General features: G+C 37.5%; 4 protein-coding genes and 6 long non-coding RNA genes across 46 annotated transcripts; 4 read left to right on the forward strand and 6 right to left on the reverse strand.

Annotated features, from left to right (window-relative positions):
- Positions 1 to 3,383: 3,383 nt before the first annotated feature.
- Positions 3,384 to 12,340, reverse strand: SLITRK3 (SLIT and NTRK like family member 3). Its single transcript, XM_080604045.1, has 2 exons — positions 9,981 to 12,340; positions 3,384 to 7,039 (listed from the first exon to the last, which is right to left on the reverse strand). The coding sequence occupies exons 1-2, from the start codon at positions 10,044 to 10,046 to the stop codon at positions 4,223 to 4,225; spliced, it is 2,883 nt and encodes a 960-aa protein (XP_080460171.1). The 5' UTR covers positions 10,047 to 12,340; the 3' UTR covers positions 3,384 to 4,222.
- LOC308199621 lies at positions 9,694 to 64,091 on the forward strand. 3 transcript variants are annotated; one of them, XR_013954744.1, is made up of 3 exons: positions 9,694 to 9,827; positions 23,174 to 44,285; positions 44,790 to 64,091. It is a non-coding gene; the product is annotated as an uncharacterized lncRNA (long non-coding RNA). The 3 variants fall into 3 exon arrangements; XR_013954745.1 differs by lacking the exon at positions 9,694 to 9,827 and having other exon boundaries at positions 12,502 to 23,282; positions 27,908 to 44,285; XR_013954746.1 differs by lacking the exon at positions 9,694 to 9,827 and having other exon boundaries at positions 12,502 to 23,282; positions 32,074 to 44,285.
- Positions 64,092 to 131,905: 67,814 nt separating this feature from the next.
- BCHE (butyrylcholinesterase) lies at positions 131,906 to 186,643 on the reverse strand. Of its 6 annotated transcripts, none has more exons than XM_080604308.1 (5): positions 186,516 to 186,643; positions 160,303 to 161,824; positions 140,813 to 140,979; positions 138,499 to 138,626; positions 131,906 to 134,391 (listed from the first exon to the last, which is right to left on the reverse strand). In XM_080604308.1, the coding sequence occupies exons 2-4, from the start codon at positions 161,817 to 161,819 to the stop codon at positions 138,502 to 138,504; spliced, it is 1,809 nt and encodes a 602-aa protein (XP_080460434.1). In that variant the 5' UTR covers positions 161,820 to 161,824; positions 186,516 to 186,643; the 3' UTR covers positions 131,906 to 134,391; positions 138,499 to 138,501. The 6 variants fall into 6 exon arrangements, 5 of the variants coding, with proteins under 5 accessions (XP_080460434.1, XP_080460433.1, XP_080460432.1 ...); XM_080604307.1 differs by lacking the exon at positions 186,516 to 186,643 and adding an exon at positions 165,037 to 165,321; XM_080604306.1 differs by lacking the exon at positions 138,499 to 138,626 and having other exon boundaries at positions 186,516 to 186,545.
- LOC308199734 lies at positions 185,019 to 186,686 on the forward strand. Its single transcript, XR_013954900.1, has 3 exons — positions 185,019 to 185,534; positions 186,065 to 186,100; positions 186,556 to 186,686. It is a non-coding gene; the product is annotated as an uncharacterized lncRNA (long non-coding RNA).
- A 21,308-nt stretch (positions 186,687 to 207,994) lies between these two features.
- Positions 207,995 to 243,195, reverse strand: LOC308199688. Of its 8 annotated transcripts, XR_013954862.1 has the most exons (10): positions 243,026 to 243,195; positions 242,215 to 242,319; positions 242,025 to 242,117; positions 235,597 to 235,750; positions 232,234 to 232,359; positions 216,033 to 220,159; positions 213,344 to 213,502; positions 212,105 to 212,145; positions 211,741 to 211,776; positions 207,996 to 209,430 (listed from the first exon to the last, which is right to left on the reverse strand). It is a non-coding gene; the product is annotated as an uncharacterized lncRNA (long non-coding RNA). The 8 variants fall into 8 exon arrangements; XR_013954861.1 differs by lacking the exons at positions 212,105 to 212,145; positions 213,344 to 213,502 and adding an exon at positions 241,804 to 241,921 and having other exon boundaries at positions 207,995 to 209,430; XR_013954865.1 differs by lacking the exon at positions 213,344 to 213,502 and having other exon boundaries at positions 207,997 to 209,430.
- A 1,017-nt stretch (positions 243,196 to 244,212) lies between these two features.
- On the reverse strand, positions 244,213 to 311,658 carry LOC308199690. 2 transcript variants are annotated; one of them, XR_013954868.1, is made up of 11 exons: positions 311,034 to 311,658; positions 297,441 to 297,595; positions 290,792 to 291,050; positions 282,245 to 282,320; positions 281,706 to 281,823; positions 274,856 to 274,951; positions 272,868 to 272,990; positions 268,396 to 268,602; positions 258,888 to 259,033; positions 257,034 to 257,166; positions 244,213 to 244,289 (listed from the first exon to the last, which is right to left on the reverse strand). It is a non-coding gene; the product is annotated as an uncharacterized lncRNA (long non-coding RNA). The 2 variants fall into 2 exon arrangements; XR_013954869.1 differs by having other exon boundaries at positions 274,852 to 274,951.
- Positions 309,274 to 310,797, forward strand: LOC308199691. The gene is made up of 3 exons (XR_013954870.1): positions 309,274 to 309,501; positions 309,644 to 309,744; positions 309,930 to 310,797. It is a non-coding gene; the product is annotated as an uncharacterized lncRNA (long non-coding RNA).
- Positions 311,659 to 319,660: 8,002 nt separating the features above from the next.
- LOC308199733 (uncharacterized protein) lies at positions 319,661 to 448,693 on the reverse strand. Its single transcript, XM_080604310.1, has 25 exons — positions 448,669 to 448,693; positions 447,368 to 447,451; positions 435,570 to 435,681; positions 415,626 to 415,885; positions 415,281 to 415,512; positions 409,895 to 410,009; positions 409,739 to 409,795; positions 401,495 to 401,623; positions 400,722 to 400,890; positions 399,089 to 399,256; positions 397,641 to 397,778; positions 389,637 to 389,726; positions 388,144 to 388,553; positions 387,114 to 387,289; positions 384,392 to 385,827; positions 380,424 to 380,668; positions 338,811 to 339,128; positions 337,484 to 337,532; positions 334,183 to 334,251; positions 333,049 to 333,224; positions 332,098 to 332,466; positions 331,899 to 332,004; positions 331,112 to 331,175; positions 325,700 to 325,816; positions 319,661 to 323,750 (listed from the first exon to the last, which is right to left on the reverse strand). The coding sequence occupies exons 2-4, from the start codon at positions 447,429 to 447,431 to the stop codon at positions 415,657 to 415,659; spliced, it is 405 nt and encodes a 134-aa protein (XP_080460436.1). The 5' UTR covers positions 447,432 to 447,451; positions 448,669 to 448,693; the 3' UTR covers positions 319,661 to 323,750; positions 325,700 to 325,816; positions 331,112 to 331,175; positions 331,899 to 332,004; positions 332,098 to 332,466; positions 333,049 to 333,224; positions 334,183 to 334,251; positions 337,484 to 337,532; positions 338,811 to 339,128; positions 380,424 to 380,668; positions 384,392 to 385,827; positions 387,114 to 387,289; positions 388,144 to 388,553; positions 389,637 to 389,726; positions 397,641 to 397,778; positions 399,089 to 399,256; positions 400,722 to 400,890; positions 401,495 to 401,623; positions 409,739 to 409,795; positions 409,895 to 410,009; positions 415,281 to 415,512; positions 415,626 to 415,656.
- A 55,609-nt stretch (positions 448,694 to 504,302) lies between these two features.
- On the reverse strand, positions 504,303 to 529,462 carry ZBBX (zinc finger B-box domain containing). Of its 22 annotated transcripts, none has more exons than XM_080604287.1 (21): positions 528,281 to 529,459; positions 527,335 to 527,463; positions 526,811 to 526,899; positions 525,622 to 525,704; positions 524,637 to 524,750; positions 522,815 to 522,908; positions 520,497 to 520,545; positions 520,242 to 520,351; positions 515,617 to 515,784; positions 514,992 to 515,166; positions 513,681 to 513,801; positions 513,078 to 513,208; positions 512,755 to 512,858; positions 512,336 to 512,442; positions 511,188 to 511,357; positions 510,376 to 510,623; positions 509,452 to 509,611; positions 508,763 to 508,918; positions 506,812 to 507,048; positions 505,095 to 505,233; positions 504,303 to 504,515 (listed from the first exon to the last, which is right to left on the reverse strand). In XM_080604287.1, exons 4-21 carry the CDS (start codon positions 525,687 to 525,689, stop codon positions 504,440 to 504,442), a joined length of 2,427 nt encoding a protein of 808 aa, XP_080460413.1. In that variant the 5' UTR covers positions 525,690 to 525,704; positions 526,811 to 526,899; positions 527,335 to 527,463; positions 528,281 to 529,459; the 3' UTR covers positions 504,303 to 504,439. The 22 variants fall into 22 exon arrangements, with proteins under 22 accessions (XP_080460413.1, XP_080460411.1, XP_080460425.1 ...); XM_080604285.1 differs by having other exon boundaries at positions 526,811 to 526,902; XM_080604299.1 differs by having other exon boundaries at positions 525,622 to 525,709; positions 528,281 to 529,458.
- Positions 529,463 to 552,613: 23,151 nt separating this feature from the next.
- Positions 552,614 to 557,930, forward strand: LOC308200151. Its single transcript, XR_013955288.1, has 3 exons — positions 552,614 to 553,789; positions 554,963 to 555,160; positions 556,659 to 557,930. It is a non-coding gene; the product is annotated as an uncharacterized lncRNA (long non-coding RNA).
- The last annotated feature ends 18,786 nt before the right edge of the window (positions 557,931 to 576,716 follow it).

Genomic DNA, 576,716 nt, shown 5'->3' on the forward strand with positions numbered 1-576,716 from the left:
ATTCACGTGAACATTTCTGTAATACATAAAGCCAGCTCATCACATATTGTTCATGGGAACAGTTCAACTTCATTTGAAATACGACTAAAGTAGAAGTAGCATAGCACTCATGAGTTGCTGCTTGCATACTTTAGTGTTTCAGAAATGTAGAACATTGCATATTGATATTTTGTAGAGACCTGTCTGTCGTGTTGCTCTAAATGTTTATAGCAGAGAAAATGAGTTGGCCATAAATGCACATTTCTTGCTTAAAACCAAATCAGCAGTGATGATATGCACAAAAGTGTCATTTTTTGTTGTTTTGTTTTGTTTTTTCTGGAAGGGTCTCTGACAACATCTTGAGTTACCACAGCTTAACTCACATCCACTGAATCTAATAATAAACCTCTTTGTAGTATTCACCTGACTAAAGCAGTCCAGTTCCTGGTGTGCTGTGACAGACTTTCAGAGATGGCAAGTGTTCTGGAAGTCAGATCATTATTTATACCATAAAAATTAACATCACTATTGATGCAACCCAGGGATCCACAAAGCATTGTCCAAGCCTCAAGCAAATCTTTTAACCCAGGTAAAATATTACTTTTGCATCTATGACAATATCAAGGAAGTACAAAAGAGCACCGAACACCACCACTATCTATTCCCATGTATGCAGCCATTATCAGCTAGGACTGGGACTTACCTGGACTTGTTTCTTTTCCACCTGTAGGAAGAATTTCAGTATAAACAATGAGTGAATAAGCCAAGCACATGGTGAAAGATTTACACAAAGGTTCTGAGCACTGCCACATGCTGAACTGCTGAAGCTGATACCAGCTACTTATACAATAATGAAATAAGCTAAAAAATGTATTTATTTATTTGAAATAGTATCCCATCAAACAGCTCCAATGTGAATGTGGATCATTGACTTTATTTGGTTCCTTCCCAATATTATTAATGCTACCAATAACACTGCTGATAATGAGAATAATCCCTATTAATTAGGAGTAACCCAGGTCGCAGCATGTAAATAGTCACCCGTCACAGACCAGAGATGATGGATCCACTTTCGTTTCCTGCAGTGGAAAGTAATGCTACCACCCACTCAGCCTCAGCTCAACACAATGAAATAGCAAAATAGAAGTCATCATAATATACATTAGATATCACAGTTAAGTATTGTCAATATTTCCAGAGGCAACTATCCCCAAATGATTCCAGTGAATTCCCAGTACACAAGGAAAAGAAAGTTTCCTACACAAGGAAAGAAAAATAACTCAATGTAAGCCAAAATTATCTCTTTTAATACAAAATTCCATTCTCATAGAACAAATTTATTTCCACTGAATAAATAGATTTCTCACCATTCACGGGTGAGATTGCTACCTATAGTTATGTTGAAATTCTCTTGCCTTTCTGCAGTTTAATTAAAATATAAACATTATTTGCAACTGGCTTTACTATATTTGGATACAAGTATGAACACTTGGGGTTTGATGACATTGCCAAATGTACACAGCACCACTCTCACTAGGGGTTGTACTTTAACCTGGTTTGTATAGCTCCACGTGTTGCTTGCATGTACGCTTATCAATGCAATTCTGATTATCATATTATAATGATTATCATAAGAAAGATCTGGCCTTTGCACTTTGATGTTTATTTTTTAACAGGTCCGTGCTCTTCCACTGTCCTTTAAATAAAAAAAAAAATAAAAAAAAAAATCAATGGTAACAACAATGAAAAAGAAAGAAAGGAGAAAAAAAAAAAAAAAAGAAAAGAAAGAAAAGAGAACCCCATGCCCAGCAGACTAGAGCTGAATTGCAGCAGTAATAAAACACTATCAGCTCAGTAGAGGAATTTGGGAACTTCAAATGTATAACATTTCTTTAGCAAAGCTATGGAGCCAATGATAGATTTACAGACATTTGGAGCTGCCTCTCCACCCCAAAGCACATACAGCTACTCCCAGTGCTTGGGACACTAATGTCACACCCAGCTGCCTCTCCAAGACAGATAGACCAAAAAGCCTGCAATAAGCATACTTGATGAAGCTATAAAGGGGACACTTGGGGTGAAAACAAGCGTTCATGGTTTTATCTCCGGTATATGCATTGTGCTGGGTGGGACAAAACTGCTCCCACCAGGCCGGAGGGACAGCTGGATGAGAGGTGACACCACGCTCCACTGCCCCGCGCCAAGCAGGTGGCAGAGCCTTGTCCCCTGAACAGCACCCAGAAAAAAAATGCCCTAAGGGGGAAACCTTTTTAACGCAGATGGGGGTGAGAAAAAAAAAAAAATCACAAATATACATTTATTATTATTATGGATAAATTATCATACCTGCTGCTCCGTTAAGACAAACGATACCTATAGATATATATTCGATCTTTCGCTATAAAACTCTATATCTGAAGACCTTCAGGACAGTGCTCGGTGACAGGGGATGCCGGCAGTGGGCTGTCCCCCCCGCAGCCCCCCCGGCCCCGGTGCAATGCCCCCGGGGGCTCCGGTTTAGGGCCCCGGGGGCTGCGCTCGGCTGGGCCGGGGCCGGGCGGGCAGCGCTGGGGCTGCGGCGCCACCTGGCGGAGGATGAGGAGCGGAGCCGCCGCTGCCGCCCGGCCGACCCCGGGGACCGAGGCCAAGATACCACCGGGACCTTCCCTCCCCTCCTTTTGGTCTCACTCCGGTTCCAGCGCGGAGCAAACCAACGGCCGCGCCAGGGTAGGCAGACCCCCGGCCGCGGGGAGGTGGCTGGAGCTTTACGCATCCCTTCCCAGAGACCTTCAACTATTTTTTCCAAAATTGAAAAGCGCTTTAATGCCCGCTCCCATCCCCCTTTGACTGCTCGCTTCGCATTTAGAAGGAGCCCCAGCAGTGCCCCTGCGAGAGGGCACTGGTTTGAGATGCGAGGGAACTGCCGTAAGTACAGTGCGGCGTGGGAATACGGATTGCAAATCGGATTTGTAAAAGTCTCGGGTGGTATCTTGGCAAGAGAAGCTGTACAGGTGTTGGTTTTTTTTTTCTCTGTTAACATCACAGTGCATCGAACTGTTATCAATAAAATAGCTTTCAAGGTTAAGGTGGGAGAAGGAAATCTCAGTAGGGGGAAGCTGACGTTTAAGGTTCAAGCTTTGTATTCCTATATATATATATATGTGGATATATATATATATATGCATGTTTTTTCAAAACTTTTTATTAGGAAAGCTATACCAGACGCATCACTGTACAATGATTAAACATTACCTTTACAATTTATATTCACTTGAAATTACAGAATAAATATATGCACATTTTTGTACCTCTCGTGTGTGTGCGTGTGTGTGCATGTATGTGTGTATGAGAGAAAACATTAAAAGTGCTTCCTACAAAGCTGTTAGTGACAGGTGCCCAGTAGCTTTTTTTTTTTTTTTCTCCTTTTTTTTTATTTTCCTGCATATTTGCATGTTGCTTTTATTTAGGAAAGTGCGGATGTCCTCCAAAAAACCATGGCGTCATGATGAAGTGTCACTGAGCATCCCCTAGGTGTGTGCGCCACGTGGTTACATCCTTTGGGCTGCTCGGCTCCGGGTGGCTTCCCCCGGCGCCCGGGATTCCCTGCGCGGCGGCGGGCGCTGCGCGGAGAGGCCGGGCTGCCGCGGGGTGGCGGGGATGCAGGTGGGTGCGTGTGCGTGCGAGGGAGGGAGAGAGACAAGAGTGAGACATTCGAGCAAGACCCTCCCCTCCCTTCCCTCTTGCAGTTTCCAGGCATGCAGCAAACCTCTCTCGTTTGCTTCTTTGCATTTTTTTTTTTTAAATAAATGTACAGAATCTGTGCCATGATGGGCAAGAAGAAAGCAAGCCACAAAATGCCATCTTCCCTCCCCCTCCCCTCCAAGGGAAAATATAGAGGAAGTTTACTGCAACGGAAAAAAAGAAAAAAGAAAAAAAAAAAAAAGAAAGAAAGAAAGAAAAAAAAGAGACACACATGGAATTTACTTAACCAGGATCAATACAAAGATCCCCGATAATAATAATAATAATAATAATATACCTTAGACATGGCACAGTCAAAGTCTCAGTTTCAGTATAAAAAATAATGATTGATTAACATCTGCTGGCAAAAGTCTGCGAAGGCACTTCGTCGATTACTGCTCTGAGGCCGGCCCTGCCCGCAGCGCGCACAGCTGGCGGGCAGAGCGCGCAGCTGGAGCCTCCCCTCGCATGCGGCGGTGCCGGGCGGGCGGCGGGGCGGCGGTCAGAACCGGTACGTGGTCTTCTCCAGGACTTCGAGGTAATCCGGCTTGGTTTGGAGTTTGGCCCTTAACTCGAGGTATTCGCTTGTGGGGGTTTGGTGCTCTGAGAAGCCCTTGCCGGCCGCGAAGAGAAGGGTTTCTTTGAGCCTGGCGTCCTGCTGGAGGTCCGGGTATTGCATGCCAGGGGGGTGCACGTGCAGTTCCTTCAGCTTGGGCACGGTGCCGTACAGGCAGTCCACGAAGCCCACGGCGCAGGGGGGCGGGCGGTCGCGGTCCCGGGGGGCTCCGCCCGCCGCCGCCGCCGCCGCCCCCGGCCCCCCGGCGCCCGCCGCCAGCCCTCCGCCCGCGGGATGCTGCGGGTGGGCGGCCACGATGGTGTTGAGCTGCGAGCTGGACACGGCCAGGCTCCACTCCTGCTCCTTCTCCAGCAAGGTGCGGTAGTTGGTGCCCGGCTCCGGGCCGGGGGGCGCGGCGGCGAAACGCTCTCCGGCGCCCCGCAGCAGCTCGGCCGCCTCCCCCCCGCCGCCCCCCGCCGCCGCCTCGTCCTCCTCGTCGTCCTCCCGCGGCTTGTAGATGGGGTTGTTGCACATCTGGGTCACCGGGTGCGGGATGTAGTCGTAGACGTGGCCCGCCGGGGGCGCCTTCTCCGGGGAGCGCTCCCCGCCGCCGCCCTCCTGGAAGCCCCCCGGGCCGCCCAGCTCCGCCGCCTCCGCCCGGGGCCCGCGGAACGGCCGCTTCCTCCGGCGGCGCCTCAGCACGAAGGCGAAGAGCCCGGCGGCCAGCAGCACGGCCGAGAAGAAGAGGACCAGCAGGCTGAGGATGAGCACGGAGAGCGGCACGGCGGCGGCGGGCGGCGGCAGCTCGTAGGCGGCCGCGCCGGTGGCGGAGGGCGGCGGGGGGGCGGCGGCGGCCGGGGGCGAGGCGGCGGCAGCGGCGGCGGCGGCGGGGGGGCGCAGGGCGGCGGGGCAGAGCGCCCCCAGCTCAAGGGAGCGCAGGTCGCGGCGAGCCAAGCGCTCGGGGCTGGCGCACAACACGTCGCCCACCACGCTGACCGAGCTGAGCGCCTCGAGCCACTGCTTGAGGGGCACCAGGTCGCAGGTGCAGTCCCAGGGGTTGAGCTTCAGGTCGATCTGCACGATGGCGTGCAGGTGCTCCAGCACCCCGGCCACCGGCAGCGCCAAGAAGTGGTTGTTGCGCAGGTTGAGGCGGGCCAGCGAGGTGCCGGCGAAGGCGTCGGTGGGCAGGGTGCGGAGCAGGTTGTCGTTGAGGAAGAGCAGCTTCAGGTTGGGCATGAGGCTGAAGGCCGCCGGCTGGATTTCCCTGATCAGGTTGTACTCGAAGTACAGGTAATGCAAACTCTGCAGGCCCCGGAACATGCCCGGGGTGAGCCGCTCGATGTCGTTGCCGTTCAGGTAGAGGCTCTTGAGATTGGGCAGGTTGATAAAGGCCCCGTCCTGCACGTAGGAGATGCGGTTGTTCCCCAGGTGCAAGAGATCCAAAGAGGAAAAATTCCAGAAATCGGAGCGGTAGATTTTCTGGATCAAATTCCCGCTCAGGTAGAGCTTCTTGGCATTCAGGGGCCTGGGCAGGAGCTCGGAGATGTTGTGAAACCCTCGCTCCTTGCAGTTGACCGTCAGGCCCAGGTCGTTGATGTGCAAACTGCAGGAGCAGCCGGTAGGGCAGATGATGGGGATCGGGGGCCTGGTTTGGTAGGCGGCCACGGGCGGCTGGTTTGGCCCGGGGTACAGGCCGCGGGGGGTTGGGGGAGGCCGGGGTGCCCTGGGCTGCTTGGTGGGCTTGGGCTGCTTGTTGGACGTTTTGTACTCAACGGAGGAAGCAGTGAAATGGAAGGAGGACAGCATGGAGGACGGCTTCGTAGGCCATGCGTTCTCCTTGCTGGACGACAGCTGAGGGATGCCCAGGCTGGCTTCCACCTCGGAGTCGGACAGCATGGGGCAGAGCTTACTTCTTTTGATTTCCCGCAGGTCCTTCCCATGGAAGTGGAAGGGGGTCTCACAGGTGATGTCCCCCACCAGGGCGGTGTAGGGGATGCGCTCCAGCCAGCTCTTCAGCTGCACGATCTCACACGTACAGTTCCACGGGTTCTCCTCCAGCTGAATCTCCATCAGGCTCCTGCCAATATGGTCCAACATCCCACGGTACGAAAGGACTTTTAACCTGTTCCCACGCAAGTCCAAGTGGGTTAAGGACACGGACTTAAATAGGTTGGTGGGAAGCATGGGGATCAGATTGTCATTTAGGATAAGGACCCTCAATTTACTTAGGTTTCGAAATGCCCCGCTTTCAATCCGCTTAATGACATTGTAATCTGCCTGCAGATATTCCAGACTTTCCAAACCCAGGAAAGTGTCGTTTCTGAAAATGTCCAATTTGTTTTCGTGCAAATACAACCTCTTCAGAACTCGGAGCCCATTAAAAGCCCCCGTCTGAATGTCCTGCAGTGCATTGTTCCCAAGGTTAATAGACACAGCATTGTTCAAATGAAGAAAACTGTTGGTGTACAATTTCCTCATGGAATTCCTCTGCAGATAAAGTTTAAAAGGTCTCGACCATGACTCTGTTATCTGACTAATATTTATAAATCCTTTGTTGTCGCAATGTATATGGAAAATGCTCTCCTTCACTTCACAGTAACATGGATCAAAGCAGGGTTCATCAAGTTCCTCCGAGTCCTCTATCAAGGGAATTGGTGTAGTCCATGCTAGAGCAATTGTGCTTAGAAGAATTATCCACAACATCCTTCCTTTATGAAGCGTCTCTGCCGAGGAAGGTTTCATCATTTGTTGACGTTTACAAAACTGCAACGGGAAAAAAAATGCAGATTTTCAGTATTTCTCTCCTGCCCCGCTCCTTTTACCAAGCCCCTACCTGCTAGACTTGTGTTAGACTCCTGGAAAGTTCAGCAACTGTTGGGTAGACGTTCACAATAAACTCTAGGGCTGTCGGTTGTGCGAGCCTTGCCCTGATTTATACTTAAGAGATGTTAAAGGGTTTAATCACGCGATATCAGCTTCCCTCATCTCCCTCCGCCCCCCGTTTTGGTAAATGCCACCTATAAAGAGGACAGCACATGCAGACCATACAACGATAGGAGCACACAGGCAGAACGTGTTGCGTCTTTGCGTGTTTTCCGCCATAGGACCAGCGTTCAGAACTGCGTGTATTTCATACTTGTTTGCAGTTTTGGCTTTATAGCCATCGTAGCCCGTGTCGACTACAGGGGGGAAATCTCGTAGCAGTGGGCAGATTTCTCCAGTGTCACACTACATCTTTTATACATGCAAACTCCCAAAGTTATTGAATTTCAGTCCTTGAATCTCTCTCCCTGCCAGCTCGATATTATTCCATATGTAAGTTCAAAGGAATGTGCAAGGTTTCCTAATGTCCCTGAGAAAACAGTTCCCTTCAGAAGCCACCACAACGTCTTTAAAAGAGTAAACGGTTAACAATCCTGATTTAAAAGAAAACATTCCCCTTTCAAACACACAGATGAATTAATGGAATGGTATATTATCAGATAAATACATACCACATATTAGTCATTTTAGCTGATTAAAGCATTTAGAGATGATTAATCTTTCTAAAGCACATGCCCATGCGATCAGCAGATCTAAAGGGAAGTGACAGCTAAAGAGGCACCTAGGATTGAAACGCTCAGCCTGCCTTGGATTAGGGTATTCTGCACCCCCAGGTCCAAGCAGGAGACCCGGTTAAAAAGATGAAAGTGGAAGAAAAAATACCTTGACACTTACCAGCCGATAAATTATCTATCCTACTATATACGTTTCCGAATGAAGACACGGTTCTTCTCCAATCAGATGAAAATAATACTGTACTAATGAGATGCAGCTCCTTCAACATACGGTTTCACCCTTCCTTTCACCAGATATTTCAAATGTATGGGCATGGAGAAATGCTAAGGATGGTAATAATAACGGCGGTGATGCAGCCTTCCTTGAATCACTGAAATGCCCATTAGAATTATTCGGAGCGATCATTGCTTTCGGTCTTAATCTCTCAATAGAAATGGTCCTTTTTCCCTTCCACGCGTAAGAACTGGAAAATTTTGACCCCCATCCACAAACTTAAGAGCAGAAAGATGCATTTAGGGGAGAGAAATGCGAAAGGAAAAGAAATCCTTAGGATCAACTTGCGAATGAAACCCTCCCCTGTGGGAAAGAGGTGGTCGAAAGCATGAAAAGAGAAATACCCCCTGCAATTAAAGCCAGCATCTAATTGGGAAGAAGGGAGAGAGATGAGAGCTATATTGCAGTATCAGTCTCTCTGTCTCCTTTGCAAAATATTAGCCACTTAAGTTCTTTCTCTTCTGCAAGGGCTGTAATAAAAAAAATAAATAAAGAGGGTTATTATATCTTCTTTTGGGGAGAGGGGGTGTCTTTGACCCTATGTGGAAACAAAAGGATCCAGAAAGCTTGTACTTACCGGTTTGCAGGAGAGATTTTAGCACATCGTTCCAAAAAAAAAAAAAAAAAGGGAAAAAAAAAAAGAAAAAAGGGGGGAAGGGGGGAAAAAGCTCGAGTTTAAAGATTGCTGGTTTCTCTCTGTCTCTCCCTCTCTGTCTCTCTCCCTCTCTCTCTACTCCTGCTGAAGCTGAGGCAAAAAGGAAAAAAAAAAAAAAAAAAAAAAAGAAGCAAGGCTGAGACGTGCTGGGAATGCAATGAGCCCCTCAATGATCTTCTTTAGGATGCAGAGCTGCTGTTTGGCACACTCAATGGAGGAGGGAGGAGAGGGGCTGCTGCAGGCTCCAGCGCCGCCGCCGCCGCCTTCTCCGGGCACCGGCAGCGCGGAGCGGGAGGGCTGGGGCGCGGCGGAGGATCTCGGGCTTCTCTCCTGCTCCCTGTGTGTGTGTGTGTGTGTGGTGCTGTTGTTGCCCTGGATCAGGCTTTTCCACGTCATGAAAATGAGCTTCAAGAAGGGGAACAAATGAAGGGGGCGCGCTTGGCACCAGGTCGGGGGCGCGCATTTGGGAAGCCCTGACTATACATTTTTTTTTTTCCCCTGCCTTTTTTTTTTAATTTTTTTTTTAGAGAGGGAAGGAGGGGGCTGGTTGGCGGAGAGGAAGGGAAGTGGGAAACGAGCAGATGGGGGAGGAAAAAAAAAAAAAGGCAAGAAGAAGCAGAGAGGAAAAAGCCGCCGGGATGGGTCACAATTCGCATCCCTCCCCCACCACCTCTTCTAACAAAAAAAAAAAAATCCAACTCCGGAGGGAATCAGAGATGCCCTGACTGCAAGCGCCAGCCTCGCAGCCTTGCAGCGGCGGGTCCGGGTGTCCCGGGGTCTCTGGGTCCCTGGGTCCCGGGGTCCCGGCTCCCCGCACCGCGCCCCCTCCGGGCTGTGCCGGTGCCGAACCTCGCCCGAGCCTCGCAGCCTCTCCGGGATCCAGCAGCCTCTTTCCTCCCGGCCGGGAGGCAAAGCCCCAAACCCTCGGGGAGGACACCCGGCGCCTTTCGCATCCTCCCTCCGCCGCCGCGGAGTTTGCGCGGAGGCGGAGGGCGGCCGCGCCCGCGGAGGGCAGCGCTGCCGGCCGGCATCTCTCCACCCCCCACCCCGGGGAGCCGCAGGAAGGTAACGGGGCTGCGGGGAGGGGAGGGGGGGAGCGATCCGCGGAGGATGCGCGGAGGGGCGCGCAGCTTGCGCGGGTTCCCCCTCGGCTGAAAGTTGGATGGCGAAGACCCCCCCCCCCCCTCGCCTAGGGGTGTCGCACCCCCGGCATCCCACCTGCGGCCAGGGCAGCATCGCGGCCCCGCGTTGCCTCCGCGGCCCTCCGCAGCCGCGCATCCCCATCCTCGGGCAGGCTCCGGTTCCCCCTCAACCCCAAGTCCCCTTTCCCCGGGGCGGCTCGGCCGGGGGGAGACTTAACTGCGACCGCGGCTCGGCAGCACAAAGTTGACGGGCGAAGCTGCGGGGGTCGGGGGGAGCGCCCGGGGGGGCCGCCGCCTCCTCCCGGCTCTCTCGGCGGGCAGGGGCGCTGCCTCCGCGGCCGGGCCCCATGCTCCGCAGCCTCCCGAGCTCTCCTTCAGCGGTGCGGCACGGGCGCTCCGCACCCTCCTAATTAAAGCGCAGCATCATCCCCCCGCCGAGGCGGGCGGCACGCACCCGGCACCCCCTTTGGAATTAAATGGGGGGGGGGGGAGACCGGGAAGGGCGAAAGGGCAAATCGTAGCGGCTTGGGCTTGTGCCGAGCTCGCAGGGGGGCTCCAGCAGCAACTCAGAGCCGTGAGAGACGAACTGTGTCCCCCCCCCCCCCCCCCCCCACCTCCAGCACCCCCCTTTGCTCCCCGCCGTGTTTGGGGACCTTGCGCTGCCGCTACCCCGCAACTTTCCCCAAATGCCACCGGAAGGGGCTCGTCCTCCCCCCACGTCGGGGCTGCCGCCTTCAAGTTTCGCCGCTGGGCTGGCGACGGGAGGACGGGGGGGGGGGGGCGCCGGGGGGGCTGGCCCCGTGCATGCAAACCGGCGGGTGCTGAGGGGGTGGCACTGGCCGGGGGGTGCCCCCGCCTTGTGCCCGGCTGTCCCCGCATGTGAGCATCCCCCCCTAACCCCCCCGGGACGCCCTCGGGGCCGCAGGAGGGGCATCCCCCCCCCCCATCCACACACACACGGCACCGCGATGCTCCCTGCGGGCGTGCGGAGGGAGGAGCAGGAGCTGGGAGCTCGCCCAGAGGTGCTGGCCCTTCCCGGCGCTGCTCGGCTTGAAAACCCCGTGTCCCCCGGTGTGTGTCCCCCCCCCCCCAGCCCAAAGTCAGCAGTCGCCCTGGCCGCCCCCCTCCCCAAAGCAGCTCCCAGCCTCGGCCCTTTTTGCTGCCACCAGCTGCTGGGAGCAGGCTCGGCAGATTGGCAGCAGCTCCGGCTCAGGGTACGGCGGGCTGATGCAACCGAGACTGGGACGTCACTCGGTTATTAATAATAATAATTAGTATTGGCAAGCGAGCTGTTTCCTTGCCAAACCCGTCCTGGAGCCGTGGAGTCAGGGGAGATGCGTGTCAGCCGGGTGAGGGGCTGGCAGGTGCCCTCCCGCCTGCCTCTTCCCAGCCTTGGTTGTAATTACTGAATGCACCTTTTCCCCGACGGCTTGCAAAAAAAAAAAAAATAAAAAATAAAAAAATAAAAAATAAGGGAGAGAAAAACCCCGGACAACTTTTGTGACAAATTAGACAAGGATACTTGAACAATTATTGTGCCTTTACGAACGTATCATTACAGCATTACATTTCCACTGGAGGCGACCATTCCCCCCACTGCAGTCATTGTAACGCAGTCATTTAATGCTTCATTCAATCTGCAGTGTAAACCAACTCGTTCCTTTTCTAATAGAAGTGGCAATGTTTGAGAGAAGGAAGGAGTTTTCTACCAAAGTTCTGCCTGTCCAGAAAGAAATATTCTGATCTTTAATAGCCGCTTCTGTCTCGAGCAATCCATGGTAAGGGCGAAAGCAATAAATAGTGCAAGGACGAGGGAAACTCTGTTGTAATTATTATAGATGGGAGCTGCTTTCTGGCTCTCTGTATTTTGCTAAAGCCAGGGAGCAGTTTAGAGGTTCTGGATCTGAGTGCTGTGAGGATTTAGGGGCATGCAGCACTTGGGCTCTGGCTGCGGTTCTGCCTAGGGGTCTGGAGAAGCCTGCACAGCCAGGACTGGGCTTCAAATCCCCTGGGCAGGGGGATGCGTGGGAGCCTGGGCTTGGGACCAGAGCTGTGAGACACCAGCAGGCTGCCGTGCTGCTTAATCCAAGCCTCGTGCACTTGTTTCAGAGAGTAGGGTGCTCTGGGAGGGCAGGCCCTGGGGTGCAGGGGGCTTCCCATGGGGCAGAGCCAGCCCCCGCCTCTGGGGACCTTCATAGCATCCTCAAGTCTGAGGGAAGGCCGGAAAGTCAGTGGGGCTGGGGAAAATGCAGAGCAGAGAGTGGTCCTGCATGGAAATGTTCATGGCTGCAGAGGCTGAAGGGGCAGACTTCGGATAACGCCACTTGTCTGCCTGGTGTTCAAGCCTGGCGAAGGCTTAAAATTCCTTCCCTGGTCTGGAGATCCCCCTTGTGTCCTCATGAGACTCCATTTGTCTGGTGTGTCAAGATAAATGTATTTAAAATTGAGATCTCCTCTCTTTTCTTTCTTTCTTCCTCTTCTTTTTTTTTTTTCTTTTTTTTCTTTCTTTTTTTTTTTTAAGAACCTTTCAAAAGTTCTTGTTTTTCTATATTATACATTGCTTAAACTGAACGACTTTAGTGTCTTTGAAAATGTTGACAGAGGAAAATCTGAACAGAGAATCTTCTCTGCATACCAGTCAATGAAACAGTTCATGAGGCTTAGCTTCTTCTTTTCCCTCTTTACTACTCAGTTCATTTACCAAACCAAAAGGGAAACAAAATTACTGGTGGAATTTACCTACAGTCCTGGCTTGGAAGAGAACTTTTCTGTTGAAACCTGCATGATAGCATCCCAGTTTTTTGGAGAGAATTACAACCTCTCAGCCTACCATACCAACAGTTGAGGCCCATGCCCAGAGGACCTGAGTTCAACACAAGGCTCGGTCCTGTGCCCTCCAGTCAGCACAAAGGGGCTGCTGCCTGTTTGGGAGCAAGGTTGGCCAAAGCTCAGTCCCCTCAGCTCCAAGGGGAGCCGCTGAGGACCCTGAGTCACCTCCAGCCTGGGACTGGCTGCTCAGCTGAAGGCTGGCTTCCTTTTCAGCATGCAGTCCTGGTATTTGACATGCCAGACATAAATTACCAGGACAGATTATTTGAGCTGCATAAGCGTTTGTGAATGCACATGAAATGGAGGAGATGTAAGAATTTTAAACTGGGCTTTTCCAGCTGGAATCCTTCAGGCTGGAGAGCTTCTTATGTTGAACTGATGCTCCTGGCCACATTTTTTACAATTAGTCACCTCATTATCATCTATATAATATCATATGGAATTTTTCCCAGGCCACATCCACTCTAAGTGATGCATACATCATAGTATTTTTATATATGAAGTTAAGAAATAACAATGCACCAGATTAAATCATCACATTGTACTTCCGATGTGAAACTCCTCAGCTACTTTAAACTCAAGAGAAGGACACTGAAGTTGTACAGAAACCCCAGCCATGCCCTCAGTAACAAGTTATATGTAATTGGTTTTTACTCTTGGGATTTTTTTCAGCGGAGAAATTTTGCCCAGTGTTTGATGATATGAGTAAATATTAAAAAGAAAGGATGAAAGAACTAATGGATAGCATTAAAATAGAACAGCAAATACCAGCAAATCATGAGTGCAGTATTTTTAATGGATTGTTATTAAAAATAAAAGAGAAAAGTAGGCAAAGTAAAAGAGAGATTTTCATGGACAAAATTGACAGTTCTGTTATCCTCACCAAATCCTGACATTTCAAGATCAGTTTTTATCTAATGATTCAATGGCCTTAAATATTTCTTTCCACTAAATCAGGCACAGCTATAGCTATTTTCCCACCTCAGACACGTAAGCCCACATTTTTTTCTAAATGTGCTGATATTTATTATAGCCAGTGTCAAAAAACTTCGCACTCCATTTATATATGAGCTTCTCTTTGGCCTTTATTAGAATGATCTACGGCCGTGGTTAGGCATGCACAACTTCTTTTGACAGCAGCCAGGATTTCGTGTGTGGATCAAAGGTAGAATAATTCCCCAAGGGCGATCTCTTCCCGTCCAAACTACAGAGTTATGAGCTCTGCTTCAGTGCGGGGTGGGAGCTTCTTCAGCTCTTCCCATGCTTCAGACAGGTCATTCTGCAGCCCACATCCACTTTTGTGCCAATGTGCTGCATATTTTTTAAGCTTTTTATATTATTTTTTTCTTCGGTGGAGAAAGTAATTCTTACCTGGTAGCATGAATACAGGCTCTGGTGTCCTAAATGTGACAGATCATGGACCAATGGACCAATGCAAAGGAAGAACATGGACTTAGAAAGGTGCTTTCTAAATTTCTCCTTCCATTTCCCTAAGAGCCCAAAGGTAGGACACAGAGCCTCAGAAGATAGCTGATACCTTGCATGCATACAAAAAAAATCTTAGATAATGCAGAAAATAATGTCTGAGTACTATTAGCAGGAACATACAATTCTATGATTCTGTGACTCTGTGATTTATTCCAAAATAATCATGTGGGATTATTTCTACACATATGCGCTCTGCACATAAACATTTCCTTTTGCAGTTGCTAACTCTGCTTGGTTTTCTTTCCATCTTGTGGGCCACTCTTGTGTATATCCCGGTTGCTTTATTTGGTCTGGACCCATGAAAACAGAGATAACCTGACAGCACACACTGTAAGCAACAGCACGGATTTTCAGGGCATCTGGATTTAGAGTTGCCAGAATTAGAAACATGAGCCCGAAGAGATCATGCCAGGGCAATTTCCCATTCCTGGGCCATAATGCCAATCAATTTAAAGTGTAATAGAAGCCACGATTACTGCACTGGATTCCGTGTGAAGGAAGGCACTTACTGCTCATTTGGAAAGAAAAGCTCATATTCAAAATTGCTTTTAGATCAGTCTTGATCCTACTTTTAGTGATGTCAATGGTGACACTTTGGTCCAGCCCCATGGTGCCAGAATTTTCCATTTACTGTTAACTACTTCTCTCTCCTCATTCCTACACACCCGTCAGCACCATTGCTTGTTGGTCCTCTTTGAGGACAGTTCGGGCATAGAGACAGCCCTTATCTTTGAGCACAGGGGCAGCAAGATGGATAGTCATTTTAATCTCTTAGAAAAATTAGTTCAATGGCCATAGAAGAGATGGTGAGAATGATGTCTTCCTTGCTCCTGCAAGGCTTGCACTCCTTTCTTTTTGCTGCTGATGACACAAGTCTTATAGTAGCCCCTGGTTAGGAATAAGAGGTGATCTTTCATCCTCAATGGGCTCAGCTATGAAGTTCGAGATGAGCTGACTCACTCTGATTTCAGTTATGTGTAATGGAAGCTGTGGACTAATGTAAGTCTGCAGAAATGGCAGAAGAGAGGCTGGTCTTAAACTCTTGGATCTTTTCTAATATGTAAAACCATGAGCCATAATACTTGGGTTTCCAGTGCATGACACATTAACACATTAGCATGCTTTTAAGATATTATTATGCTGAAATTATTAAATGGAGAGAGACAGAAGCAGCCAAAGTACCCCTGAGTGCACCTCGCCCAGCCTTCAGGCGGAGCTGACCCATGGCTAGGGAAGGAGGCTGCTGCCCTTCCGACTTAGGCAATGGAAATTATTGCAAACTGAATCGTGTGGCCATCCCTTATATGCAGTAGTTCCCTGTTTCCTTGTCTTAATTAAAGTAGCATTATGTTGTACAGGAGAGAAAAGCTGCGGCAAATAGCTGCTTTTCATGTTTTCAATACCGTGATAGGTTTTCTCCATTTAGTCTTTGGCTGTTTTATGTAACACCGAGTTTCTTTTACAAGGAGCAGCGGGAACCACCATTTTTGATCACTACTTCCAGATAGTCATTAAATGTACATGTATGAGAAGGATCAGAGGTCTAGATAGCACGACCTCTGAGGAAAGAGTAAATTAGGAATGTTCTAAACAGAAGAGTAGGAGGAACATGATGATACTTTTGAATTATATATGAAAAATAAAGGGAATACTTTGTTCTCTGTGAATAGTATCATAGAGAATACAAGAAATTGGTCTTAATTTGTAGCCAGAAAGCTTCATATCAGATATTAGGAAAAAAGTTTCTGATGGTTAGGATGGCAAAAACTGACTTTGGGGTGGCTGAGCCTCTGGCATAAGAGGCTCAAAAACATGCAGGTGAGGTCCTGAGCCAGGAGCATCAGAGAGCAGTTCCTGTAGCACACAGATGGATTAGGGATGGATCCCCTGAGCATCCCTCAAACCCCACAATTCTGTGATTATTCATGTTGAGGGACAAATTGTTTGTGATCCTATACTATACTCCTATACTCCTGAAAAAAAAAATTATATATATATATATATTTATATCCTCGTTAAATACAGTAGGAAAATGTAATAAAAGTAGTTTGGGAATTAGATCCCAGTAGAAACAATGACATAAAAAAAATAACATGAAGGAACTGAGAGTTTCATATCATCAGGATATGTACAGATAAGCTATAAATGAAGCATCATATATCTAAATTCTGAACTCATGCATCTGGCTAAAATTGTAATCTGGGAAGGATATATATGTATATATTTATATGCATATGTATGTATATGCAAACACACACATGCGCATGCATATCTACATCCTTGTATGGTTTTATTTATCTTTATCTTTTCAAGGTTTCTGTGTTTAGGGTTTTTATTTTCCATTCATTTTCTATCTTTATGCACCATCCATCTATCTCCAGTTGGCTAGCTAGATAAAAAAACAGCTTCTCAGGTAGTCAACTCCCAGAAGCTGGAATTTTAGGAAAAAAACTCAGTACAAGAAAATGCACAATGAGTTCCCGAGAATTGTTATTCCTGAATATAGATAGAAATCTTAGCTCATAGTGTAAGAAGGACTGTACCATGGTGCAAGGTAAAATCCAGACAAATACTCAGCTTTTCCTAACCACTTTTCTAGTATTAAATCTTAGTTTCAAAGAGCACAAGGAACTTTCCTTTTAGCTGTTGATTTAACTAGGCTTAAAATCCAATGAATAAATTGTACATAGTTCATCAGCTTGTGGGGTGCACAGTGCCTGCACACCAAATAATAAGCTACACATCCCACTGTGAAAGGTTTATGGCCAGAAGACTGCAGGAACACCACTGTGGGACTGTCAAAATAAAACATGTAAGGGAATCATAGATGAAATGAACGCATATTGGTTTAAAATCAAGCCCATAAATATGTGTCACACCTGTCCTCTGGGTGGTCAGCAGTAATCAAGCTGTTATATTCCAAACGTATTTTCACGCTGATGCTGTCTGATTTGTCCTCCCTCGCTGAGCAGTATCAAGGAATAAAGTGAAAGACCTGAGTGATGTGGTGCCATTGCAAAGGCTGCAACCAAGGTGACATTAATATATCAAGATAAATATACAACAGACCCATGAAAATTCAAGGCTAATTATGTTTTACTGTGCTAACCTTCTTAGAAAAAAAAATCATTGAAAACAGGTTCACAGCAACTGTTTTCTCCACCCAGCAAGCTTCTGCACTTTCCCACAGAGGTTGCTGTGGATGTGGAAGTAGTCTAACATAAGGATTAATAATAATAATTTACACCGTGGGAGTGCCAAGGTTTCCCTCCATGCATGCAAGGTACTGTACGAACAGAAAATTATACACAGAAAAGTTTCAGGCCAGTGACCAACGTGCGTGAATGTGCTCATGATTGTTCTTTGTACCTAAAACTCTCTCGGTGTGTAATAAATTCAGCCACATCCTTGCTGTACTTCTCCCAAAGGTTACTCATTTTAGCAGGTGGTTTTCATGGTTTTTCTAAATAAGCTATCACAGAAGATCCAACATTTGGTATCTTGCTACAGAAGGCCCCAAATAATCACCTAATTAGCTGCAAGGGTGCATCCCATCCTGCTAAACCAGGCACTGCTTTCTGTAGCCGCCTAGGGGAGCCCAGCAGCTCAGGGATTTTGTTTGCTTCCAGTGCAAAACCTTCCATTTGGTTTCTTGCTGGTTGAACCTTTGAAGACGGTGTTATTAAGTTTTTAAATTACACTGCTTAAAATGTGATTTTGTTTTTGGCCAGTTAAGCAGCTGTCATTTGGGGAGAATCCGTTCATCCTGAAGCCACGTGGGACCAGCCTTATAGAGGTGTTAGGAGAGAGGCTCTCAGACTTTGAGGCTTTCCCAGGTTAGACACAGAAGATGGAGAAAGCCCTTGGTGACTCCCTGCCAGAGCAGTTTTACTGCCGAGCTTCACCGCAGACACGTCAGGGCTACCCCCACCTGTAGGACACGTGGCCCAAGTCGGACACAAGGAAGTCAGTGATGGGCCAACACAGCAAAACACTATGGGTATAGGAAACTCAAGAAAGCAGTGAGTGCAGGGACAAGGAGAGATGCCGTGGATGCATCTCATCCACCCGCAGCAGCAGGAGCCATGGTAGGCAGCAGATCCACGTCCTCTCCAACACTTCCAACCGGTGGTACCTCTCACTGCTTCTCCCCGCAGCCACGGGTCTCCCCCTCGCACTGACAGGTGATGCTGAAAGCTTCCCTGGGGATGCCAAAGTTTTCAGCTTGTCAAATGGACATCATCAGCGTTGTCCAGGTAGAGACTGACTTTTTTTTTTTTTTTTTTAAATACATGACTAAAAGATATTGTGCTGTTAAACTGGATTAAAACATGAAAGCAGCAGAATGGCAAAACTGCCGAAAACCTATGAAAACACATGCATTGTCTGATTTTCTGGTGTGCAATGCAGATGAAAATGGCAACATTTTTTTCCCAACTATTTGCATATCTGTAAATGACTGCAAGGCAGTGTAGAAGGAGGCCAGCTGGATTCAATTAAAGAGAAAGGTAAAAGGCTTTTGCTTTGAATTTCATTTTACAATTTAGAGCAGGCTGACATTTTGAATCTCTTTATGGAGTTTTTAAAAATGAGCGAAGTTCTGCACAATGCAGCCCGAGCGCAGACGTGTGTGTCAAACAGAATTATAAAAAATACACGTTTATTCTTATAGCAATAATTAACGTTTTGTCTCATGCAGTCTCACGAATGATCCACATAAAGCACATTTTAGGGCAAGCTGCTTAGCGAGATTTCAGGGGACACTAATCCGCTGGGCTTCGCCGACAACCCGAACACGGCGTCACGTGAAAGCCTTATCACGGCAAACCCAACCCAAGCCCATCTGCAGCGGCGGCGGGGCGCTCTCAGATGTTTGATGCCCCGACGCGTGATATCGCGTCCATTTATTTGATTCCACGATTCTGTGAGTCTATGATTTATTGGGGTCGGGCGCCGGGCTTCGTGCACGCCAAGCTTATTTTGTTCATATTTCCGTTATTCCCAGGAGCATAATCCCGTGCTCCTTGGAACCCAGACCCCTGACCATGGCGTCTCCCACCCGGGGGGAGTAGCCGGGCCCCCCGTGACCCCCCCGGGGGTGCGGAGCCGCCCGGTGGGTGCCGCAGCTCCCCCAGGGGGCGCGCTCCGACCGCGCAGCCGGGGCGGGGGCCGGGAGGTGGGCGCCCTTGCCGCAGGGTGCCTCCTCCCCGGGAGCTTTCCCAGCGGAGCGAGGAGTGACCGTAATAGCAACAGCAGCGCAATAACGGCAGCAGCGGCTTCCAGTAGTTCTTCATAAGCCCCGATCGTTATCGCACGCGTCTTTCCAAACATTTATTCATTTATTTATTTGCTTGTTATCCTTTGCTTTGAGCACCTCCTGTCTGGACAATGCCAAGGCAGTGCCACGGCGTCATTCCTGCCCTCCGTGCGCGTATGCAGCAAGGCAAGGGTGATGCAAACAACGTGAACTGATGAGAAGGGGCATGATAAATAATTCTTAACTTCTTTACAGCCACTTGTACCTTACAGAGGGCTCCAATTTGTCCTTGCAATTATTAGCCTTCGCTAATGAACACAACCGTTATGAGTAGTCCTTCACAGACGCACTTCTTCCGTCCTGCGTGCAACATGAAGGTCAGCTAAACATCGCTCTGATTGCTTCCCTGCTCCCCTCGCCTGGCACATGTCCCCGTTTGTCCCCGCAGAACCAGGGCTCAGACAAGCCTTCAGCGCCAAGCGGCTTTCCCAGGTACACAGGTGACTGCTAAAATGCCTTAAAGTTAGAGGGAGAGAAAGGGAGAGTCGAGTGAGGAGAGCAGCCAATTCTCCAGGTTAGGATGACAGACAGGTTAAGATGACAGACATTGTTCCCCACTCCTACTTAGTCAGCTATATTTATTTTTTCAGTGGATTTTCTCCTTTTCAGAGTCTCGCTGTATCCTGCGATGTCAGGGAAATGTGTTAAGCAAGCTCTGCTATCCAGGGAAGGGCATAGTCCTTGTGCACAAGGAGGAAGACAGATAGGAATATTTGGAGTTTATACACAGCTGAATACTAACATAGATGGATTTGAAGGAGGGTTAGAGAAAGACACTTGACTGTCTGACAGCTGTATGTCATGCCAAGATGGAGAATGGTCCCACTTCACATTTGCAGCACCGGTGTTCCTGGCAGCAAGAGCAACGCATACTGACACTTTGGGGGTAGTAATGTTTTCAGGTTGCTCATATGTTCCCAGGAAAGCCTGTTTGTGGCTATTTTAGTCCGACACAGCTTCATAACTTCATCTTGTGTTATCACATTTTGTAGAAGCGCCAAGACATCGCATTGCAAAAAATTTGCCTTGCAACCAACAGTGTCAAAATGATTGTCCTGATGATGGAAGGAAGGCATTAGATATGTATATTTCCATCCTGTTGAAGGCATTAGATATGTATATTTTCATCCTGTCTTCAGCAAATTACAGCAGGATTTAAAGTTACTGTGATACATGCAGGAATAGAAAATAAAAGATTTCCGGCCTCCCCAGCCCCTCTCGTGTTACCCTGGGGACCGAACCAGAGCACTGACTGCTTGTGATTTAAGGGTTGGTTTAATGGAAGGCTTCTCCTAGAAGTCCCTTTGCTAAAATATCTATTTATTCTTTATTTTCTTCTTCCATTAAGGTAATCTGGCTCTAACAGAAAGCTGTCTCCCAAAGAATCCTTGCCTAGTTTTAGCCAGGGCTAACTTGCTGCACTTATTCTGGGTGTAAAGAGTGAAAGAGCCTTTCTGCACCAATGACTTTTTTTTTCTGTATTTGCACCAGTACAAGCAAGGAATGGGTATGACTTTAACAGAAGAGAGAAAAATAAAACCAGCAATGGAGAAAGCCAATTATGTTCCCCATTGCCTAGGGATGGGCAGCCTAATTTGTAGCTGACAGTGACCTGATGGACTGAACCATACTTTTTCTGATCCAGCATTTGGAGTAATTTTTATTGTAAACCAATCATTACAATGTAGGACTCTCAGTACCATCAGTGTCACCATGACAAATTCCCACAGCAGTGTTAGTGTTGCTGCTGGGGTTTTTCCTCCCATCCTTCACAGCCTGACACGTTCCGGGAGGTGCTGGACATGGTGCACCATGCCCTGTCCTCAGCACGCACCCTGGGCAGAACAACTCGTGGGTCGTGTGAGCGTGACGGTGCCAAACATGATGGTACCATCACTGGGGGACATACTCCCAGTCTCTTTGCTGTAATTTTGGCAGGAATGCTAAAATTAGTCCTCTAGTTCTGAATATGCAGACAACACATTGAGCTGGGAGTTTAGCAGTGCACATTTTCTCCAGCATCTTCATCTAAGACAGTCTCTGATTTTGCTCCTTTATGTGGTTTATAGGTCATAAAATGATTTTTTCCCCCTAAGGATATTGTACTAGTTTGTGTCCGACGTCTGTGCACTCTAGTAATTGCTAAGGCTTAGTGTGGTATCCTTATCTTCCCTGAACTAGAATAGAAGCAAGGCTTCTGCCCAACCCATTTTGGATGGAACCCTACTTCATTAGAACCAGCTGGAATTTATTTTCAACAGAACTTGAGCAATTTCTTTTTTCAAGAAGCCAAATCCCTGATTTTTCAGAGGTGTGGGACTTCACTAGTCTGCACTGGAAAAAACTCACGCTGGGTTATGTAAGCTGTGGTTTGCAGAGATAAGGGGAAATGTGGAGAAAGTGACCTGAGAGGCTACATGCAAGTCTAAGATCCGTGGCTCTTGCAGACGATGTGCCCTACATTCCCCTCCCAGGTCTGCGAGAGCACACTGTGTTCCCAGGAGGCTTCATCTACACTTGCTTCCCCACATTTCTGCTTAGCTGTGAAATCTGCGATTTCTTTCCTTCCACTCTAGTATCCAGCAGAGACTGATTAACGAATGATAGACAGACACCTACTATTGCTAACAGGAGGGATAAAAGCCTACAATTTTCATAAGACAGATCACTGAGACTGTTCTAATATTGCATAGTCTTATCAATACCTCTACTCTGCCAAAGTAGTGCCTTAAAAGAGTGTGATTAAGGCTGTAATATCAAGTACAGGGATGGTAAGACAGGCCAGGGTTGTGGTAACTGCTGCGGCTTTGTTTCTGCTTCTTCCACGCATCATCCTCAGCCACACAGTCACATATGTGTAAAAGTGGCCATGCATTGAAGGGCTATAAGGTGCAAACCATGTATTTTCTATGCTCAAATATTATTATTTATAATAACCTAACACATATATTGATTTTATCAGGTCAAAAATCAAAGTGAAGTTGGAGGTACGTTTATTCATTGTGGTAGAATTGGAAAGTACCTAGCAGGATGTTTCGGCTGAAAATCTAAGCATCAGTTACGTGAAATTGGCTTAAATGAGTTTGTCCCAAGGAAACAAATACATTTTTTGCGGTTGGGTTCCCAGGAGCCTCCTGTGCAGGATGGGTGTGTGGCTGCAGGTTTCCATTTGTGCAGGAGGAGAGGCTGGGCAGCTTGCTGAGACGTGCGGGAGTGCGGCTGGGACGGGGCCGTGGTGGCTGTCAGCATTTCTGGGATCTCTGCACGGATCTGGCGTGAGAACTGTGCCCCTATCACTGCGGCGCCAATGGGAAGTGTTGAGGAACGGTCCTTGTGGGCCTGCTTCAAGAGCAGTCCTGTGAAAGGAAACAGATTGCCTTAGGCTAGACATTTAGAGGGCCTTATGCTTCTCTTTAAAGTGTATGTTCTTGCTCTCAGGGAAATATCGCCTTCCAAAATGGACTTGGACAGGGAGATGGCATATGGACTGAGCTGTAAATGTGTCTTTAGGTCATCCTCGTGCAGAGAAATTTATACCAACTGTAAGGCCACCGTGCATCCAGATTTTGCTGCATATCTTCTTTGTTTTCCCAAATGCCTTTCTGGGTCAGATTAAAGATTCACTGTGCTCACAGGTGCATTTCCCAAGGTTGGATGATGCCTCTTTTTGATCGGTGCTGCCTACTCAGACATGCCTGAAGTACTCGCGGAGAACCAGCGCGGAGCTGCAAATCCAAGCCCCAGGTGTGAGTTAGCCCAGCTGGCCGTGTCTGGAGTTTGGCTTTGCCATGTGTTGGTGTGTGGGCCCTCTGCCTTGCTTTGGTCTGAATTTCCTCCAAAATTCAGATGGAAGAACTTGGTACTGCATTAAGTTCATGCCAAGCTCACCAAAATTTCCTTTAGGAAAAAAAGGGAAAAAGGGTCTCTGAATATGAAAATATTTTTAGTGCTTTTTTTTTTTTTTTTTCCCATTTAAATTTTTAAACAACTTTCAGTTTGACCTGCTAACATTTTGGGGTTGTGTTATGCATGTTATGATGACATTAAAAATGAAAGAAGGGCTAATTAAAACATTTTAAGCCACGGAAAATTGCTTTTCCAACTTTACCCATATGTGCTCATGAGGGAAGTTGAAATTTTATTGCAGTTTAGAATGGAACTTATTTTTTTTTAAAGTTATGTTCATTTCCAATGAATTTAGATTCTGGTCAAAATTTACAAAAATTGAGGATAAAAGAGTTTTAAATGCTTGAAGGCTTAGGGTACTGAGCAGTCACATTTCTCATCACTTTCAATAGGCCTGTCCCTCCCACCCGTTAAAAATAAGCTTCAGGACTATTCAGCTTGTGGCAGTCTATGTATAGACAGTTACTTTTGAAGATTTTGATTTTATTTTTAATGTAATCCTTTTTGAAAACCAGAAGGATATGTTCTAGAAAAATCATTTTTTCTTTCTTTCTTTCTTTCTTTCTTTCTTTCTTTCTTTCTTTCTTTCTTTCTTTCTTTCTTTCTTTCTTTCTTTCTTTCTTTCTTTCTTTCTTTCTTTCTTTCTTTCTTTCTTTCCTTCCTTCCTTCCTTCCTTCCTTCCTTCCTTCCTTCCTTCCTTCCTTCTTTCCTTCTTTCCTTCTTTCCTTCTTTCCTTCTTTCCTTCTTTCCTTCTTTCCTTCTTTCCTTCTTTTTCTTTCTTTCTTTCTTTCTTTCTTTCTTTCTTTCTTTCTTTCTTTCTTTCTTTCTTTCTTTCTAAATTATTACCTATTAATTGTTCATACATATTTCTCATTCTTTTGTACACTCTCTGAGTCATAGATCACAGTGCAGTGACCACAGTGGTGATCAGCCTTCCCGTACAGCAAGGGGCATAGAGCAAGACAAAGTAATTTTTCAATTAGATTATGTTTTCAATTTCAATTTCCAGTTTAAACCCTAACTTCTGTTTCAGTAAGATATTCAGCTGTGATAACTGGCAGAAGACTAGTGGCAGCAAATAGGTTCCTCCAAATAGTTACCCTCTCTAGATCACTCCTTTCATGAGGCTAATTTCTTCAGAGTAATCTTCAATGAGTTAGATCTGATTGTGATTAGTGCAAAAATTGGTGAGTAAATTTATTACATGATCAATTTTCCTCAAAGCCAATCTTCTGGACAGACTTTAATATATCTGTATACTTTAATACTGTTTTCAGAAAGGGGGAAAAACATTATAACTCATCTTGGGGATTTTAAAAGGAGTGATTTTCTTGAAACTGTCCCTTAATATAGCTAATAGCTCTTGGCTTCACCTCAGGATGGTTAACAAACCCATCATTAACTGTGGTTAATGAAAAATTAATTAAACTTTTTAAAATCTAATCCTAGATGACAAATCATTATAAATCATGCCCTGGGTTATTCAAGTCACCGAAGTGAATAAATGGGTTTTAAAGTCCATATATGTATAAAACAGAATTGTAAGAAAACATAGCATGAATCTTGCTAGTTGCCAAGAGCTATTTTGTTTGTTTGTTTGTTTGTTTTAATAGCTTTTAAAGTTTCTTAAAATTTCTGGAATTCTCCCTAATGACCCTGGTTTTATATATATATGTATATATATATATATTTAAGATTTAATAAGAAACCTTAACATTTTATATGATCAGAGAATCCCAGCATCTGCAGTAGGATTATCCACACCGACCTGGAAGATAATCGTTAAACTGTGGAGATTTGAAAGAGGGAGGCCAGGGTTATTACAAAGTCTAGCAGGACACAATCCAACAAAGCTACCTAACTGGATTTTGAACTCTTATAAGCTGTCAATAGAACGAGGAGACTTTTTTCCTCTGTTTTGAATGTGCCTAAGATAACTCAATAAAGAAATAGAAGTAGGATCAATAAATTTTGTCTGAAAACAAGTTTTAAGAGAGCCACAGGTCTTAGATGTGAAGCAATAACAGGCAAAAACACTAAGTAGTCAAAGAGCCTTTCACAAAACAGGTTAGAAACCATTTGATAAATCCTATGGTTATTTCAGAGATATTGTGATTAGCTCATAAATCCCCAAATATTTCCCATATACCACCAATATTATTTATGGCTTTTAGATCAATGTAGTGTCAGGGTCGGTACAACTGTGGTGCCTGGTATTACTGGAGAAATATTTCTGATGCTGAATTAGAGCATCACCCTGAGCGAGCTTGGTGAGGTGTGGGCACAGAGCACAGACCCTTCTCCCGCGCCCACACTGCAGAGGAGCACAGCAGGAGAGGCAGGGCCAGAGCAAAGCCGTGCCGTGGGAGCTGTGCCGTGAGATCCGTGCCCTGGGCAGCTCACCCAGTGCTGGAGGCTGCTCCTGGAAGCCACCTCCTGTTCCCGTCCATCAGCTCCCACAGCTTCCCCGTGGACGTCTGGGCTGGCTGCACACACAAAACCCTTTTATTGATGAGAAGAGAGGATTTCCTTTTAAAGTTACTCTTGTTCTGTGCACAACGAGTTCCCTTTCCTTTCTTCAGGTGTTCTTTCAGTACTGCCCAGGCTATACCTAGTCCTCCTCTGGGGCCAGAAGACTTGACCTCTGTTTCTGCTTTCTCCTTTCTTATTTTTTCTTCCACTCCCATAAGACTGCAATGTGCTCACTCAATGTGCTCACAAGTTGCCTCCAAGGCCGAACATCCCATTCCCTGGCTCACTTTCTGATACCTCAGACAGCATCCCTTAGATAAACTCCATCTATATTTCATAGATATCTATCTCCATCGCCCTGCAGGATTACCTTCTTTGTGTGGTACATTTGACCCCTTGCAGGGGGTACACCCTTCAAGGGGTGCAACTGAGCTTTAAGATAAAAGCCATTCCTAGTGAACTTTTTAAAGATGTAGAAGTTACTTATGTGCAAAAGTTTTTACTGTCATCAAATGTGAACATGTTTTATTACATGTATTATTATTTATGTATTACTCAGAGAAGCCCAAATTGTTTTATTTTCAGGTCCAGGAATCAGTTTACCAAGTTTAAGAATATGTAATACAGTAATTATGGGCATTCCCCAAAAGTTGTATTTAGATATTTGTGAAAAAGCTCCCATGGGTAACACTTCATATAAAATATTTGACTTGGAAATGCTTTTATTTTCATAAATTCTTTTCAGTTTTCTATTTTGAGAACTGATGCAATATTTTTCATAACACGTAATATTTCTTTGAAAGGTCATACTATGTAGCCAGCCACTGCTGCAACTTGTAATGCAAGACATTTAGGCAGTGAACAAATGCTCTTGATGACAAACACAGTTTTGTAAAAAAAAAAAAAAAAAAAAAAGAAATCTATTTTGCAAATAAGAGCATAGCATCACATCCATTCTTTCTCTCAAAAATACATTTAAACTGGTTTTTGTTGTTGTTTGTTTTGTTTAGCTGTAATTCAGACATACCCAAAAATGTAATTAATTTTGATCACCGCTTTTGTGTGATTCCAATGATGGATAACAAATAGGTTATGCTTATCCCTAATACAACCTTATTATATCAAACAGTTTATTGCATTACAGATGATATCAAATAATGGTAGTCATTCACGTGAATAGTTCTGACGTCTGATTGAATTTGATTCCTTATTAGAGAGAGTTCCACACTGCAGAATATTGTACTAGTAATATAATACAGAAATTGCTTCTAGCAAGTGAAACATACAATTAAAATAAGCAAATATTTAACTCATACTGAGCTCTTGGGATCACAATGTCAATAAGAGACTTAAAAAAAAATTAATTGTTTCATCAGCCTGGAGCGTATAAGGGTCTGTAGCCAAGGTGGGCTGCCAGGGATGCCCAGTGTGTGTAGCTGGGTTTACGAGAAGGTGGTGATTAGAGTTATTATAAATGGAGGCTGGGATTCATTTTATGATCAAAGTATTGAACATAAAATTAATAGGCATCCAGTTATGACAGTAATAAATGATGATGGCACGCAGTTGATGGGAATGTCAGAAGAAGAAAATATGACTGTCAGGCGTGTGCATGGAGCTCCTGCTTACACACTGGCATTTGTATGCACACACGCACGCATACACACACACAGACACACACAAACACATGTATACACACAGCTTCCTCGCCCCAGCCCAGCCCTTGCAGGCAGGTTTGAATTTCACCAGGGAGTGCTCAGACGCTCTCACCTTCGGAGCTTTGCTTTGGGAATATAAAAGAGGGGCTGTCCCTGCACTTAACCAGCCACAAAAGGTATAGTTTTTGTCTGGCTGTTGCTCTGGGGAGAAAAAAAAAAAAAGATTTCTTTGTGACTTCCCCCTTAATATTCCTTCAAGAGCTTGGGACAATCTAGACCTGAGGAAGCCCCTGACACGAAATTAAAATAAGAATCGGATTTCTGTTCCTTCAGAGCCTTCTGCCTTTCAGAGCGAGCTGGAATTGCTCTTTGCTTCTTACTGACTAGTGCTGCGACATGCCATTATTCATGAGCATTTTCAGCAGGAGACAGATGTATGAACTCTCATTTTCTATGGAAGATTTCTTATGGAGCCGGCATTGCCAAGCGGTGATTAGATAAGATGACACCATGGGAAATTCAAGATGGAAACAAAGCCAGAACAGGGATGCTGCAAAACTGCAATGCTATCAGTCCTTATTGAAGGGGCCTTCATCTAGGACATTCAGATGGACTCTTTTAAGGCACCAGCTCTCTAATGAAGCTTAATAGTTTTGTATTGACAATACCTAGCAGCAGAAACTATGTAGATACTTAATAATAGTGTAATCATTTTCTGTCAGCCATTTGGTCTGAAGCAGAATACAGATGCCTGCATTATTCCATTTAAGATAGATGTATTTACATTTATTGAAATTGCGTACTTTTACATTATATATCTCTGAATTTATCATAATATTCCTTGTTTAGAAGGCAAGTTTGCAGGGATTTAGATTGACTAACACAATGGGAAATTTCAGATGAAGCAGAGCCAATGTGCCAGTTCAAAGTAGAGCTGAGAATTCATCTGCTTCAGTTCCAATGCTCTTTTATGAAAACCAGCTATCTCATCAGGAATCATTTATAGGCACTTTGTAAGAGTTTGTGTGTCAGGATAAATTGTGTCATTAATTGCAAATACACCAGTGGGATCCTGGAATATGTATGCGATGCATATGTATGCAAGTGAAAAATACTGAAGGAAGAAGAAAAGATCATGTGAGGGCCTGTAACTATGATGAAACATTGAATATGAAAAGTAAGCACAGAGGAAGCTAAATAACAAATAAAAATAATAAAAAAATAATAAAAAGTCATGATTTTAAAGAAAAGGCAACTATCATATCCAGAAAAGGGGAAAGCATAGATTAGAACTAAATGCTAGATATTCCTTATGCTTTTAAACACATTAGTTACAGAAAGCAGCCATCAGTTCACCTTACGTTGCGTCATATTAAACATGCAGATTGTATGGGCTTTCCACTCCTAACTGTGTGCATCATGAGCTCCAACCACAGTGCTGTGGTGGTGGAATTGCAGGATAAGGACTATGAAGAAGAGGTGCTTCAGAAGGGGGTTCAGGTGCTGCTTCGGACCTCCAGATTGTACTTATCCATTTGGATTTATTTCACGTTTTTGACTGGATTGTTTGAAAGTAATATAAATAAAAGGAATATGTGAAAATATGTGGCAAAAATAATGAGATATTCAGCAGAGTGCTGAGGAAAAATCACTGTTGGATCTTGTGCTACTCTACCAGCAAGTTTGACGGTGATGTAATCTTACAGAAAGCACTGAATCATGCTGTCAATTAACCTGAGTAGCAATGTATATATATAGGAAGTGTTGCATAAAAAGGGAACTTGAATATGTTATAAAAAATTGGTAAAGTGATTGCAAGAAATCTGGTAATTAGCATGTCTGCCATACATCTTTGTGAACATTCACCTAAAGAGAGCTGAGGACGGTGTTAGCAACAATGTGATACAAAATAATTAGCTTGTTTTCAGGGCTTAAATAGTCATTACTTTCTTGTGAAGTCCCTAATTAAGCTAATCCTGGTTTATAATACATTAGCAACCACTCTTTATGTAGAAGCTACTTCTTAGAGGATAAAAATAACTTCAAATTTTGAAATGCTCAAAATTATATGCAAAAATTGTAGAGCTTGGGACAGGAACAATACAGGGGAAAAAATTTATGTAAGTACTTGATTTATTCCTTGCTGCCCACATGCAATTTGTTCACCTGAAGTCTGCAGATACAACAGTTTAAAGGCTCTAGTGAAACAATTTTCCCTTTCTGCTTTGAAAGTCTATGACAGCCTGTTACCATGATTTTCTTAGGAGGTCCTGCTATAACATTACCCAATTATTTCCTAAGAACTGTAAAGTGTTGTGATGTTGTTTTTCTTTTTTTTTTTTTTTTTTTCTTCCACTGACTCACGCTATGGTAGATGAAGTAGTGATTTTCAGTTTGATATTTGACTTCAGTCAAAGGAAAAGAGCTGATAACATGAGGTTGACACAAAACAAAGCACAAAGCCTGGGCTGCAGGGTACAGTAGGCTCTGTCCCTTGTCCACAAAATAAGAAACACCAAAGAGGTAGAAAAAAGCTAAATTCTGGAAGTGGGAGGCCTGTACGTAACTGTTAATGGTTTTTCACGGTGCAGAATTAGTGCCTTCTCCAGCTTTGGGCTCTGCTTGGAGATTTACTGATGGTCAGATGGAGGCAATGTTGAGTTACAAAGCCCTGAAAAAAATCAGGATAAGTTAATTTTATGCAAGACAATGAAATTAGCTGATGTCGCAAAATTCAGAGTGATGTGGAAAACAAAGGCACCCCTCCCGCTGAAAGGGATGATTGATTGAAAAGAAAAAAATGCTGAAAACTCAGCCAGTGCGTCCTGCAAAGAGAGATCAAAATGAAGCTGGGAAGGCTGGCTCTCCCTGTCCCTTGGATTTACAACAGGCAAGGAATTACATTTCCCATTTAAAGACAGAGCTGAACTTCTCACTTAAATAATTTGTAGAAGCTTTGCTATCAGCTTATGCTCAAAAACTGAAAACTGGAAAAGATAACCACAGTGAGCAAGAAGGCACCTGAGACTGACTTTATATGCAGCAAGCAGCAAACCACAGGATTTCTTACAGAGCTATTTATCCATGCATCTAACTGAACCATGTGGTTGCTTTACCATGTCATGCAATATTCTGTCTGTTCCCCCTACACTTTCATTCCTGGTACAGTATCAATATTTCATGTACTTTTCTTACATGGGCTATTTAATATGTTGTAAGAGGCAAAATATACACAGTATATATAAGGGAAAGAGATTTCCTGCCAAAGCTGTTTAACAGACCTATGAAACCTAGCCAGAAGCATAAGGCAAAACACAAGGACATGTACTGTACAGGCATGATAGGCAATTCCCTTTCATGTCTGTATTTATATTTTTTTTTACATGAGAGGTGAAAAAATTACTGCTATGAACAATCTACTGAGAGAAATATCAGTCTTCCCAAATTTAACCTATACAAAATAGAGAAGAAATAAATCACAATGCAACATAGCACTGGAATAACGTGATACTCTGTTCAGAGACGTGACTGCATGTATATAGACTACCTCTATTTTATTTTATTTTATTTTATTTTATTTTATTTTATTTTATTTTATTTTATTTTATTTTATTTTATTTTATTTTATTTTATTTTATTTTATTTTATTTTATTTTATTTTATTTTATTTTTTAATATCTATTTAGATTTGGCCTCTGGTCTGTGATTCAAAGTCAAAGACTCACAGAAGCAGGACGTGGCTAGCACCACACGAGCCCCATCCTCTCCCCACTTAAACTGCCCTTAGTACACACGTGGATGTGTTCACAGGCTCGCACTTATTTTTCAAAGAGCGGAGCACATTTAAGTTAGAAGAGATTAAGCAGAATTAAACATGGATGCCTTTTTACAGAGCCATTCCTCAGAAGGCACATTTTTTTCCAGAATTGACTCCTGAAGTCTCCTCTACCACTGTTAGATTTGACTGCAAATGACAAGCTGTACACAGGAACCAGGCATTTATATCCCTATCATCACTTATTAACTGTTGTTGTCGTTGACAATGTAGTGATAATAATAGGGATTCTTTCAACACCTGGCTTAAAGATGTAGGAGTTTATGACATTCAAAAATATCTCGACAGAACTGACAGGTGAAGGCATGTTCAGAGGCAATTTATACCAGGAACAGTATATAAATACCATGCAGCAGCTGACTGGGACATTAAAGAGTCTTTGCTAGCCCTTAGGAGCTGACTTCGGCATTCGAAAGCAAGGTCATTTTCTCTTAATAAGGTATCACTGTCTCCGTCCGTAAATCACTCTACACTGTCAGCATGTTGCAGTTTATATAGCAAAATGACTAATAGGGAATAATAGTGTTGCAATAAACAGTGTAAGGAGAGCTGTGAGTGAGTGGAAAAAAAAAATAATTGGAAAAACAGCTGTTGCCACTTTCTTGATTAATTCAAGGCATGGAGCGAGTGTACTGACATGTTGATTTCCTTCAACTTTTGTAAGATATGAGAGGCTTCTAAGAGGTGATTGGCTCCTGAAAGGTTCAGGCCTGAAGAATGGAAAATACTTTCAGCTTCCAAGATCATTGTGTTATGGATAACTGGATGTGTGTCCTTCAGCCAGTACATCATCCACAATGCAAGGAATTGGGTCCTGTCTCTGCATCTGCATGCTCTTCTGGTGTGCAGTGGCCATATCCATGCACTGATCCACCACAGCCGTCTACAGGTCAATGCACAGAGGATCCCTCAGCAGATACAGAAATTTCATCCGCTGTGAGGACCTGAAAGTTCTTGATGTAGTCTAAAGCCATCCTAATCTTTCCAGTAAATTCTCATCCATAGGACTTGAAAAGAAGGATTTACAACAACGACTCCACACCCTGATGGAAGACCATCCTCACTTCGGTCGCTCCCAGGCACTTGGAAAGGCAGTGTAGAGCTGAGCTGTGCCCATGCCCTGGTGGGCTGGGAAAGACCTGGGCGAGACACAGGACACCAAAATGTGGCCAAAGGAGAAACTGTGTCAGGATGCTTTGCAACTATTTATGTGTCCTTTGATAAGACTGGAGAAAGCAGGCTGTGAAGTTGAGGCGCTGAATGCCTACAACAGGTACACAGCAGACAGCTCTGCTCTGCCTCGCCAGGTCCTGAACACCTCAAAGGATGGAGGTTTCCCTGCTCCACCGAGTCCTGCGCGCTGCACTATTGCTGTTGCTGAGGAAATTGTACCTAATGCCCAAGGAAATAAATCTTTACACCTTCGCCAGGAATAAACTAATGATTCAGAGTGATGGCAGTAAGATTATTTAACCTACATGTTGTTTGAAGTAGAATGAGGCACATTTCAGTTGCAGTAGAACAAACCAGACAAAGGCAGAGGGGATATTATTAGCTAGGCACCATCCCACAGGATTAGAGGTATGAGATATAACATATATAGGGACCCAAGGGTGAGATTATGTCAGGATAATACACCCTTTAGGTTTTTAAATCGCCTCCAAAGCAATCAAACCTGTTACCATAGCATTCATTTTAATGCACAGATAAATTTGTAGCTCTTGTTTATATAGCTTATCCTCTGGAGGCACTAATATGATTCCCTTTAAAACTCAAGTTAATGAGAAAATAATGGAGCATTGTAGATATAAGCAAATTTTTTTTTCACTGTCACTGTCATCATCTTTTATACAGCCAGAGGGCTCTTTGAAAGTATAAGTTGGATTTATTTTACGTTCCACAAAACCTTTAAAAATCTTTCTTTACACCAAGCTTTCTGATTCCAGCCTAAAGCCAAAAATACTTACTGTCTAAACATATCTATAAATCAGTATATCATCCATAAATCTTACCTTATCCCTAATAGGAAATTTAAAGTTGTAACTCTTAAAACTTCACTTTGGCAATGTACATTCTTATTTTATTGGCGTTCCTGGACAGAACTCACTGATGAGATACTGTATGTGGCCAGGGAATAGGGACTGCATATCAGTTGCTGAGTGTAGTGAGCTGTGTAATGAAGCCATGTTTGTTTACTTTCCTTTGTATACAGCATGGCGGTAAATCTCTGGACGTTTTCAGCTTTTGGGAAATTTCTTATTACTCCATCAGCTCCTGTAATCCTTTTGGAGCAGCTCAGGAGCTCTGTTCTCTTGGAACGTCCTCCAGTGCAAGGACAGAACCCTGCCAAGGTTGACAGAAGCAAGTCTGATACTTGCTGGTACCAAGCTGCAATAATTCATTTTGTCTGGGAAAGATTTATGATATACACATCATTTATATTTATTATTCAAAAATATAAAAAAAGTCTATGTAGATTGGGTCTTCAGGCATTCCAAAGTTCATGAGTTAATATTAATAGGAGTAATGTAATTTACCAGGACTGAAGGATTGCCCCTGGCCTCACTTGAAGACTGTGGGAGTTTTGATTTGAAAAGGAAAAGCTTCAAGGTTTCTGCACCTCCTTTTCAGGAATAATACTGTCACTTAGTAGTTTGTTGTGCACTTCTCTACTGCCTTTAATTTCTCTTAATCTTAACTGAATTTTGAACTATTCACTCTGAGTCTGCCAATAGGCCAAAGCATCGCCCTCTTCCCTCCAGCTGTGTGTTCCCATCCCTGGGGATCCTATGTGCTTGGTCTGTCTGGAGAGTTAGAAAGGCATCTTCTCTGGCAGATGACCAAGTTAAACTTTCATCTCCTCAGGGCACCAGATGCTGGTGAGGCAACCAGGCTGTTACAGGGGTTGGTGCATGGTTCACAGAGAAGTGTTGGAGGATATATTCCTCCTGCCTTTTGGACAAAGAGGTCGGGGTGCTGAGACTGCCACCCTCCTTGCCCCAAGAAAACTTTGCCTGGCCACAGCACCATATAGAGACTTGCAAGGTAGCTATTAGAGTGGAAATATAATCATTGACTTCACTAAGAAAGATGCTGCAGTGGAAAGTCACTAACGAAGTCAGCCTAAAATGAGTGAATAAGAGAATTCTGTTTCATTGTTAGAACCACTAAGAAACATTTTCTAAGTGGTTTGCAATGCCAGGAGAAACGAGACTGCACAGCTTCAGCTGTGTCTTGCAATTTTTGTATTAGCACAGAAATACAATGCGACTAGACTAACCAAGATTTAGATAATTGAGGAAACAGGTTGATCACATTAAAAGGCCAGTACTGGGGATTTAATAAAGGCCAGACTTAATTCCACTATTCTTTAGTCTCTGAATATCTTGGCAGAGCCTGAGACACCTCCCCCAGGCTGCTGACCCCCGCAATGCTACACTGCCCGTTTTGCAGCCCATTTTCACCAATACCATGGAGCTGGCACTGCTGGAGCTGACCCAGCCTGTCCTGCTGGGCTCCGATCGGGAACACCATTCCTCCTGACAGATTCGCTTTGAATGAATTTATATTTCAGATTGCCTTGGGATAGGAAATATGTATGGAAATATCTCAAGGGATCAGATTAAGTAGTTTTAATTATAATGTTGGCCTCTGTGGAAAAGCATTTCTTGAGAAATTTTAAACAAATATACTTTTTTTTTTTTTTTTTTTAACATTACTTGGTATGGAGGAATTTTCCACATCTAAAAGAAGAGAGAATAAAAATTTAATTATAATGTTTCATTAAATCTCTGTACCCATTATGATCTACTGTGTGTATATGTAGAGAACGCAATGCTATATTGTGGGGAACTTAACTGCACTACCTGCAAATGCGCATATGCAATTATAGAAAGGTTAGGAGTCGCATACTTTGTTTTAGGATGTCCTCTCCACTTCTCTGCAGATGTAAAATTGTTCTCCACGGTATGTTTCTAGTGGTTTGCCAAATCTAGCATCAACTATGTTAAATAGCACTACTTCTATTACTTCTCTTGGGAGACTATTTCAGCCTAGCTTATCTTGCTGCTGGGAATAATTTATTCTTAATATTCAACTATTGGTGAAATTCAATTAATTTCCCCTCCAAGCCCATTCACCCTTGCTGGAGCCCTGCATACCACCCCAAGTGGTCCTTCCCCTCCTCAGAGCATTTGCCTCAAGTACTCTTGATGTCATCTTAAAATTTTAGCTCAGCTGAGCTACACATATTCTACATGTATGAGCAAACAAGGAAAGCACCATGAATGATTCCATTCAATTTTGGGTCATTTTACAGAGCTTTCACCAGCTCATCACCGTTTCACTCTATTTGGTGTATTTGGTTTACAAAACAGAAATCCCAAACTGCAGCTCCAGGAGGGATACCCCATTAAATATAAAGAAAGGGTTATTCCTGCAGCTCAATAATAATAAATATTAATAATAATAATGATAATAATGACACTAATGATGATGATAGTACGTCATCATCACATGATGATAACAACCATAATATGATATAATTTAGATATTTTATCTTACTCAGGAAAATAATTTGTTTTTATTTTGAGGTTTACTTGGGAAAATTTAGCTCGAGTTGGGGTTGTCAGGGCATGAACCAAAGACCAGTTAAGGTTCCTAGCTGATTTTAAGGAATATTTAAGCTGCATTCTTAAACCTCAGGCATCCAGTTTTCAAAATTCTGACTGACAGAGGCCAATGGATTTTGTTTCAGAAAATCAGCTGGGACAGTTAATGCCAATTAAAATGGAGACATTGGGGGCTATGCAGGTGCCACTCCTGAATTAGATATTATTTAAAAAATAATTTTATTGTTTGATATAATAAGTATGGAAGCATTACATTTAACCTTTCAGTAAGATTAACCAATAAAATAAGATAGGAAGGAAAATAAATGCAAAAAATGCACATTTAGGGAAAAACTATTTCAATATTTTCACTCTTTTCAGTCAGATGGACGTTTTTGAAACCCCCTTCCCTTTACAGTGAAATTAAAACACTCCAATCTGTGACTGTAATTCTAAAGTCTATAATGCAGTTGTGTGTGTTTCAGAAGGTTGCGGGTGTGACCTTGGGGGATTATAGTATAAGTGGAATGAGGGAGTAGGATTTAGACTTTATGTTTTATTTTAGGCTGTAATAAGTTTTTAAGTGCCTTGTGTCTTCTAATTACTTTTCATGACTGTTTTGCAAGGAATTTGCAAGGACTCGCCATTCTTGTCAATCAACAAGTCTCTTAAAGCAATTTCAAAAAAAAAAAAATCTAATGCTGTAATGCGAACTTCAAATACATTTAGGGATGAAATAAATGTTTTGTTTGTTTGTTTGTTTGTTTGTTTTCTTCCCTTTTCTTTCCTTTTTGACTGTCTTTAATGAGTTTTACTTTTTTCCCCTATTTTCTCCCCCGTCCCACCGGGGGGGAGTGAATGAATGGCTGTGTGGTGCTTAGCTGCCTGCCAGGTTAAACCACAACACACACCAGAATGTACCTTCCACAAACAACCATACACACATTATATATACCCACAGTTTCCATGAAGGAGACACGGAAAGCAAAGTTTTTTTAGAGGAAGAATTGCAAATAATGAGGATGCATACAGCTGACTTATATAAATACACAAGCAAATACATGTTGATTGCTACTCCATGCTGATAAATGCATTCTATTGAAAGCTGGGAGAAGGGAAAATGTCTGCTAAATGTTATAGTGCTGCTGAATACTAACCAGGAAAGAGATTTTAACTTTATTGTTGGGAAATCCCCAAAGCCTTTGCTGTGCTACTTCAATATGCAGCTGTGGAACACATAGGACAAACAAAACGCTGTGTAAAAACCCAAATCTCTAGGAAAGGAGCTGGTGATGCAGACCAACATCTCACTGAGCCAATGGTAGTCCTGGTGTAAACATAATGATATGACTGGTTTTGCACTGATGATGAAATTGCTGACTTAATGAGCAAAAAAAATAAAATAAGCAAATAAGAGGTTGTAGGGAAGTTGCTTATCTTTTGGAAACAAATCTGATGCTTTAAAAATGTATTTGAAAATATCTAGCAAAAGCCTGAATGAACAGCTAGCGACCTCTGAGCTTATATTAGATAACTGGCAGTCAAGCGTGGAATAGATGCGTTCAAGTCAGATGATTTCATTTTCGGTCAAAGTGATAATATCTGGAAAAGATATCTCCGGATATCACAACTGGATACCAGAGTTGTCACTGTCCAAGTGAAAATATTGAACAGTAGGGTACCAAACACTAATTACACTTATTGTGGAAATGGCTGACGTTCTAAAAGGATTTCACAAATACCCCCACAAGCTTTCCAATATTCAGTGACAGTTCATATTATGATCCCAGAAGTATGTCCACATGAAATATGTTCTGCCAATGTTAATTCCAATATTTGAAAAGCGTTTTTTTAGCTCTTCAGTCTTCTGCTGTGTTTAGGGAGAGGTAGAAAAGCTCCTATAAGAGTTTTGGTATGCAATAAAAGGCGAGTCAAACAAATCTTTTCCTCAAAGAGGAAATCCAGCATTTCAAAATGTAATACCACGGGTGAGGAAACGCTTAGACTAGACACAACAGCCCTCCTATTTTCCTGGTAAATGTTTTAACATGTCGGATAGTTTAAAAGTTTAAACCGTTGAAAAGTTTAAACCATTTAAAAGTTTCAGCTGTTGGCTGGCTTAAAAACCGGCATTAAGAGGGATTGAAGAGAAAGCGATTGCGTCTGGGAGGAAAAGCACACAAAGGATGTGGCTGAGGCTGCTGGGGCTTCCCGGGCTTTGAAGATGCTGGTCCATGTCCCTGTTGTGCCACGCATATCCAGAATGACCTTGAGCACACTCAGCCCCTCTGAGCTTCAGCTCTTTGTCCAGTGGAGATGAAAGCTCTTTCCTATCTTGAAGATTTGTTCTAAAGCAAAATGCAGTCCAGACTGTGAAGCACATCTAGGATGGCCAGGTTTAACAAGTACCCACGATATATCGAGATTTGGTTTTGGTATATGCACTGCAAGTTTCCAAGTGCATAATAATGTCATTTTAGCAGCATGGTTTTACCATTTTATATGAAAATTAGCAAATAAAAGCTGAAGGCACATCCAAACTAAGCGAGAAAATGTTCCTTTAGCGAAAAACAGAGTTTTCAAGCTTTCTGGGTTGCTGGATCCCAATATGAGAGTAATACCTACAAACACACTGAAAATAAGGGAGCAGCAGTGTGGAGCAGCAGTATATTCTAATGGGAAAATTATAAGAAATGCAGCTGTGCTTGCTTTCCCTGCCTATCGTCAGCCTTCAAATTCCTCTAAATTAAATTGTAAAATAACGATCTCCTTTTCTGGTTTCTACTAAGCTACATAGTTAATCCCTGATACAGAAATATATAAAGAACATATACATTTAGGAAAACAATTATTATTAAAATATAGAGGGCCTCAGACCAAAGAGTTTCCACAATTTTCCATGCACGTTTGAACCCAGCTCTAAACTCTCTCGCTCTGGGTTTGTCTCTGTCTAATCCTTTTGTTTATAACCTGATTTTCAGGAGGAAAATCAGCCTATGATTTTAACAGGAAAATTCAGTTGTTGTAGCAAACACACATACTGAAATAATCTGAAACAGCCTGTCTGCCTTAGCTTTTTTAAGCTTATGATTATTTTTTCCTGATGATTTCAAATGGCAGCACAGTAAGAACAGCAGACAGGCCTGGAAGAGAAGCATCTCTGTTACCAACAGCCGTCTATGCCAGACGGCTGAAAATAACAGAGCTTCTAAATCATAGAAGAAATTTTAATAACTTTAATTAAAGTTATTCAGTTATCCAGGATTTCTGTGACTTTAATAAGGTCATTGATGTCAGAAGAATGCATGTATTTTAAATTTCTCATTTTTCCCAGCCAAAGTGAACATGTCATTTAAACACGCTGTCAGCATAGATGGCATTGTAATTCTTTTTGAATATGAGGTGTTTATTTATGAAGAAGTAATTGCAACTACAGGCAAGCCTCGCATGGCTCTGCACCACTTGAATGGCAGTGTTGTTGCTTTTGTTTACCAGGGACCAGTTCTGATCTGACTGCAAATGGCACATCGTGCCATCGAGTGGCTCCATCCTCCAGTGCCCCTGAGGCATGGAAATGGTGAGAAATACACACCCTTGGTGGACAAAGGGACACCTCCTTTTTATAAGAAATACTAAGTGTTATATAACTACCTTTTTTCTTTTTTCCCAAAGTGCTTTTATTATTACTATTATTTTTTAACATGTCCTCTTTCTCTTCTGCATCCCCTGTCACCAGGTCAAAAAGAAAATTAAAGGGAAAAAAAAAAAAAGACCGACAACGAAGAATTATTCTGGGACTTTTGAGAGAAGCTAGGATATTTATGGATTTATTATATTCCCTGGGATAACAAGTTTCTGAGATGTTAGTACACTGTCAAATATTTTTCAAGGTTAACAGTTTAGGGACACAATTATGTTGCAAGTTGTCTGGAAGATTAATTAAGGGTATTTCACAGATATGGGAGAAAAATTGTTCCAGCAGCTATTACAGTGTGAGTAATCCCGACTGAAAGAGTAGTTCCCCTTCATTTCTGTCCCCTTCAGAGAAAATCTTCCCGTGTTTAAGACGTACTCAGGAGCAGATAAAATGTATGTGCTCGGGCTGAGAGAGGTGCACAGCGGTGGTGAGGCAATCCTAGGTGCAGCCCATGCAGCAGCTGCCTACTGGCAGCCAGCGCACGGGCATCCCCTCCAGAAAGGTGATTATTAAATAAATATTTCTCAGGGCCAGAAAACAGCAAAAGGTCAGAAAGCAGAGACAGTAAAGGCAAATGTGAGCGCCAGGCTCACGAGAGCTCCCCCTTGCACCCACAGGCACCAGGAGAGCACCGGGAACCTCGTCATTCAGTTCCAATACTGAAATTGTTGGGCTAGTTAATGACAAGTCAGGGATTGTGTGTGAAAGTAATCGTAAGATCTAGAGATTCACGAATATGAAAGGTTTTAAATAAAAAAAATAATAAAAAAATCCAACAATCCAGCACTTTAATCACAGCACTGCAACCAATATGCATATCTATCTATCTATAATCTGATATAATTTTTAATCTTTTTTTTAAATCCCTGTCATTAATGAGGGATAATGTTGGATTGAAGAGGGCCAAAGAGATTTATTGATACAAACTCAGAGACATGGCTGTAAATCAGGACAGTGAAGAAGTATGCCACTGCTGGCTTATGTTCTCTTCCTGCAAAAGGACAGGGATGAATGAGCAAGTGTCTGAATGAATGACTGAATAGATGAATGAATGAAAGAATGAATGCATAATCAAATAAATACATTAAAATACATTGCCAACTTGCCGGGATCACATAGTAAAGGAGCTCTTCAGGGCCTTTGTAAAAATATAGGCAACAGTGTCTTCCTTTTTATAAATTAAAATCTGCTTTCCTCGATTCCTCTGAACGTTTAATTTTTATTGAAGGTCAAAAGGTGCATCGTATGTGGGGAAGCTGCAGGATTTAGCTTTCTAAACCTGTATCCCTGTATAACTCCACATCCTGACCAGAGCATCATGCTCTTACTATTCAGCTGGGGTGACCCCTGGGTGTCCCCAGGGCCACCACAGTGCTGGTGGAACGGGTGCTGTGCCACAGCAGCACAGCCTGGATGGGAGGACAGATTTTGGGAAATCGGCCTGTTTTCCCCCTCCCTGCAACACCAAAGACCCTTTCCTCTTCTCAAGCCACAACCACAGCCCTGCATTGGTGATATCTCTGAGAAATTTAACATTAGAGCCGCAATCAATATTTCAAGGTGGTGTCTTTTTGTGCAAGGAACAAGGACAGCTGGTAGCAACCTTCCAGGTATGTGGTGGTGGTTGTAGGCTTTTCTTCTAAAGGTGCCAGGCATACAAAGAACACGGCAAATGCATCTGTGAGCTCCAGCTTACAGAAACACTTCTCTGACTTCACGGGAAAGCTTTTATTCCTTTTGAATGGTGATCCAGTTTGTTATTGTTTTTTTTGAAAAGCACCTGTTTTGAACTTTGTCATCGAATGAGCTGAAAGTCACTAGAATTTCCTTCTGCTTCCCTCTGCTTGGGAAAAGACTTCTGTACTGAGACCTTGGAGGATAAAGCTCCTCTAGCTTGAGACAAAGGTCCTCCAAATGAGAATTACAGAGCTATGGTTTGCGATTTAATTATCTTTCGTGCATTCACACCCAGATGGATAGATTTTTGGAAAGAAAGAATATTAATCAATGTGAATAAACTACTTTATTTTTTAAATAACTAAACCAGCAGTTTCATTTCCCACTGTTAATATTTCTGTCAGTCAGGTCAAGGATAATGAACCAAAATTCAAGGAAGGCTCACCCAAACCTTGACTTTTCTTATTAAAAATGTTCCCATTCATAAAACCTACATTTGCAAATGCAAAATCAACAGTTAAATGTTTGCCTTATCTATGTCTGTATCTCTCCAAGGAGAGAGAGATGATCTTTATCCAGTTTTCACTTATAATATTCTGCTGAAGTTTTGGAAGGAAAAACATGTCTTCTAAACTTTGTTACTTGTATTATTATTACCTGTGGGTAAATGTATTATTTGCTGTTAATAGAACCAGTGTTTTCATTCTGTAGTAAGAACTCTTTTCCATGTATCTCTACATTCATGGTTTAGATTAGCTTCTTTTCCCTCGATTTTTGTAAGGCAATTTTTTTTTTCCTTCTAATGAAAAAAAAAATAAAATAAAATAACGCCATAAATGTACCCTATGTGGGAACATGGCCTCTGGAATAAAAGAAAATGAAGAAAGTACATATTATGGAAAGTACTGGAGTTATATGACCAGAAAAGGGCAATGTACTTTAGTAGGACCCAGGTTACATATTTTAAGAAACTGCTTCCAGCAGACAAAATAACTGCTAAAAGCAGGTGTTTATTCCAAAAGCTGCAGCAATGTTTTTCTGTCATGTCGCATTAAATCACTCAGACTGCATCATGTTATGTTACACCACATCATGTTAGTACATACAGGGGAGAAGCCGAAGTGGAGTAACATGATGTGACAGACAACATTTAGCAAAAATATTCACTTATTTGACTCAGATTCTTGCTATCAGTTTGAATCAGGGAGCATGGTCCCAAATGAAGCTGACAGATGGAGGTGAACTCAGCAAGGAACTCATCTGGTGTAAAGTTTCTTGTCGTGTACCTGGTGCTCGTCCTGCTGATGGTTCCTGCTATCCTCAGCTCCTCTTTCTCAGCATTTCCTTCCCTGCTCTAAGTAGTTTGACTGGCTGGTCACCGTTTATTTCGACATAACTCATGACTTCCCCATGAGGGACTAATCACGTACTGGTGTACTTAACAAGCCCTGTTAAATGACAGTTGATGGAATTGCCGTAAATAGTAGTTTTTATACGAGTGAAATTTTGAACTACACAAAAAAAAAAGAGTGCCTGGGCACTGCGTATTTATGTATACTGAGGGACTATTTCAGGTAACAAGAAGCTTATTCCTGAAGGCACCTGTATTTTATAGTGTGGCAAAGTCTTTTTGACAGACTTAAAAATATTGAGGCTCCTTTATTACTCTTGGAGGAACTATTTCGTGGCAATACTTCTAAAAAAGATTTAACAAAGAAGTGCATGTTCATGTAAGTAAATCAAATAATCGAGTACAACCCAGGCAGCTGTGGTGCAGGCCGTGCCATACAAGGATTTTTATAAGCGTTGATCCTGACCTAGATGACGACTTCCAACCCACAGGACACCTCTTGGACAGCTACGGAACCATGACATGTTCTGGTACAATCTGTCCTAGCAGGAATTAGGATGAGAGAACCTCATGCCAAGTATCAAAGAGGGCTTCAGCAGTGCTAGCGAAGGTAGCTCTATGGCATAGGGCCAGACAGTTGAAGTGTGAAAAAATTTGCATGTGGACTTGAAGACTTTCCTTTTTCTAGAGGTGGAGCCAAGGAGATAGACCAAGCTGCCAAGTGTTTTCTGCATCTCACCAACATGGACCTGCAGTGGTAAGTGCACAGATGCAGCTTGAAAAGAAGATACCAATGCTTTGCAGTATCCCGGAAAGAAAGCAATATATGTCAAAATCTAAGTTTGCATCATGGCAGTAATGCACAGGATCCGTGGTTCTGTGCTTTCCCCACCCTTTGCAGACAGAATTAATAACTCTAGCAATAGTGCTGGTGATTAGATGGTGCACCAAAGAAGTATGTGTGCCCATTCATGGCTGAAGTATGATTACCCCCTGCATGTTCACCCAGCTATGAGCAGAGCGCAATAAAAGCAGAGAAAAAAAATATGCAAAAGAAGAAGCAAAAAGGAACAGTGACTGACAGTAGGTTTACTCTGGTCTGTGCCACCTTAGCTACTACTGTCAGGATGTGTTGTATTTGAGGGATTCGTTTGGTGCGGCTCACAGGAAATCTGGGAAGCAGGGCTGTTTGGCACGAGACCCTGCACCGCTCGGTGCCTGCCCTGCCAACGCTGGCTGTGTGAGCAGCCAGTCCTGCTGTACCATTTGCTGATGTTGTTCCCTCTCCTCAGGAAACCTCGGGAGCTTTTCTGCCTCGGGCGGTCTCCTGAAGATGTGCGATGGGCTCGGACTGTGCATCAGCAACCAGCAGTTCGTGCTGCCTCGGCCCCACTCTGAGCACAAGCTGGTGCCTGCACCGGGGGCAGCACAGGAGCATCGGGGGCAAAGCGCCAGCACCTCTGGGCCCCCAAAATGCAAGGGACAGGAGGCTTCTCCCGGCAGCACAGGAGGACTGAGATGAATGATGCCTCATCCGAAGGGTAGGTAATTGCTCCGGGTAAAACAAAACAAAAGCTTGTACTGGTGCATGAGAAGATCCCAGGAGGTTACCTGAGCCTCGGTGTCCCCCATCCAGAACACAACCCTACAGAGTGTGCATTTGGGCTGTGCTCTGCAGCATTTGCACGTCCCTCTTGTACTCGGCCTGGGTTTGATCCTTTACCAGCCATTTACTGATGTGCTATAACATATGGCAAAGCCACACCACCTCTCCAGTGGCTTTTAAGAAAAAGTTTCTGCCTATCTGCATCTGCAGAAGCACCATACCTTGTGCTCGCTTTGAGAGCATGGTCCTGTGTGCCAAGGTGTTTTGTGAAAAGGCATACATACACGGAGCAAGTGTGCTGTTCTCTTCTCACCTGGTGGAAAAAAAAGAAAAAAAAAAAAAAAGATTAAATAATTAATACTAGATATTGCTTAAAAGTTGTTAAGAGGCTTACTTAATAATTTTTTGAAGCTTTTTTTTTTTTTTTTTTCTAAATTAGGAATAAGATATAATTGAGCATGTCATTCTGAAGCAGCAAATAACACTTTGGAGAGAATTGGAGGAAACACGTTTCTTTGATTAAAATATTTTTCTCATTAACAGGATGTTCAAAATAAAGCAAAAATATTTGATGCACAGAGCCTGTGGCAGTATCGAGTTAACGCTGGCGTGCTCCCGCATTTTACCTCATGTTTACTAATCAATCAGAAAAGACTCTTGCCGGCAAGAAAGGTCACATCTTCCATCACAAAACAGAAACTTTTTGACAACAAACAATTGGAATTTCACCGTTCTGTTTAATATGGATTCTAGCGCAGAGAGTTAAAGCCCCAGACGGTGGGAGGGGGGGTGTGGGATTCGGTGAGCATGTAGAGCTGTGCTCTCCAAATGTTCACTGCTCCATACTGTGCGTATGGAGACTGCCTCACTAGCATCGGTATACGATGCCGTTCTTCGAGTCCCAGAATCATTTAGGTTCGAAAAGACCTCTAAGATCAAGTCCGACTATCAACCCAGCACCGCCAAGTGGTGTCTCAGTTCAAATTATTTGGAGGAGAGGCCAATCCAGGTGGTGTTTGGGTAGGTACAGGTGTGCATTTCTGACTCAGACGGTAATGGTCTGGGCTGTGATGCTGCAGGAAGAGCTGGCCTATGGACCGTGTGAGTGACAGACACCCAGAGAGTGTTGGGCAGTGCTCCTCCTTCCAGGACTCTTAGTTTTATCTCAGGATAGAGACAAATCCTCTGGGTCTCTACCATGACCTTCAAGTTTCTGTTCTTTTTTGTTCTTCAACATTTTTTACTGACCTATATCTTGATAAAGTGAATTTTCTTATCCACTGGAAAAAAAGAAAAAAAAAAAAAAAACTCTGTTTTCTCAGATAGAAGATACGGCCTGATTGTTTCACAAGCAAAACAATGCACATATTAAAAGCTCTTGAAAGAGCTGGCGTGGAATCAGAGAGGTGATTATGAAATGTCACTGATTCTGCCATTTTTCCTTCCCCTCCACTTGCTGCCCAGGCATCAGCCACCTCCAAGGAGTGTGCTGGGTGGTGACAATAGCAGGATGCAGTCCCACACCCAGCCGGGATTTACACCCTTGGTCTCCTGCAGAAATCATTGGTATGAAAAGATGCACACGTTGCCGGCAGCTATAGCACATATTGCATGGCATGACACACACATAAGTGAGATTAATATGAGTTCTGGGCATCATTAGCTCAATTAAAACTGTGATTTTTTAGTTCAGACCTACAGGCCATTGCAGAGAAGAGTAATCATAAGGCAGAAATGAGTTCCCTAGTTAAAAATTAATTCCCTAGACTAAAAATATAATCAAACGATGTCTACAGTATTTTATGAAGAGCTGAGAGGATAATAAAATTTAAAGCAGTGCAACATTTGCATTTTGTTCATTTCTATCCATATTTTTCCATAGACTGCCTTTCTCTGTGCCTGTTAATCATATGCACTGCTACAGCCCTGGCATTTTAAGATCACTCTTCACATCAAGATTGAAAGGAAACTAATTACAATCACATTTCAGGGTGGTTGTTTAAAGCTGGTACAGCACTGACTACAGCACAGGAGCCTTGACCTTTATTTGTAAGCATGGAAATAAGGTAAAGATGAAAGATTGCTTTTCTTCCAGCTCATGTGCAGGGATCAGGAGGCCCTGTGGAGAAGCAGAGAGGTGGGAAGTCCCCACACAATTTTTTTCCTCGCCTCCTCTCCTGTGCTGGCAGCAGAGGCCAGTAGTGCTATGCAGAAGCTGTGCTCCGCTGCAGCGAGAGGTGAAGGAAAGCACCACGTATTTTGCAGCTCCCTCGGGCTGCTGAAGGAACAAGCAGTGAATTAGCAGACCTCCTCAAATGTCCCCCTCGTTCGGACCCCAGCCCTACTCTTTTTAGTCTATCGGTCAATGACAAATCCTTCCCTGGGGCTGGGCACAGGCACAAGACCATCAGCCCGGTGCTGCATGCCGTGCTTACGCGATTATCAAGGTACCAATGTGCATGGGCTACCCATGAGCAAGAGCTGCAGACAGTACTATCTTTTCTGCTGCTCACATTATGGCTTAGTAGCAATAATAGGATCTGCGTGGATGCGTCAGGGGAAGAATAAGGACCCCTAACCCGAGGAAATACAGGTAATCCTAGTGTTGTCTCTAATTTCATTAAAAGCAATTGCATATAGAGCATGCTGAATGGCAAATGTACCCAGTAGGTTTAACCTTTCTCTGTGTCTTCACATTTTCAAAACTTTAATTTTAATATATTTATACTTAAAATAAACCAAGAGGTAGTTCCGAAAACAGGTTCAAGCCCAGGACCTGCTGGTGCTTGCTCTAAATACTCTTTTCAGTATCATTACCCAGCGATCGAAGGCTTGCCATGGTATGCAATGACCCCCAAGGGATCTTCTGGGCTCGTGTCCTCCCCACGTTATCACAGCTCTTCATCGAAACGCGGTCATTGAGGATAGACCAGCACTGAGCTGAAGCGATGCCATGTGTCAGCCCCCTGCTCTGTGGGCACTGATCGTTCTCACGTCTTGTATGAGGTGCTGCCCTCACCCTGCACAGTCACTTCATTTGCCAGTCTCCACTGGCTGGCAGAAATCACTGCAGGAGCCCCAAGGTCCAGTGGGTTTGACGGTAACATCTGCCAGGTCATTAGCATCTGCTGGTTGGAAAAGCTCTGGCTGGGGTTTTTAGCAATGAAAAGAGGGAAACCCATTTCACACCAGCCCATCACCTCACACCCTCCGCCAGGCACAGGGTGGCTGATCCAGTAGGCAAAGGACCATGCTGGTCCAGTCCATGCTGGGGATGCAGACCTGGGCGATGGAGCTGCTGGGGACCTGGTTGCAGCTTCAGCCAAGAGGCGAAGATGGTTTCACAGCTCTTCTGTGGTGTGTTCTGCGCCGGTCGGCGTTCTCTAAGCAGAAACTTAATCATGCAAATATTTACAGAAACTGGATCAAAAAAATAAAGACTAGTGAAAGCTGCTGCAGTGAACTTCTAATTACAAATCCACAAAGTGTTTATGAATAAATTTATCTATTATTTGTCTAGCTCTAGCACTGCGTATACTTTGCCTTGTACTATTACAGGCTGAAGGAAACAATATGCGGCATGAAAATGAAAACAATTTGACTTAATTATTTACACCATTACCACCCTTTTGAATTAGGCCCTCCATTTCTTTGGTATTTTGTAAAACTTAACTGGTAATTATGCTTGTTTAATTCATTTTATTTATCTACTACTACAATAAGATCAAAACAAAACAAAACCAAACAAAAAAACCCTACCAGAATGCAAAGTGCTAGCTACGTTCCCAAACTGTAAATGATGCTTTTAAGCTATTATAACAAAAATGTAGTATTTTCTACCATTTCATTTAAAGTGTGTCTGGATATGCTCCAACACTATTTAAGTGTAAACAGGAAAAGCCTTGGAGGACAAGTAATCATACTTAAATGACACAAAGATCATCAAAATAATGTTCCAAAAACATGGCAAAATTAGACATTGCAAGACAGTTTTCTTCTTTGAAGTGTTTCACCAGATGGTGAAGAGTGCTGAAATAGTAGATCTGAGAGAGAAGGAAAAACATTTCAACAGCTTTCTCATGCTAGCACCGCGTGGCGTGCACAGCTCTCAGCTGAGCTTGTCTGAAGTGCATCTCATACCTTGGCCTAATCAAACGCTGGGGCCGGAGATAATGTCAAGGTGTTGGAGTGAAGCTTGTGCTGAATCACGGTCTGGGAAATCCCTGCTTTGTTCTATTAACGCTGTCAAGCAGATTATATTCAGAGATGAGAACAAATGAGTATGTCAGCATAAGTCATTGTCGTAATTTGTGAAACTCTTAATGAGATATTTTCGGAGCTCATAAAGAGGAAGAACTATGTCATTAAATTGCTGCACAATAATTCTATTTTGATACAAAAAAGAGTTGTTTTTTATCAAAAATGACACTCTACCTCAGTGGTGACGCATCAGTGAGCTACTAGTATTTAAGTACAAGGGTCTAACAACTGTCTTAGAAGTCAATGTTTACTCATGTAAATGAAAAGATGTTTGTATAGGTAAAATGACCGTAATTGAGAAGACTTTGCACCTTTCTCACTATATATCTTCTCATCTGAAGAACTTTACAAAGTTCTGTAGGGTTTGTAAGTCTTCTGATGTCATTAGCTTTTAGCTTGCTTTATCAATAGAAATATCAATACAATTTCTAATTACTTAAAAAAAAGAAACCATTTAATTTTGTGGCTTAAATATTTATATCCTTCTCTCTTGGCTAGGGGTTTCTACTTTTAGGTATGTTGGTGATCTAACTGAACACACACACCTCCATCCATCCTTGACCTCCTGAACCTTTAATCTCTGACAATATATATTTTGGGAAATCCGTAAATGTACAAGATGAAGTATCTGGAGGTCCTGGAATCATCAGTGGTTTCTGCTGGCCCATTACCAACCTGGCTCTTCCTAGCTCCCAATGAAAGGCCTGTCATGTCCTAGGAGATAGCCATAACACTACCGGAGCTGCAAAGCTACAATGGGCACAAGGCTTATCTTCTGAAGGAGATGATTTCTCAGCAGCTAAATATGACTGGCTGGGCTAAACAATTGGCAAAGGGGTGTAAATGTACTTCCAAGCTCCCCACCTTCCAGAAATGTTGGGTTTCTCAACCGTTTCCTAGCCAACATGCGTGGCAAATCCAAATCCACAGGAAAACTCATCTTTTTTAGATAAATAAGCCTGAAATGGAAGGTGACTTCATTCCCATTTGGCAGTCATTCTACTTCCATGCTGTGCAAGGAAACAGCCTCTTATTCGCTACAGCACAAGTGTCTTTGCATTGAGTAATCATAAAGTCCTAAAAACATTCTGTCAGCACATTTCCATTATATAGAGATAACACCAAAAGATAAAGTAAAATCCCACACTTTCAGTATATCCCCATTCAACGAGTGCTCAGAAGAGGGGCTGGCTAACTGGAAATCGTGAATATAACTTTAGAAATCCAGTTTACTAGTTCACATACAGCTTATGTGCTTAAGTAAAAAGCTTGTGCATAGATAATTTTCAATAGCCTGTGTTAAATGAACTGAAGACTTTAAGCCTCTTCCTTGGGGACAGATGACCATTAGATATGCAGATACTGTAGGTGACATTAACTGTCATCCCGGTCGTCATTGTCAGGTAGTTGCACTGGCATAGGATGGAAAGTGACCCAAAGTCTTAAAAATGGACAGTGCCTCCAAATGGCTGTGAGCTTGCCCTGATCCTCAATGTTATTTCCAAGCCAAATAATCTGGGAGAGCTGGGTCTCAGGGACACTCTGTGCCTCAGTTTCCCATCTGTAAAATAGTAATAGAAGGACATTTTTAAAACATTATTAGTTTTTGCCCTAAAATGGATTGCTTTCTTTTTAGAAGGGCTCTTTGAGGAAGACCAGATCTTTCTGAAAGATAATTTCCAAAGAAAACTAAACGATAGTTGGTAGCCTCTGTCTTCAGCCAGGCAAAGGCTTTGTTCTTTGAACTTAATTATATTGTCAGAATTGTGTCGTGGAGGCCGTGAAGAAGATACTTGTTTTGTTTTCAAGGAAGTCTCTCTGTGTTTGCATTCACTTTGCCAGAAGCTGCTGCTGTCAGCACTGCAGTGCCAATATGGAGTTCTTAAAACTTGGCAAAGCTCCCGTTGTGCATTTATTTTATATTCTACCTAAGTTCTAGGCAAAATATCATTTCTTGTACTTAAATACTAATGGTTTTGAGGGAGAATAAAAGCCTAGATTGAGCAGCAGACATATCAAAATCAAATCTTCTTTTAATGTGTTATGCTGCTAAGAGAAGAGCTCTGTCTCCACCAGCCGGCAGAGGTTGCTCTGATGTTAGCACTTAATCACGGAACTTATTTTCAGTGATAAAGCACACGAAGGAAATCAAACCCAAATATTTAAATTATTAAATTATCTGTGAGCCAGAACTGCGAGAGATGTGTTGTGTGTGAGTAGCCTGGGATGTAGCAGTCCCTAGTCCAAGGCCTGGGGACAACCTGATGCCCAGGGGGCTTCCAGTGCCGTATCACGTCCACGGCAGCCAGGCATGCTCCAGGGGCAGCCGAGCGTTGCCAGCACATCCCTTGGCCAGCACAGCTCCCGTGCGATGGTGGAGACCGGGATTCCTCCTCCAGCGTATAAATTCTGTCACGCTGGCCCTTAAAAATCTGGGGGTTGTTCAGTGAGGAGTCCTGTTGATTTTAATTGGATACTTGAAAATAAGAGAAATAGATTCTTTGCACTTATTTACCAAACGGGATTTTTTTTTCTTTCCCAGTTATTAATTTCCTTAAATGTAAAGTGACATCTCTAAAATGAAAACAGTTTATTGCTTGCCAGGAGCAAAGCCTGCCTAATTTAAGAAATTCAGAATTAAAGCTTTTGAAGCATATCAGGGGATGTTTATACAACAATTATCCTTGCAAACGTTAGCTCTGCTCACCACAGCCTCTTCAGGCCACCACCGTTAAAGCCTGTAACCTCATTGCCAATCTTCCCCACCCCAAAACATTTCAGCAGTTGCATAAAATCAGGTCATCCTTTGATTTCAACTTTTGTATCTCCACCTAAGCATTCAAAACCATCCCAACCTATCTGGAATGTATTTGGTGCTGAAAAAAAATTTTAACTTGGTGTTTAAAATTAAGTAGTAGCGTCATTATTAATAACTGATAGCAGACAAAGGAGTGCAGTGACCTCTCCAACAGAGCATTTAAATCTTTGCACAACATGCTCTGCTTGTGCTAGGCTGGTTTCACAAACAACAGCTGTGTAGTTCGTTAACATATGAATCCCCTTGAGGTAATTTGGAGGAGCCAAATGTGCTAAACTAAACACCTCATTAAAACAGCACTTTAAAAAACAACAGAAAAAAAAAAATCCCACCCAAACCCCAAACTAATTCCACATCCCATTTTTGCTTGTGAGACGCTTGGTGGAGAATATTCTATTATATGGAACTCATTCATCTGGGTTGTTGGAAATAGGGGGTTTTTAAATCAGTAATATGGGTTTTTCTTTGCTAAGATGCACTTGAGACTAAAGTGTCTTTGAAGAGTATTCTGGTACAAAGAAGCAATTAACCGAGGACAATAACGTTTTCTTTTCCTTCCAGTTGCTAAGCTGAAGGCCAGGAGCACAGGGCTGTGCTGGCAGTTGCGCCGTGCAGGCCTCTCAGGCCCCTGTGGGCCCGGGGCATGAAGGGCCACAGCCAAAGGCCTGTGGTGGCCCCCAGGAGCTAATTTTGGCCCCCCAAAGCAGAGGGCTTTGGATGGGGCCCAGGCAGAAGTGCACACAAGTGTCCCTGGGGCCACCGCATCCCCCAGGAGAGCCATGCAGATATTTTCAGTAAACTCCTCTCTAACAAACGCTGCCACCAGAGGAATCGGCTGGGAGTCCAGCCAAGCACACAGGAGATGTACAGTGTGAAGGCACTGACAGAAATTTCTCCTCCCCTTGGTCCCACAGGCTACAGGGTGCTCAAATGCCACCTTGGTCCCATCTTGGCACCAAGAGCAACTTTTTACTATTGTTTTTTTTTTTTTTTATCTTTACTCTTCCCCGGTACTGCTGAAAAACAATATAAACTGTGCAACATTGAAGTACACATGCATACTCCATACTTTTTATTTTATAAATGTTTTATTCCTGAAGCTTGGGTAAAGAACCTGGTTTTAGGGAGGAGGGGAAAAAAATCCCACACCCACAAGCTTATTTTTGTCCATTTTAAAGCATAGCTTTGTAACCCGTTGGAATTTCCTCAAGGTTTTGTAAATATTCTTCTGAATTCCTCCCAGGTATTAGTGTGTCATCCAAAAACCAGAAAATACTATTTATTCTCTGCAGGACTCAATCCGTTCTTCTTTGAAATCCTGCAGGTAACTGGTTCCCCCCCAGGGTAATCTTTCATACTTCAATAGGCACGTACGTATGTGTGAATTCAGTCAGAATTGGTATTATTATTATTATTTTTTTTTACATTCTTATTTCTGTGTTGCTGCCAGGCTTTGGACAAGTGCAGTTTGGAAAACTCTATTCCCTCTGCCAGTTTTATAAGAAAATCCCATGGCTTGGGGATTTTTCATGGGTACACTGAGTGCAACTCACACGTGGACTTCCATACCCACTCTTCCAACCCCTGCTATTGTTTTTCCATGGTTTATTTTCCCGTGTTCAGTACAGTTATACCTGTAAGAAATGTAAATGTTCTGAGCACTTTTTCTTCAGCATAGCTTTCGGGTTGCTAAATTTGACTTTAACTCTTTCTTTTCCCATTGGTGTTGCTTTCTAACCTAGCTACAAGTTTTGTCTAATTTTTAGAGTTTAGCAGCTCACATCTGAGGGTACCAACAGCCTCCTCTATATGTCCTACAGTAAATGCAGGCTGTGCTCCTTCCCTTAGCAGGCTTGGTATATCACAGTTTCTAAAAGAAACTCTTTCTAAAAGAAACTGTGTGATAAGCTTTGAGGTAGTCCAAGCTGTGCCATTAGCATCTTCACTCCTTCCCAGCCTCTGGGCATGGTGCGATCAAGCCCACTGATTTTTAAAAGCTGGTACATTTTGTGGGTTTAAATTGAGCTCAACAGCTTCTCGAGTGGCAGCTCCTTCATCCACCCAACGTCCAGCAGCTTCTCTCTCAGTTTGGGGAATTATATGCAAACAACAAATTGATTTCTGAGAGACTTTTTCATAGAATTACCATAACAACAAGCACAGTCATTTGAAGTGTGCCAAAAATTCAGAGTTTCCAGTGGGTTTCTGAGATGTGACTTAAATTGTTCTATTCCCGAATTTGTGGTAGACACACAATGTTTTGCAGCAGCTTTATAGGGACTTAAGAATCCATCTCACTGCCTTGCAGAAAGCCTGAGAATTGCAACTACAATGTAAATCATTAAACTGTAAGTTTATTGGTAAGCAAAAATTCCTTTACATATTTGTATTTTCTACAGCATTTGCATAATATACTATTCAAGAACAAGAGGGCTCCAAAATATTTCTCTGTTTTCATTTAACTGGAAAGTCTGTGATATGTAGCTATTTTATCTAAGAATGCTTTTTTAAATCCTTCTTTCATTGCTATTTTTCTGATGAATAAAAAAAATAAAATAAAATAAAATGAAAAAAATCCCCAGAAAACAGAGAGAGAAGACAGTAGAAATCTTTGTGAAGAAGCAGTTCCAAAGTCCACTTTATTTACTGAAAAGCTATCATCTTGGATCCTAAGAAAGCCCAGAGATTCAACTGAGCCCATCGTACTGCTGCAAGCTTAGGTCATAACTGAACTGAAAACAAGAGATTCAGATTATGTGCTTCCCGAGAAGTGTCCAACCTAAGAGAAGTGGATAAACATGAGAGAGAACACTTTCCCAACTTAGTATATCTCCAGATTTCCTTCTTCACCACATACCAGATTAGGATAGAATCACTGAAAATTCCTATATATTCCTTGTGCTCTAATATAACCTCCACTGCTTCCTGTGCAGTCACTTCTGATTTAGGCTGAAAAGGAAGACTTGTTTCAAGGGATGCAGAAAGTTTGGTTGTCCACACAAAAACCATAATGACTCGTCATTTATTTTATACCTCGAGGACAGATTTAGCAGCTTGGTAGTCTAACAGCCTGCATAGAGAACCCTGTCCACCACAGTTGGACGGTGATGTTGCCTGATTCTTAGAAAAGTCCATCTGCAAAGGCTATGCTGGCCTGCTGGAGCTATACAAATCAGTTTTCTGTAATTCCGTGGTGTTCCTATAGCCTGGAAGTCTGAAAAGTTCTTTCTTTCTATTTTTTTTTTTTTTTTAACTAAGCTCCCTGTGTGTGCTCCTCATGCCCATTTCTGCCATTTGTCTGTAGTCAGCACCACCGAAGCACAGCTTACTCTCCCTTGATGGATAAATTTGATTCTGAGCTACCCTGCCTTGCCCTGGAAGCTGTAATTGCACTTGAAGAGTTTCTGCTCCTGTACTTAACTGTGATTCTCCCTTTGTGGCACAGGGAGCAGATAGCCACAGAACTAAGTGTGCACTCGCATGTCACACCAAAGTTAACCATCGACTGTAAGTAAAAGTCTTTTGAGAGCAATGAGATTCTCGAGAAAGAGCTCAAATTACTTTTGTATTGCCCAAAAGGTATAGAGACTTTTTTTTTTCTCTTGTGTGTTTTGAAAGGATCACAACTTTGTCCTAGGGCCTAGACAGTAATTTACAGACACTCTCCCAGTGATTTTAAAAATAAGCAGGATAATTATTAGGAAATAACTATCAATTAATAAATCTATTCTTAAAATAACTAACCTTTTACCTCACGGGGCCAAATTTAATTGTAGGAATACTTCCACCTTAAGAAGATTAAAAATATCATTTTTCTGGTATTTATTAAAACCAGTTGCGTTGTTCATAAAGTCCTATTTTGTATCTCTTTATATCTCTGAAATAAAAGCGCTAAAATATTTTTAATTACATGAGAAACATGTAAATTCAGACCATAAGACAAGCAGGACATGTATGCATAAAATTAAAAAATAAATAGAGAATTAAATACTTACAAGTTGTTCAATGATGAATTAAATAAAGGTTCAAATACAAGCTTTCCTTGCCCTCCCTGCTCAAGATTTACACCACTAATCAGCCAGTTTCCAAATCCTTAATATACTAAAGCATTTGCCTTTAAGGCAGCAGTAATTTAAGACTGCTATCAAAATGAATGTTTTTCCATTAGGCAGAATAATTATGTCATATATTCTAACAGTGGCTTTGGACTTAAATCTTTTTGGTGAAGGAAACTGTCAGTCAGTTACAATTTGATCAAGAATCTTGATCAGAAAGCACTCCACACAGGGCAAGCAGATAAAACGTGACTTCTCTGCATCTCACATTAACTCAAGACCATTCATGAAAATTAATATTGACATGACAGGTCACATTTGGTCCTACAGATCTAGTGCATTTTGAGGAAGATATTTGAATATTTATTTATGTTTGCTAAAGCCAGCATCAGTACCTGTGCAAATTTAAAGTCTTCAAATCTGTACATCAGAACTAACTCATACATTTTACTGTGAATTTTCAGGGGGCTATGGGATTGTAATTGTGAACACAGTAAATCTTTACAGTCCATGATTACTTGGTTGTTGATTTTGAAGTCCTTGGCATACACAAGACATGCTTTACTGCCCCTGATGCTTACAGAACAAACACTGAGCATTTCTGCTTGGGATGTGCTTCAACATTCACCCCAAGACAAGAACTTAGCACAAGTGGAAGGGATCAATTTTTTGCCTGGCTGGTGTTATGGAGCATTTGAAAAGATAAGATTTGCCTCATTTAACCAAAACTTGCACTTAGCTAACATAAAGCCCCACCTCGTGCAATTAGGTACAGCCGTGCAGGGAGCCTGAGCATCAGATTGCTCCCACAGTCTCTATCTTTGCACAGTATTATCTTGAAAAAATAATTTGACCTTCCTGTGATTTAATATCTATTTATATTTTCTTTGTGTGTGTGGGACACCATCCCAGGCAAACCCAGGCTGTCTCTGCAGCCTCTTCCCAAACCACTTTAAAATGTATAGGTATTAATATGCATATGCACATCTCTCTTGGAGAGTGAGACTTGACACCTGGGCTTGTTCTGCCACATTTATAAACCATCACATAGGATTTTTTCAGTCATTACTAGTTAGTCTTATGTCTCATCAGAGGACGTCACCTCCCAGTGACCCCACTCTGGGTACCAGCTATGTTGTTGGCGTGAGAGATCTGGATTGCTCACATGCCAAAGGAAGAATCCCAGGTGTGCGGGAGAGCTGAGACAAAGGCTCAGGAAAGAAATGGAGCCACTGACATTTGTACAGATCTCTGTGCACAGTATGGCCAATTAGCTAATAACTGTCTAGCCTTCCCATCGGAATGTGGTAAATGCAATCACTGCAAAGTGCTCATTGACATCTGACCCAGTGAGTGCAGCTGACCCACTGATAGACAGTGCACTCTCAAATGTCAGGGTCATAAAACATGGTTTACCTCGCCTGAAAGCCCTAATGGCTGTTAGAGCTGTAAAGCCTCATTCAGAGATGGCAAATCCCTCACTTTTTTCTATCACAATTCTGTTCTTCTGGTCTTCAGATTGCAGCCTGCACAGCTCCGAACAGTGCATGTCCACAGACCATGACCCTCAGCTGCGACTGCAGTCCTACTGTGGCTTTGCTATAGCTGCTTCATGTAGGAATACCATGGAAGATGGATCTAGCCATCATCACAGCTGTTATTGCCCATATAGGCTTGATTAAAGCTAATAACAGTGTGCCTACATCTGGTGAAAATGATATAATTTTCTGGGGAATATCAGTCATACTACTGCACAGGCACACTTGTCCTTGTGCAATGAACTCATGCATTGTGCAGTGCCTTGCAATGTACGACTGTACTAGGCGGAATAATCAATGAACAAAAATTATACGTAAAGAACACTTTGATATTCTCCAACAGGTTATCAGATTTTTTTTCAGAAAAGCAAACCTATGATGTGGCATACCCATCTAGCTACACTCTATTTGCTCTGTTGCTGGGAAAACGCTATTAGATATAGAGCCTGAAATTCCATTATGAATAGGGATCCCAGTTATCTATTTGAAGGCAAACTGTGGAAAAACACCACTAGAGGTCACTCAAAATTAATTGTTACCTAATTAGCACAGTTTGACCCTAAATTTTAAGATATTCAACCACTTTGGTATTTAAAGCATTTTCAACTTTGACTCTTCAGCTAACCATGACAAAACTCAGAACGGCTGCAGACAGAAAATATTTTTCAGTTCTCCCCTCTTCTGACTCCTTGCAAGATTCCTAAATCAGCTTTGCACTTGCCTGTGGCAGTGGCAAATTGTTCTTTCCTCAGCAATGAGCTTAGTGATGCTTGCGGTGATGAACCTCTAAAAGTGTTGGATTTAGAGACATTCAGCCCTAGCTATGTTATCTTAAATATCTGGTCACCCATTTTGAAAATTGGACTAAAATGAATTGCACAAGTGAGGGAATATATAGGAAAAAAGTCTTTAATGTTTCCAGGATACTAGTTCTTTTTTTTTGTTTTGTAAATTTATAACTACTGCTGCATAGAAGAAAAAGTACATCTTTTTATAACAATTGCTTGACTAACTAAAAGAAGTGAAAAGCAAAGTTTAAGCTTGATTAATGGGTATGTGTTGAAATATCTCTGCATGTATTTAATTAAAAGCAGATGTTCTATTTGCAGGGCTTTTTCCATAGTCTGTGGTAATGATGATAGCAATTTATTTGCCAAACACAACAGGAAAAGGAATATCTAATTAGTACGTTCTATAAGATTAAGGCCACCAACTGCTGGTGCATATGCATACATCACCTGAAATATGTAATCAAGCACTCAGGGAACTGAGCCCTCCCATTGCTTAGTAGATAATTCATGGTCATTCATAGACCAGAGTGAGGAGACATTCACTTCAAATGCAGCTCCGTGTAGGAAAACTCTTGGGCAGCCAAGCTCCCATGAATGATGCTCTATCAGAAACGACATGCTCTTATTTCATTTCCCATTTCAGGTTACTGATGGTGCTCGTCTCATCCCCGCCCCTTGCACTCAATTTAATTGACAAAGGGGGGGATTAGCTAGTCAGCTTATCAATATGTGTGAACATGACAACCGTAAAGAATATGGCATTTTCATGAAAAATCATTTAATAGCCTCACAAGACCAGCCAGAAAGGGTGTGCAGCATGTGTGCAGCTGAGGAAAAAAAAACTTCAAAGCACTGTAACATTAGCAAGAAATTTATCAGAGGCTCCAGTATCCTAATTGCTTCATCAAGGTGATAAATAAATAAATAGATCATGAGCATCTGAAGAGTTATACGGCTTCTTTCTCCACTTTCATGAGAGATTAATCTTGCAGGGGTAGAAAGACAGCCACAAAAGAGCATACTCATAGTCTCAGCTAATGGAATTTGGATACAATTATCATTTTTTTTAAATTGTGAGCCATCCTCTAAATTTCTGCACAGGAATTCGGTGAATTAAAAGAAAATAATTCTGCATTTTTTACCATACCTTAAAATCTGTAGCTGCTGAATAATAAGACATACTTTTTCAAGGTGTTCAGTTTTCCCAGCCTTCCTTCATCTGCAGACTGTCCTAGAGACAGCAACTTTCTGGTTGCCTCTGAGGTAGCACTTAGTTGGATGTGGACCATTTAGCTAGACTTTCATGGCATCCACAAAGATTCAAGCTATATTTAAAATAATCAAGAGGTCCTCAAACAAGGCATATTGTTCATGCCTTCCCCTTCCTAAAAGGGGATAGATAAAGAAGAATAAGTGCTGTTTAACAAAAATGCTACTAAAAAAAAAATCTTATCAGAGCACCTCCTTCAGAAAACCTCTGCTACTAGAACTCTTACTCTAGAATGAGAAAAAGTGTTACTGAGTATAATTACCTACTCCCCAATATGCACAGAAATGCTTACTGAACTGTAATCATGCAACAAAACATATTTTATAAGTCAAGGAGCAATATGATAGTGATCAGCCAAAGTTTTGAGGGTGACATGGAGAAATGGAGGAAGGGGCTTGCATTTATTTCAAAATAAAAGGCTCTAATTGAGGGTAAAAAGCCTACACCAAAGAAAAAATGGAGTTTATACTAGAGACCAATAGTTGAAGAGTCTTACTAGAGACAATAAAAATCAGGTGGGTTCAGCCAGAGAAATTTCCATTCATTTGCAAAGAAAATTACAGCTTTTGATATGCAAATAGTTATCCAACTCCAAAAGTCTTGAAGATCAGCTACCTAAAGCCAGCAGTTGCCCCAGCTGGTTTGCCAAAGAGCAATTTTTGATAATTATACATCCCTTGTTCCCTCATCAGTCTATGCTTCTACTCATTGTTACACTAGCAACTATTGTGAAATATTCTTAGTTGGGGCAGAAAAAAGTCCTATTTCATTTACTGTCAAAAAAAAAATAAAATAAAATAGTGACCCACCAGTAGAGAAAAGTTCCTAGCAAGATTTCTACCCAGCTTACCCAGCTGCCACAGTTTTCAAGGGTTTCTTCTTCCCCCTACAAACCTGCCTTTTATTCTGTATACCTCATCATCAGAAAGCTGATTTCCAATTTGTGACATCTTCTAAATCCCAACCACATGAGCCTCCTTCTCTCAATCCCCTGTACAGACTTAACCCAATAATTAGAAAGTAGGGGGAAAAAATAAACAGAAAACAACAACTAAAATCTCTTTTCTTGCAAAAAAATACACACAGATGTTTTTTACCAGATACATGCATTGGATAATGCAGTCTTTAGCGACACAATTTTTTATCAATCTGATTTTAAAAGCATTGAATGCTAAAGAATAAATATAGGCTTTCTACAAATTGCTAAAATCTTCATAGAGGTGTAAAATTACTATATATACTGTGGGGTTTAGGTGTTCTGATTTTTGCAATAATCCAGTAAATGCTCAAGCTTTGCTTCAAAATTACTACTGATAGCTAGAGGATATAAAACTATTCTGATGTATTAGCGAAATTATAAAGCAGAAGTCACAGAAGGCATTATAATTGTATGTATGGAGATAATGAACATCTGAACTCATAAGGCATAAGTCTTTTATTTTAAAATAATACATAAACTGGTAGAGCAATTCTCTAAAACATATAAAAATACGGACAGTTCATTTAAAATGGCATTGTCGATCCAGTCTAAAATCATAGATTGAACATGATAGCAAATGTATGTGATACTAAAAATATCCTATATTACTGAATTTATACTCTTTTCACAAACTCTGCTATGGTAATTTCTGTTGCTTATATCATGATTTTCTTGGGGAACATTGTAACCAGAACTGCTCTGAGCTTACATTTTTGTGCTCTTCCTGGTGAAGAGGTTCAAATGTAAAAAAGGAATTCTTTCTTTTAAAGAATTGGTTTTGACAGAAATCTATTAAATGAACCAATTAACAGAACATGTTTCGTAGCTAAGCTGAAATATGATATAAGAAGATTCAGCTAGAAGTAACAGAGTTGTAGGAAATCAGCATAGCAAAACTCAATATCAAAATGCAAAACCTTAAAAAAGGTCTCTCAGACAGCTGGTTGGACCTGCTCAGCATTGCCCTTGTGTACTCCGAAGCACTGAGAGGTGTGTGCCCGAGTGGCCTGGCCAAGATCACTTTTGTGTGGTAGAGGGCAAGGGATATTGCTGACATCCTCACTTACCTTCTGGGTTCTTTTCAGTGAAGACAACAAACTAATTCTGGTTGTGCCTTTTTTACCCTTTAGAAACTGATGTTGGCCAGTATATTTTGTCTCATAATTTTATGGTTCCATTTCTGTTCTTTATCTTCCTATCACCTTATTTTTGTATCAGTTTGGTCTCCATCTTCTGTAGCAATTAAAAGATGTAATTCCTTTAACCTCTTTTTTTTTTTTTTTCCTGGTGCATTGTCACACACACATTTCTGTTCCCCCACATTTATAGCCATAGCTAGCCTCTGCCTGAGCCCATAAAGTCATTAAATCCCAGCTTGCCTTACTCTGCACTTTGTTTTAGTTACTTTTACCATGATGGGTTCGTTAGCTGCATGCACATTTTTCAACATACACACCATCCCCACCCAGCATTGCCTACTTTAAGTCCTGGAGACCCACGAAGGCTTCAGGAAATTCAGAAGGGGATTGTTCTGAGAGGGTGCACTGTGATCACTATTTTTTTTTCTAGCATCACACCAGGAATACAGGATTTTAGGCCAAGTCTTTCATGCCGGTTGCTGTGGAGAGGTCCTAGAAGTGCCTGGTTTTTGCCTGCAGATTTCTTTTGCCATCACGCATGGTAAATCCTGGAACTGCTGCTCCTTGGAAGCTGTCCCAGACAGTGCACATAAGGGAGGCTGGGAGTCACACACTGGAATCAAAACCCTTACATTTAGCGACACAGTAGCCTCAGAAGATGGTAAGAAAAGAGGTGCTTGGCTAATATTATCTGGTAACGTGAAGCTCACTATGGATTAGATGGCCTAAATGTGTCCAGAAAAGAAGCCATAAGATTGGATTATATTGGTCTGAGACACGAAGGATTAGTGAAGAGGCAGCCTGACAGTGCTGCTTTGTTGGTTACATACATCCAAAGATCTTGCTCAAGAACTGTGTGTTTGTAAATGAAAGGAGTAATTTGGAGCTAAGTCATTAAGAATGGCTTTGGGCATTTCTCAGTGCCTAGAACTGGAGTTTCCACATCTGTGAACACACTAGCAGGTATTCACCAGGTGTTGTGTAAGGGTTAGAGGTGGCACTATTCTCTCAGAGAGTTAACCTGTAAAAATCATAACCCAAGTCAAAACATCCCCAGATCTGGGCAAGAGAGCTGGGTGTGTGCAAGGCGTGCAGGTCTCCTGACCTGCCTAATTCTGGTGCTCAGGCAGCTCACAGGGAGGCAGAGACTGGGACCAAGAGACTGATCCAGAACTGTGGAGCCTAAGCAAACACTTCCCATGATTTGTTATCTCTGAATTAAAGTTTTTGTAGTCATTAAGATGACAATATACACCACCTGCAGGTGTGCCTCTTTTTCACATTCTTTGTAACATATCTTCCTTAATCTTTTGCACAATTCTTTCCCCAGACCTGGCAGTCTGAATGGGAATGGCAATTTGCTCCTCTCCCAGCTAATTGGAACTACAGCATAGAAATTTCACAAGAGAAAAACTGATGAGCTGGCTGCTCCACATCTGCTCTGTTTATCTCCATTTTTTTGCATTTATTCTGTCTAGTCTGCTCTGTTAAACTGCCACTCATCTCCTGGGGACACTTTCTCTACTTGACAGCTAGTAGGACCATCTGACTTCCAGTCATCTCCAGTGTGTGCTTTCAGGTCCTGGGGCTGAGACACACCATCTGGAAGCTGGACCTGTGGACGAGGTGGCTGCTCAATAAGTGCTGTCGAGTTATGGACCTCTTCATTACCATCTTGGCAGCTGTTTCTGTCCTTGGAGAGGTTCACAGCTAGCGAAGGAGTGATGCCCTCCTTTTGCTGACCTATTTCCTCTCCTTGTTCTGGAGGAGCTGGTGGCTCAGTTGCCTCTGTGTCACCTTAATCAACTCCATTTATTTAAGGATCTTAAGTCACCTCATATGAAAACCTCGGTGATGGAGGTATCACACGGCTTTCCTTATTAGTCTACATATCAGATTTTGGCACTTCTTCCTGTAGTGGTGAGTATGGGCTCCTACAAATCCCAGAATGCAGAGCTTTATAAGAAAAATACTGGACAGAATAATTTCCTTTTACTTTCAGTAATTCTGAAAGTGGGCCAGAAATCTCTCTGATGCAGAGAGATTCGAAGAACCGATTTTTTTTTTTCTTTTTAATTATCTTATACTGAAGCAGTGGATGCTACTTTTGTTGCAGTAAACATTATGAGAACATTAAAAGGGTTAGGAACTTAGCTAGGCCTGAGAACAATTAGAAGCCCTGCTCTTTCGTACTGCTCTATCATACCACATTTCTTTCTCATTTTTATTTGTCTCATTAAAATACTAACTTATATAATTGCCTCATTCCTATAAATTTGCAAGGCAATAAATTGAATTAGAAAGCTTTTGCTCACATGCCTCAGAAACACTTAAATTATATAAAAATATATGTAAATCAGACATGCCTCTCATACACCTAAAGTGACACGTAGCCACATTCAATTCATGCACTGTAAGCTGCTAAAGCTCCAAAATGTAGTAAAAATGCAGAACACAAAGGAAAAACATACCAGCCTCTTTAGAAAGCTGTGCATATCATTGGCAAGGGCTGGTTTGCATTAGTGTTTTTCAGTTCTTTGACTGATTTGTTTCTTAGGTGTAACAGCTGCCTACAGGTTGTACCTACATAAGCGAATCCAATGTGACACGAAGCCAGAACATTGCAGTACGTTGCTTCTTGTACTAATAAATATTTAAGTATACAACCTAGGTACTTCTTTAGCATCAGATCCTTCTCTGTTGCAACTGGCAAAAAACAACTTGCAAATTTCTGTCCAAAAAGGAAAATAAAAAAGGATGTTGCTAAGCTTATGCTAATGGGTCATACCTTTTAATTGTCTTTTGTTTTTAGTAAAATTCCAGAAACTTTTCATGTATTTTATTTCCTAATATTCAACCTTGTCCCTGTATTTATAGGTCAGCGATGAGGGAATGGGGAAAAAAAAAATGGCCATAGGCCACAATTCAAGATTGTTTCCTTGACAAAGCCCAAGTGTGTCAGCCTTTCCGGGAGGGATTGTCCTTCTCCCCTCTTTCCCCATTTGGTGTCAAGAGAGAGACTCACCTAGCTCAGACCCCAGTGATGCTCACTAGCAAAATGTCCTAGATCCAAATGGCAATGCCAAGATATTTTATAAGCTTTCTTTATCCAATCAGTTCAGTGACTCTGGAACAAGCAATCACTGCTTTACCAGAAACCCTGAAAATAATATTTGTATAGTTCACATGACAAACAGGCATGGGCAGAATGCATTTAGAAAACCAGACAATGTTAATTGCTTCCGGAAGTGTCTAGAGATTACTTTACCTGAAAATATTTGAGTTTTTTGATGAAACCTCATATATTGTGGCACACAGACAGCAAGGCAAACATTTCATTCATTATTTCCTCTCTGGATTTTAAAATTAATCACAAAGGGAAGTAAAATTCAGCCTGTATCCAAAAAAAAGAGAACTACATATGATTTCAGGAGTCCATTTTAAAACTCCCTACCCAGCTGTGTTGGCTCGTCTGAATGGACAGCCTTCAGATTCAGTAAAGTAGGTCACAAATTTGGGATTTCTTTCACCTAGAATCTCAAATGTTTAGCTATATTGGGGAATTTCTTGTTTATATATTAGCAATTCAGGACAAAAAAAAAAAAAAAAAAAGAGGGGTAGGGGGAAGAAGTGACTCCATATTGTCTTCTAGAAACATCCTCCATCCTCAGTTCCAGAGTGAGATTTGCCTTTGGCTTCTGTGGACATTTTCTCTGAGTTAGGATAAAGTATGGGGTGTAAAAGTCATCGTATCACTTGCTGTAAATATTCTTTTCTTCCTGTCAAGAAGCTCTTCAATCAGAGAAAAAAATCCTAAAGACAGTTCCTGAGTTGCAAGGTCTTTACTGATAAGAAAGAAGAATAAAATAAAGCAATGACTTTCATGCCACAGGCCTTTATCCATCTTTATTTAATACACCAGAAAATTTCCACTGCTTCAGTTGGAACAAGAGTTGTGTTAGGCCTCACGATGGGTTTTAATTTCCTTTTTCTGGAATACCCATTTATTTTTCTCAACTGGTAGAAGAAAATTAACAAATGAAAATATATGTTCCCATTTCTGAACTCCAGTGTGGAGTTAGCCTGGGGAAGGCTTTAAAACAGATGCTATCAAGAATCTGTGGAAAAACAAACAAACAAACAAGCATTTAAAATTCATAGTTCCTGTGTTTATGAAAGATGAGTCCATTCTATTTCATTATAAACTAGAAGGGATTTTTTCACTGTAATCCCAGAAGTAAACAGGAAACAAGAAGACGCAACAGAGATCCAGAATGACTGCTTGGGAGCTGCAATTTTATGTAGTATAATTAATGCTGCAAACATAAAGTAGACAAGGAAATACAGGTAAGAAAAATTCTGCAGGAAATGTATTCTACAGAAATACACCTACACTTTATAGAACCCATATTTGACTTTCTAAATATTTTCTCAGCTTTCCCACTAGGCTTACTTAGCTAATTATTTTATCCTGAGAATTACCCTCACATTTTAGGTGGGAACTGTCTACACATCTAAAATCTGGTGAATACTACTTTTCTTCCACATCACATTGCACATGGGGATACTTGGGGATGTAATAGGTAGGGAAAGTCAGAAATAACACCAAACTTCAGTCTCTAGCAGTGCAGAAGTCTAGTGTTCTCTTCCATAATGCATACGGAGTATGTCCCAGCACTTCAGAAATGGAAGTTTATAAGCAAATATGAGATTGGATTGAATTTGGTCAATCCATGAAGTCAAGTTACTATACTGAAGGACTGTCATTTTGGAGGGTGATTTACGAGCTTTGAATATATTGCCCTCAATGTTTTGAAATGCATGCCTCTATCCATGCTGCCTGAGATCCTTCCCAGCTGTTTCAAAAGGGCAGCTATTATCATCTGCAGGCAAGATTGTTTTGCACCACAGCAAATATTAGAAGGACCCCTGTGTAATCATTTATAGCATGTGTGGATCTTAGAATTGTAGCTGATTTTTCAAAGTAGGCCATAATATATTCTGGGCATCACACATTTTTTTCATCATTACTCATGTTTCTCCATCTCAACAAATCAAAATAAATACAAAAGGGCTCCTAGTATGTTAGCAGTGAGCACTGTATCCGACATGTTTTGAATGTAGGTTAAGAAGACAAAAAAAGGCAAAATAATTGTTGTGCTCCACAACACGAACTCACAGTCAATAGTCCATGAAGAGGTAATTTATGTAGACATATCGACATTGCAAATTTTCAATGTCCTCTTTAAAAAGACACTTTTCTGAATTGCCTTCATCTGTGAATGACAGAGGTCTCTGATTCCCAAGAAAACGCAAAAGGACCTTGAAATAAAATGATGCCATAATGGCTTGCAGTGATACACTGCTCCCAAGTTTTCAGAACAATTATATGCTTATTACTTTGGAAGAGTTAGAAAACAAGCAAGCTGCAGCTTTTAATGAAGCTTTCATAGCAGTGAGAAGAACTATGAAAAAAGAATTTAAAGCAGCTCATCTCCTTCTCTATTCAGGCTCTCTTTCATTTCCAGAGGCAGTTGCAATGAGAAATTGGATGCTATCCAGTTTGGATTTATAAGGAAGCAGAAAAGGAGATAATGGCGGAAGTATGTGCTTTTTTCCCCCATGTAAATTCAGATCATCTTTAACATTTGATCAGATTTTGAGGAACATGAGACAAAAAAGCAGCAGATATTTCCAATCATACACTTTAAGAATTCTAAAGAGCTTTGCAGTCTCCCTGCATCGAGAGTTTCTGCAGACGTTCCTTTTATTATTTTCCTTTTATTATTTTTGGGGAAGATAGAGAACATAACCATCTACTTAGCTTGGCTATCTGATTATAAAAACCTGACTCAGAGCATCTAAAAGTTATGCTTACAATGCACAGACATACATCCCAGTCCTTTGTACTGTCATGCTGCTATCCTAACAAGCTAGAAATATGTATGTGAGCGGGGAAGACATTTCAGGATCAGAAGAACAGGCAGTTAACAATAAATTACTGAGACTGATTTCTTTGTCAGTCCACAAAAGCTAAACCTAACCCCAATGGAGATATATTTTATTATAAGGAAGTGATTTTCTTACCCTTTTATGACACCGTTTTTATTACCGCTATTATTCACAATTCTCTAATTAGAGAGCACGACATTGTTACACTAGCTTTCACTCCTCGATTCAGATGCAAACACACATTACAGTCATCATGCTCAGGTGTGTTAGTCTAACCCAGGCTGAGCAATTCTCCTTTCCTTTTCAGGTGTTCTGTACAGTGGCAAGTAGGCCACAGTATTTTTATACAATTTTCCCTTGCCTGCTCTAACCCCGTGACCTTATGTGCTCACTTGGAAATAAATGGTCGGGCTGAGCAATCTACTCATTTGTTTTTCTCTTTGAAAAAGCTTATCAGAAACTTGCAAACAAAGCTTATTTCTAAAAATATACACCCATTGTGTGAAAAAAAAAAAAGTTACAAATAATGATGTATGTACAATTTTTCAGGTTCTAGTACTTGAATCCAGGAACTTACCTTACCCTTTCCTGCCCTCCAATAAGTAGCCTGCCTTTGTATAGTAATATGAAATTATTACTGATGGCTGAAAAATGCAGCCACAGCTATGTAGGTGCCTAAAACTTGAACAAAGGGAATTTAACTTTGAAAATGGTATTGGTTGTAGTTTTGTCTATCTGTTTTCATAACAATTTATTTTCATAGCTGAATATAATGCCTGAACTCGATCAGAACCAAATATGAAACATTTCTGTCATCCCCAAAAGTTTCTGGACAACTATGAAGAAGTCTCATCATGCAGCAAACTATTAATACCAGGGAGGGTACAAACTGCTCCAAATCTTCCTTTTCCAGACCTTGACGAGTCATAATTCTTTGGTATTTTGAGGGATGTCGTGAATCAATTCCCTACTCAGGGTTTCACTTTAAAGACCCAATACAGTCCTAAATGCCAACTGTGGAAATGGTTCCTCTGTTTTTTTATTTATTTTTTTTTCCATCTGAAGTCTGTATATATTTCACTGCTCAGAAGTCAATGAAGGGGTTTTATGGCAGGTCTAGTAAAGTGCAGTTCTCCAATTACAACCCAGCTGTAAAATATACAGTAGGGTTTTTTCCCTTTTACTTCCAGGCAATGAGTTTTGGACATGTCAGTTAAACCCACCTAAAAGAAGGAGAAAGAAAGAGAGAAATGACTGTTCAGTGAACCTCAGGAGAGTTATGAAGTTATACAACCTCCGAAGGATTTTAGGCAGTTTTATACTGCCTGGCTCAGCTCATATTTATATCATCTGTCTCAGTGCCTGAAATGAGCTAAGCTATGTGCTTGATAGAGAAAAGTACCTGTACTGACTGATGTATCTAAGAAATCCACTTTGGACATGGCTGGATGAACCAGAAAAGAGGAGGATAGCTGCACAAACCTTGCGATGATATATTTCAAGTAAGCAAGAACTAGATAATACTTAAAAAAAAAAAAAAGTACATGAAGGAAAACAAAGAAATCACTAAAGAGGTAAGATTTTTTTTTTTCAAGTTAAACACTTCCTTGTAAACTTATGTCTAAATTACTGCATGAACTTGGAGGAGGAAGACCTGCAGCAATCTGGAGAGTTTTGCTGCAAATGTAACTGCTATTCCAGATTAAACCATAAACATATCCTTATTCAGTGTAATTTTCTGGATTTTGACTATGTGAGACACTCAAAAAGTCTTCCAAGAACCTGGTGATACTCTGCGGTGTAATATTCTGCCAGTGTAGATAAATCTACAGTTTCACCTGGTAAGATTTTTCATCTTGTTTTGAACAGCATAATTTACCATACTCAGCTTGCTGTATTGCATTCATATATGTACAGAAGAACTGGATTGATTATCTTCAACTTTCCTGCCACTTTTCTCACTTTTCTTTTCTTTTTTTTTTTTTTTTCTTTTTTTTTTTTTTTTTTTTTCTGGTGCTCAGGGAGAAATTGAACTGGAAAGCTTTGGCTGGGAAGCCAAGAACTTGTTTTGGAACTCCCCAGAAAGGAAAGAGATATATGGATGCTGTTATAATTAGTAAAGTAGTGCAGCAATATATGAGGCAGTTCTAATATTTCAGAGAAGCCAAAGAAATTGAATCATAGAATAATGGATTGATTTGGGTTGGAAGGAACTTTAAAGCCCACCCAGTACCCCCCTTCCACCAGCCCAGGCTGCCCAAATCTCATCCAGCCTGGTCTTGGGTGCAGCCAGGGATGGGGCAGCCCCATCTTCTCGGGGCAGCCTGTCTTCAGGTTAAATAGGTTAAAAAGGATCTTTACATTTAGGAGTTGAACTTTACTAAGCACCTTCTAACTGCAACACAGGCAGATACTACATTTATTGATATTATTCATATTTTTTGGACAACATCTCTGGAGGTTCGTTTCAGAGGTAGCGTCATAACATTGGAGGACCTGACCTTACTGTCATTGATTCTTTCCTCAAGTAAGAGATAGTGACAGAGGAAACAACAGGAGCATAGGCTGAAGAAGAGGAGAATTCACACACCAATTACTCTCTGTACTATCTTGTTGCTGTAGCTCCTTGGTCATGGATAAGGCACTCAATTAAAGTGCTTTACAAACACACGAAAAAGGGGGTCTCTGTCCAAGCAGCTTACATTAAAATTCCCCAAATAGATAACGTGACTTATCTTTTCAAAACTAATGCAATTATCCACACCTCCCTAAGCCTGGATAAATCCCATGTGACCTTACAGTGTCAAAGAAATAGAAGAAATAGAGAAAGCACAAGTATTTTCAAACGTTTTTAAGAATTTTGCCTCTTTAAATATAAATTCAGATGAAGTTATGAGCATGTCCTTAAGAATATAAAAAGTTTTAAGAAGTTGCTGATGAATTTATGCTTATGGAGATGAAAACATTTAAATCTTTTATGGAAAATGTTTTAAACTGATTTAGCTGTGAGAGAAATTGTGCCACAAGTTTCCTCAGTGTAAGTTTGGAGTAGCTTTATCAGCAGATTGCTGAATTAAAACAAATTGGAACAGAAAGTTTGGGTTGTGCCTTATTTTGGTTCACACTGGACAGGTTTTGAATTTAGTAGCTTTGGCAGAACCCTTTTAAAGAAGCAAAATAAGCAAATGTTATGGAGTCACTTATTTGGCTAATTAATTACTGTATTTCATAAATCTTCTAGGATCAATTTTCTTCATATAATTAGAGAAATAATTTTAAATTGTCTTTGTCTATGAATTCCTGGAAATTATTTTCCCACTCCACAATAGGAGACTGGGTTTGCACAAAATCTTTCTGCAGAAACGTATCTGCAAGGGCAGAGTACGGCACATTTATATCTTGCAGGTGTGGCTTCACCCATGCAGTGACGTTTCATAGATCAAACACACTCAGGAGTGCTTTCTTTATGCACAGTACAGGTTATATATAGTCAGAGATAACATTTATAAAGGCCATTAACATGACAGAGTATATAACAGACTACATTCTGGCCTTCTTAATCATTTGGTGATGTAATGAATGAAGACCACAGAATCTACCCCATAAATTTTGTATGCAAATCATCTCAGCTTGCTACTTGGGAGATAATGTGAAGAGACTTTTGAAGTCTGGAAAAGCTTGTATACAGACATCCTTAGACGTGCATAAATCAGGAGCAAATGCAGCTTCTGGGAACTAAAGCTGATTCTTGCATCTAACTTGCATCTCAGGAGCTTCCTCTTTTCCACCTGGATATGGTGCCCAGGTCTCTCCTGGGTGGTCAGTGCCTGTGTGTATGCCTTGGCACAGCGGGCATTGCATCTCCCATCTCAGCTTTGGTCTCCTGTGGCAGTGATACAGATACATGATCTTGGACAAAGCACCTGATTTTTCCTTGATTTCTTTTCACCCTGATGATACACTTTCTGCCAGGCTGCTGAGAAGAAACTGCCTATTTCTCCACTGAGCTTTAGCTGTGGATTTTGCAATGCAGGTAGGGACTTAGGATCATTTTCCAGGTGTAATACCTGTAATACCTGCCAAACAACAACAACTAACAAAACAACCAACAAAAAACAAACAGTGAAACCAAAGCTAGTTCAGAGCTTTCAAGGAGTAAGGATGTCTCCCAGTCAGGAACATTGTGTGCTGCTGCGGCTACATCACTCTCGACAGATGAGCAACTACTGCAGCAGATACAAGGTGGTGGGAACAAGACAGATACTGCCTGGCTCAGAGATGGGCACCTGAGCTCCAAGTGTGGGAACACATTTGAGGGAGAAAGAAGACCCATTTTAAAGCAAAAATGCATCTTGAAATGGTGCAGGGAGAAGGAAAGCAGCGGAGCCAGGACAGGCAGTTTCCTGGACTTCAGCATGCTGCTCTGGGTGCTCACTTGATGTTTCTCTTGAAAGAAAGTTGAGTTAGATTCAGATACGATGGTGTGTGTTTTTTTTTTTCTCTCTGACCATTCATTTTTCCCAAGTCACTTCTCTGAACACCAGTTTGCCCGCCGTCAGAGCTGAGTCCCTTGAGCTTCCTACACACACCAAGGCCAACTAAGCCGTCTGAGCTCTGGATGGAAACCCTGGGTACATGGGACACCTAAATCTGCACAGTGCATTCTGATCATTTTCCTCTCATTTCTGTTCAGTCTTATTAATTCTAAATCCCTCTTCCTTTGTCTTTTAAATGCTATTTGTACCATTTTATCATTGCTCTTCATTTTTCCCTTCCATAAAAAACAATAAAATATTAATGTGGCATAAAAAATCTGTCTGTGCTGGTAGTCTCTTGAAACTAATGATGATGCCATGAATAAAACATGAATCTTTATTTTGCTTGTAGTATATCAGATTTCACGTGTTTATTATATTTTCTGTGAAGTAAGCTTGTCCAACAGAGCTTTTGTTTGTTTGCTTGCTTTTATTTTAGGTACCCTTGATTTATTAACCTTTAGAAAAGGTAATGTCTGATATGGCCTTACATGAAACATGTAACTTTCATTTGGATAAATTTTCTAGTCTATCTCATCTAGAAAAAGAAAGTAAAAAAAAACCAAACAAACAAAAAAACCAGCAAAAACATATTTTTTTCATCCTTGTGATGTTGAGCTGCATCTTCCAGTATTACCTTGGCCTAAGAAAGTCTTTTAAATATAATGAGTGATGTTCACTATAAAAACAACCACTCCCAATTCCTCCCCCCCCCCAAACTGGGGTAATATAACAGGAATGCTATTTGATTTGGAAAATATTGCTTTCTTTACCAATCTTAATCAACATCTTTTCTGTAATTGCACACTAATCTGGAAGTTTAAGTGATTATGTTTTTTTTGTTTGTGTGTTTGTGGTTTTTTTGTTTCTTTTTTCTTTTTTCTTTTTGGGGGGGGGGCACTATAATTATGCCTTAGTCTTGCACAGGACTGATGACAATATAAATCTGAAGCAGTTTCTCTGGAAATGTCTGCATTGCCTACAGTTATTCTGGCTCACTGACAAAGGATCTGCTCATTTGGGTGGCATGTTCTTGAGATAATCTTATCAGAGATGGATTTTTATAGCATTGGTTTTCTAACTATCCATTTAACTGAGGCCAAAGACAGTTTTGAGTTAAATCTGTGAAACAGAGAAAGAATTCATGATGAACTACTGTCACTGAAGGGGACAACAGCAAACATAGCTGCTGGCATAAACTAAGAAATCACTGCCCATTTTGGGTCTTGTGGCTGTCACCGTGGGACACACCATTGATTAAAATACAGATATTTCTGTTCCAGAAATGCAGACAAAAATGCTGATAAGCTGAACTCTACAGGTTCAGTATGGAGAAGAAAAGTCTACTCTTAGTGAAAAGCCTATTAAAAATTTAGAAAAATGAATATAACAAATAAGATGTTCCAGAATCCTTAAAGAAATTAATATAAAACTGATGATGTTAATCTACAAAATAAATAATCTTTTAAAATTCAGTCTGAAAGAGAACTTCTCAAATTTGGTAGCAGTATGTTCTCTTAGGATCGTTTTATTGTTGTACCATAGCCATCTTTCTTCTTGAATATCTCTTAAGTAAACATTGCGTCATGGTTAACAGGACGTTAAGGCCTAAAGCTCAGAAATGGCCTTCCAAAGAGGAGACATTATTAAAGCAGCTGAAATCCATACCGAGTTTTGGCTGAAGGTAGAAGGGTGAGGAGAAGCTGGCAGTTGGGTGGTGTCCCCTAATAGAAATCCCCTAAACTTGCTAGGCCAAGCAGAGCCTTAAGGGAGAATGTAACGTTTGGCTTATAGCACTTTCTGTAGCCTGTTAATATCTATTGCTAGTGATTAATACTGCACAAATTAAACTGTAGGATGGCAATGCACTGTAGATGATTTTCTTCCTTTCTTTGTCTTTAATGAAGTTCACCTGCACAACACATCCAAAGCAGCATTTTTACCTCCTGTATTCCAGTATTTCAAAGGAAAGGTGCAGAGCTGGGGAAAGAGCCTTCTCCCATTGCTCCCACCATTTCATGGGTTTGCTGCCCACCGACTACCATTGTGTGGGTTCATAAAATGCTGACAACGACACAGAAAATGTCCAAACAGAGGAAAACAAGAAACTCGGAGATTAAATGGAATGGAAGTTGCTGCAAAGGTTTGACCTGTGACATGGGTTTTCATCAAATAGACATAACAAATGGCAAATATATATGCAAATCATAACCTATCAATGGACACTTTGCAAGAAACAATGAAAGGGAATGTTTTGAAGAGACTGATTAAACCATTCTCTTCATTAATGAAAATAAAAGACGATGAAGAATCTACCTAAACTACCTAAAAATGAGGTGAGTTTGCTGAGCACTGAGAAAATGTATTACACCCTCTTTTCAAGGAGGAATCATAGGTTTCCACATACTTTTATCATTAGTCAGTTAGTTAGTTAGTTTTAGTGAAATACTCCCTAGAGGAATGAGGGACATCGTCTCCATGTGGTTCAGACAAAAGAGACTACTTTATTGATTGCTAGTCCTTATTGCAAAGTTGTAATTAAAAATAAGTATTAAAACTTGTTACAGTGTAACATGGCACTCTATAGCTGGCTGTGCACAATAAAAATCACATAATGTTCTCATCAGAAAAGCCATCACCAGTCCAATTTCAGAGTTCTGCCGTGGTAATGGAAGGCTGCAGGAGGCTGTTCAGCAAAACTTAAGATTAGGGCTCAGTTGTAAAACATGTCAGCATGCAGTGACATCTCAGTTGTGTCTTGCACAAATTCTGAGTAGGCAATGCTGAGAACATGGCTTAATATTGTAATGAGAACCTATCAATCTGTATACTCAAGAATTAAGAGTATTTAAAGTTTATGCCAGGAAGTGGATACAACTAACTTTTAATTAGAAGTTAGGTTTTAAAAAAGCTGGTCTCTTGCAACTCTGCTAGTTTCTGTACTCAGAAAGCTGAGATGTGTGTTTTGGCCAGGCAGAAGAATGGTGTCACTGCCAGATGATCAGCCTGTGAGACTGGAAGATCTTTCTCTGAGTACATAAACAGTCTGAATATATACGACAAATATATTTATATAAAGATGGTCAGGATAATATACGTTTAAACAGCAAACAGCAAACGTCACGATTAAACCCTTAGGTTTCTCATTTTGGAGAAGCCAAAACTTCTATAACTGTTTAAGCCTTCTCCTTCACATTTCACACTGGAAATGGCTTTTTTTTTTTTTTTTTTTTTTTTTACCTGGGAACTGTAACTGGGCAATTTTAAAAATATAAGTTGCCTCTATTGACATTCTCAGATCCTAAGACATAACTGTGCAAAGGTTTTGTACCTTTGAAAAACATCTCAGTCCATGTGTAACTTCTCCTTTACCCCAGCATGATGCCAGAACGCAGAATTAGTCAACTTTTGTCTTTTTTTTTCTTTTCCTTTTTTTTATTTTTTTTTTATTTTTTAATGAGCAAGTACTCTGTGATCTTATCTAGCTCTTGATTTGTGGTTGCTGCTGCTCTTCTATGTTTCGGTTGTAGATGGATGATATGAGTATAAATTATTTAGGCAAAGAAAAGGGTAGCCTGTGAGATTACTAATCAATTTTCTAAAGAATTATCTAGCAGAAATGCTAGTTTTAAATTGTTTCATATTTCTTTTTGATTTAAACAAAGCCATCTAAGGTGACCTGCTGGCATCTGTCTATGTTGACGTTCGTGTATATTATTGGTCTTTTAGTGTTGTGTCCGTTGCTCATCAGTGATTCCAAATGTCCCTGTAAAGTTTCCCAAGGAAAATAAAGACGCTTACTGTGGAAATTATTTTGCTCATTTATAGACACATTACATTTAATAATCTAATGCTGAATCTCTTTACATTACTGCTACTGAAAGAATGAACTGCAATTTTGGCTCTCCTGTGCTAGGTGTTGTAATTCATTAAGGGACATATACTAACACTTGATCTCATGGACTGAATGAAAGAGATAAAACGTGGAAGAAAAATTATCACCATCCACTTCCACAGACACAGAGCGGAGGTGCAGGAAGAGTTGTTCCAGTTCATATAAAATATTCTGTGGCATGGTCAGGTGCTGAACTTCAGTGGTGGGTTCTTCATCTCAGCCCCGTGCACACACATCCATCCTCAGACTTACAGTTTCACAGGAACAAAGGTGAATCTTTCTGGGAAAGTTAGAATGAATCAAGGGCAGAAACCAATAATCTGTTAAACTGAAAGTTATTGTCAATATGAGTATCATGACAAAAATGTTGTATATCACTTCTGTTTTTTAAATATTTAATATGAAATCTTCTTTGATTTTAGAGTGTAGAGAAAATCATCTGTCAGCTTCTCTAAAATTTTCTACATCTCTTACAGATGTAAGAAAGGAAAAATACTTGAGTTTTAAAAAAACAATAATTAAAATTTGTTAATTTGCAAGTCTTCACATTTGCTTTCAAATAATCATAACATGGCAGCTAAATAAGGATGTGCAATAGTTCCTGTGATAATACCACTTACAATAAAATGATTTGTCTTTGCTGTTAATACATCTGTAGAAGTCTTGGTAGAGCTTTCATAAAAGCTTATTGGACTTTTTCACTGAAATCTACAATTCAATATCTGCTTATCCCCTCCTTTATTTCCATCAGACAGTAAGAGTATTTCACATTACTTAAAAATCAGGGACAACCTCCTCAGCTGCTTTGAACAGGAAAGCTGCCTGGGCTGGCAGTCCCTCAGTTACACCCTCAAGAATCTCTCTCATACTTTAAACAATATAAAAAACATTTATATCTGTAGCAGCAAGATGCGACATTTGTTTAATCTGCTTCAGTAAAGGTAAAATACTCCTTAAAATATTTTTATTTTCTCCTTAGCTTCCACCCGTTTTTCTTTTTGATAGTAATTGTTTTAATAAGAGGAAAATCCTGGATAGGACAAATGGTTTAAATATTTCAATATAGAGATTAAACCATTTACTGTAAATTTACGTAATCTGGAAAAGCCAAGCAGTGAACTGATGAAGAGAATTAGCAAAAAGGCAGCAACCAGGAGCAGAGCTTGGAACACTCCTTGGCAGCAATGCCAAGCTTGGTAACACGCTCCTGTTACCAATGTGTCTGAAAGGAGCAGGAAGGTTGTTTCACTGAGCAGTGACACCAAAAGCTCAAGTGATTTATTCATAAGGGCTTTGCTTAGCTTTTAAGTCAGAGCGAATTTTCCCTTAGTAAGGACTTCAGGATGAGACCCTGGATGACAAAAGGCAATAGATCAAGAAGGATGTAATAAGTCTGCAAAATGTGGAATGTCACTTATGCACACTCAAAGTCATTTCCTAGTCCTTTTCCTAGGCTGTGTGCCAAGCAAAGCAGTACCTTCATTAAGAATGAATCACAAATTTTACAGAGTAAAGATAATCTTTTGCTCACTAGGTTTATGGGAAAAAAAAATAAATAAAAAAGCAACAAACGTGTGACTAGAGTTTAGCTAAATATTACAATATTTACAGAAAAGAACGTAAACCCTGATGGGGAGGTGATCCAACTGACACCAATGCTTTCTTTTCCTTATAAACTCCAACCCCATCAGCAAGTTTTCACTTTTATTAGACTTCAAGTATCACTTGCAAGTCCTTGAAGAAGAATAGACCTAAATGTTTATCACAACAGGATCATAATGAAATATGTATGCTTTCTTCTTCAAAGATCTTTTAAACGTGTCAAAAAGCACATTCTTTTCTCCTTCTTTCTCTCTACTTTTTTTTTTTTTTTTTTTTTTTTTTTTTTGCATATGCCTGCTGCAGTATATACTGGAGAGAAAATGAAAGACCTCTTCACACAGCAAAGTGATTTTTTTTCTCTTTATTTTCCCACTTGCTCTCAAGGACAATAGGTTATTAGTGGTGTTTCATTCTCCAGCACAGGAACTTTTCAAGCTTCAGAAAGTTTATCCTGTTGAGTGAATGCATTCCATTGAATTTCTTTGTTACTTTCATGTTGTTAAGATCTGTTTCATTTTTTGATAAAATAATTAACTGCTACACAAAACAGAAGAATGAAACTGGAAGCATAAGAGTAATAACAAAGAGCTCCTCCAATAACCTAGGAATAGTAAGAACTGATTTTTTGCTAGCTACCAGTTCTCAAAAATCAGGGGAAATCATTTTGGAGTGGCTTTCACAAAAGCATTTAAAACCTTTTGAATGAAAAAGTAAGATTAAAGGTTTCCCTATGAAATTAAAACCTGCACTTGTTTTGGACTTCTAAAAAGGTTGAAGCAGTTTTATAATAAATTTTAAAAGTAGACAAATGCATTTTGTTCTGTAAAACTTTGAAATTATTAACTTGGGACTTTTCCTAAAAATTTTAACATTTTTTTTTTCTGATTAAAAATGTAGTAGAATTGGGAAAATACTATTATATCAGCAATATGAATTTACTTGTCTCTATTTCTGGTGGAAAAGCTACAGGCAAAACACTTTCCTGAACACAAGTCTGACTGACAGACTAGAAAAGCAATGGCACTGCGCAGTAGGGAAAGATCACATCGTTTTCTGTTATTAGCTATTAGGCCTCTTCCTTACCCAAAGATAACAATAAGCGACATGTTATGTTGTCCCTGAAAAGCATCTGTATGACAGCTACTTTTGTGAAACAGAAGAGAAGCAATTGCTTCTTTGGTCAAAAAGGTTGGTAGAAGACTATATATATATATCCTGTTATCTTCCTAGGAGCGCAGTATGGGCCAGGGAGCACAGTTCCTTCAGACGAAGCCATTAATATAGGAATTAATTGCAATGAATTCACATAGTTTTTTACTTGGAAGAAAGCAGAATACTGAACAAGTGAAGAAGATGCAACTCCCAGCACACCAGGAAGACTGGGCACTCTTCAAGAAGGAAATCTTAAAGGCTCAGGAGCAGTCTATGCCCACGTGCCCAAAGACAAGCCCGCGTGGAAGAGGACTGGCCTGGCTGAACAGAGAGTTGTGGCTAGAGCTTAGGAAAAAAATAAAAAAAAAGAGGGTTTATGACCTTTGGAAAAGAGACCCTACCCTGCAGAGGGCAGGGCCTGCAGCCGGTAGGCCCCACTCTACCAGGCAGGAAATTGGGCTTAGGCCTAGGAATTGGGCCGAGGAATTTGGGCTTGCAGAAGGCAAAAAATAAGCTCAGTCATTCCAAGTTGCATTGTGTCGAAATGGCAATGTTAAAGAAAATACCACCTGGGTTTGGATTGAGGATTTAGGGGTCTTGCAACGATGGAAATATGAAAGCAGGTGGGAAAGGACATGTGCAGTGACAGTAGGCCCATCGGGCCTACAGGCTCGCAGTGTTTGGTGGATGATGTTCCATGCTTGGCAGTGCACACATAAAACTTCTTTTGCCTTTGGATTGTCCTGGTATGTTTATAACTCAGAGGATAGCTTTTATTGAAAAGATTCATTTATTGGAGTAAATTAAATCCAAGCATGTAGAAGATATTTAAACTTTGGAACAGCAGAGACCATTTGTAAATAGAAGCAATCAAAGCCGACAGTGTTTAGACTTTCGTGGAGACATCAAGGGACAGCTTGTAAGATAATGTATGAGAATTATACAGTGGTCTTGTCATCAGTGACACACGACTGTTTACAATAAAGTCCTCTTCTGAAACTTTTTGAACTGTTGTGCTGTTCAAAATAACCTTGTTAAATAAAAGAGAGGAATCAACTGTCATGAAGTATGAATATGAACAAAGAACATAAAGCTTTGTGCAAAATCAACTTGTTTGTAAAATCTCAAAATAAAGAATGTTGCTGTATCTGCTAAAGTGTTCCTTGTAATACCTTTCTCCCTGGGTTATCTAAGAGAATAAGAATGACCTTATTGAGTGTGAACAGAAAAGGCCAAGTCCTTGGTTGTGTAAATCACTGTTCAAGTGTCATCATGTTTAACACCAGAACCACTGTACAGGACACTGTGCAGCAATCTGCCATAAATGTGACACGAACCGCATTAGCTAAAACCTCACTGACATCTACAGCTTGACATAACATGCCACACTATGACATATTGCAAGAACTGAACAGGAATAGCTGTTATCAATATCAGGGAAAACCAATTTCATAGTAATGCGGCTGTTTCTCTAATTACTGCACGGAAATTTTATATTTTTTCCTTGTTCAGAGTGTCATAATACTGAACAGTTTCATTACAACAGGCAGAAAATACCTTGATATTGAAAATTAGATGTTTAAAAATGCTAAAGTGCATATTTTTGTAAATTTAACAATGGAAAAAAATGTTATCATGCTTTATAACAGAGAGGATGTTCTGTGTTGAACAGAAATAAATGATCTGAATATTTTTTTCCTGAGAAGGGCCTTTGCATGCTTCACTCCCAAAAGTTTTTTTGTTTGTTTGTTTGTTTTTTCCTCTTTCTCTGAATTTCTGCGTCAGCACTTCTCTGTCCCACTTCATTGCTAATTACTTCCAACATTTTCCGGCTATTTCACTTTTTCTCAGTTTGGACCTGTCCTGACCCCTCAAGCTGCTCGCCTGCTGCTGACTTTCCCACCTCTGCTCCTCCACGGTGATGCTCACTTGGCTTGCTCATCTAAATAACAGCTTTTACAGTTTGGAAAAAGTCTGAGGTGAGGTTTATGAGTCCTATCTGTAGCCATTTAAGGATATCATATTTAACAGATGTTTCTCTTTATGTGTAGCATACATTTTGTAACAGATTGTATTTACATTACATATGCTGGTCCGCAGTTTCTGCTCTTTGACGGAGGAGACAGAGGAGCTCCTGAAACCTCACTGCAATTATTTGAGGTTTTCAGTGGTGTGTGAGCAGTCGGGCTTAGAAACCATCAGTCAACCACATTTTTGCTGGCCTGAATGTTTATCATTAAATTGGTCTCAGAACTATTTTCATTGTCTGTCATCTGACAAGGAAAACCTGATTTTAGCTTCACCAGAGCTTCTTTCATCAAGGCATCACCTTTCATCCTCCTAATTATCCTGGACTGACTTGTACTTTGGATTTCTTGTACTTCAGCCCTCTTCCATTTAGTAACAATGTAATAATGGCATTTAGCTCCCAGCCATGTCGGGAGATTCAGCCAGCATTTTCTGTCATCTCTGCAGCTTTGCAGTCTGTTTTTAAATGGCTCACTCCATTTCGGAAATCAATAACGCAAGATATATATATGACTTTTCAATTTCTCACAAAGTGGCACTTTAATATGGCCCACAGGGCCATCAAACGACCTAGGAAAACCTACATGCATTCTCAGTCAGAGGCTTGTCTTGACCTGAAATTAGTAAATCCCTCTCCTTCTCTCTCTCTCAGAAATAATGAGCTCTTTCTTTGCCTAGGATGTATTTGCATACTTCTACTGACACCAAGCAAGGCAACAGGGAGAGCCTGGTTTATATTTTGCTAAGGATATTCCTCCTTATTCTTTGTGTTTGCTGCACATTGCTTTAGATCAAACTCACAGCAAACCTTTGTGAAAAAAGTTTTGTGGAAGTATTTATATCTTCCCTCCTTCTAACAGGAAAATTCTCATGCAGATTCTCTTCTTTTGGATAAAAATAAATGTGTTCAGGTACAGATGGTGGTATTAAATGAATTAGTACTATAACAATAGCTGTTAATGAATTAACATCTCTTCAACTTCCTTAGTGATGTAAATAACAAAATATAATTACATAAATTGTGCCGCAAGTCTGCATCTAAATCAGATCATCAACATGCAAACTGGGGATAAAACATAAACTAAAGTATTTGTGAAAAATATCCAGGTGACCAGGAGAGTACTAGGCAGGAGAAGAATAATTTCCATCCAAAACAGACATTTCTCAAAACCAGAAGCATTAATGATACACAGAGGTAAGTATCAGAGTAATTCAGAGTTTATTAGCTGCTGACAATGGAAAATGCATGGCTATTTCTGAAATTTGTAACACGAAAAAATATCTACAGTGAGAGCTCAGAGAAACATTTATTTTTTTTAGGTTAAAATTACTCCAGACAAAACTGAATAGGCCATTGTTTACATAATTCTGAGCAGGTATTCTCAGGAATGATGGGAAAAAATCAAACTTTTTCAGCCTGTTCATGAGCAACACATGCAAATGATCTTGTTCAGGTATCCTAGCAGTTTAAATACTTGCCTTAAAAAATAAATAATAATAATAAAATAGTAAATTGATCATATCTTTGAGTTTTTACCACAGTTACTGTGTAGATGTCAAACTCAGGCTGTTCCAGTGTAGAAAGCGTTCTTCTAAATACATTCTCAAGGTGCTACAAGGCATGTGACACATGTGGCACGTTCACAAAAAAGCAGATTATGAAAGTAATGGAACAGATTATTTCAATTTTGTATTGAGTCCATAGGAAGCCTGTAAAGAAGTACACACTTTCCACCAACACGTCTGTGAGCTCACGGGTTCCTCAGAAGTGATGTGACATGGGAATAAGGATTTTTTTTGAAATATTTTATTGATATAACTGATGCCACAGATGACAATGAACTATTATATTACAGCTTTCAGGTATAAATGGCAGAAGCTTTTCAGCTTAGAAGCCTCTAAGGATTTAAGAATTTTACAATTGTATTTTTTAAACAGAAGAAACAAGTGCTATGAGTCTGTTTTTCTACTCATGGACTCATGACAGTGGAGACAGCAATGTCCAGTTGATGGCTCACAAGTTGTCTGGATTTTTTCTGTATGTTTCTATTTGTATCCAGGCAACTCTCCACCATCAAATTATATTAGAAAATTAATTGTAAATTCAACCTTTGAGTAAACTCTTATGTTATTATAATCTTCCTCAGGAAATTGGTCTAGGACACAGGACACTTTGAGATGAACTCAAAACCTTGCTATGCATATTTTGATTCCTATCTTTGCTGCTGTCATACTTTGTTGCATTAACTCTACAAAGTGGGGACTTTTATACATTCTCTCTTTCTCTCTCTCTCTCTCTTTTTCTCTTTTTTTTTTTTTTTTGGTCTGGCTTCAATTTAGATATTAGCTCTATAGGGCTGTACACTTTGTAAGAGCATATCTAGCATAATATGACTCTGATTTTCTTGGCACCCTGGTGTACTAATATGTACTGTTATGAGTGCTATACAGTATAATGCTGAAATCAGCTGAAAGCCTGTCTGAGCCCACTCTAGCTGTGGGAAAGCACAGAGCTAATAAAAACAGATAAAATATGGTTCTAGGGAAGTTCTATTAAACGTGCCAGCTATTGCTACCAGGCAGTAGATAAATATCAAATATTAATATATTTATTAACTGAGAATTCAGAAAGTAATCTAATTAAAGCCCTAATAAAGAAAAATGTTTGCCAAAGAATTAATCACACCTTGCTGTATTTCACTCCATTAGTTTTGAAGTCTTCATTTTAAAGAACTACCTCCACATCCCATTCTGGGCTCCATTAGATGCAACTAATTGGGAGGAAACAGCTGTTGTTGTATCATTTACTATAACCAAGATGGAGATGTGGTTACAAAGTTGTTTTTTTTTATAAATATTATCAAGACAGATACTGGTGATTCTGGAAGTCAGCAAGCTCTAGTGAGAGTGTTAGGAAGTATATTCTCCCTGGTAAGAAGGCAAGGTAGGATTTCTCTGCACACCACTCTCTGTTGGCTCTAAATCAGCCCTTGAGCTTGTTCATGTATTAGGGTCTTCAAAATGGCTGTAAGAGGGAGGAAAGGGAACTGGAAATAATGGTTGCAATAAAAGAAATATATTTTCCATGTTGCTTTTTTATACCTCAACTGCAAACAGAAAGAGCTTGCATGGTTGTGTCTCTGAGAACAACACAACACACAACAGGGAAACAAAATGATGAAGTTTTTCCAGCCCATCCTGTGTGAGCCAGCCATGTTTTTTCCTAGAGTAGATGCCAAAGTCAATTTTCCAGACCTGTTTGCGAATACCATGTGGTGAAATACCCTTGGGGATTATTCTATGGTACTCCTTTACCTGCTGTCCTGATGTTCAAGCTTCATTTTTCTTACTTTTCATGAAATTACCCCAGGGTACAAAGTTAAGCATGTTATGTCATTTAATTGCTCTCTTTTTTGACTCCACATCATACAAAGAGGGGAAAAATTATTAGCAAAGTGAAGATAACAGAGGCCTTATTTAAGATAAAACAATGCTAGTTATTTATGCTATGAAAAAAATCTCATTCAATATTCGTAAGGTTAATGTCACAACAGAATAATGTTGATAATAATCATATAGAGAGCTTTTATAGTTTGTGGGCATAATTGTTTTGCCTTTGCATGCCTTATTTTATGTAGGAGGAAAAATAGTTGTGGAGTTTGAATGAATTGTCTAAGGTTAGTGATCCTACCTCTCACAGAGTGAGGAATCAGAAGGTCCCTGCCTGCTGCCTATCTCTCTTTGCCCTAAGTCTCAACTTTTGTCTTTCCTGTGTTATAAACTAATTCATATATGTTTGTGTCTGTGTCAAACATAACACATACTTTGATATAAGAAGTGGTTGTTCTTTTTGATTAGAAAATAAGGACAATAATAGATAAACACCTCCAAAACCCTAAGGCAAAAAGGGGAGTAAGTAGCATTATATGAGTATGGGTTTAAAAAAAAAAAAAAAAAAGGTCATAAGAAATTGCAGAGAAGATGTAAGGAAAGGTCTACTTTGCCAGGCTATAAGATGAAGTGGAAAGAAGCATCCATAAACCACTAAATAAGAAATGTGCTTTAAATTCTACACTACTCTGTAGAGCTTTTAAGTTGCATACCTTTGCTCCATCCCTACACAGCATGTATGCTGCCAAAGACAGAACATTATTTAAATTTCCTCTAACCTCCCCATCCTTTAAGCATCACTGATAGGCAGAGTAACAGTAATCCTCATCTTCTGTCGCTTGCATTTTCTCTGAGTTTCTTTAGTAGCTCATATTCATGTGTTTCCAATAATGAAGGCTTTCTGCTGATAAAACTCTTGCATATTTAAATGGTGTTTTGAAGTGAATGTAGTCTGCTCTTCTAAACTTCCAGACAAGACAAGCAAAAAAGAACCCAATTTAAAGGAAGGAGCTATCAACCAGATGGGTAAAAATACGGTCTCTGTGTGCCTGCACTAAAATGAGAGAAGTTATCAAGCAAGATGAATTGGCCTTCTAAAACATGTTAATGTTGTCACTTTACTGTCCCTTTTATTTTTTTTGTTTTTTTCCATGATGCTTGAAAAATGTTTTTTCTTGGCTAAATAAAAGCAAAGCAGGAATCAAACGTCCTCCCAGTCTCACTCTCTGGTGAGTCTTGGCAGTTGAGTGTTCTGTCTTCAAACAGACAGAACCAAACCATCCCCAGGAGCAAGGAAACCAGGGGTATGCAGAAATGATTCACTCAGTCAAAACTTTGTGTCTACATACAAAAGTCTCCATAAAAGGTCTAATTTGTTGAATAATATGCTGAATAACCAATGTCCTCTTTTGTACTTAAGGAGACCATTAAATGAGATGCCTCAGTGCAGCTTAAATTAAGGCAATCAATTTTCAAAAAGTTTCTTCAAAAGCTTTGACTGCTTAGTGGAACCAGACCAAACCTCTTTGTAAACCTCACACACTATCAGGACTCTAAGAGCATATTATTGAGTCAAATTTAATAAGAGCATTTTCTTGGAGAACCAGTATCACAATTCATACCTAGCAGGAGTTAGTCCTGAATGGATTACCCTAGGCGTCCAAGTGCTTCAGCGCTGTTTGGCTTTTTAGACATATTCCTTTTTGATTCTTTTTTGGAAATGCTGTGGGGAAGGGGTCTGCCCTGGGGGAATCCTGGATACTTCAGTCCTTCAGGGTGTATTTGAAATGAGACCTGGGCTCAGCACAGAAAGAGCAGAATTTGTTATATGAAGCAAAATGAGAAAAGAGGGAATGAGCAACGTCTTCCCCAAAGCTCATTTTTGATAGAAATATCTGGGCAATAAAGGATAAAAAACGAGTAGTGAAGACCTTTTTTCTTCTTCTTTTTTTTTTTTTCTTTCCTTTTTCTTTTTCTGAAAGCAGTACAAGAGACTAATATCTTTTCTACAACAGAAAAATACGGACTTTCATAAATAATCTATTGAAATCTAATTAAGCCCTGATTTGTAGTGTAGAGCTTTTTCCACATCCATTTATATGAGCTAAGTACCCTGAAATCAAAAGTAAGCACACCAAAATCAGCCTGCTGGCACTGGTGTAAAACCATCATAAATGGTTGGAGAGTCAGGCCAAGTGAGAAAGAAAAGCAAGAGAGAAAGCAAAATACAGACTGGCTCCAGGGATCAGGGAGAGGAAAAGAAGCTACAAAATAACACTGAAAGATGTTTTTTTCCTTTCCTGTCCCTACTGCAGAACACACCAAGAAAAAGCCTCCCAAGAGACTGTCAGGGGAAGAACATATTGTGAAAACTTCACAACAGCACTTTAAAATGCATTTTATTTCATCCACATTCATCTGAGAGACTGGAAAAAAGAGATAAGAGGAGGAGAGAAAATGGTAAGAGGAATAAAATATTAACATATATACAAAATGTCAGAAGCACAAATAATTGAATATTTGATATTTTGACTCTTTCAAGCTTTGTGATTCCCCAAAAGCACTTCTAGATGCAAGTATTTTTGGATGAAAGAATTAAATTTGCATTAATATCTTTCCTTTCACTCACATAAGATCTTAAGGCATTTTACCATCTGGAAAGAAGGGAATCATCTATAATTACAAGGTAGCGTGAAAAGGAGCTTTCCTATCTTTCACATTTTTTCTGTCCTCTCACTACTTCTCATGATTCCGTTTAGAAAACAGTGCATTACCAAAACCTCTAATGCATCTAAGAAAAATTCAGGTAGGATGAGAGTTTCTTTGCTAGATCTCTCCTTACCTGCAAGGATTAAGCTCTTCTTTTTGCTGTGGCACTGGATGTGCCATCACTGCCTCCCCATCCTCACGGAATATAACATTTTCTCTTGGCATTGAAAACATAAGGAAAAAAATGCAACTGAAGTCCGGAACAGCCATCACAACCTAAGAAAACATTGTCTTCTTTTCATTCCCAAGTATTTTGAAAAAAAAAAAAATCAATAATAGTGGTTAGTGAGGAAGAAGACACAAGAAACTGTTTCCAGAGAACATATATTAATCTAATTAAAATTTTTAATTTTGCATGTGCTGTTCATTTCTACATGCTTTTTTATGTAGCAAGCTATGAAGCAATGAAATTCACTTTAATTTTCCGCTTCTCTTGGATGCAATGACAAGCTTAGGCTGATTCAGCAAAGTAGGAATAATTTTGACACTTGCAGTTACCAGATGAGGTTTAATATAGGGAGGGATTCAAGCTCTCATGGGAAATCTGCAAGTGCTTGCGGATTCATGAGTTTATCCATAAATGTTTAAGAATTTGCAAGTATTAGAGGCCCATTTTCAAACGAAAAAATAAAAAATAAAGAGAAAAAAAACTTTTAATCATTTTGGGAACTTAACATGTACAGTTAACAAAAAATCACCTCGTTGATGGTAGAACTGATCCACAGACACAAGAGGTTTGCTAGATATATTACCAGTTCCCCTGTTAAGAATAATGATGACGTCTCTCTGCACAGCCTGCGGTATGTCTGTGTGCAGATATGCATCTCCCTCTCCCAACACAAAAGCCGCATCAGTTTGAAGGCTCAGTGATGAAATCCTCCCTCTGCAACACTTCCCAGGGTGGATCTCTTCTGTTAAAGCCCTCGAGCATATCCAGATTATGGTCTTGGAGAAAATCTGCCAAGCGGGGCTGCATCTCGGGGATCCCGTATTGAGCCAATGCCTTGTTTTCCCCCAAATTTGAGCTGCCATAGCCTGCAACTGTGAGTGCTTGCAGCTCCCATGATATGGCCAGCATGCAGAATGTGAGCAAATAAAAATGCAGGGAAAAAAACCAGAGAAACACCCTTGTGTGAATGCACACAGGCAATTTCTTCGCGGGCTGTGACTGCGAAATGTTTTACATTCCCCTTTCTCCCTCTATTTTTATCCTGCTTGCGCCCGGCTGGACACTGTTGTTTTGACAAGGCCCGGGCGGGTGCCAGGGCGCTGCGGGGCCGTGGGACGGCACCCGGATACTGCCTCTCCGTCCTCACAGACTGCCCTTGCAAATGTTTCCCTGCTGTACCGGAGCTTCGGTCAGCTTTGGCCACGTTGCTGTGTCACCTGTGTGATAGTCCTCTGAAGCCAACAAATTAATCCAAAGCCACTCTTCCGAAAGCGGCCTGCTCGCAGCTGAGAGCAGAGTGCTCCAGGAACCTGGCTAGGAACACGGCAGCACCGCGTATCGGTTGGCTTGAAGAGGAATCACAGCAGACATATTACCGTTCAGCTTCTGAAGGTGCTGATGGGGAAAAAAAATCTGGTATATCATTTCTGTTGTTGTGTAGACTACAGAAAATCTTGTCCAAACTGCAACCCCCTTGCTTTCAGCCAGAGCCAAGCGCTGCCCTGCTCCGAAAATCCTCCACAGGCTTCGGGCTCCAGGTGACCTTTCAGTCTCCTCAGACACCTAGGCTCATAACCTTAAATTCATGCAAATATATTCGACCACCTTCCCCTCTTTTTGGTCATTTTAAACATTATTTGACTCTACTCATTCTTAGCGTATAATGATGTTAATGAGAACGGACCTCCACCTTGCTACTTTTTGTTTGAAAACAGCTATCTTGAGAAATTTCTGCAAGTTGCTGGTAACAGCAACTGGAGATTAATATAAGGGGTGACAGTATATGAACATATAGTAAAAGAGAGCATCTTTAAAATGTTCGGGAACAGGAGCAGGGAGGGACAGAGAGTGTTTTGCTACTTTATATTGCTACTGTAAGCTATGGTTCAGGTGTGAAATTTATGCATAGCAAGATAAACGATTTACTTAAAACTATATTGCAAGTCTGTGGCATGGAGAACAAACTCCCAATCTCCTGGTCTCAGTGTGTTAACCACAAGCTCACCTCTCCCAACATGTAAATATTTGTAAGCAGAATTTTTCTGTTTAACAACTTAATGCTTTGTATGCTAAAAGATTACATTTCCTATCTGTGAATTTCTGAGTCCCAGTCATAGAGTCACAGGGTAGAGCATCTTAATATGAGCAAGAAGTAGCAGGCAATAGGTTGGAAACTACTGCTACCTTTATCTTCTGCAAGAGTTTCTCTAGGATCTGTCATCCATGCATCAGCCTGTTCCCCAGTGGGAGCAGGTGGCTGTTCCTCACAAACATGCAATGAATGATATTACAAAAAAAAAATAAATACATAAATAAAAAATAAACAGCATGAGAAATTTCATGTCATCTTAAAATATACTGAGGCAGGGAGGAATATAAGATGGAAGGGACGAGTCAGTTATACCTTAAGAGTGAATAAATTAAAGCATTAACCCTCAGGGTATTTTGACAAGGGCTAAAGTTTGACTGCAACAAGAGGAAATAGGCTGCGGGATCATTATATTTTACAAAGCACAATGGTAATTCTTTTTTAGTGAATGGTGTGCCATCTCTCGCTGGCAGAGGCGGATCAGTCTCTGGAGGCATTTCTCACTCATAACATACCCCCCATAAAATCTGGGTTAGATAACTTCATTGTGGCTGACATTTTTAGGCAGCCTCTGTAGAAGAAGCTGTATGGCGTCTCCATTTTGCTGAGTGTGCAGCGCATTTACATCCCTGTTTCAGATCTGAAGCCTAGTATGGGACGATTAGGTCAAGGTTAGTTGCTTGTTTAACTTTTAGGATGGGTGTTAGAACTAAAAATAAATAATTAACTTAAGGCTCCTCAAAACTAGGACCTTATCAATGTGAGATGAAGTATACAGGATTAAAGTTGAAAGTTATTTTTTTTCTAAATTAATTAATTCCTAATCTAGGGTTTGAAACAAAGGTAATCTTAAGTAACAGGCACAGAAAACCTCTTTTCAATGCTTCCCAAGTAGTACAGAATATGGAGGATGTTTGACATAGTTTGATGAAGCAATACTGTCTTCCATATCCATTTTTGTCTTTTTATCTGTTTGTCTTCCATATCCATTAGATTTTCATTTGTTTATACGGTGCTGTGATTTGGACATTTAAAACACTAAGTGTAAACCATGTTTCTAACACTGACTTTCCACGTTCATCACATACATTGCCGTTTCAAAGAGGACAAAAAATATTTATAAAAAAATGCACAGCCATGCTGAATTACTACTTTTTTAATATTGTTGAAATGAAGAAGGGAAAATCCTGTTTGCTGTGTCCAAAGAGAGTAGGACAAAAAACAATCAGTCGGCCTAAATCGTAGAGAAGGTGATTCTGCTCAGGCATTATAGAATTCATTTGAAGGAGGAGGAGGCTGTAGGGTCTTCAGTATTGTATGAAAAAGCTTGATAAACAAGCAGGGCTGTTTAGTTGGCCAGACCTTAGGGAAGGGAGATGCACTAGATGATTCTTGATTGCATGACATTTTCTTAAATGATGCCCTTGAACTCATTTTCTTTTTTCCATCTCCCAGCTCTAATATATGATGCCAAATTACCTCAAGGAAACTGAAAAGTTTGTAGGCAGAAAAGTCTGCTCTCATCAGAAGGAGCTGGGCAATAAAATAGGTAAACTGAAGAAAAGCTGTCTTTTATTTTTTTCTTTTTCATTTTTTATTTTAAAGAGCTGGACCAGATACAAAATAATGATTTTTTTTTTCCTTACCATTTTGCTAAGTGACCCTATGGCACTGTTTGTAAATCGTTGAAAGATTGGACTGATAACATATGCTAAGGCTAAGATGTAGGACTTAAAATAAATATAATAGGTCAGAAATGAAAAGAAGATAAAATCCCAGGCATCCAATAAATAGTTGTCTATAAGCAAGAAGATTTTATATATATATATACTTAAAAGGTCCTATGTGCTTTTACAATGTGTTTGAAATGCTTATTGTTTTAAAATATTTGATTTCATGTATTAGTTACAGAATTCTTGTCAATGAAGACAGTTTTGGAAATGAATTTGAAAGAAAGTAGGATGCAGATTAGACATAAGGCCCTTGCAATCAATAGGAGTCTTCACATTGATTTCAGGTAGTTCATGTATTATTTAAAGATATAGTTGCAAACACATCAGGAATCACTTGAGAAGGCACAGACTGAAAGCAAGGTGAAATTGCTCCTCTCTGTGGGAAATGTTCTCTCCCCTTGTGTATTGGTCATCATTTCTGCAGATATTGCTCCTTCAAGGGATTACCAGAACACCAGAGAAAACACGTGTCCTTGCCCCTTAGTGTATCCCTGACAGATATGGATCTGCATTTCAGAGCTCTCACTGAAAATTAGGTTACATCCCACTTTTTTTTTTTTTTTAAAATTGGGGCAGCGATTTGAAATACCTACTGTATATTTGTATCTGCTAAGGTTTTGCCTTAAACATCGACTAATATAATGTACTTTTCCATATCCAGCACTATTCCCATTTTCGTTGTTCATGAGGAAGCAAAAATGAGAGGAAAAGATGAATTAAATTAACATCCAAAGGAGAAATTGATCTGTTAAAAATACTTATTGAGCAAAATGAGGTCTTTAATTTGCTGGTGTTCTACTGAAGAAGAAAAGAAATGCAATTCCATGAAAATTAAGCAAGAGGGAAAAAAAATACAGAAAGATCAGAGATGCAATGAATAAGTGTTCTAGATTTTGTTCACTGAAAAATAAAATCAAGTAGATATATCAGTGGTTGGCTTCATATAGGAATATACAGCTTAATGGTGAATTAAGAATGCTGAGTATGGAAAATTAGTAGGTTCTTTCTGCTAAATTGTTTTAATTATTCTTGACTAAGGCAGAATAATTGTACAAGAGTTTTTTATGATTTTTTTAATTAATTGAAGAATTTAAATGAAGCACTTTAAACAATTGTGCACTTGATTAAATATGCACAGTTAAATTGGCAGCTGAGCACTAGAGCTGGAAACTGTGGTATTCCAACCCAGACAGCTTCCATATTTTCCTGGCCATGCAGGAATTTTAAACATGGAATAGATTTGTACACATAACTTTCACTTGAGTAACGGTTTGCTTTCACGTTTTATAGCAAAGTCTCTGATCCACTGATATGTTCTTGAAAACCCCCATACACATTATGGATGAGATTTTTCTGGAGCATCCAGCGTTTGCTTTGGTCTCCTCACATTCCAAATCAATCACCCATTGATTTTAATGGGAGCAGAATTAGGGCAACGTGGTACCTTCGGAAAATGTCAGCATCTTCAGAAAGGATGGATAGACAACAGAGCTTTATGGCCAGGAATGCTTTATGACTCGTCAAAATGTCTTAGAATATGAAGCCCTATTTTTGAAGGTGTCTTGACCTTTTTCAAAATCATTCCTTGTCCCGTCAACATGGTGGGATTTTAGTCACCAGATAGCTAATTGAGCTTTTTATGCAAATAACTCCCCAACTTGATGGCTCATCTGGAGGGGACATATCTCCCATTCTGTTTTTGTTTTGTTTTGTTTTGTTTTGTTTTTACACAGGATATACACCTTTATTTTTCTTGATCACCATCAAAAGTGTTTTTCTTTTCATTGACTTTATGTGAACATCCATGCACTTTTAGTAAGTTTTCTGTTTGTGCCCACTTGGAAATCAAGGAAATTTATGCTCGTTCTCTGGAATTATACTAGTTTTGCATTCTGCCAAAAGAAGGCATGACTATTACTTACAAAAAGACAAACAAACAAACAAAACAAAACAAAACAAAACAAAACCACCACCCAGCATTTTCTTCCATTCTTTAGCTGAGAACTGTCATGATTTAAATCACATATCAGCTAGACTGGTTAACATTAACTCTTTATTTATTTATTAATTTATTTATGCCAAAATTCTCCTTTTATTAGTGACAATACAAAATCAGAGAAGAGCAATTCCTTCACTGAAATCTAAATAAATTGTTCCAATGATTTTTATCCAGCTTCAAATGGTTTTGCATTATTTAAAATAATGCTATTCAAAATCAGTGGAAAGATTTTAGAGTAGAACATCGCCTTGAAAGATGCTGCAGGGTACTGCAGGATGTAGCACTTACAAGGAAGAGAGGAGTTTGAGATCTTAGGGAAAAAAAAAGTTTAAAAAATTAGGTTCTGGATGCTCGAGGTTAAACAGAGCAGAAAAGAATACAAGAAGTAGAAATAAATTTAACAGCACATGGCCTACTAATGTAAAATAGTGACAGCAAGCTTTGGTGTACCATTTTACTTCTTGAAATAGTTGCTTTGCAGAAGTTTTTGTGGAATATTTTGGCTTTTCTTTGCTGGTAATAAAAGTTTTAAAGCTATTTAACATCCAGCACTGGAGGAGTATGTACCTTTCCATTCCACCAGTTTTATTTTCCTCTAACCATCAGTGTTAGTAGCATCCTTTTCCCACCCCCAAAATCTAAAAGCCATAAAAATCACTGAGTTCTAAAGAAGAGCTCTTTGGCTTCTCTGCAGCTCTCCTGGCCGATGATTTGCTTTCTGGCTTCTGGGCCAAACCCCTGCCGCAGTGAGCAGCCCGTGCGTGCTGCAGCGGGGTGCCTGAGGACAACGTGCTCGCCCTGCCCACGGGTCCCGCTGCACCAGGGGTTCAGCTCAGACCCCTCTGAGGGCACTGGGCTCCCGTCTTCTCCCTACCACCCAACAGGGACCAAAGCAATTCCAGGGTGTGGGCCATTTTATTTATTTATTTATCTGGGGAAGAGGGGGAGTTACTAAATTTTTTAAGAGAAATGCACTTCATTAGCTGACTATGTATGAGATACTTTGCAACACCAGGAACTATTTAAGCAAGTCAGATATCTTCAGATCTATTTATTTCCAGTTAGGGAATGAGAAGGATGCATAAAACTTGGGAGATGTGTAAAAACCTATCTGAAATGTCTTGTTCACCATTGGAGTTTTACTCCTTTTTTAACCTTAGGGCATGCAGTATTAGCTAATGGATTTTAAACTAGATATAGCTCAGTGGAGAAGGCTTTTCAATTTTATCTGCAGCAGAAAAAAAGTAAGTTTTCAAAGAGCATTTATATTCCTTGCTGAATCGGAGTCCATTTGCCTTTGATCGTCATAAAGAAATATAAATCAGCTGTAGCATTCCTTTTGATTATTTACCCTTTTACACAGAACCCTTAGGCAGAAGAGATTCATGTTTGCTCTTGATTAATATGCTCTCGTGTCTTTTAAAAGCGGGTGCTGGCTGTAGATGGTAGTAGCAAAGATAATAGTTTTTAATGCTGAAACAGTGGGCAAGTTGTATCGTTTCCTTTCACTAGTCCCACTTCAGGAGAGATGCAGACAGGTCATAAAACTACTGGGTTTTAACCAAATGAGGTGGGAATTTGTAGATGTGAAGGTTTTATAGAGAAGTTATTATTTCAATTTTCTCCTGAAAACAGCAGCAAAAGACAAAAAATAACCCACCATAATGCCTCAATAGTGCTCATAGGCACTATTAGACCAGGAATTACTTTAAGTTAACCCACTGCACATTAATTAGAAATCTCTCGCATTAAGTTAGGCTTTTCTGGAATCTTTTTGACGTATGAAAAAAGATTATTTAAAAATTCAGTTTCAGAAAAAACATACCAAAAGGGTATGTGCTCCTGCTAATTTATAAAATCCTGTAAACCCTGGATTTAAGGGGAAATCTTTCAAAATGAGAAATGCAGTACTGCATTATAAGGGTGAGAAAGACTTGGGATCCTTTATGTGTTACATACCTAGGTGCACAAATGCAGAAGGAGGTCATGATGGGACGCTGAGTACAAGGAGCTGAACCAGCTTCCAAGCCAGACCAGCTCTCAGGCTCTGGGTGCTGAAGGTTGTGCACTGGAGGCCACCAGACACAAGAAATATGTTCAGAAAACAGCCAACCTCCTTGCTTAAAACAAGTGAGAATGTCAGTTCAAGACAGAGGATTTTTTTTTTCTTTTTTTTTTTGTGGCTATGCAGTGGTGGGCAGAGTAACAACAGATTTGGGGAAGAACAAAGAGTAGGTGATGTGTCTGGGAGCTCGAAGACAACTCTAGTGCTGCATTTCACTTCTAATACCAGCCTTGAGCATCTGGCAGGAGATCAGCCATAAAACAACATTTGCTCTCATTATCATTTTTCTGTGCTCACTGTTTTACACCTTGCAGGTATACATGAATCACCAAAGCTGTGCTTTTCAGGATCAGCCCGCAGTGTAAACTATAAAATGCCCCATAAAAAGGTTCACACTAGCGCTTTGTTCCCAAGTTGATGCTTTTATTTTAATGCCTGTGGCAAAAAATAATTTTAATAACTTTTTCTTAATTTCAAGCATTGAATAGAATTATTCTGGATTACCTCCTCTGTTACCTTTTTAACATGAAAAAAGTCATTTACCAATTTACCAGATGGTAAATGTGTTTCAGATGTGCTGACCACCCTTCCTGAAATACTTGGCAGTGGCTGGGAGTTTTATATCTTTCATCCAGTCGTAACAGATGTACAGTAGAGAAGAAAATGAGTTAATAGATGATGGACGGATGGATGGATAGGCATGTACAAAGTGTTTGAATGTGATTGTCATTCTGCAGTTTTATATAGATCTCCTTTATTTTAGGATAAAATATCCACAGCGTTGGCATAAAGAAAGAGTGTTTTAGGCTGTGAAATTCATTTTGCAGTTATTGCTTTGAAATCTAAAAAAGCCCTCATAAGTCTTTGTTTGTTTGTTTGTTTGTTTTTTGTTTTGTTTTGTTTTTTTTCTCCACCAGGTTTGTAAGAGTACAGGTAAATACCTGCAGCTGGAGTGAGGTGGATGGCTGCTGTGTTACTCTCCAAAAATATAACTCTCTACTGAACCACAGATCGGTATTGCAAGGTGTAATACCAACCAGCAGAAATAATCAATTGCTACTATTGAATTATTTTAAGTGAGATTAATGTTATAATATTTTTTACCATATTGTGAAAAATTATGATTTTGCAAGCTTGGCTTTCAAAAAAGATCAGAGAAGAGAGCAATATTATATATACACTCCCAAGCCACACACAAGGAATAAAAAATGTTATTATTCTTGGCCATATTGTTCTCAATACGGGCAATATTAGTGTATCCAGTTTTATTGAAATATAAATGTTAATAAATGTACCGGTGTGGCTGACTATCAAAAGTTACTCCTGATGTGGTTAAATACTTGAGGCTGCATTACAGTGGGCAATAAAAATAGTTCAAGTGCAGGAAAGATGCTCTTATTCAGAAGCTTTTTATGAAGTTAATCTAGAATATTTCAGTTAAATTACTGCTTTGAATGTGAAGGGGATTAGGTAATTGATAAAGCTGAAATAAAATTAGATTTTCTCATAAGCAAGCCCTATAACAAATCAGAGGTCTTCAGCTGGTTCTCGAGCCATTGAAATGCACATGCTTCACTTTATTACAATAAATAGCAGTTGCCTTTTATTTGTATGTAAAGCTCCCAAATACAATTTCAAGTATTTTTTGAGGCTTCTTTTATTGAGATATCAGTAAATGTCAGGAACGTGGAACAGGCAGCTAGGATGCTGACAGGCAACCGAAAAGTGAGGAGGAGGGTTTTAAAAGCATGTGTTTGGCCTGGCAGGGATGTCTTGAAAGTTGGAGTGGATGCTCTCATTGACTTCAGTAGAGCAAAGCCAGCCTGGCCATTGTCTCTTCTGGAAACTGCCTCCTTGTTGTTTATCAAAAGATTATTTGAACTATCAAACATTTGAGTCTGCAGAACTAGTCTGGAAATCTCTAGAGAGAAAGGATTTATTGTTGATGATAACAATTGCTGTACTTCTTGGTTTTGATCATGACAAGAAAACCTCAAAACTAACATTTTTTTTTTTTTTTCTGTGGGATTTCTACTGAGCTGTCCTTGGTTCTCAGTTCCTGAAGGCACCTGGAAGTGCCCATGGGTATGCCTGACTTTCTCTTCATAGTAAGCCTTCAAACAGACCTGAAGCATGTGGAGATGTCTGCATACCAATATAAATGAAGAAACACAGTGCAAATGGCATTCAAAATAATGTCTGTCGTCCCTCAGGAGGTGTAGTGCTTTGGTATTTGGAAGTGAAAGATGCTTTAGGAGTTAAAAGCAGTGCACTTTTATCCAAGGATACAGTTCCTTACCTGAAATATCTGAAAATTATTCAGAGAAGACTGAAGGACCTGTCCTATTTCTTCTGTCTTTTGGCAGGTAGGGGATGGGTTTGAGAAATTACTATAGTTTTTTCTAGTGTGAACGCCAATGACAGCCCAATCCGCTGCCTGTTCATTCTCCGTGAATATGCTAAGTCATTTTATAAAACTAAACGTAAAGGCTGGAAAACATTATAGGGATTTTAAGAAAGCATTTGTGAACATGATGCTGTTGTTTGCCAGCTGCCAAGAGTTTTGTGGGTCGGCTGTCTGCCTCCGCCAGCAGCAGGAACAAAATACGACGGGGTCAGGCAGTAATGGGGCTGCTGCCGCTTTGCAATTTCTTGGTGACAGTGATAGATTTTAAAACAAATTGGTGCTAAGGTTCCAGAGGAAAACTCCTCAGCAGATTACAGCACTATCAAGAGGGGTCAGAGTCGGAGCCAAATCAGTTTGACGGTGTCTTGATACCTCCTACCTGGCGCTGCTGCGTGGTGCCTACAATGCCCAGGTGGCACAGACGGTTCTAATGCTGAAATACTGCCCCAGCCCCGTTCTACACACGTTTCAGGACATTTTTTTGATGCTCTTCCTGTAGATGGGGAAAAGAAGTAAAGAGGAATCCTATCACAGATGAAGTTGTTTGCCCTGTCCCCGCCAGCTATTCGTTATAACACAGGCCAAAACCAATGAACAGGGAAATAGATATCCTGTCTCATCTGGTCAAGCCCCAAGTTGTCAGCAAGTTTACCTTGATGAAAAACAAATCCTCTGAGGACGTCCAGTCCTGCAACACATTCACTGGCAAAAACACAGGATCTGGAGACCTTTAACTGATAAAAGGATCCCACAGATGCTAATGGACAATTTGTGATTTAGAGATGAAAAGAGCAAGCTGTTGGAAATCTCCTGTTTGTGGTACAGCTGGGGCACCGAGCTGAGGCCTGCTTACCCAGTCCCACGTGTTCTTTTAAAGACTGCCAGTCCATATACAGTTTTCTGATACAAATGTAAGTAATGAATTAGCCATCACCAAAAATCTTCCAGACCCTAACCCAAAAAGCAGAGGATATTAAAGAAGGCACCTGGGAATTCATGGGCTAAGTGAAAGTATTGACTATGCCTAGGAAAGGGATAGCTATTTGTCTTTGCTGAAAAAATAAATCTGCCATCAATGCAAACCCAAATTGTACTACTGCCATGTTATAACAGCACAATTAGACTGGAATTACTTTTATCTCTGTAGAGTAGACAGCACTGATGGTTGCTATACTTAGGGGTAGATATCCGTACTATTGAACCATGCTACAGCAAACAGGCAAACAAAAGAAAATTAAACCTGAACACTGAGATGACCCTGAGATTGGGGCTTCGCTGGCATTGTCTGTCCCATCACTCAGCAGGGAGAGCATCTGCTTGCAGGTTACCTGCACTTCCCGGTGTTCCCAGAGACCCAAAAACTGACTTCGGAGAATAAATTGCTGTCAAGGGTAGGCAGAAAACATCTCCTCTTGCCCAGGTTTGAATTTAGCATTAAATAAGACAATCCTGAACTTTGTATTTTTTAACCTGCTTATGATAACTCCTTCTATTTTGCTGTGAAACTGCTGGAAGCATGCAACAGAAATTACATGCTGGTTGCAAAGGGAGATGGCACCATCGAGCATCTTGTTACTGGTAAGTTGAAGTAGACTAATACTTAAAGTATCCTTGGGCTTCAGCTGCCAATCTCTTTAATCAGATCTACTGTTTTTTGCTGTCATTTCTACAAGTACCACAGGTCTAAATTAGAGGCTGGATCTCTTCACGTTGTCATTAAAGAACTGTGAAAGAGCAATGGCCACGGTAGACAATGATTATTTTGACAAGGGGATCATATTATACCTCTGTACTCTCCCAGAGCAAATCATACTTGATCATTATAATTGAGAGGTGCATTTCTTCAGACTGATGACTTCTATCTTTGTAGCATTTCTTTTCAGCCTAGATTATTACTTGTTTCCTTCCTTCACTGCCACTAAGCACTACACTAGCAGGTATAGAGTTTTATCCTTTGCCCTCCCTATAATCTGCTGTTATTTCCACAAGACAGCTTTTTGAATAAGGTATTTCAATTTCAGCGATTTGATTCCTTTACCAATATTTACATAAATAAAATAAGCCATAACAATCCAATTTAGAGCTTACATGACTGCATTCACTTCCTTTGGTCCCCAAACATTTGAAATGTGATTTCTTTCCTGTGACAGCACAGATACCGTCAAATAGAAACATCTCTCGGCTGTATTCAGTACAGGCCTATTAACTTTTAACAACTTTCACTTGAAAAAAAAAATAATAACCTTATTCCTTGCAAAGTGATGAGTGGAACCATTTTTGTGGCTTAAATTATTGATTGCCCTTAAGCATCTCATTTCAAACATTTTCAAAAGGGAAGCAAACAAGAATATATTTTACAAATAAAAATCAGTTTAATGAAAATTTCCATAAGACAAATTGACTATGATTCTCACTTGGTTTTGATTAAAAATGTTTCAAAATGATTTTGGAAACTATTTTTCTAGTTATATTCCTGAACTCTTTGTTTACTGAATTTTGTAATGTTCATATGGATGGAAATTAAAAAGAGAAAGTTGATTAGAGAATGACTGAGTTTTTCTAAAAGGGAGATTTACTGAAATGGATCCTTACTTGCTAAGACTGCAGAATATATTTATATATGTGATTCACCATACGGATGTAGGAAAATGTTCAAATATTTGTGTATCAGGTTTCAGACTTTCATAAATGTTTGCTACAGCAAGTAACACTGACTGTAAAATATCTTTTTTTTTTTTTCCATAGAAAGTAACACTGACTAGAAAATATCTTTTAGCTTCAAACCACACATTTGATTCAGGAAAATCAAAATGACAGAACAAACCAAATGAGTAAGGAGGACATTACTACCTAGATAGTAAGTCCCCATTATGAAACTGCATTCATGACATGACCTTTACTCTCACGGCCACATTTTTGCAGAGCAGTTGCCAAATCCATCCGTGCTGTTCTGCAAGTTTTTCAGACCTTGACATTACGTATCCTACTAAGACTTGGCCCAGGAGACAGCATTAACATCAGCCCCCTATGGGTGCCAGCCGCTGCCACAAGCGGTCCTTGTACGTTCGCTGCCGGCTCCGCATCCCACCCTTCCTGGGTAGAAAACATTTTAAATATTTGTGTAGGATCAGTGGTGCATCAGCGCAGGGATGGTGGCTCAGTCACGTTCCCAGTTAATACAGTCCAGGTTAGCAAAGCTGCAAGAGTTTCTAATGAAAAGATACATCTTAAAAGTCTGCGTTTTAACAATTCCCACTAAAAAGTGGTCTGCAGAGACACATGCTACAGCTGAAATCTCTCTGGAACTGCAGGCAGATGCCATGCTGCCTCTCTTCTGCCCCAGGACAAAATGAGGCTGCTTCCTCACACCCCAAATGGTATTGGTGAAACACTGCTTCAGCAGGGGAAGGACTGGCAGACCAGGACCAAAACTGTATTTCAACTGATGAGCAAATCTTAACCATGACAACAACATGCATCTTTTAGTAAAGTTATTCATTATTAAGTTTACTCTTTTGTTCTGTTTTTGTTTCCTTTCTCCCTGCAATATAATGGATTGTTTTTCTCAGCATAATGAAGCTGGATGAAAAGGAAGAAAATTCATAGCTGTTGCTATTTTTTATTTATTTATTTTTTTAATTTGAAAAACGGGAATTTGAGGAGAAAATGCAGTATGAGTACCGCAAATGTTATATGCTAATTTATATAATTAATAAACACAAGACAATATAATTATCTGATGTACTTCATAAAAATTGCTGCTACTGCAGTATGTAAAAAAAAAAAAAATGAGGAAATACAGGAATAGCTTCTTGGACACAGAGGTCAGGGAAGGGTACTATCAGCTGAAAATGCTGTCATTATTCATAAAGCTGCAGTTCAGCCGGTGTAAAATATGATGCACTGTCATTTAACAGGCACACAAAAAATCATAAAAATCTGTTTTAATCATGTAATCACAGGTACCTCTGGGACAGTCTCTTTGTCCTACAGAAGAACTGCAGCTATTTTGGAAAGCACATCCACTTCATATCTTCATCCAAGGAAACAACCACAAATCAATTAGATTAGAGCAGTGACTGGGTGAAGCAGGAGTTAAGGCTGTGTGTGTCAGCATTTCTATTAGGTTGATAAGTAACTCACTGTGAAAAATCTAAACAAGAGCATAGGCGGTCTCTGCAAATAAGTTGTTTCATTATTTTCTCCAAATTTTAAATCATTGGTCATTCTGAACTCATGTCAGCTTCATTTTGCTGCTGCGTGTCTGCCAACTTCAAGAACATCCTTGTGTGGATATTAATACCTGAAATACCACACGTGAATTTAATTTTTCTGATAAGGTTTTGAAAATGAATCCTCAGTCCCTGCTGGTGGTAATGGAGGAGTTAAGGCTCCAAGCAATTTCATGGAGTGTAGGCTTTAAAAATTTATTAATAAAAAGTGATCCAGCAAGTTTAGTCATTTTGGATTTCTTTAATGAAAAGATGTTTAAATATGTAAACACATAAAGTAAATATTCACCTAAAAATGATTCACTGATGTATTTTTAAAGCTTCCATGACAGGTTTTAATATAAAGTTTAAGCAAAATTGCCAGAATAAAGCTTGTGGATGTTGAATTCTTGTCTCTGTTATTCTTTTTAGAATATGTGATATGTTCAATAACAGAGATGCACCAATAGAGAAGTCTTGCAAAATATATAAGGTTATATATATATATATATATATATATGTTTATGTAATAGGCTAAATTATCCCGGAAGGGAGAAAAAGGCAAAGCTACACATGCTACCAGTGAAAACCGAGATTTGATAAGTCACAATGCAACTTCATCATTGCAGAGACTACATGTAATGCTGTTAGACACGCAGGTTAGAAGTGGAAACTCTGTGTCCTGAGGTAGACGTCACACAGAACATTTCTTTCAGTCACTGGAAATCAAGAGATGGAAATCAAGGTGCTCCAGGGGTTCACACTCTTCTTCACATCACAGAGTCACAGCGTGGCTGAGGTTGGAGGTACCTCTGGAGACCATCTGGTCCAAGCCCTGCTGCCCAGGGGCAGCCAGCGCAGGTTGGGTTTTGAATATTTCCAAGGCTGAACTCTACAGCCTCTCGGGGCAACCTGCTCTGGCGTTTGACCACCTTCACCACAAAAAGATTTTTGTCATGTTAAAGCAGAATCTCCTGGATTTCACAGAATCATAAAATGGTTTGGTTGGAAGGGACCTTAAAGACCATGTTGTTCCAATCCCCCTGCCATGAGCAGGGACACCTCCCACTAGACCAGGTTGCCCAAAGCCCCATCCAGCCTGGCCTTGAACTCTGCTTGTAGCCTCTTGCCCACTCACTGGGCACTCCCGAGGAGAACCTTTGAACAATCCTAGCTCACTCAATCTCTTCTTCCAGTCCCTTAAGCATCTTTGTGGCCCTTTGCCGGCCTTGCTCCGGTATGTCCCTTTTTCTCTATAACTGGGGACTCCAGCACTGGGACCCAGCACTCCAGTTGTGTCTTACCAGTGCAGAACACAGGGAAAGGAACATCTCCCTTGACCTGCTGGCAACACTGGCAGCCCAGGTTCGCTTTGCTGCAAAGGTACCTGGATGGCAGCACGACCTTCTGCTGTACCAGCCGCTCCTCCTGGTTTGTTTGTTTGTTTGTTTGTTTTGTATCTTGAAACAAGCTCTAAACATCTTTCATAATACATTCAATCTCTTTTCAAACTACAGCTGTATCATAAAGCAACATTCAATTTGTTAGCCAACTAAGCAAGTAAAAAAAAAAATCTATATACATTTTTAACAACAAATTTTTAAAATTATGCCTTAGTCGTGGTGATCTGTGTGTCTGTGCTAAACTTAAGCTGTATTTTTAAATGGCCCTGTAACACACTGAATATCATTACTTAGAACTATTTATTTATTTATTTATTTTGACAAAACTGTCTTTTGAAATGCCTCTAAAAACTGTAGATACATGTTGAAAAATAAAAATGTATTTGTTTGTCTTTCATTTTACCCTGTAGAATATTGATAATAATATTTTATCTAAGATAGTTATAATAGTTATATATCTAAACTTCTTTTTTTTTTTTTTTTTTTCCGGGAAGTCACATTATAATCACATTAAGACACTTCAGGGTGTCTACCCTAACAATAGCATGTCCTGCTGTGTCTTATTACTTAAATGTGCTTGCAATTTGCTCTCCCTGCTGACTATTCATTTGTCTTTTCTAGGCACAGATTGATAGCAACTTTTATCAAGTTGCATTTATTTTAGTAGGAAGAGTGTTGGTCAATAACATATGAGCTGAGGCAATCAACTCAATTTTCTAATGATACCATTTTTCCAGAAAGCCTGATGAGGTGTATTTATTTGTACCCTACCTTACAATCAAGTACTCCATCCATACAGATAGTTAGTGAGAAAATAACCCTATGATCATTGTTTCCACATTTAGAAAGACTGGTTACTCTGCAGATACATTTGAGCAATCCAAGCAATTTAACGCAGATCTAGACTCACGGACACTTATTGTCCATCCCCAGAAAAACAGACACTTCCAGTTTGGCTGTTCTGAGACTGTTGTAAGACAATTTAACTTGTTGGGATCAAGGGATTTGGGAATACAGCATAAAATAGGATGAATAGAGACCAAGTGCTTATTCCTGTGGCGGCCCTGTATCATGAATACACATGGAAGTCTTCATGTGAAGAGCAGGATTTAACACTTCTTCAGTGGAATTCAAGATCATGGAATCTTTGTTTTTCACTGAAAAGATATATGGAAAACCAACCCCTAGACTCAAAAGCACTCAAGAAATATTTTTGTCAACTTTTTAGTACTGAAATGAAATTATTGCAATTAGTTTACAGGAATTCACATGAAGGCAGTAAGTAGACAAACATGATAAAGTGTGAAGACATGGTCTGAGAAGTACTTTGAAGCTGCTTTTGGATACTTTCATTTAAGCAAATTCCTCAGTAGACAAAAGCCCCTGAGTCACGTTTGACATCCCTTCTCAGTGGGAATCTCCCAGACAAAGCCCAAGGCAATCCCATGGGGGCTCCTGTTCAGCTCAGGGCGAAGGCGCAGCAGGCTCTGCAGGTACATGAGTGCGGCTCTCTATGCTCAGTTAGCTACAGACAGAGATTTGTTCCCCTCCTGGAATGTTAACTGAACTGTAACAACGCCAGGCTAAAACCCATCCTTCCTGACATCGGTCAGGAGTCTGCGAGGAGCAGCTGAGCTCGTAAAGGTGGGATTTTACACCCACCTGGACTCTCTGATGTCTAATAAAGGGCCATCTTCATTCTCAGTGCAGACAGTAATATCTCCCCTCTGCTCCAGCTTCTGCTTTTATGAAATCTGAAGGAGCTGAATAACTTTGTGAACCCCGTCTCTTTGTTAAATTTCATTATAAATGTTTAATGGATTAAAAAGGCACTAGTACAGATAGATGGACAAATAAACAGAGGGATGAGCATGCAAGCTTAATTTCCTCTATCGAGGTTTATAAAACTAGGTTAAAAATGATGTAGAAAGCAGTCAGAAGAGATCTTCCCTTTCATAAACTCTTTGATGTCACTAATGAGGAAACCTCCTGATGAGAGAATAGAATATGATAACTTCTCTCTATTAAAGTTCATATGTATCTAAAAATGATTTTCTACTTGGTCATGTTAACAACCTTTTCCTATTTCTCCAAGAATCTTAGAAAGACAAAAAGCCTTACTAGCAGTAAATGCAGTAAAGCTCATTTTATCTTAGACTTGTTCTCCAAAATGACAAAGCACAAAGACTGCATTTTGAGTAGGTGAAACACCAACCGTTTGTAAATTATATGTTTAAGTAACGATTCATTTCTCTCTAGGTTTTTGTTAGCTGAGTCTAAATTTGTTGTATACCTCTCCTGTATTCCAAACCAGGAGTATCAAATACATGGTATTGTGTAGAAACCTCCAGAAAACTATGCAGCAACCTGTGACAATTAATTTCTTATAACACATTGAGGCTGTAGCGCTGTTCTCAGGTTGTCATCCAATACAAACTGCCTTGCTTTTAAAGCTGAAAGAGGGAAAAAGGATAGTAACACTGGGATAAACAGTCCTGCTTCTGAGAGGCTTCTATAGAGAAAGCAAAAAGGAAGCCACTCCTAATTAATGGCACTTTATCCGAGAACTTTCTTAATATCGCAGAAGCCAGGGAGTGAAGTTCCACATTCACAGCTGTTTTATGATTCCCCCTGCCCTAAAATGAACCATAATTTCATTATCAATTCCAGACATCTAAGTCTGAGATGTATTTTCAGTGTTTACAATGCTTTTCAAAACAGAACTAATGAACTGTGTGTTTTAACGGATTCTGTCAGTTTTGCAGGCAGGCCTGTTATTAGAGATAGAAAGCAAATGGGAGCAATAAAGTTGAAATGATGCCTGGTGTACAAATAAAAGTTGCAGGCAGCAGGTTCAATATCTTTGCATAATCGTGACTCATCTAGCTGAGCTATCTGCAAGCAGTGAGCTCGGGATGTGAAGTCTTGAAATGCTGTTACTTGAGAGAAAGGAAGAAGTTCTCTGCACTGGGAGCATGTCCGGCACAAACTCATGTATAAATATAACCTAGCATCAGTGGGAGACAAAGAGTTCTGTGGAAAGGGCAGCGTGCTCAGCCTGTAAAGGCACCCAGCAACTATACTCTTGAACACAAAGTAGATATCAGAAAAAAAAAAGAATTCAGGTATTTGAAATTACTGAGCTTTTTTCCCATGATTTTTCCTAGCCATTCAGCTGGACAGGAATTCTGAATTCTCACCGAATTAAACTTTGGAAATGGCATAGCAGTACGCATGATGCACAAAAATATTTTTTCTATTACAGAATTTGGAACAGTCCAAAGAAATACCTCAGAAATCCATCGATTTTGGCAAAGTACTCACTATGAGCCACTTTTTAATTTGATATTAAGCACCACAATAAAAGGTCAGAAAGTCAGTCTAGAGCAATGTGCAGTTCACTACTGTTTTTTCTTTTAAAAATACTAAATAGTAAAAATTTAAATGATCATACTTCATGCAAGAATGGAAGAAACTTTGAAGATGACTTCGAAGAACTATCTCTGAGGTAAAAAATCCTTCAAGTATAAGATAACGCATCATCAGCAGGCTTCCTTTAGCCCGATTTCTTCCACCTTTTGTTTTGTTTTGTTTTGCTTTGCTTTTCTTTTCCCTTCCTTGTTTGGTTGAGCCAGCTCCTGTAGCCTCTTGTCAGCTGCTCCTTCGCCCAGACAAACTGCCCAGAGCTGACCACAGCTAATAACAGAGCTCTGCTTACGTTTCTACTTCTGATCATCCCCAGGTCTCTCTCTATCCACATCAGCTTTTCATGTCTTCACGGCCTGATATCTATACTTGCCTCTCCGATATTTCATGCTTAGAGTTATTTAGGTTGCTGGCAATGTCAGAACCTGGTTTTTCCTCATTCAAGCATCTTCTCCAGAACATTCAAACACATCTTCTCTTGCTTCAGCATTTTACTGATAATTCTAACATCGCTTACATCCTTTTACAGATCTTGTTATTTATTTGATACGGAAATATTCTGCACAGCTTTACAATAAACCCTCTTTGCATAACCCCTTTTTCTTCTTTCAAGTTTTATCCTAGGTCTTACACTTGACCGTAAGTCAAGTCTTACCCTTTGACAGTAAGGCTTGTCAAACTACTTTGTGCTTCAGTCAATTTTATCGTCTTCAGAGCAGATTCATTTTTGCCTGCACAATAACACTGCTATTTTCCTGATGAAGGAGATTTATCTCACATTTTGTTTTAATGCACGGCAGGCTGATTTTTACCTAGCTACAAAATGGGAACATGGTCAGAATAACGTTCTGAAAAGTGGTGGGCCTATTTTGCCGGTAATGTATTAGCTATTTCCAGAGGAAAATTCTTCAGATTCATATGTTTTCCCTGCTTGCTTAGCTACATAACTTCTCCCTAGTAGCCAAAGTCTTTAAAGGTCATTGTATGTATATATATAAGATAAAATTGCTCCAAGATTTCACTGCTTGTTTCTGCCACATCTTTGCACTGGAGCATTCTCCTCCAGGTAAGCCAAGGTCTCATTATCACTATCATTATTCTAAGTAAGCCAATTTAGCAATGCTTTCCATCTGGAGCACTCTTTACTATCTAAGACACAAAATCAAGTCCGTGACAGGAACATTTTATCAGATTAGGAAGCGATTTGGGAGGATTTGTGGGGCTTTTCTCCTCAGGGTGAATTTAACATGAGGAATAGATCATCTTGCATGGCTAGGATTGATTCCCTAAGGTTAGGAGCCTATCTGCTATCTATTAAATGACTTGTATTTCATACACCCAGGGGTCTGTCTAAGTAGGAAAGGAAGCATAAAAGAGGTCATGGACTCTTCAAAGGGAGTACAAGCAGGAAAAGCTGTGCAGGAAGGGTGGGTTGCCAATGTCCAGCAGAAACACTGCTGAGGGACACCTAGCACTAAGTCCACACTGTGTGACTCTACACAGAAAGGTCTGCTAGAGAAGTATTGACTTGCAGTAAGTACTTTGGAGTCGGTGTCCCTATATTCTTCTTAATTAGATTACTAATTAATTGTATCACAATGATCCTAATCCAATTAGGTGTACCCATGCACCAAAACCATAGTAAGACGTTCAGCCTGAATATGCCAGGCACCTTAAAAAGTGTGAGGAGAAACAAAAGCAGAGAGAAGGGGCTGACCTTTCTGAATATATCTTAAAAGGAGGAGCAAACAAATAAACACAATAATCAGTGGATTCACGGAGATACCTGAAGGAAGGGAGCAGCAACAGAAAAACTAATATGGCGAGGATGCTAAAAATAATATTCTATACTGTCCATGTTGTTCTCCATGAACATTGCGGGGGGAATGTCTGCAGAGCTGGAAGTGATGGGAAGCATGGGCAGGGCCAGCTTTGCTGGGTGCTGCATCAGCCGAGCTGCCTGCCTGCACACAAAACTACCCTGCATTAAGGCAAATCAACATCTGAATCCCCTCCTGCACTAGGACTCCACCTCAGGTACAAAATATTCAAATTTCTTATCACTGCCTGTTAAATAGTGCCGCTCATTGTTGTTAGCAAAATTTGTTTGCATGGTATTTCTATTTGCAAGGTAAAAGTGGCCTTTCAGGGCATGAGACCCCAGGAGATTTGAATATTTTTTATTATTTTTTGCTTGATTTGAAGCTTACATTATTTTGCATGAGGTCTTAGTGGCATCTCAAACATTCTTAATCTTCCGACTGCAGGTCCTTTAAAACCGAGGGGCGTAAATCTAGTCCAAATTTGCAAGTTTTTGTATGATCTCCTTTTAATTAATTTTTAATTCCTTTATACATTTTTAATTACATTATTAGAGTGCTTGTGTTGAAATTCACCTAGAGTGCTGCACAGAGATAATTAGTTAATGTACAACTAGAAAGCCTATTGTATTGAGTACAGTTGAGGATTACTGGAATTCAAAACATTCTGGCTTTTTAACTTTAAGATTGTACACTAATACGGTCCAAATGAAAATTTGCATACACAATATTAACCTGGCAAATATGAATGGAGAAGAACAAGGCAAGCAAACAGCCGTTTTTCTTGGTAGTCATGAGAGGCTCATTATTAGACCTGATCCAGTAATGACACTGTATCTGAATCTTGACTAAAAAATTAATTGCTGGCCAAGTCTAAAAAAAATATATAAAACAAACAAGAAAAGGAGCTTTCACAGAGATGAAATTAATAGTAACGCAATGCATTCATGAATCCAGCAGTGTAGTACATATTGTAATAGCCTTAACAAACTGTCATTTACTACTCCAATCATAGTGCTGGAAAATAAACTCTGGTAATGGCAACAATACCTGGCTCATTCCTATTTCAAGCAGTACGTTCTAATTTGTTCTTGATTTCCATATGTATTTGAAAACAATAATGTTACATTTGTACTCTGGAACTGTAAATGTTACCTATACTGTTTTGTCTCTAATTTTTAGGGTGTCCTTTGTGGAGCAGTGGCAGACAAATTTGGCTACTTCTGCTTCACCCAAGAAATATCACTTAGAAAAGCTCAATTCATTTTCAATTCTTTGCTATCATGATGGTCACAGCTTATAACTTCATTTGAGATTATGGTGTGGTTAAGATGGGAATTGTGCAAATAAATTGCAAGGGTGACCTGGAGAGCTGGCAGTCAAAAAAAAAAAAAAGCAAGATAGAGAAAGTATAAAATGGGAAGTGGGCAAAGGGCTGGTAGAACCTGCTCAGTGGCAGAACCAGAAATAAAAGCCAGGGATAATCAGTGTTAGTTCAGAGCACTGTTCACAAGAGAGGAGTAAAGAACTCTGCTCAGTTCATGCCTCGTTGCATGTATGAGGTGCAGGTGTATATTGGAATTAAAGCAGGTGTATATCAGAAACTGCTATGACACCCTGATCTCTTAAAAAAATAATAAATAAAATAAAATAAAATAAAATAAAATAAAATAAAATAAAATAAAATAAATAAAATAAAATAAAATAAAATATTTTTTTAAAAAAAAAAAGGAGAGAGAGAAAGAAAAGAAAAAAAGAAAAAAAAAAAGAAAGAGAGAGTTGTATTTGGTTGTGTTCTGCAGAAAACTCCTCAAAAGCTTGCAGGAAAGACAACATTTTCCTTTGGGAGCAAAACACCAATATCTGCAATTCAAGACGGAAAACCTTTAAATTCCCATGTAGCTTGTTACTTAGTTATTCCATAAGACTGACAAAATTAAATGTAGGTGAAATACAAACAGCTCCATCTTCAAAGAAGCTTCAGTGATGACAACATTTTTGGTACAATGTTGGTGATATGTGTGAGGCAGATCAGCAAAAGACTCTCAGACCTGAAGACAAAGTCTTATTTTCCAATGAAAATCTTTGCTCATAAATCTGAGATTGCCCTTTCCCTTTCTGTATATATTTCACTTGAACTTGGGTTTCCTTTATGTTGGTTTTATTATCTAGCCATTTCTGGTGAGAGAACTTAAATGAAATATATTCCTCCTCTCCATGCACTCACTAAGGATTAAAAAAGATCAAATCTGCCAGAGATTCCTTTCTTTTCAGAGGATGTGGTTAGCTGTATCCAATGCAAGGACCTTGACTGCTCAAAACCTGTCCACCCTGGGACAAGCACGTGCTTGGTCAGTAAGTTAAAACAACTTCGGTATGAGTGTGGTTGCAGCTGGTCTCTAACTAGTCTTTCCTCAAAACATCAGTGTAAATGAAACTTCTCTAGGCACTCCTTCATAATCAGTCCATTCCTATTTTGGATTCTGGTATTTCATTTCAAATACCATTCCTGCCTCCCTAGCTGAATATGGACTCTGCTCTTAAGTCATTCTTCACCTTCTTTTGACACCGACCTGCCCGGAGCACGGCCCTAACCTGCCGTCAGATGTCCCTGCCATGTACGTGTGGATCAGCTACAGAGGCTCCCGAGCCTCTGCTCCTAACTTCAAACAACAGCAGCTCAAACTTCTAACTCAGAAGTTTGTAGTTTTGGGTGCTGGCCAAAAACGATGCTGTCAAGCTGATATAAACCATCTGCTATTGTATTTACCTTTTTTTTTTTTTGGCTTTATACAACTCTCTGGTTTGGAGGCAAGTCCTTCAGCATAGTCCTTGAACACCGAGCTTTTGATGGAAGGGACAACGTGGTCACACCCCATCAATTTAAGTGAACTCAGAAGAAGTGCCATTAAATTAACCAAATACTCCACAGCCACCCGGGAGCTCGTGGGCCTGTTCCCGGCAGAGGCGGCCACAACACAATCATGGCTACCAGGGACTCAGGGGGGAAATTGTTTTTGTGATGAAAACAGAGACACACACACGGCCTCAGAGCTTTATCTTTTCCTTATTGAAATTTATGTCAAAGCTTCCTTAACCAGATAAGAACATTTCAAATGTTTATCCATTTAGTTCAAAGCTATTTCAGCTGGAGGATTTAATCGGAATACTAACATTTCCACCACAGAGAACACAAGCAAAAGTTTTATCGCAGTGCTTTGGCATGATAGTTTCACTTCTCAGATGGGATCTGAAAGGTCCAACACAAGCAAAAGGCAGTAAGACAGGCACTTGCAGAACCAGCTTTCTCAAAGGGGGTCTGTGCCCACCTCATTATGCAGTTTTTCAAAAAATATCTGTGGAAAAAAAGAATTATCATAACTGGCCTTCCTCTAAAAGGGCAAATAACATTAGTTTGTAGCGACTAATTATTTTACTTTATCTCTAAAGAGTAGGAGTCAAGCTGATAAGCAGTGTAAGAGTTTTATCCAGCTCATGAAAAGGCATCAAGAAACAACTGGTCAGTGGTCACAGACAGGTGTCTGCAGCCCAAACTGCTTTGTTCTTCTTCAGCATGAAGTTGGAGTGAAATAACAGCCTAGGAAGTGAAAAAGTTATTTTATACAGGCAAGTCACCTGGCTATCAGTTTTTTTGCCAGGGTTGACAGAAGGGAAAGGACAGCCGAAGCAAGATGATGATTCTGGAAAATCCAAATAATAATAAAAATCCACTAGAAGTAATAGTGGTTTAAGTAATCTACTTCACCAGACCTTAGAGCATGCCACTCTATAATCTCCACGAAAATAAAACATCAGTATTTATCTGTCAACGCTGCTTAATATATAGTCAGCAAAATCAGAAATAGGCCTACATAAAATAAAATCTGGCAAAAGCACAGAGACTGTTTTCCATCCAGCACTTTTCAAAATGTCACCGAATGACGTATTATTGTATTTTGCAGCAGAAACCACTGCCGCCCAACTACTGAGATTTAAACTGATGTATTTGCGTGATATTCCTGATCTTTCCCATCAACTACTTAGTTTACTTTCTTATGTTTTAAATATGTAACAAAACTTTGGAAAATATTGATTTATTTTTCATGGTGTTTTTATCCATGGACGCTACTATGGTTTAAGAATTTTTTTGGTTATACAAAATTTCTGGCCTGAAATAAAAGTAATAAAAGAAAACAGAAGCTTTTGAACCTCCAGTCTTCTCCATGTCATGAGATTATGCACAAAGCACAGAAATTATTTCAAAACCAAACATTGTCTCTGTGTATAATGGATGCAAAGCCAGAGCCCTTTGGCATCTATAGCACTCATCAGCATCAGGGCCAGAGACTGCAAATCCTTCCACAAAATTGTGACAAACCTGATTACTAAAAAACTGTCCAATCTTTCCATGCCACATGCAACCCAGGAATCAAATAGGAGCCGACAAGAGCTTATCTGATAAATCCTGTTTCTCAACCTTATTACCAAAGGATAAACTGCTAAAACAACACCCACCCTTGGCTTTTTTCACCATTGCTTTGAGTTTTTAGAACATGCAGTTTATCTATGTTTATTTGAAAAGAAATCACAAGTGTGACTGGGAAGGAAAAGGGTAAGGAGTCATTTTAAATATGAGGATTAAAGAAACTGCTCAAAAGTCAAAAACTAATCTCTTAGAACTAGCTAAGTGTAAAAATCAGCATCTGTTTTTTTCATCTTAGGTCCCTCCCCTCTATCTTTTTAGCCCCATCTGTGACTCGTCTTGAATTTGTGGGTTTAATTAAGGGCTCATGCTAAATGAACACTTCAACGTCATTTAATATCATTACGCCACAAATGTAGTAGTGAGTCATGATGGCATCATGGAACCAAGACCCTTGAAAGCACCATTAAATGAATGGCAAATGTTCTGCTAAGTGTTGTATTCAAATAAGCTTGCTTTGGTATTGCTTGATCCTCAGGACTCATTTTTTTAGCATAGAGGCTATTGGTGTTTGACTAATGTTTTACTGAGACAAATGTGTGAGGAAACAATTCTGAAATTATCGGCGTTCAGGAAACCTGTTTTGTAGATAAAAAGAGTGATTGTGCAGGGACTAGAAGTATATGCATGCTCAAATTAATCAGGCAGAAGGATATAGCTGCTAGGGAAAGACAGAGATAAAGGTGAGCAATCCCAAATAACCATTTTACTCAGAATTATCCCTATAAACAGTCCTATGTAAATTTATTAAAGTTATTATGAGAAATGTATTTTTGTACAGTAAAGACACACGATACTGTTACACTATTTCTCATTACTAATCATCCAGTAATATTTCTTCCACAGCTGAATCTTTGGTTCTTCCTTGTACATACAGCCTCTCACTTGTTTTTTTGAAAAAAGATAAAGGACGATGGTGAAAATATCATCTCAGGAAAACATTTTCCATTCGCTAAGAATGTTAGTTTTATCCCCAAATAGTGTGCTGTATGCATGAGTTGGTAAACCATCTTCGCTCCTTAGGTAAGACACAATTTATTCATCACATTTCATTCAATAGATCAACATTACAGTGTTTATTTATTAACGTTAACATAGTTTTGATGTACAATATCAGTAGCTTCTTTATGCTAATAATGATTAATCGTACTTCTATTTTGGAAAACAGCCTACCTCCGGGAATGTATTAGAATAACAATTGGTTTTAGCATATCTTCTGCAAAGCTTACAAATATTTTGGTATAACTCTAAGTATATGACAAAGTCAATCAATATTGTTAATCTCAGTGGATTTTATAAAACCATTATTTATTTATTTTTTTGCTGTTTTTCACTGAACAGTCTCTCTGATGTCAAGAGGACAACAATTACATTTTGCAGTGTCTTGGGTACAGTTGAATAAGCTTATTTTTTTTACTTAGCAAATTCACAAGTGACGAAAGGAAAAAAAAAAACCTCATTAGAATGCAATGAGACTTGAAAACTCACTGAGTTTATATGTGAAAGCACAAAAGAGACTTGGGTACAGATCATCCAGACTGCAGAAACAGTAGAGTCAAGTTCAAAAATCCTTTCCAAAGGATCTGCATGAGATGCACAACCCATCCAACCCCCACACTGCAGCTACTCCACGGGCCCCATCACCGGCCCTTCACCCCTTCCCCACCAGGTGCACCTGTGCAGGTGAAGATGTGCCCACTCCATTACAGCTGCTTGGAGCCAGCAGCCTCTCATGATGTTCCCTGATGTGGAGGGAATTTGTTACCTTTTAGCAGCTTGTCCCTCTTCTGCTTGCCACAGTGTGAGAGCATCCACTGTAAAGATGGCAACCATGGTAACTGTAGCTATATAGTTATATAGCTTACATTTCTGACAAATTGGTGGCAAAGTGCTTCCCATATCTCTTTTAAAAGTAGCAATTATAGCATCTTCTGCATTTTATCTTGCAATAAAACACGTGATTTTAGGAGTTTTTAGGATATATCAATAAACGGTAGTTGCCACTTGGTGTTTGTTGGCCTCATAAACCCTGTTATTATTCATTTTGTTTAGTGTAACTCTACGCCAATTAATTTTTTGTTAAAAGAATTTATCTATGCATGAACACACAATCCCCAACTGAGTAATACTTTTTCACTTCCCCCTCTCATTCTCTTTCCCAAATGAGCTGCAGGCATTTTTAAATGCTCACTTTAATTGTAAATCTCCAAAGCTGTTCAGGAGAGGTGGTCTAGAGAGGAAGATGCAATCCAGAATTTCTCCTAAATGTGCTGGGATTGAGCCATGAAGACGAATTCTTTCACAGAACTCATGTGTTTGAAATGGAATTTCAATTATTTATTAGTAGTATTTTTTAACATATTGGATTTAATCTTTCAACTTTTGTATTCTTTTCCAGTGTTGCCAGGTTGACTTTGGAAATAGATGACATATCAAGACATGAAAAAGGACCTATTTTCTTAGACTTCTGCCTGCTAGAGGCAACTGTAGGGTATACATATGGCAGCTTTTCTGTGCTTGGTATAACCTATACCTAGGCCAACGTATTTATTGTATGCAGCGTCTTAGGAAGTATATGGCCCTTGAGACAAGTGAACTGGCGTTACTGCCAGAATAAGTTACATTACATCTAAATAACATTACAATCAAAAGAAGATCACCATCATATAGGAAGTAGTGGGAAAAGGTTTAAAGGGAACTTTGTTTTCCCAAAGACCCAAGTTTCTTCACCTTCCATCCTTACAGTCTAAAAAAAGGGGGTAAAAAACAGCTGCATTAAAAAATATGGGAAGTACCAATCCGTTGCCTTCATTGTCTTCACTGTCTATATTACTTACATTTATCTGATGAAAACAAATATTTAATATAAATGTAAAACAACATTATCTGAAGCAAAGGTATCGGTATCCTGGCATGCAACTGAAGCATTAACATAAAATAGATTGCTCTGATGGCTAATGGACCCTGTTTTCCCATCATATTTTGTATCTTTGTGACTAACTGTGCACTAAAGCACTGTACACAGATGCTTCATTTAGGGATTTTGGACTGGTCATTTTGGAATGTTTGACAACCAACAAGTGAATTGCTGAATATTAAAAACTTTTGCTGTTCCATATGAGTATGAAAAAGAATGTCATATTTTATAGGATCAAATAGCCATGTCTTTCTTCCTACATTCCTCTTTTTGTAATTTAAAGCCACTTTCACCTGTTTCCTATCCTGCATTTGTCAGAGAAAGTTTTATCATCATCATCATTTGAATATACATGATATTTTGCACTAATGCACACGAAGAGAAGACACTTTCAGTCTGCAATCCCTGCAATAAACTCTGCTTGGGCAATTCCTGAGCTCACCCAAAACCCTGTTGAGGAGGTTTAGCACACCACTCTCAAACACTGTTTAAAACAAGCCTAATTTAGATAAATTTTATAACCAATTATAAAGAGAAGTATGAAAATACATAGGGACAGCTACTGCATTCAGTAGGAAGAAACTTAGCTCTGGGGACTTCACAAAAGAAGAGGAAATCATATCTCATCTCTTCTTCCTCTTGATTAAACATAATTTTAATAAAGATTAAAAAATAAACCAACCTAACAAACAAGACGAAACACACACACACACACACAAAAAAAAAAAAAAAAAAACCAGACTCAGAAGGAATGTTCTTCCTTTCCCAATTTGGTTTAGAGGTATAAAGCTTTTCATTCAGATATCAGCAGCTTGTAGTATTTTAAATTCTTTTCTGCTCAAGTGCTCCTTGAACAGTTTTGCAACTCCCCTGCAAAATCATTCTCATCACAGCTACAAGGGAGCTCTGTAAGGGTGTGGGGGGAGCTCCTAGAAATACTCATTAAGTGTTCTTAAGAGGAAGAAAGATCCCATGCGGATCTTCATAGATTCCCTATGGGGAAATATAGCAAAGAAAAGTTTCTGGTACTTTAAAAGTGAAGATTATATTGAGGCTCAAAAGGATGAAGAGAAATGTTTGTAGCACAACTGATAAATTAGTCTAAATGTTTCAAATATTCTTCTTTTATAAACAACGATTAAATTATAGTAAGTAATTCAAAACAGTACTGTTTAGTTTCGCTTACTAGTTAGTTGTACTTAATCGAGGACATTAGACATCTATGATGATGCTCTCTGACCCTTTGTACCAAACAGGAAATAAAACAAACATGTTGCAATGTTGTGCTTCAACAGACCTACTGAAGTTTAACACAGACATTCTAGAAATATTATTTCTGTAAAAATAGGAGTTGATTTTTCACTAACTGAGTGAAATAATTTTCTAGGTCTCAGTGTAGACACCCCTTGTTCATACAGCTGTGAAAAAGGAAGGTCATAGTGTTTGCAATAAACTTTGCTTCTTGCCTTAAGATAGAGCAACTGATACTGCATTTGCAGCAGGAATAACCATGGATTCCATCTTATTGATTTTCTATGCTATTGCAGATCTGGAATATTGTCTGTTCACGCCCAGCTGGAGGCATTCTGTTAATTTCTAAGATTTAAATATTCATTGTTCTTTCAGTAATTTTTCAAATTTTTTTTCCCGACTTTTTCAACTTGCCTAAATCTTAGACAATCTAAACCTATAGGAAATAACATTTTTAAAGCTGCCAAAACACAAAGTATTTTTAGAGAGGGCTCTACATATTGATTATTGCCAAATCTCAGTGGACTAAGGCACTATGTTATTGTCAGCATTTTTATTCTTGCCTTTGCTTTTTCTTTTTCTTTTTCCCTTTAATAGCAACAAGTGTCTCCAATATATTTTAGACAAAACTGCTCCACCAGCTAGAAGGCATTGAGGACTTTTCATAAGAACTCTATCTAGCTTTAAGATAGAGAAAAATGAATATACTTGCTGTGTTTCTGTTTTTATCTTACATTGTCAGTCCACGATAAAGAAAAAAAAAAAAGAGAGAGAGAGAGAAATGTTATTTCTGTTGGTTTTGAGGAGTAACAAGGATAATCTTGTTCCTTTCTTGATCTAGCTATCCTGCTGCAAACTATGAATAGCTTATATATAATGTAAAAATGTTATGGAAATTGAAATGTATGAAAAGTAGGCAGAAACAAATCTATCAAGATGTAGAGAAACGGGAATACAAAAATATCAAGGGAACTGGGCCCAGCTGCATACAGACAAATTGTGAATGATGAATATTCTCCCCGTCTGGAAAATCTTGTGATAAGTTCAATTCCATGCATGCTCTGACAGTCAAAGTTCTCCTTGCTTGTTTTCCTCTGTTTGCAGCTTGGTCAATATTTACCCCTTTACCACAACCCTGCAGACAGCAGAAGGCCAAGGAGAGGCATTAAAAAAAAAAAAAAAGAGAGAGAGAGAGAATATCATCACTACCAGGCCTTTCCTGGGGCAGTGATAGCACATTTCTGTTGGTGAGGCCTGGTCATCGAGTACCAGGACTTCCCCTGCAGTGGGAGGGCCAAGGCCTGTCAGGGCGGGCCATGCCACAGCCCCACCAGAGCTAGGCTTTGGCTGGGAGGGCAGGCAGAGTCACAGGAAGGCTCCTTCTTGCCACTTCTTAAATAAAGGACCTGCACAACTCCCTCTTCTCTCTGATTTTAACATTCATGTGGTATTCACACCATGCATATGGCACTTCAGGAATACTAATCTTATTTTTATTTCTTCCGCTCCTGCTGTCTCAGACTGAAGCAGGGGTGGTGTCCATGGGGATGATGTGATGGCTCATGCAGGAACTTGAGGGTCCCCAGGTGTCCTTGTGCGTTTTGAGACGTGCTGTTCCTGTATCTCAGTGTCCTCTGTAAGACCAAAGGGCTGGAGGAAGGGCAGCCGGGGTTGTCCCTGACAGGGCCGTGTCGAAGCAGGAATGCTGCAGCTGGCTTTCACGGCACGTGGAGGGGGCAGAAACCACTCCAGAAAGGAGCTGTGGAGGTAACTGATCTTAGCTTGAAAGGACTTTAAGAAAACCTGCAGCTTCTTGAGTTACTGGGATCAGAGGGTAACTGAGAGGCCAGCCTGACCTTGGCTCTGCGTCTGCACAACCTGAAGGGCTGGTTTCTCAGTGCACACATTACCAACACTCTTTTCTCAGAAAAGTGTGTCTTCTTCTTCTCCTCTTTGATGTTTCCTATTGCTTATTATTGGAACGAGAATCAGAGCTATACAAATTCCAAGGATTTGTCAGTGTTTTTACGAGCCTGCTTGGTTATTTTCACTCGTTCTGGAGAGTGTCCTTCAAAGAATCGCTGCAAAGGCAAACCCTAACATTACCATGGAGTTCTCCCTTTAAAATAATGCAGAGCTTTTTTTGCAAAGTTCTAAGCAAAATCTAAAGTCTTGCATAAATTCTGCATACCCAGAGAGCTGTTACACAGCAAATAATATGGAACACATTGTGAATGTCCCAGCTAAACTCCTAATATACAGCACGGAGCAGCAGAAGAGTTCTGTGGTGAATTTAATTTGCAGAGGTTTTCTTTCTCCATTTGTTACAAACAAATTCTTCTTTGTATAAATATATAAATACCATTATTATTTTTTTTTTGCCTTTGCTGGTGTTATTCCCAGTGGCTCTCTTTATAGTGCCATTTTGCCATTTCTTATAGGTTCCTCTGTACTGTAATTATGCCAGTTTGCTTTTCAAATATAGTTTTTGTCACTGAAATATAGAGGTCGGGACTGCATGAAGCAAGGTAGAATAATCTTTACAGAATTATTTCTGTCTCTTCAGAGACTGCATGTAATGTTTTTACAGCTTTCCTTGTTTTTTCTTCTCGCCTTCCTTCCACGTCTTTGGTAGTCACTCAGATAATAAGACACACTGACTGTTTGAGAGTAGGAAAAGAAACTGCTGCGCATATATCTGTTATGAGCACATAGTGCACTCTACATAGATATTTTACATGAGAGAAGTGGTTATTGTCAAACAGACCGGTATTATCTTGCTTGAACATTTTCAAGCTGGCTCTAGGACTGTATATGTAATGCTAGCAGTGATGGAGTAGGTACAATATTCCTACAGTAGCATAGCTCCCTGCAGACGTCAGTAGGTTTTATCAGGCTCAGAGGGAAAGTCTGACTGTTTATTGTACTTTTGAAGAAGTTCTCATGCTTTGAAGAGTGCAGAGCAGTCTGGGCTTTTAAAAAGCGCTGACTCTTTAATTTTATATTGTAATGCTTTTTGATGAGAAGTGGGTCTGAAGTTTTTGCAAATTTTGTTATCAAAAAACAAACACGCAAAATATTTCCCATAGATTGGTCTACAGTCCATAAACTTATATAATATCAGGTATGAAATGTGTAAACAACGTGATTAGGCAGTAATGACAATTGCCATATAAGATAAAGCTGCCAGAACTAAGTTTCTAAAATTCTGAGCAGCCTTTGGAACTGGGTGGTAATAGTTAAACATTAAAACTCCAGCTCTCTTAAGATAAACAACAGAAATCCTCTGAGGGCTGCTGCATCATGGTACTGGGTGGATATTCAGATATCTACTTTAAAATATTTGTTCATCGGTATGGGAGGCCAGCTTTCTTGCATTAGTTTGAATCTCTCCCTACAGCAAGGTTATAGAGTGGCATTATAATTTTGTAATAATATGTAGTGAGGCATAGAATGAGCACAGTCTTCCCAATGATATGTAAAAGACTATTCTGAACTGAAGGCACAAGGAGGTGCCTCATATTAAACGATGGGAAATTACACAGCCCAGTTAATATTGACTCAGAACTTTACACAGCAAAGTGCTTCAGCTTAAGCCCATCCTTTCTGAACAAAGCACTTATTTTTGTGGGTAGCTTTAAGCACCAACATAAGTCAGCTTATTTTAATATGACTTTGCTGCTTGTTGAATCTAAGAAACAGAAAAACAGTTTAGTGAGGGTCATCAAGTTTTCCTGACAGAGGCCAGGAGACATTAAGTTCCACATGAGCTCCCTTGTCTTGAGACTCTGAAGCACCGCTGAAATTTTGCTCCCTGCCAGCACAGCACGTTCATGTTTCTCTGAACCCTTGTCTCATTTGTTGTCCAAGGGATCAGTCTGTCACTGTGCTAGGCTGGGGAGGAGATGCTTTTACCAGAGCAGCTTCACTCTGGTACATGACCCAGTGCAATGGCATCTCTGCTATTGCCTTCCATTTCCCACTTGCAACTACCCCAGCATAACTCTTTTCATCACTCCTCAGAGCACAGCAGAACCAGTAATTAGATATCTGACTCCATTTCCTTCCAGGCACCTGCTTGCCTGAAAACTGTCAAGGGCAGCCAGCACCGCAATAGGATTAGAAGGATAACAAGCTAAAACCTTATCCTTCCTGATCTGCAAGGCTGGTTATGAAGGAACTAGGGGGCCTTAAAGTCCAAAAATGTCCATCCCATGTATGATCCTGGATTGCAGTAATCCTGCTGATGGTTATTTACTTACCAAAAAGTAAAAGAAAGAAGAAAAAAAAATAATATTCTTAAATCTACTGTTACACAGCTACAATTTACAATCTTAGCATTTGTCGTGATGTGGAAACTGTTGCAAAGCTGGCGATCTCCATAGGATTGCCAGCTAATGCGCTGGACTCCACAGTGTCTCTTTCACTGTTCATGAGATAAGATGAAGTACGGAGGAGTGGGTATATCACCCCATGGTGAGGCTGGGTACCACACTGTTTCTTCTCTCTGCAGGAGCAAGCTGAAGCTGCTGAGATTTCTCCTGTTTATGAGGCCCTCATACAGCAGTTATTTTTTTCTTATATTATTAATATTTCCCGGGGGGGAGGGTTGGCCATTTCTGATTATAATAAATAAATTAAATCAAAATAAATTAAATCAATTAGTAGTAAAATACAAGTCTCAAGAGGATTGGATCCACACTATCCATTGCAGATGCGAACCGAAGGCAGCTTATGACAAAGGACTTTGGTTTCTACCTTCTCAACTGAAATGCTGTGGCTGAGTTGGTGGCTGTATTATAATGCTATTTACAGACACTGTGTGAAATTACAGACATACTAAATCCAGGAAAAGTGCTAGTGGAATTGAGAGGAAAATTCACACTTCATTGAATTCAGTGTCAACTTGCATTAAATTCAGAGGGACGCAATAGTCTTCATGAGGTTACCGAGCATCTGTAAACATTTCCAAGTATTTCCCAAGTTATAGGTTTATTTTTCAGTTGACAGAAATTATTTTATATGTTTACATCTTAGTGTAGAAATAGAATAATGAGACCAAAGGCTTGACTAGAAAGCAAAGAGATTTTAAAAACTGATTAAAACCTTATGATATTTGGGGTGCTACACAGTTTGTGGCCCCCACTGGATGTGGGGAACCCAATCTGATCTGACGTGCCAATTTTTTAATCGGTCTTAGCTCCACACTCTCTCTAGTGTGACCTCAAAGACACTTGGCATAGCCGTGTTTCAGTTCTGGTGTGCTTCATGTTGAGGCACTGAACTAATGGGCACATTTGAAGACTGCTTCCTCTTTAGCTGTCTTCAGCAAAAGACAAAATATTAGCTGATCTCAGGGCAGAGGCAGCAAGATCACTGGATCTTAAATTCATGAATAAGAAAGCTGTAATGAGAAAAATACTACTGTGCCAAGGTTAAAGAGCTTCTTTAGTTCAAGTAAAGCTTCTTGCTTAAACATAGGAAGAAAAAGAAGGAAAGATATCTAACCAGTTCATTGATAAACAGTATCAAAAGTCTGTGCCCAGTGGTAGTCAGAAATGCAATTCTGCATGCTACAAAACTGGAGCTGGCATCTGGCTTTTCTGAATCTTCCTGCAGTGAAGGTTATAGTCAACAAAGCCTTGCAATTTTGGGGCATGTGTGACATGATATTACTTGTACATTCATCTTAGTTATAAATACATATTTTATTTTTTATTATTATTTATTTTTGTGTATGTGTATCAAGGCATAACCTGCACATTGAGTACTGATGAAAGACTAGGGGCTGGCTCAGTTGCTGAACGAGGGTTCAGTTTAAACCCTACAAATGTCAGCTGAAAAACTTTCATTGACTTCAGTCACTTTTAGATGAGGTTTCTAGTGCAAAATATTGAACCTATTTGGTGCAAATAATCTTAGAGAATGAAATCCAAAGATGTCTGAAAATAAAATCCTAAAGTTTTCTTGAAATCTTGGGTTTTAATTGCTGTTCAGAGCTAACACGGTGAACACAAGAGCTGGGGTAAGCTCTGATAGTCTGAAGCTTTAATAGTTATAAACAACTGGGAGTGGCATGAAAGGCAAAATGGTATTCATTAGGAAATGGACTGCAGCTGAATTCTGTGTTTGGAAACACTCTGGCTGGCTACCATTATGGAAAATTATCCCTTTTTTTTTTTTTTTTAAATGGTAAAGCAAAATAATACAGAGAAATCCTGTGGATTTCTTAAGGTTCCAAAACACCGAATAAACAGTACAGGCAACACAGAGAGGAAAATTGAGAAAGGGAAGGGGGAAAATAACTGAGTCACTGATAATTACCTGATGCAATTTGCTAGTGGGATACAAAAGGAAAAGAGAAAAGTTACTTGCTTATTAGTTAATAACAAATGAAAAAAAAAATTAAAAGGATGGAGAGGGACTCTTTACTCAGGTAGATAATGATAGGACAAGGCAGAATGGTCTGAAACCGAAAGGGTATAGATTTAGATTAGACATTAGGAAGAAATTCTTCACTGTAAATGTGGTGAGGCACTGGAACAGGCTGCCCAGGGAGGTTGTGGATGCCCCATCCCTGGAGGTCTTCAAGGCCAGGTTGGATGGGGCTTTGGGCAACCTGATCTAGTGGGTGGCATCCCTGCCTATGGAAGGGGGTGGGAAATAAATAAGCTTTAAGGTACCTTTCAACCCGAGCCATTCTGTGATTCTATGAAAATGACCTAAATGTTTCGGTTAAGTGAATTTGGATTGAAACTGGAGATTGAAAGTATAACAGGTTAATTTTGATGTAGGAAAAAAAAAAAAAGTATATGTTCACATTACACAGTTTGCTGAATTTTAATAACCACAATTTTGAATGAGATAAGTATTTGAATGAGATAAGTATTACACAAAAACAAAAAGGGAGAGTATTCGACAGGGGGAAATGGCAGTTCTCCACTTTGAAGACTTTATTGATTAATCAGTTTCTTCTTTTGCTATTTTACATTTCAGGTTAGACACAAATTCAGGTATGCTTCAGTAGCTGTTTAACCTAGTTGTTAGTGATGTTTTTGCTTTCTTTGAAATACTTGAAGGGACTGAGTTTCACCAAAGGAGGCAGCAAAAAGTTTTCCTTCACAATACAGATGGTAATAAAGAAAAATAGCATTGTCAGCAGTTCTGACCACCTTTCTGGTTATGTTTGGCAAATCTGAGATCTACAGTCAACGAACTGAGCTTCTCTATATAGTATTGAATTATAGTGTGTCTCAGAAGCAGCTAAGATACCTGGCTAGGGGACTATAAAGTGAAGTCAAGCAGATAAGCCCTGATTCCCAAACAATGAATGAGAAATCCCATAATTCAAATAGAAATACCCTTGAAGCAGTACACGTATCTATTGCAAACCACAATTCATTTCTTTACATTTTATTTAACAAATTCTCCATTACTTGCTTCAGTTACAGTGAAATGGCCTACTGTATTTCAAGATATTTCAGGCTTCTCTTGTACTTCACTTTTCCATGTCAAGGAATATTCAGACAATTGAACAATCAGATTACTGAAAAGCTGTTAAATGCCTTGTGATGCAAGGAAGTGTGAACTATTTGAGAACTAATGTGAAAAAATGGCAACTTACATTCTATCAGGTAAGTCTAAAGGAAAAAGGAAGAGTAAGTCAGTATGATTAGCTAGGACTATACTCAATAAACACACTTTTGTGTGTTTACTCTCACAACTGTGAGAGAAGAATATTATTTCTTGGGGTTTTTCTTAGGATTTTAGAGGGAGATATCTCTACTCTGTAACATTTATTTTTCCTCTGCAATATCTACAGTTCATAAGAGTAATGTGATCAAAAAGATTTGGATGCACAGAAAATGAGATTTTTTTCCCCCTCTTCACTGAAGAAGCTAAAATGAATCCTCCATATTAACAATTGCACAGATTATTTATACAAGAAAAAACGCATTAAATCCATCATTTTTAAAGCAGAAATGAGGTCAAAGAGAAAAAAAAAAGTGTTCCATAAATGATGGCTACTTGTCAGCTCTGCAGAGGTTTCTCTGGAATAAGACGTTGAGTTAATTTGAGTGGACACACCACAGGATCATTCATTTAAATAGCTGGTAGCTTTGGCTGAAGGACTAAGTAAGCATTTGCAGCTAAGTGCTGCATAAAAACTGAATAAAAGAATCGTAGACCCTGTGTTTTGCTGCATTTTATTGATTAAGATTTCCCAAACCCACAGTACTGAACTAAATCTGCTCTCTCTGAGGTTAAGAAGGTAGGTAAATATTAACGGATGAACTCCCACAACACAGATGGGCACAGTGAGACACAGGGAGTTTTAACCAAATGTGTCCTTCTTTTGTGTGATTTTTGAAAAGACAGCTTACATTTGGTTGCTTTTCTCTGTGAAGCAGACTTTTATTTAGGAGCTTTGCAAAATGGATAATTTGGAGGAAAAAACAACAACAACAAAACTTCACAGGAAAAGCACAGCACTGAACGACGCATATGTGAGTGAGCTTCCGGAGTGACCTGTGATGGTCGTGGGAAGAGTGGCTCTGGGTGAGGCAGGAGCAGGAGGAAGGACCCCAACATGAGCCTTCTCATTGCTCCCAGTCTCAGAGTCAGCCCAATCACCCAACCTGCCCAGTGGGAAGCCATCCCAAAGGGCATCCATTTGGACCAGCAGCACTGCTTTGTACCTTAAAATGGAGCGTGTTGAATGTAAAACCCTTATTCACATAGTCCTGCTTCCCCCCACAAGCAGATGCTGCAGTACTGCCTGCAGTACTGCCTGTAACACAGCTACATTGCCCTGACTTTGGTGCAGTATCAGACAATGCCTGTGAAAATGTGACTGTTTTTAACTCTTATAAGACAACTTGATCACAGCAAACAAAAGAAATATAGGTTTTGAATGCAGAAGTGACACTCCAGATGTCAAACGTTCACTTCCCAGGCTCAGAAACCCCCCCATCCCCTAGTACTATCGTTTCTGTACTACAGAAGTTAAGAGTTTAACTTGCTACAATTCTACCACTCTAAAACATCTTTAGGTTTTACTGAAAGTCTACATTTGTCTTAGAAGGGACTACGAAACTGGCAATGCAGACAATTCAGTAATTCACAAGTTGCATGTTCGTATAAAATGTGAAGAGTCTTATATCAGAAAATACATTTTTTATATCACATACTCAAAAAATAGCAGAATCTATTTTTTGATAGTCTCCAGGACTGAAATACAACCAACAACTATTAACATTTGAAAAAAAAAATAACATCCTAAGTCTTTGTTGAAGACGGAGTGCCAGAGAATTTACCAGAGTTGAGTGTCCCTTTCCATCAAAATTTGTCAAAACCAAAATATTAAGACATTTTCAAAAAGTCCAAAGGATTGCAACAAAAGTGTAAAGATACTTTTAACTATAGTATTTCCCGTCAATACATACTTACAGAAGAAGATATACCCTACAGAAAGATGGTGTTTATATGAAGAAAGGTGAAGAAGGTCAGAAGAAATGCACATTCTACAGAAATCACGGAACATGTGTACTGAAATTAATGGATCAAATTGCAAAGGAATCGCAAAGAGGATCAGAGGGTAAAAAGATAATTAGCAGATCAAAGGGTAAGAAGCCAAGAGTTGAAATAAAGTAGTAGTAATACAGACAGCTAAAGAGGAATTATTGACCAATAATTATAATGCTTTAGACAAGGTATGCTTTGCTAGAACCACTATTAATAAGGTCTTTAATGGACTAATCTATTTTTATAAATGAGTTATGAACATCAAATGCCATGAAATCATGGTACAGCCATAGTACTCTAGTTTTTAGGAGTTTCTAACTGTAATACAAAAGGGAACTAGAAGGAATTTAGGCTTCAGTGGATGGCTACATGCTCAAAGCAGCTTTCTTTGAATATAAAAATAAAATATTGTGTGATTTTCAAGGATTTTGCAAAAGACTTGTTATTATATCAACAAAAATTATATAGCTTATTCTGGAGTTGGAGATATCCTGGACAAAACCCTCCATGGATCCTCTCCATTGCTCTGAGTGAGTTGTATTCCCTGTTATTGAAAGGGTTCAAAAGGTGGCCAACAGCAGACCATCTATTTCCATACTACAGCACAGCTGAATCACCAGTAACAAGGGCAAGACTGAATGAGTGAAAAGCTCACAGGGATCCAGGGGCTTCCAAGTGTCCCCTGAAGTAGTGTCTTTCCAAAGGACCATTCTGCCTGAATGGGGAGTTCAGTCTTGTTTCCATCAGTCCACTGGGCTGTAGTCCTCACGTCCTGCTACAGCTGGCACATTGCTATCTTACCACTGTTTGAGGTAACTAATGCACTGTTAATCCAGTGTTTTTGTGCCCAGAGATAGGGAAGAAAATACAAAGAGCCTTCCTTTATTGCTCTCTTTGCTCTGAAGTATTGTCAAATTACATTGCTCAAACCCAATCAAAGAGTTTCTTGAAGTACGGGTAGCGCATTTTAGGCTGAGTTTTTAACCAAGATCACTTTTTGCAGTTGTGGACTCACAGGGGATTGTCACAGCTTGTGAGCTCCTGCAGTAGCTGGCTGTCAGTGCCCCTCTCCAGAAAGGAGTTCTTGGATTTACTGATCTTAGTATTTTTAATAATACCTACACTGTATCTCAGTGCAGATAAAGATGGGAACTGCTACAGCAGATCAGGTTTGCGTTACAATTAAAGTAGTCTGGTGGGGAGCAGAGGATGCTCAGGTGAGATAAAGAGTGTAAACAGGTAAAATATAAAGTGAATTAATTGTTGGAGTTTTCAGTTAGCATCTAATGAATCTTCCTCTGCAAAGAGGAGCAAATAAGCACAGTTTGTCCATAGCTCCACTCTCCCATTTAGCTCATCACTAAGAGAACTCTGTGAAAAATGTAGGCTTCGAGGTGTGGAATTTTTCCTCTTATATAGTAAATATCTCCCAGATTAGTAAGTGATAAAGAATACTGAAGGTGTCAGTCAAAGGAGGTTTTGTACTTCTGCTGAAGGCAATGACAAAACTTTAATTAACTGAAAGTCACCCAACAGTCTAATACCGTGAGTACTGAGGTCATTCCCAAAGAGAAATGCAACATACAAATACCACTGTACCAAGGTAGCCAGGTATATATAAGCATATAGTTGAAGTGTTGGTTTCTAATAATCAGTCTTGAAACCAAAATTATAACTGCAGTGAGAGCTACAAGTCTCTTTCAGAGATCAGAAATGGGAAAAACCCCAAACTACGCAAATTACCATAGCACTGAAAATGAAGCGTGAAATGGGATTGATGCCCAGATAAAAAATATGCTGAAAGATAACTAAGCAATGTTTTTCTGTAATTCTGACTCCTAATTAAAAAAAAAAAAGTTAACCGTGTTTCATTTTTCCTCATGTAAAACACATATTTAACATGTTATTTAATAGCTAATAGAACTTCAGCTAACAGTATCTATAAAATTCATAGATCTGTAATTAGTGAGTGGGAAAAGTTTAATATTTCAGAAGTATCACTTTGGATGTGTAATTCCAGCTGGTTCTCACTGTCCTCAATAAAGTCCATCTGAATTACTTTCTAAACAGTCCTCGATAAATGGTCACATCTTTTGCTTCTTTCTCTGGGTTAATACCCTAATTGTCTCCCATATGAGATAATAAAATAATATCAATCTGAAAACTCCATTGGAATGTATCTATTTTGCAAGAAATGGTGCTGCATAGCCTGTAATAGAGAGGATGATGAGGTACCCTGAAGTGATTAGACATGCTGCAAGAGCAAATTTAATTTGGAAGATTGAGAGGTGTGGAGATAACTGCTTTCTGCCTACACACTTTTACCACTACTCAGTATAACTGAAGACTTATAAATACTTTATAAATTAAAGAAATTAACCACAGCACTCCCAAACTGCAAGAACCACCTACACCACTTGTACATTATTCTAATAATAGTGGCTAAAACATTAGCTCCTGCAACCACGGCATATATTCAAATGGAGCAGAATTGAAAAGATCAGAAGCTGATATTCTTCTCCAAGCACATATGTAAATTTTGAGGGACTACATATCTTTCAAACAACAGTAATTTCCAGGCTACCTCCAGATCCCTGACCAGAATGACAGTATTTTTAAAAACAAGGCTACATACGCAATGGCTTGATTCAGTAAATCCCAAAAGACAGAACCTCAAAGCCAATATAAGCATTTCTCATACCACCATGATGCTATCAGGAAGGAAACATCTCATCATTGACTTTCGTGTAACAGACTCCATGCTATAATTGAACCTCCTTTTTCCACCTAACTCTCCCCCCCAAACCAACTGAAAGCATTATACAACCAACCCAGTCCATGCTTGCAGCATGCCTAAAAGCCTTATTTAATCTCACCTGCAATCCAATTAAAAGCCTCTCAAATTCACACCTGTGCTAATTGTAGATTCACATCACTGCTTTGTAGTCATTAAGTCTATGAGTTAAAGTTTTTATGAGTGCAACTAATCTAGTTTATCAACGAAATGCTGGAAGGTTTATGTGCTAAAACAAGATAATCAGTATTCATACTTCAAGATTTCAGCAGGGGTCAGGAAGGAATTATCTTGTCTTATGAAGCATTTAAAAATGGCTAATTATGTTTGTTCATAAAATTTGGTTCTAAAACAATTGAAATCAGAATAAAAGCTTTTGAACTTTTAACTGTGAATGACTAATTTGGCTGAGGTGCTAATTTATAGCAGGAAGTCCTGTGATCACTTTCTTCAGTAAAGGCTAAAAAGGTACATGTTGAAAATACAAAAAACATCAAAAACCGTAACACATAAGCCTTTATCTCCAAGTCCACGTTGCTTACAAAGGTTGGAAATACACTGCTAAGAGTATATTTCCTATATTAGTATGTTATGTGTTTGTGGATGCATATTATCTGAAACCTGTAACAGAATTTTAAAGGAATGGTCTTCTCAGCTCACAAAATAGAATCAAGGTAGTTAAATATTAACCATGTCCACACACCGTTTCCAAATAACTCTTGTAGATCCCTAAGACACGGTATTGAAATAGCCTAAAATTTTCCATTTTGCTAGAGATTTATTTATTTTTTTAAAGACGTTTCTTTACTTTCACACAGCAGTAATCAGCTAGCAATAGCAAACCCACCTAGAACCTCAGGCAGTTGGGGAGAAATAAAAACAAAGCCATGAGAAATATTTGTCCTCCAGCCAGGAACTTTTTTCTAATGGAGTCTTGCTCTCAGTCCACCCAGAGTAAATCAACTGGCATGTGGTGCGTACTACAGATGGATCAGCTGCGGTAAACATATACAGCTGCACATATCTGTTACACAGGTGCTTGGTTTAGACTTGCTGGCTAGCCAAGAGCAGTCTGAGTTTTTGGCAAATGCCCATCGTTCCACTGATTGGAAGAGAAAAGATAGTGAGAAAGTAGTCAGCTGGCACAAGCACTTTCCATAGCAGCCCCCAAGCCTGAGCCAAAGCTGTGGTCTCGTTCCTCACCCCATATTCTGAATCATTGTCAAATTCCTAAACCCATTTTGCAATTCAGTGGAAGACTTTTTTTTTTTTTTGGCTGAAGTTATCAGAACAGAGACACTGGGATGCTTAGGACCACTGTGGCCATCATGAAGCCATTCAGGTATTGATCATTCTGGGGCAAAAATGTTTGTGTTTTTTCCACTGCAGGGGAAGAAAGGGCAGGAACCCTGAGTGGACAGGCTGGCATTTGGCAGTGGCTGCTCTTTACTAGCTGGACACGCTGCAGGTGTAACTGAAGCACGGTGACGTTTGTTGTGCCCCTCTAAATAGCTGCCGCTGATGCTGCAGAACTGGTGCTGAGCCAGTAGAAATGCATGATACGTAGTCATGCCTGGGAAAAAGAAAGCATTATGATGCTGACAGAGACAAATATGTATATATCCCCACTGTTAATATTATGTTCAGATTATCTATGTGATATCTGTATACGACAATGGGCCGGATCGCTTCCTGATGATCCATTCTGATAGGAACATTAGAGAGGCTGGAGGTCATATTAAGCTTCTACATCATGAAATAAATATACATTTTTCTGTCAGTTCTGTCAGAACCCGAGATAATTTTTTCTCCAGCACTCTACTTAAAATAAAAGATGGACTTATGTTGCAAAGACACATTTGCAACTATGAGCTGTTAGAGATTTGCCTCTGTTCCTTGCAGACACATCTGAGTTGTCTGTTCACACAGAGCTAAATTCTGTGCATATATCCATATATTTATAGAGCAGTAATCTTTACTCTATAAATAGCTGATCGTCTAGTGACCAAAGAGGGCCAAAAAGCCAGGCTTCCACTTAGAGGGAATTTGGCTTTATCAGTATGATAAACCTCGAGTGACAGCCAGGGCTTAGGACAGCAAGACTTGAATGTCCGTCCCAAAAGTCCAAGTTAAAAGTGTAAAATGTGTTTGTCCGGAAGGCTGGAAACCTTGCAGGAGGCTTGCTACTGCTAAAGACAATGTTGGGTGACTGAGGGCCACTGTTCCAAGCCAGGAAGCTTCAACCTTGGCTGGCCCAGCTCAGCAAAGCCCCCAGGTCAGACACCCTGAGCACCCCAACTCCTTTGGTTTCGATATTCCAGGAGGGGCACAGATGGAATTTCATTTAAATAACACTTAACTTTACTGAAAGCTTATCTAACCCAAAATCCTTTAGACAAAACATTTGAAATGCAAAAGTCAGTAGTTTTAATTAAACAGAATTTTGCTGGGAAATTTCTGACTTCAGCCCTCTTATAACTATCTCCAAAATAGGTGTGAAATGTTTGTAATTTAATCAGCATGCTGTTGGTTTATAAACCTAATGACAACTGATTTAATGCCAACATTTTTGTTGGCACTGCAGTTCATTTTCTTATAATCTTTCACCAACTCTGGGACTAAATTCAGAATTCTTGCTTCAGATATCAGGGATGGGAAGAAAGGATCAACACATTTTCTCTGGTTTCACAGAGAAGCCTTAGTCTCTTGTCTCTTTTGAGCCAAGTGAAAACATTAATTAGCAATGTTACATCTTCAGCGAGGTCTGGATGAAATATTTGTCTAGTATGTAATTGTTTTAAGCTATGACATAGTATCCTCAAACAATTTCCAACACAAGTTTGTTTGACCTTTAGTTTTAAGCTCTCCACAATGGGGACTGTTTTTTTTGTGCTCTTTATTACCTTAGCCACTTACATCCAAGTATTTAAGGCTTTACTTTATTTGTGTAAGTGTGGGTTGTGACTATATGACTAGATAATATATTGATTTCATATGAACGACAAATTGAGATATTATTTTCCAGCATATGAAAAATACAAAGTTAGCAATTTATTCTTACCAAGAAAATCAGTAAAACAACACTTCAAAGTAGTTTTAAGTTTTATTTTACTCTGCTTTTCCTTCTTCTTCCCTCCATCCTTATTCCTATTTAAGAACACGGTACAGACATGTTATAAATACTGTGGAAAGAGTATTAGTCTTCAAATAGACCTTATACATCCTAGCTGACACCACATATAAAGACACCTTCACAGCAAAATATTTTATAGACTTCTTTGCATTCTGCCCTTCCCAAAGGTTATTTGTACATTTTAATTAGCTCAGATTTTTTATTTTTTTTTCTCACTGATTAGGCTGATTAGACAGATAGATAGTGAAATACAACTAAAAAGAGGATATCAGAAAAGAAAAATGTTGCTTTTAAATATGCTTAAGTGCTATCGCAGGTGTTGAGGCTCACTGTGGCAGGTGAGTACCCAGCATACCTATGAAGTACACCAAGTGAGTAAAATTGGGAGATCCAGAATGAGCTCAATGTTGGACAGAAAGTTTACCCTTCTGTCACTTTTTCAAAAGCTTATCAGCAGTATGTAATATCCAGTAAACAGCCAATACACCACAGAATGGCACAGCTCTCCATGCTATTATTAATAGCAGTAACTATGCTAATGTATGTACTGAGCTAATTACTTGTGGTATAAACATGAAGTGGTGTATGAAGAGGGCTTTTTAATCCTAGATACATTCAAGTTTTAATTAGCCTGCTCAAAAATGACCAGTTTTTTTACTGCGTAGGATGAATTGTAGTCTTTGGAAATATTGTGGTAAAGATGTTTTTCCATTAAAAGTCAGGAAATAATTGTGTTCTCTTAGAAGCAACTGAAAAGATGATAAGCCATCATCAGTTTCAGAGTTTAGCTTTTCTGCAAAAATAAGTCTTCATGTGCGTGTGTGTGTAGGGATCCCATGTGGTCAAACTAACTGCCAAAAGAGACCACCCTCTGTTTCTTATCTAGATCTCTTCAGTATATTAAATTCAAGACGGAATTTTGCAAGAGCTCATAATCACTAGAACAGAAAATAGATCCACTGAAAGGCTATTACTTTTACAGAAAGCTTCAGAATAATTTATTTATGAGATGGGTTGTTGCTTTTACATACTCCTTATGTTTATCAAATTTTTGACATTTATTCTTCCCAGATGGGCCAGTAAAAAGCAGCTATTTAAAGTATTATTGAAGCATACAGCTTGCAACCCCATCCAGAAGCAGAGAAATAGGAGGAAAAGTTATCCAAGGTTTTTTTTAGGACAGTCTGATAGAGTCAGCTTGAGTGGGTAGAAAGCCATTGAAGAGACATCTACGTTTGTGACAACTGGAGCCAATTTGACCATGTCAAAGAGCCGCGTCCTTCCCACCACATCACAATGTCCCTCTACAGTGAGGTTCCTCCCAGCCTTCCTTAGCAGGGCTTTCATGGCTGACTTCTGATGAGCTTGCTAGATTGAGGAAGAACAGACTGACGTTCTTCTAGATATATAAAAACTTATTCTTCACGTTCCAGTAAATATGGGCCTGTACCTTGACTGCGAGACGCCTCAGTGGACAAAAATGTTCATAATTGGGGCTTACCTCCATTGCAGAGACTTGTACAGGGTGAAGACAATTGGGTGCCTGAGCAGGGAAAGCTGTGAATGTATTACTTTGTAAATCTGTATTTTTTTTCTCCATGGAAAAAAAAAGAGGGAAAAAAAAAAAAAAGATAGCAGAAGCACAGGTCTTAGTTTTTCTGTCTTATTTCACCTTTGCACTTGCACAGAATGCAGATGATTTAAGTCTTCAAGTCTTCAATAGATAGTTTGAATACCCTCTTACTATGGCTTAGTCCTACAGATTTTGCTATAAAGAAGCAATGATTCAGGCTTTAATGAGCATCTTAAAACTTTTTGGTCTAACAAGCAAATATCATTTGGTGTGTCCAGCAACGTTGTTATCTCTTTATATTTATGTCAATTAAATTATGTCTGAAGCAAGGTTTAAGTGCTGTGGCATTGCAGTTAAAGATCAAAAATGATTGTGTTTTGCATGGCAATGCTATAAACCACTGCTATTTCTACTAAAAAAAATCCATTTTTCTATAACAGATTACATTGTATCTTTGAAGTGTGAATTTAAGCAGCTAGTGTTTATATGTACATCATTAATCTTCAGACTTTAATCTCTATAGTCCTATTTAACACACTGAAGCTTCAAAGGGTACGGATGCCTTATATTGTTTATTGAGATATGAGGTAAAATATAAATGAAAGATCTGGGGAATCAAAATTATATCCATAACGTTTTTTTTCAGTCTGCATAACATATTTAATGCTAGATGTGTTAGAAAGCTACCTGTATACTTGCCTTGATGAACAGTAATACGGAAATACTGGAAAGGGTAAACATATTAATTAGAGCCTGCACATCTCTCCTTCTTGCTGGTGTAATCATTAAATTGATTTTTCCAGTCTGACATGTAATTGTTCCAGCGATGGAATCCTGCTTTCCACTCTCGTTCTGCTTCATCAATATTTCCTGTAAAACATGAAATGGGTTACATTAATCTAAATTTGAATCTCTTTATATGTTAATTGAAAAATAATTTTGATTATCAATGTCACTTGCTCTAAATATATTATAGGATGGTCTTTTGTCTTTTTTCTCAAGCCTGGAATGACAGAAATTCAGTGACTAACACTTTATCTTTAGATCAGGAAGGAAGGACTGCAAAGATATCATTCAGGCACACTTCTGGTAATAAAGATGTTTATGTACGGGGTTGTTGCTTCTGGATAATATTCTGTCCATCAAACTTGGCATTTTAAAGCCACTTTTTTTTTTTTTTTTTTTTTTTTAATTCTCAAAGTATTACTTTGGTTCAATATACTCCACAGTGAAGCCTACATACTCCCAAAAGTATATGATATGCAAACTGAGATAGGTACTTGCAAAGATACATTGAAACCACAGCTTTGTTGAAGGCAATAACAGTATTGCCATTAGTTTCAATGGATTACAATGGATGGCCAGGATTTCACCATACTTTGAAATAAATCTGCATGTTCAATGAGTAAAAGACAAGTTTGGAGAAGGACACTCTAAGATATGCATAATGTCAATGTGAAATTTTCTTTTTTCTTTTTCATTCTAGCCCATATAAAGCATTTGCTGACTAATCCTGTGTCCCAAGGCAATATTTATTGCCAAATTTGTTACAGGCTTCAGAGCTGAGGGTGAGGATGAGAAGAATAATAAAAATATATCATTTTACAAGGTTTCCAGAGTATCTTATGGACAAGGATCACTTCCTCCAGTCCCAGAAGGTAATTAACCCTAGAGAGGAATGAAGTGACCTTGCAGGAACAACACATACAACTACTAAAGGAAAGATAAAACATACAGGGTCCATTACATGCTGTGAGTTATTATTTTGGGTCAGTTGCAGACTTTTTCTTAAAGTTTAGAAACCATTTATGATCTATGATTGCCTTTATTCATTTTGCACCTAATTATCTCAGTATCCCATATTGACATAGCTTGCTTCCAAAAAAATGTGGTAATTGTGTTCATGAGATAACAGTTCCGTGGTTTCTTTATGCTCTTTTGACTTTATGTTCTTCTGCTGCAATAGAGCATAGGCCCTTTTCCACCATAAAAACACCCTTTCCCCCCTTTTTTATGATCTGCCAGCACTGCAAGTTTAGCTGGTTATGTGAAAATGGAATACTTTTGTGTTTTATACATCAGTAGAGAAAATATTCTGGAAAGAGAGTTAACAGATTCAGAGATTTAGTTTGGAGAAGCATCCAGTAATTTGGTTGCTTATCTGCAGTTCAGCTCAACATTTCCAAACCTTTTTGGTCTGGAAATCCAGATGGCAATTTAATGAGACTTTGAAATGAGATTTACATTACTTTGTTCCAGTGAGACCAGAAATAAAACCAAGATACTTTTTCTTGGGGAGGTTCTGTACATCTTTTTGTAGCCAGAAGTGAAATTGTGAAGAACAAACATAGGAAGAAATATTAAAAAGTTAACCAAATTCCTCTCAGTTCAAAGAAGTAAATAAGCTTGGCTATATCAGAGTTCAAAGAAAACTTCAGATCATTTTAAATTTTTTTTCTGCTGGCCATAGTTGTGATTAACTCAAAGAGCATTTGTAAATGTTGGTAACAATAAAAGCATGTTTTGATTACTAAGAGATGCAGATGTGATTCACAGAACTATAGGGAGAAGATATCCACGTCATTTTACTTTCCTGACCCTAGGAACTCATCTTTGCACATTTCTCAATTTAAAGAATTATCCAGGGTCTTAGAGCCAAATTTTCATTATATATATCAGATGGATTGGTAGTTTGATGTATGAAGCATTACTGGTATTACTTGGAGAAAAATACCTAAACCTTATTTCTTGTCTTATTCTGGATTATGGATTCCCAGTTTTATTTATACAGGCAAAGCTTCCACTTATGAATTCAAAAAACTGTTCCTTCTTTAATTATTCAGTTTTAGATGTGTTTGAAGTCTTAATGTGCAGAAAGTGTTTCTGCCCAAAGACGATAGAAACTGGAATAGCTCTATCATACACACATCTTCAATTAAAAGTCACTGGTCTAGAGTGTAAATTATGAGACATTTCAGTGCCTCTTGGTGAAGAAGCGAGGGAGCTAAAGAAAGCAGACAATGAGAAATTCAGACTAGCCACCATTATGAATCTAAAAGACAAAAAGGAGAAAGGAAAACACTGAAATAAGAACTTGGATTCCTATTTGCTTGCTTTTTTCAGTGATAAGATCCAAATTGAAGTCACAAGTCAATGCATCCCATTATCACTAACATCATCAATCTCTTTGAAGCAACCACCTATGACTTAGATGAGCTGACAGCTAGAAGGCAAAATAAAAAACAAAACAAAACAAAACAAAACAAAACAAAACAAAATAAAATAAAATAAAATAAAATAAAAAAGGATAAGAATTAGGGAATTCATCTTGACTGATAATTACAGTTCAGAGTAGCGAGTGCTGCAATACTCTGGTAGTCAGCTAATACTACAGTGAAGTTACATGCAGTCTTTAAGATGGTCCCAAACTTTATACTAATACCAATTAGCCTAACACAGAATGTAGTGAAGTTTACAAGGAGAAAAGGAGAGATTTCAGGAGGCAGTGAATCATACCTTAATGCTTAGAAAGGTCTCAGATTAGCAGAACAACAGAAAAAAAATAATCATAATAAAAAATAAATAAAATAAAATAAAATAAATAAAATAAAATAAAATAAAATAAAATAAAATAAAATAAAATAAAATAAAATAAAATAAAATAAAATAAAATAAAATAAAAATAAAAATAAAAAAGAGGGTTGTTTTTATTCTTCAGCAGTGTCAGCACAGACAGCTGGCATTTCTTTTCTTTCCACGTAGGCATACAGCCCTCATTTCAATGGCATTATAGTAGAGTTAAATTTATATCCATACCATCATTTGTTGCTCTGCTAGATACGCCAATAAAGTGCTAATCTTGAATTTATTTTTGTAGTATTAACATTAAGCTTGGGACAAAGGCCATGATACAGTATAATTAATAAGGGATGACAAATAGGAATTATTTTTTTCTGTCCTCCTCAACAGCTCATAGATGCTGATACCTGCAAACTTCTTGATTCATTAGTGTGATAAACACTACAAGTTTATACTGTAGTCCCTCATGGTGATAGCTTCCACACAAGATTTCAGAAAGGAGAAAACAAATAGTACCTCTACTTCAGTATCTCTGTATTAAATGTTCTTTAACCACACACTCTGAATATAAATGTTTTTTTTGTTTGTTTTGTTTTGTTTTGTTTTTTTAAATCAAAACATTATATTTGTATTTTGAAGGACTTCAACATTATCATCATCATCTTCTAAAAGGCAATAGCTCTACCTGGGAGGCAAAATATTGTAAGGGCTCTTCTCCCTCTTATGACTCAGGATGCAAGATGCTGAAGCTAGAAAGAATTAAGATTATAGAGGTCCATAGATGGCTGCCATAGGCACACTGAGTAAGATTTTACTTTGTCAGTAGCTGCACTACAATTGGTGAGGTTACTTTTGACTAATTCACTTTTCATGCATAAAGAGTGCTGCACATAGCTCCATGGAAATAGAAAACTAATTGTGATGGTGGCTTTTCTAATTCATCACATTTTTAATAGTCTGAATACCCTGAGTGTTTAGGTCTATAGAATCTAGATGCTGTTGAGAGGATCATAGCAAATACAATGATTTGGATTATTACTAGTCAAGAGGTTGAACTTTTCTGTCTCCATATTTAAAATCTTTTCAGTTTATGTATTTTTTAATACAATGTATTTATGTTAGCTACTTTGAAGTTTGATTTTTTTCTAGAAGATATATAATGCAGTAATGCCAAATAAGATGGAAATTTATGTACTATATATATTAGACACTAAAATAGCAATGGACCACAAATGAAAGGCTTGGCTGCCTGCAGCTTTCTATAATTTAGACGAAACAGGTATATAAAGAGGTAGGGCTCTGGATGCATTAAAGATTGTGTTAAGGAGGTAGAGTCTTACGTAGATGCTTTTATAATTAACATATGATTGCTCTAAAAGCTACTTAAGAGTCACTTACTGTTTACTGTCCCTCCAGTGTGTTTCTTTTAGAAGCAGTCATCAGAAACTGGTGTGGTGGTTGTCCCGGTGCTCGTGCCCTCGAATGAAACATTAAATGCTGGATGCTCCCGGCTTGTCTTTGGCTGACTGTGAATGGAGGGTATTCTAAGTGCGGTTAGCCCTTTTCAATAGGGTGGAAATTTGTGTAGCAATCGTGTCAAGTTGGAACTCAGAGCCCACGTAAGGCATATCTAGGTATGGTTTGTCTGGGTTGTGATTCTTAACAAGCTTAACCTGAAACCACAGGTTTGGACTTGTGTCTTCAGTTATACTCTTTCACATTGAAATTGAAGGAGAAGACATTGAGAAATCTTCCAAAGTCATACAAAATACTCTAGAAATATAAAGGCTGGTATTATATGTGGCTGTTACTGTTAGTGTGTGAGTTTTTTATTTTTATTTTTTATTAATTTTCTCAGCTCACAACCCCATGACTTTTTTTTTTTTTTTTGGGGGTGGGGGTGGGAAGGAGGGATGGTATCTATTCAGGTTTTGTTGCTTGAGGAAAAGATCTAACCATAAAGATGGCTGGGACTAAATATTTTCCTCTCTTGTATATTTAAATGCTTCAGTCTTACCAAGTCTGCCATGGGAGCAGGCTCGCTCAGATGCTGGAATACATTTGCACCTGGCCATGACATATAGAGAAGATATCGAAGGCACAGCACGGCTTGTGCAATGAGTTGCTCACTGACTAAGTGAGTGGTTCACCAGCAAGTGCATCCATGTCAAACCCTGACCACTTGGATCAATTAGAAATTCCCTTTCAATATCTGCAAAATAAGTCAGCTTGATTGCTTTCTTCAAGTCCTAAGTGATGTAGTCCTATTTTGTCTATCTAAACTCAGCTTGAACTACAGCTTTCAATAATGATAACATAAAATTTCCTTGCATCTTGTTTTCTGTCATCTTATATCATGTTAAAGTAACCCAGCTCATCTAAGAATATTTCTATAGAAGAAATGATAGAAGAGAGAGTCCCTCAGAAGATAAAAAAATACTTGTATTTATGGCACTCACTGTCCTGTCAGTTCTTTTGAGCATAAAAGGAAATGCAAAATACTATTTCCATGAAGAAAATTATTACAATACAAAGTACTACATCGTGATTGCAAGTAGAAACTTAAATGTTTCTTTGTCAGAATTATATGAGATTGTGTAGGAAACATATAAAATATAAAACCACGGTATTTCTGCTACAATATTTCAAGGACTGATAGATGTAGTTACATGACAAAACAGCAGTACTTAACCATACTCTTGTCTTATTTCTAGATTAGAATCCAAGCACAATGATTCTTTCCTTTTTGCTAAGAATACACATGGTTAATTAACCATGTAGATTTATGTTGTAAAATTACTGAATATGGTAGATAAAGTGATGTATTTATGTCTCCCAGCAGATCCAGTGTTGCTTCATCATCTCTCACACCACAGGATCATGCAAAACAATTCTGCTGTCCTGACAAAGATGTGTTGAACTGTCTGGTGATGTGCTCTTTTCTGCTCTGGTGTGGAGCATTTGGTTATGCACAGTCCATTTTTAAGGCACACATTACTCAGTAGGGGTTCACAACCAGATTAAAGAAATGTGTAAAATTGTTCACTTCTCCTGGTTCAGCATAAAGGGATTGTCAGAAATGGAGAAACCTCCCTAAAATCCATCCATAATTTGGAATACCGTGATTTTAAAATCACAGAATACGCTTTATAAATTATTCATTTCACCTCCTGATTTTTCTTCTCTTGATTTAATTTAGAAGCATCTCTTGAATTGAGAGGGGATAAAATTTGAGCCATAACACAGTTATAGGCTCAAATTAGGAAGGAACAAATTATTTCAGAAAGAATCATCTGTGCACCATGAAAGTTTACATTTTTTTTAAGACTAACATTCAAATTGAATCTTACAGAAAGCTTGTAAATTACTAATTAACCTTTAAAAAGTGTATCGTATTTTTGAAGTGAGACTTTTTTACTCCGAACTACAGATTGCATTTCCAGAGCTGCAAAATCACTTTATAAAAGCACTTCCTGTTGAAGTCCAGAAGTACAAATGCTTAGTCTGTTTGGTGGGCTTTACAAAAACTGTGGCTTCAGGCTTCTCCAGAAAATCTATGTCATTGGAAGTTTTGTCCAACATCTGAAAATCTCATGGAAATAGAGCTACAAATAGAAATGTAAAGATTTAAACTGAACTACCACATTAATACCAAGTAGATGAGCCTTGTATAAAGCAGTTCAAATAAAAGTATCTACAAAACCATTTTTACCTGTCATTTCCAGAACTTTGGGAAAAAAAATATTCCAGAATCGACACTGCTGAGAACGTAACTTTGTCAGCACCTCTGAAGCATCAGTATTTAATGTTAAATATTTTTGTTCAGTACTGGTGAAGACTGGCCATCTTGTTCCATTAACCAGGGTCCCATTTGGATTTCTGAATGAGAAAGAGAAACATTTCATTTTAAATGAGAAATTATCACACCATGAGGGTTTGTAGGTTGATTGGTTGGTTGGTTGGCTTTTAACTTAACAGTTATTTCAGCTTAGCTATGTTAGCTTGGAATTACTGAAGTACACTTTTCTAAGTGACAGGAAAAAAAAAAAAAGAAGAAGCAAAAATTGGTTTAAGTTCATTAAATATATATATACATATATATAAGCATTATGGTTTATATTTTAAACGCTTTACCTAAGGAAAAATTTAATAAACTACCATACACAAGCTACGCATGTTGAATTTGGAGATTCTCACAGAAGCTGTACATTATTGAGGGTGAGTTAAGAACAAATAAAGTAGTTTGGGGGGGATGAATGATTCATGTTTTAGTTTGAGTGATGCTGATCACTTCAGATAGACAAACAGATTGGACTAAATGACTCAGATGAAAAATACAAGTAAAGGTGCAGAAGTGTCTAAATTTTGGATCAGAGGTATCTACAGTGGAAGAGAAAATAATTATTTCTCATTAAGAAGGAACAGTTCCTCCCTGAAGTGCACTGAGCTCTGTTAGTGGAGTGCCAAACATGAACAACCTCAAATCTTCTGGAAACTGGGAAGAGCGGCAGAGCACTTGGCTCTTTATAACACACACTCCGCACATTAAAGGATCACAGCTGTTAGTATTAAAATAGTTGTGATAAATATTTATAATACAATAGAATTCATAAGGTTGTAGGGACAGACTGATTAACATTCAAAGGGACAGACATCCAGTTTTTCCCTCCAAAAAGGACAACATGTAGCACCTATAGGATTTATCTGCATGACTAGAGAAAAAAAAATGGTTTAAGTGTGTAGAAGAACAAAATGAGGAATGTTGCGTTAGGGAACAAATGAGACAAAATATGATTTTTAGAAAAAGTGATCTGGGACTGTTTAAAAAATAAATCTATGTTAGCTCTGAAGAGGTTAGAAGACAAATTAAGCATCTTATTTCAGTGCAAGCAGAACTCATTTTCTTTGCTAGAAGACGATATAAGGAATGGGTTTTAGAGCAGAACAACAGTAGTCAGTGATCTTTGGCAGGATAAATTAAGGAACAGTAGAAGCTGAGTTTATTTGGTTATTTCCATTTTGCTTTTCACCAAGAGTTCCCAGAAGGCAGCGGTCAGACAGGAGTCCACTATGTGTGAAGCCCACTTGAGTGCTGCTTGCCAAGAATGGGAACAAGGTACTGGGCATAGGTGGGAGCAGTCAGAGCACAAGATTCAGCCACTGAAATAATATGGACACGTCGCAGAATGAGTCAAATATTTGTCCCATGTTTTAGCATTCTGCTTTGCTCTGGATTCCTTAGCACCAGGTAACCGCCACTTACAGAAACGTCATCTTAGAGTATGAGATTTAGCATGCCATTTCCCAATTGGCCCACTTCTTTACTGATTTTTCTTTACTAATTTTGTTCTGATTAACTTATGGAACCCTTTTTAACTGCACATTTATTTGTGGCTCACGAGAACGATGACTTAAACAGAGCTGACTTGCACTTCAGTTCAAGATCAGAACGCTAATGGTGCTGTCAGAATTCATTTAACAGCTTTTATGCTATGAAATAAATCATGACATTCCACATTGTAATTTACAGGTGTGTGGGGGATTATACAATGGCTACAGATGTATTTTACTAAAAATTATTGAAAGAAGTATGAGAGCATTTCGAAATACATGAGCCTGTTGATTATGACATTCTTTCTGCATTTCCAGAATGCTTACTGTTCAAAGAAATGTCCAGTAATTTCCTTCTTAGCTGAAAATTTCCAGAGTTAAAAAGCGGTTCTCATATATAGCAAAGCAGAGAGATCACAGGAGTATAATTTTTAATTGATAAGAACAAGTTATGATTATAACCTCGTTGTCCTATCACAATTACTTTTCATTCCTTCTTGCTAATAACTTTGTGATGAGAATTGCAGTGCACGGGAAAAAAAAAAAAAAGTAAAATTCAATGGTCTCTGGACCAAGCTCAAAGTTTTATCATATTCTTTTTTTATTATTTATTAAAAAAAAAAAAAGTGAGAATATCCTCACCAAATAGAAAGGGACCCAATACACTGCACAACCCTACCTCTGAAATTGCATCGCGCAGGGCTTGGGCCACACATCTTAGGATGGATCTTGTGTATCTACTTCTTCAAACACTAATATCATTTCTTAGACTTCTGTCCCTATCTGTAAGCTCTAGTTAGGGAAGACCTTCCTTTTGTTCAGAGAGAATGCAAGCTTCTTCACTGAATATTTTAGGAAGAAACTAGCTTATTATCTTTTAATGTGTGCAGGAGTGAGTCTTGACACAATTAAGTACAATTATTTGAATTGCTCCTAGAGAAGAGAAGAAGAAAAGAACAACCTTGTGTTTAAACTTTGATGTAAACAGAATTTGTTTCAATATTTCTGCTATTCTTTCTTCTTTACATGTGCCCTGAAGTTGTAGGCTGGACTTTCTTTACTTTCTGACAGTGGTCCAGCAGTTCACTCAGTTATTTCATTAAGGTATGTGTTTAAGGCAGCCAAACTTCTTTTCTCATTAACTTGAAAAGCAGAGTACTTTGGGGGCTCAATCTCCACTAAAGTTGTTGTCACGTACTACCTTCACACATACACATGCTCCCACTGAATTTCGTGAGCCGTATTGTAATCCTCTGCTCAGTGGAATTTGCTTGTTATTGTTTACTGTTACTAAGATCATACTCTCCCTCTTTGGGTATTGTACAGCCATAACTGTCAATAACATTCAATTCTCAAGACTCATTCCTAGTAAACATTCGAGATTTGACATACCAGGAGTGAAGAGGGTTTCAGAGGAGCTTATTCACTGATCACTTCTGGATATTTTATGTTCTTCTTCAAAAACTTCAGAAAGAGAATGTTAATTTTGTGCAGATTGAATGCAATAACCTGAACAGAGTTCTGTTAATCATAATAAGCATACCCTCATTACCATTCTCATTAATATGATCAATATAGCCTGGAAAACAATACTACTTCATTGAATATTTATTAATATTCACAAATTAGGCAGAACATAATATTCATTTTTACAGATGGCTTTTCAAACACATACAGAAAAAATTAATTCAACACCTATTTTTTTTTACTATTATTATTTTGTAAGCACACACGATATAATGTCTCTGTAAAATACAGTTTTTATTTTGGGGAGTGAACTTTGAATCGTTTTCACTCTGCTGTGATATCACCATTTAACAGAGTTGTTCCTTTGTACTGTTACATTATACTTTGATATAGTCCATAAAGAAAAAAAAAAAAAAACCCTCTGTGCTACCTCTCTTGGAAAATGGTTTAGGCATAATTTACCTTCTTAATGAGTGTTGTAAACACTAACTGCACCACATGCTAGCTTAGATTGTCCCAGGCTTTCACTCTATTCCTATTTGGCTGCTCTGTAAAAGGATCAGGTTAACACCTTGTGTTGTTTCTCTAGAGAAAACAACAACAACAACTAAACAACAACAATGAAAATGTCCTTTTAGCTATCTAACACAGATGAATTATATCAACCCAACCTCACTAAGAGATTCAGAAGCTGAAACACAACTCTGCCTGCAGTCCCTGGTAGCCCCTTCCTCCAGATAGGCCTGCCTGGAAGACCACAGACAAACAAATACTGCTTCTGCCTGGCTGCAGCTGTTCATAGAGATATTGCTCCCTGAGAGGAAGCACATACTAATTTCCCCTGAGCAGCATGTTATTGCTCTTAATTGTCTCTTCAGTTGCTGCTGGCTTCCATCCGACCCTCTCTGAGATGAGCGCAGCAAGCTCGCTTGCCTCCAGTTCACCCCGTAGAGAATATCCCATTCCTCCCTGATCTGCAAAGCAGTGGGAAGGTGGCCTCTCCATGCACAGCTTACCTCTCTGCTGCTCTCATCAGAGTAGCAGCAACCACCCCAGCCAAAGACAGTGCACAGTGAGGCAATTTCTTCCTCGGTGCCTTCTGCAGGTTACCACCACACTGACATTCTGCTGGCATGTGTCTCGTTAGCTGAATAAGCTGCCCGCTGAGATTAATGAAAGGTTATGATAATGCCGCTGCACCCTCTGCTTCCCCTGTGCAGTAAGAATTGAAATCAAATGGAGACCTGTTCCTGCTAGGTGCAACTTTATTGACTTCACCAGGGTTGTATCTGCTGATGCTCACTCTCAATTTTGCCCCCTTTTCTTTTAACAGTTGGTTTAAAAGGAGGAGGGAGTGAATGTGAATCATTTTTATTAGCTTTCATGGCTCCTTGCAGCTATCAGGCAGTACTGGCAATCAGCTGTTTTTCATGGGATGCCGTTTTACACTGTGTTACCATGGGCACAAGATAACAGGGAGGGGGATCTGCCTCCCGGATAACTAGGAATGCCACAGCAGCAGTAACCCTGACTCTCGTGCATTTTCTACAGTGGTATAACAAAGTCTTTAAGAATTATGGAAACGGTCAGTTCAGCACCATGGGAGAAAAACACTGTCATTGTTTCACCCTGGGGCCGCCCTGGGAAGGGGGGATGCCTCTGCACATCTTTAGGGACAACAGAAGGAGCTGCTGAAAGCTCGTGTGGAGGTACCCGAGGTAGCTTCTCAGCGGCCACATGTACAGCAACACAGGCGAGGCAGCAGCATGGTTTCCACTCCTACATGCCCTTGTGCAGCAGCCCAGTACAGATATTAAACCTAATAGTAGTGAATGAAATTAATAATGTACTTTGAGCGTGCACTTGTAGAATTACATAACTAAAAGATTTTTCTGTACCATTGTAAATTGTGGTTGTGTTTTCTTCTAATGCATTTTCTGCCAGGTAAAGAGAAGTAAGATAGCACAGGGCAGAGAAATTTAAGGTACAAAATGAGTAAAAGGATAAGAAAACATCAACTGGGCTATAGTGTCAGCTGCTGATATCCATGAGTAAGAGGTGGGAAGCAAAGTCAAACTGTTTCTAACTGAAACAAGGTTCCCACCTAACAAGTGATATCACAGACTAAGCTGTAATGGCACCATGAGTAAACATATCCATTTGCTTTAATGAAATTATAGGTAGATCTTTTTTAAATTATAGGGTGGGAAGGACTCCCAGATAAGATCACCATGAGATAGGTCCCCACCAAAGCTCTGGCCTCCAATTCATTGCTCTTCCAAGGGATGGGCTATGGCAAACATTTTACTCTTTCTGTAACGGGGACAAAGCCTGAGTCCCTCATGCCAATGCCTCAGTCAAGGAGTGATCTCATTGAGGATATCGTACATTTTGAAGAAAGACCATGACATTTGCATCCTAAAAATATATCTTAGTTTTACAACTGATTTATTAATGGCTATGCTGTGTGGAACTCCTCCATTAATCATTTTGGCACTAAACAAAGCACCCAAAAAAATACCTTTCAGTACTTAGCATTTGAAACAAATAAAGACTCTTTTTTTTTTTTTTTCCCCCTCCATCCTGGAAGAGAACATGTTGTTGTTTTCCTTCCTTTCACTCTTTTTCGCTCCTAATTAGCTGGCAAGCAGCAGAGGTGCACCAGGCGTGCCGGGCTGCCCACGTCCTCGTGGAGCTCAGGGTCGAGGGGCAGGAAGTGTTTGCAGCATTAGTCAGGCAAATGTCTCCAGATATCTCACATAATTTCCAAAGGCCATAATGCGTGATATTTATACCTGTGTTCATTTTCTTGTCACAACACAACCCCTGCCAGGTTAACAGCAGCTCTGGGTGGTGGTGCGGTCCCCAGGGGGACGGTGGTGGAATAGTCTGTGTAAGGCCTTGCTCCTGACCTGCCGCTGGGAGTTTAACAGATACTTTCCAGCCCAGTCTTATTAAAAAGAAGAGCAGCTTACTGTTAAGTACTTGTTGAATCTTCTCAAACCTTCAAACAATTTGGCTTAACGCCGGTGTCTTCATACCATGCTGTTAGTTTCAGATGGCTCGCTGTTAACTAGACACCAGAGAGGGCCACAGCATTGAAAACTCAAAATCTTTAAACTGAGGAGCAGGCCTAGCTATTGTAACAAAGAAAATGAACCTGTTCTGGAGATTATCCTTAGAGAAGTTAGCATGGGAAAGGATAAAAAGCATCTGTAACACCTGTAAAAAAATTCTAACTGTAAAAACATCCCCTGAAGCTCAAACTGTTGCATAAACTTTCCATTCAGCAATTGAAGGCTATATAAATCCAAAAGGCTCTCACTGTGTGAATACGTAGATTGCATCTGATGCAAATATCACCTCCGATTGGGGCCACATATGTGTGATTCAGTATAATGAATTTACTCTCAGATTTTTTTAATTCAGACAGTTATTCAGAACATTTTCCCAAGTCAGCTAATCATTTACCATCCACTAAGAGGACTTGATGGACTCCCTGGACAAAATCTCAGTATTATGCCAAAATATTTTACATTAAAATGTACTCTTTGGGGCTTTCTGCTATTAGAAACTGCAAAGCAAAGACAAGATGACAGAGGCACTTTCCTGTCCATTATCTAAAGTTTACAGATTGGCTCATTTGCAGTAACAAGCCAAGGGGAAGTGCCACTCCTAAATGAGTGAGTTGAAAAGCTGACATGTTATCACCTCACAAATACATACATTAGTTTTGATGCTGGTTGGTACTGTTGAACCATAATACTGCATAACAACTTACCTTGCTAGTTTTTATTTAATTGAGGCAGCTGTCCAGGGTATTCCTTAATATCAGCTAATCACTAACCATCCTATCTATTGAACTGATGGAACCTCTGCAAATGTCCTGCCATGCTTAATATTTTATTTTTTAAATATCCTCTTAAGGTCTTTATCCTTTTAGACTAATGGGAAAGACAACAGCTGTCTAATCTATCAGCTGAAAGGTCTGAGTGGTGCCATTTATAATAACCAAGCTCTAAAAACTACCATACTGAAAGGTGACAACTCCGACATGGCTATTGTCAGCCTGTGGAATACTGGGTGATTGGAAAGCATTCACGATTATCTTTTTTATACACTAAGCTTCTTTGCAGCCTCATAGCCTCAGCAATCTCAAGGTGTCAGGCCTGTGCTCCTCTGGCAGTATGAAGAATAGGGGAGTTTGGAAAATAAATAAATCCTGATTGTGTTTTAAAACATAGATTTGTTTATTACAATTTAATCCTTGCAAGAAAATAGTAACCAGCTTCTGAAAATCTGTAGTAATTAAAACTTTATTATTTAATAGTTCCTTAATGTTGCATGAAAATCATTGGTCCCGATTATGTGATCGTTGAGCCCTGCTCAGATTCCCACGGTACTGAATGAAAGGAGTCCGATGATTAAGTACTACAAATTTGAGAGAGGTTGCGGGGTTGAATCCTTCAAATTGCTTTTCTCAAGCAGTTGTTTATGGAAAGTTCATTATTTTTTGTTGTTCTCAGCTCTCACTCACAGATTACAAACATGAGTTCATTATCTAGTGACTATAAAGTGCCTCTGAGTCACAGCAAAAGGAAACTGCTTTGCAAGTAATATTGAAGATAAACATTATTTCTTCTGCTGATCCTTGAAGAAACCTGTAGAATCCAGCTGGCATGCTTTTTAACTGACAGAAATTGGAGAAGACCTTTGCAGCTAGGCTTTCTTACATCTTCACAGGCTAAATAAAGCTCAGGATATTCCTTCCAGATTCCAGCTTGGTGACAGCCGTGGTGTGTTTAAATCTTAAACTATAATTTGTCCTGGTATGCATTATTACAGATGATATCGGTTTCAGGAAATGAAGCAACAAGCTGTTGCTTCTTTTTTGGTCTTATTGTGTTCTGCTCAAAACAGACTCATGAAGCACCCATCCAGTTAAAATGCTTCTTGCTTGTGCATGTCTTCATGCTTATTTGTGAATTCCTGCTATATATAAAGGTGGACAAGGAAGGAAGGTCTTGAGATATTGGCCATAGATGATATAGTATTTGAGACTTTTGGATCCGGGATCTTCTGTCTTAGCTCTTTGGGCACGCTGGCAATGCATTTAGGAGCTCAGTCCCTCAAATCCCTGGCTTCAGGATTGGACTCTGCTCTGGTATCAGCAGTAATAATAAGCCAGGTCAGCCGAGCCAGAGTTAATGAGCCCTTCAGACACCAGCAGAGTATTTCCAACCTCCTGGGCCCACGCTAGCACCCCTGCACGTAGGTCTCCTGCATTGTGAAAATGTTCCAGCAAAGCTTGGTGCTATTTCAGGAACCCCTGCCCCAAACTTTGCTATCTTTATAGCATGCGATGAGATGTGATCATTATACAAGGTCTGGAAGAGCAGTTCCAATGTTCTGCCTAAGAGTTATCAGTGCTAGAAACTTGGAAGTGAGGTAAAATGTCCTTTTCTGAGCAACTGTGAAGATAAACCTGAACAGATACTTCTCTAAATTTAGCTAGAATTGTACTGATTTAAATGAGCAGACTGTTGTCCTGATATCCCCTGAGTCCTTCTGAGTGAGAGCTGTCAGTCCTGTGTCTCCTGGCTTCTCAGCAAGTCTCTACTACAGTCCTAAACCCCTGATGCTCAGAGACCCCACAGTATCTTGGATGGTATATCCCAAATGCATGCATGTTCTGCAGAGTTTTAAAGAGGGTGTAAGGAAGAGACTGAGACCATGTTGAGAGCATTATTTTGGACCAAAGGAAAGAAAGGAAAGCCTGGAAATGACCACAGAATAATCTCCAACGTAGTTGCATGATGTCAGGAAGAAAAAAAATATTTGAAGTTGAATTGAGTTCAGGAAAATGGATGAAATCTTGGAATTAATGTGGAAATAGTTTTAAAACACAAAAAGTATGGTTTATTCTGACTTTTAATAAATATTTACCACTCACTCTAGCTAACAGTCCCATTAAGTTGTATGTGACAAGTACCTAACACAACATACCTACATCATATAAGTGTAGACCTTTACACTTCTTCAGTTATATATTGAGATAAAGCAGTAAAGATTTTTTTCAGAAGTATTTTATTACTTGTGTTTAACATGCCTTGCATCTGATTTGTTATTTTGGATGGTGTTTGAAGACCAGTTCAACACTTTTTGAGGTGAATCAGTAAATTAGGGGCTGACCCAAATCCACATAAATGGAAGAGATTTATTTTCAGAAAGCTCTGGATCAGGTCCCAGGAGAAATACCTGCAGTTCTTTACAAAAGAAGCTACTCTCGTTCTAGATAGGGTTTACTATGATGATTTCCTACCTTCTCCAGGACTCCAGGTTCTAGAGTGAATATTCACAGTTCACGTTTATGTCATTTTTGAATAGACATGAAAGGTCCCACTATGACTTCAGCCTTTTTCATTCTAAAGGAACATTTTAAACTTTTTTTTTTTCTTTAATGTTCCTGCAAAGTATTTTCTAAGACCTTTATGACCTTTCCTACAATATCAATTTCAGCTTTCACGGACCACTTTTCAAATATGCTATTTTTTTATACTCTTGGCTACAGCAGGGACTCAGATGAAACAATAGTTTTTAGTCTTACTTGTAGAAGTTGAAGAGGAGGGCTATTTGGAAATGGAAGAATGTGCTGAACCCTACTGGGACTTTGAAGAAGGAAGTCATTTCCACCAAAGGTAAATAAAAGAATAAGTAGACAGAAATGGACATGGCACTTGCCCTTTTAGTTGTCCACTGAAACTGGTATATCTCCTGTACACCCTCACTTCTCCTTCTCATGGCCTGGGAAAACTTGAACTTACATAGTATTTTAACCAGAATTGCTCCCAGGGACAAATCTAAAGAAATTGCATAAAAGGAGAGAAAAATGTTTTTAATTCCATAGAACTACTAATACTGTGTTTAAAATTCCCAGTGGCTTTGGTAAAATTTGTCAGCCCCTTTGGTTGTAAGGAAGAGTAAATGCTGTACTTATATGTATATGATTGCTGTTTCCATCTCTCACTCTCCTTGCCGTTAATAGAGTTCATTCCCAAACACATGGAAATTGTTAGATAAATGGACTTGATGCTTTTCTTATCTCTAAAGACTACATTTTCAATACAGGCTGTGTAGTGGATGTTATTCTACAATATAGTATTTGAGATCTGTTTTCAACTGTAATTGCCTTAATCATGATTTCTTTTCAAGATGGATACTCCACATAGCCCCGAACCAAGTAAAATCATCTAGTTTCATTGTGTCCTGATGGACTTGATCACAGTAACATTTTTCTTGATATTTTCCACTACTACCACTATTTTATTTCTGTAAATGGTAGGAAAAGCATAAGTCACAAACTTCAACTGCCATGAAATCTGGGTCAAATTGAAGAGTCCTATATATGAAACCTTCAGGCAATTTTCAGTAGCATGTATATGTGTTCTTGCTTCACCTGAAACTGAACTACTGATACTTCGTGATGGAAAATGTAAATAAGAAGTAATAGTATTCATAAGCCCACCATTAGGATACTTAAGAATAAAATAGAAAAATATATGATAAAATTATTTTCTTATCTGTGTTATAAATTTGCTGTAGATTTGACATCTACACATTGAGATATGTATCTTTTTACGTTCAACACATTCATATTATGTCCCAGCATTATAACATCCTCTGAATCTGATTTAAACTACATCCTGGCACCAAATGGGAGATCTCCAAATAGAAACTTTTGGACTGAGAATCATGAAAGTCATGATCTCAGAAAGAAATAGTATGGGAAGAGGGGAGGATATCTGATAATTAAAGTTCTTCTCTTTAAAATCGAGGTTGCTTTTCTGGAATTATAGTATGCACACTACTTCATATCTAGGAAAAAAAAGTAACTTTTTAAACCTCTAAGAATTTCCAATTACATAGAAAATTCACTTGTTCCTTGAGAAAACCACAGCAAACACCATTCATGAGAGACAGATACTTAACACTTCATTAGTTAAAAGAAAAATCACAGAACAGCAGCTCCAATAGGGAAAAAAAAAATAATAATAAAATAAAATATCTCTGGTGTAAATTTGAGGCAACACTCCTTGGAGTTTGTATTGTGTGAAAATAGGAACTTGTTTTATGTTCCCTCAAAGAAAGGTAGAGAATACAGATGTAGGCCAGCGATGTCTGGGAAGGAAGATGATGGCAGCAGATTTAATTTTACATCTGTACTAGCATATAATTGTGTAACATCACTAACTGTGAGCATGAAATGTCTGATTTCTACTTATGCAGCTTCTAGAACTCTGGGGAGGGAAGATCACAAATCCTGTGACTAAATTGCTAACTACATTTACCCACAACTGACTATTCTTGCAGTTGATCGAAAAAAAATTAAACATTATATCGAGCTACCTTTGAAAATATGGTGTTAGGTAACCTCTGCTGCTCCTCATTTCCTCTTTTCTCCCCTTTGCCACTTCCCTGAAACAAGCCAATCTCTTGTGTTGGGTAGTAAATTAAAATTTGTACTGAAAGGTTTCCATTCCTCATGTGAAATTCCTCAGTAGGACTTCAGATTAATGTTCCAGAGCCACTTGGAAAAATGGGGTTTGCAGACCTTTCAAACTTCAATTTCTGTCTTTTGATGATGAAACAAGGACTAAGCTGTAGAAAAGCAGCGCAGAAAAAGTGTTCTAAAAAGAGGGTTAACTATGGGTGAACGCTAATTAGAACTTCACAGTGACTTCTGCAATCATTCAATTACGTGTACACGGTTATGATTTAGGGAAAGTAATCCCTAATCCTAAATAATCTCTGAAGTGTATTGTTTTGTGTCTTTCCTTGTTCACATAACCTCTTGCATCCATTAGCATTTCCCTTTCTTGTTTTCCCATCTTCTTCACTTCTACATTTTCCAACAAATGCTAAACAATTTCCACCCAGGCATTTTATTTCTAACCCCAAACTGAGGGTAGAAAGCATGCCATAATTTTATTCTAACCCTTAGCACAGTCGTACCTCTTCATCCCTCTCCCTTCCCCAAAAGTATTCCTGGGTAGGCTTCCTGCAGGGTTTGGGGCACAACAGAGAAGCAGGTCTGGTACAGGTTCTTCTGCCTATCTCTTTGTCACGAGAGTAGGAAAAAGCCACATCTGAGATGTTTCCCTCTCTTGTTGTTCAGGGTCAGCCAAAGGCAGCCTAGCTCTACGAAAGCGCACCTCAAAGAGATCCCCATTATCATTTCTTCTCTTCTGCCTGTATGTGCTTGTTGGAGTGTCTCTGCCCATGTCTCCAGACACAGGATGTTCACCTTCTTCAGTCTCAGGACTGTGGATAGCACTGGTGGTTTTGATCCTGCAAACCTTATCAGTATTTAAAAAGTATCTGCTGTCTTTTGAAGCTGTGATTTCCACTTTGGTAACTGAGCACATGCTGAAACTGATTTATTGCCCCTGCAATTTGTCTTTGAGTTAGAGAGCTACGTTAGTAATCATTTTAGGAGTCTCAGATACACAAAGGTATTCAGGTGGATAAGTCCTAATGAAGTCATCCTAAAAAAAGAACTATGCTAATACAGCTTTCAATACAAAGCAAAAAATCTTATAGCAGCAGATTTATTTTTTTTTTTAATTGAAATCCACTGATTTAATCATGAGGCTTTTTGGGCCGTCCGTCATCAGGAAGAGATTCTTTACCTACTGCTCCATTCCTGAATTGCATTAGAGCTTACCCTTTTCTATAATGAATTGCCAGTGCTATATCCAAGGCAAAGCTTTGCACTATAGTTTTAGGTTTTAGTTTTATGTCTCATTCAATTACTCCTACAATATTCGGACATTTCCTTAATAGACGTTCTCATCTCATGTTTGAAAATAATGATTTGACTCATCTTTTGTAGAGAACAAAATCTGTATGGATGGAATTGCATTTGCTGCACATATGGAAAGCAACAAGACATCTTTGTGTAATTTTGCAATATTTGCAATAATGCTAAACCAATCTAAACAATTTGTATCCCAGGCCTATTTTCAAAAGATGATTGAATCAAATATTCCTGTTTTCAGTTTTGAAATTCAATGACAGCTTGTCAGCTTGCAAGCCAGGAACTGAGATGAGTGCCAAAAGTGAGTCTCTAGTTACTGATTTTTTCCATGATGCACTATTTCCAAATGTATTGTGTTGCTTGTTTCCATTACTGCTTCTCAATATAAGAAATATATATGGACACTGGAAAAGTGATGAGTCATTTTTAGAACTCAAAAAATGAAAGTGAAGGTAGAGAAACAGATACAGAAAAACAGTAACTTTCCTAAAGTTTGACCATTTTTTTGTTCATGAATACAATTTCCACAATATTTTTTCACAGCTCAGAAATGGTTCCATGAAAGAGTGTGAGAATGCATGTGCTCTTTTGGGTCAAAATAAAAGCTTTGCTTTTCCCTAACACAGGGAAGGTAAGACCTTTCTTTCTGTATCTTTTTTCATATTTTTAGAAACCCTCCTCATGCCTTGTTTATACTCCTTCAGCTTTTACCTCACACCCAGAAATCTTCTTATTAACCTGATCCAGTCAAATCACTCATTAAGATGACAAGTGATTTATTCTAGATGACTGTGAGATGTCAGAAGCAGAAGCCTCAGGGAAACTCTCCTCTTGGTCCTGCTGAGCTGCAGCATTGGTCTCTCTGAGGAACCTGTGAGGATCAGCACCAGGTCTCAGCCTGTTTCCCTGTAAATGTAGGCTAGTCACAAAAAGAGATAAAACCCACAGTAAATTTCTTATAAAATGGCTTGGTAGTAAGTAAACCATCCTAGTTATTGAGGTATTAGAAAATTAAGTGGTTGGATGGTTTATATTATCTTTTTTTTTTTTTTCAGTATATTCTTCCCTTTCCATACATAGATGATATAGGTCCCCAGTTCAGTCTCTCGTCTGGACTCTCTATGAGGCTGTTGCTTTTCTTCTCACTGTTCTGAAACTACTATCTATAAACATGTTGTGATAAGTTGGTAACAAAAGCACTGAAATTTATTATATGTCTACCAGTGGAACATCAGGGAAAGGCAATAATAACCAGGCAAAGTGCTTCAGAGCTTTAGTGGGACAATCAAAGCCTCACAAATTCCCCTAAAACATAGGAGGAAATATTTCAAAGGCTTCACTTTAGAGAAAAAGCTGCAAAGATTTGTTTCAGCAGTTGTAAAACTGGCACTGAGACAAGTTTTGCCAGTTTCCTTTTATCTGAAACATTTTTCACAAAGCCTTAAAAATATTATCTCTGTATGTTCCACTACATTCTTATTTGAGTTTTCATCTCATCTGATTTGTCTATCTCCTTGTCAGTTTACGTCACTCATATCTAAAAAATACAGTTACCAAATCTAATGAATAAAGTAATGCAAAAGGCATAACCTAGCAACCACTGATTTGGGATGCCATATATTTTTTCCTGATAAATAAAACTTCTTCTTTCTAGAGTTAGCAGAGCATTCTGCTGTTTATGATTGATAGTACCTGTTAGTGTCACTTGCTTACTTTCAAAAGCTTTCTCAACAACATCAAAAATGCAGCAGAGAAAAGAATTTTAGAAGTATTTAAAAAGAGATTTTAAAATTATTTCTATCACCATGGACTTCACTTAAAATAAAGTGTGCTGGAAAACATTCAGAAGGTCACTGAAAACTAACAATATTTTTAAAATGAACTTTACCTATATTCAAACATAACTATACTGAGCCTGATTCACCCCCTTCCATATAATGTTAATATCACACTTTGGTTTACAGTTGAATAAAATTCAGCCACATTTCTTTGCTATCACCAATATTCAGTTTGGTGATAGCTGGAGTTCTATCAAATGTTTTAAGACTAGTAAACGATGTTCGACTGCCACTGGTCTTAAAACAAGAATCAGATGAAGAGTTCTTAGGTCAGGGTAAATGGAATAATCTTAAGTCAAAATTTAAATCAAGGAGCTCAATTTTGGAATCTGTTCTTTCTCATAATACAAATATTTTATTATACTTGATTTATTGAGAAAGCACCAGCAATAACCCTCTTTCCTCCCTCACTTCTCTGAGATTTTTGAGGAAGCAATGACAGTCTTGTTCTCTCAATGCTCAAATATATGCCAAGAAAAAGTGTTTTACAAAATTACGGTAATAGCACTAGGAAAGCCTGGGATACTTGGTCAGAATGCTTGATAATGAAAGTTCAGTCATTAAAAAATGTACTGATAATGAAGCAGCAGAATTGTCCAAGTAATGGAAAAGGAATTGCCTTGCTTGGAAGCTTTTGACTTCCAGTCCCGGTGATTTATTGGCAGTTTGGTAATCACTGACTTTCTCTGCATTTTAAGGGCCATCTGCATCCACCCTAAGATTGGAAGATGCGAGAGTCCAGCTGCCAGTAGACTTCAAATAGCAGTATGCTGGAGAGGCTGGGAATGCCCAGGACTGGAAGGCAGAGGCACTTTAACCCGACCAGGAAGGGTAGTAACTGGCTGCACCTTTCATGGAATAAAAGACTGATTACTGGAGCCAGGCTCTTCTAAACACTGTGAATCAGAGCACGGTATTTTTCTCCACATGTAGCACATACTTGCAGAGTCTAAAAGCTAATCTGTACCACTGATTACTTAGATCTGCTCTTGAAATAAATCATAAGCATATTTCTGAGAGGAAGAGATGCTGTGAGTGTAGAACTGGAGGGGAAGTTACCCACAAAGCCCGTCCACTTAGCCACAGCTCCACAGGGGTTGCCCACCTGTGTCCTGTGGTCTACCTGCCAGCATCAGGGTTAGCAGTCGCTGGAAATAATCCAAAGGGCTGATCCTAAACATCACTACCAGGAATATTATGGGCCTCCCAGTCTGTCCTTTCTTCAAGCTACTCCATGTTAATTGTCAGACCCACAAGGAAATTTGCCTTTTTCTTTTTTTTTTTCTCATCTCAAATGATGTGCTCTCTAGTAACTGTATTTATGTAGGTAAATATCACTGCCTGTTTCTTTTTTTTTGCAGTAACAAAAGTAGTTACTACATCCATAGTTCCCAAGCCAAATAGTGTCTTATTGTCAGTGAAGGATACTTCAGCAAGGCCTCCACGGATATTACAGAACACATAAATATACGGCAGATTCCTAAAATTGCCACTATTCCCTTGGGTGCTGAATGAAGATATTGGTGTAAAACTCCCACATCTAACTTCAAGCCGCATGGGTGAGATGTCTTTTCCCATTTCCTACTCAATTGTCTGCATTCCCCATTCATATTAGTTGTTTCTAAGAAACTGAAAGTGTTCCTGCAGAGCATTTGGACCTTTGACTTTTCATACGACCATTTTAAATCCATTTTTAATCCAACAATAGGCTATTACTTTTGGCATTATTAACATTATTTTTTTAATTATTTCCCCACTACTTGTACACTATGAATATAGAATCTGTGATCTGGATGATGAGGAAAGTGGCACACAATGAGTTAATAGTGATCAGATCCTTTACCGGTACGTAAATTGAGTGATTACATTGTTGATCATAATAGTGATGGTTTTGATACTTGTGGTGGAAGCAGAGGGAGAGATTATTTGCTGTTTGCTGTGGAAACCACTTGAAATTTGATCCGTAGGCTAATCTAATTATAGTGCAAATGATAATCAGACTAGATGACCAGACTGATGGTAAAATCAACTTAAACCTGAATGTATCTTATGTTGTCTAATTTTAGCCAGGGTGACAGGGACAGTATACTCTGTTTTGTACAGCAGGTAATTGAGATTTATATATATATACATACAGAGAGAGAAAATCCAGTGGGAGCAGTAGTTCACAGAGATGTAAATATAGTATTGCAAAATCTTGTGTAGCCCTAAATTTCTCTTTTCCTGCTAATAACTAGTTCTGCTTAATGGAAAAGTCTGCAGTTTTTGGATGGGAGGTATAAGATGCTGATTGCAAAGTCCTGTAGGTTGTAAAGCTGCAGCATGTTATAAGGAGCCTCCTCTCGGTTCGCTCTCTGCTGAGGGCGTAGTGACACCAGCCTCAAAGCAGTGTTGTCATAGCATGTCTTCATGATGCGGGAATTGTTAGCAAGTATTGTCCTATCTCATTGTGCAGACATCATCTTGGGAATCTATCGCATGCATTTTTGGCATTGATAAATCAACCACAGAGCTCATTTCCAAAATGCATGCCCCTGCTGAATGCTTGTCTCTGTGTTAGTCTTTCACTCTGAGTTGATACAGAGTGGTGCTATCAGGCTCCGAGTTAAGACAGAAGCAGGGAGAGCTCTTAGGTTCTTATTATTTTTATTTTATTTTATTAGAATAAAATCTGCATTAAAATATTGTGCTTCTGATAAGTATAGTCATATGTATGGTCATTTTTCTGAGTTTTAAAATGCTTATCGCTTATGGTAAAAAAAAGGATATTATAAATCCAAGACATAAAAGGGATAGAATTTGTTAGTGTAACTAATAGATCTACATAAAAAATACTTCTTTGAATAAAAAATCCCACATTCTCATAAGTAAATCTGTTAAAAAAAAAATGCACATAAAACTTAATTGTTAGTTCACCTCGGAGGATAACATAACGGGGCTTTAATGGGCTGGTGCCGCAGCTCGGCTGCCCACAAGCTGGTGCCAGCCACGACATGCAGTGTGTTTTGGAGCCGAAGCAGAGCCACCACAGAAGTGGGGACCATAGGACTGGGACCATGCACAGGCACACTGCAGCTCGTAGCATAACAGCATGGTCAAAGAAAATAGCATTTTCCTTGGAGGAGTAAACAGGGGAATATCAGGTTGAAATAGAGGACAGATGACACCTGTAATTAGGATTCTTTGGGGGATGACAGTGTGTAATTCTAACACAGAAAGTTCCAACGAGGTGTTGATGAATTACAGTTTCAGAGGAGATGCACAGTTATTACTTAAGGACTTGGAAAAATGCATTATAGTGAAAGACTCAAGAGTATAACCTGTTTTGTTTAACAAGAAAAAGGATTAAGGGTTATTTGAATAGAGCCTAGAATTATCTCTGTATGGAACACAAATCACAATGTAAAGCTTAGAAAACGTCGAACAAAATATAGCATCTGGAAAATGGAGAAATAGAATAGGCATGTCCAGACCAGACACAAAACTTCTCTTTATAGCTGTAACTGGTTTAAGTGTAATTAAGCATTAGAACAACCTACCAATATTTGTACTGCAAATTCCATCACTGGAAATGTTTAAGTCCTACCTATGTTTTGGTTTATGTATGAGGTAGCATGGACTAAACAAGCACTGTGGCCTCTTCTGATTTCTAATCTCTTAATCTATTAAGAAAAATAATGAGATCCTGTTCCAAAGTTGATTTCAGTCTTTACAACGCTACATATCCTTCACAAGTCAAAAGAAAAGTCCACCACGGAAGTCAAAGCAATGCAGGATTTTAAAATTTAAGTTATATAAACATTTTAAAAGTATGAATTCAGTTTCTGATCCTGTATTTTCACAAATGCAGGTGTTTACATATAATTAGGAGACAATACAAACTGAGCTTCTAAGAAAAGATAGCTGCCCATTGCATGAGGCTTGCAGCCTTAAGACTCTGTACATGGCAGTGGTAGCTGCTGTTTTTCTTACCACACGGAAATGTTTTCATTTCAAACTGAGTATTGCATCAAGAGAGCCCCACGATCTCTCCACGCAGAGCAAGGGCTGTCTCACTCTTCTCTTAGACACCAGATAAATAGACTGAATGAGGGGCTCTATTTAAACCATTTCAAATGTCCAAATGAACTATGTTTATTTGCTTCTTATGCAGGCTAAGACATATTTCATTTAAAGATGAGCCTAATGGAAATAGCAAGTGATTTGTTTTTGGCTTCAGTGAAACTCAGGATTATACTTACAGTACATATGGGAACATAAGGCTTTCTGAAGAGAACATCCAGCAATCCAAATCATTTCATCATGTGAATAAAATATACCTCCACATTATATACCTGCATGTTCTGAGCAAACTACATCTGAAAGCAACTTGGACTTTTTGCTCTTACTTGTATTTTTTGAGGTCTTCAGAATTCAAAATATTTTGTTTCTAAACCTTGAAACCATTACCTTATTTGTACCAACTGCTACCATGGCAAAAAAATGTTTTGTATTTATTTTCATAGGTGGATAAACATTGCTTTCTTAAGCTCACTCAATACAGTAAGCTACACGTCAACAGTTTATTTTACTAAGACGGTGCTTTTATCGGAACTAACGCAGGAATTATGGCTAGCTGAACAGTTAATCCTTTCTCATCATTCTCATCAGGCATCAAATCACTATCAAGACAATTAAGGTTTTTCTGTCTGTGAAATAAAAAAACATCTAACCATCTGAACCAAACAAACTTTACTACAGTAAACTTACCCAGTTTTCGCAAAACTTGCCCAATACCTCAGCACGGACCGGCTTAAGATTTCTTCAGCTTTGGTGTAATTAACTCTTCTTTCTAGAGGCAATCCGAACACAAACTCAATCTCATAACCATGCATTACCCCCATCCACTCAGGCCAAGGGAGCTTTGAGGATCGGTGTTCAAAAAAGTAAAAGAAGGCATTGTGTCCTAGTTGCGCAAATTTTTTGGTGAACTCCACTGCAGGACATATGATATTGTAGTCCCCGATAACATCATCCATGGCGTCACGGTAATGTTCTGGCTTTTGCTCATTTTCCCAATCTGTGTATTGAAAAATGATTGATTCTATTGCAAGTTGGCTTGCTTCTGGAAAGGACAGAGTTAAAGCTGCTTCAAATTCTGTTTTGTTTATCAAGCCATCACTGTCCTTGCTGAAGCCAGGGACTCCATATGCTAGAAAACCCAATCCTTCATCTTTATTAACACCAACCAAGATCTGTGTTTGTTTGAAAATGCCATTTTCAATCAATGTTTCTGGCATGTCCAATAGAAAATCACCATCCACAGTTGGACAAAAATATATTTGTAAAAGAGGGGCATATTTTGTGACATAAGCTTCATTCTCCAATATATCCTTTGGGTCCTTGTCTTGGAGGCAGAGAATTAGCTCTGTCTCATTGCTGGTGGGACACTGGAGTTGTTTAGCCAAAGCCACTGTTCTGTTCCTGGCCTCAGATGCTGTTATTGCAGCCCAAGGGGCATTTGCAGATCCACTTTGCATGATGGCTCTTGTGAATAAAGGATGGCTTTTAGGAGAAAGGATATGGTAACTTACAGAAGCCGAGCCAGCACTCTCTCCAAATATAGTCACACTTTTTGGATTGCCTCCAAAGGCTGCTATGTTCTCCTGGACCCATTGAAGTGCTAGTCTTTGATCAAATAAACCTGCATTTCCAGGAACTTCCTGGTTTCCCGGCAAAGCCAAAAATCCTAATGCACCAGTCCTGTAGTTCATGGAAACTACAATGACTCTTTCTACCCTGGCTAGAAACTTGCCATCATAGACAGGTAGGGAAGTTGACCCAGACTCAAAGCCACCCCCATATATCCAAACCATGACAGTTGCATTCTTGGGTCTGGGAGAAGGAATCCATACATTAAGGTATAAGCAGTCTTCACTTAGGTTAGTTTTTGGATTCCACATCTCTGATCCGGGAAATCCAGGGTAAGTTGTATCTATAAGCTGATAACAGGAGTTTGCGTGTTTTGTGGCATCCCAAACATCTGACCACTTCTCATGAGGCTCTGGTTTTTGAAATCTCAGTCTACCAATGGGTGGCTTTCCGTAAGGTATTCCAAGGAAGGCTGTCACAGTCCCCCCAAGTACCTGCAGGTTCGTCCCTCTTACGCTGCCATTCTTGGTTGTAATGATGTTATCTTCAGGCACTACTTTCCTGATGAACATATACAGGAGAAGAAGCCACATAAGAAATCTGGTATGGATACTTGTACCATTTACCCAAATCATGATGCCTGAAACACAGGAGAAAAAGAAATTCAGGATTACTATTTCGATGTATTAGCAGGATACAGGTCATCCCAAGGGCACAGAAAATAAGACAGTGCTGCTGCACAAAACTCAAGCAGTCTTTAACCATGACTTCTTGTCAGCCTTGTTGCAAAAGCTATGTTTAGGATCTAGTATTTAATACAGTGTTTCAGAAAAAGTCTGTCACTAAAATAACATAGAAGTGAGGAAGCCAGACCAAAGAAAGAAAATTAGTCTCTGACTACATGGCCATAAGTCATATATCATGCCTTTTATTGATATAAATCTACAGCAGTGACCAGGGAGATGTTTTGAGGGTACTGTTGAGCCTGATGCTTGCCTCTTCTGTTCCCAAATACCAGCAGTGTCTCACGCCACCAGCAGGTGACTTAAGCACTTGCATTTCCACTGGCAAGATGAACAGAACATTTTATGATCTGTGACACAAAAGGCCGTGCCCAATTAACCATTATTCTGTTAGGGGGTTCTTTGTCAGTTTGTATTCTCAGATCAATAACGGGAGATTATCAACATCGCTAGTCACAGATTTTTCCACACATAAACACACATTCCATGAACAACGAACCAGAATTTGAAACCAAGTTTTAATCCAAGGATTTCCAGGTCCACATAATTTTTGAGCTATGCTTTCATGTCACAGTGCGTGCCTGGGCTGAAGCAAACCATTAGGATGGCATTGCTGTAAACTCATTACTAATACGTCTTCAGATCGGAAAGTGTTTTACCAAGTGGAGTACATGAAGTACCTCTGAACTGAGTGCCAGCTCATTAGCTCCTGTGGGTGACTGCATACAGAGGTACGCCAAGACCTAAATGAAACATCAAGATCTTATTTCCCTAAATCAACTTAACCAGGCTTATAACCATCATAATCGTGACAAACAGTCATATTTCCATGACATAGAATGAAAAATCAAATGTTAAAAAAAAAGGATTTTTTTAATATACAGAGGTGGTGCCTTAAATTTTATGTCCTTGTCTTTGCTTCCTAAGAACTTTTCAAAGTAACAATTAATACCATCTTAAAGCTAAAGGTACAGATACTGATTACATACCCTATTTAAGCATACTAATGGTCCCATTTACTACAGCCTTTACAAATACTATTAAAAAACACCCAGTATCATCCTCTTGAAAGTGAAAAGCCAGAAAAATACCATTTACATAAACTTATTTCTATGGCTTACATATTTGAAAATGCTCAACAAAGCTTCCTTCTATTTTTTGCTTATTGCCCTGTTGTACATAGTGTACTCTGTCCAGCTACTTTAAACAGGCTATTCTTTGTTAATGAGAAGCACTTGTGTCCTTAAAAGGAAGGAGGCTAATTTCTGTGGAAAGTACAGCTGTGCGCCTAATCTGAGCTCCTCTTGCTTGTTTGCATATTGTTAGAAATAAACTAAGAAAATGCAAGGGAAAAAAAAAAAAGAACATTTTGTGCAAGGAAGTTCCCAACTTTGAGATAGCATCAAACATGCAGAAAAGAACCTTCAGAGATGGTGTTTTTAACATTCATCAAAATAGATAGAAAATAGATAAAGTTAAGAAAAATAAACATTTACTTTCTTGTCTTTTTATTAATAAAAAAAAAAAAAAGCAGTTAATGGGGTAATAGGTTTCAGAGCTGGTCTAATGCTCCACCCAGCTGTAAGCTTGGTGTTTAGAAACCTGCAAATGCTAAGCTTAATATATATGCTAAACTTTAGAGATGTGAGCAGTCAATCTGGACGACCCACGTGGTCCAGCAACTCCTGCAGAGCTGGTTTAAGCAGAGGCTTGTTCCAGCAGCCCACAGTCCCCGTGCGGGAGGCTCACACCATTGACTGCTATTTAGCTCCCCTTACTGTGTGCTAGTCCTTTTGGTTTTTCATTCATTCTGATAAAAAATTTTGTAAGAGCTGGATGAGAAAAAATATGTTAAGATTAGGTTAGAACCAAGCTCTTTGCTTCTATCTCACAGTCAGCCCAGAAATGGTAATAGTAGAACCTAGCTGGGTATGAATGCACCCACTACATAGTACTGTCAGATGGGAAAAGTAATTTCTATGTTTGCTGTTTCATTGACACTTTCTTTTTTTCCTATCATCTTCAATTCTAATGCATTGCCTAGGAATGAACAATAACAACAAGCTGGAAATAGTAAGAGGTTTGAAACATCATCATTAAGGAGGAAAAAAAAAAAAAGTACTAAATAAAAACAAAGAGGTTACAGTTCCTAAAGCTTTTACTATCTAAATAGTAATTAAAATTAATTGTGCTCTGTCTTCCCCTGTTAATTAGAAAAGAATGGGACAGGAATAAAACACTGTAGCAGGCATAACTTTTGATCCTATAAAGTTTTACACAAGAATTACATGAAAAAAAAACTAACTCCAAATTAAATTCTGTACCTTGTTAATGGTTTCTGCAAGAGGATAGTAGGCATTTTAAAGAAAAAGTTTGAAATAGATCAAGCTTGAAAAATGCAGAAGTTTTGTACTACTGAATGAAAGGGTTTGTCTAGTCTCGAGTTACTCTGCTAATATTGACAAAAGTAGCAAAGGACAGAGGATTATAATTACACCTTCAATGCAAGACTAATATTACATTTAATAAGGTTTCTAATGTTGCATTAAAACAAACTCAGCGATGAAAAACACACTGAGAAAAACAAATATTCCTTGATTATTACTATGAGAGTAAAAGAGCAGAAGAGCTTTAGCTCATCAACCTTAACCGAGTAGACGTATATCATATAATGTATTTGCATACATTAAAAAACTGCTTCTGTAGTAGTTTTCTCCATCAAAAGTTAAACAAAATACACTTTTGTATTCTTATTCCACAAGGGAATACAATTTATTTCAATGATTGTTTCCTCTCCCTGCAAATCTTTACCCAGCCAAAAAATCTACACACAAGACTATAAAGACACTATTTAAATAGAAAAGATGGTTGAATTAATAAGTGATTTCTGGCTCGGTTTAATTTACTTAGCCCAGGATCCCTTGAATAATACCAAGGTCTGATACACACGCCTGCTTACTCGTTCCATTTGCGGAGCGGAGTGAGTTTTCCCAAGAGAGCAACAAATGGGCAGAGCGTAACATTTTAAAAGATCACAATCCCCGTGCAAATCAAGCTGAACCGTAAATTACCCTGGCAGACAGAGACGTGTAAATAGAGAATCACTTACCCCAATTCTATTACAAGAACTACAAAGTTTTTAAGAGTCAGGTTCTTTGAATACTTCAGGGAAAATGCAGTATGCAGCTGCTGCTTTAAGCCCGTAAATTGGACAGTACTGACATTATAATCAACTGTTTCTGACACAAAGCTCGCGAGAGTTGGCAGCAGCAACTTGATCTGCAGGCAGCCGTTCCTTAGTATCTGACATCTGCTCAAAGGCTAATGGTATCGTTGGAGAAATGCTACAGAGAGAAACTCGTTTTGGAGGAAATCAGGCATGAGCTTCTATAGGAAAGGGAAGAGGCAGTGATTTGTTTTTAGCACAGGGCAACAGTTTTATCTGGGAAGATAAACAGAACTACAAATATAGTAAAATCCTGCCTCTCTTTCCTCCATCACGTCTAGAGCACTGACACTACCTGTTCTTTTTCGCTGATGTACAGCTCAAGATTAGCACAATGTTAAAGTATCTCAAAGTTTTCTATTCACTGTAACATAAGTTGCTATTTATGGTTATAAACAACTGTGGCAGATAAAAGAGGAGTGTCCACTGCACAGACATGTCAACAACTGGCAAGCATCACTGGTATTACTTGACTCATGGCCATCTGAGGACTACTGTAGACGTCTGTGTTGTCCTGTAATGATGTTAGGGTGAAAAACAGTACCCATATGGCATCACACACAGTTCTCTCTCTCTTTTTAGGGTTAAAAAAATAAATCATCCTACCTTTTAGTGTATGAGTATACTCCTTTAGTATACGAGTATACTCCTTTTTCCTGAGTCTGCAAAGTATTGTTTCTGTCAGAGTTCGAGGCTGGGGATGCCAGCCCAGTCTAAACTGCGTGCCAGAGCTGTCGGGGCTGCTGCCCAGCTGGGGACACGTCACACAGTGCAGGGGCCCGCGGTGTTTGTGAATCTGTGCCTGCCCCATCCCCAGCTGGGAGCAGGACCCGCAGTGCTACAAGCTACGGAGACAGCTCCAGAGAGCTTATGTAAAGCGCGAAAGTTGTGAGGTAGAAATGAAGGCAGAAAAGAGACAGGGAGGGGAGTAAATAAATAAATCATATACACCCCACTTACAAAATGTCTTGTCAAAGCCATGCCCCTGAGCCACTGCGTATGCCAGAAGGCCATCCCTTGGTGGCCGGGGCTCCTGGCCCCGGGCAGCATCCGCTCTGCAACACTGCTCTGAGTAAGGCAACTGTCCCACCCTGCAAGGTTAGCTGCTACCAAGGCCTTTGCTTCCCCTGCTGGAGCTCGAGACAATTACCTTCCCTCTGTTTAATAATCAAACTATAGCTCCGTTTCAATTACACAAAAGCAATATTTGGCAAAGCGTAGAACAGAAATAAAGAAGAAATAAAAAGTATGAAGTTTATAGACCTTAACACGGAGACTACAAATGATTTTTAGAAGCTAGCATGTGAAATAGTATTTTAATAGGGAAAAGCTCAAGAAAGCATGTTCATTTGGTCTTTCCTGGTAATTTTACAATCTACCTTCAGGATCAGACATTCGATGGGTGCATTGCAAGGACATGTCCACTGGAGAGAATATATCCCATTCCAAACCCAATCCAAATTATAAATCCCAGAATTTTTAGCATGGAAGTGTCCAATATGGTTGCCAGTTTGAGATTCAGAATTCCTAGCCAAGATATTGGTTGCAGATCTGTAAACATAAATCCTAAATAACAAACTAGGGTTAATTTGGAATCAAGTCTAGAGACACCTCCAGCTGATTAAAACATTTCAAGTGCAGTTTCCTGCAGGAAACACTAAGTTGTGCTGTTTAAGGCAGTTTCCCATTTTCTCTGACACACACATTCACTGACTTAAATGTCTCTGTTGGGAACATTGCCAGGTGACACACATTTGCTTCATTTCCATGACGTCAGAGGAAAGAATCATAAGCCCCAAAATTTGTTAGAAGCCACTTTTAAACAAGGTATTTTGGATGCTTACGACAAACTTGTTTTCTCAGCCCTCATCATGGTCTTCAGCAGTAGACAATGAGCAGAAGACATACACAAAATGCTCTTTCTGGCTTCATCGTTTTTCCAGAGCTGGCCGTGTTGTCCCACATCTGCTTTCTCCACCTTGTTCTCTCTCTTCTCCTCTTTCCTGCTTCCCAGTGCCCTGGGAGCAGCCACACACCCTCACGCGGGCTCAGCTGATAAATGCAAAATGTGGAGCATTCCCATGGGCTCCAACAAGGTGACCCTGTGGGAAGTGGATGGCTGGTTTTGGCTCTGTTCAGCCTTGGGGTTACCTGGCTGTCTTCAGGGAAGGGGGGCATTGAGGCCAACTGTGGAGACTGTTATAATGGACTACTACACTTTAGTCCAGTGTTAGAATATAATGCTATACGTTTTAAGAAAAGTAAGCCCTCTTCTATGATTTTTCCTTTAATTAAAAAATTAACATATAAATTAAAGTTTCACCACCGTGTGCTGCGAGAGGAAACACTTATATTAGTTATTCCTTAGATTACTAAAAATACCTGAGAGAAAATTAGAGATTAAATACACTTAATGCCTTTAGTAATTCTGTGTAGACTGGTCATTTTCCCAGCTTTCCTTTGGGAGTTTTAAAGGAAAGGAGGCACAAAACAGCAGACATATAGAACAGCATGTTTATATATGTATGTATGTATATATATCACCAAATACTGATGATACTTTTAAATATCCTTATCTATCTATCTGTCAGACTATTTTTTGAGGTCATGCAAATCTTTATTTAAGGCAAGTTTCTTAAAAAACCGCCACCAAAGACAGGAATTTTTTCATCGTTCAGCACATACATATGAAATAGATCTCACACTGACAGGAATTTTGGTGGAAGAGGTGCCCAGGTCTCTTAGGAAATGAAAACAAAGGCCAGCTCTAGGAAAGATTGACATTTAATAGTCTAAGAAGCTTAGAGAATTTAAACAATATGTGTTATAGAAATATCAAGTGGTTTTGTTATGTTTTTTGTTTATTATTAAACTGCCCTTCAGGATATTACCTAGAGAGAAGCAGATGTTTACCTTTACGAACACCCCAAGTGATGCACATTTTGGATTATACTCAGGAGTCACCTAACAGAGCTGAGAATCTCTGAGGGAAAAACCTGTTTGAAAAATAATGCATCTCAGCTATTCCAAGTAGAAAGCGTGGGCCCCTTTCCCAGGACGTCCTCTAGGCTTTCAAGGTTTGTTCACATGTGAAGCGTCCCCTGCTCTGGATTTGACCCTGCCCTTCCAAGCCATTTACAGTCTCAGAAAGAGCACCTGGGATCCCACAAGAATAGCTGGGCTGAAAAACTTTGCAAATGTCACTTCAATGTAAAAGATATCACATGTGAAGTGTGTTTGGAAATATATATATGCAAATTGTATGGATAGGTAGGAAGCTTTTTTTTTTTTTCTTTTTTTTTTTAATAGCTGAGAGGAAATTCAAAAGGCAAATTATGGCTATACTATATGAAATGTCATTTTTATGAAAAAAATGAAGAGGTTTCGTTTAAACTCCAGCTCTGGTAAGCTCCCTAGGGGGGCTTGGCTGTCTCCAATCACAGGCTGAGTTTTCCCATAGAGCAGCTGCATGACCTTGGCTTGCACTTCTGAGAAAACTGCTATGTCGTGAGAAAAAGCTGTGAAGAAAACAAATAAACTCAAGCTGTACAAGATAAGAAAGGTGAAATTGCAGACAGGGGTAAGATTGCTGAGATGGGGACAGTTAGCAGCTCAAGGACTCAGGGAGAAAAACACTGAAGCCAAAAGCTGTGAAATCTTCAGGTGGAAAAACAGAAGACGGGAGCTCAGCAGCAGCATGGATCCACTAATGCTCGGCTTTGGGGCTTACATTCACATTATTTGACTGGGCATATTATGAAATAAATAATTGCCTTTGATTTTAAGTTGAGTTTACCCTGCTTGCAGAGCATCTCTGCACAGTAGTTGCCCATATACAGTGACCCTGAGAAGGACAGTTACTTCTTCCTGCTCTGCCTGTATTTCTTCTGCAAATCTCATCCTTGGCACTGCACGTGACACCCCTGTATGTAAATTTTAATGTTCATGTAAAACACTGACACCATTAAGAAGCCTGTTGAGAGACTGAGTGTTGCTAGGGCTGATGGTAGCTGGTCACCAGACCTGTCTGAAATTCTGTCATTATTCTGGTTATTCAGAGAAGTCTCACTCCAGAGAAGCTTCCAGAAAGAGGATGCCTCCAGGGCAGTGCACAAAATACCTGGTGGAGTAGGTGTCTGCCAGAACTGACAAAGTAATGAAGCAGAGATTAAAATATCCTTGATGGAGTTATTGCCATCCAGGTATTACAGCGGTGCTCCATTGAGCGGCAGGGGTTTGTCTCAACATAAGCTTTTTGCTGGGGACATGAGTAGCATCCACATGGCTGATCTCCTGTACTATTCAGCATTTCCAGAGATGACTGCTATTCCACCATCTGAACCTTCTGAAATGCCATCACCCTATGCCAGGGTGAGCATTTCCAGATTGTGCCAGTGAACACAACACAGGTCTGCTCTGCTCAGGAGGCTTCAGTTGCTGTTTGAGACTAGCAGAAATTTCAAACAATATTTCTATTAACAAATAGTTAGATAAGTCATAAGAACCAATTGATTTGAAGGGAAATTTGATAATATTAGGAAAGGTGTCTTAGGTACATATGAAAATGGATACCAATTTATTAAGTATACAGAAGACACTAACACTCATATAAGCCATTAAAATAATTATATTTTCCTCTTATTGTTTCAGTTATGATCGTCTGTAACTTTCTTGTTATTACTCTAATTATAGGTTAATATAATTTCCTCTTTATTAGCACAGTTATGGTCTGTACTTTTAGAAAATTCTTGGAGCAATCTGAGCCAATGAGGGATTACAGCCAGTGGAAAGATAGACGCATTATTGTTATTATTATTTTTTTTGAATGTTCATTTACTCTTAATCCCCTATTGTATTCTTACATAACTCATTACTTTGTCTCATATAGGGATCAGATTCAATAAAGAAAGTAAAGAATGATTAACGTATACACAGCATGTCTTGCATAACATTATTATAGCCCCGGTGTTTAGCTTGTAAGAAAACAGGTAAAACTGGAACATTAAAAAAAAGCTAAAATATTGTGTGAACATGATAAGTTTAATTGAATTACATGCTAGGTTTCACAGATCTCTGAAGAAGATTAATCAATTGCCTATAACTGTGTTTTACATTTTTATGCTTCCATTTTCTTTCCTATAGATACTAATGCTCTACTTATTTAAAATTATGTAAAAATGTGTTTTACACCACCAAGGCTAGTGTGGGTATGTTTGAAGCAAGGAAGTTCAGATTAGTCTGCCTTTCCTCTCCTGACTTCAATCAGGTAAATGGTTTAAAAAAAAAAAAAAAAAAAAAGGTAAATGGTCCAACTCATCCAATGTACAGGTGGAAGAAGAAAGGATCTGGAGATTGCAAGGCTGGCTTTTTCCCCAAGGTAAAGAGCATGCTGTTTTGCAAAGCATGACATTGTTTTACGTGTGATCCTTCATTGACAAAAAAAAACATTTTATGTGTTATCTTGTGATAATATATTCAACAGATATCAAATATTTTTGATAGCTATTAAATACATAAAAATAGTTGTCTTTGCAGTCTACTCTCAAAAGCAGAAATGACACCTGTGTGGCTCTGAAAACTAAGGTTGGCTACTGGTAATCGCCTACCAAGAGCAGCATGAAGCTCACTCTGTGATAACCCATCCTCTCAGACTGAAACTCTGTGAATAACTAAGAATTTCAATGCATAAATTAACTCATTTTGGTCTGTTAAGTAGTACTTAAATGGGGAAGGCTGGAACTCTTCCCGATTCCCAATTATCACCCTTTATTTTAGGCCTCATCACTACTATGATTTTCCGTCTTTCAGTTTCGGTAACAATGAGATACATATCTCTCGTGAAAAAAGTCATAGAGGTGTCCAACGGTTTAGGTTAAGCCACTGCTGTTTTCAGATTTCAGTTTCATCCAGCACACTGAAAATGTGAATGAAAGAACTGAGGCTTACATTGGGACCTGCTGGGACCTGATGGCGGAGAGTTATAGAGGAAACAAGCTCAGTGTGCCCTTGTCCACTCTTCAATAAATGGTTCACGGCACCTGAATGTGTCACAGCTATGGGTTTTAGTAGAAATAACTTCGGTGTCTGTCATGAGGTAAAACGTCAGATCCACCTGTCACTGCTCTGCGTGGGTCTGGAGTGCATTGGAGAGGAGGTGAGAGAGGTTTCTGCAGCCCGCCTGTTATTGAAGGCAGCCGGGCTGTGCCTTTCCCACAGCTCTGCTCAAGTAGGGGGAAGGAAGCACTGATGCTAGTCGGCATCAGGTCATATGTTGGATTTACCCTCACTGTGATGCACCAGGGCAAAACTCAAAAATATTCCAGTCATTTTTTTTGCTTGCTTCCTATAATTCACAGCTGATTTGATCTCTTTGTCTATGTGTTCTGCGAAAGAAATGTAACTTCAGGAAAAACATGACCCTGGAAGAAGCTGTGCTTATTTTGTTACCCCATGGCACAACACACAGAGGCACGCACTGACCTCTTCCATCAGGTCATGTCCGGAGATTATTACGCTCCTGAAAGCCCAGGCACTGCTAAGCACTGTCAGTCCTCTCACAGCAGCAACCTTCTTAGGCCGAGTGCCTTTTTAACAGAAGGCCCCTTCGCTCTGTGGATGTGCAAGCATTGTGTAATCATGAAACCCTCGTTATAAACATCTGTGCATTTTTTTTTTATTATTTTTTTTTTCAGGAACATGCCATGATTCGAGAACATTGGGTAATTCATCACAATACCATCTGCTTGAAAAACGGAGTTGTCAGAGCAGGTGGCTTAGGGGTGAAGTACAACAAACGCCCTCAGGTTTTGCTGTATGACTACATAGTAAGTACAGAAAGTCACCAGAAAATAATATGAGGTTCAATATAATTTGATGTTACATACCTACTTCTTTGTAGGGATACAAATTAAAGTTTTGAGTCCAACAATGTTCTTGAAACTCTAATGATGTTCAACTATTATGAAACTTTATTTTACATGAGAGAATTATTCTTCATCAATAGCCTCCATTAGTTTCTTGCCAGTATATTCTGCTTATGATTATTCTGACCTAAACAGTTTCCTGGTGTATTGACCTGTCTGATAAACTCCTCTCTTCTTCCTCTCACCTTTGCACCAAGGAAATCATACAAGCCTGAAACAGCACTGACTTCTCCCAGTTCCTTCCTACGTATCATGCAATAGCATTTTAACACTGAAAACAATCTGTAAGTGGATTTTCCTTCAGCATGGGTTGCAGCAAGTTGAACAGGAAAGGAAAACCTCGGTGCACGCAGGCAGAACGTGGCACCTCAGGCAGGCACCGTGCACATCGGTTTGGCAGAAGAGGCACTTTACCAGTCACAGGAACATTGCGATTCTCTGTTCATTCTCTCCCTTTTGCCTGAAGGCAGGTTCAGTACAAAATGCACAGAGACAGCCTGCAACCTGAAGGACTTTCTATTTATCAGTCCAGAGATACTGGGAAATTAAAAGATGTGCCCAAGATCATAAGGAAGAGTGAACTGCATCCAGACACACAGAGCATTAAAACATCACCTTTGGTTTGTTTTAAATCCCTGAGTTTTATAGGTTTTCTCTCGAAGTATTACTGAAAATTGAAGTGTTTTTTTTTTTTTTTTTTTTTTTGATAGCAATCTTGAATAAGAGCAGCATTTCCATCCATTTTCCACAGTAAACAGAGTTCATCCTTTGGGATTCAGAGTCTGCATTTTCTAAAAGTCACAAAGGCAATGATCAGAAGAAGTTCCTGCCAACTATTCCAGGGCTCCTCAGCTGGTGGATGTACCACGGGGAAGGAAAGCCACTTCTGAGCACTCTGCCCAGGAGCTGCCAGTGCCTGTTGTTGGAGCCACCACTGCAGCTGGGAATCTTCTGTGCACAATAATTAATCATAATAAAGGTTGTAGTGAGGATTTGGTCTGAAAGTGGATTCCAAAGGCACAGATGGAGTATTATGGCATTAAGAGCCTGCATTTTTTGCCAAAGCAGCAACTCGCTTGTATGGGGGGAAAAAAAAAAGGCAAAAAAAAAAAAAACACCACTCACCAACCTACAGGTAGGCAGGCAGTCACCGCTAAGCAGGTTTTACATGGTTTGCCTTTCAGCATCTCCAGCATTACCTAGCCTGCAGGGACATAGCTTTAATAAAACGTCAGTGCATTTCCCAGGGCCACTGGAGGAGTGATGTACAATGGCTAAGGTTTGCTCAGTGAAGACAGTCAAGTAATTTTAACTTTCATGTTCATGCAAAACATCTTGTCAGCAGCTGATGAAAACTACCTAAGATTTTAAATGTCGCACAAAGAAATGCAGATGCCTGTGGTGCTTCCTTTCTGATTAAGCACTCTTGTACTTATATTAAATATGAACTCTCCTCCCCAGTGAAAGGGCATTTACCAGTGTTTAGGATTTAACCATGCGAAAAGTGAAGGGCAATTTGCTAACTCTTGTGCTGCCTTGTCTCTCCTACTCCTTTTATTCTTACCCCCAATTTTTAGTCAGCTATTCTCATTGTTGCCAAAAAAATGTGCAGTGATGTCCTTAAACACAAAGTATGAAAATAGTTTTTCTAATAAACGTTAATTGTAGCAGTAAAATAGCAGAATAAAATAACAGTAAGAAAAACAATCAATAAATCTGTACAAATATTAAGCACTAGGGCACAAACAGGAAAAGCAGCAGAGTCAGAGCACTTTATAGAGAAACCTGGAAGCTATGTCAAGAGAAGATGGGCAATGATGAAATGTTTGTGAGGTAATTGTACCAGAACAGACAGGAAAGAAGATGTATGACCAAAGGGAATGTAAGTGAACTGATCCAGCTCTTTTCTATTTTTCCCAAATCGTTGTCCTTTTAGATCCCACTGTGTCACCATGCAAAAGATTTTGAGGCAAAGCTTAGAATGATGTTTCAGTGATGGGTGCCTAGATTTATGTCATGATAAGCATGGGAAATGGGGATTCAGTCTATGATATCAGATTTGAGCTTCTCCAAAATGGAAGGGGGGAAAAAAAAAAAAAAAAAGGAATAAGAAGCCCTGCAGTTTGTATACCACTGGATCCTGGTAACTGGCTGTTTCATTGCTTCCGCTGGTCTGCCCTACTTACTATTGCAGCCGTGATGTGTCTACGGGTACCTCCCTACCCCAATACCTGTGGCCAGACGTGTTCAGCTGGTCCCTGCAAACCAGCCCAGGAAGACCATCTGCTTGGCAAGCAAAAAATGGGACTGTGCACAGCCAGTACATAACAGCCTTCAGAACAGAGCCAGAGTGAATACAAATAAACGTTTGTTTTGGAAGATCAACTAATGAGTCAATAGGATCAATATCCATAAGCAATATCAATATCTATTACATGGGCTGGTGTCTGTTCTGTGGACTAAGAGCTTCTTACCCCTTTAGCAATCCAGGTTAAGCATCTGAAGACAACCCTCCTAAAGAAGTTGGAGGAATTTTTAAGCTCTTCTTTTGGTATCTCTGGCTGTGGGATGAGCTATCAAAGGGCTCTTCAACAAGGACATTATTGTCCATCCAGTATGCTACACTTGAGCCAAAACATGAGCCAGGAGCCCAAGGGCTTATGAATAGTTAAGTGGAGATTTTCCAGCTTAGCCATTTCCACTACGGACGCATATTCAACAGCAGAGGTTACAAAAGCGCCTCCTGTGCCTTGGTGGATAATTATTCAGTAAAGTGACTTAAAGACAGACATATTCCCTCCTCACCTAAAGACTGAGGGAAAACACACTCTCCTAAAGCCATGACATGGTCCATAAAGATGTATCCAACAACCTCAGTTGAACAACACGTGTGAGATTCTCCAAGCATAGTAAAAGCCCCCACACCTGCTGGAGATGCTAGTGACACCACAGTGACCACTCAGTCCAGTGACAATAAGCAGCGTTTGACATAACAGGTGCCCAAGGAGCAACTAATTTACTGATTTGTGGCGTTTAGAAATCAGTGTTTCCTATGCCTCATTACTGGCATAAAGGTCTTTACTATTGGCCTTTTGGAATTTATTATAGTGCCATTTAATTGTAAATTTATACACAAGAACCCTTTCTCGCAGAAAGCTGTACTGGGTTTTCCCTCCACAGCTGTAGTTTCGACCATGATTGTAGTGGGATATGCCAACACATCAGGTAAGGGCAGTCCAAGTTAAAAAAAAGTTTTCAGTCTAAGAAAAGTGGCATCCGGTGGAAGCAGAAAGATGGGATACACACACTGAAAACCACAAAGCAACATTTGTCAGCACATACAGCATGTAGCCATGAGAACGGATGGCAACAGAGTTGTGTGAAATGTTTATGGAAAGCTTCTTCCTGTGCGATGAAAAACAGAGAGGTGTTTGCCTGAGATAGGGTCAGTAAGAAATGAGGTCTGGAGTTTTTGGCAGGAGATGGCATCTCAATAGCAGGCAAAACAAGAGGCAGGCTGAGGGCAGGCAGTGAGGACGAGTCATTTGTACTTGGAGTTCAAGCATGTGCCTGCCAGCTCCGTTGTCCCCACGGTGCCTCAAAGTCGCATGAAACAAGTCTGATCTTGGCTCACCTTAGCTCATTTAGTATCAATCTCTGGCAGGGCATACAGGAGAATGTCAGTAAAAATGGAGCCGTTAATGCATGGATTTTTAGCACTCCATACAATATGCCTGGCATTGCTGCAGCGCTGCTGGTAGGCAGGACGCTGGCACTGTCACCATGCGATGTGCCAGCACCTACCGCAGTTATTAGCATGTCTGACTTTGACAGGATGCCTTAAGAGTTTCTCTATGGGACAGCTGTTACATTACATCATGTCAGTGCACAGGATAGAGCTATTAATGACTCTTAATGCGATACACTGCATCCTGACAGTGCATGCTATTAGGCGTCCCTGAATCACAGATATTGATATACCAACCCTAAGACGAATGGTGCCAACGTGTGCTACCCACGTCTGCAACAGTGCATAGTAAAAACATTAGGCTAACACTCCAAATGTTTTAGCTCAAAGGAAAATGATGACATTTCAAGCCTGAGACTGACAGATCCAATGAATGTAAAAAGTAATCTGAATTTTACTTTTCAGGTGTCCACTTATCCTCGGGTTAATGACTGAGTGTTACAACCAGCTTTACAAAAATGTAACAAAAATATTGCAGCTCATTTTCTTGGCAGACTGTTTGCATCACTTTAGTTTAGGAAGCAAACCCTTTTACAATAATCACAGACATGTAAATCAGACAAAAATTGTGTTTACTTTGTTGCTCTCCAAATTTAAGCTGACCTAAGTGATTCGATACAAAATTTGTAGGAATAAGAACAGAATTTGGTGGACACATATTGCAACACGCTGGATTTGTATTACAGAATTGTTACGCCTATGAGGGTGATGATTCACCCTCTAAATGTACTGTAAATGCTGATACAGCATTCAGTTTGGTGGCACGACTGGCACTGTGAAACTAATACTAATAAAAGTTCCCTTCATTTAACATGGAAAAAAAAGAGAGCTTTCTCATAGCCAAGCATGAATACTGGGTACATGCTGATTCTCCGAGTGGGCGTTTGATCCTCAATTGTCAAGACTGGCAGACGTCCCCAAGCCATAAATTAAGTTGTTGCTGACAAATTCCTTTCAGTAAAATGAAAATATGGGGTCGTACTGGCCAATAGCACGGGAAGCGGAGTGGAGAGACTGATCCCACCAGCACTGGTGTGGCTGTGCTGCCCCAGCCACCAGGGCCTGCTGGAGAGGCGTCAGGGCAAAATGGCTGACTTGAGGCTCTCCGTCCAGAAATGAACCCCGCCACCTACCGCGTGAGCCGAGCAACAAGCAAAGTATGTGGCAGTGCCTGAAGTGATGGGTTATTATTAGCGGGTGATGAAAAGGAAACATATATATGTGAGAAATAAACTTGTGTTTTTGCAATAGAAGGTGGTTTTGCACTCAGGGTGCCAGAAGGAGCTGTGCTTCAGTACCAATCTCTTCTGAAGCAGCTCAAACCCCTTCATATGCTGCCAATATCTCCTTTTCCACTGGAGTACAGTGGGGGGTCTTGAATCCTCTGCCTCCCTGACTCCAGCTATCACACTAAAATAAATGCAACTTAAGCATGAGCTTAAACAAAAGTTTAAATGCAGTAACTGTATGACCAAGTGGCCTAACGCACTTCACTGCAAGTCATACTTCAGCCACGTTCAGACTAAAGATCAAGAGAGAAACCTGAACACTTATTTGTGGTGACCATCATGTAGGAATCTTTACTGCATAAAAAAAAAAAAAATGCTACTTCTTGGTTCAAAGCACTTCAGTCTTTCAGTGCCTTGGTAAGCCTCTCTTAAGATATATTTTCTCTCAGATCCAAAGCCATACAGGCTAGAATCAAGGGATTTTTCTATCAAGTTAAGCAGAGCTGAGGAGCCTGAAGAAGAAACTACACTCAGGACCAGCCCCAACATTGGACTGGCACTGCTCTTCTAGCTACAGCCATTTGCTTTTGAACCACTTAGTAAGATCTGTAAATGAACTGAAAATTAACTGTAGCTTTCAGGAATTTTGTTCAGCAACTACAACAGTGCCAGCTGCATTCCTAGTAATAGCATAGTCAATTCCTCAAAAATCAAGCAAAATAGCAAATGCAATTAATTTTATTGGCACCATTCCATTTCACTGTCACATCAGAAGGTACACTCTGACCAACGTCACGTACCCCAAAGACACAGAAGAAAGAGAGTAAATATTATTATTGGTGTTTGAATATTCAGTTTATGTTAATGTATTATTTATTTTGTTTGGCTTTATTGTAATAGAAAAAGCCAGCAAGACAAAATTTTATTTTTCCTGCACACACTTTTTTTTTTGCCTATTTTTTTCTTTAAATTTTGCATAGTGAACATTGCAAACTTTTCCTTTTTAGTTATCTGCCTCTGGCTATTATCTTGGAACAAAAATTAAGACACATTCAGCACAAAACCACATGTACTAGCTGGCCACGACTGTGCCTAGAGGTTTCACAATCATAGATGTTGGAAAGGAAGAGACCTATTAATTTATCTTTTTGCATATACCCTTGCAGTCTCATCTTTTCTATTTATTCTGAAAACCTCAGGTAAAGCAGTATCTTACATACGAATTGATGAGAAACAGCTTCAGTTCTGTACAGGCAATGAGTTGGCTTAAGGGGAAAGGAAAGTCCTGCATTTTCCTGTGTAGATACCTGATCCAATGCATTGGAATAACCATAAACCACCAGGCTGTGCTGTTGCCCTTAAGCAGTATGCATCACCCACAGAGCTACGCTGCCGCGCTCGATAGCTGTTATTTGATTGGGAAGACCCTCAAATCCTAGAAAACCAGAAACAAAACAAGCCTCTCAGACTCATTTTCCTCTTGATTTTACAGCTCAGTATATTTCATAGGACTTTGGCTCTCTATGTAAACCACTGGCAGCGTTTTCTGGCCACGAAATTCAGGTATGAAAATAAATAACCCATCTGCACAGGCTTAGCATGCAAACACTGCAAAGCTGATCTGTGAATTGATGATACACTCAGTGCAGTTTCCAACAAACCATTCCTTAATGTTTGTCACTGCAGATTACTTTCACTACTGCGTTCCCCCCCACCACACACACAGGCTGTTTCGGTTTTTCAAAGTTACATGTTATTTCAAAAACCACAAGTGTACTGAGGACACGGCTTGGGTGACACCTTAAACAGGCAGAGGCTGGCCAAGATGCTGACCATCAGATCTGTTTCCAGTGGTAGCAGCATTGCAGTTTGCATTAGGCTAATCATTTGAATGCTGGATAAGCCCATATTTTTTTTCAGACTATTTTTCAGATTACCCTCCCTGATATTTTATACTTGAGCTATTTCTTTTCCTGCTAACTTATAAACAGATTTAATTCTTTCAGTCTCTTATAGATGCTATTCCCAGAACCTTCTCTCAGGTTCCCCACCACCCAATTTATTATTTTGTTTCTATAGGACTGATCAGCCCTGACAACAGTGTGATTCAAAATTATTTTTCCACTCTGTGTGACTAAAGAAATGTTAACTGGAGAGAAGTTATAACATCTTTCATTCAATAAGAGAAATTTTACGTAAAAAGAATGTGTATAGCCATGCTGAGTCTGTCCAAAGGTAAAACATCAAATGCCAGAGAAGTCTGGAAAATCAAAGTAGAACAGAGTAGATGTAATGATGCTTGTAAAACTTCCCAGCCAGCAAAAAAAAAAAAATGAGTCTCAGTGAGAGTCGATGTGTTTGTATCTTATTTCCACTATTTTCTTCATTGAAATTGTCCAAGCACTTTCTGAAGACTTGTAAACATCTAGCATCTAGAACATCTGGCAACAAGATCACAGAATCATAGAATGGTCTGTGTAGGAAGGGACCTTAAAGATTGTCTAATTCCAAGCCCCCTGACACGGGCAACCTTCCACTAGACCAGGTTGCTCAAAGATCAATAGCGTAAGGACATGAGTCATGAAAAACTGCACCTATTGGTTTACACCTGAACCCACCACCTGCTAATTTTACCCATGAAAATATAAAGAAAACTTGGCTAAGGTTCAAGGTTGGATCCTGATACTTTCCTCTAATAAAACTAGACAATTAGGTGAGATCAGTTTTGGGAGTTTGTGACACAAAAGACAAGAACATCCCACATGGATTTTTGTTTTTGATTTTCCCCTGTGGAAATACAATTAATTTCATACTTCTAAAACTAATATAAGAAGCAGCATAACTCTTGATCATCAGAAGGAGACGATAACTCCTATGTTTTCTACATAACAACAAAATCCAGGAACCCAAGTCTTTAAACCTGGACAAAATAACTGAGAGTCACAATAGGAGATGATTTAGTTTAATTTTCTATTCCACCTCCCTAAGCATTTGCCTGTGTGTTGTCTTAACATTCCCAAATCTTTTATGATAATTCCCCAGCTACACTTCAACTTTTTGCTTGCTGCTGGAGAAGTTTTTCCATGCTGTCTGCTTTCCTCCTTGAGGGATGCAGCAGACAGTGCCTTCCGTCTTCCCACAGAGTACTCAGAGAAAAACATCTTTAGGTCAGATTAAAAAGAAGAGGGAAAAATACACCTCTTCTTTCATTGTGGGAATACGCTGGAGCACAATTCATTCTAACACAAGACACGAGAAATGTAACTCAGTTATTCAGCTCCCATCAGGGTGCTGGCAATGCCTTGATTTGTGGATCACATGTGAGTTGCAGATGACATGCCACAAGGTTGATTTCTCTCCCAAAATAGTCTCCCAAAGAATACAAACAGATTCTTAGCTACTGTAAAGCACAATAGCAATGCTGTAGACTTCTATCTAGTTCGTTTAAATGTGAATCTGTCCATTCAGATATGAGGTAACTATATGTTGAGGGTTTTCAGATTTTCCACTGTCTAACTTCTTATCTGAGAAGCAACTACTGCTATGTGAAGCCCGGTATCTTAGACTGAGTGATAGAAGTGAATATAAAACTACAGGATATTTAAAAAATAAAGAAATAGGTAAAAATCTCCCATGTTTTGAAAGGTTAAAAATCTTTCCCTACAAATCTGTTCAGTGCCAGCAAAAAGTTAATAGAGAATAAAAGAAGACCTGAGGAGACCATTCAGTTGTAGTTTTAGAAGGCTTATGACACAATCCATCACCAAAGCCCATTATGGAAATTTGATAGCTACAGGGTAAAAGGTAACTTTCTGCCATGGATTAAAAACTGTTCATGAGATAGGGAAAACAAAGGAGAAGAAAAAATAGCTAATTCTTGACATACAGAGAGGTTAATAAGGGAGTGCCCCAAGGCTTGCTGCTGGGACTGGCTTTTGTCACTTTAAATCCCAAGCATAATGTAAAAAGTGGTACCAGCTTACTCAGCAATTTTATGTGCTTCTCTATTGCAATGAATACTTGTACTTGCTTGTTTTAGATCATGCTCATGAGTCTGTATGCCTTAACTGGTAATAGCACCCACAAGACTATCAGGGCACGCAAAGAGGAAGCTTAATCTCGATGTGGTTACACTTCAGTAGAAATGTCCCAAGGGAAGAATCTGTGTTACTTGTGATTGCTCATAAATCAGAACAAAGACAATTTTCTTTCAAATCATTCAGTGAGTCTGAAGCTCTGCAAAGCAGATAAAATATTTTTTCCCCCTCTACACTGAAAAAAAAAAAAGTGGGGTCCATGCTGCTGCTGTGGAAGAATTTGCTAGTGCATCTGAATGAATGGTATTCAGCATCAAAAAGCTTATTTAAATACCAGGTCAACCCTGCCTTAAAGGTTTAAGTCGTACCATGGATTTAGGCAGACTTTCAACATGGAAGTAAATGGCATAAAACTCATTTTTCCAGTAAATATAGACAACTAGGAAAAAATGGTAGTTGAAGATTCATGCAGGTGAACATTTATTAATCTATCAGTACAGATATTAATGGATACAGTGACGGTTGTTTAATTCTCAAAACAAAACTCTAAACAACAACTCAGTGTCTGCTTATTCTTTAAAAGCAGCCCAAAATGGCTAATGTGTTGCAGATTACTAGTAGCAAAAGGATAAACCCAATAAAAAAGTTTTCTGTTGTTTCACATGCCCTTGATCTTGAATTGAGTTTCAACCACACCACAGAAAACATAGAAAACATTCAGAAGAAACAAACCAGAAATGCCTTCTAGGCAACAAGAGCTTTAAAAAGTGTTAAAACAGTTTTACACCCGATTTTGCTCCTTTTTGACCAGCAAAACCAGCACAAGTCTTTCAACTGTGCAGCATCTAAAAAGGCTGAAAAATTTCTATGGTCACACTGATTTAGAGAAATCTGGCTCAATTATCCAATGCACATATATCAAGATAAAAATACTAACTACAATGAATACTCATGATTCAGAACATGAATTGATTAACAGTTCAGCCAAAAAGTTGGCTTTGTGGTATATTTCATGTTAAGGCATCATGGCAGGGGGAATTGGCAGAAAGCAAAGTCGAACATTTCATTCCCATTGTCAGCTGATGAAGCAATGATCTCAGAAAATCAGTTCCCTTATGCCAATGCATATTGATGAATGTGAATATGTAACGTTTTCATGTGCATTACAAATAATGTTGCCTACCGTAGGCCACCTAAAATATCTAATTTTTCTAAAAATGTTATTGGAAGGCTTCCCATCACACACAGTACATTTACCCTTTTCAGAATAATGTAGAGCTGAAGTCAATAATTGTATTTTATTTCAAGTTGTGTGTAGCACATGCAAAGCATTTGCCTTCTATTCACAATGTGAGATTAGCAGTTGTGAGTCCTGAGGGTCCCTGCAGGGGGACAGATGGATATCAACAGTTGATTTCCAACTAGAAAGGAATTCAGATTCTACCCATGATCTTTATTGGTATTGATGGGGACATCTACAAAAATTAAATATATACATGTTGACAATTTTTTCTATTTTTTTGTATTCTTCAGCATCTCCTTTTCTCTCACTCTCAAATACATTGATGAAGGTAAGGCTGAGGATACTGCTTTAGTTTGTTAGAAATTTAGTTTCTCCATTGCCTTTAGTGTTATTTAGCTGTTAAGAACACTTTAATTAAACTTCAAGGCCTACTAACTGTAATAATCTCAAAAGCATGTATTTGCTGGAGCAAGCTGATAGCTTTTGCTCATTTTTTTTCCCCTTCTGAAAATGGTTTTTAGCAAAAATCAACGTTATTTTCCACAGCAAAATTTCTCAAGACTTCCCGTCCATCATGTCCAGACCTCTACAGTTATAAGAAGTCATTATATATTATTTCACTCATTGTATGATTAAATATAATCTTGTAGTTTCTTGCCCACTCTGCTCCTAACATTTGACAATATCAGTCACTAGATTAGAAATTACTCTCATTTCCAGACTAAATGTATATGCAACTATTTTTATTGAGTGTTACCATTTTTCTCTTATGAAAATATTTCTTTTTCTCCTCCTGGATATTTATTTGCTGTAAATTTATAAGAAGGAGACACCTGCATCATCTGCATCATTTTTCTAAGATGAGCCAACCTGTTTCAGCCTACCACATTTGGGGGGGGATAGGAAAGAATTTACTTTCTCCTCACCACCCCAATAAGCCTTGTCCATTCTGACCTTACTGGAAAGCATCATTATTGACACAGAGAAATCAGAAAGATATGCATCATTATTGGAAAGTACATCAATATCTTATATTTCATGCCTTATTTCTGTACTATTCCACTGAATCTATCCTAAATTAACAAGAGCTGTTGAATGTTACTGTTTGTCCTCGAGTACGTGACTTTGTTTGATTTGACATTACAAAACAAAATAAGCTTGTATGATAGTTTGAGATGAACACAGGTGCAGAGATACTGGCAAATTCTCCAAGATACAATTTTGATTTCTGACTGCTCTACCACATTTCCTTGGCTGCTCTGAACTTGCACAGGGCTCAGTTTCGCAGGTCTTGAAGTCATCAACAACAGTAAGTTGTGTGCTGCTGTATTATTACATTCTTATTTGAAAAAGAAAGCAAATCCATAGTGGTTTTGGCATTGTAGAGTAACATACTTAGTTGAAAATAAAATCTATACTTTTTCTTCACCATCGTAAAATTTCATCTTGTTTCTTTGAAACCAGGCTGATAGAGAGCAGCCCATCAAAAGCAGTGGAGCCAAGATGTTAAAAACAAACACGAAATCAAATAGCACCCCACCCCCAACTTTTTGAAAAGTTATTATTCTATGTGGAAATGCAGAGCCATTGCACTGTTTAGAGTCACTCCTCCAGCCTTCCTTGCTTGGTTTACAGGGCCCCCAGTGACCGTTCCTCCCTCCAGGCTCAGCAGCCCCATTTTGCAGCTGTTTTTGGCACTCCGGTAAGAGAAATGAGGGAAGAGCATTTCTTGCATGGGAGAAACTCTGGGAACGAGAACAAAGAAACAAAGGTGCTGCCAAATAGGGCTTCAGTGACCTGGAGTGGGCCAGGAGCATCAAGACCTAATTTGTGTATTATTTGTGTAACAGCACCATCACCAGACAGTCTGCTAACGTGCCATCTTTGCATGGAAAGGAGGCAGGAGGGATTGGTACCCAGCCTCTCTTGTCTCAACCTTCTGCCTGATTTCCATCTCACAGCAGCGCTGCTGTATCCCTTCTGCCTGGTAGGAAGCAAACTGCTTTGGCTCAGGGCAGGAAACAGCAGCACTCCCCATAACACACACCCCCCTCAGCAGAAACAGTCTCAGATTTTTTTTTTTTTATTATTATTTTTTTCTCCTGTGCAGAAAGCTGCTTTGTATAATTCCACAATGACTGAAAGGATTTTCAGGGGAAAATACATTCAAATTAAAGTCAGTCACTTTAAAAACATGGAAAGAAAATTGCAATCAAACTTCTGCCAGAGAAAAACAGGCAAAGAGAAGGAAGAAAAGCCTTTCTAAGAGTTCTACAGCTGGGAAAACCTAGAAACATAGTTTTTCAGAATCCACAGAAATGCCGATTTGCTGCTTGTTCTCACTAAAACAAGTATGCTGGCTTAAAAAAATACCTGTTGTGGTACAAGTGCAGAGATATTTATGCAAAGATTTAAAAGATGAAGAGCCCAGGGAACCTGAAGCTGCCTGACAGACCAGCCTGATATATCTGGGATCTAACTGCTGGCTGACCAGGAGCAAATGTATAAACTGAGATTAATCCCAGAAGGAAGAAAGCAAAGATTTAGCTAACCACTGCTGCAGGATCATGTGTGTTAATCAGACTCATTACCTACAGCACTGACCTCAGCACTACATTAATTGGTGATTAATTTCACCCCTGCTACAGCTAAGTCTGAGCCCATCGTGTGCTTTTTGAAGGAGAATGGATGGACTTGGGGTCAGCTGGGAGAAAAGGGAGGGGAGAAGGGAAAAATTGAGAAGAAAGAAACTCCTGTGTGGTGAAGGAGGAATAGCCATTCCGTGGTACTTCACTTCAAGCAGTGAAATGTCAGATGCATTGCATTAATTGCTGTAAATCTTAACTGTGAGAACTCCAGGATATTGACAGTGTTTTGATGAGCTGTGGGAGAAGATGAGCTCCAAGCAGCCTCCTCTCACAGGAGGTCTTCCCCAGCCTAGCAGAGAGGGGCAGCACCTTGCAAAGCCACTGTCAGCTAATGGAGAGCTTTAAGGTCTGAGGTTTGCTATCTCATGGCATGACTGCAGAGCAAAGAAAACTAAGTCTGAAGCCTTATTATACATCTCACCCTTATTGCCAACACTTATATGCCAATGGAGTAGCAGGAAATCAGCTGAGAAGTGTTTGCTCTATTTCTTCTGTTGCACAAAGGCTGTCTGACAGCATTATCAGCTAGAGAGAAATAGCTGCACACTGCAGTGTAAGTGCATTTATTATGGCTGGATTTTTGATGATTGGAAAATTCCTGGTGGGAGCTAAGAGAAGCAAGCATCTGACATTTAAAACATTTTAATTCCACCTTGATGTCCTGCTAACACTTTAAAGAGAAAAGAGTACATGCAGTTTCGTTCCACATTGATGCATAATGTTCCTCTGATTTGGTTTACTCAGCCTAATGCCAATTCTCACTCCAATATTCCTGTGTAATTTTAAGGTTGATGTTTATTTTTTTAAACCATAACAGATTTAGGAGTTGTCTTCTGCAGCACTAAGTCCTAGACCAGACCCACTTAAATTGGGGTGACCCCACATAAACTGGGTACAATCTACCTCAGAACTCCTTTTCATGTGCCTGTATGCATTGTAGAGTCACTCTGTGTCCTCACAGTGTGAGACAGAATTATCTATATACCCTTTTTTGGTTGTCCAAAAACAGATGTATTCAGAAATATTACAGTGCTACTCTAGTAAGGTAAAATCGTGCAATTAACCGGCTCTTTGTTTTCCTAGAGCACGCTTTGCATTTCCAACACCGAAGAATACCTGGTAAGGACCAACAACATGACATTTTTAGCCATTAGTAATTACTTAATTGCTCCTGCAGCAGAGGGCCCCCAGCTTCCAACTTAATATCTTTTATCCATCATCTTTGCACAGCTCAAAGCACAGGACCAGGTGTGTCCAGGCCTGGTCTGGTGCCAGAGGCTGCCCTGGCAGGATCAGCAGCGAGCTCCTAGGCTGTGGGGGAAACAGGCCCAGGCCCAGGCCTGGCTGGCATCACTCCCCTCGTCTGCCCCCTACAACATCACACCCATGATGTTCTCACAAATTAACAAAGAAATAGGTGTGGGGGGGAGCAGCACACGCTTACTCACTCTGATCTCCCTGTCTGATCGAATCAGAACTTCCACCTCCACAGCTTTAAACACTTTTACCTGAAAACAAAGCAGAAAAGACAAACCTGAGAGCTGATTTTCCGTCTCACTGCTTCTTTCCTTCAGCAGAAGAGCATTCTCAGACCAATCAAGGACTGCCAAGTAGCCAAGCTCCTTATATCTGCGACTGCCCTGCTGTCAGATAAGCAGCAAGTTTAAGGAGCCAGGAGCGTTACGTGACTCAGAGGATATGCTGCTTCTTATATGTAAATAATTTACCTAAATAATGACACATTGCCAAACAACTGAAGGAAACACATGTATTTCTGCGCAGCTTTGATCACGCATCTGTGCTTTCCCTGCTTTGCCGAGACCTTTACCTGTAACAGTGTACTTTTATAGCTGCTGATATGAAGGCAGTTTTTTGCTCGTTTTAAACTTCTTTCCAAGAACTGGAATGAGGACATGGAGATCTATTCTTTTTTTTTTTTTCCTTTAAGCACTTCACAGTTTTAATTCAGAGGGTTGATTTGTCATCTGAGCAGAATATGATAGATTCCACCTTGCTTTAATTAGAAATTTAGAAGTATTAAAATCTAACATAACATTGGGTTAGTCGTCAAACTCATTTATTCATTTTTCACATTTGGTCTTCCATGTCTGTATGAATGTGGGATGTCAGTTCAGTACCTGGGACTGAGAAATGAGTCGGTCTGCTAGTGCCCCGGTCAACTAACTGCTGTGGCATTGAACTACTTTCTTTTCCGTGTTGTATTTTCTGATGAAAAAAAAAATATATATATATATAATAATAATCTTTTTAAAAAATCATATTTTCTGTATTTTTATTGAATCAAAAATCAAATCTTACTCTAAAAATAAATATCTGAAAAATAATTCAAGTTGAAGGGTTTCTACTGTTCGGCTTTTGCCAGTCTGCAATGTTGTAAATCTCATGTTGTCACTAGATTGTGTCTTCTGTCCTGTCTGTATTTGCCACATGCTTTATAAACTCCTAAGCCTGAGCCTGTTAACGCCCTGAGTTTTGACCATCTAAAGCAACACCAAGGACTTAACCTGGAGATAATGTCTGACTCACTCCAGACACTCACATGATCATTCCCAGACTGCTATGATGCTTTGGAATCAATTAAGTAAAACATAAACATCATTCATACCATGGTAAATTATAAAAGTGTGTTCGCAGCAGAAGTAGGCACAGCCACACCAGCACTGTTAGCTAACCTGGTTAATGATTAACAAATAGCACAAGGAATATTGGTGGTGACTCAGACTGCAAGACTTCTCAGGAAGAGGGATGCTGAGATGCATGTGGATCTTCCAGCTCTTACCAGGATGTTTTCCAGTTTTAGAGCTATGCTGCTAGGTCTTCCTTGTGTCCTTTGTTCTAGAACCCTTCGCGCTGCTCGGACGGGTCTCCTCCCTATTGCAAGCTTGTTCCTTGCTGTAGCCAACAGAGCTGCTGACCTGAGTCCTCCACGTAGTGTTTCCCTGCTCAAGATCTGACTATACTCAGTCAGATATTTGCTGCTCAAGAATGATTCTGTTCTGTGCCAGCAGATTTAGTCAGGATTTTTTATTTAAAGGTGTTTAAATTTAGGATGTGAAAATAACAGATGCATTTTTAGCTTTCTGTAATACCATGCTTAAAAATAGCTAGGGGACACCAAAAGAGCCTGTGATGAGCAGAGTCCTGGGAGAAGCTGAGTGCAGCAGGCATGTGATTGATAATCAAAGAGGTGAGCACATTCTGCAAGGAAAGCTGGCACAGGGAAATGGTTTTTAGGATGGCAAACTCATGAGGAAACCAGGCAGAGTGTTTTTGAATTGGGATTTCTCTATATTTCTACAGTATTTAAGAAAACATGGCTTGGTTTATACAAATAAACATCATTGCACCCAATACATGCTTCACTAATGCCAACTGTGTGTTACTTTATTGAACTGGACTGCTGGATTTTTTTATTCTGATGATTACTTTGTGAAAAACATTCACTGAGACAATGATATTTAACATACGGATATTAGGTTTATTTTTCTATATACATTAAGCTAGTTCTGCCTTTCAGTATTATAACTTGGAAATATAATCTTCCTACACTTCGTAAGACTTCACTGGTAGCTTTGATCCTTGATCTGTTTATATGGTAATTATCAGCTAACTTAATTCTTTTGTCAACTAACTTAACTCTTTAAGTAATTTAAACAAACTTCAGGTTACATTTTTTTTACATTGGATTTTTCTGGTATGATAAAATGAAGCATATTACAAGTCAAGGTTGTTTTTGTTCAACCAAAACAACCACATTAATTCTAAATTCACTGTAAACAAGAAACAGAATAAATGTTTTCCAAGTAGAAAAACAAATCTGGCAAGGAATAAAACATGATCATTCTTTTAAATGCATAATACAAGTGTGCAGAAACACAGAATTTCAGTTTTGAAGAATGTCAGAATATTTCACAGTTTGTGGTGGTGTTTTTTTTCCATGCATTTTAAGCTGATTCTTAATCTTAACCAGCCTTAGTCATTAATCTGTTTAATTTCAGGTATTTATAAACTGTCCACATATCCAAGCCTGAATTTTTTGATTCTGATCTGAACTGGGACTGATCTGAATGTGTTGGTTTTGTAGGTTTGTTTGTTTGTTTTAGACAGGCACTACAGTCACTGACTGAATTTACCTGAGGATAAACTACAAGCACTTAAATAATCTGACTTGCATAATAGTGTGGTTCCACTGATGTCATTGATACTATCATAGTTTATATATGGATCAGAAGATTTATTGGTTTTAATAACTTGCCAGCAGGTGATTTTTCACATCAGTACTTCCTTGACTTCAAGTTATTGAAAGTAATCTCTTGAACTGTGTTTGGATAAACCACATAGATTTAGTTTCTTAAATTTTTCCCTAGAAAATAGGTTTTCCAGACCTCTTAATATCATTTTTCTGATCATTTCCAATATAAGTTTGGAATTTGGACTGAAGAATTAAACAGACCATTCCAATAACTGTCTCAGCACTACTACATGGACAAATACCACTGCTTCCCTATTTTCTGTTGTGCACTTATGCATCCAGGTGTTGTACTAGGGCTTTATATTCAGCTTATCTCTGATCCTTGCTTCTTGCAGTGCAGGACAATTCGATTTTCTAGGCTTAGATACATAAATTTGTCAATGATTGTTTATAGTAAAAATATATAAAATGTTTTTTTATATTAAAATTTTATTTATGCTTACCCCTGGCAAGCTTTCACCACATTGTTCCACTTTTTTTTTTTTTTTAATCCCCTATTACTTTTACAATATTTTCTTAAACTTTGGTAATGATATCATTAAATTAAGACAGGTTCCTGTCCGAACTGACTAGAAGCCAGTTTTCAGTGTGTTTTGTTGTAAACTGTGGTAGTGTGTAAAATCTACAAATTGTGCATTAATGTTTCCTAAGACTATTGAGAATGAACACCAGTGTGAGTAAAAGAGTTTATACATTAACAAATGCTGAGATAGATATAGTATATATCCTCCATTGCTGTAGATTGTCATACTGAACTTGAAATGATTGAATTTATGATCATTTATACCAAAAAAGAATTTGCATTTCCTAAGTTTATAACTATGTATCTATATTTTAATTTGCCTCTTTAAGAATGAAAGAAAAAAAAAATCCTTATTTGTCATCAAAACTTTTTCTTTGCTTCCTACTTTTGGTATAGAACTGGGAACTAAAATACAGAGATTGGGGAAATGGCAGAAACTGCTGAGTATAAACAGCTACCTGCCCTATCATGAACTGTGGAATTTCCATACCCCCATAAATCCCAGTTCTTTACATTTTCTTTGTTTAATATTTTTACATTGCACTTTTTTGCAAAGTGAATTAGTGGACATATCCAAAGAACTGCATTGATTAATCAAATTACCTTATCAAATTTAGAAACTAAAAGCTAAGAAAGGGATTTGACCAGAGAAGATAAATTCCTGAGAACAAATCTTACACCACATCCATACCTATGGCTGGTATTTCTGTCAGAAGACAGAGTAACTTAAGACAAATCATGGTAAAAAATTCTTCAGCTAACAGATATGTGGGATACTGGTAAAAATATTCCCATTTCCTACCTTGCTAACCTCTACATAAGGGAAAAAAAGTTCAAAGATATTGACACGAGTACTAGATTTGATAAAAGACTATAATCTTAATCAGAGAGTGGTAAAAGTAGAGAGAAGATTACATGATCAAAAGGTACAAAGAGTATTTATTCCTTTTTAAGAGCAATTTATCCTTTGCTATTTCTGCTTCTCCTGATGTAGGCTTTAACACATGAAACTTGCACAGGAATTGTCTGGAAGATACTAGTCTTTTTAAGTCAAATATTTCACAGAATTGTAAGGAATAAAAAAGAAAAATTACTTCCTGCATTTCAGTGGCTGGCATTCAATCTGATTTTTAAGAGTCCTAAACCACACGACTTCCATCTCTTCTATTATTCAACAGTTTAATATGCTGCATTTCCTGATATTTACATCAGATGTCTTTCATTCTGTGTAATGTATTTCTCTTACTTGTTAAAATTGTACTTCCATATAATGAAGTGAATAATTACCTCTTTTCCCATCTCATACCCTCAGACACTTGAAGTTGTTATTGTGTTCCACTTACTCCTTACTAGCCTAAGCCATAACCACTTCTCTTAATTTTTCTTCCTCCCTCAGTTCTCACCAAAATAAATAAATAAATACATAATTTCTTCAGTATCTTCTCTGATTTCCATACAATTGATCATCTTTCTAAGAGTGCATTTCTCATAGTTGCATGCAAGGTCCATGACAAGTTTGCAGGAAATCCCTGCTTTGCAATTGCCAAAATCCTTTGAAATCAATGGCCAGACTTCCATTGGCTACAAAGGGCATTGGATCCTGGAGTTACCTTTATAGTTTTTATAGTTCTCGTTACATTTACCATCTCTCTTCTTGTCCATTACTACAGCTTCTTTTTCTATACTTCTTATTTTAATGATTTGTCTTCCAATTTGCCATATTTTTTATGTTTTCTTATTTTTATTTTTTTTAATAAAAACATTTTATTCTATGGCTGAATCTCTTTCTGGCCAAGTTTCGTCCATGCTTCTAATCAGTTCCTTTTTATTTCACAAAGTAACGCATGCCTTGTTGGCATTTTAAATCCTCTGGAATGAGCATAATTTCTGCATTTCATTAAGATCCTATTTACACTTGTTTCTAGATCACTAATGAAGATATAAATAAACTTGGAGTAACAATCAGTATGTGTTACCCCACTGGACATGTCCAACCATCTTGTTACATAGCTGTTTATTGTAACTTTTTTTGTCTTTTACCTAATATTCAATCCACACAAAATTGTCTCTAGCCAAGCTGACTTGAATTAATTTTTCAATTAAGATTTCATGAGACAGCATCAAATGCTTTACTAAAATCCAAAATATCTGTCAACTCCTACACTATTTGTTTTCCTCCTCCTGTTTAAAGCTTGTTCCTTCCCCTTCTGCATGCAAGGATACCAAAAGCTGTTCTATATGCAGAGTGCATTAATATTGGGATTTTTTGTTTTGTTTTGCATTTAAATCTAAACAAGCAAAATAAGTGAACACTGCAGGGTACTTGCCAACAGGTAGACTTGAATTGCCTGTTTGTCTAGCACCATTTGGTTCAGGGTTTACAGCTCTTTGCAGGGTGCCTCCACTGTATGCTGAAGAAACTATGACGTTATTCTAACAAAATCACTTTGATTTACACAGCTTGAAAAAATCTTCTGTCTGCTCCTTAACATCATACAAAAAGCAGCAGATGAACTTGGTGTAGTATTTGCTTTCACTGATTTTATGCCATTGAGGGAAGTTCAACTACAGCCATCTCATGAATGTGGAATATCCAAGCGCATAAATACAAGCTTCTACAGGCTTCTTAAGCATGGGATGCTGTTTCCCAAGGGTTTAAGGATTTGAATTTCACCAGTCTCATTCCTGTATATTAATCCTGTGGTATTTCTGTTGCTTTCAGAAGGACTAATCCTGCAGTGAAGATTTGCTTTTTCTTAATTAAAAAATGTATAACCTGGACAGTTTAAAGCTAATCTGTTTCTCTCATGGAGAAGAGGTAAGGAAAAGACAGTAGCCCATTGTAATGTCATTATATTTGCATATTATTTAAAATCTAGTTAATTCCTCTCATTCATTGAGAACAGTAATGAAAGTGATTGCTCTTGGTTATATTAACTCAGCATATCCTATATCTGTGCTCATTAAAAAGAAGGTGAAGGTCTTGTGTAATGAAAGAGATGGTAGCTTCCTATGAACCAGAACATATCAGTCATGTCTAAACCACCAGTATCTTCAGCCTTTAGAATGGATTTCAAATGAATTCACAGAGTTTATAATTATAAGGTGTTTCTTCATTCATTCTAGAAGAATATTACCGGGAAGATGCTTTATATTCAAACTTCTGTTAATTTAAGGGAACCAACAGGCAAGGTTTTGAAGAATTAAAATGCATTCTTCCATGAGAAAAATAAAGAACGACAATGAATGCCTGCTTATGCTGCAGCCAGAAATTTAGATTAATTGGTGAAGGGTTGTGTGTTTCTTTTAAAAAATCATATCTGAATCTATGAAAGATTTAAGGAGGCCTTTGAATAATGAAGAAAAACACTGAAATTAAAGAAACCCGATGGCTTTTATTTTATTGCAAGTATATTTTAAGACTTGACAGCAGTTGCAGTGTTCCCCTAATTTTTGCTATAAAAGGGAAGTAAAACAACAGTTTATTGTAGCAATACTTCATAGTGCCCTACTTCTGTAAATTGACTTTAAGCTCTAGGGTAAGGATGGAACATTCATGTTTTTAAATTGGATACAAAAGCAGTTTCTATGCGGTGGCTGCTGTAGCATAAATTGCTACACAGAGACTACCAGATATGTTTAAACATACTGATGCTCAGCAAGATTTTTTTTTTCCCTTGCTTTACCTGCCGTGCTTATAGTTTGTGCTCCCTTTAAATGCTTTCTAATGTTTCAAAGGTATAGCGCAGACCTTCAGAATGCTTTATGCTCGTAGGAGGTTGCATAATTCTCCTTGAAACAGACCCAGAACTATCTGAGCTGTCCTAAAGTTTTAAAATGTTTTAGCATAACTAATTTATAATATAAATTGGCTGACCAGTGTGAACCTGGATCTTACACTGCAATTTTTTATGAGGACCTAATGTTCTACCCACAATAATGGAGAGAAAATAGTACTAATTAAACTTGCATCGAAGAGCAGCAGTGGGTCATGCTCCGTGTCATGGAGGTCATGGACTTTCCAGACCCCACCAAAGCAGGACTAAATGGTGGCTCATGATTCTTGGACAGGTAATAACAGGCTAATGTATTTAGCATGCTGGCTAGTCAGCGTGATGGCCTCGCTGCCTCCCAGCCGGAGCGGTGTCAGCGTCTGAAAAAAGGTCCTGGGACTGCTTGGAGAGCAGCTGAACATTTTGCAGGTGGTAGGAGGCTGCTCATCTCTGCTCAGTATTCCAGATGGCATCAGTAATAATTACACTTAGTGAGAAGGCTAGGGAGCTGTGCTGTTAAGAAGCCCTTGTGAAAACCATTTGAACTGACTGCTGTATTTCGCAGACAAGTACATAATGCGATGCTGAGCAATTAGATGCTGAATTAGCAATTAGGTATTGAATCAAGTAGATCTCTAAAGTAGATACCAACTGTCTCTGAAAACTCCTTCCTTACTTGTCCCTTCAATACACTTCCTTTGTTGTTCATTACAGAATAGACTTTTACATTCTCTGTAGGAAGAAAAATACATTTCAAAGCTATTAAGTGTTAATGATCAGATTGTAAAGTCCTATTACTTTTTTTTTTTTTTTGTAGATATTCTGTGTGCAAGAGCACAATGAGCAGTACAGCTTCTACAGCAGTATCTTTGAGAAGTTTGGATGAGATTAGTGGAAGGCTATTTGCAATAATAGAATAGAAATGCAGCTTTTGCATTCTCAAAGGGTGGGAAGGTCAGTTGTTAACTGCAAGATTAGCAATGCAATCATCTGCTTTTTAAATAATAGGAGAGATCTGAAACATGGAAACAAATTAAGTCTTGCTATGGATGAGACAAAAAAAAAAATACCTGAAAATATGTGTATATTTAGAGCTCAGCTTCAGCAACATATGCTGTGTCTCAAAATATGGATGTACAAAGATGTACAGAGCTGCCTCAGAATCTTACCTCCAAATTGCAATAAAACCTGGAATAACGACAAATTAATTTTTAAGAGTACAAATACTTACTTGCACAAATAAGCAATGTGAAACAATTTTCTCTTGTTTCTGAAATCAACAAATATATTGAGGTTTAATTGGCAACACTTTATAGCGAGAACAATTTTGAAAATAATATAACGTGTTCTTACTTGGTTTTCGTATTTTTATTTCAAACTGATGTTATGAAACCTTGAATTTGTTGTAAGAGGAAAAATGGCAGTTTTCTTTATTGCTGTTTTCTTGCCTTAGAAAAAAATGACAAACATGTCTATCATCCTGTTCTGTTCAGAAGAGACAGTGAAATCTGGATACAGTGAAAACTCATTATTTTTGAGGAAGCAAGCATATTTTTCATAACTCCAGACTAGAAACTAGTTTAAAAGTAAATGTTACATTTACGGAAAAATGTTCTGATTACTGCCTGGATTTTAAGCAACTGCATTTGTTGAATCCCTTGAAGTCAACTGCAATTTCAGCCAAGTGGGTGGATTTAGGTATGTGCATTACTCATAGCATTATGTGTCATTTTTCTTGCTTTCCAAGCCATCTCCAGACATTTCTCTTGGATATTAACCTTTGGTTTTGCCAGCTCCAACACTTGTCTTTTTCCTAACTGGTCCATAAGATGGAAGTGAGATGGCAGTCAAGGTTGATGTTAAATACAATCATCTGTCTTCTAAGCAGGCTGTGTTTTATTTTTTAATCAAATTTTGCTCTACATAGAAAACTTATCTGTCCCTGATATTAATACTGTTCAAAAGATTATTTACAAAAATTATTAAAATCTTCACATGTAAGCATATAGTCATGATATACTTTTTGTAGTTGGACTGTCTGTTGGACAATAGAAGAAAAGACAGAGGAAGAATGTTGTTTCTGAATTAGAGGTACAACACAGTGAACCCCAAAGTCAGGGCTGTAGTGGAAGTGGCCATGTCAGATGTAGTTTTTATCACACTCACAAGAGACAAGAGCATGCAGAAGGGGTAGGAGCAGGTGCAAACTCAGGGTGCAAAACCAGAAATGAGAACTGAGCTTTTGTTACTCCCAGCATCCAGCCCCAGGGACTAGCCTCCCCTGCCCCACCAAGAGCTGGAACTCCAAAAATGTCTCTAAAGTGTGTCCTAAGGCACTAGAGCAATACAACCAAGTCATTGAATCTTCACTGGCTCCAAACCTAAAAGCTCAGTACAGCTCTGGCCATCCTAAATATTTTTCTTACAGAAATTAGAGGTTTCTACCTAAGGTTATAATTCATATACCAAAGATGTAAGATACCCATAAATCAAGCTCTATATATACCATCTTAATATATATATATATATATATATTTCTTAAGCAAAAGAGGGAAACAGATCTTATCAAGTGATTTTTATTATTATTATTTTTTATTTAAGCATCTTATGATGTTCTTTATTAAAATACATTCCCTAAACCTCCACAAGAGCATGAGAAAATATTTTTTAAGTCCTAAAACTCCATGCAGGGTGCATTCATTTCAACTGCTATCAAAAATATGTGAATTCTGGACAGCACCATCAGCACATTCATCTTTTCCCACTAGAGTCAGAGTGGACTGCAGACACAAGTAACATAGCCTTCACTGTGTTAAGAAATGTTGGTCCCAAATAGTATATAACTGGTGCCCTGCATCAGATTTTTCATTTCTTTCTTTTTTTTTTATTTTTATTTTTTTGAAATGGTTAAAAATAATTCCCCCTCTGTTGAATGCATAGCAGAAAAAAACGTTCACACAGAACAGAGTGTTTGATTACTCCACTGATCTGGATAGAAGATGATAACAACGGGATAGAAGATATTGTTAGTTTGACCCTTTATCTTTGTTGGAAATTTCACTAGATAGTTGTCCTCATATCTTTGTAATGATCAGGTATCAAATATATGCTCTTATCTAATGTTGGCTGCTTTTGGGTGGATAAAATGGACAGCATACAGAGAAGAAGCAAGGCTTCATTCAGAGGAAAAAAAAAAGGCAAAGCAATGCTCTATCATGGCACACATCACAAGACAAGCATTTTGGGGGAAGTTTTTTGTGATGAAAAATAGGTTTCATACTTTCAAACTTTATTCAGATGTGTATTACATGAGAGATAAAGTGAATAAAATAAATGTGGGAATTTCTCTTCATAAAATGATTGTTCCTATCTGTTCATCCCAAACAGAACTGGAATTCGCAGAGGTTAACGATATATTAAAGCACATTCTTGATCTATTAAAAGCTAATTTCCTGGTTCTGTAAGACATGTAGATTATAAGGTGTCCCATGAGACCATGCCAAAATCAGAATTGTCCATCTCTCTGGACTTTTTCTGGAGACCAAGATTTTCCTGATCTTTCTGCAGAATGGGAACTAGATATTGAAGTAGATTTGGCCTCCACAGGAAGATGATTCCTACATTTCCATGATAGCAGAAGGCACTCAGGTGGTCCTTAGACCTGCCCCCCGGTATTAGTCACTCAGGCGTGCGAAGAGGTGGCAAATCCCTACAAAGTTCTTCCCTTGTACCTCATAGGCAACTATGCAATTCCTATGCGGTTTTGGTTGATACTTTTCTAAATAGCATCTAAGAAGCAGTTAGCCCATAGAGAAAGAGATCATTTTAATAATAGTACCTATTTTTATCTTTCTGTCATGGCATTAATTTAGATATTATGCCAAAAATAGAAAATCTGTATTAAAAGAACAGGAACATTGAATGCAAAAATTCTCAGTTCAAGCATTGCTTGGCTTGTGAGGTTACCCATGGAACTTTAAATTGCCTTATGTAGGTTTTTGCTTTGTTTTGTTCTGTTTTGTTCTGTTTTGGCTCTATGGTGTTATCTTTCATTACATTATGTTCAACATTTTTTCCACCATATCCTGACCCCTCCAATTCATACAGTTCCCAGTACTCTCTGACAAATATGGTCGTTAAACATTGCATCTAATCATTACCTTTTCGTGTATAAGTTGTCATTATTTATTGCATATTCTTCAAAACAAAGTTGTAATTCCTAAGTAAATCAGAAAATAAATGTTTTTACATGAGCTAATTCTAGGTGCTGCCCAGGACACTATGACCCATTCTTTCTCTGGAGGAGAGCTTTTCTGACTTTTAGCATGCACGCTTGAGCATCTGCAGCATAAATTTAGGTTTGTCTCCCAGCATAAAAGGAACACCTTTGAGAGATTTTTTTTTTTTTCTACATAAAATACATGGTTTTTCACACATACAAACACACACAAAAAGTTTCCTAACCTGGGGTGCTTGCATGTCTTCTTATTGGCACGTAGAGAGTTGCCTAAATAGTTTGGGGCAGCTGGACGTGTGAGAAATGACAAACTGGCTGTGTCTTTCTCTACCTGCAAGCAATGTAGTGCTGATGAGCAATTGCAGGGGCCTGCTGGACAAGGCTCTGTGCACTGCACAAGCACGGAAAGAGGGAGTCCAATCTCTCTTTTAGCACAAGTCAAATAAGCACCCAGAATATGGGGAGAAAAAAAAGTTTAACCCTTCCCTTTATCTTGTTTAAAACCAGATCCCCGCTTCTCCATGTAATACTCAAACTACCTGTGTATAACTCACAGGAGGGGAACAAAGAACAAAGTAATGCATGACTTGACAGGAGGCTGGAAGGAGGGGAGGATGTGTGCTTTGCTGACAATTTAACATTAGAGAACCTAAGTGGAAAGCTGTTATCTTGTCTGTGAACCTGCCGTGAAGGGTGACATGAATTGACAGGCAGATCACAGCTATTTGCTAAACAAATAAGAATGCTAAAACTCAGGAACAAGTTGCCTAGTTTTTGTAGAAGTACATGTTGCAGTGGATAAATATCCTTTAGTTCTCTATCCCCGATGCCTTTAATTAGCCTCTTCTGTAACTCTAAAGGGGCTTGCTTTACCTTGTATCTCTACAGTAATCTCTCTTTCCCTATTTTTTCCAAGAGTGTCTCTGAAGTTTTGGTAGTTATACCTCTGCAGAGCGCAGTGTTGCTGCCTCCTTTCTCCCTCTCTTCTTTCTTTCTTTACCTCCACCACGCCTCACTCCTTTCAACACCTGCAAATGTCCACTTCACTCCATTTCCTTCTGTCCTTCCAAGCTTTTGTCACTTTTTGTTGCTGTTCAATATCTTTATTCTTGATCATTCCCAGGTTACTATTCCTAAATCTCCCTTTGAAGGCCTTTGACTCCCATCAGGAATTTCCCACAGTGTTTGGACAAGGAGGAGGACCGGGGAGAGCCCCTTGTTTCTCTCAATGCCTCTTACCCTAATGGACCTGCCAGCAAGAAATTACTATTGCAGGAAAAATCCTGATCAAGTGCTGCAATATGGTGCTCATTTTGAACACAAGCAGTATAATTAGTTAGGAGGAGGTGAGAGAGGGGACAACATGAAGAGTGGAAGTGAACTGTCAGGTGCTTTAACATCTCATCTCAGTTTCTAACAGGTGTCTTTGTGCACACTAGGATTTTAGAGACTTGTTGTAGAGCCAAACTTGGATTTGGGAGATATTTCTCAGGGGCTTCCGTACATTATAAAGAGCCATATTACATTTAAAATAAAAATAAAATAAAATAAAATAAAATAAAATAAAATAAAATAAAATAAAATAAAATAAAATAATAAATAAAATAAAATAAAATATAAAATAAATCAAACATGCTAGCTTGCCATGCCCAGAAATACTAACTTAAAATGTCCTGGAATTAGTAATTTGTGCCACTCCTGACTACAGTTGGCTTAATGCAACATGACTGATTTCATTCCCTACATTGTAGTGCTGCATGGCATCAGTTAGGGACATAGTTCAGCTGAGAAGGAAATGCTGAATCATGTGGTGTGGACATCTGTTTATCTATATATTTATATCTGTATCTATATTTACAATTCATTTTAAACTGACCACCAAGTTCCAACACATAGAAGAGGTGTTTCATCATAAAAGAGCACTGAAAACTATTTCCACTTTAACTCACAAACGTCTGACATATTTTAGAAGCCAGATACCCTTCAAGTCCCCAGAATTCAGACTGACGGGGAGAGCATAGAAAATATCCTCCTAGTGATTTTTTTGGTGACATGAAACCAGTTGAAAGTGAGCCCAGGAAGAGATTCCAAGCAACCATAAGTGAGCCATAAGAGAGCACGACAACATGCATATGAACTCTGTGCTACAGTCTGGTGGTTTATAGCTAAATATCTCCTTGGATATTTTTCCTGCACTTAGTTTTGCAATTAATAAAAATCCTTATATAAAGGTAACTGGGTGTCAACTTCATTTCCACTTAAGACTGTCTGTCTACTGATTAAAAACTACCTTACATTAAGCTGCAAAGAACAAGACATACACACCAAAAAAAAAAAAAAAAGAAAAAAAAAGCGTAAGCCCAAGACATGCATTGTCAGTCCCCATAGATTTAAATTTAATTAAATGAGAAAACTGCTGGACTTCTTTTGTTCACACTGAAGATTCCCAGAGCCATCCCATGAATGGTATTCAGTTTTTGCAAGTCAAGAGCTCAGCTTGGAATATTGTTTTATCATTAATGCTGCCAATCATTCGTTCCCCATTAGGTCTAGTATCTAAAATGCCATGCTACTGCAATGAAAATACAAGGCCTTGGCCCCATGCTAAATGTGTCCTGAGGATGCAGCCTATGTAATCACACCAGCTTATCCATTAATTAGTGCAGTAAACCAGTCAGTTCAGACGTGAAATTTGGCACTGAGACGATGCTATTTTGAGAGGTTTTGAGCACCTGCTGCTGGCTGCAATCACACTTTTCATTCCGTAACACCTAAAAGCGGTGTTTCCTCCCTTTAAAACCAGACCCATGGCTCCATGAAGTCCTGCCAATGTGCTACCTGCCCTTCCCTCTCTGCTGGTGTCTGCATTCCCCACGCAACATGGAAAAATTCCACACATGCACCCAGTAAATCTGATGGTTTTTTCCATGAGAAACAACCGGACGTTTCTTCCTAACCTCTGCAAATAATTTGCTGTCCTTTGAAGTACGGAATTATTCATCTGACATTTTATCTTGTCTGTCTCCCAGCACCATCTAGTCAAATATAACATCTTTTAGCTACATTTTCTTTCTTTTTCTTTTTTTTTGAATTTCAGCTTTAATATTTGTAGGTTTTCTATTCTCAAAGATAAATTAGAAAATAAATGAGCCTGCAGACAATGCTGAGAATACACTACATGATAGCAGTAATGTACAAAGATGAGCATGAAAATGTCATCAGCATCATTGCCAGATATGTTTTTGTAAAAATATATTTTTTTTAATTTTTTTTTTCCAGAAAACTAGTTTATAGTGCTAGGGAGAGAAATAAAAAGAGGACAAGGAGATGAAAAGGCAGAAAAGGCAGGGGATTCGGACCTGCACAAACACACCTCATGAGCACCTTCTGACTGCTCCAAACAGGGCATTGTTGCCTTTGAAATCGCTGAATTTCTTTAACTGGACTGGTGTGTCTGAGGAGCCATCCTTCCATGCAAATGTTGTGACTTTTGGACTAAAGGCCAAAGCAAGTGTTCATGAGTTTTAATATAAACAAAACAAGATCTATCCATTTTTTAATATCGCTCTCCACGGTGTTGTGTGGGGTGAGGGGAGACAGAGCAAAGTAGCCAAGGGTTAGCTGCAGCATGCTGGTACGTGTGTTTTCATTTCAAGCTGAATCTTATCCTCCATGCTCTGAAGAGATCACTTTTACAACAAAGAGACCTGAGAGACTGAGACCAAACAAGCACCCAGAGCACAGCTGTTCCACAACACCTCTGATAGGAAACTAAAATGAAGCAACAAGATTAGCCCTTCTGCATCTGCAGAGTCTTTGAATTTGCTGAAGATTATGCTTCAACTGCAAAAAAATAGTCTTGAATAATACTATTCATTTTCAAAGCATTGGGCACATACTATTCTGAATTCTGGTGAAGTAGCCAAGCTTTTCTGTCTCTGTTTTGTTACTTGGGCAGGAGCACAGGGGAGGCAGAGCTCACTTCTTGCTCTGCAGCACTGTATTGACAGACCTTCGGCTGGAGCGTGGTAGCTCCAGCTCCATACCAATTAGCCTCAGCAAATATTCAGGCCAAGGTGACCTGTCAGAGGAGTTCAAAAAGGAGTCTTACAAAGCAGCATCTGCAGGAGGTAACAACCATATTTTTTTGCAACTTTTCTAGTTTGTGTGTTCTTCAGTCACAGAAGTAAATATGTTCCTAGCACAGTTATTTTGAAGGAGAGCTGATTTTGCAGGGTGCCTCCCATCTCCAGATCTTTACTTTTGGAGATATTTCTGCTAACTAATGATGCTGATGCACCAAAAATGCCATCTGCCATTTCTGAACTGACACCTGCCCTACACATAATTTTGAGCATCTCATATGGTAATGCCAGACAGACATTCAAGCTTTTAATCTCCACCATCCATCTCTCTCTCTCTCAATCCTACTCCAACATTGCATCTCTTCTTGTTCGATATTCTTGTACATACATCTCTATATAGCTGCGGTAACATCCAGAGATATGCTCTGGGAATTTCAAATGCGGAATTTATGAATATTTTTGGGAAGGAGCATACCTCGTATTGCTTCACAGCTTCACTTTAAATTCTGCTAGACAGGAAGTACCTTCAATTTATTTTATCACTGTAATTTAAGAGGACATATATTTTTCTTATTTAAACCCAAAAGTCCGGATGAATAACTACCCTTTTAGGTATATTTGCTCTAAAATAAAAAGAATCATATGACTGGTTTTGTTACCTGCAGTATAATTGTACCGAAACTCCTAAATTGTAATAAATATATTACACTTTCTTGTAATACATTGAAAAAAAAATATGTTGCTATCAGGAAAAAATGTGTTCCTGTCACCAAAAAGTGACTAAATTAATGCTTGACCCTTTTGAGCTGAAAATACTCATTCTAACCTGCAGTTCTACTACAAATGATAGCCCTGTGACAACAGACAAGTTAACAAGTCCTTCCCACAATCTTCCACCTACACATCTTCACAAATTATTATTTTGGTCCAAATTCCACATGACACAATCCACAAGCTCTGGAAGAATACCACTTTGGCTCAGCTTCTGCCTGGAATGAAGTTTTTGTTTACAGCCATGCTACCTTGTAGAGCACTTGCTCACTCTGCTGCACCTAGCGTGTATGTGCTGGAAAAGCCACTCGAGTGATTTGTAACAAGCTCAGCTGAATGCGTCCCTGCCACATAGCACTGCGGGATGAAGGAGGCTCTCAGCAAAGCCCAGCGCAGCAGCAGTTTGATTACTCTTCTGCAAAAGGACCACTCGAGAGCACAAAGCTCTCTGCTGTCATGACTCAGTGCGAGCATAACAGCCCCATTTCTTAATGGCTGCTTTTTCAGTCTCCACTTGAAGTATCTGTACTCTATCTTAATAGATAAAAGTTAAGATTATCCATCCCCTGCCCCCAACTCCCCTAACTCCTCTCCATCACCTTCCTTTCAAATTTATATTTTTGTTACCAAATCCAATACAAGCAAAAAATTATCCTTGTTTCTGCATTCTCCATTGTTGGTGTCCGAGCTCAGCAGATTTGCTCACAGGGAAATGCCCAGCGCACACACCCAGGAAGAGGCTGGAGGACTCCCAGGTATGCAGGCAATATGGGGATGCCAGGGGTGAGGATGCACAGCAGCCTTTGTTGGGCACAGTTCTGGCTGTCCAGTTTTCAGGGGATTATGTTTAGAGCTTGCTAGATACTTAAAGTTTTGGACCTGAAATATCAAAGTGAGTTTTTGTTTTAAAAAGACCCCAGAAGTGAATTTCAGTTCTCCTTCCCCAAACTTCCTTGGAGGGGATTATTCCAGGTCTGTGAAAATTGTGCATTTAAAGTTGGAGGGGGTTTATCTGTTGTGTTGTAATTTTATATTTTGCTCATCAGCAATGTTATACAGAATATAAATAAGTCTAAGGATAAAAATTCGTTATAAAACAAACATACAGCACCTGCTCTTAAATTACTTTTGCTCCTCATTCCTGACACAAATAATGGTAAAAATGCAATGATCTTGCATAAATGATTTCCATTTCAATGGCCAGCAGTTGCCAACAGGAAAATATTTATCATAGAATCCTAGAATGGTTTGGATTGGAAGGGACCTTAAGGATTGACTAATCCAACCCCCATGCCCTGATCAGGGACACCTTCCACTAGACCAGGCTGCTCAATTTGCTATTTACATCTTTGCTTGTTCTATCAGCTTCTTTTGATGATTGCAAATATCATCTCAAACTAACAACTAATCAAAAATCTTTTGGGAAGCTACTAAATGAGAGATTTTTGTGGCCCAGGGGAAGGATGAGATACTTGAACTCTAACATCTCTCAGTCAATATGGAAGTATGACATTACTGTAATGCTGAATTGATAAAAATTATATCCATTCAGTTCAGCAATCCAAACTATTTTAGTTCCAATTAAGCAACATAGAAAATGTAGAAAACTGGAGGAAAAAACATTGACAAAAAATACTGATTAGCTCAATTAAAAAGGCTAGGATGAAAAGGCTCAACTACGCAAGGCCAGAATAGAAAGTTGAACCTATATTTGAAAATGACAAGAACTATGGAATAAAAGAAGACTTGCTTGTATTTATTTTGTTTTTCACTTTTCTATCTTAACTTAAAATGTTTTGATTATGAAGTCTAGGAAATATTACCAACTAGAGGTTCCATTTTACTTGCCAATTATTTAGTTCCTTTTCAGGAAAAATAAAATAAATAAATAAATAAATAAATCCTTGGTCTTTGATCTCTCATTTTCTCTATTGAGAAACTATATAATCATTTTATAAAATGGAGCAACTGTTCTTTTATCCTTTCATTATATCAGCTGATCCACTGTGCTAAGAGGGCAATGGAACCATTAGTCGAAATGCTGTGCAAATGAGGAAATTGGTCTGTATTACAAATCCCTTTGAGTATGTTACTGGTGCAGTCTGGCAATAGACAACCAAGATAATCTGTCATGTTACGGCAGACTAATCTGTTTCAGTATTGAATATCTTTTCTGTTTGCTTTTCTCTTCATTGATGTAGTTTTTACCCAATGGAAAGTAGCATGAGGCCTCCAGGAGGAGCTGGTGTGACTCAAGATGCGCCCTTGCGGTCTCAGTTGTCCTTTGAAGGAACAAGGGAAAGACAAATAAAGAAATATCTTGCTGGATCTGTCTGTCAAAATCTCTACAGCACATCTAAAGAAAGCCACATTTTGTTGATAATTAGCTAATGGTATTTCAAGGTGATCCTTACCCAGCCTCCGTTAATATTACATTAACCTACTCTAGAAATTGGATTTAATGCAAATATGCTGCTTGAAAATAAGTGTAAGGAACAGAACAAAGACTGCCATTGAAAGGACTGATCGCTCTTTCCGGATGCTTTTCATCATGTACTTTTTGTATTGATTTCTTTTTTTTTTTTGGATAGACTTTTTGGAAATATGGTTTAGTGTTCAGCCATAATATCTTGTGCCACAGTGTGTACAATGAATAAAATCCAGGCATGAACATAAGAGCTATGAGGAAATGCATGTAATGCCATAACAGCAACGTCTCGCTCCCTTTATCCATAGAACAGTGTTATCACAAACAAACCAATAATTATTTTCAAGGTTATTTTAAGGCCTTGACCAAATCTTGATCTTAATCTTCTCTTTTATGGATTAGAACTTGCTGAGTTCCAAAATCAGAGCAGCTTTGCTAAAAAGTGACTACTACATAAATAAATTCAAATGCAGTTAAGGGTATTTTTTTATTAACTTTACCAAAGTCCAATTGGAAAAGGTTTTTATAGGACTAGTTGTGAAAAATTTTGTTCAGTTTTCAATTAAGATCTATAAATTGTAGCCTCACATTAATACTTCTACATGAAAATATTCCAACTGATTGATCACCTATGCTGGTTGCTCATTTTGTTTCCCCTTTGCAAACATTTCACAACCATGGAGCTTTGAAACCGGACGCTTACTCTGGTCTTCTGAAACACAAAATTAAGGAAACAGAAAGAAGTGATATCCTACTCTTGATTTATTTTTAAGCATCTGTTTCTATTTTTATTTAAATTCGATTTTCCACACTTTTTTATTGTATGCCATTGATTTTGTTTCATAGCATAATATTTCATTTCTTCAGCATTTCTGGCTGATGTAATGCAAGAGGTTTGATGCATCTAGCTTGCAAGTATTTATTGGCACTTGCATTGGAAATGAAAGTCCAGACTGCTTTCTGTGTCAGGAGTAGCATTTTTATTAGTTTATTTAATCTGCCATAGAAGGAAGTGCAGTCTGTTTGCTGCCAGTCTGCCTCCCTTATTCCCTGAGTACATTTCAGCAGAGGTGAGGTATGTTTAGAGGTCCGAGGGAATCAATAACCACACACCCACAGACTTTCATCTCTTGACTATTTTTTGAAAGCTGGCTTTTAACCAAAATCATGACAGTTTGACAGCTGTTTGGTCATTTATACAAACTGAATTGGTGGCCTCCACCCAGGTGCTTGTGCAAGTAGGCATCTGCATCCAAATATTCAGATTGAATTAGTACCTGTATTCAGAAATCTCAGCAGAGCTGTCAAGACTGGATGTTATGGAGATTTGTCTCAGGTATCCCCAGTGCCTTTCTAGCACTTACCTGGGCCTTGCTGGCCTTCATGGATAACTTTCCAAGTCTTTCCACGTCTTTCAGGGCTGCACATCTTCCAAAAATCTTTTCAACTGTCTTTTTCACAGAAAAGTAAGACAGTGATGACAGCTCTTCTCATGATCAAGGACCAAGACAACATCTTCTTGTTCTACAACTAATTTAGCTTTTTTGTGCCTTAATCCCCTAGCTCTAAAATTCAGAGGAGATGGGATCACTGGCAATACAGTCCCACTACACTGACACTTTATAAGGTCTCTCTCATTCCAGTGCCACGGAAACCCCTCTGGGTTTCCAGGCTGGTGAATTGAACAGGAGACCATTTCACCATAGCTACATTACGGGGTATTCCTCAAAAGCAGTGACCCCTGAAATGTTTCTGTTGGCACTTTCTCTTAATTCTCAAACTATGACATTATTTTCCATAACATGTGCAAGCATGCACACCAAATGTTATTTAATTAAACATTTATAGCATACTAATTTAACAGTACTGTTGGAGCAATGTTCTTGGCAATGATCCAGTTCCTTCATTGGAATAAACTAGGCAGCCTTCGGCTTCATAGTTTATTCACTTGGGGACTGTGTTACTGCCTCATAAAACAGTGTGATAGTACTATTATCACTTAATTATACTGCAAGCTTTTCAGACTTCCATGTCTGCCTTTTTGCATCAACCACAGCATATTTCTCTGAACCTCAGAATGTGCAGGAAATATAAATAAGGCTGTTGGAGCATTCATAAATGTATCTCAGGAAGCTGCTCTGTCCGTGCTTGGAGATTTATCAATATATTATACTCAAATGTGATAAATTACTACTTTGAACGAACCAATGAATATATTCCTAATATAATTAATTCTAACACCTAATTCTGAGTTGCCACCTGTAATTTCTTATATTAAAAAAATCCCAGCAACTGAAATGGACTACTTAGCAGTGTAATGAGTATTCACTGAGAAAGAAAAAAAGAAATATTGAAATTTAAGCTGCATTATCATTATCATTAATTGTTGGTAACAGCTATAGGTATTTTTGAAGGTAATTTCAATAATAAAAATATCTAAATGTCATACATAACCTCAGTTTATTCTTCCAGAAGATCAAATTTCCTGATATTTTTCTCTATTTGATGATTAACAAACTTTGTGTGTATCTGTGTGTCTGTGTCTGTGTGTGTGCTGAGACACTTGTTAAAGTGAGGAAATGTTAGCCCCCCCCCCCAAAAAAAAAAAAAGCTAAATTAAAATATTATTAACATTTCTTAAATCCTGGTTATTTTAGGTAAGCTTAAGCCACAATTTTGCACAAATTCAACCAGTGTAAATCATAGAATTATTTTATATCTTATTGCTATATAGTTGCTATTTATTAAATATAATCACTTTTAAAAAAATCTTCATGCTTATTAAATTAATGCTCAGAACACAATCTGAGTTAGGTTTATATTAAACTGAAAGGCTATTTTCAAAAGCTATTAAAATATAAGGATATTAAGTAAAGCAAATCTCTCTACAGATTAACAAAATTGGTAGAAATGATGAATACTTAATTTCCCTTGAAACAGGTTTGGATATGAGACCATCTGATTTATGCAACTAAACAAAGAGTCACAGACTTACATTTAAAAGTTTTAAATAAAGTGACTTATCCAGCTATTTCAGTTTAAAAACTTTAGTAACCAAACTGAGGTCACTCTTTTTTTTTGCTGTTCACTGTTCACCATTTCAATTGGCTGCAGATAGACATCCCCTGTGTGCCAGTGTTGCACAACCGGCCAGCTCTCCGGTGTATCAAAGTTTTTATTAGAAATAAAATTTACAATGTGACACAGGAACACTTCAATGAATTCTTTTTGAGCTTTGCTAAGCATCCGCATCCCAAATATGAAGACCACAGCTATGTGAGAAATGGGAAAATTGTGCTGATTCTTTAACTTAAGGCTTTGTAGTTATTAATATGTTTATGTTAAAATTAATATCTAATGTAAAACTGAGTGTTGTAGATTATATCATTTTTCATCATGAAAGAGAGCAACTGAATTTAATTGTATTTTCTAAAACTGTAAATTTATTTGACTTTTATAATTTCTTATTCAACATCCAAAAACATAAAACTTATTTTTTTTGTGTAGAGAGATAATAAAATCATATATTCCTTTGTATGTCAAAAATGACTTTAGTTTATGACCAATACAATTTCTAATTATGAGAGATGTAAGTTAAAGTGATTTAAGCACACTATACCATTACAATTTCTATAGCATGACAACATTCTCAATAATAGCCCATTCATAATTATCTTTGAAATATTTGAATAATTTTATTTAGTTGTTTTCTCAGACAATGGAGCATGTGACCAATTTACTATTATGTGGCTAATCATCCATTTTGTATTATCTTCTCTAATGACGTGCACCCCAGTTAAATGCAATATCTAGAACATAAAATAATGTTATTTATGTGCTATTAGGTGTCTACTTAGCATTTAAATTCTGTCTTCAAGTGAATTCAAAAATGAACAAATAAACAAACTTCATTTTATTTTGAACATTACATATACAGGTATGCATGTCTGTTCTTGGCTAATGGTACAGGGATTAAATAGTGGTGTCACACCAAAGACAACGAATATGAAGTTCTCTTGTCTCTGCTGATAGGAGAAGGAAGGGAAGATTGAGTGCTTTGTACCTCCAGGAATAGAAATTCCCTCCTGAGATGCTGTGAGAACTGGGCCTCAGTTAGCTTTGAGCAATTAGTCTCTAGTAAATTATAATCTTTTTCTTCCACCATTTTCTGCCATTCAGATTCCAGTTTTCTTATTCACAGCTGAGAAAGAAAGAAGTCTCTTTGCTGAGACCTGTGACTTGCCCAGGAGTGAGCACAGAACAAAAGCTCCATTAGTCCCACCGCAGTCTATGGTGGAGTCCCTGGCCCTGTGCTGGGATGGGACACCCGTAGACTTCTAATGGCTGTGGATCCAGACCCTAAAAATGGCATAGAAAGGAAACCCATGAAGTAGAGTCATGACTATGGATCTCTCAGAGCTTTTTCCTCTCAAACTTACTGTTCCTAGTGTGTCAAGTCAATCAAAGTGTACCTCAAACAGGATGATTATGGTTGTGAAAGAGCACATTTCTTGTGAACCACATCACCGCATCGCCTTTGCTGGTAATGGGCCAAAATCTGCACCAAGAACTACAGCTCCCTGCATTTTTTTTTTATTTTTTATTTTTTGCTCAGAATTTCTCACCTGCCTAGGATTTGCTTTAGCCCGTTTAGCTGTAACAGCAATTTTTCACCATTTTCTAATTTGTTTTATTTCTGCTTATCTTTGTACGACCAAGTAATATAACCATCCTTCTTATACAGATGGTAGTAACAAGAGGTTATTTGGTGTAGAATGAAACATTTATGACCTCTGCTGCATGATGCATGGTAGAGGAGTACAGGGAGGTATGATGACAGGGGTGTCAGAAGAAGGGACCATGACATGCTTCCCATACAGTAAATTCTGGCATACAGAGAAGCTGTAGGCTACTAATGAAGGAGCATGGTGTGCAGTATGTCATAAGTGCAGCTCTCTGACACACCGTGATGTCTCAGCCTTGGTCTGGTAAGTAGGGAAAAGGTGCAGCTTTGGCTGTGCCCTGCTATGAAATCTGGGGCAAGAGGCTTTGAAGGTAATTGCTGATGCTTTGGCCAGCTGCTTTTTCACAACAGAAACAGTAAAAATAAAAATGCTGAACTACAAACTTCAGCAAAGGAGTAAAGTTCAGCTGCTGCATATTCATAGCCCATCTCTGAGTAAGCCTTCTTCCATTGACACACACCCTTCCTGCATACCAAATGCTGGTGCATATTTATATAGTCACACACCATGCCCAATATTTCAGCACTCACAATTATTTACTATGCACAGGTATGCAGTCAAAATTCGGGTGGCATCTAATTTCCCATACTGTAAATTCATCCCCAGACCATATTATTATACTCCGAGCACCTGCAGAATCATAAAGTATTTCAAAACTGGGGATTTTATCTTCATTTATTCCTCAGCCTCTGTACTGCAGTTCTTGCAGCATTATGCAATACACAGCCAAATTTATCTCCAGGTACGTATTGGTTAAGCTTATATGCCTATAAGCACAAATAGCCTATCACAATGTTAATTCTAGTAAGAGGATATAGATAGGAAACACAACTCAAAAGATTCAAGGAGGTTTGTGTTTGATCTTGATTTTGTTTTAAACCAGGGCTTTCCAAAGAAAGTGACAGGTGAGTTACTGGGCCTCAGACAAGCCAATGCCAAGAGCACACTTGGCAGAATTTATGAAATGTCTCCCAAATTCATCTTTAGAGGAAAATGACCATTTAGCTGGAGTGAAACAGCCCACTCTGCTCACTACTATGATATATATATATTTCTTTTATCCTTTTCTGCATTAAATATAGAAACTTGAATGGTTTTTCTCTTCATGAAGTGCATGATTTTTATACTTTATTTAAAGAAATCAAGAGGCATAAAAATAACTGTGAATGACTAGAAGTTATTCTCTTGTGCACTCCTGACACTTGAGTTCTCGTCACACATCACTCACAGTACTAGTCTAATTTTAAAAATCAAAGCTATGGTAAGAAGTATTCTTTGAAGGTTAACCTGAATGCAACGTCTGAATGCAAATCTAACAAAGTGCCATAGATAAGTATGGCTTTTTTCAGTGGTGGGATAAATATGACATGCTTCCTTAGATTGAATTAAAAGTCCTAGGTAAATTCTAATTTGATTATTTGTTCCCACGATGGGAAATTTTTATGACATTTTTTGTGTCTGCAACAGAGGATCTTGTATTCGTTCTGTAACTGTGAATTTATTTTAAAGAGAAATTCAGGTTGTAAAAAAACTAGATATCTAGTGACAAAGAGGTAAAACAAATAATTGCAGATTGTAGATAAGACTGGGAAGGGCATAGGTGTACTGCAGAAAGGCACTTATTTCCATGTAGCGGGACGTGCATGTTTCTGATGAGAAAATTCAGTAATTATTTTTAGAGAAAATGTACAAAAGAAAAAAAAAAAAAAGGAAATGCTTTATAAGAAAATATGCAGATAAACAGGGAGAATGTAATCTCAACAGAATAATTTCTGGAAGAAATGCATGCAGCTAATGTTGCATACTCCATATGCTTCTTCCATTGAAGAAAATACACCAAAAATACGTGTGGAAGATACATAAGTACCCATATAAATTTGAAAATATCTTCTTTTAAGATTGAAATGATAATAAAGATAAATACCTTTGTACTTGCTGAAGTTCTGTGACAAATGCAATACTGAAAAAAATATAATACAGTAATAAATAAATAGCTGTAATAAAAAATTACAGTTTTGAAATTGGAATATATAATTTCTTCTTAGCCACCAATCTAATAGTCTAAAAAACTCCTTGCTGTTAATTCTATCCAGACAATGGTTTAGGCCTTATCTTGTAAATGATCACAAAACGCTTGTATTATTTTTTATATATCAGATTTAGTCTAAAATTCCTTGAGATAAAATCCTGTTGTTTATTAAAAACATTGGCAAAACTGTTGCTGTGGTGCCATGGACAGATTCATAGGATTACATATCTTCTCTTTCATCTGTCATTGGAGTACTTACTTGCTGTGTATTTTAGCAGGGAAATAATCTTTTAATGCTATCTGTAAGGAATAAAATGTGTATGTTTAACACTTCATGACATATTTAGTACTGTTTTTCAGCTCTTATCATGTAGGAATTAGTTATCATTTTGGTGGTATTTTATTTCCATAGCTAGGCAGAATTCTTTATCTGTGAGTTAGCATTATTTTGTCAGGTAACAAATGACAGTATGTTTTAATAATTGTCATAATATTTAAGTCGTGTTTGTAGCACCTGGATCACATAAAATGTTTATTACAAATTTGTTTCAGTGCAAACAAGCAAAGTAGTTTATTTCACAAAAGCTGTGTCTAAAAGTGAACTTCGCTGAAGAAAAATAGATTACAGGCAAAGGCCATCTCTGAAGTGTTCATATAATGGTCCATTTACATAAAGATATCACTTACATGCTTTGCTCAAACAAACATCATCAGTCTTTTTTCCTACCCACATTTCTATAATTCCAAAGTTTTCCCTGTCCAGTGTCAGGTATTACAGCTGCTATTTTTGTTCTTTTAGAGACTGTTCAAAATGAAGACAGTTGGGTGAAAGATATCTACAAAAGCAAATATAAGCCAGACAGCTGCTATAAATGTGTATGGAAGAAAATGGAGCCCCTTTCATTTGCACCATGTAAGGACCTAGCATTTTGTCTCTTGGCAAGACATCAAAAAATTTCCTTCCTGTGACTCATATACAACCTGCAAGAGGAATGTCTCAGAAACACGTGCCTTCTTCCAAATATTCATGTCTCACTCTTATATAAATAAAATTTCCAATAAAAGAAAAGTTATGTCTTGGGGAGTAATGCATATTCAAAATAAGTATATCTCTGGAAATTTCTTTAGAAAATCAAAACTATCCAAAGAGCCACTCTACAATTTGTTGCAAGAATTAACCTTTTATTTAAGATTATGGATTTTGATCTACAGCCGTTACTTACATGAATAACTTTTCTGTAAGTGAGCACCACAACGGTATTTCACGGGGTTTCACTAAGTAAAAGCAGTTGGGTTGAACCCTAACTGTAAGAAACATGTTCTTTTAAATTAAAATGTGTTTTTATAAGGGAAGAATAGCCAATAAATTCCAATTAAAGTCAATTCTTTTAAAAACTTGAATGTCTGCTGTAATAAAGACTTCAATGAAAGTGAAAAGTACCAAATACTTGAGGGTTCAAATGCTAGGTATATTTCCAGATAACTAGACAATCCATACCAATATCTGTCTGAGGCAGATTGTATTTTTCTAATCTTTCCAGAAGACTTCTCCAAAATGGGCAAGAGATTTGAATTCAGACTGTTCTGCCAGGCATCCAAACAAATTATACTGATCTTGGTTACGCAGATTTTCCTGGACTCCAATAAAATATTTATTCTTGAAAAAAAAAAAAAAAAAAAAAAGTTGTGCATTATATCAGGCTTCAGCCCTGGTTAGAGGTTTCATATAAGTTTGGACATTTAAAGGACAGGGTAATACTATTTACATGCCATCACCTAATGGTTCAATTTTTCCAAACTAATTGCTGAATGTTTCAGATTATCTTTTTTTCCAAGACAACTCATTTTTCCACTCTTTAGAACCTGTTAGTTGATTCTAATAAACTTTGGGTTAGATTAGTCCATGGTGTGTGACCTTGGACGAGAAGGAGCAGTACTTGCTAGAAGCTTGCTTCACCCCACAGTACGCAGAAAGTATCCTAGCTCACTAGAGTAGTCTGAAAGAGAAATCTCCTCTCTGCGGGTGATGACATTCAAAACTTCATCTATTTGTGCTGGGAAATCAGGATTTTTCTCCTTTACAAACACAGCAGTACAGCCCATGCTCCTGCAATTTTTCTTCCTGCAATTTTTTTCCCATATGCAGATGGTTCAGGTTGCAGATGGGTGCTGGAGAGTGAGGCTGAACAGGACAGCTGTTGCTTCATATCACTCTTGCTATGATCCTTCATGTTTGTCATTTTTATGTCAATGTCTATTTGGTTTGTTTGGTTTGGGTTTTTTAAACATTTTGTTCAGTGGAAAAACAAGGAGGAAGGGAGGGCTGGCCAGCTGGCAAGTGAGACTGAGCTTGAGAGAGAGAGGAAAGAATCGGGGCAATCACACTCTACTGAATTTTAATAGTGGGTTGGAGATTTTATGGTTATATACTTAAGTAGTTAGCAATAAATCCAAGTAGGGTGATGTATGTAATGCCAAATTTAAGCTAACATTTTAGATTCATACTCTTTCTTTTCACCTTTTGAATTGTTTACTATTCTCAAAACACAGACCAAAGCAATCACTGAAACAATTACAAAGAACATGAAATCTGGGTTGGATGTGTGTTATGTTGCATGGTGGTGGGAGGTACAAATGTTCTTACAGAGAAGAATTTGGTCTAAAGAAGTGCTATGGATTTAGCAGGATTTGGTTTTGAAAACAAAGAAGGGCAGCCCTACATAAGCAATATCACTATGGAGAATTTTAAAATCTAATACCTATGTTCTAAGAATAATTTAATACCTATACAGTGTACAGGACTAAAATAACCATGTCTCAAAGCTCATTCAAGTTATTAAACTTTACCTTCATTCTTCTGTATAGTTTCTCTGACAATACATGGTTTGTCTGATACTGATAAGCTGGATTTTTTTCTGGACTTGTCCAAAACAAGTGAATGTCAATGGGAAGCCTTTGGTCTATGGTGTCGGGGAAATCAGAGTATGACGTAAGATAAAATTCAAGGCTTGATTTTGGGATCCTTAGAGAGTACACAATTTACTCAAACAAACCATCTCCTTCAATTAGTAAAGAATGAGTGAAAACAGAAAACATTCTCTGATATATTCTTTCAAGGCTGCTTTAGACTGGGAGTGCAACTAACATTACCACCATGGGTAACTGTGATATGGCTGTTCTTTATGAAACTGAGATTTAATCCTTGTTGGCAGAGAAGTTTTTTAGGGCTGAAAAATATCTTTCAAGGATGGATTTCCTTTATACTTACTCTTGTGAAAAAATAATTTTATTATGCACTATGTTGCATCAGCTTGTGTTCATGATGCGTACTTTGTGGCAGTCCCAAAAAGTATGGTTCTGCTTTTCATAGGTAGCTTCTCATTCACAATTAGTCACAGGCACAGATTATGTTGCTCAACTAACTACTGCCCTGCCTTTACTGCCCTAACAGGTACAGTAAACAGATAGCTAAACCCAAGTTTTCTGTGTAAAAATTTTAAAATGTTAGGAAAACAAAGAAAAGAAGAAGAAAAAAAAAAAGAAATAAAGAATAGAATTCAATGCAAAAATAAAATTGTATGCAGATATCAGGACCAGATTATGCCTCCTCTTTTTTTTTTTTTTGTTTTTTTTTTTTCATCAATTAGTACCACTTATTTTAATGGGATTGGTTTCTAGAGGGCTACTGCTAGTAGGGAAGTAAGATTCAAGAAGACAGCTCTGTGTGAACAATAACCTAAGCACCCATTTAACTTTAAGCACTACTTTAGGGCCCTACAAATTAATAGCTTTAAGCATTTGGTCAAAGTTAAGTATATGCTTAAATGTTTCCTTGAATTACAAATCAGACCTCTGAACTTCAGTTTTGCTTACACTGTGTATTATTTCAGTGTTAGATTCATTTTAGGAAGATAGGAAAATAACAGTCATTCAAAATGATATCTTTTTGCAATTAAATGTTACCCATACAGTACATTCAGCACATCAGCAATAAACATTTTTCTTCTTAATGTATATTTGACTGTATAAAACCCATTAAATGGAACTAAGCATACAGCTGTTTCAATTAGATTTTCTAGTTCTCTAATTCAAGCAAAACAGCTTGAAGTTAAAAGAAAAATATATAACATCTTATTATTGACCTTAGTTTTCTATCAGTGATAACTATGCTTTTGGTTTAGGCTTACCTTTTACTTTGTGTAACGTGATGACTCATCATGAGAAGGCTTCACTTCATCCAGAATTTCACCTGTGCACCTCTTTTCTGGCAACACTAGATGCTCTGGTGAATTAGGACATGTTTGGTGGCAGGGTCCCATTCAGAGATCTGACACCAGTGGATCTCTACAGCACTACCAGCACAGAGCTGTGGAAAATGGCATGGAGAAACTATCAGTTGTCATAGGTAAAAAGATACAGATGATTTATCCTTATTCACTCCAGTTAAAGCAAAACAAGCAAGTAAGCCTCATAACACTTTCCAGTGGCTAAGTCCCAACAGGCAGCTCAGCGCCACCCAGCTGCTCACTCATTCCCCCCAGGTGGGACTGGGGAGAGAATCAGGGAGGTAAAAGTGCAAGAACACATGGGTTGAGATAAAGACATTTCACTAGGTAAAGCAAAAGACATGTGCAGGAGCAAAGCAGAACCAGGAACCTATTTGCTGCTCCCATCGGCAGGCAGGTGTCCGGCCACTCCCAGGAAAGCAGGGTTCACACTTGTAAGCAACAGGTTCTCTTCATAATGCAGAGCACTATAATATGGAGACATCATCAAGGCCAGTTTCTGGTTTAAAGCCTGCTAAATTAGAATTATGTCCACAAAAGCAAAATTTATCTCTGCAAGTCAAACCTAGATATTAGCAGGAAGTCAGACTTCAATTATCTCTAACTACAACCTTTCCAAGTCCCTATAATAACAGTTGTGTTATCTCATATTAATATTAGATATGTATTGTTATTCTAATAACTAATTATAGGACTCATAATGCTAATGATGGCAATTTAGTTTGTAATCCCATCTGTTCACTTTACCAGAGTTGTTTATTTTCTTTCCTGCTTTCAAAATACTCTTGATTTGTAATTAATCATGCATTTTGACTTTTTTAATTAGAGATTTGCAGGTTTGGGGGAAATAGAAGGAATGAACAGCAACTGGGATGGTATTGCAAAGAGAAAACAGCTGGATTTCTGTGCCAAATCAATGTGATTTCAAGTGACCATTGGAAGAGTTGAGTAAATTCTGTCATAAAGAATTAGTTGACATTTTGCCATTATAAAATATTATTGGAGAAGACTGGACAAATATTTCTGCTTTTTACATATGCAATCCTAAAGTAGTCCATGAGTATGTTGTATACTACATTTTCATTTCAGCAGAATTGACATTCAGACTTATTGGCAGTGCCTGATGTCTTGGTCCATTCCTTTGCAGGCTGGACCTGCTGAAACGCTGCACAGGGAAGCGATCTAGGAAAGGCAAAATGTGGTGTGTTGAAGATCCTAAAGTGCTGAAATATATTTTGTGTAATAAGTAAATATAGGTGCTCATGTATTTGCTTGTCTATTGTTCTCCAAAATTCTGTATTCTGCTATGACTCCCATCCATGACAGAGCAAGTATTTGCTCAGTTCTTTGTCTTGTGGAAGCTTATTTTCACAATTTATTATAGGACAGCTGGGTCTAGGTATGCGACTCTGAAGACTAATGATGTAAAAATGACAATGTTCATTTTAAAAGATGTTCAGAGCCAAACATTCTCATTCTCTTTTCCTCTCCTGTTCATTAACTGTATGTTGAGGAACAGAAGAATAACATAGGCACTTTCTAAAAAACAGAAGTTGCAGAGAAGTAGAAAGCTAGAAGGGCAGATGAAGGTCCTCCCCAAGTCCCACCTCAGGGAAATGAAAGTTCTCTCCTTTCAGTGTGAATTTGCAACTACAGTCCCAGACTTTCCTGAAGAAAGGTCAGCATTTATTTCAGTACTCTTTGGTCACTTGCCTTAAATGTCATAATGAGGTCGCCCAAGGAAAAATATTATTGTTTCTCTGCATTGATACTTGCTTCTTCAATTAATGTGAAGCATGTTCTCAGGAATGAAGAACAGCAAAGAGAAGACAAAATAAGACAAATTCAAATCATGGCACAAAACATTTATGACGTCTCCACTGGAGTCAGACTTTCAGATAAAGACTCCTTCAAACTTAAAGACTGGTACAAAGTATGTTGTTAATGTCTTTAAAGCTTTGTCCCTTTCACTTGGGATCTTTAAACTTAAAATTACCTATTTCGGTGTTATATTTCTTGGGTTTAATATGCCTATTCAGAAGGCAAAGGTGGCTAAAACAACTAGCAGTCTGATGGAGAAAGTTTCCATTGAACTCCAAGAATAATTAGGTTCTTCTGTCTTGGATGCATTTTGGTATCTTATATGAGCATTGAAATAAATTGAAGGTAATGGAAATATTCAGTTTCTATAGTTTTATGCATTTTATTTTTATATTATTTGTAAAGCTGTAATGTGATTTGAAATCTTTTTTTCTGATACCCTTTTTGCTCTTTAGTATACGTTTTCCCCACTTCTCAATAAGTGACAAGTTAAGTATTCTCAAACGTAATTCTCTTCTCAGTGGAAAAGTAACAGGATCTGCATTTAGGCTTTTTGTTTTTTGTTTGCTTTTTTGTTTGTTTGTTTTTTTCCTATTGATGTTCTCATTTGCTAGTTTCTACAGCTTTTATAAACTGATATTTGCTATTCTCTGTTTTCTAAGGTGTGCAGCTATTCCTGTAAAGACTAAGAATTTCACCCATATAGGTAATAAAGTCTCAATCTATATTTTTGTTTTGTTGAATTTTAAATGTATAAGCATTTATCTGATTAATTGAAATTCACCACCTGCAATAGAAGACGTGAGAGTGCTGTTTTTCATGGCCTTTTTATACAACAGCTACTGTGTTTTGCTATGCTAAGTTTGAGTTTTGTGTGGTGGCTTTTATAGTTTCTTTCTTGACAGCAGAATATGCACTGCTGATCATGATGCAAGAAAATAATTACATAAGAAAAAAAGGATTCTTTTTTTTTTAATTAAAAAAGGCAAGATGCATACCCTTTGTTCAGTTTGTTTGCTTGTTTGTTGTTAGCCAATGTTATGATCAGAAATGTTTGCTTTTGTCTGAGAATTGGATTGAGACCTTAGTCTACATTCCTTTGTTTCAGCATAGGATCAAAGCAATAGGTTTCTATTTGCTACAGATCTTCTATCCATGGTGCAATGTGAAACATCAAACAAATCTCATTTGTTTTCAGCTAACACATACATAAAGAGACCAAGCCGTTGGAATTACATGCACGTAACCAAACTGAATTCATTTGGAGTTTTGTCTGCACAAGTAAAGCACATTTGTACCTGCAATGTTCACAACTAATGCCCGATTCTGTATACTGATGTGTTGGCTATGACACGTTAAACACCTTTAGGACAGATGTTTTTATTTTATAAACATTTTTCAGTACCAGATACCCAGCCCAAGTTGCTGCACTGGGTGGTGAAGGAAGCTTGTTTTATTTATTTAGCTGTCTGCTATGAACAGCTTCCCACAGAAACCTCATCTATTGTTTGGTTCTACTCCTCTGACTACCTGTGCTGCTAATCAGGATTTCCAAATGCTAAGTGTTAACACACAAAGCTTAGAGTTGAGAAATTCTGACTGTCATCACCAAGGGATTAAACACAGATTTACTCAGGTAACTCACAACAAATATTACTCTATGAGGTTTAAAACAAGTCATGCATCTAAATTATCAGACCTTCCCTGCATAGCAAAACAACCTTGTTGTGCATTGCCCTACAGATTGCATTTTTGGCCAAAAGACTTCATTGTAAACTTTTTCTTTTTTTTTCCTTTTTTTTTTTCACAGTCTTTTAAAAATGTATGCACTGAAATGATATTATTGATATAAATTTAAAAAGATATTATTTTAGTGAACTACCTAATTACCAGGAGCAAATCAGCTTGTGGTGCGCCCCCAGCCTCCTCACTGGCAGGGCAACACAAGAAGCAGGAAAATCCTTGGCTCTGTGTAAGCATTGCTCAGCAACAACTAAAATGTTGGTGTGTTATCAACATTATTTTCATCCTAAATCGAAAACACAGAACCATACCAGCCACCGAAGAAAATTAACTTTATGCTAGCTGAAACCAGGACACAACTGCCACAGTGTGTGTGACATCTGAAGAGATGAGGAGCCACTGGGTGAGCATCAGAAGTTCCAGAGCAAAAGTACCAGGACACCACGTCCACTGATTCTTGGCTTCTGAGAAAATAGAAAAAAAAAAAAAAAAAAAAAAGTATAAGTACTTTATTGTGGACAGGTAAGCTATGCATAGTGCATCCCTTACAGCCTATCCTTGCCTGGGTGACTTTCCTAATTTTGACGCCCCAGAGCAATTGGTCAGTGAACACTTCAATTGCATGTAAGAGATGATCAGCTTTTCGCACAATTTATAGTTAAGGTAACAAGTTCTGAAATGCACGGCTCATTTAATTTTAAAAAGAGGGTCTAGTTTAATTATTTATGCTGTATAAATCATGAGATTCTAACAGTCTGAAACATTATGATATGAAATCTTTGCAAAGAGACAGGAGGTGAAGGAAGAGACTCTTTTGTGTGAGTTATAAAGAGTGAGGATTAGCAAAATGTGGATTAGTAAGGGTCTGCTGCACTCAATACAGAATTTAGGGGAAATTATTTGATGTTAGTATTACTTGCTTTCAGCTTATTAAAATTAACTCTACGGGTTAGTAAATAATAGAAAATGTATTTGATGAAAGAAATGCTAATTTCTCTACTAAGAACATTACTTGAAATTATTTAACAAATTCCATTTACTATTATCCATTAATAAACAGTAGGAAATATTCAATAGCTAATAGGACATGTTCGAACTTTGATGAAGCACTTGAAGCAGCTGGATTGTATTTTGGATTTCATCATTAAATTTTTTTGTATCTCTATTCAGTTTTGTTTGAAATAAATTTCATGCAGATAAAGGTTGTGGGAAAGAAGAAATACTTTTTGTCCTGAGCTTCTGAGCCTAGCACTTGGTTGACAGCACTAAGACAAACGAGAGAGTGCTCTGCTCAAATACGTAAAGTCTATTAAACTAAAAATTAGGCTGGAGTCTGACAGCCAAGGGAAAAGTCCACGTCTATTCCCCATGAAAATCAGAGGAAATCCAGAAAAGTACTCCTGGAGGTGAATATGCAGTGGGGACTGTGAGATGGTATTCGCTACAGCAGGAAAAGCACTGTCAAGATCCTTCATAATTACCAAGGAGTGATAAACCTGCATGTGATGTGACACGGTAATGGGGTAAAACTGGGTCAAATAGGAATTGACCATTTTGTTTGATGGGAGGTATAGAAATCTGGCACCAGAGACAACCAGCTATTATTGTTGTACCTAAATCTTCGAATCTTTCAGGAGAATTACTGAGTAAACATTTGTCAACATGATCCTGTTCCTGTTTTGTTACCTCTATTCTTTATTGCTTCCATTTAATTACAGGGTAATCACTGCTGAAGTTTATGTTCCTGTCAGTTGTTTTGCTTCTGTAGGAATATCCATCAGCAGCCCAGAAATCTCAGACAGTCCAAACGTCAGCTTACACCTATTTTTCATTTTGACATGGTTTATAGCAAATGTCATTACAAGATTGCATTTAAGCTTCTGGTGACAGCATGTCATTGTTCAATTAAGTTTTTAGACACCTCTTCTAATTGTATATTTCAGCACTTCATATTCCTATGATTGCTGCTGCTTCCTTGCCTTCCCCAGTTGTTTAAAAGGCAGTAAAATCTCTCTCCTCACCCCAAAATGTAAAGATAGCGTTGACTTTATTTTGTAAATGTAATATTAGATTTACACTTTCAAAATTTGCAGGTTGACAAGTCCACACAATACAAACCTTTCTCATGAATCTGAGGGACAGGGCAATTTACACATTGCTGGAAAATTGCAGCAGTTTCCTGATATTTCCCCACAAGATGCTGTTTGGGGGAAATTCCTATACAGATAAAGGCACATTTCAATCACTCTTGTAATGATGTCCTGGACTGCTCTGCTGAACTACTCATAAACCATTCCAGTCTCAAGGGTTTTTTTTCAGGTAGATGTTAAACATCAGTAAATGGGTAGATAAGGCGTCCTACTGTCATGAGATTTCTTGAGGCAGCAAAATAAATAAGGAGGTGCAAAGAAGCTGATATCAGATGGATCAGCTCTCTCATCCACCTGATGAAGCCAAACAAAAACTCCATACAGGCAGTCTGAGGCAGTTAACAATACTGTTGTAGTTCTCATCACAGGTTCAAATGAGTTATTGGTTAGAATACAAAAGCAATATCTGGTAAGGATTTAGCATACAGAGGATTTAAAGAAATACTCTTCTGTTTTCTGGTATTATCTTTGTGATAGTAACACAGCCACAAAGACCTTATAAAAAAATAAAAATAAAAAACAAAGAATTTTGCATGCAAAATATGAAAAAACTTGATGGGAAAATACATTTTCCAACAATAGTACTTAATTACTTACTACAAACTGACTTAAATGCATGTGCAAAAAAATGTCTTCTCGGAGGGTAACATTTTTTGTGAAGAATTATTTAATTACATTTCTGGAGATTTGACAGATTTTTTTTAATATTAAAGAAAGAAGAAAAGTTAAATCTTTGCATGTGTGGAATACATCTAGATATTTATTCTCATCCTTTCTTATATTTTCCTTTTGCCATTCTCTTTCTATTTTTCTAACCAGCTTCTCTTCCTAATTGTATTCACATTCTTTCCGTGTATTAGATAATTTTATATTTTCTTTAAAAGCAGCATCAATCTATTTCAATAGTGTGAAGTCCTTTTCTTTTTTTAAGTTTTGTTAGCCTGAGTTATTTTTGAGTTATCTTGTACAAGTCATTATATCTTCAGAGATTTTGTTATCTCTGAGCTCATATACACCAAGATAAGATTTGAGATCCTTTCTTCTGTTTTTTTTTTTTTTTTTTTTCTTCTCCTTTTACTATGTACTTTTCTTTTTTCCCCTCATATGGTCTTTGGGTTAGCAAATGAAATCTTGCTTTGTAGTGGAAAGTGTCTGACTCATCCAAGTACATCTTCATAGATAATAATATTGCCTGTGGCCAGGATTTTCAAAGATAGCTAAATTACACACCTATCTATCTCCCATCAGCTTTCATAGGATCCTTCATGACCTTTGAAGAAAACTGAACGTTCATTAATTTTTATTTTCTTCCATTTAGAGTATGTATTACTCTTATAATAACTACCTCAGACACCAAAGAAAGAAAAAATGAAGAGCAAATGTTTGTTTAAAGAAAGGTAAGTGGGCAAGGGAGCCACAGGCCAGGGAACAAATGAGTTCCTTCCTGAGCAAGAACAGAGGAATAAAAAAGATTACAAACATCAGTAGCTGAAACTCTCGTAACAGTGGAAATTATTAAGGGAAGAAATCTAGGCAGAGAATGTGTGTTCACCTAATCACAGACTTTGTGGAAAAATCTATCAAATCCAATATTTCTAAAAAAAATAAAAATCAGGAAGCTGAAAACAGTTATTTTCATAATTTAACAGTATGCAGTCTCAACAGCAGAATTTGTTAGTTGTTAATTTGTTTAGGAATGTTAAAGATTTTTCATTTCTTGAATTCTCTAAGTCAATGTTAAACACTTTCATGAAAGATAAGTTGTAGCTCAGCAGCACGATGAGCTACCCCTGAAATCTTTTGGCTGTGCTGTTTGGAGGTCAGACCAGAAAGTCTTACAGAACCCTATGGTGAAAAAATATTTTCATTCAACTATTTTAGTGTTACATACATATTTAAGAAAAAATACCTTTACACAAATGAAAAATGAAAGAGAAATTTTTACCAGCTTTGACCAGATCTACACAACTGTTCCAAGGAGAATAAATAAATAAAATAAATATGAGAAACCCTCTGCACTGTCCTCATGCTTATCGTGTTCCTCAAGGCAAGACAGAGGAAGAAATAAAGCGATAGCTTGGGGGAAGTATCTCTGGAGAACATGGCACTGTCATTGGGAAAATAAATGAGGAAGGATGACATGTAGGAGAAGAATTAGCAAAACTGTTCCTGACATTTGTTAGAAAGAAAAGAGCTCCCAGCAGCGTTGCAATAATGCAATACTCAACACATGTAGGAGCACCACAGAAACTGAAAAGCCATCAGTCCTCATTGACAAAGGAGGAGGGGATTAATTTTGTTTAAATGAAATTTTAATTGGCTGCTTGAAAAAAAATAAAAATAAAAATAAATCAAGTTTCACCCAGTTATATTGTATCATTTGTTATTACTTACATCTGTGTTAGAGCAAAAAAGAAGGAAAACCTCCAACTGTAAACTAGAACAAGATGAATATAGGTTAAGAACATCATATTTGACAAAAGACAAAATCAGCTATGCAGTACAACTTAGTTTCTAAACTCTACAGCCTTTAGCTAGATCTAAAATTCTGTTTCTTCAAATCCCTATCCCTGAATTCACATTTGCTTCTAAAGCTTGCAGAGAAATGGAGAATTTGAAGTCCTGTGATGTGATCATTTCTCCTGTTGCTCTGGAATCTGAGACTTCTGTTTCTGCTCATGCTCACAGCAGCTCCAGCAGACACTGGCAGGCAGAGCATGAAAAAAAAAAAATCCTCTGCAGGAGTACAGAAGGGAAAAAAATGATGGTCCTTGACCAAGGCAAAATAAACTCAGAATTTGTCAGATTCAGGTGTGACTTGTGACAAGTCACCTGTCTAAATACTCATAGGAAAAAAAAAAAGTATTTGATTACTTTTAAGTTGTGTCCTTAATCTCTGTAGGCCTACAGAAAGGGGTTTTGGAAGTATAAAACTACACGTTCTTAGAGTCCTTTGAACTGTTTAGAGAAAACATTCAGACTTAGGTATAAACGAAAAAAAGTTTAGAAATATGTACTGGTTTAATTTAAAGCCAAATAAGAGAACTTTGGAGACTGCAATTCATTTCATTCATGGGCGATTCATTGAGATTTATATCAGCCATCATAAAAGCTTGGATGCCAGTTCCAGGTTTCCAACAATCAGAAAGCTGGAGTGAATTTTCAATTTGGGATTTGCTTTAACTGCCGAAAGTCTCACAATAGAAATTAAGTGCAGTCAACCAGGTAGCATGTTGCATAGGTCACTACTTCTGCATTTGTTTTAGTGTTTTAGTTGAGTTTACCTCCTGACCAGCTTTAATTTGCAAATATAAATGTTTATGACTACAAAATTGTGCAGACAAGCTACATTTTTATACAGATGGCAGAGTTGGAAATTCAAGTCTCTGATTCATTTATGCAAGTACCACTCTCTGCATATCAAATGGTTGGGTATGAGGTGCCATTAGCAGAAGCCTTGCACATACGTATTTTGTGAACAACTACTGAAACCCCAGAATAAATATTTGGCCCTTACTTTACCAAAACCTACCACAGTAATATAGTAACAGATGTTACCCCCTTCTTGTTATGGGCCTGTTGATATTCCCAGGGTTCAAGGGACAATCACTTATGGTTTATTATGGTAATAACTAGCAAGTTAGTGTTAACTATACATCACTTTTTTTTTCTTTCTTTTTCTTTCCTTTTATTTTTATTTTTTAATAAATTATTTGGACTGGATTTTAGGGAAGGGGAGAATAGTCACTAGATTTTGACATTTCTTTATTTCTTTTTCATGTCTACACTTTCCAGCTACTCAATGTAAGTACATGGGTCAGTTTTTAAGGGAATATTTTAGGAAGATTTCCCTGTGTGAAAAGAAGAACATCAGATATAGAAAAGGGTTGTTCACAAGCAGATAATTCCAGCAATTAGTTGAGGTCAAGACCTGTGTCCTGTCTGGGCTGCTGTGGGGAGCAGAAGGGAACTGCTCATGGCCAGCACGAGTTGCGCTGGCAGCAGGCTACTCCCAGCTGCCCTATTTCCCAGGCAAACATATGAAAAACAAACAAAAGTCATAAAAATTTGTTTCCAAAATCAGCTAGTTAATGACAGATAATATAAAAATCTCATGAAATTATAATTTGATGGAACAGTATTTTGAGCGCTCCCAAAAACAGAGACATAAGTAGCTCATTGAAATAAAACCCAATACACATGAACTTTAGTTCTCTCATGAAAAACAAAATAAAACAAAAAAGCAAATGTGGAGGAAAAGCTCTGCGTATTAGACAAGATTACTAATTTATGGAAAACAACACAGAGTAAACATCATTGTTTTGTTTGATGATATTACCAAGCACCAATAAGTAAGAAGACTCCAATCCATTCTGTTATATATTTATATAAATCATCTTGTGATCTTTATTCATGTAAAGTACTCTTCTGACTTTATGGCAATTTTGTAATCATTATTCATTCTGTATGGAATCATATACTTCTGTGAATTAAACTGAGAATCAATTTTCTAATTAGCATTACAATTGTTAATGAAATGAAAGATTACATGAGTTGCAAGTGCACAGAGACATAATGCTATCAGGCATTCGAGTCAGACATATTTAAAATATACACTTCCTATTAGTCAAAATTTCCACTTCCTGCTGTCTCTAGAGTCTAGCAAGATTGTAAAACTGGAGCAGCATTTCATGGAGTTCCTTATAGTTATTATCACAGTATTAAATAAGATCTTTCCTGCAAGGGAAAGAAAATGATTGTTCTCTCTCCTAAGCTGACTGTGTAAAACGTTCTTCAATAAAATCCAATAAATTAATATTCAATGATTTACAGTAAATCTCCTGAGCACTGGAGGTTTGCTCTAGATGGGAAAAGCAAACACTTATGGGGTACGTTATTATGATGGCTTATGCTAATTAAATTGAAGCAGAAATGCTTAATTTATGCTTTACCATCAAGTGCAAAGGGGAAAATTCTTTCTTGGTTTAAGCTTTATCTTGTTAAGAGGATTTACCTCCTTATTTCCTATAATAAAGAGCTATTTTTGAGACTATACTGAGAAAGCAGAGACTTGCAGAGCTTTTCTGCTAGTTGCCATGACACTTTGGATCTCAACCTACAGTTCAATACTGTGGCTGCAATTAGGTTAATTAGAACATTATCTCAAAGTACACAGCTATTGTAGAAAAGAAGAAACATTCTCACTGAATATGCTGCTTGGTCACCAATACATGATTTTTTTTTTTAATTACATTTTATAGTTATAATGAATAATTCATTTCTTTAGGGGATGCTTGATGTTTAAATATTGTAACTCAAAAAATAAATACAAGTTCCATGTAATATTATATTAGGACATTTGAATGTAAGTTATTTTCTTCTATAAAATAACAAGAGAAAAATTCCCTCTAATTAAAGATTATACTATTTTAGCTCATTAACAATTTCTAAATTCAAAGGCCGTAATGAAAGATCACATGCAAATATATACATATATATATATATATTAATCGTGTTTAAGGAATATTTTTGTATTATTCCTTACTTCTGTCTGCAAATGGGATTAAGCTTTATTTTTTCCACTATCACAGCAACTAGGCACTCTTCTCTAGGTAAAGGAATCAATTGTGCTAGGTGCTGTTCAAACAGAAGAAAAAGATTTCATTCTACACCAAAAATAGAAGGCAGGTGCAGACAGAGAAGTACAGGAAATAAGCAAAGAAAATGGTTAGCCTGATGAGCTGGGGCATCAGCTCATCAGTAGGCAGCTTTTCCTCTTGTTGTTTCACTAGTAATTATGAAAAGTAAAAATATAAAGGAGAAAATGCAATATTTTATGCATTTTCTGAAAACTTAAGCATGAAGGAACTGCTGAGGAGCCTGTGGAAGAAATCCAGTTCCACTGAAATCAGTAGGAGTTCTGTCACTGATGTCATGACCCAGTTTTTAAGAGTGTACTTTTTAAACTTTTGACTTTAAACTGTTGAACTTCTGAGATAAATATTCAACTACCTAATACTATTTCATCCAGATCTATGTGGGTGACAAAACTGGCACTCAGACTGTGTGCAGTATAGAAAGTGGACCTCTGTGCTACATGATGTAAACTGCAAGATTTCAGCCTGTCCTAGGAAACAGACTGGACCATCAGTGTACTCTGTCATCCCCGAAATATATTCAAGTGCATTGCCCGTGTCCCAGAGAAGCTGTACACACTGTATAAACCTGCCGTGGGCAATGACTTAGCAGCATACATCTCATGAATGTCATAGCTGTCGTTGTGAAATATCAAATGCCAAGATTTTCATAATTTATTTCCGCATATTTGACAGGCAGGGACTTTTTGAGGACAGAATTCTAAATTTAAACACTTGTTTCTGCCTTTTAGTGTCTCAAATTGGTTCCCATTCCCAACCCCATTTATCAATCATTTTTACTAATCATTACTGTCTGTATTTATCTTCTGTGATCACTAACCCTCTGTTCTCCACATCCTGAAGAAAGGAAAGTTGCTGCCAGACATTATGAAAACTAATGAATATTTCTGAAGTGAAAAGATGGAACACTGACCCCCCAAGGAAAATGACTGCAAAACTCCTTTTAATTCCAATAAAATCATATTTTCACTGATAAGGAATATCATTGGTTAGATGCTCAGCTAAGCACACAAGCGTATCTCACCTAAGGGTGGCTTACACTGGCCTTAACTTCTAGGATTTTTGCCCAAAGTCCAGAAGCACAGTTCAGGTGTTGGGGTAAATCTTGATTTTGTTTAATTTAATTTTTCCACCTGTCCAAATATCTCAAGTCAATTATTTATTTTTTTCCCATTTCTTCACAGATCTTTAAAGGATTATTATTGTTATATCTTAATCCTTTGGTTCTCTGAAACAATTAGAAGGTTACTGACCTGGCACTTTAGGTATATCTGACAAGTCAGGAAAAAAAAAAAAAAAACCTCCCAGAAAATAAAAATGCCCATAAATAAAGCTAACATGAAATCTTCATCTCTTAATATAAACCAAGCACACCACTAAATCCCAGCTCTCTACACAGGCTCAAAGAAATTATTTTGCTCCATTAAAAATCTTTAAGACTAACAGAGCAAAGCATTTCAGATCACAAGATAGAACATTTTAATCAAAATGAAATCTTTTGGTTTCCTCTTTTAAATATGAAGGAGAGAAAAACAGGATTTTATTTTTTTAATCCGTCTGACATGACTGCATGTAGAAGAGATCTGCAGTGGTCTTGTACTCTACAGCTATGCTGTGAAGCTCCTCCTAGGACAAAGCCTGACTCAAGCCCCATAAGCAGAAATGTAATAGCATTTCATGTAAGTACTAGCTAGTACTTACTAAAGCTGAGTGATCATCTGTAGCTCTATGATTCTGTAAGTGGCCTGATTTAGTTCCTAACTTTTAATGCTTGTTTCTTCATTCAACCTTTTTCATTGTTCTATCTGTTCAATAGTGTCTGCTCCGTGTATTTAGAGTATGCACATGTGTATCCGACAAATAATAATACTGTGTGAGGTGTTATTGAGTGAATCACAGCAGAAAAAAATAAAATTAATATCTCAATTGCCATTCCTGTACTTAATCAAACAACCATAACCTTTATAATCAATTTAGAGGCTGCAAACCTGCCATAGTACACGCTTTTCCAGTTCAATCTGCAGCACTTCATCCTCTCAGTTCTGTTTAGCGCCCAGTCCTGAGCGTCAACACAACAACCGTCACAAAGTCTGGACTCTAAGTAGCATTTTGTCTTCCAACTGAAGCATTTCACAACAAATAAACAAAGCAAAATCTGAAATTGTGCTCCTCAAGGCAGTGAAACTTGCATGTGAGACTAGGATATGATAAAATGTGTTAATGTGGGTAGATTCACAAATATCAAACACACTAAAATGTTAATTTCCCAATGTTACTGTTTTTCTCATCTGTTTTCATTCAGTTTCCATAAAATACATCTCCCCCTCTTCCAGTCAGCTATGAACACTGCCGCCAACCCAGTTTCACATTGCTATGAACAGATTACATGGATCTCTCTCTCAGCTCCCTATTTCCTCTCTTATTCTAAAAACCAATCTGCCAGAAGCAAGAAAGTCCATCCTCACCTTATCTAACACCTTTTCTCCCTCTTCTCTCACCCTGCCACACTCTTAGTGCCCTTTCTTACCTTTTTTCTTCTGTATAGCTAAAACCCTGCTCACTTCACCCAAAGCAGCTGACAAACTGTGATGCCTCAAACCATAGCAGTAATATCTTCTGCCACTTGTGATCTGGAAAACGTCAGATATTATCTTGTCTATTTTTACTTTACATTCTTCAGTGGAGAAATTATGTTTGTACAGTGCATGGTGCAAATGGAAACCTGCGTCCCACTGGCCTTTCAACATGACTGCAAAAAAGGAAAACCCACCTGTGGGTGCCAAGGAGTTGGCAACAACCTTGTGGGATGTAAAATAACCTTTTGATTCACTGTTCTCAAGTTTCCACTGATTTTTTTTATGCAAAGTCTGTTCATAATCTCATTTATTGTCCTCTACTGTAGGGTCTCTGCAGCTGTTTTGCTAATAATAAACCAGCACTCTCATCCCTCTGCAGAGCTGCCCCCCATACATTTTCCTCATTCTGCTTCACTTTCTTTCTTTACTTATTTCTGCTTAAACTTACTAAAAGGAGAAAAGGACACTGCTTTTCAGGAGAGCAGAGACGCAAAGGAATGGGGACAGAGAAAAAGAAAACGGGCCTTCAAAACTCAGCTTGTCTATAGCACATATTTGGGTACTCAAAGGTGGAGATCTGGCCATGCATGTCACCTGAGTAATGCAAAAGCTCCATCCTTGGTTTTACAGCATGGGAGAAACAGGTAGATGTCCAGGGCCTCAGACTATCAAATTGCAATTGTCTATGGCAGTCAAATTTCAAAGTAATTTGTAACAGAAATATCACAGAGAAAAAGGGATTCAATCTCACCAAGGAGATGTGTTTTTTTTTTAAATCACATTATCAAAAACAGTTTCCCTTTTCATATATGAAACAATAAATTCTGAGGTTTACAACCATTAGTTGTCGTGGCCAATATTAGGGTTTCCATTCATCAACTCTCCAAGATTCTTTTTCCCTTAAAACTGTTTATGGAAGGGAGCTATGGGTTCCTCACCACTATGGTCTTCTACAGTGTCTTTGAGCAAGTGTGTGTCAGTCTCCTTGGGCAGGTATGTAGGATCTCAGGTAACTGAGACCATTTATTTGTCTCACAAACTGACAATTCCGCATTATATTTACTTATAATGTTTTACATATATTAAACCAATATACATGCCATACGCTCTCACTTACAGGAGCAGTTCCTATTTTTCTTGAGTATTCTGTCTTTAATTCACTGATGCAATGCAGAGATTGTTGATTTTTTACTAAATTTAGTAGCAGCAAATGCTACTTCATTAGTGCACCCTCCTAGGGTTTGCTTCACAATAAATTCTGCAAAAAGGCTGCAGACAGGGTGCACAAAATACAGGATTTTTATTTATGCCAGAATTCCACCTGGGGCAGTAAAAACCACCAGGCCCTTCAGGATTACAGGGGCTGCCACTGCCTGGCTTTTCTTCCCTCTTTGCTTTGTTAGGGTCACTCAAACCCAGCCTGAGCACACACACAGATTGAAATGAAGTGCAGTCTTTGGAAGGGGGGGAAAAGGACGGTTAAAACTGGGATTAGTGGGAGAAATACAAGCAAGGAAAAAATCTCAACCTTTAGTTCACTGCTCCATGACATATCAATTGCTCCTAGTGAATTTTATGTTGAAATTTATTTATTGGCCAGATCAATCACTCCAGCAGAAAGAAACCTGTTCTTAAGACCGTACGAAAGCACCTGTCTGAGGCAGCATACATGCAGCATGAATAAAGACCGAGTACAAAGTTATTTGCCTTAAAGTCTTGCCAAATGCTTATAAAAACAAAAATAAAATTTAAAAAAAAAATCACCTCAAAAGTTACCAAAATAATTAAAACAGAAATAAATGTCTAGTCATCGTAAGTCAAGTCTACCCCACAAGCACATTTTGTTACATACTTAAAATGTACATACTGGAGAAAGGGAAATTGAGTGGAAACACCAATTAGTACTCAAGTATATATTTTAAGAGCTACTTTTCAGTAGTACAAAAATGCTTACAGGCCGCAGTTAAGGGAAGAGCCTTAATAGTGATACACATGGCAGCACAGGCTATCAAAACAAAACCTTACTTTGAAGAGCAGTGTCCCCTGCTGCCACTTGCTGGTGGGCCAGCCAAGACCCCTTGCACTAGGGTGCCTATACCTAGCCCTGCTCTCTAGGGTTGGATCCAGAGGTGATTGGAGACCTACAGATGAATACCTTTGTTCTTGTTTGAAGAGATCTTCAAGCATCAGTGACCCTCGGTAACCATGACGTCTCTCTGGGTTGCTGTGCCCAGCTGAAGAACAAATTCAGATCTAATCTGGTTCAGATTTAATGATGGACCTAAAAGAAAACAGAAAATACGTTACAAAACTCTAGAAACTCACAAGCTGCCCTTTTTTTTTTTCTTCACCTAGGTCTATTGTTTACATTGAAGAGGGGGAAAGGACCAGAAACTACATTATTCCCATACAAAGTCCAGAATACTTTATCACCATAGGCTTTAAGGGACTTGGACATTACAGTGAGGAACTGCGAGAGTCAGATATATACCTGAAACGCAGATGCATACTCAAATACTGGTGTCATCGGACAGTACAGCACAGACAGTAAATCAGTGAACTAAGCCAATTTGCTCCAGTAAGAGAGAAGTATGGATTTCATTACCCGAGACCTTCTCAGGGCAAGAGCCTTAATGGCTGCAATGAGCTCAGTGGGAAAGGGTAGCATCTGAAGGCAGAGAAAACCTCTGATGATTTTAAGTACTTCAATTTTTATCCCATAAACAAATCAGATGGGATGAGCTATGTAATAGCTTTTTTATGATAATTATATCTGTTTGTTTGGTCTTTTACCAGATCGTTAAAGCTACTGAGGTTGCTGGAGAGCCATTTTTTTTCCCTTGAACTGTTTCAAATGTTCTTATTTGATTGTATTGGAGTTTTGTAATGATAAAGATTTATACGTAGTCAAGAAAATATATTTTTTAAAAGCCTTCTAAATAAAAATAATCCTTCCCATTTGAAGGAATTTAAGCAACATTTTTTTTGTTTGTTTTGCGTTATGAAAAAGAGGAAAACCATATGTTGGCAAGGTAAAAATATTTTATCTTTTTCCCTAATGTTACAGAGGAAAAGAGGAGGCAAGCAGAAAGAAAAGCATTTTAGTAGTGAGGTTTGGCACAAGTTCAAACATAAATGTTTCTTCTTGCATTGGGACTGCAGGATCAGGTCATAGGAACAAAATCAAGAGTAACCTCATTCTACCCTAAAATTCAGCTCTGGAAAGAATTATTAATTCAACTTAATCTCTTGCATCGGATTGCAGTTGTAAAATCATGGGATGAGGCGGTTGGAAAAGGGGGAACTGACACACAGACATGTATACCTAATAGCGTTTCCACTAGAACATTCAATTCTGAACTGAAATTTAAACTCACATTTCTAATATAGCACAGTACAGTGAGGGCTCGCTTAAAGGAAATCAAGCTCTGAGACACCTTGTAGAGCAACACTTCAGTTTTACTATTTAACAGTTTGATCTACAGTTAGTGCCCAAAGTTTTGAACACATGATTAGATTTAGATGGGCAGAGTTTTCTAATTATAAACAGTTGTGTCTATGAATTTTAGCAGCTTTCTGTAGCATGCTGAGTCCAATGACAGCATTTACCACCTGCATTGCAAATTTCAGAAATTTAATTATAATACTGTGCACATATCCCTGCAGTTTCAGCATCAGTTACTCTATCACGTTAATATTATTTATTGTACATGCTTAATCTTTGCGTTTTCTAGTAGATTTTCATATGCTACTTTGTATACTACACAGTAGTATAGAATTTAGACAGAAATTTACATAATTCTACAAGATGTAAACTTACCTTCTATTCAAATCCATTAAATATCATCTGTCTGTATATCACTGTTTTGTTTGTTTTTTTTTTCAAAGTCTCAATCACATCAATATGCAGTTTCATTTTCAGGAAGCAGGATTTCATATGGTACATTAGAAGTAACTTATTTCCTTCCATTAAAACATTCATTTACATTTTTAAGATGAGATGTTTTTCAAGAAAGAAATGATTTTTGAATATATTATATTTTAGATCAGTATACAAAAAAAAAGTTTGTTTTTTGAGGCCATTGGTCTTAAATTTGCCAAGGCCCCAACGTCCAGTCTGCATTGCCATAGCCGCCCTGTCACTGCCCTGGAGAGGGGCAGTAGGAAGTGAAGAAAGACAAAGCATTGAGTTTAGGAGGTGCAACAGTCATGGCTGCACTTCATTTGTATCTCTGGCAGTGGAGATACAGCAAAGCCTGCTTCTCAGAACACTTCTTTTCCACCAGCATTTCCACCTTTCTATAATTACATAGGACTTGTCTGACCTGTGTGTCTACAATGGGGGCTCACAGTGCTGAGCAGCTTTGACACAGCTCTGGATCAAAACACAGGCATACTGTCTCCTGCTTAAATATAAACTGTGTTAAGAAAAGCAGTCCCATGCAAAATGTTTACCTGAAAAGCCGATGTTGATTTTTTTTCTCTACTTCCATCATCAAAAACTCATATATCAATCAATTTAAAAATTAGCAAAACCTTTTTCTCAATTTGTTCTAATAAGAGAAGCAATTATTGGGAACTACAGAAAAAAATGGTGTTTATCCTGACTGTGATTCAAACTGAAAATTTAACTTCACAACATTATTTGTTCTTGAAAGACAAAAACAAAAGTGGAATGTTTTAGCAGTAGAAAAAAATAGAAAACAGACACTGTACAAATCAGAATGAAATCACTGACATTACTATTGAAGACAGTTTGATTAGGATTACCATGGACAAACCACCTTGCTTACACTGCTTCTGTTTGTGGTGCCACCAAGGAAAATTCCTGGATGCTCCAAGTACCATAAAAGACTTCCAGTCGCCCTCAGCTGGTGCTTTGCATGACTTTGAGATGGCTTCAAGTCATCAGCATCTAAGGACATTTGTTCTGTGTTCACAGCCTCAGCAGGAAAGGAGAGCAGAGGCACTAGGGGAGAGCTGGTGTCCAGGACATCAGCAGTGGTTTTCAGTTCTTGTTCAGGGGACTGCAAACCTCAAGCACTGTGGGGAAGTCCCATGATATGGATGTGCTTGAGGCTCTTTGAAAGCGCCCTCAGGTAGTCTGAATGCAGCTGGGGTATAGACTTAAAGAGCTGCAGACAGACAGAATAGTTATATTTTAACCTACTTAACCACACACTGGCATGCTTTAGCATTGTCTGCACTACAAGGGAGTAAGAGACTTGCTTCTGTGCTACTGGCACTGACAATAACATTTGTGTTCAAACAGTTGAGCTTGCAAGTGAGCTTGAGGAATACTTCAAACCACTCTCTGCAATTATCAAATAGTACATGAAGTGAGCGCTGTTCTTCCCCCTGTCCTTACTGAAAGACCATCCATATAAAATGAATCTTGACCAAATTATTAATGTGTTCACCCCATTAACTCTAAAAGTCACATTCCTCCAACCACAGAACACAAAACCTTCAGTATTACTGATACACTCAGAGAAAATTAACCAGAAAAAAATCTTACAAGCTTGAATATTTAATAGTTATCAATGGAGCCTTGATTAATTCCGTACAAGTTATCTTCATCCTGGTCCTATGGTGAAGTTGGCATACAGCGACATTGGACGTTCTTCTATAGTCTAATGTAAAGGTCTACTATGCCTTCCAAAGCCCCGTACCTAAAAAAAAACAAACAACAATATAAAAAAACACATCCACTACTCTTTCTTTAATGTATCTATTTCAAAATCAAATGTTATCCAAATGAGTTTCTCAATGACTTTTTGGAAATAATTAGAGAAAACTTAGGGAGTACATAATATATATATATATATATATACACATACACACACACATATATATAAAATATGATTGCCATAATACCTTAAAGTGGCTAAATTCAAAATCATAAGTTCCGATGTATAGAATCCATAAAATTCCTGGTAAGATAAGCATCCATAAAAACACTGATAAGATTTTTTTTTTCTTTTTACTTTTTGTAGCATTTGGCTGAAGTACCATATGCTGAATACTTCAGAGAAAGAGCTATGATACGGTGTAATGGTATATATTTGGGCACAGACTTCAGGTCTTCTTCTAATATAATTATCCCTGTAGGAATTTCATTAGATTAGAACTAATTACTGGCAAAAAAAAGGCAAGATCAGGATCCAGTACTATGAAACTCATTTCACTCATCAGGCAAGTGAACAGCATTTCCAAAGAGCTGCTAATATCCTTTCGTTGATCCAGAAAGCTACGCATAGAAAAATCTCAACAACTGCTTTCAGTTAAAACATATGAGGGAAGGACGGGGAAAGTAGAAATTAATTTAAGCAGAAGAGAAGGAAAAGACTTATGTAACCAAGATGTGCTCCAACCTGCAGCATTTCTGCCTGTCATCCTCAGACGAAAACAAGGCAAACTCTTGATATTTCTTGTATTGAGGTGACACCAAAAATAGCTCATGTAAACCTCATATTACACAGATGAGGAAAGCAAACAAGCACATATCTGAGTCTGCTGGAGATATAAAGATTTCATCCTATAAAGCAGCTATTATATCTCCTTTGGCCTAGCAGTCACTGCCTCTGAGGCAGCTGCAACAGCAAGATCTTATTTTTGCTGAAGCAATTGCAGAAGGGATCATTCGTGCTGAAAAAGGATGAAATAAAGATGCTTGACTATGCAGACATTTTCATGGGAAGGAATGAGGCTTGCACAGTTGGGATCCAGCCTAGTCACAATGGCCGTGACCCCAAAGGAGTCTGCCACAAGTGCCACCACTGCAAAGCCAGAATCTGACCCCCAGAGGAATAAGCATCTGCAAAGCTCTGCATGTATTTGTATCTATGTCTCCTCCAAATGATAGAAATGTGAAATATTTTTTAGGTTTGTTGCGCATGAGAACAAGAAATGCAGTGCTCCAGAAATAGCTGGACTGAGTGCATTTGCCCTTACTACTGTTTTTGACAGGAGAGGGCCAATGAACACAACACACACTGACAAAAGAACTGATAATGATGAGTAGAAAAATAAATGACATTGTTAGTTGTGCAAGATTCTTCCCTTCAAAACTCCTTGTGCCAATACTGGCACATAATTCACATCTTTAATGTTCAACCTTGTTTGCCATTAGAAAGTAAATATTTGTCAAATCGCTGTAGTCTCTGAAGTTTCTCTGGGTTTAAGACAGAAATTTTTCTGGTGTCTTAGACACCGATGTGCCAGGGGGAGACTGCAGGAATTCAGAGTAGAAGATAGAAGCTCAGGCCTAGATGAGAAACAAAAGATCTGAAGAGTTAGAGCTTGACCTAAGGCAAAGGACTGGCTGAAGTCTCTAGCTCTGCGGCCGTCACACAGAGCGATCGAAGCGAGGGATATGGGGTTTTACAGACCATCCCCTGAGCGGTTCAGAGTCAGCCCACTTGGGAGGGTCAGTTACGAAATGACAGAAAGTACCTCCTGCAGCCTAATCACTGAAGTCTGTGCAGGCTTTTCTGTCTGGCCTCAGACCTGCAAGCATAATTTTTCTCCACTAACATCCCTCTGCAGTTCTCCAAAAGCCCCATTCCTCAGTAAATCACCTCATATGACAACACCATAATGACTCCCATAATACCAGATGGTCAGTGAAGATCCTAATATCAAACACTATTCTAACGTATGCCTATGGCTGGAATTTTCAGGAATGAAACAAAACAATTTTCAAACAGAATGAAAACTTTGGAAGTTTTCCTCCCACCCATTTTGTTTTCAAGAATATCCAATTAGCTTTTCAACACATTTTGCTTTATTGACTTCCAGTGTGCTCTAACATTCAATGGGCAGTTTCTATTCTGGGCACCAAAGTAGCTTAAGATACCTTTGCAAATTGCAGTTTTAATGCAGAAAACGTGTCTTTATTTATATAAAAGTGTCCTGCCATTTTCATAGCTTCCTCTAACGGTGAAAACAGGGAATGGGAACCATCCCACTGACAAATTTGAGAGAAAAAAATGAACAAGATAAAAAAATAAAGATTTTAAAGTATCTGTGTACAAAAATCTTTGCAAAGTGTAGATTTAAACTACCTTGAAAGCATTTAATTCCATAATTACACAAAGGAAAAATTGAAGCTAAGGAATTTACCAAAATAAGATGGCTCTGATTACATTTGGCAATATTTCCTGCATTATTCCTGTTAGCCACAAGTATAATTTGACTTTTTTTCTTTGCACTAGTCCTTCTGAGACAATGTCAGTGTTGAGTCCACAAGCATTTTGAGAATTAATTAAAATGTCATGAAATAGTTATTTCATTAGCATATATATGGTCATAAAAATAATTATAATTACTTCTTAGAGGTGGGAAGAGAGTTAAGTTTGATTGATGGAATTAATGGAAATATGGACAGTTCCAATATACTAAATTGCAGAAACTTGGAGTATTAACTATCTACTATGCAAAGTTATAATAATTACTGTAAGCACTTAAAAAGATTAATATTCAAAAAGAATAATGTATCTTAGAGCCTAAAATACCCATTGCAAATTACAAATGTATTTTCAACTGTTTATATCATATTCAGAAGAGAAATATCATTTTGATTAACTTCCAAGGTCTCCTAGATTAATAGGTATTTGCAGTCTTACAGAGTACAATCAATCCCTTTAATCTTGTTATCAGATGCTAAACAGCTGGGTGACCTGATTTAAGTGTATGCTTTTAAGGAAGTAATAATGTATAATAGTTTTCAAATGCCTGCTAAGAATTTTCAAGCTGTATAATACTCCAAAAAATATGCAAGTAAATGATATTAAAAGAAACATTATAGTTAACATTGGAATGCATATGAACTGCTTGTGCAGCCATAAGCAACCTAATTTTATTTCAGTTGTTTCTTTTAATTTATTCTGTTTTAAAGATCTGCAACTCAGTGATGATATCCTTAGGAGCCCAGGTGAACCCACTCTGCAAATCGGTAAACTCTTAAGCTGAATAAAATCCTTGCAATTTGAGACCTTCTTATGAAAACTGACCATAATTTGCAAGAATTGAGGGTCTGAGCTTCCTAAAGAGTGCTATTTCAAGAAAGTATCCCTACCTTGATAGGCAAGCCTCCCTATTACCTAGAACATACACTTTTATTTTGCAGTAGGCTGTCCACAATAAAAATGACCTCCATGATCTGCTCAGTATCCCAGCTGCAACAAAACAGGCTGATATGAAGCACAGCAGAGATGCTTTAATTAGTATTAGCTGTTCCACCCATGTCCATGCACCACATTTCTAAGTGGCAGGTTGTTTGTTTTTTTTTTTTAAGCAACTGTCAAATTTGTGAAGAATTGTTTTGCAGAAGCATTAGCTGCATTTTAAAGGTCTTTTCTTTTTTTATAAGACATTTCCAATCTCACATCCCCCCTTCCAATCAAAAAACAGTTCAGACCAAAAAAGCACTACATGGTAGGAAGAGGCAGGAGGGAGTGGGCACACACAGCTGTGCATGCTGCTGCCAGGGAGTTTGTTTTACATCCTTGTATTGATATAGACACTTTGACAATTGTTGTGCCAGCTTCTCACAAATGCCATGTTTTGCAAACTGCCAAATTAAGCAATGAATTTTATTTTTTTTTAAAGTATTATGCTTAAAATTTTTATTTTCCTGAGGGAACATATGGTAGAAGGTGACACATTTAAAATGGTCTTGCTGATGGCTAATACCTGGGAAAGTAGAAGCTTTCCCAGACAGTGTAAATAACTACAGCCTCTCATTGCAAGGAGATCTGTTTTTTTTTTTAATTCTGCCTGTGAAGAAATTACTACCATGGACTCACAGTTTCTTTTAGTAATTTGAGTGCTCTTTTCCTTGAGCCATAGTCCTCATACTGGCAGTTCTAGGGATGAAATTTTGTTTTCTCCCTCTCAGACTAACCTTTGGTTCACAATCCCTTGAAATATAAAACACATGCTTCCATAAGACTGATTTATCTCCAGCACTGCAATAACATAATAGGAGAAGGATAAAATAAAGCTGAACTAGGCTACTGCTATTTCTAAATTAAAAAGCAGCAAGGTGATCATAGTGTACTAAGACTTATTCTAGGGTTTGTTTTGACTTGAGCATTACTTGATTAAATAAGGAGCCTTTAACCTAAGGGAGTGCTTGGTCACTCAAAGAAATTCTGCTAAGGAAATACTTTTCAGGAAAACTTTTAGCCTTAATGGCTTCTTCCAAGGAAGGAAACCGAAGTAACAGATGATAGAAGCAATGTTTGATGATTATCTTTTGGTACCTCCCTATGCAGCAAAGTAGCTGCAACCTACTTCCAAAGGATGCTTGGAGAAATCTTCCTGCAAGAATAGATGTCTTTGCAGCACGTTACTGTCCCTAATCTGGACCTTCACACCTGTCTCATGGCTTGCACAAGTGCAGGTCAGCTCTTCAGCATGGGAAATCTGGGGCCAGCTGGCAGCTTCTGTTTCCTGCAGGCTGAACTGCCCTTTGCTGCAACAAGCACAGCTAGCTTGTTGTAGCTTATTTTTCTGTATTTATATGGTCAGTGTTTTAAACCTTTCTACCCTTCAAACAATTGTACTCCCAGTGCAAGTTGAGAACAGGTCTTTACTTATTCATTTTTTTTCTGAAATATAAGCACTACCTCAAAGCAAATTTATGTTTCTGATCACTCCTCAAAACTAGGTATTGGAAAACATATGCACCTCAGCAAACAGTGTAATGGAGTCACAGAGGAACCTAAGAACCATTGCACAGGTAATGATGTCTAATACCCCCCAAAAAAGCAAAGTACCTTCCTCCAAAACATATTTGTGACATTTCAATTTGAAACACAGCAACGACATTAGAAATGCAATGTATTCTAAACCAACTTCAGATGCATGCGGATCATTCATCAGGACTGGAAACACACCCTATCCCTAATGAAAGTATTTTCCAAAATGAACACAAACTGGAAATATATCTACTCCTGAAGCTATAAAGGATGGACAACAACAGGTAACTGAGCACAGGTGCCTCCTCCTACTTGTTCCTGTCCATGGCCCAGGTTCTGCGAAAGAACCATACTGGCCACCATGACAGCTCTGGAGTCACTGGGAGCTTTTGTCGCAGCTCCCACACAATTAAAATTCTATCAGTGAAATAATTCACTTTTAAAGAGAAAAAAGTCTAGCATGCTCTTATTGGATATTTGAAATAAGACCTCAAGTTCAACAGTATTCCAGACTTGTAAATAGATACGTTTAAAGACTGACATTTTTCAAGTAGAACTGTCAGAAGTAGTTTATATTAACTTCACCATTTTTTATTCTTAGAAGTATTTAACCCTTGTCCATACAGGGTTTCTACCTCCAAAATTGAGGAAATCGAAATGTAGGGACAGCATTGAACTCAAATTGCATTCTATATAAAGGGAAATAAAGATATAAGAAAATATGAATAAAGGATAGTGCTGACTGTGTTAAAGAAAGGACAACCTTTATTTTTTAAAAACTCTTAGCCATGTTTTTACTTAGATTTACTATAACCTACTGATTATTCCAACTGATTCTGTCAAGTGATTCTTATATTTCCTGCCAGTTTAGAAAAATGCAAGTGCTTGCATCATTCAGAGCCTTTGTGGATATTGTACAACTTAGTCTAACCTACTTTTCTTTCCTAGAAATATTCTATGGTCCCTTATGAATGTTACAAAAGATTCACAAACTGTTGCTTATAGTGGCAAAAGCTTACATTTCCAAGATTGTCATTTAGATGTGCAGAAATTCCACCCCCTTTTTTCCTCCTCTTCCCAGTAGGCTAGACTTTTATGGGAAAGCCTTTAAAAGGAATTTTTATGCCTTCCGAAACCCTTAGAAAAAAATAATGCAAATTATGAGTCTCCTGTGAACAGTTACCTGTACTCTCACAGATTAAAATGCATGCAATACATTGAAAAATACTTTTCTATATACCTTTAAGATGATCCGTTGCATCCCAGAATTACTATGTATCCCAAATGGCAGAGTGTAGGAATTCCCTGAATACTGCTACTTTTTTCTCTGTCCCTGAAATAACCAAGCCAATAAACATGTAAGTAAAATATACAGAACCTCAGTGGGTGGCAATCCAGATTGGGTTTCAAACACGTAGAAGTTTACTGACTTGAAGCATATGAAGGTATTGTTGCTAGGAGGTAGCAGCTTTTTCTTCTGATGTCCTGAGGATCAGAGTTATCACTCTGTTCACATCTTCTGATGTAGCTGAAATCTTGAAAACATACAAAGAAAAAAATCTTTTGACATGTAATTAAAAAATACCCCATAATACATTCCAAGTCTTGAATGAGAACACAAAAATTATATCCTTATTATGGAATTTGATCAGGTGAGTTACAGAAGTCACGGAACAAGAAGCCATTCCCACTGGATTGTGCTGTGGTTTATAGCACGTGCACCTCTCAACATTTCATTTAGCCAAACAAAAATAATTCTTTGAATGGAAGGAATAAATCTGCTAGCAAAATCTGATCACAAAATCTACTTTGTTTATAGAAATCTGAAGAATATTCCTGTCCAAAGATCTAATGACAACTGGTGCTGAAAAAAAACAAGCATTCATAGCCTCAGAGTATATAACATATTTAATGAATAGTGGCTGCTGTTCACAGTTAATGTACAGAAAACTGCATGTTCTTGCCTGCAGTACGCTAGGCTATTACTTTACCAAAGATTCATTCCTCAAAAGTATATTGCGTTCAGAGAAGGGAAGACTAAAGTATTTCATGATACGGTCTATGTATGACAGGTGACTTTATAGTATTACTACAGAAAAATAATATGCTTTTTTGACTCTAAAATACAGCATTTTCTGCTCGTGACCACTCAGTGTGGAAAATCATCAGCTTCAGCCATGTCCAATGATTCACTGAATACTTCCCCTCCAAAGACATAAGTTTGGTTCCAAAGGTAACTACCTGTCTCTGAGCAGCAGGTAAGGCCCAGCCCCGTACTTTAACATTTTCTGGTCTTTCTCCAGTGCTTCCTCACAGATGTAGAAGGTGCTCTCTCTACACAGCAGCAACACTTACTTCTTCACCAGTCTGCAGACCCTCCTCAGCTGCATTTCATCTACAAAGTATGGTGCTTGTAGTTTAGAAATGAAATTTCAAGCTTTTTTATTCAAAAAATCAAAAATATTGATACTTATTTTTCTTTATGGGGCAGAAGGTAGAAGAGGTAAAAATTGTTTTCCTGGATTCAAATGTGATACTGGAGAGATGGGATTTTCTGCTGTAGTGGAAACACTAGTTCCTTAATCTTGGCACTTTTATAACCATTGTGAAGTGAGCAGTAAGTAATAAGCCCTGGAACATCAGCATTTTGCTACTAACATCTCAGAAGAGAAGGTGACCTTTTTTTTCCTAAGCTATAATATTCAACTGGTTAAGCAAACATTTCCTCCTCCTTTCCAAGTAAAAAATGAAAGTTTCAGTTTCATTTTCTACCTTAACAGCACTTCTCTATTACTAACTTGACTAGATACCTGATTGTGTAATAAATGTTGATACATACAAGAAAAAATACACTATAGGTTACAACACATACAGTCTATGCTAAAATATATGGAGCCTTTTATGGGCCACTGCTCTGGACATATATTTTTACTCAGCATCTTTGATTATGCTGCCACCAGCAGCTTTCAAGACATAAAAAGGCAAATGACAGGTGCTGTCAGTGACTCAAACAAAAGCTGTGGAAATTCACTGAGCATGTAATACGGTAGATTTTAGTAAAGCTAAAAACCCATGGTAGCTTTGACTAACTTGATCTCTCAGAAAGCTATTTGAGGAAGAGAGTCACAAAATAATGAATTGAATGTACTGTTACATAACTAAGAATCCCCCAGGGTCTTGTCTGCTGCCTTATCTCATAAGTTGTAATGATTTTCATGTTAGATCAAAGAACAGCATAAAGTAAAATTGAGATGAAAACAACTATTTCATTGCCCTCAAGTGTATAGCTTTTGTTTTAAGACACTCTTAAGCAGCACCGTAGAAGGTATTTCTCTTTATATAAATAATTGTTTTGTAAGTTTTTTCCGTGAAGGTGCAAAAGTCTGCCATTGGAAGCACACCCCTTGTAGTCCAATTGTATCTGACTTACCTCCCACATAGCTGATAGCCAGGTGGAGCTGGTACTGCCTTTCAGTTTTTGATGAAGGAAAGAAGTAAAGATTGCCTGCACAAGAAAAAAGACAGGAAGAAACTTAGCTTGGGATTTGAAGAGAAAAGCGTGCAGTCAGAGTACACAAAACAAAAATGGTCAGGAGGGTATTAAATTTCACATATGTAAGCAGGAAGAGCGACGTTTGCTGTCTTGTGGGTCTTGGATTTGGTGGTATCACAGACTGCAAGTGGAATGGGCACACTTCTGGATTTACCACAAAGAGCTGTGTCTTACAGAGAACACGGGGGGCATTAGAAGAATTTCCCCTCTCCGAGGGGACTTCAACAGGAAGTTATGGAAAGTAAGGAAAGAATGACGATGGAATTACAATACAATCTCGAGAAGCTGTAGTGACAGGTTACCCTGAGCGCCATGAGATACAGCTAATCAGATCTGGAGTATACTGACTCCCACAAAGACTCAGAGAACAAGAATTTCTGAAAATTTTATACCATAAGGACTGTTACATCATTAGCATGCAATCAATTTCTCAGCAAACAGTTTTTCAGCGGAGATCAATCCTGCCAATAGTTCAAATATTAGTAAATTGTTAAGGTCAAAAAGGGCAACAATGCTTAATATATGCTTGACATTTTAATGAACTTTACAGTAAGGAGGAACAAAGAGATCTTAGCCCTGTTCCATAAAGCAGTGTAGAAGACTACACTTGAATCATACATTTTTTAAAAAGTAATGAAGTTTCAGATATTTTTTTCACTAACAACATATTGTATTTACAGCAGTGTAACAGATTTCATTTCCACACAGATACAGTGACATGGATAGGTGATTTTAAGGAACTATCTACTAAAAGAAATAAGAAATGATTTTCCAAACTCAAAGGCAAGTCATTTTTTTTCCCTTCTTCATACATTATGAATGAATTAATTCTCCAATATTTCTTAATACACAATTTATTATTAAAGTTCAGGGATAAAATCACATGAAACATGAAATGAAAATGCTTATTATCAGAAATGGAAAATTAATAATTTGTCAAACTTAGTTTCATCTTCAGTTCATGAAATATTCACGAACACATCTTCAGTTGTTTAAATTTGTTATTTGGGCTAATGTAATATTTGCTCCCTCCAATGTGTTTTGCTTATTGAACATCAGTGTTCCAAACCTGCATCAGTACTCCAAAACCTGCATGTGATTTTCCTTGGTCAGCTGTGGCTAACCACATAATCACATTCAGGAAATTTCCCTTTCTCAACTGGATGAATATGATTCTCTAAAACAGGAAGAGCTATTCATGTTCTCAAAGGCTTTGAAACACCCTGGGAGAGTCGGAAAATAAGTGGGTTGGGAAATTATAGAAAATTCTCAAGCTTTTTCTTTCTGGCTCACTCAGGTCTCAACAGAATCATAGTTCCCATGTAGCTAATATAAGATTTATTGGCTGTTTGCAAAATTTGAATTTATTTATTATTTTCCCATAGTCATAAGAGCAGGTGCTGAGATACAAAGAATGGAGGCAGATTTTTGTTTCCACTTGTTTTAATTGAAGACTTGCCAGATTTCTGGCTAGGGGTTTTAATATCTGCCCTATTTCTGTGGTCTGTTACGTGTTAATAATATTAAAATATATTTTTGTCTGTTATTATGAGCTTAAAAATTTTGGGGGGGTTAAATACTACTGTATTTAGTGAGTTTCTTAGCTATGCTGTAAGTTCCACAAATGGTCAGTCATAACCAGGCTTTTTGTAGAAATTCCCTCTTACAGTAAGCATTTCTCAGGGGACAGTTTGATCATACAAATACCTGGGGAAAAGCCAACCCACAACGAAAATACATATTTAAAAATATATTTTTTATTTTTCCTTATAACTACTATAAGTCTCTTATAATATTCACCTGTTCATGCCCCATACTACTACCAGCTTCTAAAAATATTAGAAAGAGTGCTGTTGCCAAGTACTTGACTTATTTAAAGATAATTTTATCTAGAATCCAATATTGCAGAGTGCTCAGCTGTAGAACAGCCTGATAAAACTAGATAAAAGCATATTCAAGTTACCCTCAGGGGAAAAGTGTGAACATGGGAAGAAGGAGAAGGAAATCATATATGGTGTGACGTGTTTTTCCTGATATAGTCCCAGAAGATTTAGGTTTAAAATTTCTTTGAGAATGTTTAATTAAAAATAGGCATAACAATCAAAAAACTTTTAAGAGCTAGACCAATTCCCATCAACACAGATAGGTTCTAGCTTTGACAAAATAACAAAGAGCAGATAAATAATCCATAGTTTTAAAAAGAAAAAGACTTATTTTCTTAAGGACATATATAACTTAGACCAGCGTGCTGTCAGTGCATTTAATGAATGAAAGTTGCATTTGGAGTACAAGAAGATGATTCAATTGTACAGAAATCTCTGACAAATTTGTCATTTAGCAACTTCATTATTCTCTTTTGAATCAACTTAGATTTCTTCATCTATTCTTTCTCTTCTGCTGAAGCCAGGTAGCTTTATTCACTCTGAAGTAAGCCCATCATACAAGTAGCACTTCTATTGCCCATTTATTACTAACCCACCACTGAGCTTCCCAGCAGCTTTCCCACTCCTGCCACACAGCAAAGCAGCTCTAGACGGGCAGTTAATCCAGCCAGGAGCTGCCTCAGCAGCAGGAACAAACCAGACTAGTTAGTGAGATCCTTAATGATGTCATCCCTGGGTCATCTTCCTGCAGGGAGATGTACTTTGGATGATACATTTGCGTTAAACAGCTTTCACTCGCAGATGAGTGTGAAATTTGCATTTGGACTTAGCTAGCTCTGTGATTTTGTCCAGGCACTCACCCTTTTTCTTGCAAATTGTAGAGTTAATACCTTTATAAAATACTGTGCAAAGATGTAAATTATTACAATACATTTCTAAAAGTACAAACGTTAATTGTCAAAATTAGCACTAGATTAATGCTAAAATTAGTACCGAATTTAACAGGCAACAAAAGGTAACAACAAAATTCTTCAATTCATTTTAAGTAAATATTTCATTATCTTCATTTGCTGTTTCTTTTTAATGAAAAGTATGTGCCATTACAAAAAGCCAATCTGAGAGTAAATCTTCCACTCCATTCACTAAGTACCTGTTTCAAATATTTTCTTCTTTGAACTACAAACCAATAGCCAACTTTATGAAATGATAGAATAGTTCTTTACCATTAAATCTAAAATCCTCAAAGAGTCTCTACTTCAATTTATTTAAGGAGTAGACCCTTGTTTCCATAATGTAAGATCTAATTCATTCAGCTAAAGGAATATCAAAACTAGGACTTCAGGGCAGGGGATGAAAGTAAGTTTTATATGGGCATATTAGATCACAGACAAATTCTACACTAGGTTATATAAAAATACCTTCCCAGAATTTTTTCTATAGTTGATAGCAGAAAAGTTTATTTATGCCTTAAAACATTTTGCGTTCTTGTATGAACTTAAAGAATATAACAGCTAAATAGATTAATTGAAAAGAGATAATCTTGAAGGTGAAAATAGACTGACAGGCTTGTAACAGAAAAACTTTGGCATCTGAATTTTTGCCTCTAGACAAAGCATGGAAAGCACACATGAAAGTTTTGCCATAACTTTTTGCTCTGTGGATTTCTGTTTCCTATTGGTTTGGGAGCTGACAATTTCGCAAGAAACTTGCAAGCGTTTGCTGGTTTGTTGTTTGAAACCAGAAAAATATTTCAGTTTCTTAGAGAAACCAGTTGAGGAAGCCTCATAGAGTTCCTTTGCCTTATGCATGTTTTATGCTGTGTTTTGGGGGTTGCCTGAATCTGAAACTCCAAACTAAACAAGAGTAAACAAAGCACAAAATGCAAACGTGAAACACAATGTTGGATGACATTTGCAGAAAACAAAGGCGATGGTGCAGCAATGAGTTCTTGGCGGAGTCTATTAAGTCAAGTGTATGGGAGTTTTGTTTTTCTTTTAACAGATATCAGGTTTGTGGCTTACTTCAACAGATTTCCAGATAGGTCTGTTTGTACTTCATACTAGCAAGCCCTCATCTGACTGATCTTACTGAGGTACTCCATCATCAATACAGAGGATTAAGTTCCAGCAAAACTATGCAATGTACAAACACTTCTCCTATGACTTGACTGTCCTTCTGTTGCTTCCATGTTATTTTCAAGTCTACTAAACAACCACTTTTAGAGTTATCTATTACAAACTGCTCCAGAATTCAAGACCTTGTACTAAAAGGGACCAGTCCAAGACAACATGGGTGGAATTGCTTGTTGACCATTTTTCCAAAATGGCTCAGAAGGAAGAGTTTTCAAAGATATGAATAGCTCTTTTTAAGTCACTCTCCCATTATTTGACATGGTTTAGAAGCCTAGCTGTTTTTTATTCTTTCTTCATTTCCAAGAATTCTGGACAGTGGAATCTTTTAATGGTTGTATTCATTAGTTACAGTCATGATCTCCAGGGGATCAGGAACAAAAAGTTACTCACAGTTCTGGACAGTCAAAGACAAGGTGGACGTCAGAGAAACTCATCTGTTTTTTTTAGAGAACATCAATCAAATCTGAAGCTTCCCCCCCCCCCCCCCCCCCCGAATTCTTTACAAAATTCATGACAAACCATACATGTGTAAAAGCCTGGATAATGCTACCCAAATCAGTTTCCAGTGAAACTAATTCAGACATTACCATCTATTATAATTATTCTTGATCATAGGTCCAAGCAGCAGAGAAAATGTGAAAAATGAGGGGTCAAAGAACTTTTGATATCTTAATCTTGTATCTTTTGGAAATATTGTACTGAACCAATACAATGAATATTTATGCAAAGGCAAAAAAAATCCATATATTCAAAGACCCATATATTTTAGCTTCAACTTTGCAAACAAGTTTCCATGATTACAAAATGACTGCTTTGTTTCAGATTATTTACAAGTAGAATACTTTTCCCCCCATAGTGGAGTTTATTTCTAAGTGCATTTTGGAAAGTGAACAGAGTACTAAATTTTCATAGCAGTCTGAACTGAGTATATCTGATTGAATCATCTGGAGATTTAGTCTCATCATGAAGGCTTCCTAATTGTACTCTCCTCAGACAGACCAGAATTAATTCTTGCTATTCTTTGCCTGAAATGTATCTGGGCTGATACACTGATAATAATTTTCTTATCTCAGAGACAGATAGCTAAAGAGAGAGCCTGGAAAAATAAAGGGAAATGTTGAAGGTGATTATCATAATGAGAATATTAATTAGCTCCATTTCAAACACCAGTTGTTGTTACATGAATCAGCAAGCAACTTTCCAAGTGGATTTTATAAGCTTCTTTTTCTCAAGCTGTCATTAAAGTCAGAAGGTGCCTTCTCTATAAGGAAAATAACACTTGATTTCAATACTTGGAAGAGGAGTGCAGTTAGAGACCCATAGAATCTCTTCTTCTTAAACCTTCAGACATTTCCTGTACATGATCACATGATTAATAGGAAATACAGTTTTAAAAAAAATGAAGAATGGTGACTTTCCTCCTTTCAGTAAGCAGGGATAGGTGGTACATAGCTGGGCAATGTTTGCGCATGGTGAGTACCAGGAATCTGGAATCCCACCATAGCCTTCTAATAATACAAAGAGAAGCAAAGGAAGCAACTTATCTCCTCCTGTCTTTGCTAAGAGGATACTCAAGCTCTCTCAAGCCTCTGAACACTGCCTTCTCTGGACACCATCAAATGGCTCATGGTTTATCTTGCTATGCCTACAAAATGCCACTATATCAAGATGCAGCTGAGGCTGCTGCTCTAGGGAGAAAGTGCTCCCTCCACACTGCTCAGGTGTGATTCGTAAACAAGGGCTTTGGGGGTTGTATTGGGATTATTTTCTAAATCACTTTGCAGGGCTGATTACATTTCTCTGAGCCACACTGCAAGCACTACTGCTCCTCAGGTTTCTACCAGCCATTCAGAGTGTGTTGTAAACTGTTTATATCAGAAGGATCTCATTTTGTGTGTTCTTCCCATATGCCTGATCTCCCTGGCTCTCTTACATTAAGTCCCTGTTTTGGGGCAGGAGTTGTCTAGTTTAATATCAGACTAGAAATTCAACAAGCTGACATTTACTCCCACTCCCAGACTAGTCATGAAATTCACAAGCTTAAACCCAAGCCTGAAATGCCTTACAGGACATCTCCCAGCACAGCAGGGTCTAACACTGCCTGCTACTTGCATTCAGCCTGTTTCCAGAAATGAGTTAGCCTTGTACTAATTTAAATTACACAACCCAATAGGTTTTCAAGAGTTGTATCAAATCCTGGTTAAATTCAAATAAGCTATACCCCCTTCTAACTCGGCCCACTTTTCACTCAGCCAGGTAATGCAGCCAAATTTATCTAACAAACTCAACTCATGAGGTCAAGCTTATTATTATTATTAAAAACTTAATTTTCACTTCCTGGTTTTGTTTCCCTGATAATTAATGGTGTGGTAAACTATAGTAGAGGGATCAAGTTAGCCATCCAGATTACAAATAACTCCTAGAAAGAAAGAAAATAGAAGCGTAAAGCAGGTTTTCTAATAGGTATGAAAATACATGAAACAGAGGTTTTGAAGAAGAGTGAAGACTAACAAGTTTTATTTTCGCTCCTTAGCAATTTTTCAAAGATGTAAGAAGAATTTGTGCCTTTGCTGTGTCTCAATAGAAAACCCTATTTCCTTTAACCCTCCCTGACAAGCTCTCAGATTGCAGACAGAGCCCCACCAGTACCGTGCTCCAACCCTGAGCAAGCTCTACTTAGCATCTGCTTCCTTACCCTCATCCTCTGGCTTCCTATCACAGCATCTGCTTGATCAGCTCCACAAAATGTCTTGACCTGTGTCCCATAACCCACTTTTATAGCTTCCCTCATGAGGCACACACCTGCTCCCACAGCTGATCCCAGAGAAGAAACACCAGCTTGCTTAGAGCCAGGGCATCAATTCTAGTTTAGTCTTAGCTTTCCTCACCTCTGAGGCTAAACTCCTTCCAAGTAACAGTAACTTTCACATTTTTCTTTTAGATTTTTAAAAATATATAAGTATACATATAGATATTAGTTTATGACTAGAATAAAATAAATTTTCTTATTGCTTTCATAGTCAGAGATTCATATAGAGTTAAAATGAATAGCATGGATTTTTCTGAGCTTTCCTAAAACTGCCTTCCCAGTAGTGGCATTTACACAGGAAAACAACATCAGTTAAACTGTGATGTGAGTCACAAGGAAAAATCCTTAATTCTTACTATCATTATTCTCCTAATCATTCAATATTCATTTTTATATTACAGTAACACCTGCAAGATGCATTGCTAGGCAATATGTAACCACGGACAAAATGTAGGAAAGAGGCTTGTAAATCCATAATGACATACATTTCACTTCTGTAAGGGGCTGTAAATCTGGATGTCCATCTAGGAGTATCATTTGTAGATGCTGAAGAATGCTACCTTTACAATAATGTATTGAGCAATGGTACAAGGTGCTAGATGTCTCTGGGAATGTTTATACATTGCATTTCAATGTACGGTGTATTCTTACAGGACCTGACTCATGCATCAAGACAACCAAAAGCCATGCTAGTACTATGCCAAATCTAATTATAAGTTTGGCTTGTCATTGTGCTAATGGGGTCAAAGCATGTTTGCTCAATACAGTGTTGGCATATTGCAGAACATGATCTTTATCTTTCGTGATTCTAAAGATCAATCTTTAAAAAATAATAATAAAAAATAAAATAAAATAAAATAAAATAAAATAAAATAAAATAAAATAAAATAAAATAAATAAAATGCTCTACTATTTTTATTGTCTTTTTTTTTTTTAATTATCCTCAAAAAAATATTTGCTATGCTTCTTCTGCATTAGGTATGATTTCTTACATTCTTTACACTTAAAATTTTTGTGACAATGCATTCATATCTGCCTACCATTATTTATAATCACCTGTGGCACTCCCCATAATAATCAAAAATCCTCTGTTGTGCTATTTGTAACAGAAGGAGACTGGATCTTTAAGAGAATTGTTTCTGAGTGCAGTCACAAGCTGTTACTCTAACAAGTAGCACACAGGTTTCCTTGCGCTTTTCAACAATTCCTCATGTCAGCTGGAATTACGTGCCCCACAAACTACCCTATTTAAATGTCCTATTTATAACTGCATGAGAATGTCTGAGTGCTCAGATCTGTAACATAAATTCACTGTTTGTCTTTGTTTCTTCTATTTCTGATTTTAAAAAATGTTTTTTCTTCAGCACAGTTGTTTGCTGTCACCCATCAAACATTTTTACCAATTTATGTTACTTTCAGACATTTTTCATGGTAATGTTTTTCATCATTTCTCACAATCTTTCTTAATTAAAACAAGAAAAGCTTTTCCATTTTTATTTTCTATGGGCTTTTTTGTTCCCATATTTGATTTTTACCTTCCATTTTTACTGTATTTGTTCATGGTCTTGTTTTCTTTGGTCAGGGAATCCATAGTTCCTCATGGTCTAGGTTAGGCTATTTGTTTTCTTGGGATTTGTATTGCTTTTTGCCTTACCCTACATTTCCCAATATTGCATGGATCTTTTGAGCTCTTTGTTGTCACCATGATTTATTTGCTCTGTCCAAGATAAAGGCATGAGATGAATCTGCATTTCTACATCTTTTTAAAATCAACCAATCCATGTATATATCACTCTATCCATCTGGTTAAGAGCACCTACACCGTCCTCCCTAAGCTTTCTGCCATCAGCCTCTTCCCTCTTTTTCTTTTATTCATGTTGCCATTATTCAGATTAATACATTTCTTAGTGAAAAGCACCATTATTTATGTTTATAGGAGTATGACCTGAATGCTATCACAAAAGGATGTTACAGTAAACATGAGGAAAAAGATTTCTTATTCTCAGCCTTCACCAGTCCATGTGTAATCCTGCTTCTGCTCTCTGGAGGGAAGAGTGGCTTCCCTAAACCCTGAGTAGATGAGCAGAAACTGCTACAGAATTAACTGGAACCCTCCCTCCCACAGAAAGGAGTAGGTACGTTTATACATTTCCTGAGTAAAACTGTGCCTGAGATTGTAATGATGCCCAGTGTACTTAAGTCTCTGACAATCACCTGCAAATAATAGGGAAGTCATACTATATTGTTATAGCAATATATTATTTAAAAAAAAAAAAAAGAGCACTGGACTTCATTCTTTTATGAAGCAATTTTACTCTCCAGCTTCTGCTGCTGGAAGTTGAACTGAAGGATGGTCCTTCAGTAACGTGTAATAGCTTGGGAGTTACGGCTGCCACTTTGCCTCAGCTGGGAAGGACCGCAGATGAATCAGCACCAGCTTCCCCAGATGAAAATAGCTGTATGTCTTTTAAATTTTTAATGGAGATTAACACTTTGTCATTGCAGTGCATCACTCAGTGTAACGTGTTGAATAATGCTCCGTGTTGAATAAGGGAGCATAATGGCACGATGCACTGAAAAGATACAGTGACAAATCTCTGATATAAAGCGTGTCCTTGTTTGAACTGGTATTTGCCTTCCCAAAATAATGACAGACACATTCCAGTGATGGAGGCCATGGGATGGCTTTCCATTTATTTGCTAGTAGATGTATAAATCCAAAGAAGAAAGTTAATTAGACTCCCAGTGTGCAAGGCAGTGGAGTACACTCTGATTGCTAATTATTTTAATATAGGTAAACAGCTATTGACAGTACAAGTAATTTTCCTCCATCCACAGTTAAGAGGCTGGCAGGTATCAGTATAACAGCTCAGAGCAAACCTAAGGCAATCTAAATTATGGGTTTTAATCAATATGCAAATTGTTATTGTAAAATACATCAATGGTATTTTACTCCAGCTGGCCCATCATTCCTCAAGAATTGCAGGTATTAGTTCAGCTCTGGATGTTAGTCACTATTCTTTATCTTGACAGCCTATGTTTCTAAGTTGATATTACTTTTTTTTTTTTTTTTAGCTACATGTTCTCTACTAAGAAAATCTTTTACTTTGTATGGTTGCTCTGGCCAACTTATTTTGCAAGATGCAACGTGTGTGTTGTGTCAGACTGATGTTCAGAAGCACCTAACTGTATTTGTTTTCTTTTGGCATTGACTCCCAGAGGTAGACTGCTAGTTTTATAGCTCTAGGCTTTTGAAGAGTATTTTAGCTCATCTACCCCAGCATCTATTTGACCTTATATTTTTCAATTTACTTAAATTACCTTAAAAATAAAATAAATTTAAAAAAAAGCTTATTACTTGAAATTTCATTTGTGCTTGCAATTGTGTAAAAATACTACACAATACCTTCAATTTTAGTACGCATATTGCTTTTGCAGATTAATCAGCATTACATATGCTTTCACTTCAGTGAAATTAGATATAACAGTGATTTTTGTCAATGCTAACCCAAGTTCTTTTCTGTTTAGTTTATTTTTAAATGTTTCTTGGGAGTGCTTGCCATTTCTGATATCCTCAGATACATCCAGCAGAGGAAAACACATAGGTCCTCCAATATTGCTCCTTCCAGATGGCATCAAGACCTTGTATCTGTGGCCATGACCAAAAATTGTATGGCTTGGATCAGCTTTGGATTAAGAAAGGACAAAAAAAATATGGTTTTCTTGCAGTAATTAATATTTTCCCTTCTGCTAGATAGCTACAGCAATTGGCACAGGGTAGCTGGGCATATTTTTCAGATCCAGAGGCATCCAAACTGCTTGGTAAAGTCTGGGATAAATACAAAACCACTACAAAAGAGCATGAGGCAGAGAAAAAAAAAAAAAAAAAAAAAAAAGAATTAGCCTAATACAAGAAGAAATACAGTGTAAGAAGGCCACCCCAGAAGACAGAAGAAAATCCTTTCCATCAGCCTGAAAGCTCCTATTTTGTTTGGGTGGTTGTTCCGGGACAGCAACTGCTGATGCTGGAGGTGGCAGCAGGGAGGCATCTGGAATAATTAACCTAATGGCATCGTCCACTGGCCCTGAACACAGCAAGGCAGTGGGTCAAGAAAACCCTATGAGATACCACCTTAGCTGTGGCTGACACCAGAGACAGCAGAGGAGATTCACAGCAGGACTGTGAGACTTGGCAGTCCTCTAAATTCCACAATTAACCTCTGACCCATTCAGTAAATTTTGTAAGTCGATATGTTTATTACCCAAACACTACCTATCTCAGCCCATTAAATGTTATTTAGCCAGGTTCTGTTTGGGTCTCCTATCATTTGTAGCATTGTGGTCATCCACCTGTGTCAGGTAGGTCCTCCTGTTAACCACTGCAGAAGGTGGTGGTGACTTTAGGCATGGTTTGCTTAAAGACACTGGTATCTTCCTTTCCTTTGAAACTTGCCACTGGCTGTGTTCATGAAAACATAGCACAACTTCCAGGCTTTGTAGTGAAAAACAAATTGAAAACATTTTAAAAAAAAATCCCCTTGAAATAATTTTTCATTAATGTTAATATGCACTTGTGGACCCCTGTTCTTCAGCAAGTCTGAAAGTGCACCCAAGTTCACTGCAGACACAGAAGTCAGTCCATTACCTCTGAAACACCCAGCATTCCTTGGGCAGTAAAAAAATAAGTAAGAATAACATTGTAAAAAGTTGCCACTCTTCAGCATAGTTCAGAGAGGCCAATTCCATAGGGGTCTTTGTACAGTTATTTTTATGCATTCATTGCTCGTTGACCAGGATAATCAAATAGAATATTCCATTTGCTTCCTGCTGTTTAAGTGCCTAATTCAAAGCTAATTGAAGCCAATGGCAGATATTCATAGATTTTAATGGACCAGTCATAATCTTATCTCTACCGTTGTTGTGTAAGTTATTGTATTTATCCTGATTACTTTTACCTTTACATACACGCATGCATTTATGCATATTTATAGTTTTTACATGCATAATCATCATCTCTAAGTTGAAGTATTTGAAAGTAGTTATTAAATTAAAATATATTTCATGACAGGTATTTACATTGACTTATGACTACAATAATAGCTTATATATAGGTTCTAATATAGTATTACTTACTCTGATTTCCAGTATAACAGTTATCACTAGAAAAACATAGCTAAATGACAAGGTTTCTTTGTTACTTCAGCTACATGGGCAGAACTTAAGCTATTAATGTGATTATACTAACAGCCTATACATATTTATGCCCTAATGGCATAACTTTTCAGCTACTGTGAACAGAATACACTATGAACAAAAAGCTAAAGTATATGAGATCCTTTATCTCATGGGAAAAAAAAATATAGATATATATATATATGAATAATGTTACCTAGGGGAAAAAATGTCAAAAGCTATATAGTTGTTTTTCTATATATTAAAGTGTTTTAATTTAAAAACTGTTTTTCCTCCCATTTGTATCCACAGGTATTAATGTATTTCCATCTCCTGGTTCTAAGGCATCCAGCCTTTTAATTTTTCAGAATTTAATGAGTATTAGCAAATTGAGATAGAGATTTAAATCAATATCTTCTATTACGGTTGATGTCTCACAAGGAAGGATTCTGGAAGCATGATGTGAAATAAGATAACCAATGATAGACACTAATATAATTCATATTCTCTTCTGTTTTCTCTGCTACCAATACTTTTGAGCATTCCTGAACTCCTTATGGTGCTGCAAATTCTAATGTCACTTCTTGTGAATGTCTAAAACTTGTGTGAAAAATTACAGTCTGCCCTTCTACCTTTCTTAGCGGTTTCTTTTCCTATGCTTATTTTTTGAGAAATGTACATGCTATAAAAAGTTACTTACCCAATTTGTTGTGTTTTGATTGTCAAGAAGTTAATATTGAATGCCTGACACAAAGCAGTCAAAAGACAAATTCTAAAACAGTAGTAGTGTACGCTCACTGACACTCTGCTTTCTCCTGTATTGAAGCATGGCACTGAAAAAAAAAAAAAATAATAAAAATGAGGATTTTCTTAATGTAATATCTTTATATAGTACCATATATACTAATGGAAAGTCCGTGTTTTCAGGTATAAGCAGCAGTGCAACAGTTCTTTGTGACATGCTGTACAGCTGGGACAACACACATTTCTGATTAATTCTGTTTTGTCATTGACTTCTGTTGGAGTAAAGACAGGTCAGTCCCAAGTGTTTGGAAAAATTTTGATTTTTTTTTCCCCTTTCCATATAGTTAATTCAGCATATAATTACAATTCCAGATACACAATATTTGGATACTTAATAGTGTATTAAGCAAGTTACATTTAATGTTTTGATATAATTTAATCTTGCTATGTGTCAATATTTAGTGCTTAATTAATAGCATATTTACATCTCTTCCATACGTTGGTGTGCCAATTATGAGCTTAAACACTCCTCTCCAGTTCAATACTCACGGTGGAAATTAAATATACTAAACTGAATTTGTCTATGATGTAGCTCCATCAAATGAATTTACTTCAAGTATGTGTTTGATCTGCTATATAATGCTAATACAATTTGAAAGTAGTTAATAGATTGTAATTTCCTTCTGTGATTGTAATTGCTTCAATGGGTATTGCACATACCCAAGAAAGAGGGAAGTGCTTTAGCAGTGCTTTAGTCATAATCTCTACTTTGCTATACATGGATTATTTCAAGTTCATCACACATCAGGTACTATAAAAACTGAAATTTTACCTAAAGCACTTTTTTTTTTTTTTTATGAAATGGATTAGTTAATAGGTTTAGCCAGTTATTTTTCATCATTTGAGGAAGAATTTTGACAGATATACATTTAACTAAATTGTATTCTGTCTCATTTTCCCTTTCTCCATGAATCTCTTGTAACATGCAAAATAACTGGGTTATCTAAAGTCTGTAAATAATAAATATTTTATCCTTTTTGTTGTTGTTTTATTTTGTTTTGTTTTGTTTTGTTTTTTCTTGAATTGGGATCATTGAACTTTACTTTTACAGGCATTTTTTTCTTCAGATTTTTTAGTTTTAATGAAATTCCACTGAATTTTCTTTCTCTTTATAAACATATATATTCATCCAGTAATATTAAAAGTGTATGCTTTTAAAGTGGTAGATTTTAGTGAAGAAAAAATATATCAGTGCTCTATGATTTTATATAAAATTATTTATTACTATATGCTATTATACCTGCTCATACCTTACTGTTATATTACAATATTATATTATTCCACTGCATTACCCAGGGGTTTGAAGCTTCTTTGGGCAAAGTAATCATACTGCTAGCCATCCATTTCCCATTTCCACAGCACTACAACCTTATGCTGCTATTTCTCCAAGGTAAGCCATAAGGCAAATTGTTTAGAAGAGGTAAGAGATAGAAGAGGCAATAGATCCGTATCGTGGTCAAACACAACGCTCTCCTTGTGCCATATGCAAGTGCCATGCCCTCAGCGACCTTCTGGGGAAGTGGGACTGGGAAGGAGGGTACTACATATACAGGGTTTTGTGCAATCCTGGGTCTTAACACATCTGCTTTGCTCAGGATATGTTTCTTAGGGAAGAATAAGCATTTCATTGCAGTCCAAGTACACCTTTAATGGCTGGTCTGTGCTCTCACTTCTTTTCTGTTCTTTCTCCACACACTTTATCAAGTACTCTGTGAGTCAGGGAACACTAGGGGAAAAAAATCACACTCACCCACGCAACAAAATTATGGAGCAGATCACGACAGAGATCACGACTGTTCTGCAATGGAGCTGGCGCTTCAAAAATTGTGACTCTTCTGTTTCCCAGTGTTTCTGTTTCCCAGCAGCTAACTGAACATTTCAGCAATTGTACTGAATCTTCAGACACAAGGAAAGTAATAACAGAGTAGAGTCAGAGAAAATCATTTACATAGCAGAAGAAAAATAAATAAGTGGGATCTTCAGAAAGTGAAAAGAAATGATATATACAACAGCATGCCATTTAACAGGAAACATTTACTTCATTTTATCTTACAGCTTGATAAACATAAACTATATTACCAAGATAGAATTCAGTTGGACATAGAGTAAAGGGAATTCAAGTGAATCCCAAATGAAAGATAAGATCAAATTATTTTTGTCATTTTTAAATGTCAGTACTTTAAATAAAATAATGTAATGACTTAAATAGCTCTTTCTATTAGGATTAGAGAAAGCTTGAACGTAGAAGAAGCAAAGGAAGATGTATAAACTAGGACAAGGGAAACATTGCCACAGTAGAACTATACTTCTGTAGTTCTAAAATAATAACGGAAATGTTAGTGTAAAGGACTGAATTTACTCTCATTAAACTCAGAGCTAATGCTGCCTTTAGTAAGACAAAACTGAGTATAGAAGTGCATCCCACTTAAATCCACAGTGATTTCAGTTATTTCTGTTCATCCATGTGCTTTTTAAAATCTTTTGCGTAAGGAGAAGTAAGATACCACCCAGTTTTGTTGCTACGGGTTATCGGTCTGTCCCATTCAGCGTACTGCTGCTCCTCACCATCCTTGTTGCTAATAGAAAACAATCTTTATTTTGCATAACAGATGTCTGGTTCCGCTCTAGTTAAGAAGGAAATATTTTCTTCAGAAAAACAACATCCTCATTCACCAAGTCCCATATTTGTTTAATAAATGTTTCTTTTCTCTCTGCTGTCTTCCAGCCAGTCTCCTTTGGAGACATGCAGAAAAAGCAACATTCGGTAAGAGCCCATCACCACAAATTAACACACCTCAAATGCTAAATATCAAGAATCAGGCATGCAGTTAATTGCTGACAGTTAATCCACAGAGGAAAATAACTCACAAAAGTTCAATCTAATCATGAATGTATTCAAGGAAATTATAATCTACTCATGATGATTCCATGTTGAGAAACAGACTCTGAGCTCACTGAGTGAATTATTCATTGTGAATTGTTTGTGAGTCCTACAACAGCCATATATTTTTCCTGGTATGCCACTGAAAGAAATGCATTTCCTTGCAAACACAAATGCAAATTGCAAATGCAATTGCAAAATTAGATAAGAATTACGTCATTTTCACTGCACTTGATCTCTGTGGCTTAAAAACAGACTGCTTTTCTACAGGCCAACATCAGAAAAAATACAGTAAAACTTTGGCCTATGGCTAAATGTTCATCTTCAATGAAAGACTGCCAGGATGGTCAGAAATGCAGCTCAAAACTATAGCTCTTAGTTCACCTATTAATCACAGAGAAATTGGATCAATGGATTTTCATTTCTCAGACCTTCCCAAAAGGTTTCCCTGTGACCAAAGATGTTCTACCTTACTTTATTATTTCCTCTCACACTTTGAACAGTCAACTTTATATTAAATTCCTGGAAAACTATCCATCAATATCAAGTCAAAAAGTAGATAGTACCTCTTTAGAAGACCCAGCAACATCTCTAAAGAAAAAAGGCTTGTTTTCAAAAAATTAGCATCTATTCTCGTGTTCTTAATTTCAGAGAAAGAAATCCCTTTGAACCAAAATTTTTCAAGACTTGCAGTAGTTGCTGAATAAGTGGACAACATCAACCAAGAGTGTTCAGGGTATCTTGAATGCCTGCTCTCTGGCACTACTTTCTGTCAGGTAGGGATTTCTGTCGAGTGCAGTGTTGTTCTTTTAGTTAGGATGTAAAGGAGGGTTTCTAACATGTATCATATATGAAAAAAAAATATATATATATGGCATGGTGAAGGAAATATCCTCTGCTAATGATAGATAATATGCCACTGAAGTATAAATGCAAGCTATATTTCTTCTGGTTTTGAATCAAAAAAAAAATACATTGAGGAGCAATAGAGAGTTCACAAAACATGCAGACAAGAAATACTCCTTTCTCTAGTTGGTCTCAGTTCTTTTTCTTTTTTTTTCTGTTTTTTTTTTTTTCCAGAGGTTAGACGGGGGTTAAGGCAGCACAGAAGAAGCTTTCAGACAAACATTTTAATGACTAGCCATTTCCACTAAGATTTAAATCGTCTTTCTTTATCCCAGAGGAAAAATAAACTAATGTCACTTTTATGGTGGAAGCTACTTTGCTTTCTGATTATTCAGAGACATCACTTGGGATCAAGATCTAGTCCAAGGTTCATTTCAAAATAAAATAAAACAAAATAACCATCAAAACCCCAAAAAAGTACTGTCACACTAACTGGTTGAATTCAAAGGCCTCAAAAACATACATATGAAACAATTTTTCATTACCCACTCCTGCCTGTTTATTTGCAACTTTTGAACAAGAAAAAAAAAAAAAAAAGAAACCTTCTAATATAATGTATGGTTTTCCCAAATTATTTCATTTCCACTGTCTATTTCAGCAAGAAATAAGGCACTGCTAGTCCATTTTTTTCTAAAACAACAATTTTAAATACAAATGTATAAAATATTCCTAAGTAATAAGGAATGAAAAACATCTATTTCATTATTTACCCCTCTACTTTCCTTTTCCATACTGTGCAGTAAAGCAGACTTGAGAAAGGGTACCTAGTCTTGAGGTTAATTATAAATAAATTAAGATTTCTGTTAAAAAAAAAAAAATGTAAAATGCTTTTTCACCTATGCATTATGAGAGACTTTCTAAACCTTTTCTCCGGATAAGTTTCTAGAAGGAAGTTTGGGAATTTTCTGGCATGCTCCTCCTGGCCCCTCACTAACTACATCTTACATAGATTGCTCAGCACAGCCACTGGGGACCATTTCTGTCCCACTTACTCATATGAAGTATTTCTGTACCTTGCTCATGTGGAATAGTCGTACTGACTCTAACAGGCTGAGTTGTCAGAACAGTATTCAGAGTGAATAAACAGGATTGGACCATTAGTGCTTTCCCATCAGGCTGACACAACAGTATATGCTTAAATCTAAGAATGTAATCTTGATCTTCCTACTATGAAATTTTTTAAGTTACTGAGAAATGCCTTCCCAGGAAACTTGGCTTTCCAGAATAGCTTTTCTCTTCTTCTTAGGATAAATTTAAATGGTCCAAACCTGGCTTGGGACAGTGTGATTGGATGCCAAATAGCAATCCTAAACAGAGAAAAAGCTGGAAACAGCCTGAGGTACCTTAAACAGTATCCATAAGCCAATTGCCATTGTTAAATAACAGGAGATAGACATAGACACAGCAAGGATGTTGTCTCATTCTTCTTTGGCTTCAGCATGCTCTATACAGGAGAAAGGGATGCTCGTCTCCCCAGGGATAGGGGGTGGAGTGCTGTAACTAGGATTCTGAAAGTGGGAACTGTTCTTGTGGCTAGTCCAATTGATTTATGTTTAATATTACTTATATTTTTTCTAGTATATTATAAATTTACAGTGTGATATACGTGATATAATACAATATCAAATATAACATAAACTTAATATTTTATAATAAAATAAATAAAATATATAAACATGTAAGTACATAAAATCCTAGCAATAAATGAAACTCTGGCCTGAATCTCTTCCAGCCTTTTATGTAAAAGATTTAATATTAAGAGAATTTACATTAAATGCATGAAATATTTTGAGACAGCAGAAGTAAGCAAATCCCACCATGTTAAAACTAAGACAAAAGTGTTCATGGCCCTCTACTGAAGGAATAATTTTAATTTCAAGAAGTATACCATGCCCCCTCTGAAAATTTTCTCCAGAATGTTCAAAAGCATAATTGCATGATATCTTTTTTTTCACAAACTTGCTTTGTTCAAGATGATCAGTAAATGAAGTAAAAAAACTAAGAAAACAGGAAGATCACATTTCTGTGATTAAGCTATTAAATAGAGACCAAGAAAAGCTACAAAAATTAGACTTCTGATGAGATGTATCACTCTGGAAATACTCGAGGCTGAAAAAAACATTAATTCTGTGCTTCATTTTAACCTGTTTAGTATTGAACATTTCACTATTCTTTTTTTTTCCACAAAATGTCTGATTCTTTCACCTTATTTTCAGTCTGAATGGAGTTAAATGTCCTTCATGTTTTCATTTTTTAATTAATTTTCCATTCTGCTTAACAAAGTAATCTATATACTTAGAAATTTGAATTAATAATGTTTTCTCTCAATGGCTTTACCTGCTAGTTACTGCACTACCTATCATCTCTCATTCAACTGGTAGAATAAGCTAATTACTTCATTTGTTTTATGTATGTACTGTAATTCCTTTTGTCATTTTTTCATTTATAAAAACATGAATTTAATTATTTCACCATGTTCCAGTCTTTTTTATAAATATATTTTATTCAAAATACCTAAACTGTACTTACATAGGGATCAAAACCAGCTTTATCCATTCAGGCTAATATTGATAGGCCATATTTTAACATAGACAAGTTGTGTCTTTCAGGTAATTTGAGGAATCTTTCTATAAAAAAGTGCAATTTCATTTGTGGCTGGAAAATATAAAAAAGTATAAGTGAGCTGAACTTATCTATAGTGTTTCATTGCTCTTTTTGGTGAGTATTAATCTAGCAAGATAAATAATGAAACAGTGATAAAACTGCCTCATAATGCTGTTTAGTGGATACAACCCACATGTGATTAAATAGTAGCATTAAACTCCTGGGTTCATGTCCTGATTTGTAATTATTGGTAATCCAGTAAAAACTATCTGTTACCTAGAACTAAAATTGAAGCAAAGATTTTTCTCTTCTGCTGCTTCATGATGTGATGAGTTTCTTCCTAAATATGAAAAAATTATAAGTTATTTCTTATATGTTTATTTTACAATGAATGCACTAGTACAGTCGAGTCAGTCATTGATCATTTTCATATTGGAGAATTTTAAATTAAGGTCATTCTTATAATGTTTGATGCATAATGAGATAATTGATAAAGGTGGTTAAAGGCGATAAAATTGCAGATGAATTAGGTTGTACTTAACAAGGAAAAAATGTCTCAAAAGGTTATAATGAATTTGTCAGAAACATAGCTAAACCATGCATCTTGCTTCTTAGTACTTTGAAACCTTTACTTGCAACAAGAAGGTAAAGAAAAAGCAGGAGGGCCACTGATGGTAAAATTCTTTAATTTATACTGCCTTTACACACAATCTTTTCACCGTAGGCATTTAAGTAGTTCCATTAACTTTCTCAAGATAGCTCTCTCAGAAATTGTGCTGAAAAATAATACAAGAGTAAGAAAAAGATCTGACTAAATGGTCTGCTATGGGGGAATCTGAAAAGATTCTGAATTAATACATAATTACAATCAAAAATGTAAAAAGAAACTTTTGCATACAACAGAGATAACAATATCACTTTATTTCATCCAAAACTGTTGCTATTAAACATTATTAAAACTAGTACAGCTAATCAGCACCAAATTTGCATTAGAATACCTGCATTAATTCTTGATTTAATGTTATTCCAAATTTTATTATTACAGTTTGGCATCAATGGAACTTGCAATACACACACAGTCTCATGAAGTTTCTTTCAAGGCTTATTTGTCTATAAATTCAAATGGGGCTTACGTAAACATGGTTATCATTTTTGGGAAGAATGGAACTGAAAACAAAATACCTTGCTTTTGCTGCTTTCAAATATATTTAAACAGTGAACTGAATTGTCTAAATAAGACTTAAGTAAGAAAAGAATAATAAAAGGTATTGTATACTTTATAAAGTCAACATATAGGGCTACTTTTTGCTGCTCTGATACTGCAAAGTGACCGCAGACTTCTCTAAGCAATTAAGGGAAAATAACAAGGTGATGTCATGCCCATTCACGTCTCAGCAGCAGGGTAACCTGGCTAATGCAGCAGCACCTGGTAGATACCAATACAAAGTCATTTTGTCTTCTTCATTATGTACGAAATATGTCTAATCTACATAAAACTGGAAATACAAATAGATATATATTGTTCGGCAACAAAAAGCAAAGCTGGATTTTTCTGTACATCAAGGAAGTGCTGGATCTATTTCTCTCTCTCTCACACACACACATGCACCATATTGTCATTGGGGACAAAAGGGAACAGTGTATTAAACGTTCCAGTTTTGTTGTTGAAAATGCATTTTGACACTTTATTTTAAAGTTCTTTGCAGAATTTACCTTCATTTCAGCCAGGTACTGAGGACTTTGAAAAATCTGACTAATTCAAGGAAACACACAAAAATGCTAGTTCTGTTATAGATCTATATCATAATAAAGATCAAATTGTCTGAGTCTTCTATCTAGTTTCTCTCTGTAACTGCAAAGGGTTCTTGAGCTCCCTCTTCCCACAATTACATTTGTTTTCTGTCATGCAATGACATTTTAAAAATTCTGTTCAGTAAAATATTTCTAGCTCCATTACAATAAATTTAGCCTGGTGTCACACCAACACGATTAATATTAACAAATGCCACAGCGGTTGCTGACTGCCTGTTGATTAGCTTCAAGTTGCCAATGGGGAATCTGCTTGACTTTTTGTCTCCTTCAGAGTTATATATCCCTGCTTTGTGAAAATAAAACTGACATAAAGATATAGTAAATAAAGATTTTGCAGTTAATCTGCTAAGTCTTGTCTCATTCCTGCTATCAGACAAGCAGTTTGCTTTTTACCTGCCATTGATATGTTTGACATCTGTCACAGAACTGCAGTAGCCTTTTTCCTTTTCTTCCAATAAAATCACCATCCCGAGGATGCACTGCTGGCACTCAGGCTGTTATCTCGAAGACCCACAGAATTTTTCAAAGATCTCTTAGGCTGCTCTTTCTTTTTTCTTACAAGCTGTTCCTATCAGAAACATACTTCTAACCATGAGGCAAAGATGAAGAGCTATGGGAAATACCCCAAATATACACAACAAACCACCTGACAAAATCTGGTGGTAGGAGTAAAAACCAAGAATAATGTGACAGTGCCTGAGCACCTGCTGTGTGGTTAAGTGACAAGGATCACGCTCACTCCCTTCCATCATTTTCTTCATCTGACACTTCTTTGGAGAAACCAGATGCTCACATTAGAAAAATAAGATCTTTTATTAATAATTGAGAAAATGTGTGCCTACTGGTTTGAGTTTATATTCCTTTAGTTTCCCCCTTCACACTGTTTATATGCTGAAGTTAACCGATTTCTAACCTTTCTTCCAATTAAATCAGTTTATTGGAAGTACCCCACAGATAAAGATACCTGGAAAAACAAAACAAACAACAACAAAAAAAAAAAAAAACAGCAAAAAAAAGCAGGCTATTTAGGAAGCCAAGCACTTATCTTACAAAATGTTTATGTGAGTGAAATATAACTGGAAGTCATTTATTACACAGAGTTCAGAGAAGTGCCTGCAAAGGGCATTGTGCTCTGTGATTGCACATGCAACTGAGCAAATACCCGCTACAGGCTGCAGAGGAGCAAAGGAGGCCTTGGATATCCGTATCTTCCCTGCTTATCCAACACTACTTCCATTTATATTTTCTGACCATAGAACATCTTTCTTGGAAGGGCCTTGCACTGTGCTGGCTGTCCATGAATGTTGTCAAGCTCTGTCACTCTGGGAGCAGACTGGAGTTTTTTAGTCATTATCTTTCCATGTGTCATGGGTCACATTCAGAAGATTGTTTCCGAAATTTATATATTTACAGATTTTCACTCAACATGAAACTTTAAAATTTATATTCCTGTTTATAAATAAACTTTATAACTTTTGACTGCATAGTTGCCATAAAAGTCAATTAAAAATGTATCTGATCTGAATAATGCAGCTTTACCTCAGCAAACACTATATATATATATACATACATATATATATGATATGACTATTCAGGCATTCTATTGCTTTATCCTAATCAAAAGAAAGGTAGAGCTTTAATTTTTTTAATGAGATAAAGCTTAGCAGGGAAAAGGAATAAAATGAATAAAGCAACAGACCTGAATTAAAAATGAAAAGAAATCTCTTTTCTTTTAAACCTAAACCCTCTGGAGGCACAAACAATTTTTCATTCTACCCTTGTTAAAATAAGAGATACCTGGCAAAATATGAATGTTTCATAAAGGAATTTAGGCCTTTAATAGCAAATGAAAAAGTAAAGGTGTTTGATTTTGAAGGAAGAAGTAAGAAACGGATTTCTCTTTTATGTCTGCATTTGAATCTGTCCAACAATGTTTAAAATGTTTTTAGTTGTTCTGACTGTGTCCAGGCTCACAAAACACAGATGGACAGCAAGCTCCAATACTGCAATACAATCTAGAGGCAGCATAATTAAAAAACAAAAAAATGTTATTATCTTGCTGTAGGACTTCAGACAGTAAACACATGTTCAGCATATATGAGACCTATATGAAGAACAGATCTCACATCTACCTCATAATGGCAATTCTTACCATGTAAATGACATACATCTATAGACTGAGAAGTGTCAAAGAGAATAAAAGTCACAGATAACTTCACATATCACTGATATTTTACACTAGCACAAATTATCCTCTACAGTGGTACTCTACATGGAAGTCTTTTGCTTTGCAAACACATTACATTTCTTCTTTCCCTGTTCAAATCTGTTTTTCCTCTTGCCTTGAAGTTCAAAGCATGGTACAAGCTGCCTTGACTGGGAAAGCCAAGTCCTTTCCAATCTCCTCTGAGCACTGCAGTTCTGTGCCTCTCCACTCTTTACTGTCACTTTCACATTTTTTTCCTCCTTCCCAGCTGTCATAAAAGTTGAGATTGAAAGCACTAAGGGACACTATGTGCAGCATGCTTCTTCCAGCCCCAAACAACTCAGCAGGGTTTTACAGGATGATTTGCACAGTCATCTTCCAAAACCCAGGAAGCTGAAAGTCTTTGTTTTATTGAAGTGTACAAACACTGAGACAAAAAAAAAATAATAGATAAAAAATGCACCATGTGCTATAAAAAAGAGGAAAGAAGGAAAGAAAAACACAATGCTGAAGAGATTCTTCATCATGACCAGCATCACTGTTCTCAGTCCTTACAAAGCCTGCCACCGCATGCCAAAACTTAACAGGGAATAAAATAATAAAAAAAAAATCCTAAAGAAACACCCAAGTAAAACATTTTCAAAGTACAAAAAAGGATTGTTAAAGTTTTAAAACAAGCAAAATATAGTAAATTGGTAAGAGTCCTAGGTAGACTGCACGTTGTGAAATATGCAGTTCTTTGCAAATACCATTTTCATAAAACTCATTAGCAAAACACAGCTATGAAATGTAACACTGAAGGTTCCTGCTGCTAGGGATGAATATGATGTCAACAGAAACTATACTTACTGGTGTAGCATATAACTTGGCTCTTAATGATTTTTTTTCTTCAAAATTACCAGGTTCTGTGACACAATGTGTTGTATTTTCGGTGCATATAATTTCTTCTGAATATCCAAGCACACGTGTCAGTGTGGGAAGCAATCTCCTACTGAGACTGTGGGTGATATTCTGTCTTCATTTACTCCCAGTCATTCCCACTGGCACTGAAAAGATCTAAATGGAAGAAGAATACATTCTTTTTGCATTTAAGACTTCTTTTTTTTTTTATTTTTTATTGCTGTATGGTTAATCATATATTTATTGGTTACCAGAGATAGAGTGCAGGAACACAATAAGATCTATCTGTAGTACAGGCTATATAATTACCATTTGTAATAACACGTTTATTCACTATCTGCAATAAAATTAACTTATGTGCCTACAGTCACTGGTGCAAATTGAAGCGCTTGACTTTCGGTGCCGATTCCTGCCAAATGTCCATAGGCTACTCTTGACAGATTCCTGGTTCCTGGGGCCATAGAGCAGAGGTCACCTTATCTTTTACTTCCTCGCTGACACAGCACTGGCTCTTGCCCTGTCTGACACTAGGTGACAACAAGGATGCAGAGGTACCCTCAGTATATGATAGAGGCTCTTCCTCTCACAGCACAGGGCACTCTAGAATCTGAAAAGGTTTACCATGAACTGGGACATGATCTTTTCTAGCTACACCTTTGTGATTTGACCTGACAGCTGGTCAGAGACTGGGCAATCCTCAGCCCTCAGAGGATCCTGTACATCAGTACAGAATAACTGTGGTCCCTGAATAAACTGCAACCCTAGACATCCTGGAGGCAGTTTTCTGCTTAGTTTGTGTTAAAACACACACAAACTCAGTTCAATCTCAGTTGAGCTTTGCTTTTTTTTCTGAGAGTGTCTGAGGAGATAGAGGGTCCCTGGAGCATGTGGGGATCCCTTCCCCAATGTCCTCTTTCTCCAAGGCCAACGTGTAGTTTGTCTTGTTGGGATACAACGTGGACACACACTTCAGGTAGTTTCAGTGCCTCTCACAGGATAAAATTTCCAATTTGCTCTCCTCATACTATCCTGACAGAATAGGAGGTATAGATATACTATGAAAACAAAGTTCTTGTAATCAGCTATTATGGAAGCCAATAGCTAAACTCCATTATCTAAATATAGCCGAAATTTCATACTGTATATGCATGCATATCTCTGTTATAATCAGTCTTACAGTACGCTGGTCCTCCTGGAATCTTTTTGGGGGATGATAATCCTAACCCTGAACCAGATGGTAAAAGTGAAGACCAGAGCCCCTTCATCTTACTCCACTGGACGCATTTATTCTCAAAGCATTTCAGTTTGCTGAATGCTCCTGGTGCCCGACCAAGACCTCTTCTTCATTCCTGCACTGTCAATTCAGAGCCATTCCTCCACAGGCAGCTGGGATATCCCTGAGTTACTTTGGTGGCACTAAGATGGGAATTTGTCCTATTCATTTTCCGAATTTGCATCCTGTGGTCACACAAACTAAATAGCATGTTGTTTCTAGTGCCCTGTGCACTGATCCCCCTCAGGAGTCAAGATGTGATATGTCAACTGTTTCTGCCTATTACCTGTGTATTACTTATCTCTTAATGACCTTTCAGAAGAGTGGAACATATAAAGTTTCTTTATCCAATTATTACTTGCAATATTTGAGTAGTTTCTGTGTGAACAGCATGAGGATCCTTTGAGGATGTGCACCTTCTTTTTGAGTGAATTTAATCAACACTACTTCTTCTATTAAATAGTTTTTTTGATTAAATGCAAGATTACTGAAATCTTTTTTTTTCTTTATCTTGGCAAATATATCCTCTTCCTAAAATATATTTTCAAGATATTGAATCACAAAAAGTCATAGTGTGTTTCAAGGAAGAGAAACAGTGTGTATCTACATATAAAACTGTATGTTATATTCTTTGATATTAGGATTTTGATGCAATATAAAGATTAGATACAAATATGAAACTTCTGAGTAAAAAACAATAATAATAATAATAATAATAATAAAGGTGATACAAGCACTACACGCAATGCCTATGAAGTTAACTAGATGAAATTCCATCTTTCTTCTTTTTTGATAGGATAGTTTGTGAGAAGACTAGTACCTAAATCAGTAATACCTAATCAAACCACTTTTCACCTCACATCCCATCTCTGATTGTCTGTGATGTACAGAAAATTAAGAGGAAGGAGATTATACACACAGATATTGAAATTTAAATAGTCAAATGGAGGAAGTCTCTTTTTGAAAAATGCAAACCAAAACACAGACTTCCACAAAATTTCACACAAGAATTTGGTGACTAAACTGAAAACCCTTTAAGCATTTCTTCATTATCAACATGTGCATTTGAGAGGACATAATATTTCCTTTTTTTGTGACATGAAAAATTTTGCAAATCTGTAGCGGACCATTGGTCAGTCAGATCAGAAGAGAAAACAGAGCTAAAAATAAATTCATAAGCAGGCATGAACATTTGGCCACTTTCAAAAAAAAGAATAAAAACGCTTGTGATTCAAAATTAGATTTCCATGGAGAGTTTCCTCAGTTACATAATTCATGACTGAACTCTTTTGAAAACTTTTCACTTGACAAAACGTGAATAGCCTATCTTCTGAACAATGCTTTTGAACTGCTGAAGTATATGGTATGGCAAATATTCTCAGTGCATTCTCCTTGGGGAAGAGGGAACCATGGGCTCCGTTCTGCCCCTACTGAAACTAGCAGGAGTTTTGCCCTGGACTTCAATGGAAGGAAGAGAAGATTTCATGTCTTTAAAGAGGGAAGAGTATCAAAGTGGACACCACACAATACACAGATGTACTAGAAAGTAATTACGTATTGTAAAGAGAGAAATACAGGCCACTGTTCTTCTCATGTAATTTCCCATTCCGTTTCATATCTCAGCATCTCCCACTTTGTTCCTGCATAATGAGTTGATGAAGCTTAAGTTGCCTTCATCACTTTGTGATCTGCCATTCCTCCTAAGATGTATTATGTATACAAATTATTATACTTAAGAAAACTTTTGTTCTGAAAAAACTCATCAAAAGAAAATACTTTTCAAATGAAATAATTAGTGATGCTATTTGATGTAAGAGAAAATACAACTCTGCTTTGGTGTAGCCATTGCCATCTCTTTAATGCCTAAGGCCTTTTATACACATGGGTTTGGAAAAATTTGGCTTTTAGAACTTGTGAAGTAAGTTCTTAAGCTTCATTTTGAAGTCTCATCAATTTAACAGTTTTTTTCAAGCAAAATAATTGATGAATCTGCCTCTTTCTTAAGATTTCAACTACCAGAAAAACTTTGCATTATGACCAGGTCTGAAAGCAATGAAGTAAAAGTAAAGGAATAATTTCTGCGTGAGTTTAATGGATAGATGACTTACTACTTGGGACCTGAGTGGACAAGCTAGGGGGAGGGGGAGTGTTCTCATTTTTTTTCTCAATAGCATAAATCACCAAAAGACCTAGTGCACCCCACAAAAGATTAGAATTTTACTCTGCATCATAAATCTGAATCAGAATGATCCAAACCCAACCCACGTGATGTACACCAAGGGACTACAGACTGGAGACAAGCGTTAAGTTTTTTAACCAGACTAATAAGCAAACTATCAGGTCAGACTAAAATTAATATAATTAATATTCCCCTTATTTTACCTTATTTTTATAACAATCAGTTTGGTTTTCAGTTATTGTGCTTATACAGAAACCTGGTTGGATAGACAACTTAAATTTTGATAGTCAGCTCAACTATTGGTTTCTCTAAATCAGTTTGAATTACTCTGTAATTCAGTGAAGGTGAGTTGTGAAGATACAAAAACTGAATAGTATTTTCTGATATTGATTTCCAAGGATATAAAAGCACATTATATATTTAAGATATTTGAGTAAGGAAAAACTATTAAACTTTGGAATAGTTTAATAAAGGAGTATGCTTATTGTCTTAATGTATTCAGCAGTTTCCAAAGTGCTCATGCTTTTGGAGAATCAAAACAAGAACATTAAAGTTTCTCATGAAGGTCTCAGCACTGCAAGAACTGCTTCTTCACTTGAGATGTTAAAACTGTCACCTTTCAGGTGTCTTTTTTTTTTTTTTTCAGCTTCATTTTCACAAGGGAACTCAAACATTCAATCCCACGTTCCCTTGCAGCAAAGAACTTACACACTCTGTTGCTTTGTGATGACTGTGTTGTCAAAATAAATGACTACAACACTGTGAATGTATTTCAAACACAGAATAAATTCATTGTGTACGGCTAGTGTCACAGCAATGTGAAATCTTCATGGGAAATATACAGAAGAAGCAGGAGCGTATGTACAGCTGTTTCCTGGTTAGGTAAGACATCATTTTAAGAAGTCAGTTAAATTTTGATCAAGAACATTTTTTTTAAAGTGCAGTTAAGAGTAATGAATCTGAACACACCTTGTACATTCTTACAGCTCAGCTGATGTATTCAGGAACACACTGGACTGCACTGGGTTGCCATGCACTGGTAGAGGTTTGCTCTCTGCACAAATGCCCAGTGTTTGCACAGTCAGGAAAATACTGTAGAACCAACAATCAAATGTTTGTTAACATTTTCAATACGCTCTTGGAATTAATTAAAAATTCAGATAAATAACATCATCAGTAGTATGGCTAAGCATACTAACTGCCCCATTTCTGTATCCCAAGAAGACGTGTCCCTTTGATAGAAACATAAGCATATGCTGCTGTATTCAGTGTCATCCACCAGTCATTTGGTGACAATAGCTACATGCTTACTTATTTAACTTTCACTTTTACTTAGATTTTACTTGACTTTGCAGTGATTTTCAAGGCAGCTAAGTTTAATGTCTCTTAAGCGCCTTTTTGCTTGCTGATTTGATAGTTCACATAGATTTAGTCATCCTTGCTATACCTCCACTGGTAACTTTGCACTTGTTAGTTAGATTTGAGATTTTCTTGAATGTACAACTGGGGCTTTTGCTACTATTGAACTTCTGAATCCTGCTTCTGTCTCAGACTAGTCAAAATAATAGATTTCAGTTCCAAATTGATGACTCATTTGTCAGGCAAGCCAACTAAAGCAAATCATATAGCTGTTATGTCTTCCAATTCTATAGTGGATTTGGAACTTCTCAAACCTCTTTCTCCTTCCTCATTAGTTGCTGTTGTTGAAATAAATTGGCTGTGATCATTATTAAGATTTACCATCGGCTCTAGGCAATTGCATATTTTTTTTTCATGAATCAGTAGTAAAACCAAGATCTTTCAATACCAAACTTCAGTTCTCTTGAATACTTTTCATACCTTTAGCCCTTTCCATTTAAATTACTCTAATATCCCGCCTTCTAATTCAAAATGAATAATTGTTGACCTCCAGCTGGTGCAAAATTTTACTAATATCACAATGAAACAAATAAACCCACATTCTTTCAGGAGGAATCATGCAATTAATATTATATCAGGGAGGAACAAGAAGAATACTTCATACAGATTTTCTGGCAAGTACTCTTACCTAAACATATGCTAAGCAAAAAACAAATGCAATTATAAACAAATCTTTCTTTCAGCATAGAAAGCAGATGAAACATATAGGCAGGCCAGATCAAACTTTCAAAAGTAAGTAGTATATCTATCACTTAACTCTTCAGAAAATATTTTCCTACTTGAAAATTCAGCCCAGATTTTCACCACATAAGTCCACTTTCACACTAAAATAATGCTACTGAAGACAGTAGCATTGTATCAGTACAAAGCTCAAGGAGTAAACTGTAGCCAATATTGGGCTCTCGTGTTTCACAGAAAGGTGGAAAAACTCTGCCAGTGATGCAGGTCACAATCTTGTCAGCATTACAACTGCTTAAGCAGGAGGCTTCAACCAGTCAGAACTACAATTACATGCATGACTGGCTGCTGGAAGAGGCAGCTGTCTTTGGATACGTAAGCAAGAATAAAGCAGGCACTGCAGATGTTATCCAATCCTAACCTCCACACATGGGGCCACATCACTGCTGAAGAAAGCAGCAGCAACTTTGTCGAAGTCATTTCAAAGACTTTTTTTTAAAGGGTGTTACCCACACTGTGTAAATCTATATTTAAAAAATTACACAGGTAGAGTGTGAGAACGAAGTTAACTAAAGACCTGAAATCTACAACTGTATGGAATTAAAGATGACATTCATTTACAAACACTTGAAGAAAACTTCTGAAACTTAATAGTTTGAAAGGGCTTAGTACAAGAGACAGGGCAGGTGAAAAACCAACACCCACTTGTTCCTTCATATGTGTTTAGCATCTGTTGATATGTGAACTTGAAATAGATGTCATTTTCATTTCTGGAATAATTTTAAAATTCAGAACACTCTATGAAAAGTTGAGATTTTAAAAGTATTCAAACTCTAAATAATTCCCACACACTCACATACAGAGGGAGCAGTAGGTGATGTCTCCCAAATAAGCTTCCTCATACACAGAATAATTCAGCTGCTCCCGGTGTCCAACTTCTCTTCTTGGAAGAGTTGCTGCAACACATGGGAAGCAAAACGAAATCAGAATTTGATAAGGCCACAACTTGCTGTATGTCTTCTTTGGAACTTGCAAATATAGCTCAGATTTTCTTTTGACTTTCAAGAAGCTATCTGAAAAATCTTTTCTCTAAAACCATCAGTTATTAAAAGGTCAAGAAAATGTAGCAGTCCTAGAGGGAAAGATCAATTAGGAATGCGTGCTGGTTAGGTGATTAAGTTTTAAAAGCTGTTCATGGTAAAATAATATCTTTGAGATAATGTATGCTATAGCACCCACCAAACTGTTTTAATTCTGTAGTGGCTCCATGAACTTTTCAAAAGGTTCTTGAAGGAAAAAAGAGTTAAACCCTTTGAAATGAAATAAATTAAAAATCTAATGAAGAAATTAAAATGTAAGAAACCCAGTTTCTTTTACCAGGCTCTCATCAATATTTTCATTCTAGACATTATATTAATACAAGGATAATGCTCTTTGGAATGCCCCAACTTTAATTTCTTCTCACATGCTTTCAGGAGTCCCTACTATCAGGGCACATGGATCGGTCCTTACTAAGGCCTCAGTTTACCAAGATGATTACACATATGCCAAAACTGATTAATCCGTTCACTTAATAGACGTTCATATTTTTGAGGAATTGAGAATTTATGTTTTAAGTTAAAATAAAACAACAAAACACACAAAACAATGACAAAAACAACATCAAGCAAAGAGACCTCTCTGGGCCTTTATTTCCCTTCTTGGATAAAGCTGTATTCATGGGCTGGATTTCAACCCTGCTGACATCAGAATTCCCAGTAGTAGCAACAGGCTTTGTATCTAGACCTTAATCCTTCTAATTACAAGCCCTAGGTAGGAAAAAGAACAGGAGATTATAGAAACAGGACAGTAAGTAATTTCATTCTCTTACCAGTAAAAGCCTATTCTTTCCCTCTAGTTGCTGCATTACGCTGTAATATTTTCTTGTTTCTCTCTAAAATCTCTTTGTGCTTTAACAACTGAGAATATAGATGGAGGAAATCAAGGCAAAAGTAGAGTTTCTGCTGATATTTGATGGAGTAAACAATCTATTCTAAACTCCTCTTAACAGACAGCTCCTCTGAGATGTACTTGGCAGATGCTTCTCAATCCAGATAAAATATATCCCATTATCTTCTATTCATGTGGTAGTCACTCAGCTCCTCAAAGATTCATATCACTTCTCTTTTGGAAATATCTTACTCTATAGGGAAACGGCTTTTCTCAAAGAAGCAGGTACAGAAGAAGAACTCTAACAAAAGGATTAGAGAATTGACTCAAGGGGAATTAATACCTTCAAGACCTGAGTGAAGAGTGTGTCAGCTTCTCTGAATCAAAAACGGAGGATCTTATGCAAAGATTTATTAAAGTTCCACCTTATGTTTTATGATTCTACTTCTTATTCTGATATGACAAAAAATGTTATAATATCAGGGAGACTAGGACACCTGAGTAAACTATATGGATAAACTATGTTTAGTGGGCGATGGCTGAATAGAAATATTTTTTAAAAAGAAGAAAATATGTTGCAATTTGAGCTTAAATTGCAACGAATTTGAGCTTAAATTGCAACTGGGACCAATAAAAAATAATTGAAAGTGTAGGCAAAACTTGTTTCTAGTGGCATATCTGGCGAAGAAGTTGATCTGTTCACCATCACTGTTTCCAGAAGGGTATTTTCTATTCATTTTTATTTTATTTTAAAAAGTCCTAACATCGGTGATAGAAATTACAACTGAAGTACCAGTGGCAAAAATGGCAGATTATTGACAGTTCTCAAGACTGAGATCTATCTAATCCATATGATCTTTTTTCTAAGTTTCTAAATCAACTCTGACCCCAGGAAATATGAGAGCAATTTGCTAGTTATACTGGTTTCAGAGGAATTTTATGTTCAAGGTTAAGCAAATTACTTATTGAGAACTGGGATACTTTCCAGAACCATTTGCTATAGTACTTAAAATTAGGCATCTGCATTAAGTTACGTTACGTATCTCTATGTATCTCTAAGTAAGTTATGTATCTCTTGCAAATGTCCAAATGCAGTCCTAGTTGATGCAAAATGGATTATAGATGCCTATCTTAGATATCTAATACTGAAAGCTTGTCCTTGGGGAACTCAGACAAGCATAAAGTCATATTAATAGCTTTCTATCATCTTTTAGAGATGAAAACTCGACAAGCATTCCCAGGAAAAGAGGACCTGAAGCATTCAAGAAACACTTTAAAACCAAGATTAGGAATGACAGGTTATTCTCACAATTATCTGTCAGCTCTCTAGGGGATATTCTGTCTTCTGCTTTTCAAATCCATAAAAGATAAAGAATTGTAAATGGAAAACCAATAACCAGCTTTCCTTCCTTGGGCTGTGTAAATTAAAAGTAACTCCAGTTTACTAACCTGTTCTAAAAATGATAATGGGATTTTTCAATTTAACTGTATAATTAAAATTAAGGCATTGCTCATTATAACTGAGCATTATAACACGCATATATATCCAGAGCTTTGGTTAGTCTTGTGGTGCTACATATGCCAGAAGTTTAACTCAAACTAGAACTCTTGTTACATTATTGAGTCCCAAAATATTAAACTGCATCTACCACAATTTATTTAGTCTTTTAACCTCTGTGTCAAAACAGGTGCTTGTCTCTTGAAGTTCATCAAGCTGTGCAAATTATAAAGTTTTTCACATTTTAATATTAAAGCATTCATTTTAGAAAATGGAACACCTGTTATTTTATGTGTGCAAAACTTCAGGAATAATTACGTTTCAGGAGTGGACACCACTTTTGATTGGGACTGTCAGAATTGCCCGTATAGCCCTCTTGCTATAATGGATGCAATATTAATACCCTAATTTCCATAAAAATAGATTTTACAGAGTAACTGTTCTGGGATTTGTTAGATTTTCCTGCAAAGCATTATAATTATCTCATACATCAACCATAACTAGTGCTTATTATAAATGCCAGTTGCAATCATTTCCTGATTTTGTTGATGTTCTAAGAATACTGGAGTTTTACTTCAGTACTTCAGTTTACTCAGGGAAAAAAAAAAAAAAAAAAAAAGCAGCTCATTGCATACTGTGTGTTTATTATATTGTATTCAAATTAATTATAAACTTCAAACTTTTCATCATTTGTTTCACTGTCACAAAAGTATTATATATATTTAATATGTTAACACAAAAGAAAGATTAGGGCATTTTTTTACTCCTCATTGTTGATACTTCAGAAATGTTCATGTAATGCAATGTTGAAATCAATCAATTAAAGAAAAAAAAAATCTGTTTTTTTCCCACAAATATTTAGATTGAGATGAAAAAATGTACATTAATTATTTGAAGGAAGCATTTGGACTAGATGTCCTCTGGGTACTTTCAATTCTGAATTATCCTATGACTGGTTTAATGTTTAATCTTTGCAGAACTATACATAAACTCAGCTATAAGAGCATAGCAGAGTAAATAAGCTTGTAGTCAAGAAAAAAAGAAAGAAAGAAAGAGAGAGAGAGAGAGAGAAAGAAGAAGGAAGGAAGAAAAGAAAGATGCAGTTGTACAGCTCAAAATTGTGACAAACAGCTACATATTTAAAACTAATAAACAGGAAGAAAAAGCTAGTCTCGGTATAAAAAGATTAAGTTTTTCTTGCTAGAGAATTTATATAAGATACCCTGACATTTCAAAATTTTTTCTGTTTCCAAAAGCATTAAAAGTCCAATAATTTTGGAATACAGGGTTTTTAATGGAGAAACCTTTTCTCCATTCTTTATGTTCTCAGATGTCTCATTAAATCTTCTATAGAGACTATATTTTACTTCGTGTCCCATTTAGATAAAATAAAACATTTCCAGTATATAAACAGTTTACACTGTGTATATGATTATGTTACAGATACTTTTGGCATTTGGCTAGAGAGAGCAGCTATGTTAGTGGCTTAAAATAAATATATGCCCTTATTTTCCAAATATACATGTGTAAATACGTATTTGTTCTGCATACCCAGTTTCTAATGAAGACGTTATCTTGTAGTTTGCATGGACTCAAGTGTGTCAGTTGCAGTTGGCTTTCCATTTAGAACATCGGCTTCCCTTTACCCACTGCACCTTCCACTCGTACAGATCTAGTGCCAGTACCTTTTGATATCGAGTGAGACACTTAGGTTCCTATAAAGGATTTCTGTCAGTGAATTCCTCTCTCAAAAACTGGATTGTTTCTCTTGGGCTAGGAGCTTCCTTCACATGTCACAAATATTCAGAAATCCTCTAATAACTGGAATCCCTTTTTTGAGTTATATACTCCAGTTTTCACTTTTTGGGTAAGGTTTTTGAGTCCAGAATGACTTCATTATATTTTAGGGAGCTTTTCATATCAGTAATCTGGAAATTATACTTTGACTGTTTTGATTTATGGTTCTGTCGTGCACACTTAGCTTAGTTATGTGTGCTTGCAAGGGTCTCCTTGCCTGTAGTCCTACTAGCCCGATAAAATGATGGATATTCCTGCAGAGCCTTACTGCGTATTCTTTGATCTTAGCTATTTTTCTACCTTGCTAGATTCTGTCCATGAAATGAAAGCACACCTTCTTGGCCCGTGATGACCTCCTAGTCAAATAGTTGCTCATAAGTGGAGTTACTGATCAGACTCTGAATGTGTGAACACCAGTTCAGGATTGAAAGTTTAGGCTTGTCAGTTATTTGTTCCACTAAACATAATATTTACAGAAGGATACTAGCTCACCAAATGAGCTAAGTTTAACTTAACCTCATAGATTTAAAGCTGATCTTTATTTTTGTATATTTTCATTTCAGTAAAGACATACATTTGCAAATATTCCAAAAATTTACTAGAAAAACAAATAAACAAACAAACAAAAACAAACAAAAACAAAACCCTTTAGGGCATCTGGACCAAAACATAAAAATTTAAAACATCATCTTGTGTAGCTTAACCTTAAGACTGCTGCTCTGAGTTTTTAGCCTCTTACTGAGATCTTTATACAGAAAGCCAAATGCTGCCCCAACTGCAGATAGCTATTGAGCAGGTAGAAAGGGACATAAGCAAAAAACTCTTCACTGTGACAGTGATTAAGCATTGGAGTAGGTTGCCCAAAGAGTTGGGAGAATTTTGTTCTCTGGAGGTGTTCAAAATTCAGCTGAAAAGAAAACCCTGAATTTCTTCCTCTAGCACTGAAATTCACCCCACCTGGAACAGCAGATTAAACTCCAAAACCCCCAGAGGTCCCTTCTAGCCTATTTTTAAAATTACTAATTTGATTGCATGTTCTGTTTGAAATACCTCTGATTTACAGATTAGTAGATAATTCAAAAAAAACTTAAATTTAGTCAAATCATTGTTGATATTTATCTCACAAGACCCTGGCTGAAACAACATCTTTGGGTGAATGGGAGTTCATTAGTTACACTTCCTTAGGTTCCCTTCCTGAGATACTCACAAATTGAATATCCTTGTTACTATTATATTATGAGACTACCAAAATATGTTGTTTTCCAGAAATGTGCAGGAGGAAATAGTGATGGCTATCTCAGTTAGAAAGAAACATTGTCAAATATTAAGATTCACAATATTAGCACTTCCACAAGTATAGAGCAGAAGCAAAGAAAAGTGAAGAGAGAATTGGCCGCGATCATAACCTAGTTTGTGCTTCAACAAAGCAATTTATAAATACTACATTTCTATGAGGAAAGAATAGAGAGTTTTAGAACATCTCAGAGGTAATTAGCCAGACAGTTTTTGGCACTTGATTGATTGCTTTTTTTTTTTTGAAAAACATTAAAACCCCCAGAGCTGCAACAAAGTTAAAAGCTTAGGTCTAGACATGAGGTCATCATTCTTCATTATCACCTTATGTGAAGAAATAAAAAAGTGATGCGCTTGTGATTGAAACTAAGGCACTTATTGATATAGCTCTCCACTGTAAACCTCCCTTTTCCTCTATCTGCTATGTAACAAATTATGCTATTTACCAGATGGCTATTACAGATGTTTTATAACAGATTCCTTACTCTAGTCTGAAGCCCAGCAAATTGAGCAAATGCAGAATGTGAGTTTAATACATACTTGTTTGCAGAAACAGAGCTGATATATTATTATAAATTGTATGCTTCCTCAGTGTCCAAATAGTCATGGGTTATGAGAGTGCTAGATGCTTACTTGACATACAGTTATTTATGTCACCCAGTGCTGTGATCTCACTGTATCTCACATAAAGAAAAAATAAAAAAAAAATCTGCAATGAAACCTCCCAAGGCTACCAAACCCTTGGAGAAAGTGTTAGCAATAATTCATTAGACAGTGACATAACCTCCAAGTTAGTACTGCACCTATGGACCTGATGGATGTTAGCTGTTTCTGCAGTATTAGAAGTTCCCATCAGGTTTCAGATAGATGAAAAATATCACCTCTTAGTCATTACAAAATACGTATATATATAAAAATACAGATCTTGCAGGACTGCATAAAAGACTGTTCTCGCTGGTAATTTGCAAATACTCTTGTACTAATGACCACTTGGTGAATAAAACAAACTGTGTTCTATATGAATTCAAACCACAAATTCACCTTGGCTTCAATTTTCACAGCTATTTTTGCAAGCCAAAACTTATCTAAGAAAATCGTGAACGGAAAATAAAGCATAAATAGGTACTTGTGTAAATAGGTGCTTTGATCATTCAGTCTATCTTAAAATGTTCAGAATAATGAATGTTACTCACTATTAGTAGGGGTGGGAGAAATGTACTTTTACCAGATGAAGGTCTCAGTTGATCTTTCAGCACTGAATTTCCTTGGAAAACTGTTGATACAGGGTCATAACGTTGTATTTCCTGTAACCTACACAACGAGGAACCTGATTTCAAATTCTTGTTTGGAATCTCATACATCCAAGGAAGCCATAAAGACCTGATTTCAAAATCATTTAAACTTACTGATTTCTGCAGGTTTTGTATCATTTCAAGAGTGTGGATTTCACTGAGAACAGAGCATTAAATACCTGTGAACTCAGACTCATAGAATTCTAAATACCTGTGAACTTGGGGCCATACATTTCACTGTACCATTGATAGTATATGGAAAAGGTACTGCTTACTTCACCATGCACAGTGACAATAAATACATAAAAGATGATAGAGCATTTAGATATTATTGAGTTAAAAATGAAAAAGATATTCATAACAATGGTTAGTGGAGATGATGTGTCTTAAAAACAGCAAAAATTGATCATGGAGTAGAAAAAAAAGTTTATAGTCCCTACCTCAGGCATTTGCATGATCTTCTTTAGTGTGAACAGTAGTAAGTGCTTAAAAACTTATTTCATTTATTTGTCTTTACTGCAAACGAGAGATAAGAAATAAGGGTAAATATCCAGCACAAAACACTAACTTCCAGAATGCCAAACTACTCTTCGGAGCAGGAGCAATGAATTGTGTTTGGATCTCTTGGATCCCACCATCACGTGAGAATCTTTTTTCCTCCTGTTTCTTCAAGTCACTTCTAGGGCACTTCAGCAGTTAAATATTAAAAGCTTTACTAATTTAAATAATTGTTGAGATGTTTACAGTTATTTTTATTTGTTCCTATGTGAAGACTATCAATTAGTGATCTTTCATATAAGGTTCAGAAAAATATTTGTATCCAGGGAGTTAAAAAAAATCAAATAATAATAAAAAAAAATCGCTGAAACTGTCCTTTGTTCTAGTACAAATTAAGTGTTACTTTGCTAACCGTTCTGTAAAGCAATGTGTTTCTGTGATGTTTACAGAACAAATGAGTGTCAACAGATGAATATTCGTTAATATCAGTGGCAGAAGTGTTTGTATTTGCTAATGCATTGCAGCTAATAAACGCACTCTTTGCTATATAAAAGAAAAAAAGAGTCTGCCCTCAGTGATGAGGATATTGCTAAAAGTAACAACAACAACAAAATCCTTTGACTTGCAAACTTTTCATAACAGAATTTTGTGATTGAAACGTATCTTGCAGATAGAATTTCTTTCTTGACTAAACCTGTTTATTCATTTTGGGTAGAGATGTCTGCCCTTTGCTTTGAAAATTGTGGAAAAAAATGTGTTAGATTGTGACGGCTAATTACAGATTATTTGAAACCTGCCATTTTCATGAAGGCTTCAAAGCAAACATTTCTTTTCCAGCTGCATCTTAAGGTACAGTACAGAAGATGAAGCACTCTTTATGAGGAGTTTTAATCCATCTGTAGGTTATTCACTGAAGTTTCACAGTGTCTTATCAATGCCACTCTCCTGTTGGTTTGGCTGGGTGTGAGGTAACGGAGGCAGCAAGGGAAGTGATCTTTTTCATAAAGATGGTACTATTTTCTGTTTACAAAATGCTTTCTAATGAGCTGCATTGTTCTAAGCCTTATTATTCCAAAATTATTTAATCAACTTCTCTGGGATACTATTTACCCTTGGTGAATAATTCACAAAAAAAGGTGCAAAAAGTTTCAGTTGCAAAAGTTACCAGACTAATGTCTAGTCAAATCAGTCATTCAGCATCAGTTTCCTTCTTTATTTGAGTATATAATGCTGACAGGCACAAAATACATTTTGAAGTTTATATTTAGGAGTATTGCAATGCAACCTACATTTCTGGGTATCTTGTATAACTCAAAAAGATCAGCTCTGTGAATTAACAGGAGGTTTGTGGAGATATGAGGTTATTGCTATGCTATCATAACAGCTGTTTGCTGTACAGCATGTAAGTGAGGTACTTGAGGAGTCAGTCTCTTCTCTGTAAAGCGCAAATATCCCAGTGGCAGGACTTAGGGAGTGAGATTCGATAAGCATTTGTCAGAAATGTGTTAGGAAAGCTGATCCTGCCTTGAACCCAGAGGGCAAACCTCACTGACTTCTAGCGCTTTCTCCAAGCCCTACATTTTCTAACCAAAATTAGTAATGGGATTCAAATCTAACCTTTGGTTAGATTTAAGTAAAGGTTATTCTTTTCCAGATTTATTGATTTATGCAAAAAGTTCATTAAAAATAAAATTATATATGTATATATATATAAAGAACTATATAATAATATCTGGCTTTGATAATAGTACATGAAAACCTGCAAGAAAAACACCTTGAACTCCAAAACTGCATCCACTATTTAAAGAATAAATGAAAGATCTGGCCTTGACTTTATGGCTGTTCTTCCAAGAAAAAAGAAGCATTGCTACAAGGACTGAGGTAGTTGTTTCTGCCCACTCTTTTTATTATGATTTTGGAAAATTGTAATATTTCAAAATATCAGACGTGGCTTGATATGACATTTTACAATTTGAGATTGACATTAAAATAATAGAACCATGAAAGGTTTGAAGAAGATGCTACTTTCCAATTGTTTTGTTTTAGATAATGTCAGTGCCAAATATGCACTTTTACTGTGGCTTTCCTGTATAGTCTCAAAAGTTATGTATATGGCAGTGAGTGAGAGACAGAGATCAGTTAATGATAAAAAATCTTGATGTATCTCTGACCAGCACAAAATTCATCTTTCACACTTTTAAACCTATCCAGCTTCTAATTCAAATCCTGTTATTGAAAAAAAAATCTTGCAACACAGCTCTAGGTCTCTGCAATACGGTACAGAGATACAATTTCAATTATTTTTCACTGCTCTGAGAAATATATAGTGGTGGATTTGTACATGATTAGACTATTAAATTAAAAAAAAAAAAGGCAACATTTTATTCCTGTAGAATTCCTTAGTTCTCAAGAGTGTTGTTTGTCAGTTTTTTCTTCACTGAATCCTCAAAAACCAACCAACCAAAAAAAGAAAAACAACAATTGAGACACAATAAATCTTACTACAGGTTCTTATTAAACGTGTATCTGTTACAAGTTTTCTTTTTGCAAGCTTCTTGGAATACTCTTGTGTGGAAAAACAGGACTGCAGATGCTTACTTTCTACTCATTTGCTTAAATAAGCATGGCACAATTCATATGAAAGATACACAGCTTGATTGATGGAAAAGAGAAGTAGCCAGCACTTATTAAAAGAAGGGGGGGGGGGGGGGGGGGGAGCTGTATCTAGAAGTAAAGGAGAGAAAAATTCATAATTGCAATTTCTCTGAAAAATTCAAATGACTGTTCCATTTTTAAATGTACTCAGTTATCTCACTACACCTACCAAAAGAAAATTAATATGAGTTACCCCAATAGCTTGGGACTAGTGGACTTTAATTTCACAGTGAAGCTCAAGAGATACCAATTCATATAAATCACAGAATAGTTTAGCAGAGAAGCTATTTCCAGGTCTTGCCAAGATATGTCTCTTTCAAACTTTTGAAAACAGTATTTTACTGATCACATAAAAGTGACTAGAGAACCTGACCAAAAGCCCACCAGTTCTTTTGGTTGACTAATCATTAATACACAGTGCTATTTACATTGATGAAAGCAATACATTTAATGCTTTAGACAGGAGGCCTATGTTTCTTCATATTTCATTTTATCACCTATTTTGTGCAAGTGGTAATAGCTATATTCAAATTGCATGAGACTTGTTTCTTGATAATGTACACTAAGAATAATTTCATCCATTCCCTAGATTTTCCTTTGAACAGCCATCATAATATGTGCTTGCATTTTCCATAATATCACCTTTTTATTTGTGTGGCTAACTTTCTTTCAAATGGCTAGCAGTATTTAGCTCTTCTCATAGAATAAATAACACTCCCATGTTAATGTTAGCCTGCCTGTCAAGTCATAGAAGAAAAATAGTTATATGGGAGTCAAGTTGATTATATGTATTATAATTCCAAGTTAAAGAGTTGTGGGAACAATACCTTATGTTGAATCTCGTGCTCTGTTACAGCCTGCTTTCAACAAATCTTCAAAAAGCCCATCTAAAAACTGGCCCAATGGGTGCTCTGCCCAGGTAGCTTTTGTCTCTAAATTTTAACACAAATTGGACATGGCATGTCCAATGCCTCACACATATTTTAGTGTCTGCCTGGGGCTGTGTATTATTTGATACAGAAAAAGGCTTGTAAAAAGGATAGGACTCTGCTTTGTGCTCAAGGTCTATTCAGAGGCATATGTATATTTTAAATAGATTTGCATTTCCTAATAGGCACCTCAGAACTGAAAAAATAGGCAAGGAACATCAGCTATTCAAATTTTTGAAGAGGAAAGAGAAAAGGTTAAAGGAAAATGCTAATCCTACAGTCATTTTACAGTTTTGTAATACATCTTTCCCTCTTAAAAGGAACCTTCAACTTCCATATCTCTAATTTAGCCACAGTGTTACTCTTACAAATTTATCCAAGAGCTGTGCATTAATGGCAAGACAGAAGGGAGCTTCAGAAGACAGAAGCCGTTTTTCCAGACAACACTCAGGCTGTATCTCCGTGCTGCTGGAGCAGTTCTGTACCCTCTGGCTCCCAGTTTTGGGCAGGACTGCAGGATTCAGTAGTGCAAAGGAGCAGAAAAATGAGGGTTACACTTTTTTTCATCTGAGGAAAGAGATAATCCAACAGTGTACTAAAGCCCTTTCTGGTCTACAATTTGGCTTACATCCAAATTCCACTTATCACCAAGATTAGCTGATTGTTCTCACTGGGTGTAATTATGCAAGTCTTCCCCTCCCTCCCGCCCCTTTCCTTCATTATGCAATTTTATTTTTGAAGAGTTTTCTTACAGGTGACACCTGCTGAGATAGAACCTGAGACGATGATACATCTTTACAGCTCTGCCTAGTCTGTTGCTACAGTATATGTAAGCAGTTGTTCAAACTGTCCTCTGAAAGGTTTTGGAGTGTCTGCAGAAATTTGGATATGCCAAAGCACAAGACAGCTCTTTCAAGGTCACGAACAGCGAGAGGCTTTAAAAGGCCCTCATCATCTCTCAGCAATGTTGATACATGAGAGTTTAATTTGATGAGAATGGCACCTCATTATATTATAATGTGATGACTCCTTCAGCACTAATGCCATGTTAGAAGGTGGTATGAATATTCGGAAAGCTAACTGGAAGGGGTCTTCAGAAAGATACATTCTTATAGACTGTGATAGTGAAAGGCAATCAATTAGAGTTATAATGCAATTTATTATAAAACATTTTCAAGACATAGACATTTACCCAGTACTATTAAGACAGATGTAAAATAGCTGCAGAAGGCCTTTGCAGTCTCATAGGGATTATATTGAATGCTTCTAAAGTCTATAATACAGTGTAAGGATGGTGCTGCTAAACTATTTTTTTTCTTTGCTTAATCATGTCATAAACATTATGAGGTAAAATTGTGAATGAGCTTGGATATTGTATTCAAATTCAAGTTCATTAGCTCTGGAAAAAGTATAGAAGGCAAAGATCTAACAAAGGAGGAAAAAAGATTATTTTTTCTGGCAAAGTGGTAAAACTCAGATTTGCCAGGAAAAAAAAATATATATATATATATGTATATCTATAAATTGTATTTAATTTCTAGTTCAACAAAGATAAAAAAAAAAATCCCAACATCCAAAAATATTACTGACATTTGAGGAAAAATAAGAAAAATTTTTGAAGAAAGAAGATACTTATTTGTATAATTTCCAGTAAAAAAAAGGACATGAAAAAATATATTTTCCAGTAAAAAAAAAAAAAAAGATTATTACCTTTTCTCCGGTAGTAATACTCTCTATGGAGCTCGCAACAATCTATAAAGTATGTGTGTTTATAAAGACTTTAAGTACAGGAGCCATTCAATTTAATGACTATAAGTTCTCTGCTCCCAATAGATGGTTGAAAAAACATTCAAGACGGTTTCAGTGTGCACCTTCTGCTTTTTAAAGATGCATCATTTAATGAGATATCCTGGTTGCTTTGTGTGTACTAGCTACTGAAAAAAAAAAATCAAAAGAAAAAAAAATTCCTGGCATTGATCAAGCAATCAATTGATCAAGTTTCTCTTACAGAGGTGATCTAGTTCAGACATACTTCCATTTTCCTAGTACTCTGTAACATCTCTGCCCATTCACAAATACAGAGCCACTTTCAAAATTGAACAATAAGTCACTGACTCCTTTCTTACTTTCCTTCATTGTCAGAGTATTTCACATTATGGCAGTTCTTTCCAATCAGTCGGAATGTTTTCTCACCAAAAAAAAAAAAAAGACTCAAGTAAGTGAATAACATGAATAAAAACCAGTCCAGATATTAGAAACTGCTCATTCCCCGTATGTTAAATAACCTATTCCTAACAGGCAAAATTTGAGATGAAAAGGTCTTAAAATGTGACTTGAAATATGATACAAAGTTGTTGATCAGAAACATCTGAGAAAATTAATGTAAAGCCTCATTTAATGTAACAGTATTATTACCTAAAGGAGCTATTATTCCTAATTGTTTTATGATTTAACTATTGTACACTGCCTGCTCTTGATTCTGCTAGCACAGAATTTGAGGTAAGATTATGACTGATTGAATTTTAAATGTCAACCAATTTTATGAAGCAAACGTCTCCTGAATAAGAACAAATGTTAGTCAGAAATTTCTTCCAATAGGGACTACTTAGGGCTCTGTATTATTTATTTTTATTTAAAATTGGGTGTCTAAGAGGAAATGTATGAGAAAAAAAGCTATTAGGAAGACATTAAATGAAGAATAAAGATGAAGGCAGTGGGTGTGACGTTCCATCAACATCAGACCCCTGCTCCTGACTTAACATGTTCACTCTAAAGAATCAGCATACAAAGGAAAACAGTAAGAAGCTGATCTAATGCCTACCAAAACCAATGGAAATTCTGGAGAAAGAGATCATGAAAAAACAGTGGAAAGACCAGTGAAAAACGATATAATGCAGAGGTATTGCGTGCTTGCAGCCCAGAAGGCCACATGCGTCTTGGGCTGCATCAAAAGAAGTGTGACCAGCAGGTCGAGGGAGGTGATTGTCCCCCTCCACCCTGCCCTCGTGAGGCCCCACTTGGAGTACTGCATTGAGGTTTGGGACCCCCAGCACAAGAAAAATGTGGTTCTGGTAGAGCGAGTCCAGAGGAGAGCTACAAAGATTATCAGAGGGCTGGAGCACCTCTCCTATGAAGAAAAGCTGAGAGAGTTGGGGATGTTCAGCCTGGAAAAGAGAAGGTTCCAGGGAGACCTTATTACAGCCTTTCAGTACTTAACGGGGTCTTATAAAAAGGATGGAGGGCATCCTTTACTCGGGTAGATAATGATAGGACAAGGGGGAATGGTCTTAAACTGAAAGAGGATAGATTTAGATTTAGAAACAGTGAAACTAAGCTTTGGTCAGAAGAAAAGCAAAGATTCTTCCCTCTCCCATATGCACATAGTCACAAAGGCCCATAATCTCTTGCACTAATTTATTATATTACTGTTCTTTGGAATGAATGATGAAGAATTAACTGCTCTGGTAAAAAGTTTTGTCTCACTTATGCCCAAAACAAAATCATCTAGAATTAATATTCATTAAACAAACCCTAAAAAACAAGTATGAGAAAAGAATGATATTACAATGTAATGCCAGTGAAAATCTATAACAATTTAGACATCCCCAATCAAAGTCTTGTAGCCTGTAAGAAATACTTTACAGTGTAGTGTTATACACATATTACAAATGTATTTATTGATTTCATGGTAATAAAAGTATGATTCAGATAAAAAACAAATATAAGAGATGATTTTAGGAAGTATCTACAAGAGAATTTTAAAAATATTTTGCCTCAAGGACTAAGACCTAAGAAAGAGGGGGAAAAAATAAAGAAAAAAAAAAAGGGTGTTTTCAACCTCTTCCTCTTCAAAGGAGTGTAAAAAATGAATGTCGTTTGAAAACATTGAATTTATAACCCATAGCAGTATAATCTATCATAGAACAGAATGTTATTGCATTTTCCAGTATAATTATTAACCTAAATTCAGAAATATATTGAGATATCTGAACAAAGTGGAGTCACTAACTGTTCCTATCAGTGCAATGTCTTTAAAAATTACAACTCTTAATCAGAAAATGGTTGTGGCTTGTCTACAATGTCACTTCTAATGAGACTGAAAGATTTAGAGCCTTTCACCTTTTACTGATACAAATATATTTATTTATTTTAATCTCTTGCTCTTTTTTTTTTGGAATATTGGTAAGAGGAGAGGCATAGACATAAAATCAAACAAAGGAGGTCAGTCTCAAAGAATATGGAGAAATAACATGGAAAATGTAACCAGAGTTTGCCATTTCTAAATGTGTAGTTAAGAGCAAGAAAGTTTTTTAACACATTTTTTACTGAAATAAATAGCAAGTAATCCTACTCCCCCAGGAGCTGGGCTCAATGATCCATGTGGGTCCCTTCTAACACAGAATATTCTGTGATTCTATGATTTTTAAAGAATGCTTATTTCAAGCCAGAGACTGTATGTTAGTTTTTAAACCTTCACGACCTTTAAAACCCTCATGACTCTGCAGCAATTAACACTTTGTTGACATCCATTAACTATTTATGAAATCTTTTAAAAGTATTTGTGATGAAAATGTTAATTACACTAGAAAATAGTCTGAAGTGTCAGGAAATAGTGCAGATTCTAGTGTACAGATCTGTCTAACTGGTTGAACCATCCTTGATAAACATCAGAGAACTATAGAAAATCCTAAAATTACCTTCCATTTCTCTAACTTGAAAGCTTCCATGTGTATTAACACAGCATGATATAATTCACACTGAAAATGAAATATTTGTTTTAAATTCCTGATTAACACTAACCTGTTTTGATAGCTTCACTGGATATGGCAGAGTACCCTTCAAATTCTGTGAATTTTGGGGGAAGAGAGAAAATTGGGTGCAATGAATGCACAAAATATCACTTACTTGCACAAATATTCATCTCCATCTTGATTCTTTTTGTCACATACTTCTTCATCAGCAAGGAGGACAGTTGTTCCATAGCCTCTCAAATTTAAGAGTCAATTACTGCCACAACACAGCAATGCAAAAGGTCTTTATCATATACCTGTCCAGATGCTAAATGAATCTTCCCTCTCAAAAGTCTCCCTGGCATCGCAGCATCCTTTTAAGTCTCTTTGGGCCATCATAGATCACTGGTAAACCACAGTGACTTCCAAGGACCCTGTTAACAGAGAAAGTATACAGGTACCTCTTACTTGGACACCTCCAGTTTATCAGCATCATTAATTCCTTGTGGTTCTCCCCCAATGAACACAATACTCTAGTTATAATCACAGAAAGGCTATGGGAATGTGAATTATTGCTTTTCTCTCCTCATGAGGAATGCACTCCAAAATAGCTGTGGCATTTTCCCCTAATAGCCTCACATTTCACTTATATTTAATTTGTTACCTGCTGTCTCTTGGATTCTTTTCTGCATTGCTGCTCTCTGTCCTGCTCTCCTGTATTTTATTTCTGCTTGTTATTCTTCTTTTCTGCCCCTTGAGAGAAATGCCTTGCATTTATCCACTTTCAACCACAAATTCCTGGACTTAATCCAATGTTCTGAACTCTCCAGATCTTTCTAAACACTCTCCCTTTTCCTACCCTGTGCCAGCAATATGCCTCATACGTCAGCTTCTCCAGTACAAAATCTGTGGGTTTTGTTGTTGTTGTTGTATTGTTGGTGGTTGTTTTTTTTGTTTGTTTGTTTTTGGTGGTGGTAGTGGTGGTGGTTTTTTTTGTTGTTGTTGGTTGGTTGGTTTGTTTGTTTGTTTTTAATAAGTTCAGCTGCTCAACCATTAATTTAACTGATCAGAAAGGAGGACAGAGTAGACAATGAATGCATGTCCAGTGGCAGGCATCTTACTGAAAATCAGATAAACTTCCTATTGATTTTGCTTTTTTTCTGGAAGTCTTTGCTCTCTTGTTACCAAGGGCAGCAGCAAACAGGACCAGAGGTAGTGACTCCTCAACAGGATTTCTGAGGGCAGCAGGGCCACAAGAAACGAAAAGCTTTTCCCAACTATTTGCGTTATCCAGCAGCCTTATTCAGGGAGAGCAAAACTCAAAAAAAAAAAAAAAATGTTTGGATGGAAATTCATGATCCTATGTTCTTTCTTATACTGCTTAAAAATAATGTATTATTTCCTTACTGCCCAGCTTATGTAACTTTTTAGGCACTGCTGGGACAGAGCTACTTACACTGAAAACACAACAGGTGAGAGAAGACAGAAATTAACATGTTCAGATTCTCAATTATTCATTGTTCTCAATGATAATGATGTCAATGAGAGCCTTTCCATATAGTTATTAACTGCCAGCCTCACTTTCAAATGTGACATACTCAGACAAACCATAAACTAGGAGCAGAGTCCTTGATGATATCGGTAACGTTTATAAACAATATGAAAATAAAATAGAAAGCATAACATTTTAAATTTGTTTTACTAGCACCACTGGAACATTTCAATAACAGTTATAATAGAAATTAACAGTCTTTACTGTGCACAAAAGTTTCCTTCTTCATCACCTCACTCAATAGTTTCTAATGACTTTACATATAATTATACATATTCATATGTAAATATCAATGTGTATTATATTCACTTATGCGTGCTATATTTACTTTTGAAGTAAGTGGAATTGTCTTTCTTGGAATAATTATATTTTCTACTTTATAGAATCAGAAAATAAGATTGTGGACAAATTCATGTCTTATGGAAGAGTCATCTTTCTGAAAAAGTCTGCTTAAGTTTTTTTGTTTGTTTCAGAACTGTTTTTCTCCCCACTTATTTCCCATTTCTGAAGCAAATTTCAGGGTTGTTTATTTTTTGTGTTTGTGGTTTTTTTTTCATTCTGAATTTTTATTGTGTTTATCCAGATATTTTAACTATCCCTGGAAGTGGATCTTAGATATAAAATCCTGCATCAATTTCCATGAATAGAGGGTCTTCCTGGCAACACTGGGAGTTTTCGTTAATACAGTACAAAGAAATTGAAAAATCCCATACTAATGAAAGCATTTTCTATTCATACTGAAAAACCTTGCAAGTATACACCTCCTGAGGACACGTGCATAGGAACAAAAGAATGACCATACAGGAGAGGAAGTCTCCTTCTTTGGAATCTGAGTGAATCATTCAACTTTTCTGTCAGCCTACAATAAGCATCAATAGAGTGTTAACTCCCTATTTTATAGAGTCTATAAAATGCTTTGACATACCAATATATACTTATCTATAATCTACAATTCCCAATAGTTAAGCAACTCCCTGTAAAGAATAAAATCACAGAACAGGCATTTGCCCCCTTATGTAGTGAAAACTCTGCCATTTGTAGAAACTTGTGATGGTGATGCTCTTCAGTCAAGGATCTGGACAGATGCAAACAAACACTTAAAAACAATTATTATTACTATGATGCTGAGTGGAGCTCCTCAAAGAACAGAGAGACTTTTGTTAAAAAATAAAACCCATAAACACTCAAAGCCTACATTTTGGTACAAAGTTAAACAGCAGGTATGTATATTTTGCCCTAAATTTTCCACTGGAGACAGAAGTGAAGACTACCTTAATGAAGAGGAGAAAGTTACCCCCCATCTGAGGCTGCATGGGTTTGTATTTGTTCCTCTGCCTGGATCGTTTGTTTCTAAAGACTCCTCTTAGAAAGGAAAAAAAGATAAGAAAAATGTCTCCTCAGATTGATTAATAATGTTGTTAAGCTCATCTGGCAACATTTTCTTCTTTGTAAAAGACAGCTGCCCTTTGCAAAGAAATATTCCCTTCTTTTTTTCTTTTCTTTTTTTTTTTATTATTTTTTTCTTTTTGCAAGCTACTGTCTATGGGAAGAGAGTACTTTGTCTTAATGGCATGATTGTCTGGCATGGAAAGACCTGGAGAGAACTAAAGATGGAGATGAGGCAGAGAAAGAAGTTTTACTACTTTTGAAGGGCCTGAGAAAGGCTCCCTGCCATGACAGCAGTTGATTATAAAAGGATTGCTAAAGAAGTTCTCTTACTGCTGCACAACTTTGTAAAAACATCAGTCCTAGGACATACATGGTAGCACGGTGATTACTTCTCAGTTTTAGGGCTCTGAGCTGCTTATCCTGTTTGTATGAATAACCCCTCCACCTTCAACCAAGTCTGCAACCAAACTGCTCCTTCCCTGAGTGAAATTAATAATTCACAATAGAAAAGTGTAGGATGACCAGCAGGACTGTTTCAAACAGATTTTGGTCAGGCAGAAGCCTCAGAAATAGAATATGAGAAATTTGCTACTTGGAATAGTTAAAACCCGGGCAGAGAGCTTTGAACAAGTTGATTCGAGATCCAAAAAAAGTATGTGTTACAGAGTAAAAGGTGAAAGAGATTGTGTTAATACTTCTGTGTGGGCCATTAAAATGCACCAGCACACACAGCGCTGTGTAGGCTGCTGGCACACTGCTGCAGGACCACCTTCGATTGCTGCTGGCAATGAACTTTGGGGGTGCTTTTCAGTGTGAACTCATTAAAACCGTTGGAGCTGGCACTCATTTGAAGCTAATTTCTAAGAGATACATTGATGCACATGTGGCCTGTGACTTATTTGAATCTGTCAGGGTCTTAACTATCACTGACACTGCTGAAGCTTCCTTTCAGGGAGTGATAGATTTAGCAGGCAGCTCAAGAAAAAGAGAACAGCTCCTGTTTCCTCCCCTCATTCACCCTTGCACATCATACTGTTTGTGCTGCAATAAATGAAGAGGAGATTAAAATACCTCTTATTAATCTCACACCTTTCACAATTAATTTAATGTTTTACAAGATAGGGTAGTGATAGCTGATAACATGCTAGGTAACACGGAAGCTGACTTTTCCATTGCATTTAACACAATATTCTTTCAATAACAATCAACAACAGGCTAAAGAATAGTGTAAGCTATCAATATTTTCCTTATTATAGTTTAACATTTACTGCCACTGTTCAGGAGATACTATGTGCTGTTCAGAGTGATCTCCCCGGCAAGTATAGCTGGCACACAGGCTCAGGGACTGCAGTACTCTCCCACTTTCTTCCAAAACAGCCCCATTTTGCCAGTTGTGTGGCAGAGGAGCTACCACGGAGTTGCCTTTCACACTAGAAGCATACTGCAGTCACGGCTGTGCAGCCCAGAGAAGCAGTGAGTAGCAGCTACCTGCCATCGGTGCAGCCAGCAGAAAAGTGGCCCTTCCAGGACAGCAGCTCAGAGGAGCTGCTCATGGGCTTCTGGATAGAAGTTGTAATGGGTGGAGCACAAGGGGTGCAAAGGAGTTACCCAACTAAAAGGCAATGTTGAGCTATCCGTTTCTTTAGAGCAGTGGTGCCTATGGAGAGATGCACTATGACAGAACCCAGAACCAGTAAACGGTAAAACTGTGGCTAGGAAAGGAAAACATTAATGATGTGCTCTTGAGGGCTGATCTCAAGATGAAGCAAAAATATTACCTCTTCAGGTAGCAAGAGAAACAGTTAAAAAACTACAATTGCAAGTAGAAGGGAAATAATAGAACAGAGACTACACAAACATAAACCATCCTTTTCTTGTATGTTCAGCAACTTCTTCCTCCTTTTCAATGCCTTGACAAGATCTACACCTCTGCTTTAGAGCTGAGAGCCTGAAATTGCCATCTAAACTGTTTCCAGCCAAACCTGCAAATGCTGTAGGACATGACAGGAAATGATGCATTAACTTTATCTAACGCATTGGTATTTATGGTCTGGTCTTTTGGAGTAGACATTATTTCAGCATCTTTTTAAAAAGCAAGAGCTGTAGGAGTTGGTAATCTTGCTACTGAACAATATGAAGTGGCTAACACTGCAGGCATTCCAGAAGAATCAGCATTTTTGCCTTCTTTAGTGAAGAATTGAAAAACAAACAAGAAAAAAAAAAAAAAAAGAGAAACTTTACAACTGACAGCTGTCCCAGCTCTGCAGATTTCTTACAGTACAGTACCTATACCAAGCCATGAATACTCAGAATGCATTATGGGTTTATTTTTGGCCTCTTTTTACATAAAAGAGTACTGTAAGTTAAGAGTTCTGGTATTGAGCTGCACTCCTGTTTGTACTGCACCTGTAGGTCCCACCTAAGATCTATCATGTTAGGCATTGTGATACCTAAATATGGGATATGGCTTAGACTGTCCTTGTTTACCTGATGTCTAAACCACCCTCACAAAGCATTGTAGGAGATTGCGAACTCAGATTTCCATGATCCAGCTCTCGTATACCAGTCACGGACTAAACTGTTTTTCTGAGCCTAAAGTATGATCTTCCTCTAACGTAAGCCATTAGCTTGAATGTAATGTTTCAACAAGATTAGTCTCTTTACCTTACTCTCTGATGCTTTTTCTTTTTTTTTTTTTTTTTTATTTTAGAACATGTCAGAGAAAAGTGATGTACAATTACTGTTTGGTGAGGTGAGTATGCAGTGTTTCTTCAAAGAAATAATCAAAAGCACTCCTTCTTTCTCTACTACTGATTATGGCCAGATTTCAAGAAAGTAATGAAGCCTATCATAAGCAGTAATTTGTGCAAAGAGGACTGAAAGTTAAAAAACACAGTTTAGGACCTTTCTGAAAGTCCATTTCAGTTAGATTTTTCGGCTATAAGGACAAGGAAGCAGTAGTCTCTACATGCCCAAGCACTCTGTTTTATTGCCATTTCTTTTTCACAAAGACCGTGATCTGTACCTGTGATTTCACCTCTCCTACGGATGTCAGCAGGCATCTGTAGAGTACATTCAGTATACACAAAAAAAAATGTGGTTGGAATATCATTCTGTCCATCATTGCTGAACATTTTGTATTTTTATATTTAAATCCCTGAATGAGGATGGAGATTTGATAGTAAATAATTTCAACTAAAATTAAAAGAAGAGTTTTAGACCTCATGCTTCTATCCTAATATCGGAGTAGTCTACGATACAGTAACATACTTTGCCTTCAAAATTATACCACAGAATCATAGGCTGGTTTGGGTTATGCTCTGTAATCTCACAAATGCAGCCAAGTATACCATGACCAGGACAGGCACCTTTCCAATCATGTCTGTTTCTCTAAAGATCTTAAGCTGCTTTGAAAGATATGTGTCAGTGTGCTACTAAACAGTTTTAGCATTTACTCAGGAACCATTATAACAACTGGGAACAAGAAGGAGAGGGAAGAAGACTTGCTCACAGACTTATCAACACAGAGCGATTTGTCATTGTGTTTTTCATTGCAGCATACTGACATTACACCACAAATCACAAACTTAATAGAATGGATGTGTCAATATTCTGGATTTAAAGTTTAGCACAAGGGAAATTAATATTATTATCTACATTGAATTAGTAGCTCCATATAGCGATTTAATGTGATGGAAAAAATTCAGTCAACAGAATGAATAAGCACAAGGAAAAATAAAACTGAATATTGAGGGCTTTGTATTCTAAGTAGAGCCTTCAAGAGCATTTGTGCTTCTCTTAGAAGTAATCTAACAGAACCTAAGCCAGGTTTAGGATAAAAGGAGAGGAAAATAGATTTAGGAGATAATTAGAAAATGCTTACCAAGAGATAGAGGTCTCCATGTAGAATCATAACATAATTCAAGTGGGAATGGACTTCTGGGTCATTGGCTGTGCTCCATTCTCTCACTCAAACCAAGGCTAATGCCAAAGTTAAATCAGGTTACTCATGGTCACATCCAGTAGTATTTTGAATATCTGCAAGGAAAGAGATTTGTCAGACTTTGCCTGTTCCATCACTGACACCACCACCATAATGTAGATTTAGTTGCTTGTTCATCCCATAGAATTGTTGGGTTCAGAATGGAAAGCAGCATTCAGGGACTGCTGTAAACTTGAAACTCCTAATGATCAGACATTTCTCAAAATTCCAGTGTCAGAGTGAACAACGTAAGACTAAGAAATGCAACAACTGGGCAGACAATCATGTTTTTTCACATTTAGCAGGAAAATAAAGAAAATTCTAGTCTTACAATGTTCAAAGAAAAACACAAACAAACATAAAACGCCTTGCTTAGTTGAATATTATTTTCCTAAAAACATTGCTCCAGAATTGCAAAAACACTTATTAAAAAATATATTATACCGTGAAAAAAAAGAAAATAAGGTTCAATAGAAAAGCATTTAAATAGGTAAGGTTATGCAAAAGAAGCAGTAAAATGCTTTTTTTTTTAAAAAAAAAAAAAGACTCCCTTTTACTGGTTAAATTTTTAAAGCTTAGATGGTACAAATAACTGATTTTCAATAACAGCATATATCTTTCCTGTGTCTGATTAGCTGTTACTGTTATTTATAGCCCTGTGCATGTGATAGAAACATAGAGAAGACAACATGAATCTTTCTCTCTGTTGACAGGCCAGCTAATCCATTACTAAGTCTCCTCCATTCTTGTTTCACTTACCTGTAAACCAATAGTGTCAGTGCTGAATTATTTTTGATATTGAAATTACTGAAGAATTGCAAAGATTAAAATTAAAGTGTGATTTATGTTGTGATCAGCAGCACGGTGTTAGAGCACCAAGTGGTCTGTGCAAAATTATAACCATAAATACACTCGAGTCTTTGTTTTAGAACCTCTGCCAAACAGCTCTACATCTTTTTTTGTTTGTTTGTTTGTTTCATTCTGTCTCTTTTTCCTGTCTCTGATTCTGCAGTAAAAGAAATGCAAATAATTTGCTGATAAAGATCATAAGCTCTCTGGTTTTGATGACTTTTTGAGCAAAAATATGTTACTCTGTTTCACTGGAGGCTCCTGAAATGCTGCTTCAACCACTGGAGGAAACCTTTAGTGGTGAAGCATATATTAAGTTTCTCATTTGATAGAGGCTACGGTTTATAAAATTCCTGCTATAATTCACTACAGCTCAGTAACATTGGACATCTCTACTAGTGTGAAAAATATTTAGCAACTAAAAGAATTATTTACCTGAACTGGAATAAAAAGTGTCCCTATCTACAAGTCTTTGCTTGGCTCATGTAGGTATCAGGCTTTCAGCTGATATGTACAACAAAAGAGAATGGCCCATTTGCCATATACAAGACAATTGCTTTGTAAGAAAGCATTCCTAAATAGTTTTCTGTTCCTCAGAAAAAAAAATGTTACAAATCCTGAATATTATCCTATCAATATTTCCCCTTTTTTCTGTCTGTGTGTGCTTCAGGTTTGGAACCAGTAAGTTCAAAAATAAAACAGGCTAATCCTGCAGATCTGAACCTTCAGCCTCAATGAATAACAGTCAGAAAAAATGTCCTGTCTAGCGTGTCTCTCACTCCATGTTGCATAACAGACGTGAAATTCAAATGCGCTTTTCTGACTGTACCAAAGCACATATCTGTGGCCAATTCCTCTGTGATGCAGTATCAGAGAACTGTGTGGCCTCAGTGTGCAGACTACAACTGTTGACAAAAGCGTTGGAGAAAAGCAAATAGCAATTTCTAGTCCCTTTCCTTCCCAAACTTGTGCTAGTTAAAATTTGAACAGATAGCATAGGATAAAACATTGTGAGGAAAAAAATGCAAAACTAGTACTTCGCATAACCTGGACAAAGGTGTAGCAAAATGTTTCATTAGGAGGTCTTTGCAGAATTAGAATGACCTCAAGTCCCAGGCTGTATAATTCCTGAATCTGCTATTAAAGGACACTTTTAATAGTCTAATCCCCATGATGCTGAAAGTCAGGATTTCCTGTAGTGAAAAGCACAGCAAGCGACAGGCATAGCGCCAAGCATGACTCCGAGGGGCTAGGAGAGTGGAATTTCTAAAGCCCTGGCTAAAATCTTAAAGAAATCTCTCTCCTGATATTTGCATTCTTTCATCTTGCTGAAATATGTATTTGACTTTCCTGGAGTAATTTAATGAAGAAACAACCTCTACTGGAGAGTTACCCAAAGGGTAACATTTGTTAGCATGGTACTGTTTTAATTGGTTACACAGAGATTTTGTACTTCAACAGCTCCTGTACAAAAGGTAGAATTGGTGACAAATTAATAAATTCAAACTAAACAAACATTTGGTTCTCTGTTTGCACTTTCTAGTCACAGAGCTGTGCCTCATTTTGGTAAGCCTTCTTGCTGGATAGAGTTCAAGAACATTTGACAAAGGATGGTGGCATGTCTATTTTCACATGCGTTGAATGCCTCAACCGATTTCAGAAGAATGCTTGTGGAATAACCCATTGGTTATGGAAAGTTGCCCAAGCAGAGGATTTTCACATCCCTTCTCTGAGGAGTGCCAGTATTTCCCAAGACAGCGTTCCAACAGTTGTCAGTGAACATCTCTGGGACTCCCACTTACATTAATGAAACTGCACTGCATGAGCAAAAAGCCTTTTTAGTCCTATTCAACATTTCTTCCAAGAGACTGAACATATTGTGTTCACTTTGGAGCAGCGTTTCATTCTGGGGATTCATTAGAGACATGACTAATAATTATTATCCTGTCCATATTAAAGAGAATATTTTAGGTAAAGAGAAAGATTATAAGCACTTCTCAAAGTTACATCCAAATGAATTTAGTTTGATTTAGCAATTGATTTCATTTCAATTCACTGGAAATTTAGCAAGCTGCCATTTGGTTGTCATTTATGTTTTGTTTTCTTTTGTTTTTATTTATTATTACAGGAGTTGTGAAAACAATAGCTGAAAGAAAGTATGTGAAAAGCAATGTTTTACAAATATTCATTTTCAGTTGTAAATCCTTCTCACTCTAAAAGAGGTAACTTCTGTTCTCTTTTGCTATGAAATAAGGATGAAATTGAATATGAAATAAGAATAAGCATTCATCAGAATGTGGCATTGTTACATTAACAAATTAATATTTCTCTTCTGGATGGTGATGATTTGTGAGAAGGATGCCCAGTAAGTTACACAGAGGATAAGAGACCTCTTTTCCCAGCCTAGGGTCAGGTTGTGTCCGTTTTAACATTTTCTCTATTTCTATTATTACAGAGATTTGCTAGGGAAAAGAAGTGCATACACTAGCTGTTATCTGCTCAGTTACACATATATCTGAGATCAGACATAATGGAGGTATCTCTGGTGGTATGATTTCTCTACCAGAAGAAACGGAAATTTGAATTACACAAGTATCCATGGTTTAAATGTAATATTATTTATAGGAACTTCCTCATATGTAGGCCCAGTAAAATAAAACAATTTTAAAAGTGAACAATGGTGTTTTTTTTTTCTAAGTTGCTTCTTCAACTGCATTGATCAGCAATTCATCATTTTGTTTAAAATTCAATATTAACAAAATTGTAATGTATCAGCCTTATTCTGAAATCAATTCCATAATCATAGCCATGCCGTATTATGAAGTAATGGCAATGTTAATTTTATTCTGCCAAATGTAAATTGACTGATTTATCACATCATTCTACAGATCCTTCAATTTGTTTCCAGAATAAAAGGAACAAAAAAAGAAAGCCCACTGTAATGACTAGAGTTTTTGTTTTAAATATCACTGAGAACAGACAATCAATCCATATGAACTGTAACATATAACTTTAAGAAAAGAGTCAAAAAACAATGTAAATCACTCTGGTCTCTCCGACTTCAGTCTTACTCATGGCTTCTGACATTGATTTTTTTTTTTTTTATGTCAAGTGAGAATCTAGCCTTCAATTTCTGTTTCATTTCAGGTAGTGATTTCATAATTGTGATGCAGAAAACATAATAAAATAATGGAATAATTATAATGAGTAACAGAAGACATAAGATTCTGTTCCTGATTCAAGATCAATTTGACATCTTGACAGCATGGTCTCTCTCTATATAATCTCTCTTTCTTTATGAGAATAGGATGTCATATGAAGACATTTTAGGAATTCTTTGAGATTTAACCAAAAAAATCTTGTAAAGCAGCCGCAGATTTCTAAGTGTAGCTTGGTATTCAGGGAGATTGTCATCATCATCCTCTTATTGAAAGTTCTGTAGACAAAATATCATTCTTAGCAGTTCCCAGTAACCTGACGGCACAGGCTTAACCAATTGGAACTAAGTTAGCAAACCCAAAGCATGAACAAAACAGACTTTGGTAGAATCAGAGGCATTTGCCAAAACAAGAGAAGAAAAAAGAAAGCAAAGCACAATTACCAAAGCAGCCAGTCACAAAACTGATTTAAATGGTTTACAGCCAGCTGGAAGTGTGGCATAGATAAGGCTTTGCCATGCTGAACCAGTTTGCACTCAGTTGTTCCTAAAACCTGCCAGTTATAAATCCTTTACGCAACACAGATCCCCAGCACTTGAAATATCAGGAAAACTCCTTTGGCTATGAGCAGCAAGCTGTTCCAGTCATTTTCACCAACCACCTGCCACGGACGTGATTCCACCCGCAAAGTGGTATACAGCATTGGCATTTAGAAAAAAGTACTTTGCCTCAATTAAGTTCTAGAAATAAACCATGTTTTTTCCTGTTTACAAAACACTTCTCCTGCTCCAAATTTCAGCAATTGTTAATTGCTGTTGTGAATAATCTTTTACAGGCCATTTTCATATTCTGTAAATCTGTCTCTTACCCCTACTGATTGCATATCTACTTTATTGTGAACAGAAGACGCTAATAATATTACATCTGCTAAAGTAGCTGAGATGCATAAAAAAAAGACCAGCCACTAATGTTTTGTATTATTTAGCTTTTTAAGGTTTTGACTGTTGGTGTTATGCAAAGTACAATCATTATAGTCATTGCTTCGGTAGCTGCTAAATTTTCAAAAGGACATGCTACTTGGCCTGGAGCACCTCTAAATAATGATAAAAAAAATCAAAATAAAAGTATTTGGCATATAATTACATACGATGCACTGTAAGCTAGCCTCAAGTGATAACATACATTAAACCTAAACAAGACCCTAGATTCTTGGCAGAAGCCTCAGGGATTCATGTGATGTGAAAAACAAGCACAAGGGCAATTATAAAAATGCTGCAAGAACTATTTATTTGGTTATAATGTTGGCCGCGTGTAACTGTAAAATGTACTTTGTAGTAAATTGCTTTTGCACACCGCTGCCTCAATGGTTATATGTTCCATACTTCGTGTTGTTTCACTTTTTATTTTTTTTTCCCATTATAGCTTTCTGACAGAAGGCATACCCAGTCTACAGAAAATACATAATCCATGATCCAATATGCAGGAAAACTTTAGAACAGCTCGGGAGAACCTGACTTTGACATCTTTGAACCACAAATAAACACACGGGACTGTGAACACTGAGTAGTTATTTTTAGAAAACTTTTTGCAGTGGATGTGTTCAGCAATTTTGCAAGACCTTTGTTTTAACACTGGAGCATTCTTTGCTCTGGACTCTGAAAATAAGAGACACAGCAAAGAAATACAGTATATGTTTAAAATGTGCAAGTAAGGACAGCAAAAAGCAACAAATTAAAAGTTTCATGAAAAAAATATCCAAACAAAATTACTAATAAAAGGAAAGAAAAGCAGAAATAAAACTGGATGTGTTTTTTTCAGAACATAACCCCAGCACCTGCATTTCTCTGATATCTTTCCAAAAGCTGCTTTCTAGCAAATTTATCAAAAATAAATATTTTTTTTTTAAAAAAAAAGGGGCACTTTTTTTTTTCTAGATTTTCCTAGAGCTTCTGTGCATTAGCAATTGGACAAAGAACTGATGTGACTGGTCAATGGATACACTGACTGACTGCTCCTCATATCCTGAAGCTCTACTTGCAGCCTCTTCCCTACCTCTTTCCCTCCTCAGATATTTGAGTTCTCTTCAAAAATGACTGACCTTACCAGAGGTTTTAAGAGAGAGGAAACCTTTGCACTATCTGCATTTGCTCTCTGCTTGTATATCGTTCCTGTGATGGAGATCCAATTTAGTTTTAAAAGCAGTAAATCCATTATTATATGCCAATAGTATCTGAAACGTGGCAGGAGACAACCTGGTGAGATTTATGGCAAGCAGATGAGAAAATTTCCTATGAAGCTGACTCTATTTTATAATATCTCTAGAAGTTAGAGCTCATCCGCTAATCTGCAGTAATTGACTAAATGAATAATTCTGTCTCCATGGTGCCCTGCAGGTCAAAATTTGCCCTTCAAGGGTAGTCTTTTCTTAGGGCAAAGGGGAGCATGGCTGGTGCACACACAGACATTTCATGCCCTAACTTAATCCTTTTGTGAGTGGTGCCTTACTGAGTGACACTTTAAGTGCACAACAATTCCTCTTATTCTTGCAAATGATGAATTCAAATGATCCGAGGTATTTTATGCAAAAGCTATAATGTTGTCTGCAATTAAAGAGCCCATTTATTTCCATATTCATTTGTTTTGACCTTACTTGAAAACCACTTCATAAAAAAAAAAAAAAAAAAAAAGGAGGTAAGTGCTGTTTATCATACAGTGTTCTGGGAAGTTAGACAGAAATATGAAGTTGAAGATAACTTTCCTCTTTGGTTTGTTTGCTAACACACATACCAGCAGTCTCAAACTGTGTCATGAGTCACTCAATGGCCTACAGCACATCTACATGATGAATATACTGCTCACTGCTGGACTGAACTTAAGCCTCTTCATAATACCTGGAGTCTTTCCATCAGCTTTGATGGGAATGGACAAGGTCTATACCACTCATTTCCAACCATCCTATTCTGACTGAAAAAAAATAAAATAAAATAAAATAAAAGTTACCTTTCTACCAGGTCAAGTGATCATGACTAGATAGTAGGTGGAAAGACTTGCTGTTGACCAGCTTATTTGCTTCTGTCAACAAGGGAATTATTCACTTCACTCATAAGAGAGAAGCAGCAATATATTTATTGAAGAAAATAGGGATTTAGCAGGGCTTAATCGTGAATAAGACAGTGACTTAATAAAGCTCTAATGGTAAATGCAACATTAAGCAGATTCGTGATGGCTAGGTCACTTGATTATTTACTGCACAGAGGACAGGGTCAGACTAAAAGCATCAGGGAGACCCTCACACTGAGTCACGAGGTTCAGAACAGAGTTCCTTTTGTCATCCAAACTCCAAGGAGTCTAGATATGACTGTATCCTATCTCAATCCCAGACTTAACAGTTTGTGCCTAACGGATTATATACACAATCACTCCTTTATATCGCTTAGCTAAAATTACAATGTTTCAGCATGCATAGCAAATTACTCGCACAGTTTCAACAAGCTAGCTTTTAGTCACTTACTGCGTATCTGTCACAGGTAGAGGAATCTCTCAATAACGAGGAGCAACCCTGAGACACATCCCTGCTCAAGGGGAAGATCCTGGCATGCAGCCCACTATAGTACGAGAGAACTTAATGGGCTCTGGGCTGTCCCCTATTTATGGGATAAAATGATTGACAACTACTCGTATTTGTGTACTGCCTTGTTTGGTTGGTGCGTGCTCTATTAGCCCTTGGATTTATCTCCCCCAAATCCACCTTGAGCCCAATTTGGCTATCACAACAAGATGCTTTCAGCTGGCTGCCAAACGATCAGCACTGATCTTTATCACCCAAGCAGGGTTATGAGTGAAGGAGCCGGCTAGGGGGGCATGGGGGAGTACACCGCCGCAGCTTCTAACAGCAAGCAAGCAAGCAATGACAGAGTGAATAAGATTGATTAACTGAAGAAGTTTGGTAACTGAGGCAAAAAGCATTTCAGGAGAATAGAATTTTGTTGCCAAAAATATAGCAGTTGAAGTTGACGTTACTCCTTATGGTGCATTCAGATAGCCTTTTGAAGGGTTAATGTTAGCATTCTGTATTTCTGATATTAAAGTTCTTCCAAAGTCGTAAAGCGTAATGTACCAAAACAGCAGCCCTTAGTAATTCACAGTGATATTTCTATAGAGGTTGGAGTCCATCACTTGCAAGTCTTGGAACAATGCACCCAAGGATCAAACATTTCAGCTAGGTACTAGCACTGCCTCATCTTAACTTAACAAAAAAGAATAATAATAAAAAAGAATAAAGAATCATGAAACTGAGAGTCTTAAAAAAAAAAAAAGGAAAGAGAGAGAGAAGGGAATCTGAATTGTTTGACAAAATTGTGTGAAGATGTTTTTCTCTGAGATCTCTAAAGATGGCAGCTTTGGAAGAAAATATCCTAAATCAGCCCTGAAAGCAGTGGATATCACCTAGAAACCCTATCACAAAGTTGTAGATCAATATTTTAAACTCAATCTGGCAGAGAGATTAGTGTGCAACAAAAATGTACAGTGGCTGGCCACATGTGTTAGTGCATTGCTAGCACTCAGATGACACCCTGACAATATGCCATGAAAGACACAAATCTGAATAGGGTGGTACAGATTGTGTGGATGCCTACAGGAGTGTTAAAATGACAGCCCCACAGAGATTCACTGGTCATCAGCTATGCCTAAGCTGTGTGGTCCTAAGGCATTTCCACCAAAGTCTGAGTGATAACTCATGTCAGAATAAGCCCAGGAGATTATTCGGGGGGAGAGGGGTGGGAACACAAAAACCACAGTGCTCTACAACCATAAAGTGTGTCCTAGAGTTCAGCTGTTCTGCAGGCCAGTCTCTGGCACTACTGAATTGAGCATGATGTAAACACAATCTTTCCCTAACATTAAAAGGAGCCCATAGGCAAACACTGCTCTGTGAACCAGCCAGTGAAAATTGGTCTGCAGTGCAAGTCCACGGGACTGTGGGAAATACAGGCTCTGTTATTATGAGCAACCACAGAGAAGATGCCAGCGGTCCTGTTCAGAATATGTTTTCTTTCCTTTTCTTTCTTTTTCTTTTCTACTGGAACTTAGTTGGAAAATACCCTAAATGTCATGTAGGGCACATGTTTTCCTGCTCCAGCAACTATTCATCCCTTTCCTACAATTCCAAATGTTAGCAATAAGGTAGCACATTTATTTCCTACAAGGCACTAGTTACTCATAAAACCACGCTGCCGCTGCATTAACTGGGGATGACTGAAGGCACAGCTACTGCATTAATACTTTACCATCGACAAGCTTTGATCCTCAGCGGCTGCAGTTCACCGTGGACCTGCCCATCTCTCTGGGCAGATGCCAATTTATTCCAGCTGGATCCATGCCTACAGGCTAAAAACACATAAGCTCAAGTCTAATGCACTTTCAATGGTTCCCTTGAGAGTATGCCTACTGACACAAACTAGTTTTAAACTAACTCATCTCCTGAGAGAAGGATAGGCAGAATACAACATTTTCCCTGTTGGCTATTTAACCAGATATTTTTTCTGGCATCCAAACTGAATTTCCAGTCAGTCAGCTACAGGCTGTCACCATCATATCGCTAAATACTCGCATTTTATTTAGACTTGGTTCAATTACACATAGCTGACTTGAAGTCCTGTTTCTGGATTGCAGTACAAGCATAGTGAGATCTGCTTACAAATGTTGGAAAATTTGAGTGCATATATTCCCCAACTTATCTGAAAAGCTTGGGGGCCTATGGGGAAAATTCTGTGAAATTTTACAAAACGTTGTAACCTTCCTCGGGCTCAATTGCTGTAATTCACCCTTAGCTATTAACTCCCTGGAATTGGAGTAGCAAGCAGGCACACTCTATTTATATTTAATCCACAAGCTCCTGAATGTTGATATGTGACAGCAAATCAAATGTAAATGCAAGGTAATATGTAATCTTTGTAAGCTAAGGAAAATTATCAACTGACATACATTACCATGTGAAATAACTAAATCAAGCACTATTCCTTCCAAATGAACAGAGATAAGTGCACTGCACTGAATTTAAAAGGTCTAGCAGCTCAGCAAAGACTCTGTTAATGAGTCAGAAGGCTTATCCAAGGGGATATTGAAATAACCCATCTCAGCAGCCTAGGGTTTCTTTTATTTATTTCATTCATTACTTTGTTTACTAACTCTAAAAGCCACTGCACTGCAAGTTGGCCATGAAGAAATCAAAGACTGATTAACGGAGAAAATGAAAGGAAAACATCTAATCTGGTTAACAGGAAGATAAACATAATCCCTCTTTGTTTTAACAAACTGCCTTGAGTTGAAATGAGACTCAGAAATCCTGACTAGCACTGCTCTCGTATTTTAATATACCCATCTTGAATCTTGCCTCTAATTCTGTGGTAGAATTCTTCAAAGGTGTTACTATTCATGTATTATTTTTACATCTTTCTGTTAGTGGTTACAACAACTCGATTCTCCATTGCTAAAGAGAAAGTAAAAAAAAGATGTCCTAGCAGCTCTGAAAAGAGAATTTTAAAATGTCATGCTTTTCAAAAAGCCCACAATCTCACACATTTTGTGATGGTTTCATGCAGTGATGGAAACTTGTGGTGATGCTTATAGTAGGTCAAGGCAAGAGATCTGACTGTGCATGTTCTGTACAAAACCTACTTGCTTGATCACAAAATTACTAATGGTTGGGCTTTCATTTAACAAAATCAGTGTCTGCAACAATATCTGAGTTTCTAGGCTTCTTCAGAAATTAATTCTACAGGCTGAGCAAATGCTGCACAAAACACAGTTCTATCTCCTTCAGCCTTTTTAAAATAGCTGAATTTGCTAACATTCGGATACTTCTATCTGGGTGCAACTTTAGAACTTCATTCTGCACAGAGTTGGTTAGCACTACAAGATTAAGGGTGAAATAAAGTGCTCTAACATACTCATTGCCTTTTTATGGAGTGTTAGCAGTTAAAGCATACTCCAATATAAAAATTGTACCCAGGTTCTAATTCTTTTTTTTTTTAATTCTTTTTCTTTTTTTTTTTTTCTTGCAGATGAAATGACAACCAGACCATTCAGTAACTGCATGAACACCAAAATACTTTATCTCAATTTAGACATCCTGAAAAGAGTTTAAAGGATATTCATTTGGTCTGTGGCAAATACAACTGAAACAATATAGCTGTACTCATACTGTTGTATGAGACCCAGAGAAAGAACATTCAGAAGAAGATCTAATCTGTTAACTCATTCAGAGCATAAACACCAAGAAATTCAGAAATGTCACAGCTTGGTGGTGCGTTTGTGCGCTATGAGAAAGAAAAAGAGATGTCTTTAGGACTTTATTAGCAAAATTCAAATACCTCAGTACTTTCATTAGCAATGACAGTGTCAGTGATTTCTAAGAATTAAATTTAGGTGTTTTTAAAACTCCACAAATCCAGCTTTTAAGCCATGGATGTTTTTGAATATGCTGTCTGAATCATCTATATTTTTCAAACCATTGCACCTTCTGCTTGCTGTAATCAAGGGCTTCACAGAGAAGCTTATCTTTAACTATGAATCAGCAAAAAGCTTGTTAATAATTAGTGACTTATAAGACATAACACTTGTACTCAATAATGCTAATTTGATGGATTCATGAACAGCTTCTTAAGTAATATCATTATTTATTGTCAAAGTAGAGGTGAGTTTAAGCAAACCAGCTGCATATTTTCTCTGCTTTGCATGCTGCTTTCAGAGAGGAACACAAAAAAAAAAATCAAGAAATTTGGCATAACTCACATTATCAGGATAGATTTACCAATCACAGCAAACTGAATTATACCTATGGATGGAATGGGTGCTTTGGTATTATTAACAAACAAATTCAATATTTAATATAAAGTCAACCTAAAGGAGAGAAATATTTTTGCAATATAAGCAGAACAGTGTAGCATGCAAAGGTACAATTGCTTTGAAAAATTGTTTTCATGAAAGTGTTGTTTATAAATAGTACTGTGTCTAGGGTGAATTAGACCTTTCTCATTAAATTTGACACATGAAAGTGTTGTAAACGATTTAATTAATTCAAAAATTATTTTCAAGGAAAAGATGTATGCTTCTCTGCCATTTAACTAATAATGAAGTCAGCGTGATGTTGCATTTAAACATGGAAAACCTTGTGCTGGAAAGATCCAGATAGCATGGTAAGAGTTGTTTTGGCTGGAGCCTGCATCATTTCAGGTTGCAGCCAGACCTTGCAAACAAAAATTCCAGCTAGCACATCAAATGACCTGTCACTTTCTAATGATAGACTATTTTACCTCACAAAAATCAGAGCAAAATTAAAGACTTTCCTTTCTTACTGTGAATTTCTCTTTTTCTTCCTCAGCAGAAATCTCGCCAGCTACCTATTAAGCTCCAGTTGTGACCATTGCCCTACCTAATGCTTGCTGTCAAGGTTGAATGAGTGCTTGTGTAGGAGTCCTCTGGTGTTCTAACCTCTGCTAGTGTTGTGTTTCTTTTTGTTTTTCTGTTTTTCCTGTTTTTCTTTAAGCATTCATGTTTGATTCAATGTAATTGACAGAGCTGTGAATCATTTTTAATATCACACACCCATTATGTATTTTTATACATATTTATTTCTAAGAGGCAATATGTTAATTGAGGACATTAAGGGATGCAGAAAGTGGTTATCTTGAATGAATCTGCACTGAAGGTGTTCTTCAGCATGGATTTTACCAGGCTGACTGGTTTCCTTGCTTGAGGCTTACTTGTTTGTAAAAAGCCTTCCTTTTGCTTTGTGGGAGTCTAAAATTCTGAAAACATTCAATTATAAAAGCTGCCAGTGTGAGAATAGGGTTGCAAGAAATCTGCCCTGGCTGAATTATAAAAAGCATGGAACAAAACCTACAGGCTTTATTCAAAATCAGAATCACTGAAATTCTGCTCTTAATGACAGTGACCTCAAGATTTGACCCCATACTTCTGTACAGTAGATTTCACCCTTAGTCCTGCCTGAAAACAAAACTTTGTATTTTGAATCTGGTACAAGCTCAGAATCATCTCTTTGAACAAAATTACAAGAACTACTGAAAAGTCTTTTTTTGTGACTGATTACAAACCTGGAATTCAGATGACAACCTTATGGCAAGAGGCAGCCAGCTGCACCCATGGGTCCAGCTTCCCTTCTTTCAGCAACACAAATTTAGACTGATGTTTGAGGCCTGATGTAAATGGTGCCCATCGCATCTCAGGACTTTTATCAGTGATTAAACCAATTCCAGGGACAAATGAATAAAACTTTAATATCTAGAGAAAATTATAAAATTGGGAAACCTGGTAGGTAACAGTGTTTCTTCCATCTCCAAGTCATGCACAGTTTTATGTGGATGCCAGCCAAACAGCAAACATCTGCACAGCTACAAATTCAGATCCCTCTAGCCTAGGCAGAGAGCTTTTGTTAGAAAGTTGCAAGGAAGTAGGATGCACTTACTCATTTAGATTCTTGTTATCTCCAGACCACCACAGCTCAGTATAATTTAGTACAATTTGGTAACTTCTGCCCAAGTAAGACCCTGCAATGAGATTACAGGAGAACTGAAGGTCAGTTCTGAAGGGTATCATCAGAAGCAAATGCAAGGTCTACCTGCACTATATTTATCTCTAGTAAATGTTGTGCAACAAATAGGATAAAGCTGGATGTATATAGTGGGCAGAGAGATAACATTGAAAGCAAAATGTTTGCTAGTTAGTGTACAGGCCAGGGAAAATCTTGCCAGCTTGCACTAGGCAGACCTAGAGCACTGGGACTCGGTACAGTCACCGTTCTGTTAGCTGTTGCCTGAACATGGACATATTTTTTTTTTTAAGATTAAAATAATGTTTAAAGTAGGTTTTTTGTTTGTTTGTTTGTATGTTGTTGTTGCTGTTGTTTGTGGCAGAGGATGAACGGTTGCATTTGAAAACATATGGGAGAAAAAGCAAAGGAAAATAAAGCAAAGCAAAACAAAACCAAACAACCAGACAAACAAACAAAAGCCGGCAACCTTACAAGACGTTTAGTAGAATAAATGCTATTTGGACTAGGGATTCCACTTCAGCTGTCCAGCCAAGGATCTCCAGACCTGTACTAGGAAACAGAGTATTCCAAGTATATTAGCAAATATTTCTGCTGCAAAACAGGTTTTAACTGTAAGTGTAAACTAAATGCTAAATTACAATGGCATTTCTATGTAACCTTGTGCTCTTACTCATATTTTCTCATGAAACATATTTTACATTGAATACCATTGTGATTTACTTATGACTCACTATGAAGCAAGTTACCACTCCTTTTTGCAGTTAATTTATCACATAACTCTTATCTTACAGAATAACCAAGGAAAAGTCACTGAGTTATAAATTACATTCTCATTTAATCTTGTAAATTTTTCAGAACTGATTTTACTTCAAACAATAAGGGAAAAGCAGTACGTTCAGCAGTTTATAATCTCACAAAAATACTCCTTATAAAATAGACATAACTCAGAATGTGTTTATATACCTATAATAATTAATATTCTTAGTTTCCTAACAACTCTCTCCCCAGAAGAAAAGAGAAAAGAAAACAACAAAGGAAATATTCCCAAGGCACAATATTTCTTTTGTTTTTGAACTCTCAATTTGCATACTCATGTTCAATGAGTAACATCTACTGACATCTCCACAGCTACCTTTTCACAGCAAAACATCATCTTCCTCTGAAAGTCAGAAGCCACCACCTTGTACATTGTCAAATGATGTATTCTAATCAAAGAATTCCAAACTGTGACACATTTCTTAATCGGAAAATATTTCCAGTTCCTATTTTGAACATAATCAAAGACTTCTAACACATCAAAAACGCCTGTTCCTAAGGGGCACAGAAAATTTAATATCAAATACGAGGAAAAGTTTTTGAGCACCTTACACTTTTTACCAGTATTCATTGACTAATTCAAATGTTCTTTTAGCAGCCAAACATTGACAGCCTGTTTGCTGTTTGATAATCCATGAAAAATTAGTTCTTCATTTGAGCTCACTTTCCTTAGATAGCTACCTACACTATGAAAACAAGAATCACAGTTATCGTTTTTAAACTTTGTTAAATGAAAGATCTACCACTCTGAAACAAAACAGATAGGAAAAATTAATTCTTACATTCTTACTTTTTTTTTTTCCTATCAGTAAGACAAACTATTGGATGCAATTTCCAGCAGCTACAACTATTATAGCTATTTTAATAATGCACATATTTATTAACTACTGTAATATCCTGTGGTGTTCACAATTATGTTCACTGTGGATAGTCTGTTGACTCTGCTGTACCACTGACATTATTTCTGTCTTTCCAATGAAAAACATGACTGAGGATAGCCAGATAGTAAATAATGTTACATTTAGAAAAAATATATATTTTGTAATTTAGACTTCTTCTATATTAGCATATATTAGCACAAAATAAATAAATAAAAAGTCACAATAACTGAACAGTCTCGATGTAGGGTCCAACTCAGGCACAACAACATGTAAAACTAGGACATATTCCTGTCTTGTTCTGGAGAAGTGAAAATAAAACTGTAAATTTGGCAATTCTTAGACAATGTTTAGGTAAGAGAGGAAATAGTACAGTCAAATCAAAATAATTTGTTCCAGTAAAACAAATGTCAATAATTTAGGAAACTACTAGATAAGATTCTAGAGGGAGGACAAATACATATGCCCTGAAACATATATCTGTAACAAGAAAAGACAACACACATGGACAAGAACGTGTAAGGAATGACATTCTAAAGATAAGACAACAGACAAGACATATCCGAAGCTCTTTTCTAACTCTATTTCCTACTGTTTGACCTAAATTCTGCCTTTCAACTACAGTTCAGCAACACAGAATGTTATACACTATGAGACAGACAACATAAAGATTAAACTCATTTAACTGGTGGAGGGGGATATCCAGATCTAATCAGAATGTGTGCCAGTATCTGGTGAGTCAAGGACAGGATGAAATTTTAGGGCAAGAAGGCAGAAGCAAGGATAACTCAAGGGAGACAGAGAGTAGAGAGTGTCAGAGAAAAAATATAAAAGGTAGTTTGGGAATTAGCGGTATGCTTTGTCTTGCACATGCAGAAAGAGGAAGCCCCCACCCCTCTGAGCCAAGGCAATGTCTGACTGAGAAGGCAGATACGTATGGAAAGGAAAAGTGAGACAGGAAAGGATGAAACTTTGGTAGTTGTCAGTACACACACATCACACATCAACTGTGTTATTTAGATTGATCACTGGAAGTTAGCAAGTAACTTACTGAAGATGAGAAATTTAGTCTCAAGTAGTCATAAGCTTCATCTAGATACATCAAACAAGAGACTGATTGTCTCTAGACAATATTGTGTGAAAATCTGGATTATTAATTATGAAACAGATGACAATTAAAGGCAATACTGTGTTTAGAAAGGATGAATCTGAAAACTAAGTGTTTTTATCTCCCAAATAGAAGACCCGGTTGTATCTTTAAAACAGATTCTAACAGTGTTGAAAGGAAATGAGTCAAGTCAAAACAGGCAGCAAAATATCCACAAAAAAAACTTTTATTCCTTATATTTTCTTTCAATTCTTGCTCAACTTGAGCACTTTTCAATAGCTCAACAAGTGAAAGATGAACATTCAAACGTACTATTTGCTCTTTGATCCTTTCTTCAGAAAACAAGTTACAGATTTTATTGCTTCTGTTTTTAGAAAACTTATTTTACTTTATTTTTCATTTATTGATTTTGTTTTAGGTGGATGGATCATGCTGTTCAACAGGCCCAGAGACCGAAATATTTTGAAGCTGCTATTTATTACTCCAAATTTCAAAAAACTGTGGCACTTCCTTGTCCTTTAAAATGTTGGCAGCATTCTGTGATTTTTATTAAAATATCTGTAATGGTTCTTTTTAATTTGTCAAACAAGGGACAGCACAGGTGGTAATGCAGAACAGGAAGACTCCTCTGAAACAGAAATAACCTCTAAGGACATTACACTGCTGTCAATGTTTATTCAAAACTCCTACCGACTTTTGTGAGTTCTTCACCGCTAATGAGGTTGAGTATCAGTCCAGTTTCTCTTCACCTCTTCAGGAGGTAAAAATTTCATCCATTCTGATAAATTCACTTTGTTTTATTTGCACCTTGCTTAGGGATAGCCGGAAGAAATAAAAATATCCACTCAATTAAAAAATGGCTTCATAAAACAGTACCTTCTAAATAACTCTGCAAGTTAAAACAGTATGCATTCATGTTACTAACCATAAGAAAACAGTGGGAACCAGCTGTAAAGATACCGGCCAAAGATGTGAATACAGCAGACAGACCACATCATAGTGACCTAAAACAGTAGTCATTCTTTGAAAAGGCCAGCTAAACAGCTAGCAGAAAGGTAGATATTTCAGGTAAATAAGCACAATTATATTGAGTTGGAAATATATGCAGACAGAACAGAGAAGAAGCAGATAGAACAGAGAACTCCTCATCACAGTTTATATTGTGGGAATTATTTAGCTTTATGTCATGAAATTATTTTTTTTTTCCTTGCCTAATCAGAATGCTTGATAATTATCAGATCAAACCTGGTAGTCTTCAGTGATGCTTCAGCATTTATGTATTTATTTATTATCTTCTTAATAAGTGTAACTTTTTTTTTTTTAATAAAAATGAAAATTGATTTCCTAAATGTTCAAGAAGAAGGGAATTTCTTAAGAATTTGGGAAGTTTGTCATGAAACAGAGGCATTCCAATAAAGAATTTGTCGTGATAAGAAAGCGTGAAGTCTCATTTGATTACACAGGGGTTTTGTTTTGTTTTTAAAATTGTACATATTGTGCACATTGGTTACATATTGTCCTTCCATGTACTTTTTAGACCTAAAACATTGTTAAACTGTTTTCCAAGATATTTCTCCAGAACTTGGGAATTATGAAACCCATTGAAAAGAGTAAGGAAGGTAGGAGAAAAGCTTCATTCATCAGCAGCATGCTATAAAATTTTGCAATTCATTAGATGCCCCTAGAAGATAAAAGTAATTAAGTTATGCATGCTGAAGAAACATCATGGAAGAATATCATATTTTATTAAATGTGAAGAAAGTAATGTAAGATGTTAAAGTTTAAAACTCCTCCATATTCCAATTTGTAAGTCTTTATGGCCAACACTCATGCAAGCCAATTCCCATAACAATTAGTTAATTCATAACTCCTGAGAAGTAATTCTCCAATCCAATACAGACGGCAGAATGATTTAAGATTTTAGTAGTTATTTTAGTAGTTATTTAGTAGGATATTATGTTATATTCAAATCTATATATTGGGAAAAGGTGCTTCAGTTAGAGGGTGGTCAGGCACTGGACAGGCTCCCCAGAGAAGTGGTCATGGCACCAAGCCGCACAGAGTTAAAAGAAGCATTTGGACAATGCTCTCAGTCATATGGTCTGATTTTTGGGTGGTGCTGTGTGGAACCAGAGGTCGGGCTTGGTGATCTTTGTGGGTCCCTTCTGACTCAGGATGAGCTGTGATTCTATTCTTTGATTATTATTAAGCTGAAGACTGTCAAAGAAGACACAACCGCTTTCATCAACCTTAAAGAGTGTGCACATTCAGAAGGACAGGAGCAGCTGGCCTCATTGCCAAAGAACAGATGAACTGAATGGTTAACTTTAAAAGGTTAGTAAAATGGTCAATGTGTTAAAGGACTTCAGCAAAGGAAACCCTAGTGCCTAAAGGGTTATAGGAAAACAAAAATAAATAAATAAATAAACAAATCCAGCAATGCTATATATTTCCAGAACCTGCTCAAAGCAGTCAGAAGTGGCGCTCTCCTAGCAGAAGCCAGCTGCCTAACCAACCTAAAAGGAAACACAGCCCTCATTTGTGCTCTTTGCCATTTTTCAGTTACTTACTTTAAGTGGAGAAATCATCAAGAAGATGCTACCAGTCAAATTTCTGATGTTCATTAGTACTTGCAATTACATTTCAGCAGTTGAGTTAATAAGTACTGTGTGATCTTCCACCCACATATTTGACCTTTTATAATAATCATATGCAGTAGTTCAAGTATAGTAATTCAAGTATTACAACATTTTGGACAGGGTAGAGGTATTATTTAAGACACTTTTGTTTGAAAGTTCATGTGCATAACTTGTAAATTTTTAGTTGCTCATTTACAAGAAAAACTGTTTTACTAACTTGAAATGGGTGAGCTTTAACTCTTTAGAGTTTATACTGATATATAGCTATATATACCTCTATACAGCTAGGGGCTATCATATGAAGATAGCTACTTACAATTTGGATGTTATATGAAGCTTTAGAATAATTTGATTGCATGGTAACCTCCCTCTTATGTCTCTTTAATATAAAAATAAACACTGTACTATAAATATACCTGGAATTCAAAACCTTCAAGACTGAGTTAATAAATTAGAGCAGCCGATTCAAGTGAAAAAGAAAACCTACTTTGGTTGTCAATACAATTCACAAAATGAATTTTTGTCCCCTGTCAAGGGAGTCTTGGAGTCAATATTTGTTGAAAATAAAATGTCAAACACTATGGAAGTACAAAGCAGTGTTGCTTGTACCACTGGTCTCAGAAAGGTGACAACTCTTCTGGTTTTAAAATGACAGCAATAGCTTGGAAGTTTTAAGAGTTTATTCACATTGAAGAATCAGGAAACCTGTTTTTCTCCTCCCTATCTCCCAGAAAGAAAAAAGAAAAAAAAAAAAGAAAAAAAAAAAAGAAAAAAACACCAGCTGCTGTGGTATGACTTATAAAAGCTGTGCACAGCCAAGGGAGCAAAAAGTAGCTTCAACACAGATTCAATTCCAAGAAATACTTAAAAGAAATTTAATTGGCGAAATATGTTAAGGTGTTATTTTGTCTGCCGTATGTTGTTAATGCAAGGAAACACATTGTTAGATTCCTGGACCGAAACTTTCATTCACAGGGAGAAGGGTGTAGAACAAGAACTATTATGACCATTCATCACTTTCTAGAGGATGAACTGTGCAAGAGTACCTCTACAGTAATGAGAATACCATCCTACTTCATTATATATTTTATCATATGAATAACAGATTTGCCACAGAAAGTCCTGAATTTTGTTATCTGTTAATTTAACTTTATCTTTCAAAATGTTGGACCTATTTTATGCTTAAAATACTCATAAAAATGCTTTCTAGAAAATGTGGTCTATACTAATTATCTTCATATTCAAACATATACATTAATCTTTTATTTACAGTCTAATTTTGAAAATAGACATTTAACAAAATTTGGCAAAGTTTCCTAAACCAGTGAAGACAAGTAGATATGACTGTCTTAAAATCTAGAGGTTATTTTTTTATTGTTTTTGTTTGTTTTTGAAAGACTAAATTCTCATTAACTCCTTTAAATTACATAGTAACTCTCACAAAAACTGCAGTGCTACTTGTTTTTCTGGTGTAAACTATTCCACAACAAGTGGCATGCTCTCAGAACTTAGCCATAATAATTAATGATTTAAAACCGTGTTTCTGAGTCCTTTTCAAGAATGTTTAGTTTTGCCATTTATTTGAATGTAGAAGACATTATTGCTACAATGCTCATAATTCAACCTCAATTTATTTGCTAGCACAAAAATCCCTCTTTATTGGCAGGATCCGGCTTTCTATTGATTCTCATGAGCATGTACTTATAGCTTCCACAAAGCAACATTTGTGAGGAATTTTGAAAAGTTTCTTAGCTGTGTTACATTTTCTTTTGCAAACTTCATTCCAGTTATTAGCAAAATCCAGAGTCATCCCTGTTAGGATAACCTCTATCAGCAGACTGTGAATGATTAAGTACATGTAAGTAATTCATACCTCAAAAAAATACCCTGTTGTGTGCTATAAATGCCTATTATGCATGTTATAAGGGTCTATGTCATTTCTTTCCAAAGTGTAGGTAGGCACTTAATGACAGGTACTCCCGAGATAAATTGCAGTTCTTTAAATCTGGATAGCTTAGATGATATATCATTTTCCGCTAAGAAATTCTTGCATACATCTTATGATACAAAGACTTATCGTTTGCTCAGCACATTCAACACTGTGCTCTTAATTCTGACTAGTATTTTTGAGTGCTACAAATGTTATATTTGTGAATATTAAAAGTAGTGCTTAATGTAATTGAATAGAAACCCATACTTCATAACTTCTTCTGCAGAATAATCTCATTGTGTCATTAGAATTCTTCTTTCTGGGAAATGTATCCACTAAGAAATCTGGTCTGCAGAATTCTTCTGCAAACTTCTGGTCTGCAGACTCTAAACTGCCTCATGCAAGCACAATTTATCTGAAAGCAAGGTGCAAGCCTCCATTTTCTCAGAAAGACTAAGGTTCTTATATTACTTTCTAGCCCAGGGCTTTCCAGATCATTAGATGTGACAAACATTTATCACATGTGCTTTTCTTCATCCTTTCCTCTTTTCTTCTTCACAAAAAGATACAAGGGCCAGTCCCACAGACTAATTATCTGTCTCACTAAATTACACTGTTAGATTAGTTCATTTTGTCCATGTGAGTGTTCATGGTTCACGGTTCACAACAAATGTGAAGTAATTCAGTTTAATTTAAAGTCAGTGACTTTAGGTCAGGTTGCATTACCTCATATTTGTCTCAAATTAAAACTATGCACGTGAGCAAATATTGCAGAACAGATGACTGAGCTGAAGTAACCTGATGTACATTAAAAGGGCACAGTGTATTTAAATATCCAACTGCATACAAAGATGATAACATTTCTAACTTTTGCACAACATAAATAACAGAGTCATAGTTTTATTTGTCTGTCCATGATTTTGGGTCATAGCTTTCTACAATGCCTCATTCACTACCGCTCAGGCAGCAAGTTTTAACTTGTTGTTAAGAGTGATGAACAAGAGAAATAGAGAGGGACATTTTTTCTTGCCTGGCCAGGTAGCAAAGAAGGTTACAGTTTCCCTGTTTGGACATTAGAAGAAAGAAGGGGGTGACTCTGCACAAATTGGGTTTAGCGTATACATTTTTAACTTGCGAACATTGGCTTAAGATTTTCAGGTTTGGGGTAGTTCAGGGGAATGAAATAGGAAGCAATATTTTTCATCTTTACCTATCTGAATAGAGGCCTGGGAGGCTACGTTATATTACTGGTGATTTTAGCTCAGTTCAAAATAGTTTGACATCAGTAACTCTACAAATGCAGCTCTCCATATGAATGACCAGAAGGCAAGGATTTCATTAGCCTGGATGCATTTCATTTCACTTAGGTGACACTTGCCTGTCATCAGTGAGGCACATGACTGAAGCTGGAATACTTTGATCTGGTCCAAACCTCAGCTGAAGAAGTTTTTCTTTAGCTTGAATAATGAAATGTGATGTTTTCTGTGCTGAAAAAAAATAAAATAAGTTTAATATAACATAATTTGTTGAATGAAAGACCTTAATATTGTGTATTTGATCAAAATTATATTTCCAAATAAGTGATGTGACTTTCATTTATAAATTCTGCTTTGAGATGGTACTTCAAACTTTGGTCAGTGACACTTTGCTTACTACGTAATATTTTATTTCATTCCAGTAAGTTACATAAATAAATAGTGAAAGTGATCCTTAAAACAAGATACTCTATAGTAACAAAGTATATGAGATCTGAAACATATTTAAACTGATTGTCCCAGCCATACTCTGTTTGGTGGGTTGGTATTCAATTTCAATTTCCTCCAAGTCCTCAATTTCCTCCAGAAATATGGACTCCGGGTCCCACATAAATACAAGCCAGAACTTACCAATAGCTCAAATAGCAGGAGTCACAAATTGTAAAAATTATATAAATATTTACCTTCTCCAGCCCCTCCAGGCAAATATCTCTCCTGTGAAGTCTATTTAAATAATACAGAGAAAGAACATGACTATTACAATCTGAAGAAAGAGATTAACATAAGAACATGAATATCTGTACTTACCCAGGAGCAGGGGTAATGATCCTTTTGTTAAAAAATGACCTAAAAAGTGCAATTTAATTTTGTTATATTAGAATCACTTCTAGTTTAAAAAAAATAAATAAATAAATCTTATACTATTAGATTTATTTATTGGGAATTTTAAAATGCTAGACATAAGAAGTAAAATAAATTAATGAAACCAGATTTAAAAAATAAAAATAAAAAACTTACCTTTTTTCTTTTTAAAATAGTGTTCTGCTTCTCCACATGAAGATACCCACCTGCTCGTCCTTTTCTGTTCATTCCCTTCCATCTCTTCCCTTCTTCACAGTGCTGCACTACTCATTGCTGTCGAATGACACCTACCTAGTCCCACGTATCCACTCCTGCCTCCCAGACCCTGCTGTCTACAGCAGAACCACATTCACTTCACTGTGTCTGGAAGTCTCCTATAGAAAGTCTTCCTATTATTAGTTAAGTGCTGGAAGAATTGCCTCAAGCAATTAAAATTAGGAAATCAAACAGAACAGTTATTCAGGTAAAATTTACTAGTCTCCACTACAGTGAGAATGTTAATATTTCTTGATGGGTTTTCACTTAGAAAAAGGAAATGAATTACCAAATCAGAGAAGGCCCATGGTTCTACCACAGCAAAACCGTATCTGAACACACACAGCAGAAGCAAATAAATCATGCAATATGGCATTTTTAAAGGTCACAAAATAACAAGCAGTTCAAGACTAATTGATATTGGCATACCTATTGTAAAGAGGGGGAAAAAGTGATCAATGATCAAATAATAGAAAGAAACCTACAAAATACATACATCATAAAATGATGAGAAGTTCAGAGTAGTGACCGCCGACATAAATAGATGAATCCAAAAACAGAGAGTAGTGTAATATTTTTGAGTTGGAAAAGAAATTTGGAGTGGGTTTTATAATGATGAAAAAATACTTCTAAAAGTCATTTAGTGAAAGGGGTAATGAAAGGAAAAAATCTGAAAACCTACAAAACCTGAAGTGCTCAAAAAAAAACCTATCTGGAATGCATGAATAAAGAGAAAATACTGTTGAAGTATTATTAGCTCATCAGTGAAGTCAGAATTAGGGAGATTATAATAAACATGCAGGAATGATTGTTCAGAACAAACAATGCATTTTTAATCTGGGAAGAGTAAGGCACCACTAGTATGGTGCCTTGGTGATCATTCTGAGAAACAGAAAAGGAAGAAAACAAAATTATTTTTATGAAGTCACACATCTTATTTCAAGAGTTAAAAATCACGGCACTGACACAGCCTGAGGATCTTCTCATTTACTGTCTCCTCTATTTGCTACGCTGGGAAGAGAGCTAGGCAGAAGATATGATATTTTGCACATCTAAGTCAGGAACGTATAAAGACAGGTTAGAGGTGGTCATGTGTCTTATGATTAAAAACTGGTTTTCAGATTCCAAATCTCAGTACAAATTCTGCATGGTCCCAGCACAGGCATCACATGCAGCACCCAAGCAGACTAAAGTAGCTCCAGGGTTTATGCAGTTGTTTCTATCTTCTTGTTCACCCAGCTCGTGGGCAAGAGATCTCTTAATAGTGGTTACAGTGTTACGTGCAGAAATAAATTCTTAGGGATGTTGATAGAAGAAGGCTATTCTAGTATATAAAATAATTAATATAACAATAAGCAGTTACAGTATCTACTGCTTTTATCAAATAATTTCACTCTTGCTAGCAAAGAGTTAATTACTAGTCTTTCTCTATATGTTTCCTTTAAATGACTAGAAGAGTCTGACTAACCTGATAGGAAGTCCCTTTGACATGTACCACAGTGCTAGGACTTGTATAAGGATTAAAGATTTTTTCTTTGAGAGAGGGGTGGAGGAGAAAGCTCAAAGATTAATTTATTTCTAGACAGATACCACAGCCATAAGATTAAGATATCCTCCCTTCCTGCAAGACAAAAATAAACAACCCAGTAGAAAAAGCAATAAAATGATTTTTTTCCCCCAGCTAGTAAGCTTTATTAGCTCTTCAAGAGAGTTTTTTTAAAGGTTTTAAAAAATGCATTGAGTGAAAAAGTAAACATTTTCCAACTTTATATACTGAAGTTTCCACTTTCAGTTTGACACCCAATGGAACAAAACGTAGGGATTAAGACCTGCTTCAGGAAAACACTTTAGCTGTAATGGTAAGTTTCCTAACAGTTTGGTTTGGTTTTGGTTCATTGGTTTTTGGGGGGATGGTAGTTCAAGGGAGCAGAGTATAAATTATAGGCTAAATCTGAGTTTACAGTATCCCTTTAATTATCCATATAATACTAACAGGCTGTTACAATATTAAAGTACTTGCAGTAAAATCACACTTGATGGAAGATAATTTTCTTATGCAAATGACTTTGGTTATGACTAGATAATTTATAATCATAAATACTAAATTCAGACAAACAAAGCTTAATCATTCCAACAGTGCAGCGGGAAATGGAAATTGCAGATCATTGTGGATCAAGCTTAGAGGAAAAGGTTAGTCCCTTTATTGTGTTTTATTTGTGTTCGTCTACAGGCTAAAAGCAATTAAGGAGAATTCGGTGTATAGTAAAGGACATTCTACAGTCCTCTTACGTAACAGGCATTCCAGAAAGAAACCATTTTTGAACCATAATTTATTTTTTTAATTTTAACAAAACAAGAACAGTGTTGAAAAGAAAATATACTGCTAGTGATAATCTTAAAACTCTCCAACTGTGTGCATCTCATAATCCTAAAACTCTTTAGGTGTATCTCGTATGTGTACTCTATGATGGACTTTCTAGCTAACTCTGTTATCTGTACTAATATCAAGATCCATCACAGACCTTGTTTATTCTTTACTATTCAACTGAAATCAAGGAGACAAAACATATCCTCATGCTACATACATAAAAAGGCCACTGGCGCATATTACTATTTTTATGACTGAGGACAGTGGGATACAAAACAGTAGTGTTTATCATTTGGCTTCTTCTTTGCTGTTGTTAAGATTATACTCTTTTCAAAAGTATTCTTTAGTCAAATGGAAGGCAAGAGAAACCACACATGACCACTCTTGCATAAATCTTACCTTGTAAGTCTAAGATGCTGCTGCTTTGGCACTTTGATAATTTTGTTTTCCAGCAGTTTAAACATTGTGGGTAGAACTGGGATAATGTGCAAGTTACAGAAATGTAGATTTTTTTCATTTCTAAGGAAGTAAAAGTACAGAAGTTGTTCATAACTCGATGTTTAACTGAAAAAAAAAAATGTTTTTTTTTACACACTCTGCTTTCATTATGTCTCAGCCCTAACTTTTTTTTAAATTGTTCTTTAAATTTATGAAATACAAATAACATACCTTGAAATAATTTTCCTACAGAAATGTTGATTTCTTTCCCTGGGAGACTAGAAAATATCATGTAAGAGAAAATAACCAGATCTAATTCTTAGATTTCAGCTTGCTTAAGTCAAAATGATAGAAGAAGAGTGGCACCATTGGATACTTCTGTTCTGTGGTACCAAAGTACTTCTACTATCTTCAGAGGAAAAAACACTTAAGAATGCCAGTTAAGAATGTAATATTTTTTGTGTTGTACTGATGTCGCCTACAATCTCAAACTGACCAAACAATTTGACTAAATCAATCCAATATGCAGAAATTGACTACAAAGACAAGAATCATATTAAATACTGAAGATTACCAACTGATGTTACCAAACTTGACTTCACTTAATTTGATGGCTGCTCATACACTGCCTGAAAACTTGTAATCGGGCAGTTGCAATGACAAAATATCCATTTCCTTTGAAAGATATGCTAGCAGTTTATGTGACAACTTATAGCCCTCACTGCTTAGTTTAGTGAGACTAAAAGAAAAAAAATCTGAAAATTAACCACTGATTCAGAGCAACCAAAATCCATCTGCTTTATTACGGCTCAAGCAGCAGATAAAAAATGAAAGCATTTACTAAATCTAAAAGGAGCCACAGGGCAATTGATGTAATTGCTTCATGAATCTGCCCTAATTGTTTTTTAGTAGTAAAACTGCATAATTAAATTTGCACTTTGCCTCCAAATAGTATCTCAATCAAAATCTTAAAGAAAAAAGTAAAAACAAAAACTTATGCTCTGTCTGAAGTTTTCTTCCAGTAGAAAATAGGCTTCTTAACTCTTACTAGGCTAGAGATAAATATGACCTTTGTTAAAGTTTGGGGATTTTGTGAAAATTGTCTAAACCTGCTACCAGGTACCATCAACCTTAAATGCTTTTAGAAGCAAATTCTTCTTCCTCACAGGGAGAAAATATGGAAAAAAGACAGACATTTATTTTCAAAGCATATGTTTCTGAGTTCTGAGCAATAAGTATCTTTTCTACTTCTTGATTTGACAGAGACATTGTAGTGTTTTGTATTTCAAATGAAAAACACATATTATCAACATTTCAATGTAAAATTAGAAGAAAGTGAATGTTAGCTGGGATATGGTTTCTCTGCTTCACCATCTTTAGAACAATTATTTTAGAACAATTATTATTTACTGGCTTTACATTGAATGCATATGCATATATGTGCATATGTGTATGTGGTTTTAGTTTCATTTGCAGAAAATAAATAAAAATTCTTTTATAGTGCACATCAGATGGTATAATTGTAAGCCCTAGAAGTTTTTACGAGTATTAGTACAAGCGCAAATCATGGCACAAAATTTAGTGTGACAACTTTAATCAGGCCCTGACAAAGCAGACTGTGGTTTTAAACCTCAACTTCTTTTCTTCAGTTAATGAATCTGGACTGATAATTAGGAAATGAAGGAAAGAAAGAGATTATTGCAACTACCACAAGGCAATTTCACTGTATACACCATGCCTATTGATAATATAGGACAATTTAAAAAAATAAAAATAATTTAAAAAAATCACACTACCATTGTGACAGCTAGAATTTACTGGGACAGCTACTTCAGCAACTAAGTGAGTTATCTGAGAGGAGTACATATAAAAGTGCTATAAGTCTTTTCACCCCAGGCATATGAATATCCAGCATATATTTTCACATAAATCAGATAGAAACAGTTGTGTTGCCTGTGGGCATCACTTCTCCCAGTTCACTAGAGTCTGCGTTTTTTGGCACTTATCTGAGATCAATATCTTTCATCTACCTTTCAGCAGAACAGATTGCACCAACATTTCCTCCATTACTGGGAGTGGCTGCTATCAAAAGTATAAAGAGACCATACTGATCAGTCTAGTCTCTGTAGATCCTGAACAGGGTCGAACTGAAAGAAAACAATATATTGTTTAATAAAATGTTAACATTTTGAAAAAATATATCTTTCATAAAATTCTGCTAATACCAGAGGAGAAACTTTATACATTTGACTCAAAGTGTTCAAAGGAAATAATATGAAGGTTATATCAATTTATTCAGAGCCACAAGAGAAATTTTTTTCCCCATTACCACATACCATCAGTATTTACCTCAGCTAGGACTGTATGTAGCTCTGTTAGCAAGAGCTAAAGGCCTTGTTTGGTTCTTATATAATGGAATTGTTTCCTTGGTATTTTATTCATGGGTGGAATCTACAGACGTTACATTTCCTATAATGTCTGTCCCAATTCCAGTTCCCCAACTGAATCAAAGGAATATGTCACAATGACAAACCATAGTGTGAAAAAATGGCAGCTAGAGCTCACAATGCAGAGCTCTGTCTGTCTGAGGAATACACACATCCTCCCTGGGCACTCAGGAATGCAAACTGATTTACAAATAAAGAAAAATAAAACACACCAAGCAATGTGTAATTGTCATAAAAAATAATGGTAAACCACTGGTTAATTAATTGCTCTATTCCTCAACAGTTTGCACAACCAGATCCATACCTAATACCTTTTTCTGCCAGATGTATGGCTGCTGTTTCACTTGAAAAAACAAACAAACAAAAAAAACCACGTTTGCACAGCCACACAAAGGAGCAAAGATATTTTTTAGGTGAAAGATTTCAAATACAGATTGAAGTGATCCTTTTTCTTGCATTTCAGGAGCTGTTCAAGGCTCATACTTGCAGTGGATGTAATCATGCAAATGTCATGAAAAGAATGGTCTTCTCCAGCGTCCACTGGATAGGAGTAAGCCTCTTTCTTACTTATTGCCTCTGTTCAGTTTGCTTTTTCTGAGAACTCAGTCACTCTGTCTCCAGTCCAGAAAGATTTGTATCTTCCTTCCCTGATCTCTTTTCAAGCACATTGCAGAAAGTAAATAAAGGCAGAGCTTCTGGATTCTCTTCCATACAAGTCTGACGAAATAACTTAACCTCTCGTTTCTTCAGGAAGTTCATCATTAAAATAAACTTAATAACATACGTACATGCAAGTTAAACTTAAAAGGTATCTTAGTCTTTATAATTCCTGTGCAATATCAGTTGTGGAATTTCACACCTTTACACTTGAGTTCATCCGTTGCCAAGATATATTTCTACAATCTTACACAATTCTAACTACTTTAAACATAGGTACTTATGCTAAATATTCCTTTAGGCACCTCATTTTATGGTATTCAAGTCTGAAAAATATTACCTTTAGTTCTAAATATATATAATACACCTCGAAGCTGGTCTTTTAATGGTGACTTAAGAAGTGAACAAGGATTTTAAAATACCCTGCACAAAGTGCACCTAATTAATCAATTGCTTTTTCTTTCATAATGGGTTACTTCTTGTGCAGTCTGTTGCCTGCAAAATAATTCTGATATATCTGGGGAAATGAAATGTTGTGCTGGAGCCAGCTAGAGAGGTAGAACTGTAAGAATGTTTGTGCGCAGATGACCTGAAGGTCTTGAGTGCAGAAAATGAAGTCATGAATAATAAACCTTACTCCCTGCTTAAGAAGGGATACCTCTTGATCTAAACTCCTGCCCTTTTCTTCCTCCCTATATGAATATTTTATATGTAGCTGTGAAGCAGTGCTCTGTTGATAAAACTGATAATTTGAAAACTATAATTCCAGTATGACCAAGAAGAGGAGGTAAGAGTAGCAGAAAATGGCAAAAGACGTTAGTGCATGGAAGTGGCTGTAAAGCACGGTTGTGAGAGCACGCATGTGAAATTGGGGATCCCCTTTGGTTCTGTGCTGCCGTGAAGCCTATCTGGTACTTGCACAACGCCTAGATTATTCTGGGACAGCTTGTCCTCAAAATATTACTCTGTTCTCTTTAGGCCAGACATAAATTGTCATCGGTGAGAAAGCAAAATGTTCAAAATAAAGTATTCAAGATAAATTATTCAGGTTAGTCTGTTAAGGTCGCGTTTTCCGACCCCGATAAGTATGTGCCTCAGCTGTGCAGCTAGGGCCAGGTAAAGGCGATAATGAAGACTGTAGAAGACTGCAGTGTCTCTCACTAAAAATAAAGGTTCATCTACTATTTGCACCCTAGCTAACCATCCCACACAGAGCCAGCAAAAAATACTCAAGTTATGGTTGTCCTACTAGCATAACAATATGAATAGAGGTGGATTTAAAAGAAGATTACAGTTTCAAGTTAAAGCATTTAATTTTAGACATAATAGTGAGTTTCTACAATGTGGCCATTTGCAAATAACTAGTTTAAAATGGAAAGGAAGAGATAAGAACATACCCTTTGTAGCTGGTGAGCATTTACAATGAATCCAGATATAAATTTCACATGAATTCTTATATATGCTAATTAGACTTGGTGTCCTAAATATCAACAAACTTCAGGTTCAGCCACAGTTCGCTTACAGTCACATTTGCTGTCTTATTACCGTGATCTTAGGATTTCTGAAAGATCATGCTATAACAAATCTAGAAGCTTTTTAAAATGAAGTTCAATAAGGAGAAAATTAGATATAAATTCAATCATCAATATATAAATCACATAAGATTCTGATTTTAGTTTGCAAAACTCTATGAACATCTGCAACTTTGCTTTTGATTTCACACTTCATTTTCAATATGATTAATTTTGAGAAAAATAATTAGGGTCAACTAAATCTCCTTAATAACTGGTAGGTAGAGAGCTGAATTTCTATTAGTATTTTTTTGTACAAATTGAAATATTCATTCCATCTTTTTCCCACAGGAAAAATTACATTTTTTAAAAAATCAGTTTTCCTCTGTGGTGAAAACTTTAATGAAAATTGCATATTTTGGGTTTAAAAAAAAAAAAAAGATCAGGAAGGAAAGCTGAACCTTGATTATTATTCCATATGTGATTGTATCAAACTAAACATAATTGAACAACTTTAAACTCCACCAAAGAAAAAAAGAAATGTATGAAACTCCCCCCAGCATTTTAGTTGTTAGCAGGCATGAAGTTGGAACCAGCAAGGCTGAATGAAGCAGAGACAGTGAGTTACTTCTGAAGTCCATTTACTGTCAGAGTACTTCAAGGATGGTAGAGAACAAAGCTCCAAGTGGCCATTCATTGACATGAAGAAAGAGTGCCAGAAATACCAGAACAGGAGAGCTAGAAAACTTGCTACAACTGGGTCCCACCATACAGAAAGTGAGCAATCTATGTAGGTTTCAGGACACTTGGAACGCAGTACTTTTTGCTGGTCTCATCTTTCAAGACTTTTTTTGTCCCTAAGTCCACCTCCAATGAAGTAATATTGTATAGATGTTTATCAGTTTGGAAACTCATGTCCTTTCCATGCAGTGCCTTCATAACTTGCTGAGACCTTTGCATGGGTTTCTAATGGTAGAAATAGCATAAACAACTCTGCTTTATGCCATATTGTTTTGAAAGTGCATATGATTGTTCTGTATTTGTGAGCTGATATTTGAGAACTCATCTGAAGAAGTAACATATAATTCATTTCACAATAACCATATATACTAGGTATATAACATTATGCATTCCTCTCTACTTAATGACATAGTAAATTAGAGGTTAGGTCCCTATATCTCTAGAGTTCAATTAAACCAGATGTTTGAAAAACAGATAGTAAAGTAATTTTATTAAAGCAACACTCAAGAACAGTTTCCAAATAAACCAGAAGGCAATTTATCTAAGACTCTGTGCACTGCATACTAATTTTTTCTCTGTTTAACATCATGGTCTTCAAGATAGTTTGCATATGGGGTACACTTTAACTATACCAAATGTGAGAAAGCCTATAAAGGCACGTCCTGTTAATACTAAGAGTAGAGTAGAGTTGATTTCATTCTGCAGTTTCATAGTTCAATACACCTATTAATCTGTTTTTTTTACAGTATGATATATCATGATTTCATCTAACCATTCATGTTTTACATTTTGTATTATGACTACTCAGAATTAACTAAAATTACTGCATATACCATTTTTAAGTTTCTTTAAATACTGGTGCAGCTAAAATAAACTGTTGAGTTCAGAAGACTATAGATAAAAGATATGCCTTCTTTAAATACAAAGCTCAATACCTTTCCTTTTCTTTTTCTTTCTTTTATTTTTTTCAATATCCTTGCCTATGGTAGCTTAATGTATATTTCTGTGGGAATCAATCTGTCACATTTTCTCTGAATTAATAAGTATCTCAATTGCATATGAAAAGTTCCACTGCATTAGCATGAAGGTATGATCAATAAATGACCAATTCAGTCAACATTTAGAGAGACCTTGCAGAATGTAAGGTCATGCCTGATGAGAATAAAATAGCAATAGCGCCACTAGACAATCGCAGTGATTTGACGATAATGAGAATATTGCTTTTGCTTAAGCACAAGTCTTAAACAATTCAGATGTGCTAGTTAAATATTTGTCTAGTTGTAAACAACACACATTTGAAAAGTACTGTTAATCTTTCTTCTTCAAATAAAACAAAGTTAAATCTCCTCCTGAAGAATCTAATGGCTGTTTCATCATTTCTCATGATGTCAGTGTTAGTCAAGCAGTACTCAAGTGTACTTTCACTAATTTGAATTCACTGTTTTATCAATAATGAATATAAATTACATGTTGATTTGCAATATTGTAAACCTAAATTGTATTCAAAACAAATACCACTGTTGAAAAGCGAAAGGAACTTACTCTTTTTGAGTCCACAGTACTCTAGAAGACAAGTGTATTTACTTCTTCTATAACGCCTTTGATATTATGGAAAATCTTAAGTGAAATTAAGATTCAGCATTTTGTGGAGTCAGTAAGCACAGTGAGAAGAAAATGGAAAGTGCAGAATCCTGTGGATTTTTCATACCAGTCAATATTATCAACATTTCTGCTCTTCCAGCTGCCTGATATCAGAACGGTAACTAGAAAGCCCTCAAAGAGCTCAGCTGTTTCCCCTATATGGTTTTACTCTCTTTATATCTGTCTAAAATCTCTTTTTTTTTTAAATGAAGAACTGGCTTCCTTAATTTCGGGCTGCTACTCCAGAGAAATAAAACATTTATCTTGCATCTTTGAAAACCAAAACACATCTAACACAAAATCTAATTCTCATAGGTAAACATTGCTTTGTACAGAAATTATTTTCACCAAACCATGACAAATGAGAGAAATGATACATCATAGGAAACACACGACCATATGCAGTTCATACTTAGTACCTGGAAAATGTGTAGAAGGAACTTACAAAGTGCCTGTAATTCCTGCAGGGAACTTGAGCAGAAGTCTGGAGGAGACACTGGCAAACTCACCTGTGGGCACATAGATATTATTAGATAAGTCTATATATCTAAACATGAGAAAATGAAACAAAGGTCTTAATTATGGAGTAGGGAGGGCTAGGGGACAAGAAGTGAGGGAGATGGTGCTGCCAGTAGCATGTGGAGCACCGGAGCAGCTGATAATGATGTTTGCTGAGGGTTGTTACCGTGGATGAAACAGAAGTGTGGAGCAAAACTTTTTTTCAGGAAGGAATCAGGAAGGAAAATATTGTAGTAGGAGCATATTCAGTTCTATCTCCTCCCTTCCTCTCAGCCCACCTGCTGAATCAGGCCTCACTACTGAACAAAGTTCAACTCTCAGTAGAGGAATGGAATTTTAATGCATTCCCATCAATGTCACTGCTTTGGTTCAGACTAGCAAATTCTACTATAGCAAAGGTCCGATTTGGAAGGACAGACCTTATTTTAGGAAACCATCATTGAAAACTGAAGACACTACAATATAAAGAAAACACTATTATAGCTATAAAACCGATCAGACTAGAAGTCGTCAGTTTGCCATTTTTTCCCTTTTTTGCCCAGTGCAAAATTTTGCACTAAATTAAGCAAAAAGTCTGAAAGTACAAACCAAAATAAACAGATCAACATGTAATCTAGATATTATTTCATATTTAGAAAGCTGCTGCATCCACATAATTGCAGCCACAGTAGCTTTGTAGCTTCCTCCTATAAATAAAAACTATCAAAAGTTACCTTGTTTATTTTACTTGAAGAGGTAGTGTTCTTTGCTTTCATATGAATGCTTTGATTTCTCTCACTGTAGGAAGCATGTGTTTTGGTTCCTAACTAACTCAAACACCTGCAGAAAAAGAAAAATAGCTTTTTTATCTTATGCTTTCCTGCTTGTAGCTAGATTAATTTCAGGTTTTTAGGTTTATAAAAATGTATTTACTGTGGACATGGCAAATTCACAAAACAGAACACACAGAGCATTAAATCGGGGTCCAAAAGAGTCTAGTTCCATCTTCAAATAAAGGAGGGCATGATCTATGACTGTCTTGGAGTATTGCAGAAGTTTTGTCACAGAGCAAGATCACTGAGGGCGCCAAAGTTAGTAGAAAGGTTGCAGCTAAATCTTTATGAAAGGTTTGTTGCCAGATATGCTGTCAGTCCAGTGTTCTGCTTAGATGTAGGCCTTGGCCCCGATATTGCCTTCAGCTCTTTGTAGTCTTTATTCTTGCAAGGTGCCTCAACAAAGAGTTCAGCGAGATTATTTGTAATATTGGGTGATACAGCCATCAGTGGATGATTGGTACCTTAACTAATTTACGCCAAATGAAAAAACAAACAAACAAACAAACAAAAAAACTAATATTTATCAAAGCCCATTATACAAAATTAGAAAATTAAAAATATATAAAATATATAAAATATATAAAATATATAAAAATATATATATATAAAAATATACAAAATAGAAAATTAAAGGAAGTTTTTGCTTGCTCAGAAAAACATAAAAATAAATAGCTATAATACAATGTTTAAAATGTAATAAAGGAAAATTTTAATCCATCTGGGACACAGCACTTCAATTTTAGTTTCAAAAAAAGGAAAATACATTTTAACTTAAAAAGACAGTTCTGGCACAATCAATTCAATTAGACATGAGTGCTGTTGCAAAAATGTATAAGATTATTAGCAAGAATAAGGTTAGTCTACTTTAAAGTAATTAATGACAAATATATGTATTTTGTCAAATAATGAAAAATGTGTGTGTATATATATATATACTTTTTTTTTTTTAAAGATCTATTCATAGATCTTAAAAATCTATGATTTATCATAGATCTTATATACTCATCCCACATGGAAAGAAGGAACATGGTAGAAGAAGGAGTCTTACATTTTTTGTTGGATGTTTTCACATTGGTATCAGGCCTTTATGTAAACACTCATGCTTTACTATGATTTGCAAGTGTGAAGGGTTAGTACTACTTCCCGTTATGAAGCTTCTTTCAAAATTATACAAGTTAGCGGTGGAAATTCACAATGAAAGTTGACAAACACTCTTGCCCAAACCTTGGGAAAACAAACAAAAAAAAAAGTCATCACTTTTTTTTCAAGGAACAATTACCAAGTTAGCTTTGAAGAACCCTGTGTAGTAATAGCTACCATTGTAGAAATGCAAAACAGAGTATCTAGTGCTTCCAGTATTCAATATTTATATATATTCAGTTTATATTAATTTTCTCTTGCAGTGACACCCTCTGTCTTCAAAAACAATTAGTATTGTTTAGGGAGCAATTATAAAGTTTTGAGCTAATGTTTTATTCTGCACTTGGAATAAACTTAGAGGATCACAGAGTCAGTTACTGAGACTCAATCAAGAAATAGCAACTTATTAAATTCCAGTGACAGCATGGCTTAGAACACTTCATTAGTACTTTAAGGTTTCCCTACAGGTCAATAACAGCAAAATACAGGAAACAGAATCATTCCAAATGAAGTAGTATGTTTCTTAGTTAGTCTTTCTGCTGCATTTATCTTCCCACCATCTTCATTTATTCCCCTGCCATCTATCAGTCAATTCTTTCCTCCCTCTCCTCTGGCCCAAATTTCAAAATATTAATATAATATCCATGCTTTAATTACAGAATTTAATTTAAGTGATTTGCACTGCAAAGAAAAAATATTTTTTCTTTACATCTTCAGAGACCACAGCTGTGAAAAGCAGGTGCTTCACTTAAGAAATTCCTAATCAGGGTGTGTAATCAGTCTCTTGTCCTTTTCAATGATTTGGCTCTCTGCAAAAATGAATCAACATATATTTATTGTCTTCTTGTTCTTTTTACCTCTGTTAACTAATGAGATATGTTACAATAGATCTAGACCTTAATAACTTAATGTAACTTAAATTATAACTTAATATACATAAAGTATTATAAAAGTATTGTAAAGTATTATAAATTAAAATACACTTTAAATAAGTATTTATATGAAAAAGAATATATTTAATGGAAAAAAAAATCAAGTTTACTTATTTTTGAAGAATCGCAGCAATTTCAGGGTAAATCAGTAAAAGTTTCTGAAGGTATTCCTCCTGGTTCTTCCAGAGTCATTAAAGGAAAAAAAAAAAAAAAAGTAAATTACAGGAAGACAAAGACAGTAAAGGAAAGCGGAAATTTTTGAAAGCTCAAAAATTGTGTAAGATAAATGAGAAAACTTAATTATCACCATACTTATCAAAGGCATTCTTTGTGCATAGTATCATTTTCATATGGCAGAAAGTTTTGTCTATTTATTACTGTGACAAATACAGAAAATATCAGAAAAATCTGAGCTAAAGGGGGGAAAATGCATTCTAAAACCTTCTTCATAATCTATTAATCCACAATACGTCTAACAAAATGAAACAGCTTGCACTAACATGGCAAATATTTTCTATCTTTAATGCCAGCCTAATTATTTTAAAACAGCAGTGCTCAAAAAACTGTGAAAAGGTAATTAAACATCACATATGTTCAAAATACTGTTCTCATAACAATGTAAGTTTTTACAGTTGAGTTTAAATTGTAATATTTCCATAATATCATCCCATTCAAGATGTAAATTATTTTTTTAGAAAAGAATTATTCCATTCACTTAAAGTACAAATGGATGTGCAATTACTTCACAATATTTCAATAATCTTTTTCATAAGCTTGAGATAAAGTACTTAGCTTGCTAAACTAAACACTGAATATAATCCTTATGTGTCTTCTATTTGACTGTATGTTCAATTTCTTCTCTGAGACAATATTTTTTAAAACTCCAACTTTATATCCATTGTATTGCTTTTCAGTTGTATAAAGGAACCGTATGGATAATGGCGGAGAAAATTTCCAACATTTTCGAAAGGTGTTTTTGTTGAAAAATTTAATAAATAGTAAAAATACAATTATGAAATTATTTTAATAGAAATTATGAAAAATAATTGATACCAAAATATCAATTATAGTAAGAACCCCCCCAAAATTATATTAAATGGCATCAGGATATCTTCTCATACACTATAATATATATATTAAAAAAAAAAAAAAAGAGATAAAGAAAAAAAAAAGATTAAAAAAAAATAATGAAATACTTTTGGTTTGTTGAAGTGACACCTGAGCTAATTACCAAATGGGATTTACTTCGATCAGAGATGACCAAAATGTGTAGCCACTATCCCTATAAGTACAGCACGTCATACTTAAAATAAATTCTGACTAAACAAGTTTGACTGACTTGGAAACAACTGTTTCCTTAAACTTAGGAAAGACTGAAATTAATCATCATGAGCCTTTACTTAAGGAAGCCGTTGGAAAAACAAAAAATGGACGACTGGTTCTATCTTCGTGTTTCTTTCATGGCTTGACCCAGTAAGAGTGGACATAACTCCCAAATGGTCTAAGGCAGAGTGGGTTTATTCTCTCTACTCATGAGTCAAGGGTTCAAACTGCAATCAAAGTGGCAAGTGGCATTGAAACGTAGCCATGAGTGAGAGCCTGAGGGAGAGCTTTGGGCATGTCCCCAGGCATCATGTGGCTTACCATCCAGTTCTGTGATAGGACGTGCTAACAGAACAAATCAAATAATAGCCACGTTCTCTGAAATGTGTCAAATTCTCTGTACTTTACTGGCCTCTCTGGATTTATACCTATTAGACACGGGCATTAAGGTGAGAAACCCTAAAGTCTTGCTCTAAACTGAAATTTATTATTTCAATCATATCAAAACCAATATTATATTTTCTGCTGTAAATTTGCTTGCATTAGTTGGTATAGAGACAAAGTTTTTGACTCTATCTGATATATTTAGAATTCTCAGGAAATATAGAAACTGAACAAAATATTTATGAGTTCCCGGTGAAAAATGAGAAATGCTAGGCAGAGCACTACAGAGAAGTATCATTGATTTTGAATTGATGACAGCAACACTAGCATACATTTTTCCTTATATCAGTATTTGTGCTTCGAGTCCCAATATTATTTCCATTATAGATTTCAATCAATATTTAGGGATTTAATCCTTCTGTAATTAAAGTCCTTGGTAGTGATATTTTTATTACGTTTATTTCTGTGGAACAAAAATAGGACCTGTCTTAAAGAAATGAAAAATGCCTCTATACTGAAAAATATTCCATTGTTTGCTACTTCAACAGCAAGTTTTAATTTTCTATTTATAGAGTCAATTACATTTTCTGAGTCTTACGATAGATTTCTGTAAGTTGGTCTTTGTCTTTCATTGATAATCATTTTCTCAAAGCTGCCAGATGACTATTAAGAACCAGAGAAAACAGTATACGTGGAAACATTAAGAGAACTGATCAAATTCAATGCTCTGACAAGAAGTGAGTGAAACTGGAAGACAGCTGCCACAGATATTTACTTATATTGGATTTTAGAAATGATGTTTAGAAGATAGCTTTCTCAGTGGTGCTCAGGACTAAAAGAGGGTGATCTATGTTTTACAGATGGAGTTGATAAAGACAGGACATGTGCACTGCATCTATTTAAGTCTCAAATTGTCATTAGTACTAGAAGCTTAGATGCCATATATTTACCATATTAAGGATCCATACCATAAAACTGATTTTGTAGTCTGTAATAGTCCAAATACGCATAAACTTACTTAAAACATCTTGCCTTGAGTCACTGTGCTTTAGTACATTTATCTAGACAGTGTTCATTTGAGCCTTCTTGCTTTTCTTGCTTTATATAACATGTATTTGAGATCCAAGAACAGAAAAAATGAACCTCTTAATATGATAATCTTCCATTATGTTTTGCAATTCTGCACACAAGTCAGTAAAACATTTAACATTTAAGCATATGTTTGTTGCATTTTCTGTAGCAGAGCCTCTAGTGAAACATTCATTAGGGCTGCAAGTGTTGGTGATAGAGGGTACAAACAGCTCCAGTACTTAGAAAGCTAGGCTGAAACAGACAAAATAGATCTGGGTTGTCACACACACATTAGATCAAAGAAGTGAATTTCTTGTTTTCACTACAAGTTGAAACAGAAAAAAATAAATAAATTGCATTTCTATGAACAGAAAGTACTAAAAGAGTTAAATTGTCTAATATCAAAACAAATGCCATGCATATAAACCAAAAGGAAAAAGAGGGGAGAACAATCCTATACTGAGTTAAAATCATATAACCAGAAATTAATTGTCTAGTTTCTGAAGCAGAAGTATTTATGAAGGAATAAATATGACTGTGAACGCGCTAACAATATTCTGATTTCACAGTACATAAAGGAAGCTGAACCAGGCAGGCTGGTGAAACAGTTTACACATTTTGTATGGCACTTACTTGCTTTGCTTCTGTGTCATCGTTTCATTTTCTCCCCATCATCACCTGTCTTGAAAAAAGACATAAAAGAAGTTCAACTTTGAGTCTACAAGGTACTGGTAACTTACAGCTGAAACAAATAGATAAAAGATTTAAAAGATCTTAGATTTAAACATCTGTTTATCACACTTTTTTTTTTCAAAAATGTTGGAAGGTTGTGGGGTTTTTGGTAGTAGTTGGTTTTTTTCACCCAGTGGATTCAAATACATCACTACACATTAGAAACTTTACAGAGGAGCTTTGTTTTAACAGGTTAGATAGACATTTCATTTATCCTAGTAAAAATTTTAAAGATAACCATTTAGTGATTTTATAACTATAAGGTTTTACAAATTTTGTTAATAAAACAAAAAAAAAAACACAGTATATAACACTATTAAATTATTAGCTGTCCTTGAAAATAAAGAACCTATATTCAATGGAACAGCAATGGAATGTTCACATTCCTAAAATAATCATTTTTTGATATAGGTCTTTTATGTTGAAAACTACTTAACCTTACTACTACTTTTACTACTTTACTACTTTTAACTCAAGTGAATAGAATTTCATCTGGAAATATAACCATCATATATTTTAACTTGTTAATTAATTCTATATTCATAATGCATGTAGAGAAAGCATAAAAGTTCAATAACAGGGAAATTATCAATGACAATATTTTATAGGCATCAGTGAAAATATCACATAGCAATGTTGAAATCCATACACTTTCCCTGCCAGAGATACATAATTTTGATGGTTTGATAGAATATATATATTATATTAGTGAGTGTTCCTATATAGAGAGATTGTATTTTAGGTAACAGAACACTGATCTGGTCATTTTTTAAAAGCTATATATGTCCTTATGTATAGCTATATACACATATGTATGTGTACACACACAAATACAATATATGTACAGTTATTATAAGCTTATTGGTAAGGAGAGGTTATGGCTGAGGAAGTATATATGTTTAGAATCATCTACCAAATATCCAGTCTGTATCATCAGCATAAATGTACTGTAAATACAAACTCATCTAAATAATTTGTTTTGACATAGCAAGTATTGACATATTGCTGATTTTTGTCCCTTGAGAGTCCTAGGAAATGGGTTATCTTCTTTAGGGCAGGTCTTCCCCTTCCTGCCTATCAACTGCAGCAAGCAACACAGAAATGGAAAAAAAATAAACCATCATTCATCACTGCAGAAGACATCCTTCTCACATTCCTCATCACATTCTGAAAGACCAGGTTATCTACCTTTTCTGTCATTCACATTAACGACAACTATTTTTCTTACCTTTGTAAATTTTTTACTCTACTAAAAATTTCTGGAGCATTATGTTTCACTGTTGTTTGTAGCTCTCCATTATACTTTCGTGCAATCAACAGTAACTAAAGAGGAGTACACAAGTCATCAAACTAACAGCATCAACTCCCTAGAACACATGCACATGGAGCCAGGAGGACCTTCACATTTTAGAATTACAAAAACATCAGCAGTCAGCTTAAAACTTCAGTACATGAGAAGCAAGTTTTCCACATTTCTTCCAGATATTATTATTTGGTTGCATGAACACCTTTCATATGGAGGTCGGTGAGCAGATTTTCAGGGTGACTGGAATTTAGAAAGGAAATATATGATTAATTTAGCAACTGAATCCTTTCCAAAAGGGGCCAAAAGAAAGGTTCAGACTAAAGCACAAGGTCCCTATGACATGTAACTGAAGGAAATGTAACGTAAAACATCGTAAAACATTCTATCTGTATAGTACCTACCCCAAATAGAAATATTTTTCTGACCTTCGTTACTGATCTGTTTACTGAAAAAATTCCACAACATAATTCTCAGTGGTCAGAACTGCAGCCCCTAAGGGGTCACAGAAGGGATCCAAAGGAGTCCCAGGAAAAATGTGTTCTAACTCTGTTCCTTACTGATATTGTCTTTGCTTAGAGAATAAAAAGCCAATCTGCAGATTTAGTATACTGAATTTTCATGACATGTACCTTCTCTAGAGATCAAATTTATCTTATGCAGAATATGTAGCCCCAAACACCTACTGTTGCTGTAATTGATTCATTTTTACTTTTAGAGTAAAAGTAGGAGGGCAGAATATCTATTTTGGTTTAGGATAAACAGCCATCAAACATGGAAAGTTAGCACTGGGTTCTGTCCCATTCCATAGTCTGAATCAGTGCACCTAGTTAGAAAAAGACATGATCCTACTTCCATTTACCTTGTTTTGATATAACATCGGTACCTCACTGCTGTGTTTTTGTTATTTTTTGTTTGTTTGTTTGTTTTTCTCGGGTCTATACTTTTCTGCAGCATCGGTTTAAAAATCTGTGAGATTGAGATGGAGGCATATCTGTAACACAGATGCTATAGGGACTTTTAGCAAGTAGTATGTATGAGCCTTATATTCATGAACACTCTAGTAACAGAATGAAATCCTCCTGTTGCAGTGAGCTTTTGTAGATGTTAAATGTACAATTCATTTTCAGGAACCTAGCCTAGCCTATTCCACAGGCAATAAAATAAAAAGCTTTTCCAAATTAAATATTCACTAATTCTCTATTCAAGTTACACATTTTAATTATGAATCTAATGAACTGTAAATGTGACATCAGAATTCTTGTCTAACACCAAGAATTTAGATTTAATTAAAAAATAAAATTATACTAAGCAGATATGTTTAACAATTATAGTGCAATTAAAATATGCAATCAAGCTTGCAAAAGATTCATAATCTTAGGATATATTTACAAAATGTTCTCTTTGTTACACCCTGTATTAGAAAACTGTCTTAGAAGCTCCTAACTGCACCATAGATAAACTTTCCTCTAATGACTCTCTGCTGCAGCATCTTGACTGATGTTCCCATGAACAAAGTAGATTCCTGTTTGAACTTCTAATTGCACACACTGTGACAGTCTTCTTTTTCAATCTTTCCATTGACATCTTACAGTGTTCTCTTAGCTTTGCCTTTTTCACATTCAACATCCCTTGCACAAACTATTCAGAAATTATTTATAGTGGGCTGAATTTATGCTATATACAAGGGGAGATTTTGTAGCACAAATATTGTGGGTGGGATTTGTAAAAAAAAAAAAAAAAAAAAAAAAATGGAGTTATTGCCTTGGACCAATTTAAACAGGTTTTGCATTGGCAGGAAAAAAGAAAGGCAAATTTAGTTGAATCGCGCAAAAAAAAAAAAAATAAAAATTTAGTAGTCATAATTTTATCTGCATCATTCCACTTAATTCATTGAAAATGGACCTTTTTTGACAGTATATACCTCCGAAAAGAATGATCACTATGCTCTTCAAAAAAGTAGATAACATCATCATTGGTTCACATATGGAGTCAGCTACCTTAATCAAACTAAAGAAAAAAGCACACTTGTATTGTTCTTTATGAGATGTAAAAATAAATAAATAAATAAAATCCCTTCTGTTTAGATTGAATGCTTTAGAATTTGGAGAAAAATGTTGGTCAAATCTCTAACAATGCAAATTTAGGTGGAACTCAAATCCCCTATCTTCACAGGAAGTTAACTTTCAGTTGCCTCACTATAGGTAACCTTTATGATGTTCAAGCAAATATATAGGAATTTAAGAAAATCCTACCTCCTACTGCCATACACAATGTTTTATCCCCCATTACTTATTAAAAGCAAACAAACAAAAACAAAAAAACCTGCAATCAAACATACATATATACATATACATACAACTTTATTTGATGACCTAAAGATTTTTACTTTTTTCTGCCACTGAGCCCACATGTGTGTTTTCCAGAAACACGCAAGGATCAAGGATTTCAATCCCTGATAAATTAGAGATGCATAATCTTTGCAATACTACTTAAAGTACCAAAACTATACTAGGGAAAATGAAGAAAGTTTAGAATTTATGTATCATTTGGAAAACACTTAGAAGGATTCTCATGAGAACCCTGAGTCTCAGGAAAGGCATGTAAATTTTTATATTTCTAAAATTTACAAAAAGGGAAAGCTTATTTTGAGAAACCAGAACATTTCTCTCATATCTCCAAAGTGTTGTTATGAAGAAAACAGAATTTTATAATCAATAAAACATTAATCTCAATGAAATAAAATGTGATTTTTGTTGCTATTGGATTGTGTACAAGTTGGATGATATGTATTCTGAAAAAGTTAACAGCATTTATGTTATAGTTATTTAAATGAATGTCATAAGATGCAGGTTCCTTATTCTTTTAAATAAGCACAGAATTATTTCACTTTTCAGAACTGCTGAGTGCCTAAAAAGAGGAAACGTGCACTCACAGCTTACATTAGCTTAATTAATATATTTGTAAGGACTCCTTAAGAGACATAGTGACTGCTCTGGAAGTAAAGAAATGAACAGTGTTTGTTGTATAGCTGAAACAGTAACTTTCACACAAGAGAAGAAAATTATTTAGGTAGGCAGCACAGACTACTACAGAAAGGAAAAGTAATCCTGGACTCTGTAGCTTTAGTGTTATTGTACATACTGAATATAAAAGGGTATTTTTTTTTAAAGAGAATAAGTACTCTCTTGTGCCATCATTTTTCTAGACTTCCTTTATTCATTCTCTGAAATGGAAGTAATTATATTTATATTGTTTTTCGGCATGTAATCCGCAATGAATTATGTTCTGTGTTTTTATTTCCCATTTGTGTTACTTTGTATTGAAATATTTGACAGGACATTTGTGTGAATACCTTCATAATCCAGGACAGTGAATGTTATCTATATATTGGACATGACAGTTCTATAAGAAAACCTTCTCTTTAACACAGCAACTGTCATGGTGCTTCATATATTGAGCCACAGGAAGGGGAAAACCCTTTGTCTGAATCTTTCACATTCCTCTTTTAACAAACAATTCTAACTGCTATCTCAACCACGTAAGTCTATGGAGTGGCTGGCGGCCATATCAACCTTTTGTCCAGGTCTTATTAAATCTATGTGTTATGAGACTACGCCTTTAAGGATAAAAGTACGAGCAGTTCTGAACAAGGCAATTCCACTTATTTTTTAAGTGATATGATAACCCCGTTGGTCCAAGTGCTTTGTTTTGTTGAGGAAAGTCAGCTATGGTAGCAAATTGCCCTGAGAGGCACTTTAAATTTAAGGGCAGTCATTAACGCCTGTAGCTGCCAGTATTAATGCCTTAGACAAGACAGATGAGGGTACAGTGTAGCTGTTCACAGTGAAGCAGAACGGAGAAAACCAGGACAGTTCCACAAATTCCCGAAGAATCAAAGTGAAACGATAATTTAAGAATTTACTAAACTAATTAAAATTACAGTAGACTTGGTTGGGTTATTTTCCCAAATAACCCCTTGTGATCCAAGATGAATTACCATGGAGAACATAATTCTAAGAAATTTTGTCCAGGATTAAAATAATCCCAGCTGAAAGGGAAAGAACAACAGTAAAAACTTGGCAGTTGTAAACAAAACTGCAAGGGAAAAATCCCCATTTCAGTCATGACAATGGTAAATCTGGATTTGAGACTACAGGCGGAAGTTGGACGGAGGAAAAGTGCATCCCTGGAGTGATCCCAAGGCTGAGATGAGCGCTCACATGGCGCAAGGGCTAAAAAAGGTCCATCTGGAGCTGCAGTTGCCAAAGAGGGGCCATTTCATTCTCAGCATCTAACAAGAACAGCAGCAATTTCCTTGCATGGCTGCAAGTTAAAACAGTGAACTGAATCAAAGTCAGGAAACACAAGTGAGAGGCTTTAAAAAATGAAGAGGTAAGATGCCAGTTTTTTATGTTCAGGAAATTAACAGAGACAAAATAAAACAATCCTAAACATCAAGAACTTCTGTGTTCCTCATGACCCTAATTCTGCCCCTAGTTAGAGCTGAATAACCCCTCTAATTTCACTAAGTCATCATTGGCATAGCTGAGAGCAAAGTTCACCCCTTTTCCCTTTTTTTACCTGTTAGTGAAAAAATGACTTTGATACTTGACTAATTAAGGTGCACAGGGCACTTTTGGGGTAAGTCTTGAAATGGTGGGAGATAACTGGAGACCTGTTCTCTTTGCATGCAGGATAATAGAACTTCCAAGCATTTACTTGGAGCAATAATGAACCCTTTGATCTCTTTAATCATATAATCCAGAGAAAATGATTCTTGACCACTCAAAGAACAAGTTCCAAATGATTAAAAGTCAACTGCAAAAGTCTTATTTTAACCTGATTTGCCCTAGAGACATTGTGCCTTTAGATTGGAAAGTTTTTTCACCTCCAAACAATTAAATTCATTTTCATTCTAATTTGTTCTAATTCTTTTTTCATTTGCTGGTTGCTTGATTTTTATAATAGTAAATGTGACCTCAAAAGAGTTTAAACTGGAAACTTAAACAACTGTGATCAACTCTGCCAAATGGACTTTAAGAAAATTATACTTTTCTAATTTTAGAAATATGTATTTATCTAATCTCCCAAAGCAAGTGGCACAACACATAGACATAAAGAAACAGATTTGAAACTATAATTAAAATTGAGGCTTTAGAAGTGGAGAGCAACAACCCAGCAGTAGTATTTAGATGGAAGCTGTATTTGAGGAAGCACAGTCCCACCTTTTGTTCCTCAAAGAGGGAAATGTAAAAAAAAAGGTCTTTTAGAAGCAGCAATGGCAATGGCTGATGCAAAGTGAAAGCAGGGAGAAAGACCTTGAGATCGAAAAATAGCAGGTGCATTTTTTTCCATATCTGTGGCTCAACCCAGTCAAATTTTGCACAGTAAGTTATAATGGGTGACAGACATAGCTTCAAGATTTCACAAGATTTCTCTAACTCCTACTTTTAGTCAAAAATGACCTTTTAGGTACTGTCTGGTTCTGTGATATGTTGGGAGATGTTTCCTCTTACCAATCCCTGTAGCTACCGAAGACAAAATGACATTTCCATCTCAGAGTAACTAGGCTTCAGGTTTTTCTTTCATTCATCACCAAAAGTTAAATCTTTTAATGGAAATAAAAATGTACAGAATAGAAATGGATGCTGAAATGGGTACCTTAAGGTAAGCAAAATCAGTCAACAATTTCATGTGCTCTTTACTTTATGTAAGTATAGAAACAAATATGCATTCCCTCTCTCACTCCACTCCCTTTTAATTTTTGTAAAAAAACAGAAAAAAAAAAAAAAGTCAATGAAGGTGCTGAAGGTCCCTGAACTGTTGAAATACAGACCACTCTTTTGCTGCATCAAAGCTAAAGGTAACTTACTGAGTGTATTACAAATACTAAAAGGCCAGAGCCACCAAGGCCCTTTTGGGGAAAGAACACAGTGAAAGACATGAAAATAAATTTAGTGAAATACATAGGAAAAAACGGTCTGTTGCAGTGGAGTTCAAAAAGCATGTCAGCCTCCTAGGAAGCCTTGGCACATTTCTGCTAAGGTGTGGATGTAACTAACAAAAGTTGCAGAAAGGAACTTAGCCTCACATCATGAGTTCAGCAGTGAACTGCTTGCCCTGGTGAGGTAAAACTCAAAGCTGGGTAACTGAAAACTGCAGCTGTGGAGTAGTGCTGAAATATGGCTGAAATAATGAAATATAGGGAAATAACAGTAAAAGCTCTTACCTTAATAATCCAGAGGAAGGAATCTGGGTTCCAGAACTGTGCCCTAACATTAGCACAACTTCATTTTCTCTAACTAATCAACCGTGAGCATACAAAACAGTCTACATTGCACAGATGGGCAGTTTATTTCCTTTTCCATTGTGTTAGCAATATTCTCCATGATGTGGCAGCAGCTGTGATGAGAACGGTAGATGTCCCCAGTCTATGCTCCATTTAGTTCTTGAATTTCAAAGGCATTGCCCTGTGTCGAGAGTGAAAAATCCTCTTCTGCAGTGAAGTGTGATCTTCTAAGTACTGTATTTCAATAATTTTTGGATCTGTGTCTTCTTTTATATTCTCCTTTATTCTCCCTTCTAACATCAAAATAGAACTTGTTGACTTCTAGAGCTCCTAATAAGTTTTATTCGCCATGATTTATCTTATAATATATATATATATTATACATTATATATAATATATATATATATAAAGAAATTGAATAAAAAAGGGTCAGGCTGCTAAGATGGCAGAGCATATATTCCTACATTAGTACTGTGGCTGGCAAAAATGTAACTCTGAAAAAGATCTGAGTCTAATCTGTGTCTTGCTAGAAGCACAGGTAAAAGCAGAACTGAAGATTGATTCCTCTGAGCATTATCACACCACTCAGTTCCAAAGAAAACTGCTTGCATAACGAAGGTGCCTTCAGCTAAACAAAAGGTGGCAGAATTATACCACAGAAAAAAATGTATTAATTAAAAGGTGCCGTTTCTCAGGTTAAATTCCTTGACTACTCCTTCATCTTATTTTATAGAGGAAATCTTACTTCATTTATTGTTGCAAAATGAATGTTCCGTTATTTCTTCTTAACCTAACTAGTTCTGTCTGAGTTTCTGCACAAGTTATTTGGAAGCTATGAGTTACCTGTTTACAAACAGGAATAGTATGGTAATAAATGTTCCTTATCTTAATTACATTCAGCTATTGCTCATAAAGTCTGTGCAGATGTCAAACTGCAGTTACCATAAAAGAATATTAAAAATAACTCTTTTCTTTAGGGTGCTCTATGCTCTTACCAAAATCTGAACACAGAACTGCACATGCAACCATTAACTGGATAGCTTCTCATGTCTAAGGAGTAAAAGTAAGTAAGTAAAACTAAGTAAGTAAAAACAGAGTACGTTTTACTGGTTAGATTAAGAAAGTAATGCCGTCGAAGGAAAATGACAATGCAGTGGTACACTGGTTAATAATGTCATTTCAATTAGTTGCCCTGAAGATAGTTCCTTGCAGTCCTGGTTTAAACACTAGTAATATGTTACTCTACTTTAAGTAGAGGAAGCTATTATCACAGCTGGAAAAACTTCTAGTTTATTTACAAATGGAAGCTCTGAAACCTCAGATTTTCTATTTATAGCAATTATTATTATTATTATAAATAACGAAAATGCACAATGCAAACGCATTTGGTAAGGATAGGAACAAAATCTTAAAAAAAAATGAAAATTAAATTTATCTTGATTAACATAAAAAGGTTTCCAGTTCTGAATCAACCACTTCAAAAACAAAACTGTTGAGCTTTTATGTTAATCTCATCTTTATTAATCTCATGGTAGATTTAAAAAGAATTTCTCAATTCTTGACACGTTTTAATAAAGTAAGGTGAAGAATAAAAGTCTCATTAAGAGAAGGGTGTAAGTGTACAGCCCTAGAGACACAAACTTTTGGTTAGATGTCCAGGAAAGATACTTCTGCCTTTAAAGTACTTCTGCCCCAGAGAAACTCCTCCCTAATAAGGAACCTAAAGAACAGATTTTTAAAATGTAGCTTAACCCAGTTTCTATTAACATAGCTTCACCTTTGTTGCAATCCTTGCCTTCTTGAAGCTTCAGGACATGAACCACCACAAAACTGCAGTTAACCAACATAAAGACAATTATGTCAATGCACTGATCTTTATCATATCCTGCACTCTGAAATCAAAATAATTTGTATACTGAACACCATTCTGTTATCTGCCGAATGATATCTTGCAGCACATCATTACTATATGAATATCATGTCATATATCACTATCTGGAATCATGACCAGATATTATTCCCAGGAGACCCTCATTCTTGTCAGACATTGTAGCATGTACTGTGGGCCGCTCTGATACTGAAAGTAACCAGGCAAGAAATCTTCCAAATAAAAGCAAATGTACTATCATATTCTTCTGAGCAGAAGGTAATACAGGTCTAGCAGTGTCCTTAAACTATATTGCTCTCTAAATGTCATCAAGCAGCTCAGACACAATCTTCACTACAATAAGGACACCACAATTTTACTTCAGCTATTTAATGTTCTCATTGCCTTATCCAAAGGTAAAAACAAAGTGAAGCAGGTACAGTCACAATGACTATGTGAGTTAAGATGGACCCTGTGTTGCCAAACAGAAGACATCTTCACTGTGTTCTTATTTGTTTGAGAGCTTGTATCATTTTCCCTGCAGTAATGAAAAATAAGGCTAAATACTTGGATATATTTAAATTAATCTAGCTATACTGATTACACTGGTTTTAAAGAATCTATGTAATTTATACAATATGATAATTTAGCCCCTATTATCTTATTTTAGTATGTCTTTATGCCTTACCTTAAATTTTGTCTACTGGCTGTCACAATGAGCTTTTGAAAATGGCAGAAGGAAGGTTCTAGCCATGAGCATGCTTGGGCTGTAATAAAACATGTTCTGCACTTATGAGCACAGAAATACCACAAACGCTAGAATATTTTCTCAATATGCTTAGAGTATTTTCAAAACACAATAAGACTTTAAACTAATGTTTGTGTTAATTAATTTTGAATTACAGTGGAAATCCCATTGACCTGCTTATATCTTTCATGCAACACTGAATTAGATCATCATAATTAATGCTATTGCAAAGGAATTAAGGATAAGATGATAAGGTTATTGTTTGAAAATTTTATCAATAATATTAATCTTTGGTATAAACTTACAAAAATATTGGAATTTTAATGTTAACTACGCTCATCTCTTAGCTGAACTTTTTTCTTGCAGGCTCTGTTTCTGAGACGAAACTCAATAACAGTATGAAAAATAGCTCCATAATGTGTATATATAAATATAAAAGACATATTCTCAGAAATCGTAAGCAGAATGATAGTAAACACCAGGCAATTCACCAGACAGCTCTACAGACAGAGGCTAATCACTGTCTCCCAACATATAAATCTAAGCAGTAACCTCAGCATTAGTGGACATCTGAAATATGTTCTGAAATCTGAACAAGTCTTATCAAAGTGGCAAAAAGTGGTAGCAACCTATAAATTTTCATTCACCTTAAGTTATAGTCTTATAGAAGTTATAGTCTTCCCCCTCAAGACTAATGCTGAACATCTGAATATCTAGGACACCTAAATTTGACCTAAATTTAAATTTTGTTGGTTAAACACAACATTAAGAAATGCTGTATTTAAAAAATAAATTAAAAAAAAAAAAACATGCTTTTTTTGTTGTTGTTCTTTTTTTTTTTTTTTTCTCTAGAATCATAGCACAGTCCTTCTTGCCAGGAGTTGTCAATGAGCTCTGCTGTCAAAACTTTTTCCTCTTCAAGCAACTTAGGTAATTTAGTCTGCTCACAAGCTTGGAAACTGGTTCTTGTAACACAGGTTAGTGAAACTGTGAACCTCCATGGGATGAAGGTCTTGCAGTGTTCCTATAATTCATCAAATGAAAGGCTGTAAAAGTAGTTGCACTCCCACAATACCAGAGCTAAAATGAATTTCCCAGTTTCTGAGTTGTATAAAGCACCCATGTAACCTTAAAGTACAAGAAGTATGTGCCAATTGCATGTAGGCAATTCAAGCCCCCAATCACATATAATACCTAATTACATATATTGCATAAGGGTCTTGCTATGATGAATTCGAGTTCTGCTTCTCATCCTGATGTGTAAATTGAAAAAAAAAAAAAACAAAAAAAAAACGCTTTTGCACAAAAAACCTTAATGGAGCAGTTGAAGAATTTCAGACTGCATTATGTCTGTATTTATATATCTTTACATATTAATATATACTATGTTATTGTAGGATTAGTATGTTAACTGTTCACATACAGTTATGGAAGGAATTTATGAGCACAGTATAAGGCTATAAGTCCCCTTTATGTGTGTCATATATTTGCTGTCCATTGATAACAAGGTCATAGACTGTATGAAATACAGAAAAGTTTTACTGTATTCCCCCTAACTGTACTGTTTTTGGAGAAAAACAAAACAAAATAAAACCCCAAAAAAATGTGGTTGTGATTACCCTTTGTGACTAATTTGCCTACTTGTAGTCAAAAGACAACTCATGCCTTTCACTGACTTAACGTGTTAATGTGTGTGCTATAGAACATCCCAACAATGAAGGGTGACTATTACATGTCTTTCATGAGCACAAAAGTTTCATAACTCACAGGCATCATGAGTGCCTTCAGGATTTGAGAGTTCATGAGAAGAAAAAAAAAAAGTATAACTACTTTTTAGTGGTGAAATATTTGATTTATTTTATGAGAAATATTTTTCATTGATTACTATTCTAAGAATAGCAGGCAGCAAATAAAGCACTCAGGAACTTTTTCTCCATCCTTCCATCTTCCCATATTGAAGCTAAAACTATTGTTTTAGCTTTTTTTTTTTTTTACATTAGACAGAAAAGCTTAGAAGTTGTTAAGAAAATACTGTTTTATTTAAATGTCTAAAAAATTTTACTTCTCATACATTCAAATAAATTTGCATTTGCTTCTTCTCTGAATCATATGGTTTTTTTTCACAGGTTCTAGCCATTAGTATTCTGTAGCTGTAATAAGCATTTTGCTTTGTAATACATTTAGAACTTTCATCCCTAAAAGTATGATTAAAGAATAAAGTTAAATTTAATAAAATAATCTAAAACACAGTGGGTTTGAAGTGCTCTATTTTAGGTCTTGATTCAGCAAAGTTTATAAGTCCAGGGGTATCTTTTAAGTGAATAATGCACTGTGCTTCATGTGTTTTGTACAATTATATAAGCAATGGATTGAAATGGAAAAATCAGAGAGTTATAATATGAAAAATAAAATAAATTCATTGATGTAAAGTAAGAGAATAAACAATTATTTTTATAAATCGGAATTGATGAAAACATGCATTCAAATGAATAAAATTTCAGGAAAATCATTGCAGATAAAATGAGTGGAGGATGGAATACTGCCAAAACTTCTGAGATAAACAGGATGGTAGAAGCTGAAATGCTTAAAGGCAATGCATGTTTTTCAAATTTTATTTACCAGTTTGTCTTTAAACAAGGCTACACTCTTGCTTTAGAAATTACAAACACGCATCTTAAGCCATGATGGCACGTTTGTATATGAAATTCATTGTAATACTGTGTGAGATGCTGAAGCTTTACAAAGTGACAACAGAAGAGCAAAGTTCTTGTATTTCAAAATTGGATTCCATGGAAATTAATTGAATTTGTAGACTGAGGATTTAGAAGTCCAAGTAATGCATTTTATTAGTAAAATTGTTGCACACGGTGGATTTAAAGTACCACTCGTGTTAACAATCTGCAGTGCACTTGTAACTGTTCTGTGGTGTGGAAGGCTTTGACTCAGTTAAGAGTCAAGGATCTGGAACGCTTGACTTGCTTCCAATATAGTCAATTCAGCTGCCTATTAAAGATCCGTAAAAGGAATTTTACCTGTACCATGAAGATCTGTCGGAGCAAGAAGTTTATTCAACCCACCAAGAAGCATGAAGTGCTGGATACATTATAGCACCAGGAACTCGGAAATAAAATTCTGAGTATATGCTACCCTCAAAATTCAAGTAGCCTTAGATCTTTGTGCTTCAGTTCTCCTTAAGTCTTACTTTCTCCTGAGAAAAAGTATCCACACAAGTTTTCCTTATGTTCATTTTATTTTAAATTAAATTTATTAAATTTAAATTTATTTAAATTTATTTAATTCTCCAAATTTCTGAGGGTGTTTTTTGCTTGTTTCTTTTTTAATTGTTCAGAAACTCGGCAAAGGAAAAAGATAGGTCACTGGTACTTTCTGTATCTTTGCACAGCTCTGCCTGTGTGACTATATCATTTTAACTTGACAGGAGTCTGTCTGGAAAAGAAATGATATAAAACTTCTGGGCTAATGCTGTACTGTATCACCACAACAATGAAAAACAAGGAAACAAGCAAAAGCAAAACAGAAATGCCAATGAAAACAGGATCTTTCAGTGAAACTGAAGGGTAAATTGTATTAAGCTACATATATGGCATGTTTAAAACTGGATACCACACAAATGCTTCATAAACCATAGCTCCATGCAAATCAACAAAATAAATAGCAGCATAAATGGTGATAATTACACTACTTTCAATACTTCTTTTTCTTCAGCTGTATAGAATACTCAACCTACGCTCAAATACTGAATAAATAAATCAAAGCAAAGTGAATCTAATAGGTCTATTAAAAGCGTTCTGTTAATGCATCTTTGTATAACTTAGAACAGCAGTAGCACTTCTACAGAAATAAAGATAAATATGTTGTGTCCTAACAAATAGCAATAAGTGATTTTAACAGGTACTTAGAAAGAGAATATTTGTTTAGATCAATATCCAATTACAGGTCTGGGTATTCAGAGTCTACTCTTTGGTTTCTCTTCAAATTACGAAAGCAAAAGCTATTAGCAAATCTTATTAGTTTCATGCTGGTCTCTTGAGATTTTTTTCCACCTGACTACTTTGTGTCCCTTAAAAGATAATTCTAAACACAGTGTGATATTGATTGTTTCAAGGCACTAATGTGAACTGATCAGTTCACATTACACAGTGAAAGAAAATTTTACTGTACACATAGTCAAAATTAGGACTAAGATCCGTTAACATCAGAGGTTAATAATTTCTACTTTACTAAAAAAATAACACATAGTAACTCAGGAAGAGAATGAGGCCTACTTACATTTGTAATCATACATACCCTAGGTAACATTACAGTGAATTACATGCAGAAACATCTGAAAAATACAAACTTCAAAGACTAAAGTCTGCAGGCATATTATTTTGAGGGAAGAAGGGAAGAAGATTATATTTTCTGTCTTATTCTCTGTTTTCCTCTTACATAAATGGCTAATATCAACGGAAGATCATACATGCTGATTCCTTTCTGAATCATATGAGAAGTGAGACTAGAACTAGATTCTTTTACTGAAACAGGTAACTATAACCCTTCCTTAATACTGCACAGATTATTTAATGGAAAGGTGCCATAAGTTGCAATGTTGAGTGAAAATGATGAGATTTTCCCTTTCCAGAATTCCAAGGAGCTGTGATCTTGGAAGATCTTGGGATCTCTCCCCATCTTCCCTGTCACAAGGTGAGCCTTTAAGGCACAGCTTCTTTTCTTCTACCCTCCAAGCTTGTTATGCACAAGAGCAGGTCCTCTTAGGATTCAATGTTCTACCCATAGTTAGTTTGAACATTTCAGTCAAGGTATTTGAAACTAAGTACCACAACTAATTCCCCCTTTTCATTCTGTTTTTTCCATTGTGCCTAGATAAGAGATGGACCATGGCTGGCTGATTCCCCCAGAGGGCTGAAAGGCTTATATGTCTCTCCTGCCTTCCCTCAGCTAATAAATGTCAATTGACATAAGTGGCCCAGTGACGTCTGCTAATTAGACTATCACTTATACAGTTTAACTAGAGCAGTGTGACAGCATGAACATAGTTTGGTGAAGAATCTGAGAATATTGTAAAAGAAATGTTAAAAATTCTAGTTTTCTCCATGATATATATATCATGTGCTTATATGTATAATATGTATAATAATATATACATATTGTGTATACACACACACACAACACAAAACCATGTCTAGTTTAAAAGTAAAGGACAGAATTATTTCATTTCACAATCATTCATTTACAAAATTTCAACACATCATCATGTTTCTCTAGTAACAACAGTTTTGTTGAATACTATGAACAGTACATCATTTATTTTCATAACTCTTCCTGATTGTCAGTTCCTTGATATCAGACAATGTTCACTATGGCAACAATATTACATAGTCATGCAAACTCTGTAGTAGTAAAAAATAAAATAAAATAAAGTAAAATAAAATAAAATAAAATAAAATAAAATAAAATAAAATAAAATAAAATAAAAATGAAGAATTCATTAATAGCAAGAACTAGAAGATAGAAAATTATTGCAGAGATAAAGAATTATTGGCCTTATAAAAACATCAGAGAAAGATTGCCTTCATTTCCTTAAATAGTCCCAATATTGTTTGTCTGCTAGCACAGCACATATGCTTTTGAAAAATTAACATTTGAAATTTTCTTAATTTAAACATAACATAATTTAAAGGTTTCTTTAGCTGTGTGTATTTCAAAGCCTACCAAAGGAAGAAGAAAACCTTCACTGACTCTAAAAGGTATGGGATCAAATAGTAATTTTATAGATAATAGGAGAATAACAAAGCTTCTTTCACTATCAAAACCAATCTTCTTCTCACTTCAGTAACATACTACATACTAGTGTAAAAACAACTGGTTATAGTCTTAAGGAGATGGTCTTACCTGTACATCAGCAACTTCCACTCTGACAAAAATGAGCGAAGAAAAGAATTCTTTCCAACAGTTGCCACTGTTCACACTTGAAGGATGTTTGTTACAAAGAAATGTGAAGTGTGTTAGTGAAGGGAAATAGCTAATGTGACATTAAAGCAAAACTAGCACGATGACCCACTTTTGTTGTTCTGCTGAATGAGGCTGCATTTTGTCTTGCCTTGAGATACAGTGAATATCATTACTTACAGTACCAAAGTTATGCGCTTACCTTCAGTGAAAGATCAAAGCATTGAGGTAATCCAAGGCCAACAGAATTTAGCTGTAGTGACAGCTGTGCACAATGAATACAGAGTAAGGAAAAGAGTATAAAATATTGTTGGGAGTGCAGTGGACGACATTGAAATTATGACAAACATTAAACCCAAAGAAGGAAGCTTCTCACCTGAAGGAGCCCCACCTGATTCCCTAGTGACTTCTAAGTCTCACTGTCCTGACTTTTACCACTGAGGAGAGTAAATGAAGAGGATAAATTGCTTAGGTGATACAAGTGAACAAAATGACTGATGTGTCAGATGAGTTACTCTTCTAATTTAGTGTGTTATGAGAAACTGATGAGGAAAAAATTAGCTTCTTTTTGAAAACAGACACCTTTGACTACTCACTTGGACATGCATCATTAATAGGTAGCTATCATAATTCCTTAAAAGGTGTCTATGTATTCTCCCGACATTCCTACCTCTAAAGATTTTTAGGATCAGGAAATCCAAAAAACCTTGTCCCTGACGCTTAGACTACCTTGAGCCACTCAGAGCTATGAACTTAATTTTTGCTAGAGAAAAAAATTTGTAAAGTGAGGGGAAAACTGGATAAGGTTATAAAAGAATAAGTTTTGTGATGAGCCCAGGGTTCCTGACACTCTGTATTGTGGACACTGAGGTATTTGTTATTCAGTAACCTTTAGTGCACTTTCTAGTGTAAAGGACATAAAATATCAACCAATGCAACTGGTTTTCTGGATCTCGTATGACTGCATCTGTCAAAAAGGCTAACTTACTGATTAATGGACTCCAAAGATATTCTGTGAAATTTTGTTCAACATATTGATCATTTTCTGACATTTCCAACTGCAAATAAAAGTGCTTCCCCACCCCCCATTTACATCTTCCATACACTTATGGCCTGTGTAACACTAGAACATATCTACTACACTGATATATATACTATATATAAATAAATACAGAGAACAAAAGTGGGATCTCCAGTTATTTCAGGAATTAAAATATGTTTTAACTACTGTTGTGCCAGCAAATCCAAGGCTAATTTCTGTATCATTCAGCGTGCTTGCAGCAAAAGCAATCAGGGACTTCAGTTCTCATAGAAATGGCAGAATGATTCAGAGATGTGATGCCTATATTAGAATGGATATATATGCAGAATATTGAGTCCTCGTTCGTTATTTTCATGAATTCAGATTCAGTCTCTAAAATCACTGTACTACATACCTGTTCAAACGTAAATAAGATAATTGCATACTCCTGATTAAATCAGAGTACTTTACATCAGAAAGCAAATGTGTATTCTCATTTTCAATAAAAACCCTGTTCTCTTAAATTAAAATAGAGACTAGTTAAAAAAAAAAAAAGTATTTTGATATATTGTCTATGCAGATCAGATAAAAAATAAAAACTCATTTTTTATTAAAAAATATTCTTTGGTATCTGAAATTTTCTAAAAAGTCTAGCAACTGTTCAAACTTATTTACAGAACTAATCAACAATATGAACTATATTTAACTGCAGATAAGAAATGGAAGATGACATTTGAAACAAAATCATCTCTATTCATTATTTCCTTCCCAGTCTGCTTGCTTATGTTTATACTTACATATATAAAATACAGAGTTAGTAGCAAGTATACAGGATACCTAAAACCTCCAGAATCTGGCCCCATCCTTTTTGCACCCTTCCTCATCTCCAGGTTGAACAGTCCGAGCTTTCAGCCTCTCCTCACAGGAGAGGTGCTCCAATCCCTTCGTCATCTTGGTAGCCCTCTGTTGGACTCTCTCCAGTATACCGGAAAGAAATTTTTTTTCCTGCTCATGTTAGCACTGAATTATGGCAGTTGACCCTCCAAAAGTGAACTCTGTCAGTGAATGATTGCCAAGACTAATGATATTAGACAACAATCACCAGATAAACACATGGTAAGCAAAGATAAACAATGTCAGCTGGAAATGGCGACACAATGAGAGGCAAACAATAATGAACAATGTCAAACAGAGATTGCCAAAAAGATTAGGATGAGCAATGTCCCATTTTTCAGTCAACTTAAGTAAATGAAGATAAATGACAGTAGACATTGATTAGTGAGCAAGTGGAGAAAACACAGGTAGGAACAGGTAGAAATAAAAATTAAATTAAGGAAAATGAATAAATAAAAAGAACATTTCACTTTTTTTTATACATTACATGCAATTTATTCTCTCGTGCAGCATGACTATGCACTACCATATAGTTTTTCTTCATATATTTGTTCTGTAATTCCCAGACTACACAACCTAATATGGCATACATTCTTGTAGATCATTTTCAGTTTCACCCAAATGGCCTCTGCTTTCAAGATATTTTGTTCTCTGAAGACTTGTAATTCCAGTTCATTAACAAGAGTGAAAAATCAGTGGTGCTCTTATGGATTCAGTAGGTTATCCTCCAAAAAAAGTTACATTATGGGCATTATTACTCCCATATACTTTCAGGATCTAGCAGTGGACAATATTTAGAAATAGTGTCCATAAAAACTGAGAACTGCAGCTATGAGAGTAATGACTGTGGCAGATCTTATCTGGACTGTTTTGCATATGACAGATTACAAACCAACAATTCATAAAGCACATGCTTGCTTTGATAACTTGTTCACTCTTGCACATCAGTTTTGAGAAGCCATTTTGTGTTCAATAGCTTTGCAAAGCATAACATATCAGTGTCAGGGTGTTTAAGATGATCTTCAGGGAACAACAAATCTCGCAATCACAAATTCAATAACTGGTTATCAACTGGAAATTGCAATTCAGAAGTAGCAAGCCTTGTGCTAACTGAATAACTCCTTTGCCCTGATTCCTGAGTAAGCAGTGCAACAAAATACAAAGCATGTAAAGTTCTAGATACTTCAATATAAATTCCATGTTTAGTGCACCGAGGACAGTAGGGGTGGCAATAAGCAATACAGAAAGAGAGGCTAAGCTTTCTTCATAGACACAGGCTGGCAGTAGTATGACACAGAGCTCTAATATCCTTAAAACAGCAGTCACAATCAATTTCACCAAGAAAACACTGAAAAAATTATTTCCAGAAGAGATAAAAGCAAGAGAAATAACAGCCGACTGTTGGCTGCCACAGAGAAGGGACCAAAGTGCATCTCTCTCCGATCTTAACTACACTGCTGAATGGTACACTGCTATTGAGAGACGTTGAGGGGAAAGAAGTCATTTAAGTAGTTCTTTCACTCAAGAAAATTGAGAGGTCTATATTTTGTGCTGACATTTCTCAGAAGAACAAAGGAAGGATCTTTGCTTTTGCTAGGATTTACCTAATGCATTACTACAAGCACTAGTAATAACGTAAAGTATTCAAATATTTTGTACCTGTCCCTATCTGTTCTTCTCAATGGTGTTGATCTTTATAAATCAAATTAGCAAGTGGAGATAGGGAAGGATACCATACAGAATGTCTGACATTTTGAGAAGTGCTGGGAAACAAGTACCTACTTTTCACCCTGGAAATACAAAAATGTGCTTGAAAATATTCAGAAATAACTCAAAAGCATTCTCCCACAGCTGTGATCCCATGACAGTTTTTGTTCTTGTATTTTGTTGTGCTAATGAGTTTGCAGTGGATGAATAATCAGTTATACATCTTTTAGGTAGCAGGTCCAGATCAGTAAGAAAGAAATAAAGGATTCTATAGAGCCATAATTATACTAAAGTTATCATAAATGGCTGAAAGCAACATTTTAGCAAATAATTATTTAAATGAGAAATAAAAACAATATAACAATTCAGAATGGGAAATTGAATCAAAATTTTTAAAAGGGGGTGCTGAGGTTCAGTGAAATTGAGGATGTGATTCCTCTCAGATATTTAAACCAGAGACATCTACACCTAAACCAGCCATTCTAGATTTGCATCATAGTCAGTAAAGGAAAATAATCATGTCTGAGGGTAATTAATTTCACACTGATGAGCCCTCTCTGTCAATTTACAAAAGGAGCTCATGATGACCAGTTTAAATGTAGTTACCTAACTTTTAAATGTCTAGTGAGATGAAATTTCAATAAGGCTTTAATCACCCAAGTATGGCAATTCTCAGCTTAACCTTTACAAAAACCTTAGTAAGAAGAAACCACACAGTAATTTAATGCTCACATTTTCAACAGTTTGAACATGGAGTTCACAGTGCCTGGTCAGCTGAGCAGAGCTTACCTATAACTGCTGGCAGACAGCTCCATAGAGCGTCAAATAATATTCCTAGTGAGAAGTTTATAAAAAGCATATATACTGAGTTAAATCTCACTTCTGTGAATGGACAACTAGCGATGTTCTTTAAAATTCATCATTCATTCAATCCAACTTTTGTAATAGAGTGGTAGTTTGAGGCACTTGTTTAAAAAAGAACCACCTTCAATGCTTGCCACCCTATATACAGAGGGACTTTCAGAATTTAGCCCTGATGATGCGAAATAGAGCTGGGATTGAAATTAGCTTTTTAGGGGGGTTCCCCAAAACCTTCTCTTTCCATAAATGAGCATTTGGGATGGAACTTCCTGCCATGTTGATATATATTTGGCTGTTAATAGGCAAAAACAAATGTTCAATTTAACAGGATGCTACCAGTCTTACTCTGTCCCATAAGCAAGCCTTTCCCCTCCCCTGCCTCAGGTTTCTAATCCATCCTTAGTGTTATAACCACACAAAAAAAAGATCAACTATCCAGAACGTGCTGTTAAATCCCTTACCCACATTTCAAGAAAAAGAAGATTTCAAAGAGTAAGTCATAAATTCCCTTAATTCCAATGCAGTGTAAATCTTTCATGCTTACATATATTTCTTTGAGCGTATTTCACACCAAGTGGCCTTTCCTCTTCTTCTGCTCCTTTACACAGTATTTGTGGGTAGTCACTTAAAAATGCTTCAACAAATGCTTCATCTGTGAATCTACTCCACAAATGGGAGCTTTTATTTTTTTTCATGACTTTTTCCCCTACGTGTACACAAAAGGGGGTAAAAATGCTAGTATGAATTTGACAGCAGATGTTCAGCTGATGTAAGACATCCCAATTTCACTAAATTGAAACATTCTATGGCAATTTAAATTAGCGAAGAATCTTCCTCTCATGAAAGCTACACTTTACTTCTTCATTAGAACAAAATCATCAGATGATACAATACTATGCTATCACAGTCTGAGTCAAACAAATTTTAGAGCAGCTTATTATTCTTCTATTTGCTTTAGAGGCTGTCCTTAACAGGTGCCATATGGCTACTGCAACTTGATCTTTTCTCATGTGCTTCTAAGCTGAGGTAATTTCTTAACCAGAACTTCAGCTACATTATGTACATATAGACACAGATTCTAATGGCTGCAAATCAGCTCACCTCAAAATTTGAAGACAGATCTTTAGCTGTACTTTCAATGAAATGCGTACATCAGATACAGATATAATGCTGCATTATAAATGTAATGCCTATTCTTCTGATGGTTGGAATAAAATAAGCTAGCTTCTTTCTGCTGTATATTGAAAAAGAAAATCAGTGTGAAATTTTATCATCTATTTCTTCACAGCCTCTAACAAAATGAAACATATTTCAGTGATGTGCTACTACAACTGCATGTAAAAGCATTAATGGTGGGAGGAATGAGAAATGGCTTTTAGAAATAAAGAACTTTAAAAAATCATTTATACTACAGCAACTATAATTGGTATAAGTTTACAAACTTACTTTACAGAAGCATGCTGAGGTTCCTATAAAAACTTGCTAAAGCAATATTTTCCAGAGCAACATTGCAGCTCATTCTGGAAGATTCTTTAATTAATTTGAATGGTGAAGCACCGAGAAAATAAAAACAAAAACATGTTATGCAACATTTAGTTCCACTGAGCCATACAGCAGCATAATTTTTACCAGTTTCTCTATGTTCCCATTGTGTTTAATTCTGTTACTTGTTTTAGACTGCAGATGTCTCCGTCTTTTCCCCACAGCTAAGACTGTTCTCTATTATACTGTAATGGCTACAATATGAACTCCCAGATCTAAGACAATTCACTTGTTATGGGAGGTTAACAAATATTTTTTTCACATTTCAATGGAACATTTACTTTCAAACACATACTATTGACTGAGGTGTTAATTCAAAACAGTCTTTTGAACAGATAGTAAGAAAATGAGAAGTGAAATCTAGTTTCAGAAAATCTGTAAAACTGTGTAGATGAAAAATATCTTTTTTAGTGAATTTTCTACAGATGTATTTCAAATTCTTCTCATACACACATGACAATATTGGACAGAATGGAACCTTATTGCTCTGTCAAAAAAACAAAAGCACAGCAGCCAAACTTTTAAGATTTGGGGAAATGTACAGATCAGGTCCAGGCTGCATCTGTTCCCACTTGGTGGTTTTAGGACAGCTTTTATCCTAAGAGCATTTAAGTGCACTATATAACTATGATTCTACTTAGCAAACATCCCAGCAAGGATATTTATTCTTATGGCAGCACCATTCTCTGAGACTTCTAGCAAGTTCTGAAACAGCAATAAGAATTATTTTGCTTAGCACCTTTACTCTAAATAAATACTGGACGCTTGAGGGAAGTGAGAAGGTTTGGAGTCTGCACTCAATGCAATCATCATGTTCATAGATTTCTCAGCTTTGTCTACTAGTCTCAAACATTATTCAACCCTTTGCCACTAGAAATTACTTTAAAAAAAAAAAAAAAAAGACACTATTATGCTGAGCAGAGGAAGTCATTCTGTCAGACTCATTCTTTCCACTTGGTGCTATTGGGGATAGCTGATTATTCAGAGTGAGCAGAAGAAAGTAAGAAATATTAACTTAGCAGCAGCCAACAAAGCACACATACTGTGATGATTAACACGCATTTGGGTGGAGAACTGCTCTTTTTGCCATTAAATCTTGCATTAATTAAATCACATTTTTCATCAAATTGCACTACAGTTTGTGATCATTTAATTATCTGCATTTTCTTTTCAAGATAGTATCTTGAAAATATATCTTAAATATTAGAGTACTTCACTCTTAAGGGGAAGTTAGTAAAATGGGTTTCTACTAAAGAAAAATCATTTTCTTCCTGCTCACTTTGGCCAAAAGCAAGTTAATAAATACAGAAAATTCTCAGTACTTATTTTGAAAAGTTACAGAGGTAGACATAATAATTACTAATTCCTGTTGCAGTTTAAGGTTCACAGAATAAAGTCACACTAGCTTCATTATGGATTCTGTTTGATCTCTTCATACAATTTAAGCACCTGGAATATTTGCATTTCTGAATTTACTGGTACAACCTTAAAAAGGATATCCTTACTGATATAAACTGGATAAGGCTATGACTACAGGTTTTTTTCTTTGTTTGTTTGTTTTTTGTGATTTTTTGTGTTACTGAAGACAAAAACATTGAAATAGATACCTCAAAAAAGAAAAAGTGGGGGGGGACCTTGTAGCTTATTTTATGACTTCAACGTACATTTTAAGGGGTCATCTCTTCTTCAGGTGAATGACATGGAGAGTGTTCTCTTTTTAAATCCCGCTTGTCCTGTTCCCACTCAGATCTTCGGGATTTGGGGAATTTTACAGTTCTCTTTTGTAAGAAAAACAAATGAAAAAATAGTTCAGTGCATATACATTGTAATGTACATTAAGTTTGTTTAGGCTCATTCAGATGAAGAGTGATTTGCTACTTTATTAAATGTCATTTGTTTAGCAGAGATTTGCACTAAAGGAAATCCAAACATCCTGGGAAACTAAGACATTAAAATGGCGCTTTGTCCAGTTAACATGTAACGTAGTTCTTTAAATAAGATATCTTTGCAGATATTGATTTCCATCTTTTATGTATGTGTATGTTTATAGCAAAACCACAGTGTAATACATGAAAAATACATTGTAATGTGATTAAATGAAAAATATCCTAAAATGAAATGAGCAGCGCTAATTTTCTTTATATCTGTGAACTTTTTTTTTTTTTTAATACACTCAATACATCTTAATAATATTTAGTTTCATATTTGGCTGGAGATCGATCAATTTGTCAGCCACACTGTGTAAAGCATAAGACATGATAGTTTTTTGAGCTGTGGGAAAAAGGTTCTGTATGCTAATAAAATATATATTACTGAATAAAAACAAAAGAGCTAATAAACATAATTCTTATCAACATAATTTATTTTGTTCACATTGTTGAATATTAAAAGCTTTTAAATATGAAGCATTCTTCCAAACATGTTATCCTTCTTACAGCGCCACTGGTGCTTGCAATTCTAATGACAATGTTATTCTTTGAAATATTTTTACACTAACAAAGAAGTGTATATATATAATATTTTTACACTAATCAAAATACCTGCTGGGATGATCAGGCCTTGTGTTTGGTGGGGCACTGACCGATCTGCCTGTGGTCTGAAGCAGTCCACCTCTTCCTGTTGAGTCGAAAGTGACTTTAGCTCCCTACAACGGTGGTTTAGAATAACACCTCTGAATCTCCAACATGAAATAAAATAGACTATAAGGTAGCATAGGAACTGGGGTATTGGAGGTGGTATGCCAGTAGACGAAGTCTTCTCTTTGCCTGATTTCTACCTCTTTCATTCAGTTTTGAGGTAACTGCTCTGGTATCTCCTGCAGCACTAAGAATTTTTTACTGTATGAAGAACAGTAACATACAAATCCTACTTAATCTACATTTTTTACATCAGTTTAGTCAAACTCCAGGTTTGGAGTTGCCTGAGGTTGTTTTGTAAGGCTACAGTTTGACATAGATTGACCCTGATAAAACAGAGATTTTTTTTTAATAAAATAAGAAATAAAATATTTTCATGCTTTGTTTTGCTCAATGCAAATGAATTGAATTAAAAACATATTCCCAAAAAGCTCCATTGAGAGCCACTGTTATTTATCCATTACAGATTAAACAAAGAAAGTTCTATTCTTCCATCTTAGTGACAGATCAAGATGGACTTTTTACATCAGAGAAACAAGATTACATCAAAGAATAAACTCAGAGAGAGATAAGAGAGCCCAAGGCAATCTATTACATTACCAAAACTCACAGAGCTGCAAGGAAAAATAAAACTCTGCCGTATAGTTCCACTAAATATGTTAATAAATTTTAAGCAGAGTAAAGATGAGGACATAGATGGGAAAATAACAAATATTATATGTTTTCTAACTGAAATGTACTAAACCTTTGGCAATGTAAGTCATTTTTTTCTGAGCAGACACCAGTAATATAAAATATATTAGTTCTTAAACCAGAAGTTTTTTTTCTTTCTTGGATGAAGAGCAGCAAGTTAAAATAATACAAGTTTGTATTATCAGAGAGCACTGCTGTGGTTTAACCTCCACAGGCAGCTACGCACCATACAGCTGTTTACTTACTGTCCCCATCCTTTACCAGGAAAAGTAAAAATCATGGTTTGAGATAAAGAAAGTTTAATAGGGCAAAAAAGGAAGGGAAATGATGCTGCTGATGATAAAAGAATATACAAAGTTTTGCACAATGCAATTGGTCACCACCTGCTGACTGATGCCCAGCCAGACCCTGAGAAGTGGCCCCGACCACTGGCCAGCTCCTTGCAGTGTTCTTGCTGAGCAGGATGCCCCTTGGCATGGGACATCCCTCTGGCCAGTTGGGGTCAGCTGTCCTGGTTCTGTCCCCTCCCAGCTCCTGGTGCACCCCCAGCCTGCTTGCTGCAGGGGAGCATGAAAAGCAAAGACCTTGAATTAGTGTAAGCACTGCTGAGCGACAGCTAAACCTTTGGTGTGTTATCAGCATTATTTTCAACTTAAACTCAAACCATAGCACCATACCAGTTACTAGGAAGAAAATGACCTCTATGGTAGCCAAAACCAGGACAAGCACAATTCTGGATTTACAGCAAGCTCTAGGTCATAATAGCTATCATTGCCATTGCTGATACAATACTCAGCAGTAGAGAAGTAGGATGAAATCATATACAATCTGTTTATAAATTCCTTAACCTGGCTGATAAATATAACTATATTACATGAAATGCAGCTCCAGATGGAATTCTTCAGAGATTTACAATGAACTCCTAACTTTCAAAATCTTCCAGAGCTATACTGAACCTTTTGACACATAATGGATTGCAAAACAACACTTCACTATGAAATCTCATAACTAATTTAATCTTGCTGCTGGATTCTCTGCAACAAGATACTTCGGATTCTCTGTATTTTGCATAATATAAACACCTGCATATACTAGGACTGCAATAATAATAAGTTAATTACATTATAAGAGTTGCAGGTTCTTAGTTTGGATTTACTCTGAGAAGCAAAGCCAAGCCCCAGTTGCAGCCTGTCAGCTTTCCTTTGAATTGCCACAATGATTAATATCCTTTTCATCTAAAAGTATGCTTCCAAAATGGGACAGGTGGTTTAAACAATCGCTAAGAACTGTTAATTACCTCTGGCAATGGCACCAAAATGTGGCTATGAGAATGGCTTGTTCCTGAAAAACTAAACAGTCACATGCCTAGTTTAGCTATATGAAATGCAGTTTTACTGGTCTCTTTATACTTTTATCTCTGTAGTGGTGTGTTTATATATTTATGCAAGTAGGGATGATTACCGAACGTAGAAGTTCCTCAACATAAATAAACAATGGAAAAGATGACTCAATATTTCAAGAATACCAGGCTCTGAATCATAGCTCATTGCTCACCAGAGAACTCGAGACCCTCTTCTGATCTGGTCGGTCAACACATCTCAAAAATACATCACTGTTCAGAATAATGCAAAAGAGGGAAGCAAGAAAAAAAAAAAAAAAAAAGGGGTCACTGGATTCCCAAATTTTAGCACTAGCCCTGAAAGCAAATTTCATAATGTAACCATCTATTACCTCCACGTGGCATTGGTGATCTGAGTACTACAGAAGTTAGATTAACCAAAAACTATAAAATTATTAAAGTTTTCTGTTAATATAAGCAAAGCTGCTGTGCCACCTGGTGAATATCTTCATGGGCGAGAGTCTCTTTTGCAGTGTTTATCAATATAAAAGACTAATTCAAGTACTCTTGGCAACTTTTGTAGATGCTTACATTAAGACATTTGAATAGTTGCAATCAGTAATGAGAGAGAGAGACTTCTGTCATTATGGGGTACTGGTCTTTTCTCAGTACATAAACTACTGTGTTCATTATTTTTCAGCAATACGTTTCAATTTCAGAAAAAGAGTGAGTTGTTTTTTTCTAGCACGTGGCAAATCATCTAATATATTTGATTAATATTTCATATATCTCATTTACAGCTCATGAATTGACCATTGATCAACTCATGATTGATGATCAAAATTGATCATCTACATGTATGTTTTCAATATTTTTTTCACTAAACACTTAGACCATCAGCTTTATGAATCTATTTGTTGAAAGCATTTCATAACATTCCAGTGTCAAATGACTTTCAAAGAGTTAAAGCTACTGGACAAAAAGTACACAGGATGGGTTATTTTCTCGGTGGTTAAACACCAGCCCTTAGGAACAGATATCCAGAACAAAGCCTACGTTATATATCTGAATTACTTGTTCTGGAAATACACTGTGACAAATACTTCAAAGTGGCTGTTTTACCCTACACCTTTGCCAATATACACCATATTTATGAAACTGAACACGAAAAGCCATTGATTCAATCAAAGTAAATTCATATCAAAACTACAACAGACCTAGATGGGATGCTGACAGGTCTCACCTCATTTTCTTCATGGTACTCCAGTAATGTGAGAATTTCAATAATTATATATATATGTATATATATGATGTAAACATTGCTTAGGACTATTCACCATATGTCCCAATCATATATTACTTACCAAACACACACACACACACAAAAAAGCACTTTATAATTTTAAGAATATCTAGATTCAAATCAAATCTTGATTCATATTTCATGCTATAGAAAACCTACCTTCTCAGAATACTGAAGAAAATGTTTTCATGTTTTAGGGAAGCTCAGTACTTGATGTCTTGGCTAAATATCTATAACAGATTAGTCTCCCTCAAATTGTTCTGTTTTCTCAAATTCAAATTAGGGAAAATTATTTTTTTTCCACATATCTCCACTGTCTATATTGTCTTCACAGTTTATATTGATTTAGTTGACACACTGATTGTCTTTTTAGAATTGGTTCATATATATTTTCCATTGACTTCTGTGCAATTTTAGGTGTTAACATCTTTTACAGAGGCCTAAATTATTTACTCAGGATATTGTGTTTTCTGATAGAAAACAGTATTAGATTTTTGACACCTTAATTTTTGAACAATCTAGAAATGTATTTCTTATAGTACTTTCATTAAGTGATAATAGCAGTGTGAGTTATGAATTGTGATTGTTTTCAACTTTGCTCTCTTTAGAAATCATTCTTCATGTACAACCCAAATAATATTTATTCACAATAACACAAACCTTTTTTTGGCATAGTTATAAAGATTACATAAGAAAAGACAGCAGGTATGCTATTATCAATAATGTGCTTAGAGAGGCTCTAAAAACTGCAGGCCTTGTTTTGATAGCATACAGTCATTTTCTGTATTTTTTTTTGGCTTCCTCTTCAGAACATGTTATCTCCTCCTCAGCTGGCAAGGGTTCTTGACAATGTGGAAATCTCAGGTTTGTCTTTGATTATATTTGCAAACTTGGTATGATAGCAGGCTATAGGCACGAGTCAACAACTGCAAAGTATTATTGTGAACTCCTAGGAGGGCATGTTTGTATAACAGTTAACCCTCTTTTGCTTAGTTTTATATATGAGTACACATAGGCACATATCCTTTATATCATCAAGAATCAGGTTAGATTATTCTGTCTAAAAGAGTCTCATTTACCACCAATCCCTTACGGTGGCCACTGGTACCATTTCTGCACCCTACTTATTTGCAAATTTCATCAGTGCTGGTATAATGCAGGTGCCATTCTACTGTCGAGTTCTACAGTATATTTCTATGACTTGCTTGCTACCAACAATGGCTTTGCTGTTATTACTGAAAAGTGCTGAAATTGTTTGGCTGATCAAAGTTCCGTGGTTGGAAATCAATAGTGGTATTTATTTCTTTTTTTAATGAATATGTCCATAAGCAAGATATGGACTTATTTATAAACTCATTAAGAAGAAAAAATGTTTACAAAAATAAAAAACAAAACTTTGAAATATCATTTTATTGCTACAATTACAGTACGTTCATAGAAGAGTTACCAGAACTCAGTGCTGGTATCATTAATCTTGTGTCAGAGTTTCATGGATATCAAAAGAAATATGATCTTTTTTAACTTATTTTTTCTTATTTTTTTCCTTAGTTTAGAGTTATCACGAAAAAATAGCATTCATCTTACACAGACTATTTCTCCAAACCAACTGAATGTATGGAAATCCTTATCATGATCAGTGATAAAAGCATCTACGAATTTTACTTACAAACCATGCAGACTGTGCTCACCTAGCAGAGGTACTGAATGCAGTAAAACAGATGTACAGTTCACTACTTTTTTTTTTTTTTTAAATATGTAAAATGCTTATTGACTTCCAAATAATACAGAACTACTATGGAGCTAGAATTTCTTTTGGAACAAACTAAAAGCAGAAATGTAGTTGTATCTACTGCGCATAAAAGAAAACATGTTTATCACAAAAAGGCACTAAGACTAGAGATGTGCTTTGTCATTTCTGTACAAACAAATCCACGCATCTGGGGAAAAAAAAAAAAGCATGCTGTCAGACAAGACACACAGGAGGTCTGTGCAACAACTGTGGTTGATTCTTTTCCATAAGACGACACAGTTCATTACAGTTAGATCATTATCATACCAGAAAACCTAATCCTCCAAGAAGTAAATCAGTGTTAATTATGTCTTAGAATTGCTTACCAAACAGTTCTTCAGTTCAAACCAGTTCTACGTTACACTCAAGTGGATTTGTCTTGTGAACCTACCGTACTAAAATATAAGATTATGCATGTTCTTTAACAGGTAGGCCCCCAAGTCAACTACATAATGTCAGTTTAAAAGAAAAAGAAAAGTTTATTTTTCTTACTCTCTGGTGAGTCTTAAGTTTTGCAACAGAGATGATTATTTTGTGAATGAACAGAAGCAAAATTCTCTTGGAGACTATTTGAACATGTAATTTGGATGAAAATTCTTCAATATTGTCATTCATACAAGTAGAAACCACTGTAAGCTACTTTTCAGTTACACCATGGGAGATATCATCTCTTTGTCTCCTTCTACTCAGAAACTTAGAATCAGGCTTATAGTTAGTGCCCGTGCAAGAGGCTTGACTATAAAGTTATATAAAGTTCTATATAAATAAATATCTATATTATATATAGATATATAGAGAGATAATATATATATAATATATATATATAATATATATAGAACTATATAAAGTTCTTCAGTGATGAATGTTACGAGGTTTATATTGCTAGCACAGTCAGATTTGAAAGGAAATTTACTCAGGCTTCATGGAAGAACAAGCATCCTTTTATTTCTACACAACCAAGCTCCAGTCTGCACTTTCATGTGGCAACAAGCACAACTCTTTTTAAATATCTGAAGGAAAACAACCCTACATTCATTATTCTATATATGAAATGACATGAAATAAGACATACTTCCATTACCTACATAATAAGAGCATTTTTGTTTGGGATTCTGAGCATTAGTATTGCCTTAAAAACTGAATAAACAGGACAATATAAAATCCTCCTTGGATAACTACGTCTACGAGAGGTGGTGACAAACTTTTGCATAGAGCAGTTTCATTCCAAAAAAATACTGCAATACTCCAGAAGGGTGTGATGGTTGCAAGGCTGGCCTATAACTAACCCTATCTTGATTTCCTGTGCCAACTTGCTTTGTTAGAATAGCCATAGGGTGTCAGATTTTGACCCTCAGCACAAGTGTTGCAGCTTCACAGTTTCAACACTGCTTTGCTAGTTACCCAGAATTTAACTTTTAATTCTTCAGAAGCAGATTTTGCCCAGAGAGCACTTTCTTACAAAAGAAATGACACTTTTCTATCAAAAGAAGCTTTTAGTTTTGTACCACCTGTAGACAGTCTTAGTCTAGATTTGGGCTAGCTCCAAAAATGGATGTGAAGACAGACTCCAAAGCTGTTTGTCCCCATAGTAACAATCACACAGTTCTACCAGAAAGATGGGATTCATCTCAAGAAATGTTCAGAATCCAAAAGTTAAGCACCTGGCTAGCCTTAGATTTGCTATGTAGCCAATGGCAGAAGACGGACCACTCCAGTGGGCAAGTCAGTCTATCTTCTCTCTCTAACTCCAGCAGGAACAAACATGACGAGGTTAGTCTACACACTTAAATTTTAAGTGTCTAAAACTAGATTAATTTTATCCCATTTTAAATTAAGGCTTTGCATAAAAGGACTGAGCCCATTTTGAAAACAAATTGCATGACGTTACTGCCAAAAAATTTACCACTAGCAGGAATACAATTTCAAGTTTTTATGGCCTCATCTATATAAGCATTTTTACAGTCTCTTCTATAAAATTGACTAGAAGCGCTCCATAAATATTAATTGATTAACCTCCCCTGCATCCACATATGGTAGGTATTTATTTTTACATTGTGTAGCTAGAGAAACAATTGTAATAAAGCTAAGCTCTATGCACAAGTCCAGCTAGCAATTCAGTCACAGAACAAGAAATAAATAATTCTGGACACATTTTAGTAGACTAGGTACCTCAAAGAGAAGTTATCTATTCAACCATATGTAGCCTATGGCATGAGAGTAATGTGATTTCCAATGAATTTCCAGTGATTTTTCCTTGCCACAACACAGCTCTTGAAAACCAAGCTTCTCTAAAAACCTGCACACCCACAATGCACACAGTATATTTTTTGCTGCTTTTCAGCGGAAAAGCATTCCTGCAGATGTTGGAAGTGGTAGGGCACTTTCCCTACTGTACTGCAGAACTGCTATCTGCGTGGTATTTTTAACAAGCCAAATGCACTAAACGCCCTTACACCTAGGAGCTGATACAGGTGTGCTACCTACAAGTGCAGTATAAATTTCAGGAGGCAGTGAATTTACAGTACGTTATAGAAGAGACATTAGCCCCTTTATAAAGAAATTTGGGTAATTTATTGTGGTTTTCTGTTTGTTTGTTTTTCCTGCTAATCCCACAGATGTCTCCTAGACATAAAGGTCCCTTTTTACCAGTCTGACTGTGTAAAGGTACTTTAATGTAAGTCTCAACATCTCACACCAAGCAGACTTAGGAACACATTTTCATTTTTTTTTAATTTTCACATGTGATTCTGATATTGCATGACTAGTGGGTCGATTCTTTTCAGAAATTTTTCTTTCTTTTTTTTTTTTTTTTTTTTAAAGAGGAAAGACATCTATCCTTGCTAAATAAGCATTCATGGAAAATTTATAACACTGCTTGTGAAGAATATTGTTCCTTTAGCATAGAGGATCCGTTACATGCTTTCATTTTAGCAAAGCAGAAAGAATGTGCTGTGTCAGAATTATCCTTAGTAGCTGCATCTATCTGATGAGCAAACATAATACATACTACCTGACCCACCTATCTAGAGAAGTACAGTCTAAGGAATTTATAGCTCATTGTTGCTCCTTTCTAAGGTGAGCTTAGAAATTTCCAAAATACAGAAAATTGCATGAAAAAGTGTTCACATTTAGCCCAGATGGATAGAATAAACAAATTGTTCTTATAGAGGAAAAATACCATCATAGTATAAATACTAAATTTATATTGTAATAAATTGTTACAATTGCAACCTAACTGTAAAAGATGAATGAAATAAAATAGAGCTTTTTCTATAGTAAACACAAAGTGCTTTACAAAGATCTCAAGCATCATCATCCAGCTAACAAAACAGAGATACAGAGTAGAAAAGTGCATCTCAATTTCATGCTGCTTGCATTCAGAGTATCTGTGGGCTTCATTAGATCATGGGTACTACAGATAAACACAGGAGAAAGAGGAAAACGAACCACCTAATAGGTACTTGCAGTCTGGCTGCACTTATGTAGCATTTTGAACAAACTAAAAAGCCACTCTTGCATAACAAAAAATGTCCAAGATTTCTGAGAAATTCTAATATAGAGAATAACAAGTTTCTAACATGAAATAAAGGGGTCATTACATCAATTATTATGGTAAAGATAAGAGAACCTACTAAAATTGTAGGCTTCTGAAATGAGTGAGGATTGCATTCCTGGTATGTAATTTGATAGGCTGAATCAAATATTTGGCATATATTTAATAAATATTTAAATGTTTAATATTTATATATTTAACAAATATGTAAACATTTTCTTATTAAAATCCAGCAAATGTTTTCTTAAGGATTGACTTCATACTTTAAAAATGTCACTTGATGAATTCAAAACATGACCATTTCTGTAATAATAAAAAAGTCATAAAAACATACAAATTTTGGCTATGAAAATTAAAAGCAAGATCCTCTCTGATAATCACCTTCCTGAGTGTTCACAGATGAAACTTAAAATTTTTAATAAGAAAAAGATGGTGAAAGACAGTTCTATCAAGATCTTTTATGTACAAATGTTTGACTTCAAGTGGATTTTCTGTTTGAATAAAGGACAGAAGTGCTCTGATATTTCAAAAGTCCTAAGTTTTCATATATTCAGATGTCAAGTCTGTAAGAATCAGAATGATATACAGACAATGGAAAAAAAGCTGCAAAAAGCTATCCTATTCTCCCTGGTACGGATGGTGTCTAGCAAATCCCTTCTAGTTTTAAAATCTATGAAAAATCAAGATGCTAATCTAGACATCAGACAGACTCTTAAATCTGCTTTAACTCATTTGCATCGCATAGCTTTAAAGATACAGTTACTAGCAAAATAAGTGTTCTCTTTTTTCAGAATGTTCATATTCCTTTACAAAACTGGAAACAAATTCAAATGTAATAAATAAATAAATAAGGAAACAAAAGAGTATGGACAGCCTCTTACATTATTAAGCTGGCATTGGAATTTCCATCTGGGAAAAAGTTAAGCCTGGTCTTCTCATGGAAGCATTGGGTCAAGCTTGGAGGAGTCCTGATGAAAGCTTCAAGCTGCTGCTGCTACATTCCTTTGCAAGACAAATACACGACGTGATTGAACCACTCTCTCAGTAACAAGCAGCTCCTGACCCATTCAACCACCACTGGTGTGCAGCAACCCAATGTTCTGACCTCACTATTCCTATAAATATGAAAATGTTAAGTTTTGGAGATTTTTTAATTTAAAATTAAATATCAGTTTGATGTCTAGCCTTCATTAAAAACTTCATATTATTGTTATTATTATTAAAGAAACACACTTTCTGTACGTGACATGATTAATTTTCTCTTCTTTGTAAATAGAAGTAATTGCTGCAGGCACTGCTTTTATCATTTCGTTATTACACTGCAGAAAGGGACAGTAGGCCTGATTAAGTCTAGTTAATGCTAACAGCCACTGTCATGTTAATAAGCATTCCTCTTTGTTTATTTTAAGATCCTAGGCACATCTTACATAGAATCACAAAACAAAAGGAAAGAAGGCACTCAGAGATCATCCAGTCCCTCCCCATGCCCAAAGGAAGGACCAGCTCTAACTTCATCTGTCAGAGCAGACATTTGTCTGGCCTTCGTTAAAGACCTTCAGTGGTGGTGACTCTATAAACACCCTAAGCAATCTGTTACAGATTCATACTGTCTTTTTTCTCCAAAGTCTAATCCAAATCTTCCTGGCTGCAGCTTAAGCCCGTTACATCCATTACAATTTTTAATAATCGAACTTTTTCTAATCTCACAAATTACCTGAAAATTAGATTGAGGCCTCACATTTGATGAAAAGATTATTTCTTTTATAGTATAGTGTCAGCATTGCAGTATACTACTGACCCCAATTTTTTTATTTTTAAATGCCATTATTTTAATGGTCTGACCATTAGCAAAAGCTTCATTTCTGAAGGGAAGCACATAATTTATTCCGCAATGCATTTTTCAAGAAATAAGCTTCAAAATAATTCACTTTCCAAAGTTGTCTAACATTTCTAAAATCTGCATTTTTCCTTATACAAGGAGAAATTCTGGTTTTATGACTAAAATAACGATGATAAAAAAGGATATTCTAGGCTGTATTGTACATGATTAAACTCTCACTGAACAAGGTTAGATTTTTGCTATTAATTCATTTCCCTTCTTGGAGAATATAACAGATAACTGAGTACAAAAGGCAGGTGTTTAACAGACAGTAGACAAAATGCAGCCAGAAAAAAATAGGGTAATCTTTTACTACTTATCTAAGGAATCGAGAGTGTTTATACAAGGATTGAATTTGGATCATTCTTTTTAAAGAGTGATTAAGCTTTAATCCAAGGCAGGCATATATGGATTAGAAAAATTATAATGCATGTTAGTGTGATCTCCTATCAAGATGCTATGATAAGGGACACAAACAGGTAGTCCACTTTGAAAAAATATATATATTGTATAAAAGACTGTGCAATATTCCCTTTCTAGTAACTGTCTTAAAAAATGTATATATAATAATAATACATTTTTGCACATATGTATAACAATCTTGATTCATGCTCCTTCCCATTTTGTATTATACATTAGTGGAAAATTAAGCTGTTTGTGATGTCAACCAAAAGCTGTTCAAGTGCAATTTAAAACATTCTTATTTATCTTCAGGATGCCCTGCTGAAGCTCCAGCGAGGTTCTAAATTCCTGTACTTGTACTATTTTATCAAGGAGCTTGGGTTTGTTTTGATCCTTAATCAGTTACTCTCACACTTTGTGCCTAAGGCTTTTCAAGGACAGAGCAACCCCTCGGTCAGTCCCTAGGTTAAGTGTCATTACTAATAATGACACAATATTGTTAAATGTTTTCCCCTTGAAACAGATTTTTATGTTTCTCACACAGTTCAGAAAAGAAAAAGTGCTTAAAAGTATGTTGTGAAAAACCAAGGCTGAGAGGCACAGACGTTATTATATGCTCCCATATTCTCTTAGAGCTTTAATAACGTGCATCTATACTAAGTTGAAAATAGTACTCCACCACGCTTCTCATATACATGAATGTCAGGAAAAGAACCGTTCTTTGGTAAAACATACCAACAAATGCAGAAACATTCTTAAAAGCTCTTGTTACGAGTAATGTTGTATTTTCGAATCTGTACAAGTGGATCCTTAGGGACCTTTCTGCAAAGATCAAGCAGATCATTAGCAGTCCCTCTATAACATTTTATATTGACTTTCTTATTTTCTGAAGCAGTAGCTTTTGTTTATGTTCTCATCTTGGCTTACTTGACAGCTACCTTTCGCACAATTTTCAGATATAAATGGGAGCCAGAGTAACATGGAAACAAAGAAAAAACCCTTGTGTGCTTCTGAAGCGTGATCATGTTTCCAAAACCTTTGCCACTACAGAGACTGATACAGGACCATTATCACACCTGTCCCGTGGACAAAACCTGTGGTATACAGCCCGTTCATAAGATTTGATGCAGAAGGTTATTATTTTAGTTTCTTGTCCAAAATGCCCTATATTTTAGAAATACATTCACTAAGGTTGTGGCATGAGTATTTACATTAGCTTCTAAACTGTTCTACCCAACTGACTTAGATGGATATCCTTCTAGTCTAAATGGGTGCCAATAACCAACATATATATATACAACACTCTTTAAAACCATTTGTTTTCATTTTCATGCTATTCCTTTTTTACTGGCTTTGTATGACATAAAAGCCAAATACCTGAAACATTTCAACATATGTTGCAGTTGAAATCTGATTTAGTTTTCTAAGAGACGGTCCAGATAAAATACTACCCTGTGGTACACAAAGCGTGCAAGTAATAAGCTGCAGGCACGGCTCTTTACATGGTTCACCAACCTGTTGCATGATATAAACACCACCAAAGTGGAAAGCAGTGGCTCCTCAGCTCCAGCTAGTCATTCATGATTCACAGAGAAGCCTTTCAGCCTCGAGCCTTATTCCCAGTCGTGGGAAGTGAAGGTGCCCACGTCAGCTGCCCGGATGAGCGCATAGCCTGGCCACCACAAATCTAGGTTATGTGCCAGCAGCATCATAGTTCTGCAGTGTAGATTCTGTTATGGAAACATTATATATAAACCAAGCCCACTGCGTAGTTTATATATGGGGCTTTTTGCACTCAAGATGACTGATCTTATGAAGTTACAAAACACCAGTCCTGGTTCTAAAAGACAACTCTCTTTTGGTGTAAAATACACCTTGCAGCATATGAAGAACGACAGAAATGTAACAGTGAACAGATATTTCTGCTTGAAATATGGTAGAAACAGTTTATCATTTTTATCTGGTGCATTTTCCTGTTTTTATGGGAACCTTCAAAATCCTCACAGCCTTTATCAAAAGCAAACAAATATCTAACTGTGTAATGACTCAGTCGCAACCACTGCAAGCCAAACAACCCACACAAAGTGTGATCCCCCCCGTCCCCTGTCCTCCCCCTGGATTAAAGTCAACAAGAACTTGGAAAGTGTTTCATCAGAAAACCCGATGGAGCAGCCTGAACCTTCTTTAATGGCTTTACTTTCAGTGTGCTCTCGTGAGGAATAAAAGAAAAAAAAACAACTGTCAATTTATGCCAGAAGCCACCAAATTTTGTTTGCCTGTCTATAAGAAAGGCTCGTGTACTTGTATCTGTAAATATATGCACGTGAGAAAGAGAAGGCAACAGCTCTAACAAGACCATTTAAAGTAAAACTGATGTCCTGCATCACTGAGAGCAGAACCACGAGAAAGTTCTGTTAATTAGAACTCAAAATATCAAGGCTCCTCATAGTACTCATTCAAAATGGGTTTTCTCCCCATCATTCATCTCTGGGAGCATTTCCATTTTTATACTGGATGGAGATTAGAGTCAATGGATTCCTAAACTCCTTTGTGACATACATGGCTGTTTACTCTAAGCTTTCTTAACCCTTTACCTACCCTGCTTTATTTGTTTTTATTTTCTTTTCCAAGTCAGTCATTCTCAATTGTTTCAGCAGAACAGATAACTAAGGCTACGCACAGTACAACAGGTAAAAATAATGCCTTTTCCCTCCACTGTTAGAGACTGGGGAGTTCCTTTCCCATCCAGAACTGGGAAAGTGATGCCTTCACACACCCTTCCCTCCCTCATATCCAGGGTGAGAGCTCCCTCTCCTGTTTCAACACATTTTTTTACCACTGTATTTAAAGAACCTATGCAAGAATGTAGAACACATCTGCCTGGAAAATACGGTATACCTAATGAAATAGCATATACAACTCAGTTCAGAGTAAAAGATACCTCTCAGATCTCTAGTACTTAGAATATCAATACTAACCTCTCAAACTTCAAAAAATTACCACCGTACAGATTTTTGGTATCAACTACAGCAATTAGACCAGAGGATGCACTGACAATGATACTACAGTTGTATAACCAGAAAGACAAGCAAAGGAAGTTCATCCTGGTGCAGTTAAAAGAACTCCTTAAAAATTGGAGGTAAATAAAATCATAATTTAAAGTTAGTGGTTATTCTTTATTTACAGAGAGATTTGTCAATTACAGAACATGTAGCACGAAGGATAAATATTTCATTCATTTTAAATATGGCACAGAAGAAACTCACTGAGATGAGACATTTCATCTATAGGAGAGTCACGAGGAAGGAACTCATATGCTATCAAAACACACACACACACAAAGATCTCAGAGCAACAGACTCACTGAACATATTATATGTAATCAGCACAAGATTTATGAATATTCAGTGGCTACACATTTTTTGCAAAAAAATACTTGATTTGAAAACAACAAAATACAATGTATTTTTTTTAAGAAGAGTCAAATGAAAAGGAACACAAATAGCACCTTTTATTTGGTCTAGGTGCAAAAAAAAATAAAGAAAAATAAATCAAAACCCACACCAAAGAATAAGGTTTAAACACCCCAAAATACCATACATATGAAGTTATCTATACAAAGAGGAAAAAGAAAATATATTTCTAATAGATAGTTAGCCAGACAATTCTGCATCTATGATATATGTATAATACTAGAATGAGCCAATATCTGTTGAACTTAAAAGCAGAATTTCAGTCACCATATAAATCAGTAACTAAATAAAATTATGAAAATACAAACTATAAAAGAACCATGAATGACTACAAGAGAAATAATGTGAGTCAATGATCAATGAATTTAATGGAATTCTTTCCAGTGACATCAATAAAATTCAGGGCTGGCTTTTGTGCTCCAAGCTGACGGTGGTTTTAAGTGATACAGTCATTTTCAAGCATTAAAACACAACAATGACAGCCCCGTCTGTTTGGCTGGTTCTCTGTGTTGGGAGGGGGAAAGAGGTGTTAAGATTGCTATTAGAGAACGATGAAATATTACACCACTCCAGACAAGAACTGAGAGCCAGTAAAATATTTCTGGCAATGCCCTTGAGATAACCACCTGTCACATCACTAGAATGTGCTTCTGAGTTATTTTCTGATGTAGTTTGAGTCCTAAGTCCCTATTTTCAGTATAACATATTACTTTTTAGTAGCTGGTACTCTATATAGGACATGTATTAATTTTCATTCTTCCAATGGAATTTTTAATGAAGATAAATTATGATCATGACATTTACATCTCAATGATTTTCACAATTGAAACACTCTCATAATACCAGTGCGCATGCTGTAAATGGGCTACGCAGCCAGATACTAAAGCAATCATTTTATCATTGTCAGAATGAATATAATGCCTACTGCAACCAATTGGACTTCTATGGGAACGGTTGGCTCAGCTGTTTTTGCATTGTAAGACATGCAGCGAAGTGCCCATTATCTATCTCCGCTGTCAAAGTACAAGCCATGATCTTAGCTTTCATTCTCAAGACTGTGAAACTATGCCTTGTCACACAGCTAAGATCAGAACACAAGGAAGGGCCAACGTGGCCAGCAACAGCCAACAACAAAAAGAGCGAGAGCCTGGGAAGAATATATCAGGGATATCATGTTCTGGGAACACCCATTTGGATCAAAGAGAGCTTTTGGCTGTGGTTTCTGTACCCATGGAGGTGAGGAGGCAATCCTGGCCAAGACGAATGGGAACTGAACACACTGAAGGTGATAAAAAAGGTAGAAGAGTGAAAAAGGGGGAGATTGCAAGAGCTCCAAATGCAGAGAAACTTAGAGGAAACAGCAGTCCTGGTGTGGGTAAAAAATGAGGAAAGAAGGTACACCCACAGGGGTAGGGAACTTGGCCAGGGAGCTCTAGTGACACCATAAAAAGTTAGAAGTGAGAGCTTTACAATAGCTGGCAGAATGGCTGGGACAAGATTTTTTTTTTCTGCAACTATTCATCATTATTTCTAGCACTTCCAGAGGTTAGATGGGTTCACTTCTGCTTCAGGCCCTCAGGTCACTTGGTCCTTTGTTGTTGCAAGCTGCCTCACTATCTCAGCTTTCTCATAACATTTTTTGTGCTTTAACTATTGTTCCTTCAGCAGTCTGCACCAGTTGTCTGATCTATGTAGAAATTCAACCCAGAAGAGAGGAATGTGCCTGCATTTCCTGATCTAGTCCATGTGCCAACAAGAGTGCAAAAGATACTACTCTTTGTTTATTATTGAGTCTTAGGGTAAATTGCATCATTAAGCAATGAACATACATTTTGTGAAAGAACACAGTGGATAAGACCCAGAAGCCATAAGAAGGACCACTGAGCTAGGCAAGCAGCATCCCACAGTAAAGGTGAATTACTCCTGTGGCATAATTACAATATCCCTTCTAGTAAGGTACAACATAGACTCCAGTTTTTCAAAGGCAAACTGAGCATGCCTTCATCTCCCTCATCCTTTCTGGGACACATCTTCTAGGCTGATATCAATCCAGAGTCTGCTGCACAAAGAACATCCTCAGAAGCAAAGACGTTTCTTGAGGGACTGCACTGTATGCTGTATCTGATAGCTCTGTAGCTCAGACCAGAATCATCAAAAGGGGAATAAAGGAATGGGGAGTTTTGTGAGATTTGTCATCATCCTCAACACCCCAATAAAAAGCCAGAGTAAATTTGATTCCACAGTATTACACGTAAATTTGATTCCACAGTATTACACTAGAAATACCCCAGCAGAATTTGTTACAAAATCTGGATTTATTCCTAATTAGATTTTGAGAAAATAAAATGTGGATTTTTTTTTTTCTTTCGTGTTGTACCTGGTAACACAGAAGAGATCTGAACTGATTTAATATTTGAGCTGATTACATCATTAAATCCCTACATTCCTAAGCCTTGAGAACATCGGGCCTACAGGAAAGACAAAAGATTTATACTGCTACAGAAAGTTCCTTAAAATAATTTTTGCCTCTTTGCAATGCACTAAGTCTCCAGATCTGCTTAGCAAGAGATATTATAGAAGCAAATCTTTTAATAATTTTGAAGAAAAATGAACGGTAAAGGTTAAGGTTGGGAATACACTATTTAAAAGAAAAGAGCAAATACTTCCTGTCTGCTATTTAAACATTCAATGGTCAGATAAACAGAAGAAAAACTGCTAATGTTTCTGTTCACATGAGCCTTACACTGAGTTTGCAAGCAGTGCAAACTAAAATCCTAAGTCTACAACTTCTATACTTCAAATTTGCAACATTTTCACAATTTATTAGTAGAGAATAGTCTTCTGATGAGAAGTTACTCTGAAAAGGTCCTTCCAGTAATGCAGTTTTCAGATAGGTCACAGCACACCCAAAGAACAACAGGAATTAAAGAGCACAGAACCTTAGCAAAGCCACACCTTCCACATCACAGTGGTGAACATCAAAACCCCATCACAGTCAGATATACTTTCTGCATTATATTTCGTCCTTCTGATGAATGTCCCTCTTAATTCATCAGCAAACATAGTGTTCAAGGTGAGTTAGGCGCACACAGGTACTGCATATGCACAGACATTACTCAGAAGAGAACTGACAATTTTTAAATGAACACCGTTGAGGAATCTTTCTACTGACACTTATCTCAATAAAGATTTATTTTCCTGCTTCAGTGAAGATTTTTTTAACAACATATTTATATAGGCAGACATCATGTACAAAATAACAATGCAGCAGGATATATTCCACTCAGTTATATCAATTCCACAGAAGAAACCTGAAAAAAAATACTTTGTTTTTGCTAATACACAAAATAATAAAAATAATAATAATTTTAAAAGCTACAACTGCTGTTGTGGTTTAACCTCAGCAGGCAGTTCAGCACCACCCAGCCGCTCGCTAACTCTCCCCAGTTGGGATGGGGAAGAGAACTGGAGAGTGAAGAGTGCAAGAACACGAGTTGAGATAAAGTCAGTTCACTAGGAAAAGCAAACACCACATGAAAGCAAAGCAACACAAGGAATTCATTCATTACCTCACATCATCAGGAAGGTGTCCGGCCACTTCCAGGAAAGCAGGGCTCATCATACGTAACAGTTTCTAGGGAAGACAAACACCATCACTTTGAACATCCCTCCGCATTCCTCCTCCTTTACCCCGGCTGTGTTGCTGAGCACGAAGCCACGGTACGGCATATTCCTTCGGCCACCTGGGTCAGCTGCTCGCTGACAGCGCCGCACGAGGGACAGAAAAGCCAAGCCCTTGACTCTTCCACAAGCACTGCTCAGAAAAAAAAATAAACCATTTATGTGTTATCACCACTTTTTTCATCAAAAATCCCAAACATAGCACCATAAGAGCGTCTGTGAAGAAAATAAACTCTGTCCCAGCCGAAACCAAGCACATAAAAGTTCACTGGCCATATAAAGGCAGCTCAATTCTCCACTCAGTTTGCCAAGCAGTGTCGAACCTGGAGAATGCTCTCTGTGTCTATACTGGTCCTTACGATGAAGTTCGGTAGGTGGGAGGAATCTGGCAGACCCCAGATTTTTCCCTGAGCAGGCTCTTCTGCCCTCAGATGTCGCCTCCAGGCAGGATCTAGCACGCACGTGAGCCTGCTTTGGAGACTGGTGCCTGGCTGCTCACTAGGCTGCACTGCCAGGTCTGCCATTTAAATGGACATGAAGGAGGGGCAGGCAGCAATAAGGCACTTTCAAAAAGCAGTGCTAAATACCCCAAAAGAGAAGCCAAGGACAGGTTGTAAGAAGAAACTCACTTTTTAGCAGCCTAAACTCACAGCTTAGGCTGTTAAATTTCAAATGTAAATAGGTAACTGAGGGAAAGGTAGAGTTTCATCTCCGGGCTGCCCATTGGGTAAAGCCAAATGCTGCAGTGCATTCGGCAAAACCAGTGCCTCCAGAAATCTCCTCCGGGAGTGTGGATGACTGACCTTAAGCATATCGGCCCTCTCTGTGCTGTTTTGTTCCTTTGTTGCAAAGGCTATATATGTTTTCCCTACTCTACTTCAAAATGGCTCATTCCTGTCTTTGGTTTCAGCTGTTTCAAGTTGACACCTTTTTAACCCCTAAAAGTAGTTTACTCACTCCTTAAAATATATATGTATATATATATATATTTCATATTAAAAAACAGAGATGTGGAAAGTGACATTATGCATGGTGAGAGCTTGAGATGCTGGCAATATTATTCAACGAGCAGATACGTGAGAAGTTTGGAGCTGCCAATTGAAACAAAGGGAGCAGCAAGAAAGGAGGTTGTGGAAAATGTATTGTTGATGACTCCTGGCCTGGAATTGAATCCCTAGGTGAGCGCTGAGACAGTCCCTTGAATGCTAATGAGATGCTTAATATTATCTAGTACCTTGGCTGACTTTGTGACTAGAGAAAATAGAGAGCAAGGAAAGGAAATACAAAACAGTGTTTGGAGATCTGGGAGATATAGTGCCCAGACTGCTGCTATCTCAGATGGGGAAAAAAAAGAAAAGAAAAAAAACACATGACCTGCATAAATCATGAAAAAGATGCATTTGAAGGACAACAAAGATCTTTCTTCATGGCAAAGAGCAGAGGTTTGGTAGCATGTTGCAACCATGAGACTCACAGACCTTGCGGCACTCTCTCTGCAGGACACCAGCAGAAGACAGACTGAGATCCACAAGGGGTGACCAAAGTGCACCACGATGTTCTCTCACTCATTTTGTTCTGTATTCAGGACAGATTTTTACTCAACTGTGTTGAGTTGTCAATTGAAATGTAAAGCATTTATCCCGCTTTTACATCAATAAATATTTTGCCGCAAGTATTCAAGCTTTATGTATTTTCATATTTAATATTTTTAGAGCAATGTACTAGTATTTTTAGATCATAATCAGCCATCAAAAACAGTACTTTAGCAACAAGAAGAAAAGAATGATAATTTTGCATAAGAAAAAAATATTGGGAACCAAATTTGAATGGACAATTTTTGGCTCGTTTTTAATCTTCTGAAACCTGTGGTGGTAAAGCTCTGCTTTTTATGACATAAGACAGAAAACATAATCACCATATATTTTTAAAACTTAATCTAAAGAGACATCATTGTTATGATTCCAAAGTGATGGAGTTGTCAGCAGTAGGCTCATATAACATAACAAGGTTTGAAAACAGTACAGATACTAAAACAAAACTGGCTTTGAAAAATATCAATCCTGCTTTTAAAAATAAAGCTTTGAATGTAATTGAGAATCCCACTTGATTGTACAACCAAAAATTCAGATATTTTAAAAATAATCAACTTTACAACCATTAACTTGAATAGAATTAAAATATCTATGCACATAGAGATGTCATTTCTGAGCCATTTAATACATAGCAAGGATCGGATTACCTTCCCCATCCTCTCACCAAACAATGTAGAAGAAAAAAAATAAATCTGTTAGAGTTTCCTTACAGAGATAACTTCAATATACCGCCAGAGAAAGAAGATTTTATTTTTTTAGAACAAAAGCCTGAGATGTCTTTCTTAGAACTTTGGGAATTTGTTGTATTTGAATAACCTACTAAACTTTACGAGAATACATCAATACAAATGGCCCAGGGATAGGGAGCTAACCTTAAACCTGTGAGCCTTGCAATCACTTCTCTGCTTGTCAAAGGCCACCTTAGACAAGTCAGATAACATTAGACAGCAAGTTTTAGAACCAATGTGAGATTTCCCTACCTGCCAGGTTTTCAAAGGAAAATGCCAGACTGTTGAAAACAAAATATTCTGTGCAGCAATGTCAATTCTGATCAACTTTGGAAGTCAGTAAGAGTAAGGCACCCAGGTGCCTTTGTGACTCGGTATTTGGATAAACTCTTCACAAGCAGTTCATCTGTGGACAAATCTGATTCTATAACAATGCCAAGGTCAGTGATGTGCTGAGTAAGTACCACTGGCAAGTCAAGATGCCTGAGGGCACCTTGAGCTCATATACCCAATTTTCCACTATGTCAAAAATGATATGAGAAGAGATTACATCATGTAACCTGCTATCTCCTTTCTTTTTGTTAAATCCTTGCCCTTTCCCCACCCCAGATTGTGAAATCCCCTCACGCTCCTGGCATGCTTCCCAGAGCCTGTGCCGAAGTTCATTAAAGAGGGAGAATACTGATTTGGGGTGATCTGGTCTGCATTGCCTTAAAATATGGCACTATCTTATTCAAGTTGTACAGGAAATCTGTGATAAGCAGAGCATGAATAAGATCAGAAGCCCTTACAAATCTAATTCGTTCCTTTAGGTTAAAAAATGCAAGAGGTAGAAAAAAGCCATCTCCCTGAATATTGTGTCTTTGCTAATACCAGACTGGACCCATGCTGATAACCATCTTGCAACACAGAAGGCAACCTCTTTATAAACACTAAACCCTTCTAATCTGAAAGATTGCAACCATTCTAATTACCAGAAATTAAATTGTTCAAGGAAGGCTTATAAATGTAAGTCTCTATGTGCTCAAAGAATAACAATATAATTTTGCCTTTCTCTTTTTATTTTGACAAGACCTAATCTGCTGGGTGGTATTATAGTACATATGAGATTAGATACAGATGCCCAAAAATATAGATAGTTATGAAAAATATACCGCATTAAAAAACATTTGCAAGATTTTGCAATAAATGAAAACTAGATTTATCCATTAAAATTTGTATTTCCTCTTGCAAATGCCTGTGGCATGTTAATTACTCAGAGACTGTTGTTTTATTGAACACTTTTGTAGAGGACACATAGAGGTTCTAGCTTTTGATAAATACAAATAGGATTAAAAATTAATAGGTACTCTAATATAAATGTAAACACACCTGTAAATCATGATGTATATTCTTTTTTGCTTGAAATTGCTACCAGTTTGACAACATTGGAGGCAGCAACTACACTTGCATTAAAATTTGCTGGTAATAATTTAACTACACAGCCCAGAGCATGTAGGAACTATCGCTACATAGTACAAAAGAAATCATGCATACCCAGCCAAAAAGTCAGTCACGCTGCCAAGGATGGTGGGAATTCCGTTATGCTAAAGAGACTGGAGGGAAAATGACAGTTTTTGACAAGGAAAATCTTACAGTAAAATAAATAATAATGAAATAGACTATACTGTGCCATACACTTTTTTTCTTTTTCCAGTGGAAACGTGTTTTTTATTTTCCCCAGTAGTTTTTTTGCTGCGGGAAAGGATCAGAGATTCACACTAGAGAGAGCCTGAAATTCACTGCTTCAGTTCTTATGCCCTGAAAGTCTTCCTTCAGAAGTTTTTCTCCCTTAACCAGACAAAAAGCATATCCTTTCATGTTGTTAACCCACATCACCAGATTTTATATTCTTGCTGCCATACTCCAGTAAGTCCTCTGGTGACAGAGAAGGTAATTCAGTTATGGAAGTGTCCCTGTTGATCTATTGTCTTTTTTGGATTATATCATTTGGAAAGCAGTCCAAATTCTTTATCTGAAACTCAGAGATGCCAGCAGTCCTACTAGCAAGATGCCAAACCTGCTGACACTCCTTAGTCCATTCAAACAGAGGTGCAGCTATCAGGGGTCAGAAGGAAAGAGAAGAAAAAAAGATCTAATACCTAATTAGGAGCCGAAGACTAGTCAGAGACATTCAGTAACCTTTCCTCCTCTCTGCAGCAAATATTTTCTCAGTTAAATATTTAGTAAGTTATAAATTTAAACATTTTTAAATTCTGTTCAAGGCTTTTCCTTTATCATTCAGTAAAACTGTCTCAAATTTATGAGACATTAGCTCAAATATTGAATGTTTTATTAAAATGCTTGGAGCTTTCTTGAAAATGCTGACCTCCCTTCTCAAAGAGGTGTGTGAAGAACTATACAAAGAATGAAGAACTATACACATATACACATGTAGCCCACAGCAGAGTTATTATTTACAGTCTCTCAGATGCATAATATACATATTGTATAATATTACACTATTTTATCATCATAAAACATTTCCTCTACATTAAAATGTTGCATAATTGAATACCAGTTTCAGGTAGATTAACATCAGAGAGTCTGATACACTGATACAAGAAAAACACCGATTTACCTACAGAGCATTTTTGTCTAAAACTCCGACACTGCTATAACAGCTTCTAATTTCCATATAACACTGACTGCAGCTTGTACCTTCTGTTAATGAAGAACAACAGCTTCTAGTTTTTTCATCAGGTATTTTAGATGTCTCCATCTAAACTCATTGCTTAATTTTTCCTTACCTTTTTGTAACTTACCTTACTTTTCTTCTACCTTAACTTACCTTTCCTTACCTTTTTGTAACTGTTACTGGTTTTTGTTTTTGTTTTGTGGTGGTGGTGTGTTGTTCGTGGTGGTTTTGTCTCTATTTTTCTTACCAGCTACCAGAAAAGGGAAGTCAAACCAGAAAAGGGCAGTTAAACCAGCTGTGGAAAAATGTGAGACACATCATTTGGCAATGCATATCACTTAATAAAAGAACATGTTTTATATGAAGACAGAGTCTACACACATAATACTCCTTTGGACAGCGACAAATTTCAGAGACTACATATTATTGACAAAAAATAAAAAAATAAACCCACTTCACTTTTCACCTTCTTGCACTGATATTATTTGGAATAAGTGAAATTATGTGAAGGAAGATATGTTTTCTGAAAATAAAAAACTTTAGTAAAAAAATGGTGAAATCTTTACTAAAAAGTATTTGAAAGCTATGCAGAAAATAAAATGAAGAAAAAAGCAATAGTTAGCATGGCATATTATTATTGCAAGAAATTTTCAGGAAATATTAAATAAGAGTTCAGGAGGATTTTGAGGAGGACTTGTAAAATAATTTTCATTGCAATAGCGTCTTAGAAATTTACTATAGATCCCATAGTCATATTTGCATACCAGTAGACATTATTTGAATTTGTTTGAAGATAAATATACTGGGAATAGTAAATTTTATGGAAAATGTAAAAATCTTCAAATATGGAATAGACACATGGTCCTCTTTAATTGGAGAAAACACAGAAAGGGTACTGAGAAAAGGCCCACAAAGGATGAAAAAAGAACTAATTCTGTAAAGAAGCTGAATTTTGGAAGCCAGACAGTGAAAACTGTCAAAAGCCAAGATGATTTTACAATGGAAATTAACATAAGTAGAAGAAAAAATATTTCATCGTGTGAATAAAAGAAGAACAAGAAAAGAAGAAGTGTGGATTATAGGTGGTTTGATAAAACAAGCTAGATATAGTCCTAAATGTAAATGCATACATTCAATTTCTAGTAACAGCAGTACTGAATCTGGGGCAAAAGTAAAACAGCTGGTGAGTATGAGTACAGTCACAGAAATTACCAAAGTTGAGATTAAGCAAAACATTTACTAACTCTGTCAGTGAACAGGATTAGAGAATCACCATCCCAAAGTAACTGGAATATGAATTATCAAATATTGTAGACTTTATAAATTAATTAATTATTTGTTTAAGGCTCTTCAAATGACTCTCCATGTGACTAGAGAATACTGAAAGTGATATTTAACTTTCAAAATGCAGGGGAGGGAAAAAAAACAAACAGTGATGAATGTAATCATGGAACTATTCTTTTGGCTCTACTGCATATAAGATTTTAAACACCCTGTAACAGGTGGGGGCAGGCCTGAAATGAAATGGAAAACAGGATCTAACAGAAGCTAGGTTTCCAAGCAAACATTTGTAATACTGACCTGCCAACTTTTTTTCCCTCCCGTATGAGAACTAGTCTCCTGGAAGGGAAAATGAGGTAAGTCTAACCTATCTGGACTTCAGTGGAATATCTGATTAGTTGTCACACTGGAAATTACTTGTTAAAGTACTTGAGATGAGGATCAGTACCAAAAAATGAGGATGGCCAGAGAACCATCTGAAAGAGATGGAAGAGTGGTCTGATGAGTTTAACCTAAATTTCCCTGTGATAGCAAGGATTTAGAGTTAATGACCCAGATGGCTTATTCCTTTCTCATTCTTTATGCCCTTATGATAATTAGAAACTACAACCCATCTGTGGGATGTCTTTCAGGTAAGTATAGAGATGTGCAGACATGTTAAATAAGAGTATGCAGCTCCATATAAACTATGATTGGGATCATGTTAATCTTTTTTTCTAAAGACTACACGTGAATGAAAAGATAGGTATTTTTATGCTAGCATTTTTATGACACTGTGGTATGTCACTCTGTGAATAAAGACTGTGAATAAATATCCCATCCAAGGAATTTTAATTTTCCTCCCATTTAAAGTTCATAAGCACACTGATGCTAACAGATTCGTATTCCCCACCCAGCCAGCTTCATCAAATGACAAACCCTGGCATTCAATTGCATTAAATAATTAGTCAGTCTACTTCTAATCTGATGGTTAATACATCATGTCAAAGGCTTTCTCATGAAGAAGATTGAACTGAAATTTCATCTATAGTATTAACGTAATGCATTACAATAATGAGTCCCAATTCCATCCCTGAAGCTTCAAGGAAGCTTGGATACAGAAATGGATCTGAAACCAAGCTTTCTTCCTCAAGCCTCTCACTGCAATAAGCCAAACCACAATCTATGTATTCATCATCCTCTGAACTTGGGAGAAATTGAACTTTTACATAAATAGGCAATTATATTACTTAAGTGATCTCAGGGTGAGGATGCAGTGCTTCAGAGATTTAACCACTGATGGAAGGAGTGAAGATTTCCAAGAACGAAATCCTAGGAGTGACTCAGTTACCTGCACACAAATTACCAGTGCTGTAAGCATGATGGAGAGCTTCCTTCTTAGCTTCTATCTCCACTCTACAGGAACAGCAGACTCGTGTGGGTCTTTGTCGTATCTGCCAGCCCCATACAGATTTGTCAGAAAAATTAGGGCATCAAGCCGGCACCTGACACTTATGTTCAGGTAACTGAACCATTCCTCCATTTCTTCCTTTCTTTATAGGTACAGCTTCTCCTTAGCTGGAAGCCCTTGTGGCAACAGGTCTCTTCAAAGGCTTGAGGTTGCCAGTAGCTGGCTTTCCACAATTGAAAAGGCATCACACGAAGAGCTCAGCTGGTGAACACAGCCTCCTTCTGGGAGATATCATCCCAAAAAGCAAGACAAAGTGATCATGGTGTTATTAACAATGCTAGAAACACAACCTGCAGAGAAAAAAAAAAAAAAAAAGAAAAAAAAAGGGGAAAAAAAAAAAGCTCATCCCAGGGCTTTCAAGTCTTCCAGAAAAAGTTTTGGTGGCCAAGACTATCTGCTATGCTTTTGTGTAACTGTTATATTACATTTGATTGCCCTTTGCTTTACATATAATTTGGTTTGTATTAAATTGTTTTTCAAAAACACCATTTTTGTATGCTGGCCATCCTGCCTTTTCTCAAGCAGTTTTCTACGATCTCCCAAAACGCTTCTGGCAAGTTAACATATGCATCAGTCCTACAGGGGCAGCAAACCAGCTAGTGTTGATTTGAAAACTGCTTTCCCTTTACAACACAGTCCAGTATTTCCATCATGCACGTAAACAAAAAAACAGCATGATGTATACCAGTGAGGTGTACAGCACCATCCAAAGAGTACTAGCCATCGACCTCTACTGCTAGCGAGTAAGTATCTTTTAGGGGTAGCTAAAGTGCAGGGAGATTTTGCTAACTATATCCATGTGCAGTATAGCTACAATCAATCATTTCAGATGATAACTATCAAATTGAATGTAACTGACAGTCATTAACACCATTAATGGATGAGTCTCTAAGGAAAGATAATTTTGTGCTGTCCTTCAGCTTTCTGGGAGACAATTCATGCAAGAGACTGCTGCACATCTGACATCCTCTTCCTGCCAACTCTAATTGCTTATATTTCTTGAGCTACACCTTTGTATTTGGGGCTATCACCAGACTTCTTGCTATGCTCCTGCCATATAACTGGGTCTTTGATGACCAACCTTCTACCAAATTTCTGTATTTGAAAATGCAAATTTTTTTCCCATTTAAAGTTAACCAGGCATTTATAGTAACATCGTGCAACCACTTGCAGTCTCAGATCCAGTGGCACATAAGTCCATATTAAAAATAATGAAACTGACAGCATAGAATCAAGAATTACAGAAGTCCCTTTCCTAATCAATAAGTCTCCAATAAGTCTCAGTCTCCTTCGGTATTAACTCTGAATTCCCCGTGATAATTCAGCTTTGTCTCCCTCATACTGGGGACAGTTAACACTGATAAGTAACCTACATGCTGGAAAATGAGTGGGTTTCTTTCACATATGACTTGGGGTAAGTACAAATGACCGTGGCTCAGTCACTCGTTTTCTGTCCTACAAACCTTCAAAAAAAATAAATTAACAACAACAACAAAAAAAAGCAATTAACAATTTTATCTGCACTATTACTAGTAGACAACATTCAATCAAAAAAGACAGACTAGCAAAACATGTTTATATTATCGTGATCGATAACTTCAAATGTGTTATTCTGTAAATGTACAATCCAAAATAGCATTATAACACAGGGTATTTTACTTCCAAACAGTATTCTAAAGTACTTTAAAGATTAGAATAATATAATCACTAAATTAAATAGCTTATAATGGAAAAGATGAAATATACTATTAAGAGGCTCAGACAAGTGAGAAAAGCTGCTTTCCAATGAGATTTTAAAAGATACAGGAAGTCAATGAGGCAGAGACACTCAGAAAGGCTGTTCCAGATGGCAGCGTCTTCAGAGGAGTAGGGTTTTATAGCAAAGGCACAGTTGTGGGATAGCACAGCAAAGAAATGGTTCAGACTAGTCAAAAAAAAGCAGAGAAGATGGGAGCAAATAAAGCTATAGAAGATGATAAAATAGTATGCAGTGCACATAGATGTCTCAGGACTCTTCAGTTTCCAACCTGTGTTCAGTGGAGGGACCGTGAGGGCTAGAATTTTAGTGCTCTGTCTGTTTTACCTCCCACTCTTTGCTTGAATTGCCTTGCAAACTACTTTACCTTCACTATGTTTACACACAATGCCAAACACAACAGGGCGTGCACATCAGCTGTATTGCCCAGAATTATAAATCAGATACAAATAACAATAGCAATAATGGCTTTAACAAGTTCTACTGGAAGAGATGACAGGTACAAAAGCATTTTCAAACTGTATCTTAAAATGAATATAAGAAGAAAAAATAACATTGGAAAAATAAAGGCAATAATACCATAATTTTACTGAGGTACACAAGCAGCATTATTTGGAAAATTACACAGCCAAGAGAAACAGGACCAGGAGAGAGTAGTGAAGAAAGGAGAATGAGAAAGGTCTGCCCCCACACACCCCGTCTAAGCCCCCAAAAAAAGATGGGCAGAAGCGATCTGTTAGTGGAACCAAAGATACTCTCTAGAGAAATGGACTTGCTGCATTATTCAACAGTCACACACCTCGAAGATGAAGATCAGAAGGGTGTCAAACTGATCTGCACCTATCACACAAACACGTAATGAATAGTAGTAGATTTGCACACACAGGAAAAATGGTAAAAGAGTAACATTTCTTTCATCATACAGCAGAGATGACAAAATTTCCCCTTGTCAAAATGTATGGTTATACATAATCCTCCAGGCCTCATCCAGGGAGTTTTGCCTGAAATGTGACAACATGACTACTCCCACTAAAAAGTAGGCTTGGATGTTTCCTCTGCGATGTGTCTAACTTATGAAAATAACCACTGATGGGTATCCACACAAACAAAATATCAGTTGTGTAAACATTTTAACCATGTTTTAAAGTTGTTCTTGAGATTCAGAGGTGATTATTTAACAAGCTCCTCTGCAATCACAAAACCAATTAGCACAAACATATCTTTCATTGAAGGTTGTCGTATAATTGCTAAGGTGAAATGTCACCTCAGACACTTTACTAATGATTATAATATATGTAACAATTTGGCACTATACAGATGTAAGGTAGCCATTGTCATCCAGTAGGATTCATTCTCTAAATTTATCTATATAAACAAGACACTGCAAATAGTATTTTTCAATGTTTCTTTTGAGAATATCACTGTTTAAGAGAAACTGAGCATAAGGGTACAACAAGGGAGCCAGGCAATTCTTATGTTTAAGAGAACCCTAGATGGCCTAAAAAGAGAGATTAATGACACAGTTCAGTTACAGCAGCACAAGTCTAAACCTGCTTAAATATTTCATCTAAAAGTTGCATTATAAGGAAATAAAACCTAATGAAATGTTCACACCACCTCTTGCAACACTGGCCTGTTGCGTTACATGCAGTTCTACAGTCTCTTTACCAGCATCTTACTAATGTGTTGTGTTTTTTTTTTCATAACAAAAGAAAACAAACACAAAACAAAACAAAAAATAAAAAACATATTTTATATCGCAGTAGAACACAGGCTTTCTCAACAGAAGAGCAGCGCATGGTTTATAGTCCTGCTCTAATTATGTTAGGAAACTGAATGATCCCTACCTTTAATTTCCAAGAATTATTATTTTGCTTTGCATAAGTGAAGGGAAAAAGAGGTGAACCACTGCGAAATATACTGCTAGATGACTTAGAGTTTAAGAAGAAGATTCCTTTGTATTTAACTGTAATGAACTCACTGTAAATCATAAGCTTTAAAGTTTTAAAGTTGTAATTGGATCAGTAGGGCTCTGACAGGTTTCTGGTTTTATAGCAGTTGTGGATCTAAAAGAACGGATTTCTTAAAGAGGCTCACAAGAAACAAGCAACAGAAAAGATCCAGTCTGGGATATATTTTCAAAGGAATTTCAAATAGACTATCAATCTCTTAATGCTCTTTTTGTATTATGAGTAAACAGTTTAAACCTCAGAATGCAACATAGCCTACTTTGCCAGCTTATTCTCACTGTACCTAAAACCCCATTATTTGACAGATGACTAAGGACTTAACTGATTGTCTGTAGCATTTGATATATGATCTTGACAAGCATAGTCTATTAAATTAGGAGAATGTCAGCTGAAGTGAGTGACGGAGATTTTCTGAGACACAATAAGAGGAGTGAATAAAAAATAAATAGTAAAGTTTTCATGTATGTGACTTATCCACCCAGGTGACTATTATCAAGACTGTTATCTTTCAAAGAGAGTTATTGTATGTCATAAAGAAGTTAGGGACATGTTGCAACCTCAGTTAGTAATTAAGATTCCATAGAGAGTGGCATGCTGAATTTCATAGCAAATGCTTATAATCCTGTCCCTAAAATCCATTTATCTAAGTTTGAGTGACTTTCATTGGGACTTAGATACCCAAGTCACTCAGATGCTTTTGAAAAACAGACTCAAAAGAGCTACAGATAAAATTCTAGGCATCTTCAGTAGAGAAAATGATGCCTTTCTGTTACAGAAATATAAAATGCTATAAAATGCCTCACTGAATAACAGCATGGGCACATACCTGTGCTGAGATTTTCTAAATAAAGGGTCAAATCTTAAAAAGTTACCTTGCTGCAGCTTTTTGAAGCATCCTTTTTAAGGACTGGAGACCCTTTGTATTCTTTAATATCAATAATACTTGTAACAAGAAGTTAAATTTTTCTCTCCTGTATATACCTGTATATGCCAGGTAAATCATATCTCATCTATCAGCATTCAAAGCATGCAAAGTGCACAAAGAGAGGACGGCCACTTACCAGGCTGAAAAGAACAAGTGTTATTGGAGAGGATTTTACGAAGTAGCAATCACTAAAGTAGCAAGAGAGGAAGTGCAGCATAGTTGTTTAAAATGCCTGCAGGAGAATAACCTGGACAAAAAGTCCCTCTACCAGAACTTACATTAGGTAGATCAAGGACCAAGTTACATTTCCAATTTGTAGAGAAACTAACTTTACTATGGGGCAAATATATTAAGTAGTTGATAATGCAATATAGCTTTTAACTTACCTTCATTTTGTCATCTCTAGGGCTTCTCTTTTTTAGTTCATTATTAAATATTTTAATACACATGTATTTGTGTCAAAATCTTAATATGCATCTATAGAACTAGGTAGTAAGGTAATACAGTCTGGTTCATGATGGCTACTGCACAAATATTATATTTGTGTATTTAGTTATTAGACTTCACAAAATATTGAACTGCACTTGTTCTAATGCAGTTATATTATTGAAAAACTATCCAAATATAGAAAATATCAACCTCTACTGATATTAACACAATCAATTCAAAAATGGGCACAGACATTATTGTTAAGATTTTTTTTCTAAGTTTATTATCTTCCTTTCACTATATCTAGCGGTTCTTTTTTGGTCTTAAACAGCAACAACTGTTACCATCGGTAAATATTAATTATATGACAATTGCTTATACTTGTGAAAGAAAACAATGGAATTGCATGAAACTGATAAACCCTGAAGTTACTACTCTTGGGACAAAAATTTGAATCAAGGGGAACATTTCACAATACACTGTGCAGTGAACAATTTTATTTAAGAACCACCATTTCTTTGTGCAATAGCTAGAATCACTGGCTTTTGTGGGATTCTTTAAATTAATTTCTTCATTTATCCTGATGATCTTCTAGATTTACTGAAGTAATCTATAAAAGCGTTATTTTAATAAAATTGTTGTGACTTGTTACCATTCCTCTGCCTAGAATTCCTTACTGTTACAATTAAATAAAGTACTATGGATTTACAAGTTTAACTGATCACTATTTGTAGCAATGCCAGAATGCTGACATTCACTGATCACATGCATTTCTTAATCCAAATTTTCTCAAGTTTGTGATTGTTATGGAATATTTTAACACACTTATTCTAGAAAAATCATGATAAAGATTTATATATATGTATTTACCAACTTAATTTGCTGATAGGCATAGGATGTAGGACTGAATTTAAGTAATTTGATTAACTTGTTTTTAAAAACTTATTTATTTCCCTGTAGCAGAAGCTGTAGATCTTCCAGATTGACATAAATTTCTATCCTTTGTTCATAATCATTTTTGCCTCATTTTACATATGCTGGAGCTGTGTCCAATGGAACCCAGCTACAATTCCAACTGAACTGCAGTCCAGCAAAGAATCTGGTGCTTCAGAGCCAGTGTAGCTGCTGAAGCTCATAGAAATCTTGCACCTAATATTAAAAGCTGACTTGGTGAAAATAATATATCTGTTCTCACACATTTACCAGAAAGGCTGAGGAGATGTTAACCTACTCCATTAGCACAGTACCTTCTCACAGTCTAGATACTGCATGGTTCCTTTCCCCCTTTCCCTTACTATTGAAATTACTGCTGCTCTACAGATCTCACCCCTTTGAAAAGAGTAAGACAGGGATGTTTTCTAAAATTCTTAGGCACTCTTCTTTCTTCCTGGACCTTGACACATCACACAACTTGCACCAAGAGCTGATCCCTTCTGAACACTGTAAATTGCCATCCCTAACAGGGCATAGTAATCACCCATGCAGAAGATTTCGTACCAAATTCAGTGTCATCTGTATGCTCTCCACATACAGGGAAATTGCATCCCTTTATTGTTTGCTATGTCTAGTTACTTATTTTAAACCTTGGTGGTCCATAAGTATAACTAGACACAGATACTGTTAACTGAATCCTTCTGAGAAACTTTTGTTCTAAATCTAGTTCACTTTTACCTGTGAGTTTTGGAGGGAGAAAGATTCCTTCCTTGATTATAAACCTGAAAATGCAAAGTGAAATGCTAAAAAAGATTCATTGTTTTTCTCCTTTCCCATTTTCAGGCCCATTGATTACCTACAGATACTTTTGATTTTCAGGAAATTGGTAGTTCATTACTTGGCCACTTCCAGCACAAGGTCATTTCTTGTTAGGCATTTTATCAAAACCAAAGTATTTGAATGTAAAAGTTAATTCATTTTGTGTTGAGTCGATTTTAATGCAATGTTTATATTGATCATTTAGAATCAGAGGCTATAACTGCTAAATTAAATACGTTTCTTTATTCAGACTAACCATGTAACACTATAAAAGAAAGGAAGACACTACATGAAATCCTAAGCAGTTGTTTCTCAATTTAAAAATAGAGATATAATGCCATCTACTTGTTAGTTTCCAATATTGCTGGCCAAGGAAAAAAGAGCTAACCTCCTTGGATTACTGCAGTCTTTAACTATTATGCTTTGGCTAATCATTTGTGTTCAGAATTACATGAAAAAATAATTAAAAAAAAAAAAACAGCCATTAAGCTAACATGCATGTAATATGTTCAATGCATCAATTGTACAACACAGCGGAACTCTCGTTCTTTCCAATATACTCACTTCCAAGTGCCAAACTCTGGAAATCATTTCAGACTCTGAGGTAAGAGGCACCCTCTGATGTCTCTTTGTTACCTAGAATTCAGATCTTGGCCAGGAATTCACATTACGGAAGATACAAAACCAATCAGAAAATGTTCAGTGACAGCGTTTGTACTGCACCGCTCTCAAAGTCTCTGCAGATGACTTTATGAGAACACTTTTGTTCCTGAAGTTTCAACATGGATGTTATCAGCTAAGCAGAACAGCAAAGAGCTGTTATTCAAGTCAAGGGCAGACAAAACACATATTTATTCCTGTTGTGGCATTGCTTTCATCACAGAATCAAAAATCACAGTGTCTACCAGAAAAATCTTCAGAGAGCACCTGTTAACCCATTAGCACAAAGGGTGACCTACACTTAACGTAAAATACTTGCGAACTTTGTTTACTAAAGCCTATAGTCTACCAGCTTTCTTTGTACCTTATCGTGCTTTTCATCTGTAATTTATCTTGGACTAACAAAAAAACTCACCAACAGACTACAATGTGTTTCAATGGAGAATTCTGTTTCCTGGAACTAAAAGACTTCCATACCTAATATATTTGGACAAAAAAATGTCTTTCCCCAAGCAGAGTAGCCCTCTGTGTGACTAAAAGTCTTAGAAATAAGATCTATCATTACTGTGCATTCAGTTAAGTTGTCTTATCATTAGATTTTCAATGCTGCTCTATTTCTTTTACAAATATTTACTTGGAAGCTCCATAAACCTTTCTGAAAACTTTACCATATCTGAGGGGCTAAACTAGCAAGTCTCCAGTGAGAATTTCCCTGCTTTACAGGGAAAATAGACAGATGGACTCTAAATATAAGAATCATAAAATTTTTACTATCAGTTCTGGTGTATTTGTTTTCTGTCTTTTGATCTTACAGGGGATCAAGGTTGCCAGAGTCATTTTGAAGCCAAAGCAGCTATTAGCATACTTCAGTATAAAACAGAAGCATAATTCACTATAAAACTGTTTTCCTTGTCTATTCATGTAGCTCCACAGACTGATGCTTTGAGAAAATAATCAATTTTGACACAGAATATGGTCTAATAAAAGGTTATTAATAATAGTTTTGTTCCTTAAACACTGCATAAATGCATTCTGAGATTAAAAAATGATTTTTCTGAGATATGTTTTTGTAGGTATTTTTTCCTCTCTCATTTGTATCTTTAGATTGGATACAAGTTCAAAAGAGGTGAAGTACAAAAGGTAAGGAAAACCAAAGTACAAAATATTCATTCTGGCCTACATACAGAATCCATTCAATCTTTAGGTTTTCATGAAATAGATCAGAATCATGATGAAGGGGATAATACAAACACTGGTGTTTTTGATATGATAGAGAAACTAGAAAACCATTCTAACTCCAGACTTGAAAATATGGAACATTAGGGATGCAGGGTTTTGCTGCACTATGTGCTCCCTCTCCTGCCCACTCTTATTATCTTACAACTTAAGGTTAAGTTAATTTTTCAGTTTATTTAACCTAGAAAAATTTTGTAATATGTATGACAGCTTCCATCAATTCTGTATGTTCTAGATGGCTCTGGCAACCTTTTTCAGAGCTCCTCATCATTCTCAGTGGTGTTACTCAAAATAATATCTGCATGCCACATTCCCAGTGATTCGATTTACACTGACTGGAAAAGTTCAAATGCACACATATACACACGCAGGAAAAAAGACAGTTTTCACTTTCATAAGTGACAAAAAGGATGTACAATTATGCTGTGGATGTTTTGCCAGAATAGCGCTAAGAACTTCACAGATCTATTTATTGTAGACAACTTAGAAAGCATTTATTATGCTTTCCTCAACCTCAAAAGTACATGACCTTTGTATGAAAAGTAAGTGGACACTGCTACGGTAGCAGCCTTCAAGAAGGGAGATGTTATGGAGAAGTAGAAATAAAAACATTTCCAAGCAGCTGAGCTAGTCTTAGTGGCTTACATACCACACTGAGAGTCTTTTTATGCCTTTGGCTAGTTCTTCCACTTCCTCCTCATCACAACCATTTTCAGGAACCAAATCTCTTCCTGAAACATCATGACACCAAACAGCACAAAGCAGATTCAGGAGTGATGATGGAAGCCTTCAAAGAAATATACGAAGGTGCGAAAGGATGAGAATTAACACTGCATGACTTAGTGCTGCATAATTCCCTACTGAGCAAAGTTAATAAAGTGGCAAAACCGATTAAACTACATCTCTTGGATTCTGTCTTTTGTCTAGCACACCTGGGACAAATAATGGGAATAATTCTGAATCCAGCAGACATTCAAACCTCAAGACAAAACCATTCCAGACTTTTCCACCACGAAGTAAAACCAAAATCCTGCCAGAAAGAAACCTCATGGGCACTTCTACTCTTACTGGGTCACAATATCAATGAGTTTTATTAATTTTTATGTAGACAGCGTATGTGAGTGCATTTAAGCAAGTAATTCCCTGTGCATTCTCTGCATGTAAAATGTAAGCATCTTTAATTTCTGCAGTTCCACCTAAGTAGGTTAGGTCAGGTCAGAACAAGCAATTAATATAAATGAACAAGAAGTTCATAAAAGCAATTTAATTTGAATTAACAATTTATCTACTCCCAGACTTGGCTACAGTGAAGAAGCTGTTACTTCTTTCTATTAATATTTTTATTTATGTAACATCCACATTAGAGAATATGGATGCATGCAAGCATACTTCTATAGAGACAATATCAGAATGAATGCCCAAAGAATTTATAATTCAAATAAACATTAAAAATATCTGATTACCCATTCACAAACATCTAGATTTTTCTATCTGCTCTGCTACCAAAACATAACTCCAAATCCAGGAATGAAGATCTTAGAACATCTTTACAACTGCTTTAGAAACTGGTCTCTTAATATCTTTGCATTTGGCACATTATTTTATCCGCAGTATTTGAAGAAGAGACCTGCTGGATTATTACACCAAATGACAGGAATAAATGAACAGAGACAGATAGGGTGACTGAGACAAAATTTTAAACAGGAAAATTTCATAGAAATTTGCTGAATAGAAATGCAAAACATTTTTTTTTCTATGCAACTTCAGTGAAGTAGCTAAGGGTTACCTGTTTTGTTTCTTTTTTGGGTTACTGCAACGGAGACTGAGGTAATTAGTGAAATAAGGCAGGAAAGTCTGAAACACAAACCAATCCTCCATACCAATTTATAACAGCAGGTACTGCTAATACTATGTCTGAAAAAAAAAAAGGGGGGGGGGGGGGGGAGTTCCAACACTCAGCACTTATTATTGCACTTCAAAATTTTCAAGCACTTTGCAAACAATTAATTAGTCTCACAATTGTTTCGGGCTGGTAATTATCCTGATTTTACAGAAATAATAAATAAATCTATAACACGGCAAGGTTAAGTGACTCACTGTGAGGCTACGAAGGTGCTGGGGTTCAGTCCTGGTTCATTGTTTCATGCTCAAGCACAAACTTCCCTGCTATTGCCTTCACAAGGTTCCTCTTTGCAGTCATCTTTGGGTTTTGCTTTTGTTTATTAGCGTGTTTTTCCTTTTCCCCATTGAGCTTTTTCTTTCTGGCTAGCATATAAAGAATGATTTTAAAACACATAAAAGACTGGGTCCAGCGCTAAAAGTGACAATGTGACTTCAGCCAGTTACTGAGATGTGTGAAATTGGATCAGTTTGCAGATACTGGGCACAAAGCGTGTTAGCTTTGGCTGAAGTCACATCACTAAAGAGTATTAATCATTAGCAACTAAAGCCAGATCCTGGAACAAGTGCTACGTATTTACATTTCAGATAAGGAACTTTCCATAACTACAGCTACCTTATTTTGACAGTTTTTAATTTTTGGTACTTAATTTGCCACGAATCGGGAGATTTTTCTTTTGGAAACCACAACTCAATTCCCTTATCCAATGTTCCTGTTTACTCAGGGAGGGATCTGGGAACATCAAGCTCTGAAGATCTGGGGCTGAACTCAAAACACATTTAGAGTCTCCGTCAGAATTTTTTCTATCTTGTAAGAGCACTCTAGCACCATGCCAGTGGATATGGACACCCATGGAAATCCATTATGTTAGATTACAACTGGTCTGGATGGAGTCTGATGAAACTAAGGTAAAATCTATAACTTTGGGGGATGAAAAATAGCTATTTTCTGATAAAATTCTATTTCACTGAAAATTTTATGACCGGACTCTTTAGGCAAACCATTAGAAATGGGTATTATCACTGGAGTTAATTCAATGTTCCTGTATATTGCAGTATAAACTTGCAGATTTATTTTTTTTTTTTAGATAAATATCCGCAAACCCCACATTTCTTTCCAAAAGATTTCAAGTCTCTTTATAGCTTAGACAAGAAGGGTGGGGGGGTGAAACTCTTTGGAGTTTAAATTGCAGTTTTCCCCTTCCAGCCCAGAAAGCCAAGTTTGACATGAGTCTTCTACACAGCAACAGTCGGGCATACCTCTGTAGAAGACACAGAACCCCTTGGTACAGCTTTCTGTACTATATCCCATACTATCCCTACAAATCTTTTTAAGTGAGACAAGCTATACCTTATCATAAGGTCCTTTTGACAATTCCTGTCAATTTGGACCTTCCATCTTCCATGGAGTTCTCCATATTCTGCAGAGACAAGCAAGTTACTACTTCACCCCCTTATTCAGGAACGGAGAGACTCCAGGCCCTGCTACTCTGCTTCTAGATGCCACTCTCTTCCCTTTATTTTTGTGCCAAAATGCAAGATAGAATTCACTGTGGTATTGCAGGGGAAAAAAAATATATGGTAACAAGAGTGTTAGGAAATTGTTTCAATAAATTTGTCATGTTTCAGTAGCACTTGTCTTCCTGAGGGCTTGTAGAATTGCTCATTCCATTGCGACTTAAATGTCATGTTAACCATCATAACATCCTTGTTATCATGCTCACAATGCTTTCTTTTCTTCATATCAGTGGTTGTTGGGCAAGTAAGGTTTATATATGACCATTCTATTACAGTTATTTTAACTCTTCGCTCACACAGAGTATTAACTTGCCTGATCACAATGTAATTTTCTTTCCCATTCTTCTTTCTAGTTTACAACATCCTTTTCTACACGGTCCTATCTACACATGCAACATTCTCAATGGCAAATTCCCATTCCCATGCATGCTGTCTCTGCTTTGAAACCCTGTATGGGGTATCCTGAAATCATCCTGTTGAAACTAAAGTCAGGAAAAGAAAAGAAAAAAAAAACTATAATATTTTTGCTGTCATTCTCACAGAGCCAGCATCCAAACTTGAAGTTTGCCAACAAATATCCCACTTAAAACTAGATGTCCCTTCACATGTCTCTGCATCTCTTTGAAAACACGTTAGCAGAAGACATACACCCATTACATAAATATGATGATATGCTACCAAGCCAGGCACTCAGGCAATATGCAGACTTTACCAGAAGGTCAATATGGATCTGGGTAAAGAATTGTGCATTTGTCTTCAAATGCAGAGAATTAATGGGAACATGATTTTGAAAAGAACTTTTACAGAATTCACTGACTAGGTGAGCCAGCTGGGGAATGTCTGACCTGAAATTATGTGAGAGAGATTAAGATTTTGAGGCAGTACCAAAGATAGAAAAGTGTTCTCTGCAACAATTTAATAAAGCTAACATTATTGCTGCTATTTAATATCCTAACATCTTTTTGAGTAATATAAATTATTCAATGTTTGAGTGCCCTGTAATTTGATTCAAATGATGAATGGAAAAAATACTTTAATTGTAAAATATATTTTGTATGCATCACGCAGGAACATCGACCAGCTTACTGAAACAAGCTCTCAGGAGAACTATATGGCTCAGATGATTGCTAATGGGATGTGGCGTCCTTCATCATTACAATCATGAGTTGAATCCAGAACATGTTGGAAGCAACTAGAAAAGGTTTTTCAAGATGGCTACAAAGTCAAAAGAATATTATTAGTCCTCTTCATCATATCCTCCCTTTTCCTGAGGAACATTTTTTCTATGCAACTTCATATCCTGGCATATACGAAGGGAACAAAGAAAATGTTTAGTATTTCTTGACAATTTTTTAACAGTTGACCACACTATTTGACTGTGAAACTTCTTTCAGATATTTTTATAATTTTACTACTACAGTATCACCAGGAACTTTATTCTAAATTGGTGCACATAATAGCAGAGACAAAGTCATTGTGGAGATTAGTTGTCACTTGTTTTCCACTTCAAAGCTACATCTATCACAAAGAGTTAAAAAATAAATAAAAATAAATAAAATAAAAAAATAAGGAGTTTGTGCATCAGAAACCTTCTAGCAGTGACTGACTTATTTACATATGTTGGGTAGAAGGAAAAGATTACTAAGTTCCATGAAACAGCAATAAGTGAATGGGAATCATCTGAATACAGTAAGAATAAAGTAAAACTTATCTTCTTAATATGTGCAAGCTGCTCAAAGAGAGTTAAGATTAAATGTATTGCCTAGACTTGCATAAGTCAGGAAGGCTGTGGGGTGGATATTAGGTTGCAGAGGATGAGTGAGTTGTATGAAACTTTCTAATTCTTTGAACCTGATTCCCTTGCTCTGCCTTGCATCTGCAGCCTGCAAAGCATTACACGTTTGGCTTTCTCCATTTATTTAACTTGGCTGTAGCAGTTTCTGAGTGATTAATATCACCTTTGTAGAGATACAAAAAAAGTAAGTTGCAACAAACTGAGTATCGAGAACCCAGAAATGTAATTCACTACTTGTATGCTTTTTACTGGCAAATCTCAAACTCTACAGCAAACAAAGAACAAAACAGGACCATGCAGCATCATTATTCAACAGAAATGATGCATTTATACATTACTCACATTTTATAGTTGTGGATGCTGAAATACGGAGAAGTTGCTATGCAAGGTCACACTGGCAGAGCTTGGAAGAAAAACCAGACATCTCATTCCCTAGACTAGTGTGCTCACTGTTTTATAAATTATTGGGCTTTTTTTTCCCTCTCTCTTTAGAAAAATAAAATAAAGTTTAAAAAAAAAAAAGATTGTAATAGTAAGGTTACATAAAAGTCATTGTGTGACATACAGATAAGTATGGACTTAAGATAAGCTGCATTTCCTGAGTCTCATTTGCAACAATAGTGTTTGTTGACTTCAATAAACCATATGTGGAAATAATATCACTGTTAACCATAACACATAAAAATCCTAAAGGTAATATCCTGGTCGCTCTGAACAGAGTGATAAATTTTTCATTGAGACTAAAATTTCCCTCACAATATTGGCTTTGAACTTTTGTATCTTATAAATTATCTCATCTGAAAACAAACTGCTGCCATCTTTCTATTCACTCCAGCGAAGTCTGGATCCACTTCTGAATGAAGGAGAGTAGAAAAGGCATAATATTGCAACTTTTCAGCTATGTCTTTACGACGACTCATTTGTTAATGTTTCCTCTATTTTTCAGCATGCTTCAAGCAATGCAGTAAAAACATCATACGTTTAATATGCCAACAGGTAACTACTCTGACTTACTCAGCAATCCCTGAGTGAAGAGGGTCAATTCATCAGTATTTGGTGACACTGGCAAATGTTTAGAGGCCCACTCAGTAATGTAATTTGTGGGACTGACAAGCTAAGGGCAATGTCTGTGGAAACAACTAATTAGGGTCAAATTCCAATCAAAGGTTAAGAGCAGCAAGAGCTGCTGTTAGAGTGAAGAACTGCAAAGCATCTAGAGGAACACAGCAAATGAGTTTGAGATTTTCTCAAACTGCTTACTGAATCAATTATTCTCAAAATAAAATCTGTAAGAATCAGAGCAATCCCAAACTTTGCTACTCCACCATCATTTAATAAAACTATGCCTACAAATATTTTTTTTTAATCTACAAAAGTTAGAATTTCTAAACCTTTGACTACCATTTTTGTTCTTTGAACTCCCTCTGCATTTATATTTTTGTCTGGTGAAAATATGTCCAGAAACAAATGCAGCGTCTCACATGTGGTCGTAAGAGACATTTTTAAAAGCTAAATACCTACCTGATCTGTTACACCCTGTAGATGTTCATAGAGCTCAGAATGGTATTAGTACTTTCTGCAGCCAAATGACACTGCCAACCTTGTGCCTCTTCCAAAATAAATCTGATTTCTAATCTTGGTGCCTTTAGTCACCTTTGGCAATACCTTATCCTGCAAATTGATCAACACAAAGCCAGGTGCTTACTTGCAAAGCAAGGTCTGTAACAACATAAGTGTCAGAGAATCTGAAACTTTCTTATGCTATGTCTATATCATTTCTTTGTCCTTGCAACAACTGAAAGTGTTCAGGGAGTGGAAGAACACAGCCCCATAAACTGAGAAGGGAATGTCAGCTTTTAGTCCAAATATCCTGGATTTGTTTCTTTGCTTGCATGTACTGGGAATACTGAATTATATTTCAGTTTTATTGGCAGCTGTTTTATTTTGTATTTACAATGACCTAGATTGCCAGTTTGCAATCTGTCTGCAAAGCAGTTGAAACATAGCTGCACTGTCCCAGAAGAAGACTTGGGGAATCGTCTGGCAGGCACAAATAGTACAGCACCATAAGCACATGCCTCTTCTAATCCTCCCAGTTCCTACGGAACTAGAGAACAAAATATTATAAGAATGTGCCTAAACTTAGAATTTAAAATATTAAAAAAAAATAAAAAAAGTAGTAGTCATCCAGGAAATAACATTCAAGTCATCCAGGCAATAACGCTCCTGCAGGTATATAACATGGAACTTTGATTTCTTTTGAGAAATATAATACATCCAGCACAAACATGAATTAGGAATTTAACAGGAATTTATTTTCTTTCTTCCCAAGATTTTGCCAGCACAGGAATAGCTGCAAAAACTGATACATGCTTATATTTTAAAGGTGCAGAAAGGGACCTCCAGTATAAAAAAGTCAGGGGAATAATAGCAAGTATTGAACTTTCTGACTTTTCTTCTTCTTCAGTTTTTTGATGCTGATGTGTTTCAATTCTGAAAAAATATGCAGGTGATTCAATGTTTGCTTCAGAGGAGCTTTTGAAAAAGTAGAGAATCCACTACCCTAATCTTTCTCTTCCCAATGCTCACTTGCAGAAGGAACTAAAGAAGCTTTTCCTGTGAGTAACGTGCTACACTGCACAACATCATCACCACCATATCTGGCTCTGAACCAAGAATTCATACTATCGCCTTACGTAAGCATTACATTCATTAACAGATTGATAAAGACAATGTCAAACCCAAGAACAACCCTGACAGTAAAATTGCAGCAGCATCCTATTATTAACACCACAATCAGTCAAATGCTGAAAGATTTTTAGGGGAATTTTGGGATCAGTATAATGTCAGCAATATAGTAATGATGGCAATTCATGGTCACTTCAACCACAAGTTTAGGTTTTTAGCTTTGAGGTAAAGTATTTGCTCTTGTTCTTACATCATTGTCCCTTATATTGTCAACCATTCTAGCCTCCAATTTTTCTCAAGTAGAGAAAAAGTTTCCCTTTTCCTGTCATCCAAGTCCCTCTGTACGAATGAAATTTGCATAAAAGAGAATGCACAACAGACACCACTCTAATCCTGTTTTAACCAAATTTTTAGAGCACTGCAAATAGCCTTGCTAAAACAGCATTGTCTTATTTGACATGGTTGTTCAGAGATGAAAGTTTCGCACATGAATTTCTTTGAGTGGTTTAGTAATAACTGCAGTTTACTGTCACTTGTACAAAGAATGCTGGTCAAATTCTGTCCTCATGTGCTCAGCTCTTAGTCATTTCAGGGGTGGTGTGCATGAGCCCTATATTCATTCCCCTACAAACAGGCATCAGTTAACTGCTTAATGTTAATTAACATGGCATGCAGGCACCTCATGTCATTCCTCAGCATAAGAAAGAATGTGTGCAAATATATTGCTTCCAGTTCTTAAGTATGGAAAAAAAGACAGCAAAGCCAGAGAAATGAAGAGAAAAGGATCAGAAAGGTGGCATGACTTCTGGAGCAAGTGAAGAAAGACCACAGAAGATTAAGATACACAGAAGTTAAGATTTGTGCTCAAATTAATTTATCAAGCTGTTTACAGGTAGGTGAGCTTTACCCAAAGACTGAGAATTTTGAAGGAAGAATTGTGTTTCATTTTTAATATAGTGACTGCACTTTGCCTTTACTATATGTATTATAGTATGAATAAAAATGAAAGAGAGATCTGATTTGTGGGAAAAGGTAAAAATATAAAAATAAAAATGCAAATATTTAAGAGATGTATTTCTATTGTATGAATGATATTTTGTCCTCTGGCAGGAAGGAACAACTGTGTGATGGACTACTGAGATGTGCAGTCTGTATGAGGTAGAAGGAGTGACACACGTTGTCCACCTTCTCCACATGTAATTCCATCTGCAAAAGTGTTTGGGATGAAGTTCTCATAATGTCTGTTCACTGAACTAACAAAATACTCAATTTTCCCCTGTACACATGCCTTGTTTATTTAATTGATTATCTTATCTAAAAGGTAAATGTGTACTACTCTTGGAAGTGGCTCATAGTGATGAAATCCAGCACTTTTTATGGATTTTCCACTGAAGTCAGTGAGTTCAGTACCTTTACACATTTATTTTGTATTTCAGGGTTTTTTTGTTTTGTTTTGTTTTTTGTACATATGACATACTTCAGTAGTTTTTCACCAGACTAACTTGTTCTTGATTCCTAAATCACTCCTTGAAATTAAACTAGCAAAATAGCAAGGTAAAATATCATTGACAGATAATAGAATGTCCCAAAAGGAAATTAATACAAATTACTCAAACAAGGATGTGAAATAGAAAAATATATTTAGGGCTCTCTTTTTCTTGCCATAAATTGCCTTTTGTCGTGTCTTTTATCATATTGCATAGATCAATCAACACAGGAAAGATTAAAGACCTGCTGTTATTCCCTGCTTCGCACTCTTGAAAACCTGGAATTCATCCAGTAAATGATTAAAAGTTGCATCTTCCACTGGAACTGCATCTAATATTCATGGTGTACATGTAATGTCACGTGTACGTACTGTGCATGGAAAATCTCTACAGCAAAGACTCAGGTACCAGCGTGTGTCGTGGCCAGAGTGTTTGTCTGGGACTGACTGTAGGAGAAGTTTGCCTGTTTACAGTTGCATGATGTGACACAAGAATATCTGAAGGGAATTTTGTCTTCAGGAGTATATGTTGCTTGTCCTTGAAAATATAACAACCTAAGTGAACAGAATGGCTACTCAGAAATAAGATGACTCAGGAGGAAATATTATTATCATTTCTATCCTGAGGCAGTAAAATTTACTCAATAACTTCCATGTTTTCTAACCTCTAAACTACCTTAGAAGTGCCAGAAACAATCTTTTCAGCAACAAGAAGAAAATGGGAATTTGAGTAAACTTCATTCCTAAATAAAATCTGCAGAAAAAAAAAAAAAGGAAAACAAAAAAAAGGGGGTTAAAAAGGACAAAGATAATCAATCTCATAAGGATGCAATCTTTAATTAGTAAGGAACAATTCAGTCAAGGAAATCTCAAGTCTGTTCATATTTCATGTATTCAGTTTTGACCACAGAAGCAAATCTTTGAAAGGGTCCCCTGTTGTTTCTCTGACATTTTTGCCAGGGGAGGTCCAACAGTCCAAAGCAAGGTGGATAGACTAGAAGCGCTTCCAGCAATCAGAGTACAGAATTAGTGGGAGTTAAAAAGAAAACTACTGCCAGAGTCACTGGCAGCATCCTCAAAGTCAGGTGTCAGGTTTAGAAATGGACACTTAAAAACAAGAATGCCTTTGAAGAGAGAGGAAACAGAAAGAAAAGTAAGTGCAGAACTGAAGGCTAAGAAGAGAGAAAAAGGACCACATAAGAATACAGAGATTTACGAGTACTAGGAAAAAAAAGTTTTTTACCTAGGAGAAGGATGGGACTCACAACACAAGCCATGATTAAACACTGCAATAACAAATAACATTAACCATAATCATCCCATGAGCAATTTCCAGACTAATAAATTGGCGACATTGACACCTGAACTGGATTATAATTTATGACTCCTTCAGTTGAGCATCTGAACAACCCCCCCTCCTCCAAGCACATCTGGCTTTCTCAGAGTGTGTATTCTAGTGACAGATGTCATTTCTACAGCAGCCAGGGATGCAAAAACTAACATAAAGCACTATATTACCAAACATATACAGCACAAAGGAACTGGAAGATGAGAAGTTTTGATATAAATCCAGAAAGCCCAAAGCAGAGAAATTCAGTCCCACAGAGGAAGAGGTAGCTCAGAAAGCTGTTATTCTATGTAGCCTCAAGTAGACATCAGAGCACAGAAGTTTGCAATCATTGCCTTGCAGCTCATGCCTTGGTCAATGTGGGGGGCTAAACACAACTGGGTGACTTGATCTTTCATTCCCAGAGCTGAGGTTTGCTATTAGAATTCTGATAGATAAGAAAAGAAACAGCGTCAGGTAGAAGACAAAACACGTTCTTATTTTTGCAAACTTCAGTCCAACATCATAATCAAGATTTTTCTACTTTGATAGACCAAACTTATCAAGTTTCAACCTGAAAATATTAAGATGACTGCTTCAGCATACATATAAGAGGAACTACATCCAATTAAATGCAGCTTATTTTTATGCAGTTATAACTTGTCATGAGTCTGGTTAATTCAGGACAGGACTGTTTCTCCTAACTTCTAGGAGCAATATGAGAACTGCTATCACCGGTACTGCATTGTGAGAAAAATCCTCTTAACCCACCTGTATGTAAAACAAACAAACCAAAAAAAAAAAAAAAACAAACAAAAAACCCACTTATTTTGTGCCTAAGAAGTAGAGCACTTTTCAGGACACCAACATTTTATCCCTGCTTCAACTTTCCAGAGTCTGAGAGTAACCCAGACTTTAAAACATAGCTTCTGTCTGCGTTGATCTGTGTGTATTAAAGTACCGGTTTGGATATGGTATTATGCTACCATTGTACGGGTCATATAAGAACTATAAAAGAACCTATAAAGCACTCCCTTATAAGACAAATTCTGAGGCCTCACATCAGCAATTTGCTTTTCAAAGTGCCAGTGTGGTCAAACAACCCAGCATATGATCATCTTTCACCTTGATTGTGCTTTGGGGAAATGAGACAAGACTTTCCAATGTCAGGTCTGTGGTAATAATTCCTACAAAGACGTAGGGTTCCTTTTATTATCAATATGAAGTGTTATATAGCAGCTATACATTTCCAAAGCACAGTGAAATTGAGGCAAATCTTGAAAAAAAAAAAAAAGTTTTGTCGCATCAAATGTGTTTAAAAAAAAAAAACTCTTCTAAACTTTTCTAAAGAAAATCCTTAACTCTAGAATTTGACTTGAGGAAGGAAAAAGAAAAAGTGGTTATGTCAAAAAGAAACATAAAGACCAAAAGATTCAGTGGGAAGGAAATATAATTTGATGGAAATTGCAGGACATTCTTGCTGCCATTGAAAAAGGAATCAGGGTGTGGGGTACTGCTTAATGCTGTGTCATGTGGAACATAAGTCAATAAAACTTTAGTTATTCACTAAAATGCCACTGTGAAGTCTCCTTGCATGACTTTGCCACTGCTGTTCTGTATGTAAGGTTTGAATTACTCTACCGGGAGCATTTTCTGTTTACTTTCCTTATCTGAACAATTTATTACAATTGTTGCAACACCATGTTATGACATCAATATTAATAGCGACACATCAATAATAAGATGACTTTTTATGTTTCACAGCCATACATGGAAACTTTCAGAAGCTGCATTGCATATTATTATTGTTAAGTATTCAGTGATACAGAATCCTTCATAAATATGGAGAGAAAGTATAGCAAAACAGAGAGAGCAATAATTCAATAACATCAGAACATACACGGAAGTCAAAAACACTGTCTAAGCTTAAAAATATAAAGTCAAATTATTTTCTGTGTCATGCATAAAAAAGTTGACTGAATAAATTACAGAGGTGATCCTGAATCAGCACAAGACCTCCATGGGGTGTCTCACCTGTGATGTACCTTTTAGATGCAGACCCGAATGCCTCTACAAGAAACTCATTTAAGGCTGCAAGTAGCAGATGAAGACAAACGTCAATTAAGAGCAAAGTTGTACATCTTTTTCCCTTGCTTCTCTGTCTTTTGAAGTCAGTGCAGAACTACTTACACCTCAGGAAAAGTGTGCACTGCGAGCCAGGAATCCACTGGAGATGCCAGAGTGATAACTTGGCCACGCAGGTCCACGCACAGCTGTAGACAGCAAGTTCCAGGGAGCAGCAAAACTGTAATGTAATAAAAACATTTTTACCAATTACAAAAATAGCTGTAAATTTGAGTCTCGGAAACACCCCCACCTTGCTGAGCATGCACACATTTCCACACGCACACTTCTGAGAGCAGGTTAACAGAAAGCAACCACTGAAGAAGGTGACTGAAAGGGCCTGGGCTTCCTAAAAGCTACGAAGTGAGGGCCTCCCGCTTGCTTGTTCCTGTCATCCTCAGTAAGCTTCTATCAACGGTGCTATGAGAAGATTAAACGCGTTATTTGTAGGTCTCTGCCAGCACAGGGATTAGGGCTGAGTTAGGATAGTTTTCTATATAGATAGCTGAGGCTGGATAGTTTTCTGATGTGTTAGCGAATGAAGCTGCAGCCTAGCTAAAGCATTTTTCCTGCTGCCTCGTCTTTGCCGTAATTGTTACAAAAAGGTACTTGCAACTCAGTAGTTTACTTAAAAACTGACAAGTCCAGCCTAAATTGAACATAGTCACTGGTGTTGTTTAACAAATTGCATTTTCTTTGTTTTTGAAGTCTAAAAAGGCTTGTGTTTGTTGTCTAGCACCATCTCACTTTCTCTGCACTACGCGAATGCTGTGTAGACGAGTCATTTTTTTTGACAAAATTTAGGCATCTATTGGAAAGGAGACAAAACGCACCCAACAGATTTTTGAATTGGTCCCATTATAAAATTACCATGTACTGACTAACATCTTATTGTGGGGGTGCTCAACATTTTTCACTCAATTAACAAGAATTCCTACAGCATGTGCCCTGGGGACTTTTACTATTCCAGATGTGATTTAACAGGAGTCCTGTGGGAAGGTAAGAATAACTTACATAGAAAATTACTTCTTGCATCTTTTACATGTTTTTAATGCAGCTTAACATACCAAAACAGGGAAAAAAAAATGGCACTAACACAGATGTCCACCTCTTTGTGCACCACTAAGCCTATGGATCCCTAGACTACAGCATCGCAGGCAGTGTTAGCAGTCAGAATATTGCACGTGTCTCTGAGAATTTTAAGCTGCTTAATAAGTAACATTGACACGACCTAGATAAGGAAGCAGTGTAAAACGAAAAAGACAAGTTGCTGCCAAAACTAACTCAAAAGTTCCTGGCTAGAAGGTGTTAGGAGCTATCAAGTGACATTGACTTCAGTGAAACATGACCGAAAACCAGCCAACAAACTGCCAGTCTCAATCACTATTGTCTCTGTTTCGCTTGCACTTAATGTCAGAACGATATGAGACGCTCGCAGAAACGGCCCGTGAGAGGCGCTAATTCAGTGGCGAAGTTCACCAGGAGAAGACCCGAGCGAACACTTGTCAAAAATGTCAAAAGGACATTGAGGGAATTCACGTCTGGACTTTTAACAAAATCTGGCCCTCAGAGAAACAGAACAACATTTAATGAGTCGCTGCATATAGCTGTTCCCCAGTTTTTTGGATGTGACTTTCAAGTGTGAAAACACTTGAAAAACAATGAGAGAACAAGTTTTGGACCATACCAAGCACTAAAATAACATTAAATTTACTGAATTTATATACGTTATATTTATATAGCTAGGAAACTGTCTTAGAGTTTGGGAATTTGTCCCCAATATTATGAAAATAAATATATATTCAGAGATTCACATCTGCCATGCAGCTTGAGTAGTCATTTTTGATTATAAAGCAGAAATAAAAACCAAACAAGCAAAAAACCACACGCACAATCAAAAGGCAACATTTTGCATGCACTTGGCACAGCTACAGATGTGCAGAACTCCGAGTTTTCAGTGTATGCAGTGGAACAAATCACACAGATGTCAATGACTTGGTGACATTTCATTTTACATCAAGGCTCCGCCTCGAAGGTGGAACCCAAGCTTTACTCACCACCTCACCATCTAATTTTAGGCATTGCTCTGTCCACAGAGTCTTTGCAGAAAAACCTGAGGTCAAGCCACCAGAACTCCAGGTATGCCAGCTGACCCAAAAGCATTGCTGCACTGGTTCGGTGTCAGCACGGCAGCGCCTTTGGTTTGCATGGCTGCAACAACAGAGCGTGAGGGAGGGTGGAAGAAGCTGAGCAATGAATGAAAGATAAAGCATGGACAGGAGCCAGTTGTACATTCCAAACTCAGAGACAGAGTTGGATGCACAGATGTGATTTGTGTACAATATTTATTTAGTAACACATGCATTGTGTAGTACAAGATTGCTATGCAATGTTGGTATGGCTTATACCTGAATCAATCTTTAAAGCAGAAGCATCGCACATGTCAGACCATAAAAAACAGCTAACTCTTAAAACCAGGTAAAACAGATTATGACAGCAAACTAGAAACGCTAACATTTTTGCATGTCAAAATTCATAAATGTCATATTTCGCCTTCGCATAGAAAAAAATGCAAGGTCACTTTCAGCAGATCCAGTGAACGCTATCATACTGTACATTGAGTTTTAGCATAATATAAAGCCATCTGGTATGGAAACTCAAGCTCAGCAGATGCATTTGGAAAACAGAGCATTCATTTTTATTGTGTACTAAAATTAGATTTAAAGTGTGCTCAAAAGCATAACTAAAGCATATTGTCCCTTCTAGCATTTATGTTGCAGGCATCAATGAGGCCTGTATTTGTTGATTCTGTGTTCAGACCTTTGGTCCTCTTCCTATCCCTGGTTAACACAGAATACCACAATCCTACTTAAACCAGCTGCACATTTGATTTTGCATACAAACCACAGTAATTAAAGAGTGAAAATAAATCTACCTGTATCTCATTCTGCTTCTCTAAGGTCTGCAAAGACAATTTCCTATTACTGTTTACTTTCCTACCATTTCTGCTATACAATGCCTGGGTCCCAGAGAGCTCTGGGTGCTCTGAAACCTCCGTTGGGGTTGTGGAGCTTTGCTCCACTCCTGCTTCTGGGTCCTCCTTTTCTCTCCACACTTACCTCACTCATGACTTAGGCGGCAAAAAAACCGGGAATCTCCATATTCTTGTTTCTCTCTCCATATTCTTGTTTTCTCTCCCAGATCTTTCATCACAACTGGAATATTGCCAGCACAGATCCCACCTTGGCTCTACCAGTTATTTAGTCATGCTTGACTGGTTACGCTGCCAGCGCCCCCGTCTCCTTTTTTATGCCCTCCTTAAATTCTAGCTCTCACATTCAGGGCTTCTGTAATGCAGTAGTTAAGATACTACCTGCAGCTTATAATTCACACTTGCTATAAAACATTATGCGATGCTCTCAATGAAGGGCTCTATATGAAAAATAAATAAATACATGAGTTGGGTTCCAAGTCAGCAGTATTCCTCCTTGGAAACATATCTTTGTATTGAATGTCTGGGAAATGTATAACACCAGCCTTGTTTAACTTCCTTTCCTGTTATATACCTCAGATGTTGCAGATTCATGCAGCGGCTTTCAACACTTTCTTTTGTTTCCTCATAAACCTGTTTGATTCTGAGACCAATAGAGAAACATTAAATACTTTGGGTTTTTCTTTTGTTTGCAAAGAATGGAAATATAATTGCGCCTGGCAGAGGTAAGGAACTGCTGAAAGTCAAATCAATTCTGTACCTATGGGCCCAGAGTAAAAGGAGGGAGCAGTCTGAAAGCCTAATTATCTCAAAGACTTCTGAGGTGTGCAATAAGCTTATAGAAATGCACTGCCTGTCAGCTTGTGTTGCTTAATTACAGCTTATGGATGTAATCTGTGGTGCGGTCTGACTGGTTGAATGTGACTAAGTGTTTCGTGACCACCCTCAGAAAGAACAATTCATCCATGTATGTTTTTGATATTATTCTGTAACTCCATCTTTCAGAAAAATGTCTTATTTTCAGAGTTACAAACCATTCAGCATATAATTGAGAATCAGGAACCCACCTTCTCTGCTCATTTGGATATGCAATGGGTTGCACAGGTGGTACAGCATACACATGACCATTGTACATGTTGTGAATTCACTGGGTATCACTCACATAACAGGTGCTTTGAAGTTTATGTCAATAAATAAATGAGAAGACATAATACAGAATCAGACTGCAATTTTTTCAGTCCACTCGTCAAAAAAATATTTGAAGGATTAATTACATTTAACTATCTACTAGCTTTTTCTCTGGGCTATACGATCACAAATTATATTTGTCAAAATAACGGTGTAAATTTTTTAATACACATGAATTATGTTTATCCATTTTCAAGATTCTGAAAAGGCCGCAGAATGTGAGGGCCTACCATTTTATCTACAGACTTCCACCATCTCTACAATGCCATCTGAATAGACTGCTATAGGAATTTCGAGAACAAAATATTAGTAACATAATTTTGTCATCCAATAGAAAAATTAGTTAGAAGCTGAGGATGGCAAATTAGCCTGGAAGAGAATACAAGTAGGTTAATGAACTATTCAAATAAACCCTCAGAAGTCACAGCAATTCTTTGTAACAGGAAAGGCTGCATGTCTTCTATTAGAAGCAAAGAACAGCTCAAGAGCTCTTAAGGTTTGACATTTACAGAAGGTCAGGCTACATGCTCTCTTCTGGCCTTACACACTGCAGAAAAAGTTCTCTCTCACCAGCTCTCCTTAGACTAAGATACTCTTAAAATCTCTGGAGCTGCGCATAGATGTACAGAATGAATAAATTTCCATCTTTGAGACTGAAGGTTGCCGGCGGAAACCACACAACATTATAGCAGCTTTCACTGTAACTTCACCAAGAAGCACTTCTTATTGTCCTTCTAAAAAGAAATATATAGTATAATGAATAAGTAACAGTGCCATATCACTATATAAAACAGTAGTATTTTAACCATTTATTCATGGCTACTCTAGTGACAGCTTTTAACAAGGTCCCGATCTAAAATTAATTCATGGCACCTTCAGTTCTCTTCAAATCAAGTTTACAGAACATATAAGCATCTATCGGCATTAATATGTTATTCTACAATTTTTATGTCAACATTATCAGTTGCATTACACAATGCTAATAGGATCATGATTTAACATTAGTCAACAAAGAGAAACCAATTGTCATGGTTTAGTTAATTAGGGTCTCGTTTTCAGGGTTAGAAGAACTATTTAGATTATACAAACTAGTTTCAATACTAAGAGTACAAAAGAGTATGCTATGATTATTTTGGTATTTTTTTTTCTTACAAAATATATGTAAGAGGGATAGTAGGAGTATATGAACACAGAGAGCAGAGATTAGGTCTGAGGAATAGCATACATTGACATCCTAGCGTTTCATTTCCTACAAACCTATTGCATTCTCACCAGAGGGTTGGGGGTCAGGTGGAAGTGTGGGGAAAAATAACTATAACAACCTTCAGTTGTACTCATGTACTGTTCTGTCTCATTTCTCCAATAAAAATGAGTTTCCTTAGAACCAAAGGCATAGTTTTCCATCCATAAAAATCACATCCTCAAACCACTCCCATATCTCCCAGCCATGAAATGACCTCCTAAAGCCAACTGTCTGTGGTTGTTGAAAGTTGCTGTGCACATTCTGTAAAATGGAGTACATAGGTGAAATATAGAATCATATTGCACTCTTGGGATTTCCATTTTTAAAACATTATCTCAAGAAACCCTGAGAGCAAACATTAAATGCACACTTACCTCTTGAAAAATATGTTTCCTCACTGAATCCTCACAGCATCAAAAATAGCCATCTTCCATACGTCAAACTAATCCAATTTTGTTTTGGAAAAAATTGCTGCTCTCCTGCAAGTTCTTTGTGATAAAGTTGATATTCACACATAACTTCTCTCAGGGGCCACTGCAAGAAGTTATTTGGAACATGGGTCCAGTCATCTGGTAGTTGTAAGGCAAACACATATTTTTTGTGTGAGAAGAAAGGGAATGAGAATCCAAGAGACCTGCAGAGGAAGGTAAAGAAATCTAGGAGTATTATAACATAAATATTTAAGGTCCATTCACAGTTATTCTTGTACCATTTCTCATACCGTTTTTTGTGAATAATAATAATAAAAAAGTATTATAAATGGTCACAGAATAGTTGAAGAAAGGTATTGAAAGGTACTTGGTCTGGAATTATTCCCAACTTCACCATCTTCATCCTTCAGCATATATATGTGCTAGTAAGACTTGTAAAAACCTTACTGGATGCTTGTGATGTGCAGTACTAAAACAAACAAATAAATAAATAAATAAAATTAACTGACCAAATTTATTCATGCATTAAAAAAAAAAAAAAAAAAGACAAAGAAATCTATGTCAAGGCCCCTGGGGAATTCTGGATCTTGTAAGCAGCTCCCTGTCACAGCAAAATGTGTTTGTATCTCCATTGCTAGTGTACCTTCTCCTTTTTTGATTAAACAGCAAAAGCTACCTTTAAGTTCCTGCTAGTGTGACCCAGGCTGCCCTTTATATGTGGGTCCAAGCCACATATAATTTAAAATATTGATCCAGTGAACTCCAAGTGTTTAGATTCTTCTTCAACATCCACAAATAACTCCTTGATTTTAACGAGGTTTCTCTCCACCTCCAATATACCCAATTAGTGAGCACTTCTCTAAGCTTTATAATTTTGAGAAGCTTTAGGCAGGGAAATCTAAAGCAAAGAGGCAGAGAGCGCTGGTATTGCTACAGAAAAGAGCAAGAGCTAATATATTCAGTAGAGCTGCATTATATAGATTACTCTGGCATAGGATTATGACTTCTGCAGCTGCCTCCTGCAAGTAATTGAGTGGTTATACATATGAAGCATAACTCAATGTAATTGCTTTGGTTAGGTTGCAGGGGTGAGCGCCACTGTAAGTGAAAGTTCTCATTTGCAAATAGTAAGATCTGAAGTTACAGTTCATTACTCTAATAGTAATAATGAAATTACACAGTGTTTAAAATTCCATGGTTATATTAACCTGCAAAAGTGCAAACTTATCTCAAAGATTAACCTAGGGTCATGGGTAGCACAAGGCAGTCCACAGCTATCCATAACTGCTACACAGATGGACATGTGTGCAATCTACTTGCAAGGCTCAGAGTAAATAACTGGAAACTACAGACTAGAATAACAGAAATTACATCTAAGATATAGTTGTGCTCTAAGTCACTGTTTTGAGTTCAGGGCTATAACAAGCTTAGTCTGAAACCTGTGACCTTCTGCCCCCAAAAGTTCCTTTAGGACTAAGTAAACACACTGGTAGTGTCACACAGACCAGCTCCACAGTGTCTCCAACACAACGCAAGAGGCCAACAAAGAGTTTTCGGGCATTTCGGAAGTAGAAATGGTCAGTAGTTAGCAAGGTTCTCTACATAGTTATGATTTCAGAACTGATTTCCACAGAGAGATAAGTTCACCACCTAAATAAGACTGTGCACCAACATGGTACAACTGACATGTTACAGGTGACTGGTTGTAATGCAAAAATCAAGCGTTTGTGGCATCAAACAAGCGTTTGCAGAGTTACCCAATTTGACCCGCACAAATATGGCAAAATTTTCCATACGTCTGTCCCAGTCATGTGTCTGCCGCTGGATGCTGCAATCCTTGCAGTAACATGACCTAAACTTTTGAAAGCTCCCCTGTGTTCTCGCCATTCTCTACCTGAAAAAATAAATAAATAAATAAATAAATAAATAAATAAAGAGGTCACAGAAACTTATTTTCCACATTAATGCTACCAGCTTAAACACAGATGTAAGAAAAGAGGAAAAGAACAAAAGGTAACAAGTGTAAATCTTTTCCACTCTCTGATGAAATCAGCTCTTTGCTCAGGCATATGAGTCCTTGCTTCTCCTGAGCTCTAGGTCAAAGTATGAGTTCAAATGCAATATCAAGCAATGTTTCCCATTCTCTCTCTCTTAAATAAGAGATCAGTAGAAATGGTGTGCAGTTGAGCAGGCAACACCATCTAGCTGAGGAAACGTGGATCTGAGACGTACAGCTTTATACCCATTAAAAGTATAGCAGTTGAGCAGAAAATACAGAAAAGGGCAGGCTTGAAGCCAAGGCTTTAAAAGTGATAAAAGCAAAGTACAGCGTGTCTCGCTCCATCCCTTGGATACTTTTAAGTCATACATTAGTTGAATTCACATATCAAGTATCTGGACTATTAAGGAGAGAACTGTGTGGAAAAAGTTTTCAGTTAACTACCAATCAATCAAAATCCAGTCATAAATGAAACATACTTGGACACACCAGAAAAAAAAATCCTGATCTCAAGACAATGTTCATCAACGTCAGACAAATTTAGGATGAATTTGGATAAATCACTGGATAGCTTCAAGAAATTCCATTGTATATTTCATAGCTCAGACACCTTGCATCTGTTATAGCCTCTGTTATAAGGGTCAGTTATGTTAAGTTGTTCTACTTCTCCAACAGATAAATCAGTCTTGATGTCAAATCCCCCCATTCCTCCTCTTTCCATGATAATTAGGCCATGCGATGAAGTTAGCTTTATTTGCAAATCCTTCCCCCTTTCTCAAGATAATAAAACAAGAGTTTCAACATCAATTTTATCACTCTCCACTGAACTTGGCATCCCTGGAATGCTGCAATTCATGTAATGGAAGTGCACTCCAGTGAACTTTCTATAATGATAACATAGTTAGAAAATTTAGGCTTCAATTAAAATGTGAATCAGCCAGAGTTAAAATACCATTTGTGGTGAAATTGTTCCATTAAATGTTGGAGTCCAGGCCGCTAAACAGAAGAGATCTAGTTATTATGTTCAGTTCTGTATATGTTATTCTGATCAGCCTTAAATACCATTTGAAACAAAATAGGCAACATATCTGGTACATTGTGAAGCCAATATCGTAGCTGACTATTATATTCTCATTACTTTTTTTTTTCTCTTTAACTGAGTACTGAGAGGAATCCTAGAGATTTACGTGAATAACGTTTTTTGTGCTGACAGCAATTTTACATCACATTTTCGTATTCCCCTGATTCTCTTCATTTGTTTTTAAACTTGCAAGTACTAGCACATAGCTATTAAAAAAGGGAATGAACCATCCTCCCCCCCCCAAAAAAAAACAAGCTTTAATTTCTCAAATTGTTCTCTGATTAGTCTTTTTATGTGAATTTTACTGAAAGAAAAGGAAAAAAAAATCTGTGAGGATGCAGCTTCATATGTTCTCACATTAAGAAAACATTAAATGATAGAAAGTTAGATAAAGACAATTTGAATTCAAAGTGTTAAGACAATCAAGGACTGAAACTCTTAGGTTGCATGAAAAACTGCAATGCCATCAGCTTTGTTCGGTGTCCCACTTGCTGAAATTATGAATATTCAGAATAGGTGAACAAATAATTCATGGGCTCTTTGGGCAATGCATGGAGTCTCCCTGTCCCAGGAGAGTGCTGGATGCATTTTGCCTGAAGCCTCATAGTGCAGACAGGAGCATACAAATCGTTACGTCTTCCTGAGACTATGCACAGGGGAACAAAATAACCTCAGACAACTCCAGCTGCTCAGACAAAAAAAAAAGTTTTCAAATGAGATGCATTTCTTTACACTGATAATAGAAGTTTTATATGTCTAAGAGGCAAGACACTCTGACAGCAGTTATCTTGAGAATTTTCATTCAACGTAGTCAGCCTCGAGATCTTTTTTGGTGGGAAAACTGCTTACAGTGCTATAGCACATGAGGTCCGACAAGTGTCCATTGCCTCCCCAGGTTTCACCACAGTTTTTGTCAGGATCACTGGTTTTTCACAGTCTATTTCCTTTTCAGTTCCCTAAAGTGACGTGAACTCAGGTCACAAACACTTGTGTGAGTTGAAGAAAAGCATCTTTACATAATCGTTAGAAAGGCTGTCCTTAGGTGTCTCCTTTAAATATCTACCCTACATTACTGCATTTCCCATTACATACAGGAAAAAAAATATGACCTGCTTTTGGACTGCTATTCAAGTGTAGTTCTCGTTCAGAAACTCCCAAAAATTTTCTCAAGGAGGAACAGCCACTAAGAACAGGGAAAGAGCAGAAAGCAAGTCACAATGGGAACTAATCCCAACTACTCCACTTACCATCTTTATGCCCTTATATACTCTCAATACAATAAATGTGGTTTATTGCTCATATTGTGTAATGGGTAATATTCTGCGCAGAGACTCTTGGTCCTGCTTGACGAACCTGATCTCCTTCTATGACCAAGTGACGCGCTTGGTGGATAAGGGAAAGGCTGTGGACGTGGTCTACCTTGACCTCAGTAAGGCTTTTGACACCGTTCCCCACAACATTCTCCTCAAGAAACTGGCTGCTCGGGGCTTGGACTGGCGTACGCTTCGCTGGATTAGAAACTGGCTGGATGGCCGGGCCCAGAGAGTTGTGGTGAATGGAGTCAAATCTGGTTGGAGGCCGGTCACTAGTGGAGTCCCCCAGGGCTCGGTACTGGGGCCGGTCCTCTTTAATATCTTTATTGATGATCTGGATGAGGGCGTCCAGTGCACCCTCAGTAAGTTTGCAGATGACACCAAGCTAAGTGCGTGTGTCGATCTGCTCGAGGGCAGGAAGGCTCTGCAGGAGGATCTGGATAGGCTGGAGCGATGGGCTGAGGTCAGCTGCATGAAGTTCAACAAGGCCAAGTGCCGGGTCCTGCACCTGGGCTGCAACAACCCCAAGCAGAGCTACAGGCTGGGAGATGAGTGGCTGGAAAGCTGCCTGGCCGAGAGGGACCTGGGAGTATTGGTGGATAGTCGGCTGAATATGAGCCAGCAGTGTGCTCAGGTGGCCAAGAAGGCCAACGGCATCCTGGCCTGTATAAGAAGCAGTGTGGCCAGCAGGTCGAGGGAAGTGATTGTGCCCCTGTACTCGGCTCTGGTGAGGCCGCACCTCGAGTACTGTGTTCAGTTTTGGGCCCCTCGCTACAGGAAGGACATGGACGTGCTCGAGCGAGTCCAGAGAAGGGCGACCAAGCTGGTGAGGGGTCTGGAGAACAAGTCTTACGAGGAGCGGCTGAGGGAGCTGGGCTTGTTCAGCCTGGAGAAGAGGAGGCTCAGGGGCGACCTCATCGCTCTCTACAGTTACCTGAAAGGAGGCTGTAGAGAGGTGGGGGTTGGTCTATTCTCCCACGTGCCTAGTGACAGGACGAGGGGGAATGGGCTAAAGTTGCGACAGGGGAGTTTTAGGTTGGATGTTAGGAAGTACTTCTTTACCGAAAGGGTTATTAAGCATTGGAACGGGCTGCCCAGGGAGGTGGTGGAGTCACCATCCCTGGAGGTCTTTAAAAGACGTTTAGATGTAGAGCTTAGGGATATGGTTTAGTGGAGTACTTAGTGTTAGGTCGGAGGTTGGACTCGATGATCTTGAGGTCTCTTCCAACCTAGAGAAATCTGTGAATCTGTGAATCTGTAAAGCAAAGGGAATGATACACTTGGTCAGTAAACTTCCACCTTTCCTTACTTTATGGTAACTTATTTGTGGGCCCATGTTCTTAACAATGCCTTTTTTTATTCCGTTGCTGTTCTTTAAAATATGCTAGTTGGTTAATAGATAATGAGATTTAGAGTGATGTGTGAGATGTATAAAAATATTGGTTGCTGCTTCAAATTATTCCAGACTGACTGACGTGATTCCATAACACCACATCTAATCCAAAGACTACAACTGGCATTAAGCCAGTTGTGTAAACAAATTCACAGCCTAAGATGTGCACAATAGTTCCCTTAAAGAGGAAAAAGATTTTGGAAAAGCAAATGCTTCATTCAAATATTTCTGTGATTACCCTAACACACCATATGTTATGGTTCCCACTGTACCCTCTAGCTTCATTAAACCTGTTTATAAAAAAAAAAAAAAAAAATCATTCTCAACATCATTATTTTCCCAGATAGATTATCTCATTTTTAATTAAAAACATCATTTTTGTGAAATCAATAAAATAACCCCCCAAATCCCTTATTTTTAATAGCTATTAAGCCACTACACAGCAGATACAATCAATCTATTGTAGAAAAATTAACCAAAAAAAAAAAAAGAAATCAGTATTCTACCTATAACTTCTTAGTTTGCCAAGTATGTTCCTTAAACCGCCTGCAAGTCATGAGGCATTGTTATTTGCTTACTGTCTTCTTTTGGGGCTACCTTAAGCCTTTAATTAAAATCAAATTAAATTAAAACTAATTCAGGACCAATTATCCTCCAAGACATTCTAATTTTCCACCCTTTACTTTTTCCTTCCCTTAAGGCCAGACACAACAGCCATCTCCACAGCTGGGGAGGGTTGGAGAGAGCTCTTACAGAGCTCATCAGCACCATTCTGGGCGCTGGCCAGAGGTATCATCAACTGCAAGCAAGATCCTCTCCCCATCCCGGCGCCTGGTGTGCTGCCTCTCTTGGGCTTCCTTCTCTTGCCAGCTGAAAGGAACAGAGAGCAAACACCAAACTTAACGCCCCATACTCATATGGTACCCACTAGAGCCTGGCCACTGCTTTAACCCCAAAAGAATCATCTCTGAAAGGAATACGTGGCACGGTACTGTAGAGAATGTATATTGGGTTCCTGTAACAGTGCACAGTGACAGGGTACTGCACTGCAGCTGCTTTTTGTTTTTGTTTTTTACCAGATTCATTGCCCTGAACTCCACAGAAACATGTGAGCTTCACGAACAATAAAGGATGAAAAATATAAAAAAAAATAAAAAAGGCCATTGCAAAACTGTTGGCAACTCATCTCTCACAGCACCAAACCACTGCTGGTAAGGTCCCCATCTTGGGCGAACGGAGCACCAGCGGACAGTCTAAGACCAAAAGTCACAAGACAGCAAGTGCTAGCATCTGCAGAGAACAACTCCGAGATTTTAAAATGCAGCATTTACCCCAGAAGTCATTACCACTCTGACGGCTGCACAATGCCTCCTGTGAAACCAGTGTGTTGCCCGAGCACACCTAAGGATGAGGTGTCCGCAGTTCTGCAGCTGGCCAGGTCCAGGAGAGAGTATGGAGCGCCGCGTACCCATCATCACTGCCAGCCTGCATCCTGGGGGAAAGCTCTTAACTCACCGCTGCTGTTATGTTGCTCTCGTTGGAGTTAAAATCACTTCAATTAAAAAAATATGACTTCATTGGGACTCCTTATGTCAGCAAGTCACTGCCTACAGGGGCCAGGGTTACAAACGCAGGGATTTTGCTTCTTGTTGTAATTACATACTGCTGGGCAAAACTTTTTGCCAAATTAGCATTAAACGACTTTGAGAAATGTAAAGGTATCACACTGCATACACTTAAAACTAAAATATGCTTTTATGTAAACTCCTGGGTATAAGTATATAATCTGTAACCCTCAGAGAAGCACAAGGAGAGCAAAGTGACTCACAAATACTGATCCTAAGCACAGTACTGCCTTCAAAGTTGTGAGGTTTTTTGTCCTTTTAATTAACATGCTGCACTTAAATGACAAGATAGCAGATGAAAACCAGAATCATAAGGGCACTTGATTTTGGCTGCTTATCCTACTTCTTAGCCACACAACCTCCCAAGCACGTGGGTTCCATACTTCCTAGTCAACATAAAATGAGAGAATTGGGAACTTCATTTCAGTTCTATGGGATATTTTAAGGTGCGTATCACAATCTTCATCTCTCTGCACTTACTACTACTAATTTATAAATAAAGTCAATTATTTATATATATTTATTTTTACAAAAACTTCCTGACAACTGTTTTAATAAACTTCCACTTAACTACAAATCAAACCACTGTTAGCTCCATTTGCTCACTAAAAATCTTTAATGAAACAAGGAACTAACAAGAAATTTGAAAAAAAATAAACTTTATACTAATGTGAAAAGCAATTAACTGTTATCTCTGTGTCTTTGTTTTCAGCACTAGCAAAGCAAAGTGTTTCCCAAAACGACTGTGCATCTCAGTACCCTTTGCCTGCAAAGCTTAATTCTTCCCCACACTTGTCGCAGGATAAATTTTTCAGAAGAGGTTACCTTAATTTTAAAATTGGCTTTTTAATGGTACTCATGTTTCAAAAAGCTAGATTTTAAATATTTTAAATATACAAAATTTCTGGTGTCACTTGGAAAAATTCATGAAAGGATGCAGACAACAGGTTTAAAAAAAAAAAAGTTACTACAAATCCCTTGCCTTACTCAGCGAGGTCCCTAACTTGCACAAAGACCCCATAACACCCTAATCAACTAGCACTTTTTTCCTCAGCTAGAACAAAATATTAGGAGAAAGAATGGGGAAGAAAATATCATCATTTATCTGGCTGCTCAGTAGTTAGATTATTCAGAGGCACAAGAGAACCTAGATTCAATTCCTTTCTTACCCAAAGGAGATTCAAGTCTATATCTCTTACGTCTTGGCAGGTCTTAACCTCTCAGTCCTAAGCAACCATCAAATGAAGCTTATTCTGCTCTAAGAGTAGCTGTCAAATCTAAGCAATTTTACAAGAAATAATTAAATGTTCAATAGGTTAAAATAAGAAAGCAAACACAAGTGGAATTCTCTAGCATAACTTTTATGATACCTTTATAAGACTGGTGACACCAATACTAAAGTCACTGTACAAAATATTAAATGCTTACTGGAAAACAGACTTCTCTCTCAACCCTTAAAACTTTATATGCAATATCCGAGTCTGAATTCACCACTGCTTTTCTCCAGCTTCCATCAGCATAATGTCACCAATTTCAACTGACCCAAGCTCGTAGCTATTTTTTCCAGAAAGATTCTCTTGACAGCTCCATCAGTATGATAGTAGGTATTTTCAACTTTTGCACAGCATAGTTTTCTACTTTCTGAATGGTAGCATAGTAGTTCTGCTAGCTGTTTGAGAAACATAAACTGTACGATGAAGGACACTCACCAAGTTTGACCAATAACACACTCCATAATAGAGATTTTTGCCTTAAATCATTTGAACATGTCTGTTATTGACTTGCCATAGCTCTCTGCTTAAATTTCCCTGTACTCCTGGTTTATTGGCCTGTAATGAGTGGCTGACATAAAAAAGTGTCAGCAGTAAAAGCATCAATACCTCATTCGAACACACATTCTCCACTACTTTATTTCTGGCAGTTATTCTACCCAGAGATAAAAACACTCATTTCCTTTGCTACAAGTAAATATGACAAATCCTAGTTCTTAAGTGTAGTTTTTCCTGTCTTCTTTTTTTTTTTTTTCCCCATATCCACATGATTATGCAAATCAATGTTATTTACACTGCAACACCAAACTCATGCATTATATGTACGGGCATATTCTGCCAATTTCTATAGATTGTCAAGCAGATTTTTTTCCAGGACTCCAGAGTAAAATTCTGCTTTGGTTTAATGTCAAGTAGGTATCTTGATAGGTATCTTTCAAACCAGAATTTCAAATCACTTCAAGAAATTTACTTTGTTCATTGAAACCCATTCCCTCCCAGTCACCTGCTGCAGAAATTCGTATCTTGGTCAGCCCAGCAGCTAGGCATCACATCATTTTTCTTGTCTACTGTCAGCTCAGTTGAGGCAAGCTCTGCTTCAGTTTCACATACTGCAGCAGTTGTGAGCAGTAAGATCACTTAAATGTTACCTACTTATTCTCTAGAATAAAATCTATATGTATTTTTAAGATAAAGCGTACCTCACATACCACAGAAGTCCTTACACATAACGAAGCATCACTAAGTGCACAAACCTGGCACAGATAAAGTCAGATGTGAGCTGTTTGCCTTGGTGCTTGGGCGGTCACAGGTGACTCTAGCCTTAACATCTGCATAGCCTCCTGTATCTGAAACAAACGGCGACTGTCCTGCAGGAGGAGGTCAGAAGACAACCAGTCACCTCTTTCCACCATTGCCCCTTTACTCTTTTCTCTGCTTCTGCACTTACAAATCTAGATAGCAGCAAAGAAAATGGAAACAGATGACATAACAGGAACTATCACCAAATCTAAGGAGAGATCGCAGGATTTTGCAGAGATAAGATGACGATTCCTAATGTAGAATGCCTTCTTCCTACAAATCCTAATTTCTTTAACAAGAAAACTATCTTCCTCTTAAAATCATCTTCCCTCAGCCGCTGATACTCTTTACTTACTTGTATATTTAGGGCTTAATACCACATAAATCATGCATAAAAATAGACTATAATGCTACCTCCTGTCCTTTCTTCCTTTCCAGAACCTAATCATCTAAACTGTTTCTGACAAAACTAAAAGCAACCTCTCAGGAGCAGGTGCAGGAAAGGGTTTTTTTCTAAACATGCTTTCATCTCAGTTTGGACAACAACATATCCTAATATACTTGGACTCCTACAGTGTACAAGTAGCTTATGCTTTTTATCTATTAAAGGCAAACAGAGCCACAGTGTAATCTTGAAGGATTTTCAATGCCTTCCCATTGTTATTTGTACCAAGGAGAATTATATTTTCTTATGGAGATCAGGCCTCACAAAAATTCCTCCAGATCATTGGTACACAGCAGTATCCACAAAAACTATGCCGCAAACAAGCTTGCATAAATCCAAACCTAATTAGGCCAATAAATGCACAGTAACACAACTGCGCTGCAGTGTCAGCTCTCCTGGTTTTACAGCTACATTCTCCCTCTGCTGTTCATAGAACTGTATGAACATCTGGCTGGCCGGCACCCCAAAAAGCCACACACATAATGTACAATCTAACCCTGCAACGACATCTCTTCGCAATGTTTCCAAATGCCCATAAGCATGAATCACAGGCCAAGGTATGAGCTGCCATGAGATTATCCCCCTACCTCTCACAAAAAAACATACCCACCTTTGCTACTACGTGCCTCTAGCAAACACAGAAACGGTGAGGATGAACCAATACTGGAGGAAACAGCAGCAGCTTGGAGTAGCACCATGTGAACTGTTCCATCCCATGAGGTTCTCCCATCACTTAGCAGGGCTGAAACATCCACACACTGTGTCTAAGGGTAATATTCACTCTCCTTCTTCCTGACATTCAAGAGTTCTTAAAAAGAGTGATGGAAACGCAAGATTCAGTAAAGGTACTCCTCACCAGCTTGAACTCATGGCCTAAATGAATTCCAGTATGTTCAAAATGAGTAGGGAAATTGAAAACATTCAAGTTATTCCTTACATAGGTGTAAATGCAGAGACTATCCTTTCAGGGGAGCATTTTCTGTATTAAGGATTTGACAATACACTGATGATATTGTGAGAAAATTTCTAACAATATTTAAACTAGTACTCACTAAAATAAAGAAGTCAACATTGAAATTCTATTCCACTTAATAAGCAAATGCATATTTTCATAGATAAGTAAATTATTTTGAATTTGCAGACATAAAGGCATTTAAACAGTCGTACTTTTACTTTTGACCGGTAATTAGTTCTAGGTAATATCTCTATGATCATGCACTATAATTAAATAGTAATAAAAGATAATTATCCCAGTCCAAATGCCAGAAGGTTACATTTCTCTTTTCCCAGTCTATCTAAAATATGTTTTGTTTCTAAATGTAAGACTCTCAATATGCATTTATCTCATTTTTCTTTTTTTCTTCCCCCTCTGGGGTGTGTTGAACTAATATTTTAGAACTGCAGTAATATTATCTCTTTCTTTGGAATATGAATGTACACATTTTTCTATCCCATATTGTTGCAGATTTACATTTATCACATCTTAAAGTTATTATTATTATATGAATTTTGGATTTCTCCACACTGCAGACCATTGAGTGAGAAAGAGACGCTGACCTGCATTGTCGGGTCAGTGAGGATTAATCAATATGAAAGTTTTAGATTTATAAAGTACATGTGGAATCATAAAGAACAGGATTCACAAATGAACATGTATGTGTGAATTCAGTAAAACTGTAATTAGGATTTCTCACAAGACTTCTTATGAGGTTCAACTAACACAAAATTTAGAATAACAGTTTATTAGAAGTAGTTACAGAAATAGAAAATATTATTAATTCTTACTGCAACTAGTTATGTTACTACAGATTGCGTGTATTCAAAGCCAAAAAAAGGATACAAGAAAAATATGCGAGTGTATAATATATGTGACTGTGATTCGGTGAGCACAATGTTGAGAAAGGATGAGGCATCAAGAGATTTATGTCATGTATTAATTGGTTCATTAAATAAAGTACCTTCAACTTTTATAAGGACTTTCTGAAGAATACAGTAACTGTATCAACATCTCATTTACAACTCCTCACAAGCTGCCAGGTTTATTTTTTGGTGTTTTACAAATTGAACCCTTGAGTTAGGAAAGGTTAGACTGATTGTTCAATGTCTTAGCTGAGAGTACAACTATATTAGCACTATACAGCCCAATCACATACAAGGTAAAGCATCTTAGGAAAATTCAGTTAAGTAGCATAACTATACTCCATGTGCCTGATAACAAAGTAATTGTTGCTGTTGAAGACATACCCTGAAAGCTTTCCAGCAATAGCACACAACATGCCATCACTGCCAAAATGACTTTTCTCTTAGGTGGTCAGTTGTCCAGCACAGATTCCCCTTTCTTGACAAAAGACAACTGCCCATGCTGTGATTTTCTTTCTGCTCATTTTCTTTTACAGGTGGCTCTATTCCCAATGCTTTAATGTGATTCAGCTTCATAGCCAGTCTGGTTATATTTCTTTTACAGATTGCAATTATATTTCTAAACTATTCTTTGTGTTGCTATGAGAATCAGACAAAAGGAAAAAATTTTTAAGTTTCAATGAAGAAAATTTCCATAATATGTGGTGGCTGTCACAATCTTGCTGATAGAAATAATTACTCCTCCCAATGTAGCTACACTAAACCACCAAGAAATGTGGATAAAGAATTTTACCCATCTGTGCAAAGCTCTTTCATAAATGTGTATGAAAAGGGAGCTAAATGCGGAAATTCGTATACTCTGGGATGTGTAGCAGGACACAGATGCTAAGGTGATAGGCCCCTATTACCTCACTTCTGAGATGAAGAAAGTATTACTTCTCTCTTTTTAACAGCAGTGAGGAAAGGCTACATATGATACACTGATTTTGATAAGGTTATGTTTGGCCTTCGTGTGATCCACTGGATTATGCACACTAATCCTCATTTTTGACTGATAAACTGGAAGCATCCATAAGCAAAAACACAAGCTGCTGTAGCATGAGCTAATGGTATTTTTCTGGGGCAAGAGAAAACCACGTCATCTGCAAACATCAGACACTGCTTCCATATAAAGCACATTGCTTTTGTGGCTGCACTGGTGAATAAAAGAAAAACTGGAAGAGCTTCTGTGACGGTGTGGTTCTGTTCTTACCCAAACGCTAGCCATAATTTATCACTAGGTACAATTTATCACTAAGTACACTTCTCCAATCAGCGTCATTTTAGGATATGGCTACCGCAACACAAAGACTGCAGCTTGGGTGGGAGTGCTTTAGCACTGCTTAATTTGCTGTCTCAGGTACCTGAAGCACATTTTAACAGCAGAGCTCCAAACCTGCTTGAAAGCAAGGCAAATAGGCACTGGGCAGCAGCTCTTATAGAACTTTTCAAGCAAAGGTATACCTGGGTAATGAGTTAAAAGTTTCCTGGGGTGGCAGTCGCTGTAATGTGGACATGCCTATGGGCATGTAAAGGAGTGCTACTGGGTATTCGTACAGATTGCAGCAGGAAAGAATTGCAAAACATATCAGAGAGAGAGAGAGACTTATTGTAGATCTGTTCTGTTGCTCTCTAAGACCTAATCAAAGACCAGCTGTTAAGCTATCCTTTGAAAACCGTGTTGCCAAGGTAGAGATTTTATTCAATACTTGTAGAAAATGCTGACAACTCTAAAAAAAGTGATAGGGAGACTGTGAAGGAAAATTCTGTACCAACTTATCTGTATAAAGTTACCTTCCCTGCTCAGTGCAAAACCCTAATTTATTAATACAACCCAACATCAGTTGGAGCACCAACCGTTCCCAGAAGCCACAGGTTTCTCACACCGTGCCCTGACCACTTCTGGTGACCATTTCAGCTTCCACAGCTACAACGGCAAAGAGACAGTCCTCCAAATACCTTTCAGCTGAAAAGAAAGTTGAAGAGCAAACTAGATTGCCTAAGGGTGGAATTGCACCTGGAGCCCAAAGCAACTTGAACCCAACAGCACTGTAAATTCTTCATCCAGGAAAAGCAATGCTAAAACAGTCCCCTGCAGCAAACTCAATAGCAGGCTAAGCTATTAGCTTCAGGGATGCTATCTCCAGAGAGCCTGCCTATCTGAGGGGGGACTTGGTGATTCAGACTATGCTCACTTTAGATTTTTAATCACTAAATACAAGCTTAGCACATAGGGCCATCAAAACTGCTGGACATAATAAAATCCTTCTGCACTGGGCATCTAATGAGTAAACAAAATCAAACACGGCAGACTGGAATTTCCAGAGTCATGAGCCCTGTAAACCGTGTCAATACACCCCACTCTTTTCCTTCAAGACAGCTATGGAGGTGCAGATTAAAAAGAACACAGGTTAGTAATGACTCTCTGAAGAGCTACCAAGAGCTAGCCAGGCCTTTCTTAGCATAGGAGAAGACCCAAAGCATTTATGGAAGAAAAAGAAATGTCAGCAAACGATTTTATACTGGCAATGAATCCTCATCAACTCCTTAGCAGCTGTTAGGCAGAGGTTTTCACAGACTGTGTTGATTTTTCTGCATGAACTAAAAGCATCCCAAAACCTCCACTGCGACTTGAACCATTATGTCATCCTCCTTGAAGGTGAACAGTCCAGTTAGGACAAGGAAATACAACAGTTAAAGTATTTCAAATAATAAGTATGATTTGAAATTAATCTTTTTTTTTTTTTTTTTTAGATAAAATTAATTATCAGAATTGTCCATCTGCTGAATTACTTCAAAAATAAAAAAAATTCCGATTGAGATAGCTTTGAAAAGCCAAACCCTCCCTGGAGTTATTCCATCTAACAACAAACCAGAAAAGTGGTAATAATTCATCTGATGCTCCACAGTACTGGCTGTGAGTTTGGATAAACCGTGCCTGGATTACAATATACCTATGACAGACTCAAATTCAATAAGAGAGTGGAATTCACAAGGAATTCCTTAATTTACCTTGAATATTAATAATTTAAAATTAAAAAAAAAAAAATAACAAGATAATCTCACCTTCTGGCAGGTTAACCATAAAGAGTGGAACTTCTCTCAGATTAAAAATTATCTCCAACTTTGTTCTCAAAAGTGGGAATTGTCCACAATTTGGGCAGATTACAGATTCCTAGCTCTTACATTTGAGAAGAATTCCAAAGCAGTCATGAGTTGGCAATAAACGAGAACGTACAAAGGAAAACACCTACTCAGCTCTGTAGCTGACAAAAGAAGAAAATTTAGCTGGCCTGCACTCTGTCTTTTCACAGTGACGAGGTTCATTATGTGCATGCTCCTCTGAATGATTTTAATTCCATCACTGTCAATACAAGTTCTCCAAGGCAGTCAGGAGATAATGATGACTTTATTGGACCTGTTGGCCACTTTATTACATCCAGCTGTGTTCTTCCTTTCTAGAGCAATTAAGGGATTTTATGGTGTTATTTCTGAGCATGATATAGCAAGAAGCCACACAGATCTAAATCTCTAAATTGCTCAGGTTGCATTTCAATCCTGTAACTTAGAGGATGCTGCCACCAAGAGTTTTGAAGACATAAGTGGCATGCTGACAGCCGTTGTCAGTGAGGACAATGAAAACTGGCAGCTTTAGCCAAGTATGAAGCATGACAAATTGCAGGAAAGCAAAAGGAAGGCAGTACTTCACTCAATTCAGAAGTGAGATGACATTTGCTAGGAAACTTATGGGAATTCTTCAGACAGTCTACAAGATGTGCTAAATGTTACTTGCATTATAACAGATCATAAGATATCTAATGCAAAATCATTTGCCTTTAATGAAGACTTCTCTAGAAAAAAAAAAAAAGAGAGCAATGGAAGACTGAAATTACAAATACTTTGTGCTTTACCTATATTTGAAACATGAAGAACCTAACAAAGCACATTTAATAAAAACAAACGCCAAATCACTGCAGCTTATCAGAGCTACAGCATTTTGAGTTTATGGCACGCTAAGCAGGTTTCCCTCCTCTATAGTTACACTAGTAGTATATATTTTCCAAAAACATGTTATTCTGTATGACAGAATCTATTCTCAGTATTTTTATTTATTGTTTTTTATCACTAGAGTGGAATAGACACTTTTTTCTCCCAAAAAAGAGGCCCAAGTTCACAGCATCCATGCTTACAAAATAGAACAGTTGGTTAACTGCAGCCTACATTTGCTTAATATCAACAGGATTTATATATTTATTTTTGACACATTTTAATAAACAGGTTTTGTTTTGTCTGTTGATAATGTTTTTCAGCTGTCATAATATTTGTTTTCAGTTGCTTTAGAATCTGAGTGTGATTCTGATTTTTCACTGCACTGCAAAAAAAAAAAAATAATACTAACTTTTTAAGTACTACCTGTCATCCCAAAAGAACTTTGAAAACTGATATTAAAGAAGTATTAATTCATTTTCTTCTAAAATACATGCAAAATAAAATCCAAACAAAATAAAATTCATTTCCTTCTAAAATAATCTCTGGGATGAAAAGCAACTCCTTTTAAAGTTGAAAGAATTAAAGCAACAGAGTATTTCAATACTGTAACAGAAACCAGCATCAATCTGAATTTCAAAAATACATTTTAAAGCAAAAAAAAAGCTTAATCTAGAGCCCATGATTCTGCTATTATGCATGGAAGAAGCCATAACACAATAAAGGGACTTCAAGTCCCTTGATGCGCTCTGTCTCACTATGGGTTCATCTGCCTGACCTTTGACAAGTAGCCAGAAGAAAAATCTTGAATACGGCCTACATCTTGTTGGTCTTCTCAGCACATGGCATCCCCTAGGACACCTTGTTCATGTTTTCAGGGTTGCATCATTCGAGATGTAAGGAGACTCACTCGATCTAGCTCTAGGCACCTAACTTAGCTCGCTTTGCTGTCTCCGTGGGTTTCCTTACAAAGAATGGAGAGCAGCTGGTATTTTGAAATGTTACTCCGAATAATGGCCTATTGTAGGTGATGTGGGCTGCTTCTGGAGACACCTAATTTCACCTCATTTCCACAGGGGAAATCCCAGAGGCATTAGCCAGTGACTTTGGAGGCCCAGTGCAGATGATGTAAAGATGAAGCTTGATTGCCTGCTCTCCCAGCATCTATGTAGTATATGTTTCATTCTGTCTTTATCTTCTGTCTGTTCTTGTATTAAAGCCTTGAAGGTAAAGAATCACTGACATGGCATCAGTAACAACGCTATGCTGTTTTTCATGATTTGCAAAAGGACATTTCTCGGAAATATCCTTTTTTCGTTCTTAATAGTTTGTCTACTATATCAATCTCAGCTTCTAGAGAGAGAATCCAGACGAACAGCACATACAGCCCACAATCTCTTCTTTCTCAGGTTAGAGCTGTTCGGTTAAACCCGAGCAGAGATTCAGTCTCCTATGTTATGAACCCTCGGTGGCAAGAAGTGACAATTCCAGCACATTAAGAAGTGACACATTTAATTAGGTACCAGGCTTTTCTGAGCTAAGCAAGTGACCTCTAACACCTTAGTTAAGAGCATGACATTTTATTGCAACCTGAAGCAAGGTGAAAATTAAAATTAAAATTAAAATAATAATAAAAAACCTTCATTCTTAATTTAGATACCTATTCTTTCTTATTAGTTAAATTTTCATACAATTAATTCTGGGTGGTCACACAAAGGGGAAAAAATCTTCTCCTTCCTATTTAATAATTTAAAAAAAAATAAAATAAAATGACTGGGGAGCAGCTTTTCATACTGCTAGTTTAAATGAACATCTGATTCAGAAACACATGTGCAGCACACATGAGAAGTTGGGCAACGCACTTAAGAGTTAATATATGGATTTCAAAATATAATTTTAAGTGTTTGAGAATACATTTTAGCCCAATGCTCTACAAATATTTGTCATTTTAGAAAATATAAACTATCACAATGTGCTAAATGTAGCTCATTATTATCTACAACTGGAACAGCCTTGAAGTCCATTGAGTAGGTTTTGATCTAAGTGCAAAATTCAACATGTCTCAGTATGTAATAAGATAGACAATAAGCTCTGACCCAAATCCAGCCAGGCAAAACATTGCTGAACTGAGGCTGGGGCACAGAGTTCTGCTAAGAGACGTACAGACACCATTAATATTTCTGTTCATTTATTTAGTTTTCAATCTCACTTAAAACATTAAAAGCTTAACATAACCTGTATCAGATGGCTTCATATCTGATTGCTGCAAACACTGTGGAGGAAGGGAGGCACCATCTTAAGCTGTACAGATCTAGGAGCTTGATACCCTAACTAATACAACTTGTAGAAGCACTGGAGAAAGACTTATAAAAGCAACCCACACAACAGGCTTTGTTTTCATCAAAATAATAATAATAATAATGATAATAAATAAAAAAGAGAGAGAAATGAAAAAAGAGCAAATATTTAAGAAATCTGCAGAAAATATGTAATTCATAAACACCTAAATTCAATGGCTAAATTATTTGGAAAGACTAGTTCAGCTTGCTATTTTTCACATAAAAATGCCGCTGTTTCCCCAAGAGACTTAAGCAGTTGCAAGCTTTGTTTTACATGAGGAAAACAAAACAAAAGCAACCAAACAAAGATCAGGTTATTCAATATTTTTGATAAAAGGGAACTAAGAAGAAAATCTGAAATCCCTCATGTTATCTTCCATGTCAAAAGAGAATACTTTTATCTTCATAAAAAGATTCCAACAACAAAAAGAAAATATTCTATGTCCTAATTTCTTAGGCTTTTCAAAGATCAGAGAATAAAATAAACTTTCCGTAAGAAGTAGAAAAACAGTCCTATGTGTCTGCATTTGTCTGCTGTTCAGGAGTGACCTGTTGTCTCTTTGCACTGCTAGAATATACTCAAGGTTTCAATTTACTGTTTTTTCTTATTCAGAACAGCATTAGCTGTGAAGTCCAGCTTTGTATGCTACTGAGCTTACTGAAAACTGGGTAAAAACTGTGTTAGGTGCTCCCATTCTGGAATCGGAATTAGCAAGTCCCAGCTTTGAAGGCAGATGGTACAAATCTTTTAGACTCCTTCGCTGAGATAAATCCTTCATTGGTAAAGAGGACCAAAGTCACTTCTGTGTCTCATTAACACCTCCTACTCTCAAGGATAAGATTTGCCATCTCTAATCAATTATTATTTTCCAGGGATTTATCCTCCCATTTTTTTTCCTCTTATAACAGTCTTATGCTGTTGATTTCATAGCAAAAGCTACGGAAACTGGAGTAACTACTCTGACAAACACTGGAGTAAAAATAATAATAATAATAAATAATAATAATAAATAAAAATAAAAATAAAATAAAAATAAAAATAAAAAGATGGCTGTGAAAGAACAATTACACCTTCCTATGGCGCACAAGCACAATGGTGTGATTTCAGCGTTTGAGTTCTCAATTCAAATGCATACCAACATGTTCTTGAAATAAACAGCATATCATGAAATAAAAGTAATTTTATAACTTTCTTTTCCCTTCCTCCCCGTCTTTTTCTCTACTAATTTGGCATACCGTGAAAATCCTGATACCATCAGGCACTCTCCTCTCCCTTTGATCATGACAAGACAAAGAAGCTCTCCTCCCAGATCAGAAAAATGAGGAAATGAGGAATGTGGAGAAGCTGCTGAAACAAACAAACAAAAAAAATTAATTAAAAAGTAACACTTCTTGCCTTGTAGAATCATTATTCTCTCTTCACGACACAGTTCCTGACGCTCCACTGACCTTTGCAGGGTCTTACTGAACACACCATGCATATGTATGGTAGTTCAAAAATAGCATTACACTGAAGGTAACTGAATGGAATTAGGGTGCTTTTTGACTTCAGTAACTGCAGGAGACATAAAGGGAGCCCTCAAACTCTGTATACTTCCCGCACGGTGGCCTTTGGTTTGCTTCGTGTCTTAGAAATTCTAGAGGGAAGCCAGCCAAAGTAAAAATGACAGTTGTTCAGCTTTTACATTATAGTTCAGTTGGATTTAAGGCTTGCCCTTTATTTTTGTGGTAGGAAAATAAAAGGGATAACATGCAGGAGAATTCTCTATACTGTCATGAGTGTACTTGTGAGCTTGTTTTTATAGTGCCGGGCTCAAAGGATGCGATGTTCCTCCCCAGGAACAGAGCATACTAAATTCTGTAATGGCAGAAACTGCTGTTCTAAATTGTTTTAAGGTCACTGAATGGAAACATACTGGCTGCAAATTTTGTTCTAAGTTTCATCTTGGCAATAGCATGCCTTTGTGGCAGAGTGTAGGAACGAGGGGAACACCACCAGCAACAAAGTACATCTGGTGATTTTTAAAGTCAGCTCCAGGTCTATTTTACTTAGCAATAATGAGTAAAACTGTTAAAGTACGAGCACCCCAATATCACATTGTTTTCCAGTGATGTCAGAGCCCTGGAAGTGTTTAAGGCCAGGCTTTGAGCAACCTGACCTAGTGGGAGGTGTCCCTGCCCCTGGCAGGGGGTTGGAAGGAGGCGATCTTTAAGGTCCCTTCCAACCCAAACCATTCTACTTATACAAGGAATCATTCTAATGCCACAACATAAGGTAAATATTCTCTCAGTCTCATTGTGTAATCTGTTTAGACACCCCCTCTCATTCTCTTATCCCTTTATCTACTTCCTTTTTTTAGGCAGAGTTTCAGGTAATACAAGAGTTTAGCGACAATCCTCCTGCTGTCCTAAGGTTCTTGAGGAACATATTTAAGCCCTCACAGATACATGATACCAACTGCTCAATAACCCAGATCTCAGCACTTTCAACATCCTTGAGAATTTGATGTGCCTATATCTTCATCAGAAAAAGACAAAAATATTTCTGATCGTATATTAGTTGTTAACAATAAATTACTAACTTCCTTTCATCACTCAGAAGTGCAACAGCAGTTCACAATGAAGATAAGAGACACCTTACCAACCCACAAGCATAAAGAAATGCTACAAATATTAAGATAAAAATTGAGCGTTCCAAATCTACTATGAATCAGAGAAATAAAAAGAACAATCACACTGAAATAATTTTAAGATTCCGTTTCAAGTACTTTGAAGGAAGTTATCTCAAACATCAATTTTACAGGCAGGGGATTCATTCATTTTAATTTGTTCCTAAATTCTCAATACAAGAACTTGAAAGACTAGATTTTTTCAATTTTAAAATCCAATCTGTCAACTGTATGAAATAATTTTTCAAGATGGCTGACTGGAAAAAAAAAAAAGAAAAAAAGAATAAACTGGCTGTCATTAGTAATTTCATTTTGATAGATCAGCACATAACAAATTTCATGGGAAATACCTGTTAAATCTCCCTCCCCCAGAAACAGATTTTTATAATGGAAGAGAAGTGGGTAAGAGAAGTAATTGATGTATTTATCTGTGATTATGTTCCATTATTTTCATTCTTATTTAAAATGCCTTTCCTTGCTGCTGCTCAGAGTGACTCCAAACACATATAAACCATATATGCCTTCCCCAAGGTACATATGTGTATCAAAACAGAATCCCTCAGTAACATAATACCCCATAGGAAAACCTCAATAAACATCCACAGGTTCCAAGAATATGGTAGTTCTGAAAATAAAATGTTTAACAGAAAGTTTTCAGCTGTTTTGCATATTCTGAAATATATGTTAAACGTATTTATTAATTCTGTAGTTGGCAAGTCAAAGCAGCTATTCCCACCAAAGATGCTACAAAGCAAAATACTCTGTATATTTACTTGCATTTCTGAAAGTCAGCAATCCTCATACAGAATACTGTTGATTGACTTTTAATTGTACCCCATTAAAAATGCCACCACTGAATTAAAATTCCATGAAAATAAAAGGTTATTTAATAGACATGTCAGCACATCTCTAACTACAGCGGTTTGGTGGTGATGCAAAAATCAATAGTACTACAAAGAAAGGTTCCACTATAGCTAAACACACAAATTTAAAATACAATAACAACCAGCCAAAGACTATAAGGGCATAGCTTAATTTAAAATACATACTTTTTTGTTTCCTTTAAAAACATAACAAAAAACTTATAAGGTATTTTGCTTTTAACATTTGAAAATCTTTGTGTATCGCTTTAACAAGTAGGAAAAAAAAAAAGCTTTAATATCTTCTATATTCATAAAAATCAAATATGCACTTTCTGTTGATACTCAGAGGAAGGGAAAAACAACAAAACAAGAGCCAAAAGTAAATTCCAAAGGAAAGAACAGTGTGTACATGTGCCTGTTGTTGGAACACCTACACTACAAACTAGCTCACAGTAACAGTTGCAAATGGACATTCGTAAATTGAGTTAACGTGAACAGCATGCACTGCTCCAGAGCGTTACAGATTTGAATTTATTAGGATACCTTTGTACTCTCTGTTAGCACAAATAAAAAAAAAAAAAAATCCCAGTGAGAATACAGAAGCCACTTACAAAGCAGTGATCTTTAAGAAAACTTTTAAAATCTTACTTTGTATCATAACTTTATGACACTCCCTGAATTTTCTCTGCACCTTGCTGAGATTTCACCAAGGTGAACTTCCTTGAGACTTTCCTCCATCCAGGAGGCAGAGCATTCTTTTGCTCCAAAAATCCAATCCTCTGTAACTTTTTTTCACATTCTAGCCCAGGAAGCAGTAGAAACACAACCATCCCTAGAAATCTGACTTACAGATTTGTAGTCCCCTCAACAAGTTTAACTTTCTTAACTTACTTAACTTGATAATCTAATATTATAATTCTCAAAGTTTCTTCCTACTTATGAATTTTGATTTCGTATGTGTAAAACTGACACAACAGAAGTTAAGGAATCAGAAGTTACTGGAGAGAAAAAAAAAGCTTTAAAAATAATTTCACTAGGGGTTTTAAATCTTAAGCTTGCAGTGATCTTTAAAATCTGTATCTCTACCAAACCCCAATAAGAAATTAAAAAAACATTGGCACGATATCATTGAAGTTGGCTCAACTATTCAAATTATTTAAGGAATGGAGCCCACTTTTATATTTAGAAAATACCTCAGTCAATTATGCGCCTTCAGCTTTTTGCTACTCAAATGGAGTTATTCATCCAATTCTGTCATCCCTACATGTCCAGCCTACATAATCAGTGCACACAGAAACCACGTGATACTGTGATACTGGGTTTGTTAACATATTGGGCTACTTGACATTGCAGGGTGTCTTCAGTAATTAGATATAGATAGAAGAAGCAGCATTAAATGACTATTATTTAAACGTGCAATGTTCAATATAGGCACCATGTTCCTATTTTACTACTGTGACTTGTTGTCCAAGCCATGGTACTATCTTGTTGTTCCAGGAAAGATTGTTAGTTTAATAGATTTCTCACAGTTATATATATACATGCATATATATTTATATACATATACATATAGTATAGATTCATATATACACACTTCGTCTTTGATCTTCCCAGGAAGCAAGAGGACTGCAAATGGAAAAATTATAAGGGAGAATAAAATAAGAAGAATAACAATAATAATAAGAATAACAAAAATATATTTGCAGTTGTGCACATACGCAGACCTGTGCTTATACTGTGCCTCAGTACATTTAAACATAGAGAAACTACTTAAAGCACTTAGGTGTTTTTATTTGATTTGATTTTTCAAACCTATCTTTTTTTCTGAAGCCTGGAATTGTGCTGACCAAAGTTCCTGAATGGCCAGGAAACTGAAATTCAGCTTTATTCCCTATCCAACAGATTTTATATTCAATTTTCTTTTCTTATTTCAATACCACATAATTGCTTGTGCATGCATGTGAACAGTTGCTATTTAAATGCTTGTGGAGAGCTCAATTTCTGGCTCATTTAATTGCCTGAGGCCGTTGGCTGAGAAGATCTAAGGAGTCGTGTACGAGTACATAATTTATTTTATCTGCCCAGAATGAACCCTCTGGTCTCCTTTGCGATAGTGGTGTTGTTTGTCATTGCTCCATAATTCACAAGCGTCATTAATTGTATACATGCACAGTACCCTCTGCGAAGGGTGCATTCACATACCCTTGTCTCTCATTTTATTAGCTGCATAATGCCAGGCCTCCTGGCATTAGGGATTAGGAAACATGTCTTACTGATGGATTGCTGGGTCCCACCTGTACATGCTCATCCATAGTTCATAATTCTGCCAAACGCAACTTCTGTTGTGCTTTAATTCACAAACCATTTACTGCAGTCCTTAATGACATTTTCTTTATTCCCATACTAATGTTTGTACATTTTGTACAATTCCTCCTGCATGGCAATAATGCTGTACATAGACTGGCGGTATGCATTGATTCCAGGGATCGTACTTAGAACACCTTTCCCACTGAGACTAACAAGTTTTATGGTGAGGATTCAAAGGCATTTGGACAGATTTAATTTCATGCTTTTCGCAGGGAAAGTTAAGCTTATGTCTGCGTAACCTGCTTCATTCTCATTCACACCACTTCAGTTCTTGCAATTATTGCCACAAGAATAACATTGCCAGGTTGGAGCTCCCAGTGTATTCAGCGAAATACACCACTCTCCTCTGAATACATTCATTATTTCATGTTGTGGCCTACAGTTCTCCCACAGAAAAGGAAGCTGTAATCAAGAAGCACAGGCAGAATAAAGAGCCAGAAATGAAATAATGAATACCAGAAAAGGTCAGAGAAGCCCTGCACAAAGAATAAAGAAAAGATTCAGATTCCTTCCCTCTCACCCATATTCCCCCTGTCAGGCCACCCCAAACTAGTTAAAGAAATTCACGGCTCTGGTTAGAAAACCTGGGGTCATCAAGGGTCTTCCCAACAGGTTTCTGCTTTTCCTACAATGAGCCTGACACTGGTGTTCCTGAAGTACTTTAAAAAGGGAGACAAGAACACCCACAAGACCAGAGGTGTCCATCATTAGCCCACCTCTTGTCCCATTAAAGTTGGGATCAAAACCTGTACCCTTCAAGGGTAAAGTGCCCAGAGAAGTGAAAAAGAGGGGAAAGGGGAAAAAGAGGAAAAAGGGGAAATTTCAGAACAGTTTCTATTCAGATTTGAATAAGTGGTTTCCACAAATCTGCATTCCCTTCAGGCTGGGCATGGTGAGATTTAGTTTGTGTGTTTATGTTACTTAACTAAGCAAGTTATTTTAGGTAAGTAGGAGCTAAACATATGTCTACGCTGCATTACCCCATAAGGCATTTAGCCTTGCTTTCAAATAAGTAATGCAAAAAATGTTTCTGCGGGTAGTTTTGTTCTCAGTTAGTTGCTCAGCTAGTTAGAGATTTCCTCGAATATTATGTTTTAGTTTCAGACATATGAAAGACAGGAATATAGCTGATAATTTTAAAAGCATATTTGTCTGATACAACACTAAGCACTTGGTAGTGCTTATCAATGGTTTTACCATAGGCTTTTCAGAAGGTCTTGAAAATGCCACTTAGAGTTATGTTCTTAAATGTCTTAAACAGCTAATGCAAGTTTTTTCATTATTTTGCTTTGCTACAGGACTCTTCATAGATTCCAAGATGATAAAGCAGCTCAGTAACAAGAAGAGATAAATGAAGGGTTGTCTTGTTGCCATTTGTTAAAAACAAATGATAACTAGAGATTTTCTATTTTGATGATGTGAGTTCATCATAAAAAAATTCATTATCTTCACAACATGTACTAAATTTAACTGCATTCCCAAAAGATTAAAAGGAGGCATCAGCAAAAGAGCATCTGCTTTTTATCTTCATCATTGAGTTTGTAATCTAAGACACATGTTCACATATGAAGCTGCAGGAACGGGGACAAACTCAATTTTCCCTTAGTGAGGTGAATGGTTCCTGTTCCGGGCTATGACTAATTAATTAATGCTACGCCCCACAGAATGCTGCTTGTACCCACACAGTCAATGCACGTCAAGGGACTGGAAGTCTAACAGTTGGAGGGTATGGGGGGAAGACAACATAAAACTTCATCTCTTTTGGCCTTTCCATACAGCAGACCACACAAAACACATCCTCTAGGGATTCCCCTATCCCTGTGCTTCTCAAACACAGAGACTAAGCCTCTTTCTTATTCCTTTTGCTCCAATGACCAGATGAAGGTTATTTCAGTCACTTGGAAATATTTACTATTTTAATTGATTGCTATTTAGGGATTATGATTTATTATTAACCTGGTCTGTGGCCAAGTTAAGCATTTATATGTATGAAGGTTGTTTTGCTCATTTTATTTTACCCTCTGCTCCTCCAGTTTAGGCAAATGCAGGGGAAAATGTCATACACTAATGGCAAAATTCAGGTTCCAGTCAGCTGCAGCCTAAGCGCACTGACTCTGTACTAACTTGCCCTATGAGGTCCAGTAGTCCTGAAAAGCATTTAGACTAGCCAGCTATCTGAACAACAAACCAACAAAAAACCTGAATAGTTTTTGCCAAAGAAACTTGAACAAAAAGATTTTGTTTTGAATGAAGGCAGTGCTCTCCTTTGAGGCCTGTTTTATGACTTTAACAACAACAACAACAAAAAAAAGAATTCACAACGCTCCCATTTTCTATTTCTTCCTACAAAACATTTTAGATTCCCAAAAATGAGCAAATGAAATAAAAATTAATTAAACATTGGACTAAAGTGAGATTGTTGTGCATTATAAAACCCTTCCTTTGAGACAGAGGCTTCAGTCCAAAAACATTTAAGGAAAAAACCTAATTCGACAGTGTTTTCTATTAAGCTACTTATAAAATCTTTTTTGGGAAGGAAGGAAATTATAACGTTAAATGAAACTCATGGGTATAGTTTATTCATTTTATGGGAAATACAAAAAGAGCAGTAGCTCAGTCATATGCAACAGACTTTGCACTGTTCAAAATTATTCAGATGTTCTCTGAATGGAATGAGTTCGATTATTTTGGGGCAAAATGCAAAGACCTTGTACATTAGGGTTATTCACATTTATCTCTTGTTGATACTCTCAGGGACATCATCCATTACAGATTACAGGGCAAAAGCAATGACTGTGATCAGCTAGCCTGACCTCCAGCACAGCCACAGGATTTCCTTGAATTAATTCACCATACAATGCCCATTTAGCGATCTCCCTGACAAAATACACATTCGAGTACAGCTCCTAGCACATAAATGCGAAAAAGGCCCCATGCACAAGTGATGCCACCCACATATTTCTGTACATACATACACTGTGCTCAGTAAGCCTTACGGCTCAGCTGCCATCCCAGCTCTGCTCATCAGATCGCAGAAAAGAGAAAGCTCTCTAGGTCTGGAACCACTTCTGTGACCCCATCTGCAGTCCCAACTCAGTCTGTAGCTGTACACACATAATATAAACCTGAACACTGTCCAATCTTCACCTGTTCATTTATACAACTCCTAGAAGAAAGCACAGCAGAAAGACTGTCTCAGATGTTCTTAACACACGGGGCTGGAAACATTACAATGCTCTTATTTCTACCAAGAACATTAAATTCATTATTTAATGACCTCTGGAACTTAATTTTCCTGAATGTATTTTCCTGAACTTTCAGAAACAATAATTAATTGTTTACGAAATTGTAATAATTGAAAGTCATGTTAGGCAAAAATACTGGTGCAAGTCCTCTTTGTTTGTAATAAAGATTCACATCAAAGCTCTGACAGGGTTTGGATATGTATTCCCATAAAATTTCGTGGCTAATGCCAACTTTTTTTCTCCACCAGAGTTGTAATAGAGTACCAAAGTTCTGAAAATGCCATTTGACTCAAGATTTCAAATGTCACAACAAACAACAGCAAGATTTTTTACTGAAAAGAAGCCTAATGGATACAATCCTTGTACTAAAAGCTTATTCAATTGCCACATATCAAACCTAAATGTCAAGACTTGCCAACAAGACAGTCCAGTTAGAATAACTCTGTAAACTCAAACACTCCATCTACTCAACTGTTATAAGACTGATTCTCTATTTCATCTATACATTTAGAAGTCAGAACTGAGCTAAATAAGGCTGTAGGATATGAGATCCTGCAACCCAATGGCATTCAGATGTCTAAAACACTAGCAGCCAGATAAACCACAAGATAGAAATCAGGATGTGGCTAGATACAGGACAAATGCAATGTAATCCTGAACTGATATGCATTAATGTCACTGTAATGAAAGCAAAATGGCTCATATAATAAAACAGGAAAACTAGTAACTGAGTGTTGTAATACAGGTGACGTTAAGAAGGCAGGCTTCTACAGTTTGGTCCTAACAAGTGCATAGTATCTCTTCATCTCCCACTGAAAGAAATTAGATTCCTGATCATCCTCCAAAGGTTCACTCAGTGGGTACAATATGGAGAGCAATAAATGGTAATGGTACTCCATATCTTGTACTGATCCAACTGTGAATCAAAAGGTTCAGTCTTCCTTCCACTTCAATGGCAAAACTCTTGCTGAATTTTGTAAGAGCAAAACTAAGCACAGAATGAATCCAAAGCTTGTAGCCCACTTAGCCTTATCATCTGCTCTACACCTGCTACGGCACGAGCAGCAGCCAGTGGCTGTCTGGTAATAATTACTTTGCCAAAGCTTCTTTGATAAATTGCAAAGATAACAGTCCCCTTTCTCAGATCCATACCAGTCAATGTTTTAGAAGGAAAAACTGGTCTCTGCATTGCTGCCTAATTACCTTGAGAGTTTGCCAACTCATTTCCCTGCACCATATATGATCCTGTTGGTTTTTCAGGCTCCACCAAAATACTCATGACACTAAAATGAAATTCAAAGCCAAATGCCAAAAAAGTATATATTTTAACTGTGTTATTTCCACAAAGAAAAGTGGGATCACTTAACATGCAACAGAAAAAATGTAACCCAATTTATATCTATACTGTTCAACAAAACACAATGGCAAGTGCTCAGGCCAGCAATGACTGCCAGGTCTAAAAAAGCAGGAAACAGCTCCACGAGTAAAGTACTCAACTGATGTACTTTACCCCAAATAAACACTGCTTTCACAACTGTTTTAGTATGTTTGCAAAGCAGTAAGTTAGCTCAGAAATGGACAACTTTTTCTCATATTGCATTGAAGAACTAGAATCTGGATATGGACAAGCCAATCCTCTTCTCACCTCTTTCCCTCCTCTTCCCAATTCTATCTCATCCCACTGTTCTGTCTACCCTAACTAGTTTCTAGTTTGAATCTCCTTGTTCAGCTCATTCCCTATTCCCTTTTATCCAATGCCAATTCTCAGTTTGTGCCTTCTTCTACGCCAGTCTTCATTCCTTCATCTGTATTTAAGTGTGACAGCTCCCTACCCTGATGCCAGGGACCAACAGAAGGAACAAAAACAGCAATTTCAATGCAAGAAATGGCCATGCTGCTCTTCCTCAGAGCCTGACAAGCAAATTGCCTTCCTTCAGCTAGGTGTCACAAGTACAGCAAAGCTCTGCTGAGCCTCTTCGATATCTCACTGGGACATTCTCACCTTAGATGGATTTTTCAGGGACTTGAGCTGATTGAAATTTAATAATCACAAATATAAGTACTGTCAAATTTCTACCCCTGTGCCAAGGTTCAAAGGCCTTTACCAAAATTTTGAACTGCAAACAATAAAATCATTAGATTTAAGTTTTCTTTTTAGTATAACAATTAATTCTGTTCTTACTCCCATTCTGGAAATGACGAACAGTTCGTGTTCATATTTTCCAAAATTTCATCCTGAAGAAGAGAACCTCTCCTTTATGATAAACTCAAATGAGAAAATGTAGGCAACATAGTTCCAACTCCTGTTGCTAAATTAGCAAGTCAGCATAGAGGGGGCTTGCAAAAAAAAGCAGCAAGAACAAATCTAGGCCAGGAGAGGTGCATTCAGGTCTTTTCTGTCTCTACAAGGGTGAAATATTGCACCCTCCATCACTGTGATTTCTTGTCTTCGTGTTATTACACAGGTATTTCAATCTCTCCCACACAGATATACATGGTACATGTATAAAAAGTCCCTCCTTTTCTTACTAGTTTTGGCTGCCACAGGTTCTCAGTGAAGAAGGAATCTGCATCCTCCACCCATCCCAAGATGAGATCTACTCCAAAGCCGTCCTATTAATTTCCTTAAGTTTCCAGTTATGACTCATCAGCTAGGCCTTACGAGCAATTTCAGAAAACACATAACAAGATATCTTTTTTACTCCCTGAAGTACATTCACTATTTTAATCTAGAGTTGTAATTGATTCCACTTTTAAAGTAAGTGATAAAACGTTCAGAGTTGCCACAGTACCACAAGATAAGCGGCCCTGCCAATATAGAAGGGAGATAGCACAACCAGTGGATGAGAAAATGATTACAAGTACATTAGAATGATCCTTTGCCACATTGATCTGTAATTTTATTTTATGTTATCTATTAATCTCTGAACTGTGTGCTTTGAATCATATCCAAGAGAATATTACCCCCGGCGATTCTTGTTCAAACTTCCTCTCAAGTCACAGGCAACATAGCAGCTTGTAATACGTTTTGTTACTGTAAATACGATGGACAAAATTTGATACTGAAAAAGATAGCAGTGTAAGTGGGTGTGTTACCAGGGCTAATATTATTTCCTGTTGTGTAAGATAAGGAAGCTCAGTTTCTATCCTTTTGCAGCAAGCAAGCGTCATGTTTGGTGACAACAAACAAAAATCCCTTTAAAGATACAGACTCTACTTCCAGGGCTTAACATTGTAGTGAAGGTCAAAAGTGACAGAGACTCAGTCAGGCTCTGTCCACTGCCATCTGAATTCAAACTGAGATACTTCCACCAGACACTCAAACCCTGTGAGTTTTTATAACAATTGACAAAAGCAATTGCAGTGGGACAGGAAAGAGAAATAAGAGAAATGAACAGAACGTTCTCTAACCCTACCTAATCCATAATTGTGTCAGCTTCTGAAATGGGATGTTTCCACTTGCTTCAGCACCTGCTAGACTAGAAACCTGCCCTTTGCAGCACAGTCATAGAGCATAACTTTGCTAACCTTTATGTTCATGTATTCCATGGATCATTTGAAAAGCACTCAAAAATTAGCAATCATTTCAGCAGCTCAGAGAGGAATCAACTCTTCTTAATTATTTGTTTTCAGTGATGCAAAAATTAATTCCTTTGATGAGAAAAGTAACATGTCACAGGCACATGTGATCTAATTGCAATGTTTCCTACTGAATGACACCAATATCCAAAATCACTATATGCATACAATGCACCAATTTCATGGAGGAAACAGTAGGTGCATTCTGGTCACGCATGCTCCAACTGTAGGATTTTAAGAAGCTTAGATTGTATAGTTGAATGAAAGGTATTCGTGTTTATACTTACATGCTTTTATGATCATTAACTCACCATAATATTTGAGACTTCTACCAACAGACCTTGTTTTGCTCTCCTTTCTCCGAGATGGATACATCCAGTTTTCTCTATTTGGAGCTGAATCACAAAAAGACGAAATGACAAGTTTAATTTGTGTCTTTCAAAATTTCTTCCTTTTCTACAATATCAGCTTCTGACTAATGAATCACAGTCTAGCAGATTATTTCTCATGAATACCAGAAGCAGAGGATTCTGTCAGCTAAATAGTAAATACTATAGGGTTGGTTTTTTTTCTGTTTTTTCCAATATGACATCAGCATTTAGAAATTTGCATCCAGCTATGCCCTCTTACAGAGGCCAGCCCTAATGCTGGTTTAAGTTTCATCCACATGGAGGAGCCCAATAACTTCACAGGACCTCAGGCCATCTGCTTTTGCTGGTCTTAGTACAAGATACTGACACAAATTAAACAGAGGTGCTGAAGACCTTAGAGATGACTATACTCCTACAAATTTAGAAAAAATAGGCACTTGTGCAATAGGTAGTACATGTTCAAATAGAGAGAGACCACAACCTACACTCTTATTAGATCTTATTAGATATTAAGGAAGTTTTATTGGAGAGAATGCAGTAACAAATGTTACAATCATGAAAAAGTATCTGTTGGAGTTATATCCCTTCAGACATTAAAGTCAATCAACTACAAGCCACAGATTTGTAGGAAATGAAGTTTAATTAAGACCGGTGCTCCTGAATTTCCTTATTCCTGAACATTCCCAGCTGCTATGGAAAATTAATTAAGGCTCAAATCTTTTGGTTCTTTCTTTAGCACTTGTTGCATGGCAACATTCATTTTTATGTATGAGCTTCTTTTTCCAAATGACTTTATAATAGTCTTATCCAAAGATGAGCTGTGAAAGTCTAAAGACAGATATTTGCACATTTTGGTTTACTTTTGTTGGGTTCTTCACTCACAGGACATGAATTATTCACTGATAAGAGACTAGAAGCTCTGGTTGGTTCTAGGCATCAGAAAAATCAATCAGTCATGGCAGAGGATTTAATTGGCTTCCTCTCAACAATTTCCACAATTGTTTTTAAAGAATATCCTCTGAGGCAAGCTTTGCTGATTGAAAAATAACTGACCTTAGAAGACTGTTGTGTTCTTTGGACACTTACAATAAGATACTGCAAAGCAGATTAAAACTGCCGCTAAGAAGCATGAATGCACTGAGGCATCGAGCAGTCTAGTCCCCTTGGTTGCTCTAATAGCTACTGGATCTCTTGATCTAGGTACAGCGATCTCTGGCTTTGGCTCCTGCCACTCCTCGCACCTTCCACCAGCGGAGAGAGGGAGAGCTCCTTTTTACTGTCACCTTGGATGAAGCAAAACAGCTTCCTTCTAGTGTCACTCCTTAAATTGCTACATAAATTTAGAGAAAGCAAATAATCTTAAGTTCTAAACAAGAGGCAGTTTCCAGGAAAATTTGCATATGTGAACTATCCCATAGGGGCTACTTTTTCTTCCACAGAATTGTAAACCAAATTCAGCACGTGATGAAACAGATTAAATTCACGCAACAGCACAGTAAGATTTAAAAATAATAATAAAATAAAAACTGTATAATTTGAATTGTAAAACTTTGTAATTAATTCTAATTAAAATCATTGCCGATTTCAGTTAATGAATAAATAAAAAAAAAATCTCAGAGGAAGTGACTTATCTCCAGAATATGTTTGCTTTTCTTATTGAATATCCAGAATCTGCCAGCAACTTAGTTCATATTATGTTACAAACAGTTCATGAATTCTCCTACCTGTTCAACATGTGATTTCAGGTCATTTTCCTTCTTCATGTGGTCAGTGGGACTCCAGGAATTTAATTCATTTGAGACAGAACTGGGCTGAATGTGTGTACATGAATATACTAACAAGATGCAGGTGACTTGTGTCAAAACTTAGCTCTGCTTTGTGTCCATCAGATAACATTTTGTTTGCTTCAAAATCTGAAGACCTGTGGTGATGATAATGACAATTAATATTTTTTTCATCTGACTAGAAATCAACTCAGACCAAACTCCAAAGATGCCCTTAGTGTAGTAGCTCTTAGAATCTCTTCCCTGACAGCATCTACTCTGAAGGTTTAAAAATTTGACTACAATAAAAAGAGAAATTATCTGCACCATATTTTATGTCTAATAAACTACACAGGTTCATATTCCATGAATGCTAAGATTTCTGACTTTGGATTGGAGAAAGTTAACCAAAAAGTAATGGAAAAATTCAGACAAAAACCTGTATCAAGATAAATGTGAGCTAAAGTATACATTTTTGATAGTAAAGGTAACTAATAGTGAAGGATGCTGTAGACTGACTGTCTCACTTAGAAATCTTTACATTATGATTAGATATCTTTGTAAGGTTCTCGTTCACCTGTAAGATACAGAATCGATGTAGGAATCACTCAATAAATTTTGATGGGCTTCATTTAGTATGCAATGAACTATCATACCAGCAGATCTGTTAGAATTTATACATCTCCACACTTATCCTGCTATGGACCAGGAGCTACCTCAGAAAAAGAAGAAAAAAAAATAGTTTGTGCTTTAGCTCTGATTACTAGCAGCATGAAACCAAAATCCAGGTCTCATTATGCTCAGATTTGTGCAATGATTTTTATGCAGGGTAATAGTTAGCAGACCTCAGTCTACTGATCTGGGAAGAAATATTAAATTTAAAAGACAACCACAGATTAATAGTGTTCAGCTCTGCTGTTCATTTTGCATAGCTCCACATCAACAGAAGTTTGGTACTTGATAACATGGAAAGAATTATTAAAAATATAGGCTAAGAGGATATCACAAAGCTCAGATAAAAGTAAACTTTCCTAGCAGAACATGTAAAAGCTTGGAATTTTAATTCTGGCTCTGCAACAAAAATGCTAAGGAATAACATCAAGGCAGCAGAACAGTTTCATTAATGTTTTGTTCTCCTGACACAGATTCATTTCAAACTCTACTGTTTCACGACAACACCTGATATGGCTGGGGAAATGTTTTAATACCACACATTATCAAAAAGATCACAGTAACATTAAAAAATGTGTTTAGATTCTACACAAATAATTAGTAAAATGAGAATTGAGTAACTAAAGTTAGTGATTATAATTAGGAATGGAAAAAAGATATTGTAACAATTATGAAATCAAAGCAATACATTATATTAAAAACGCTGTAGTCAAACTCCATTACCCAATTTCATAAAGTAAAAAAAAAAAAAAAAGTACTGATATGGTTCAATGTCTTACAATTTAATAGTTAAAACATTAGCTTGTTTTTTTTTTTTTTTTAACCAGCCTCCTAACTAGACTCAGACCAGTGCACTTTCCATGATTTATTCTCTGTTTACAAGACATTAATTAGAGGCTAAGGACCTTTTCCATGTACTTTGAAGATTTTAATAACTCTGACCATACTACCCTTAAATTTTAAAGCTGTACCAAATCTTCCCTTACCTATATGCCCAAAATACATTTCAGACTTCAGGAGAACATTGCATTCTTGATGTCTGGGAACTCATGAACATCAATACCAGAAATACAATTTTATACATAAAGCCCATAGTATTTCAAGGCAAAATAGATTTCAAAGAGCAATGAAGAAATTCAGAATGATATACAGTGACAGAGCAATGAAGCAAATCACTAGATCTCCATGTCTCATTTTTTGATACTAGCTTTGCCACCTCATTCTTTATAAAATATATATCATTCAATTTATGTTTTTTAATACAAAATACTAAGATTTCAGTTTAGTTTGGGAATGGGAAAAATGTTCATTCTCTCCCTCAGCACGGTAAACACCCACAAGTTATGTCTGCACTTAAAAGTGGCGTGGACAACAGGAGAATGAAAGAGGTGCTGAGGACCCAGCACCCATGCTATTGCATAGGAATATATACATAGGAATATATCCATATATAATATATATGGATATATTTCATATATCCATGCAGTTGCACCCATGATTTCCTCACTGATAAGAACCTACCAGAATCTGGAGGACTTTAGACCAATCTCTCATGAAAGCCAAAAGGAAAAACACCCCAAAAAATATATCAAATAAACTGCTAAATTAATAAATTTATTCTATTCTCCTCTTATGAGCAGGTCTTTTTTTTTTTTAATGTTAATATTTTTGCCTCGATCAAAACAACAGGGATTTTCACTTTGCATGATCACTATCTCCCTGTAAAATAATGTTTCCTTAATGTTTGAGTGATCACAAATTGCTTGCATTAACAAAATTGCTGTATCCAGAAGACAGAGGAACAGCTAGTCTCTCTCTTCTAGGGAAATTCTTATTCAAAAAGAAAAATTATACTTGAAACTGCCACCGTAGCATTGCAATCTGTTAATGTGTGTTAGTAGCAACTAGCCCATTCCCAAAAGGAGATGGGCTTAAAATGGAAAATTCAGACCTCAATGTCTAATTTTGCAAAAGGTAGGCTTGCAGATCCAGTGTGTGCTTAAACTCCCTGACATTAAAAGATCATTTGAAGATCTGAATCCAATTTCAGTTCCATAAGAAAATTTGAGGATGTTCAGACAAAAGTTGCTCTTATTTAAGATGATTCACTACAATGCTTTCCCATTAGTTTTTCACAATATTTCGGGGTGTTACGAAAACTGAAAATAGCCCTGCAGAGAAGGTGTGCACAATTATATTATGTGACCTCTTTTCGTCTTGCTGAAGTTTTAAATGTTCAGGAATCTGCTCTCTGCTGGTCTCTGGCAGAGAATTTGTCACAGTACCAAGGAAATCCAACTATTTTCTTTCAAACAATTTTTACTTTTGCCATTCCTGTTAGTCTAGAATAATAAAGGAATTTAATTTTGTATTTATGTGTACAGAATACATGGAAACAAAAAATACCAGTGTATCCATATTCAGACATTCAAATCAAGTGTGAACAAAATCTCCTGCTGGGAATACTTTTTTTTTTTTTAATTTAATTTCTTTGTTTTTGAACCAATTCACCCCTTCTGCAGCATCTCCATAGTTTTCAAAGTGACATGTAAACAAGTCCAGAAGTACTGAACTGGCATTGCACTCAAACCCAGAGAATGTAGTACTCATCTATCATTTATAGCAACATAGCGAGAGCAGCTGTGAATGCCATGCTAACAGTTTGCTTAGGATGATGCAGTGCAATTGGAGAGGCATACCTAGGATACGTTACCCTCATAATAATGCAAGGAGACAGAGAACTATCTGGTGTGCAAGTAATTTATGGTGGCACACAGTTTAAAGCACTGGTTACCAAGAAGGTAGGTGATTTGTATTATCCTGTGGATAACAACTATTACAGAATAGCCTAGTATTTGTAAAATTCATAGAAGAGCATGGCATATGCCAAGGCAATTATTTTGTGTTAGCCAGTACACAGAAAGCCAGGAAGGCATTAATTTGGAGATGATTAGAACCTGCTGTTTCCATTGTGAATAATTTATCTATTGAATGTAGCAGTCAGTTACTGATAATTTACAAATGGAAAATACTGATTGTTATTTGTTGTTGTTATTTTTTAATTTGTGTATCATCACTGTCCTTGTTTTTCAGATTTCTAACTCGAGTACCATAGAAACCACTGTGTTGATCAGGGTAGGGCACATCTCAGATTTCTTCATCACGTGACTCTGACAAGTCATAGCTTTGTGCCTCGTTACAGTGCCATTGTGGGATCATGCTGAAAACAAGTCAACTGCAACAGCACACAGCCACTGAAATATTTTCACAGGAATCTATAAATTAAAGTGGATGGGAAAGTAGTGTGGATGAGAAAGATATACTGATAAATAACCAATAAATTTATAAGTAAATATCGATACATTAATAAATATTGATTAATGAAATTGCATTAACACAATTTAATAACACTTACCCAATACTAATGCACTCTTCATATTATACGCAACTTGATTTTTCATAAAATCCTTTTCAAGTAGAAGCCTTCCAGTCTCTTCTATGCAATATGAGCTGTTTCACACACCTCAATGACTGCTCTGCAACCAAACAAAATAAGTTAGAACTTTTGTCTACTATTTCTGTCCACTTCATTCTGATAAGTCACTGTAAGAGTTTTTTATAGAAAAAGTAATTTCTGAAAAAGTGTAATGAATGTAATATCCATGGGGTGAACCTACAGACCATGTTCAAAGAAGCATAAAATTATCTGCTTATGAAGGTCGATTAGTTTTGACATTAATTTTGGTAGCATAAGTTAAACTATTTTTTTCTACATTAGTAACAATAAAGCAAGGTCCAGAAAAACAACATGAATATTTTCAAATTACCAAAACATTTTCATAATTCTTTTAGTTTACAAGTAAACTAAAACATTTTTATTTTTTTTTTTAACTTCAAAAAATTTATATGCACTTACACATTCCTGTTGCTGAGAATGTGCTTGATTATATTACAGGAGTAAAACTAATAGCTATCTAGAAGAAATGCCTAAGAAATTGATGGAAATTATAAGTTAATTTGAAGCAAGCATTGAAAATCATAATGAAACTGCATTTCTAATTAATTATACTTCTTTATCACAACAGCAGATATGCTGCATATCTAAACACAACAAAATACAACAAAAAAAAAATCTGAGGCAAAAAGAATTAAAGACTTGCATGGAAGTTAAACAATTTATCTTTCTGCATGAGAATTTCATTTTCTACTTTAAAAAATATGACTTGCCAAACAATTCCAGCAATAACTGGAAACAGACCAATTTCCAGAAATGAATGTTTTATATTTTCATTAACGTTAATTAAAAAATCAATTGGCCTTGAAAATACTGAAGAAACTACCCGCACCCCCCACCTCCTCACTATATTCTATAGATATTTTTAAGCAAACCAAATTTTCTGTTCTGAGAGAAGGCTGCAGGAAGTAGCATTAGTAACAGTATTGTCATTGGAATTGCAAGTACCAGGCTTTGTAAGAGCAGCAGCAAACTTCTGAGGCTCTCAGAAGACCTTGCTCCCTCTGCAGAAGATGGAAACATGCCCGTGCTGATACCTAAGCGACAACAGTGTCAGCACATAGTTTTTCACTCTAAAAGCTACAGACACCTTTAAGAACATTTTTTCCATAAATCTTAATCAATTCCTGACCAAAGTTCCCAAAAGCTCATAGATCAGTTTTGATAATTCTCAGTGCTCTTTTCTTAAACTATTTATCTCTGTTCAAAGGTGGCCCTCCTGCAAACAAGTAAGCATAAGAGGGATTTTTTGGGTTATCTCCATGTTACTTTTCCTAAAACTACATTTTTCATTCTCATTTCAATTCTTCCTCACAGCAGACAGGACATTTTTTCCCCACGTTCTGAAAAAATAAACTTGTTTTAGCCCTTTCCCAATACATACGAAGCTAGGAGGTAGGAAGGAGCAGGAATCTGCTTTGAAAATCTTAACAATAATTTTTACAATTGAATATTTTGGGGTTTATTTCTAGAAACAGAAATAAATATAAAGAATTTACCATTGCACAAATTATCATAACCAGATGAGTGAAATTCTGCCTTGGCAGATGGTGAGAAGGTGATCAAGAATTCCCATTATTCCTTGAAATGCCACAACTGAAGAGTTCTTAACGCTTGTGTTAATAATAACTTCTCTTTTCACATATGTTGTCACCTCTGAAGTCATCTAACCTAAAAAGTTAATTGTAGCAAAAATGAAAGTCTAGAGCAGTTGTGTCTCCTAGCCACAACAGGAACAACAACAACAAAAATTATTTCGTCTCCTACACTTTACCTGGCCTTTCATTTTGGAATACAAGGACTCAGTTTGTAGTTGCCAATATGTGAATCTTTATTGCCATATAAGATATCCCACAGTACCACAGAGGTAGGCCTGCTGCTGAAGTATCAGAAAAAAATGTACCTCAGCCCCACGTCATTCTCTCATTCAAACTGCACGTGGCTTATGAGATAGCAATTGAAATAAACCCCTGGGAACCTCTAAGGTAGAGAACGATGAGACTTACAAGAAAAATAAAAATGCATGTCTCATATAGGTATATTATCCTAACCCTCTGTTTTTACTCAAATAGCAAACTAAATCTAGTAAATTTTGAACAGCCTGAGAAGTACATCTACTTGGAAAAGTTTATTTTTACATATCTATGGCTTCTTTCAGCTTTGGGGAAATTCAAACATCTGGTTATTCTGGCCAAGGTATTCACCATCCTGCTGCTAAGCAAGTGCTCAAGACAATGGCCTACGGTTTTTCGCTATACATCCTCCTGCTAGCTGAAAAAAAAGAGCCAAACTACAGGTTAGCCTTCTCTCCTCCTTTGTGCAAGCACTGGTTTCAATGCATTCCTGTGCTATTATTAGGTTGCCCTGCTTCATACTGAAAGTCCTCCCACGGTTCCCAGCAGGATGCCAGTTGCTGGCAAGCGCCAAGAGCCTGAAGGCTGTGCATCTGTTCAGAGACTGACAGGTAGCACAGCAAGTTAAAAAGCCTATAAATTTGCAGCAGGAGGCTTAACAGAGACAAATAAAACCCCTGCTTCACTTTGTTTTTCAAGCACCAGGTCACGTTACGCCACTGTTTTCTTGCAGGGAGCTGTTTCCCATCCGGGCGCATCCCCACCGGCTCCCGGGGGATGCTGAGCAGCTCAGATCAGCGTGCCCCCTGACAGGTGCTGCGCCAGCTCACATCGGCCCTCTTTGGAACACGACTGCTGTAGAAGGTGGTGGGTGTCAAGTTTTGTCTCCCAGGCACTGATTTTTCTAAAAATGTCTTAGTATTGCCTTGACTGTCTGCAAGCCGAACCTGCAGCATGGGGCTCACGCCAGTATTTTTCCACCGAATGAGTGGGCTCGGTCCACGGGCCAGTGATTCCAATCACAGCCCTAACTCAGCTGCTGAAGTCACTGACACCACACCGGCTAGCAGTAGGTATGGACCTGGTGCAATTTTTCACTCAAGCCCATACACAACAAAAGCAAAGTAATTGCAAGAGGACCAGTAAATTGTTTCAGCGCAAAGTTTCAGTATCTTCAGGAGAAGGAATATTTTACTTCTGCCTTCTATGTTATGAGGTGACATTAAATTCACATTAAGAAGAATAGCGCAGATGATGGAAAGGTTAGAAAAATTAAATAGAATTATGGTTACTGACATCATTCAAAAACACCAGCTTGCCATTATGCCTAGATCTACAGACTTAGTGCTTACTAGGTGGGAAACAGAAGGTCCCCAGTTTCTTTCCACATAACACAGAAGGCCAGACATAATCCTCAGCACAGCACCAAGGCCTGAATTCTCTTCTTTTTTCCTCCTATTCTTCTTACCCATTAAACTGTCCTTACCTCAACCCACAAGTTCTTGCATTTTTCTTTTCAGTTTCCTTCCCCATCCCACGAAAGATAAGGGGGTGAGCAAATGGCTGTGTGGTTCTTAGACGCCTCCCATATTAAATCACAATAACTACGAAGAACAAAGAATTTTGGTTAAATGAGGAAGCTGAACACAGTTATGCCACTGATTTAAATAGTCTTCCATATAATCAATATATTACATTTTGGCTCCACATAAACAGATGTTAGTATTATAAAGATGTCAGCATACATTTTAGCTAACACTTTTTAAGCTCAAGACACATAAGATTTTTGTTGAAGGAAACAAAAAAATACTCAGTTTCCATGGATTATAGAGTTCTCTTAATTCAAGTCTCCTACCTGTGGAAACCATACATCAACTTATCAAAAATCAACTTAAAAAGGAATAAAAGCAGAAAATAGTTTACAAGGAAAAAACCGAACAAGGAAAAAAATATATCCTCAATATGTCAAAATTTTAACTGAACCAACCTGTGTCTCATTAACGTTCATTTTGCATGGTACATTAGGGAAAACACTGTTTTGAAGAATTATCTAATTCTGTTCTACCTTGCCCCTTGCTGCTAGGCTTTTGGGGGTAGGAGAGCAAAGGCTGTGAGTCTTTAACACTAAATACAGATAACATGCCCAGAATAATGATCTCCAGCAAATTTATTTTTATTATAATTTTAATGATTTTTTTTGGCTAAAAACTTCATGGATATTTCCTATTCAAAACTATCTCAAAAAATTCTCATTTTAAACTGACCAAAATTAGAAAAAGTTAAACTCAGCACTTAGACTTCAAAAATCAACATCCCACTGAGACGAATGATGATAATTCATATTTATTTTAGAGCTATTATTTCTACCATGTGGAGATGGAAATCTTGTATGTATTGAGGAGATGTTTCTAGATTCCTTACGGGCACTGTTTTCTGTTCCGTCTACTCTACTGTTAACAACATCTGGACAAAAAGTACCTGAAGACCACCTGTTGCCCTCTCTGTTTAAAGCAGTATTTCATTCTCATTTCAAAGAAGACCAAGTAAGATAGAGCTGAGAACATAAGTGGTAGCTCATTGCCCTGTGATTAACGGGACAAAAAAAAAAATTGCTCTCACAAAAGCAAAGACTAGCAATTAGGGTATTTGAAGTACACCTCCCAACTCTAACTCATACAGCTGTCAAAAACACATTGGGTGTTACTGCTAACTTATTCGGTCATTTGTCTCTCATGAATTCAGCCTTTGTTGAAAGAATATTTTCAGACGCTGTGTTATATACACTGCCTATCATACTCACTTTGTGTGATAAACTCAATACAGAGCAGTGACAAATATTAAGCTATTATATTATATTCCTAACTCATTTTTTCAGACTGATGGACACCAATTGTTTGGATATCTTTAGAGTCTGGGATCTGAGCAAACTGAAGGAAGCAAGGAGAGGGAGAAAATGGAAACATCTAAGCAACACCTTTTCTCTGCCCTTCCCTAAAGACATGGGGAAATGCTATTAATAACAAAAAGATCCAGCTTCAGGGTGTTACATAACTGACATAGATCTACAGCTTGGCTTGGCTGGGACTATTCTACTGCAGAATCAACTCTATGTAACGAGAACAGACAGGAAAATTTTCATGCAAAGCAGCAGAAATCCAGACCCTGTTGCTAAAAAAAAAAAAAGCTACTACAATAAAAAATCTTGAACAGTTCTAAGGTGCATTGTATGAAATTGCTATGAAAAGTTGAATACTATTACAATGTTCCAAGACGGGAAAAGTAAATGTATACGTTTAAAGGAGTGGATGTTGCCATTGCGAAGGTTGCCAGTTTGCACATATGACAAAAATGGGCTATGATGTACCCACACCTGTTTTAACTCACGGAATGTCCCTTTCCTAATCACACATTTTGAATCAACAAATGCAGGATAATTACCTGGTCTGTGAAGAAATGGAGCAGTGGGCAAGGATCAAAGTCATTATATGGACACTTCCCAAACACTTTGTCCACGTTCTTACACCACAAATCAATTCATAGGCTGCAGAGGCAGATGGATAGTTATAATCACCTAATTGACCACTTGCACAACAGAGGGTGAAGAACTTCAAATGAGAATTTGTGCAGGCTCATAGCTGCTCTTCAACAGATAATTCATATTTAGAAAGTTAGCCAGTATGGACAAATCTCAACTAGTAAACACTTGAGAAAGTTCCAGGGGAAAGGAAAAAAAGAAAAAAAAAAAAGTACAAGAAAAGGCAATATTTCATTCTGCTTATGTTTTTGTAAATGTTTTCTCAACTCTACATTCTAAACCTAGACACTGAGTGTGCCAGTATGAAATAAGTGCCTTCAGGTCAATATGGTGCTAATGCTTAGGGCAGAAGGGGACAATGAACTACTTCGGCCTTCAGGGTAGGGTTTGGTCAGAGCCACCAGATGAGGCTGGGAGAGTCCCTCAGGATGGATTCAAGTCTGAAGCTAACTGAGGTAGGACTGCAACATTTACAGCTCCGTATAAATTACCACACCACCTCCACTTCCCTGCCCCGAACCTAAAGAAAACCAAACAAACAAACCCTAAACCTCCCTAAATAAATTTCTCTTACCTATGCTCAGGAGAGATTGATTCTCAAACTGCTGCAACTTAAAATGGACTTGAATTTTTTTTCCAATTTCATTGAGCAGGCTTTGAACCTTTATTAAAATGGTTTGAGCTCCCCCCAGTGCTCCCCACCCCCTCACCTCCAAAAGTACAAATTAATGTTTTTTTAATTAATAAGAAAATGTTACTGCCTTTTTTTTTTTTTTTAATGTCATGCTGCAGTATGGTTATGAGGACTCAGAGTCTTGAATGATTTCAGGTCATCCTTTTTCCATTTAACTATTATGCATTAACTTACATTTATTTGTTCCGTATTATTTCCATAAGAAAAATACTTCATCATCATCAACAACATGCAGTACTCATGCTGCAGATTTCAGCCAGATGTTAGTATACAGGAACTGGTGATTGCCAACATGACAGACAGTGCTTTCTGAAGCATCTTCAGAAAGTTAAATATAAGCAGTTATTTGCAGTTTACACCTGCAAAACTTAGCAATGCACTCATGCCACCTATTGGCAAATTACATATGACTCACAGCTGAGTACAGTTTTCTGATGAGCACAGGCTAAATATTTTAACTATGAAGTAGTGGGTTCATAATTGATAATAAATATACATATATACAAAGAAATAAAAGAAATAAAAAAGATAATGATCCGCTTTTACTTACAGAATTTGAATTCCATGGGCAATGTCCCTAACCTTTGAATAAATATTTCATTGGCTATCAGAAAGACTTATGTAGAAATAAGATCATAAAAAGTGTTACCAGTGTTGTTCACCAACACTTTGCAGAAAACATAGCATCAAACTTCTTTTCATCCATTGTGGAAAGATATGAGACAGGCAGCGATAAGTTATGCAGCTACAAATATCACCAGAAGAGCAGCATGATGGCTTTTTTTTATTCTGAAAATATTCCACATTGTTAAGCAGCACATCTTGGAATAACTTGTTTAACTTCATTTGCCCCTATGCACCAGAACAAACACATGAAAAAAAAAATAATAAAAATAAGAGAGGGGGAGGAAGGTGGATGGAAAAAAAAGTAAATTAAGACAAACCAATAAAACCCCACACTCATAAATTCAGGTTTCCAAAACAGCTTCCAAAACAGCTTTTCCAAAACAGCTTCCAATAAAGCCAGGAAAGTCCACAGTGACTCTTTCAGGATTTAGAAAACATTCTCCTGAGTCAAAAATCTCTTTTTCAGTTTTCTCTTAGCAAAAAAATTGATATGTCAGCTATGGGTAGAAGCACAGCTTAAATGATACTCAGGTCGTTTTGCTTATTTCCAAATATTTACATTTTCAAAACAGTTCAAGAGAATATGGATTCACAGACACATTTTTATAAACTTGTCGAATATAGCTGGGTTCTCCAATCAATAGAGTGTCTCTCTGAACAGTTTCAAAATGCAGTGTCTAGTCAGCTTTGGGAGTACTGCCATTAAAATGGCAATAGAGAACGCCACAGGAAATATTTACTGTCATCAGCAGAGCAACAGATATGCTTTCATTACCTAATGTTAGAAACTGAGAACATTTGTTTCCTCTAAGGGAAAGGACCTGTTTCCAGTCCAAAAGGTTGCTATAAGAATGCAACGTATTTATGCGCATGTCTTTTATGAAAATACCATGTATTTTCAAAAAATACCATGTGACTGGGAGTATGTCACATCTATGTATTTTTTCTCATTTTCACTGAAAATTGAAGTGAAGCTGGCTTAAAACCTAATGCTGTGTGTAGCTGGCTTCACTCTCAGTTCTTTTCATCTTCAATAGAAGCATTTCCTTCTGCATAGGATGGTCACCCATTTAATTACATGGTAGAGAGAGAAAAAAAAAAAGAAAAAAAAGGAAAGGAAAACTCAGCTGTGGAGATAAATCTCAATAGAAATGTAATGAATACTCCTGCCAAGAATCATTTACAAAACTTGCTATTCAATGCTAACCATCAGAAGTGGGACATCCACAAATCCATCTGTGAATCTGGAGATAAGGAGCTGTTATTCAGTACCCAAAGCAGTTTGCTGCTGGCCAGCAGTAAAATCCACCACTTCAAATTAGCAGTAGCAAGATATACGATAGCATTTTGAACTGCAACAATTACAGTCCCCTAAGCTAGTGAACTCACTGCCTCTGGGCCCTTAGATCTGCCCTCCTTTGTGAGCTTAATATCATTCATTAGGTGCAGAGTGGAGAAAGGCAGAAACTGGGGCACAGACCCAGCCATCCTGATGCTATTATTCAATTAACACCAAGAGTGCAAGCCCAACAGAGTTACAAAAATACTCGGTGAGATAAGTATCTGCAGGCTCTGCTTCATAGCTGGTTTTTCACTTTTGTAAGTGGTAAGTTAAGACAAGACAGACCAAAAAAAAAAAAAAAAAAAGAGAGAATCCAGACTGATAACCATGTATTAAAATATTTATAGGATGAGACCACAGAAGAGAATTCTAATTACGAACTTTGGAGAAAAGGACAGAAGCACTAGCCTTTTTCTATTTTTTCCTCTCTCAGCTAACAGATGCTTGTCTACATGTCTACAACTACACCCGACTGCAGAATACTCCAGGTATTCCGTGCTCTTTTCTAGGACTTCCAGATCCCTAGGGCTTAGGGAAAGAAGGAAAGAGAAAAGCGATTCTCATTCCAGCTGAAGATATTTGAAGACTCTTTTGTTTCTGTTAAAGCTGCTGTCAGCTGCCTGGTGAGAGTGGACCTGACGTACCTTACTTCTAGCCAAATTTCAAGCCAACCAAAAAGCAACCCTTGTGACTTCCTTAGGGATTGCACTGAGATAATGCATGTCTTTGGACAGTGCCACCTCACCTTGTGTGGCAATGCAAAATATTGCCATTCACTTTTCATTATTCTATCATTACTATTACTCTATTCATATATTTTTCCTACCCAGTCGAAAAACAATTAGAAAAACAAATAAATTAAGATCAATGTAGAGTTGCTTCAGCCAGTCCTTTGAAAATTTTGAAAAACTCTGTACTGATGAAGAAAGCATGCTAAGCCTAAAATTCTGTGTTTATGTTTCGGCATTAATATAAGATCTCGGCGCTGTACAGCTCTCACCTACAAAAGAGAGGTTTTGTTTTGTTTTGTTTTTTATGAGACTGCAAACATTCAGGTAACGGATTCAACATTTACTGCCCTGGATTCGGTACCATCTGCCCGCTCCAGCAAGTACTCCGGTTGTTCTTCAGAGAGTACCTCCCAACGCTTTTCCTGCTCTCTAGTCTCCAAAAATCAGTCTCTGCTGACTCTACCCTTCATTTTGTATGCAAATTTCTTTTGTATGTTGGAACGGGACATGTGGCAAATTTAAAACTCTTGTTTTCTGCTGCTCTGAACTGACCGAGCACTACTTTATTTGCCCAACATCATTCTTGACTACCAGGTGACTAGCACTGGCTGCTATAAAAGTTCTGTTCTTTTCTAATCATCCTCTGTTTCAGTCTCTAAACTTTCTGGCATTTTCTACATAGCACAGCTTGGAACAAGAGAGAGTCAAGAGCAATGGTCTGGCCAGTTCACAAGAAGGCTGAAGACAAACACAAGGACTGGCACTAGGAAGAGGAGCAGAACCACGCCTGTTCTTTGGACACTGAGACACGCAGATAGACAAAAATACACACTGAAATGCTGTTACGGCAAGGGTTCCAGGGAGAAAATCCTTTCAGAATTATTTGCATTCCATGAGGGAAATGAGAGCTGAGGTGGCTGCTGCAGACTGAGAAGTGCTTCTCTGAACTGGGCCCTGCTGCATCCCAGCTGCACAAAGGCATCCAAAACCAACATCGAAAGCAAATTTTGTGCACCCTTCCAACGGCTTGGTTTAGAAACCTCAGTTTACAAATCTCCGTGTGAATTCTCCCTGCTCTCATTCTCTCTTAAGAGGGAGAAAGCAGGAGAATGGCTGTGACCAAAGATCCATCTAATCGGTCATCCTGTCTGCAACTGGAAGCCAGGAGGAGGTGGATAGTGGAAATTAAGGCATAACACAGACATACGGGGCAAACATCTTGAGGGGAAGTATCAGCTCTCTGCGGATCGTGGTCCATTCTGAGCCAGACAGAGTATCCTCATACGTAAACAAACCTCAGCAGTGAGCTGCCCAGCCAGACCCAGGCAGACGTTTTTACTCTTCCATCCACTCACTGACTTGACCTGCCGCTATTTATGCGATGAGAAAGCAAACGGAAGCATAAACATTAAAAGAACTATAAAAAGAAAATCACTCATCCACCGCGCACATACAAATGCACAGCTTGATAGAGATTGAGTCGTTCCTCTCTTTTTGACCCTCCACACAAAATCACAGCCTTCAGACTTCTGTCAGGGGGCACCACTACTGTATTTCAGCTGCAGCTGAAGACAGGGAAGCAGCAACCCCTACCACATTTCAAGAAAGCAGGCCCTTCCATTGACCCAAACGCTCTGTATATATTATGATCTGCTGTATGTAACACTGCCACACATCTCAGAAACTAAACTGTTTGGTACAGTAATGTTCAGAATCAGCAAACAAATGTCTCCTCTCCCCACCCACGCATCCCTCAAATGCTCTCCGGCTCTGTAATCCATAATATAGTTGAGTTCAGTCTCGTCTCATCCCACATCTAGAATAAATCCTTCTGAAATGTAAGTAGAAATCATGAGGGATCACACATGGCTCTGGAACTTAGAGAAAAGCTTACGTGCTGAGTGATGTGATAGGGATCGACATCATCAAAGCTGCAGACAAAATTAGATTCTGCTGCCTGATACACAGGACTGATGGTTACCTTGGCAAGATATTCTCTGAAATTTATGATCATGTACTGCAGGGCTAAACTGAGGAGAAAATGCTTGCTGCCAGTGCAGCGGTTTGTGTGTAATTTAATAAACAGCAGCTCTCTAAAGGCAAATACAGGGTGCATCAACCTTCCCAGCAACAGTGAGTTTCACCTTTCCTAGGTAGGATATGAGCAATATTTTAAAACTAATCCAAGCAGGCTCTCAGGAGAACAAGTAGTATTCAAATGTAATCAAGGCAATATGAAATTGTCTCTGTGGTAACTATTGGCACCTACTCATAATGTATTGCTCAAATGTGCTAACAGATGCACTGATTTTTGTCTTTTAGGCAGATTAAGATGCCTGCTCTAAAAATACGAGAGCGCCTTTAGATTAATGTGATAGTGCTTTAAAATTAATTTTTACTGTGTTGGGTGAAAAAGTTGTGTGTGATGACGCAAAACCATTCAGATCACCGGCCTCCAGAGTGGCATTTAAGAGGTAATATTGCTGAGCAAATATATGCCCACTCATGCAGTGCCATCCAGCATACTCCATAAATTAAAATTAATTAAACTGAAGCATCATCTTTGATGGGAACAGAATTTGCATCTGCAAATTTAATAATGAGTAACTGTGTAATATTTCTATCAAACACCACTAATTCTATTAATCTTTAATTGACCTGTGGCACCTTAATTTCAAATTCCTCATACTTCTTAAAGGGAAAACTGAAAATGTACAAAACTGCTTTAAAAACTAATAGTAAGGGAAACTGTATATTTTTGATCAGATGTGACTCAATGCTGCAGAGCTAATCAGGGGATTTCCTATCTGTTTTCTAGGAATCCAATTTCTCTAAATTTAGTCCAGTAAAAGTGAGACCAAATGTTACTAATATTTATCAGTGTTAGTATTTTCCTGGCAAAACCACACTGACTTCAAGATACTTAAAGTATGACGATACAATAGAGCAGATAAATGTAGCAGCCTTTAGCTAGATAATTTTATATGTGGATAGAAAGATGAAATAAAATTTTGCACCATTAAATGACCCGAAAAGTGACAGGAAAGATTAAAATAAAGAAAGCAACAATTTGTTTTCTTGCCAAGAGCATGGCTTTCAGAAAGAATCAGAGGTTAATGCCCAGAGGAGGGGAAGAAGGGAATGCCTGGAGGAAAGTAATGGGAGGGTGAGTCTGTGGTAGGAAATTCAGCAGCAATACCACTTGCATCAGCTGAAGAGGTCGGCATCCTCTTCCCTTTCCAAATGTGACTCACCATCCTGCGCTGTGCTGGTGAATGTATGCGTGCAGCTGCATAGTCAGCCACACCAGGAGCCTCTCTGACTATAAAATAATTAGGAGAAGAGGATATTTTATAAAGGATGGGAATAGATCATTTGGATACAATCAGGAAAAAAAGGAAAAGAAAGGGGAACGGGGGAAAGATTAAAGTCTTGTAGTCATCACAATGTGAATGTCAATACAGAATTGACAAAAATGTGGAACCTTAAATTATTATAGAAGTGAAATTCAGAGTTTTGCAGTAATTTCTGAGGAGTTTTACTAATTTCTTCCTATTTACAAGGGCAAAAAAAGACAGAAAATGGGTGAACTAAGTAGAGAATATGCATGCCTTGGCTCACAGGGCAAAAAATTGCCACACAGCAGATGACCATGGAGTCACTCTTGCACTTCAGAGTTACACACAGAGCATAGACTATAGCTTGGGGGGACAGATTACTTTTTATTGCCATCTGTTTAAGTGAAGGCAGGTGTTTTTTTTCCCTTCCACCTTTTATTAGACTATTGAATTTTATGTGACTACTTTACTGCAATTAAAAGGTACATTTCTCACCCCAGTATAACCTCCATCTCATTACATCCACTCCTCCAACAGCCTTTAGTTTAAACATCAACTCATTCACCTATCAGGAAGAACAAACAGAGGACTTAGCTCCTTTCTGGTTGTGTTCACAGAATATACTTGCACTGAACTGCTCTGGTTGCAGCAATTTTCTTGATGGTTGCTGCATGGAGTCTACTCTGTTCATCATTTCTTTTCAGATGACACTTCCTGTCTCCAGTGCTATTTTCAGTTTCTTTTAAACTGCAAGCCTTGATATTTATGAATAATACCTCTAATAATGCCTCTGGGTAACCAAAAGATTTCCATTAATTATCTCAGTAAGAACTGAAGAAAGGAGAGCAAATATATTATCTGAACGGAACCACGCTATCAAAAAGGCCTCCCCACAACTGCAATTTCAAAAAGGTCTTACAAAAAGCCTAGCAAAATTAATTTTAGACAGAGTTTAAAAAGAGAGAAAGGATAGATGGAAAAGCAGAGAATAGCTTCTGTTACTAAGGTATTTATGCGACCTTATTCTTCTTTTTTGTTGAGAGCATTTAGACAGCCATTGCTTTTCAATTTTTGTAATTCTCCATTATTTCAGCGTGTAAAATTTTAAAGAAAGAACAGGGTCTTGTTTCCATAAGCTATTTCACAGAGCTCTCTTGGCAGTCACACATTGTGAAATAACTTGTAACAACAATTGTATTAACTGAAACTATAGAAAAAAAAAAATCAAAACCAACAACCGAATCAGATCTTTTGAGTCACCTAGTTCACAGGTGCTGCCAACACAACAGACAATAAATAAAGCAATGCCAGAAGCTGAATATCTCTCTCACTGAGGTTACCAATAACAAAGGTCTGATAAAGGTCTGTGCTCAACTTTAAAAGGGCTGAGTTGCTCTAAATACATGCATAATGGATTAACAGAAATACTGTTCCAATATGTCATAGTCTTTGACAGAATTAAAGAAAATATTGTTTTGTGCATAAATATTTATCTTCCGCACAATACTTTTCATCCAACATCTCTAAAAACTCTAGAAAAGTTAAGAAGCAATAATATTTTTCAGCTAATTTAATGAGCATTATTTTAATAACTGGGGGTATATATTAATTGAATTTCTGACTGAAAAAAAGGATTCTCGAACACTCTTTATTAAAGTGTTTTCAATTGTCATGTGTTGGATATTTCATATTCTTTTGAAAGAAGAAGAGAATGCATTTAGTTTGAGAGCATACAAAAATAATAATATCCCTTTTATCTTTCCAGCATTTCATTTTTTCTCCCCACTAATATGATTTAGAAACAAAGCAGATTTAAAAGAAAGCCAGTACACGTCTTAAAGATTACTTTGATAATGCTAATATGCCCTTTAAAACTGGGTCCAGCTGGGAAATTGAAAGGGTGACAAGTGGAACCAACTTGTATTAGGTTGGCATGATACCAGTCACTGGCATGGCCTAAATGACAGTTACAGCATCTGGAAAGTGTTTGATAAGGAAATCCTGTTACAGTGCAGTGCTAGATTTATTTATTTATTTATTTATTTGGTTTTCCTTCTTAAATTACAACTTAGAGGAGTTTTGTTTTGCCATTTCTTCATTTCTGACAAAAATAGTGTTGTTGCTATTTTTTTCTAATGATTTTTTTTTTTTTTGATTAAGCATGTCTAAAAATAGCTTTCAGCACTTCTTTTTGGTAAAAAGGAATTTTTACGTAGACTAATCTGATCAAAGGCATCCTGGGCATCCTTCCACTCAGAAGTTTAAAATTTATGATAGCAGTTTACGGGGTACTTTCCTATGGAGGTAAAGAGAGAGTGTAAGCTCTTTAGATGCCCTATGACCTTGATCTCTTCAGTTTCACTGGAGGCAGTCCCAGGGGAAGGATCCTACCATAGCGGCACTGTCTGCAGGTGTTTTATACAGAAAGCAACCAGGACAGAGTTACTGCATGGAAATCTCATTCTCGGGTGCAGACACGCTCTTGAAATACAAGATGGCAAAGTGATCAGCCAAAGGCTAGATGGCTCAAGAAAAGGACCAAGTTCAGAGTAACTTGTCAAAGTACTATATTCAGCTTATTCACTTCTATGATTTTCCCAAATACAATTTTTTCTTTGCCTTAATTAATTAATTAAGCTGTGCTATAAGTTTACAGGCCTCATGAACCTGGTATGGCTGTCACAACTTTGTCAAAATAGGTGGGGCATTTAAAATAGTCCTCCTGTCACTGACATTTATATTCCTGATGAATAAACACAGTCCCTGTCACTCATGACTTTCACAAGTATTTCCTGATTCTGAATTATATCATGCTGCCAATAAAATGCTCAGGACAGATTACCTGAAAACAAATTCACAGCATTTATCCTTTTTCACCATTCTACATGCTGGCTAATGAAAACAAACATCCAAGGCTGAAACACTCCAAATAGAAAAGAAATAGGTAAGCCATTGCAACGCGTATCAAAGAGCAGATATTGGGGCTTACTTCATCATTGAGGGTGACTGAATTAACAAGAAGCAAAAAAAAAAAAAAAAAAAAAGTGAAAAAATGAGCTAATACTAAGGCTGACTTTTCTTGACAAACAAGGTCTGTGGGCTGCATGTGGGTTCAGAAGGAATTTTTGGAACTGTTAGCCAATTTCAGTCAGATCTGTCAGATTAAAAGTATAGGAACATAATTTGCTTCTCGTTAAAAATAAAAAAAGTTATTGTGTAGTTACATGAAGAATCCAATCCACATGGCAGAGTCCCAACTGGAGAAGGCAGTGGAATTAAGACACTATGGCTTCTCATATTTCAGTGTCAGTCAGTTATTAGATGCAAATCTGCAGGAAGCCAAGCTTCATTAATTAATGTCTAAACAATTCTCTGTTACAATGAAAACTTCTGATACCGAAATCAAGACATAGTACATGACAGTTATCATTGTGGTAGAATTTTCAAGTAAACTAAAGGCAGCTGACACCTGACATTGAAACCTCTCCCCTCAGTTTGGTATCTGCTCAGTTTGCTAAAGAGACAGAAGTATCTCAGAGTCAGGAGGATCTTCAGCCTCAGCCATCACAGCTCCTTAGTATCCAGGCTTCAAGAAGATCCTTACCTTCTCTCTATATAATGAGATTTTCCAAAACTGTTCTGGAAAAACAGTGCCCCTGCTCCTTAACAGCCTCCTTCAAGCATTCCTCCTAATGGCTAGGTATTCAGGTGAACTGTTTGTGCTCCTGTGGGTTTTGAGAAGCTTTAAAAGTACTAAGCAAATGTTAAAGCAAAATTCCAAAGCAATTTTGAAAAAAAAAAAAAAGAAAGAAAGAAAGAAAAGAAAAGAAATTGGAACTCCTGTTCTGCAAAAGACCTCCCAGTTTGAATATTGCAAAATATTTTAATCTTCCTTTCTAATCTTTTTTTTTTTTCCTATGTAATTTGAATTCATGTTTCAGTGAGCTGGGGGTAAAAATAGGGCTATGTTGTTAGCTAGATGCCATTCATCACAGGACACTACCATTTCTAAAAAAGCAATTGAAAACCTGTCAAAGTCAATCGGAAAAATGTGAGAAACCTCAAACAGGCTGTGTGGTTTTATGCATATTTTGATTCACTGATATTTGTCTGAACATCTGCTACAGTAAGATGCATCTTACATTTAAACTGGGAGATATTTCACCCACCTTATAATCCATTTGTGCCTATAAATTCTGCCAGGTGCAAATTAAGGTAAAACGTTATCCAGAATCGAAAAGATGCTTCATGGCTGGCTCTAACTACTTTTCTAGTATAGTTTTATGCAAATGTGTGTCCTAAAACCTTGATTTAGTTAAACATTTGTACAGCCAACATTACTCCTGGCACCCCACAATCATTAATTAATATTCACTTCACATTCCTATGAAGTAGAGAAGATGTTTTCCTTAACTACAGAAATTAAATGACTGACTTACAGAAATTCGGTAATTCTGTGAAAATGCCAAGAACAGAACCCACATGTCCTAACTCCACATAACCGTTCTTCTAGGCATAGCACACTGCAGATGCAAATTTTAAATGCAGAAATTCATTACTCTTATTTCTTGATCAATATAATTGATTTATTTTATTTCAGAATTAAATCTAAACTTTTGTCTCAACACAAGCTGACTTTCTCATTGTTAAAATTAATATTTTATTTAAAGTGTTCTTTTAAAAAAAAATCTGAATTCCTATTCTGAAGATTATGATATACCTTATATTGATTTAATGTATGGCATATCTATGTTGTTTATCATCAGTGAAGTTAAGAACCACCATCCGTAACAGCTTCCCAGATATTTCCCATCCCTGTTCTTACCATTGCCTGCTGTCATGAAATGACCTCACTATTAGAAGCTCTGATATGTGCAATCTGTGGATCTATGAATAGTGTTAAATAGTAGCTAATGATTTTTGCATTCCCAAAAGAAATTATGTAATTATCCAGAAAATTCTGAATAATTATCCTCTAAAAATCAGGCCTTAAAACAAGGCATCTCTTGTCTGGGCTGCAGTTAAAACTTCTCAGTACATGAAATCAAACACTATTTTTCCAAGCTTAGCATGTATTTATGTCCACATTAGGTTTAATGTATTCTTTATCAGCTTAAGCTTTTAATAAACTTGGTGATAAAACACAAGGCAACTTCACATAAAGACATTTTTTTAAAACTTTTCTTGACCATTCCATGTGCTCATTTTTTTGAGAATAACTCATTTTTCTGCACACTATTTGCCAGTTCCCAGCCCAAGAACCCACACCATAAAGTCATCCATCTTCAAGTCATCCAGCTTCAATAAATGGAACAACATATTTCCTACCAGGAAAATCAGTATATGTTCACTATTTTCTATTTCATTCTAATTCTCATCTCAAAGAAGAGAAGATTTTAGTTAAGCATTTTATAAAACTATGCATAATTAATTTTTCATTAAAGCAGCTAACTCTGAGGTAGCTACTTTTCATTAACAAGGCTGAGGTACCTCAGCTACCTCCACAGATTTTAAAAGGAATGTTTAACAGCAATTTCTTTCTTCCTAAAGCAAGATAGCATATTCTCTATATCTCCACTTTCTTGGTTACCGTATTCTTTTTTCTTTTTTTTTTAAGTCCTAAAATTTGCAATATAAAAATGCATATGACAGAAAATGAACAATGTTGTCAAAGGTTTACTTACTGCAGATTCAGAGACATCAAGACACAGGCTAGACACAGTGTCATTCTACCACCCAATATCCTACATTCGTAATTATTCCTAATTCTCAATAAAGCCGTTTCATGCACAACCAATAATTTTTAAAGGAGGAATGCTTTTGCTATTTTTTGTTTTTAAACTTTTGCTTTTAATCTTCAAAAAATGTAATTATTTTTTAAATGCTCATCCTTTTTATTCCTCAACAAATCTCTCTATATATTCTTCTCTAACTTCCACATGAGACTCTAGAAGACCCCAGTTCCTAATTATCTTTCATAAAATTACAGTAACTATCTCACAGTTATAACACAATTATTGCAGAACTAAGTTGATCTTAAGCTGTTCAGAGACTTTTTTTAAAAAAAAAAAGTTCCCTTGAAAACATAATTTATTTATTTTTTTATATATAAAATTAGCAATTCTTAACTTCCTTACCTTTAGGAAGTAGACTGGTACATCTGTCATGCTTGATTTTGTCAAAAAAAAAAAAAAAAGTACAAAACTGAAAAAAAATAAAGGAAATTTCAAGCATCAAGAAGAAGGAAAAAAGAAAAGCAGTATCAAAAACTAGAGGAAAAATAAGATGCAATGCAACAGGAAACAGAAACTAAAACAACAAGTTAAAAATGTAAGGGTGATCAGACAGAGAATATCGCAAAAAATAAGTTTTTACCATTCTGAAATCTTTGATCCTCAAATTAGAATAAAAGCAGTAACAACTATTCCAGGAATAAGAATAACATTTAGATAGACTAACTATTCAATGAATTATTTTATATATATAAAAATAATAATCAAAATCACCTCAATACGTTCTTCCTGAAGACGAACATCACTTAGCTGCAGAAGTTACATGTGTTATAGTTTTCAATCAGAATAAAGACAAGCAAGTTGATTGTGATCATTTCCTCCCCATTCATTTATGAAAATATTTTTAAAAAGATAAAGCAAACATGCAATGCTGCTAATGAATATGAAGCTTCTTCCCCCATAAGCCCGATTAAAGGAAGTCATTCTGAAGTTAATGTCAATGGAAATATCATGGAAACATGACTGCTTGTGATATTTCCAATGGAAATACCAAACAAAGAACTATCCAAATATTACTTCTCCTGTAAATATCATAAGGATATTTGCTGCTCAGATCAAAGGTAGGAGGATAAAATGGAAAAGAGGAAGAACAGCACAGAAAAAGGAAAGCAAAGTAGGAGAATCTGAAGAGCATATTGCCGCAGAGAGCTCTTTGAGGATACAAATCTATAGAAGCAGAAAAAGTTCTCAGGAACTCAAACCAAACTTTAAAGGATGGATAACATTTAGAACTACACAGGAAATGAGTGAAAAGGAAGCAAGCAGAGAAGACTGAAAGATTAGAGTAACAGCTGGAAAATCATGTTTCCCAAAGAGAAAACACATTACTGGTTCTGGGATGGAGAAAAAGGAGCAGAAGCTCTGGGTTAAAGTAAAAGACGGGAGTAAATAAGCAGTTTTGAAAATGTGTGTGTCACCTCAAAATTTATTCAGGTAAGAGTACTATTAGAATATAATCTGAATAAACAGAAATGTGTATTGCTATTGTGCATTAATAAATGGCAATGTTAGAATGTTCTTTAAAAAGATTTCAACACAATTTCCTACTGCTTAAAATAATGCCTTGGAGAACATGGTTCTTTCATGCTTTTAATAAGTAACTTTCTTTAGCAGATGACTTGAGAACTAATCTTTAGCTTATAGACCCTTAGCACTGGAATTTTAATCAAGTTCTAGCACTAGCCAGAACTAACACGAACTTTAATAAACTGTGCCTACCTCAGTATAGTTCATCTCCATAATGGTAAGTAGCAAAGTCACTGAACAGTAACAAAATACCGTGGATCTTGGTTATCCAGATTATTCCTACGTCATTTCATATTCAGCTTTCCAAAGAGCACGATGAGTCTAAAATAGCAGATGATAGCAAAAGTGGGCAAATCAACTGCCTTGATACTTCCTTCAATATCTAGTAGCACATATTAAATGTTTAGCTTTCAGTTTAATGCCCAGTTTGTCTCTAGGAATTTAAGATAACTATTTGGCAATCTTAGAGTGATTTGAATAATTCCCTATTTTTTTTCTATTATATTCGTTCACTTACAAACAGTAATAACTGTATGAAGCTGATTTGGATGCTGAGCTTATGACCACATCCTGAAGAGTGGCTCTTGTAATACAATTGACCCTTCAAAATTATATTACCTGTAAACTTTAATCCATTTCTAGAGCCATTTTCAGAAGCCAGTATTAATGGAGGATTAAATTTATACAGATATTCATTGCAAAACCTTAGTGAAGATATCCCACAGTCCTGTATGAGTTTCAAAGTACCAGACATGGCTGGAGGTAGGTATGCAAGCTTGTAAGAAACTGGACCCTCAGCCACACTGCATAATAAAAAATTGTTTGATTCTAAACAAGGATTTCCAATTCTCCTCACAACTGAAGTCTTAAAACATAAAAATAAAAAAGCAGTTCTTATCATTTATTAACAATCATGTTATTAAGAGAACTACTGAGACATTAAACGAGCGTTATTTGTTGATTCACCTCATGATATGTACTCCCTTTCCTCCCCTCCTAACCTTTAGAGTGCAAGGGACCAAGACCTTAGAAGGTATCTTCTTCCCAAAAAATACTAGATAATGAGAGTAACAGTCAGACACACCATAAAATCTTTATTTCTCATCCATATGTGAAATAGAAATTCAGTTGGAAAAGACAAAAATCCTCCTATCTGTCTGTTCTTCAGTATTTCATAGATTTACTAGGAAGTGGCAAATGATAAGCAATTAAAAACTGTTAAAAATAGCTTTTGTAATGAAAGAGTAACAGAGCTAGGACTAGGTGAGGTTAGAAATCATTATTTACAGACTTTCAAGAAATTGTTTATATACTGTTTCTCTTTTGTCTTTTTAGACTGTCATTGCCATGAGAATTAACAACTCCAATTTCAATCAATCAATTCTCAATTTTGAGAAGTAATATGCATTTATACATGTACACACATCCCTTATACACATATATGTATAATCCTTACATATGCCACTAACTCTGACTACAATATATATTCATGTGCATTTTTCAGCACACATATTAATAATTTTCTTGACAGCTTTTTCTTGTCTGTGTAAATGTATTGCAACACTTATCTCGATATGTCCTCTGAGTAGTCATCCCAGAACCCAAAACATATTAATGAGAGACTGCACAGCCCAAATGCTTGTTGATTTTCTCAGTCCATCCTACGGATGTTAAAATTAGCAATAGACATCTTTGGATGCATATTTAAAATTTGCGGTTTTCAGCCCCTGTGAAGATACAAAACAAAACAAAAAGAGAAGAACAGTAGTTATTATTCTTTGACATAAATTCTTTGCAGATTATTTCTGTATTTTTTCCACTACAACTATGATAAATATATAAAAAATCTAAACTAAAAATCAAATAATCATGAGAAGAAACCCCATATACAAGTGAATGCTATTTGTACTCGACTGCTGTGAAAAGTCAAAATCAAATATTTCACCAATTTTGTGGCAGGGATTAATAGTACATAACTGTAAACAAATTGTATGGGAAGACTTCAGCCATTTCGTAGTCATCCTGATCAGCAAAATATCAAGGAGAAACCATTCCAAATACCATTAATAAAGCCTTTGATGCTACAGTGAACATTCAATTAGTGAACAATGGTTTATAATGATGAAAATAAGTGGAAGAACAATCATAGAGAAGTAACTGACCAAGAGATGACGCAAACCAGCATATAACCAGCAGAATTGAGAAGAGCCAAGTCTTCAGACTGCTGGTTGCAAGTCCCATCACAGAATTGTGCCTCCCAGCTGCTCACACAGGTGTAAAGCTAAGAAAGTGTTGCACTTGTCTTCCTTGTCTCTTGTTAAATGCACAGTTAACGGCGCACAAAACTGATATTTAATCTTTTTCCAACCTCACACACACACAAAATAGCAGATAAAACCTTCCTAGCCTTAAAATGCATTCAAGTGCATAGTATCTTCAAACGGATTTCATTTATCATGCTGAATGAAAACAAATGTACTTGAATGACAGTCTTCACTGTTGTTTTTTCTATACAGTTGTCTGCACCAACTTGAGAAAATAAACCAGCTCAAAACAACTCATAGATACACAGTCATCTTAAGGATTCATATGGCATAAGTGTTTTATTGATCCTTGTTATGAGATGCCATTTAAGACAGAACTCATTCCATTTTCAAGCACATACTTTGCTAGTTCAATAAATGTTTCTATACTTTAATGATCAGATTGCATACATTAAAGAAGTCATTGCTTTACCATATACCTCGGGGACTGAGATTCATAATGCATTGACTGAACTGCCAAATTTTCTAATAAGATGCCTGTTCTCCTGATTGAATCGTGAAGTCTAATAATATAATTCACTTGGTTTGGCATATTTTATCGATGTCTTGCTATAGCTCAAACCACAATAATGCAGTGCCCAATTAGCATTTTGTAGTGCATGTTCAGCTGCTATTTTCTCAATAAGGAGAGGTTTAATGACATCTTCTATGAGAGCCTAGGCAACCACTGGAAATTTTTCAGTTCAGCATAGGCAGATCGGTACATAAATCCTTCCAGAGGATGGCTTTGGCAGCCAGGTCAGAGTTCGCACCTTGCATAAGGTATCAGACTTTGTTCCTCATTACCGCTTGTAGAGATCAGTAAAAACTAAATTTCTTGTTTCAGCTAAGTCTCGCTATGAGTTTTGTGTGTGTGTGTGTTTTAATGTCATACCCCAAATTTGTTCTGCCGATACCTCAAGCAGTTCTCTCTTTGGCTATCTTAAGTCTCAGCGACGTCTTCGTTTTCCACCTGCCCAAACAGACTACAGCATGTGCACAGAGACACACGCTCACCGGTACTGCCCTGAGATCTCTCAACTCTTAAAGCTCAGCTGCATAACAGGATCACATTGTCATATTAACGGGACAAAAACTATCCTGTAACTCACAATTCAGCTCTCTGTACTCTAGAAATTGACATGAGCACATGAAATCCATTCCATTTTCCCACTTTCATCAATAGTGTCAAATAAATTGAAGACATAACTAGTTAATGGAATAGGTAATTCAGCTGACAGCAAATCTAATAAATCTAAGCCAGGTACCAGCTATTTTGCACAGATACAGCTTGACCAGAATAGCAACAAAGACAAAAACTGACAAGGAGTCTTAAAAAAAAAATATATATATATATATATGCGCACCAGGACAAGAAGGATATGAACATAGCTGTTGAAATCTGTAAAGCAACATAGTTATGAATTATGTAATTACTCATCATTGTAAATGATAAACAGATTCAAAATAAGCTAAATTATTACATGTTAAGACTTGCACTGTAAATGGGAATGGTCTGGTTAACAATAAATTTAAATAAGTACGATTTCTATTCAATATTGGATACAGTATGTCTCACATGGACATATGTCTCAGAAAAAAACTTCTACATTAAAATAATTAGGCTATAAGAGGCACAGCTGCATCACGCAAAAGTTACTACAAGATATGACAACCCATACCATACTTTGAACCACAGTGCATCTGCATTCATTCCTGATAAAGCATGGAAATGAAGCAAATGACTACATGCATTCTAGAGAAGACACAGTCTATCACAATGGAGATGCAAGTCTGCAATAATAATGGAATTTTAAAAAACTCTATCCTTGACTCAACCAACCACTGTTATAAATAGTACCAAAATTAGTGTCTTAAATCAGCCCATCCTTGCAAATACTTGTCATAGCTGCATTACATTTCCTTCTTGGGCAACTTAATCCTTTAGCAGCAAGACAGTTAAGGACATTCATTTGTGTTTTTAAAAAGAAAAGGTTCTTTAAAATGTCCAACATCTCAGTAAGATACGAAAAAATTCATTACCAAGTCAAAACATTTGACTGGTGCCAAGACCATCCTGTATTACTTGCTGATCTACTATGTTGCCAAATAACTTCTTTTGTCACAATAGGGTAGGGCTTAAACATGCCACGAACATCTCCCTTATACAAGGAATTCAAGTTCAGGTCTCTGTAATCTCTGAGAGAAGTACAGCTTCCAGTTTCATTGCGTCCTCGCAACACTAGTTTCATGGCCTTCTGCATTCTGAGGCAGGAACACTACTTTGATTTTTACAGCACATTGTAGAGAAATGAAATAAAGAAGTAGAAAGAACAAATTGTTCTGGATAATCTGTACTGCTACATTTCCCTATTGTCTTCAGCAAGCCAAAAATTCTATTTTTTTTTTTTTTTTGGAGCAAGAACCACAATCCTGGTTGCATTTGTACAGTGTTCCCAGGATTGTTTCATGTAAAGAGCATCGATCGGTCTTGTAAATTCTGAGTTTGCCTTTCCTCTCTCAGAAACAAATGAATATACATACAAAAGCAGTAAGTGCATCACTTGAAGTCTCAGTTAAAAGAGCACGGATTACAGTGCAAAGAAAACCAACCTTGCTTTCATAGCATTCAGAAGCTTGAGCTTATATTACACATTTATTTTTTTACATACGAGTGTGAAATGTTAGCTGTGATTCACATGTCTAACAATCAATATACCTACCACAATATATATACATACACAACCCACAACAAGTCTGAGTGCACTCTCTAATCAAATGAAATGTAGAAATCAAGAACTCTCTATAGCAAGTATATATAACTGACTATGCTTTCTCTATCTTAAAACAAGTCTTCAGGAGCTTTTAAACAAGCTAGTGCTTACTCATGCATACAGTAGCTATATTTTTAAGACAACAGACAGCTATGTTAAATGAACACTTACAGGTTTTCAGAATCAGTGCCTACAATGGAGAGCATCTGAAGACAATGTATTTTCTGTCTGGTAGCTCAAAATACATTGAAGGTGCTGCAAAACTAATAAATAAAAATTAAAAGGCTATACACACCTGATCAATAAAAGACAGTTTAGCTCAGTAATCCTCCTTAAATCAGCATAGGCCCCTGAAGATATATAGCACCAAACTACATTTTCCTTGAGGATCTGTAAACATTTTAGAGCTATTTACATTTTAAAATTAAAGGCAAACAATGTCAGTGTAACAGAAGGCAGACAGCCAATCTGTCAGTAAACTGTGATTTCTTTAAAAAAAAAAAGTTTAAAATAATTTGGATTTCCAGCTGTAGCATATTCAAAGTTCACAAGATCCCAAACCTACTTAACACATGGTTTTTCTTCAGGCATCTTAAGCACAAAAGCAACTTGACTTTCCTTTCTATTTAGCGATTTAGCAATATTAAAGTCACCAGACCATTCTTAGCAAACATTTTGCTCACAGTAAGAACCTCAGGTCAAACTGAGTCTTTTGGAGAACTCTCCGAAATACCACTTTCATCGAGTTTGCTTTCTAATCAAGCCAGTGGATCCTTGCAGATCTACTTGCTTGCTCACAAAGTGTTTTAACCCCCCTCAAACAAAGAATTCAGAAACTGCTAGGTTCAAGGGTTCCCTTTTCTAGAACCTGCCATCAAATAAAGGAAATTTTATATTATTTTGGTTTTTATATTTCAATTACAGTGCTCATTCTTCTAATACAGCTAGGAGGTAAAATCTACATGGGGCTTACATTCATGCATTCCCAAAGTTTAGGAGCTTGCATCTCAAGAACCTTAATTCAATTTCATCTTGAAAATGGTGTTACTTGTTTTTGTATTACAAAAAACGATCTCTTATTCCAATATTTTGGTGCAGCTGATGACCAAATAATATTTCATAAGGGTACAAATTTAATGCAGCTCCTCTCATACAGCATCAAGATAGTAGAGCTGACAAGATGCATACTATATAATTAACAAGCTGTACCGTCAGATACCTGTTGCCTGAACAATAAACAAAAACCTCAGACATCTCATAACATCAACAATTCTTATACCAGCACAAGTCAGGTCCCAGCTTGTATACCAAGGAATATTACGTAAATTAATTTATAGATAAAAAAGAAAAATACCTATTCTGATGCAGATCACACTCAGCACATAAGCAGTAGGAGTGACTGAAGCCTAAATGCCTCTTCTCTTTTTTTCATAGCATGAAAAAAAAAACAATAGGAAAAAGCTGTTTTGGTGTCCTTACTGGTGCTAACATGCAACCAAGAGAAGTATAATATAAATTGAAAAAAGAATAGTATTTGCTTTAGTTCCTCCTTAATATCAATATGATACCGAGCAGCTGCCCTCATGATGATCACTGAGGTTGCTGCACTAACACCTGCTGTAAGCATAAGACAATAGCAGCTACTCTAGTTGTCTTTATCACTGCTCTTAAGAGAAAACGCTTCAGTGATGCCAGCTGCAGATGGACCTCTTCTGTCCCCCCATGAATTTTGTGATGGAAACAAGGAAGTTCAATTGGTGGGGGTACTCCGGCCAGGGAGGGCACCACTGTCACAGTGCTCCCAAAGCAATTCTTCAGTGCTGGGCACTGTCTAGAGCTCCACAAGTATTGAATAAGAGACTGGAACCTAAATTAAAGGCTAAAGATGTCCCTTCCTTCTACCCCTCCTGCTGAGTCTTTTCAGAATTTCAGCTAAAATAGAAGAATAATTTGAGCCTAAATTAAGCAGAAGAAAAATACAGGCCCCAAAAACGCACTTTTGAACTCATTCATTTCAAGGAACAAAAGAAAAATGTAGTAAATATTTCAGCAAATATTGCTGAATACACAAAGATATTATTGTTTTAAATGGCAACTTGGTAAAAGAATTCACTAGTAGTAAGGAAGCAGTCCAGTATTTCTCTGCTGATGAAAGCTGTGCCAAAGCACAGATGGTGCTATAAACTTTCCAGATATAGAGCGTAGGTTATTTTTACCATTTTGCACCTGCATATTTCCCTCCTAAAAAATCCTGCAGAAGAGCAACAACATACAGTCCATTCCTCACGCAAAAAACCCACTCCAAGTATTACTCACCCTCTCTGTCCCCCTTCTCTATTATGTTTGTGAATAGAGAGATGGACTGAGCTGTGAGAAAAACAAGCACGCAAAATGTACTGGGAGAACCACAAAATCAAATTCTCTTCTCTTCCCACCTCCATCTCTGAAGTTAAGGGCACAGGAACCCAGCAGACAGCTCGGGACGGGGCAGGCAGGACAGCAGCCTGGCTGTGTGCCAGGGTAAAAAGTCAGAGGAAACTTCTGGGAAGCCGGGAGCTGGAAAACTTCTGCAGTATCTCTGGTTACGTTTACACCACCCAATGCAACGTCGTGTACAAACAGCACCAGTTTGAGCTGAAGGAACAAATTCAGGTGTGGAAGGCAGCTTACCTGGAGGAGAGAAGCACTCTGACAGAGTTAATGTTCTTGATTTCATTTCTAATTCCTTGTGTACACATAAACTTGCTCTAGCTAATTTAAGCAAGCGTATACCAGTGCAAAATCCTGTGAGGTCTGCAATTTCAATCTAATTTAATGGATTATTATATCTTAAGCTAACAGTGTTCCTAGCTGATTTACACTAACCTGAAATAAATGTGGTTTATGCTGAAATAAGAGTGGCAACACAGTCTATTGGACTGGTTTAATCACACTGATTTTAAATTACACCTTAATTTAAAGAGGTACAGTAATGCATATGAACAAGCCCTAATGTTATGGCAAGTAATGCTTTGAATACAGAAAGAATGAATATAAAAAGCTATAGACATTGCTAGATTGTACATCTCAGCTTCTCAAAGCGCAGCTCTGAAGAACTCAGCATCAAATCTGACCTGGCAGTTAGTTGAGAAGAATAAATTTAGCATAAGAAACAATGTAATTAATGTTAATTTCTATGTGGACTTCCTGTAAATTATGCAAATTGAAAAACTCAGGACTTCTAAAAATCTCAATAAAAAAGGGGAAGACCGCATTCATGATACTGCATATATTTGCTTCAGTGTGGCAGGGGGGATGCTGTCAAGTTCATTCCTGTGGGACTGATCCTAATGCTCAAAAAGTTTGAGCTGAGATACCATCAATTTCCTACTGGAAAGCAATCAAGGAACAGAAGCAAAAGAGACTGGGGCCATGTGCACAGACTGTAGTTGAAGTTATGAAATTCTGTCTTTTATTAATTGTTTCTTCTTCAGAAAAAAAAAAAAGTCTAACTAAAAGTAGGTTTGTTAGTTACACATATAAAGGAAGTATTAACACCTACTTCAGCTCAGTTTACTTAACTTATGCTGTGTTTCAAACAAGAGTCGTTATTAGCTATTTCTGGAATTTTTATATCTCCCAAGATTTAGTTCATTATGCTGACAGAGAGTGCAAATAAAATATAATAAGGAGAAAATGGCGGTATAAAACATTGTGTTGTACTAGCTTTAAGACTAGCCTTATCTTTCTTCTGCAAAGCATACTCCATTTTCCTCTTAGAATGGGATCATATATAATTTTAAGAGTTTAGAAATAAAGATTCCCATTTTAGTATCTGTTTAATGTCAGCTGCTCACTATTTCACGGTAGGCATTGTGACAGTCTAATACTGCAAGACAAGATACTCCCACAGCCTTCCTAATTTAGTCAGAGGTGGTGATCACGGACCTTAGAAGTTGACCTCAGATTCCGTAAGCTCTTTTATTTCTTCATACCCTTTGACTATAAGCAAATACAACTTTTTAAACAAATGGAAAAAAACTTACTCCTTCTCTCCATGGATATAGAGCAAATGCTCAGTCTTGTTCTCTCATCTCCTTCCTGCTTCTGCAAAACTGTGCAGATGCAGAGTAAAGCATGTTCATTTTTCACGGCTAAGGGCAAATCCTTTAAGACTATGAGTAATAACTAATTAAAACAGATGAAGACTTACCCCTACATACTGTCTATGTCTCTTCCAGGAAAGAAAAAAAAAATTATATTCATGACTCCTGGGAGAATTGAACTGCATTGAATTAGAGTTTTATTAAGTTGGTCAATTAATTAATGATACAAGTCTCAGAGAGGAGCAAATACCACAGCAAACTACAGTCTTCCTCTTTCTTTACTAAAGTCTCCCCACTGCTCCACTGCACTAATCCAGGTTTATGGCTGCTTTGCATTACCAGAGCAGCACAAATTAGCCAGAACATATAAATGAATATGGCCTAATACATTTAGCAGAATGTTCTTGGGGTTTCTTAACCTGCTTTGGTGCCTGAAGAAGGAACTGTGAAACTCAGCGGTGTATTCACGGAACACAACAGTTTGGATTAAAACTAGGTAACACAGCAGGCAGAGGTTATTAACCTAAATTCTTTAGCACTACCAACCCAGGTGTTATCACAGTCAGTTTTGTTCATTCTTTATCAGTTTTCTTCTAATTGTGTAGTTCTAGCTTGGCATACTGCTACAAATAATCACTGCTGACTTCAAGCATCATAGAAATGAAATTCATCACTGAAATTCAGACCACCTGTATACCTGTATATAATGACCAACATTCTGTAACTAAGATGCCAAAAATAGGTAGGACTATATATTCTCCAGTGTAAGAATGGCCTTTAAGCAATGAAATCAACTGGTTCTTTTGCAATACAGTTCTCAACTAGCACCTCAGTGTATGTTCTTCTACACATTTAGAAGCTCCTCATTCCAAACATCTACGTAGCTACGTCCTATGAAACTCTGTCCCACTTCAGAGAGAAATGAAACAAAGAGTAAAAACAACAACAAACGTTTTTGCTCCACTCCAAACATGTTAGGCCATATAAAGGGACTGGTATTATACAGATCTACTTCAGGCCTCCCTTTGATCAAAGGGAGAGGCACAAGACCTGCACAAGTTTCCAAAGACCCTTTTACAAACTGTAGTTGAGGTCACAAGAAGGAAACCTCTGTGTGTACTCAATAAGGCAGATATATTAATGACGCTCAATGAAGGCAGGCCCTCAAGGCTAATTTATCTGGGGAGCCTAAAAATTACTGCAAGAAGAGCAGAAGGAAGACTAGCAGGAAGTAGCCTCTTCGTGAGGCAGAAGAAGTGCCAGGCCAGCACGCCTGAGAAGGGAGAGGAAAAGCCCAACAGTCCCAGGTCACTCGTAGGGGCAGGGGAGACGTAGACCCCAAGCAGAAGACAAAAGTGAAGTTAAAGCTCAGACCGCCCGTCTCAGCCTTACCTCATTTCACAGGCTGTATCTCTAAGGAGATGAAAGCCCAGAATTTCACCCAGAAAATGCTGTCTGACAGCACAGTGGTGTGCATAAGCCCACCTTTGTTGCCTCAGACTGGGCACACATTCGATTCACCACCTTCAAAAGTAACACCTTATTTGTATTTGCTAAATTGCTGAGGCCAATAAAGTTCAGTCTGAGACTATTTGTTTTGACTGCTCAGTTTCAACTATTTATCTAGGTTGGTTGCTCATTTGTTACTTATGCTATTGGTCAAATGACAAACATTTTTAGGAGGAAAATAATTAGGGCAGAAGGTAAATCATCTTGCTAGTCTGTTCTCTGAGTAAAACTTGAAGCCTATTCCTGTTGAAGAGCTGACATTCTTTGCATTTTAATCTTGAAACAGATCCAGCAAGGTAAAGCAGTATCAGAAGTTCAACGGCTTGAGCTGTAGCCAAGAAAAAGGAAAGTTAGCCAAGGTCTTATATAAATACATACACAGTCTGTGAATAAAAGCAACATCCATCCATTCATCTCACGGAAGGCAAGAGGAAGACAAAAAATCCCGCTAGCTCTGTGACTTACCCTACACATAGCGGAACTTAAAGCTGTGTGAAAGGAGTAATAAATTTCTGTCTTCTCAAAGAGCTCTGACCTGAGACATTTGATTCTTCTATATAAACACACAACCCCATGTAGAGTATAAAGGATTATCCAATGCTGTCTGTCAAGACACCAAAAATATGAAAAATCAGAGCAGAAGTAAAATAGCTAAGTGGTAAAACCAGCCACTGTCTATAGAAATTGTTTACAATGGAGAGTCAGTGTAGGACTCCAGGGAGGTCTGGGATGTCTAATTCTGAGTCTTCCCAAAACTCCTGCGTTTGACAAGATGTATTTATACACAGTTCTCAAGAGGATGATTTATGCCACTTTTATCAGCCTATCATCAGGAAATGCAAAAGCTGAGTCAGTTCACAGCTGCAGACGGCCAGAAAGATTAACCTCTCTCGTTGCTATTGGTAGCAACTGAAGATGAAGGGAAGCCATGTAAAGTTGGACATGACGGTATTTGCTGGAGAGCTGTAAGACAAATATTAGTAACGAAGAAATGAGAAAGTTGCAAGTGGCATCACTGTGGAGCCAAAGAATGGCTTAAGTCATAGGCTCTAGCAGTATTAGACCACCAAAGTATATAACCTCAAAAGGAGATCTTTGGAAGGATGAGAGTTATCACTACCAGTGCCTCTCTGAACTGGCTTTTCTTCCTTGACAAGATGTTCCACTTCTGTTAAAAGAACATAAAATCTCTAAAAATTTGACTTCTGCACTCTTTGCAACCCAGGATTTCTTCTGTGCCCTCTAGCAAGGAAACAGCGGAGGTTACTAATATCTTTCTTGTAAGAAATTAACATGGTCTGAATTCTGAACTTTTTCAGCTGACTCCTTCCCTGTTTTGATTTTGTTCAAGGAAATTTGTTCAGCGTCATAGAGCCTTGCTGAGGCCCATGAGGTTCCAGAGTAGGAGCTCTGAATTTGATTTGAACTGTAATTTCTTGTGAACAGTTATATACTTGGTAACAATTATATGTATTTCTTTCAGTAGGAGTGAAAAATAGAATAAGGTTTAGAAAAACAACAAAAAGAAAATCTAGCTGACTATTCTTATATAAAAGATCTATGAAAGACTTTAAAGAGCAGCATAGAAGACTTAAAATTTCTAGTTTGAAAATGCACAAATGCTCATAAAAATATTAACAGATTGGTCAGTCTGATGTCTAAAGCCTTCCATTGGTCACAGCAAGTTTGGAGTAAGAATTAAAAATATTTTAAAAACACATATTTCAGAAATAAGTTCTTCAAGCAAGTACAAGAGATGCATGGCACTTTTAAAAATATAGTCCGCTGTCTTCAACGAAAAAAAAAATCTCACGTTTGATTGGAAGTAAGTGTGGGAATGCCAAAGGATGTGCAAACAAGAAAAGATGAACATCAGCAACATTGTTAAACATACAAATAGAGTGTGTTAACGGATAAACAAATAGATAAGCTTGGTGGGTTTTTGGTGTTTTTCCTTGTTTTCAGCTTACTTTGGAATAAGCGTGGAGATGTATTTAGTTTTCAATTAATTGTCCTCTGCTCTTAAAGGAAATGAAAAAATCTTTGATCTTAAAAGAGCCTTTCTATTCCAAGTTAAAGACATGTGCGATAAGAAAAAGTACATAAAATCACGCTGTATCCTGTTAGTAACGCATGAAAGGTGTGAAATCAACAGCCACGGTTTTGTTGTATGGCACGTGACAGCAAAGATTAGATAGCTGGTTTGCCTAAGCATACAGCTAAAAATGAATCGTGGTCACAATAATCACCAAAGGCAGCCACAGTCCAGTTTTTGGACAACAGTTTTAATCTCACATCTCCTTCAAAGCTGAGCAAACTGCCAGTCAAGGCGGGAAGTAAGGGCCCTGATAACACATTATGCATTGTTACACATTAAACTGCTGTTGCAGTTTTATTTATTTTGAAGGCACCATCTAAACAGACAGCAGTAACGTACATTATCTTTGAAAGCAATAGGATCAAAGTGGCCATGGACTGCTGGAGGTGCAATGCATAGTTCCAGGTCAATTGTGTGTGTGCCAAGTGTGACCTGCACGCTGTTAAGTAGGACTTTTCCTATCATCTAAATCAACACAGTTGTGATCATTCTTTTTAACATCAGTATTCAGCAGCTTGCTGGTCAAAAATTCTCAAGGCAAAAACCTATTGCCGTTTCAGGTTATTATCCCTTCCTTGCATGTACTTTTCTCTGAACTAGAAGAACAAACAACTACGCAGGGTGTCCTGATTAACTCAATTCAAGCCGAAACTGAGACACAGGGTTAAGAGTTTAGCTCTCTAAGCAGCTGTACTTCAGTGGAAAACAAAGCCACAAAGCTAGAAAAATTGTATGTCAAATGAGTAGATTTAGTTAAGGCAGACATTTAAAAATTATTTTATGTTTTAAAGTTTTTCTTTTGCTAAGAGATGTGTAAATGAAACAGTTTCAGCTCTAGGACTGGTGGTTATAGCTGCTCTGTATTGTGCACTCAATGCAGCATTTTGGAGACACACTGCATTTGCACAAATTAGCCATGAGTCTCATGCTTTCCTGGACAACAAGAACTGCGGTGGATCTGAGAGAAAATCTGCATAAGCACGGCAGACAGCTCTAACATTTCTGGACCCAAACAGGTCACTTACAGCAGAGCAGCTATGACTGATCAGGTTGCTACATGTCCAACAGCCAGACAAACACAGCATAACCTCAGAGTATCCATCCAAGAAACAGGAATAATTTCTCAGGGCGTTTTTGACCAACATTCAGAAGAAGATTAAAAAAAAAAAAACTTATTGGAGTAAAGCAAAATCAGGAACACCAATTGCACAAATAATCCTGTACAAGTGATGGATAGAAGGTGAATGCAAATCAAAGCTACAATGACAAGATGATTTCTTTTCAAAAGAAAAAAATATCTTCTCTTGGTTTATTTCCCCTTGCTTTTATTATAATGGCAATAGAGATATAAAAGTTACCTGCAGTACTTTTACAATAGGAAATAACAGTCAAAAGGAGCCAAAAGAATTAATAGCTTTATGTTACTGCAGGATGGTAGCCCTTATAAATCTTGTTTTCCCTTTTTAGGGAAAAAAAAAGTATGCTAAGGGGAAGTTAAAATTGCTGGTTCATATCACTATCAAAAACACATGCAAGGAATATCTCAAGATTTTTGATTTTTTTTTTTTTTTTAAAGGCACTAATGTCAAGCCTATCAAACGTCTGTAGGACTCAAAATAAAATGCTATTTTGGAAAAAGATCTCCAGCTACCTTAATTGCACACCTCCAAGTTCTTCAGGCCTTGATCCCTTGTAACACACATTAGCTTGCTTTCTTTGATTGCAAAACCTAAAGAGTACATCAGATAATGCAGTTGTTGTTACTGTTCCTTATTAAATAACTTTCTACTCTGCTCCTAGAGCTTTGCATAACCTGTACGCGGTAACTTGTGTGCAGACTATCCAGGAGTTCACCCAGCTGACACTAGATGGTGGTGTGATGCACTACATTTTCTGATTGCAGACTGAATCATTCTTTTGGGGAAGGGAAAGTCGTAACGTGTCTTCATTCCAATGAAACTCTGATGAAATAGTTGGGATGGCTTATTTCAGGAAGAAAAAAAAAATCCGTAACAGCATTCAAAGAAAACAATGAATGGAAATTTGACTATATTTCCTCTGTCCTAAATTGAAAATGGTAACCTAAGGTAGTTAGAACTGTTAGACACTTGGTCTTCCATCTCCCCATCCTTTAAAAATTTTCCACACCAAAAGAATCATCAATGACATTTAAAAATTTTGAAGGAGAAAAAAAAAAAATGGTTTAAAAACAGTTTTGTTTCAAGTATTTATTTTTATGACAAAGACCTGAAAATTATGTAGAAAAAGTAACACTTTCTATAAAAAAAAAAAAAAAGCCTTATGAAAATCCCCTATTTTTATAAAAGTTAAGTAGAAAAATTTGGTGAGAGGCTTTAAGTTCCAAGATTTGCAGTATTCTTGAACCCTAGGGCTTTCTGAGACAGGAACCGTCTGTGCAAAGCTTCAACATCTCCAGCTCCCCATCTCTTCTTCCAGCTGTACGGCAGCATGACTCATGCCAAAGATACACCTGAGAATCCCTCTGCTGCCATCAGCACTAAACTCTAGGGGAGAAGCGAAAGAGTGCAAAGGCAAGGCATGCCACTTCAGTGGAAGGCAAGTCTTGAAAGAAAGCCTTGAGCCTTGAAAGGGAGCTGGTAGAACTACCCCAACACTCCTGGGTAGGCGCTTCATATCATCTGCGTAAAGATCTCCCAAAAAGGAGCATCAGAGAGCAAAACCCGTACTCTTCCCAGCTCATATATTGAAAACTGTTTGAAGTAGAAGAAAAAAGTCTGTCATTTCTTTGTGATTACTCACTCACCTGTCACTGGGAATTGGAAGGAGTGAGGTCACTTTTTCAAGCATCAGCTTCAGTTACTCGGTGATCTGTTCACAAAAATTTAAATATCATTGTAGAAAACAGTAAAAACTTTAAACTGGAATATCTCACTGAATAATATTCTTTCTCTTTCTAAAGACGGGGAAGAAATTTTCTTTTGATTAGTTTTTAAAAAGTTCATTTGCCTGTGTTCTACTTTCATCTTGAACAAGAAAAATCTTAGGTTTCCATGACTGTCAGACCATTTTAATGAGTTGAAGAAAGTGTTTTCTTATAAATTATTCATTTCTTTCCTCTCCTATTTTTTAGTTCCTTCTCTTCGTGCTATACTGTATTAATATTCTATATCCTGTATAACAAAGTCCTTACTTCAAGATTACCACATCTGACTTTTCCACCAAATAAGTATAACAAATTAAGCGCTGCATAGAATCCTGACTGTAATTTCAATGTATTGTGTACAATTTCATCCTTTTTCATCAATCCTCCTTTTTCAATTTCTTTCTTTTTATCTGGTGTGAGGACAGACTAAAAAACAATGAGGGAGAGTGAAATCCGAGATTGATGTAGCCCTGGGGTGTGAAGGTTCGAGAAATGCCTAGCAGCTTCAACTTATCTGCAGCACTAGCCAACATTACGAGCTTCAAGTAAAATATCTAATATCACGTGCTTCAAGTAAAATATCTAATACTGTCAAAAAAAAAAAAAAAAAAAGGATCTGGCTAGTACAGGAAGAAAGAAACACTGAACGTATCTAATGATCTATTTATATCCTGCAGCATGAGAACTAATAGTCTGGTAATTTTATCCTAGCTGGTGGAACAGCAGACTGTATTCTTATATTCATGATAAATGAATTTACCCCACCAGTGATTTAGAGTCTTATTGGGACAAACAGAGATGAAGTAGTCTCTGCCAACAATAAATGACTCTATTGCTTTTGGCTAAGTAGAACAGACTCTCAGAAACATGTTTCCTTCACGTTCTATTTATTATAAAGACATTCACAGATAGTGAAGATTTAACACAAAATAAGCAGCCAAAAAAATCAGTAAATATTAATGCTCTTTATTAGTCCTTCAAAAGCATTCGTATCTATCAAATATATATTTTAAAGGCTATACATTATATGAAAGTGATCGCAAAATTCCCAGAAGGAGATGCTGAGCTGAATTGCTCAGAAATATATCTAGGTTCCATGAAATTACCAGGAGGTGCCTAAAGCTAATAATTAGTACTTAGACTTCAACATCTCTTCTCTCCCATTATGAAGATTACAGTGTCCTGTTCTTTCTGGGGATTTACACTCCGTTATATTCTAGGGCTTGTCTCTTAAGAGAAACAACCCTAGCATGAAGGAACAATGAGTCAAAGCTACACATCGAGAATGGTCTTGGAATATCACTAGTAAGCTATACAGCAACTGGAGATGCAAAAATGCCAGAATCAAAGGGAAAAAAGACAGGGAAAAAATCATGGAGAGGTTCCAGAAGTGAAAGGGGGTGGGGGAGGATCAGTAAAAGTGTAAAATCTTATGAATCAATTCATTAAGATGGTACTTGAGGCTCAAGGGTGGGACATGGGAAGGAAAAAAGCAGCTGAAGCTCGAAAGTGTGTACACACTATACATTAGACACACATGTAGAAATGGAGTGATAAAACTTGTAAAAAGTTTAAAAATAAATTGATAGCAAACTGAATGTTAAACCAACATTTCACATGAGGAACAGTTTCATTTAGTGCCAGGCTACCACAGCCACAGCAGCCACAGCGTGCCAGTATCTGGGGCAAGTCCCCATGTAAGATGGTAAACAGTAAGTTTCCTTAAAATAAAGGGTTCAGATTTATCATGGTAGTACTACCTGGATCAGCTTAAAGTAGTTAAAATTTACCTCATTCTGTCAGCTTACCACACAGGAACACACAAAACTGCAGACAAGTTGTCTGTAGTTTTACAAGCCTGCCCGCATCAACATATCTGTGCATCTTAGCCAAACGATTACAGCAGGATTACACTAATTCCATTTCTTTCAATAACAGTAGATCATAGTAGCTACAAAAAGGCTGGGAGACAACTTTGAAAGCAGAGACCTCCAACCGCGAGAGCAATCTTCTGAAAATATCCCATTTAAAACCAGTGTAAACCAGCAGACTCAATGTCAATCCATTTAGAAGATTCATATGGATACAAAAGCTCTGCTTTTATGCCCCCAAATGAGGTAGTAAATCTATTTCTATTATATAGATTAAGTTTCCTTTGACTTGTTTACTGAACACTTTTTCTTTCTGCTTCAAGAAGTAGACAAAGGCCTTTCCGTAGATTTTACACAGCACATACAACCCCTGGATGTTAGCATGTAATTTCCTGGTTTGCTAATAAGTGCCCAAATGCAAGCTTGAGACGATCTCCTCCAGTCAGACAATCAGTGCTGTTCTACTTTCTTCTGAGCTTCACAGAGCCTCTCTATTTAATTAACTTCAAGTGCTGTATTCTCCAAGGAAGCCGAGGGAGAGCTTATGAGGAGGTGTGGTATAAATTACATAGTAATTTGAACAGAGTGGGAATCCAAGACAGTTTGTGTGCAATAAATCCTTTTTTTCCTCAAACACACCTATTTCTTGAGAGGCTAAAGGCCAAAACTAGGCTTTCAGCTCTTAAATAAGACCATATGGTAGTGTGACAGCTCAGTATTGCTAGCAATTTAATCCATTAGGTATACGCACAAAGGCAAGCTCCCAAAGGCTTGGTACAGATTTTTAGAGCTCAAGTCAAAACTACATCCCCCCCAAAATAAAAAAATAAAAATAAATAAAATTAAAAAAAAAAAAAGCCATTCTTACTGGTTTCCACCTCTTTCTGAAAGCTTTTAAAGTTGCTTCTAGAAGGACCCAACCCTTAGGAGCCAGACACATAAATCCCAAGTTTGTAATTAAGCAGGGGGACTCTGGGCACCCTTGAGACCTTGATCTATTAAGCATGTTCAAAGCACTACAGACTAGATGAACTTTATTGGTTTTAAATGATTGTCAGAGTATCACTTCTATTTTATTAGATAATAGCTTAAAAATTAGAACAGCCCTCCAGGGAAGTGAAAACGAGTCAATAAAATCTTCCTCCAGAGAGGAGTCAAGGCCGCACCATTCACTGCTTAACACGATGCCCGAGTGAGCATCCTGTAGACTAGGCTATGTAAAAGAATGAGGAGGAAGGCAAATGCTTCTGCAAAATCATGCCAAATTAGCGTGCCACAAGGAAAGAGTGTAAAATTCACAACGTTGCTGCAAGCCTTTTGATTATGACGCTCTGCCAGAAGGTGGAACCGTGACCCCAGGTCTGCTCTCATTACGGCACATACGTTTTGTGCTGCACAAACATTAGATTAAAAAGGAAATCAAATCACTCATAATGCAGAATTCTTTCTGAAAACTGGGACCACAACTATGGCTTCCAGCACTCCCTCCACAGCTGTGCCTTAACCACCAGACTACCAGCAGCTGATTCTTTTGGAAATATGAATTTGTACCTAAGCTAAAGTATGGCTTAAAGCTGGGTTTCCAGTGTCCCATGGAATGCTCTAATTGCCAGGTTGTAAGAGGCAGCCTCAAAGCACCTCCTTCAACCATACTTGAAAACATTAAACCCTGGTTTAACAGTTCTTCAAGAATTGATGCAAGCGCATAATCTAAGAAGCAGAGAAGACACAAAGAGGAGCCAAGCAAATTTCATATCTTGAATATCTGTGAAAAGCAACACCATCAAATCCACGTATACTAATAATTTATTCCCCTCTCAGCAATCAGTTAAGTAGAAATATGGAAAGTTTTGAAACATAACACGGCTACATTTTTTGTGCAAGGGCAAAAACTTCATTAATTGTATCAGCTCCAATTATATTAATAAGAACTGTTTTAACTGTCAGTATTAACACGAAGGCAAAATGTAAATTATTTGGGAAGCCTTTCTTAATTGACACATAATTTTAAGGAGAAAAAATATCTCTTGCATCAGGATCATTATTGGAAAGGATAAGTAAATAAATCTATAAAATAATTTATTCTGTTAGTTGCTGGGAAACCTCATTGTTGATATGACAACCATGGCACAGTAAACCGGATTACAGCTTGCTTCTGATCTGCCTGTGTTCTTCTACATTTTCATTAAGGGAAGTGTTTTCTATCTGCTATGCTCTAGTGACACCTACAGAGAAAAAATAGTTAAAATGGGGGACTCAGGAAAGAATCAGGTTAGAAATAATTGTTAAGAGATGCCTAAGCACAGCTGTATATCTATGCAGTATGTATTGTTTTAAATGCAGTGAGAAGCTTTTGAATGCTGCATGCTAGTCTCTTAGGACCCAATTTATAAATATTTTCAGTGTAGTCATATTAGAAAAATCAAGCTAATAGCAAGTTTCCAAGCAAAGTTGGTTATTTTAATTGCTGAATATATTTTGCTAACACTTATTCGGAAGCATTAATTTTACAGTTTTCAAGGATCAGCCCTTTTTTTTTTTTTTCCTGCAGCACTGCTGAATTTACGAAAAGAAGCATCTCTGGAATCTTCTATTGACTACTCTGCATCGTTGCATAGCTATTATACAATGTGTTTTCTCTTGAAAATGCACTGAAGATTTTGCTTTTGCAGAGGGCAGAAATACTTCTTTATTCTAGGCCGCTTTCTTTAGCAGGTAAAAATGAAATGCTCTAATTTACTGCATCTTTTGAGGTTAATGTTTTCTTCATTGTTACAAGCCACTTTCAGAACTCTTGCTAATTAATTTAATATCATATTGTTAGACAATCGAAGCCTGACACTTTAAACACTATTTTCATTTTCAGCAAAAATCCTGAGGCATGTGGAGCCTATTTTCTTTTCCTCAGGCTTCATGCTCCAGCCAACACAACCTCCTCTTCTTACAGTTCCCTTCCCAGTGGGCCTTGACACTTTTAGTTATTTATGGCTAACGAAGAGTTAAATAGTAGCATGGCATCAAAGGCTTCACAGACGAGGACTCCTCCTTCAAAGATTTTGGTAGAAGATCTTGAATCAATTAAAAAAAAAAAAACTTCATTTCATTTCCCAGTATAAAATTGTAATTAATATCTCTTAAAATTAGCATCTGTTTCATGGGGAGAAAATTCAGTACTGAGGATATTACTGAGCCTTCTGGGATAAAAATGCAACAATCTCAATCTTCCTACTTTGTAAGAATTACAACACACACACTTCTGAAAGTGGATGAAATTCTAAGAACTAGAGACACAATGTGTTAAACAACGCAATTTCAGCAAATCCATCAGACAAATGGACTCTTCAGATATAGAAAATATTTTAGTGCTCTACAACCTCAGCATAACAGAATGCTTGCATGTGCTCAGAGTTTTTCATGATTACAGAGTTTTCAAGATTACAGTGAATGACCCCACTCTGGAGGTATAACAAATCTAGGAATCTCCTGTTTCACTGTTGTTGTTTTTTTCCAGCATCCTCATTTAATAGCGATAGGATACTTTGCTTTTTAGCTGACAACAGGTCCACAACCAAAGGGACTGCCTAAAGTTTCTTCTCACCCATCTTCAACAGCTGTAATCAGAAGCAAAGCCCTAGATATGTGGATTTGAACCTAAACGTAACACAGCAAGCTGATCTTACAGTTGTCTTAATTCAGTCTTATTCATTTAAACTAACTCCTCCTATTCCCTTAGGAGAAAGTGTTTTTAATGGACTTTACCGAATGAAATTGACCTCGAGTTGTACCTGTCTAAGGCATGTATTTGTTAAATCCTACAGATGACATTTATTTACACAGAACAGCTACTCCTGGTAATCTGAGCAGACCATAAGGACTCCAAGCAGTGCTTGATACCCATCTTAGGACTGCAAACATTCGACACTGACAGCAGAAGGCCTCTGTAGAGTTCCCTGTGGGTCTCCAAATAAATATACATTGTCACGAAAAAGTTAGCAACCATAAAACATTGCTTCATTACTCCCTATATGTTCATTCAATCTCGCGGATTGAATAAAGTTGGAAAAGTTGCAGTAAGCAAGCAAGATGCACGATAACATTTTTGACAGACAGACGTAGCCTGCGAAGGACAGACAGGCATTTTGTTTGCTGTGTGCAGCAAGAGTTAAACCGACTCCATTATCTCCTTCCTTGGAAAGCTCCTCACATTCTACCTATGTTAAATTGCTCCCTGACTTAAGTAATCATCTCTTTCAAGCCCTTAAGCAATAAAAACTGACTGCAGCAAGGCTGAATGAAAACTAAATAACATCGCTATCAGTGGAGGTAGCACAGCAAGAGCAGAGGTATTTCTGATATCAGTAAGAGTGGAAAATGTTCACAGTTCAGAAAGGAAGAAGTCCTTTAACATATTACAGACACACTGCAGCTAAAATATTAAAAAACTGAGTGTTGCCTTAGGCATCCCAAAGCTTGTTGTGCGATATAATTCATTTAATAATTCTCTCAGACAAGGAAAGGAAAAAGAAAATAAATAAAAAACAGCAAGTCAGGTAAACTGGTGGTTTTGTGGAACCCTCACAGCACAGTTCGCCCAGCACCACAGCACTTACCCGGACTCCCTGTTCTGGTTATCTCTGCGTTTCCTATGGCAGCCAAGGCAGCTTTTGGAGTACTTGACGTGACGTGGCAAGCATTTGCCGTGGCACAAGGAATGAAACAGCTTTTCCTTCTACAACTGTCTCATAGCACTGCCTGGCATTTCCCCCGTATTTGAAAATCGCAGGTGACCCATCTGGCCGTACGTCTCAGTGCAGTTGTATCTGGTATCACAACGAGCTCTATTACTGTACTTAAAGCACTCAAGTGCCTGTATAAAGGCACTGGTGTGGATGGGTTTAAGGACTTTAAAGCACTGGTGTCATGAGGCGTCCATCACACACCGGGCAGTATTGTCTCTGTCAGAGGATGTTTCAGTTACTTTCTCCAGCTGAAGAGCTGTGACTGATTCGGGATCAAATAGCAGGGCTGCCCTGAGGCCCCTACTTTGTGGTTCAGCTCTCATAAAAATGTTGCTGCTTCAGCTTCCATTATATTTTCTGACTGCTTTTATTTGGTTCCATGCATCTCATACTGGTGACGGGTTGGTTATTAGTTTTTCTCCTCTCCTAATCCTTCCCTGTAGCCAGAAGAAATAGTTGGTTTGATCGTACGGTATTTTAAAGCAATATCATGCAGCAACGATAAAAACAAAAGGGGCCACTTCTTTTCCAAGGTATCTCACCAACCTCTTTTGCAGCACCTTGTGAATTGATCGTATATGGATCCATTTCTGGCAATTCAGCACTTAATGCAACAGGAAACGAGAACTCACATCATACCATTCTCAGTACTCCGTTGTTGTAAAATGAGGTTTGAGCTTTTTTTGGTTTGCTTCTTTTTGCTCTTAATTTTGTAGGCTTTGGAGTGTAGACACAAAGAGTGGGCTTGATCACACAACAGCCAAAATGCTGCTACCTCAGATCATGGGCAACATTTCATCTTCCCTCAAAGCAAATTTGTTTGGTAACGGGGCTTTCGGGTTTCACTTTCTGTGCTGGATTTTATGTCAGAGCAGCATTTCAGACAGTTCCTGTTCTTTGTATCATTCAAGATAGGAACGGGCTTATTTAATTCTGCTCACATTCATTCCTTTGCTCCATTTTCTTTCAAAAATCAGAGTCTCAAGTCCCATCTCAATGTTCAAACTACATTATAAAAATATGCAGCACTGATCAAAATAAAAGACACATACAAATCCTCCCTCTATATTTAACCAAGCACTCCTTAACAATAATTTCATTCTAGGAAAGTCCAAGGGTAGCTTCTAACCTCTGCTTTAGATGCTACACATATATAAGCACAACATCAACCACATCATAGACAGGATAGCAGTGCACAGGGCAAGAGTGTAGATTATATATTTCTGCTATAATAATGCCTTCCAAATTTAATCCTATCAACAGTTCTTTTTGCTCAGATGCCTCACTACCACTTCAGCTATCACATCTGAATATGTGGATTGAAACACTCTTAAGAACTGGTAGACCAAGAGAGCTACCTTGAGTGAAAATCTCACTCTAAATGTCCTCTGTAATCCACCACTTCTATAAAACATGGAAGAAGTTACATAATGACCGCATGAAAAGACAAGTTGTGAGGTATGATCATGTTAGACACATAGAACATAATGCACTTACTTTAATATTATATATTAGATATAAAAATAAATTTATCCTTGCAAAATGTTGAACACTTAATAGTGGGAAAATCAGCTAGTTTCCACTTAAGGAATTCGAAAGTTCTTTCTCAACATGTTACAGAAAACCATCCTTCTCTAGCCAATTGTCTTAATTTTATATAAATTGTAGCTTTAGTGCCTGCACCTTCTAGCCTTTAAAAGCCATTATTTAAAGCATCTTTTTTGAATGTTACGTGCAAGCATCCAACTTCACTGGAGGAAAATTTCCCCCAAATTCACGACTGTGACAACAGCTTCATTCTTCCTTAAACTTTGCCATTTTATATTCTCATCACTTACTTGGTACATTGCAGTACAATTTTCCATAAGCACCTTTGATCAAAAGCATCCAAATGCTTTCTCCTAGCTCTGCCAAATGCCAGATTTCTTATCTATGCAACAAATCAGGAATTTTGTAATTAGCATTATGCCATCAGTCTTCATAGTACCCCAAATCATTTTCTCTGCCATGTGGATAGATCCACTAAAACTCCTCTAAACCATTTAACTATGTTACTAAACAATGTGTCTAGCATACCTTTAGTACTAAACATAGCTGCATTCATAAATAAATGAGTTAGTTATGTGCTCTTAGGAGGACCAAGGGGGATCTCAAGAAGAGTGCTTAGCAGCTTAGCTAAGTACCGTCTTTTAAGTTTTAATTGCAGCTTTTCACTAGATACAGGGAATTGAAAGAAGAGTTCTAACGGAGAGAGAAAATCCATTGAAATTAAAAATGCTAACAGCAAACTAAAAACGCTATAAAAATAAAAAGCACCTCCAGACCAATAAGTGAATAAATAAAAACAAAGTTAATTTGGAAATGAGATGAAGGATCTAATTTGTCTCTTAGAGCAGCAAGGTTCTGGAAGCACCTCCTAAACGTGGTGTCAACAGCAAAAACCAACCAACCAAGAACAGCTTTAAGAAAGATTGTGTGACCTGCTGCCAGCAAAGCAAGTAGACTTGCTGATACAGGACTGCTTCTTCCAGGGCCTCTAATTTTAATCTTCCTTCTATCATTACATCAGTAATGCCGCTGTATCCTGAACAATGTAGCATAACTAGCATCTACATAAAGAGTTACATATGTGGTAGCCTGATTGCCATTCAGCCAACATTTTCAAGGAACTATAGACAATGATTATTTCCCAACTAGCAAATTTAAAGCTCATCCAGGACTTTGACTAAGGCTCCTTCCCACCCACAGACAGTACTTCATTTATCAATACCCAATTTCCTCTGTCACCCAATCATTTCTGTAAACTTCCACAGGCAGATTTAATTAGAACATTCTGAGTCATTTTATAGCAACAGCAAATTGACACCGATTTGCCTCCTTTTCCAGACCACACTTGTTGCATAGTCCAAGCCTTATAAAGTTCCCCCACATGAAAACATACGATCCTCTCCTGCAGTTCCAAATATGTTTTTAAAATAAGTTACAAATGCATAAAGGCCTGCTCTTCAATCCAACAACTACTCGATTTCCTAAAAGGCTTTTTGTAATTGTAAGAGGCTTTTTAGAAAAAAATAATAATAATAATAAAAAAAAAATCTAAGCACACTGTGTAAATTGTGTAACCCACATCAACATACGTGTTAGCTTCTCCAAAGAACTATGATTCTGTTTGTGCTGATGGCTCTCCACCATGTGTCTGTCCATTTCTCCAGCCACCATGCTTTTTTCTTATGCTGTACTAAGTCAGACTTGTCTTTGAATTCAACCTCCCACTGAAACACTGAACAGGCCGGCGTAACAGTTAACTCCCTGCTATTCTTTGCAATGAGGCAGATTTAAGTGATATACCACAGCAGCGGTCTGGTAATTTCACATTTTAATTCCCTTGGAAGTCCTGAGTGAAGACCATCTGGTCCCGGTGATTTGTTACTGCTCAATTTATCGATTGGTTTCAAAACATGAGGATTGCTAAAGAGAATAGAGCTGTGTCACAAAAGGTCAATTCAGCTCAACAAACCCTACCGAAAACTCACAATTTGCAATATAATTTACCGAGAAGAACTCAACTACAGCTGTGGTATCTGTTTTACTAGGGGATGTAGCTTTTAAACCGTGTTTCCAGCTGGATTAAGTGAGGGAAGTATATGAGGGAATCTGACCGAAGCCATAATACTAAAGCTGCTGCATATTCCAGAATCGCTGGGAAATGATTTGCCTTTATTAGCCGTTTACACCACTTTTATACACACACGCTGAAAACATATGAATGTAGGCTTGAGCATTCGTAAACACAGTGCTGCTCTTTCAATATGCCATATTGCCATTTCAGATCTAGTTCCACCTTGCCAACATATGAAATAATTCCTTATCTACACAGCCATATATGCCTACCGCATGCGTTTATACAATTAAACCTAGCCTGTCTTTCCTTCTATCTTTCCTTTGCTGACTCCCCTCATCTTCTTAAAAAACTAACCTGGACCTCATACTGATTTTAAGAGCGTTTTGTTTACGTGATGCTACATTTCTAATAACCCGAGGTAAGTACAACAGTCTCATTTGAGTAAAATGCGCACATCTTTTAAGTTAGAATTTGTACTGGAAGAGTCGTGTCGTGTGCATCTTGGGAGAGCTTTTAGTTCTTGATTGTCACATGCACAAAAGAATAGCAATCAATTGTTTTTAAGTTTCCTGAACAAAGATCTATCCGAAGTGCTTAGATGGTACGAGCAACATCCCTGCTGAGAGCTGCCGAGCAAAGAGGAACAGCTCTGAACAAAACAAAGGCTTCAGCCTGAAAGCCTGCTGAGGAACAGAGGGCAAGGCACTGGCTAACAGTGGGGAATCGAGAAAAAACACAACCTCCCTTGACTGCAGCAGGGCTGGGGCAGGGGGAGGGAGGCCTCCATGGGAAGGAAAAGAATAGATTAAGGACAAGATGCAAAGTTTGAGGAACCAGTAGATGCCTCCTATAACAGGAGGCAAAGGAAATGGAGAAGGAATCGAGAAGGGTTACACAAGGATATTTCCTTGTTTTACCTTGCAGTATGTTGCACCTTGATTAGGACTGCTGGAATGAAAGGCAGCAGGGGCGGCTGGAGAACATCAGAAGAAAGCACAGAAGAACATAGGAGGAAACTGGGCTAGATCTTTAATAGTGTTCAACACTGTTCTGCATAGAAGATACAGGTTTCTTAACATTTTGGAAACAGTCAGGTGTTTTTTTCAGAAACCTAGACAAAAGTTCAGCTGTTCATTGTCAAAGATGATTACTGAAAAAGTCATTTTTAATAAAAAAATTGCTTTCCCTAAACAAAACCAGCTACAACATTCCTCAGTTATCTTTTATATAAAATGAACCTAAGAATAGAACAGCCACCACATTTGGCTGACAATTTGGTTGACATTTTGACATATCACTCAAATTCAGAGCATTTTCCTTTTATCTGAAGCAAATAGATTTTGCTTTAAATAGCCCACTTCACGCAGTGATACTTGCAGGCACAAATCCTTGGCTGTCATTCATGCAAAAACGTTTAACTGATTTGTAAGTTATGAGGGACTTGCAAAAAGCACAGAGATTCTCACATTGTAAGACAACAGAATTTGAATCAAAATGAAGCGTGAACTGTAGAATAGATATTACCAAAAGGAGATGTTATGCTCTTCTAAATATTGTGGGGATTTTGAGTGATTTTAATTAATGAAAGATAGCAATAACACACATCAGGATACTGAGCACTTTTCAGCCTGCTTCTTTTCAAGCACCTGTCGAATTCCTGGCCACAGGCACTGGCAGGTAGCCCTCCCCATCCCACAGAGGATTCACTGATGTGCAGTTTGGTCCCACAGTTACAGAAAACAAATACTGCTAGCAAAATACATACTGATGTTATTTCTTTCAGACAATTTTCGAAAAACTTCAGAGGTTTTCCATTGTAGCTCTTCTTCCAAATGGGCTCTTCCTAGACAGGACATGTTGCTTTCATCATCTTCGCTTACTAAATGAACTGTTACTAATCATTACTGCCCTTACCTAGTGTTTTCTTGTTTTCCAGAATGCAGATCAGAAAGCAGTAACAGTCTTAATACCAAACAGGAAAAACGGGGTATTACTTTAACAGTGATTTTCCTATGCCTTGACAGACTGCTAAATACTGTTAATACTTTGGAGAGGCCCGTAACTTTTGCTGTGTGTTTTAAATTGATTAGCTTCCTAGGCAGCTTTGGCTTCTGAGACAAGTCTTATTTTGACAACATGCTGAGAGCACAGCTGTCTGGGCAAGAGTGAGCTGCAACTAATAAAACTCCCAAAGTATTTTTCTGGCATTTCACTAAATAACAACAATAATAAAAGCTTTTGTTGAGCTCTAAACATCCTATTGGGTTTAAGAAATTATCAGAAATCTCAACATTCTTTGGTTGCCTTGTTAAATGTATATGCCATACAAAACAGTAATGATAAACACCCGTCATCAAATCTAAGTCCTGTAAGCAAAAGGCAAACCCCACAGTTGAGACACAGTTTGTATAGTCACTAGGCAGACTGACTAGGGTGAAAGCAGATGAAGTCCAGGACGCAGTAGCTAATGCAGGCAGTGGAGTCCATTACAGTGACGGAGAAAGATATTGCATAATGTAGTATGTCTTATAAAATGGGTTCCAAAGTCATTTAAACGTTAAAAGCAAAAATGTGACTAAGAACATTATGTACTTTCCACTGGCAAGACTCCCCGAGACTTTATTAAGAACAGATAGGCTGTCCCTGGATGTTCTTAAGATTCCATCATTCAAAATTAAGCCATTTCCATAATCTCTGCTGAAAGGAAGGCCAGGATACTGCCTTCTTTTTAAAGAAAGTAGAAAGTATGCAGTCCATAACCTTGTTCCCATTTCCATATTCACTTTCTCCAAAAATATTTACATCTTTTTAATGAACACAAGCTTTCAAAGTCACCTTTAAAAATGCAGAAATTAGAAAATAAGGAAAAAGGGGGGGGGGGGGAGGCCATGAGAGGAAAGCTATAGTTGTAGCTACAGTTAGAGCCATTACTACTCTAAAAAAGGTTGTCCTAATTGTTTCCTAACACATTTCTGGCCTGTTTCCGAGGCCCAGTTACTGATGCTGTTTACAACGAACATAATTTCTGCTTTCACAACACTTAAGAGCACACAGAGTGACTGAAAGCCAATTCCGACTTTCTTCGGTGTAGAAAAGCAGCATTCCACCATCCTGTTTCCAACACCTACTTCAAGGGCTCGGATACAGATTTGTCTCTCTGGAGTCTGCCAGACTACTAAAGTAGATGTGTCCACGTGAATGTTAGAATAATTTTATATATAAAGAATTTGATGTCCACTTCAAAGTAGATTACAAAAAACAAATTGATTGCCATTGTAATTCTTAAGATCTATGTTGTATAAAATCAGGTCATTTTAAATGTTACTAAAAGTCAACGTACACAAAAAAGACCTGTAGACCCACCCTAGAAGCTCAGAAATATAAGCTGGTATTTCACCTTTTTCCTTCTTTTCTCTTTCTTTATTGGCCAGAAGAGATCATTTTTCTATGCAAATCCATTGACGCTTGGGTTCAGCTCCAGCCACCCTTACAACTGGCACAGGAGGAAGAAGCAAAAACAACACTAAACCATAACAAATTGCACAATGCATTTGTATCAAGGAAGTAATGCAGATTAAATCACATCTATTAACTGTTGAAAGCAATGAGCTTTCAGCACCGGATTTGTTCTATATGCAACAGAAAACAAGCAATCAATGTCACAGAACTGCATCAGGTCTGATGCTCTTGATCTTCTAGCTAGGACAGCAGTCCTACTACTGCATCTTGAAGAAAAAACCCTTATGACAAAGACATCTTGAGGTGTGTTAAAACTAGGAATACAAAACTGAGATGTGTTTAAATTATCACTAAACAGGGAGACTACTATTACTTTGAAATAAGCTCATTGTCTGTTCAAAGTTTGTTAGCAGTACTGTCAGAAACATTTTTTTCTTTCAGGAAAAAGGAATGGCATGGGAGAGCTGTTAAAACCAGATGTTGACAATAGACTGTGACTTTTTGTTTTTCTCTTACGATCTCAAACACAAAGGTTTAATATGGTTGTTGAGGGGTCTAGGCACACAATACAGTAGCACTTGCTCCAGTGGTTTACAAGTTAAAATGGGTTGGGAACAGCATGGAAGCAGCCGGTCTATCTGTTCCCTTTCTGCAAGGGAAATGAGTGTAATAAGAATATTTGGAAAAGTAACTCAGAAAGAAAGAAAAGGTTACAATCATGAGAGAGAAGCATTGACCTTAATCTACAAAGCAGGAAACCTGCTTTCTGATTTTATTCTTAGAATTCTTGGCAAACTACTGTAATAAAATATCAATATATGGTAAACTTTGTCGAGAAAACTAAAGTGAAAAAATAAGCCCTCACCTTAAAGAGGAGAATGAGGCAGGAGGTCAAATCAATGGCCTGTTCAGCCCAACAGTTCTAATTTTTGTGAACTAGGGATACTGAAGTACTTCTTCCTGTAGAAAAAAATTGTTTACGCTGTATGGTACTAGTGCATAATTGACGAGGGGGATAGAAAACAAATGCACAGTACATTAGAGCTCTATGGCATTAAGGAGAATGCAAACAAGTGTTTAATTATCAGAACCCAAATAATATATTGGAATGTTTCCACTGTTACATTAATGCAGGTCATTTGCCACCTGAACATAAAATCACAAGGCTTTGAGGATGAGCGCTCAATGACGTCTTTAAACAGTTGAGGCTATAAACAAAATTAACTTCTTTGAACTACCTACTTTTGTTAATTAACCAATGTAGTGATGAAAATCACGACCTTTAATAAAAGGCCTCTAACATGAAATTTTGTGTCACTGGTGCTGTGGTGAGTAGTGACTGAAGTAGACACATAATCCTTTCATTAAATATGAAACAGATAATAATATAGTCCAAACTATGTACAGTGTTGGTCTTCGAATTGCATCTTATGCAAACTCCACATATAAACCAGTTATGAGATAAGTGAAATGTAGATGGAAGATGTAAAGCCAGGATGTAAAGTTTCTATAAGAAAGCTTCTGTGAACATTAACCATTAATTTTAACCACGTCAAGTGATTTATCCAAAAACAGGTGAGAGCAATTGTCAGACCAGACCTTTTAGTTAATCCTGCTTTAAAAATTTCCCAACACAATCAGACAGAAATCTTACATTCTGCCAAATCCACACACAGGCATAAAACAACCAAACCTTTTTTACATTACAGTATCACATCAGAATGCAGCATGTAACAGTCAAGTACCTTTTACTGAAGTTATACCGATTTCATTAACCTTAAATTATCTGAGAAGGTGGAAAGAACTACCACCACCCCTAAACACACAGATCAGACAGCCAAAAATCTGCTCTAACATTATTTTTTAAATACTGTTCTTTTTAGTTTTCCACTTGAATAGTACTTTGTTTTGGCATAGAAAACTTCTGGAGTTCAGTTCATTTGATGCCTACCTAAAAACCCTAAACCTAAAACCCTAAACCCTAACCCTAAAAACCCTAAAAACCTTTTGATACAACAAAGATGCAGCAAGTTTAACACTAGAATAATAAATAGTACAAGACTTCAGTTTTCTATTACTCTGTTACTTTGTCATACCAGGAAAAAGAGTCAAAACCAAGTGATTTTTAACATTTTTTTATTCACAGGTTTACAAAATAATCTTTAATAAATAATATCAGCAGCATTCAAGATACCTCTGTCTGCTTCTTGATTTTGTATGATGTGCAAAGATAAAAATTACATTCCATTCTTTGCATGTTCACTGTAATGCAAGAACCTGTCGTTTATCCTCCAGAATTTCTTCCTTATCGTCCATTTGGCCTTCATCACAGCCCCTTAAAAGAAATACACAATAGTGATTATCAGCAGCTCAAATTCTTCAAGCTACTCTAGCTAAAGCCATACAGACGTATGTTCATACACACAGAAATAAAAGGCAGAAAAATAGTTTTTAGTGTATTCATAAAAGTATGCAAGTATACATAAATGCAAGCTACTATATTCATTATTTCCCCCTCAGCTTTTATCACATATATTTTCACCTCTTAAACAAGAAGGGAAAAGAACACTGTCACTATTATGCCTAGGTACAGAAATCCCACATCCTAGGATGGGCAAATTAGGAAAGAGAGCTTCTTTTCAGAAAAAAAAAAAATCAGTGACTTTATTTTTCAGAATTTTCAGAAATCCCCAAATTTATAATTTAGGGTCTCAACAACAAAATATATCACTTTACTCTTAATTTGAGAGTACTGACTTAAAACACCAGGATACAAAATAGGTCATGTTAACATTTGTAAACAGGATACAAAGTAAAATCAGAAAGTTAAGACTTTATTTCAGTACTGGCAATATATTTGGCATATTAAGCATCTTACAGTACCATAAAAACATATTTGGGGAGTTTAACTTACCCAGACATATCATCCCTGTTGTGGTCTTTTAGTTCCAAGTTTCTATGGAAATCTGTAACATTTCCATATATCTTCTTCAAGCATCTGCTGGAAGAGGTTACATCTTCAGAAGTTAAGCTGTAAAGTTTTTCTTGTGAACCTGAAATATTTTCAATTATTTCAGTAACAAATATAAAAAAAAAATGCAGTATCTATACTATCAAGTTTAAAGAATTTCACAGTATCAATAAAAATTTGACATTAGAAGTGTCAGAAAAACTTGTAGCTGGTGAAGGATGTCACTACAAGCCCTCAAATAAGTTAGGACATTTTATTATAAGATTCCTGCATTATCAGAAGTAATAGAGAGGGTTTGCTTCTAAGATATTTATGCCAGTGCAATATGAAACCTTGTATGTAGGGCCCCTATGCAATCTCAAAATACAGTAACGAAGGTAGCTAACTAATGGTAGTATGCATCTAAAACAGAGTAACAAGATATATCGCACATGCACCAACCCAAGATTATCAACTAGGGTCACAGACAATGCTTCATATATAACCCACTTGCAATTACACTACTATTTTTCCAGCTAGCTGTAAGTTTCTACTATAAGCTTCTAAATAAGTGAAAGGTATTCCAAGAAAGTGGAATGAAAAGGCAGAGAAAGACTGGAACAATAACTGAAAAGTTATTAACTTCCTTCCTATGTTCCTCTGGATGTATTCAGCATGCATCTTCATTCTTCAAGTATTAACATGAGAAACTCCTCCAAAAAACATAGGTTTGGTGAATATTTAGCAAACAAAGAAGGACAGCTGTCCTGAAATGTGGTATTTGGAAGACTGAGTAAAGAGCTGTGTGAAAAAAAAATATACAGCAAAACGTAAGGTAAAAACATTTTGAAAGACAGAACACTCTGGAAAGCAGATGAGTTCTGGTTACTGAAGATGCTTCAAAGCCAGGAGCTGCCAATATAAAAGCACTACAGCAACTAAGGAGGGATGGCCCATGTTACAGCCTAAGAGATGTAGTTCAAGGCTGCTTATGGCACAAAGTGTCTTAGACACTTGAATCATCTCCTCATTGAGACTGAACAGAAAAATCTCAGCCATTTTTTTCCTCTATTCAAATAACAACAGAACTCACTCTTTTGACTGATTCTGTTCAACTGTAACCACTGACCTTGCCCCTTCTGTAGGAAGGAGAAAACATTTTAAAAGACAGAGGAAAGGGGGCTGAGTCAAATCCAAAATGAGACATAGGATCAGGTCTATAATGCACTATTAGTGGCAGTTCTCATCAGGATTGATTTATAAAATTTTCAGCCCACCTTTTCCCCTTCCAGCTTCCCTCGCATCGAAACAGCTTCTACCACCACCTACAGTGTCCATTGCTAAATACCAAAGGAAAGGATACTTATTTAAAAGAAATCCATGCTCTGAAAGAGTACCTATCATATTCTGTAGATTTCTCCAACAAAATTGAAGAAAGGTAGAAAAAAAAATTAAGAAAGCTGCATGAAACGGTTTGATTTATTTCTGTTTGATCATACTTCAACCTACCTTTAATTTAGTAGAAGCTATCTTAAATCACAGAGTCTTGCATAGTCAAATGCTTTAGTACACGTTTGCCCCAATATCAGTTAGGTCTAATAATAAAGAAATAAATAGCTACTTGCTTTCATTATGTAACTTACAAGCATAAAAGGGGGAAAAAGGCAATATTGCCACTTACTTGCATAACTTTGTAATTCTTTTTCCAGAGTAAGTAGGGCTTCTTGGTCAGCAATATATTTCCAATGATCCTCATCTTGCTTAGTTACATCAATGCACTCGTGCTTTGGTATCTCAGTGTCAACTCTAAACATACGCATAGGTGAACTCTTTGGTCTCGGCTGAATGTTTTTTGGACAATTTCTAGTCAGTTTATAGCGTAGCATATCTGCCGACTGAGGTCTTTTGGAATCATTCCCTGAAATCACACAAAGTCACAACTTCTAACAAATTGCTAAGTAAATGTCATTTTACCCAAAATACAAATGCATAGATGAAGATATAAAAATCACCTAAAAGCAAAACAATCACCACAGAGCAAGCTTCTAATTTTATTTTTGTATTTAAATAAGCAGATCAGAAGTCCACACAGGACAGAACATCAAGCAAAAAAAAAAATGCTGAAATCTTGCAAAAGAAAGTTTTACTCCAATCGCTTTTTAAATTCTTAAATTATTTTAACAGGTATTTTAAAAAACACAAAAATAAAAAAAAAATGAGGCATAATTTTCCTCTCATATTTAAAACAATGTTTCATAATAACATTCTTAAAAGCTCAAAGATTTAGACATGCAGATTGTCACTGAAAAAGAGAACTTCTGTTATGATAGGTGTTACAGGTGTGCCTTGTGTGCAACTGGTGGTTATGTTGTCAATGTATTAGAAACCACGTTTGACATTGCATTTAATTTTGTAATATTATCAATGCTTACATAAAACAGTAGTTTTAATGAGTGAAAATATGACTTATGTCATCAGAAGAAAGGCAAGAACAGTTTTGAACAGCCAGTACAGACAAATCTCAAACTGTATTTCTTTCTAGCTGGAACAAATCAGACTGATATTTCCGTGACTGTTCATATTCTACTCATTTAAAGCAATGCAAGACTGTGAAGAACATTTATAAAAGAAAGACGTTATACAAGTATTGGTTAATGTCTTCCTATTAGCAGCTGAATCCATCATGGTGATTTAAATATCTGCCAAAACTCCAGAATGCTTGCAATATTAATGGTTTGTTGTTTATTCTTCTGTTTTTATTCAGCATATGGAACAAAAAGTCACCTGTCAGTTCCACATCTCTAAACACAAAAACAGGGGGATACACTCTTTTTTTTTTTTCCCCCTCTAAGTTGTGTGTTACTATCAATCCCCTAATGGAGTTTTGTGAGGAATGTTTTCTGAATATTTGGTATAGAGACAAAATATTGATGAATTTTTGACAGTTAAGTCTTTGGTACAAAGGTTTCTTTTACAAAGTTGAACTCCTACAGAACAGTCAACTATAAGTTTTCAAATGATTTCATCATAAATTTTGTAAAACTTCGCATACTTTGCAGCACATTCAGTAGGGGGAGACCACAACAGACATCGTGGAATGTAATGGAGAGGAATACGCAAGCTCTATCAAACACAAGTTATAGGCATGACTTCTGTTAAATAATACAACTGAAGAAACCAAATCTTCAAATAATTATTTTCATCTGTGGGAAGCAGCAGTTTGCTTACAAGGCCTGACCACAGCCATATCTGCTTAATGGCAGTACATTGTGGGGAGTCACATACTGCGCACTGACAGTCGCATGCTGTTTTACAGATTTACATTATTTCAGAGAAAACAACATTAAGCTGAAGATTCCGTGCTGTCAGATTCTTCCTCATCAGTTGTTGCCATTCAAAAGACAAATTAAAAATGGGCAGATTCCAAAAATATTTGTTATACAAAAATATTAAAATCCTAACAGAGAAGGAGCCAGTGCTACAACTCCCATCTTACAGGCACTGGCACCCAAACTGAATAGATCACTAAACTGTATTCTTTGCTTAAAAGAAACAAGGTTACAAACATCCTTAAAAATAAGTATCATGTAAAATAACCTATTAAAGTAGGGCCTCATATTTATTAACCTTACCTGAATATGATCTGCACACTACCATCAGGGGAGAAATTCTATTTTGAGTCTCAAGACCACTTGAAGATCTATTCGATTGACTTTCTATGACACCTCGAACTACAGAGTCATCAGCGTATTCACTTAAGCTCCTGTCAGCAACCCACATCTTATGTCCTGAAATTAAGAAGTATTAGAGGAAAATCTTTGTTGATTTTGTGTTTACACATATTTACTGTTACGATATTTGCTGCATTTAATTTCTGTGATTTAAAGAAGTCATGCATCAAGTTTTCTGCACACAATATAAACAAGCGTATAACAATAATAATTTTTAAATTCAAGTGATATACTAAATCACATTAATACTCATGTCCGCCAATCATGTCACATGTTGTTTCATATACCATTAAAAGCAATAGCATGACAATGCCATTTGGTGATTTATATCATGCACAAGAAAGAGCAGAAATTTCCAGAAATACCGGTACCAAATTTTCAGGTGATACAGAGAAGGATACAAATGTATGGCTCTAAATTAATGTGATTTACCTCAAAGTAGCGAATTCATTTCATCTTTTATGGTGGCATAATTGTTACTCCAAAGTGACTTCTAAAAGTAAGCTGGATCCAAGTTACATAAAGTGAGGGGCGTCTTACAGTGGTAGTGGTAAATAAGTACTGTGTTTGAGGATTTCATATGTCAGTACCTGGAAATGAGGTACTCCTGTTCATAGGGCTAGAGTCTGCACGCAGTGAAGAACTTGCTTCCAGCATTACTTGTTTAGGGTTTACACCTACAACAAAGAAACCTTCAAGTCCCCGATACTGTGTAGAAGCAGATTTCTGTCTTTTGGCTCCATCCTGTAACTTGAATAAAACACGAACAGATTAGAAACACGAAAATGCTTCATAAGTTGCCCTGGCAAATTTATATTAATAAAATGCTCATTTTATAAAACTTGGAATGATTCTGATAGCCTAGTGTAACGGATATTCAAAAGGCTGGTGGCTTTACATGATATAATGCTTTCAAATCCTATAAGCTTCCATTGCTAACTTTGCAAGAGTCTGAGTCTGTTCTTCTGTTGATTGACTGTGGACATAAGAAGTCGCTCTTCTTTGATTGTTAACGAATATCTTTGCGTACCTCAGCTAAAGCAATACTTCCTAATGGTGACTCCAAATCTAATGTTCCAACCTTCTCCACAGTTTTTCTCTTTCCATTTTTTTTTTTTAAACTGAAAGATCATTCTGAATATTTTAGATTAGATAAGTGTATTGACCTTGATACTAACATGGGAAGGGCTATCTTATCTTCTCAGAGAAGCCCTTTAAAAAAAAAGGTATCAACAATAGATCGACAACACAAAGCGGAAGGTATGAAAGCCTCCATCCCCTCAGATGAAATATGGGAGGCAATAACAATCCTCTGATGAAAACTATACTGTTGGTTGCTTTGAGGGATTTTCTGGAGGAAAATGGGAAATAGAGGTAGAGTATTTTGTGGTAACTATACATCTATCACTGTCTCTCAACTGATTCAGCAACAGGGTAATGTTCCTCATGATAACCTGGGAAAGTAGATTACACTACAGTTTATATATCTTTAATTGCTAAGTATAACATTTTACCGCTGAGGACGTTGTAATTACAGGCATAACCAAACTCTGGCCGTTGCAGCCACCATCCAGTTCTTGTGAATCATTATCATTTTTCTGCAATTGTATCTCAAAGAGATAATTGTTGCTCATTAGTTCACTAGGGTCAGAGGTCTTCTCAGGTAGTTTACAGGAGCTGAGTGATCTTCCCGCAGTCTTTAGTTCAATAATGTCCTTTTGTTCTGCATTTCTTTCAAGAACACTGCAGACAGCCATTTTTTCTACCAGAGTAGAAACAAAATTATGCTTTATTTTTTAAATGGAAATTGCTATGAATTACAATCTGCAAGTCTACTACATTTTATGAAATTAAAACACGAAACCTCCATTCGAGTTTTACATTTTAATTTTCATATGGCTTTCATTATGGCACAAAATAAAAAGAAAAGTTAACATTCATCAGCTTCCTGACTGATATCCTGACGCTAACATACACAGACCAGACTTACCAGGTAGTAGGACCTGTTCCATACCTAATGCACGTGTTCCTGTACATCACTGCTCATGAAAAGAGATCTTGATAATATTCTTAACATATTTCAAACTTCTCTACGATAATACATTTTACAGTTAGAATTATAGTCTAGGTAGAGTCAACACAAAAACTGCAATAATAGCAATTTTGTAATATTTCTTTAAAAATTGTAATAATGGTTTGAAACACATTTTATTAGTTAATAATTCTACATACTGTTTTGCTTTGTTTATACAAGATATAGCCATTTTACTTTTTATCCTGTGACCAAGTAGTAACTTACATAGTAAAAATAGCTTTCAAAATTTACCTTGCAAAATTTCTTTGGAAGAAACAGGATTTCTGTCAAGAGGAAGATGTAAAAGATATGGAGTGTCAGCTGTGGCAGTTAAAAGACACGATGACTTTCTCATCGTGCCCACAGTTTCTTCTGGCAAAAGGTCTAGCAGTGTGTTGTTCTGACCTGCAACTGCTGGACAACTTTGAAACAGACAAAGCAGGAAAGATCAGCAGAGTAAATTATAAGAAAATATAGCACATCTTATCATGAATATATTTTGGCATGTCAGAAGAATCACACGTATCATTTAAAATGACAGTCAATATTAGGGCTCTAAGTTTCATCAAGAGTTACAAAATTAGGTATATGGGTATCTTAAAAGCACATAACACTAACATGTTACATATTTGCCTGCATGTAGTCCCTGCTCCTACTTAGTTAAGAGCATACAGAAGAGTAATTCTACCTTTAATTCCAAACATACGAAGGAATACATCTTAGATGGTTTAACATTTGGAGTGATCAAGCAAATAAAATAAAGACATTTCAAAGTGATATATCTCCAGTTATAGACAGTTAATAGTATAGTCATCACATCATTAGATCACTCAAATGACAAGAAAACTAAAAGAGAGTAGATTTAAATCAGATAATAGGAAGCAATTCTTTACTATGAGGGAGGTGAGGCACTGGAATAGGTTGCCCAGAGAAGTTGTAGATGTCCCATCCCTGGAAGTGTTCAAGGCCAGGCTGGATGGGACTTTGGGCAGTCTGATCTACAGGAAGGTGTCCCTGCCCATGGCAGGAGAGTGGAACTGGACTGGATTTAAAGTCCCTTCTAATCCAAATCAGTCTGTGATTCTATGATACGGAGGGGGAGGTGAGGAGAAAAACTTTCAAGGACAACAAAAAGCATTCAGACAGTATCTTGGAAGAAATGTAAAGGAAGGGAAAGTACTAACTGACAGGGTCATGACACTGGCAAAGACTGTGTCTTGTGACGAGGATGAGCAGATATTTTAACCATGCTTTAAAACAATTTACAGTCAAGGATTCTCCCCATTCATATGGGGTATGATTGTCTGCAAAGAACCAAACCTGTTATTTAGCAATGTAACTAAATCAGAAGTTAGGATTACTTCCTTTTCTCTTCCAAAAAATCTCCATATTTCTCATACCTTTCAAACTCTTCAAGTGGTTCAGTTTTTCTTTGGTTATTCATTTCTATAGCCCCAGCTTCCGTCACCAAAAAGTTACGTGATTCTTCCAAGTCTGTGCAATAAGACTAAGTTAAAAAAAAAAAAAGTATATTCAGCAATTGATTATAATTACAATTGATTATAATTACAAAAAGGAATACGAACTCAAGTGATTAAAACTGTATAGATTTTTTTTGTATAATTTCTATACATTAAGAGTCCATGGACACAACAGGAGAAAATTATTGTAAAAGGGACCAAGTATATATATATATTTATATTTTTTTTAATTAGAAATTATTTAACTGTTGTTAATTTAAGTTTTTAATAGATCAGTACTTAAACAAACCATTTAAGATTACTCTGAAGATTCATAAAGTTCTTTATTACATACTTACATCATCAAGAAATTCAATTTTCAGAGTGGGCTCTGCACTTTCAGGAACAGTTTTGGGTACCTGCTCTCTAAATACAGACATCCAGTATCTCTTCACCTCTTCAACTATGAAATATAATTAATTTGATGCATTTTATTTTTTCTCACTTATGATACACTTATAAAAAGGCAACCCTTTTATTTTGCTACTTTGTTATTGTTACTTTTTTTTTTTAAGGTAGAAAGGGCTTAAGTATGTAACTGTCCAGAAATCATACTCAAAAAAAAAAATCCCTCCCCCCAAATATTTAATAGTTAGTTTAAATAAAAAAAATATATATATACCTGTTAAATCATTGACATCATGTTCATCTCCTTTTTCGCCTCCTCCAGTCACAGCCTGATGTGACACAGTCTGTGTTTGCATAGGCCTTAAATCTTTAATGCAACTACCAGATATTTCATCAACAGGAGTTCTAAAAAAAAAAAAAAAAAAGAAACCAGTCTTAAAAAAAAGTATTTTTTATTATTTACCGCATCAGTATTTACCACTGCTAAAAAGCAGCAACTCCTAATTTCAGTGCAATGACCTCATACCTCAGGGACTAACAAAGTAACTCTGCCGTATTTACAGAAGTATTATGAAGATCATACTTCTTTTTCTCTATAAAACTCCTGTAGCAAAAACAGGCTTCCAACTATCATTATTGCTCTTCAAATTCTACAACAAACTGATAGCAGAGAGAATCTCTCCAAATACTCCCTCTGCTGTAATTCTGAAATACAAAGTCATCAACTCTGGCTATAATGGTTACTTTTTAAGATCAAGTACTATGACCCCTTAATTAACTCTTGGTAATATAGCTAATATTAAAGTGTTTCAATGCAATTTTGTTAATGCTATAAAGCGTTTCTGACCTTCACTAGCACCAGCAATTTCTACAATACCTTCTGTACTTCTTAAGCAAGAGTTTCTCCATGTAGCTCAGGCCACCCTCCTTGAATTGAATTTGGACGTGTTCTTTCACAACAGGCAGATTGGTCTGTACCTCACAAATTCCCACAGACTCTAGTAGAATTATTAAAAAAAAAAAAAAAAACAGCAGTTCAGATTTATAAACTTGCTATTTAGATACATCATTTTTGAACAAATGTCACATTAGTAGCTTATACCTAGCTGAGTCTTTGCATAATTCTAAAATTTAAAGTGTCAGGATAATTCTAGTAGACAAAAAGAAACAGGGAGTTTTGAGTCACATAAATAATTTGAATACTTGTTTGGATTTCCTGGATTCAGCTGGAAAGAATTCACAAACTGTCAGAATCTGTGGAAAATACGGTCTTTGCTTAGATTTAGATAGGACTGCATATCTAAAGGTTACCCAGCTTCTCCTTTTATGACTAAAAGGTCAGTAAATAAATTTCAAGACACACATAAATATTCTACAGATAAGCAGCAACATATGCAAGCACTCCTTGCACCTAATGATATATAACACATTTCTCATTGCACCTGTAAATCCTTTGACATATACGATTGCCTTTAATTCACAGAAATCTACTTCCTAGATGCATGAGATCTTAAAGATCATATTTACACAATACATTTAGCAGTGGCAGTAGCCAGTAAAACCTCACTCCTTGCAACTTCGCATATAAAGGAAGACTACTACAAACCGGAGAAAGCCAAAACAGGGCAGCTGGGAACAACGGTACTGTGTATTTTTGTACAAAAAGTCACAAAGAATGAAGACAAATTGCACAAATCCAATCAGACAAGTTATTTTGTATTTTTCCATGCATACTTGATGTGATTGGATCTTTTCACTGGAACAAAGAAATATTAGGAGCCTGTGGAATGTAAACAGAAAATATACTTTGATACAACATGCAAAGTCCCAAGCCATGCACATTCTTTGTCTTAGTTAAAAGCTTGGACTTTATGGTTTGGCATTACCATTCACATTAAACTCTTAAATGAGAAAAAAATGCTATGGAAAAGTATAGACGCAGATTGAACAATCTGGCCAAGGTAACAGTTAATTACAAAAATTCTGATAAAACACCAACCTGTACATTATTAAAAAAAACAAAAACTTCAGAGGTTGATGATAATTTATAACAAAACGCAGAGGAAAAAAAAACTTAAACATCTACTATTCTAACAGAACACCTATCTTCATTAACTAAACTAGCTGCTAACTCACCAAAATGGCTGCGCATGTTTTTAATGTGCAATTAAAATAGAAAAATTCATACCTGATAGGACCTCGCCAGCACGCTGTTCTTTTCTGTGATCACAACTACCATTTCTCCATTGAATCAAAGCTTCCTGAAAAGACTTTGCAGATTCCTCCTCATTAAATGTACCATTTAGTAATAGCCCTTTGTCCTGATCGTCAAGGCCTGTCCAGGCTGATTCCGAGAAGAGTTCCTAAATCAGTTTCACAACATAATTAATACAGCACTTCTGATGACAATCCTCTCCCCAGTTACATAACAGCAACAACATTTTTATTATCAGCTATGGAAATGTTTTCTGGCCTCAGTTTAGCTGCCCTGGTAATCAGAGCTACTCAGTTTTCAAGTGATCTTGCTCATGTCTGAATTGTAACGTTCTATCAAGAGCAAAATAAGAAAAAAAAAGTTGGTATAAGCACACAAAAATATATATTTAAATATTTTTAGTAGGCAAAAAGCAATAGTCACAGATAGCCCACATCCTATGTATAGGACAGATATTACGCCCAGAGGTTAACAGACTGAGCAAGTCTGATAGCCTGATCCCTCATTTGGTACAATGTGAGAAACCTAAGACCACTCTGTTTAAGATGTCACAAACATTAACAATATTTTTATTTTTTGTTTCTGAACTGTGTACTACCTCAGCACTGCTTACTGACACTGGCAAAGATGAAAATTTGTTTGAAGTGACCTGATGTTTGCAGTTTACTTTCTTCTCCTCATGATTAATTTTAGATTCATTCAGATTTACTTCATTGGTGAAGTGATGGACAACTTCCAATTTTCCAAAATGCATATTGGCTTCTGTCTGTTAATAGAACATTATGAAACCTTTAATTTAATATTAATATAATCCAACTTTCCACCAAACAGCAAAATACAAGGCAGCAAGAGAACTGCATATTGAAAACAGAATGATGGCGACGCAAACACATACTTATTTTAATAATCCCAGCGCAAACGTGTGAACAAAAGTCAATAATCTGAATACTCCACTGGGTACGACACAGGACAAACCAGCTGGAATATCAGTTTGCACTTAAAAGTCCAGGAAAGTCCTAGCTATGAAAAACTAGAAAACTGACTAAAAATAGCTACAGATCAAGAGTAATAGTTTTACTCCACTAGAACTTCATTGATGTGCAACCTATAGTAGAACAAAAAAAGATATTGTTAAAATGTAATATGAATGTAATTTGATTACCGACTCTTGAATGATTATCAAGCAGGAACAAATAATATTTTATGTCGATCCTTTCTGTATGCCCCCTACACAGAGAAAGACCAAAAGGGAAGATAATTTGTCTATGAAGTCCTTGAGCAAGCCACATATTCTTACCACCAAAACACATGAGCAGAAGAGGTACAGGCAGAAAGTTTAATCTGAAAGAGTCAAAGATGTCAAGCAGTCATTGCAAAACTAGAATTTACTCACATCTTCTCATTTCCACCTACTCTACACTATAATCGACCCAGCAACTTTGCAATTGCTGGTTACGCATTAAATGGTACTTGTGACATACCAGTGAGCATGCCAGGACACTAACTGCTGCAAATAGCTGTTTCTTTTTTCCTTTTGCAGTCTTCTTCTGTTTCTTATACTGCACTGCTGGATGAATAAGGTTCAATGTTTACTGTATGAACACGCATGTTTTGTCATGCACTGCTGGATGAATAAGGTTCAATGTTTACTGTATGAACACGCATGTTTTGTCATATTCCTTAATTCTGATAGTCCACAATCATCCATAATTGATGGCAAGTGTTTTTTCACCAACATGTTGCTAAAACACATAACGATGACAAACATATACTAAAGGAGAAACAGCTAAATTTGTCTCTGTAATTGCCATTCTCCTTGGCTCATTCTGTTTTCTAATGCACATGCATCCAAAAGCACACAGCTAAAGATTGTGTCGATTTCTCTTTCACCACATGAAGAAAATAATCTTAGCACTACAGTAGAATTCAGTAAAAGCCACATTTGAAGGAAATAGTTTTATTGATGTAGCTTTATGCAACTACTCTTCTTGAGAAAGAACAGTTGCATTATGTATGGTTTTTTTTTGGTATTCTAGCACACGGTATATAATAGTTGATCAATGTTTGTAAGACTTAGCTTCCTGCATTATTTGTTTAAAAAACATGACATTTTTATTCACATATTGCTCAACTGCTTCAAAAAAAAAAAAGCTAGAATTTGCAATTTGCAAGAATTGCAAAGCTGATTTTCAAGAATCCTTACAAAGCTTATTTGTTTTGACCTCATGTAAAACTGCCCAGCAGCTGAACTGAGATGCTGATTTTCTCCCAGTATGATGCCAAACCAACACAGGTATCAAATACATCGACTCTCAAAGTAGCAGTAGGAAGGGGACAAGAAAGAGTGAGAGGCAGCAGCAATGGGACCCATCAAGAAATTTAGAAAACACTACTCTAGATTCTCACTAGACTGACTGCCTTTAAATTTTCTGCTGTGTAATTTCTCTAAAAACATCCAATACTCCTCAATCATACGGCTAAAATTCTAGATTAATAATTGCAGAATCTCACTTGGACTGCAATAATCTTTCTCTCTATGAAAAATTGAATTATAGCTACTGTTTTCTATTCCAAAAAAAAAAAAAATGCATCTCTGCACTTCCTGCATTGTTTCGTTAGCTCCCTTTATTAATAGAAACAGTTACTAATTAGTTTCAGAGTAGGATTGGAAAGAAGAGGGAAGTAGACAAGTAAAAGGGGAGAAAAAAAAAAAAACAAGACAATTAAGGTGAAATTCTCCTCACACAGATGAAGTGCTCACAACACTCTATGACTCTCATTTTAAATCCCTGTATTCTTCCATTGAACTGCTGCATGACCTTTAATCCCCACAAATAAACTTCCAACATCTCAATTCAGTTTACCACCGAAAATGAGATAAATAGCATTTCCTTTAAAAAAATCATCTAAAAAAGAATGCATTACAAATATCAAGATATATCAGTATGTATTTTTCAGACCAATAACTCTGATAACCTACTGCATTACTGAAAGGAATCTCTCTAGGAAAGCGGAATAAAATGACCAAATTTTAGAGGAATAATAGAACGCCATATCAAGTGACATTATTGAAAAGCAAAATCTGCCTTCGTGAAAACCTCATATGGTACAACAGAAAGAGTTAAATTGACTTGCACTCAGTCAAGACCCTACCAACATTTTCTCTATTTTTGTTAGCTTTTATTCTCACAGTAAAGTAACCTTGATTCTTTCTAATCACAATTTTTAACTGCAACAGTTACTAGTGAATAGGAAAGTCACATTCAATAGTGTCAAAGAAATGCCTTTGTAACCTAAGGTGTGACAAAACACCACCTCGCTATCCACCCGCTTTGTCTTCAAAGCCAGTGGTAGCACAGGAGACTTTCTGGGATCAGGAGCTGGGCACTCTGAAGCATAGCTCCAGGTGAATTTAGGGAGGAGAGAAAAGCGAGCATTAGTTTAACTCATCCCAGAAGCAGGGGATTTCTAGCCCAGCGACTACTTCAAATATTCGTGAGGTGAAAGAGCCACTGCCTCAGAAACACCGCCAGGCAGACAGGCCCGGTGTCTGGGCGGGCCGGGCCGGGGCCTGCCCGGCGGCGGCAGCACCGTGGAGCCGCAGCGGCCCCTGGCGGCCCGGCCCGGCCCCGCGGCCCCTGAGGGAGCCCGAGGGCAGCCGGAGCCGGAGCCGGAGCCGGGCGGCTCCCCACACACCTGGCCGCAGTTCGTGGCTGAGGGAGGGAACGGGGAAAGGGAATCAGTCAAAGAACCCAAGGGAGCAAAACGCAGGTGGCTTTGGTGCGCGGTGATCTTCACGGGGATTTAAAATCCACACGTGTTTTTTCCTGAGGGAAGCAGAAAAAAAGGTCTTTTTCGTTTGAGAACTAGCAGCTCCAACTGTTTTAATTTGCCGTAAGTGCTTCAAATATATCATAGCATGTACTACATGGGAAAAAAAAAAAAGAAAAAAAGATGTACTACATTCTTTAAAAGAAAGTCTCATTTCCTCATTCAACAATAATCTACTCTATTTCCACAAACTACTTCAGAAATTGAATAATTGAATAGTAAAGAGCTACCTTATATTTTGTAGGCTAGGCACTTGCTAAGAGGCAAACTCTATTAAATAAAAATCATCTAATACTTGATAATACTAATTTCCACTGTAACATAGCCAGAAAATACCAACTCAGAAAGCAGCCAGAATTAACCACTTGCCCTGATGCTTACCAAAGTACTTAAAATTACAGAGTGTGCACAGAGTATTCAATTTGCCCTATTTGCCTGCAACCATACAGCTTATTTTAAACACATGTTGGTGGTCTTAGTCTTCTTCAGCTACATTCACATGCTGGGCCAATTAATAAAAATACAACTTAAAGAAACTCCCTGTTAAAAAACAGATAACAGTTATTTATCTGTTTCTTTGCCATTCATGAGATCAGGATGTAAAACCTTCCTTTACCTCACGTGCACTAAGTAGTTATCACTGAGAGTAATCGTAGAATTAACATGGATATAATCATATAGAACATACCAAAATATTTTGACAAACAAGTGGAAAAAAATATTATAATTTCAATTCCAGCAAGTTAAGATTATATTAAATAAAGTATGATCAAAATAGTCTCAAACATTTCACTGTATTTTTCTTTTTAAGTTGCTGTGCGTCTAATAGTTGAATTTGGCACCTCAAATGGTCCAATGGACCATTTTAAAGAGAAGTAGAGAATCCTTCTAATGACTTACTCATCCCAGCAGCTGAACAAAAGGCAAAAATAAAGTATAAAAATCTTGCATTGGCCTTAGCTTTTCTGGTGAAAAGTTCAGGCCAGTTCCCTGACATTATAATTTCAAAGTGGCAATACCGTCATTAAAATAATTCCTTTTAATAAAAGGGCAGGAGGCAGCTAATAACAACTTCCATTAACTACCACAGTACAAGCACATTATACAAAAAAGCTAGCACACGCAACACTAACATAACATTTAGACTTGCCCTTGTGTTTTAGGTGTACACATATGTATTTTCATATACAGGTCCTTTCATCAAGGAGCCTGGAAGTGAATCCCACATCAGCTGACTTGTCTCTGTAGACCACATACAGTTTACAGCTTAGAAAAATCCAATATAATTCATTTTTCTATATATTCTGTGTACATCTGGATACCACTACACAGCTATTATGTATACTCTGTAGCAACAGAATATAGTGTGTAATTTTTATACCATTTACTTACCAGCAGTGCGCTCTTAGTTTCACATTGTCCACATGCTAGCTCCTTCACTTCAGATTTTTCATGAGCTACAGAATTTGACATTTCATGCTTAAATGGTTCTTTCACTGGCTCTGGAGAAGGGAAAAAAGAAAAAAAAAAAAAACAGATTCCAATCTCTGATTTCCACCTTATTATTTAATTGCAGCAACCTCCCAGAATCAAACACTATCAGAATTTTGAATTTTGTGAGTTTTAATTTAACAAAGATGCCTTTACCTTTCATCTGTTCTTTCAGTATTTGCAACTTCACTTTTCCCGAAGAAACCTGTATGAAAAAATATTTACACACATTTATACAAACATTAAGGTATTAGAGTATGAATATTAAAAAGAAGCTTAAGGTGCTAATGAAAATGAATACACATATAACTTATAAAACTAAAAATTTACTGTTTCTAGGAAAATAGCTAGGCATGTATTATTTGCTAGGTACATAGCAAGTGTATTCCACAAGTACAGACCTGCAGAACTTTCATAACCACAGTGACCTAACCTCAAAATTCAACCAGTGAATTCATCTGCACAGACTGAAAATCTGTCCAGCCATCTGCACATACACCTACCTATAGATCTTGGGGGCCAGAAGGGAGCAATTAGATTGTTTTCATTCTGCTTCCCCCCATCACCCTTCCAGGATCTTGCACCCCAGTAACCGATCATTTTCAACATTTTCTTTCCTTGTTTTTTTCCTCCAGAGAGTCCACACTGCGCCCTCACCCCTCTACCCCCACCCCCTCGTGAATCTGCAGGCACTTTAATTTTGAAAATTTTGCCTCTTCTCCTTTGCCAACACAGCTGAAATCTGAAGTCTTTGAAGTAGTAACAGCTCTAAGCTACTTGTCTCAGAGAAGTGGAAGGAAAAAGAGATGGGTTAAAGAAACCCCTTTCATTCCAATCCTCTCCCTTCTACTCAGAGGCAAGTAGGCAATTTTATTGAAATTGAGTGCGTTGGCTGAAAAAGACCTTCACACCAAACTGCTGCTGCTTCAAAAGACTTCAAATAGCAACTGTGATGGCTTAGTCTGAAGTTGTCATTGTCTGCTTTTCTTTTTAGACTTACACAAGCTTCATTTCAGCCAGTTTTGAATGGTCTCTCTTAATTAACAGCTCCCATTTCACCACAACATACATAGCATAGCTTCCAGAAAAAAAATCATAAAGCTCTCTTTTTATGTCCCATTCAGACCTATTTGTGCCTCTTCAGACACATCAATGTCTGCTAAAGGAAATAGGAAGTATCTCTAAATTGAAGTAGTTTGGATTGGAAATCTCCTACAGATTTTTCACACTAATTCAGGGAATGAGTAAAAACCATCAGTTCTGTTATCATAATTGGTATTTTAACAGCATTCATGAACATTGTTTGATCATGGCTATACCTAATGCTTGCTTCCAGGATGTATAAAGCTTCAAGGACAAAAGCCTAAGCTATTAAAGTGATGATTTTATTTCACCACAGAAGGAAATATTGAGACTAGGTTATTGCAGTTTGAAGTGATAACACTGTCTGAAAGGCTGCTTATAAATTTGACCAACTTTAACCACTTTCAGCTCAAGTTTCTTAAGACACATCTACTTTATGCTTAATATGTTTGGAGAGTTTCTGCAAAATTGCCCTAGTCATTTTAAAAAAGAAATAAGGAAATACCCTATTTTGTACATATAAAAAAGCAAACGGCTTTCAATGGCTGCCTAGAAAAGTTCTGCATCCCTCTCTTCAGGGCCGAGCGAGGATCTCATAGCATAAGACTCCATAGACAAATTTAATCCACATTTCAAAACATCCAGTCTTGGTTGGCCCTTGTTAAAAAGAATGCATCAAAGATCTGGTTAGCCAGCACTTGACCCATTAGCATCAGTCCTCAAGGGACAAATGTAGGAATCCTCCCATGTACTATGGACCACATGACAAGTTGTTTTCTCCTTCTGTACTTACTGAGAAGGAAGAAATGCAGAAGCATCTTAAGATCTTAGGACATACAGAAGTGAAAAAAAAAAAAAAAAAAACAGAATGAACCGCATTCCACTACGCCATTCATATGATGGTACTACTTTACACAGCGGCTGAGGAAAAGAAAAAAATGTACCTGTAGTATTTTTAAATATGGTGTGCCTTTCTCACAGTTAATATCTGTGAAGATCACAAACTTGTGCTCAAAACTTTACATGGAGTCTTTTATTACAGATTCATAACAGACACTAGACAAGGCCTAATTAATTTGAAAGACAGGCTCCCAATGACTTCCACCAGTACCAAATTAAACTCTTACAACAGTAAATAATCATTACTTCTACCAATTCAGTATCTATTACAATTAAAAAACAACAGATCACCAAACAGAACTTGATGTTCCTCCAGCTCAAAGGGAAACATAAGATTGGCATGGAAAAATAAACAGCTACAAATTCTACTCAGAAATGCTCAATCTTTTGTTTTTACAGTATTTAAAATTACCATATTTTGTAGCATGAATTTTCTAAATCTTCTTTCGTTTAAAATAGCTTTATCTGCAAATATACTGATAGCTTATTACCTTATTATTTTTTTCTTTGCTTTGTGACAAAACTCGGGCTTGGATGGTCATCGGTCCTACTTGTCCAGTTTTCCAGTGATAAGCGCTTGATTTCCTATGAACCAAGGCAAGAAAGTGTTTACTCATCATGTCTTCTGGAAACAAGAGAAGCATATACATTTTCTTTTGGGATTTTAAATAAGAACAGAGCATCACAAAAAAAACTGGTTTATACGGTCACCAATTACCCATAACACAAGCCCCTCCCTTCCACTGAATTTTAACTGATGAATAAACATGTAACAGAAGTGCATTTTAGATAAGTCTTCATTATCCCAATCTACCCTAGGGCATTCTTCCAGCACAGCTACAACGCAACATCTTTTAACAAGCCATGCATACACACCTAAAATACAGATTTCAGGGAATGTCAGTTTAGATATTAACTACTATGACTAACACGGAAGACAGTGGGGAAGCATTTAGACTAAGGGAGATCAGATGGTATTTTTCAGCTTTAGCACACTTGCATAAAGGATGTTAGAACAGGTTCACTCACACAGAGATTTATTAGCAGACTCCATAGTTGATGGCAGCCACCAACTCTAATAGTGAAGGTAGTGAAGGTTACTTTGGGAATATATTACATATAAATATATATATATTTATATGTATTTTAAAAGGGAGATGAAAAAGGACTGATTATTTTCAGCCTGCTTTTTCCTACTACTATATACTTTTCATCATTCCCATTTACAATGCTATTTGCGCTGTAGTACGCTAGTTGAGCGCAGGTTCTGCACATTCATGGGTTTTTAAGCTTCTATGCAGATACACTACTGCATACTATTTTGCAGGTATTTAAATGACTATTATCTACCTTGTTTTGCACTGTGTTTGGTTTCCTGTAAAATAATAATAGTAATACAGCATACAAAAAAAGAAGGCAAACTTATTGGAGGAAAAAGGAACAATCTTCCCAGCTGTGGTGCAAATGCCAATGAGTCCTATCATTTGAACTCACCGTAACAACACCATCAGGGTTTGCAGGTACAAGGCCAGGAGAACAATATGGGGAAAAACAACGCCACGCACTATCTGGAAAACATTGCCTCAACAGCTCAGTTAAAAGCTAACAGAGCTGCCAAAAGCAAGTCCTTAGCGTTACCAAGACTAAGGCACTAAGGTATCCAAGGCACTGTGCAACCGTAGGTGTGTCTCCAGGGTCAAAATACATCAGGAAGAAATACAAAGCAGCAGAAGCAGCTGTTGCAGAGATTCGCTAACATTTAGAGTGTGCCAGTAACATGGCCAACACTTAAAACTTCCACCCTAGCACTTGCACCGTTACATTATGCTTACTTTCTGAGCCATGTTTTCCATCACACAGAAAACAGCTTTCCAAGAAGCTACAGGGATGCATGCAAAACAGGATTAAAGCAATACTAAGAACAGGATCCTCTCCAGAAATGTCAAAAGACAGGAATAGTGCAAGAGCAACTACTTTTTGTCTCCTCCTTTAAAACTAAGTTGACAAATCCAATGGGACATGGAAAAAAGAAGAAAAGAGAATAAATGAGGAAAAGGGATCTCTGCCTCTGAAGGAATATCCCTGTTGGGAATTCGTTAATTTAATTCTAAAAAATCAAAGCTTCACATGGGAGTTTAAAAATAAGAAAGCCATAGGATAGCAAATTTATTACTGAGAAGAAAGATTGGAGAGAGGAGACTGAATACCATTGTGAATTCTACACTTTGCAAAAGATCCCGTCTGGGCCATGGGGGAGATGCAAAGGAAGCATCTCATTGGATTCCATTTTTTTTAAACAGAAACTTCACCTACTTTCTCTCTTCTTTTTCTCTGCTCATGTTGGATTGCAGTTGCCGTAATTTCTTCTCCATCTCTTTATTCTCCATTTCTAACTGCACCTTCTCCAACCGCAATTCTCGAACAGTTCTAGAAGAGTTAAAATGATCAAATATGCAACAGAAATTATGTGAAAGACACTAAGATAGCTGAAAGAGTTTAAAGCAGCAAGCCAAAAAAAAAAAAAGAGCAAAATTTGTCATTAAAGGCAAAAAAAAAAAGCAAAATTTGTCATTAAAGGCAGGTCACCCTTCTGACCAAAAACAGTTGTGCAAAATGAACTGCAGGTCCGGCGCAAACTCCCTGCACCCAAGAATACCTCATCACAGATGGGGTTTGCTCCTCATCTAGCTAGGACCTCTACAGTTCAATGGCACAGTCATCCTATTTGACAGGCAAGCTAAGCGTCTGCCAAGTTGCATGCCTTCACAACACAGCCATAAAAACAGAAAGATTATACAGCAAAACCCACACTGCTATAAAGATATTTGTGGTTTGTTGGTGTTTGTTCTGTTTGTTTCTGGTTTGGGTTTTTTGTTTGGTTTTCACAGTGATAATGGCTACTCCAATATAAGCTTATAGTGCCAATGTAAAACTGATGTAATTGTGTCTGTATTCAGAAAGATTTGTTGCTTAATGATGATGAAATAAACTATCCCAGACAATGCTTTGTTACTTATTTGTTTATATACGTTAGCATACAGAGTCATAAGACCTATAACTTACTCAGAAAGTAGATTAAAGCCTAAGAAAGAAGAAAGGCTCAAGTGTAAAAGCATAGGGAAAATGCCAGAAGTGAAACATGTAAGTGAAGTTTGTAAAGACTGCATGATAAAATTTATGTTTTAATGATAATTCTTTGTGCTCTTACACAAATAAGTTCTTCTACTTAATGCTTCATTAAAACGTACTGAAAATGCTGAAACAATATCTCTACCATATTCAGATAAAATGCACTTACTTTGCTTTTAATCTCACTGAGGTTCCACTTTTTGAACCTGGGAGTATTACAAAACCATTGCTGTTCATGATTCCCAGTACAATCTATTCTGAGAGAGAGAAAGAGAAAATTTGAATGATCTACAGTTAGCAACCTGTTGAAATGGGAATTTGATTGAAATTAAAATGGTAAAAATTTGTTACAAAGCCAAGAAGTATTAATACACAGAAAGAGAGAAACAAAGATATATGAAATGTCAATAAAAACCTAAACCAACTCTAGATTAAATCTAACTGAAAGAAAAACTTTTTATTACATTTATGGTACCAGGGAAAATATTTACTTGTCTGTTTCTTTTGGGCAATTCCCTAAAGTTCAAAGAAAGCAGCTTAGTATTAAACAAATTTCAGGTTTCTTGAACCAGACTCATAGAAAGCACAGAGAAGGAGAAAATAGTAACAATGGCTACAAAACTATCTCATCTGATTTGGAATGACAAATGTCTTCAGTCCTATACAAATTGATTCAAAATAGCATAATAACTTGCAGAGCAGACAGAGTTATTACCTACTCTCAAAATTTCAAGACAGTGATGTTTTAAAGATATTTTTTCCCCCAAGGTTGTAAAATACTCTTCCAACGAGCAAATCTATACAGCAAAGAGTCCAAAACAAAACTTAATATCCATACCCTCCCTGCACTAGAATGTTTGCAGTATAACTAGTAGAGGCTAGGTAGGCTGCTGGAAGAAACACGCCAACACTCAATTTCAAGCACAGTGCCAAAGTCCAGAGACTTTCAGCAGACAGGCCATTTGGAAACTGTTCTTCAACGGTTGGCTAACAGATTCCAGCTGAAAGCAAGACTTAAATGAAGAGTGGAGAAGCTTAGTATTTGAAATACATCAAATGTATAACTGAGCTCAAGAGCAAAAGTTCAGCAGTATGTTCACACCTAAACCTGAAAATGGCCATTAGCGGCCACGCACACGATACCCCCATTCATGAAGCAAAATGCACATCAATATAACATAGGTTGAAAACATCTGGTGGAACCTAAACACTGATATTTCAGCCCTGACAGAAATGTCAGATATGCACACAAAATATGTTTCTTACTGTGCTGGAAAAAGCAAGCGCTTCCTTCTTCCCCGTCATTTCAAAACAATTATTAATTTATCATACTATGAGATAAAATGAGATTCTGTTACCTTAGAACAGAAGGTTCTTCCAGTGTGCTAGCGAGACTAGTGCATCTAGACAGGCAGGATAACGCTCTGGTTTTGATGTAGCCTGAAGACTACTGAAAAATAAAAATGGAGGTAAATTACTGGGGCCAGCTTAACAAGCTCAACGAGGGAAAGTAGTTAACTCATGTCACGAGCATTATTTCCATAAACTTTAACATGTTGCACTGTAAGAACATTTAAAGAGGTAACTTTAAAGTTTTAATAGTGTCAGACAGAAAACAATCCACAAAGTTTCAAGAACCTAGTAATACTGGGTGGATATAAAAGCATGAAGTTATTGATAACAGGTGTTACGGACAGACAGCAGGTGATCATAAACCTGAATTGTTCCAAGAAAATACATGAACTCTTTTAACCATTATTAAATATTAGTCAATTGTAATAGCAAACGCAACCCTAATGTTCATGAGAACAGCTGTTAAACATTGAATGTTACGGTCTCAGAGTCTGAAAGTTAAACATGCACCATTTGGGGAAACACGCACCCCCTTAAGCTTGTAGGACATCCTTAAGTACCCATGCAATGGGCTGTGAGGACTGCCAGCGAACTCCACAGAAAGCAAGTACTTTTGTGGAAAACCCAAACCGTAACTCCTCATAAACCAATCCAGTACCTGCAAACGAAGTTGTAATTCAAAAACAGATGAGAGTTCCCTTTTTCTGAGAGGTTGTTGTCTGCCTATGGATCCCTTCCCTTTCTAACACATTTTTTAGCGAGGCAGAGAGTAAAGCAACTCATCAATGCAGATAAATCAAGCAGTAAATATCCACATCCTTTCTGCCTGCTCTCCTACACACTCCAGTACTCAAATTTCATCGTTCTAGCAGATTCCTCAGTGCTGCTAATTGATATGCACTGCAACTGAAGAAAGCAAAAACTGGTGCTTCTGCTAAAGGAAGTTTAAGTCCGCAAAGCTAAATGAACACAAACACCATCTACCCTGTATCTCAGCTTGGCTCAAATTTCTTCCTAATCAAGTGATAGCTTTATAACTTAAAACAGCTAAAGATTACTGTAGTTTATTTCAAAGTACGTGAGTTTTACTAGAGCTGACGAAATTCCTACAGCTTTCTCCTATCAATAAACCCATAAAATCCATTAGGATTTTACACATATACAGTATATGTAATAACTTGCATCTAATTATCATACCCATGAACACGGATTTCATGCTAGACTGAGCCCTGGCCACTTACCAATAATTCAAACTTCACTATTCTTCATTTATTTTGAAGAATTCTTAATGTAACCAAGGTTTTGCCTAGCATCACTCGTCAGCCACCCCTTTGAAGTTAATGTTATCACACATTGGAAAGATGTCACAGGGACTGAGAAGCAAACACCTGAGAAACGAATACCGCCTCTGGTATATCTTCACCGTTTAAACAAAGAACTAAGATTTCAACTTTATTCTAATTCCAAATACAGACCATGCTAACAGAACAGTCTCTCCATGCAGTCTTCTCAAAAAAAAAAAAAAGCACGAGGACATTTCATGATAACCACCTTCTCATCGGTGTCACAGAGCCCCAGGAAGGGCCCTGTGGGGTCCTTGCTGAGTGGGGACAGCACGGGTGAACGAGGGGATCGAGGGCAGCACTTGCCTTGACCAGACTGGAGGCTCTGCCAGGCGAGGCTGTTACCAAACCTCTTACCAAAACAGCGGCCTTCTTTCTTTGCTCGTTTATTTCGCTACCGGTGGCTCTGGGGTTTGTTTGTCGTCCCACCCCCCGAAGCCCGAAGCAAGGCAGGAGCAAACAGCCACGGCCAGGGCACCGGGCCCTGCCTCGACACGGGCTGGGCTCCCCGGCCCCCAGCTCCCGCCCCACCGACCCCCGGCGGCCCGCCCGGCCCGGCCCGGCCCGGCCCGGCCTGGTCCCGGCCCCGTCGCCGTTGCCCCGGCAGCGGGACGCGCGGAGGAGGAGAGTCCATTCGGCGCTGGGGCTGAAGGGGACTGCGGGGAGAGCCTACTGCCTGCAGGGGGGGGCAGGCGGGGCCGCGCTGAGGGGAAGGTGTCCGCCCCTCATCAGGGGCCGGGGAAGGGATGTGGGGCTCTGGTCGTCTGCCATTAGCGACGGGGACACGTTGGGTTTTAGTTAAAGTCACACTCAGGGCCAGCGCTGTGAGCTCTCCTATTTGTCAGCCACCCGTCCGCAGCCTGCGCCATCCAGCCCTGCTGATATTTCTATGGGGGGGCTCCAGAACTGGAAGCCCAAGCCACTGAAGGGCAGCGCCCAGCCCTTGTGACACAGATCACAGAATCATAGAATCATTAAGGTTGGAAAAGACCTCCAAGATCAGCTGGTCCAACCATCACCCTATTACCAATGTCACCCACTAAACCGTGTCCCTAAGCACCACATCCAACCTTTCACTGAATACCCCCAGGGACGGTGACTCCACCATCTCCCTGAGCAACCTGTTCCAATGCCTGACTGCTCTTTCTGAGAAGAAATGTCTCCTCATTTCCAACCTAGATGTCTGGGTCTCTCAGTTTCCCACACATGTGGACTTAAATTTGGCCCTCAGAGTCCTCTCATATCAAGTAAACCCAGTGCCGGTGTTGGCACCCACAGCAGACACCAGGCCCAGGAGCCAAAAGCAAGGCCCAGCAAGAACACTGCACCACAATAATACTTTTACAGCACTTCTATCCTCTGACTTTTCAAGTTTTCAGGACGTACTTTCTTCACATTTTTTCCCTACAAGAAGTGCAGAGGTTTCTATTCAGTAGAAACAACAATATGTGGCAGGTGTTTTTTACACCACTGAATGAGGTGATATTTGTATTAACTACCTTCTTCCAAGCAGAAGTGATAACTTTAGGTACCCTAAAAAGCTTGGCAGCACTGGAATTATCTCAAATTGTATCTGACACAGACTTTCCCTGGGGCAGGGATACATGGCTGTGCTGCAAAAGGAGGCTGCATCCTCTCCACAACATCCATGCTGATTCAGCCACAAGTGTTCCCATCTCATTCCAACCGTGATACCCTAGGCCGCCACAAAATATGCCTCATTTATGTTTGAATGTGGGCTCTTCCATATTTTCATTCAAAATTATTGTTTATTTAGAACCGTGTCTCTAGAAGAATCGATATACACTTCCTGCTGATTTGCTCCGTACTTTAAGCAGCTAAATCTAAATCAACCTAGAGCTTCTAAGAACTTTTCATACAAGTTGTCCCATTAGTAGGACCCAGACAGCTATAGGGCTTGCTTGAGACATTTAATTTTTGGGAAAAGTTCTGTCTATGCGCACACATCCCGTAGATCTGTGCAGCCCTGACATCACGTCTTGGATATTCCAGACCAGGAATTTATGTATCTGCCAGTAAGCAATAACCCCCGAACCATCCCCTCCAAGGATACCTAGAATATATGACAGGATAATCATGTTTTAATCAATCATGTCTTCCAGTTTATTTGCTTTGAGTCTAGCCCTTCCAATATTGGTGGCTAGACCATTATTTATAATGGATGCTCCTTTAGGGGAAAAAAACAGTCTTTACAGAAAAGCTGGCATTTCAGGAAAAAAAAAAAACACTCTGTTTATGATCCAAGCCAAGCTTTAATAAGTGCAAACTACTATCTGTTTGAAATTTATGTACTCTGAGCTGTACTTCATCTGGAGAATTTGCATTTGTCCCATATGTAGTCAAGCTAGGAGGCACAAAATAAGTTACACAGTTTTTCTTGACTGTATAATCTGTCTGGCAGTAATTTTCCTTCATCATCTTGGTTACAGTACAGTTTTCAAGATTTTACTGTGACAGGCAATTTGTGTTGAGAGCCTGTGGAAACACATATGGATTTTTTGTTCTTGAGAAGGAATCATAGTTTGCATAATATGTGTAAATTTAAAAATATGTCCTAATACTCTCTTCTTTGAAACAAATTTGGAGGTGTTTTCTGTTTCACTGTGGATGTTTTGATGAAAAAGTACAAATAAATTGATACTCATTTTAATAAAATAATTTCAAACTATGCAAACTGTAACCAGTTTAGGCTCTGTTATGACTGCACAGAGCAGGTGTTTCCAGTGCAATATATATCATTAGCAATAGCTGATGTGTATTCTGGACCGTATTTGGAGCACATTTGTAGCATTTAAACATGTTATTTCCTGTAGGAAAGTCCTAAGTAGCCACCTAAATACAGTTCTTCACATCTTCTGTAATGATGTCTTTCAGTAGCCTGTACATGAGACACTTAATGTTACTCTAGATAAATTATGTCTGAATCACTGTTACAATCCTCAAGACTACTTTTGATTTCAAAGTTTCCACTCAGAAAAATGCAAAACTTTCAGTTTATATGTAAGATAACTTTCTGCAGAAAAATTGGCATTTGATTTCCAAAATTTAAATGATTCATACTGACTTTGTGGGCTTTGGATCAAGTACTTTAGCTGGAAGAGTATCAAGAGCCTGTTTTGTATGAGACTTGGACCATTAAATTTACATAGTTCAGAGATGAAGTAATGCAGAATTTGATGCTGGCATTCTACACATCGACATATTTATAATTAGATTATTTGCATTTCAGCCATTTTATGTGTCTTCCCCGGTGTTCAGTTCTATACTTTGTTTTATATACTTAGATCTGATTTTCATAATCAAACATCATTTCATATTTTTGCATTCAACTTTCACAAATGCAGATCACATAGAATAAAGGAGTGGATGCATAGTTTCTCTCAAAGTCACTTTTTTTGGAAGTAAACATAAAGTTTATAAGGACAAAAAAAACAACTGAAATTCAACCAAAATCCATCTGGTGGAGTTGTGCTATAAGTTATAAACCTTCTGCGTTTCTTAAGGCTTTGCCTGTTGCCATTACCTACCTTTGCACCTGTACCGATCTTCTCAACAAGCAAAACCAGATTTGATAACTTTGTAGGTTTTGTCTATTCTATCCATATTAAAATATTTCGGGACAGTATATTTGAAACTCTTTATTTAAAGACACAGTTAGAAAGAACACCTGAGTACAGAGGCAAAATAACCTTACCAAGATTGCCATTCAGGCTTTGGTACCAACCCACATTCCTATTTTGATTTGCAATCCCTTAAATTTATTTCAGTTTCAAACAAAATGAAATAATGTTTACTCCCATTGTGGAATAATTGGAAGCAGCTTTCACTGGATCATGACTGAGGAACTCTGAAGTCATTTTTTAATGGATTTCCCCTGTAGCTTTAGGCAAGGTACATAGGGCTTAGCACTCTCATTACAGAGGTAGAAAGAGCTGGAAGACACACGGTAAAGTAAGGAAGTCTGTTCGGTTCAGTACTGGGCATCTTACATTGTTGAAAACCAGTTATTTGGGCCTTCCGAGTCAGCTCTCTGCGTCACATTGTCTGACCACATTTCCATACCATGAATAAGGCTCAACCCCTGAGACAGATGAATATTAAATGGTTTGTGGCCCTCAGGCTTGATTTGCCCGACTTTACTTCCACCCAGCCTCCTGCCGATCTCGGAGGAGATGAGTCACTGCGTGCAGCTGCACGCCAGTACGGAGAGGTGGGCTGCAGGGGGGAGCTGCCGGAGGAGGAGAGGAGGCTCCGCTCCAGGAAAGGTCCCCTCCTCATCCCGCCTGTGTAGCACCATGTGCCTACAGCAGAGACTGATAAAAAGATAGGAGACGCTGCCTTCTGTGAAGGCGAGGTCCCAGACCCAAGATTTCAGGCCTGCTGTGCTGGGGAGCAATAAGTTAGGTTAATACTGAAAATGAAGAAAATACCTTTTTTTTTTTCTTTTTTTTTTTTCTGAAGATCCCTATCCACAAGCATTCTTATAGTTCAAATCCCAGTTTCATGAACCAAAAGCTAGTTTTAAAATCTCATATACCAATATTTGCAGGAAATGAACTTTAAATTTGCTCTGGAACAGCTTGGTCTCATGACCAGGCAAGAAATAGAAATAATATTGTTTTATTTACCTGACCATGCACTACTAATACACTTCCAATAAAAGCAGAGTATTTTCAGTCTTCAAGAGGAGACGGGGTTGGTTACGAGTTGTGAATTACTTGCTCCACTTTGTCATACAGCAAGAACCTTATTTTCCCCTTCCTCCACCACTCCCCCATTTTGGGCTGCAGATACATGCACGGAATGAAAGATGCCAACCAACCAGCTGTGAAGCACGTTATACTTTTCATCACATCAGATCCCATTTAAGGAGTATTAAAGCTATTTAAATGCCAGCTGACCCCAGAACAGCATTATCCCCTTTGCTTGATGGGCAAGGGCTGGTTAAGTCTGCTGGGAAGTCCAACCCAAGTAGGGTGCATATGCAAGGAAGATGGTGGGGGAAACATGCCAGTTACCAAGGGAGCTTACTTGACCACTGCGGTCTGTGTGCTGAAACTCACACTCCTTGTCATAAAATACTCATTCCAGTATTTCAGCTTGTCATTCAGTAAAAACCCTGAGATCAAAGACTCTATTACGTGTTTGGTTTACTGTCAAAACTGTCCTTCAGACTTCCCAGAACTCCAGGGTTACGTTGTCATGTACAATAATTTTTTACCATTCTTCATAAATTGGGATTACCTTGCTTAGGCAGAGCTCCTTGTTCAATTAAAAACCTTGGGCTCAGCTAAGCGCATTCAGAACTGAACTCAGAACAGCACAGAGGGATGCACATCAAAGCATCTGAGTTTACGTGACGAAAGGAGATATCATTCACCTTGAGGAGTGGTGAGAAGACTAGATAATTAATTTATGCTTATAAGTGCCTCAGAGAAGAAAACACTAGTGCTATTATTGGCCTTGCTTCACCCGAAATTCAATCAAAAGTATAAAAAAATGGAGCAAGGCTTTGGGTTTGATGTGAGACCAGGTGAGCTTCAGGTTTCATTACCAAGATTCAGGCAGCTCTGTAATCTGCAGCCTACACATTTGAAAGTAAAGCAGTCTGATACCTAAAAAGAAAAGCACTTTGCAATAATAAATGGAAGGGATTATCTTCAGTGCTTCCTGTGAATACAGCTGCTGGATAGTGTTTTATTTGTTCACTTTGTAAGGATAAAAAAAAAATGAACTTGTCTTAAGCCATCCAGGTTTAAGACAGGCTTTATCTCCCTGGTTGGAGGGAAAGATTAGCACTTATTAGAGTCTAATCTTAATCATATCCATTTATAAATAGGGCTTCAAATTGTCTAAAATATTTAAACATGATGAAATGGAAAGACTTAAGACAGCTAAGGTCTTAAGAGGAAAAAAAATCCACAAACCTGAAGATTTATCTACAAAGATTAAAGTAGTTTTCATTGCAAGGCCCTAAGAAAATAAAAAATATATGTATAGTAATAAAATAAAAGATCAGAAGAGTGACAACAGCAGCCAAAACACTTTCTTTACAAGGCAAATTAAGTTATGGCTTAAGAAATTATTAAGGCTTAACCGTTTAGTTGCTGTTTCATAGCCAAAGACAACACAAATGTTTTCCGTTATCTACTCATTTGTTTGTCTGGGGGTTTAGACGATCTTCTTTTTCATATAAGAATATCAGAGTAATCAGGCATATTCAAGTATGACAAATAAAAACAGCATTTTTTTTCTCTCAAGCCATAGGAGAGTGGAAACATAGCTTCTCGTTTGTATGTTGATATTATAGTGGGAGAATCAAGAGTTACTTGCTGAACACATGGTGAGGCAAGTTGGCAATCATCACCTTGAAGGACTTCCATATTTCAGCCCCCTGAAGTTTCCACCTCTGCCTAGAATCGCAGCCCTCCCCTTTCACTTGAAATCTTTAGTCACAGAGGAAAATTCTCTCTTAGGCCCAAACTTCCGAGGAGGGTGGATGGAAAAGGCCTTTTCCTAAAGGCGTTTCAGTGGAGAGTGGGCGGGCAGGACAGGACGGCAAGATTAAACCCAGTGATACCAGTGGTTGAATGGGGTTTGCTGTCACACTCCTACCAACAAATGGCTTTTCCGGGTGTGTGCATCATGAGATACAGCCAGGCTGCCTGAAGACTACTACCATGTAAGAACCGTATTCAAACAAGATGAACAGCTTTTTTATTTTTTTTTCCTTTTTCTGGCTAGACACAGCATTGGCAGTTGGGTTTCTTAAGAAAGGACAGAGTGAATTTGGTTATCTCCTTCTCCTCAGTTACTGATCTACACATTTTTTTAAGTAGTCATTAATACAGGTCCACCTCGTGAGTTCAGAGCTGCCGTCACAGCCCACTCACACCAAATTTCCACAGCCTGAAACCAATGCAGCTTTCAGCAGAGGGCTCCAGAGGGTGTCGGTAGGAGAGCTTTCTTTTCTTTGTTACAAGATAAGATAAGATGATAAGATCTTAACTGTTTTACGGCAGTGTTTACCTAAACTGAACTGCGCAATTTGGATGTTTGAAGTGGTTAATAACATTCTCCTCCAAATTTCACAACTGGAGCAACTTAATTTCTCTCAGTTCTGGAATGAGCAAAACCAGAAATCAGGAGATACCTTGTCTAAGATTAATTTTGTTTACAAGAACTTCCTAGAAGGATTCAAACTACAAAATCATCAACTGAACTTTATATATTGAGTTTCACTTGACACAGTTACTGAATGCACCTCAGTTTTGTAATTTATTTCTGTAATAGTTTTGTAGAGCTTCCTCAAAGTCTTGCCAAGGTATTTCTATGTCATCATCAATATTTTATTCAAAAATTGGATATGAGAAACATTAAGTGAGCTGTATATACATGAATAATGACTGGTTTTAACAGCAATACCAAGTTATTTCCCTTAGCCCTAGTAGAAATAGCTCCATTTTTTCATACATATAAAAAAGTGAAGGAATAAGACACAGAGGAATGCAGATCACAGTAAAGTTTTACAGCCAGAACGCCAACATATCATCTTTTAAAGAACTTACACTGTCATTGGTTACAATTTTAAGAAAATATATCTTATTCAGCAGGTCTGTAGAGAAAGTGAGAAATGCTTCTCTAGAAAAGAAGGTTTTTAATATAATTTTTAAGATAATGCAGTCTTGCAAAAGTTTACAGTCTTGCAATTTTTTATAGACCTTTGTCCTTTACAAGGCTGTAGTCTTGCAAACTTTTGCTAGGCTTTTACTATTCACTTATTTCAGCTCTGATGTGTTCAGTACACTGTGTGCAAAATGTCGATAAGGATGCTTGGGTCTGCCTGTATTATAGCCCTTTCACTGCACAGTCTCTGCAGTGGCATATTGAAATGCGCAAAATCAAAACCCCAGATCCTGTTTTTCTGGGCTTGTAGGGACATGAGCTCTTAGGAACAAATGTATCTTAGGTCATATTGCTATCATTTCTCGCTTGCTGAATAACTTTTAACAAGCTGTAGAGAAAGCGTTGTGATCCGCAGACAAATATGACCAGTCATTGACATTGCTACTAGTGGTAGGTGGGACAGGAAAGGTGATGGAGCAAAAATTCTGCATTGAGATACCGATTTTTGCATTGCCAAAGCCTTTGCTATATTAAAGAAAGAACTGGCCTGATTCCTGTGTTTAAGTTGCTGGGAAACTTTCCATTACCAAAAAAATAAAAAAATAAAATAAAAATAAATCCTTGCTACTTTCCTAGTTCTGTAATTAATTCTTGACTTGTTTGCAGCCCAGTCTTCAGCAATCAGAAAGCCTAGAGAAATTACTCTTATTAGTTCTCTACAGGTTTGCAAGATATAAACTTTGGAACATTTTCTCCCTTCTATCAATTTAATAACAGATACGCTTAGCTCCCTTTAGGCTCCCACAGTGGTATCTATCTCCCTGGATAAGCTATCTAAATGCAGTGCACAATACATGGGAGAGGTGAGCATCTCAGGCAGCCGATCTAAAGCAACAATTATGTGAATTCTTTCATTCTATACAAGAATTTCTTCTCATTTTAAGAACTGAAGTGTAAATATATCCACCTTTAAAAATTCTTTGTTTTACATCCCTCCAAAAAAGGGGGAAAAATGTCCTTTGATAATTTCAGTCAAGGAGATCTCAAATGAACATCTTCCCCTTCCTAAGAGCTCTTCCTTTCCATAATTAGCAATTTAGATAAAAACATTTTGCATTCTCCTATTGGTGTGTGGGTTTTCCCCAGTCTCCTTAAGGCTCTGTTTCTGTGCTTTGTTCTGAACTGTCAGTGGTGGCCTCTTTTTAAGTGACCAGCTTTATGTTTGTCTAACTGTGCCTGCTTTAATAATGAATAAGAGATTCAGCCAAGGAAATTTTTGGATCCCAGTTATGTTAACCTGATAATGAACATCAAGCCAATCGGACTGGGACAGCCCCGAGCAGAGGCTGAACTGAGAACTTTAGTATCAAAGTTAACTATTAATTTTTTGAGTGTTTTTTTCATTATTATTTTGAACTTAGGCATTTCAGTTCTGCCTAAATACCGCTACAGATGCCAAAAGCATTTACTGGATAGATATCTTCGATTCATTGCTCTTCACAGAAAACTATTTACAGAATGCCGTAATTGAACATCATCATTCTAATCACCAGTACCCTACAAATGAACCCTCTCTCTGAGTAAAATCCTAGCAGAGCCCACAAAAAAGTACTTACTCATGACTAAATAAGGTCAGTATAGAGGGTGGCTGCTAGCCACATCTGTGTTAAAATTACAGCCTTGGTCATGGCCCCACCAGAAATTTTATCCCAAGCAAATAGCATACGTTAGATATTTGCCTATAAACACAGATCTCTTTATAGTGTAAATTTTGTGGTCTAATTATTGGATCATTACTGAGAAAACACCAGACAGAAGATCTATCAGGAAATTGCTGACAATACCACAAATAAAGAAGAAAAAGATTCACGTGGTGTCTAAAAAAATCGAAAAATAAACATGCAAGCACAAAATGGCTGTGGTATTAAGAACAAAAGAAAGAAAGAAAAAGAAGAGGTTTCACTGTGAAAGAGCTTCACTGGGGTTCTTTTTTGTCCCAAAAAGCAAAAGCGATAGAATTTAATCATCTCTGCGGGCACGCCAGAGTTACAGACTAAAACATTAGTGCTGCAAGTATATACAAGTGAAGATCTCATTGTTAGAAAATTCACAGAAAAGTCATTACAGCAGAGGAATAAGATCAGACATTTTCTTCCAATTCCAGCAAGCTGACAAAAGAAAGAATTAGATATCAAGTCACAGTGTGCATGAATTAATCAATACAGAGTTCAAATACATCTTCTTGATAGTTGTATTAAGATGAACAAGCAGACAGTTATTGTACGGACAAAGAATAAGCTGCAAGAGAAATATCTTTTTTATATTATTCTGAACTTCAAAATTTCTTATCATTTTAGCATTAAATGAATAAAAGCAGTACTTAACTATTAATGATCAGATTGTAATTACAGAAAATTATATCCTTTTACCTTTGTGTGATTACCCCATTTCCCACTTTGTGATCTGGTAGGCTTTTTCAGTGTTCCCCACAAAAAACACTCGAAGGAGAAGAAAACTTACTTAAAAGTAAACATTACTGTGAACTTTGTTTTTTCATCAGTTATTAAATTTCCTTGGCATTACAAAATACCATAGTGAAATGTAATGTCACAGAACATTAAAAATTCCATTTTACTTACCAATTAAACTGCCCTGCCCTGCCCTTGATATTTATTTGAACAAGAAAATCTAAACATATAACGTGTATTATAGCCAAACTACTGTTGCACATCTCTCAAGTTGATGTAAAGTTGACTGCTTTTGTGCTACCTATTAGGGCTTGTTCAGTTTTTGTTTGGTACAGAACTGCTGTTAAGGTCCAATTACTGGCATTACGTTCCTCACGTAGCTTCTTGCTTTCGTTACTCCCTGAAGTTTACATATTTACCGTGTTCTGACCCCAGTTTTCTGACACTGGTCAGCATCCCAAAAGGCTCCGCTCACAGATACAAGGGGAGATGGACCAACTGTACCATCTGCCTGTTATTTTCCACCCAGAAGCGTGGTGTCTGATCATCATCCTGAGCCGCGCTTGCATCTGTCAGAGTGCTTCACTCTTCCTTGTGAAGAACACGGAAATTTAGCATTTTGGAGAAGGAAGGTATGGCAGGAAGGAAATGACCAGCATTGCCCCAATCCTTCAGAAAACCACGCAATGTCAGAGACATTCATCTATCTGAATCTATCTGTGATGAGACACATTAGCCCTACATAGTTCCCTAAATGCCTGTCATTACCAGAGACTCTCCATAATTCATTTCTGAAGACACGCCGACAAAAATACCGATTGTGTAATCATTAAAAATAACAGTAATTTCTCTGCTTTTTATGGCAGCCATTTGCATCTCCTGTGAATGATCTGTCATTGATTCAAACCCATAATTTAAGAAGTATCTTAGTTGTGACATTTTAAATCCAACGCAGATCATAAAACAGTATAAATTTTCATTAAAGCCATATTGTTAAAAATTGTAGTGTGTAAGGGTGTGGGGAATTTCCTGTTTCCCCCTCCACAGTCATTTGCTGATTGCCATCATATGGTGCAGTGCAGAAGTGCCAGAATTGCTGCCTTCTAGTAGTGAAATAAAGAAATGAAACACGATTACCGCTCCCCAGCTGAGCACTGCCAAACCCTCGCATTAGGATACTACAGTGCTAAAGTTCTTCAACTGTCTCGGGATGAAGAACAAGAAAAGCTGAGATAAGGGATTAGGATTTTCCTTCTGACAAATATTCCAGTATAAGTGCTTGTTTGTTTTAACGCTTAATTGTATTTAGAGAAGGTGAAAAATCTCAGCAGAAGGACGATTCCAAGGAAGAAAATCTCTCTCGGTCTTTATCTGGATGCTGTGTAACATGTTTTTTCTTTAAGACCTAGCACAAATAATCATTGATAGTAACTGCCTTGAAATAGCAAATGATTTTAACTTCTTCCACTCAAGACATGGCATTTCATTTTAAAACTTATCCACAGGGCATATTGTAACTATATTCTGCTTTAAGTACAGTTATTACTTTCTCTGTAGGCATTTGGCAAATGGAAGGCTTAAAAAGGCCCATTTAAGTGATGAAGGATATGCTCAAGAACAGTGGTTTACAACTGAAAATGTGCTGGTTAAGAATTAAAATTTGATACTGGCAAACTCCATCATTAAAATAAAGTCATGTTATCTCCAGTTCCCTATTAACATCGTCGCTACGTGTAGTAAATCACTTCTCCTGCATTAAAACAAGTTCATGAGCAGCCTAAGGACCAGAAAACTAGAGCAGAAATTAATTTAAATGCAAAATTAACATTCCCAAGGTGTAATACAAAAGCAGCGCCAGCCAACAGGTCTCAGCAGCCCAGGGTTCACTGGTGCTGTGCAGTGCGGGAGAGTTCCTTGTTCCCAGGCTGCAATATTCAGAAGCAAGCAGGGTTTTCTGTATGCACAGAACAGGGGTCCTTGCCTGTCTGGGATGGATGGCAACGAGCCCAGGAGGAACTGGATCTTCTGCTTGCCAAAAACAATGGGAAAGTTCCCATTAAATTCAGAGAAGCAAGATGAGAGCTTGACACCGCAAACATCCTCATCATTTCTGCACGTTAGACCTTCAATTTTTACACACAGGAAAACCAACAAAAGGTAATGGAAAGAAGTACAATACCAAAAATATATTCCTTAACTGGAAGACTTACTTCCAACTCTTCCTCCCGAATTTCGGTAAGCCAGTCTCAAATCAACTGAACTGAAAAATGCGTTTTTCTACTACATCTGCAGCTACAGCTGCTGCGGAAGCGTTAGGGCTAAGCTGAACTCTTCTTCTTTTGTGGCAGCTCCAAACACCAATAGCTCTCATGACAGTCAGAAAAATAGCTAGAATAAAGGCAAAATGGTACGTCTGGTATTCGGCAATAGTTAATATTTGATATATGTGAAGAACCCCACTTATATTAAAATAGCAGTTTTCATTCTCTGGGGAAAATGCCTCCGTGATACCTCAGCTATGAAGAATTCTTCCTTAATGAAGCTGCTCACGGGCAGCTTCTGCTCCGACACTGCTTCACTCGCCTGTAAGCGCACTTCACCAGGACAAGCCTAACCTGCCCACATTCCCCACTCAGAATGATTTTCTCATATTTATTTGCCCAGAGGAAGAAAATTTGCAGTCATCTCCTATGGAACGATCGCAACAACATCAGCCACCGTCTGCTAATGAGAATTAACATCAAAAAGCAGATAGTACATGGAGCCTGTCTGCAGGAGTCTGTCACTCCTGCCAGAAGAGAATTTCTCCGTACTTGTGTAAGTGAGCTGAAGTGTTGATACGTGTGAAAACTCATTTGTGCTCGTGGCAAGAATTTGCGACGCTTGCCAGCACGTATCCTTTCAGAGAAGTAGATGATTATCTTTGCATCAGTACCACGCCGTCTTCCAGAGTTTAAAAACCTTTGACTATAAAGAAAATTTCCCTCCTGAGAGTCAAATCTGGGGGTTGCAGTAATGTTCCGGTGCATTCTTAGAAGTCATTTACAGCACGGGGACTCTTTGCATGGTGAGAAGTAACCGTCCCCAGTATCACAACCCCTTAAGCTTTAGGAAATATCATTGTATATAACAGTATTAAGAAACGTTTCGGGTGGCTGAGAATGAAAAGATCATCACTGGTGTTTTCAGAGCAGCTCAGGAGCTCCCCTGTCCTTTACAGATTAGCCACTCAGCTGGACAGGCGATGGTGGAAAAAAAGGTGCTGACTTCCAGCCCCACTGAGCAAAGTCTTGAATCTGTCACAGATCACAAATTCATTGTAAAACAAACATTTAGGACATAGGAGAAACTGGCAAAAAATGATTCTGCAAAAGCTGTAGAGAATTTACCATCTGTTTTGTTTTCTATCCAGGTACTTCTGGGCTCTGAGCAAGCTTTTGTGTCTTGGAAATTCACCAGGTTTATAGCCGTCTGAAAAAAAGGCCTCGTTGCTATGGCAATGCAATCCTTTCACAATGAATCCTTCTTGAAGGTAGAGGACATTGGCAAGATGAAATGTTAATTTTTTTTTTAATTTTTTGTTTGTAGTGTGACAGAGAGCAGCGGCTGGAGGGGGACAATTCCTCACCCCCAAAACATAACTGGTCTGTGTCGTCTTCACTGGAACAACATAAAGCAGCTGTGTCAGGGCATTGTTAGCCATACACAAAACCCACTCCGTAATCCCCTGAAACTCACAGTACGGCACCACTGAGGCTGCTCTCAGAACGAGCAGCAACGGTCTGAACACTGCCTTTATGCCAGGAGGTCTGTTTTAATGAAACAAAGTTGAGAGCGATCAATAATGATCTCTCCTTCGAAACAGCCCGTTAGTACAATCTTTGTAAAGGTGATAGGCAAGGAAATTTGATGTCTGGGGAAACTGGCAACATCCTTGTCTGGTTCACACAAAAGAGGATGCCCTGTCGTTTTCTGGCAGCCCCAGCAGGTGGAAGTTACCTGCAGGTACAGGGAAAGCAACGAAGGCTCGAGAGTGTGAAAAGAATGAGAAAGCAAATGCTTTTTTGTTTGTTTCGCATGTGCTGTCTGCCTGCACACCACCATGCCTCCAGCTGCAGGCACCCCGGCTCTGACCCTCACAATGAGCAGCATGACAGAAAGACAGAGGCGGTCAGATTAGCTTTGTCTCCTGGCCCCCACCCAGAGCCCTCCCATAAATACAATCTGATGGCTTCTGAAACCGCTATCGACCCTGCCTGTGTAGAGCGGAAAATGAAATGAAGCCACCCCTTCAGCATTAAGACCTAATCTATCCTTCTGCAACTCAGACATGTGAAGTGATTTATGGCCAAATTCATTCCTCCCCTAAAACGCACTTCACATCACAAGCAGGCGCAGGGACTACTCGGAAAATTAACACACAGCTCGGCATAGGCATGGCAAAGGCTGTCTGGTAACCCGCTGAGTTTCTTCAAAGAGCAATGCTGAATAATAATATGAATAAAACTCATTTCAAAAGCAAAACGTGAAAAATGCAACTTAAAGGAAACATGCCAATTAGATTCCTTGGTTCTGTAATAAATTGATGCCAGAAGCTGAAAATATCAAGTGCTTGACTGTCTTTGATTGGTTTTCAGTGCATAAAGGTGATTTTTTAAGTCACTTATGTGCTTTGGCTGTCATTGTTGAGAATACTTGTATTTTGAAATCCTTACCTTATTGATTACATATTTGATTCTAATTTCTATTTTTGACGCCTGAATCAGCTGCACTTCCAAAGCACCTCTACTGATGTCACTAGCATTACGGCTAAACTGCCTTAAGCTGAACTACCGAGTTACTGGCATATTATGGTATTTTTTCCTCTCTTAAATTCCATTCTCATCTTATTCTAGTCCTCTGATGCTGTCATTTTACAAGCACACAGGATAAGAAATTCATTTAGTGCGCTGGCCACCTACTGTCAGTGCTCTGCTTGTGCCATGTTGCATCCACAGGCAGCCTGGAAAGGGACCTTCCTGCCAGGGGCTGACTGCGGGGCACTTGGCAGCAGTCGGAGAGGTGGTGTTTAATGCGACTTGTCTGCTTAAATATTTCTGACGGGAACCAGTTATAATAGTTGGTAATCATCTGCCTGAATGAGGAGACTAGCATCATGGACCCGATGTCTACGAACACGTGACAAAAGCCTTGGCAAGTTATTATTTTTGTGAGTCTAGAAAAGGCTACGGTAGGAAACAGTTGCACTAACACGCCTCCGACTTTTTATTCCAAGTGCAAATCAGTGACTGTACTTGTTAAGACTGTATTAGAACGATAAAAAATAATTAAAATAGTCTTATTGTGCTTTCTAAATTTTGAGATTCAAATAGTCCTGCTTTTAAAAACGTGAATTCACCTTTTCTATACAGGTTGAGAACAGCAGATCAAGAGATCCTCACCATCATTGCTTCCCAATGTCCTTGGCGTCTCAAAGCTCGCTTGAAGTGCTCATCCCTCTCGCCCCGTTGCCCCGTGTGAAGAAGCAGAGTGGCAGGACAGGTGAAGAGCCTGACGGAGACCCACCGCCAGCTGCACAGCGCTCGGCATCGCTGGGCCTGGGCTGGTCTCTGAGCCAGGGACGTCACGAGAGCAATGCAAGCAGAGCTTTGCGATTAAGCACTTGTCATTATAGCACAGCTTTTTCCCCTCTGAATGATTGAAACAGATTAAATTATTGAAAGCAGAAAAAATGACTTTAAAGCACTACACTTGTCTGAGAAAATTAGATTAAATAGTACTGACTTTTCTGAAGTCTTATTGCTCAGTCTTTTTGGCTCACGTGTAAGCCCGGTGAAAAGGAACCTGTCTACATCTTTTGGGAGTGTTATCTCTGACCTGGAACAGGACCTTGTGTATATCAGCATCTAAAGTAACCTTCTGAATGAAAGTCAGATTTAATCACACAAAAATCCATATAAGTGAAAGTTAAAATTCATATTTATGGCTTTCTTACAAGTATAATTTGCTTTAGGGTAACATACTTCTTCACCCCACTCACTGACACACTGAAAATAGTCTCTCAACTAGAAGAGAGCTTCTTCCCCGTGGAGAACCGAGTTCAGTGAATGACTTGTTCCGCCGATTTGAGAAGGAAATGCTATGTACACAGATGGTGTATCATTTACATACACAAGAATACCAAGCATATGCATTATTTTAATTATTGTGGAATACTCTGTTGCTAGTGCAGAGTGGCTCTCTTGGCAAGTAGGGCCCCAGATTTTCAATTGTGTAGTGCTGCTTCCTTCCAGAAATTTTAAATCAGGATGACTAAAGGTGATTGGTATAAATCTTACCTCAAGTGATACTTTAAGGATAAGAACTTTTTCACTTGGAAGCCCAAGTTAAACTTTCCTTTAGAAATGCTAGTTTCAGATACTGGCTTAGAAGCACACTTCAAAGGGATCACCAACACACCCTTTTCCTCCATTCAAAGAATTGCCTCAGCATATTTACTTTCTTTTATGGGATTCTTATTTTTCACTGGACAAGCACTGTACAAAGAAATAGTATCTCTCTCCTGTGTTAACCTAGAGTATAAACTTCAATCACGTTAGGGAGCTGAAGGCAGGAATTTTAAAAGCATCTCACTTCTGCTCTTTTGAGAGTCCTGTACCAAGCCCATAATACTGTTTATCACCTGCTCGGCCCTCAAGGCATCATCTGAAAAGGAATAAAACCAATGGGACTCTTCCCATTTACTTTAATGGGCTTTGGATCAATGCCCAAACATGTTGAGTTTCAGAGATAAATATATATTTAATTCAGTCAAGTTTTCCAAAACAGCTTCTGCTGAGATCAATAGCAAACTTACTGGTCTTCAGGGAAGGCAGAGATTAAGGCTACGCTAACCACTCTGTTGTACTGCTGAAAGCTTAAGCAAAAGTAACTTGGATTTAGGCAGTGATAATACTGAAGACAATTTAAAATATTTAGCTTTCTTGTGTTAATAGCTGTCACTAACTACTGTTGCTAAGACTTAAGCTGTCTCATGTGAGTAACCATCACTAATACATTAACTGTTCCCAAAGCCATTTAAAAGATTAACACGTACAACTACCTGGAAAACATTATCACACCTGCCTACTGTTAAGGGCTGTGTTAAGTTTTAAAATAAGTTTGCCTTGAAAAACAAAGACTAAAAGAAGAACACAGCAACAGTTATCATGAAACCCTATTTGATCGGCGCACCAAGGCCCACGGCAGGTGGGCACTGGCTTTGTAACGAGAGGCTGCCTTCCTGAAAGCAGCAATATTAGCTGGGTGCTGTGCCTTCGCTGGGAACTTAACAGAGGGAACAACGTTTGGGTTCAGTGGGATGGCAAAATGGAGCCCGGGGTAAACTCTAGGAGCTCCCGGTCGCTGGAGGGCAGGACGGCGTGTAACGCTGCACACCAACACGAAACCACGGCTCTCTCTCCCATCCTTGCCCCCTCCACCTCTTCCCATAGCAAAAAAAAGAACCAGAAGCAACTGCTGTAATCCTCCTTAGTCAGCAGAGCAGCTGTAATTCAACTCGGGGCTTTTTACTGCAAATGAAGGAATTTTTCTGCAAATGTAGAAAAATTCCTTAATCTATCACTAGCTGAACAGGCGCACATGAACAAAACAGCATTAACCTAAGAGCAATAATCTAAAATGGAGAAATATTGTGACACTAAAAGCACTGGAAATATATGATAGAGCATTTCAAAAGCTTTTAATCTGTATGAGGTAGAGGTAAGGTTGTTGTGTCTTATGCAAGTCGTCCCAAATGCGTTTCGGCTCAGTAACGTTATCCAGTCTGTGTGTGCTGTGTCTGTACGTTATTTGTGCGTCATCTGTGGACATTTTACTGTGGGAGTATTGCCATGGGGTTGAAAAGCCCCATGGTTGGTGATAACATCGGACTCCTGACGATGAAGCCATGAGGATCGTAAACAAGTTAGAAGGAACACAGAAGGGTGATTCAGGAGACACCTTGCTGTCTCAAGCTGCTTGCTCTCTAACCATTAAGACATGGAAGTTGCTGGGTGTTTGCTGTTGCTCGGCAAAGTTGTTAACCAATGATAGTTAGTGGAAAAGTACTGCTGTAGAGCTAATGGTATAAGAAGGGAGCCTGTCCTCAATAAAGGAGTTGAAGTTATTGTCATCAATAAAGAAGAATTCCTAAATTCCTAAAAGAAATCCTGGTGTCCGTGTGGTCCTTACACCACATTTTACAAACATTCTTTGTCACTCCACCTTTGTTAAATTCAAGCTCGCTCAAGATTTAAAGGAAGAGAGTACCATAAGAAAGTTTTTAGAACTTTCTGAGAACGACCAAGCAGGCCTTTCTGTAGGTAAAGGTGCTGCTAGTTGAAAGCCCACCATATTGTGATCTCCTAGGACTAAAAGTAGATGTTGTAGTAAGGCAGGAATCTTCTTTGTTCAAGAGTTTAAACATTTTATTTCAAGCCCAGGGGACACACATAATCAAGCCTAAGCCACAGGTACAGCAGAACTGTCACCCATTTGCACCTCAGACCTGCAAAACTCCGATCAGGGGGCAGATGAGCAACAATTGCTTGCCATTTCTGGGAGGCAAGAAAGGGCATCGCTACAGCAGATCAATTTTTAAAAATTGGCCTCTGCTTGAAACTCCTCAGGTTTGAAATTAAGTTTAACTGATATGAAAAGGAAAATGTTTTGTGTGAGCATCAGGCAGTCAAAAGGGAAAGCACCCTTTGCTCCTGCCGTGCGTGCAGATACATCTTTCTGTCGCCCTTCATAACAATCCTCCGCGCCTCTTCACACCCTTTAACCATGCGGCAGTCAGCCAAAACCTATCTGCTCCTACCCTGCATTTAAGATCCTGTTGATCTTTGCCATACCATTTACAAATCCACCTAAGCACTTCTGTATGTGTGCAAACTGCTTGTTTTATTTCACTCTGGCATTTGATTACGTTAATTATCTACCTTAGAATTAGAGTTTCTCATAGCAGGGATAATTTTTCACGGCTTAGAAAGCATCAAGCATCTAGTATCTGTGTAATTGAGGTCCTGAAGCCTTTAAAGCAACATTACAGGAGAATGCTAGGAAATTATAAGAAAAATCACAGGCATGAGATCTGATACTGTTCTGGGGGGGGAAAAAAAAAAAAAACAAACAAAACTTTGAAATTCTTATATTCAAGCCTTTGGTTTAATTACTTGACTTTCCTCAGCATGGTTTACTTCATGAAGCTGTCCACTGATTTTTATACCCATGCCACTAGATGCTAAAATGGCTCTGAGTTAACGAGCATATATTTGATATTAACTAGTATCACGTTACCATATGACTGCGTTCTTGTAGGAGGAGATTTTATTTACTTTGAAGTTTACACAATACTGGGAAAAAAATGATGTTGTAAACCACTATACACTTGAGGTATTTTCTTTAAACCTATCTAAATCTGTATAGTCCTTCTGAATTCAGTGCAACCTGTGTCTTAAATCTTTGCAGGATTTGGTCTGGAAAAATGCACATGCAAATTATTCATCAACAGGATATTTTGCAGATTAACTTAAACTTCAGGTTAAGCCAAAATATTAACAATATTTCAGTAAGATATGCAAATTGGTTTGAATAAGGTCCATTTTCTAGTGGAAAAAAATTTCCAGTAGAAACGATAAGGACAAACACACAAGCATATGCTGCAGGATTTCCTGACCAGAAGCTGCTGCTGAGGTTGAAAACCAGCTAGTTGTTTTCTTCCTATAATCCGACCTTGCTCTGCAGTGAACAGCAAATCTCCTGGCGGAGAAAGAATTAGGGTTTGAGTTTAGAGAAAAAGCACCTCTTAAAACAGTTCCCTCAATTTAGCCAAGCATTTGAATAGTCAAGTACTTTCCCCACATTTATCCAGAACAGGTATTAAGATAGATAGAAAATGTAGGAAATTTGGTTGTCTACAGAGATTTCTTGGCCTTCAGATTCAAAAAGGAGACTGGAGAAAAAACAGTGTCAGAATATTGATGCCTTCATATCCAGAAGAAATATAAAATATTTTTCCATTTTTTAATGCAAGGGGAAAAGAGCCATGCTTGATGTTTTGACACCACCTAATCCAATCAAGCATCCAGTTCAGCTGCTAATTGTCATGTGCATACACCTTCACACATACAAAAGAATGTCTGCTTAGAAATAGGAGATAAAGTTTGGGTCAGTACTTATTTAATCTCAATTAATGACTTTCAAACCTTGAGGACAGCACCTGCTTAGGAAGAAAATCCTTGTAAACACAAGATTCTTCTGGGGCCTCACACTTTCATTTCTCTTTTTAAGGTTAGAACAGAAACCTCTTTCAGAACCCTTGCAGTTGGACAGGGGTACATAAATACCAAAACTGTACTGGACCCAAACAATTTGGTCTAAATCAAATCTGGATTCTGTTGCACTCAGTTTTAAAGCACTCCAAGGACATCCAAATACCTTCATCTGGACTTCAGACAGAAAAAATGATCCAAAACAGACAAAAAAAGCATAAAAATAACTTCATTGATCTCAATTACTTCGATAAAGCACACAGAAGCCAGAGAGATGGGGTCCCAGTTCAGACCTAAGAGATGCCTAAGGCTGAGGTCCCTAGTAATGGCTGGAAATGTTGCCCCTAAGAAAAAAGGGACTGCACTGTAAAAAGTAATAACAGCATGTAGCAAAGGCAATTTCGCTCTGTATGTGGCATTCTTTATACACACCTCCCTTTGTAAGAGAAGGTTTATTTTTCTTCCAGCTTTGCTTGCTTATTTCTTTTTATCTTGCCATCAACTGCACATTCACTCACAGAGTTGCCTTGCCTTTTGTTCATGATCATGAATTTCTTTTGGGAACAGGCTCTTCTCATCAGATGCAACTTTCAAGGCAACAAAACAAGTCTGAACTCCACATCAAAATCGGTGTGCATTTGTTGAGATGCACTGTGAAAACCAGGCTGTGGGAAGAGGAAGAAATAAAAGAAGCAGACCTGAAGCACTATAATTCAGAGAACAGCGAATTTTCTGCTTCCAGTTCTGCTGGCAAGTTTAGCTTTTTGGTAGTTTTCTCCCATTGGGGAAACAAGGCTTGGGCAGTCCTGAGGACTGCGCTGTGTCTGGCTCTCCTCTGCACTTGAGTTCAGGCCAGGCCTAATAAATTTGACGAAAGAGCTAAGATCTTGGGGAGAACTTAATTCCTACAGAACAGGAAAATAGCCAGGGTGGAAGAGGGAAAGGCTTTCCCCTGGAGAAGCAGAGCAAGGTAACTTTGTGCCCGTCAGGGAGCAGGGGAGGAGGACGCTGCTCTAGGGATGCCCCGGGCCCCGCAGAGCCCTCAGGCCGAGCCAGCACCTCGCAGGGCACTGGACTCAGGCCCAGACAATCACAAGGGAGAAATCCCCGGAAGAAGTGGCTTGACGGGTGCTCTTCTACTTGCTTATTATGATTTATTTCTTCCCCACTTCAATCTGTGTATTAAAATTCAGCCAGAGATCCTGAAGCGATCAAAGGGAGAGGCCTCCCAGCCTCCCTGCACACGTTGCTCATACCAACACCCTCCCAACCTGGAGACAACTTCACTTTTTACTTCCTCACAGAGGCAGCGAATCCCCCATGTTTTACATTTATTATAGCTTCATTCCTGCCACTAAGGACTCATAAAATATCGAATAATCCTCTGTTGAAACAAGAGCATTAAAACTGTTCATTGAACGTCTGCATGACTGAGCAGGTTTACCCTGCAACAATTTATTTACATGCATACAGCAGGCTGATCTTCAGGGATTCCTACAGTCCTGGATTAAGGACAAGGCTCTTTCTTATGCACACATATCCCTCCCACTAAAGTCAGCCTAGCTTATGAATAAGAATTAAATGATAGTCATGAGCTGTTACTATGACAGCTGATGGTATCTCATTTGAGTAGTGCAGTCTGGAAGTCTGAGGAATTAACTTGTTAGGAATTACATACGTGTCTCCTGTTAAGAAAATGATGAGCATTAGCCCATCAGAACATAGATGAGCTGCAGAGATCAAACTTGTTGCAGCCATTTAACCTGAAAGTTTACTTACACCTAACAAGCTATGAGGCCAGTGTGCAAAGGCTGAGTTTTATTCCCAAATGACTGTTAGCTGCGTGGAGACCATTAAAAAAAAAAAAAAAGGAAAAAAAAGGAAAAAAAAAATCAAAGGTACACAATACTCCCTGAGCCCTGCTCATTACTGTGTAGGCAGGAAAGTATATCCTTCATGCAGAGTAGGAAACCAAGGAGCAAAAAATTCAAGGCAAGTTTTTGTCAAACTGTGGAATCTCACCTTACAGCTATAATTGCAGGTGCTTAGCTCTTGGGGAAGCGACAGGAGTTTATCTATTGATTTCAGTAAGCTTAGGATGAAACTCTCAGTGATTTAAAGGATTAGAATTTTAAAGGTGTAAACTGCATCTCTGGCTCAAGTTAATTAAAATGTACGTTAAACTCAAAAAAAAAAAAAAAAGCAACATCAACAACCAAAAAACAGCTACTTAATACATTACCAGGGTTTAATACTGAATTTGTGTATTTCACGCACAAGAAAGCAATTTAAACATGCAATTAAATGTGAACACTTTTGACCATGAATTGTCATTAAAGTGAGCTGCAAAACTATTCAAACTATGCTGTGACACACTGGAGCAACATGACAGAGGTCTGTACCAAAAGTCTGTATGCTAGCTGTTTCCTCTCTACAGTAGTCACTGAGAAGCCAAATCCGCTTAGAAATAAAATGCAGATTTACTAGCCCCTGTGCTTATTTAGTTTGGTAATGCTGGTGATATTCACACATAGCAATTAACACCTCTTTCGTGTTTTGCTATTAATATCGCACTGCCCACACTATTTTTATGGCATTATCTCTCACTTACCTCTCATTTTGAGCAACTCACAGTAATGTGGAATTGTAAGACCTATTCTTTTTTTGCTGGAAGAGAAGGAGTTTTGGATAGTTAGAGCTAAAATAATGGGAAAGTTAGGAAACATTACAGGCACAGTGTTTTACACCTTGCCTTTCACAGGAGAGGCAAGGAGAGGTGGGGAGGGAGAGGTGCTCTCAGCAAGGAGAGTGCTAATTAAATCCTTGCTGAGAAATAAAATCCCTTGCTCATATGAAAGTGGGCACTTGGTTGTTTTAAAAAAAAAAAAAAGCTTGTATGACAATTGAGTTTCAAAGTATTTAAAGATTGTACCTTTGACCTTGCTGACTCAGCTGCAAAATGTCTAACAATCAGGTTCTTTCACCTCATTTCTTTTCATGAACTTAGCAATTGACCTTTGCTATCTATCTCTCCAAAAGCAGATAGTATCTCACAGAAGAGCACCAAATACTGACCTTCAAATAGCTGATATTTGTATCTATAAGCCATTATCCATTGGCTATTATAAGGTGCATGGTTCAAAGTGTTGTATATTCTTCATAACATAGTCAGATTGTTAGCAATTATGTTTTAGTAGGAGGTTTCGTAAAGAATAGGGAGAGACTGCAAAACAACTTGCAAAGCCATCAGAACGTCTCATCAAGGATGCAAAGACACTAATGAATGCACAAATCAGCTACTTGAATGAATCAAATTAAGCATTCTACAAACCTTGCCGAGAGCCACTTAGACTTGAACAGTAGCAATGTTTCTCTGAACCAAGATAACACCTAGATAGCAAATATCTATTTTGAGATGGATATCATTGACATTTCTTTGGGACTTTGCTTGTTAAATCGGAATGCACATAGCAGAATGTCGTAATGTATTTGTCTGAAGGTGCTAGGTAAAGACTGAGCACAGAAGTAATTGTCTTACCCCCTCCCTTTTAGTGCTATATTTACTTTTGAATCATTTCCAACTTTGTTCCATTCCATTAAAATTTTCTCTTTAACAAGCCAATTAAGCCATCATCAGTTGCTTACACATTCAGCACTGGTCAGTGAAAAGAGGAATTGTCCCAAGATGCTGGGTTTCAGCTGTAACTACACTACAGCGAGAATTATTTCTCAAGATTGCTGAAACAGCCTCTTGCCCAGCTATCATTCTCCTATCTTCAGTTTTTTGACAGTTGAATGAAGGTTATTTTCCCCAAATGGACTGAGGGAAGTCTATCATCTTATTAGACATCATACTTCAGCAGAAATCATCCGGTACTATATACAAATACCATTTGTCTCTCATACTCTTAGATGCATTCTTTAAAAATCTGCTTGTGAATTACAATTCTTCTATTCTTCTGTCCTAAATTCTGAAGTCAGGATTTCAGACTAATTTTTTCAATTAACTTGTAAAGCCTAATCCAGTGCCTGATGAAAGAAATTCTGATTTTCCAATCAAATTCAGTGGGGTATGGAACATGCCCATATGAAGTAAGAAGTTGTTGAGATAGGATTATACGTCTTATTACTTACTTGAAGCCTCAGATCAGCAGCTAAGCAATAAATCTTGGAGTCCTCTATTACCTTCATCTCATTTTAGCACAGATGGTAAAAGCTAGTGACCTTTATTTTTTGCCTTTCTGTGCTGAGAGCTGGAGTAATGAGAATATAATGAAGGTCTACTTATTTTCCAATAGGCTGGGAAGACTCGGGTTTTCAGAGCACCTCTCCTCTATCTTTTCCCTAAAGTGTTTCTCAGGGAGAAGAACAAAGTCAGACTTGTTTGCACCATCAATCTCCTCGAGGGCTCCAATGTTCAAGGCCCTAAACACACCTTAAAACTCCAGGTTTACTAAAAAACTAAATACAATTGTGCTTCTATGATGAGTTAATTTTCTCGTCTAATCTTCATAATATTATTCTACCAGGCAGACAATATAGTTAAAGGCAAAAAGCGTTCAGAACCTCTTGACAGATGTGTAGGATAAAACCATGATAATTTTTTAGTCCCTGAGAAATAGTCAATTCTTCAACATCTTTTAGGGGGAAAAAATGCCCTTTTTTCCTAAAAACAGATTGCACTTCAGTTAAAAAGCCAAAACTCTACCTGGCATAGAGAGGGTCCCTCCTAAACGAGATGAACCCAGATACTCTGAAACAGGTACATGTAGGAAATTGGGCCGGCCTCTTGAAGATAACTAATAGTGGTAATTACTATGGTGTGTTATGAAAACACCTGCATAAAGAAACTTCAGGTGTTGTGCTTCTTTTGTTGAGGAAGGAAAATAAATATTTAGGTGCCATTTGAAACAACAATCCTAAGAGTCAGTTGGGAATCAGTTTGGGCCCACGCTGAAAGCAAAAAAAAAAAAAAAAGAAAAAAAAATGCCTGAGGCACAGCTGAAATAAATCTATACAAGCCACAAGTCACATCACTCAAGGAATCCCCGACCAGGGCAAGCCAAACACAAGCATCTCCCTCAAGGTCAGGCTCACAGGAGGAATCTATAAGTATTGATCTGAGGAGCAGCTACCTACCATTTGCCTGCCAACATCTACATTTTGATGTTGTGCGTGCTGTTGTCTTCCATCGTCCCGTTAGCTACAGAAAGGTGAGATTAATCAGTATATAAAAAGATTTTTTTTTGGGTGGGGGGGGGGGGGGGCATTTTTTATGTATATGTACATATGGCATGAAACAGAGCTCTAGGGCAGATTGCAGAATAAGTTTTACTGCCTGCCAGCCAAGTAGTAAGCTCTAAACCCAGCCACAAGGACGCTGCTTTTAGGCAGATACCTTCTATAACATAACCGAAGAAAGAGCTTTGAAACTACCCTTCAGTAGGAAAGCTCTTATTCTTTTGGCTTTACCTTTGGTTTTTATTTTTATTTGGTCTGAGAAGAAAACCTTAAAGTAAGCCCAGAATATTCTGTGTTTAGATATGCAGGTAGCTAGGGGAAATTATGTCAAAATAGTTGTTTACCACATCAGAACTTCATGTTCTTTTGAGGTGGAAAGTTTTTTTTACTCTCAATTTTTCCCACAAAATGAACCACTCTCTGGCTAAATACAAAATCCAAAGGGTTGCTTGTGCTCTGTCATTACCCTGAGGTGGCTACCCCTTGCAGAAGTAGCTGCTGCTGTACGATGGAGTGATACAGCACACAAATGTATCTGCAAGTCTGCAGCTTCCCTTTCAATGGGCACAAGCAACAGAAGTAGCTGTAGTGATTTATGGTCAGATGAAAAGCCCTTTAAGTGCACTAGAAAGGATCTTTGCAATTTGGGAGGGCTTGAGATCAGGCCAGCAGCCCTTTGCAAATCATTTGTGAAATGACCCCCTCGTGCGCAGATATAAGCTAAATGTTTAGCAAGTGAACCAGAAATTCGACTTATATAAGGCTCCCAATCATCTTTTTTTAATGAAATGTTAATTATGTAGAAGTTAGTAAACCAGTTTAGAGGTTTATCCATTACCATAAATGTCTCCAGAAAAAGTCCATACTCCAAGAAACGCCTCACTGAAGGACTGGAAACTAGGACACGCTGATGTGATCCCAAAGCAATTTTTACTAAAAGCACTATTTCTGAGGAATCTGGCTCTAGCGAAAGAGAGAATCCCTCACAAGGCCACTTTCTAGTAAAATATTTACCAGAACACCCAAAAGCCAGCTTCTTCTTCATGTGCTTGTAAAAATGCTGCAGAAGTGGAACAACTAGCTCGATTTATCTTTAGACGCTTCTAAGACTCACACCAAAGCCCTCTGCCTTTCCCTCCCTAAAGAGGCCTTCCAAGGCACCTGCTTTGCTGTGAAGTGGAAGAAGGGGCTGGCACCGCGCCGTGTCAGAGGCAGCACTTGGGAATCCGCAAAAAATAGCAATTCCTCAGAAAAATGCAGACCCTGCGACCTGACAAGCACAAAGGTTTTGCTGGATGGTTCTCTCCGTGACTGAGACACGCGTGTGCTCTGCTCACAAAATGGTATCTATTTAGCAATTTGCTGTTTTCCTATAAAAATATTAGAAGTGACACGTGTTGGGCTCAGTTCGGGTCTGATTTGTAACTGCTTTATGAAGCGAAATACAGGGGAATGCTCTGAAATTTAAGTCTAGATTTTAATAGTGTGTTTTGAAAATAGTATATTAATAGTGTTTTACACTCTAATACTGGTGTTCTTTATCTGCTGCTCCCTCTTTAACAAATACTTTAACCCTTATAGAAATGACTCCAAAAACAACAAAAAACAACTTCAATTTTAATTTTATTTTGGTTAACTTTTATTTTGGTTAGATTATTCAAAGCAACAAGTATCGCTAAGATTAAATGTATGAATGTTATCCAAGAATTATTTTAATACTGTGTTTCAAGATTTTATGTTCAGAAAGTTTCATACAAGAAACTATTTTAGTACAATTACATTCTACTCTGTTTGTATTCTGTACAGCCCATGCTATAGAAAGTAGGAATGAGACACTTAAAGAGCATACCAAAGTGATAAAGATTAATACATCATGTTGTCAGCAGGTCAAGGCATTATCTTTCATAATAGCTTTTAACAAACCACACATTATTTTTGAGAAGGAGTCCATAAACATACTAATAAAGCAATATATTATATTAGCAATACTCTCTATTAGCAAGTTGTATCGTTCCCGTTCCATTTGAAGGAGACATTTTCTAGCACGTAGACAAGAAGCTCTCGGCACCTGACGTGGAGGCGATGCTGGGAACCTCCATTTGCTCTTTGCACTTGGCCTGAATCGTGTTGCTTACTGGAGGATGGGGAAAGTCAAGCATGAAAAAGTTTGAGAAAGCACACAAATTTACTTAAAAATTAAACGTTATTAGGTTAACAAACAAATAGCTCAAATTGTCTCCAGTTTGAACTCTTTAGCATAAAATATGGAAGGCTTCCAATATGCTCCAAAAAATTGAACCTGAAGAGTCCCATATTTTTTGGCTTTTTATCCAGTTTTGACATAATGGGTTAAAGCGTACCACTGCAAAACCCCACATTTTGTAAGATACAAGAAAAAACACTCTTCATCCTCCACACCAAAATCAGGAGATTTGTTGTCAAGAAAAAGTGTTTTTTCTCTGTATCTTCATCCTCTTCTACCTTTTTACTTGTACATTTTTTGGTAACATCCTTCTTTTAGAAGACAATAATTTCAATTTGCTGATTTTCTTCTGAAAGCATTGCGCACAGCGTTGCTTGAAGCTTGAATAATTTCTTATAGTCTTCAGATAAAATAGGCAGACTCTCCTCTATATAAAGATAAATATATCAGTTGTCACCATTTTCCTGAAAGAAAAAAAGACAAAGAAAGCAAGCACATCTCTCCCCTGAGGCACCCACGGAGCTATAGTATTTATTTCTACCTTGGCAGTTCTTAAAAAGTGTTGTTTTAAAAGTGAGAATAACTACCATGCCACAGCTGCTGCTTTTTTGCTTTATGTATTTCATATTTTTACGCAGGCACTGTCTAAGGAGGGGAAAGTCGTTCCTAAAATATTCCACCCTTCCACAAAGTGCTAGTGCAGCGGAACAGAGAGACCCCGAACACTTCCCCGGTAACACAGAAAGGGCTGTGAAGAAGTAAGGAAGTCACTTGTTAAGGAGATGGGAAGCAACCAGGCCATATCTTTGCTGTTAAAAATTATGTTGATGCGTGCAAGTGCTCCCCACGTTGCTAGAAGCAGCGCTGCGGGTGCAGAGAGAACGGGTGCAGAGAGGTCCCTCTGCACGCAGGGCTCTGGGGAAAGGCAGAACCGGGGTGCCTGGGACACCCCGGGCAGGGGACGTGACTGGCACCATCTCACTGGGACCCAGACATCAGTCCTGGCCCAAAAAGAAAATTTCCGGGCATCCAAATACAGACACTAGGAGTCTGAAAGCTTGCAAAGGGTCATTGCTTACTGCTTGTAATCCTGGCCCCGGAGGACTGATAAGGAAAAGTCTCCTTCTGCTAATCCCTTTTTATGGTCAGCAGGGAGGGGGAAATAGTTTTTCTTTAGCTGCCTGGATGAACTCAGGAGTCAATAAAGGGCTCCTGTAGACTTTGCGCAGTGGCTTGGACCTGCAGTTTGAAGCATTAGAAAAAAATTAAAACCACAAGAAAAAAACAAATTGCTATTCACTTTTCCTATCAAATTAGAGAACAAAAAGAAAGAGTTGACTGATTTCTTGAAGTCTACCTGTATATTCTGTACTTTCACCTGCCCTACCAGCTCTCCTCTTAGGAAGTACTGATTCACTTTGTCGGTGGTGTGGTGAGGATCCAGCTGTAGCACCAGCATCCCACCCTGCTGTCAGCTGCCTCCCCAGGGTACTGCAAAGCCAGGGCTGCCATGGGAAACAAAATTTGCTCCTCCTAAAACACAAGTGGGGCCAAATGGGCAGGCTGGGCAACTCCACATTGAAGCAGTAGTCTCTGCTGTGCACGAACTCCTTGTTCCAGCCACTTTTTAAATATTGAATGGGATAAATCTGCAAATAAATTCCATCCACATGAGTATATATTGCAAGTTAGTTGCTAGAAGCATTCATTTCCCAGAGCGATGCAAGATACAGAAGAGTTATAGGACAAAAAATGTTCTTTCAGAAATTTAACCTTTATTTTCTATTCGTGGGTACTGTGATCCAAACTAAATCTGTGTAAACAGTTTTCTTTAAAAGAGTGAAAATAACAGTGAAAACAAATATACTTTATAGATGCGGGGAAAAAAAATCAATAGTCCTTTGAAGAGATTTCTTCAATCATAATAAATAAATCCAGAGCTTTTCAGTTCCTTTTGTCGACATACAATGCAGATTCAAAGAGTGCCCAGTCAAAGCAACAGGGAATGTGTTTTACATTCTCAAGACAGAAAACAGCTGAAGATACAAACACAAAAACAAAATGTGCCATCATCTATATCGTACGCAACCTCCCTGACTTTAGAGCATTTTCATGGGCTATAAATCAGTACTTATTACGATTCTGTTTGTTGCCAGACTTTGTTTAGAGTGTTTATATTCCCCGTCAGTATCAGTTATGGTCAAATCATTTCACGTAAAAAGAGAAATGGGTCTATAACAAGAGTTAATGCTTTGTTGTTTAAAAAAAAAATTCCAACACGCAATTAAAAATCTCAAGGTCTCTAAGTGACCCTTTCTTTGTAGGAGGAGAAAATTAAAGATCACTGCATGCTTAATAAATTAGAACCATTAATAATCCCCTTTTCCCGAAAATTCATTTCATTCATTATAGACAAATTGAGCCAAGCCAGTGTACAGAAAATACTTTAAAACACCTGTCAACGAAATATTCCTTCTACTGTCTAGAAAGAAAAGGCTCATAATATCTTGTTGAAATCGGTGTCAGTCATTAAAATCACCTGCAGGCACGGTGTGCCTTCCAGCAGACGGTCTTAAGCGGAGCCACAATGCTGGTTTAGCGATCGGGCACCTACAAGAGACATTCCCAGGTATTTGCAGGGAGCTTCTGGTTTGTAAATAGGCTTTCCAAAAACTCACAGCTAATTTTTCCGTTCTTGCACTTACCTGCTTTACGAATCTGAATCTCCTTTTAGGAGAACTTTCACGTTTGTACAATTTTATAATAATGAGCTAAATTCTGCCATCTTTCATCACAATAAGGAGAATCATATCCCGGAGTTTAATCACTGAATTTCAGCAGAACCATTCACTGACTAACGATCAAACTCAACAAACAAGGTGGCAGATGGTGGCCATACGAGATTATTAGTGCCTTCTTTAATGAGCACAAAACACAGCCTCTGCCTCATTTGCACATCCCAGCCACTACATCAATGAGTTGTCTACACACCAGCAGCTGTCTGAAAGGAAAAAGCAGTACCTAATTACGGGGCCAGATCCTCAGCTAACACAAATTGCCCCCGCTCCTTTTAGATGGGCAGAGGTGGCGAATTTCTGCCACCTGAGGGCTGGACGGTGACTTGTGGAGGGTGGCTGTGGGACCACAGGACCAGAGGTGGCCGCGTTCTCTGAGCAGCCCAAGCACCAGCCCAGCCACCACTGGTGTTTCACCCCAACAACCCCATGCTGATTTACCCGGGATAACAGCACCAGGCTGAAGGCTAGAGCCCTAAAAGCTGAATAATATCATTCCTTTGGCATGTCGGGGACATTCACAGCGCTATAAGTCTTCCTCATCTAAAATATTTAGCTCTGTAGAAGCAGTCCAACAGAGATGTATCATAGCCGGCGTACGCACACAGCAGATCACTAATTTATTCCTTACAGCCCTCCTGGGTGCTGTGTGCGCGGAGACAACCGCATTCCTGGAAATGGACATAAATATCCGTATTTATTTTCCCATCATACTCACTGGGGAGTCAGGGGAGAGGGAGCCAAAATAAGAACCTTACAGAGAAAATGGCTTGACAAATACTCTCAATACACTTCATTCAGTGGAGTACTCCACGTTATTTCTCCTCTACTGTGCTACAGTTGAGTATGGGCCGTAATTATGGATTTCCAGCTGGCATGAGGATTATTATATATTAGGTGTTAGTCTGGAAAGACTGTCAAACCAATGAAATTTTCAGGTTTTGAGCGGTCTCCAGGGTAGGGCTCTGCAAGGCTCAGCTTCATGAGCAGTTAGTGTTATTTATAGTCTAGGACTAAACAAGGCAGAAATTAAGGGAATGCTCCTCGCTGGAGGTGATGATATGAAAATGCTGATGTAGGTCTGTGACAGTAGACAGAAGCAATAGCCTTGAGAATATATCGAGAGTGAGGAGGTGAATAAAGTGAGCAGCACCTCAAGGCTGCTTTTTGTCATTCTGACAGGACAGCGTTGTAAATAATCCCCCCAAGTCTGCACTCAATTATCAGTAATTTAGTAGCACCCAGGATACTATATGCACAGGAGAATATAGCTTGTCACCTCCAGTTCTCAACAAAATCACTTCGATAAGTTGCTTTTTCTGCTGGTTTGGATCGCAGAGGCTTTGGAGGATTGAAGCAAAGTTGAAGGCAGGCGTTTTCCATATTGCTGTTCCGACCAACTTCTCCACCATAGCTCCCTGGTCTAAACAACGCTAATTTTCAATATATCTGCCAATTGCATGCCAAACTTATAGCACGAAAAAGATTTCTTACCAAAATTCGTATATGGATGTGCTGTATGAAAGTTCACCTTTAAAAGATGAAGGGAATTTGCATTCTTATACAGGTGCAACACTGGTCACTGCAAAAGAAACAGAGCAAAGGGCTCTTTATAAAGATCAGAGTACTGGAATATCGATAAAGGTTTTCTAAAGTGAGGAAGGGGACCTAAAGGGAACGATGCTGTTCTGTGTATCCCTCCCAGCTCCTACTCCCTGCTGCTTTTCCCCTATCCTTGGACGGGAGGAGGTTTTGTTTCAGGTTCTTATCTCACAAGACGACAAGTGTGTGTGATCGAAGGAGAACGCGGAGTTGTGGCATGAACGTGAAGCCCTGCATTACGAGGTTTCCATCTGGGAGCACCTCAGAAACGCTGGGTGCCTGATGGCTTTGAACTGGTTTCCTGCCTGGACTGATTCCTTCAGTCTTTGTGGCAGGTGGATGGAAGAAGCAAGGAGGGGGGGAAGCATTTCTCACCAACCCTCTGAGGCCAGAAACACAGCACGTTCCCAGGGGCTTTCAGTCCTGCCTCCTCAAAATCAGTGAGAGCTGAGGCTCCTGTCTTCTCTCAGTGCCTGGGTAACTGCTGATTCTACCAGCAAAGATTGAACTTGCGATCTTCAATATCATAAAACATCCAAATTAAAAGCTTGAATGCTCTACCTGCTCTCTCTGCTACAACAAGCTGCTAAGGAACACATGCCAACTAAGCCAATAAATTATTTAAGCAGCTAAAACGTACAGATTCCAAACGAAACCAATAAGGAATAAAGATTACATATAGCACTATGAAATCCTTCATTTATTTTATTTTTGGGTACACGCTGTACTTCTGTGCATAATGTGCTACACAGCAAACGTTATCCTGAAGCCTGTGTGATGCCCTTTCAGTCACCGCACCGTAAATCACACACGTACGTGCACGCTTTGCGAAAAAACAATGCCTACATAAGAAGACAAAAATATTCGTCCACAGTGCCCAAACTCGATATAATAGCTACAGGACGACGTGGTGGTGCCTGGTAAGTCGTGTGGCCCGGCCACCAGCCAGCGCCGCGGTCCTGCCGTGCAGGGCTGCAGGCAGCCCCTGTGCTGCTGATGGCAGGCTCAGGAGGATCTGCGGGCAGTAACCGTCCTGCTACCTGTATCAGCAGCACCTGGCAGTCAGATGCAGCACGGATGTGATACCGAGCCCCCTCCTTTCCCTCCCTCAGCTCAGACAGAAAATCGCTTCGCGTTTGTTGTTCAGGTGGAAGACTGTAATTAGCCTCATAAGAGATGCGCAAATAAGCCAGTCAGAAGCAAATTAATCTAGTCACACCTTACTGCTTCAGAGAAGTGCTTTATCAGTGGTGACTCTAACAGGATGATTATTTCTAATAGGCTGATCTGAATTTTGAACTGAAATGCCATAAAACGCTGCCTGCTGATGAATCAAAGGAGTCAGTAGCCGCCCCAGAGGCTGCTTCTCCACTGACATCGAGCATTGCATGTCGTGCAGCTGTAGTGACCCAACACGATGCATGTTCTTCTCAGCAGACGTATCGGTATTAATCGTGAATACGTCATAACACGTTACCTACAAAGCCCAGTGACATCCCAACCTCAAGAGACATTCAGATCTACCCCACGGGTGTGCAGACCTGACCACCCGAAGAAGCGGTGTCAACGCTTTTCCAATGAACAGTGCTTAAGCAGATGTCTGTACTTACACAGGATTTTACGAAAGACAAGGAAATTTCAGCTAAACACTTCAATGATTACATTCTTCACATTTCTATATCCCTATTGATTAGAAGGCGACAAGCTGAACCAGATGATAGCAAAAAGTATACCTCCCCCAAGGGGTCAAAATAGCAAGATCATAGAAAAATGGACGTGGCAAAGGTACTATCAGAGAAACCAGACAACTGTCTTGGTACCTATGGTGTGTGTACCTATGGGGAGGTACTATTGAGAGTAAAAGGCATTTTTCCCCATTTCCAGTACATTGTATTGAATGTGTTTATGGCCAAAACTGAGGATTTTGCTTGCTCATTTTATATCCTAAAAGGCACAGAAATACAATATTTGTACTGAAAGCTTCAAAAAACATCAACAACAACAAAAACACAAAAGCAATGTAACCCTTTTTATTCCTCATCTCCCAGTGCTCTGTAAGTCATCTCTTTTAAGTACAACATCTGTATTTTTTGTTTCTAAGTACATCTGTATTTTTTTAGTTTCTAAGTTTACAAACGAAATGCTAGCAAATTATGTTTTACTTTTTCATAATATGTTATAAAAAAATAAAAAAGTGCTTTCACATGTATTTATTGTTTCCATTCTTTGATGATCCTGAACAACGGTAAAGTGCACTTTCTCCTCTACTACAAAGCAGAGAAAACAAAGCCTCAGAAAGTCAATATTGGGGCAATCCTAAACTGTAAACACAAATCTTACAGTAGCCTGAATGTGGACTGACCCCTGGCTTGAAACAGGATTCGAGATTCATCGGTGCAGAACTGGTGCCGTAGTTTGTAAGAGATATGGGAAGTCATTTCCTCAACTGGGCTACAACTTTGCAAGCAATATTCTCTCCCCAGTGATGTGCAGCCAGACCTAAATCTTCTTCCTGAACCAAGTTGCCAACCAACCAGTGAGTTACTAAGCTTTGAGAAAATTAGACTTTGATAGATTTTATCTTTAAAAAATGAAGCAAACAATACATTTCAAGAATATATCTTTTCCTACTTTTTCTGATGACGTATATGTACCTGTCACAACCTGCAACCAATATCAGCCTCTTTAGTACCAGGACTTGAGAGGCAACAACTCCTCTGTCCTTTCCAGCACTGTTTATGCCAACAGTGAAATCAAACTTCTAATTAAGAAAAAAATGATAATAACTTCCTAGTATAGGCAAAGCAGAAAAATGCTCTAGTAATTTCAGAATCAATAAGGCAATGAAGGAATGCATCTGATGTCTCATTTGTTATAAATTAAAGATGATGCATGGAAAACAAAAGGATTAAATGGAAAAAAAATGATATGAGCAAAAAAAAAATAGGTTGTGGAAATTACTATGTCACATCCTACAGCTACCTCACTCTGTGGACTTTTATCCATCAAGACACAGAAGAAAGCAGTACTGACAGCATGGGCAGTTTAACCAGACAAAATTTAAATTACATGTTGCAGGTCATTAAGACAGTAACAGCACTGCATATCAGAGGCAGGAGATGAGCCAATGATATGGTAGTTAGACAATTTTATCCAAAAAATTTATCCAAATACCCATGGTTGTATTTGTACAATTTAGTGCTTTGAAGGAAACTCCTCTGTTTTTTTTCAGGTAATCCTATACATATTCAGCAATTCTGACACCTTCAGAATACGGCAGACATTGCTTTTATGTGGAAGCAGCTATTCCACGTGCAGTTAAATTAATGTACTGGGATATAAGAGATTCAGCATGCGTTGCATACCTTGTTCTGGCTGGGCACACTGTTCACCTGGGATTGCAGGATACTGCCGGCTCGGTGCGCAATATAAAACATCAACTGATGGTATACTATTAAGTTAGGAGCCTGCCACAAAAGCAGGAGCACCGATGGACACACATGACCCTTTTGGAGGACCAATGCCTCCCCGTTCCCTCTATCATAGCTCAAAGGACTTCAGAAATACATACCGATCTCCACTGAGCACAAGAAAATTCAGGCCATCGATACGCGCCCTCCTAGATCAATGCTCAGCTATGCTCCAGCATGCTCACCTTGTATGCAATGATTTCTTATTTATCTGTAACTCAGTTCTTCCTACACTAGCCCAACATCATTCTAAACACCAATAAAGCAGGGTTTGTATGTTGCCACACATATATGTGTGTGCTTTTCTTAGCCAGATATTTGTTAATTTACTCTCTGGCTTCTAGTAATTAGAATAGCTTTTCAAAAGATGCAGTTTGGGGAAATATTGGTAGTACATCTTATTTTAAAAGCAATATAATTCATGTAGCAACAATTTATACTGACAATAATTTCAAATAAGATGTGTTTGCCATTAAAGCTGGAATGTATTTCATCTCTTGCTATTCCAGCTATGCATATTAAATGGCAGAAATCTATTTCAAAGGTGTTGCACACATTTATTTTATGTAAGCGAGATTCAGGGAGGCTTCATCTTCCACTTTTATTTACAAGACAGAAAAACTGAAACAAGGAATTCCCTTGCTATAATATTCCTGCTGGAAACATTTGACCTCAGCTTCAAGACACTAATTTCAAACTCTGTTCTTGAAAGGTGAACTTTGCTTAGGTTATTCTTTGAAGAACACCACCATTGCACCTGCTTTTTTCTTATCATTACCTATTTAAAATAGGGCCATGGTTTTGTATTGCTGTTTTTAAAAAAGTCAATAAAGAAGACAATGGAGACCTAATCTTCCTGTTACATTCCTGCAAGTATAGCTCAATCTCTTCCCATAAAGAGGTAATACATCGCGATGTAATTGTATCATATCTGGAGTTGTGTATAGCGTTTCGGTCACTAAATCCCACTAAAGTGTCAGAATATTTGTAGTTAGACAAGTCCTCGTGTAACATTAAGAGAAGCTTCCTTTCCAGGAAATGCATATTATTATTATTATTAGGGTGAAGTTAATTTGAAGTAACGTTCCTCTGAGAGCATTTCTTCTTAGGCAAAGCCAAGAGTTTATTGCACATCAACCTCAGCGTCAGCCTTGTGGATAATAGGGAAAGGCAAAAGGGCATAAGCTTGGCCTTAGGTTACAACACTGAGTCAAGGCAGAACATAGTAATAAAAAGAGTTTGTCATTATATACAGGTGGTTTTTTTTGTTTGGTTGTTTGTTTTATTTTGCCTATGACATACTAGAAATATATGAACAAGTATGTTTGACTTAGGCTGCCATATTTCCTATAGCTACAGGACGTGCACCCCTCTTTCACTGAGTTTGTGGCAGACTTTCAAGTCCATCTAATTTGGGTTAATCCCCAGAATAAGCCAGAGAGACAGTGTTTGGAGACAGATCTAGTGACTATCTAAACCCTAGTAGAAAGGTTAAGCAACAGCACGGTCTAGCAAGCAAGCACTGTGTTGAGAACCATCAGAATGATTCCTTGGCCAGCAGCTGCTGAATTTTTGCACTGATTTTATTCAGCTAGCACACTTTCCACTACTGCCCTCTGTTCTTTAGCACTGTGAACTCCCTGCATACGGATTTTCTGCTACCATCTCCTGATATACGATGTTTTTCTATTACAAAACTAGTAACCGAAATGGGATGTGTCAGAGCTGGCCCCCTCTGAAGAGGTGACTTTGGTCAGTAAGTTAGAGTTGGGTGTGCCTTCGGGTTAAAAATTAGCAGTGCTACATCCTGGCCAGTTCTTTGCAAAATGTATTTTCGCCTGCAGCACGTACACTCGGGTCCAAGACTAAAGTCTCCCTAGCTCATGAGGTGGCTTGCAACATGGCCAAACATTTGAGAACATTACAGACCTGTTGAATTTTTAATACCTTTTGACACAGCAGTTGAACAGACACTGGCAGTGTAGAAATTAGCATGTTATCTTTACCGGCCTAGCTCCCTTTTCAAAATATTTATCTTGTAGTTGTAGCCCCATTAACCAGTTGGTGACACATCGCTCTAAGTGATGACTACTCCAATGAGACATCCTGCTTCGGTTTTTAAGAGCCTCGTACTACAGAGGGCAATGGCATATTACAGGGACTGCTGGAGAGCTGCACTAAAGGGAAGCCAGAAGCATCGAGGTCAAATCCCTGCATGGTTTCTGATACAGCCTTTTTTTTTTTTTTTTGCTGACTGCAAATACTTGAGTAAGAAAAATGGGATTTCTACTGTGTGTTGCACATTCCTTGGAGCAAGGATTATGTGCCATGGTTTCTGTGTTTATCTAGGGTCTTAGAAGAACAATGACACCAAACTAAACTTTCCAACAGCACTAAGAATTCATCATCTTTCTTTGCAAGGCAGTGGAAAAATCTGCTATTGTTCTGACATTCTGTATCAGGATGAGTAAAACTGCAAGAGAAGCCAATTCCTTGACAGGTTAAAGGAGAAGGATGGGCTTTACTACACCCTTACGCTTCCATTTGTGCTCCCAATTAAAAGCCTCATCTCACTTGCATCAGGGCCATAGTGCGAGAAAACTCAGCATTGCCATGACAACCGGTAAACTGTTGGATTTTCTGCCCACTGCCAGTCACCGGGAAGACAGCAGCGGATGCTGTGCTTGAGCTAATTACGTAGGGGAAAACAGAAACTGTGATGAAGAATTAAGTCTCGCTATATATGCCTTCATTACAATAATCTCGTACATATTTGCTCCGAACTTGCAGAATTACTAACATCTGAAATGCAAATTGCAGAGCAGTTGGCATTGATTTATTTTATTTTTTTTTTTCCTTTTCGATTCATTAAAAGATGCCTGATCCCACACTATTATGGCTCACAGAAAGACAGCTGACTGACCCCTTTGGAGTCATCAGCAGGCGTGAAACAGGGCATCCCCACAAACAGCAGCCACACAGCACCCACAGTTTGGGAGACACGTCTAGCACAAGGTGTGTGGTGGTTAGACAGACCTTTTTTCTTTCTCCTGGCTAACCGACACCTTGAGCAATGAATTACCAGCATCTGGACCATGAAATTCAAGGGGACTGAGAAGACAGCAGCCCAGATTTAGAATTCATCAGTCAGATCAGATTTACAAGTTAGGAGAAAGTTTACATAAAATACACTGTGATTGTTTCTTTTCTGTGTTTTGGCCAGTGGACATTAACCTGCTCAGAGAGGACAAACCCCTGCTACCATGTGCTGTAAATGGACATCACGGTATCAGGAAATTGAAAAGGCAGCTGTTCTCTCTGTCTGCTATAAGAGAAGGAAAGGGGGAAAAGAGATGAGAAAACAAAAACAAGACAGCATCACTTGTGTAATGCTGAAAAAAATCAGGAATTAAAATCAGGAATTAAATGATCATACTACTGGTAAGCAGCAGAGGGTAACAGAGGCGAACAGGGGCCGTCATTCACTCATCAAGAACAAAGCATTTCTCTTTTTCTTTCACGGCAGCATAACAGAAAGAATATATCTTGATTTTAGCTAGACATTCTCCTAATTAGTTGTCAAGAAGAAACTATTACAGGACAGAGGCAAAGCAGGGGGATAATTGTTGGGATTTATTTTCGAAGTGGGAGGGCGTTACGGCATTGCAGGTCTGAAGGTGGGCAGAGGTCTGGCTCCCTTCACTCATTTCATCAACTACCTGGATGATGGAAAGGATTGGTGATGTGGATGTGGGGGTACTCCCGACCTGGCATTAGGGAATGAATTAGAAATCATGACCATTTTCATACAGAACGCATTGGTTATGACAGATATGCTCACATACCTGCAAGACTTGTGAAGAACTGGGGAGGCTTCCAGGGCAACGCTACGTCCAGTGCTGGAGAGAGGTCCAAAAAGGACATGGATCGAGGAAATAAATAAGGCAAAGTATAGGATTACTTTAGCATCAAGGAGACCAAAGAAATATATGATAATCATCTTCAGTTACTAAAGGCTCTTGCACTGAAAGAAGGGAATAATCTGTTGTCCATGACTATGGGAGGATAAGGCAGGCAGTAGGGACCTTAAATTGCAGGAAGGAAAATGTAGTTAGACTTCAGAAAAAGCTTTTTAACATTAAGGAGAAAGTAAGTCTGGAATAAATCACTTGAGGAATGAACAGAACTTCCATTACCAGAAGTTTTTAATGTTAGAACCACTTCTAATGGCCCCGGGCTGCCTCTTGGGACCCCTCTGCTCTTCTGTGGCCTGGGACCGACACGCTCAGGGTTGTGATTAACTCACCGCAGTGACTTAAACAAGGACTGAGAGGCAGAAAGTCATATCTTGTGATTAAAACAAAGAATAAATACCAAGAAACATAAGCTCTGTTGCTGACTACATTGAGATTGTCAGATAAATTGCATAGCAGACCCAGAAAATGTGGTTGTGCCCTAATAAAAAAGCCAGAAAGGAGAGGAAATTAGTTTAGGACCGTGCAGTTACAGGTAAAGCTCCTGACAGTACCTAGAAGCTCAGCACTGAAGTGTCTTCATTGCTCTTGGGAGACTAGATTACAAAAGCAGAAAAATTCAAGATTTACTTGGCCTCACAAGCATCGCACACCAAGGTCAGCCGCCTGGCTCCTGCTGTGAAGGAGCCTCTGCAAGCTCACCCCTGCTCACTGTGGGAGCAGTTTTGGATATGATCACCACTCAGGATGGTGAAGGTGGTTTTGAATTTAACATTAAATTCCATGGCTCATTTCCTAGCTTTTGCAAAGAGCATTTTTCTGGGTGAGAGGTTATAGGAGGATTTTTTCCTCCTTTTTAACATATTTCTAATAGGTGTTTTTATTAACACATTTACTGCTAATTGCAAACAATTTTCAGTGCCTAGCTCCACGGTTAAATCTTCTCTCTATACCGGGCAGATGTAATATTCTAATGACACCGCTCTGTTTTTGCGATACGTGCCAGTGGAAACGGAGCAGGTCACCCAGGTGTGGAGACTGGTGGGGCTGTCCCCACGTAACTGTGGTCCTGCACCTACCAGTGGGTGATCCTGAACAGGGCACTCCCAGCAGGTGTACTCCTGGGTCCTCCCAGGCACTGCTCAGTCCAAGAAAATCAGTATCTATAATTGCATGAAGATAACAGAGGGAAGATACAACACAGCACAGAGGGTATCCAAGGCCCCTACACCAGTGTCAGTGAAGACAGGTGTAAAACTCAGCAAATGCAAGTTTCACAGGTTCTATTTAGCAATAGCAAACAACAGCCGCAGGGCAAGATATTAGGTTTGAGTCTAAATACTAGCTACCCTCATCAGCTGAGGAAAATCAATCTAGATTACTTGCATTTACAGGTGTGAGACATTAGCTCTATGGAAGAGCCTGATTCATCTAAACAGGCTACCAGACTTGTGTTTTACGCTTTTCTGAGATGATTCTGTTCTCCCTCACGCAGGTAATATTTTATTACAAGCTTTCTTGAAGAAATGTTTAATTTCAGAAAAACGGACAACAAATGCAACATTTCCTGTCAAATCCATGATTCTCATTGCAGCCAGAAGCTGAGGTATTTAAGCATCAATTCCCAGATCATCATGCAGCAGCGTCTTAGCTTGTTCCTCTGAATGTCTCTAGTAGTTATGTCAAACGTATGCAGAAATAAAAGAGGGATGGGTAAATGTTATGCAGCAAGGGAAAAGTTTTCTAACAAAAAACAGTAACAACCATTTTTCATCACTTTAGATAGGGATTTTTTCAACTTTTAAATTGAAAAGGTTGGTATCACCTTCTCAACAAGAGGTTGTATCATAAATCACTGTCTATACTTTGGGTATTTATCTTTTCAGTGTTACCCCAGAATAAATTAATTATCCAAATTCAGACGTACGTCAAACTTTTGAATACCACTACCAAAAAAGGCTTATAGATGGTTTTGTCCCTGCAAAAAAAGCATCCACTGATGATTCTCTCTTACAGGAATTAGTCATCCATTCTTTGTGATTCTGATTTTGTGGCTCACAGAGCCTTCAACTTCCAACAGCTAAACTGAAAACATATGTACATTGAGAACAATGTTACTCTAAGGAAATTTTACTAATAATAAAATTAATTTTATACTTAGCATTCCCAATCCTAATTTCTTTTGAAGTCTTTCATAGAAAACATATAGGAATTTGTCCATTGCCCAGAGGAGTTTTGCTGCTGCTACAATGAATACATACCAGAGTTTTATGGCAGCACGGCAGTAAAGGAAGAACCCTTGGTTAATTATAAACAGAAGAGGACTTGTACAGGAAAAATCCAACATAGTTGAAAACCGGGCAGGATACCAATGCTAAAGACACTTTTTGGGTAACTTCCCCAGCTATTGCATAGGGCTCGGCTTACCTACCATGGCTAAAGCTGTTCCCTTCAGCAGCACATTTAGCCCAGCATCACGACCAAGCTCTGTACGTCCTCCTTATCAGATCAGACAATGACTTCGTCCATACGGTATAAGATGTTGCAGAACGTTGTTATTGGTTCTTTTGGCTCTAACCTTGCAAAATTGTTTTTTGTTGTGGCATGATGCATCTATACTGAGCTGAAGACAAACAATTTTCTGCTTACATGCTGGCAAGTGACATTTTGATGCAGCTTCCGAAGACAGGAAAAAACTCTCAAGCGAGCTCGCCTTCCGAGCCTGATCCAAACACAAACAGCAATTGATGATGATAGATTTCAAGTGCACCAAAGTTGTTGCGGAAAGACAATTCAGACTACGATTTCCCAGCACAAGCTCCAATGATTCCAAGAGCTGTTTTAGCACTGAGCGATGGACAATGAGAAATTGCAAAGGGATAATTGCTAACCACACGGGCTTCTAGGAAGAGACTACATTAGTGTCCCCATTAATGAAGCAGCCAAGTAACTTCTCATAAACAGTTTAAAATAATCTCCAAGTGAGATTTTTAAGAAACACTTGTTCCTTTAACCTGCAAATACCCTGTCCAGAGGGAAAGGATTCTGAGTGTCTGAGTACTTTCAGACAGGTGGACACAGACAGACAGCCGCAACAGCAAACTAGATCACTGCGTGCTTTTATTTTCCTTCTTTCTTTTTTTTAAAAAAAAATATATTTTTCCCCCCGTTTTTAAAATCAGATTGTAGCACTGCTGCCATGCTATAAACATTCATTTGCATCAAACAAAGTGATGACAAAAGTCACGATACCCCATATCAGTACACAATATGCTCCAAAGTTTGCAACTCAAACAGGAGATAAAGAATGCTGTTTTGGCTGAGCTCAAGAAAATGTTATTGGAGGCGTTCCCCTGTATAGCAACCATGGCTCTTCATTGAGATGCAGGTAGTGCTTCGATACCAAAGACTGCAGTGCATCATTAAAGTACTGTGAAGACAAACAACACTCATGCTGCATACCAAGTGGTATTACATTTAACTGAATCATTTTATTATGAATACATCCAGGTCTGCCACTGGGAGCCACTTATGTAAAACGTGCTGGCAGAAATGGATCTGCACTAATTATATTTCATGCATATTTCAGAATTAACCTCAGGGATATGGAAAGGTGGCAATAAAGACGAATTTTATAACCAAGTTCATTTGCAATTGGCAGTCACATGAAGAGCAGCTTTCCTCAGAGATAACCCTAGAACATCTCACATCAGGGGGTTTGTTTCTGTTATCGGTGTTTCACTGAAGCACAGGACACGTGAAGATTTTGTATCTCTTTGTAACACTGAACCCTTATCACAAACTAAGCCGTGTTCAGATGGGAAAGGCTGAAGGACTTCAGCTAGTGCACCAGTTCAACTCAAATTCAGGAGAAGCAAACTACCCATATTCCCCTCCAGGGAGTGTCAAAAAGCACCACAATTAGGCTTCGTCAGTATGAGATAACTTCCTTTCTGAAGTAAAGGGTTGTTTCTTTCCATCCCTCTGAAGTTCTGGAAATCTCTTCTAAGGACACACTTTCAAGCTTTTTAATCAAAGAAATGCAGAAAGGTTGGTTCGCTTTCTTCCTTTACCTACTTCACAGCTGAATCACCCAGCACACAATTAACAACTTTCTTGCTGCCTCTGACCCTTCTACTAGCTTCCTGCTCCTTTTCAGTAACATCAGTCAATTATCAAATGAGATAAAGGGGTACCTCTGAGCTTCATTAAAAGAGAGAGAAGAATGGGATTTCAGATCTCTGGGAACAAGCCAGCAATCTTCTGGATGCACAGCTGATGCTGAATGCCCCCAGATCCTCAACACCTGTGAACATAATAGAGAAATCACCAATTATCTCCAGTTTTTGCTTGAGAATGGGATGCAGAAATGAATATCTCGCTCGGCAGAAGGTCTGCCTTGCTTATTATTTTCCTCATTTACCACTAAATACATTTTGGTTTGCTTTGTAAAGAGTTGTCAACGACCATTTTCCATTATTATTTGTTTTATATCAATAGCCAGGGCCTTGTTGTACTATTTATTATTCACTGTATGAATACAAACTATATTCCGGCGATATCGCGTTCCTACTCTGGCACATTATATTTTGTGGCTTTCACATGCTTTTACAGAAGATTTTACATTTGCCATATGGAGCAGCAGAGAGGTCTCTGCTAGGATAAATGCAGCAGAGCAGAGGGGACACTCACAACAGAACTCCTGTTGCCCAGCTGCCTGCAATTGCAAGGGAATCAACTCCATGAGCCCAGTTAGCCCTTGCAGTTGTCTGTTCTTGAGACACAGTCTTTGACTAGACAGGCTTATATACTGCATGTTCAAAGGGTGGACAAAAAGCAAATAGGTGATTTATCCAAGGTCACACAGTAGGTAAAGGGCACGTTTGTAATCAGACCTGCTCCTGATCTCAGTACAAGGCAATGTCTCAGCTAATGAATCACGCTTATTTTCTTTTCCACAGTTCGTGCCTTTCTCACTTGATGCATCTGCATTGAAACATTTGTTTTATAATCAGGCAAGTGAGAGGAAGCAAAATCGTTATTTCTACAAATCTCCTGCTCTGGCATGCAGAAAACAATTAGAGGCAGAGTTAACAGAGAAAACTTTAAACAACTTGAAAGTGCACTTTCAGGCTATGTTTTGCAGGGGTCTCCAAAGATCTGAAAATATTAAACATGAGCTCTGCAGCCAATAATGCAGGTTAAGAAGCGATACAATAAAAAAATCTTCCGAGAAATCACACAGGGCCTGCTGCAAAAGACCGACAGCTTAGATGGAAATATCATGGTCTACTGTGCACATAAATGAATAGGTAATTCCTAAACCACTATTTACTTGGTGTGTTGTGAAGGGTTTTTATTAAGCATATGGCTGTAACTGTTACGGATTACAGGCCTACTCTCTGTGGCACTCTTGGAAACCTGCAGCTCCAGTGTATCGAGAGCCCAGCACACTGGGCTCGTCCCGCACAAGGACGAAGGAGGCAGAGAATAGAAGTAGAGCTGCCGAGATGCCCACGCCATCAGAAATTCAACTCCAGAAGTCATCAAGATCAGACAGAGAAGTCATCAAACAGCTTCCCCTGCGTCACTGTAAGTTCTTGGTGCCTCCACTCTGGGGCCTGACAAGTTTTTAGCTGCTGGCAATTCAGGAAGGCAGGTCACAGCACAGGCCTGTGGCTGCAGGGGCCTAGAGGACACGCATACCTGGGAGCCAGGACAGGGGCACACACAGCACGACCGCCTACAGCCCCACAGCAGCAAACACTCGAGGAGCCTTTTTCATCCCGAACAGCCTCTGCAGGCACTGAGCTCTCCTCTGCAGCTGAAATCCTCAGCGATGTTTTGGCACCCATCTCCTGCTTAGGCTTCACTTGCAGTAAGTAACAGAGAAGCCTTGATGGTCTGGGTCTGTGTTTATGCATCCAGCCTTTTGCAGAAGCAGTAAATTCAAGTGTTAGCACACAGCTGTTACCAAGTGAAGACAAGCACATGCTGTCCTCATGTCTCACCTGTAACAAAGCATCACTGACGCCAGTAATTTCTCCCAGGCTGTCAACACCTACGCCTTCTCAGAAGCTGAACTTTGTTGGGAAAAAAAAGGAAGGAAAACTGTAATGCACAGAGGAAGACTTTAGATGTGGTTTCCTTCTGACAGAAGCTCAAATAACATCCTTCAGAGTGAAGAAGATTGAGACACAGACCTAGATTCATCAAACAGGCGTGTGTTAGTGCTAAGAACATCACGTACTTGCTACAGTTCAGACAAACAAAATCTATTAGCCCTACTCTGCTGAAAAGCAAAAAGTCTTTAATATTAGTACTACTTTAAAATGTTACACACTATTGGAAGTGTGTTTTCTTGCCTTTGCATTGGAAAAGGCCTGGATATAAAAACTATCTGAAGCATTAAGTTTGAAAATATATTGAAATGCCTCCTGGGGAGATGGTTTTAAGAACCCTCAATCTTTTCTTTTGAATGATGCAGTAGGTATCTTCATGTTTTAGCCACCTTTGTGTCTCAGTAATCCTAAGGGCCTGCAATTTGCAGCTCTACAAGTCAGCCACTGAGGCAGTTGTTCCCTCTGTGCTGCCACGCAGGTGTTCTCTGATTGTTCTCATGAGGCTTCACCTGAAAATCTCCGTAGTGTGACTGCAAGAAGCAGCCACAGCTGCTAGATAATCACCTCTCTTCCAGCCCTCCTTTTCTCCGTGTTTTGTAGATTTCAGCTTATATTAAAGCAAACACTACACAAAAGAGTTAGGAGTAATTTAAATACTCAATAAACATCATCCGACAAGGTATGTGCACAGAAGCTGAGCAACCAAATCAAAGCGCAACATTTGCACCCAGTCAGCGTGCTCCAGTCGATGCTAATAGTGTCCTAAATGGGAACATCTCCTGCATTGCCTGAGTAGTCTGAGAGCACCAGTAGGCTTTGTCATGACATAATGGTCCCAAAGATTAACGCCAGCAGTAGCTGTTCAACATCAAAAAGCAAAAGAGATTAAACCAAAATAGATTAAACCAAGAAGGACTCAGGAACAGAGGGGAGGAATTACCTTACTTAATGAACTCTTCCATTTCTCAATATATATATATATATTTACATATTAAGCTGTCATCCATTTTTTTCTTAAAATATTTTATTTTATATTATATTTATTACAGTGGTAATAGCGCGTAATGTTTTTTCTTTTAATTCCACCTTCAATTACCTGAAACTTCACCAAAGATTTTCCAAACTATCTTTTCTTTTTGCAAGCTGATTTGTCTTTTGAAATCACAGACACTGTTGTGACCGATGTGGTAATTCACTCTGATGGGTAATATGCATACAGGTAAAAGAAATATGGGCACAATACACAGTCCTACCCATTATAATAAATCATGGTAAATTAGTAGAGAGAATTAATTTTGAATATTTTTACCATAAAAATTAAGATGAGTTGAGAATGGAAATTAAAAGCGTAAGCTCCTTGGGCAATATTGAAACACATAGTTGTAAAAGGGAGTATTTCTCCCCACACTGGCACATTAATAACAGTGGCTACACTTGAAATAAAGGCATTTAATGAAGAACAAATATGTTAAAAAAAAATATTCAAGAATCAATCCACAAAGAAGTAGGCACATAATTAAGAAAGACCTGTTAAACTTCAGCTACAGGCTGATTCCAAGACCATTAAAAATGTTCCCCACATTGCAAAGAAATGTATTTGTCTTGAATAAATCCCAGAGAGCTGGATCCTGCAAGCTCCCAAGCTCTCATGCTTTAAGTCAAGACTGCTCACATGTTTTAGTGCGTTTCTGGAGACCCTCCAGGGTTCTTAACATATATTTGATATGACTGTAGAGAACAAGGACATGGACTTGAGCACATGTTGGAAAACATACATTTACTCCTGTGAGGCATTCAGTGGCATCAACTCTTACAGATTGATGGTTGTAGGATATCCATTGCTCTAGAATGGACCAAGAAAGGAACCAACCGTGGCGAAACACATCGCACTGCTGGGCAGGAAGCATACTGGTACAGTTATGATCCATACAGAAAGAATGGACGGTGGCAACTGACTTGACATTGACTTTGACATCAAAACCACTACCATTTCTTTCCAGACAGGGTTCTGCAGTGATTTCTCTTAAATTATCTCAATTTTGTTCACACTGCTAGGCTAGTTATTCTTCACTCAGCAAAGCAAAACCAGTATCTAATGTTTACAATATACACTAATTATTCTCCCACAAATACATGGCTACTCTACAGTATAATTATGATGGGATCAAAATGCATAACTAGCTGAGAAATCACCATCTTATTTTTTTGAGTTAATATCCAAATGAATTTTTAATTTTTGCTCTGCAGTCCGTACAGAAAGACAAATGAGAAAGTTTAAAAGCCTCAGACTGTTGCTTGAGGACTCGAATTTGCAAGGTTGTAAGTGGCATTTATGAGAAGTTGTGTTTCACGAGCTTGGTAATTTGCAGTTTGTTACAAAGACATAAACTCGTTTCTGACTAAATTGTATTCTAAGTCATGCTCCTCAGAGGATGTCTGACTAAAAGGTGATGTTGAAGTAATTTCCATAACATCAAAGTACGCAACAAATTAAAAACTTCATAGAGAAGAAAACTGGGGAAAAGGAGCAGGCTGAGACAGAATTAATTTCTTTATGGCAGTGCTCAAACATCAATCATGGAGGGAAAACTCAAATATTGCTATGAAAACCACAATGTCAAATCCACTTTTAAAAGCAGAGCATTTGATTTTCAGCTGTTCAGCAATGTCTTACTTCATTCTTCGAAATCGTTTTTCAGAAGTGTCCGGATACTCGGCAAAACCTTCTCTAGG

This window comes from Anser brachyrhynchus, assembly GCF_964034855.1.
Source record: "Anser brachyrhynchus genome assembly, chromosome: 9".
Lineage (NCBI taxonomy): Eukaryota > Metazoa > Chordata > Aves > Anseriformes > Anatidae > Anser > Anser brachyrhynchus.

What these genes read in the sequence shown, in the direction of transcription:
- LOC308199733 (XM_080604310.1), bottom strand. Translation starts at nt 447,431, where the DNA reads ATGTATCCATCTCGGAGAAAGGAGAGCAAAACAAGGTCTGTTGGTAGA. An exon ending in TAGAAGTCTCAAATATTATG is followed by an intron (nt 435,682 to 447,367) that starts GTGAGTTAATGA and finishes TGTTTGTTTCAG; the next exon opens with CAGCTTCTCCACATTCCTCA. An exon ending in ATGGTATCAGGATTTTCACG is followed by an intron (nt 415,886 to 435,569) that starts GTATGCCAAATT and finishes CTTCCTCTGCAG; the next exon opens with GTCTCTTGGATTCTCATTCC.
- SLITRK3 (XM_080604045.1), bottom strand. Translation starts at nt 10,046, where the DNA reads ATGGGGATGCGCGGCTGCGGAGGGCCGCGGAGGCAACGCGGGGCCGCG. An exon ending in CGATGCTGCCCTGGCCGCAG is followed by an intron (nt 7,040 to 9,980) that starts GTGGGATGCCGG and finishes TTCCCGTTGCAG; the next exon opens with TTTTGTAAACGTCAACAAAT.
- ZBBX (XM_080604291.1), bottom strand. Translation starts at nt 525,689, where the DNA reads ATGAACAGCAATGGTTTTGTAATACTCCCAGGTTCAAAAAGTGGAACC. An exon ending in TGTCAGTAAGCAGTGCTGAG is followed by an intron (nt 515,167 to 515,616) that starts GTAGTACACAGT and finishes AAACTGATTTAG; the next exon opens with GAACTCTTCTCGGAATCAGC. An exon ending in CAGGAGTACCTCATTTCCAG is followed by an intron (nt 508,919 to 509,451) that starts GTACTGACATAT and finishes TCTTAATTTCAG; the next exon opens with GACATAAGATGTGGGTTGCT.
- BCHE (XM_080604306.1), bottom strand. Translation starts at nt 161,819, where the DNA reads ATGATTTGGGTAAATGGTACAAGTATCCATACCAGATTTCTTATGTGG. An exon ending in GCAAGTTTTGCGAAAACTGG is followed by an intron (nt 140,980 to 160,302) that starts GTAAGTTTACTG and finishes TTTCTCATTCAG; the next exon opens with AAATCCAAATGGGACCCTGG. An exon ending in CAAAGTTCTGGAAATGACAG is followed by an intron (nt 134,392 to 140,812) that starts GTAAAAATGGTT and finishes CATGTTTTACAG; the next exon opens with GAAATATTGATGAAGCAGAA.